This window comes from Leuciscus leuciscus (genome assembly GCF_965113295.1).
Source record: "Leuciscus leuciscus genome assembly, chromosome: 17".
Taxonomy (NCBI): Eukaryota; Metazoa; Chordata; class Actinopteri; order Cypriniformes; family Leuciscidae; genus Leuciscus; species Leuciscus leuciscus.
The window spans coordinates 9,031,128-9,553,103 of record NC_138741.1 but is presented as its reverse complement, the minus strand read 5'-3'; the positions used below and the strand labels follow the sequence as shown (position 1 = coordinate 9,553,103).

Below are 521,976 nucleotides of genomic sequence, written 5' to 3'. Positions count from 1 at the left end.
CAATCATGGACCAATGAAGTCTTAGTGACGACGACGTAGGATATAACAAACTAGTCCGGTGTTTGTTTGATGCTGTGGATACCAATAATTGTGAGTAATCAGGTAACAAATTGACCTCATGTTAAAGTAATATTTAGGCTATTTAATCAATAACTTCTTTGTTTTCTAATTGGTCAGTATATTCAACGTTTATCTTAAAATAATGGTATTGTTTAGATGCGCTCAGGCCTGTTTGAACAGCATAACAGCCACTGCGAATAGTGGCAAGTTATTTGTATCATTGTTGTTTCCTGTTTACTCGAGACTTGAGCCCTTTCATGGTTTCCCATCAGCGTTTGCTTTTCTCTTAACTTTCAGAGTATCTCAAATCTCAAAGTATCTCAAATCTCACGGAAGGCTTTACCTCTCTATAATCTCTAAGTTGATCGAGGTTTATTTTTTATTATTTTCATTATTATATTTGATCCTTTTCACAAAATTGTATGTGCAAAGAACGAATTAGCGTTCAATTGTGCTTTTTATGTCCTTTTTAGAATGTTGTCTAATTTACGATGCTTCTATTGCATGTACATTTTGACCTTCTCTTACTACTAAAAATGTCCTTACCCACAGCAGTATGTTTACATCTGGGCTGATGTTAAGGCCCATCTCCTCTGTTCCACCACTCACTAAAACGATTTATATTTGTTGAGATTCTTTAAATCACCCAAATACCAATGTTTCTGATCGATCTATGGAGGGGGATTCAAAACATGCATTATTATTACTTTTTGAAGAGCTATACCACCAAACCAGGTTTGGCTTGTTTGTGGCTTCACCCGAGTGAGGGGACAAAACAAATGTGGACTACAGGGAACTCGGATGGAAATGGATATTTAGTGTGACCGGGTTGGGATTACACATGATCGCATGCATGCATAGCTGGCAAAAAAATACGATGACTATCCTCCAGATTAACAGTTGGGATATGTTAGAGCATAGTTTACTCTAAAACACGTTCTCTTGCGTCTTTTGCTGTGATGGCAGAAAGAGAGCATAAATCCAGCGCACTAACTGACCACCGAAAGACAGAGAAAGGGGTTCGTTAATGAGGTGTAAAGACTGATGTGCTTCTGTCACACTTTCCGCTTTTGCGTGGGAAGAACGGCCCAGATGATGTTATACTTACAGTGGCTGTACCCAAGACAACATGAACTTCTAGGAAACAGTCCACGAGTGAATTATAAAACAAAATATATAATTAGAAACGTAGTGTTTCTTGAGAGCAGCCGTGACCATAATATTAGCATACATAGGCCCACAAAAACTAAACGTATTGTGTTTAAAGAAACTGGATTGAAGTAGGCTACGCAAGAATAGAGTAGGCTAAGTAATTATAATAGGATATAGCATATCTTTATGATTTGTATACTATTGTTTTGTAAAAGGAAATACTTTGATACTTGACGTTTGAAGAATATGCTACCCGACCCAAATAAGAAAAGCCTTTAACCACTTTTAAAGCTATTTTAGAGTTGTTATTTGTTTATTTGTCATTTCTAAATACTATATAGTATTTAGCACACAATACGAAAGCGCACATTTTTTATTTCATGATAGTAAGTCCATTGTATAGGCTAATGCATAATGCATAATTTCTGGCATCGGTTTTTATTTGTAATTTATTGTTAACTTGTTATAATTAGACATGAACATCATGAATATGTTCTACATCGTAAATATTGCTTGATTATCTCTGGTGTTATGCTGGAAGGGAGCTGATGAAGGATGAGAGTATATACAGCCATGCGGTTCACTTTCAGCTCGAGCTGCACAGACTGCTATGGCTTTCTATTAAAGATTTAAATGGATAGTTCACCCAAAGATAAAAAACAAAACAAAAAAAAACATAAGTGACTCACTATTATGTCACTCTAAACTTGTTAGACTTTCTTTCTTCTGCGGAACACATAAGAAAAGCCTATGTTATAAACTAAAGAATGTTGGTGACTAAACAGTTTTGGTGTCATTTACATGTTCATTTGAATGGTCAAACAAAACACCGAGACATTTCGCAAAATATCTTCTCTTGTGTTCCACGGAAGATATAAAGTCATGCCGGTTTGGAACGACATAGGTTTTTCATTTTTGGGTGAAGATGGTTCACAACAAGTCAGTTTAAGTAGCCTATTTCAACTCTGTTAATGACGCATCACACCAGCACGAACCATTAATAAATATAATTATATTCTGTGTGGTGTTCAGTATTTCGATTATGTTAAATGTGATTACATGTATTAGGAATATCTTTCATACAAATGAGTAGTCGTTTATATTTCTCTGATACACAACTCACACAACAATTTAAGACAACAACTCGAACTCGTTTTCGTTTGGAAATGTACGAAAGAAAGTGCAGCTTAATAAATATTTTCTTATTCGTCGCAAGAGAAATCCATCATCCTGTCATACTTGGAGAAAAAAAACATTCCATAAAATTAATATTGAAATTAAATATTAATATAGGCTACATTGTATTAAAAATCACTTGTGTATTCGACAGAAAACAGCGGATTAATTTCAAACACTTCAATATAATAATAATAACAATAATAGCTAATTATTATTATTATTTAACAAAAAATTAAAAAAGTAGAGTTACGTTACACTTTATTTTAAGGTGTCATTGTTACAGTGTAGCCTAATTATATATTTAAGTACTAAGTAATATTAAGCAACTACATGCACTTACTATAGGGTTAGGGTAGGATTAAGATTTGGTTGAGGGTTAGTTGCATGTAATTATGCATAATTTACTGTTATTACTATGGTAAGTACATGTAACATGTAACAAGGACACTGTAAAATAAAGTGTTACCCTGTATTTTAAGGTGACGTAATTACATTGTACTTAAATATGTACTGAGTAATATTAATTAACTACTTGCACAGAACGTTTGGTCTAGGTTTATTTACTTGTGATTATGCATAATTTACTGTTATTACTATAGTAAGTACATGTAGTAAACGTGTAACTACGTCACCTTAAAATAAAATGCTACTAAAACAAGCAAAGTTGAACTGATCCGCTTCATCTTAAGAGTGGTCGCACTGCACATGACACATGGTCCGAGTGGTGGAAGTCAGGAGTTTATTTTGACTCATTACACACATCTCAGCTGCCATGCGCTCGTTACTCTTGAAAGCATCTGACCCTCTGATATAATGACTTTGTACATTAAGAGTAGTTCATCTCGTTTTAAGAAGCACGCTCAAAGAATTTCAGGACTACAAATTAGGAGAAGGCTGAATGTGTGAATGATTTCAATCATCTCCTCTTCTCTGTGTTCTTTAGAGCCGATGCCATCAGTCAATATAGCCGACTGTGGGGGGGGGGGCATGATCAGCAGGTATTTCTGAAACGTGACGGATGAACGCTAAAGAAAATAGGTGATTCTACGACGAGCATGCACAGTATTTACCTTAGCTGATAAAATGATCAAAAAGATAAAATTTTGAACTTACTTGAGGGGCTACGACAGTGTTTTGATACGGTCTTGAAAATGTATGCTTTGGGCTTCTCATTCATAAACACACGGAACGGAAAGTGTATGGTTCGAGTCAGTGTCTAAAGCATTAAAGTACTTGTTACTGTGTATCAAGATACCAACTGAGACTCAAAAGTGTTTAAAAGTGTGCAGAAACATTCGCAGCGTTCTCTCGAGAACGCATCTTTATTTATTCACTCGTGTCGGTTGTGTCTGCCTGGAGCATTAGTTCGGGTGTGTGATGAAAATTGTTTTCAAAGACAGTCCAGAAATATTATATAGCCTGCTATTTCACTAAGGGAAAATTTGACATGGTTTTGCATGGTCATTTGACAAGCAGTTGTTACAGGGTCGTGTTTACAATTGGCCTTCTGAAGTTAAGAACATTCAAATGTGAGAGTGCACAAAAACAACCAAATATTGCTGAGAGTTGCAATCTCCTAAACGGTCAAAAAAAAGAAACGTAGGCTATTTTAGATCCAACAAATAATTTACCATAGTTTACCAAAGTATTAATGTAAGTAGCCTATTCAAATCACTGATTTAAAATCACCCATAGGCTATTTCTTACGTGATTCCGTGAATCATATTAAAACTGCAATGCATTTTGTTGCATTGTCTAAACGTGACATCATGATATTTGGTGTATTTGGGCCGACAGAAGAGTCTGATCTGTTGATTCTATGGTAAGTGAAGTGAACCGTCGAGTAGCCTATGAATTCCGCTAAGAATGTCCAAAACGTCGTAATATTTCATATGAGTTAAAGGAAGAGAAAATTGTATAAAGAAGCTCTTCTTTGAAGCAATAACCTTCAGTTATTTCATATGATCCGATTAACTGATGTATAATCTTCGCTTGAAACAACATATAGGCCTACAGGGGAAAGTGATTTTGACTTGGCAATCGCCAATTTTATTTAGGCTAGATTTCTTATGGAAATTACTTTTTTCTTTAGAAAAGAAAAGGTATTATAATTACCCCTTCCAGCTTAGTTCGGATGAATTTGTTATGCAATAATATATTCTCCGGAAAGACAAATTATTGCGTATCTTCATAGCCTAAATTCCTGTTTATCATTATTGCAGCATCAATCTAATCTCATTCATAACTCATCTCCGTAATAATTATATGGCTTATAATTAGGCTGTATGTAAATGTGTCTTTTTAACTGTTAATTCTGGTGTCAATCATATGTTATTGCTTAGCCTACATCAAAACATTAGGCTTCGGGGTCTACCACGAAACACAAAAAAAGATAGGCTATCCCGTGAGAAAAACAGATTTATCAAACTGTTAGCTATATCCCAACCATGGTAGGGCTTTCCAGATGAGTCACGATGAACACTGAGAAAGGTGGGCCCTTTTTTCTGCATGTCACAAGAAGCATCTACACTGCGGGTTTGAACGAATTCTTTAAAAGTGCTAAATGAAATTGGTCACATGAATTAATATAATAATAATAAAAACTAAAACTAATTAAGATGGGCCTACATTAAACCAATCAATTATCTAGGCTGTTACTGGACGACCGCGGTGATCGTGAATCAAATCTATAGCTAAGACTCCAACAATCTTAAATTACGTATGAATAACAGTTCTATTATTCTGTCTTCCATAATTATTATAAGTAGTGGAGAGCTGACTGTGATAGATCAGGCTGGATTACGTTGTTGCATAAAATATTCGTTAGACAATTTTTATTTTATTTTATTTTTTTACAAATGTCTGGATTACATTAGGCTACTCAATTAACAGTTATCATTTACAGTTTAAAAGGATCAACTGATAACCATAACTTTTATCTACCAAGTGGAAATGACACCATTAAACTGCTTTGTATGTTAACACCTCTAAAAGGTTGACTGGTCCTGTAATTTAAATCCAGCAGTAATGAGGACTTTCGCAGATTAACGGGTTGTGTTTTGGGGCCAGTTCGGGATTTAGAGGGACAAACCAACAATATTTACGATGGTTTTAAGCGTCCATCACATCGACAGCTTTTAGTTTCTTCACCTGCATTTGATTAGCATTAAATATTAGGCTACATTTCAGTCTAGTTTTTTATTATTATTATTACCCTATTATTATTATTTGATCAAAAACGAACTCTAAAGTTTTAGTTTCATATTCCAAAATTATTATTAATTACGATGAATTGTACACGAGTATGGACTACTGTTAAATCCAACTGCTATAATGGTGCACACCACGCACAATCAATTTTAAATATTTTGAATTTCCATCTCTTTACGTGTGTGCTACAATTCTCATTGTAGAGAGAATAACCTGTTAATTATGGTTTGAATTTGTTTTTCAAAGGCATTATAGTGTCATTTTGACATTCTTCAAAAAAACTATAGATGTCATGCCTCGGTTTCTACTCTATTCAACATCTGTCGCATAGAAAAAAACGTTCCAATGCAATCTCAAGATTTGATGTTCATTTCATCCTTGAGAAAAAGATGGAGAAGTAGCTCCTCCTGCTGTTTACTTTTCGCTAGTACATGGATGAGGAAAAGAGGATGCGCACACAGAGATAGGCCAGGCCCTATACGTTTAACTTATAGGCTACTGTAGCTGTAGGCCTACGTTGTTTAACATTGACTAAACATGTTCACATGCGGTCATATTATAATATATACACTAGGTTTACGGATAACTTAAAAAACGAAAAATAACACACAGGCCTATAAACAAACAAGCACATGCAAAACTGAAACCTGAAGCCTTACCACAGAGTTATACAGAAGAACATCTCTGACCGTACAACAAGTCGTACGTGTTTGGATCTACAGTGGAAGATCACAGAAGAGAAGGTTCCATTTCTGTCAGATACAGTGTTTCCCAATCATGGTCCTGGAGCACCCCCAACAGGTGATTCGTTTTACAATAAACCGTAAAAAGTACATGTTGAAAATGATAGGGGAAGATGCCCCCTTTAAGAACAATGTGCATTTACTATTCAATTGTCCTGAATTTGAATTTACTATTCAATTGTAACACATTTAGATAAAACTTTAGCATGTGCAGGATGATGATGCATCATCAGCCAGTGTGTTGTTATAAGATGGAACAAATAGAACCAAATGTAAAATTATTCAAAGATGCCATCTTACCCCATTTGTGCATGTAACAAATAAAAAAAAAATTTTTTTTAGAGAGAATGTATAAATGACTTTTTATCTAATTCTTATTAATATTTATATATTTTTTAAGTTTCTTTAATGTAAAATATTAAATAAATTATTCTATTTAAAATGTTATTTGGACAATTTGGTTGAATGATTGAATAACCAATGACAGACAAAGGCAAAGCAGAATCCCAGTAAAAGAGATTCATTTGAAAGGTAATGTTATTCCATGACTTATACAGGCATGTGAATATTTACTCATTTAATTGCCCATATTTTAATTGAAGATATGTCATAAATGCTATGAATGTACATTTTATGATTTCCCTCAACTAACCTGTAGGATTTAATGAAAGCGAAGATGTCTGAAAATTCATGGAAATACTGATTAGGCTACATATAGATACTGATACTGAACAATTATTACATAAAAAATTATAACACTATAACAACATGCCACTTGGGGCTTTCTGTGCCAATTCTGGACTTACCCTGTAGTTTTTCACCGTATAAAGCTAATTTACTAGTAACCAATTAACACGGTTTTAGTAGGCCTACTATGCAGTGTTTTCCGTCAAATTACAATTTTTACAGTTCAATCTTGATATTTTTTTATATATAAGTTCTAATGAGGAGAGACTGTCATTTTTTGTCATCAGCAAATAGAGCGCGTCATGGCGTCTTCATATTACGCGCATTTCTGGGGGAAATGAGAGAAATGTCTTAACTTAGCTATAACTCGCTTAAAAACTGAGATTCATTGGTGTCGGGAAATTTTCCGAAGCGTCGTAACTTGTACATTGTAGAACACTGTAGATGTATGAGTGCTATGAGTACAGTGTTGTGAATCTATTGGCTGGATCATCGTTATTTAAAGTCAAGGACTAAAGTTGAGGACAAGCTCAGACCACTGTGTTGTGACTTTGATGTTGATGTGATATTTAGACAAAGGGGTTCATAAATTATTTAGAAAATTATTTGTTTTATAAATTATTTAACCCTCTGGTAGCTAGGCCAACTGTTCGCGTTTTGGTAAAAAATGACCGATTTTTCTACTATTGTTTCAATGAAATGATTGTAGCCTAGATTGAAGATTTTAGCCATTTTATTCACCATTTATACCATTTATTCACTTTTTGAACATGGACCTGAAAATTTAATTTCCAATTTAAACTGTCATAAATCTTAAATGCTGTGGAGAACAGACTTAAGTTTGATCTCTTTTTAAAGACGACACTTGACAGATCATCACTGAAGTTTAAAAAAGTGAACTTGAAAAAATGTTTTAAAACTTTGCATTTATTTTCATGAAAAATGCAACAAAAAATAAAACATTTTAAATTTGTATATGAAATATAGCTATATTTTCCAAAAACGCGTTTTACTCAAAAAAAAAAAAATGTAAGAAAACCAAAGCCATAAGTCTAAACAAGCTGTGTTCCGAATTTGAAGTTGATATCTCAAAAAATGAGCTTTCAGTAAGAATGTGTTTGTGCGCAGTAGCCTACCTAACCTTTCCAATAGATGAAATCCGTCTCACATTCATTTCCAATAGTCTTTTTGAACCGCTAACAATACAAATGTGACTATATTTAGGCCTACATTTGGAATCATGTCCATGATTTGTTTGTGTGTGTGTGTGTGTGTGTGTGTGTGTGTGTGTGTGTGTGTGTGTGTGTGTGTGTGTGTGCAAGTGTGTGCAACCTTAACAAAGTTTCATACCGTTCGGATTTAGTTAAACATTCAAAAAAAAAAAAAAAAAAAATTTAATTAAAAAAAATTCTGTCAAAATTGACAGAGCCTATCGGGTCTCATCCCTTTTTAAATTAGGCAATAGGCCTACGTTTCCGTTCGGTCACGGCCATTTCTTGCCAATTACAGTTTTTTTTATTCGCTTTGGTACTATTTTCACAAGTAAGGTGTACATTTTCAAAACTCTTAGTACAAAAATCCAAACTGATCACACTTGTAACACAGCTAGTCATTCTTTCAAAACCTGATCTCATGCTTTCATTACAGTTATACACTTTTCAGTCCACATTATCATTGTTTCAAACACAAGATTATGGTAATATGTAATGAGAACATTTGGTTTAATCACAGAAACACAACAGTATGATCTTCTTTCAGTTTAGTAATTTTAACAATCAGTTCATTCAACAGCAAACAATGCAAGATACATGTTTCAAATCACAGTTGTTGCTGAATTAACTACAGTAATACAGGCTATGCCACATTAGAAAATACACGTGCATAACCTAACTTATGTAACTGAATCCATAATGTTTGTAATAGTATCTATCCAGTGTGTTATCAAAAGGTGTGATGAAGCACAGCCATGAGGTTCTGTGCTAGAACAGAGTTTGCTGGCAATGAATACAGTAAATGATTTTGACTATTTGACTGAATATACTGTAGTGGACCTTTCAGTGGTGGACAGTAACGAAGTAAATGTAATTCGTTACTGTACTTAAGTAGCTTTTTTGCGTATCTGTACTTTACTGAAGTATTTAAATTTGGGAAGACTTTTACTTTAACTCCACTACATTTCAAAGTCAAATATCTTACTTTTTACTCTACTACATTTTCAAAATCAGTCGTTCCTTTTTATTTATGAGTGGATAAAAACTTAACTGGTCAAACGAGCCACCTATCACAGTAGCCTACAACGTGCGTGCTTTGTTTTGAACTTGCCTTGGTGGTAGCCTATCTACTAAGCGCGAACCAGAGCCGTTAAATATGAGAGTTGCGACCATAGACAGTATATAAGAGGTTGCGACACACACGGCTTGTTCGACTTGAACCGGCGCTGCACAGACCGATCAGTTTATGACATCAAAGTATAGAGCGAAATCACGAGAGCGATTGAAAAGCATACAGAGCCGTCTACTCTCTAATCGCTCTTGCGGTATTTTAATGTCATTCACCGATTGGTCTGTGCAGTGTGCCGTTTCAAGTCGAACAAGCCTACTGTGATCTCGCCGCCGCGCGGTCACGTGATTCGTGAAGCTCTCAATAGTTCCAAACAATTTGTGTTGCCAATAATTTTAACCGGGGCAGAGAGCAGCAGCTATTATTGCAGCAATTATCGGTAAATACTGACGCATAATGAACATTGCTTATTACCTTGACACTAAAATTACTTGCATATAATAGCATTTTTTTTTCTGAGGAGTAGCAGAAACACTGCATTAATACGTTTTGGTGTTTAATTTTGTAGGGAAATTGGCTGCTCCCATAATGTAGTGTGTATATATATATTCAATGGCATTGTGCAGGTTTATGTGAATGTATCATAACATTAGGATGTTTATAATTATGACCATAGACGCTTGTGAAAAATATGTACAGTAAATACTGTAAATGTATTATACCTTATGGGTTCAGTCCCCTTCCGTCCAAAATTAAACACACAAAAAATGTATTCAATTCAAATATATATATATATATATATATATATATATATATATATATATATATATATATATATATATAGACTAATTAATGTCATTTTATTAATAGATTGATGTGCCAAGAGTGACAGAGTCTTCACGTAGACTGAGTTAAGCAAGAGTCTTGTGACAAAAATTATAATAGGACATTATAGCAATAAAAAAATCATAGTACTTGGATACTTAAGTACATTTGAAGGCAAATACTTTTGTACTTTTACTCAAGTGAATGTTTAAAGGCAGCACTTCTACTTTTACTTGAGTAATATTTTACCTTGAGTATCTTTACTTTAACTCAAGTACATGGTATGTGTACTTCGTCCACCACTGGGACCTTTACAGATGAAGGGTGAGGTACAGTAATGTAACTACCATGTCTCTACCATGTTTACAGTATCACATGGCATACATACTGTAATGAAAAAAGCCTGTATTTGATGCCGTCTGTCTCCCTTCTACTGATGCATCTCTGATCAATCTGATGTTTTACAGTCATTGACTGTTTCCTCTCCCTTATACTCTATTCTGCTTTACAGCATTTGCACAAATGGCAAATTTCTCTGTATCTTTCTCTCTCTCACACACACACAGACACACACACACTTGCGTGTGCACACACTTTGAACATAACGGTGGTTATTATCTATAAATCACTTATGTAAAAAGAATTAATTTGGTTATCCATATCGGAAATTGCAAACAAGTTCTATAGAAACTGTATAATCAATATCTATAGAAATCTATAGGTGTCCCAAATGATTCATTGATTAACCATTAAGATCAGTTGGATTAAATAATAGACAAATGTATTAAACTGAACAAGAAGAGATGCAAATGAAACAGTCATGTCATATAGCTAACAGTCAAACAAAAGGTTTGATAGTAAGAGCTTTATGAAAGGCAGTGACTGTGAATGAAACATTTATGTAGACGAAACACTTATTTTGTGTTGTGAAAAGGATACTATGTGATTTTGTGTATTGTGCTAACACAATTGAAAACATGATGAAATGTTTGAAAAAAGTGCACTTTTGATGATCTGTTGTGATATTAGCACTAAGAGTTTTGAAAATGTACACCTAACTTGTGAAAATAGTACCAAAGCGAATAAAAAAAACTGTAATGCCAGCCTCAGAAGACACGCCTATATGAACCGCCCACTGTCTGTTAACTGGTGCACATCTCTGAAGTTGTGCAACCTCCTTTCCTTTCCTGATGGGTGTGTCAAAGCAATGTTGATTTGTCAAATATAATGTATTTGCTCACTCAAGCGCTGTAGGCTAATTGGGCAAGTGCACTTGAGTGTGCACAAGATTATTTAAATTATTCGTAATAGGCTCAAATATTGATAAAGCTGGTGAAGTAGTGTGGTGCACATTTAAACTGCATGCAAATGTAAATATGTTGTTCCATATGTGAAAGGGGAGGAGAATGTATGCTTCAGGTGTCCCCCCCCCCCCCCCCCAAAATCTGACAGGCTACATCTGTATCGTCTCTCTAGTCTCATGATAGGCCTATTCCTCTTCGCGGTGCAGAATGCAGATCGATTATATTTTTTTATATTAGCTATATTTCAGCCCCAACTGCGAGATCTGTAACAATCAAATATTTAAATCAAGTTTTGTTTGAGACATTATCAAGGCCTATCTACACGAGACTGCTTACCCGTCAGTTGCAGGAGGAATCACGGAGGTCGCGCAGTGACTGGACTAAAAGCGTTGCATGGCGTCGTGTCACAGGTAGGATTGCACATTGAATTTAAGGCTTGTGTTCTAAGTCAGCTTCTGATAAGATTCATTATTGTAGAACTCTAATTTAGTCATTGTACAGACTTTACATAGCCTACAAAATTGTTTCTAAAATGGTACGACCGTTTGATTGACGCACTTACTGTCCAATGATTCTAGGTGGTCTTGGAAATGATTTTTCGAGTCCTGCCCATTCCACAGATGATTAAATTGCTTAATTTGTATTTCAGTGCTTCTAACTCAGTGGCTGTAAGTGGGTTAGGAATAGGATTTTAAGTGATTTTGAAAAAATGGCCAAAAAAGAGAATTACATACCCCTCCTTTAACTGTTGCAGTTTTATTGTTCTGACGTAGTGTGTGTGATAACTAAAGTGATGAGTAAAGAAGATGTATGAAGAGGTCTTGAGTGCTTTATTGCTGTTTAAAAACTGATAGATACCACAAATTGGTGATATGGATTAGACTATTATCGCTATTGTTGGTCCCGAAGATGGCTGTTGTTAACATGCCTTTCCCGAGTTTTTTCCTGCCTTGCCCTCATGAGCCTGCTATGCCATTCAACACATGACTGCGGATATTTGAAAAGTATCTACGAGTTATTGATGCTACAGGGGATGCCTGGCCGGAGGTAAGACAGGGAGCTGTACTGCTTCACTGCCTTGGCACAGAGGGACAACAGATTTTCCACTCATTGCCTAACACAGGTACGATGTATAAGAATGCAGAGGATGCTTTGAAAGCCTACGTCATTCCAAAAGCTTATATATGGATGCTGAATGCCATGCCTTCCGTAAACGCTGTCAGTAGCCTCACAAGGCAGTTTTAGAGTATGTTGTAGCTTTGCGAGAGGTTGTAGTTTCACGTGAATTTGGTGCCAGTACTGATGAAATGATTCACGATCAGTACAGAATGTGCTTAGCCCACGAATACGTGAGATAATTTACTAGAAACTGATCTTACACTGGACAGAGTGGTTATGAAAGCAAGCCAGACTGAATCTGCTGCCGATCAGGCTAAATCTATTTCAAATTCCCGCCAAGTTGCCGCCCCCATACAAGTGGTGCAACACAGAGTAAAACGCAGACTAAATAGGAAACCATCACATACACCTCTTAATTCTGCTCAGGTGTGGAAAGGAAGTCTTGCTTTCGCTGTGGATAGGAGGAACACTTGGCTAATGCTGCGAATTGCCAGGCTGCAACTGCAACATGCTGGAAGTGTACAAATATTGGACATTACACTAAACTGTGCCTATCAGTGCAATCAAATACGCACTGTGAAATTTGAATTAACATTAGTTACTGTACTGTACCCGGAATATACAGCTTGTACTCCAAGCATTACAAACACGGTGACTACTGTATATCTACTTCCGACTCACAGACTTGTATGGTGGATTTGGTGGTTGACATAGGGTCTTCTGGATCTATCCTTCCCTACAGTACTTATGCATGGCATTTCAGTAACGTTGTGCTGTCGAATGTGACATATTCAAAAGCCCAAATGTGGCTTGGTGCTTGTCAGCTAACGTTTCCCTACATGACCACTTAGTTCCTGCTATGTTCTTCATTGTGGACAAAGGGACTCCACTCATGGGGAAGCACCTAATGCCTGCTCTGCATGTGTGGATTGAAAACAATCAAATCTTGCCTCCCAATGTCCTTTCTGTTCCTGCTTCTCCTATGCCAGTCTTTCAGTGAACTAAGTCAACTGAGATTGGATGGGCTAAAAACTTTATATCAATGGAACTAAATCGCTTGCAAGCAGCTGGGATGATAGAATGCATCGATCGATACCTCTGCATGGTTGTTACTAATTGTTATGTGGAAAAAGTCAGGTAAAATTAGGATGTGCGTTTATCTCAGATATAGCCTAATAAAGCAGTGATCATGGACTCTTTTCCATTGCCACACATGGATGAACTATCTGCTCTTAAATGTTCTACTGTTTTCTCTACCATCAACCTGACAAATGCTTACTACCAAGTGCTGCTGCATGAAGACAGTCGTGACCTCAAGACCTTTATTACATATGACAGACCGTCCCGTTTTGTTGTTTTCCATTCCTAAAGGATTGGCTTCAGTACCTGCAGAATTTCAGAAGATGATCACCCTCATCCTGACTGGCTTGTCAGGGGTTGAAAATTACCTGGACAACATTATCATCCGCAGACGTGACATGTCTATGCATGACAAAGCACTTCAAGCGGTCTTACAACGACCAGAAGCTGCTGGCTTGCAGCTCAATAAAGACAAGTGTCGCTTCCGGCAAACCAGCCTGCAGTTCTTGGGTTGTACTGTTTCAGCAGAGGGTCTTCTTCATGAAGAATCACGTGTACAGGCAATTCTCAAAGCCCCTGCACCTTGGACTTATGTCGTGGTACAGTACGTTTATTCCTAGTTTTGCCACTGTTGTAGTGCCTATGCATGCCTACAAGATCCAAATGGATTCAGCTGGTCAAAAGAGGCTGAATAAAGTTTGACCAAAGTTAAATGACTGCTAGCTAACAACCCTGCTTTGGCAGTATTCCACCCCACATTACACACGATTGTCTCCACAGACGCTTCTGACTATGGTCTGGGACCCATTCTTTCTCAGGTCAGCCCGGATGGCATTGAACGAACTGTGGCTTTTGCATCACGTTCGCTGTCTACCGCTGAGCGTAAAGATGCCACCGTAGAAAAGGCAGTGCAAGCATGCATGTGGGCCGTTTAGAGGTGGCGTACATATCGGTGGGGCTGGCGTTTCACTCTACGTACAGATCATCAGGCACTGACAACCCTGCTCACCACTAAGGGTGTCGGCGTGCTGGACTTTATGTAGCAAGGTGGTCTGCATGTCTCGTGTCATTGTAATTATGATGTGGTTTATGCCCAGGTTCTTAAAATGCTCCTGCTGGTTATCTGTCTCTTTTGACCTCACCTGCTTCTCCTGCAGATAATTCTGTTGCTCCAGCTCCTGATGAGGAGTTTGTTGCTTTTCTGTCTGCCGCCTGTAATTCTCTGTGTGCTGCTGATGTGCTGCTTGTCCTGCTATAACCAAACTTCGTATATAAATTTCTAATGGTCCTTCACCCAAGGGACTGGACGTTGAGTTGTTGCCTTACTAAACTGCGACTGGAACTGTCTGTTAAGGACAGTTTTGTCTTTCGGGACTCACGGCTGATTGCACCTTCTTCTCTTCGATCTGTGCTGGACTTTATAGCACATGAAGGACATCAGGGAGAGGTAAGAAACAAAAATATGCCATTGTGATGTCTACTGGTGGCCAGGGATGGATGCTTATGTTCATGATGCTGTCTGCCCCTACCACGTGTGTCAGCTCAACGACAAAACTGTCAAGACACGTTCTGCTCCTCTCCAGCTGGTGTCACTGCTAGATGGACCATGGCAGAGACTGACTGTGGATATAGACACTGCTGGATATAGACACTGCAGACTCCCACTGAAGGTTTGCGATAACATTAATTGACTGTTACAGCAAATGGCCTGAGGTCTCTTTTATTCACACGGGTCACTACGGATTTTGTGGTTTCAGTTTTTCACCGCCATGGAAATCCATTAAAGGGTTAGTTCACCCAAAAATGAAAATTCTGTCAGTAATTACTCACCCTCATGTTGTTCCAAACCCGTAAGACCTTCGTTCATCTTCGGAACACAAATTAAGATATAGGCTCCATAGGCTTCTAAGGCATTATAACTTGCTGGCCCAGAAAATGTATTAAAGAAATCGTTAATGTAGTCCAGGTGACTACAGTTTTTATCACGTAGTATAACAGCGCAGCGCTTCTGTGTTGTACGTCACACGCATCACACACATGACCAGCGTCGGCCAATAGTGAGCCTACGTGTGACGTACAACACAGATGCGCTGCACAGTTATACTACGTGAAAAAACCCGAGGCCCAGAGAGAAGGAAATGAATAGTGGAATAAAGTCGTTATTTTTATTTACTTTTTGCACACAAAAAGTATTCTCGTCGCTTTATAAACTTAAGATTGAGCCACTGTAGTCACTTGGACTATATTAACGATGTCTTTAATACATTTTCTGGGCCAGCAAGTTATAATGCCTTAGAAGCCTATGGAGGAGTGATCCAGCTCTCAGATTTAATCAAAAATATCTTAATTTGTGTTCCGAAGATGAACGAAGGTCTTACGGGGTTGGAACAACATGAGGGTGAGTAATTACTGACAGAATTTTCATTTTTGGGTGAACTAACCCTTTAAGTATAGTTACTGATAATAGTGTTCAGTTTACATCTGCTGCTTTCTCTGCTTTTCTGGAAGGAAGGAATATTCGACAGCTAATGGTAGTGTAGAGAGGTTTAACCATGTGCTCAAACACACTGTCCAAATGGCCATCCAGATCCAGCAACATCAAACCTGCGGTAACTGACTCCTTTTAGATGTACGTGCCACTCCACATGCTGGAACTGGTACTTCACCCTGTGCACAAGGCTGTCTATTTTTCATCTGCTCCTGCGCAACCACCAACTGACATGACTGTTCGCCAAAGGGTTACACAGCTGCTACACAAAAAGAAAAGTACACTGATGCTAAGTGGAGTGCTCATACTCCTTGTTTCCAGGAGGGGGATAAAGTGAGGGTATGGAACCCCTTGTAAGGGACACAGAAAGTTTACCGATCCTCTCACGGTTACTGAAAGACTGGGGGTGGGTACATGAGTTCCTAGTGATGGAAAGACATGGAATGCTTTACATCTCACAGCATTTCGTGTGCGCCAACAACTCCAGCTGAGAACACTGCTCACTACACAAACGCTCATACCACTAGACCTAAACGTTATGTTCGGAAGCCTAGTTGGTTAAAGGACTATGTCACTTAAACTGATGTAATATTCTGTTCTTTAAAAAAGGGGAAAATGTTGTGTTCACAAGTGAATATTGTTGACTCCTATTTTGAAAATGAAGTCTGAACTGTTGAAGTTTTTTTTAATAAAGAAGATGGATGAAATTCACTACTCCTGTTTTGTGTGCTTTATTGCTGTTTAATAACTCCTGACAAATACCAGACCTTCATCAGAGAAACAAAGTTATTTTGATTAAAGATTACAGGACACATGCATTTTATAAAACGATGTGCCCGGATCAATTATTTTTAACAAATACTGCAAAATTCTATATAAAAAAAATAAGAATTGTCCATTTTGATTTTGTGGTGACTAAGCATGAGATGGTTATTAGAATACATTTTTAAAATGTAAATTTTTATGTGACTTGAAAGTTCTCAATGTATTTATGTCTTAAATCTTTAAATGTAATCTTTCTTGTGTGGGTTTTATGTTTGGTTTACTTTTTTCCTAAGCAGTGCTGTCCCGAAAATGTGAGGTGGGGTTATGAGTTTCAGATCGAGTTCACAGGCAGGCATTCTGGTTTTATTGTTGAGATCTTGAGTCTTAAAAGCTCTGTGTGTCAACTTGTGGTACTTGATTTTAGATGCATCTATAATATTGGAGATAATTTTTGAACGTGTAAGATTATTGGATTTTCTCTGTGTGTACACGCGCACACGTGTATGGATGTACAGTGGTAACACTTGATCCACATTTAAAAATACATGGACTTTTTTTCTTTAAATACATTTTTAAAAAATGATATTTTAATTTTTGTACTGCTCCAAATGTCATTTTTTCTAGGTGTGTGCGATATGTATCAAGTCCGTTACACTCAATATCACATGTGCCATTTTGTCTTCTGATGTAATTGTTCATACATTTTTTTATATTTCTTAAAGGGATAGTTCACCCAAAAATTTTAATAAATTGTCATGATTTACACTTTTTATTTAAATTTTATTTATTTATTTTTTTTATACAATTATCTGTATTAATCAAAGCAACCTGAGCAACAAACAATTGAGAATATTAGGATATGCAGAAATTCACAGAACAATCCCCGTTTTCTTAACAGTGTGTAAAGTGTTTTAACATACAGTAGCCTATAATGATTTTAAATAAAATCTGGTGAGAGTCTAACGTGTGTTTACCCACATATATGTAAATCCCATGAAACTATCTTTTTATTATTAGGCTATTGTAAATATAAAAAATGTTGTATTGGTTGGTCTTCGCGCGGAAATGTTTGTTTCTGTAGATTATTCTCTGTTTCCCGTTGTCTGACTCCTTGGGTTTGAGAAGTCAAACAACAAGGGTAAATATTTGACACTGAAGAGCTCTTGGGTGCTTGAGAGTGCACACTTTTCCTGAAGCATACTTCTATCCGTGGGTGTCTAATAGATTAAGGAGATACGAGAGGTCATTAGAAACTAAACTGTGTGCCTACACGGGTCTTTATTGATACTCTGAGAGCGTGCGCCTAAATTCAAAGAGCTTGGCAAATATTTTAATTTACTTTATAGCCTACAGTTTAACAACATCCATAGAATGCAGCATGTCGTAGTTACTAACGGAAAACACTATTTAGAATTAAACCTGATACAACGAAAATAATCATTAGCCTATATAAAACCTTTATATATATATAAAGGTTATATATATATATTCATCTCGTCCTTATTTTTTGACAATCGTAAAGTTTAGTTTTTTTTATTAAATAAAATTAAATCTATTTTTTAAAAGACTTTGATTAATCAGGAGACAACTTGAAATTTGATGGAAACGAAAAGTCTTTTAATTCCGTTTGGAAACGCATAACTAATAATTCAGTTTAGACGTAAGCAGCTAGACGTGTAGCAGTAGATAGTTGCCCAGATCCCGTTCATCCCTATTCAAAACCATGACAACATGAAACAAGCTCGGATTTATTCGAGAAAGTTAAAGGACATTGTGCGGGGGCGTCAATCAAGCATTATTTCAGGACTGAACAAATGCAAAATCTTGACTGGAACAAATGCTTCCAACGGGTCTCGGACGCGGGGCTACATTTCCCTCTTTTGTTCCTGGTCGCTGGTTGGCATGTATTTGTGTTCCTTTTTTTCGGCCGACCACCCAGGACGACTAGACGAGAACGGATACCCACTCTGTTTGGGAGGGTCTCTGCAGTCATCCAGAGCGCGCTCTCTCAGGAATCATCCGAACCCAGTGATGCCTCGTGCACTTACTGGTGAGGTGAAGGAGTAAGCAAGTGTCCATAACGATATATTACTGTTTCCTTGATGTCTGGATCTTTTTTGGAAGTTCTTTATTCCTGTGGTTATCTCGGATTTCTAGGAAGAAAGAACCTGTTAAGTTAAATATTCATAAATAAGAAAATTGCAGTGTTACGTTGAGTAGGTGGAACTTTAAAACATAAACAGCTAGGTTTTAATTTCATATCTCAAAAATCTACTTGATGGAGACATGTTTGTGCTTCTTACAGTGCACAAAGGGCAGGCTATTTTTCCATGAGCCCAAGAATATATAGATTTCATGAATTACCATGAAATATCACCCTAGATTTAACCCGTGTTTGTGCAATAACACCTGCAATAAACGACATTACCCCAATAAACGAATTAGGAAAACCAACTCTGGGCGCTAATGGATCACTTTGTATGCAAATATCCGATATGTTATTTGAGCGGGGGAAAGAAGGGAGGGCTCTTGTTGTCACTTGCCACCCAAGACGTGATTCAGCCTCAACAATTACCATTATCTGTTTCCCACTTTTCACGAATTCGGACGAATCAGTAATGATGAAGAGTGTTACCCTCCATCATTGTGAAAGTAACGGGCTATTCTTTGCAGAGTTCACACCTACCATTACAGGGATTTAAGTACACGAGTCATTGAGGTACTTAGAACCCATAAGTAGGAGAGGCCTGAAAGCAGCCAGCAAGTGCTGTTTATATAAACACCGCGACATCAGTGTACACATTGTCACTTGGATGCGCGTCTTGAAAACGCACACATCACTTCAGCACTGCGACTGAGGATAGCTCTTCCACACCGAGAACCAGTCCTGGAACTAACAGCACTCCAGCGCTTCAGATGGCTATTTCGAACAAGTTCAGTTTCACTGTGAGAAGTATTTTGGATTTGCCAGAAAACGACTCCGAAAGCATTGCGCACCATTCTCCAGTGGACACGTTTTCCGTCTCACCTTACTCGTCTTGGACTGAAAACGACAGAGGACATATATGTAAGTTTCAACAAAAAAAAATGTCCTATTAATTAGTGTTAGTTATACGTGTTACCATTTGGTAACTGTAAAGTGCATACACATGTTTTCTCCCCAGAGATAAATAAAGGCTAATCGTTGTTTTGTTTTTTAGCATCAGACGAGAGCAACCTTGAGGCTTCACCAGACTCCACGGGCCAAGATGTGCTTTCAGTGGATACAGAGCATGAAAAGAGGAAGAAGCGACGCGTGTTATTCTCCAAGGCTCAGACTTATGAACTGGAGAGACGCTTTCGTCAGCAGCGGTACCTGTCCGCTCCAGAACGAGAGCAGCTCGCGCACCTGCTCCGTCTCACGCCCACGCAGATCAAGATCTGGTTCCAAAACCACAGATACAAAATGAAGAGAGCGCGGATAGAGTGCGCTCAGGACCTCAATCAGCCTCCGGTTTTGCGCAGGGTCGTGGTGCCCATTTTGGTCCGAGATGGCAAACCGTATCAGAACTGCTCAATCGATGCAGAAAAAGGAAGATGCATCGTTCCACCAACAGTCCCATCCTCATCCTTCAGCGTTCAAGGTTTCCAGTCTTTACAGCAGCAGACGCCCTTTGCGCTTTTCCCCACATACCAGCACTTTCCCAACACAGCGGCCTCCCGTCACCACTTTTGTGTTTGGTGAGACTCACTTGAACTAACGAACTATTTCGAGACTTACCCCACAGGACAGCGCATGGATTCAAGTTCATTCAAGTTGTTTTTAATTACATAAAGTCTTAGGTCTATTAAAGTAGAAACTTTCAGCGTTGATATAAAATTAATAAATAAATGCTGTTTGCACATGTTATGTGATTTATTTAGTTTTGTTTTGGCCAGTTGCGTTTTGCAAATTGTTTGTGTATTAATTGATGATGTGTATAATTGCTTAGATAGTGTATTTTTGAACAGTTTGTATTTGTTTTAAACCAAAAGTTTATATATCAGTGAGAAAAATATATATGTTTTATACAGTGAACAGTGTAGTTATGATTTGGATGAAATGGCATCATCTTAAAATGTTACACGTTTTCGTTCTTTATTCTTCTATGTATTACAAACAAAAAAAACCCTGAGAATAAAAACATTTTTTTTTAGCAGTGTATAGCCTACTTCTGTTTGAATTTTCCATACAAATTGTGTTTATACAGATCATATTAAATATTCTTTCAGCATGAAATCACTCCTTTTAATCATAAAGATTTTAAAATATATAAAATACATTCCCCCTTTATTGTTTGTCATTTGTTTAGTATAATTCGTTCACCTTTCTGTTAATCCCCGCGATTGTTAGATAGTGTTTGTATTAAAGATCTCAGATTGAACTGAAAAGAGTACGAGAATTAGCGCACAGCAAGAGGTGAGTGCTTTTGTAATGTTAAGACGTCCACTTTCACCCAACAGAGCAAATAACCATCTTAAAGAAAGAACCCTTATTTAAGACTCAACAGTAAACTCCGAGGAAGAAATATAAGATGCACAATGGATTTTGATTCTTGTGTGATTCTGGGATTTGCGCATTTATTTATAGGCCTAGGCATATAGGCCTACCGCGTCCGCGTACAAGCATTTTTGTTTGTTTTAAGCGTTGATTTGATTTGAGTGGTGACTAAATGATCAAATCGAAGTTGTTAAAAATGATTCCTCGACATACAGCAGAAAAAAAGAACAGCTGCGGTTTGTGACAAATTGCACTGAGACTTTAGAAAGTTCAAGCAACTCACGGCCTCCTCCATATTTTAAAAGAGGGTGATCATTGTTGTAAGTAACATTAATGAAAGAGGCGTGCTTTCTCGTGCTTTCTCAATCCCGAGCTTGTCCCAATTAATTCAGCGACCCAGTTAGTATCATCCTTGTCACCTGGTCTTTTGTCCCCTCTCTCGGGCCACCTTGTTCTACATATGGAGGGGACTGACCGCAGCGCTCTCTTCGCTACATCTTCCCTAAAACACTTTTTTGTGTCGTCCTCTGAAAGGACCATTGTGTGGCTTCCAAAGGGACCTAGACAAAATCCGCAGTGTCTCAATTCTCGTGATGTTTAATCAGTCCCGGGTGACAAATTTATGGGCTTTAACAAGACAATGGAGTTTTAAAAGTCGTTGGGTTTGGGGAGTGACAAAGACAGGCTTTTAGAGGTCTTCCCTGGTTTACGGCGAGACCTGGCCACAACAACTTGGTAGTAACATAGTAAAACTCAACAATTACTCTAATGAAGTTGTGTTTTTCTCTTAAGTAGGGCCTGGCCTACTGAAATAAATCGCGTGAATTGAGTAAACATTTTACTCTAACTTAATGCACTAAAATAAATTAAAATCATATACAACTGATACATTGACATGTCTGTACCAAAAAACTGATTCATTGAGCAGACCAGATAAAATATTATTTATAAATGTCCCCCTGGCCTTTCATCTGAATATAAACATTTGTCAGTTTTAGTCGAAACAGTTTTGAGGTTAATTGATCTAATTTTGTGTCTCTGGAAAATAGTGAACTATGACATTGTATTATGTTGAATATCAAAAGTTGTTTGTGTCTATTTGTTAATGAGGCATTTGTGGACACATTCATGTTTTTAGATTTGTGGAGTAAAAGTTATATATTTTTATTTGAAAGTAAAAAGATCAAATTAGACCCTTGGGGTAAGATGATTTAGCACAGAAGGCCCCATGCTACTAGTGTTATTAGTTTTAAATGTGATCATTATTGTAATTAATGGAGTTATTATTCAGAATTCCCATTAATTAGATGTACATTCCAGACATCTTTGCTTGCATTAAAACTTATAGTTTAGCTTTAGTTTGCTATTATGACATAACTTCAAATAAAATATGGCCAATTAAAAATGAATAAACAGAATAATTTTACCTTTCAGATCAATCTCTTTCACTAGGGTTCTGCTTACTGTGGTTATTCAATTATTCAAATTGTCAGAATTCAATTTTAAATAGAATAGTTTTAGATTTAGTATTTTGCATTAATGACACTTTAAAAATATATAAATATTAATTCAATTCTAAAAGTAATTTAGCTTATATATTCTAAGTTTAGGCTCTTTGAATTGAATAATTTTTAAAACATTTACTATATTTTAAAAATTTTGCAAATGTTTCTATTTATTTCCTATAATAACAAATTGCCTGATGCATCATCATCCTGAACGTCTATCTAAATAGGCCTATGTTACAATTTAAAAGTAAATGCACAATGATGCACATCCCCCATCTTATATTTCATTCCAAATGCGTTTTTATGCCTCCAGTTGGTCTGTCAGACTTAACTTTTTAATAACTTTAAAGTGAAACAAGGGAGGGAAAGCGTGACATCATCCATATGTGATGTCCACCGTGTTGGCTGTGGCTGTGCGCAGTGCCACTCTGCCACCTTGAGGTTCACAGCTTCCGGTGGGCCTGATCAGGGGTGCGTTCCCCTTAGGCTAAGTAAATACCATAGTAGCCTACAATCATCGATGTATCGTTAAAGAAATCAAGTCACGACTGTTTCCCAAAACTGTAGCCCACTGTCGCAAATTTGTTGTTCAACCGCGCTGGTTAATGATGTCACGCAGGTGGTGGAGTAACTTATTGTAATGAATCTGTTTGAGATCAAATAATTGCTAGATGTTTTGCTATAAATTATGGACATGTCATCTGAGGACCTATTTTCGTTTTTCCCAGTTATTTTGCTTTATTTCCAGATTCAAAGGCTCGTTCTTGCGTAGCCTACTAGAACACGTTCACACATGTAGCCTACACTCTTCGAAAACGGTGCTTAAAATTTCTTGACAAACTAAAAGACGTACATTTATTCGAAATAAAATATGTAGATTTCACTGAATGTCAGCTTGTTGTTGTTGTTGTTGTTGTTGTTGTTGTTGTTTTATTTATTTATTTATTTATAATTTTTTTATAAAGTCCACATGTCAAGCAAAAAATAAATTATGCTTCTAACCACAGGTCGAGCTGTAGTTCCAACCACAGAACTGTGCGATGCTGTTTTCCAATGTTCTTTGGAACTTTGGTTTCGGGAAACACCGACTCGTTGAACTAGTTGAACATTTGGCTAACGACGCTTTCGGGAAAAGCACCCCTGATTTGGCTCAGAAGGAAATCAATATTCTCACACACCTCTCTCCCATGAGTGCTCTCTGTACAAACTGTTACTCTCCACTAGATGTCACAATAGCATCGTGGAGTCTAAAGTTTGCGTTCTCTGCTCTGCTGTCAATATTTACTGCACCTGATGAGCGTCAACAACACTCCCGTCCCACCGTAAACAAACGTTCAATAAAACACATTAAGAGAAAGCCAAATATAGGCTATAATATAATATAGGCCTATAGGCCAAATATAATAATAATCATAATAAGCCTATAATATAATATAATATAATATAATATAATATAATATAATATAATATAATATAATATAATATAATAATACGCATTTGACTTCATATTTTCATCTATAGGCCTATATGTATGCATATTGAAAACGTAAGCCACCCAGGTAGCGCTGAACAAAACTCCGGTTTGTCAATAGAAAAATATGTTAAAAACAACACAAATCGTACCAGTAATTGCCGTTAATTGACCATGATAGCCGTACTCCAGTAGAGAGCAGCGAGCCTGATTAAGATAATTAAGAGAGCCTTTTGTAAACTGGATCAAGTATGCCGAACACCTTGAAAGCAACGTTGGACGCTGCATAGTTTTGACACTAATTGTTATAATTGCACGCGCGATTATCATCTCTGGTGCACAAACTACGCCCACCTGTGCTAACTTCAAACTACAGAGATGCGCAGTTGTCTGCTTGTTTAAGGAGGTTCACGTATTTCATTTCACTGAAATGACAAGCTGACTATCACGATCGTTTTCACTAAGCTTGAGCACTGCCCAAATATATGAACGCTCGCTGAATATTATGTAAACATTTGTAAGGTTGAAAAGAACTAAAGTGTTTCTCATAATCCTGTAAAAAGTTACGAATGTGTTGTTGGCATTATATTAAAACTATTAGACTTTGCACATTGGATTGGCTTTATTGATAGTTCTTTATGTCTTGCCATTTGAAAATATTCATGCTGTGACCACCAGAAGACGCTGTATTCCCTCGTGTCAAAGGTTTGCGGCTAATCCTAATAGAGATGGTTTATTTTATATTGTTATGTTTTTTTGGTCTTCTTATTATCTTGGCGTAAGAGCAATTTTACAGATTTATTAGGGATATACTATTAGGTAGGCTAGGCCTATGTATAGGATGACCAATGTGTGTTCCTGTTACTCTTCAGGACAGCTCGTTATTTCAGATTTGTAACACTTGAAGTGTTCCACAAGATCGCAAAGAAACAAAGAAATACATAGCGAAAAAAATGGCATTTTCGAAAATTATAACATTTGAATTCAGGTAGAAAGCATAAAAGCAAAATAGTGCAAATTTGTATTTCCTGCTTTAACAACGTGATTTTATACTCGGAATTATTTAAACAGGCTCCGAATGATTTTTTTGCATTTCTTGGTCTTAGGTTGAGCTGTTTTGGTCTCTATACATCCAGAAAATGGATAGCATGATATCTTTAAAAAGATAAAAACACAGTTGTTTATTTAGCCACAACTCTATGTAAAAAAAAAAATATATATATATATATATATATATAAATAAACAGAGTCTCTGTTATTCCTAATTGCTGAAACCATTTTTTTTATTTGCCGATTTTGTTTAGAAGCTTGCAGCACTTATAGACTCTCGATGAAAGCAGGTCTTGACAAAAACGAAAGTTTAAACCAAATATCTAAGTCTATATGAGAATCTTACCCACTCACTTGTGATTTATCTACATGTTTTGTTTAACCAAAAGACACGAACTCTTGGTGTCCCAAAAGGTTTGTTCCTCTATTGGCAATTTTAAATTTGATACGATAAATGGTGTTATTGTCTGAGTAAATGAACGATAGATCCACATATTGCGATATTAGGAGGACGAAAATAAAATGAAAATATGTAGGCTAATAGCATCCTATTATTAGTTGTAATGTTAGACATTAGAGTAAAAGATTAGCATCTTGATTGGTTGATTAGCAACAACGCGTTGTTTTGAAAATAGCAACAAATTACATTTGTATATTTGTTAAAATAGAAATAGGATGAAATAGCTAATAATAACAACAATAAAGAATATAAAAAATGAAAATTGTCTGCTTAATTTGTAAAATTAATCTTGTCGATTTTGTAAAGTCTACTGCCCAATCATACAAATTTCTGTAAAATTGTTTTTCTGTCCAGTTGTACTGAGGGAGAACTATAGGCGTCGGGGCGCACTGGTAAGCTATGCATTATTGAACTTACACGGAGTTACTTCAGGACTTACTCAGGTTATTTCAGCGTCGTTAAATTTACCTGAGAGCCTCTCCTCCTCCCGAGTTCATTCTCTTCAGTACCGCGTGTCTGAGCCCGAGTGCATGGATGGGAATTTGGACGACACGCTGCCTATGTCTAATAAAATCAAACGGAAACGGGCTTAATCATTTACTTGGCCTCTTAACACGCTCATATGTATTTATTTATTTGTCAGTCAGTGTTCCTGAGTCGTTGCAAGGGCCCTTTGCATGTTTGAGTACGATGGAGCATAATACAAACACGCCTGCAATCACCAGAAGCCTCTTGTGGCCATTAAAAGTCAGTAGTTCAACTCAAGTTTTTTTTCCCTTTTTTCAGAAACTGAGTGGTTCTCAAAGTCTGAAGTCCGCATATGCTCTCACATCAAGGGGCCCTTATAAACATCACTCCAACTGTCAATATTTCATCCTTTGCTGTGTTCCTTGTCGTTCTTGCAAGCACCACAGCGAAATAAACAGCCTCGCGCGGAAAATGAACTATGGACGAATTAAATTTACGCACAGGTGTTGTTACATGCGCGAATGTTTTCGGGGTTGGGGGATGGCATGGGTAGCTGAAGACCGCGTAATAGAAATTGTGCGTGGGTGCACAGATGATAGCGCTGCTTTGTATTGTTGCCCTGGCTGCTGATGCCCCGCCTCTGATGGAAGCCTTAAACCTGGCACCAAGCTAAAACAAACGAAAGTCAGCTTCGAGCTCCCACTCAAACCAATTAAGGCGGACTCCAGTGCACACTCATATCGTTTCCATCCTGCTGCAGCGACGGTGAAACAACAGGAACAGAGGAGCTGGCCAAAAAAAAGAAGGAGAGATTGCCGTGCCTTCTAATTTCTCCCTTTCCAACACAGAACAATGTCGATGAGCCCTAAGCATACGACTCCTTTTTCTGTATCCGATATCTTAAGTCCTCTTGAAGAGAGCTACAAAAAAGTGAGTATGGAGGGGAACAACTTGGGGGCTCCACTTGCATCGTACAGACAACCCCAAGTCACGCAAGCGGCGATGCAGCAGCACCACATGGGCCACAATGGAACAGTACCCGCTGCCTACCACATGACTGCAGCTGGAGTTTCCCAGCTGTCACACTCAGCCATGGGGGGCTACTGTAACGGGAATTTGGGCAACATGAGCGACCTGCCGGCCTATCAAGACGGGATGAGAGGCAGCACGACGGCCACCAGCTGGTACGGGACGAATCCGGACCCACGCTTCTCTACAAGTACGTGAGACTGAGCTGTATTTGCAAGAACTGTTTGTGGATTTTTATACAAATATTTTAAAATATACTGAGTGTATTAAACATGTCAGCTATGAAATGTACAATTTAGAATTTGGTTGTAGCTGTTTAGTTAACTTTATAGCTTGAAAATGTGGCTTTTGGCAGTATTAAGGGGAAATATGTTAAGCCAACCACACTTTAAACGTGCCAGGTGCTTTATCTAAACCCAAACAAACTGTATCAATTAACAGACTCTTAACCGCAGTTCTAGTGTATGTCCAAAGCTGGGAACAGTCTAACAAGATGCGATTGCGTAATAGTGCACAATCGCAATATTTGCTCTTTTTACTGTGCTGTTATAACTCGCTGAGCTGAGCGTTTGTATTATTTTTATTTTAGTATTTTTTTTGTGGTCATTATTAGAAGGAAATATTGTACTGTATGCTGTTAAATTGCAAAGCTAAATCAGACTGTTCGGTTTTGTGTGTTTTTTTTTCTTCAGTCTCTCGTTTCATGGGTTCCTCGTCTGGAATGAATATGGGCAGTATGGGCACTCTGGGTTCTTTGGCGGATGTTGGTAAAAGCATGGGTCCGCTGACCAGCACACCTCGCAGGAAGAGACGGGTACTCTTCTCCCAGGCGCAGGTGTACGAGCTCGAGCGACGGTTCAAGCAGCAGAAGTACCTCTCCGCGCCGGAAAGGGAACATCTGGCCAGCATGATTCACTTGACTCCGACTCAAGTTAAAATTTGGTTTCAAAACCACCGATATAAAATGAAAAGGCAGGCCAAGGACAAAGTGTCCCAGCAGCAAATGCAACAAGACAATGGCTCCTGTCAGCAGCAGCAACAGTCTCCAAGGCGGGTGGCCGTGCCAGTGTTGGTGAAAGACGGAAAGCCCTGCCAAGGCAGCAGCCATACACCCAACACCGGTGTACAAAACCACCATCACCAGGGAGGAAACGTCATGATTATGTCCAATAACAGTTCTTCAATGGGCCAGCATCAAAGTCAGCAGGTAGGCAGCGCCGGCCAGTCCCCAGATCTGGGCCAACATGCTGCCAGCCCTCCATCTCTTCAAACCCAGGTATCCGGCCTGTCACACCTGAACTCTTCTGGTTCCGAATATGGAGCGGCCTTGCCCTGCTCTGCTCTGCTTTATGGCAGGACGTGGTGACACCGGAACAGACAATGACACAATAACAAAATGACAGGTGGATGCAGATGATCTGTACACTCTGCTCAAAAAAAAAAAGACCATGCGAACAGTGGTTGCGCTCTGAAATCCTTGTCTCCTTTCTGGAGGGAGAAGTGACAAGGCTGCAAGCGACACGAGGATTGCCAAATGCCAAAAGGTATCAAATCTTTTATTGTGAGGATGAGCGCCAAAACACCATTAAGAAGATGGAATTATTTATATATACACTAGATTTTAAACGGAGACTGATTGAAAAGCTAAAATCACAAATATACTGTCATCCTGTTGGATTTTAAAAATGAAGACGTACCCCTCACAGTTAGACTGCTAAATACCTTTCATGATTTCTTATAGATTTCACTGTAAAACGTAGCTTGTATATTTCTGTAAAAGGTTTGGACTGATTACATAGTTTTTAGCGATATGTATATTGTACAAAATTTTTATCGATATTAAGGGTCAAATGTTTTTTCAGTTCCATTGTTATTTGTACGTTTTAATTTTCTTGTAACTTATATAGATATTTGACTTAAACGCAGTCATACAATCATATTAATAAATTATGACAATAATAACAGTAGCCTAACAATACGTTTATTCTAGATTTGGGTGTAAGAATCTTTCACTCTGCGGTGCTAAAAGTGGGACCTGACTAACTGAACATTTTTCTTCAAGATGAATAAAATTAACTACCTAATTAACTAGTTTAAAAGTCAACAGACTTCCACACAATTAGCCTTACATTTAAAGGCTACAAGCTTTTGCTGCAGTCGCACATTGTTCGCATTCGTCAATTTCTACTGTTTGTAATGGATATTCCTTCAGGATTGTGGAGCTGGACAGGCCTCCTATAAAGTGTTCATTCTGCAAATAGTTAGGCTATGTCGTTTTCTGTGTGTCGCAACACTCATGAAGTCACACCACATACATTAGTAGCCTAAATATGTCGGAAGTAAATTAAATGCTGACTTTGTGCCGTGTTTTTAACATTTTAATATCTTTGAAAAGCCCGGAATACATTTACGTGCAAAATGACGCCGAAAAGCAATTATTAGCATAAATATTTTTAAATGCTTAGGCTATATAAAACTTACACATTTTATACCAATTGGATTAATAATGGTAAAAGTTCCTTTTAACAAACTCGATCCTAAGTTAATTGTATTTAGTGAATAACCTATTAAATGAGTTGTAGCCTATCCCTTTGATAAGTAAACGAAGTTTTTGTGGAGATTTCTTTTTGTAACTCTTTGTCGTATGAAGAATGAGTCAGAGCAGGTGAGGTCTACACTCCTTGAGAGAAACACATCAAACAAACGCTCCTAAAAGCTAACCTATCAATCACATCGCTGTGCAAACTACACAATTCTCCTAAACAACTTTGCAAGACGAAATAAACACACTTATCAGAGCGCCGTCCATCAATACCGTGTTTGTGAAGATCAAAATCAAATGCCCGTGTTTACCACTGATAAAGACCGTAAACATCAGAGGCTGAGGTAAGACTGACTGAGTTTGAAAGTGTGTGCCGTGGGTTTCTCTGTGAGAGATGTAGCCTAGTCCACACAAGCAAATCATCGAATTAAATTTGACATTTCTACTTGACATTTCTTTTACACGTTTTGACCAAATAAAAATTAATTCACATAAATTGCCCACGTAGGATTCGGTTGTGTATTGACATACAAAGCCCGCGGTCCATTAAAGAGTCAGACTTTTTCTTTCTTTCTTTCTTTCTTTCTTTCTTTCTTTCTTTCTTTCTTTCTTTCTTTCTTTCTTTCTTTCTTTCTTTCCTCTTCAATAATATCCTAATTATTTATGTCTTATTTTTGTCTGAGTTGGACTTGATTATTTTCAAAGAATATTTTGGACTTCTGTGATTTATAAACTCTATGACATGCAGATATTAATTCTATAATTATCGATTATGTGGTGCAAAACATTTATTTAACTTTTCAATTATATTTAAATCTTAAATTTCACTAGTTTCGACCATATTATTGTTATTTCAAAGATTTTAAGAACCCCTTGATTAAATGTGCCCCCCCCCCCCCCCCCACACACACACACACACACACAAAAAAAAACTAAACCATTTTTAAGATTGTCGCTTTTATGACACAATTACACAATTATATTACACAATTGCACAAAATACATATGCTAAATTGATCAAAAATATTTCCAGAAGAAGAATATCCTTAGCGTTGTGAGGGAATCTTTTTGCTTCACAAACCAGAGCTGAAGAACATTGATTGGTCTTTTAGTGTTTATAAACCTCTGTTATTTGTGAAAATATTGTAATAAACGAAGTACTGATTACCCTGATATTGTATAGGCTACTACGAACCAACAGCGATAGTCAAGTAAAGTCAAGTCAAGTCACCTTTATTTCTATACCGCTTTATACAATACAGATGGTTTCAAAGTTGCTGTAACTATTAATGCAAAGCAAAAGTTGTACAATTGGCCATTAGGCCGAATGGTCGGTGAGGCACTTGTTGCTGTTCACGCCTGGGTTTTTATATATTTTATTCAAAAAAAAAAAAAAACTCTGCATGTAGTAAACCTTCAACTGATGAAGGTATTTATGTGAAGCTCTCGCGCCAGCAAGCGGGCAGTGGGGCGCGAGCGTTTTAATGACTCACTGATTGTAATGGCGCTCTTCTTTTCTGTGAAGGGTCGTTAAATCAACAGATCATTTTGTCGATTATGTCCGAAATTATACTTTCGAAGGCTTACAGATGCTTCTTTTACTTGCACTGATACTCAATTATATGTAACCTCCACCAAAAACTTAGCAATGTCTATAATGTGTCTAAAAAGATAAGATCAATGGGCGACTACTATGAGATTTTTTGCGATCTAAAAAAAAATCCAAATAATGTGTAGGCCCACTTTCCAGTCATGAGAGTACACGTGTTTTAGAATTTAAATATTCGTTTGTCAGTTTCTCATGACAAGATATAAGCTCAAATGTAGGCCTATACTTAATTTGGATTTACAAGGAGCTACATTTAATTTTAAAAGAATAGGGCTTTATTATTACAATATTAGGCTACTTGTATTTGAGGATGTCTGCTATACGTACTTTCCTCGCAAGACTGCATAAATTGATTAACCAAATACATGAAATAAACGTTCATTTTATAGGCAAGTAAGATTTTCTCTTTTATCCGTTGTGCAAATTCAATCATTTTCCACAGCAATCTAGCAGCGCCGAAAGAGTCTATTAGGTTTTTCGGGGATTCGTTTTGTTAGAGCTCCTCTGAAAGACTCCAGATTACATTAACATGTCTGAGGCTCGGTGTGTGGTCTTTATGTGGAGCTTGTAGCTGTTGAAAATGACTTGTTGGAAGCGTGTATGCTCTCATCACTCTCACTCAACACACGTTGCACAACTGCGGACTGTCCTCGAGGCTTTGGGTGCAAAGGTCTCAGTCACCTCTCTGCAATTACACACCAATCTCAATGCAATCAGGGTTTCCGAGGTCCGTTCCCTGGTTTATTCTAAACTGTAGTTCGGGGAAGTGATTGATTTATCTGCATTTATAGCACAAATTGTGCCCATCTCGACAAAAATAACCATACACATTTGGCATTAATCGTGTATCTAAGATTCTCAACATAAATAAAACTGGATTTTAAGAGTATTGTCATACAGAGATTTTTAAAGAGCAGAAAGAAACGTAAAGTAGGCTATGTAAAGTACAGCGCAAATAAAACGTCATAGCCTATACGTGTCAAATACGACAAATAGCCTAAGTCATCTAATCATGCCAGTTGATTTAACTAAAACGACCATCTTTTATTCACTGACTTTAAACATGTCCACACCAAACAAACTTGGTTTGGCCACACCTTCTAAAAGTAAGGTTATGCAATGATTTGCCACAGTGTATCTTTAGATTGCATTATGTAATTTGCTGTGGAGCTGTCCGGGGTGCTGAAGTTTATATCACCATCATTGCCATGCACACTATACTTAATAATAACTTCATTTATTTTAAAAACACATCTTTGTTCAAGTAAAATTGCAATTATAGGCTATAACTTAAAAGCACAAACGTAGTTTTAAATGAAATGCTTAACTGGAAAATGTACAGTCCGCAACAAAGTCAGGCGAGAGCGGTCCATATACAAATTACAAAATATAATCCTATTATATTTCAACATGACTCAAACTCTATTCCTGACACACCACAGACGCAGCATGTGCTTGAAATGAGAGAGCAACAACTATAAACGAAGTACCGAGAGAGAGGTTTAACAGACATAAAACTGACAATAAATTTGGCTGGATCGTTTACAGTATGGAGCAAAAAGGAAAATCTGTTTTTGTCGGTACTTCTGCACTGAATTACTTTTTAATTTAAGTTTTTAAAACGAGAAAACTAGAATGAAGTTAGCCTTTGATTAAAAAGGACAGACTTTTTCTTCATACCTCATCTTCCAAGTTTAATCTAAACACGTCTTAAATGGGGATTGAAAAAGCAAAGTAACAAAGAAAAAGACTGGTTTTCGTCTACGGCTTCCAACTCTTTCTTAGACCAGCTTCAGTATGTACATGACAAATGGCACAATTACACATTAACTGCAATCACCTCCTTTAGTAAATCTTATTGTCAACTAGTAGCAAAAATATATTTAATTGTCCAGTATTTATCTGCTTCTTGAGGCCATTGTACTGCGCACGCAGACGAGGGTCATTTGCAAGAAGAAATACTTAGCATGCAGCGCGGAACACAAGATGCAGCAATACTTGACCTTTCAGTGTAATTGAGGCACCAGTGAAATGCAGCGCATTCAGCCTTATGTGAATGCAGTCTTTCTCATCCATTGAACAAAAACTGCATTTTCATACCTTCTCGTTTCTTTATTATTATTTTCTTCTCATCAAAGAAAATTACTCTTTTAATGGCAGTGTTTTTTTTTAGAATCCTGCCGTTTAAATTGTCAAATTTACAATGAGGCAAATTATCATAAACTCCTGAAACGTTCCGATAAGAAAATACCTCATTTCTTCTTGGATGTAAGAAAAGATTAAATCGATTTTCACGCATGTTTTGAAACAATGAATCAGCCGGGTCGTGATCATTTGATTTATTTTTCATGTGTAACAGATTCTTGAGGACAGCCCTCATACTGTAGGATTGGGCAGTCGTAAGACGGGGGAATATGTCCCCCTTAAAAACAATGTGCATTTACTTTTAAATTGTAACATAGATAGAAGTATAGCACGCGCAGGATGATGATGCATCAACCAATATGTGTTGTGAAAGGAAATAAATAGAAACATTTCCTAAATGTTTTAATTGAATAACCGATGACAAAGCAGAATCACAGTAAAAGAGATTGATCTGAAAGGTATGACCTATATTCAGGCATTTCATTCTTTAAGCCTACATATTCAGTTAGCCGAATTTTAATTGAAGATATAAAAGCAAAAGAGTGATTTCACTCAATTACTGAATAATAACCCAATGAATTACAATAATTCAATTAAAAAACAACACTAGTAACAACATGCCACTTTGGGTTCTGTGGGCCTTCTCTATGCTCTAATCTTTTCACTTCAAAATAAAAACAAAAAATTTTACTCCACAAATCTAAAAATATGAATGTGTCCACAAATTAGACCACACGTTGCATATGGAATTCACGTCTTTCTAAATAATAAGCATGTTCTGAAATGTCCGGGTGGCTCGTGCGACAGCGCGCGGGTCATGACTCCATAATGAAATAGTGAGCAGACAAGAGGCGCTCTATGCAGTCTTTACTGTACCAGCGGGAGTCCTTTGGTGATCAGCGAACCATTGCTAACCGTGTTAACACTTCCTCGCCCGCTAAATAACATGTAATCACCTCACCCCACTGCTATTTTCATCAACTTTTTGTCACTTAAACACTATCTGATTACTTAAGCGTGGTACAACAAAAACTATTAAAACAGCATCAAAATTAAACATAGCGGATCTAAACCGTAAGTCTGCAGTCATCACCAGCCATCAATAGGACTAAACAACCCATCTATAAATAACAAAATGGATTAACAACAATCAGCAACGAGGGAATTATATATTAAAATCATAATAAGCTAATGCAGTTGAACATCAGGACAAGACAAATGCAGCAAACAATGTCATGAACTAGTTTCACCATGTAACATAAAATAAGCTTTATGTCGGTAATATATAGATTTAACTGGATTATTCACTTTAAAAGGGTGAACCATCACTTTCAGGGTCAAAGTTTCCACAGTGTTTGTGGAGTAGGGCCTAATTAGCATGCAATTGCAATCTAGCGTGAAGAATATAAATAAGAAGCATTCTAAATAATATTCTACATTTAACACTATTCTAAGAGGAAAGCAACAAAATACAGTCACTCTGTATCTTAAAAATAAACGTTCCAAAATGTGTGTGTTTTTTTTCACAGCAATGCCAATTTTTGGTTCCCCAAAGAAACTTTTAGTGATCATTTCTTAAAAGAACCATTTTTTTCTTAGTGTGAACATTTTAATAATCTAATAACCTTTTTTCACTAGAAAGAACCTTTAATGGTTCCATGGATGTTAAAGGTTCTTCATGGAACCATCGATGCCAATAAAGAACCTTTATTTTTAAGAGTGTATATTTGGCATTTTGCCTAATAGAGTAGAATAACCATCTTTCAATATAATTTTCAGTCGTTAAGAAATGAATAAAAAAATGTGTCTCACGTATAGCCTATGTCAAAAAGACAACTATGGCCAACAAGATTGTGCATAAACTATTAACATTGCTTGTCTCAAGAAATCAAATATTCTAGAGTGAAAAATAAGAATCATTGTTATCTCTCAAACCATTGCATTCTGCTAGTCATGTCAGGCCTAAATGCGGGCGACCGTGGAGTGGGCGGAACACAACAAGCAGGCCTGTGAAAAATCAGCCTATAGAGGAGTGCGGTGCATGGCTTAAACATTAAGACCTGTTGAGATTATGGATTTTTTTTTCTGTAGAACCGGAAGGAGGGATGCTATTTGCCCCTTTATAAAATATGTCATTAGGAAGAATTCATGTCACACAAAGGGACGGCAGTAAAAAATTGCCCCACCACTGTTCAGTAATTATATAGTTTGCCCAGGCTGCGAGCTGTCATGCGTCGAGGCAGGTGGCAAGTCCATCATGCAAATGGCTTGGCGGTGCCGCCATAATTAGCCAGCGCGAGTCGCCCAAATTAACAATTAGCTAACATGCAATTCTCTCTGTGAGCGCAGCGGCTCGCCGTTGTGTGACCATTGTATTACTCAGCCATTTGCACGTATGGCGTATCATTTATTATTTCTATGCTCAATTTACAATTCTATGCCAAAGAAAATCGGGGTAAACGTCTGTGACGATTATAATTTCTGTGACTGGTTGTTTAGTTTCCGGAGTAAGCTATGCACAATATAAATCACATAGCTACATTTAGGCCTATTTTACCAGTCTAAAAAAACAGACACTCCCCCATGCAGTCCAACTTGCCTTAGTAATCTTAGGGATTTATTTCCTGGCTACAGTTATTCAGTTGTATTATTAAGATTTGGAACGAAAAAGGCTACTTAAATTTAACTGTAGCCTATTATTTACTATTGAATTTTTATACTGAGACTACACTGTAAAAAAAATATGATCAATAAGTTATGTTTTTACATTGCTTTAAATCATCAAAATAAGTTAAGCCATTTGCAACTTTCTTTATAAGTTATACAAGATTCAACTAATTTTTAAGTCAGTTTATTGTGATTTAAGTTGAATTTACTTACATTTCAAAGTTGATAGTACTTAAAAATTTAAGTCAGTAGTTTTTATTTTATTTTTTAAGTAGGATTTATTAGGCCTTTGGTAAATTATATATGAACAACCAACCCGATCTCACGGCAATTCGTACGTATTTTACGAGGTGGCTAATTCATACGACCTCACTCGTACGAATTCGTACGATTTTTGCCAAATCGTACATATTTTACCAGTTGGCCAATTCGTATTAATTCGTACGAATGACCTACCCCTGACCCCGCCCCTAACCCTACCCATCACTAGGGTTTACCCAAATCGTACGAATTCGCAACCTCGTAGGCTACTCACTCGTACGAATTGGTCGTTAGTGTTGACTGATATGGCAATATTTGTTGCCATTAAATAACTAATATTTCGTTGAAAGATCTCGGGAAAATGCTGAATTTACAAAACTGCAGCTATTGCACCCTTAAAATGTAGCTATGGTGCCTTTTTGGTGCGCGGCAACCTTAAAAATGTTTGTGCGCTGCAACCTAAAATGCCCACCTGGTCACCACAGCATCATGCAGGTGTAAATAAATTTCTAGCTATTTGTTTAAAGTTAATTTTATAGTGTGATATAGAGTTCGGAGTCTATATCACTAATCGAGCCCTGAACCCAAGTGATCGCTTCAGGTTGTTGGTTAAAATGGAAGAGGAACCCACGCTGTGCAGCAGTTAAAAGTAATCCAGACCTAAGAGGTGCTGCTTTTTTAACCCCTCCAGTGATCTCTTTGCACCCGGCAGACTAAACGCCTCCCCAGCAGATAGCCCCAAACACAGCCCACCCACACTTACTCATTATTCCGGGCTGCCCTCCGACATGACACGGGAACAAAGTAGGCGTTAAGCCACATTAGAGCCGGGATGGGAGTCATCAGTAACCCGTTATCAGTTAATGAAGGGAAACACATGCGGGGCGATACACAGGAGCCGATCAATAGCGCGCTCGGACAATGAGCGCCTGCTCACAAAAAAAGAGAAATGCAAATCAATTAGAAACCTTGTTTGCTTCTGGTCCGCTCAGTCTATTCCCAGCAATTACATGCTCATTAAAGCTAATTTAAACGGGATGCTGCCGCAGGGACAACAACAGTTGTTTGTTGCTCCATCGTTTTCAAAGGCAGAGAATGACAGCATAATGCGTTATAGCTTAATGGCGACATTTCCCATTATGTGGCTCATTAATTTTGGGAGATTTAAGCCGAAATGTCTGATCATAAGCCTTTCCCTATAAACTGCTATAGCGGTGGTTAGAATTACCCCAGCACTGTCTTTGTTATTGAACAGGATTGTGTTTGTAGGCTACAATACCTGATTGTCAGATTAAGGAAGACATCCAAAGTGTGCCATGGTTGTGCCAGATCTTCTGCTCTGTCTATAGCATCACACATTATTGAGGATGACATTGCTTTTTTTATTTTCTGCATCACACTGCTGGCATGGCATCCACACATGGCACCAAACCACAGCTTCAATATGTATCCAAAACAGGGAATGGAAAGGGCTTCATGACTCGGCTAATGAAGTTCCTCTGCCCGTTAAGACAACAAACACTTCAGACACCTTCAGATTCACCAGTTTGGCAGTGAACACGTGTAAGTTTGAATCAGCTCTTTCATATTATAAGAAGATCTTTGCCAAATCTACTGCCGATTGAGAGCCATTTCGAGTAAGCATACTTGACATGAGCTATGTATAGTGACACGCTGAAGTTTATCTGATGAATGGTAAATGAAAGGGGTTCAAGCTAAAATCATCCACATGATTGCACGGCTGTTCTTTCCAGGAAAAAAGTCTGCATGGGGTGGATTCATGGTGGCAACAAAATGCATTTATGAATTAGAATGACTTCAATCAATGTGAAAAAAAGAGCATTGATATCATAGATGTGAATGCTTTTGTTCATAAGTACGTTTTATTGTTTGAGATATTTCCATTTATTTCAGACTATCCCCTTTTAGGATATTCAGTCACAATTTTGTCGGATAGGATGGACATTTGCAGCATCTTTTATTTAATTTATTGGTTATACGGTTTTGCCTTTACAGTATAACAGTGTCATTTACTTTCAAAGTGACTTGCTCTCCACTTCAGAACACGAAGTAAAATATAAAAAAAAAAAAAAAAAAAAAAATGGTACAATATTTTTATATAGAAAACATTTTGGTTTTGCCTGTAAAATGAAAGTCAATGGAGTCCAAAAAAGCATTGGACCCCATTGACTTACAGACAAAAAATTATAGACAAAAAATTATAGAATGAAAGTCATACAGGTTTAGAATGACACGAAGATGAGTTAATAAAGAATTTGAAGCAATAATATTATAGCAAAACTTAGTTAGCAATTTCATACACTTGGATTTTTCCTAAATGTTTTCTTAAAAGAGATTCATGAGAACAATATCATGATGATGTGAATAGCTTTGTAATGTTGTACAGTGTGTCTAAATATTATAATATCTAATAAAGCCCAACATGCTCCACTTGATTTTATTTCCTACTTCATTAATATCGTTTCAGTGTTGCTTAAGAAGGAAGCGCATTCGCTTTCTGGTAATGTTGACATTGCTCTTTTTGTGCTCAATGAATGGTCACCTGGGGAAACATGTAACTTAATATTTTAAGCTTCTCATTAATCTCTCATTCACAGCCTCGTGTTTGCCATCTTGCAATTTCATATACAGTATTACGGCGGTGGTGTGCAAAGACTTTTTGCCACGTGATCACGCAGACCCCTGCCCTCGTCTCAAGCTTTTGCCCCCCTCTCCCGATCCGAGTTAGCTTCCTAGTGCAGGACCGTGGCATGCTGTGTTTTGGCAGAAAATCAATAAAGGGGAAAATCTGCTCTAATCATCCGCACATTTACCATCACAATCAACAATCAAAGCCAAGACCTGAGTCTTTATTTGTAGGCCTGAGCTGCCCAATTTTCCCACTGTGAAAGGCAGGCTAAATTAGAACCCTTGGTTCCTGTTAGCAGCTCTTAATGGCTCTGATTTGTGAACTGCTAAATGAGGTTATGTAAATGTATCCTGAGTGCAGGCAGGGGCCCCCAGGTGACAGGTGCAGCTTCCTGTGAGCGGGGGCCGAGGGGGAGTTATGAGACAAGGAGCGAGAAAACTTAGCAAGGCTGTAGGAGCAAATCCCCTCGATAAACGGCAGAACAGTATTAGATGGATTTTCAATTAAACTTAAAAAGTACAGTTGACTTTCATTAGTCAAGAAATAATTGTAATGTTTGCTAATTGTCTGTGTGTTGACTATAAGACAATAGCTAAGACGCTTCTACAAAATTGACTCGTCACACAAGAGAGGAAAATGGCTTAATTTTTTTGTTTTGATGATCAAATGGTGTTTATCTACACCACATACAGAATACACAGTGTTGTAAAATAGTATTAAAGATGTTTCTCATAATAAAGCAAATAGGCATATAGGAGCAACATTAATGTTAAAAATGTTAAACCTGGTGGGGAACGACCCAGAAATAACACATATATGTGTATGTCTGGTGTGATAAGGTTGGCAAAAACCGATGATCAATTCAAAGATATTAAATAAACAAATATTAGGCCTATTTATTTGACTTAAGGGAGAGGAAAAATATTCTCATTTTGAAGTCAAATGCTGTGTGTCCAGAGAAACTCAGTATTTTGTCACAAATTGATCTCTTACTTGAGATAGAAAATTGGATTTCCTTTAGTTTCCTTCGTGCTAGCCACACAAACATCGGTTCGAATCCCAGGGAAAGCAAGAACTGCTAAAATGCATACCTCGAGTGCAATGTAAGTCTCTTTGGATACATTTTTTTTTGTCAAATGCATAAATGTTTTGAATAACCCTCTCATTTGACAGGATGATATTACAACATCATAACAATACAACATTAAGATATTGGTAAGAGAATCTCTGAGCTAAATTATGAAATAACAAAGCACATATATGAGTTAGTATACTGTGACTTTTTGCATCATTGCAATAAATCCAATAAATCCATCAAATAAATTCACAATAGAAACAGAATGTTCTGTCACTCCTGTTTTCATTTCACAAAGAGGTATTATTGTTCATGTCAGTAGCATTTCCATTATTTTAATAGAAAACACCAATTCTTCTGGAGGCTTGTAGAAATTATGCACAAAATGTCACATGCTTCTATTGAGAACAACATCAGAAATACATATGTTGCCAGTGCATAGATTCTTATAGATTTGAACAGGAAGATGTGGTGTACCTTATATAGGTTGCTTTGAAGAAATGAAAACATGGCAGATAGGGCTACTTCCTTTCTACTAAATCTGATCACTATTTGTACAGCAAATAGATGAAAGCACCTGAGGTCACTATTACATATTAGGTGGGTCTTAGATATTTCTAAATTGAATGGTCCTCTTCCTCTCTCTTTCAGGTTCTTTCAGACTCCCCACCGACTTTTTTTTCTTCATGTACTCCTTTACGCTCCAGAGAGAAAGAAAGGATGAGACACAAAGGCAAAGACATTTTACTAAGAGATGCAGTTGAACAGGAAATCGGTGAAACAATAATGTAGATCTGCCCTTGCACATTCTGCTCACAGTTGCTGGGTAAAATAGAATATAACTGGAAACCGATGACTCGTACCTTCTACTGACCTGACCACCAACAATGTTTTTCTCAAACAAGAGATCAAAATCCTGCTCCATAAACGTAATATGCCTGTAATTGGGCACTCAGCATCAGAAACTTTCCATGTTTTTCCAGTGTAAATGAGACGCAGAGGAGCCGCTTATCTCATTGAATACACACCAACACAGTCAGATATTTAGAGAGTATAAGAATTGTTTGTAGTATGCACTTGTACTTGGTGTTATTTGAATGTCAATAAGGGTCATTTTTGAGTGCCTTGAGAGCAATGTAAACAGTGTCACTCACAGTGTAAAGCATGTTAAGCGAATGTTAGACCACGATCAATGATAAAGTATTATTGAAAACAAAGGATATGAAAGAAAAAAGCAATCGCCTGTTAATCACTTGACGAACAACATGTCTGCAGCTGAGAAGTTAAGAGATGGATGGATAAAGTAAAATAAAGTCCCCCTGTAGTCAATCATTTTATCCATTAAAACGCATCTTTGATCACCAAAATTATATTTAAATGTTTTTTCCGTGAAAAAAAAATCCACTCGTTGACGATCACATCACACGTTGACGTGATTGGTTACAAGGTAGTTTGTGACGTCAGAAACACCAGCGATTTCAAACCGCGTCTTTGGTTCACCGCAATTTTAAGGAGAAATTACTCAGCAATGGTGTTGACTTGTGAATTTGTACATAGTTTGTCTCAAAGCATATTAAAAACACCACATCGACATATAAACAACATTAAAAGCTTGATTTACACCTCAGGAAGACTATAAGCGAATGTCAGACCATGTTTAATGATAAAGTATTATTGAAAACAAAAGATATGAGAAAAAAGCAATTGCCTGTTAATCACTTGACGAACAACATGTCTGCAGCTGAGAAGTTAAGAGATGGATGGATGGATGGATGGATGGATGGATGGATGGATGGATGGATGGTTGGATGGATGGATGGATGACGAACAACATGTCTGCAGCTGAGAAGTTAAGAGATGGATGGATGGATGGATGGTTGGATGGATGACAAACAACATGTCTGCAGCTGAGAAGTTAAGAGATGGATGGATGGATGGATGGATGGATGGTTGGATGGATGGATGGATGGATGGATGGATGGATGGATGGATGAATGGATGACGAACAACATGTCTGCAGCTGAGAAGTTAAGAGATGGATGGATGGATGGATGGATGGATGACAAACAACATGTCTGCAGCTGAGAAGTTAAGAGATGGATGGATGGATGGATGGATGGATGGATGGATGGTTGGATGGATGGATGGATGAATGGATGACGAACAACATGTCTGCAGCTGAGAAGTTAAGAGATGGATGGATGGATGGATGGATGGATGGATGGATGGATGGATGGATGGATGGGTGGATGGATGGATGGATGGATGAATGAATGGATGACGAACAACATGTCTGCAGCTGAGAAGTTAAGAGATGGATGGATGGATGGATGGATGGATGGATGGATGGATGGATGGTTGGATGGATGGATGGATGGATGGATGGTTGGATGGATGGATGAATGGATGACGAACAACATGTCTGCAGCTGAGAAGTTAAGAGATGGATGGATGGATGGATGGATGGATGGATGGATGGATGGATGGATGGATGAATGGATGACGAACAACATGTCTGCAGCTGAGAAGTTAAGAGATGGATGGATGGATGGAGGGATGGATGACGAACAACATGTCTGCAGCTGAGAAGTTAAGAGATGGATGGATGGATGGATGACGAACAACATGTCTGCAGCTGAGAAGTTATGGATGGATAGATAGAAATCATCCTAATATGCTGATTTGGTGCTCAAGAAACATTTCTTATTATTATTAATGTTGAAAATAGTTGTGCTGCTTCATGTATTTGTGGAACTGGTGGTACTTTTTTTCAGGATTCTTCCAGGAAGCTCAATGAACAACTTTTATTTGCATTTATGAAATTTATTTATGCAATTTATTAAGCAAAAATTGTTTTCAACATTGAGAATATTAATAATGAAGGATTTTTGAGCATCACTGATTTCTGAAGGATCATGTGACTCTGAAGACTGGAGTAATGATGCTGAAAATCCAGTTGTCATCGCAAGAGTAAATTACATTTGTAAATGCATTAAATATATATTATGTGTACAGTAGATACATCAGCAAGTTTCTACATGTATTAAACTAAAAACCTGGTTTCTCATAGTGGCCGACCCAAGCCACTGTCTTCATGTGTCCTGCTGCGTGGGAATATGCTCAAACAGCACAGAGTGTAAGAGGATGTCAAGTGTTACAGTTCTCTTCCAACTGGAGGAATTAAAGAGCGCCACAGAAAGGACTGGAGCTGAAAGGTTTGTCTCCAAAACCCTTCCTAAAATGATTAACCCTTCCAGAAGACATTACAGGGTTCAGCATCGAGCACTTGTGCTTTGTCATTGATGGCAATTGTTCTTTTTCTCAGTTGTTGCGTTCATCAGTCTCCTCATTATATGGAAAAAAAGAAGAAAAAATGTATGAATAGACGAGGGAGATTTTCCCACACTTTCTCGGGACAGAAAAGAGCTCCATTGTGAGCAGCTTCCCATCCCTATTGCCCTTACACTATTGTTTGACAGTCAGTATTGCTATAAACGGGCAGCCTGCCTTTCAAAACGCTCCCTGGAAGAAAAACTTTGAGTGCTGAGCACAATCTGACCATATCCCCTAAAGAGTGAAACGTCTGACGTTGAATATGAGGGATACTGAACCAATGTCAAAACCCTTCAGTTTGTCTTAAAGGTCACATTTTTGGCCACAATATACAAGCTCAGCCGAGTTGACGCTACTTTGATTGACAGGGGATGTGATTAACAAGAAGAGTAATGTCCTCATGACTCAAAACAAACCAGACCTCGGCGACATTGACCAATATAGAAAAGGTATATTATGAATAATATTAACTGGCTACACAGAAAACTGTTGTCTTTACAGATGCATTATCATTAGTAATTGTGCACTTAAAATATATGTGGATTACAGTATATGTTATATAATATTTGACACTGCAAAAAAGGCTAAAAAAAGTATCAATTACACTTTATTTTAAGGTGTTTTGTTACAGTGCAATAACTCAAATAAATGTCTGTTTGGGGTCCATAAGATAATAAAAAATAAAAAAAATAAAAAAATTATTTAAATTAAAGGGTTAGTTAGTTCACCCAAATATTACAATTATCCCATAATTTACTCACTCTCAAGCCATCCTGTAGGTGTATGTGACTTTCTTCTTTCAGCCAAACAGAGTTCACTCTTTCGCCAGAACTAGACTCGCGTACAGCCGTTACCGGAAGCCAGTGATTTTATAGTTTATAAAGTTATAAATAAAGTGGTTATTTTTCCTACAAAAACGCATCGCTTTGCTACAGAAGGCCTTTATTAACACCCTGGGTCTGTATGGATTACTTTTATGATGGATGCATGAACTTTTTGGGGCTTCAAAATCTCAGTTACTATTCACTCCCATTATAAAGCTTGGAAGAGCTAGGATATTTTTAAATATAACTCCGATTGTGTTGGCTGAAAGAAGAAATAAGAAATAATATACACCTAGGATGGCTTGAAGGAGAGTAAATTATGGGATAATTTTCCTTTTTGGGTGAACTAATTCAAAAGTGATCAAAAGTGACAGTGACTGTGATGTCACAGGAATAAATTAAGGTACATTTAAAAAAACAAAAAACATTTATTTTACATTGTAATAATATTTTACAGTATTCACAATTTCACTGCATTCAATTGTATATTTACACAAACTGAGTAATGTTACCAACATCTACTTACTAAAGTTGCTTGTAATTTGGCATCATTTAATAAGTACAATTTTAAGTACTTAAGGTGTCACAAGGACACAATAAAATAAATTGTTACCAAATTATCATATCATATTCATAGCTTACAATAGCCTATATTATAGTGTTTGATACAGAAGGGTATACATGATAAAAATGTAGGCTCCTACAGACATTTACGTGGCACTTACAAATATGCACACAGAAAAATACAATGTAACTAAATATACAAAGGAACTATCATAGTAGACCTACATGTTCCAAAAATAATATGGATAATGATATGGACGAATTGTCAAATATGGCATAATAAAAACACAACAGAATGAAACCGAAGAATGCACATAATAAATGTAAAACAAAATAAGAATTTTCAAACAATTTAGATGAAAGTAAAATCACCCTAGTTCTGTTTTGCTGTCGACATTTGTGAACCACGATCAGAGCGTATATTCCTAGCAGCGTATTCAACTTTCTAATTTCCATAAGCAGATGCTCTTGTCCCTAATATACTAACACAACTTATCTCTGCACGGATATTACTTATGGAGCACTAAGGATATTCTCTACAAGAATAAATCGCTTTTCTTTGACAACTGGTTCAAAAACAACCTTTTTTTAGTTGGACAGCTTTTTAGCTCACATGAAAGAATTTATAATTACTCCTATTCCTATAACTGCTAATGAATATGCTATAGTTTTCAATGCCATTCCCTCTGCAGTGTCTTTTCTGCTGCAAGGTTATAAACTTCCATGGCCATGTACTTACTCTTTAAACATAATTGACACAAGAGCAACAACAAAAAACTAAAAATACAATAAAATCAGAGCTCTCTTCCAGAGAGAGTTAATAACAATGCCTTATGTAATATCATACTGGTATAATATTGAAGAGAATGTACCCTGTGAGAAAATATGGTCTTTGTCTCATACGTATCTGCTTACCAATAAAGTAAAAGAAATAACATTAAAATTAATTCACAAGTGTTACCCCACCAAAGCCTTTCTTAGGAAATATACATCAGACATTGAAGTGAATTGCTGTTTTTGTCACTCTTCTTAGGAAGATGTCATTCACTTGTTTTGGCAATGCACCAGATTAGTAAATATTTGTCTTTTCTTTTTTTCTTCTTCTTTTTTTTTGTAGTTTTCTTTGGATTGTTTGACTATTCGAAGAGAATACAGGGAAATACTAAATAATTAATTTGTTTTTCATACTAACTAAATTTTATATACATAAACAAAAATGTACTGGCTCTAAACCTCTCTTTTCTCTTCTCAAAGATGATCTAGACAAGTATATGGAAACTATGCAAAGCTCTGTTAATCCTAAAGCAGTTAAAAGATTAAAACTGAATATCCTCTTTAGGAGTACATTTATTATTTATTTATTTATCTTTTTTGCAAACACATCTGTATCTGTGTATAATCTTTTTTGTCTTCTTTGTTTCGTTCTTTCTATCTATATTTTGTACTGTAAAAAAAAGAAAGAAAATGATGTTGCTAGCGGAAGTGAGGTCATGTTATTCAGGAGCGGGTTAGTCCAATCAGCGCTGCCGTCAGGAGCGGAAGTGTGATGGCGGCGGACGGAGAGAGACGCGGCGATGCGCGTGCAGAAAGTAAACAGGAGCCGCGTAGCAGCCAGATTTCACATCATGGTGGACACCGGGATGTATTCAAAGACTGCATTGGCTCTATTATCGAGTCACTCGCTGAGCTTGGCGCAAAGGTTTGTGCAAATATGATGCAAGCGCTTTAAAACAGCGTTGGGAAAACTGGCATTGTATCACAATGTGCGAGCACATAACAGTTATTTTAATATAGCCTAACGTTACCTTTAGTTTTTTTTCCGAAGTAACCAGATCACCCATGTCGTAATATTGTACGGTTTCTCTGCAGTAAAGCAATAAAGATGAATGCATATGTTAATTCTAATATTGCTGCTGAAACGCCACTAGCATGAGATTGTTCGGTTGACGGGTCTCAGTTGGTCTAGCTGATAGTTGCTGGTTTTAATAACTCTGAAACCAATAAACAGACCAGCCTGACCGGACAGTGAGACTACCTAGGCTGGTTTAGTATTTTTTTTTATCAGCAGGGATACCCATTAAAAGCAAATTAACAAGTTAGAATCAACAATAACAAATAACTTTCTCTTGTTTTCCAGTTAAAAGTGGGTGAGAAAGTGTTGAGCATAAGTGCCAATGTCAACAATGTCTCTGAGCTTCAGCCATCTCATGTGTACACCTGTTTACAACAGCACATCTCCAAATTACAGGTAAATAGAACGCACAAATAGTGCTATCATGTGCATTAAAATTTAATTAGGCTACATAAATAGATGGACTTTTTATTTTTATGGAAACAAGGCTGTGGGGGATAGACAATTCTGGGGTTACACTTTATTTTTGGTGACAGTTTCATTGTACTTAAATTAGTACTGAGTGATATTCATTTACTACATGTAGAGAACTGTCTGTGTTACCACTTCACTTGTCATTAACTTTCTGATTCTTCCAGTCAGTCTCTGAAAATCTGAAGCAAATGGTGGAGTCTGAAAGTCACTCCAATCCAGGCAACAATGACAGGAAAGAAAGAGCAGATACATCTGAGCAGATGCTGGTTGACTCGGAGTATGTTGCTCCTACATCTGTCCTTGAGGATCGTAACAAGACTCAAGTCGATGATAATGTGCAGATCAAGGCTGCTAAATCTGAGGTAAAACCTCAAACATAACACTACACAAATTATTGTGTATATAATGTTTATTTATTTTTATTACATTGTAACTTAATATTCTCACAAAGAAGAGTGAGCATAGTAATAAATAAAAACTGAAAAAACAACCTTTGTTTTTATGCTGCCTGCAATAAAAGCATTATTTTGTATAATACTTTGTCCATTTAGTTTAACAGTTAAGCTGTTATTGGATTTATTTGTATTTGCCAATGATTATCGTTGGACCAAACATTCAAATTTTGGATGTATTCAAGCAATCTCTTCCCAAGCACAATTAAAGTTGATTGTTTGACAGTCACTATTTATTATTTGCATGTAATCTGCTCCAGTTGGCCAGTCATAGGGAGTGTGAATTGCTATCTGTGGACAGACAGTTGAGAATGAATGGAAGGCTCTTTCACCGCCTGCTTTCCTTCAGAGAGAAACAAATAGCCACCCACTTTGAGAGTCCTATGAGAGGTCCTGGTCCTTGCAACGTTATGAAGTGGATGTTCATTACATGCTGAAATTGCATGTGGGCGAAGGACAAGGAGGCCCTCATTTTTATTGCTTATTTATTTACAGTCACTGTAATAAAAGGCCCAAGCAAATCACAACTATCTGAAATGGTTGTGTGTGAGAAATATTTTGATTTTTGGAATAATTGTGTCCACTGCGGTCATTTGTTAGTCATGCAGCCCATATGGCCTAGTGTTCCTCATTAAAACTAAACAGCATAAAGAAGACAGTGGATTGATTTTTTTTTCTTCTTCAATAGCTCATCAGTCTGACCCTCATTGCTCTCTCTCTCTCTCTCTCACTCATTTTCTCAGATTGAACGCAGGATATCTGCATTTATAGAGCGCAAACAGCTGGAGATCAATGAAAACAATGTGCGAGAGTTTTGCAACGTGATCGACTGCAATCAGGGTGAGAATGGGGGGTGGTCAGAGGAATACTGCACAGCAATTGCCAATGTTTGTAAGAGTGCTGATTTCCACGGGCGTGAGGTCAGAATACACACATCTAAGACTCAAGCCTCCAAATACAACCAGATCTTAAAAGCTTTTTATGTTTTACCAAATCAGGTCATTTGCTTTGGTCATCTATGGGGTGTTTACTATTATATATGTGTAATTAATCATTTAACTAGCGAAGCAGACATTTTATGCAGTTTTTTTTTTTGTATATATATATATATATATGTATACACACACAATATATAATATAATAATAATCATATTATATAATTATATTATGTAACACTATATATATAAAAAATATACTTTTTTGCAGAAACTACAAACTAATGTTATTTTCCCTTGTGATATATAGAAGACAGCTGTGCAAGAACTGATGCAGTCTTCACACCATATCCTGGTTTTAAGAGTCACGTCAAAGGTGAGACGCTTGTTCATTCTCATTGTATGGAAACTCAAGTCTGCCGTTCAAATTTTTGGGGTCAGCAAGATTTTTTTTAGAAAGAAATTAATACTTTTATTTGTGCATTAAATTAATCATAGTTACATTTATAATGTTACAAAAGATTTAAATAAATGTTTTGTTTTTTTATATAAAAAACATTCTATTCATCAAAGAATCCTGCAAAATGTATCACTGTTTCCATAAAATATTAAGCAGCACAATTTTCAATGTGAAAATAATAATAAATGTTTCCTGAGGAGCAAATCGGCATATTAGAATGATTTCTGAAGGATCATGTGACACTGAAGACTGGAGCAATGATGCTGAAAATTCAGCTTTGCCATCACAAGAATAAATTATATTTGAAAGTATATTAAAATAAAAAAGGTTTTCAAATTGTAATAATATTTCACATGATTACTGTATTTTGGACCAAATATTATATGTAGCCAACGTGAGCGTACGAGAATTTCACAAACATAAAAAGAAAAACAATCCCAAACTTTTTAACAGTAGTGTACTTTTTTTACATGTACATGTTCAAAACTAATTTTGTTGTAGGAAATAATGGTAGTAAATACAGTATATAAATATAGTTTAAAAAAAAATTTAAAATATGAAATGATAATACACTCTGTGTTTATTGTTTCATGTACTTGCACTCACATTCTAGACTAATAATATTTGGATGATCTGTCGATTTGTGGAGCATTAATTGGTGTTTGTTTGCTATTGCAGTGACACGTGTTATAAATACATACGGACCTCAAACCAGAGGGGCACATTCTGAGTTAGGAGACCAGCAGCAGGGGTCCATCAGCCGAGACTGTGGAAACCTTGTCATCGAGGAGAGGCTCCGTAACATGGAATCTCACCTGAAACTTCCACCAGGTAAGTGGGATCAATAGAAGAGCTATAGGAAGGTCACTGTCTTAAAGGGGCTATATGTAAGAATTTTCATATATTAATTAAAAAAATGATTGCCAATGTGTCAACAGCTTGAAACGAGAACTTACCCGACTACCTAGGTTGTCTGAAAGCCTGTATACTGATTTATTTTGTGAAGGACTGACGGTTTTTGCCAGGTGTGCCGAATGTCACTTTACGCGTTCCCAAAAGCCTCTCTTCCATTCTATGAAACGGCTGGTTATGTTCAGGATAATGCTGAAAGAGATATTCTTTACTGTCATGTCAATGTGTCATGCAGAGAAAAGGGATTGATTCAAACCAAAGTCTCACATAGCCAGATCTGTACAGTCTACAGTCTCAAATATACTTTATAATCAAACTATCACAACAGTGTAATTATAATTACCTCATCTGTTGACATGATGCCACTGAATTGCCAGCAGGGAACATATCAACATCACTATGATCAGATTGTTTCTTAACTGCTGTTTTCTCACCGTTGTCATTTTTGTTGTGTTTTTGTTACTGAGAGGAAAGCGCACAGCACATATTTACATTTTCATCTAACCGTCGCTCTCAGCAGCGTGGACGCGTCTGGATGTTGTTAACAATAGTACAATGTTAACAAAAGGTATTTTCAACGTATTTTTACATCTAAGCAAAGAATGAAAAAACTTCGCTGTGAGTAGATATCAAGGCCTTGAATCACGTTCAATCTCTTGTACATTAGGTGTGCACAAGTGCGATCATGAGCAATAAGTTGCTGGATGCAGTTCACTTAACAGCCACCGGTCTCACTAATAACACAGGTTTCTGAATTCTACATATAGCCCCTTTAATATATTAGACATTGTATTTAATTACACTATTTTTCGTAGTCCTAAGTGTGTGCTGACAGATAAATGCTAGTTTGTCATGTAACTCTACTGTATCTGTCTCTTAGTAGGTCCAGTTCCTCAAAGCGTTTATCAGCGGCTAAAGAAACTTGAAGATCGAATTCTGGAGCTCGAGGGTCTTTCGCCAGAGTACTTCCATTCCACAGTAAGTGGTGGGAAAAGAGAGAGAGAGAATGTGTGTGTGTCCTTGTTTGTTGGAGTGGATGATCAGATATTGAATTAGTTTGTTCATCTTAGTGGTTTCTTTCTACAACTTCCATGCTCTTTGAACACCCACAGTAGTTATGAACACAGAGAACTAGGTATTAGGTGATTTTGATAGGGAGTTTTTTTTTCTCTTCTTTTATTTTATTTTTTTATTAATCACAACATCAAAGGCTATATTCCACTGTCTAATCACACAATGTGTTTGTATTCTAAAAGATTAATAGATAAAAATGTCGAACAAGAACATAAGCATGTAAATATGCCACTGGAGTTCCTGCATAAAATGACAATTTGTACATTTTTATACTTAAAAATGCATCTAAAGATTAAAACGTTCAAATTTATAATGATGTTTTGAGATATTAGTAAAAAAAATTAACTGAATTCAATCAAATCTAATTCAATTGCTTGAAGTCTGACTTCGCCGATTTTCAACCCGTGGTCTTTAATGAGCCGAAAAGACCACACTCTCCTCATAACACACTCTACCTCTCCTCATAAAATTGCACTGGATGCCATTCGCCGCTTACATCAAATTCAAGGCACTGATGTTTGCCTATAAAACAACCACTGGCTCTACACCCCTATACCTAGACTCACTAATTCAAACCTATGTGTTTGTTAGTTTGATTGCTTCTATTGCTCTCCTCATTTGGAAGTCGCTTTGGATAAAAGCGTCTGCTAAATGATTAAATGTAAATGTATTGTTACAATGTCGGTAGTTTATGTAAATGAACAATGTTTACTTGTTCTCCGTGTTTCCTGGACTGAGAAATTCATGTTTATTTGTCAGCAAAAGTCCACTTTTTTGGATGTTGGACAACTCTATGGCTTTCGCAGTCCCTCCAGAAAAACGCGGAGTTTTTTTGTGATTGTTGCGGGCAAAAATCCTTGATTATGCGGCAAGATTTCTTAAAAAATGCGATGGAATATGCGGGATATTTATGCAATTTTATGCGATGAAATTGCGGGAACTTGCAAAAATTGCGGGAACTTGCAAAAATTGCGGGAACTTGCAAAAACTGCAGTTTGATGAAAAAGAGAAAAAAAAGTGATTGCCCAACACCAATTACATTAATAGTGTAATAAATTCTTCATTTTAGTTTGAATGGGAAAGACGAGGTGTAGGCTATTCACCCTGCTTAGGGGGATGCGATCAAAGCCTGGAGTGGAGCAAAAGCATGTTCCTCTCTCCACTCTAAGCGTTCTTTTATCACTCCGCTCATGATCCACTCCGGGTTTTCCAGTCCCGCTCACGGAAAAACTGCTCCATGTTCACTCATTTTTAAGAAAGTTACAGAAAACAACTTCTACAAACAATTTTAATTTGCCAACATTTGATAATAATAAATAAAAGTGCATGACGTGCAAATCAGATAACAATCAAGTGCAATATAAACATGTTTTGTCAGGGCATCACTCCCGAACCAGCATCAACACTCCATTTTCAACATCTGCTTAACTTACTCCTTCACACCACAGACACGTCTTTTTGCCTTCTGTGTCTGACGTGATTTAACTTCTCCCCAGTTGTTCCATGAAAACCTGCAAAGCACGGCCTGCGGTGTAAGATACGACCGGATTTTTGTGAAATAGGCCTATCGCGGGGTTTGCAGCTTTTCAATGATGTCGCGTAATTACGTCACTTCACAACGTTCCCATGGCAACAGGGGAAATGGCTGCGCTTGTGTGAAGTAAACCCAACATTTGTCAACTTTCTGCTAAGATATATATGTGACTTTTTGCAACGAAAATGCGGGGATTATGAAATCATGCAAGCCCGCATATTTTGCACGCGGAAATCTGCAATTTATGCGGCAAAAGTGCGGCGTATTTAAAAAAATGCGCCCCCCGCATAAATATGCGGACTTTGGCTGATTATGCATGGAATCATGCGATCGCATAATCGCGTTTTTCTGGAGGGACTGCCATTTGTGTATCCTCATTAATAACAGAACAGTTATTCAGTCATTCAGTTTGAAAAGTTGACTTGAAACATGGAGGTTTTTCAGATTTTCCAACACTGCGTTCTCTCCGTATTTACGATTCTTTGCCGCCTTTTTGCCACTGCCTTCAACGCACTGGATCCTTCACTGGAAACCGAAAAAGTCACTCACTCCCGCTAAACGTTTACTTTTTGAATTCGTGCACCAAGTAACAATACAAGTCGACACCATTATGGCTAAAAGTTTGCTAAGAAGTATTTCCTACGGCATTTGACTGGTAAGCGCATCCTTAGCAGACTGGTGGGAGTGAGTGGCCTTGGACAGCAACATGCCCAGTGCAAAACGGAAGACAACAGGGAATTAAAAAAAATGCCTTTCTACTGTACAGGCAGCCAAGTTTTATTGAAAGCCCATTTTGCCAGCGGTGAGAAATCACTTTAAATGTTGGACTCGACTGGCATTAAGAAAATTGTCTGTGCAGTTTTCCTTTAAGGACAGCATAAAAAAATCAAAACATGAATATCTATGTGTTGGTGTATTCCTAAAAGAAAAGAAAAAAACGAAAAAGAAAAACTTGGAAAATGAACAAAAATATTGATGCATCTTGATCTCAGAGGCATGTACAAGTTTTGTCCAATAAAATGCTGTTTAGAAGGAGAATGTCCCATCATCCTAATAGCATCTGCCAGTGAACTTTATTTTTAACATGATGATCATTTCATTAATGTGGCAAATTTGAGTGAAGATAGTTTTATGAATATGTCACAATGCAAAACATGCTTTGCAAAGAGGCTGAAACTTGTGAAGAAAAGCACTGTTGCTCATGTTACATACAAATGGACATTTCTTAAAGTCACGGGGTCAGAGAAAGAGTGGGAAAATCACTAGAAATGGTGGTGCATTATACACTACTATTCAAAAGTTTAGTCTATAAAGTTTAGTTTAGTATATAAAGTCTTACTGACTCCAAACTTTTGAAGTAGTGCAAGTGTAAGTCAGGGGGGAAAGAATGAAAAAAAAAAGATATGACCTCTTATGACCCTTTTTTTGTGGAATTGAAGTTTGTGTCACTGGTTCCTCTGTTTGTTTTTACACTGACTATCTATGTTACACTGCAGACTTCTCACTTATGTGTTTCCTCCTGCGCTCACGACAGTCGGCCAGAGAGTTCTTCAAAACCATTAAAAGCTGATATGAGTGATTTTTATTTTTTTTTCCTCACTTCAGAATTTGTTATCCCTGTCAGATTGTAGCCCATCAAAGTTAGCTGAGTAAGTGCTCTTGAACCATTTCTACGCCTCCTCACACCAGCTTCACTTAGTTCAGTGCTGGGCTGAAAGCTAGCTGATTTCCATGTCCTTTACAATGCGTGTGTATGTGTGTGTCTGTGTGTGTGTGCATATTGCCTGTAAAGTGGGACTTTGAGTGCCGTCAAATATGCTGATCTTCTTAGTTTGTAGCGCAGCTTTCAGCAAGTCGAATGAATTAATTGAACTCTGCTGACCAGGGTGAGCGGATATCATGTATCTGCCAAGTGGGTCCATATGCACACTGAAAAGTGATTAAAATGAAGATAAATTATGGGTAATAGATAAAAAAGAAATGGACAGAATAAATGAAAGGGCCATTGGGTGACAGAAAGAATCCCGATGGCTCCCACTTAATACTATTAATCAGTGTAAGTCTATAGCAGCTCGGGTCTGTTGGCGGTGATTGAGTGATGCTGAAGGACATCTGTTTCATACTCTAATCATGTGCCGTTTCTGTCCACTCATGGGTGTCCTTGGTTCAATTTATTGTTTTGGTTGCCATTAAATCCCTCATTAAACCCCACCCCCCCCACACACACACACTATTTTCATTTATTTATTTTTTTCTATGGAAAAACAGAACATGTAAGAGTCTGAAATTGAGATAAATGCTTTGCCGTTTTGTTGAATGACGACTGATGTGCATTGTTCATATAAATCAGCATTCATTTCATGCTTTTATTTCCTTTTTCTCACAGAATTACTCGCACAAACGACCTAAAGCCTCAATGTCGCAGGTAAGTTCCATTACTTGTGCATTTGCGTATTCATTGAGGGGGAAATATACGAAGGTCCTGCTGTTCAGCGACAACATTTTAGCTGATGAAAACGTTCTTGTTTTCACAGAACTACAGTCTCGCTGAGCTGGATGGGAAGATAAGTGCCGTCAAAGCTGCCTTGATGAAGAAAACCAGCGAGTTCCAACCCACAGACGCAGGAGACTTTCCATACTGACACGTGGACCTTTGCTTTAAATGTTTTCTACCTTCTCTTAATGAGTTAGATCTTTACTTTTGGTCATGTATAGATCTGTGATGGTCACAGATTTCAAAGATGATTTAGGATTTATGTGTCACTGAATATTTTATATCTGTAAAAATGTACATGTTTTGCTTTCTCATACATATGTGTTGTGTGGTTACTCTTTTGGACACCATTTATGTGAATAAATGTACTAACTAATAAATCCAATTCCTGCGGGTTTTATTTGTGCATATGTTCCTTACCCCCAGTTTTCACATACAGTCCAGTCATTTTCTAAAAATAAAGAAAAAATCCTCAGTAGATGTTATATATTTGGTTGTGTACAATTCATTTTTAAGGGCTCGAAAAAATAATAATTTCATACACAAATTTACGTTACAGTAAATGATCTGCAAGGTAGTTATAAGGACTTATAAGAGCTCACCATGTTATATTGTATATTTTCTATATTAATATTAATATGAATTAATATTTATATTAATGAGCTTATTAGTTACTGTAAAACAGTTACAGCTACTTGTAAGCCCAAATTATGACAAAAAAGATTTATTTTTCGAGAAATGCTGAAAAATCTGGATATTTGGCTGTACAAGACATTTGAAGAACAATCCTTATACAGCTATAGCAGCGAAGGGCCCGTGAATATGTTAACGTTAAAACCGATCTATGATTATTGCGTGTGATTGAGGGTAGATGTGACTGCTCAGAGAATATGTGAATGTGATTGCAAACGGCAGGCAGTGTGAGCAGACAGCAGTGGCTGCTGTGACTTACAGACTTCATCTCTAGCCTCTCAATGCAGTTTTTAAAAAATTTAAAAGTGAAAATGTGACCCTGGACCACAAAACCAGTCACATGGGTCAATTTTTTTAAATTGAGATTTATACATTATCTGAAAGCTGAATAAATAAGCTTTCCATTAATGCTATGGTTTGTTCGGATAGGACAATATTTGGCCGATATACAACTATTGAAAATCTGGAATCTGATATTGCCACAAATAATACCCGTGCAACATGTGACTGGTTTTGTGATCCTATATCTTGTGTGTTTTGCCCTTACCCACTACCCTGGTAATCCAGAGTTCTCGTGAGAGCACAAGTTGAATTTGCTCAGCGAGTTACTCTGATGTCGAGTAATGATGCTCATTAAATATGCCCCTCGATCTGAGCTGCACCAATCACATCAGGTTATCTGATCTAGGCGGGCCAGAGGCAAGCTAAACAGATGAGGACAGCGCTGTGACGTCGAAGGCATTAGTAAACATTGCAAGATGGCTATGGATGAATACCAGTTGTTTGTAACGGCTTTGGCCGCTACAATGAACGAGTTAGACTTGGCTTTTTATCTAAAACAGGAACAGAAGACGCCGCTCGAATCGTTCCTTTGCAAGAAGGACGTTTTTGCTGTTTTGCCGATCGGATACGGAAAGAGTCTAATCTACCAGTTAGCTCCGCTGGTAGCTAAGCAAATGGGGCTTGTTGTGATTGGTCGTAGTGTTATCCAATTGCGTGCAGTGAGATTTTCAAAAGCATGCATGGTGCCGCCCCTCGAGCTGGCCGATTTTCATTAGTCGACGCCAGACCATTAATCTTTTAGATTTAGGTCTGGATTTCCAGGCTACTTACCCACCCAAACTTGTCAACAAGGCTAAAATGGGAGTGCATTAGCAGGTAGTTGCTGATTTGCAGGTGTTTCATATGGGTGAAGACATGTAGCCGGTGATGAGGCCCAAACAGCACGTCCAGTCCAATTAGCCATTGACTTTTTTAAGGTTTTAATTATAGTTGACATTATTTTATTTATTCATTATACTGAAGAGACCTTTTTGAAGGATGTTGGTTTTCTTATGGCTTTTTTTTTTTTTTTTGAGCACTTGAGCTTAACTGAGACTTGAGTGTCTGTAAACGTTTAAGAGGCTTTTGTGTCGATTGCAATATTGAGGTGTTCAGTTTCATTTCGATTTTAGAAAATAAACACGTGATTGCTCTCCACAAAAATCAACTGTTTCTTGTTTTTCCACTGGCATGTCTCTTAGGTGTTGAGGACTAGTGCATCTCTGAGCCTACATTCAGTACAAGTAAAATAGGCATACTGAAGTACTGTTAAAATACTCAAATACTCATTGAAATAAGTGACTTTTAACTTGTAATGGACTCTTTTTCACTGTAAGGTATCTTTACTTTTACTTAAGTATGGAGTTAAGTTATTTTTTTTGTATGGAAGTCACTGGTCAAAAACATTCTTTACAATATCTTTGTGTGTGTGTGTGTGTGTGTGTGTGTGTGTGTGTGTGTGTGTGTGTGTGTGTGTGTGTGTTCTGCAGAAGAAATGCATACAGGTTTGGAACGACATGAAGTGCAGTAAATGATGACAATTTTCATTTTTGGGTGAACTAAGGCAGTTTGCACCACAGCACTGGACTTTTTAAAGTCAGCATGAAAATGGAAGTTGCAACAGTCTTTTCTTCCCTTTTGTGACGTATATGACATGAAACAGCTTCTCGTACAAGAACAAATGTAGGGTGGGACTTGATTTTGTCCATCGGGAATTGATTGGATTGTTGTGTTTTGCTATTGGTCGATCTCATGTGAGTGACAGGTTGTCATCAGAGAAGAGAAGATATGTTGCTGCAAGAGGGAGGGGAAGTTATTTCGATTAAAGATAAAGAGGGCACAATAAAAAAAAAAAAAAAATTAAATACTGCAATATTCTATTAAAAAAAGAATAGTGAATTTTGATTTCATGGGGACTTTAAAACCGAAGACCCCTTTTAGCACTGGATGAGAGTGCATAGACAGATTTTTATTGAAAGACAATTTATTTAAACTCCACATTGATAAACTTATCTATGAAAATATCTAGTCCAACAGAAGAAATTTACAAATTTCACCAAAGACATGTTTGGATCTTGCTGTACTTTTATTGCACAAGCTGTACCTAGGGTTCCTGTTCCTCTCAGCTTGTACCCACATTCACAATCCCATCATGACAGGTAATTAAAACTGCCTGAGTGAAGGCTTGTCAAAACACGGGACTTGTTGGAATTCTCTGTGTGAGGGCTGCGATCTGTTGTAACTGTGAAGTGGGAGAAGCAAAAGCTGACTCCTCCAGGTGTTCTACCAGACCTCGCTAATTTTTGCTCTAGCTTTCTAGAGCCCGAAAAAGGCCCGCAATGCACCCTGGGAGGTGTGTACTTGAACAGTAACAAAGCAAACGGGGGGGGAGTTGTCTATTGTTACCCCTCAGCTTTTGTCTCAGGCTTGGACCCTTATGTAGCTTAAGAGAACAAATTGGCCGGACAATAACAAATGGATTATAAAAGTGAATTAAGGCCTTTGTTCTGAAGTATGGCTCAGCAGTGTCCGTTTGTCTTTCTGGTCATTAAGCTGAGAACGCAGGCAGGTGAAATATAGTCTACATCAGTGACTGTCAGTCTCTGTCCTTTGTTGACTTTCTATAAATTGGTTCCTCGTTTTAGTTTTTTTTAAACATGAGAGTTGAGTAATCTTACACTTTAATACTTTAACACTTTACAGCATCAATGCATTTCTCCTCAATCGCCATAAATTCCAAACAAAATCTTTTTTTTTCTCCAGAAAGTAGAGACACACAGCATGTTATACACCCAAAGAAGTCTTTAGAGCAGTCAATGGCTATATTCTCATGATTTTATAAGGGTAGAGGGGGACGTTTTGAGGCCCACCGCGGATTAACTCCGTTCCCCAACCCCCATCCACTCCACTTCACCCAGCCATTCTGTCTGTAGCAAAAGGTACTTCCGTCCTGATTCGTTTACTGGTTTCTCTCTGTCACCCGCTTTCTCGCTACCTTTTACTATCTCCTCTGTACGGCCTGTATGTGATTAAGACTTTTTGCAAAGCCAGTTAGGTTTTTCTCTTTTTCTTTGGTTCTCCTACATTGTGCGAGGGAGAGACATGGACTCATAACCATTCATAACTCCCAAACTCTTAATGGGCTTCAACCCTCCAAAAAGAAGGAAAGAAAGCTTTTATCCCCCTTCTCTCTCCTGTGACTAGTCAGCTTCAGTCTTTCTTCCCCCCATGGCTCTGTGTCAAAAAAGACTGTTGCTCGTTTGTGCGGGGAACAATGGCGAACAAGGCTGAATCTCTAGCACTGAACAAAGGGAAGAAAACAGGTTTTTCATTCTGTGGAACATTAGATTCTGACACATTTTAGCATGGCAGTTTTTTTCGTCCTGAGTGCAGTGGCTAGGCTCTTTAAAAAGGACCACCTGTTGGCTAGCAGGCTGCTCTTCATTACGCGAGCAACTATTCTCACAGAGAGAGGAGCTCCGCAGGGGAGTTCTGAAGTTAACCCTGCCGGTGTGAGCCCGCACGCTTCCTGCCATGCAGCAGGAAGTCACACGTTCATGCTGGTACAATGCATGTACTTCAAGAGGTGTCTGGATGTACTTTTTGATTTTCCAAGTTTTAATGGAATGTTGGTAAATCCTCAAGGCATTTCATTAAAAGATTTCTTGGTAATGGTCATTTGTTTGACCTGTACACTGGGAAAATACTACAGGCAAGATTATTATTAGATTAGATAATAAGTGTGATCATTAGATTACCATTTTTCATTAAAAAATCATTAACTATTAAAGGGATAGTTCACCCAAAAATGAAAATTCTCATTTGCTCACCCTCATGTTGTATCAAACCTGCATGAGTTCCTTTCTTCTGTTCAACAGAAAAGAAGATATTTTGAAGAATATGGCTAACCAGACCAAAACAAGCCAAATTAACTAAAGTTTTTATCCAAAGCAATTAGTGTGTTCCAAGGTATAGTTTTAATCAGAAACCCATGGCCTTTGCTGTTGCTAGTGCTGTGCTCTACCAGCTACTGGAACAGAATGAAAAATAAATATTTAAACCAAAATAATAGAGGGGGATATAAAAGCTCATTTGTCCCCTTTCTAGACTGCAATTCAAACTGAAAGCAAAGGCAATATATTTGGAAGCCTTTGACCATATATGCACAGATGTTGCCCAAGTGGAGTCAAATATAACATCCTTACAAACAGCCAAAGGGCTGTGTGGCAGTGTCTAGGCTTGCTGGGGTTAAAATGTGGCAGTTATATTGCCAGGATGGAGCAGCGGGAGCCGAATTCAGGCAATTACAATCAAGTCAGGGCGCAGTTAGAGCGTGGGCCTGGAACATGAGTAGGATGCTGATGAGACACTTAGCCACACAGCCTCAGCCATTGGCCCTCTCCGCTGACTGCCAACCCCCCCTGCTGGACGGCCTTAGATCCCTGCATCCCATACTTACACATACTCTCTCACGTTCAGCCAAGAGTACATCCGTGTCATTGAAAAATCATAAATATGCAATGTAAGGGCTGCTCTGGTTCACTATGTGGGGGTGGGCATTTGTATATTATCCTCTCAAATGCTTGGACTGGTTGTTTTCATGTCAAACATGAAACACTTGATGACTAATGTCATGATTTACCAATTATTTACAAAGTTTTCCCTATAAGAAAATGTCTTAGTCATACAGAAAACCATATAATCGGCTCTCGCGTTTTAGGAAACTCATATTGTCACCTTGCGAAAACATGCTGCCAGAAGTCTTTCCACCTGACAAGAAGCAAGCTTTTCAAAGTGCATATACACCTACACTCGCGCTCCAACACAAATACACTCTTGAACATCGACGCATTAGGTTGCACACCTGAGGCCTGTGCCTGCCCTGTGTGAGCTCTAATCTAGGGTCCATTCATCAGAGTAGGCCTGTCTGACACACATAGGCGAGAGGAGGGTGTGTGTTCCCCATCCTGATTACTCCAACCCATCCCAGCTTCACTCCGGCCTCCTGCAACGCCAGCATCTACACAAATCACTTCTGGTGGCAGAGTCACTGTGCATTGAGAGGAAGACACCTGAAAGCAATTAGGGGTTCAACCGTAGCTTGGAACTGGGGACTTTCGAGAGCTTTTCAAACTTTTTTCCCCCCACTGGTTGAAGTTTTTGTCATGCGAAGACACAAACCTGATTCCGGAGCACTTGAGATGCTTTGGAGCCCAGCTGTTTCAAAACAAAATAGGATATTTTTAGTAATTGCACGAGGAAATGCGTAACTTCGATGCAACATTCTCCTAGATACCTGAAGCTTGTAGCCGCTAAAATGCAAAACAGCGCATTGCAAGTTTCTCCCATGGCATGGAAACCTCATCTTGCTGCATCTAAGCTGTAATCCACATAAAATATGTTTCCGCATGTCTCATGTTTCGGCAGAGCTCTGTTTTGGGCTAGATTGCTAGTTAGTCACCTCAATTTACCCGTAGCTTTCTCTCACTTGATGTTTTGGAAGCCACTTCCCATCTGTATTGTCGACTTGGGGGTTCTGTTGTCCTGAAACACCTCTCGCCCAATTCCTCTTGTAATGGCTGTTTTTTAACAGCACTTTATCTTCCCCCCTGGATCCCAGGCGCTAGGCTTGGCGACTCCATTCTTTCAAATTATTCCATCTTTGCACAGAGAGAGAAATTGGATTGTGTTGATCCCGTTTTTGCAGCGGGGAAGGTGGCCATAGCATTATCCTCGGTTTACACTGGTGACGGAGAGGCAATCACACAGAGGCCTCACTCTGACACAAACACTCCAGCCTTTGGACGAGGAAATTACACCACAATAAGCTTGGACTCTGTGTTTCGAGGTCAGAAACTGCCTCAAACACAGACACACATAGCCCTACACACACACACACTCACAAAAGCCATAGTGTGATGTGATCACCTGGTGAAAGGCATTATCCATATCACTAGATGTCTCATGTATTTTCTCATTTTGTTCAGTCAAGTGTATTTTCCGTTGAGTGTCAGTAAATTTTGTTGAGGGAAACTGATAACATTTGGATGTTTTACCTCTATCAAGCTCTTATAGTTTAAAAGCAACCGTTTACATTATTTTAACAAAAAAAAAAGAAAAAAGAAAAGAAAATGAAAACTTGCTAGGGTGTTGTGGGTGGTTTCTAGTGGTTTCTCACACATGAAAGAGATTGGGGAGAAAAACAAGAATGTTGATCCAGGAACATGTTCTACTTGGTGAAATCAAGTTCACCATTTTAATAGCACACATTTAAGTTCAGCTTTTAAAAACGTACAATGTACACTACAGTCTCTTCGGCCTCATGGTGTCCAAACTTAACACCCGGTTATAGTTGTGATATAGACTCCATTATTCTCTTATAGTTTGAACAGTTTTTAAAAGGTATATGGTTATAGTTATTGCTCTTTATGTCAATTGGCCTTAAGCTTGAACAACAGTTATGTTCGTCTCGATGTTAGTGTTTTAGTAATTGAGTCCAGACAAGACCATCCATCTAAAGACCATATTTTCAGGTGATTTGGACTCGGCCTTGACGCAGACTCGAAATAAGCTAGTTTCGACATTAGTAGAAAATATGGTTCTTGGACTCGGATTTAAGACTTTGTCCGGACTCAAGTACTACAACACTGCGTACCACTAGTAATTTGCTGTATGGCCATGTAAAAGTATCAACTCAAACGACAGACATTTTGGAATATTTTGTAGAATGAAAGTCATAGATTATAGACTAGACATCTTTGCCTTATATTGAGCATTATATATTCAGTGCAACACATTGCACATTGAAAACAGTATAAGGAAATGCCGCTGGAGCTATTACATAAATGAAGACAAGCAGATGAACGTGTCCTACCCCATAAAAAACAATCCATTAACATTCATTGTGTCAACCACCGAGTTGAATCTGGGGATCAGGTGAAGCTCTTTGTGCAAGAGCTCTGACCCCCTATTATTTACACACAGAGAGACGGCCCAGCTGTTACCACCCCAACAGCACTACCTTACACATACAGACCTGTCATTACCACCCCGCCTTCTCTCTCCACACAGCACAGCCACCCATTTCCACAAGAGACCTTAATCTCTCCTCCAATAGGCAACTCCTGTTAAACTCCTTGACATGCCGAGCTGTGCAGGAGACACACAGGACCCATGAATAATCAATAGCACGCTATTTACGCCGAGGCCGAGACAAGCATGTGCCACAACAGGTCATTTCTGTTCGCGATTGCTTGCAGATTAGAGTTGAGATTAGAATTTCAGAGGCGAATGGGGCGGAGGGGGTCTCTGCGCAAGATGGAGGGAAAACCAAGGGCTGCAGAGGAGAAGAAATTAGAATGGAGACACAGAGACACATGTGGGCTTCTAGATAGTTAATTAGCTGGCTTTCATTTTCCTTGCTAAAGAAATGCTCCTGAGCATGGGAAAAAACACATCAAGCTTTCTTTTGTACGCCGAGCGCGCACACGTCACGCACTCACATGCGAGCGCACACCTACGGATACGAGGACCGAACCCAATTTCATCTGCAAGGGGCAGAAATCAATCTCATATCTCTCTAGTTAATCCGCAATGGCTCTCCACAGATCCTGACACTAATAAGGTATTGAGCAGGTGAGGCCAAGGGATGCAGGGAAACAGGCAGCCTGGAGGAGGAGGGGGGCCAAGTCTGGCTCTATTCCAGTTCAATTATGTGACTTGTGTACAGGAGAGTGGAGTGCAGGAGACAGAAGAGAATGAGAGAGAGAGAGAGAGAGAGAGAGAGAGAGAGGAGAGGAGAGGGAAGCATAGAGAAGAAGGGCCACGAGATGAGAGGCAGAGGAGGAGAGCTAGGTGAAAGACTTTAGAGAAGGGGGTTGAGAAAGGCATGTAAGGTTGGTGGAGAAGGAGAGAAAGAATGAGAGCGACCCAGAGAACAGGGGGGTTAAAATCGATCCCATCTGTGGTATGATGGTTAATTAAAGCAGCTCTCGAGTAGACTAAGGATGAGAGGTTTGGCTGGGATCCTGCAGGCAGGGCTCTGATTGCTCCGAGAATGGCTGCTTTCTCGGCTCTGAGAGCGGGAGGGCTGCCGCTGGCATCCACAGACTCGGCCATACTCTCCAACGGAAACGCGCAAATGCTTGTTTGAACAAACACAGGCGTACAGACAGCCGCAGATCGAAGTTCAGCTAAGGATGCTGTTTGAAAGATTTCAATATGCATGAGAGGTGCATCCTCAAGAAAATCATTGATCTCTGCCATGGCCGTTGTGATTTGTTTTGTTGGATTCTTCATTCATGGCTTGACATTTTTATGGCGATTCACTGCAGCAAAAAAAAAAAAAAAAAAAAAAGCTCCTTTGTATTTACAAAATAGGCAAAATGAAAGCAAATAGATAATACACTACAGTTCTCAAGGATAGTAATAAAAAGACAAGGTATTACGGTCACATGGAAGTCTACTGTTTTTGTACTCTTCTACTCTTGTCTTGCTGTGTGACGTTACACTTTGATCATTATTTCATCATTTTAATTATATTAATTAAGAGACTAAATTACATATTTGTGCTTTTAAACATTAACTGGACCTTTTAAAATGCAAATATTGTGAAAAACCTCATAGAAATGCGAGTCATATTTTTCTTCTAAACACATAAATGTATCTAACATATTTTGATGTTAATAATCACTGCACATGTTGAGTGTCAAATACAAAATATTATGTAAATATCCATGTTTAATTTTATTGAATTATTAGCACTTAGCATAAATGTACACATTTGCACATTTAATACTATTTCTGAAAGGAACCTTCTCTATGTGTATTTCAGAGTATGTTGTTTTGAGATGCATTTCCTTTATAAATCGATGAGTTTTGTAAGCTGCCCTTTCAGCACTGTTAATGTTATTTGAATGCACAAAAGCCTGACTGTCCATGAGGTGCCTACTAGTACAACAAAAGACATGATTAGCATTATCATGTCAAGATTACCCAACCAATATACATCCAATCCACACCAGCACAGACAAAAGCAAGATTTAGCGGTTTAAGTTAGAGCATGTCTACTGCTTAATCCATTTATTCATTAACTTTCTACTATTGAAGTGACAGGCGAGCTGGTTAACACTGTAGCCTGTGTGCTACTACCATTTGTGCACCCAAAATTCTGACATAATTTACTCACCCTCACAACCCATTTAACGTTCTTTCCCTAAAGAAGAAATTCAGAAAAATGTCTTGGTCGATCTTTTCCTAAATAAATGGAGCTTTCAAGCATCAAAAAAAAGATACAAAACCTCCATAAAAGTATTATAAAAGTGAACTGTATGACTTAAATTTTGGTCTTTTCCAAACACAAAGCTATTTTATGACTTCAGATTACCCGAATATCACAAACAAGTCATGTGGACTACTATAAGGATACGTCTATCTATGGTCATTTTCAATCTTTTTGAAACTTTGAAAGCTTGATATCCTCCTTTAAAACTCCTCTCTATTCCACATTTGAGCACAAAAGCTAAAATAGGTGTCCCACACAAATCAGGGAAGACTTAAAATAGAGCCTCCTGCCCAAATGAGTGAAAGTGCATTTAATTCAAAACTGCAGAGTGAATCCCAAGAAACTAGAAAAGAGGACTATTTTCTTATGAAGTGACGGCAAACCATGCAGATTAATCTGTAATCATACTCCTCATGTTGCAGAAGTGTGGAAATAGAGCACATCCCTTCACAGGTGTATGAATTATGTATATGGAGATGATTTGATGGGTGTGAAAGAGAGCGTGTCTGATTGAAATCCTGTATTTCGCGCATTACGCCGTCTCCTCACTCCCTCCGCGTGTAACGTCGGGGTCAGAGCCCCACGCTAATTTGCGAAGGGCCAACTGCTTGTGAGGGAAATGAGAAAATTATACATTCCAGCAGGAATCAGCTGTGGTTCTTCAGGATCCGTGCACTATGCCGTCTGCAGCCGGCTTTATGTGGCAGACACCTGCCAGCTTCTCAATGGCGTGAATCGACGTGCCTGAAACTCATATACAAACACGCCCACACCTAGAAGTACATCAAGAGAAATTACCACATCAAAAGCCTGAGCTGAGAAATTTGATGTATCTCAACACTTACAGAACACGCAGAAGCATGTAACAGAGGCTGTGGAATTGTATGTTTTAAATTGAGAGTACATGGGCTTAATGTTGAATATTTCGTGAGCATTTTATATTTATTTAGGGATGTGTAAAACTAAATGTTTTCAAAATTGACTAGTCAGTCGAAATCGAGTTGACTAATTGTTATCAAGGAAGCCTTGAGTAATTAGGCAGGTTCACCTGAAGATGAGCTATATAAGGGTCTGTTTGCACAACACCCCGTTTTCAACTAAAAACGTAAAACTTTTTATGCGGTTTGGCCGTTCATTTACATGACAGCTGCGTTTTTGGGTGTTTGAAAACGCAAACTTTTGAAAACGGTTTTCAAAGTTTACGTTTTTGAAAACGGTCTCTGTGTAAAGAGCAAAAACGCGAATCTCTGAAGACGATGGCGTCGTGCACATGCGTATTATGGGTTTAGTCTATAGTGTGTCATCACCATCTAATGGCCTGGTGGCAGAATACAGGGTTTTTAGTTGTTTTCGGATCCGTGTAAATGGGGATCATTTTGTCGTATATGTGGAAAACTCAAAGGAAAAACTCATCGTGTAAACGTACCCTAAGTCTTGCATTTAAAAACAGCTGGACAGAGTGTGAATAGAACAGAATATTTTTGAATATGAATTTTTTTAAAGTTTTCATATTTTGAACTTGACAAGCTATAGGTTATTAAACGACTTCGTGGAGGCAAAGTTGCATCCACATCGTGCATTAAAATTGTTTTTTCATAATAAGCTTTAAATACTTTTAGCGTGAAGGCAGATCATATCAATATTGCTTTGTCATGTTGTTTTATTACAAAATTCAATTTTGTGCTTTGTTTTCTCACAATTTCCATACATTGCGTGTTGCGTTTGCAGTTGCGTGTGCTTTTGAGCTTAATCATGACATTAGCCGACTAGTCGACAAATCAACCATTGTGACCCATCCCTAACTAGCAGTCTTGCTAGGGAATCCTCTTTTGCAGTTACGATCGGCTACTTGCACATCATCTACTGCCACCTATGTAGGGTCCCAGACATCGAAAACTTTACCTTCAGAAATAGGGTGAGAGTAGAAACATGTTTTTGACCCAAAGGAAGGTTTAGTTTAGAGGTCATCACAAAGCTTTAACTCTGGCAACAATTAACTCTTTCTTATATGCTTGAGATAAGTTCCCTCTTGAGTTGCTGCTTCTGAGCACCAGCCATGTCTGTCTACAGTAAGCGAGCGGAGAAAAGAACATGCAACGCCATTTCACCAAGTGGAAGAGTGGAGAGGTCTTCAGGGACGATTTTAATAGGAGAAAAGTGCTAAGTCGAGCATGGGGTGAGCGTTGAGCATGCTCGAAAGGGCATAGCACTCTATTTGCTCACTCACAATATTAATTGTCACTTCCATTGCTTTTAATTGCCGAGTTTTTCACCCTTGCATGCCATTCAACCCAGCGCACTGATCCCTCCTTTAGATACTTAGAGGTTGCTAAGACAACGAAGGATCGGAGCGACTCTGCATTCTGGCTTTCCTTTAGCTCTCGTCCAAAAATAAATAAACACTTGTGTACAATTTGGCCCTCAATTTCTGTTTCACACAGTTCACTGTGTGATATTTCTCATGGGGCTTCTCCTTAATCAAAAGCACTTTACAAATATAAAACACGACTTTTAAAAACATATTCAGTCTTCAATCACCTTCTAGCATTACCTCTTGGTGAACTAAACTACCACAAAATAACTAGTGAATAATTCACCTAAAGGTGACATTCCTTCTGGCCACAGTCACACCCTACAAACATCTATACAACAAAGCCTTGCCCCCTTTTTTCTTTCTACCTCTGACTGGTTTTCTGGAGGGAGGCTGATAATCTTGAGCAAACATCATTAACTGTTTGCTCCTATCGGCCACAGAGAGTGTGGCAGTGACTCTATTGTGCTGCTATCAGGAGTTTAAAGAGGTTTTGTACCATAATGGGGTTGGTCAGCAGTGCCAGTCCTTTCAAGTGGAGATTCACCCTGAACACTGAACTCCCCTGCACATGGATCAGAAATTAGACTTAGCCTATATAAAGTATGAGCCTCTAAACACTGTTGAGATTAGAAAGTATATCCACGGACCATGGGAAGTCACAGAGTTCAGTATCCTGTCCAGCTCCAGAGTAACAGGAATGAGGGTTGATTTGTGGAGGGAAGATGTACTCTATGTTTGGCCTGAGCTAACATAGGTCAGAGGAGCCCACGGCCGAGATTAAAGGAGGTGATTTAATAGAGATTCGACCTGTCTCGCTTCCTGCACTATGCTTGATGGGGTTGACATCAACGCACACACATACACACTCACTCAACTCAACACAAAAGGAAAAACCCATTTAAATGTAAACAGAAATGTTGTAAGTAATCCCCTACATTTGACAAATACAGTAGCTTGGTTTCAAAACCAAGTGAGCTGCCTGAATATGTACTGCCTCAATAAGCAAGCTGCCTTTTAAGTGAAATGGAACCTCATAAGTGGCTGATTTGGAACACACTATTTAGTGTTCTTCACATACTGTGTACAGGAAGCTCGACAGATGATTACAATGGAGTCTGATGTTAGCATGTTGCTAAGATAACGACATGAAAATCAGACCTCAACAGAAAATCTGCAGGAATGTTCTAAATGGATTTAAACATAATAAAATGTGTTAAAAGGAGCTGAGAGAATTATACTTTTATTGGTAGAATAATAAACAAACACATTTGGATGGAGATGTATAGCATTGTGAATGACGGATGTTTATCCACCTTATTTTTAACGTAAGAGTGGACGTAGCCATTTGTAACTTGAATGTGAGCCTTCCGGTGTTGTCCGCTTCCAGTTATTTTAGCTGTGCAATAACAGTGTGTTATGCGTCATGATATTGCAAACTGGCATTTGTTATTTCACGTCTGTTTTATATTTTGGTACATTTTTTTGTTTCCATGTCTTTTATTTTGTAATTCTCACAGTCATGTTTCCTGTTTGTCATGTGTTTCCCGTGCCATGGTGTGATCATGTCTTGGCTTCCCCTGTTTATGTGTCACTGTCTGACTGATTCGTTGTTTGATTGTTCAAAGGTGTTTCTTGTTGTCATTATTCTTTGTGTATTTAAGCCCTCATGTTTGCCATGTTACTTTGTCATGTATTGAAGTTTGAATGCTGTTCAGTGTTCCAAGATTATGGCTTCTAGTTCATGGTTTTTTTTTTGTTGTTTTTTTTTTTTTTGCGTTTCATGCTTTGGATTAAAGGGTTAGTTCACCCAAAAATGAAAATTCTGTCAGTAATTACTCACCCTCATGTTGTTCCAACCCCGTAAGACTTTCGTTCATCTTCGGAACACAAATTAAGATATTTTTGTTGAAATCTGAGTGCTGGATCACTCCCCAACAGGCTTATGGACACTATAACTTGCTGGCCCAGAAAATGTATTAAAGACATTGTTAAAATAGTCCAAGTGACTCCAGTGGCTCAATCTTAAGTTTATAAAGCCACGAGAATACTTTTTGTGCGCAAAAACAAACAAAAATAACGACTTTATTCCACTTTTCATTTCCTTCTCCCTGGGCCTCGAGTCTTTTCACGTAGTGTTTAAGCGCAGCGCGTCTGTGTTGCACGTCACCACGTAGGCTCACTATTGGGCGACGCTAGTCATGTGTGTGATACGTGGTGACGTGCAACACAGACGCGCTACGCAATTACACTACGTGAAAAGACTCGAGGCAGAGTGATCCAGCACTCAGATTTCATCAAAAATATCTTAATTTGTGTTCTGAAGATGAACGAAAGTCTTACGCGGTTGGAACAACATGAGGGTGAGTAATTACTGACATAATTTTCATTTTTGGGTGAACTAACCCTTTAACTCAGGTTTATGTGTCACGTTTTTTGGATTATCACCATTATAACAAACTGCACTTGGGTCCTCTAGTCTACATCATAGTTTTCGTCTGCTTCCATGTCAGCATCGTTACATGTTATCACATTATTTTAACTTCTTATTATAGGCTAATCATAAACACATTGGTTTGTCACGCAAATAGTTTTACCGTTTACTTTACCGAATGAATTTTTATATATATATATATAACAACAACAAAAAAAAAGAAGAATAAGAAAATTAGTAAATAGATATAATTTCCCTTTTTGTCCAGCATTTTCAAAGATACAGCATAATGCCAACCTTTTTGAACAGCCTTTGTATTGCAGCTCATTCACCTGCAATGCCTCAAAATGCATTTTAAGTCGCACCTTTTTTGGTTTTGGAATATAACCCGTACTTTACGGTAACGTGCACATGCTTATATATCCTTGCGTTAACAACCCAATTTTCTGCCTCTGACCTGACCGTCATCAAAAAGGTTAAAGAGAAGTATGCATCTGAAATGTCCATCACAGACACCACAGCAAAGGGAGAAATACCCAGTGACAGAAAGAGAGAAAGGGTTAGAGGAAGCATGTAGACTGATCACAACCCCTACAGTGGTGAGTAAATACAGTCTAATGGCCACTGATTAATTCTTCATTGCTCTCATCGGCCCCATAAAGAGAGATGTAATGACCCGTCTGTGTCTGTCATTCTCTTCTTCTCCCTCTCCCTCCCAACTCCCTCTCCCGCTCAATTTTTGATTATAAATTAAAAGGGATTGTAAATGGTGTAATGCTGGTTTGAGGTTCCTGATTGCTGTATTTGATTAGAGAATGTCAGTGCACGCATTTCCCCCTCTCTCCTGCACTTCAATAGCTGCCACACTCAGCAATGCACAAAGAACACAATGGACCAACTGCTTAACACTACCAACTAAACCATAACTAGCACTAGCTGCAATCAAACACATTCTTTCAGCCTCCCTTTTCTCTTTCGGCTCGTTTTCTCTTAGTGTGGCTCTTTGGTGACTTTTCGGAGTTTGTTTCAGGTGTGCAAAACACCAACAAGTGAAAATCACCAGCAATTAAAAAGCATTCACTCATGCAGGTATGAGGAATGTACGACCCTTTGTTTCTCTCCATTATGGTGCAGTGTTGTCTCTCCCAGCATACAATGTCAGGTGTTTTATGATAATAGGTTTTCAGAAAGTATTCAGAGAGGAGGGAGATGATGATAGATGTAGTGACAGCCAAAATTATTGTTTAAAAAGAAAATGTTAGTACTTTTTCGTTTGAAATACGGTAACTCCTTCCTGGGACAAAGGAAATAATTATCTTTTAACAAATTGTTATTTTTACACAAGATTAAAAGTTGTTATATGTTCTACCATGTATTTAGAATAAATATAAATTGGATTATAGCAGATATAAATATTTACATATATATACACTCACCTAAAGGATTATTAGGAACACCATACTAATACTGTGTTTGACCCCCTTTCGCCTTCAGAACTGCCTTAATTCTACGTGGCATTGATTCAACAAGGTGCTGAAAGCATTCTTTAGAAATGTTGGCCCATATTGATAGGATAGCATCTTGCAGTTGATGGAGATTTGTGGGATGCACATCCAGGGCACGAAGCTCCCGTTCCACCACATCCCAAAGGTGCTCTATTGGGTTGAGATCTGGTGACTGTGGGGGCCATTTTAGTACAGTGAACTCATTGTCATGTTCAAGAAACCAATTTGAAATGATTCGAGCTTTGTGACATGGTGCATTATCCTGCTGGAAGTAGCCATCAGAGGATGGGTACATGGTGGTCATAAAGGGATGGACATGGTCAGAAACAATGCTCAGGTAGGCCGTGGCATTCAAACGATGCCCAATTGGCACTAAGGGGCCTAAAGTGTGCCAAGAAAACATCCCCCACACCATTACACCACCACCACCAGCCTGCACAGTGGTAACAAGGCATGATGGATCCATGTTCTCATTCTGTTTACGCCAAATTCTGACTCTACCATCTGAATGTCTCAACAGAAATCGAGACTCATCAGACCAGGCAACATTTTTCCAGTCTTCAACTGTCCAATTTTGGTGAGCTTGTGCAAATTGTAGCCTCTTTTTCCTATTTGTAGTGGAGATGAGTGGTACCCGGTGGGGTCTTCTGCTGTTGTAGCCCATCCGCCTCAAGGTTGTGCGTGTTGTGGCTCCACAAATGCTTTGTTGCATACCTCGGTTGTAACGAGTGGTTATTTCAGTCAAAGTTGCTCTTCTATCAGCTTGAATCAGTCAGCCCATTCTCCTCTGACCTCTAGCATCAACAAGGCATTTTCGCCCACAGGACTGCTGCATACTGGATGTTTTTCCCTTTTCACACCATTCTTTGTAAACCCTAGAAATGGTTGTGCGTGAAAATCCCAGTAACTGAGCAGATTGTGAAATACTCAGAGAGACCCGTCTGGCACCAACAACCATGCCACGCTCAAAATTGCTTAAATCACCTTTCTTTCCCATTCTGACATTCAGTTTGGAGTTCAGGAGATTGTCTTGACCAGGACCACACCCCTAAATGCATTGAAGCAACTGCCATGTGATTGGTTGATTAGATAATTGCATTAATGAGAAATTGAACAGGTGTTCCTAATAATCCTTTAGGTGAGTGTATATATTATTATTTCTTTGAAATAATTACTTTTCAGCAAGGGTGCATTCAATTAATCAAAAGTGAGTTTAAGATTAAGTAAATACATTTATAACGTTGCAAAAGATTTCAGTTTTAAATAAATGTTGATCTTTTGAACTTTCTATTCATCAAAGAAGAAGATATCACAGTTTCCACAACAATATTAAGCAGCACAACTGTTTTCAATACTGATAATAATAAAAACTGTTTCTTAAGTACCAAATCCATGTTAGAATGATTTCTGAAAGATCATGTGAAAAGTTATGAATTTAGGAAATTGAAGACACATGAGTGGGTAGCTCAATTGGACTGACCATTCTAACTTGTTAAAGGCATAGTTTACCCAAAAATAAAAATTCTGTTATTAATTACTCACCCTCGTTCCAAACCCATAAAACTTTCGTTCATCTTCTGAACACAAATGAAGATCTTTTTGATGAAATCTGAGAGATGTCTGTCCCTCTGTTGACAGCTACGCAACTACCACTTTGACTCTTCAAAAAGTTCATAAAGAGATTGTCAAACTCATCCATATGAATTGAGCGGTTTAGTCCAAATTTTGGACACGATCACATTATATGATGAACAGATTGAATTTAGGCTTTTATTCACATATAAACATTCATCAACTCACACATCAGTTGTGGTAAACGAAAGCTCAAGCATGTTCGCTTGACGTTCGCTTGAGGTTCATTCTCATGTTACGCAGCATGTTTGAGCTTCCGCAAGTACCAATGAGGTTTGTTCTTGCTCGTCAAGCAGGTTCGGTTGAGCTTCTGTTTATGTTTGCTGATCAATGTTTAAATGTGAATAAATGCCTAAATTAAATCTCTTCATCGTATAAAGTAATCGAGTCTCTTCAGAAAATTTGTACTAAACCGCTCAATTCATATAGCCTGGATGCCAGCCGAACTTAGCCCCGCCCACAACATTTGAGGTTGGAAGTTCGGTCTGGACTTCCGTTGTGGAGCAACTATGCTCAAACCAGAGCTGTTTAGACCAATCAAATTGTCAGGGCGGGCTTTATACGATGATGGACAGATGATCAATAGTAACGTAATCATCCACGTCACCAAAGAGCGCTTGGGTTGAATTCGTTTACAACAAAGATGACTGCCGCTGGAGAATTGAGATGTGTAGATTCCGCCATTGCGTCTGTTATAGAAGATATCGACAGCGCATTCATTTTAAAAGAGGAACAGAGAACCGCGATCAAGGCATTTGTCGATCGGAAAGATGAATGAAGAACATACGTCACTTACTCCATTGCTCTGATTGGTTGTAGGTCTATCCAATTGAGTGCAGAGGCATTTTCTTTCCTGGTTCGGTTGAAACACGCCCCTTTATCACAGCCCAATGGAGCAGTATCAGACTCATATTCTGACTAGAATCTGAGTATGACGACGTCAGGCTACAATTCATATGGATTAGTTTTTCATTTTTTTTGTTTTATCTCTTTATGAACTTTTTGAAGAGTCAAAGTGGTAGTTGCGTAGCTGTCAATGGAGGGAGAGAAAGCTCTCAGATTTCATCAAAAAGATTTCATTTGTGTTCCGAAGATGAACGAAAATCTTACAGGTTTGGAACAACATGAGGGCGAGTAATTAATGACAGAATTTTCATTAACTAATTAAAATGTAACTAATTACCAAATACACCAAAAAAATTTGGAAGCTGCATTCAAAATCCATTTGGCTCACAAATCCGACGGAGGCACGTTTAAATGAGCCTATTTTTTGGTGCTCAGTCCCAAAAAGTGTGAACTTCCCCTCAGCCATGTTAGTACGCTCCTCCGTCCACGCACCCCTCTCTCTTTCTGTCTCTCTCTCCCCTCTGCCCTCAGTCTCATCCATCCATTGGAGGGTGGAAAAAGAATTTCTGTTCCTTTCTTTCCATTGCATTTATCCGTGGCCGGGGTCATTCCACTGTGCCGTATAGTGAGGTGGGGGGAGAACACACTGGTAATGGGACCATCAGCACCAACCAAGAAGACACACACACAGATATGCTCACCGCCAGACACAGGGTAAGATCAAATGTGTACCAACTTAAATCAATTCTCCTGTCCAACTTGAAGAAGAAAAAAAACACACAAGGATATTTTTTCCATCTGCAAGTATGCACAAAGAACAGGTAAAGTCCTGATATTAAGAAAAATAAATAAAGGTGGCTCGATCAGAGCTGATGATTGTAGGTAGGAATGGAAGGAGCACAAGACGAGGTGCTTTCTCCCACCAGTGAGACTCAAGAAACCTCTCTACAACTTCACAGGATGAAAAAAGCTCTCGACGGAGCACAAGGTTACACGAGGATGGGACTGAAGAGGATGGGAAAAGGGAAGCTCAAGGTGAGGATGTAGGAGAAGGAGTGAGGGAGGGTGTTAATGAGAAAAAGGGGGTCCTGTTGTTGGGAGATGCTTTGTGTCAGACCTCTTGCATTATGTTGTTGACTCTCTCCCTCGGAAGGGCTGGATAATGGGCCTCAGGGTGCAGGGCAGGAAAAATGCCCCGCTGAAGAAAGTCAGGAGAGGGTAAAAGGTAAAAGGGCGAGTTTGAGCAGCTCATTCTCACAAGATTCCTGATATCAATGGCTGCATTTTTCAGTGTTTTCCGCAACCTCCTTATTTTTTCTTCTCCACCCGTCCCCTTAACCCTACGCCTCATCAAGCCTCTTACACGTGTCAGTCATTCTGTGAGAGACAGCCAAGCTTTTAGCGGGAAAACAGGAATAGATGGGCGACCCAAAAAGTACTCAAGTGCAAGTGTTTGAGTACAAAATTGCTAACTCAAATACATTGATTCAGCAAGGATGCATTAAATTGATCAAAAGTGACAGTAAAGATATTTATATAAAATATTTATATTTCAAATACAGTTTTTTTTTTTTTTACTTTCTACTCAAAGAAACCTGAAACAAATGTATCACAAAAATATTAAGCAGCACAACTGTTTTCAACTGTGATAATAATAAATGTTACTTGAGCACCAAATCAGCTTATTAGAATGATTCATGAAGGATCATGTGAAAATTGGCGTAACGGCTAGTGCTAATGTTGCAAATTCCAATTCACTTCTTGTTGCTTCCTGAAACATGTCAGATCACAATTCTAAAGTCACTTTTCTCTTTCAGGTTAACTACTATCATGGTTGAGAAATGGTTTGAAAAAAATCTTGCTCTGTCAGTTAAATTTACCTGTACATTATCTTCACTATATATTATCTTTCGCTAATAGGCTAACACTGCAACAACACTGCAGTCTTCTGAGGCGATTTTCAGTCTACAATCAATAGCTGAGATGCAAGATGGCATCAGTTGGATTTATGAAACGAGAGGGAGTCTGTGGTGATGCGAGCGACATGAAAGTAGCACCAGTGTAATGAACAAATGCATTCACCGGTCAAATTTGCTATCAGGGATAGCTATTTTGTCAAATGTAGCATGTAGGCTTATCAGTTTTAAAACTGTGTTAGCCTGTACACCTGTAGCCTGTATACCTGTAATTGTGCCGTACAACAGATGATCATTTTATGGGCATATATTAAAATTTTACTGTTTCACATTTTATTATTTATGTTCATACCAAATGATAATTTGGTAATATGAGATTTAATGAGCTAGCAGGCTAACAGGATACCCGTATTCGAAGCTAGTATGCTGAATGGTTAAAGAAAAAGAAATATTCATTTCAAAATATGTAACATATAATTTTAAATTAATTAGCATAATTAAGACACATACACATATTAATCAAATGAGTAGGTTTTATAATCACAGAGAACTTATTAAAAGGCCTTTTGACTGAATCATTTGTTCATAACACCAGTTCTGCAGTATTCAGACTTATACAGACAACAAGGCTGTTGAATGCTTGAATCTGATTGGTTGACGAAGGTGTAGACGAAACACATAGTTCCAGGCAGGTCTTGACTGCATTACAGTTCCATATCACTTTGCCAAATCATTTCAGTTATTTCAAAAGGACATTATAGCCTACAACAGCAAAATAACCAAAACCCACAATGACATTGACCAAGCAAATAAATATAGGAAACAATAGGATCAAAACGACAAATTATGTCCATGTTCACAAAATTAAGTTTTATTTTGTATGGAAAGCACATAGGCTACACTCTTTTTCCCGCTCTCTCTCGCACTCAAATGCACACACACACATACAGCAAACGTGTGGTTAGCTCTGCTCTTGCGATTTTATCAGTAAAATAGTTTAACAACTTAAAAGCTTCAAGAATTTCCCACTAGCGAGGTAGATAAACTTACAGTTTCACTATTAGTAGAGATGCTGCTGCAGAACACTGTTGAGAGACGCACCAGACTCAGGTAATTCACATATGCTTAATCTCTCTGCATTAATAACTGCATTAGTCTGCTATCAATGGCTTAAGCCTCTGTTACTAGCTCTAAAATAATGTTTTGTAATTAGCAATGGAGGCTTGGGATGAGATGTGTAAGAAATTAGTCGAACACACGCTAGCGTTTTAAGGACAAAAACCTGACAAATGTCTTGAAATACATCATCTGAACAACGTTTTGAGGTGTGGTAACCGTAGTATAAGTGCTTCGCGTCGTGGCCGCATTACCACCTCGGGTGTTCATTTTTTTTCTAATAATTCAACGGCCCATCGTCAATTATTCCTTTCTTAAACCAAAGACACAAGACACGTCACTCGTATTGTTTTGAATGGGGAAAAGTGCAACGCTCCCCAAAAGCTAATCGCCGATTGGTAAAGTCATCATGTCACTGCAGCTGTCGTCGTTAGGAGCTCCGGAAACAGTCAGACATGCGCATTAAATTGGTCCAGCCTGAAAAAATTATTTTTCTGACATGATTTGAGCGATTATAAGATTTCATTGGTGATTTCAAATATGAAATTTAATCGTAAGCTTGGCGAACAGTTTTGGAGAATTTTATGTTTCCCCGTTCAAAGAGACAGGAGCTGCACTTGCATGCCCGAGAGGCGTTTTAAAGATGGCCGCCAAGTGAAATGATTTGTCTTAAAGGGACTTTGCTTATACTACGGGTCTGTTGAATGCTTGACTCTGATTGGTTGATGAATGTTCTAAGGCGTGCAATTATTTTCAGGGAAACGCACGGCTAAAGTAGTTCCATCACTTCGCCAAATTATTTACGTTATTTCAAAGGTCTTTACAGCCTACAGAACCAAAACTACACAACTACACTGACAAAGAAAACAAATATAGTAAACAATAGGATAAAAACAACAAATTATTTCCAAGTTTTTTGCCACTCTCTCTCCCTCTCAAACGCTCACAAATACAGTACGGACACACACTCGCGTGTTGTCAGCGCTGCTCTGACGATTTTATCAGTAAATATATATTTATGCAGATAAATGTAGTTTCGCTATTAGTAGACGCTGGTGCCGGACATTGTTGAGAGACGCACAGACTGAGGTAGTTCTCACACGCTAACTATCTCTCTCTCTCTCTCTCTAATAACTGCATTTATAACTGCTCTAGTCTGCTATCAATGTCTCAAGCCTCCGTTACTAGCTCTAAAATTATGTTTTTGGAATTAGCAATGGAGGCTTGGGATGAGATGCATAAGATGATCAACCAATGAGAGTCGAGTATTAAAAAAGCCATGTAATGAAATAACACATGCAATTGTCAATATTGTTCCTTACACCGTTCCTTAAGAAGTTAATGAGAGCATTCAACATACATATTCAGTTGTCAAGCATAAGGATAAATCTCGCACCTTCCCGCATGCAAACGCATCCCTTTCCAACCCCGCTGCACCCCATCCCTAAAAGTATAACCATAAACAAAATCAGAGGATACAGTAAGGTCTCTAATCAAGGCAATCAGTGCTGTTTTCAAACGTGCACCGTGCACTAACAGCGAGCTGGGCTCATCTTTGTCTGCGGTTTAATTACTTGTTTTTGCATTCTGATGGAGGGGGGTGATTGTGCCTTGTCACCTATTTCTGAAGATAAAGGACTAGCCAATTACTTTGTTTGGATGCTAATGATTGGGTTTCATTAGTGGCCGCTCTTAGCCCCCCTCACCCGGTAAATGAATGAATATGCTATGATTTCAATTATTGGAATTATGAAAATTGCTTTTAAAAAGACGACACGGGTATCATCAACTCTCCGCTGTGACATAATGTCATTTTAATTTCCATAATAGTTTTAATTGTCGGTGGCCCTGTTGCGCGTTAATCATTTAATTGTATTGTCTTTTTCCGTCGGCGACACCCACATCCATCCGCCCCTCAGCTACACCAAATCACAATCAGAATTAGCTGAGGACTTGGCAAAGGCCAGTTGAAGGTGCATTTTAGAAGTTTCAGAGATGGTTTTGACACCATCTGTGGCCTGAGTCAATGACGGCACGAACTGAAGTACTGAAGGAGAAGGTGAAGTGTAACCTCTGAACTCCAAGAATGATCGTGAAACAACTTTTGCATCATATAAAATTGCACCTGCCCTCCCACAAGTGTCGTACATTCCATCCAGTGTGCCGGCAATACAAATGTAGATTCAGGTTGATTCAGAGGGTTAATTGGTACATGAATCCTTAAGCTTAGACTAAACTGTACATCCATGTACACTCAAAGAAGCCTTGTTTTTGCAGACTCTTATGGGGACTTGTTTTCTCCGGGCTCCTGAAGGAATGCAGCCTTTTCTTCCTCCAAGCGTTCATGAAAAAGCACATGGTGATGAAGCTGAGGTGTGAAAAGAAGACAAATTACCAGCCTACACAGACCAGCACAATGAAAAAAACATGGACATGTAAACCATTCAATTCCTGAACCGTGTGGCTGGAGCACAATCAACAGTAAATTACCTCAGAACCGAGGTCTGTTATCATCAGTGCGATGAAGACTGGAGGAAAAAGAAAAGCCTTTACCCAAACAAAGGACAAGGATACCTAATGGGTCAAGGCCCAGCAAGGCCTTTGACAAGTGACAAAAAAGAATCATTGTGGATTGCTCTCCAAGGTTTAGGGTTTCTCTAGATTTGAATGAAAGATTTAGTTGTTTGTGCCATGAAGGTTACCTGGCCACATCAGACAGAGATTTACAGCATAATGTACACATAACATAAGATCCATTAGTGAGGAAGTATTTGCATGGTACATAGAATCAATTCAAGGACAGATTTCAGGCAAGGCCAGGTAGGTTTATTTTTGTGCTCTGCAGAAACCCGAATTTTTCCTTCATCTCCATGGAGATGGAGTCTGCCAGAACAAACGGTCACGATCAAAGGGCACCGCAGAGGACGAGACCTCATTCACAGCCGAGCCAAGAACAACGAGGACGGATTTGAGGAAAAAACGAATCAACCGTCTAAATCTAAAAGCGCACTGCAATGAAAATGGCTAAATATTTAAATGACACAGACTGGTGACATGTTTTCAGTTACTAACATTGTTAAAAAAAACAAAACAAAAAAACACATTTATATATATTCTTATATTACCTTGTCATTAAATGACAAAAAAAAAACTATTTAACACTGCTGCGTGAGTGTTTTTAATACAATGACTGAGGTAGTGATGGAAAAAAAATTCTCTTCTGACCAACGTAATCAATCTCTCTCTATATATTTTTCCTCTTTTTTGCCAATGGGGTAATATTGGCAAATGAGAATGCAAAAATATGATTTGTTGTATTTCCATTCACCACTATATAAGTTTACCCAACTCTGATGTCTTGCGCTTCTGAGAACCCCAGAAATGCAAAAAGGGTCCATACAAAAGTAAATTAGTAATTTATTATTATATCATCAATATTAGTAATATTTATCATTACATATTATATAATAATAATAATAATAATAATACAACTATTAATAATACTTTTATTATATTAATCATTGACTGGAATAAAACACACTGGGGCACAAACTATGTTTAATGTACTCCAGGTTGTATTTTTTTTTTACCTTGCATTATTTGTTTTTTAGGATGATGACGTCATGCAAATCTGTCCATGTCGCTATCTGATCACTTTTTCAAGCTTTTACTCTTAGCTTGTCAAAATCGAGCTTGATTTGAAGTATGGCCTGTGATGTCAACAACATAAGATATGGGAAGTGTTTCGCCTCAATTTTAAAGATTGATCCTCCTAATTATTTTGTTATCCTAACTATGCACCATTATATCAGTCACTCACATATTTGCACTCAGCATGTTGCAGTCCATGACAATATGAGTACAGGTCTGCGCTTCATTTTTGGGTTGCAACCCACCACTGTATTATAAGGTCATGCGTTGAGCAGTTCAAGAAGCAGTTCGGATGACTCCCAATAGGCTCCAATGGAGTGAGCGAGTGTGTGACTGACAGCTTTAAGCAGCTCTCTAACCTCTCTCCTCCATCTCTCGGTGTGCCAGAAAGGGGCGGTCAAGTGAGCCCCTCAAAACTGGAAAAAAGGGACATTCAGATGCAACCATGCAGAACACCTCAGTGCCATTCCTCCTCAAGCAGAGACGTTTCTCTTGAATGCAAGTCAGAATATGAGAGGACGTGAATATGGGTTAGGGTGGGGGTTGAGAGTAAAGAGAAGCTCCGAGAGCCTTTTCCCTAAAGTCTTTGAACCATCTTGAAGTCTCCTCCAGTAATTGACAAAGGCTAAAACGTCTCGGCAGCACAAACACACCCACCGATGTTTGAATTTACAACTGACGTTGTCAGTGCAGTGCTGGAAATGACATTCAGGAATGTCAGCATGTAAATCCTGTTTCTTCCATAGTTTAGAAACAGATGTGCTTTCTCTTCCCTTTGAACAACACTTCATGATTGGAGTAGAAAGATTGAAAGACCGCGAGAGAGAGAGAGAGAGAGAGAGAGACGTATGATAACTGTACAACTTCTGGAGAGTAGACAGGCTGAAGATGAGGATACTTGTGATTCCCATGTAGGACTCTAAAAGAGTAGTAGAAAGGACACAGAAGGAGGGGGAGGGGCATTTTGTCCTCTGTGCTTGTGCAAGTATGCCACCTGCTGGATCGTAAGAGAACAACACCTCGAGCAACTGCCAGGAAGCCCACTTCTGCATGGTTTCTTGAAATGAAACAGTAGTCATGGAATCATAAATTTCATCTGTCTCTCTCTCTCTCTCACACACACACACACACACACACACACACACACACACACACATAGTCACCTTGCATTTGGTTTGCCTCAGGGAGAAGGCCTCTATCAGGCTCCATTGTGTTTTGAGCACTGAGAGGCCCTTCTGGCAGGCTAAGGTAGAGAGAGAGGGTTAGAGGCCATACTAGAGAAGAGGGATGAGAGCGATTCAATCGCTCAACAAATGGACCAGGCTAATAGAGGCAGCCTCTGATCCTATCCGACGCACAGCTGGGGGCCTTCTAATAAGAAAGGGCTGAAGAGGAGAGACGAGAGAAAGCGAGAGAGGGAGATGGAAGAGGAAAGGGTAAACAGGGACTGCTCTATTGGCCTAATTATGAAGCAGATATAATATTAAGGGTATAAGCTGATGTGCTATTTAGAAACTAAAGCTTAGGACGGTCTTGAGTGGAGAAGCCCTTTTCCATGCATGTTTCCTGTAGGAGCAAATCAAAAGAGAATGGATTACCATGGTAATTTATTTTCATTCATTGGATGCTTTAATAAGCTGTGATAACTTGGTAACAGCCACTGTCATCAAAAAAGTAAAAAAAAAAAAAAAACTACTGTATGTTTGGAATAGCATACACTGTAAAAAAATATTGTTAATATTTACAGAAAAAGACTAAGCATGATGCATTACATTAAATGGTTAACTGTAGGTTATGGTTTAACATTGCATTATACATAACTTTACTGAAAAAACAATAAAATAAAATAAAAACATTTCCAGATATCTCTGCATAATGTTTTATTTAAATAGTTGTATTATTGTTTGCATTAATTATGGCATTTCGTGTTACTTTTTCTGTTATTTGGTTAATGTTTATTGCATTATATTAGTGTTGTGTGTTCCTCTGATGGTGTTTTGTCTTTGTGTGCATGACCATGTCCAGCATCTAAACACGAGTCTGTATCTAACAATGCAAAGAGCTCAGATTGACTATTCATTTCTTGTGTGACTCATTAAAGTAATATTTGGTGTTTAAAAATACTATTTTAACTGTGTTTTAGTTACTGTCCTTCCTTTTTCTTTACTTAAATTTTAAAGGTGCTTCTAAGGGTTAAATCAAGACATAATTTAAAAAAATTGTGGGTGTTGGGAGAAAAAATGAGTTAGGAGGAAAAATAGTAAGTCAATGATTTTGCGTTCTCTGGGGAGCGCAAACAATTTGCGAGAGAACGCAAAAGAATTGAATTATTTTATTTTTTTCCATCTCATATTTTTTCCATCACCATGTCCCTTTAGGGGCTCTGTAAAATTTAAAAATGATAATAATGAATAATTAGTAATAGATTTAACTTACATAAAATGAGGGAACGAATGAATACAACGAGGGCACAATAACTAAAATAAGGAAATGAATTAATAAAATGTGACCACAAATTAATAATGCGGGGGAATAATCGGGTTGTGCCTTTTTGAAAATCTTTTATTTTATTTATAAACTGTGCTTACATTTGGATTCTTGCCTCTCCTCATCCCTTATCACGTTACAGATACATTTTTGTTAGAGGGGAAACACAAGCGTAATTTTACATTTTAAACTATCTAATCACTAAATAGTTTGCTTTAAATTGCAACACTGTATTCAAAAGAAATGTGTATTGGGGCGACAATTGATATTTGCATACTTTTTACATCCAGACTGACAAAAAGAAAAATTTCATGGACAATAGCACAGAGTGCCATACTACCTTCTAACCTCTCAGATGTCCACTGGAAAGTGATACAACCATTTTCTCTTGTACAGTCACAGTGGCGGCTTTAGTATGCAGTGTCTAGTGTTTCGGGAGACGTGGATGGACGGAGGATATCCCTACTCTTAACACACACAAAGAGCTACTTAACATCCACACAGCAGGAAAGCTTCAGGGAAAGAGAGGGAGGGGCTTATAACCCATCCAAAGCTGGCATCATCACGATGTCACTATAACTTTGTTTATATATATGTTCATAATGCCAGCAATTAATCTCCCAGAGGTGTGCGTAACCGCAGTAATGATCAAATACACGGGCAGAACATTAAATAATTCCTCCGAGACACACACAGAAAGTCCGTCCCTCCCACTGTGTTTCCTTTGTGTTGGCCATTGTAACAGTTTTGTCTGGACATATGGAGTGGTTTAGACCGCTGGGACCCCCAACGGTCCTGGCTTTGTGCCGGGGTCACAAAGGTTGCTGGGATTGTGTTCCAAACTAATTCCCCCTTTCACTGACTCCAGATCAGAGTCTATAATGATCTGGGAGGTGCTGTAGCGGGGTTAGATTATGGTTGTGACACCCACAGGGTGGGAAGGGAGAGAGCAAGAGAGAGACGGACCCCCACGAGGGCAGCAAGTCTTTAAAGGAAACATTCTTGTGTTTTGCACTTGGCATCTCTAGACTCTCTCTTTAACTTGTGGTATCAATGGCTGGGATACACACATTCACTCCCACTGTTATAGCCACACACACACACACACACACACACACATCATTTTCCACCTCATTTCCCAATTGCAGCCTGAGCAAACATTATAAAGAGGGGAGAGTGTGGGCACTGAAGAGAGCTAGTGTAATTGTAACAATAATGAAAGAGTTGAAGAGAGGCTCTTACTTCCTATGGCCCCTGCATACATCCACATCTCCACACACTCACGCAGGGCCGAAGCCAGCATTATGTCCTCACCACATTTGGAAATTTCTTCAGATTCATCTGAGAAATTCAATATGATGCCAATATGAAACATGAAATCAGAATTGACCCTATTTATTTTCTTAATACATTTCTGATCTTACCTTATATAATTCATAAGCGCATTGTCAAATAAAATTATTTGCGTATAATTAAAAATTCATTGTAATCTTAAATCAAGACGTAATAGCTTGTTCTGCCTCTGAAATGACTTTTTCTTTTTTGCTGACATCACCAAGCCCGCCAAAAATGAAGACCTGCCATTCAGTTCTTTTGTTATTGAACATCCTGTTTCACTCATTTTTCATCATATTAGTGATACAAGTAAAATAAGTTGCAAATACCATTTCATGTTTGACTTCAAAAGTAAAAAAAAAAAAAAATTCACGTTAAACTATGTTTAAAATTATGTACTCACATAAGATGAAGTCTCTGGTCATATCAGTGGCCTTAAAAAGTTGTCCTGTCTTAAACCCACCTCACAGTGGCAGCCATGTTGAGATCACATGACTAGCCGAAAAGTTACTCTTTAAACACCCTATTAACAATTTTTTTTTGTGGATTGTTTTTCTTCTTCATTATCATAAGTGTACCTGTAACATACCAGTAAATATGATATTAGATTACAATAGCATCAGTAGCCAAAATCTTTGGCGTAACACTGCATCCACACCAATAGGTGTCAGTATACATTTCAAAAACCACATCCGTCAGTGAAACAGCGGAAAACAAATACTAAGGCTGTGAAATAGCATACTCTCTTCTTTTACTTTGCAATGTTAAAAAAAAGTAGTATGCGTGTAGTATGAATGTAATCTGGATGTAGCCTACTACATCCGTCATTGTCATGTGACCTTGCAGCGTCAGCACTTCGCTGCCGCTTACAACTCCTCTCCTGTGGCCTCTTGGGAATGGGATAGTAAAGTGTCCATTGGATCCACACCAAAGACTTTGGATATACAAAGACAGTGGACTCATATTACTCATGAATAAGAGAAAGTGCAACACACAAAATGGCGGAAATGTCCCACCTTCTAAATAAAAGAGCTAATCACCAGTTGGTGAAGTCACTGCAGCTGCACTGCAGCCATAGAAATAGTCAGTGTCCTGAAACGCCCGCTTTGGCCTACATATGCACATTGGCTGGTCCAGCCTGAAAAATATGTTATTTGAGCATATGAAACAACATATGGGACATTTCATGTGAGATTTTGTTGCTAATTTTAAATATGTTATAGTGTGGCAAGCAGGTTTTTTATAAAAAAAATTATTTCAGGATTTTCCCATTCAAGTAGATCGGACTTGGTCTTGGATGCCCTAGGCAGAGTGAACAGATATTCCTTGAAACAGACTTTGATCCACATTTGGAAAGTCACCAGAAGTAGTATCATCTGGGTACTTTGTGCTTACTGTTTTATGAATTCTGTGAATGTGGACATCTTTACACATACACAGGGAAGTATGCATATATTCGAATGAAACCTAAGAGCACATTTAATGTGTTTCCTGCATTTTACAAACATATATCAGAAATTATAATCATTAATGAATTTTACAAAACAAGAACTTTGTCTTCCAGCTGTGATGATAATAGCCAATAAATCACCTTTAACAAACAAATAGCCAACATCAGAGTTACAAATCACTATTTTGTTGATTGTGAGTGGTTATGTATACCAAACACTGTGACAGGACATCCCTTAAAGCCAAAGAAAAAGAGTTTTAGCAAAAGCAGCATGAAGCGCATTGAGCCATTAACCTTCAGCTGGAGTGTTGTGGCGGTCTCTAATTCTGATGAGCAGAAGCAAATGGAGATATTTCCACTGCTGATATCACAAAGCCATTCTGACAGATATGCACATATGCGTTATATTCCCTACAATATCCACGAGTGTTCTCCACTCGGCAAGAGCAGTAGCAATCACTCACGGAGACACTTATAGCCTGCATGGGAGCGGGGCTGAGTGACAGAGAATGAGGACTAAATTAAGAGCTCTCTCTATTTGCTATTGTTAAAACAGCATTCTGCTGATGAGCTCAACTCGCATGCTTTTTTAAAAAAATCACACTTTTCTGTGTTTTGTTTTTCCGATATTATATATTCATACTGACATCTTTGCTTTTTTACCGCGCCGTTCTCGGTTTCTCTCGCTGACTGTCATTCAAATTCATGTTCTCAAGGACCCAGTGCACACAAGGCCTGGGGAATAATAGGCAAACCCATTTATCAGCTGCCTTTGTTTTTTATTCCTCTTTCCCCCTTTGGGAAATTCTGAGAGGCCATGTTCCATGTAAGATGGCAGCTGTCTCCTGACCATTAGCATTGCAAATGAGGTCAGAAGAGAGAGACCCTCAGCCCAGCATTTAGGGGCCAGAGACTGGGTCTCAACAAGCCCCATAGACAGGCGTTGAGCGCCGTCCAGTTTTGTCAAAGTGAAGAGTGACTGTTCAAGAGAGTAATTGGTCATTTGCAAAAAAATGCAAGGCATTTATTACATGACTCGAAAAGAGGTCTGAACAGAAACAAGCGGTGAGGGGGACTTCAGTGGTGTCGAGTTTCATTTCTGCTGGTTTTCTGATGTAAAGATATTATGGAAAGTGTTCGTGAATTGTGAATAGTGCTGTGCAAATACAAAAAAATAAAAATAAATAGATGATGTGTAATCCAAATGGTTCTGTTTACAATCTACAATTTCATGGATTTTATGTAGCTGTGGTCATTCGTACAATAATTAGCTTGTTGTAACGAGGCTCCTTCATTTTGAAAAAATACATATAGTATAGTGGCACAATTGTTCTCAAAGGCTGCACAGACCTCAGCGACCAGCACAGCGGCTCGCAGGTGATTGTTCTCCGAACCCTCAGCGAGCGCTATTGTCATGGTAACCGGAAAGTACTTCAGATCACAGAGGACACACACACACACACACACACACTCACACTCACAATAAACAAACTCCAGCGAAGTTTGGCGAGCCCCAAACACTAACTAACTAATCAATGTTGATTAACTTTTCCTCTTAATTACACTTAAAGGGATAGTTCACCTAAAAATGAAACATGTTGTTCCAAACCTGTATGACTTTCTTCTGTGAAAGAAGAAAGACGATATTTTGAAGAATATTGGTAACCAAGCAGTTTTGGTTCCCATTGACTTATATGGACAAAAACAAACAAACAAACAATGGAAGTCAATGGGAACCAAAACTGCCGCTCAAAATGTATTTGTGTTCAGCAGAAAAAGAAACCCTTACAGGTTTGCAACAGCATGAGAGTGAATAAATGAAAGCAGAAATTTCATTTTTGGGTGGACTATCCCTTTAAGGCTCTCAAATGGTCAAATTTGTAGCATAGACGTTGTAGTGAATTACTGTAAGCACAAGCATCTTTGAATGCACATAATAATAATATTTTTAGATTTGGCTGCCACGTGCTCCAGAGGGCCAGATTCCTTAAAACAACACTCGAGTCCACACAAATGAATTTCATTCAAATGCATGGCATGGATCAGTGAAATGGTTGACCTCAAATTACACAGCTAATATATTCTAATTGGGTAGACACTCAAATCCACATGCAGAGAGACATAAAGAGAAGGTGAAGGAGCAAAAGATTTACACTGCTCTGAGAAGTCAAACACATGCACACAAAGAGCAATGGGCTGAATTTGATTAAATATTCTGTTGATATATATCTATAGTAGGGAAAGAGAAAGCAATATCAGAATTTATAGATACTTTTAGAGCTGTTGCTGTGTGTGTCTGCATGAGAGCAGGCTTTGTGCTGAAGTCACAGGGGGGTTGTGGTGACCAGGCCTGGGTCAGCTTTGTCTGTCCAGCTTTCCATCAACCACATGATGGATCTGTGTGGTGGACCGAGGCGACGGACTCAAAACATCTACAAACTTCACTTTCTTCATGGGTAATATCCTACTGTGCAGTTCCATGATATAAGATTAACGTATTCCCATTATCCACAGTATATCTAAACATTTGTTTTATTAAATCTTCTCTTCTCTAGCTGGTTCCTAATATAGTTGCCTAATTAACCAGGCATTGTGCACAACAACGATCGTTGGCTCTTTGATGAACGCTTTGTTCCTCTTTTGCAAGTCGTTTTGGATAAAAGCATCTGCTAAATGCATAAATGTAAATATATGTCTAAAAATTTTGTTGAAAAGTTTTTTAGTGTTTTTGAAAGAATTCTCTTATGCATTTATTTAATCAAAAATACAGTTAAAACAGTGATATTCTGAAATGTTATTACAATATAAAATGTTTTCTATTTGAATATATTTTTTAAAATGTAATATTCCTGTGATGACAAAACTGAAGTGTCACATGATCCTTCAGAATTTTTTTCTAGAATTCTGATTTGGTGTTCAAGAAAATGTTCCTAATATTATCAATGTTGAAAAAGTTGTGCTGTTTAAACGGTTTTGTTGAAACCATGACACTTTTTTTTTCAGAATTCTCAGATAAAAGTGAAAAGCATAAAAAAAATTATAGATGTCTTTAGTGTCACTTTTGATCAATTTAATTTGGCCTTGCTGAAAAAAAGGACAAATTTCTTTAAAATAAAAATCTTACTGACCCCAAACATTTGAACGGTAGTGTATGTGTAATTTATTCATATATATATATATATATATATATATATATATATATATATATATATATATTTGAACCTTCATTCATTTATTTCGAATGTTAGTTGTCCAGTTGTCCCACATGAATATAATAAAATGGCCAATTGTCCCTTACATGTAATTAAATAGCACTCAAATCTTCAAAGGATATCATGGCATCACTAGGCCTCAAATGAATTAACAGAAAAATTTTATACCATATACATGTATAATGATCACTGAACTTTACGATCTTACGAGGGAATTTCCTACTCTTGATTGAATCAATTCAAATTAGCTCCATTAGTATCAAAACCCAATTTGATAGAGTGGCCTCACAAATCTTTGATATTATCCATTACATATGTTAAAAGGCACAGAAATGCATAGTCCTCAGTTTCTATGAGCTCAAACTCTTGCTGAGCGCCGCTTCACCTCACTCCTCACCCTGCGACCCACGTTTGTGTGTGTGGGATTGCCATGGGGACAGCTGGGTGTGGGAAGCTAGAGCAAACATAGCAAGGCCTGGACGGTGACTCCGACCGACTCGCAAGGAGACAATAGAGGCTCCCGTCGGAGCTAATGGGGACACATGTAATGGGATTACGGCTCTGGTCACTGATGGTAAAGGTTGGGGAGGGGGGAGACCACATTGGTAGCTACTACACTTCTACACACCTCCCCCTTCGTCTGCCCCTCCTGCCGTACCCTGAGAAGTTCCCACTCAATCACATCCCACTGACACACTCAGCCACAGCAGGCCCATTCAGATCCTCCAGGAGCACTCCAACCTGAACGGGCCTTTCCCACAGCCCGCTACGCCAAAACCTCTGCTGCTTCTTTTCAGATTCCACTTGCCATATACAAGGAAGGTTAATGACAGCAGCTGTCTCATTTCTTTAAGGTTGATAGTCAAAATCAGTGCATGTAGAAAACCAAAACTATTGTAAAGCAAGCTTCACTATAGGGTTATGGTTTTTGAACAACATTACAAAATACCATTATGGGGTGTTTTGACATGTTCAGTGTACAGATTAATCATGGAAATAGTTTAATGGTCTGGATCTACTACTTTATTCAAAAATACATAAAATGCAATTCATACATACAATGATTTGAACACACTTTTCTATGATGAGGAAGTTGGGGGGGTACACACACAACAGTTAAAAATGTTAGGGTTGGGAGGCTCACCGAGGCTGAATTTATTTGATCACAAATATTTGAAAAAACAGTGATATTGTGAAAAATTATTACAATAATTTTTTTTCTTTTTTTAAGTATATTTCAAAATGTAATTTATTCCTGAGAAAACTTCAGCATCATTACTCTAGTCTTCAGTGTCACATGATCCTTTAGAAATAATTGCAATATGTTGATTTGGTGACATTTCTTATTATTATCAATGTTAAAAACAGTTGTGCTGCTTAATATTCTTGTGGAAAGTTGCTTCAGGAGTATTTGATGAATTAAAAGCTTAAAAGAACAGGATCTTATTTTGAAATCTTTTGATCAGTTTAAATCTTATACTAACCCCAAACCTTTGAACGACAATGTACAGATATCATAATGAAGAAAACAGTTTCATTAAAAGAATGAAATTCATGAAAAGAAACCTCTTTGAGTAGTTTGGCATTATCTTTCATAATTATATATAAAAAAATAATATTTTTGTTAAAATATTATGGCCATTTGAAAAGCCCAATTTGTCAGCCAAATTTAAAGAAAAGTTGCAATCAACATGCAGAAACACACAGGAAACCCTTGTATTGTATATTAAATTGTATATTTGATATTCATTCATCCGTAGGTTTTCCATTTAAGTTTAAAGTATTTTTATTTATTTTTTTTTAGAATACAAAGAGTACATTTCTAAGAACTTAACACGTGCTTTAAACTAGATTGTCCGAAGATTTTACCTTTTTTTAATGTGGACTCTTATGTCATTCATTAGCATCTGATACCATCACTGTACCACGGTACTGTCACAGAACTTTTCGGTAAGGGAAACCCTTTTTCTATGTGATTTTCCCCTGACAAAGCATTTTTTGGGGGGGGTGGGGTGGGGTGGATATAAAGCAATATATTTAGCAACACCCTAGCAACCATCTACAACACTATAGTATTGTGGCATTGACTTCCTATAGCACTGCTTCCATTTTTTTTTCCTCAGAAAATGTAAATATCTAGTTGACATTTATGATTGAGTAGGAGGTCCAGGCTAAGCTGCGAGGCAGTCCTTCCTCTCCTTTTTCTCCCGCAGCCAAATTCCTACACTTCTTCCAAGACACCCAGTCAATTAATAAGACATCGTCTCCTCCCCTTTGCAGCCCCCTGCACAAGAGGCCACCCAAGAGCGAGCAGCCCGACTCTAAAGCAGCTTCTCTGGTGGCCCAGTGGAATGCCGGGGCGAGACAGGAGGACTGAGGTGGAGAAGAAAAGAAAAAGTCCCATCACTGCTCGCCAGGGCAGCCTGGTCAAAATTTAAGGGAGACAATAGGAGACGTGGGTCCCGTGCAGAAATCCCGTATTTCCCGCCATTGACTCCTCAACACCTCCCACTTTAGACCCGAAGCTCTTTCTGCCCTCTTTTTCGTTCATTGCGTTTTGGAGTTCTTTACTAAGATACACCAATCTGTGCTCAAATCAACACACAAAATGATGGACCTGTGCTTTTGAATCAAGTCAAATTGGGATAAATTTTTTTGGTGAAATATTGATCTTTATTGATTTTTATTTATTTTTTTAAGAGTTTCTTGTTGGAGGAAACAATATTAATGGCCATGGTCAGATTATTTAACATACTTTTATGTGCGTATATATATATATATATATATATATATATATATATATATACAGTTGCAATCAAAATTATTCAACCAAATATGGCCAAGTAAAAAGAGATCTCACAAAAGCTGTAGAGAACAAATTATTTTATTACATTAGAAAGTCTATGGCTATAAGAAGATTACCAAAACACTAAAAGTTACAGCTGGCAGCATTATTCATAAGTTTAAACATTTGTTGTACCAGAAAACCATTGACCGTTTTGAAGAAAAAGCACAATATCATTAAGGGGAATAAAATGTTTGATCAGAGCAACTGAGAAAAAACCCTCAATTTACTCCCAAAGACCTGCAAGATAATCTGATGAAAAGAGGAAAAAACATTTCAGTGTATAAGAAGAACACTAGACAAGCATGGCCTTCATGTTGGGACATGCCGAATGCCACTCTTGACCAAGAAGAACATAAAAGGCCGACTTGAATATGCTAATATTCATTTGGATATAGACCTGTGGAGTTCTGGAAGAATGTTTTATGGAGGGATGTGACCAAACTGGAACTTTTTGGACCCATGGATCATGTCTGGTCCAAAAAAGACAAAGCTTATGAGCAGAAGAACACCGTCTCCATGGTCAAACATGCTCCAGGTCTTCTTAGGGTGCTTTGCTGTTGCAGGAAGCGGACATCTTGACTGTATGAAGGACATCTGGAAGCTTTATTAAGTGAGGAATGGGCCGAGATTGCAGGAGAGAGAGGTGACTGAAGCTTCTATATGCTCTTACAGGCATTGGAGGTTATAAAAGAAAATGTCCTGCACAAAATTTGACATTTGGGGGTTAAATAATTTTGAACACGAATGTTGAGAGCCAATTCGATTTTTAGTTTTTTATAATCAACTTTACCTTCTCAGAATCACTCAAATGCTTATTGATAAACTTTCGATAATAGTTTACTGATGCCTTTGTTAAATTGTTTTCATAAAATGTCCTCCTATCATCCTTTCATCAGGTCATCTTGCAGGTCTTTGGGAGTAAATTGAGGGTTTTTCTCAGTTGCGCTCAAACATTTTATTCCCCTTAATGATATTGTGCTTTTTGATTGCAACTGTGATATATATATGTGTGTGTGTGTGTGTGTGTGTGTGTGTGTGTGTGTGTGTGTGTGTGTGTGTGTGTGTGTGTGTGTGTGTGTGTGTGTGTGTGTGTGTGTGTGTGTGTGTGTGTGTGTGTGTGTGTGTGTAAATGAAGTCACTCTGGTATGGCTTAATGAAATTTATCATAACTTTTTGGGGGGCAATAAGTCCCCCAAAGATCAGCATTTTAGACAGAAAATCTCAACCACCAAACTCTTACTACTCAGACATACAAAAAATATAATAATAGTAAATAGTGAAATAATAGTAAATAGTAAAATATATATAAATAGCAAAAAATATTTCAGGCAAATTTCATGTTGTACTTTTGATAAATGTAATTATCATTTTGTGCTTTATATATATATTAAAAACATAATTTTGACCCCCAAACTAATATAGGTCAATGTATGTATATGTAGGCCTATTTAATTGCATATATAATAATCTAAGTAAACAAAGAGTTTGGGGATATCAAGATTATATTTTAACATATCACAAAGTTACAATAATTATTCAACATTAAAACATAATTCAGAAAATATGAAACATGAATTTTGCTTTATTTTTGCCATTTCTTACATTTTTCACAAAATTGTATATTTACTTACAACTAAATCAAACATTAAAATCAAAGGCTTAATAAATTCAATACTAAAAAAAAGTCAATTAAAATCTGCACACATTGGATAATACTGAGAATATGTGAATGAATATTGTAGCCAACACTGAGAACATAACACAAACTGAAAATATAGGAAAATATTTATACAAAAACACATCAGAATAAATACACAAGCATTTTGTGAATTTGGAGGTTTTATTCCATTTTGTGACAATTTAAATTATATTACTCTTTGTTCAATAAAACTTTAAGCCCTTATTTTTTTAACAACCACCTCAAACATATTTTGAATCACAAAACAAATGGGAAAACAGTTGCTAACAAGACCAGTTAATAAAAGGAGCTGATTCAACTCATCTGAGACTAAAACACTCATGCAAGACACTCCAACTCGCATTTGTATCAACATAATGGACTAATATAACCACACGATCGTTGAAAATATGACCTTTTCGTGTATATTGTGTATTTTAAAAGTATATCATCTTAAAAACAAAGCACTGGACACATCAACAGGGTTCAGTGTCATACTGTGTGGTGAAGTAGTATATGGCTTATCACTTACAAAACACATACATAGCATTACAACTCACTATAAATAGGACTATTTTGGTGCTTTTAAGCATTATAGTTCAATAATAATTCAAATTAAATAAATTAATGAGAGTAAAACTCTAGCCCAGCTAGTTAGCTAAAAAATGCATTTGTGATAATCCATTAGGTCTTCAAATCGGTCTTCATGTAATGCCTAAACATTAAACAATTTGCACAGTGAGGACTAGTACAGAGTTTAAAGACAGGAAAGCTCATCTATACATCCCATAATAAAAACAATTCTTTCCTCAGAAACGGCCATCGATGCAAACAAGCTATTTAAATCTGTGTAAACAGCGCCGCTTGCTGGCAGCGTTTGGTTGTACACTAGTAGGAAAACAGCCTGTGAAAATTCTCTTTAAAATCGATTTACTCAAAATTCCCTTCGCGCTTTAATGCAACAACTGGACAATAAACAGCAAAAATACATATTTTACAAATAAGCATCTTTGCAAAACATTACATTTGAGATCATCACGATCACAATATCTGAATTTGCTGCGACACCAAATGTACATCGGCAGTTACACTATCAAACACATAAGCCCGTAAACAGTATATATGATGTACAATCTGTATTATGCTTTTTGGTTGCACTATGCTTTTTGGTGGCTTTGTGGAAAGTGCAATGAAAGTAGGCCTAACTGGTCCATTTCTACATCAGACGGAACAAAAAAAAAAAAAAAGTAAAGTCTGGGATTGTGCTAATTATCTATGCTTCTTAATATGACTCTTTCAACAAACATAATTTATAAATGTGTTTCACAGCAGGAAATGCTGGAGGATGGAAGCGCATGGACAACAACCTAACCAAACAAACATATTTTTAAAGACTTTACCACAAAGAAAATTAAAGCTCAGTGTATGTTGAAAAAAAATGTCACTGCTACAAATCATGTCTTTGGTAAAAAATAAAACGAATATGTAAATCATTCAATTATAAACCCCCTTGTCTATAGATTCAGGAGCGGAGATAACAATAGTTCATTGACATGCACAGATGCTTTTAGAATAAAAATACAGGCTACAGGAAAGTGGCCGGCGCTGGAAACAATACATCAAAACAGTGTACAGTCTGTGTTCATTTCATTTTCACATAATCCATTTTCAATGTTAAACTGTTAAATGATTTCCAATGCTGAATAAATGCCCGTGATTTAATGTAACTTCAAAGTATTAGACTAAAAGCTTTGTGTCAAGACCAACAAACTATCCAAAATGAAATTGTTTGTCTGGTCACATTAGCCAAAAAATACAAATATATTTGTATTTATATATATATTGTACAAATATATATATAAAAAAAAAAATCAAAAATACAGCAAAAAATAAAACATAAAAATACTGTAATATTGTTACAATTCAAAATAACTTTTGTATTTTAAAGCTGCAGTCTGTAACTTTTTTGTGTTTAAAATGTACATAAAATATATAATGAGCGAGCACATCATGAATCCATTTTCCAAACCGTGTTTTTGTCTTATCCTGAATCACTAAGGTACACCTATAATAAATGTTTATATTCGGACTATTTAAGACTGGTTCGGGTCGTACCACTGCGGAGTAACCCAGTACCTTACAGTCTATGGACGTTAACAGAGAGAAGTAGATCCGGCTACAATTCCTCCGCAAGACGCATGCAGTTCTGTTTATTAACCGCTAGAGCGCCAACAGTTACGGACTGCAGTCTTTAAAGGGACTATTTGTAAGAGTTTCATGTATTAATTGCGTTTTTATTGCCAATGTGTGAACAGCTTGTAAAGAAAATGTAAAAATAATAATAAAAAATAAAAAACGAGATATTCAGGATGTGATGTTTCAGCCCGTTCATGAGAGCCTCTCTTCCGTTAAACGACAGATGAAAAGAATGTATTTAATGTTCAGGATAATAAAGAAAGAGCCATTTTGCAAAAAATGGATTAATTCAAACTAAAGTCTCGCACAGTCAGGTCTATAGAAAAGTCTCACATATAGGCTTATACTTTATAATCAAACTATCATAACGGTGTAAATTGAATTAGGCCTACCTCATCTGTTGACATGATGCCGTGAATTGCAAAGCTAGTCCAAACAAATCCACATCGCTATGATCAGAAGTTTTCTTATCTGCTGTTTTCTCAGCGCTGTCATCTTTGTTGTGCGTTTATTTTGTTACTGAGAGGAAAACGCGCAGCACATATTTATATTTTCATCTAATGTTAACCGTCGCTTTCAGCAGCGTGGACGAGTCTGGATGTTGTTAACAGTATATCGCTGCAAAGGTATTTCCGACTTTTTTTTACTTCTAAGTTAAGAATGATAAAGTTCGTGAGCAGATATCGAGGGCGAGGCCTTGAATCACGTTCATTCTCTTGTTGTAAGTTTACTTTACGTTACGTGTGCACGAGACGAGTGCGAGCACGAGCAATAAGTTGCTGGCTGCAATTCACTTAACAGCCACCCGTGTCGCTAATAACAAGGATTTCTGAATTCTACATAAAGCCCCTTTCAAATATTTTTAAATATTATTTATTCCCGTGATGGTAAAGCTGGATTGTCACATGATCCTTCAGAAATCATTCTAATATACTGATTTGGAACATTAATAATAATGTCTAGAGTTGTGCTGGTTACATTTTTTGTAGAAACCCTGATTTTAGGATTATTTTATTGAAAAAAATTTAGCATTAGAAATGCTTTACTTTCACTTTTTATTAATTGAATGCATCCTTGCTGAATAAAAGTATTAATATCTTTTCTTTTCTTTTTTAAATTTTTTTTTATCTTATTTAACCCAACTGGTATTTCAGAAAGAATGTAAAAAGTTGTATTGGTGGCTTACATGACATTTCAAGAATTTTTACAGCAAAAGCATAGCGACCTCTAAAACAAGGTAATTCTACTAAAGATAACATGAAACAGAGTGGGAACAAGTTTCCATGCAATTAAAAAAAATCCATTTCCATTCCAGCATCAACTCTTCAAATCCACAACCCCTTAAAAAACAAGGTGGAGTTTAAAAAGTCAAATCACCCCACATCCACGAGCAGATGAGCCGCCCACGACCGCCGCTATCACAGATACAAGCGCACAGGGCCCCTCGGTTACATTTCACAACCAGACAACACAATTTACAAGAGCACTAAAATAGAGCAACAAAAACGAAGTGCACAGTTCAAAGGAGCGAGTTCAGTTTAAGGGCCGATGCTCACAACATGCTCACACTACGCTTTTAGAAACGCTAAACGAAAAACCACATGTCTGGTCTTTAATCTCATAACAGCTAAAACAAGCTAAAACAAAACCCCCTAAAAACGTATCAGACCGTAAAGCAAGCTCCATGTTTGTGCAATTGGACGCAGAGAGCCGGTGGGACAAACAGCAGCACAGCAAATCATCTAATAAAGCCTCACTCCCAGAGGAGAGTTCAATGTAGGACTCTCTCGGCCTCCCATCATTCTTGTTCTATTAATACACCCAAACAAAAAGAGGAGGCAGTAATGAGGGAGCTTCAGGGAGAACAGTGATGGGGAAGAGGCCAAATGTGGCAGCTTTCAGCCACATGAAAGTGAGCCGAGCTCCTGCTGTTCTTATTGCTCTTGTCCTTTGCCCGGGTTCGAGTGGGCAGGAGCACCAGTTTGTGTGTGTTTGATTGTGTGCGTGCGTGCATGTATGCGTACCCGCCGCTGGGTCCTGATCCAGCCCTCGCCATTTAAACGCTCAATATGATGTCTTGTCTCGGTTAGTGCACAAGAAGTGGAATGCATGATTTACTTAAGAGACCAGAGCCTTACGACTGTCCCTAAAGATGGCAGTTATGTTCGCCCTGATGATGAGGCACCGTTTATATTCAGTATTTTCTTATGCATAAAGGTCTTTCAGGATATGAACAGAGACAAACGTAAGAAAGGAAGAAAATAACTTTGCATAGCAATGTATAGTTCAAGTGGCTTTCAAATAGTTTTGTAGTGCTAGCAAGATATGAAGAAATGATAGAATAATGCTCTGAATAATACAGATGGTCCTTTTGGGCCAAAGATAAAATCATTCCTTTTCAACTATAGAACGCCACCACCGAATAGAAAATACAATCTACACAAACACAGAGAACCATATAATCAGCTCAGTCAGTTCAAAGTTCAAAGACTCCTTCGTATGTGGCCTCGAAATGAGTCCTTCATTTCACGAGCAATGAATGATACAACACATGAATCCTTTGCTGCCTAGCCTACATCAGAATTCATTGCGCGCTCGTAACAACAGTACTTTTTGGAGAGAAATTGCCGGATTACACTGTTAAATGCAAGTATTGGGTTTCAACTTTCTCGAATACAAATGTTAAAATACCAAAACATTTATATAAAGCAGTTCAGATGGTTCATCTAAGATGCGATTTTTTTTATAGTTTTTACTCTTTATAATGTTGAGAAATGGACCAAGGTGAACATATTTAGACAGGTTGTGAACCTTGCTTTGTTTTCAGACAGTTAAATATAACTTTCAAAAAAGTCCAGAACAAACGTTACTGCCGCTCTTCAACGGCAGCTGTCACAGTTGTTAGATGACAAGAACAATCCTCCGTAGACTAGACCGTCTCATTTAACAACGCTCAGTCGGACCTTTGCGGCCTTCGAAGGAGTGGCCTTTGAAGTCTGTGTCCTTTGAAGGATGCAGCCTCTCAATTGGGACACAGCTTTAAAAGTAAAGGTTCTTTGTTGGTATCCATGGTTCCATGAAGAACCTTTAACATCCTTAGAAACTTTCCATTGTACAAGAAGTTCTTTATAGTAGAAAAAGGTTCTTCATACTTTTCCACCGGCACGGTTCCGGTGCGGCCTTTGTCCATTCTTGAACCATTCCATTCAAGATCGGTTCAACTTCGGCTCCAAAAACCTGCTGGTCTCGGAACAGAGCCGGGGAGCCGTGGCGAAGAATAGCTGTCACTCTCTATGGCAATCTCATGAGCAATGTAATATTGTTGCACTACATAGGTCTTTATACCTAAATAAATAAAACTGTGCACGCAAGAGAGACCCAATGTGTGAGAGAGCGGGTGAATCATTTCAATATATCTCCAAAAAGGACAGATGATAGTACCAGGAATTTATGCAAGCTGCCGATACACTAAAAGCACTACCGGTTCTGTGGACAGCAAAACAAGTGCCGCACTGCCTGTACAAACATCAGGATGCACACTGTTTGATTTGAGACTGTTTATAGTCAGGTAAACAACAAGTAACAGCATTACATCACTGTTTGTTCCTCAGGTCTGTGGAAACACGTGGCCAGTTTGCGACAGGCTCCAGTTCGCCTGGCCGAGAACGCGAACTATTCTGGTGGAAAAGAGCTATGAAAGGTTCTTTAGGGAACTCAAAATGGTTCTTCAATGGCATTGTGTGAAAACTCCCTTTTGGAACTTATTTTTAAGAGTTTGGACTTGCACTCAAATTACCATATTTTCTATGACTAGTCATTCGAGTCCGAGTCCAGGCTGTTTAAATGCTCCTGAAAATATCTGATCTTGTCCAGACTTGAGTACTATAAGATTTCAGCTCAGTGTCACAAAAACTTCACGGCTTGTGAAACAGACGATGCAAACATGAAAAAACGCAAGCACATCGTTTTAAACACCACAGGCTCTACCACAGCCTGTTTTGAAGCATCAGTCAACTAACACAGGGCCAAAAAACAGAAACACAACGTGCCACCATCAAACAGGAAACCACAGATGTCTTCTGGTATTTCACTTCATTTCAGGCTAAAATGTGGCTTGCAGTCATGGTTATCTTATATAAGATAAGCGTTTCATTAGACTTTGCAGACGCATAGTTTAAAGTCTACGTGAATTGCAACCCATTGTACTTCCTCTAATATAGCGCTTTTTCAAGAAATGAGATTATCCATCAGGAACTGATTGGATCATGAAAAGTAGGCAGTGATACAAACCAGAATACAGCCAGATCAAAAGTGAGTCTGCTAAATCTACGGCTAAAAACCATTTAGCCTGGATAACCTAAGTGATGTTACTGGAATAGAAAAGTCATTGCAGAGGAAGCAAGAGTTATTAAAGTTTTATTAAACTATGAAAACTTATTTTTTTCTTTGTAATAACATGCACCAAAGAATTGTTCACAATAGAACCAGGTGCATTCATTTAAAATGGGTCTATTCTGAATTCATGTTGACTTTAAACAGCTATCGCCAGATTCATGCTCAGCCTAATATTATACTCAAGCATAAAACCTTGAGTAACGAAATTCAACGTCCAAGTCAACACCTCTAGCGTTTTCTCTTTTAGGGCGTGTCACATTAGCACAATTTCAGCAAAAAAACATTGTTCCATTGTCCACTGTCAATAGTGTATCGATGCACGAAGAAATGCTCAAACAGAAGTCACTTTCAAACCAAGCAGTTTCTTGTTGGTCAATGCTGAAAATCTGTGTGACAGCTTGAACCAAAATACAAAATTGGATTTCAGTGACAAAATTTCACAAAGCAAGGGTTAATGTGACCACACCTTCAGCCAGTGGCTTTGTTTTCAACTCTTTAGAAATTATTTATAAGAACAAATAAATAACCTGAGGAAGGTATCTCAACAGAAAATTCAAATAACACGTGAATGTGAAACAAACGGTCTCTTTTACCTTGCCCATAAACAACAGTTTTACACAGAACACGGAAACTATTACACCTAAAGTTGTTGCTACTTCAGTAAAATCTTTTGGAAGAAGTCAAAGATTAAAGTTAAATATGTGAATCAACACCATAAAGCTCCCAGCACAAATGGAGCTGTTGTATTTGGTATATACCAATTTGTCAAATATACCAAATATCTATTATATACCAAATTTGAGAGAAGTCTGTATAAACAATAAATCTCCTTTTAAATAAATTCTATTTATATATTTATTTAAAATACATATTCCTTATCTTTTTTGCCTAAAGCAAAGCGCCTGGTCTGTCAGGACACTGCACAAGCCGGCTTTTCTTCTTTCTCCATCAGTGGAAGGTCTTGATGCTCCTCAAAGTGAACTTCTCTCTTGTGTTTGAGACACTGGACTTGATGCAGAGATATTCAGCCATGCAGAACTTGAGCCAGAAGTTCACTCCAGCTCGGTCTTCAGCGCTCATGGTGTGCATCTATTGCTAATGATGGATTTGAGTTGGTCCCCACATGCAAATTCTGGAGTTGTACAGCCTTTCCAGAGTGTGAGGAGAAAGAATGAGACAGTGGGAAAGTTATGTCCTATCACTCTGTAAGCTGGAGTTCGCCCTGAGAAGGCTCATCGTCAGGGCCCAGAGTGAAAGGCGTGCTCACGGAGGCCTGGGGAATGATGGCCGTCTCTCCGCCCAGTGGCGTCTTATCCTGAGACTGGGAGGAAGAGGAAGAGGAGTGCGTGCTCTCGCTAGAGCTGCTGCGGGTCTCTGTGCTGGTGCTGGTCTTCTTCATCTTCCTGCGTTTGGCCAAAGGAGCCTTGTCAACCGTCTGAAGTCGGAATCCCTCCCGCTTACACTTATTAAAGGCCTGGGGAAGAAAAAATGGATGACCATATCAGTATCTGCCAAAATTACAGTTATAATATACAAAGCTTACTGTATAATAATTTATTATTATTTTATTACTTTTTCAAATTAAAACAGGAAATGTATTAAACAGTAAAAAAAAATTATATATATATATGAAGAGTTCAGATGCAAAAGCCTCTAAGTGCCATCTGAAATTTTCTTCTAGAAAGATCATTTTTATTAAGGGTATATATATAAGTTCAGTAATTTTACTTAATTGACAATAGGTAATTTACATTGCTATTTAAGTGAAATTACTGAACTTAAATATACGAGCTTGATAAAAATTTCAGATGGCACTTAAGAGGCTTTTGCATCTGAACTCTTCATATACAAGTTAAGCACTTATCCAAATGTCCTACTCTGCATTGTCAGCATGTTCTGTAAATTGCATGTAAAAAAAGATTCAAGCTTTATTCTGAACACTATTTTCCCCCCAAACAAAACAGCCAAAATATTTTTTTTGCTGTATGCCAAATAAATTATGTATTTATCATTAACATTCATCCACACCCATCTACTCTTTTATAATATGTTGTATTATTTATTTTTTAGCCTCCTTCCATTTTTCTTACATTGAAGGTGGCTTTGAAACAAGAGTGCACTGATCTGGTAGAAGATCCCAGGATGTCAGGGGTCATAAGAGGGTTGGAGGAGAGCTGGCTGTCGTCCTGCAGCCAGGCATTATAGCGTAGGCCGCACATCTTTATCCGCTTGTTAGGGTCCACCGTCAGCAGCTCTGGACCATGAGTAGGCCACACATTCACATTTTAGTTATAACAAATGTATTCCTATTTACACTACCCAATGGTCTCTAAACATATCTTGCTGTATCTCACCTTGTATCAGATCCTTGGCCTGGTTGGACACATTCCTCCAGGCTTCACCTTCAAAAGAGAAGTCTCCTTGTTTGATTTTCCTCATGATCTCCTCTGCACTGGTGTGTGTTAGACTCTTCTCCTGACACTGAAATGGGACCTGGCCAGATAGCATGGTGTACTGCAACAAAAAGCATACAAGAGCACCTTAATGCGAGATACCTCAAGGTTCTATCTTAGGACCAATTTTAATTTTCTTCATATATGCTTCTCTTTGGCTTCAAAAAAATCTTCACATATATGCTTATGATACAGAGCTGTATCTAACTTTTGAAGTAAACATGAAATGAAAGAAGTGACCTAATTTATTTTCCAAATGCCAACACTGTTGATATGGAGGAGAATAGTCCCCCATAACTGACTGTAAATACTTTTCTTTATCCAATCAATTTAAATCCTTTTTGATAGGAAGGATGATGTTTAAATGTAGGATGGCTAAAACCTATCACTGGTTAAAAAAATAAGAAGAAGAAGAACAAGACAGTGTTTACATTATAAATCATTCAGTTTTATATCAGTTTACATCACTTATTTATATATTTATTTATATATATTCAGCAGGGACCACGCACATACGATTACTGTAAATGTGCCAGAATTAGCCAAAGGCCATTTTCATTTGTAGTTCCTGGACAGCACACATCATCGTCATCTACATAACCAAAAGGTTTTGTTTGATTAAGCCCTTAAATTTCGCAAGCATATTAAAGCTGTTTCGAAAGGTTGCTTCTTCCAGCTTAGAGCTATTGCCAATCTGAAATCACACATACAGGTCTCTTAAATGTGCCAACCAGCTGCCCCTCACTTGGTGGCACTTAATGTTTAAAGGTAATGTGCCTTCCGTGTTCGGTCATAAAATAGCCTATCACAGTCCGTTGGGTCCTCCCCCATCATCAGCATGTTTAAAATGTGTCTTAAGACTTATTTGTTTTTGCTAGACATTGCAAAAGTCATTGTGTGCTGGATAGATGTACAGTGCGTTCTTCCATTTGTCTGTATTTGAGAACAGCACAGCACTTTAAAAACAACAGAAGTTGATCTATGTGCACTATAATTATATTGGATTTTAGGAAGATTTTTTAAAGATTTTATTGTTAGGAAAGTGAAATAAAATAGAGAACATGTACACAGCTAAATAAGCTCTCGTCTCTCTACGTGCTGCGCAGAGCTCCAGGGTCTTTCAGCTCACAGCCTGTCAGAGATCATCATGTCAAACTCTGCTGCACTACTCTGTTCTCCCCCCCAGTCAGGTCCTGCTCCTCAATAAAGAGCGAGGCAGAAATGGACCCACAAAAATAACTCAGCTATGGACATCTCCCCCAGGCTCATCTCGCTATCTCCTCTCATCTTTCTCTTAATGAAGTTCTGGCTGAAATCTTCCGCTTAAGGGTAGCTGTGATGACTCCAATCAGCAATGCTAAGCTGTTTGGAAAAGGGCTTGACAGTTTGTTTATATTGGTTGGTGTTCAACTGAATAAGTGTCAGAAACAGCAAGACATGGATTCATATCCAAAATGAGTAAGTCATGAAGCAGGATAAAAGCTTGTGTATACAGAAGCACTCGTATATCTTCACCATTCAAAATTGTATTTCCATTAAAAAGCCTGAACAAGGAGATACTTCCAAATGACCTAAAGCAGAGTGGTGTGGGTCACATGTACTACTTGCCCCAGGGATTACTTGCCCTTGCTGCAGGGATGACATATTTTTGTAGGCCAAAACCAAGAAATGGGTTGGCATTTTAGCTAATTTAAAAATGTTAAAATTTACCTTTTACCTTTTTTTTTTTTTTAAGGCGTGTTCATTAGTCAAGATTATCATGATGAACAAGATGTGTAAGAATCATAAACATTTGTTGTTCACGGAACTCATTTTCTTCATTAATCTAAAAGCCTATAGAAAAATCCTACTGGATTTTTGGAAAGAGAACCAGGGTGATGCAAACTTCCGGGTTGGCCTACAAAAATACGTCATCACAGAAGCACTCTATAGTGAACACAAACCCTAGTGGGCTTCCTTGCTGTCAATTGTCTACAAATCTGTTCCTAGTGCCCATACATTAAATACTATACCAGCATGACAATTACAATGTGAATACTGGCCCTACCAAAATGACTCCTAAACTCCAGAGGTCACAGGACTCATCGTAACCATCGTATTTCAGGATTTCTGGTGCGGCGTACTGAAGAGTGAAGCAGGGAGTCTTCAGGAGCTGATTGTCAGGAGGTTTGAGCCGTGCAAAGCCATAGTCAATAACTTTTATCTCTGAATTCTCAGTGTCGTCAGTAAAGAGCAAATTCTACAAAGAGAAAAGAGAAACTGAAGAACATCTCCATTACATAGTCAGAAAAATAAAACCTAAAGAAGTACAATCTCATTATTAGTTTACCAATATAAACATTTACTAATTCACTGTTCACCAAACTGAAACACAAGCAATATTGAGGAGCATAAACTTAATGCAGATGTTTCTTGAAAACATATCCTTTTAATTAAGCAAGACTTGTCAACTATGAGGCCTGACTACGATGTAAACTGCACTTTGGGGCTTCTCGGCCTAGAGTGCGCTGTGACATGTGGGTTGTATATCTACGATAATGACAGTGGATGTGTTGTTGCGTGCTGTACTTCTGGTTTGAGGTCCCTGTGCACCACGCCAACATCATGCATGTGGCTGACGGCAGACACCAGTCTGCGCATGATACGACTGGCCTCCGTCTCGCTGAAGTGCTGCTTCCTTCTGATCCTCTCCAGCAGCTCTCCACCTCGCAAGAGCTCCAGAACAAGATATGCGTGTAGCTATACAAACACACAAACATAAATTCACCATATTAGAGAGCTCAAGTAATTCAGAGCCATGCTGCAGTGATTTATCCATGTGATCCAGAAAGTTTAATCCTTGGTGCTAATGTGAGAAATCCTGATCACATTTCTCCTCTCCTTCCAACAGTTTTCTGACACTTTCTACCAGGGTTGGAAATTAAGGGGGGGTTTGCCACCAAAATTAACAAAACATAATATATATAATTGGCAAAAATTTCCCCTGCACAATTAAACTAAATCTATTACAACTGTCACAATTCAAGTATGAAAATGAATGAAAAGTATTGATTGCAGCATTTCATTCAGATCTGCTCACATTGCTTAAAACATTTCATTTACACATTTTTTGCACTGTTAAAAATTATAACCAATCACACACACTTCTGTTGAGCGTATGAATGCGACGGCCAATCAGATGCATTTAGATTACTCACCAGTAAACAAGAAATCCACTGAAAACACCTGAGTTTTGTTCAGTATGTTCACTGACTGAATTGTAATTCAGAATTTAAACGAGATTTACTTCGCAGTGCCGCTTCAAATCTTCATAAATACTACAAAATTATAAGCAGGTGAGTTTGAATAAGATTGGAGCTAAAATTAGAGTTGAGTTGAACCTCTGACCTATAGTATAAACTGAAAGAAATTGGTTAAATATAAGTATTTGACATAAAAAACACAGATACATTCAATGAGATAATCATAAAAACTACCCTTACAAAGGTATAAAAATGACCTGAAATCAAAAATGCAGGAGGCAAATATTGGCCCTTAATATAAAAGTTAATTTCTGACCCTGCTTTCTACTATCATTCTGCCTAAGAGACTGCTAGAGGCAAGAGTCCAAATATAAAATTAGTGAGCACAGGGAAACACACCATTTGCAAGAATAACCACATGGAATGGTATATGATCGCATTTACACAAAACTGACAGATAGTTATTATGAGGTGAAAATCCTTCTATCCTGGCACAGATGTACATTTAATGACAGGTAGTCAGAGGGAATGATGCCTTTGAAGGACTGGAAAAAAAAATCAGTTTGGCAAAGGTTCAGATTTAAGATGATTTTTAAAATGGGCTTCAGTCTCATTATACGCTGAATGAGTGTGAATAAGTGAACGCCAGAACAAGTGTTTGGGTGCTGTATGGGGGTGGGATGAGATAGAAAAGAGTGTATGAGTGTGCAAGTGTGTGTGCACAGAAGAAAAAAAGAGAGGCAAATGAAAAAGAGCAAGCTAATGTCTCTCATTATCTCTGGTATAGAGGAACAAAGACCCTGACCGGGCAGGGCGGCTCTGCTTTTCATCTGGGGCACGGCACTGGGTACAGAGCGTGGGGGTTGATAACCTCCAATTGGCAAGTGGGCACGCACACACATACACACTTTCACAGATCTGAAGAGGAGCCCAACTGACTCTATCTTATCATACTAATGAATAGAACCATGGATCAGGATGTCTGGCACACACTGAAAAATACACACACACACACACACACACACACTAAACGCCTAATTAGCCCCCAGCAACAGTGATGATAAATAATTAAAATTAATATATATTTTTAAAGAAATTAATACTTTTATTCAGCAAGGATGCATTAAATTGATTAAAAGTGACAGTAAAGACACTAATAACATTACAAAAGATTTCAAATTCAAAAGATTTTTATAGAATAAATGCTGTTCGTTTGAACCTTCTCTTCTCCAAAAAATCCTGAAAAAATGTATCATGTTTTTCACAAAACATTAAGCATTAACTGTTTACAACATTAATAAAAATAAGCATATTAGAATGATTTCTGAAGGATCATGGAGTAATGATGCAGAAAATTCAGCTTTGCCATCACAAGAAAAAAATTACATTTTAAAATATATTAAAACCAAAAACTTTGTTTAAATTGTAATATATATATATATATATATATATATAGAGAGAGAGAGAGAGAGAGAGAGAGAGAGAGAGTATATATTGTTTTATTTTTAAGCATTTAAAATCGAATTCATAATATGAGGTCATATTCATATTTACATAATTAATTCTGATTTGTCTTCCATCTTTCTTAGATTGGCATATTGTATTGTAATCGGCCTATTTTCTTCCAAACACAGCTGTCACAGCAATGAGAAAACAGATTCCATTGTTTTGCTGCCTTGTGAGGACTTATACTTCCTTTAGGAAATGTAAATCAGTTTTTTTCTTTAGAAAAAGAGACAGAGTATGCATATTAAAAAGTAAATAGGACCAATTTTTGTTGTGTAATGAAATCCAACACTGTATTATTTTTACAGACCTGCGTTTCTCAAAAGCATTGCGAGCTAAGATGATTGTAGAGACCATTGGTGCCCAATACTTCTACGATCTACTTAGGCTTACGATCCTTTTAAGAAATGCACCCCAGTTAGTTTTAACCTTCTTTTGTGCTGCATCTGATAAAGAAAGGATGGTAATTAAGATAAAGTACTATGAAAAGCAAGGGGAGGAATTAAATCTGGGGCAGGGTTCAAAGAGGGTTCAAACTTATTCAAACTAGCCCAGTTCTTTGAATGAATGAGGCTTTGATGTGCACAGGAGCTCTAGGTTTCAGTCTCAAACACTGTCATACCTGGTCATGGTAGATTTCATGTAGTTTGACTATGTTGGGGTGTCCGTCACAGAGTTTGAGAGCGGCAATCTCTTTCTGCGTTTGTGCCTCCATTCTGCAGAACAATAAATGAGCACAACAAATCACTTCCATGACTATTATATAAAACAACTGAACTTTAAATACAAAAAAAATATTCTATTGTCAGGCTGCATAGTCGGTACCTTTTACTGACAATTTTTACAGCATATTTTTGTCCGGTCTTCTTGTGAGTGCACTGTCTGCAGATGGAGAAGCTTCCCTCTCCCAGAGCGTTCTCCCTCAGGTCCATCTCATAGTTCATGTAGAACGGCGAGTCCTATGGTCAGTTTGTCAGAAGTTTAGAGGTCAAGGAAAGGCGATGGCATTATTTACTTAAAGGGAGAATATTCTATACCACATGTGTTAAACTCTTCTCCTGGTCACTGTCCTGCAGATTTTAGCTCTAACCAGCTCCAAAACACCTGTCTGGAAGTTTCTAGTAGTCCTGAAGACCTTGATTAGCAGGTTCAGGTGTTTAATTAGGGTTGCAGCTAAACCCTGCAGGACAGAAGCCCTCCAGAAACTGAGTTTGACACCCCTGTTCTACACTTTTGTAGCATTTTATTTATTAGCCCAAAAATCAGCCTATAATGGTTTCTTGCACCAAAACAATTGTAATATACTTTCACATCACTCTCTGTCTGCCCCTTAGACTTAGTTTTTTTGATGTAAATGACCTCTGTTTTGATTGGCTAGCCATGCGGGTGAATTTTAAACTAACGTTCAAGTCAAGTAACCGTTAATGCGTTACTGTTGCAAACATAGGAGGTCATGTGTTAATGTGCTTGTGGTTCTGGTGTCACAACCACAATGATTTCCGAACGACCGATTTTGCAGCTTTATTTTGATAAATGGTCTGGGACTAGGGCCCTGTTTAAAACTGGTATTAAGATGCGTTTTGGTCGATCGGATCGTAAGTAGACGAGGGAGACACATTCACGTTTACACCTGTTGTGATCAGTCACTTTTGTCAGCAAACACATGACGTACCAGATACACAATTTATTAGTTCTTTGTGATAATTTCATGACTTACTTATCGACAACATAACCACGACGTTGCAAGCTCATGATTTTATTTGCAGTTTAAAGTGAAGTGATATACAGCGTGCGCAACTGAAGAGTATAATAGTATAACATCTGACAGGACAGTATAGTTTGTTTTTCTGAAGTGAGAGACTTTTTATTTAGTAACAAGTTATGAAAATAACGTTAAAATAATGAAACTGACATAGCCAGACAACATCTCATCTCAAAGTAGCAACTGAATCAGTACAATGTATTTTTCTCCAGCACTTTGTCTGACAGAAGAGTGAACAGCCTTACAAAATAAAAGTCTTGCATCAGAAAAACAATTATACTTTTTATTGTTGTAGTTTCTTTGACTACACACACCGTGACCCACCGGTTGAGAAACGCTAGTGTATTGGTCTATCACTACCTAAAACCAATTTGCTGGTTTTGCCACTGGTGTTTTTGTAAAAATAATGAATGTTTCAAACAGGTTTCCCAAACATTTCACTCATTTTCCATTGGTCGGACTTTGTCGCGTTGGACTAGCTTATAAATGTTTACACTTTTTGGTGAAATCAACCAACGAATTGTTTACTTACAATTGTCTCTGCATATTAAATTGGGATGGGAGGAAGTCATTTGAAATGAAAAAAAAAAAATTATACACTTCAGCTTTAAATGTTGTAATGTTTTTACAACACAGCAATATGCAGACTGACCTTCATCATAGCGCTACGGGCAACAGCAGCAGAGCCCGGCCTCTCTGACCCGCCGCACAGCAGAGCCGAGTCGTCCATCACCGCATTCCTCTTAAAAAGTATGGAGGGAGCCATGAAGGAATATCCCTGCAGATACAAACATCTATAAAGACACTCACTGACAGAAAAGGGAACTAATGCAGAGGAAGTATCAGGGTCACTGAAGGAACTCTAACAGCACAGCCTTTTGCATTTCTGCAAATCCTACATGCTGAGGGACTCCAGTCACATTGTTTGCGACGACTGCATCATGTGCACCCTTCTAAATAAAGCCTCCGCCAGCCCATGTCCCACTTACGCGGCCAGACTGCAGCTGTGTGCTACATGGGCGGAAGAGTGGCTGGCTGGATGAGAGGATGGCTGGACGGAAGGATGAGGAGATGAATGGTTGAAATGCTTTTAATTGCTAAGCCAAGGTATTTGATTGCCCTGCTTTTCAAATTATCACAGTCCTCTAATGCAGCTTAATTTCAGTTTGTGAGGAGTTTGAGGGGGTGGCTGGGTTTATAAGCGGCTATGCATGTGTGTGCGCGTGGTGGAGCGTTTCGAAAGTTATCATTGCAGACGTCGCTGCAATTGTACCGCCCGAGAATTATGAAGGATCAAAATTCCAGCGCACATGAAAGGCGAACGCTCAGAAAAGCCAAGATGAAGTTGGTAATCAAAGGTTGAAGGAGTAATTGAGCCAGACATGGTTGTTCTCGCAGACGCCGACCTTTTATTCCATGACAGAGCCGTTTAATGGCGGCATTGATCCGCCAGACTGAAGGATTCAGAAGGCAATCATAGACACCATCTCTTTCGCAGCCTCCCATTTCAGCTGGCATCATGCTATAGGCAACGTTATGGATCAAGCCGCATCAAAAATAGTCATTCACATCTGATGCTTGAAACCATCTTCATATCACCATAATTACATCTCCAAAAAGCTCTCTAATTCATCTGAATACCAACACAGACAGCCGGGCTCACGTTGCATAAGTGATCATTATAAAGGCTGACTTGCCCATTTCCTCTTCAGTACTTCCTGCTTACTAATAATAAAGGGTTAACTGAACAATTATATCCTAACGCAACATCAAATGTCCACTCGTGTGCAGAAATTCATTCTCAGTGTCATAAATAAATGCTCAATGTAAATCAACATTGGTTTAGGTAAATCATCACACATTTGCCAACATTAGTGATTTCTGATGTATTGGCTTGGCAAAGGAATCACCTGACACCGAACAGTATTTATATCGTTTTTACCTCTTGAACACAGCCGCGTCCAAATAATCTGAGAGCGCGGGCTAATCTGAGAGCACGGTTTCGCAGTAGCCAATGCGACATCTAGTGTATATATCTATACCCGCCCGCGCTCTCAGATCATTTGGACGTGGCTGTGTACAAGAGGTAAAAACGATATAAATACTGTTCGTTTTCTCACACAAACCGCTCGTTTCGTGTCTTGGGCCATCAATGTGTACTTACGATGGGGAATTGTTTAATTTGGACGATGGGGATTTGTTTTAATTTGGACTCTGTGCATGCTCTTTGAGACAGTGACCATAGACCTGCATTATATGACTGACAGACAAGAACGGTTTGACCTAAAAATATCAAAATTGAAACTACTGCGGAAAAAAAGACACCTACATCTTGGATGCCCTTGAGGTAAGCTAAAACATACCAAAATTTAATTTCAAAGTGAACTATCCCTTTAAGACTGGAGTAAAGACTGCTGAAAATTCAACTTTGTCAACAAATAAATAATATTTGTTAGGGGTTTTTTTACTGTATTTTTGGTCAAATAAATGCAGCCTCGGAGAGCAAAGACCCCAAACCAAAAGACCCCAAACTTTTAAACAGTAGTGTGTGTCCATATAATTTTAGCAATCATTTAATAAAAAATTTACATTTGTCAAATGCAAGTAAAAATTGCATTGGTGTGTAAATGTTGCATGGTAACTTTATTATAAACTGCAACATTTTCCATTAAATATTGCACAGGGGTAGAATGAATAATAATAATCATCATATTTAAAATATTTACAAATGTTAAAATTATCTTAATTAGGATCCACTTTCACATTATTCACATTGATGTTTTTGGAACCCAGTCAACGTGAAAACTGATGAGAATTATTATAATCATTATTGTTGCTGAATATTGGAATATTGTGCAATATTAATACATTTCTGTCTTAAATTCCTCACTTTTACGCATCATATTAGAGCAGCCCAACCTGCAAAGACCAAAAATATATGCCATTACAGAATAGTTATTAATTCTACTACCTGGAAGATTCGGTCACAGTTGTTTGGAAGTGCCGCTGGAGAGTAGGTTGGGTCCATCTCTGTAAACTCCTCTGCAAAGTTGCTCACATCCAGCTCATCACGAATTACCGGTTTAAAAGGAGCTGGAACCTTCTTAGCAGCTAAATCCTCCCAATTCATTTTCTGAAGCAACAAAAGTCAAACATTTTTGATGTTGGTCCCTCACAGCCTGAATGAACTTTAACAAGCCAAGGAAATGACAAGGGAAATAGTTGTACTTCTCTTTTAAAATACATTTTTGTGGAAAGAAAGTCTTGCCTGGTAAAATGGATGGCTTTTCACATTCTGGGCCCCTGAGGGGCCAGAGCCCAGCCTCTTCTTTGGGTCTTTGATTAGCAGTCGCTGGATAATGTCTTTGGCCAGAGGACCCATGTCTTTGGGGAATGGAGGATCCTTTTTCATAATTCTCCTATTAGGCAAAGAGAGAGAATTCATCGAAACAGTTCCCTACCTGCAGATTCGTATCTGAATTGTATAAAAAAAAAAAAACTGCAGCTTTAAGTAGGTAATTTGATGCTATTTTGAAAACATGCTGATGCAACCAAATATTCAACTCATGATTTCGAAACAAGATGGACTTCTAGATAATGAAAAGGAAACTGGCGTAAACTTAACCACATAAAGGGCGTTTTTTTTCCGAGCAAGTTCCACAAAAAAGTTACAAATGTTCATTTTCAGATCCATTTAAGTCTGATTCTTGAATAAATGACTCTTATCAGTCATCAAATGTCCAATTCAAAATGTTTTTTTATTTTTATTTTTATGTGTATGATACTAAAATCAGTGTAGTAAATGGATTTCTTTTTTTAGTAAGTGGTATTTTATCAAAATTAACAAATTAAATAAGTATATTTCATTTAGTTCAACAAAGAACTTAATTGACCAAGAATTGCTAAGAAGAATCACAATCATAATCAAAATAGTTACAGGGATAGTTCACCCAAAAATGAAAGTTCTGTCATCATTTACTCACCCTCAAGTTGTTCCAAACCCCTATGATTTTTCTTCTTCTGCTGAACACAAAAGAAGATATTTTGAAGAATATGGGTAACCAAAAAGATGATCGACCCCATTGACTTCCATAGTATGGAAAAAAAAAATTCCATCAATTGATTGGTTACTGACATTCTTCAAAATATCTTCCTCTATGTTCAGCAGAAGAAAGAAATTCATACAGGTTTGAACAACTTAAGGGTGAGTAAATTATGACAGAATTTTCATTTTTGGGTGAAATACGCCTTTAAATTCCTTAAAATTATCATGCCATCATGTATTGGTGTATGTATGTGCTGGTCTTACTCTGCAATGTCAGAATGAGAGTTCTCGTTGCCATCGACAGTGAAAGGAGAGCCTCCGGTCAACAGCTCATACATCAGAACTCCCATGCTCCACCAGTCCACCGCCTGCAGAAGAACATTGGTACATCACACTGGTTATATTTCCAACAGCACATTCAAATATATGTTGGATCATTTAAATAAATTAATGAATGAATCACTGTTCAATAAAGTCAGACTTAAAGCTGCGGTGTATAGTTAAATTTTTTTTTACAAAAAATGTAATTAAAATGTGGTGAACGGATGGATGAGCGGTTCACTTTACCTTGTCATGTCCTGACTCTCCTCCTGCAACAATCTCAGGCGCCATGTACTCAACAGTGCCGCAGATGGAATAAGTCCTCTCCACCTACAAGACAAAAAAAGTGTTTATTTTACTGTTTGTAAAAACCTGTAAAAAAAAAATCTTATACAGTTTTAGTTTTCACAGTTGCCTTTTCATTTTTTTTGGAAGAGTAGATATAAATGAATGTGCTATTTAGGGCTTGGTATCAGCAATTACACCATGTTACACCATTACACCAAGTCATGACTCAATACATCATGAATGCGAAGGAGTTTACACAATTCAGAATTCTCATTAATCTACCATAAGCCAGTTGTCTAGTGCAGTGGAAGCATCATCTCACAATGTTCACTAACTATGAACCAATCAAAATTCACACAGAAAGAGAGAGAATTTCTTTGTTTACTACTTTTTCAAAACTGGCATCACTCTATATTAGGTGTCTTTTACTACAATAAAATAACATTTAAATTAATCATTTGATACAATGCACTTATTGAGTACATACACTCACCTAAAGGATTATTAGGAACACCATACTAATACTGTGTTTGACCCCCTTTCGCCTTCAGAACTGCCTTAATTCTACGTGGCATTGATTCAACAAGGTGCTGAAATCATTCTTTAGAAATGTTGGCCCATATTGATAGGATAGCATCTTGCAGTTGATGGAGATTTGTGGGATGCACATCCAGGGCACGAAGCTCCCGTTCCACCACATCCCAAAGATGCTCTATTGGGTTGAGATCTGGTGACTGTGGGGGCCATTTTAGTACAGTGAACTCATTGTCATGTTCAAGAAACCAATTTGAAATGATTCGAGCTTTGTGACATGGTGCATTATCCTGCTGGAAGTAGCCATCAGAGGATGGGTACATGCATGGTGGTCATAAAGGGATGGACATGGTCAGAAACAATGCTCAGGTAGGCCGTGGCATTTAAACGATGCCCAATTGGCACTAAGGGGCCTAAAGTGTGCCAAGAAAACATCCCCCACACCATTACATCACCACCACCAGCCTGCACAGTGGTAACAAGGCATGATGGATCCATGTTCTCATTCTGTTTACGCCAAATTCTGACTCTACCATCTGAATGTCTCAACAGAAATCGAGACTCATCAGACCAGGCAACATTTATCCAGTCTTCAACTGTCCAATTTTGGTGAGCTTGTGCAAATTGTAGCCTCTTTTTCCTATTTGTAGTGGAGATGAGTGGTACCCGGTGGGGTCTTCTGCTGTTGTAGCCCATCCGCCTCAAGGTTGTGCGTGTTGTGGCTTCACAAATGCTTTGCTGCATACCTCGGTTGTAACGAGTGGTTATTTCAGTCAAAGTTGCTCTTCTATCAGCTTGAATCAGTCGACCCATTCTCCTCTGACCTCTAGCATCAACAAGGCATTTTCGCCCACAGGACTGCCGCATACTGGATGCTTTTCCCTTTTCACACCACTCTTTGTAAACCCTAGAAATGGTTGTGCGTGAAAATCCCAGTAACTGAGCAGATTGTGAAATACTCAGACCGGCCTGTCTGGCACCAACAACCATGCCACGCTCAAAATTGCTTAAATCACCTTTCTTTCCCATTCTGACATTCAGTTTGGAGTTCAGGAGATTGTCTTGACCAGGACCACACCCCTAAATGCATTGAAACAACTGCTATGTGATTGGTTGATTAGATAATTGCATTAATGAGAAATTGAACAGGTGTTCCTAATAATCCTTTAGGTGAGTGTACATGTTTTTACATTGTACTTATATTTAAAGCACACCTGCATATTAATTACATATGTAATTCATTTCTGTAATTGCATCTATAATTACACTGTTGACCCTTCCCTTACCCCTTAACCCACCCTTAAACCTACCCATACTACCACACCTGTCCCTAAACTTACCCGCATCCCACCTCAATAGCAGCACAAGTTTTGAAATGCAACATGGACACAATAAGTACATTGTACATATTTTTTATGCAAATAGTTAAAGACACCTAATATAAAGTGTGACCAAAAAAAAAAGTATTAGTATAAATTATTTTTTCACAATGAGTCTGGCATTGCTGTACCGATCACAACTGTGTTCAGTTAGTTCCTGTTTTCACAGAGTTTTAATTTGTATTCATCAGTTCCTGTTGTCTTTGTTCTATTTTCCGCCACTATTTTGTTGTCATGGTAATTAATTTAATCAGCACAGCTGTTTGTCAGGACCATAGACTGTAAAAAAAGTCGGGACACGTTGGAGTCGAGTATATTTGCTGCTATTGTTTGGACTATTTTCCTGTGTATTATTATTAAAATAACATGTGGAACTTTATTAATCAGTTTTGTCTTCTGTCTGTGCATACACTGCTGACAGTAACGGTCAGAAGTTATTTAAATATTTACACTACCCTTCAAAAGTTTAGGGTTGTCAAGATTTTTAAATGTTGACAGAAGTCTCTTATGCTCACCAAGGCTGCATTTATTTGATCAAAAACAAAGTTAAAAGTAAATGTAAAAAACAAAGTGTGAAACAATATTACAATTGAAAATAATTGTTTTCTATTTGAATATTTTTTTTAAATGGAATTTATTCCTGTAATGGCAAAGCTAAATTTCCAGCATTACTACTACAGTTTTCAGTGTCACATGATCATTATAATTATGCTAATTTAATGCTCAAGAAACATTTATTATTATAAATGTTGAAAACAGTTCTGTTTAATATTTCTGTGGAAATATAAAACAGTAACATTATAAATGTATTTACTGTCACATTTGATCAATTAAATGTGTCCTTGCGGAATAAAAGTATTAATTTCTTACAAAAAGAAAATCTTACTGACCCCAAACTTTTGAGTCTTTCAAAAGATAAAAATACAATTAAATGTAAACCTACACATCGAAACAAGATTCTTCAGTCTATGATTAATTACTGCACTTAGATGGCATTGTGCCTAAGATTAAACACACCATCTGTGCTGAATTATGCGGTATTATGGAATGAAATACATGAGAACATCTGGAACAATCTTCTTTAATATCCATTTAACATTCTTGCCACATTTGAATACCGATACAAGCACATGGCTTTTCATAATTAAAAGTTCCTGAGTACATTTATTAATTGCTTTTATTTTTATGCATCTCATAATCAGCATATTTCTGCCGGATGAATTTACTCGTTTTATGTGTGCTGGTTTATATGTACGCTATAAAGTCTTAATAGTCACTGGCGTGTTTTCAAACCACACTCATAAAAGAAATTCTGGCTGAAATGGGTTGTTAGCTGGTACAACAAAGGTCAAACTGAGAAAAACAAAAAGTTAATATAATCTTTTAGAATAAAGAGCACGATCAATAAAATTGCATCCATGGGACGGCGGAAAGGTTCATTGTGAACTACTGAAACATCAAACAGAACATCTCTGACAGAGCAGGACAGCCAGGACCTGCATGTGCAGAATATTGGGTGGTCCCCGGGAATAAACAATCATTTGTTAGCAAAGAAATAGCTAAGAATTTGTTAGGATGAATGAATGAATGGATGAATGTCAAAACCCCAGACAACTATGCAACAAGAACTCTCTCAATACAGATCTTTAAACATTTGCCTCATACACAACTTACACAAATTTAGAAAAGTAGAAGTCTGGGTGTATTTTAAAACAGTTTAAAAGGACATTTTAAAGGTACACTATGTATTTAAATAATGAGTCAATTTATCAGCAATCCTTCTTCCAAAACGTGTCTTTGTCTTACTATGATTCACAATGGTATGCCTGTTATAAGTGTTTGTATTTTAGACCTGACAGGATGGTTTTCAAGGGAAATTGCATGCATGCATCACTCGCCCGTGTGTCTTGTCATATCCGTAAAAAAGAGAAAAGTTGCTCCGGCTACTCTGACATGGTGTGGGAGTGCCATAGGTTAGTTGTCACAATGAGCGAGAAAGGTTGACATGGAGTAGCTAAATCTCCAACCTCCAGGGAAGATCACGTTTGGGAGAATTCACGCTGGAATTTATTTTCAAGGAAGTACCGTGTCTATTAATGGGTAAAGCTCTAGTAACGTCTTCAGCTAGTCAGCTTGAGATCCTTTCCATCTAAACTGGTAATATCTGTTAAGCCTAGTAGTGAATGTTTTATGAGTAGTAATATAGTTTCTCTCTTTTTTTAGTTATGAGAAAGAACCATATTCATCCGCACAGTCACGCAGAGCTAAAGCACAACCAAAACAATATTCTTTCACAAAATGCCTGCATAGTTACATAGTGTAGCCTACCTTTAATGTTTTAATATAAAACCACTCTTTTCAAGCATACATAAAAGCCATGAAAGTTTGAGTACTGAGATGTTCCAAATATCATGACAACAATAGCTGTGAAATATTAAACACTTGTTGGCCTGTCTAGTTAAATAACTTGTTTTCACCCTCCCAGTAGATCTCAAACTAGCATGTCAATCTAACACAATGTTCCAGAATTTATTTATTTTTGGACAAACCCAGGTGGCCAGCCATCTGAGCAGAAACACCCCAAGTTCAAGTTCAAAGGGTCATTCTTAACAAAGAAACTCTAACATTTTCACAATGAAGAAACACAATTTCTGTATTATGCCATTTCAGTTTTAGAGGTTTGAGGGCATTACGTTTTACAGTAACTAAAAAAAAGCAATATATTTATATTATATTATATATTACTGTTTAAAAAAATTGGGGTCAGTAAGATTTTTCTTTTTCCAAGATTTCAGTTTCAAATAAATGCTGTTCTATTCACTTTTCTACTTAAAGAATCCTGAACAAAAAATGCATCATAGTTTCCAAAATAAATATTGGGCATCAAAAACATTTATAACAATTTCGAACACCAAATCAGCATGTTAGAATGGGCCATGTGACACTGAAGACTAGAGTAATAATGCTGAAAATTCAGCTTTGCCATCACAGGAATAAACAATTTAAATATATTAAAATAGAAAACAGTTATTTTAAATAGCATTAATATTTCACAATATATACTTATAATATCAAGGCTAACTGTGTCAGAATGGTAGTTCTTGAATCAGTGCTTGTCTTTTTTTCCTGTGGTTGTGCACAAATGATAACCTTTCAAGTACGTGAAACACTTTCACTTATAAAGCTTATTTGGCATTTTTGTCCTTGGCTGGACAGCAACTTATCTGATGGCTCCCACATATGTTTGTTTGCACAGGGTGAGCACATGGTTTTGTGGCACATCCGCCTAATAAGCAGTTTTGCACACCGCACGGCACTTATCTGTATCTGTGATGTTCTGCCCTGAGCATGCTTTTCAATCACCAGAATTATAAATTATTTGATTCAGAATTGTATGAAAAATAATCCTAATCCCTATGAACTAGGAAGACTGTGCAAGGATGCAGTCTTTATCTCATGAATCAATCAGCACGGTGTATTTCTGCACATTATTTCTCCCAGTTTCACTTCCATACTGAAAATCAGTGCATATGCAGACAGACTCTAGATGAACCCGTTTCAATCTCCCTTCAAGTGAAGTTTAGAGGGAACATTGTACTTTAGAGATGCACAATATATTGGTACAGTTTATTGGTAGGTTATTACCCAATATTGTGCGTGTGTGTGTGTGTGTGTGTGTGTGTGTGTGTGTGTGTGTGTGTGTGTGTGTGTGTGTGTGTGTGTGTGTGTGTGTATATATAATTTCTTTTTTAATTTCTACATTTGCCATAACCTAATGCCCATTTAAATGTAATCTTTAAAAATACTCATTATTTATTTTAATGACACTACTAAATGATGTTATGCCTAAATTCACCTCTAGCATTGAAACAATTGATTTCAGCTGTTTTTAGTAATGTTTTATTTTTAAGACAAAATAGTATAGATTTATAATATTTGCCATTTATTGGTTATTGGCCATAACGTGACAATCATCATCAGCTTATCAGTACCTGACAGAATTTTAAAATGCATAATGTTTTTGAACAAACACAGTGATTTTGATCATTTATTTTTTAATAAAATTTGGAGAACTGGCAAGAATCCCAAATGCAAAATGAGTTTCTGAAAAGAGAAAAATATATAAAGACAAACTCACCTCATGAAATTCCTTACTAAGGCCGAAATCCGTCAGCACAATGTGACCGTTTGAATCAAGAAGGATATTCTCAAGTTTTAGATCTCTGTAGACGATTCCCAGCTGAAAAACAAACAGAACCGAATAAGGTCTTATGTTTAGATGTGAGACCAAATACTTTAATTTCATGTCATCATTCATCACTTTTTTTTTTCTCGCTCAACTGCTGAGTTTGTCTGGGGTCATAAAATGCAGCCATTCACCTGGAAAATGTACTGCTACTTTAATAAATAATAAATGGCAACATAATAGGAAATGACAAAAAATGAGACTGAACCAAAACAAAGTTAATCTCACTGTCATGGTCCTTTCTACAAACTCTGTAATCGCCCCTGGGCAACTCTCTTCTCTCTGAATAATGGCTGCTGCTGTGCACAGAACAAGCATGCATTAAAAACACTTCTCTTCCTCTTTCTGTAAACACAGCATTCGAGACATTTTGAGCACTGCAGATACATGCGGTCTGGCCTGGTTATCTGAGTGAGGAATTGATCTGAGTAGGCAGGAGAGAGAAGTACCTCCTCCTGAGTAAAGGAAGGAATTTCGTTTACTTCTATCTCAAAATGAGGCGCCGTTCAGTCAGATTGCAAAGGAAATGAAGAGTGAAAATAAGTGTGCAATTTTACCTTATGCAAGTGCTCCAGCGCTAGCACAATCTCCCCACTGTACAAAGTAACCTCTTGCTCTTTAAAGTGAACCCTTTGGACCAAGTGTGTGAAGAGCTCACCTCCATTCACATAATCTGTGATTTAAGATATAGAAAACAAATTTGCAACTGGTTAATGATGGTTTTATATTTCAAATGCACCTTGTATTGTGCAGTTGCTGCAAAATCCTGCTTTTATGTCGACATGGGCTCCAAGCAATACCACATAAGCCACGAGTTTCTGTAGTGGTATACAGGCTTCTGCTTTTCATTATAATAGCAAATAAACTGTGTTACAATTCACAGGGTCACAGGGTGCACTGTTATCTACACACTCAGTTTAGATAGAAGTTGTATTTGGAATGCCATTCAGCTCACACTTGAGTCGCACAGATATGGGGTTTCAAGTTTGATTAAATTTTTTTTTTCACTCAAATAATTAATTAAAAGAAATGTAAATAAATTAAATAGTGCCGTTCAAATGTTTGAGGTCAGTAGGATTTTTAAAAAAAAATGTTTAAAGAAATTTAGTATTTTATTCAACAAGGATGTGTTAAATTGATCAAATCATGTGACACTGAAGACAGGAGTAATGATGCTGAAAATTCAGCTTTGCCATCACAGGAATAAATTACATTTTAAAATAAATTAAAATTAAAAAAAGTTAATATTATTACAATATTATTGTTTTTAGCTATTTTTGATTAAATAAATGCAGCTTTGGTGAACATTAAAAAAATTGTACAGTAGTGTATGTGTGTTTATATAAAAATAAAAATATTATATTATATATTCATTTTTTCTTAAATGACAAACATTGTAAAAATGGTTTTCTAACGGTCACATATCTGGTGCACTTTATACCCTCCCTCATATTGCTAAGTAAACCACTTCTGAGGTTAATTAAGCTGAATAAAAATGCCTGAGGTTATGCACAATGACTGATGGGTAAATTTCCCTGCCCACTTCCTGTGAAGAGAGATATCAGTGTACACTTGCTCACTAAGCTATTTGCAGTTAGACTGACTAAATGCTTCTTATGACTGAAATCACACTTGATGGCCAAATACCCTATAAAGTCCCCTTCGTAGAGCACTATTAGACACTGGAACAATACTGGTGAGCAATGCAGAGCAAACCTTCTGCTGCACAGATTGCACTCTTTTAAATGCAAAAGTAAAAATGAAGCATAACATGTAATTCACATTTTTACAATCCACACGGGTGAGAGGAGAGAGAGCGTCAACGTACCTAGAATGAGATGCAGTTTGGTGTCTGTCTGGAAGGCATAATGGAGTGTCACCAGGAAAGGAGACTGTCTGATATGTTCGAGGACCTGTCTCTCCGAGCGTGTGTGTTCTGCCGTCTTCGCCTTCTGCACAATAGTGGCCTTTTTCAGCACCTTCATGGCATACAGTTTACACGAATCATGGCCGCTCACCTTGCGAACCAAGAAGACCTTGCCGTAGGCTGCCCGGAGGAGGAGAACAGTTTGTTAGTGGAGTAGGAACAAAGATAAAGACAGAACACATGGTTCACATACTTGAACTACCACTGACCTCCTGTTCCCAGCACTTTCAGCAGCTCAAAGTTCTCAATGCCCACACGCTCCACGTGACCAGTCAGATTGGCTGGAGAAAGATTTAAACACATCCATCAGGTCACGCAGCCAAGAAATCGTGTTTTTCACTTGGATATCATACAAGAAAACCTCCTGTAAACCTTCACAACTTCAGTTAACTTGAACCCTTGCCACTTTCTCACAACAGTGAGAAAAGAAAATATGTTCAAAATGGCCAACTCTTGGGACAAGCCTGCAGCTTGTTTGTAAATACAGTATGTTGCTTATAAACAGGTCCAGATGGAATCTGCTGACTTTAATATGCAATTTCTGCACTGACTTTAAATATTTAAACATGGAAAAATATGACGTGGCAGCTGAAAGCATTATGAAATTAGGCAAACAGAATGTAACACACTACTGTTCAGCTGTTTGGGCTCAATCAGATTTTTTTGTTACAGTTTATTTTAAGGTGTCCATGTTACAGTGTAATTATACATTTAAGTAATGAGTAATAATAATTAACTTCATGTACTTACTATAGGGTTGGGGTTAGCATTAGGGTTTGGGTTAGGGTTAGTTGCATGTAATTATGCATAATTTAAAGTTATTACTATAGTAACTACATGTAATGCGTGCAACAAGGACACTGTAAAATAAAGTGTGACTGATTTTTAAAAACAAAATAATACTTTTATTCTGCAAGGGTCCATTAAATGTATCAAAAGTGAACGTAAAGATTTTTTTAAACTTTCGATTCGTCAAGAAATCCTGGAAAAATACATCACAGTTTCCCAAAAAAATTATTAAGCAGCACAACTATTATCAACATTGATAATAATAAGAAATCAGCATATTACAATGATTTCTGAAGGATCATGTGACACTGAAGATGCTGAAAATTCAGCTTTGCATCACAGGAATAAATCACATTTAAAAATATATTTTTAAAAAACACATTTACTTTAAACTGTAAAAATATTTCACAATATAACTGTATTTTTAATCACATAAATGCAGCTTTAGTGAGCATAAGAGACCGACACCAAACTTTTGAATGGTAATGTAAATAAACAGAAGCCAGAACTATGAATTAAAGGCTCTTGAATTCTGCAGAAATCTGAGTTTTGCAGGCACTGATTCTTTATAGGCCTGCTCATAAATAAAGAAGAGCTTGATGATTTAGAGGAAACAAAACAGCCTTCATGAATGAGCATGGAAGAACGTGAGCATGTGCGTGGGATATGTTTACACGTTAGCTGGGGCTAAAGTGAAGTCGCTTGTTTTATGCAGTAGATTGCTCAGCGAGGTGAACGCACTCCTGCTGTTATCCTCACTCACAGGTTATCTGCATCTGACAGAAAACTGCCATCTTTTTCTGTCTTTGCAAATTATCTGATTTTAGATGGGGGAAAAAAACATATAATATTACCACATCCTCTGACTGGATATCAAGCAGCATGTTTAAAGTGTGAGTGGCCCCCTTTGAAACCACCCTAGAGGCCCATGGGAACCACAATGTTTATTAATAAGCTTCCAGACCCTGACTTTCTCCACTCAGGAACTTAAGGCTTTTAAGGAGAGAATTTGGTCCCCATTGTGCTTTATCAGATGACCGACTTCTTGTCTTTAGCCATTCACTCTAATGTTACAGTTTGTTAACCATAAGTCAGAATCAATTAAGTGCCTGATGTAAACTGATAATCTGCATTATATACAGTACAGTATACAGATACAGTATTGCACTATAAAATCTTGATTAGTGGATTAAATTACTGTTAATCTGCACAGTTATGGGCCAACAGCAATCTGAAAATACTGACTGATCTTTCGGTCAGCCTGATGCATCGGTAGTTTTTTGATATAATACAGAAGTCAAAACAGACCTTTTGACAAGAGATCTTTAGTGCCAGGGTTTCACAGTAAATGCTCAAATGTTACTGCCGATTTCTATGGATAGGGTACAAAATTGGGCCTGTAACTCTTTAAAAAATGGTCAGTGAAAGGAGGTTGTTGACCTTCAGAAAATACTGATCAACCGTCAACCTCATCAGGTTATGCTGAAGTAAAAGACAAAAATAAATAAAAATCATAGGGGTCGACTTTAAGACATGTTGTATTTTCTGAAACTCCGATAACAGGCTTGTGCTGAAAATGTGGACCAAAAACACATTTAAATGGTTTTGCCAAGAATAATAATAATAAAAAACACACAAAAAAAACGAATGTACTACAATGAATTGTTATATGAATTCAATAGATGGTTCAAAATATATTACTTTGAATTATTATGCACTGCCCAGCCAAAAAAAAAAAAAAGTCGCTGTTTGGATTTAAATAGGCAAATGCTTAAGAGTCTATTACTGGATCATTGTTGCAGTGATTAGCATGCTATATGATGAAAATAACATCACATGTTTTTTCATCAACAGGTGCATACATTTTAGGTCAAGATCTTGTATTGACAATGTCTACTTCAATACATCCCAAAAGACTTTAAATGGTTTTTTTTGTCTGGACTCAGAGGTGCCAATTCATGTTTAAAAATTTTTCTTCTGGCTCCCTCCCAACCATTCTTTCACAATTTGAGCCTGATGAAATTTGACATTGTCAGCCTGGAATATGGCCATAATGTTTTTTTTGTTGTTGTTGTTGTTGTTGTTTGTTTGTTTTTTTGCCAGGCAAGTGTATACATACAGTTATTAAAAAGTCTAACTTTTTGTTACAAAAATTTGGAACATGTCAAAATACAGTTTAACAAATATTTGGTTGCTCATTTTTTCTTACAATAACTTGGGTAACAGGGTTGAATTGTTTAGGTTAATGAATGCAGTCAACAACAAAAAAAAGTAAGAAAGAATGAGATTACAGTGCCTGTAAAAAGTAACGAGACAACAAAGTAGGTTGTACCGTCCGTACCATACTGATATGATGTGCCTGCAAAGCATTTGTACCAAGTTTACTAACACAGGCAAGTGAGGACACACACCTGGTCACTTCATTTACTATACAAAGACATAATCAGGGCCCTAGAGATTAAATTAGCTCCAGCAATTGGGTTGCTTTGGACTCAAGTCCATGTCATGACTGAGACACTAATTAAAGCGCTGACACATCATAAATGCATTCAATACAATACAATACTTCCTTTCTAATGTCAATCTAATTTCTTACTAATGTTTCTCAGCTTCAAACACGAAACGCACTGAAAATGCAAGTGCACTTCTGCGGTTGAATGTGAAATATTGCACATGTAGAACATCCTCCAACCTCAAAGCACCACATTTGTGATGATACAGATATCAATATATAATATAGGCTGCTAATAACACTTAATGTATTTACACTAGCCGACCAGCTAACATTAAAGCTGTCTCTTCCATTATATAACGAAAACACCACCAGTCCAAGATATATAAGCGCTGTTTCTTAAAAACAAGCGTAGGACTGACTGTCCGGCGTTCATTTACCGTTTCTGAGTTCGTGTTTGACGGTAAACAGGTCACCTTCCTCCGACGAACCCTCCATCGTAGACGGCATTACTCGCGTGAACGGAGCGCACACTCTTTCCTCTGCTCGCTGCGCGACACTAATGCAAAATACTACAGCAGAGACTATCACAGCAGGATTACATAAACGGAGTTATTGTAGTAAAGCAACCTTTGGGAAAATAATGCAAATGACAATAACTGCATTCTCGTGGGAAGGACAGTGGGGCTGTAAATACTACAGCTACACTAACAGAGATACACACACACACACACGCCGGCCGAGCACCATTAGACACGCCCACTGGAGCTGTTGGGAGAAATACTTCTGCTCTATTGGACCGCCCGACTGTCACTCACCGCCCATCGTACAGTTCTACTTTAATATTTATTACAACAATTGTAACAAACAGATAACTTACATTTTATTATTGTAAAAGAATAAATATTAATACAGGAATATACAAAAATATATTAGATATATTAAAACAAATTAAATTAATAATAATAATAATAATTAATATTATGATTAAAATTAAATAAGGCCCTGTTTCACAGACAAGGCTTAGATTAAGCCAGGATTAAGCCTTAATTCAATTAAGTACCTTTTATAAACATGCCTTAGAAGAAAGAGAAAAAAAAACATTACTGGTGTGAATCTTGAGACAAAACAATGGCACTGACATGTTTTAAGATATGTCAATGCAAGTTGCTTTCAGTTAAAACAGCTCAAACATGCATTTTTGTCTGGAACTAGGCTTAAACCTTGTCTGTGAAATATATCTGGGTATATAGTCTAGGTCTGGGTATATATAGTGAATATTATCAAAACTATTACCCTATTGGTAGAAGTTACTGCACTGTAAAAAATGATTTTTTGGTGAAGTAAATACTACTGAAAAAAAACAATGTAATTTACATGAAAAAGTTAGTCCAGGCAAGAATTTAAAAAACTAAGTAAATTCCATATCAGTACTTATTTCAAGCGAGTAGAAATGAAAGCGTAAATATCAACTCAATAAAATTAAGTAAAAATTACTCAACTTTTCTGATACTGGGGTTCCCATCATGCACTGGACCTTGAATAATTAATGAGGTTCATTTTTCACTGTTTTCCAGCTGTATTTACACTGTTTTATCATTGCTTTTGTTGTCAGGATTAGTAACTTGCCATTTTGTGACATTTTGAGTAAATTTTCTGCTCAAAATGACACATTCAAACACAAAAATGATCCATCAAATGTTACCGTCATTGTGTATTGTCTACGAAGTATTGAGGTACTGTATTTGCATTCACATGAGACTTAACATCTGACATGATGTCTTATAAATTACTTAGATAATCTAAGTAAAGCACATACTATAAATGATTGGTATAATTCAATATTATTGTTTGAGTGAAATGTAATGCAAAGGAATATTCAACTAAATCGACATCAATCAACCTTTTACTAGCCAAGTTAAAATTACTTATTATCTTTGTTACTTTCACTTAACTAGGTTAAGTAAAGTTTACTTAATTCCATATTCCAAGTAAATTTAACTTAAAGATTTCTAATTAAAGCTACTAATAAATGTTTAGGTTTTTACTTGGCAAACTTTGTAAATTTACTAGCATTTTCAGAGTGAAAAAAATTAGCAAGCTTTTTTCAAGTAAATCCTACTCCAAATTTTTTACAGTGTGTGAGAAGAGAGCCGTCTTTAGAGTTCTTGCAGGAATTTATGCTTATTTATCTTCAGTTAATTTTGAAAGGGTGCTAACTTTGTGCCTTAAGTATCTTTTCACTTTTACAGTTTATTATTAAATAATATTTATTTTTAATAATCAAGTTTTTTCCCGGGCAGTTTAGTAGTGCATTAGCTACAGAATGCTGTGATATAATGAGCACTTAAATTGACCCTCTACTATTTCTACTCTGTTGTGTGTGCGTGATTTCGAAGTATGTTATTTTATTTATTTATTTATTTTGCATACACTGTGATTGGTAAAGGGCGCCTGAGGCTCAGGCTGTACTGAGAGAAAAGTGCAGGTTTATAATTTCTCAGGGGGAAGGGAAGCCTGTGTCCTCATTTGGACAAGCAAGGGCCTGTACAGCATTTCTATTATGTGGACCTTTAAGTTAATTTCTAGTGTAATCCTATGGGAAACACCCAGTGTACTTCCAGTATTTGTTGTAAACTGCCCACACACAGTAATAGATAGTTTACAATGTAAATATTCCCTACACATATTGATTTAGATGTTTACACAATGTACGGATAAGACGTTGTAACCAAACAGACATGAGGGAGACACACCTGTGCATGCAGTGCAAACAAGCAGAGCTTGTGTATTCTTATGACTATTCTTAATGTTTGTCCATGGTCTACATCAGGGATAATGGTTCTATTAATGGGTTTCCAGTTTTCCATATGGCAATAATTGTCTCCTGTTTTGTTTACTACACAAGTCGTTCCTTGTGGTTACAATATATTGTCTTCATAACATTCTAAACAGATGGCTATATGGACCAATAAATAGGTAACAGCATTGTATTTATTTCAGCACATAGAACTGTTCTGTTTATAGTCATAAAACCCAGAAGAGAATTACCACTTTTGAGAAACAAGCGAGATAAATTTAACTCCAAAAGAATTAACACTTACAAATTTACTGTTTATTGGTTTTTAGAGCAGCATTTTTTGACTTATGAGTAAAATAACATGAACTTGAAGAAAAGGTTAACATTACTTGAAGAGACTGTCAGGTTTTCTACAATGCTAACAACTTGCTAAATATAGACTACAGTTTGTTTTAGATCATTTACAATGTTAAACTGTAATGTTAACCTCAGATCTGATTTTAATTAAGGAATCCATGATGAATTAGTCTTATGGTTTGGCTTATACAAATCATAACTTAACATCTCAATTGTTCTAAATACAGTGATTTAATAGATCTTTTTAAGGGTAAACGGTAAACACTATAATCAATTTTCTGCAAAAGAAAATGAGGCTAGACGTACAGGTTGTTCAAGGTTGTTATGAAACATCTGTTTGTCATAATGATAGACATCCAGGTCCAAAACAGCTGTGTGGAATAATTAAATATGGCCCTGAAGGTCATAGGGTACACAATGTTGCCTAACAAAAAAATTTAATAAAAATAAAAACACATAAAGCCTTTTTCCTCATTAGATGCTAGCAAAGCTCCACTGATACACACATGTTTGGATTTGTGATTTGCAGTACAGTGTTTTTTATCTCTCAAATATTACATGCACGCACACACACAATTATTTTTATTACACTCATACAAACCATACTCTGACATCCACACCAACACACCCACACAATATAGCTGCATAATTTATCCAATTGGCTCTATAATATAGGCTACAGGGGGGAAAAAGAAAAGAAAAAAAAGGGGGGGGGGGAAAAAACAGGAATAAAGCAAATATTTACTTTATAGGCCAAACCTGAGAAAATGAATAAATAAAAAAAATAAAAAACATTCTGAAGCCTTGCCAACAGAATGAAAGCCTATTGACAAAGACTGCATCATTTATAGTTAAATGGACCAGGGATTACGATCCAGGGGTTGAAATAGTAAAATTTCAATAAAAATACACACTTTTTCCCAAAATGTATGCAGTTAGCATTAACAACAAAACAAACCCATAAGGACGTACAGGGGTTAGAAGAGTTACAAACAAGTTTTACCAACAAAAAACCAATCTGTATCTTAAAGTAAATTGTTTTTTAAACCAATAAAGGCCTACAGAAACATTTAACTTTTTTTAAGACCCTCTCTGAAAAAGTTTTACTCAGTAATCAAATGGAATGTACAAACCAATGCAAGTGTTCTCTGAACTTTTATTTTGAAGGACTGGCAATGTCTTCAGTGTTGTTGAGGTTTGCGCGCGTTGCACCGCTCAGCCAATCCCGCCCCTGACAATAGGCACGTCACTCTCATGATTATCCGAGAAGAATGGCGGCTCTTTTGGAATCGTTACTGCACAGTAAAGTGGAGTTAAGCGAGACAGTGCTCTGGCTCAAAGCACAACACGTAAGAGTTTACACCGCGCTCTCTCTCTTATGCTGTGTTTTTTCACTGTCACTGCGTAGCGGAGTGTATGAGTGATTGGTTTCCTGAAATTCAGTCAGCTAATCTATAGCTACGTTAGCAAACAACCATTAAAGAGTCGCATTATTTTATATGTGGGTATTTACAGTTTTGTTTTTAAGGTCAATTTAAGTTCTACATTTGGATGGTAACTGTTAACGCCACAAAACATTTTCGAGCAATAAAAGAGAACGTTGTCATCATCAAGTTTCTTTTTGGTGGGAATTCTGGGAAATTACATAACTTAGGCTATGTTTTGGGGAATGTAAATATTTCATAAGTTAGCTATAACGTTACCTTTCATGATGTTTTGTTCGTGATAATTTGAAAACAGAACATTCTCAGTATTTCTCAATATAATTGCATCATTGTAGTCTTACACAAAATTGTTGCAAAAACTAAGCCTTATTTACGAGGTATAATTGTGTTGTTTTAGAATTATTTAAGTACAATTATGGTATTTATTCATTTTAATTGGCTTTTAATTTTGAATTAGCAGTTTTAGTCATTTTAGTACTTCATAAACTGATTAATTTCAGTGAGATGCCATTGTCAAGGCAACATTTTTATTTATTTTATTATTTCAGCATTTTTTCAATTACTGAAACAAATAATAATAGTTTTAGTTTCAGTTAATTATGACAACACTAATAATATAACGTTAAACCGAGATAAATGGGTTGTATTTCACACATTAAAAAGTTCCTATTTTATTTATTTTACTGATAAATTACTTTAATGATTTTTAGATTGATAATTTAATGTAAAAAAAAAAAAAATTTTTTGTTTTGCTCAATTTTAAAGTTTGTTCAAGTCTTTTCATGACTTAACTAGATGTTTCTTTTTGTTTCGGCAGGTTTGTGAATCCCAAGACTTTCTATTCAAGGTCAGCAGAGAGGAGTTTGTGCCTTTCCTTTTGAATTTTTTGCGAGAGCAGAGCAGTCAGACTTTGACCCATGGCCCCACCACACCCGCCAAGACCCCCAGCACCTCCAAATCTGTCAGGACTCAGCACTCTTCTGAGAGGAGAGGCAACAAATCCACACCAGTCCAGGGTCTGCGCAGCGCCAGTCGAGTCCAGCTCTTCTCTCCTGCCCCATCTGCGTCCCCAGTGGGTGGGAGGAGTGAGCAGGAGACCTCATATACCAGCTCTCATTGTTTGAGTGGCGTCAGCACCTTCAGCAGCCCTTCCTTCAGCTCTGTCTGGAGCCCTGCTCCCCGCAACACCCCCTCCGAGCGCCGCTCCGCCCAGCGTCCCAGTCTTGGCGACTTCATGACGTCACCCCCAGAGGTCCAGCCCAGCTCCTCCACACAGCAGCACAAAGGCCGCAGGAGGAGTGGGGGGTTTGGGGGGTGCGCGTCTGGCCGACAGACGGGAACTCGCGTTGCTGTGTCTGAGGAAGGAGGTGGCAGGAGGAGTAGAGGTGTAGCGAGGTTTGAACCAGTGTCACCTCCAACACAGGTGCAGCTCAACTTCAATAATTTGGAAGACTTTCCTCCAGTGGGTGCCGCCCAGTCTTCACCAGTGTAAGTGATGAATCATACCTCTTTTCCAGAAAGATCGGTTCAACTCCGGCCCTAAAAACGTACTGATCTCGAACGGAGCCGGAGGACTGAGAGGTTGCTGCCGTTGTCTCGTTGAGCAGTCTAAAAACATTGCACTATATTACTCTTTATATCTAAATATAAAACTATGCACGCGAGAGACCCTGCGAGTGAATCAGCTGGTTTCAGTTTAAATTTAAATAAATAAAAAAGTCTACACATGTGCCGAATTCTTAGAATTTAATTCATATTAGGTTCAAATAGGTTTTTACCTTTTTCTAGCTCATTTATTGACAATAAATTAATGAAAAAAGTCAAATATGTTTATTTATGTATATATATGTATACGAGTATATTTATACTTTAATTAAAATAGAATATATAATAAAAATAAAGTATTTGTGTGTGTGTGTGTGTGTGTGTGTATATATATATATATATATATATATATATATATATATATACACTGCTCAAAAAAATAAAGGGAACACTTTTTAATCAGAGAATAGCATCAAGTCAGTTAAACTCCTGGGATATTGATCTGGTCAGTTAAGTAACAGAGGGGGTTGGTAATCAGTTTCAACTGCTTTAGTGTTAATGAAATTAACAGCAGGTTCACTAGATGGGCAACAGTGAGACAACCCCCAAAACAGGAATGGTTTTACAGGTGGAGGCCACTGACATTTTTTCCCTACTCATCTTTTCAGACTGTTTTTCACCAGTTTTGCATTTGGCTAGGGTCAGTGTCACTACTGGTAGCATGAGGCGATACCTGGACCCTACAGAGGTTGCGCAGGCAGTCCAGCTCCTTCAGGATGGCTCATCAATACGTGCCATTGCCAGAAGGTTTGCTGTGTCTCCCAGCACAGTCTCAAGAGCATGGAGGAGATTCCAGGAAGACAGACAGCTACTCTAGGAGAGCTGGACAGGGCCGTAGAAGGTCCTTAACCCATCAGCAGGACCGGTATCTGCTCCTTTGTGCGAGGAGGAACATGATGAGCACTGCCAGAACCCTACAAAATGACCTCCAGCAGGCCACTGGTGTGAATGTCTCTGACCAAACAATCAGAAACAGACTTCATGAGGGTGGCCTGAGGGCCCGACGTCTTCTAGTGGGCCCTGTGCTCACTGCCCAGCACCAGGGAGCTCGATTGGCATTTCCCATTGAACACCAGAATTGGCAGGTCTGCCACTGGTGCCCTGTGGTTTTCACAAATGAGAGCAGGTTCACCCTGAGCACGTGACAGACAGGAAAGGGTCTGGAGAAGCCGTGGAGAATGTTATGCTGCCTGTAACATCGTTCAGCATGACCGGTTTGGTGGTGGGTCAGTGAGGGTCTGGGGAGGCATATCCATGGAGGGACGCACAGACCTCTGCAGGCTAGACAATGGCACCCTGACTGCCATTAGGTATCGGGATGAAATCCTTGGATCCATTGTCAGACCCTATGCTGGTGCAGTGGGTCCTGGGTTCCTCCTGGTGCACAACAATGCCCGGCCTCATGTGGCGAGAGCATGCAGGCAGTTCCTGGAGGATGAAGGAATGATACCATTGAAGGGCCACCACGCTCACCTGACCTACATCCAATAGAACACCACTGGGACATTGTGTTTCGGTCCATCTGACATCACCTGGTTGCACCTCAGACTGTCCAGGAGCTCAGTGATGCGCTGGTCCAAATCTGGGAGGAAATACCCCAGGACACCATCCGTCATCTCAGTAGGAGCATGTCCCGACGTTGTCAGGCATGCATACAAGCACGTGGGGGCCATACAAACTACTGAGAACCATTTTGAGTTGCTGCAATGAAATTTCAGCAAAATTGACAAGCCTGCTGCATCATTTTTTCACTTAGATTTCCGGGGTGTCTTTGAATTCAATCCTCTGTAGGTTGATTATTTTCATTTCCATCAAACGATGTGGCATCCTTTCGTTCATAACACATTACCCAGTCCATATTAGTATAGATATCCAGCATGATATTTTTCCCCATTGAGATCTGATGTGTTTTCAAAGTGTTCCTTTAATTTTTTTGAGCAGTGTATATATAATACACACACTTTATTTTAATATATATAATATATTTATTATACATTATATTTATTAATATATATATTATATTACACACTTAATATATATATATATATTTAGATTATATTTATATATTTTTTTTATATTGATAATAAAATATTATATAAATTCATATTTGACTTATGAATTAACTTTGTTAAACTAGTTTGGTTATAAAATAGGTGACTAGGAGACTTGTTTTCCCATTCCATTCACACAGTCTGCTATTGTATACTTTTCAGTTTAGTTATTTTGAAGCGGTTTTGTTCATTTTTTCCAAGAAATAAAAAGACACACCACAATTATAGAAATATGCCAAATTTAATTATAATATTATTACATTATAATATCAGGACAGTTGTTTCACCCTGGGATTTTTACATTGTGCCTCCCAGAAATGTTTTAATTGATTATACGTCACAATAGGGAAGGAAAGATAAAGGCAATTTTCTTTTCTTTTTTACGTCATGACATTGACCCTGCTTATAAAACAATTCAGATCCTCTCTATATTTAAATTTTGCATTTTTCGAATGTTTTATTTAGTGATGCAAATGTGTATTCATTGCAATTTTATGAATATGAAAGATCAAATGAAACCTTTCTGCTGTTTTTCCAGAGCAACCAAACCTTCACGGAGAATCAACCCAACTCCTGTAAGTGCAGAGCGACCTAACTGTAAACCTAAGAGCTGCTTCACGTCCACCCCGCTCAGCCTGCCTGAGAGCGTACCAGAGAGCTCTGGGGCCAAACTGATGGCTGCCAGTCCTCTCAGTCTGCAGGAAGAGAGAGAGTTGCTCCGGAGAGAAAGGTATGTTGGGTTATGTTGTGAGATTCAGTTTGAATTATATCTCTGTGGTTCTCTGTCATCATTTGCCGCCTCATCTTCTCTAGGTCTAAACTTGCCCAGCAGATCAGCTCCCCACTGACAACCACCCCCGCCATTTGTACCCCAACCAAAACAGTGCCCAGGCAGGGATCAAAAGTGACCCCTGACCCCCAGTCACCTTGCCCTGACCCTGACAAAGTTACACAGAAATCAGAGTTGGATCTCTTAGCAGAGCTGTATTGTACCTGCATTTCAGGTAAGTGGCCTGCAGAGGGTGCTGTATACTGCGCTATTAAATTACAATTGATAAAAAAAAATCAGTGATGGGAAAAGTATATCTGGCTGGCAATGTGATCATTCACAGCTCAGCCAGTAAAGAAGCGACAGTAAAGACTTGTACATTTACAAAAGTACAAGTACAAATCTATTTTCTTTTGAACTTTATATTCCATCACAATAAATTACAGTTTAAAATATATTAAAATAAAAAAGGAGCATAAAGGCTAAATATAAAGTATAGCACCACAGACCGATAACAGCACAGAGAAACGATATCAGAACTAATTTTTCCAGCTGATTAACAATAAAAACATAGACAGCCAATCAGAATCCATCCTGCTTTGAGCAAAACTGCAGTGCATGTTTATAATAAACGGAGCGTTATCGTTCGTTGGTGTGGATGCTAATATAGTTATAGTTATTATGGTTATGTTTATAGTGTGAATGGGCCTTAAGACTCTTGCCAACCCTAAACTTTTAAATGATAGATACATATACATAAGCATGCTACATCTGTTTTAAGTTTTAATGCATTTTGCTTGTAGAGAATCTGGTTCCGTGTGTTTTCCTGGAGCTGTTCTTCATGCTGCAGCTCCTGACATCTCGTGGTGTGTCTGTCTCTAAATCTACAGAGGCAGGAATCAGTGTGTGTGAAGACAGTCCAGGTGTGTCAATATTTAAAAGCTTATTTAATTCTTTAAGGCTTCTGACTACACTTACATGTTAAATCATGCTGAAGTGATGTCATAAAGATGAGGCGTTTCATAATCCTGCTGTCAACACAAAGCTAGTAGAGTTCAGCTTTAAAAATGCATTGCTCGTGCATTATTCTGCACTTGAAGCTGAAGTAGCTAAAACATTTATATTCACTTTTTGTATTTTTTTGCCTTTTTAAATTTACTGTAAAATTAAATTCTTAGATACTTGATTTATTTAACAGTACAATAGTATTATTGTAATAGTAATATTTAAATAATTGTATTATTGTTTGCATTTTTAATAAATTAATAAAATAAATATATTTGTATTAGTAATAATAATTACAATATAATTATTTTATATTGTTATTATTATTGTTTTTGTTGTCATATTGACTGGGATCCATAGTGGAATAGAACAAAAAACAATATGATTTTCACGCAGGGGGATTCTGTTGAACAAGCCAGTTAGATATTTATTCTGGTTTTGAGGATGAGTCAATGATTAATTTGGTCATGTCCTGATTGTGTTCTGTTCATTTATGGTCTTGAAGAGGTGCTGGAGAAATCTTACCTGGGAAATGTCCACAACTGTGTGTATTTTTCCGTGAGAGTGTTGGAGAATCAGTTTGAGTAAGTCTGATTACAGTTTCATTACTGCTTACTGCTTCAGATCAGTTTCCGTGTGCCTGACTTTCTGTCTTATCTGTTCGTCAGGCTGGTGTCACACCTGGACAAATGCACTCTGCGGCTTCTGTCTGAGAATGAGAGAGTGGCGACTTTCTCCCCATCCCTCAGAGATCGCCTGGCTCAAGCTCAGGACAACTGCACAGCTAAAGTAAGCATTAGTTTAAAAGCAACCAATAAGTAACCTTTGAAAGCTCATGCTGAATAATGTCCTCACTTCCTCAGGTGCTCCCCAGTCCACCCTTGTTCGTTCATTCAGTACCATTCCAGGCCGCCACAGATAACCGTTCCAATTTTATCAGCGATAGGGGCTTCCACACCTTTAAAAAGCAGAGGTACACTGAACACCATAAATATGTTTCAAATATGTGATGTTTCAGGTCATTTATCAGTTTTGTTGCCTTGATGTATATGGGACATGTTATTTTTTTCTGCTTTTGTTGTAGGGATGTGTTTTACGGGCTGATCAGAGAATGGGAGGACTCTCATAAGGAGCCTGGCTGGGATTTTGAGGCAGCATTAGGCAATAGAGTCAGGTAACTATTTATTTATTTTTTTGGTAGTGTTAAAAGGGACATTTTATAGTTAAAACTAATAGTATATTCTTTGCTTTTTTTATATGAATGATATACATTTCCTCCCTCAATCATTTTGATTGTGTTTTCAAATTAAAATGTTATAATTTATACCCACAGGATAATGGTTAGTCAGCTGACAGCAGCAGGAAGTCATTCTCACTTTGCCAGACTCTTCCAGAAGCAGCTGATCCAGGTGTGCCAAAATGGCTGATTATTTTCACATTTTCACATTTCCTCTTATTCTCTTTCTGTCCCTTTATATTCTCTCTGTCTCTTTTTTTTTAGATGTGTAAGAGCCCTTGTGTGCTGGGCTCCTCCAGTGACGCTCCTGACGCTGATCTGCTGGGCATGCTGGGGGCAGACAGCCTGGGTCGCCTGAAGCGCCTGCAGCAGCGTCTGGTCCAGCCTCAGGGACTCATTGGTCCCTGCCCTCCACCTTCCTTTCCTGGCCATCAGGAGTTCTTCATGAGCTTCCTTCAGACAGCCAGCTGGTAAATGTTGTATCCAACGGACTCGTTGGGACTTTAAGATGTGCAATTGATGCTTTCATGATGTCATAATTTAAGCTTTGCAAGTCTTGCTCCAGCTGTATGAATTATTTTGAGTGCAGTTTACTTTTCTGTTGAAAAGGACATTGCTTATTGAAGTGCTTTTCCCATTGTTTAAATGGCAAATTTTAGCACAGCAAAATCACAGCTTGTATGCTGGGCAAAAGCAATGAAGGACGCTTTCAAAATACTAACCAAGCTGCATTTATTTAATAAAAAAATACAGTAACATGACTATTGTGAAATATTAATACATTTGAACTGTTTTTTATTTGAATATATTTTAAAATGTCATTTATTTCTATGATGGCAAAGCTTAATTTTTATATAATGCATCCTTTCTGAAAAGTTGTAATTTCTTTAAAAAAAAATGTTGCTGACCCTAAACTTTTAAATGCTAAGCTAGTGTATACCTGCTTAAAGTACATTTTGTCAGCTGTAATGAGTACAGACAGTAGCATGGACGGTATCTAAGCTGATTTTAATAGACTTAAAGTCACAAAACTCATTAAGGCTTTTAAGGTTCTTAATGTGTTTTTGATGCTTGGTTCTAATTATGGTCATCTTTGTTCTAGCTGTCAGCTGAACCAGCACCTGAAAGATGGTATGTGTCAGCAGCTGCTGAAGTTAGATGAGGTGTCCATCCTCGGTCCAGACGCCAGCCCTGCCCGGGGAGAGGAGACTGGTGATGGAGACATGGAGCAACAGGTTAGACCAGAAAGAAAAATATTCAACCACTCCAAAGTAAGGCTTTGAATGGGTTTAAAACACATTTTTGGCCTCTTTGTTTCAGGATGAGAAGCAACGTTTCTCCTCTGTGCTTCTCACGGCACGACTTCTGGCCAAGTTTTTGGGCTTCATCTCTTTTCTGCCTTACCAGACCTCTGAGCTGCCATCAAGAGACATACAGGACGCTGCAGTCACTCTGCGGAGCAAGGTACACAGGCCAGAATTTTTTATTTTGCCAGCAAGCTATGTATTCTTTAGGACCTAATTTGTTTTCTTGTGTGTATTGTCAGAGTTCTCCAGTGCTGGATGTGTGTGCGGTGTTGAGAAGTTCAGTGTATCGGAGACGCACCATTCTGACAGTGCCCTGGATGGTGGAGTTCCTGTCCATGCTGGATTATATTGGCCCATTTCTGCCTTGTTACAGGACCGCTCTGTGCCTTTTGCTCCAGATCTACAAGTGAGTTTATCACATACACGTCAAAGATGATCTTTTTGTGTGATTGTGCTATTAATTATGCTTATTTGTGTGTTTCAGGAGGATGGTATTGGGTCGAGGAGGGGAGCTGTGTTACATGAATCAGCTGCTCATGGTGGCAGTTTTGGGCTGGCTCTTCCAGGTGAGATGTCTCATTTTCAGTGGGGCTGAAAATCAAACACCAGGCAGAAAACTGTAAAAACTGTTGCGATGGGCACCTCTAATGTGACCTGCTTTGTTTGCAATTAGACAAATGTACTTCTGACACCACACCATGCCATAATTTATTATATTGCATAATAAAGTTGCATTATTTAAAATAATAATAATTCCACAATTATATATTATAATAATATAAAAGTTAATAAAAGTCAAGTGAAAAAAAAAGTAAAAAATGTAATCAAAATGCATCCAAATAGTGATCTGGATCCAGTTTTATGGTCAAGGCCAGTGCGAATGCAAAGAGATTGCAGGGTTTGACAAAGAACTGCAGAAAATGGGCTAAACGGGACTTGTATCATTTGATAGTTTGTTTCTGCATACACTGGAAATAAGTGCTGCTTCAATGTGTGTGTGGTTATTTATTTATTTTTGTTTAAATAAATGTTTTAAAAAAGATGATGAACAATTATCAAATTTAAATTGACCAAATCATACAGCCTGGACAAAGAGGTGGGTTATGAGCCTGTTAAATCTTTCTGTTGCTGTTCCTATATTAGATCCCAATATTCCCAGAAGATCTCTTCTTCAGCACAGATCTAAAGGAAGAAATCAAGGAACTGGAGAATAATACAAGCTGTCAGGGGCTGGTTAGTGGAACACTGATCTTCTGCTCTGGATACATTTAGCTGTTTCCTTTTAAGGAGGGAAATAAATGTTTATTTATCTTTTCATTTTCCTTTACAATGTGTATAATACTGTATATTTTCTTTTAAGGACACCCTCCCATTAGTGGACCAACAGCTTCTCTTAACTTGCTGTCCATATTTAGGTGAGAGTGGACTGTTTGGAAAAAAAATTCTTAACTATGTCTTTTAGTAAGTTTCGGTTGGAATAAATTCCAGGTACCTTTACAACATTCATTTTGCAGGGGAGTTTCGTAAACTTCTTGCTGCTTTTGTGGCTGGTAGCACGTCCAAGAGCGGAGGCTTGATTCGCAAGATCACCCCCACATCTGCAGAACTGAGGGGACCCTCCACCACCCGTTCACAACAGAAACTTCAGGTATCAAGCAAGCAAATGCCTTCCATCTGTTGAAGAATTGAGATCATGTCATCCATGTGTAGACGTCCATGTTTTTCCATGTGTTTTAACAGGTTGATTTGGAACAGGCCTTTTTTCACAACCAGCCCCCATCTCTCAGACGCACTGTAGAGTTTGTTGCGGAAAGAGTCGGTTCCAACTGCGTCAAACACATCAAGTCAGTCTCCCACCATTTTGTCAGTCTTTTTGGCTCTTTCTGCCTGTTAGTCCATGTAAATCAATTTGAATTCACGTTTCATCATTTCATATTTTCTTAACTCTATGTGGCAGGGCTACGCTTGTGTTGGAGCTTGTGAAGGGTGGAGAGAAAACTCTCAGAGATAGTTTGGGTTTGGTGGGTGTCAACACGGCCAAACTAAACGATTCTATCTGTGCTCAGCTGTGTGACGCAGGCATGCAGACTCTGGAGAGAGCCACCAGGTCAGCAGCTCTCTTCTCTCATTACATATACATCATGTTGTAGGACATGTTTTGGACTAGTCACATCTCCCATGATAGGTTCTGCAGTGAGAATGCCCCTGGAGCTGTCCGAGTTCTTCTTCCTCTGGAGACCTCTCCTTCTGTGAGTTAAACAGTCACTCTTCATTAATTCAATCCACTTAATACCATGTAGAAAAATAGAGATGCTCAATAACAGTGTTTGTCTTGGGTGGAAATTTGCTGTACAGTGATGCTCTTATTTGTCATCTCATTTTGTGGTTAATTTTAGAAAAATGACTTCAAGATCATCATTTATTTACTTGGAGATATGATTCTTTTTTGCTGCTGTGTGTTTTAGGTCCTGACCACAGCTGAGAGCATCACCACTCGTTTGGCTACAGAAAAGGCTTGCAGCTGGCTGTCCTCCAACATCACAAGTAGTGAAGCCTAATTTTATTCACATTTTAAAATGACACATTCTCCCTTTAGATTTATTACATACTTTGTAGCCTTTTTTTAATATAGGGATTAAAAAAATTCCTGTATGAATGTCTCCCTTAGCACTGCTAAAGAGAGAGTGGAAGAGTGCATTTGAGAGGGTGATTAAGAGTGTGCCCTCAACCTTAAATTTGGATGCTGAAGAGGGTGAGGGATCAAGCAAGAGTCAGCAGGTCCAGAGGAGTGCCTCAGGGCTCAGTGCTGGGTCCTCATGTGTTTCAGGCTGCAACCATAAGGTTCCACTTGGATCAGAAGTCATAATTGAAGTTAAGGTAATTATTGGGAATTAGTAATCCAGACAGTAATAAATTGTTAAAATGGATTCATTAAGAAGGGTGGTTGATGATACAATTTGTGAGAGAATTTGAGTGAGAAATGAGACATGCGGAAATTAAACGCATAATTCACACCAATAGTCAAACTTGCTAAACAATAAAATGTTTCTTTATTCTTGGACAAGGCCATTAGAAGTGTTGTAATTGTTAATTAAACTTAAGCTAATAAAAATTAAGTTTAGAAATTTAAGAAGTACTAAAGTGAATAAAACTGAATAAAAAAAAACTAAATAGAAATATTAAAAACAACTAATACAAGTTACAAATACACTTAAATACTTGCACTAAAATTAAATTGAAAACTGAATATATATAAAGGCTAATTCAAAATATGATTAAATATTATAATAGTATATAAATAATACTGTTTACCAATAACAATGGCTATCAGTAGAATTTGGAATTAATAAATTGGAAATCATTGTAATTAATGATCAGCAGTATCATGAAATTTGGCCAATTAATTAGCCTGGACTAGACAGCAATAAGCAAACCTAAGGTAATTTACAGTAATTTTCAAATATAAGTGGGTCAGATCTCAAATAATTTTGTCTCATGTTTCAGGAGGTTCTGAGTGTATCTGTTGGACCCAGGTCTGATGAGGAGGTTTTCACTGTTCATCAGATTGAGTCTCTGCTGGACAGAGTGGGACAAACACTTGGATGCCGAAAAGTAATCAGACCCCCCCCTTACTACTTCAGTGTACTAACACCATTCAATGTTTTTAATTCTTTATTTAGAATGGTTTACCTTTCTTACAAATTCTCTCCTGTGTCCTGGTCTTTTTCTAGCTCCTCGCTCCTGTGGTCGAGCAGATGCTGTTGCGTTGTACTGTTCAGATGGCCTGCAAACTTGGTGAGAGAACAATTAATGCAAAACTGAGAATGGTACATGAAGTCAATTCTGAAAGTGATTAATACCCTAATGTGTCTGTTTGTGTTTGTTTCCATGTGCAGTATCTGGGGAGCTTCCTCTGGTGTTTTCAGCCGAGGGGAACAAGAGACCTGCTCTTCTGGAAAAGTTTTTAATTCTGTGGACTCGGAGTCCCTCTCCACCTCTACACCTTCTCTACAGTGAACCCACCCTGACTGCAATTTCCAGTGCCACAGATAGTGAGGTAAAACCGCTGATCAAACCTTGGTGTTGTTGATGCAGTTTTGCAGAGCTGTTACATTCTTAACTTGTGTGCATTTTTTTTATTTTTATTTTTTTTTACAGTGTTATTTTAATTCTAGTTTTAGTAACTTTGTAATGTGCTTTTGACTTGTTTTTATTATATATATATATATATATATATATATATATATATATATATATATATATCTTTTTTTTATTTTTTTTTTATTTATTTTTTTTTATAACACTAATTTTTGTATTTTAGCACTTACACATATTTGTCAGTTAGTTGACAAGACTAAATTTCTAATTTGTTTAAGTTGACATTTTTGTTTATTTAATATTTATACTCCATTCATATATTAGCTATATTTTGATTACTGAGAACCTTTTTTTTTTATAGGTTTAGTTTTAGGTGACGACAACAACAGTGTTGATGTAAACATTGGTTTATCCTTTAATCCTACAGAGGAATGACTACCTGTTCCTGATAAGACAGCTAATAGAGAGAGGTCTTTTAGGAGAGAAGGAAGTGGGAACCAACTGGCCAAAGTTGTCAGCGTTATCTTGGCCAGAGGTAATTGCTTCTTACATAATGCTGTTCATTCATTATTTTAGAGACAACAAAACATGATTTTCTGAGGCTGGAATTCTCACAAATTTCTCTCTGATGGCTTTTCTCATTTGCTGTTGTAGGAGTCGGTAGAGAAGTTTCAGCAGCTCTCCCTGACCACCCAGTTCCCAGTGCCTTCACTGCCAAACCACAGGGACATACTGCAGGTCTCTCAATGACCACTAGGGGGACACGTGTCGGCATTACCAACTCTACACATGAATCCCAGCCAAACACTATTGGATGAATAGGCAATGAGTTATGCATATTTGAACAAAAGAAAGAATGTTTAAACCTACAATATATATGATTTTAAAAATATTTTAAAGTCTAATTTATTGTTAGAATATTTGCTGCTCAAAAAATGCTGAGTTGATAGACCAGTCATTGATTATAAATCTTCAAAACATTTTGTGGGACATTTTAACAGGGTTTTGCCAATTTTCACTTATACAGCCTCGCAGTAGAACATGATAAAGACCATTCACTGTGCTTCTTTGTCATGAAATTCTATTTATTTATTTTAAGTGTTTGTAAATGTTTTTCTGCTTTTTGGTGAGTTGGTTTGTATTCATTTCTTATAGTCTATATTTGTGAAAAATTTGCACTTTGTTCATGTTGGACAATTTTATCTGTTTAATTCTAAACCTGCATCTAAAGTAATAAAATGTGATATTGTGAAGTTGTGAACATGCATGAGTTTCTTTATAGCAAAGTTAGAGTCCATATGCAGGGCATATACATGATTTTATACATCTTACAAAATACATGACAGTTGTTGTGAACTTTAAAAAAATTTAAAGTCATGGAAATTAATACATTAAAGGTATAGTTTACCCAAAAATGAAAATTCTGTCTTTTACTCACCGTCAAGTTGATCCAAACCTGCATGAAGTTCTTTCTTCTGTTGAAAATAAAGGAATATTGAAGAATATGGGTAACCAAACAGTTGCTGGTCGCCATTGACTTCCGTAGTATAGAAAAAATTATAATGGGTGGTGTCATAAAAAAGTCAATGGGGATCATAAACTATGGTTATCTACATTCTTCAAAATGTTTTATATTTTGTGTTCAGCAGGCTTGGAATAACTTATGGGTGAATAAGTAATGACAGAATTTTCATATTTGGCTGAACTATCCCTTTAAGTCAAGGAGAAGTCTGGAAAATGTCTATAGTGGATATTCATGCTAATTTACTATCGGCTTTAAAATACGTCATCAGGTAGATGTTGCTCAATGTGAGTGCAGTATCTGTCAGATTATGAATTTTTCCTTAAATCGTGGAAAATGATTGGTCAAATGCCGCTATTGCTTCAGAAATCATTCTAATATGCTTATTTGCTGCTCAAACATTTCATATTTAAGACTTGTGCCGCTTAATTTTGAACAGCATTCAAAAGAAAAACATTTATTTGAAATGGAAATATTTTGTAATTTTATAAATGTCTTTGTCACTTTTGTTCAATTTAATGCTTCCTTGCTGAATAAAAATATTGATTTCTTTCAAGACAATTGTCTAAATGACTAATTAAGTCATTAAGTTTATAAAGCAGAGACAGACAGGCAGTTAACGAGTGCCTTCAGGCGAGCACTTCGCCTTTGTTTCTCTTGCCCTAGTTTCCTACTATGGCGATGGCTGAGCTCATTAATGTTTAAGTCCTACTGAACGAACGTCTAGTAAAAAATCATAATGAATGTTTGGAAGCCACGCCTTATGCAAAGTAAGCTTACTCGTTCAGCAAATCAGAAAGTACTATTGAACTAACGTCACGTTGCACTCTGAATATTCATGAGCAGAGCCTTCGCTATAGTAGGATTCGTAATCTCCCCTCCTGAAGAGACGGCAGGAAGTTTTAGCGCAGTTCAACTGCGGCCACGGCTTCATTATGTGCTCTGATTGTCTAGACTCTAGACGATATCAATAACATGACCCGAAAAACGTGTATTCGGTTTCATTACTCTGCTCGGGATAATTCTATGCTGTGGAGACATTTAATAAATGGACTCTAACGGACAGCTGAACTTTAATTCATCGTTTCCCTCCTCCGCCTGGTGTCAAACGAATGGCAAACGTGAAAGTCGCGATTCGAGTCCGTCCGCTGAACTCCAGGTACGACCAGCTTTCATGGATCTTATATGAAATTGATTGTAAAAGTGCATGACAAAAACTGCTGAATGATGTCCTATGAAGTACATAAACAGCCTTGAGTTGTTGTACTGTTGCTATGTCTGGGAATAGACCTGCGCTGACAGCCAACTGAAACAAATAAGCTGCCATTCAAAAAAACTTTTGCATTATGTTTGCATGTAGCTACATCTCTTTATATTGCATATGTTATGTATATAAGTTAATGTATAGGTAACTAGTTTTATGCATCAATTTAGAGATAAAAAAAAACTCAATCAAAGCCTATTCAAAAATGTGTGTAAGCAGTGCATAAATGGAGAGAATGTATCAGCAGTGCATGTTAAGTTAGAGATTAATAACAATGTGTTTTGCTTTTTGTGCACAATACATTTACTATAATCTCCAAAATCTCATTAAATCCCCTTAAAACCCCTCCCCCAAAAGTTTATCTGGTACTGTATGATTTTAAGATCTTGTTTTTATCAGTTTCACAAAATTGCATTACAAATGTTATGTATGCTGTGTTAGTAAAAATCCAAAGCATGTGTTTTGTTTTAACTTTTTAAAAAGGGGGGTTTTCAAACAGAGTTTGCCCCATGAGAGCCCACTTGCCCCACCCTCCAGCATTAGCCAAATTACTACAGTATGTGGGTGCTGGACAGGGGGGTAAAGAGACTCCTCCCAGATTTAGACACAAAGATGTGTGCGTGTGTTTGGCCGTTTCTGCTAGCCTTGACATTTAAAGAGTCTCCCTGAAGCGTGCATCACAAAGAACGACTTCATGGCTTTCCAACACTATTGTGCTAATGAAGATGGCCTTTTAATAGACAGCCGTTGGTTTTTATGAGCATGCGCATAATAAATATTTGACTCTTTGCACTTTTTTTGCTTTTGTCAAATGCTTGAAATACAACTTCTTTTAGCCTTCTTTTTGAGTTTAGCTATTCAGCTATTGAATAGTTTAGCTATTCAAACTAATACTCATTCCTGGAGATGGCAGGAGTTGTGTGGGAATGGCACAGAAATCCAAGTTTGTAAACATGCTTTCCTCATAACGAGAGTTATTTTTTCTTTCCACTGATTATGTTATAAAACGCACCATTTCTAGGCAGAAGCATGCGCACACACACACACAATGATAGGCAAGGTAGGTTGTTGTGGTTGTGGACAGGGCCTTCATTCATCATTGGCAGAGTGAAACAGACCCATGTACTACACAAGCTAAGAGCTTCATAACAAGCTCCCAGGCTTCGGTGGATGAGTACATTGCTTAAAGGGATAGTTCACCCAAAAATGAAAACTTATCATTGACTCGCCCTCATATTGTTCCAAACCTGTCTGAGTTTCTTTCTTCTGTTGAACACAAAAGAAGATATTTTTGAAAGAAGACAGTTGACAGTAGCCACTGACTTTCATAGTATTTTTTCCCCTGTCTGATTTATGTCGAAGTGTCTGGGACATGGCTTTTTTAACGGTGAGCCTTTTGTATTTGTAATCAGGCTCTCAAAGTATTTTAAAATTCGGATTTACATTTATCTGCCAAAATATCGGTTATCAGCTTTCAAATATAAAGAATTATCGGTTATCGGTATCGGCCAAAATGTTCATATCGGTGCATCACTAATCATAATTTTAAATAAGAATTTATTAAATATTATTAAATTTTTTTTATGCATTTAGAAGACGCTTTTCTCCAAAGCAGCTTACATTCACAGGTGTATTTTATTTTAGTTCCCTGTGAAGCAAACCCATGATGAACATGGTGTTTCTAGCCATTCTTAATCTGACACTGTTTGAGCCATTATTAAGTGTTTTGAATATCTCGTTTCTCATTTAGTGTAAGATGATTTCAATTTATATACAGTCTTTTTTATGTTTTTGTGGTTCCATAAAAACATCAACAACAAACAGGTTGTTCCACCCCAAACTGAGCCAGAAATTGACGTTGGCAGTGTTTTGAAAGTGCCACAGAGTCACAGTGTGAAAGTCAACATACAAGTGACTTACTTATAGTTGTGTGTGTGTGTGTGTGTTTGCACATTGAGCTGGATAGGAAGAAAACATTTTTTAACATTGAAAAATGACACACTTTAGCTTTAGGATGCAGTGTAGATGACAAGGCCTTCCCCAGCCTGCTCACATTGTCAGACTTCAGGTTTGTACACAGCCATGCTCCTACACTGGATTTCATTCTCTTGCATCAGTTTATCTGGAACCCGATATTGGAGAGATTGAACAGCTGTCCTCGCTGCTCTCTCACACACTGACACACATATCCTGCACGCTCACGCACACACCTGCTTCAGCTCAGCTTCTCAGCTTCAGCGCTCTGTTTTCATTTAAAACTGACCTTCTCTGAGCAGACGAATCCTGCAGACCCCTGGCCTCTCACTCTGCTGCCCTATCTGAATATGATCACAGTCAAATAAACATGCCTCTGCGGGTTTTAGAAAGCTCAATGTTGACCTGGAGTCATTGAAACCATGCAATATAAAAACAGAAAAGTTACATATAAATTAAGTCTGTTATCTTGGAGAAAAAAAATTATGTGCAGAAACTAATCCTGTCACATGGCACATGATAATTTTTTTTTGTCAGGATTCTTTGAGTAGAAAGGTTAAAGGTGCTCTAAAGCGGATGTTGGGTGACGTCACTTCTTGTTGACGTTCGAAGTATCGTCAAACAAAACGGAGGCTAGCTCGACCCTCCCTCCTCCTCATCTCGTCCCCTCCCCCTCCCTTCCGTGCTTCCTGAAACAGTTATGAACGAGTCAGAGGCTTTTCCGATGTAAATTCGGGACTTTGAGCGTTCCTTCTCCTTTTCCCTCTTCTTTGCTATTTGTTCAGCGGAACGTCGTCTCTTTGGTCATGTGTCGGCCATATCAAAATGCAAGAGAATATAATTTTAACGATAGTTGTTGTTTAGGACATCTCTCTTCTAGCTAACTTCCCTCTTCATGCTTCTCTCTCCTCCACTCCCCACACCCCCCTTCATGTGCACGCGCACTAACCCCCCAACCCCCACCCCCCACCCCCAAATCATTCTTGTCGGTTATTGGCTGGAACACTGTTATTTTTCGTGGTCCAGGCTGGGCCAGTTTGTTTTTCTTGCCGTTTATGGAGCCTGGGCTGTCTACAGAGACAGCGCTTTTTTTACAGTGTGTTCAGGGGACAGGCAGCTAGCGGATATTGAGGAGATGTTTGCTGTATGTGACAAAAATGTTTTGGCCTGAAAAACGCGTGACATCGCTTAGAGCACCTTTAAAAGAACATCATTTTTTTTAAATAGATATATTTTTGTAACATTGTTTAATGTCTTTACTGTCACTTGATCAATTTAATCAGTCCATGGTAAATAAAAGTAAATACAGCAAACTTTTGAATAATAGTGTAAAAAAACAGAATAATTCTATGTGGGCTTTTTTTGCCTTCATATTCCAAATATCTGGTTCATTTTTGATATTTTTAATGGCCTTATACATTCTACACTTTCACACCGTGTTCTAACCAGACGCGACACAGTGACATTTGATTAAAGGTATCTATTCATAATCAAAGTTTTTGTCCCAACTGCAATACTCAACAATCCTATTTTAGAAACGTTTTCTATTTTTTGGCAACATTGCGGCAGGAACAACACAAAGTATGACAATAATAATCTCAGGTACTGTTTATGTTGGTCGTTCCTGGGATTCTGTGCCCTTTGTGTCCCCAGTAAAGATTATGATCTTACTGCCTTATAACATTGAACAATATACATTTTAAACCTGTCTTTCTAAGCATATTGACATTGATTAATACTTTTGTTTTACAGCATTTTGAACCATATATTCACTATTTCACTATCTGTGTACATTAAACCCAAGTTGTTCAATGTACACAGTGCCCAATGTCCATAAATTAGAATCATAAGTATTTGATACATTTGTTCATTTGATTTTCCATTCCATTTATTTTGTTTAATAAACGGTAACATTTATTTACCTGAGTTTGACCAAAAATCATTTTTCAAATGTTTTACATCACCTTCCACATTTTATGATTGCCAAAAGGCACGAATACCAGGAATGACCCATACGCTTTATTTAATGTTAAATGTTAGTTTGAATATCATTTTGCGTGCCCTTTTATAGCCATACTGAAAGCAACAATGGATAATTCACCTCAGATCTTGAAAATAAATAAAAGGAAACAAGAATGTTCAAACTGTCAACTCAATGTAAACAAACAAGTGTTTTCAAAAAAGATTGTTTCAGTCACTCATTATGTATTTTTTAATAATGTCAAAATGGTGTAATAGTTATGAATTTGATTATCTATTTCATTGCAACTGCAGTGTGTTTGCAGAGAGACTCCGCCCACATGCTCTTCTGATTGGCTGTGATTTTGATTGGTTTTGTCACGTCTCGTAGTCGCGTCGCATCTGGTTTGGACAGACAAATTGCTTGTCACTGGAAACTCATTGCATTGCGTCTTGTTGGGATATGGTGTCACCTTAATCTTTTAGCGTGTTTTAACAGCAATCATTTATTAATAAGGAACTAGTCTATAAAAAATAATGAATATGCTTGTATTGTAAATGTTTACTTAGCAGTGCTCTGTACAGTGTCTTGAATATCAGTCTGTTTGTTTTTGTTCTGCAGGGAGAATCTGGATGGAGGACGGTTAGCTGTACAAGTGGAGGACAAAGTAGTGAGGGTCCGAAATGTGAAGGTAAAGTCATTTTTTTGTTTTTTTTAATACATATTTATTTTCCATAATTATTGAGCCTTATTTATGAACGATTTAGAGAAATCCATCAGTTTAAAAGTGTATGGTGTCAGAAAGTACATGCTTTTATAAAACACAGAAATACCACAGTTGTTGACATTCATTTACATTAACATTTATTCATTTAGCAGATCCTTTAATCCAAATCAGGAATACATGAAGCGATCTTAAAAAGGCAATAAACGTGAGAATCATAGATATGTATACATAGATCCCTCATTTGCGGCTGTTTATTTGGGCCGCGATACGCAAGTCTTCTGCCATCTTGGAATGGTCAAAGCCGAGAGCGAGTTGACTGTGAGTCTGCAACCGTAGTTAGACGCATGTATGATTATCTATATCTGATACAGTATATCGCTGCTCACGAATTTAAAACTTCTTTTTACCCCTAGTGAACTTCGCCGTGAGTATATCAGGGCCTTAACACAATACAACAAGACAAATGCGTTAGCTAACACAACATTAAAAAGTTACCATAGTTTAAAAACCGGTAATGAGTTAATACATATAAAAACACAAACCAACACATTCTTTCAGTTGGGGATATTTTGGGGATATTTAATTTAATTTTATCAATCAATAAATTCCTCTTGAAACAAACTTTGTTGTATTATTTTAATTTAATACTGTGAAGCTGCTTTGATACAATCTGTATTGTGAAAAGCGCTATACAAATAAACTTGACTTGACTTGACTTGACATTCTCACATGTGAAAGGTTATCCCATTTCTTAAGGGCAGTTTTACAACCAGAAGCTATGCAATGTTGCGGCATCATTGATTCTTACTGTGAGTGACGACACTTTGAACGTTCCAAGATGGCGGGCGCCCCCGTGTTTAGAGCGGTCGAATGTGGCATCTACGTATATCTATGATGAGAAGTGTAGAATAGTACAAGCTAGAACATGGAGGGATTCATGAATAGTGAAAGCATAGAAGAAGAGTTTGTTGTAAGAGGAGTCAGTGTCAGGATTAGACAGCTATTTGCAGTATCTCAGTGACAGGAAGTTTATAGTGAAAATTATTCCCTTCCTGCTGGATTACTCAGTTGTTTATTTATGCATGTATGAACTGAGTAAACATATTCGAATAGCAGCACCATGCAATTATCGCTTTCCTCTTGGAAACCCCAAATGCCTAAACAAGCCTTACACTTTCTAATGTCATTCCACACCTCATTCTTCACTAAAGAGCTTCAAAACCTGATCGATGGGATGACTTTTAAGATGGACTGCTTCTGGACCAAATAGTGATAACTACAGGCACTACAGGCCAAAATGTACACTATTGTTCTAAAGTTTGCGGTCAGTTAGATGGTATCATCATTATTTTTTCTAAAGAAATAAACACTTTTATTCAGCAAGGGTGCATTAAAATTAAATAATGCTTTTTTTTATTTTAATTTTAATTTTCTACACCTCAAAGAATCTTGAAAAAATTTATGATGGTTTCCACAAAAATATTATGCAGCACAACGGTTTTCAACAGTGATATGAAGAAATGTTTCTTGAGCAAGAAATCAGTATATTATAATGATTTGTGAAGGATCATGTGACCCTGAAGACTGAAAATTTCAGTCTTGCATCACAGGAATAATTTTTTTTAAATATTTTTAAAATAGAAAATTTCACAATAATACTGTTTTATTGTATTTGTGATCAAATAAATGATCTTGCTGAGTATAAGAGACTTCTTTCAATGACATTAAAAACATCTTACTGACCACAAACTTTTGAATGGTAGTGTATGTAATTAGAAAAAATAGACATTTTATTTAAATTGATTTAAATAAGTATGTGTGTCTAAATGTTTAGACTAATGCATAGCCTACATTCTTCCTTCTGAAGCAGGAAATACTCCCTTGCGTTCAGTTCATGATTGATGGATTAATGAAATAGCAGGAGCCACATCTGGTCACCTGCTGTGAGCACGAGAGCAAGACAAAGACTTGCTTTCCACTAGTTATTTAAGGAAAGTAGGACAGTTTTCAAGGGAAAAGATGGGCTGACATAAACAAACAAAAGACAGGCGTGGAAAGCTGACGGGAAGACTTCATACAGAAATTAAGAGGGACACAAATTGACATTGTATTATTTGTTCAGAATACAGAGGTCCAAGGAAATATGAAAGATCAGATGCATTATTATCTTCATCTATTGTTCAGTAAAAAGTTAGGATCTGGTTTTATATCAAACAGTTTTGGTGACCTCTGACTTCCATTGTATAGACAATGGTAAACTATATCAGTTTTAAGCATACTCGGTCAAATAAAGTACAGCATTATACTGTTATTTTTATTATTATTGTTTTTTAATTTTACTGTTATATATTCAACAACACAAGTTATTGGTTCACATCAACAGCTTTATTCAGGTTTCATATTTTACATTTCATTGCTGAACTTTAATAAAATATACAGAATTACCAGCATATTAACCACATTTCATCAATGAACAAAATACGATTACAGCCATACCAGTAAAATCACAGTAACACATTGTGCCAGTGGACATTATGGGCCCTATCTTGCACCCAGCGCAAGTGACTTTGTACACCGACGCATGTATCATTCCTATTTTGCACCCGCGCAAAGCGGACTTTTCCCTCCACAGAAGCACGTCGGTAAGTTAGGAAATACACTTGCGCTCCCGGGGGCGGTTCAGCGCAAAGAGGAGGCGTGTTCCGGCGCAAACGTTCATTCATGCTATTTTGCAGGTTTAGAAAACAATTGCGCCACTAACCAGGAAAAAATAGTTTAAAGTCAGTGGCGCGTTGCGCATGTTATTCATATGCTATTTTAAGGGCGCATGCTTGGCCATAATCAATGTAGCGTGTGCACAACGCACATAGCCTACACTTTGATTCTCTCATCTACACAGAAGCAGCAGTTTTCATTTTTGAATACATTATTACGATAGATAGATAGATAGATAGATAGATAGATAGATAGATAGATAGATAGATAGATAGATAGATAGATAGATAGATAGATAGATAGATAGATAGACTATTTATTATAAAAGCATACATCTAGCTTACACATTTACCCAAATTATCATACGCCTGTTTAACCGAAGTTAATTTGGGTGGGTTTCTCCATTTCAATGTAACTTCTCTCTTTTACGGCCGTGACGAGAGCGTTGCTCTCCTTGGCTGTGAACTGCTCCTGGCGCGCGCCTGGCAAATCCGCCGTTTCAATAGCAATCCGCTATGGAAAAAGCGCGTTTGCTCTTAAAGGGAATGTGAGATGACGCTCTGATTGGTTTATTTCACGTTACGCCCAAACCACACCTATGAATAATGAAGCTACTTCAGACCAACCCATTTTAGATTTGCGCCTGGCGCAATAGTCATTTATCCCGCCGGGAAAATAGCAACAGCGCCGAGACCCGCCCACAAAGTTACTTGCGCTTTGCGCTTTGACACTTGCGTTTCAGATCGTTAAAATAGGGCCCTATAAGTTACTTAATTAGTAGAAGTATACAACACTAACAAGCAAATGCATATCATCTTAAAACATTTTAAACCACATGCTTTAAAGGAAAATGTCTTCTTTAACATGATGACTCTTCCTGCCTGTCTCACGATGGTTCAGCCGGTCCGCCAGTGCCGTTGTGGGAAGAAAATGCTAGTTAGCACTTGTGTTTCGTATTGTTTCAGGATACCAGGCCTATTGGAGCATGGCAATATAATCAGATCTGATTTTGTTTATTATTATTGAGCCTAAATATAACAGTGCTGAGTGCAGTGTTAGGGCTCATTAGTGTAGCTGTGGGCCATATTGTGAGGTCATTAAGTCAGCTGCAGGATTGCCATTTTGTGAATAATTATTACACACCAGAGCAGCAAAAGTAACGTTGTCGTGGTGATTGGCTGGCAATGCCCGGGCATGTTTCTGCACGCTCCTCCAAATGCACACGCTGTGCAGTGAAGATCTGTTTGACTGGGCGAATAAACTGCTGAGGTTTATGTGGTATCTGTTTGCTGAGATCTGGGTAATAACTTGATGCTGACAGTCAGGTCATGCTCAGATGCTTAAGTCATTTGTCCCCCAGCCTAACTACTTCCTAATTGTTGTCTTTGAGTGCGCTGAAGAGTAGGCGTAGGCTATAGGCACACAGCCTTGCTTCTTGGCATCAGTGTGCTGTAATATTATTAGTAGAAAAATTGAACACATAAAGCGCTTGTCTCCTAGTAACCGATTAAATGGACTAAACAGACTTTCAATGGAAAAATCACTTTTCTCAATGGAGTGTAATGTAGTTTGTGGCAGCACTTAATCAGAAGCAATCATAATGAAGAGTTATCAGCTGTTATGAGTGTTGTTGTATTGGAAAACGCTATAATAGAAAACTTGGCTGCTGGATAACGAACAGTGTGTGAAACCTCTTCAATCATTTTAACAGAAAACATGATATCACTGGCGCCAGTGACTATATGTGATGTAATCTGATTTATGTTTTAGTGAAGTTGTTAAATATCACTACTGCTCATTCTTAGGGATTTCAATAAACCACTAACCCTGAGTATTACACTTTACCATGTACCTTAAATTGCATGGCTTGTTGAGGAGAGATAGCAATGCCATAAAAACACTCTTAAAACCCTAGCAACTGCATAACACCTCTCCGGCAACCACCCAGGGGTGCATTTTCTCAGAACCATCATCAGCCAGTTATGTTCGCAATTTCCATTGATAGAAACATTGTTTACTGAAACTAGTTCCAACAAACATTCGCAAACAGAATCGCAGTTGTGTTCTGAACTACAGCTCTCGAACTGTGGTTCGAAGCATCGTTTCTTGTCAGTATAACGTGGAGTTAAATATATAATTGAGCAAAATAAGCAAGCTATTGCATCCAATCATCATGTGTATATATACATGTACAAATATAATTTAATGCCTTTTAAGAAATGAAAGTTTTTTTTTTTTTAAAGGTAGGGTAGGCAATTTTCTGAGTGGCTAGCAATAGTGATCCCACCCTCCCTTCAGAGCGTCTCCAAAGCCACGCTTCCTTCAAAACACATGAACGCACAGCAGGGAGCAAACAAAAGCGTCAATAGAGACGGCATTTAACTACCTCATGTCTCAAAGCACATAACATTACAATAATAAGGAACATAAACAACTTAAAGAGCACTGACCTGTACCACCTGACTGCTGCAGATTCATTTCGGTGTTAATAGTGTTGCCATTGAATCAATCGGTTAAAAAAAAGCCAAGAAAACAGAAATCATTATTTACAGCAATAATCTGACATGAATTCAATCTCTAACCGAAGAATTAGCAGAAGTTTTTACTCCACCATCTGCATGGCATCAACAACATGTATGTTGAACCAATATGGTTTGACTTTGAACGTTGGATGTGCAACAAAATTACTACAGTTTTGGGAAACAGTCGTTACTAGCTAGTTCGTTTCTCCAATGACGCATCGTAATATGACATCAGTGTACAGGAAGCACACCCCAGAACAGCATTGTGGCCGGGAGGAAGGACCGCTCTTCAGAAAATGTACAAATCTAGTTTATTCTGCTAACCACCTCCCGTTTATCACTCTTTTTTTCCCCTTTATATAGTTGGAGGGGCGTTTGGACGGGCGATCGGAGGGACTGGCTGACTCCAGGGAGAAGTTGATGGAGTTTGGGTTTGATTACTGCTACTGGTCTGTGGATCCAGCGGCTCCCAACTATGCGTCACAAGAGGAGGTGGGCTTCCACTCTCACGACTGTTTACTGCATCTGTGCTGATGTTGATGACACGCTGATGAGATTGTGTATGTCCTGTGTCGGGGCTAGTGCATGAGAACCAGAGGACTAATCAAAAAACAAAACAAAAAAAAAACACAGGGAAAAGATCTGAGGATATATTATCCTTCTGCAGAATCAAAACACTGCTTAGAAGATGTTACATCATCTCGGTGAAGGGAGTCTTCACCTCCCTTCTTAATCTGAGATTTAGTTCATTTTAACTTGTATGTGGGTGTGCTGTTGGCTGGACCAAACACTCTACAAGTACGCGCATGTTGTGAAGACCTAATCAATACCTCATATGAATTGAGGTGATTTTAATACATTGAATATTTTTACTTTGTACATTGCGTTATGAAGTATTTGAAAACATTTGTGTGTGTGAAATAGACCTTGCGTAACTGGAAGTCTTTGTGTTCACATGCTTACTTTACTTCATTTAAAGGCTCATTCATACCAAGAACAATACCTATAAAGTTAATTATAATGATAATTATTAGCGTCCAACCTAATGGATGATATTGCACACTGCAGTTATGTCGTCAGGCGCTTTAAATACGCAAGCTCTTTAAAGTCGGGTGGATTCTGATTGGCACCGTGTCAGTTTTTTCCATTCATCAGCTAAAAAATTATCGTTCTAAAAGTTATTTCAGTGATATTATTCCTCTGTGTCATTATCATTATAGTTGTGGTGTGTACTTCCCTATTCTCATAGAATTAGAATGACTATTAAAACTTTATAGTTATCGTTCTTGGTGTGAACAGGCCTTAACTCAATAAACCTTTTATTTGATTCACAAGTGGAAGTGACAAACTGACAGCCAATCAGAACATATTTGATGTTTAATATACAGCTGTGTGGGATATTGAAACAATGAGATATCATTGATTCAACAAAAATTGTTGGACTACTGCAAAAAAAATCACAAGTTCTCACAAACTTCAGACCAACAATAAGCATGGATCTCATATATGCAGTACTCACAGTTAACTAAGTTTACTGTTAAACAAGTGAACTTTATCTTTCCTTTGTCCTTTTGAGAGATAGACCGAGAGAGGCAGTGAATCGTCTCCTCAGTCCCGCCCTGGTGTTCCCTTCAGAGTGTCTTTGTCCGCACTGTATGAAAGAATGAGCTGTGATGGCCCACGTACAGAGATGACCTTGTCTGCACAACACTTTTCTTTCTCTTCACTCGCTTCCTCTCTTTCAATTTTGCCCTGTCAGAGCTTTACGGCAGAGGCCTGGAGCTTGCATTCCTGAGGCGGTCTGCTCCGGAAGAGAGAAACTGACCTCTTTTTGGAGTCCTGTGGGAGGGTGTCCATCTGAAGCAAAAAAATAAATAAATCCAGACTATCTCATCATCATGTGTGCTCAGTGATCAGCTAACAGTCTGTGAGCTTGCGTCGTGCTGTGACCACTTTAGGGTAGGGTAGGCAATTTTCGGAGAGGCTAGCAATACCGAGCTAGCTTTGAAAGCAGAAGATCCCACCCTCCCTTCAGAGCGTCTCCTTCAAAGCACATGAACGCTTAACAGGGAGCAAACAAAAGTGTCATGTGAGATGATAGTAAACTACCTCATGTCTCAAAGCACATAACATGCATGAAACACGTTTATGATGTTTGATGTCTGTGCGAGCAGAATATGCAGAGGTATAAAAATACATAAGAGGCAGGTAGGACATCGGACCGAATGCAGTGATTAAACGAACATTTTATGGTCCTATGCCTCCCACAGTCGATATAAATACATATAAAAACATTTAGACCACTTAACTTATAGTGATTGCTATCAGGATGTGAAGAGACTTTCAACCAGCATAACAAAAAATTTTTCTGGTATAAATCACCTACTCTGCCTTTAAGGCTGTTTACACTAAACGCATCAAATAAAAAATTCTAAATCTATATTTGTACTGTTGCCAAGTCAAGTCACCTTTATTTATATAACGCTTTTTACAATACAGATTGCATCAAAGCAGCTTCACAGTGATAACATGAAAATAATACTACAAAGTTTGTTTCTAGAAGAAAATTACGTCATCGTCCAGTAGGGCAGATCAATCATTTTGTTGAATATTAACTGTCCCCAACTAAACAAGCCAAAAGCCAAGGCAAAAAAAAGGTTGTCAAAAGTAGTGCAAGCGTGTGGAGTATTTCAGAAATGGAACGAGGCGTCAATTTACTGGTGTCTCAATGAACTGCATCCAGTGTAGACCGTATCGCTTATTTTAATGAGTTCATTAAACTTCGTAGACACCGTGGGGTCAAATTTGGCCCTATTTACTTTTTTTTTTTTTTTTTTTTGTCAGCATGAAACTGAAGTTGTGATAGTCATTTCTTCCCTATTGTGTTGTATATCCCAAGTGAAACTGTAGGGTGAGACTTGATTTGTCCATTGAAAATGTATTGGATTGTTGGATTGTTGTGGTTTGCTATTGCTGTGATCTCATGTGAGTGGCAGGTTGTTCCACCCTCATGCCAGTAAACACTTTATCAGAGAAGCACAGATTTTTCTAATTGTGCATACTCTGTACACTCAGCTCTCAGATACGGCTTGAACTAATCAGTTTGTCGACAAGGTGGCAACACTGGCCAAAGTCATTGTCACCATTGACACAGTCAAAAAAGAAACAGACAGAACAACAAAATACACGTAAGTCTAATTTAAATGAGTACAAAGACATTTTTATTGCTTATAACTTCTGGAAAGACACTGGCACTGGACAAAGACACAGTATACTTCGAAAGACTACACAATCAGCTGTCAAAACTGCGTCAAAACTGAAGTTTACTTTGGGCTTTAGAGCACATTACTAGCCTTGTGGTGAACAATTTATCAATGCAAGTTAATTTTAACTCTCTCTCTCTCTGTAAAAAAAATCTGAAAATTTGCTTCCCCTCCGGGATGATGTTTCTTCTCTGGGGACGTCAGTTTGACTGCTTTGACAAACATCCTTAAACCATTTTCCTCCAACCACCAGTTTACTGCCAGCTAAAGTCAGTCAACTTTCATTTCAAGCAGACTTTAATTTCTTAATCAAGTTTAGAGCGTATGCCAAGTTACCACAGTTTTACTATAGTAACAATAACTGAAGTCACTGTGGGATTTTGAATGAAAATTTGGTTAGCATGTAAATCTTTCCAAGGGTAAGTCTGACCACATCACAGCCAGTATAAATGCATTTCTCTGTTCACTACTTTTTTATTATTATTATTTAAATATTCACTTAATAAAGTCAGTAAATGCCGTCTTCATTTCAAATTGCACACATTGCTGACATCAGGAATTATTCCGTCTAATTTAGTTTAAAAGAGTCTCATGAAGTCTCACGTTACTCTTTAATTGGAACTTTCCGTGAAGTGCTTTTCTCTAAGGCTGCAAGCAACAAAATGAGACTGGAGTCTGTCCTTCCTGTGGGGTCTCCAGAGACGCCTCAGTGGAGGGGAAACCAGCCCCGCTCCTTCTCTCCGACTTCTCCCCTATTTCTTCCCTTTAGGATCCAGCTGCCCCTCCCTGCCCCCTTCTATCTGTGCATGTGGGAAGATACTGGCCTATGTGTTTGTTTTAGTGGCTAAAAGATTGGTGGTTGTCTTTGGCGGAGCATGTTTATCTGTATATTTCCATGTGTGAAGAGAAAAATGGAGCAAAGAGGGCTGAGAGGAGGACAGAGAAGAGGATCAGGCCTTGGAGCAGAATAGATAAAGATGAGAAATGGAAGCCAGCTGTTGTGAGGGCAAGGTTGCATCACATCCTGAATTCATTAAACAGCATCTTAACCATCTTTAAAGCTTTGGAGTATAACCCACACTTTTGTAACACCATAAACATAATCATTTGTGAGTGAATACATTTTTTGACTTGGTTCTTTTAAATGAGTCAGTTGAACAGATTCACAAATCAGTCTGAATGATTCAATAATGAATCACTCTTAAAACGGTTTTAAAAATCCAGAAAATCACAAATTACTGGGAAGATCATGGAAATTCATCCAACAGATAATGACAGATCATTTCTTCCATATTGAAAATGTAGGGGACTTGGTTCAGTTCATCAGTTGTTGATTGGATGGAGACAGATCTGATTCCAAGCTTGTAGTCGATTGTAAGAAAGGGGCATGGTTTATGCTGACAAAAGGATCGGAGAAGTCCGACATGAACAAATAAAAAAGTAAAAAATGCCTGGATGAATTGTTCACAATAAGATCAATAATATGCATTTAGTAAATACACAGGGTAAATTTCTGTTTCATGCAGACTTCAATCAAAATGTGTCCAGACTAAAAGTAAAGAGTAAAGAAAATGATGTTTTCCATAATATGTGCCCTTTAAATATATTCTATTTTGGTTTCAATTTATTTGGTTTTCTCAGGTTAATTTTCAAAGCTTCAAATAATGATTTTATTGGAGAGGATTGAGATCACATAGACATAAATAAATGATGAGAGTGTAAAGTAGAAGTAGGTGAAGCGCACTGGGGTCACTTTAGCTGCAGCCCCTCTCTCGCCAACACCACAGCTGCTTTAGTAAATCATTTTACACATACAGATTGCACTAGGAAGACGTCATTGGTCCAGAGCTGGAGCACAATGCTGGTTTTCTTTTCCAAGTGAAGTCAGCTTTGTGTTTTTTTTTTTTCACCCTCCCTCTTTATCACTCTCTCTCCCCTCCCTCTTTTCCTTTTCGATACAGTGCACGACTTTATTATGCTCTTGGTATTTCTGGGTTTCTGTGTGAGTGGCATGAACAAAATTTGCACAAAACATCTTTACACACAGTCTTACCACGTACGTCAACTATCAAATTTTTTCAGTGACGCACAAAAGAACATGTTTCTTTACAAAGAAATTCTTTGATTATACTTTTATTCAGCAAGGACGCGTTAAATTGATTTAACGCATTTACAATGATACAAAAGATTTCTTTAAAATAAATGGTGTTCTTTTGAACTTTCTATTCATTAAAGAATCCTGAAAAAATAGTAAGCAGCATAACTGTTTGTTCGACATTAATAATAAGTAGAATTGTTTCTTGAGCACCAAATCAGCATATCAGAATGATTTCTGAAGGATCATGTGACACTGAAGACTGGAGTAATGATGATGAAAATTTAGCTTTGCAAACACAGGAATAAATTACATTTTAAAATATATTCGGATAGAAAACAACTGTGTTTTCATCAAATAAATGCAGCCTTCGTGAGCATAAGCACGCTGCTGGCTGTGGAAGTCATTTACCCTCATAACAGCTGCGATGGGAAGAGCCTTTATTTGAATGGGAGTAGAAAAACTCCATTGGTTTTGGGTCTTTTTCTTCATTCCTTTAGTTTAGTTTTTGCTCCATCGGCTAATTGCATCAACAGTTGGTGTCTTGGCGTTCCTGTTTGAAACTCAAGTCCAGTCTCTCTCTCTCTCTCTCTCTCTCTCATTCTTTAGCTCTTTCTGTGGGCCGTCTCTGTGTAGCCCTCAGAATCCCCTGACCTCCTTCCCTCCCCTTGCAAATTTGACCCACATAATGTCTGTGAAAGTATGACAATCGTGTAGCAAGTTGAACCCCTGCCAATCAGCTCCGTGTCATTCTCTCTCTCCCACAGTCCCCTCCACCACCCATTTAACCCAGCTTTCCCTACAGTCGCATGCAGCTATAAACAGGAGCTCAGAGTCATTACATGAAAATATCTCAGTCAGAACAAGTCTAGGTGTTGTTATTCCCAGGTTTGTGAATACAACATTTGGATTTTGAGACAAAATCTCAAAATCAAGTGAGACAAGTGACAAAAATGACTTTCTCTTTTTTGCATGGAACACAAAAAAAGATGTTTAGCACAATGTCCAAGCTGCTCTTTTTCCATAAAATAACAGTCAATCATTTACAGTTGTCAACACTCTCTTTAATCTTGCATTTGTTTTTTTTGCAGTGAAGATTTTGCATTTTACATTTTTAATATTTATTACTTATATATTACATACACTACCGTTCAAAAGTGAAGTACAGTTTTTAAATGTTTTTTTAAAAGAAGACTCTTATGCTCACCAAGGCTGCATTTATTTGATCAAAAATACAGTAAAACAGTAATATTGTGAAATATTATTATTATTATTATTATTATTTAAATTGTTTTCTATCCGAATATATTTAAAATCAAATTTATTCATGTGATGGCTGAATAAAGCTGAGAAGTCCCTTCAATGTAAACCATGTGTTTCAGTATTTTTGTCCCAGTGCTCTGTATAAAAGCGGGACTGACGTATTGGTCTGTGGTCTGGGACGGCCCTTGCCTTGGATAGGCTCCAGTTGGCACTCCCATGAGATATCACAAGAAACAAGGAGTTTTTGAGAGGTGGCTATTAAGAAAGCCACATTAAAGAGCCTCTCCTCACTGTAGCGCTCCACACTCTGATTACAGGCCTTAGGATTTTAAAAGTGGGTGTATTACGAACTAACAGCTTTTTAACGGAGTGGATTATTCGTCCTTTAGTCTCCTTTTTAGAGTCTTTCACCAAGGCCTTTAAACTCTTTCACTGAGAAGCCAAGACTGAACCCATGATGGTGTTGTTTGTTATTGAAAGACGTCATCTCCCATAATTTAGACTGCCTGACACTTTCTTTCCACTGCCCCACTTTTGGATTTGCCCCTCCCAGACTGAGCATCTCCTCAAAGGGGTCTTTGGGATCACATGTTGCCTAAAGCACTGACCTTCTGGACAACTTCCTGTCCAGAATCAACTCTAAATTCAGCTTTCCTCTAGCATTGTGACCAGAAGTACATTTGTTTTTGTTTGTGGTATGAGGAGGAAAAAGGAGGAAAGCAAACATCAGATGCTTTTGTCCAAGGTTTCCTATGTCTGTACACATACGCACATTCATAATTGCATGCACACGCATAATCTTAGAGGGGGGTTTAATTCAATTTTGGCCAAAGTCTTTAAGTATTATTATTATTATTATTAATATTATGATCATCATTAATACTGTTTTTATTTTACATAGTATTACTACTAAAGTAGTAAAAAAAGTAGGGTTTTTTTTACAAATTTTTTCAGTTTTTTTATAATGTATTATTATTCATAGTATTAATAATATTAATTGTCATTGTGTTTTTTTGTGTATTAATGTTTACACAGTGAAACCGGTTAACATGAGCTGCCTTTTTTGCAGTCTATCAAATAAACTGAAAATATTAAGTTTGGTTTGTCAAAGTAAACTTCTTTGTCATGACACACATTATGTTTCTGAATTTTGTCATAATTGATCATCTCCATTTTCTCATGCCTATTTGTGCATGTTATATTGTGGGACCATCTCTAAAGAATCTACACTTACATTTTTTACTTTTTAATTTATTTTAAATTAGGAGCACAAATGAGCAAGTTTTGCTTTTAGTGTAGTCAGACAAATGACATCTGTGTTCAAATCACCCCATACCATTAAATGGGGCACTATTTGAGGTTACAGCCATTTGAAGTAATATCCGAAACCATAGTGGATGTTATCGAGTGCACTCATTAAAATCCCATAATACACCGCAATAATATGTACAACCGATGTGCACTCAACGGCTAGAGAATACCCATAATTCTCTGTGAGGGTCACGCCGAATGAATTCCCGCATTGTAAGGTTTATACATTCTATTTTCCGTGACAGTGTACAAGATAAATCGGTTACACTTTATTTTATGGTGACGTAGTTACATTGTACTTTGTAATATTAATTAACTACATGTAGTTACTATAGATTTACGGTTAGGGTTAGGTTTTGGTTTAGGGTTAGTTACTTGTAATTATGCATAACATACTGTTATTACTATGTAGTAACGTGTAACTATGTCACCTTAAATAAAGTGTTAACGATAAATCTTTTCATTACTACTGGAATTACCTGTTTGCAAAGTTTCAAATGATTATAAAAAACAAGCACAAATGATGAAAAAGCAGCAGTTCTTGCGTCGCATTCAGTGTCCGAATTCACTCCTTCAAGTGGACTATATTAGTGGAATAATGTAGGGGCGATTTCGAACACAGCCCATGTCATGTGTCAGTTCACTACTTTAAGCCATAAACACTAATATAATGCTGTTTAAGAACTTGTTTGAGACTTGAGAGTGGTTTTGGCTAAAGTCCAGTAGTGACAGGGAGAGCAAATTAAAAAGAAAGTGCTGTGACATTGAAAAGCATCTAACATGAGCTGAGTTCAGTGGAGAGTGAGTTAAGATGGACTTGTCTAACAAGCTCCCTCACTGATTCTTTCTTTCAAGCTGAAGAATGAAACTCAGGATAATTAGAGTAAGTCAGACAGAAGCGGCTGCTAGATCCACTCTCCCTGCAGACAGCATCCCAATTAGCCTTCATTCACACCCTACACAGAGACCGGCCTGGCCCCAGGACTCTTCTCATCTCTGCCAAATACATACCTGGGTTACAATACCCTGAGAGAGTCTCTTGTTTTGCTGACTCACTGGGTTTTCAGTGGACGTGAAGGTCAAATTACTTTCTCTCTCCCACACCTGTAGTACACAAAGAAAGATGTATTTTATGTGTTTAGTTTTGTAATCCTTTTGAAAGTTCATGAAGATAGACAAGGATGTATGAAAAACAAACGTTTGTGTTGGTTTTGTTCTTTTCGGCTCACTGGATATGGTGCTTTATTCGCAAATGTTTTGTGCGATATTTCAATTTTGCGCACAAGTTACATTCACAACTTTGGATGGAAATATAGCTACTGTGTGGATGGTGGATGTCAGTATATGTTAAAGGTACAAAACAGATTTTATTAGCAGAAAAAGGGCTGAATTAATTAGTTGTTTTCTGTAAAAATGGCAGTTTTACAGTGTACAATCCCTCTTAAATTACTCATCTACACAGTTACTCTACTATACATAATGGGGGTTGTTGATATGGTGTGCTTTTTTAACATGTCAGACTGGCATGTGTCAGTGTATTATGAAGTGTAACATAAACACAGGGTAAATGCCAGCGTAGTGCTGAGATGGACAACATGCTGTCAAGGAGATTTCGTTTAGACACAGGAGTTCAATGAATTCTGAAGAAAAACAAACTGAAGGAAGAGAAAGAGGAAAATAGAGCAGACCAAGTGGGGCTGGTGATAGAGGAGTAGGACTCTGTGTTTTCATTTCTCCTCTCCTTACAGTTAAAAAGGCCAAAGCTTGATCTCCACACGCTCTGAGGGTCTCGAGCAAACACAGATGCAGCACATTCTCTTCTCTCTAAACATACACAAACATACGCAGGCAACCTTCAAAGACCAGGTTGGCTCTCTCTCTCAAACAAACATGGATCAACAATAACGCTCTCTCAACAAACTCATTCAAAGTATACAGAACAAGAATTTCAACACCTTGAGATCCAGGCAGGTTTTGCACTAACCTAACAAAATTTGTCTAAAAAAGTGTGTCGTCTCCTCTAGGTGTTTCAGGACCTGGGTGTGTGTGTCCTGTCTGGGGCTTCAGAGGGGTATAACGTGTGTCTGTTTGCGTACGGACAGACGGGCTCAGGGAAAACGTACACCATGATGGGTACTCCGGTGAGTAACAGCACTAGCATGAGATAAAGTCATTGATGAAGCTTTATTTCAACCTAAATATTATGTCGTCTTCATCTTTGCAGGACTCCATTGGGCTGACACCTAGGATCTGTCAAGTAAGATGCACACCAGTAATGTTTTGAAATTTTAAAAAGTTAATTAAATGTCCTAATTTAACTACGGCTTAGTTAAGCCTGGCTTAATCTAAGCCCTGTCTGTGAAACAAGGCCATAATTTCTTTCATCTTCAAAATACAGTTGAATATATTTCTGTCCCTCCATTGAAAGTCTATGCAACCAAAGTTGATACTTGAAAAAGTTGTAATTTTTGTCATTTGTAATATTTGCGGAGGTTGTCTGTGATCTTAATCCCGTGCGAACTGGCCATGTCTGTAATTTGTAAAGTAAAAATTCCCCCGCAAATGACCTACCATATTTCGCCGAACACCAAGGTCCTGTGTTAATATTAGTCCCGTGCGAATCGGCATCTCTGTGATTTGGCAGGGTCGTATATAATTTTTTTCAAGGTTTTTGTTTTCTGTGCGCCTTTTTATCCATCTTTCGCGAAGAATGGGGGCTGCGTTGGAGTGTTTTGATAGTAATTTGGGTGCTGGGTAATATCGCTATACCTACACCACAACTATACAATTTGCAGAAAGATAAGGCTGAAAATCATCAGAAGAGTGAATGAGAAAGAATGATTAGATGGAGATGGATGACATGTATAACAGCATGCGGTAAGGAACATTATTCTGTTTATGATATATCATACATCTAGACCTATAATAACGACAAGACATTTCCAAGCAATAGCCTATTGACATCATATCCGGGGGATATGTCAGTAAATTTGAGTAAAATCACAGGCTTCGCTTATCCTGTGCGAATGCGCCACACTAAATTCAGATGTGGGTGGGTAATTTCTAAATCACACAAGGTCCCCAAATAATACTAATCCAGTGCGAATAGGGCTAAAGACATTGGGAAAGTAATCCATGTAAATCAACTTGTTTTGAGCATGTCTTTTGAAGTAATGGACTATTTAAATTGAAAATGGAAGATCAAATGAGCTTTCTTGACACACATGCATCAAGCAAGTACAGTTGAGCTTCTGTTAACCATATTTGATGTGCTCTATGTGTGTTGAACAATGATCATAAAAAACAATTGTAAACAGAAGACTTGGATTAAACTACTCAATTCAGATGAATTACTTTTATGATGTCTTTATGAACTTTTTGAAGCCTCAATTTTTTCTTTTGTGGACTTTCAGTGGAGGGCTGAAAAAATTCTCAGTTTTAAATAAATATGTCTGCATTTGTGTTCTGAAGATGAACGAAAATCTTTTATTGGGTGAACTATCCCTTTAATAATGACATCTATTTAACAGCACTGCCACTTTACATTATCCATGGCGTTATCTTTGAAAGTTTTCTTACGAAACAAGCCTTTTTTATCGTTTATTAAGGGTCTATTTAGGTCTGAAGTTGACTCTACTGATGGACAGAGCTGTAGAGTTGAAATAAGGTGAGAGGAAAACCCTTGGATTCTTTTTCTTTGACACTTTCGCAACAGTACCAACAAACATATGCTGAGAATGAATCAAGAAAAATGCCTGTAAGTGAAAGCAAATCACAACCTTATGTTTTCCTTCTCAGTTTTTTAGAGATTTATAATGAACGTGTCCGCGATCTGCTGAGAGGTGCGGAGCAGAAGAAGCCAGCACCCCTGAGGGTTCGAGAACACCCAGAGAAGGGGCCCTACGTGCAGGGTGAGTGTTCACACGGCAAACTTTAAATGGCTTTCAAGCTGATTTGTTGTAGAAAGAACAAAACTGGTAAAGTAAGTCTGGTGAATCTCTTCAAACAAGTCAAAATATCTCTTGTAACCTACACTTATGAAAACACGAGGAAAGCGCTCACTGTGTTATAACGTTTAATGAATGGTTGTATATTTTTATTAAAGAAGTAATTGTGTACATAAGTTATTCGTTCCTGACTGTTTGCATTTGTAACTCAGGGTGTGTTCACACTTGGCAGTTTTGGTTTGATTAAAACTAACTCAGGTGCGATTGCTCTGTCATGGCGGTTTATGTAAATGAGTATGAATGCTACCATCCAAACCCTGGTGCGCACCAAACAACCGGACTGAGATGCTGAAAAGATGAGTCCAAACAATTGTTGGTGCGGTTAAACCAAAATGTTAATGCAACACAGACCAAAGACATCTAAACTAACCAAAAACAGGACGTAATGTCACAAGATGGGGCCCTTAGAAAGGACAGAATGCTGAAGCATACCTGTTGTTTCTCATCATAGTCACGATGTTGCCCATCACAGTTCGGTACAGGCGTCAGAAACACCATCTCCTTGCAGCAGATCTTTATTTGTGTGCTACGGAAGACTCCTTTACACTTTTTATAAACTTTTAAACTGTGTCAAAATACCATCATACATACGCACATACAAGCCTAGAACACAGCATTGTTTTGGATGTTCAAGTTAAGTTCCGTCACAAAATATATATATATTTTTTTGTTTCTTTAGGCTCAGTCTTAAAATGACAGTGTGAACGCTAAGCGAACCAGGACTAAATGTATTTTTTTTTTTTTTTTGTCCAGACCAAAAGAACCAAGAGAACCGAACCACAAGTGTGAACATACCCTCAGTTCCCACCACAGCTTGTGTTGAGAGTAGCCAACTTGTAGGCTTTGCTCTCTCTCTCTTCCTTCTTGTCCAACATCCAGTCATTGTGTGTATTAGGAGAAAGCCCAGTGCAGCAAAGGAAGTGACCTCACTTCCATGTGGCTGCTGGGAGCTGAGTAGAAAGGCATTGTGTATTGACCAGATGTCTTTCTCAAACGTCTTTCTCAAACATGTAAACACAGTAACTCCAAAAAGTATTTGGACATAAAGGATACTTGAAAAGGTTGAATTTTCCTTGCATTAAATAAGAAAATACATACCTTTTCTAACTAGATGTACCGCATCGCGGTACAAAATATGACCGCCGCTCAGGCCTGCACTGGCTTTCCACAAAAATAAATGACGTGGAGTAATTTGGCTGTATTGCGTGTTTATGTATATACCTAAAAAAAGTAATAGTATGTGCATGTCTGTCTGTGTGAAATTTCTTCATCCTCGGTGCCACGGTTCAGGTAGTTATTTAGGAAAAACTGCATTTTTGGGGGTTTGGGGGGGCCCAGCGCGGGGGGGGAGTGGCCCCCGGGGACCAAACGAAATTTTTCCGTAGAAGTCTAGTGGGGCTACATGCCCACCAAATTTCATGTTCCCCGGTGTTTCGGTGTCCCTGGTATCGTTGACGAAAAATTTACGGGGGCCCCAGCGTAGGGGGGGGAAGTGGCCCCCGGGGACCAAACGAAATTTTTCCGTAAAAGTCTAGTAGACCAACATACCATAAAAATTTCTTCATCCTCGGTGCCACGGTTCAGGTAGTTATTTAGGAAAAACTGCATTTTGGGGGGTTTGGGGGGGCCCAGCGCGGGGGGGGAGTGGCCCCCGGGGACCAAACGAAATTTTTCCGTAGAAGTGTAGTGGGGCTACATGCCCACCAAATTTCATGTTCCCCGGTGCTTCGGTGTCCCTGGTATCGTTGACGAAAAATTTACGGGGGCCCCAGCGCGGGGAGGGGGGAGTGGCCCCCGGGGACCAAACGAAATTTTTCCGTAAAAGTCTAGTAGACGAACATACCATAAAAATTTCTTCATCCTCGGTGCCACGGTTCAGGTAGTTATTTAGGAAAAACTGAATTTTTTTGGGTTTGGGGGGGCCCAGCGCGGGGGGGGGAGTGGCCCCCGGGGACCAAACGAAATTTTTCCGTAGAAGTCTAGTGGGGCTACATGCCCACCAAATTTCATGTTCCCCGGTGCTTCGGTGTCCCTGGTATCGTTGACGAAAAATTTACGGGGGCCCCAGCGCGGGGGGGGAAGTGGCCCCGGGGACCAAACGAAATTTTTCCGTAAAAGTCTAGTAGACCAACATACCATAAAAATGTCTTCATCCTCGGTGCCACGGTTCAGGTAGTTATTTAGGAAAAACTGCATTTTTGGGGGTTTGGGGGGGCCCAGCGCGGGGGGGGAGTGGCCCCCGAGGACCAAACGAAATTTTTCCTTAGAAGTCTAGTGGGGCTACATGCCCACCAAATTTCATGTTCCCCGGTGTTTCGGTGTCCCTGGTATCGTTGACGAAAAATTTACGGGGGCCCCAGCGCGGGGGGGGGAAGTGGCCCCCGCGGACCAAACGAAATTTTTCCGTAAAAGTCTAGTAGACCAACATACCATAAAAATTTCTTCATCCTCGGTGCCACGGTTCAGGTAGTTATTTAGGAAAAACTGCATTTTTGGGGGTTTGGGGGGGCCCAGCGCGGGGGGGGAGTGGCCCCCGTGGACCAAACGAAATTTTTCCTTAGAAGTCTAGTGGGGCTACATGCCCACCAAATTTCATGTTCCCCGGTGTTTCGGTGTCCCTGGTATCGTTGACGAAAAATTTAAGGGGGCCCCAGCGCGGGGGGGGAAGTGGCCCCCGGGGACCAAACGAAATTTTTCCGTAAAAGTTTAGTAGACCAACATACCATAAAAATTTCTTCATCCTCGGTGCCACGGTTCAGGTAGTTATTTAGGAAAAACGGCATTTTTTTGGGTTTGGGGGGGCCCAGCGCGGGGGGGGGAGTGGCCCCCGGGGACCAAACTAAATTTTTCCTTAGAAGTCTAGTGGGGCTACATGCCCACCAAATTTCATGTTCCCCGGTGTTTCGGTGTCCCTGGTATCGTTGACGAAAAATTTAAGGGGGCCCCAGCGCGGGGGGGGAAGTGGCCCCCGGGGACCAAACGAAATTTTTCCGTAAAAGTCTAGTAGACCAACATACCATAAAAATTTCTTCATCCTCGGTGCCACGGTTCAGGTAGTTATTTAGGAAAAACTGCATTTTTGTGGGTTTGGGGGGGCCCAGCGCGGGGGGGGAGTGGCCCCCGGGGACCAAACGAAATTTTTCCTTAGAAGTCTAGTGGGGCTACATGCCCACCAAATTTCATGTTCCCCGGTGTTTCGGTGTCCCTGGTATCGTTGACGAAAAATTTAAGGGGGCCCCAGCGCGGGGGGGGAAGTGGCCCCCGGGGACCAAACGAAATTTTTCCGTAAAAGTCTAGTAGACCAACATACCATAAAAATGTCTTCATCCTCGGTGCCACGGTTCAGGTAGTTATTTAGGAAAAACTGCATTTTTGGGGGTTTGGGGGGGCCCAGCGCGGGGGGGGAGTGGCCCCCGGGGACCAAACGAAATTTTTCCTTAGAAGTCTAGTGGGGCTACATGCCCACCAAATTTCATGTTCCCCGGTGTTTCGGTGTCCCTGGTATCGTTGACGAAAAATTTAAGGGGGCCCCAGCGCGGGGGGGGAAGTGGCCCCCGGGGACCAAACGAAATTTTTCCGTAAAAGTCTAGTAGACCAACATACCATAAAAATGTCTTCATCCTCGGTGCCACGGTTCAGGTAGTTATTTAGGAAAAACTGCATTTTTGGGGGTTTGGGGGGGCCCAGCGCGGGGGGGGAGTGGCCCCCGGGGACCAAACGAAATTTTTCCTTAGAAGTCTAGTGGGGCTACATGCCCACCAAATTTCATGTTCCCCGGTGCTTCGGTGTCCCTGGTATCGTTGACGAAAAATTCAGTAAGGTGACAAAAAAAAAAAAAAAAAAAAACTTTGACAATCCCTATATGACCGGCTAGCTACGCTAGCGGCGGTCATAATAACTGTTCTGTTTTTTCAATTATTTTGAACTGTTTTGCTAATTCCCGACAGATTAACAACCAGTTGGAGAACCAGAACTATATTATAATATGTATATATTATACATATATTACAATTTAAAACCTAACAAATGAAAATATAATGTAAATGTTTTGCTTGAAAAGTTGTGGTCACTGTACGCACATGCACATTTAAACTGAGGCTAAACTCAGACCAAATTACATCATAAAAGACCAATTAGTAAATGTTTTAGCACCGCAGTCCACTTTATATTAAAAGAGGATTTTGCATCATTCTTCCTGATTGTGTTCCTTTTACAGTAATCTAAGTGTCATTCTCTGGCAGGAAGAGCGTATCTGTGACTCAAATTGTGGAAAGGATGATGATGATGCTATTATGTGTTTATCATAGGTCTTTCTCAGCATGTAGTGACCGACTACAAGCAAGCAGTGGATCTACTTGAGGAGGGCATCGCTAACCGCATCACAGCCGCTACACACGTTCATGACGCTAGCAGTCGATCTCATGCCATCTTTACTATTCAATACACACAGGTTTGAATCTCTGATCATGTCCATAGCATCTGAAGATCTCCCATTTGTCTTTTTAAAAAAAAAGCAAACTGCATTAAACTAGTGTTGATGTATGACTGGTTAAAGCACCTTAAAGCTCTAAATGGCTGCATTTTCTTGCTTCATCATCCAAGTGTCAAAAAATATAATTAAATTATCTCTACATTACCATTCAAATGTTTCGGGACAGTACGCTAATACTTTTATACAGCAAGGATGCATTACATTGATCAGAGGATTTCTGGTCCTAATAGAAATTGAACATAGAATTGAAAAGAGTTGAACTTTCTATTCATCTGCAAAGAATCCTGAAAAAATGTATCACGGTTTCCACAAGAATATTAAGTAGTACAACTGTTTTCAACATTAATAATAATAATAAGAAATGTTTTTTTTGCACCAAATCAGTATATTAGAATGATTTCTTCAGGATCGTGTGACACTGAAGACTGGAGTAATGATGCTGAAAATTCAGCTTTGCATCACAGAAATAAATTACATTTTGCAATGCATTCAAATAGAAAATAGTTATTTTAAATTTTAATAATATTTCACAATATTACTGTTTTTCCTGTAGTTTGATCAAATAAATGCAGCCTTGCTGAGGACAAGAGACTCCTTTCAGAAACATAAAATATCTTACTGACCCCAAACTTTTGAATGGGACGCTGTAAAAATGATTTTTATAAGTTGTAAATAGAACAAAAAATACTGGAGTATGTTTTACAAAAAAAAAAAAAAACTATTTACATTTTTCTACTTAAAAATGTAATGTTAATTCAATGTATTACTTGCAGTATCTTTGTAAATATTTGTGACATTTACAGGAATTTAGCCATTTCTGAGTGAAAATTGTTTCTACACCCATTTTCTTTTCCAGTGTAGTGTATATTGTAGTGTGAATAGTGTTTTCTTTTTATAGGCTATTCTAGAAAATAACCTTCCTTCAGAAATAGTGAGCAAGATCAACTTGGTGGACCTGGCTGGCAGGTTAGTGTCTTTGTTTAACTTTAAACAATCATTCCTTTCAGGCAGTATAGATCCTGTAAAGTCAACATCTAGATCAAGGATGTCCAAACACAGTCCTGGAGGGCCACTATCCTGCAGAGTTTAGCTCAAACTTGCCTCAACACAACAGCTTGGATGTTTTTAGTATGCCTAGTAAGACCTCGATTAGCTGGTTCAGATCTGTTTTAATTGGGTTGGAGTAACCAGGAGCAGGATTGGACACCCCTAATCTAGAATGTGGCTTTTAGTGAACATGATAGAGATGCCCCCTAGTGGGTGATCTCTGGAATGCAAGCGCAATGGTGAAGAGTAAAGTTCTGACACTGACTCTGCCCCTCTTTGTGCTGTGTCAGTGAACGAGCAGACCCTCAATACTGCAGAGACAGAATAACCGAAGGAGCCAACATCAACAAATCTCTTGTCACCCTTGGCATTGTCATCTCCGCTCTTGGTAGGCACTGGCCTTCTTAACTCTTATCATCCTTTCTTATCTCCCTTGTCCTCACATTTCACTTTGTTTTTCTAGCCCAAAACTCTCAGATGTTCAGCAGCAGTCAGAGCATTAACAGTGTGCTCAGTGAGGGTGAAGGGAGCACCGTGGGCAGCCAGTCCAGCTCTCTGTCGGGCAGCGGGCGCAGGCACTGCTTCATTCCCTACAGGGACTCTGTCCTCACCTGGCTTCTCAAAGACAGTCTGGGCGGCAACTCCAAAACCATCATGGTTGCAAGTAAGTCATTCAGAGTGGTGAATTGTTGGTGTTTGTTGCAGTGCCAGAAGAATTGATTCTGAGAGTTGTTTTTCGCCAGCTGTCTCGCCATCCAGCAGCAGCTACAATGAGACTCTGAGCACCCTCCGCTATGCAGCTCATGCCAGGAACATCGTCAACAAGCCAAGAGTCAATGAGGTTTGTCCAAATGCATTCAAAATGTCGGCATAACATGTTTTTCTTGTGAGATGAAGTTAAGGAAACTAAAAAAAAACTTGTTTTACCTCAGGACGCCAATGTGAGGTTGATCAGAGAACTGCGAGAGGAGATTGATCGTCTGAAGAGCATGCTGCTCAACTTTGAAATGGTATTAGAACCTGACTTTTTCATTGTCTACATATTTTTGTAATCGTCATTGAAATCTTTTGAATGCATAAACACTGCAAATTCATCCTGTTTTAAAACTGGACATTACATTTTCATGGAACTTTAAAACTTAGCGGGCTCAATTTGTGTGACATCAACTTAAATTTTGGAATGCAACTTGGTTAGACATATAGTACAGCTTTGATTTTGTTTGGTTTTTAGAGTCCAAATTATTATGTAGTGTCTTCTTTAAAAAAAGACCAACCTGTCAAGCCATTTAGAACGTATTTGAGGTTTACTAATGAACTATATGTGAGAATTTGGACATATGAAATTTCACTGTCCAAATGTCTTCTTGTCCTGTGCTGTCACAATGCCAATGATGTTAGCCAAATTTCCATACTCGTTTAAGACAAAAGTTGCTGACTGCTAATTGTTTTTTCCATCCACAGCAGAGAAACCCCAGTCCATCTCTCAGTGATGAGAGAGAAGGTAGCTTGTCTGATATAGTCCTACAGAATGAACTGAAGGTTAGTTCACGTCCTTGAAACGCTGGAGTCTGTGTTAATTCTGAGCTCGCTCTGTAGGAGCTCTCTTTGATGTGCACTACTGTTCAAAAGTTTGGGGTCGATAAGATTTTTAAATGTTTTTGAAAAGATTATTATGCTCACCAAGGCTGCATTTTATCGTGACTTTACTTCATGTAATTGCGACTTTATATCTTGCAATGTGACTGTTTCCTCATAATTACTATAACAGAAATACAGTAAAACGAGTAGTATTGTGAAATATTATTAAAATTAAAATAGCTGTATTTTAATATATTTTAAAATGTACCATCATTTATTCATGTGATGGCAAAGCTAAGTTTTCAGCATCATTACTCCAGTCTTCAGTGTCACATGATCCTTCAGAAATCATTCTAATATGCTGATTTGATGCTCAAGAAACATTTCTTATAATTATCAATGTTGAAAACAGTTGTGCTGCTTAATATTTCTGTGGAAACTGTGATATATATTTTTCAGGATTCTATGATGAAAATAAATGTCAAAAGAACAGCATTTATTTGAAAGAGAAATTTTTTGTAACATTATAAAAGTCTTTTTATATAAAGGTATTTATTTGTAAACAAAAAAACTAAAATCTGACCCCAGACTTTTGAACAGTATTGTACTTGTATAAGGAATTCTGTAACTGTTCTGTAACACTCCTCATGTTACTGTCTTCCTAGGATGATTCACTTTTGTCGTTTTTGTGTGTGTGCGTGCGCGTGTGTGTTTTCCAGTTGTCTTGTCACTTGCTTTTTTCACAGTCGCTCATGTTTCCTCTGCAGGTGGAGCAGCTGACTAAAGACTGGTCTGACAGCTGGCGTGATAAGCGAGCTCTGTTGGAGCGCTACAGTGTGGACATTAACCAGGACAGGGCAGGAGTTCTTATCCGCTCGCTTCTGCCCCACCTCATCGCTCTAGAGCCAGACGTCCTCAGCACAGGCGTCACTATCTACCACCTTCGGGTAGAATTATTCAGCTAATTATACATTGCTTTTTCCTGTAACATCCATATTGCCTTCAGCTAGCCTTTGCTCTACAAAATCCTTTGCTCTTTCGGGTCATTAACCAATGATTCTTTCTCTTTTCCCTCCAATAGATTCTCCCTTCACCTTTATTTCTCTTCTGTCTTTTCTTTTCTTGTTCTGTGTGCAAAACTCTTGAGATTCTTCTCACAGGAAGGTAAAACAGCCCAGAGCTATGGTCATGTGGTCCAGATATTCACCCTCTCCTTTTTCACTTTCCTTCTTTCGTACTTTTGTGTGATTTGTGCTGGAACATTTTAGTGAGTTACTCAGTGGTGTATGTAAATCTGTGTGAAGAGGTTAGTCCTGATAGCTTGTAAAAAAAACCTCAAGACTGCAATTTCAGCAGTTTCCTTGCTTTAAAAGTTAAAACCACCTGGGAATGATTGTGCGCCCTTGGAACCAGGCTTATATAAGCAGGCTTTTTATCCTTTATAAACAGTAGACAAATCCTGTGCTAGGCTTTGAGGTGTGAAAGAAACAGAAGAAAAGGTTTCATTCTGGCCATGCACTAAATGCTCACATTGACTCCTTTTAATGTTTGTTTCATTTTGGTGCTATAGGAAGGGGTGACAAGAATTGGGCAGCAGGGCGACAATCTGGAAGAGCCTCACATAGGTATCTGATATTCATCTCAACATCTTTAAGTACTATGGTCAGTTTACATCTGGTACAAACAGTGCTGAATAGAGTTCTGCAGGGATGATGCAATTTTGTAGGCCAAAACCTGTGACCCCTAAAAAGTTAGCATTTTAGAACTTCCGGTTTCATTGTCCTGAAATCAAAAGGTGTTTTGAATGGGGTTTTTGGTTAAATGCCTGAAATCAGGTCTGTGGTTACAGTAACACAAACTCAAAATATGTTTATGTTTTATTCTAAGACATAAAATACATCAGTAAGCCCCCTTGTGATAAAAAAAAAGAAGCTTTTACTCATCTTTAAAAGGTGTTTGCTAACAAGTGGCTAAATCGGACTACTGAGGTTGTCGGGTGCATTAAACGTCATTATGAACAAACATTATGAAAACTCATCTACTGACGAGTCCACTTTCACAGCCTCATTGTGTTAATAATCATGCTCTTGCAATTATTCTATCTTAAACTTTCATGGAACAAAAAGTGGTCAGAAGCTTAGTAAGTTTTACTGTCATTGTGAAGCGTCCTTGAGCTTGGGAAAGGCGCTATATAAATTAAACTTATTATTATTATTATTATTATTAGTAATGGTTATGTTGAAGTCATGAAACTGGTGTAGTTTGTCTATAGCCTACGTTTAGCTTTTTTCCTGTGGCTCCTATAATTAGGCTTGCGTCTTGTGATCCGGTCACTCAAACCACTTTCGGAGGTGGTCAGAGACGCATATTTTGCCACATGGCAATTGTAGTGTAATGTGTTAAGATTTGACATGTGTTGATACCAGTCTAAAGACCTGTATGGCAATATAATAGTCTGAAGTGGACAGCAGTGATTAACTTGCACCTCAAACCCTCAGTCTTGCCAGAAGGTTCCTCCTGTGAGATCGGAAATAAGAGCGGGGTGGTGACTCTGAAGCCAGTCTCAGGGAACATCTGCATGGTCAATGACAGAGAAATCACGGAGCCCTGCAGACTTGCACAAGGTAAATGCAATGTGCAGAAAATTACCCTTCACACCTATTTCATGTACAAACAAAATAATGTGTTTACATGACATATTTTGATTATCCTGATGTATTATTGTGTATCTCTATTTCCCTTAAGGTGCGGTGATTACCTTAGGAGGACTCCATAAGTTTAGGTTCAACCATCCTGCAGAGGCGGCTGTTCTGAGGGAGAGGAGACTGGTACAGTCCATGCTTTGTAATGCATATATCCACTAAAAATTACCTTGAGATACGAGGGCTAAAAGTACATGCAGCACTTGCTTGACATACAGGAACAAATGAGGTTTGTTCTTGCATGTGACGCAATCACATTTGAGTTTCCACAAGAACCAATGAGATTTTGTTCTTGCATGTCAAGCAATCATGTTTGATTATCTCTGTGTCTGCTCGCTGGCGTGAATAAGGTTACTATAGGTTACTATAATATCTTACTAGTCTAAAAAAAAAAATAATCTTCCAGATTTATTGAGGTATTAAATGTATTTTTTTTAGGGCTTTCAAAGTTAATATACAATTAATTAATTAATTAATTAATTAAGTCATGAGGTTAATTAAATGTCTAATGGCATTATTTTTTATGTAATGCAATTAATGGATATAATATAAAATGTTGGTCTTTGCAGACCAGTGAAGGAGGTTTGGTCTACAGCTCTACAGAGCTCAGCCTACCCAGTTCTGACACCAGGTAAATATGATTTGTTCATTCAAAAGCAGTAAATTTTCGAAATGTATATATATATATATATATATATATATATATATATATATATATCGTACAAGTTCATGATGTTTCTAAATGTTCCTCTGGTAATGAGCCCTCTGGAGAAAACATTGTTTATAGAGTTATCATGGTGTTGCTTGGTTACTACAGGGAGTATGTCAAAAACAAAAGGAATAACAATGGAAGTAAATTAGACTTGTGTTAAAAGGTCTCTAATTTTTAAGCACTATCTGTCATTTTCTGGTTGACTAGTGCATCATCCGTAGAGATTGCGTTTGTTGTGTGCTCAGGGTTGCTGGAGCAAGCGTTCCTGAGAGCGGCAATGGGACAGCACCCAGACATCGACTAGAGGAGCAGCAGTGGTACATAGAGTGTCTAGGAGAGGAGATTCAGATGGAACAGAAAAGAGCGGAAAGAGATCTGGAAAGAGAGCAGGCATGTCTCCGACAGCAGTATACTGAGAGTGAGTACAGAAAACACACTGAGTTGTGCTTAAATGCTGGATTAAATGCTGAATTGCACTTTTGTTATAAGAGAGTTTACTGCTATTTTTATAGCATTCAGAAAGGTTGAACTGAAATACTATATTATGTTCTTCAGCAAAGAACTTAAAACATAGGCTTTTAAGTAATGGATTAAAACCTTTCATCCTAGTCAAATACTATAGCAAATGAACTTTGAATACCTGACAGTAACTAAGAAATTGTCCTTTCAAATTGTTGTTTCAATTGTAAAGCCTTGTGCTTCTCTAAACTCTGGTTTCTTTTGCATCTAAAGTCAAGCGGTGGATCTTGCAAGAAAAGCAACGGCTTGCAGCCCACAGGGAACAGGGAACACTTGAGTCAGGGGTTCAGACAGATCTCATACTTCCTATTGGTTTATCAAGTCAGGGGACTAAGAAAGAAGGCAGTGCTGAAACAGTCCCACCGTCACTCTTAATGGGTGACAGGAAAAGGGTGGTGCAAGAGGAACTGCTGAAACATCATGCATTGCGCAGAGCTGAGAACCGTGTGCGCCGCAAAAGGTTACATTACCAACTGGAGAAGATTGCACGAAAGCGCCATCTGTTGGAGGCTAAGCGAGAGCTGCAGAGGATGGAAAATGAATTTCTACAAGGAGGCGATGAAGCCTTGTCTCCAGAACTGGGGAGCTCCTCAAAGTTCAGGGGACGCCCAATGACTTTACGAAGGCATTCCTTTTCTGCTGATCTGCTGTCCCGATTGTATCCCCAGCACACTCCCATTTTTAGGTAGGTGTAAACCAGGTGAATAACTAACATCTCATTCACTAACCGTGCATGCGCACAAATTTGTGTGAAATCTGGGTCTGTATAAAAGGTTTTATTGTGTTTGAACTGGTTTTGAGGATTGGCATTTCTTTAGGATCTTGCTGCCAATGCTCTCAGGCCAGAATGCATCTTTAGAGAGCATCTTATGTTTGCTGAGAATGAAGAAAGGCTCTAAAGGAAAGCTTGTGTGGAAGTACTTATATTGAGATGGTTTGAGCATGCAAATTTTATGCAAATTACTAACCTTGTGCACACGATTGCTTATAATACCTCACTTCGTTTATATAATAAATTTATTAATATTAGAATGAGCTGAAGAACAAATTCATGTGTGTATGTTGTGAATTAGGCAAAAACAAATTGATTTTTTTTTTTTTTTTTTTGTGAATAAGACCCCTGTGCCTGTTTTTTAAGTTTACCTGGTCTAAAGAAGGAAGTAGTCAATTTTAATGAGCAAAGTTTTATTCATGTGAAGATAACACTTAATTTAAAATAATAATCACTATCATTACACCAAGAACAGTATATTTTGTTTTTACTTAAAAAATGTATTTTCCTTTTTCTCCAAACAGCCAATTCCTTAAAAGGAATAGATCTTCTGAGTGTACAGCATCTCAAGCTGGCTTAGCTTGTCCAACTAAATGGGAATCTGATGAATGTCTCCAAGATCAAAAGATCAGAAGGCGTTCAAACACAATGCCCTCAAGATATGACCAAGTATCCTCAAGTTGGGCCAGTTTCTCAGACAGCTTCAAAAGCCCTTTAAAAGATGCAAATTCACCTCAAGCGAAAAAGGAAAAAACTGCTTCCTCAAGGTTGTTAGTCAAGAAAAGCACAAGTGACCAAGACAAGCACTGTCTGGATTCAAACACCAAAGGCACTAGAAAAGTATTACCTATAATAAAACAGAAAACTACTGTTAAGGGAACAAAGAGTCTATCTCAAGGTGGAAATAAAAGTTTAGAGACCATCCGCAAAGTTTTTTCACACTCTGTTGGTTCTGGGTTCAGGACTGCCTTGGCAAAAGTTTTCCGCAAACCACCATCAGGCTCGAGGGGACATAGAAGTGTGAAATCTGTTAACCAAGTGATATGTCATTTTAATGAGAAGTCAAACAAAAATAAGTCTGTGAAAGACCTAGAGAAAAAACAGGAACAGTGCCCTATCAAATCAACAATGTCTTATGAAAGTTTGGAGCAGCTTAGCTCACTAAAAAATAAGCAACCAAGGCACTGGCATAGTGCAGAAGCTCTGACGAGTACCAAGCAATGTGTTGCAGAGCATAAAGAAGCAGCTGGGTGGATGAAACAAGGTGGTGGAGAGGATCCCAATGGTTCTTCAGATTGTGATAGTATTTTCTCATTGGATTCGCTGTCGTCAGCTTATGCTACAGCTCTGTCTGAGCAGCTTCAGCAAGAGGAATATGATTCCAGTGAAGCTGAGAGTGAAGACAGTCGGATGTCTCAAGATTCTCTTGTTATGGAGAGAAGTGGAAAGCATGTAACTGTCAGACCAGTGCTCAGGTTTAAAAAAGTTCCAAGCCACTTAACCTCCCATACATTATCGGCGTCATTCAGCTCTCAGTCAATCTGCAATAAAGAGAAGATGAAAATATCCAAAGATGTACCTGCAGAGGTTTTCTGGAGCCTAAATGGTAGTCAAAAGTTGAAACCGATGAATGGCCAAGGGTCTTGTCAAGCGTCTGAATCTAGACCCTGTAGTGGTGCCAGTATCAGAGAAACAGAGAATCCACTTGCTCTTACTGATGCTTGGTCATCCACTGACGCAGCAGACAGTCCCAGAACCATCAGGGCTTCAGGACACCTGCTCAAACAGGATCCACACACACAGAGCGGTAAATGCCAAGGCTCTACTAGTCTGGATCTGTCCGACAACATGAATGTCTCAGAAAGCCAGAGCTCACCTCGCTCTGACTCCACTCAGGATGAAAATGCAACACTTGAAGAACAAAATGACACGTCCTTTGAGAATACCTTGTTGTTTGATAGCAATGAGAGTAATTCTAGTTTTATAGTTTTAGGGCAGGAGATGAATTTTAAGGAGCTGATTACCAATGCAGAACCATGTATAACTCACACAGTGTGTGATTCTACAGATATCAATCCAGATGGGGTAGCATACACAAATAAACTAACCACTGAATATGAACCACTGAATCCATTTGCGACTGAAGCATTGGTGACTAACTCTTGTTCCAAAGATGGTGACATCTCAACAGATACTAGAATTTTAAAGTCCTTCCCAGTTAACTTGAGTAGGAAAGATTCACATATTAGTGAGGAGAACCCATCATCGCATCCAATGTACCCTGAGGATTCTTCTCTGAAGTCAAACTTAAACCTAACAATTGGTTATCAGGTTTCAACATACAACAATGCAGGAGATCCAGAAGTAAAGAACTCAAAAGCAACACCGATTCTAAATGAACCACTCATCAATGCAAGCAATGACCATGGCAAAACCACGGATGATGAAGAAAATAATTGTTTCTACACAAAACAGTGCTCTGAAATTGCTTGTATAAAAGATACCAACAATTATGCCTTGACAATCGAACAATCAGAAAAGCATGATGAAGAAGTTAATAGTTTTGGCAGAGATGGTAAACGCTTTTGTGTCCAGTTGGAGAATGAGTCAGTCACTGGAACATGTAAAATGAAAGACTTTGTGGGAAATATGAAGCTATCAAAGAAAAATGATGATGCTTCAGACATTGAGACAACACTCTTAAATATGGATCAGGAACAGTCTATTTGTTCAACTATCAACAGAGAATCTGTTTTGGAAAATGTGCTCACTAAGATGGAAAACTCTGATCAAGAGCTTAAAGAGAAGGAAATGGAAAGTGCATCACCAACCAGTGATGCTCACAAGGATTTAATCAGCAAAGATCACATCAATATTTTTAGAAATGACAGCAGTACATTCGATTGTGGATTGACACCAACAAATTGTGATAGCCTGAAATCCTCTAGGAGTCCTGAGATTAAAAACATTAATGACAACTGTAAAGAGGATACAAAAGATACGATTCAGATTTTGGAGAGAAAGACATTCAATAACAGATATTTTCAAATGAGCAACTCTGCAATTAATGATAAAATATCAGAGGTGGTGAAAGAACACTTTAATTTGTCTCTGAGAGAAGGCTGTGGTGAAGATCACGAGTTGGACACAAAGAAAGAAAACACTTCTTTTGCTAAGCTGGATGATTTCAAGTCCAAGACAAACAACTATGAATTTGATTACAAAAGTACTCAGGATGGACATGGTGAAAATAGTAATTCCCAGCATTTCTCATGTATGCCAAAATCAGAGAATTATACGGACAACACTACTGTGCACTTGGAGAAAGGAACAGAATCAAGACATTCTTTGACTATGAGTAGGAACTCTAATGGCACAGAAGAGTTTATTGTGAGGAAGACAGAGAGAAAAGTAGAACAAGAAAGTCCAAAATGTGGATATATTAACGAAAACGTGGAGTCAGTACCATATTGTGCTATAGAGGCACAGAGCACAGATAGAGTAAATTCAAGTGAATCAGTGTTGTCTTGTGTTAAGGAAACTATTATTGGGTTGAATACATCAAGAGAGAACATTACTGTATGCACCCAACTAAGAAAGTATATTGATGCTTCAACCCCTGTTCAAAAGCCACCCTGCATGTATGCACAAGCTACACCGTCTCTTAAGCTGACAAATGGGTTAGATAAAGTCCAGAAAGATCATCAGTCCACATACCTGAATGCACAGATTGTCAACAATGAAACAAAACAAAATGAAAATGTGCTGACCTCAATGGAAATGCACAAATTTGATAATAAACCACTAACCCATGGACATTCAAGACTTTTGAATGAAACCAAATGTTCACTGAGTGAAAACTGTTTTGTGAATATCTCAACTCCTGTAATGTCCAGTCAATGCCACATTCCTCAGGTGTCATTACCTACCGAAGCAACAGTAAAACATACAGTCTCAGCTTTACTCTCTGAAGAGACAGATATGGCTAACACATGTCAGCAAACCATGGAAGACAGTGCTATAACGTTACCTAATTCAGAGGTAAAAACTAAAAAAACACATTCATATAATTTTACAACATCAAGTATGGAACATTACCATTCAGCAGTGGACGAGAATTACCCTGCTCCTGAAGCCCGGCCTTTAAGCAAGCTAACGTTTTATGAATTTGCTCCAGGAAACCTTGGAAAATATACCGGTTTTGTAAGCCAAGATAAAAATTGTTCTAAACATTCCTTGGAAATCATTACCACTACTATCAGTAGTAGTAGTAGTGATAAAGACAGAGTAAGATCCGTGGAGCACATACCTAACAGTTACTCTGAAGATTTCATAAAAGATGCTACAATTTCAGATGTACACCATCAGGCATCACAAAGACCACAATTGCACAATGTGCTTAAAACCGGTGATATTGAAAAAGTTGACAAGGATCTACAATCAGAGAATCAGTCCATCTGCAAAAGTAATGATGTGAATTTTGTGATTAAATCTCAGTATAACAATAGTGACATCAAAGGGATTCAAAGTTTTGGTAACCAACCAATGGAAAAACAAGATCCATATATACCTAAAAATCACCAGTCAAGTCACCAGTCAACTTGTAAACCTGATAAATCTGTGGCCAACCCCTCATCAACTGTTGAGGTATGTCTCAGCACAAAACCAACTCCTTGCAGTCAAAATACAAAGGAATGTTATAACAGATGTAAATCTACAGACAGAGGTAGAGGAGAAAATTGCACAACAGCAGATGCTACAAAACATTTTGTTGGCAATGGCAGTGATGATAGACGGAAAGGAAAACAAAAGCGATGCAGAAGGGCCCACTTTATGGCACCTCCAAGTTCATCCACTGATTCTGCACCTGATTTATCCTCAGATGAGACTAAAAGTCATGTTTCTCATACCAAACCTTCTTCACGGGCAAACCTGCTTGCTAGCAGACAAAATGTCCTTGGCAAACACGAAAATCCTCCACAAAACGAAAGCATTCCTTTACCTTCAAGAATTAGTCCAAGATCATTAGAAGCACAACCAAAAGAGAGATATACCCAGCAGCCTAACACAGGAATTACACCCTCTGTGTTTGGAGTTTCCTTACGTGGGGAAGCAGAGATTGAGACAATTGCATGTCAACAAGAGCTTGGTTTCACTGAAGAAATGCAAAAGACAGAGATGATTAATTCAAAGGGCGATAAAGACATTACTTTCAGGATGAATGCTTCTTCAGAAGATATTTTAGATGTTTGTGTGAAAGACCACGCACATCCATTTGAGAAGACACAAATACAGACAAGGGATTCTGCAATGCATTTTGCTTCAAGTGATATTAACCCTTTTATTCATACAAAAACTACTATAGGGGTGAAAACAGCAGTCCCCAAAAAGCAGGTCTTTGGAAGTGCTGCTAGTATATCCTGCCAACACTCTCCACTTAATAGTTCCAACAAGAATATGACCAGGTGCTGTAGTGTAGACAATGGCCTAAATATTCAGGACCCACCTTTCAGTTCCCATTTGAGCACTTATGTAAATCATAAAGGGCTCTCTAGCACAATGAGTGGGAATGGATATTCTAGAGATCAAATTTCTTCTGAGCCTTTGCTGAAAGATGCTTCTTATTCCTCTAGTTGTTCAAATAAGGAGACCCTAACTGCTTTGAAATGCGACTCTTACAGTGGTGCCTCAGAGGAGTTACGCCACAGTTCAGGTCAAGTTGACGAAATAGTCCTGGTCTACTCCTCTGAGTATGAATCTCAGGAACATCCGAGTACAAGCAGGTGTGATCATGGCACACAGACCATTGAGGTTAATAAGGATCTTAAAAGAAAGAGTCGTCACAGAAGAAGCAGCACCCAGACACCAGTGTCCAAACCGGGGAGTAGTGCCCCAACCACATGGGCAAGTCTACAGAACATGTCTGAACATCTCTCTGACCTGATATACAACACCTCTGATCTTCTGGGGAACATACAGTGTATGCGAACAGGGGAAAGGCCACCAAAATATGATTCTCCTAAACACTGTTTCCAGGTTTCTACTGTGCATTCTGGCAGTAACCACAAGATGGACAGTTGTACACAAACTTCATTGGATATTGGGGTCCAGACAGAGAATGCTCCAGTGTCAAAGAATGCTACATCCCATGAAGTCAATGTTATTGTCAAAGTGATTGGCTCAGATATTTGCAATGTGTCCCAGCTAGATGGTGATGCAGAAAATGAACAAGCCTTTGAAAGGATTAAAAGCCTGCCCAATTTACGTCCCAAAGGCTCAAAGGGAACTGACAGTCAAAATTTTCTGATTCCTCCCCAAAAGGTTCTTTCATTAGAGACTATTGTGCCGAATCTGGATTCCTCCACTTTGGAAGCTTTTGAAGGTAACACTGTAGATCATCAGAAACACTCACATATAAAGCAAAAGGATAATCAGACTTATCACAGAAATGTAGACCACAGGACATGCTTTAATAAACACATTATGCTCATGGATCGTGCATGCTCCCCTATCCTTACAGTGAAGGCTGCAAGATACACCCAGCAAAGACAAATAAAAACAACCCATGGTTTATTAAACTATAAGACAACTGAGGGACAACATATCGCAGAGAAACAATGTTCAAAAGTATACAACATGCAATTTAAAGGTCATAAAATGTCTAAACATGAGAATATTGTACTAGCCCAAGAGAACCTTCACAGTAAAAATGCAAAAACAATATCTACATCAGTATCATCTGTGATCTTTGAAAACCAGAGTGACCTTAGTTGTCCAAAACTGAATGGATCTGACTACTCAAATAGCGTCTTTCCACAAAGCAAATGTATGCAAAATGAGAGAAATGAATACTCTCGTGAAGTTGAGGACAGGGTAATAAGTCAACCCACTATTAACTGTTCTCCATCTCACCTACAAAGAATCTCCCTCTCTCCTTCAAGCAGTACCATTGGTGTCCAACTTGCATCATCCTCAGTTCAAGTTAGACCATCTAAATTGAAAACTTCAGAAAGGCCTCATTTGTCACCTGTGAAAAGCCAGTTGAGTCACAGATCATCTGAGTATATAATAAAGTGTTGGGATCATTCGAATCAAAGTACAATGCAACAGCAGGAAGATGATGTGATGTCTCTGGTGCCAAGCGATTGCAACACAGATGTTCTGGTCAGCATCAATCCTCTGGCAGAGACCAGCATGCTCAGAGAATATCAGTGGATTCCTGATGATCTGCCCATGCACAACAAATTTACTAACTGGTCTGGCATCAGTCAGCAGGCACCATCAACGCTTAGTAAAATAAACAGACCAACTGGACATCACTTCACAAGGCTCAGTCCCAGTTACCGGCAGCCAATGGAGTCACAAAGCCCTAGTTCTGTCTATAGACCAGAGTCATCCGAGAAAGTGGATAGGAGAACACAAGAAATTGAGAAGCTGAAGAAAGAACGTGAACAGGTTTTAGCATCTGTACATCTGGATCTGAGCCCTCATCCGCTGACTGTTGAACTCACAGAGGCCAGGCTGCACTATGGCCAAGGGGAAACAGACACTCTGCTTAAAATGCTCAAGTCTGGTTCTAAAGAAGTATCTTCAGCCTGTAACAAACAGGAGCTCCTTAACAGGTCTGTCTAATCTGTGATTTACATATTTACATATTTTTTAAGTTTTGCTTTCTTTAGTTTTATTATAATCTTTGACTGTTGACATTTAGGGTGCTTTCACACTAGCACTTTTGGCATGAACCCGGGTTTGATTGATGTCAGAATTTGGTTTGTTTGGATGATGTGAATGATTCCAGCAGAATGTGAATTTTATTACAACTTGTGCAATACATTTGCAGATAGATGTAAGTACCTTTCTGTGTTGATGCTTTGAAAAACAAAATCAAAGGTTCAAAAGGCAAGGCAAGACAAGTTTATTTATATAGCACATTTCATACACTATGGTAATTCAAAGTGCTTTACACAGAAAGGAATTACAATAATCACAAAATAGAAGCAAGGACAATTAAAACGGTTATAAAAGGAATTAAAAGAGATATAAAGATGATACAGTTGTAAAAGGAATTAAAAGAGTAAAAATATGATACATAGATAAACTTCTCATCTGGCAAAACACCGGTGCATCATATTTTTCACAGCTCCCAGTTTTACTCAGAGATTTTCCCATGGTGATTAAACTGTGACTGTGGTGTTCTTTTGGCGCCTAAGAAATCTATTGGACGTCTCCAATAGTCCCAGATTTTTCCCTCTATGAATGGAATCGATCCAGTCCGCACCCCACAGAACCTCGAGTTTAATTACACATCAAACTCACTACTCCACCACAGACCCAGGTCATCAGCATGGTTTCATCTCTCAGTTTCCCCAATTAAGTAATTTATGTTTGTCTCTTACCCAATTCTCAGTGCCACTTGAGTTCAGTTTAGAATCAAAAGGAGGAATACAGTGCAATCAGTCGGATGCACAGTGGATACAGTTATAAAAAGAATTAAAAGAGTAAAAAGATTATACATAGATAAACTTCTCATCTGGCAAATCACCAGTGTATCATATTTTGCACAGCTGCTTGTTTTACTGTGAGATTTTCCCATGTTGACTGTACTGTGTCTGTGGTGTTCTTTTGGGGCGCCTAAGAAATCTGTTTGACGTCTCCAATAGACCCTATTTTTCCCTAAAATCAAAGTACAAAACTGAGATGAGCAAACGCTATGCATTTTTGCCGTCTCCTCCTGTGAAGTCATTAATTAGCAACACAACAAAACAAAAACAAAATACAGTGTGAACACAATCCAGTGGGTCAGGGGGAGAGTGGAACAATCAAACTCTGGTTTGGACCAGCTAAGCAACTGAACTTAGTGTGAAAGCACCCTTAGTTTACAGAGCTTGTTATGAATGGAATTCTATTCTGTCATAAGGCATAGGAAGAGCATTGAAAGTTTGAGAAAAGAGAGAGAAGCCCGTCTCCAGATGTGTCGTCGTGCTCGGAGTCTAAGTCCCAGTAAGCATCGGATCCCTATAAATTCTGAGAAGGAGCAATCTCAAAGAATTTCAGACCTGCCTAGCAGACGTCAGGAATATCTGCAGCAGCTCAGACAAGAGATTATCGAAACCAGCAGGTGATTTGGAAATGCATTAAACAAAAGATAATATTCTATAATTCTATATACTAAACCAGATGTTCATCCCCAGAGTTCCTGATCCACCAAGGCGGGAGGGTCAGTGTCCATCTGATATTGAGCTTCTATTGCGTGACTATAGCCGAGCCCGCGAGGAGGCAAGAGTAGAGATTGCCCGTGCACGTGATCGACTCCGTGAGAGGGCCGAACAGGAGAAGAGACGAATACAGCAGCAAGCTGTCTCGCAGGCAGTCAAGGTCAGTGGCACTTGATCATTCTTAATTCTTATAAAGTATTGCTGCCCTTTTCTTATTTAGAAATCATTTCATATTTTCTTTCCTTCTCTCCTTGTGTCTTACGTAGGATGACCTGCTGTTTCGCACACGCATTAGTAACAGTACTTTATGTAGTGGTTCAAACCTGAGTCTTTCCTCAGGGCCCACTTCAGGGTATAACAGCAGCAATGCTGCCATACTGAAAGACATTACCTCACCATTAATACAGGTAGGGCACCACACTAAAAAGTGTGTTTAAGTGTTATTTTAATTTAGAAAGCTATTTTTCAAGCTCTTCACCTCATTCCTCAGGTAAATGGAGCCTCAGAATTCAAAGCAAGGACTCGACCTCCTATGATCCCGTTGCAGACTTCAAAAGCTCAGCGTAGATGGCTGTCAGTCCAGGGTGAGCAATAACCCATAAACAATTGGAAACCCAAGGGCTGTGCTTCAAATTCACTTAATTAATCAGATCCACTATTATCTCTAGATGTCAGCCTGGAGACATCGGTCACTGGATATGAGCCCGAGTCCTCCTCCACTCCATCATCTCCTCCCTGTGCTCGACAACGCACTCTCTCCTTTGGCTCTCCCTTGTCTATATCAACTTCATATCAGGATATCGCAGACTGCACTCTTGCCAGTGCTATCTCTGAAGTATGCTACTCCAACTTACTTAAGTATCAAAATATGCAAAATTTGTAACAACGTAAGTTTCAAAATATGCAAGAGCATGTCAATGTGAAATACTTCATGGACTTGTCTTTTTTAGGTATATTTGGCCTCTGGAGGTAATGCGAGGAATTTGCTGGCTGGGAAAGCAGCTTCTGGCTGGAGGTACTCTAATATGCATATTGTGCATGTATAAATCTTTTACATGGATTCCGTCCTCAAGTTTCATTTCTCACCAGGCATCAAGGCGTGGAGAGAGGTGTTCAAGTCTTTCACAAGGCTACTTCCAGACCCTCAGCTCATGGGTTTCTTGGAGCAGTAGAGCTGGAGAGACCTTTGGCCAGTCTGTGGTGTATAATTCGAGATCATTCAAAGACTCACCTCTACCACGAGTCTATTAAATCTGCCTGGACACGACCACTGGACGAATGCACACAACTAGGTAAATACCAGTGTACACTGTACGATTTTGCCATCTGAGACAAATTTCTGGGATTGTAAAGGATTTCTGTTGTCCTAGGGTAAACTCAAAGGCAAATGAGTCTTTGATCACCTAGTGCAGTGGTATTCAAATAGCGAACCGGTTCCGGACTCCGGCTTGGAGTGTCCATTCAGACCACGGGACATAACTGTGGCTTTTTACAAGTTCTACAGTTTAAAGTGAACAGTGTGTCATAACAACGGAGCGGTACACACCACAAGTGCTCAGGGTCGTTTAATGTGATGACCTTTCGGTGCTACATCCTCTAATATTTTTATCTAGAGCCATACGCGCTTCATTCAAGCCCTTTCTGCTCCGTGCGTGTTGCTTCTCTCTCCCGCTAAAGACATAAAGCGCCACATTAAGAGCTGCAGATGACACATATTTTAACAGTAGCAGAAACATGGTGCGTAGCAAAATAGATACTTTTGCTAAAATGCTGCAGAAAATGAGAATGTATAAATAATTTGTATCTGTCATACAGATGACTCCGACCATTTAACTTAACCAGGTTTGTGACAAGTTAACTTGTGGGACCTTTAGATGTTTTTTTCCCCCATACATTTAGCAGTATTCATTTGCATATTAAGAGCATTTCATAATAAACAGTGTTATAGTTTGGAAAAGTATTTAGAGATGGCAAGGGAAGACAAAAAACTATGAAATTACTAGTTAACTTTGTTTTGTGCTCATGATGAGAGCTTTGATTATTAGATTATGTAAATTTTTTTTGTTTTTAGTAGTTTATTACTTTAGGATAAATATAAAAATGGTCCATACTTTTCTTAAGAGGTAAACCCCAGTGTTTTCTCACATCCCGAGGCCTTCTATGTGCCATACATGTAAGTATCTAAATGTAAAAAATGAATAAATAAATAAATCTAAAATAATAATGGCCTGATAAAACATCTGATCTCACCTTTTTATATTCATGTCCAGTTGGGAAAAATATTTACTTCTTTTGGTAATATTGGTAAAAATCTTAAAAATCATCACTGCTTTGGCTCTCAGGGCCCAAGATTCTCATATTTAATGACTATTTTAAGTGTTTAGGATTTTGTCTTTTACAAAGTACAAGACTGCCCTGATGGAAATGTATAACTGTTCCAAAAAAGTTCTGGACCTCCTCTGGGAAGGAAATATAGAGACTGGACCTCTTGGAACTTTAACTGAATACCACTGACCTAGTATGACATGTGGTTGATGAATCTAGATGCTGTCGAAGTTCTGGCAGAGTCAGAAAATTTGAATCACACTCCTACATTGTGACAGCTCCTACAGCTCGTGTGCACTGAAGAACCAATAGGACTGATGAATTTCGAACATATTGTTTTCTATGGATTGCAGTGTTTTCTGTTGTGCTGACACCGAACTTCAAACCAACGCCACTTTGTTCATTCTTAAAGTGAAATTTTGTCTGTATGGTGATTAGATTCAACTGTCGTCTTCAACTTGAGAACACAAGTACAGAATGGTTTGTCCTGTGTGCGATACGATATCCGTGAGTTGCGTCTGTCGCAGAGCTGTTTGTGTGACAGGTTCATCAACGCTGGCTAGTCTAATGCTGGCTAATCGTGGCTAGATGTCTTGGCTACAGTTTATTATACAGTCTGACATGAAACACTGTACACATTGCACAATCTGTCTTGTCTATGTCTTTGAGATCACATTGTACACAATCTCATTACATTATCTCATTGAACAATCGTACAGTGAACATCAGGCTTAATAGGTAAGAGAGGTAACGATTATAACTTGCCTTCAAATGCAGACAAAAGCAAAAATGTACTCTTACTGATTGTATTGCTTTGTCTCTGTCTTTCTCTCCAATCAGTCTATTTGTTGATGGACATATCCAACTGCCAGCTTAAACAGCCGCGGGACTTCTGCTGCCTCAGTACAGAATCTAAACAGGTGTTCTGTACACTCTTTTCTGTGAATGGCTTGATCCAAAAGTACCTTACCTTAATCACACATTCATTTTGATACATCTTCTTTTCTTTAGGATGATATGTGGGTGCTGGCCATGCAGTCTGTATTTGAGGAGACACTGCCACGTCCCAGTGTGGATACTATCCGTGGTGAGATGCTACCCAGCGCGTGGATCCTTCAACCCAGCCAGCGCAATGGTCGAGAGGTTGTCACGGTCATCTACTTGTTACAAGTAAGCTTGTTTACCCTTGTAAGCATTTACATTAGCATCATGCTTGCTTAAAGGAATAGTTCACCCAAAAATGAAAATTCTGTCATCATTTATTCACCCTCAAGTTGTTCCAACCCTGTATGAGTTTATTTCTTCTGCTGAACACAAAATAAGATATTTTGAAGAATGTCAGTAACCAAACAGTTGATGGACCTCATTGACTTCCATGGTCTTTTTTCCCCCATACAATGGAAGTCAATGGGAACTGTTTGATTACCGACATTCTTCAAAATATCTTCTTTTGTATTCAGCAGAAGAAAGAAACTCATCAGGTATGGAACAACTTAAAGAGTGAGTAATTATGACATTTTTGGGTGAACTATCCCTTTAACTATGACGTTACCTGAGATGGTAAATAATCAATTGTCAATCGTTCCCTATAGGTAGATTTGGGAAGCCCGTCCTTGGCCGCTAGCCTGCTGAATGCAGTATCTAGGAAGCAAGCAGCTGTCATATCAGACCTTGATTCTTTCTTTTCTTTGTGACAAATCAGGTTACACATGTAGCAACAAGCACTTACACTAAAAGCCTGAAGGTTTTTGCTAAGATTTGCACCTCGTGTTTTTGCTCTTTACTTGATTCTTTTTCACATAGCACTGATGGTATGAATATTTTGTGTAACAAATTTATCTTGCCACTTAAAATATTTTCTTAATTTGTTTTGTTATTATGAATATGTTTGGGGTGTCCCTATGTGCCAAAGTATTGTTTATTCTAAAAAAAGGTTGTAATACTTTGATCAATGTAAAGACCCAAAGCTATTTTTGTTTTCATTTATTTACATATTTATCACTTTATCACGATTATCACTATATATTGATTACACTAAACATAGCTCGGCTTATTGAAGGGATATTCATATCTAAACAATCCACTGTATAACAGTATTCCTTTAATGCATTGCATTGTCTTAAGCTACTTCATCAGCTGTAGAGACGTTGTTTTTTTTATTGTTTCTGTAATATGCAGTACAGTGCCTTCCATACATGTCATTTTTGTGGAGTATTTGTTGGGTGTAGCATAATTTTGTTTTTCTGTTTGTGCAAAATTTCTGTGTAATTGCTAAGTTCTATATCAGCTGAGATAGAATAGATTTACTGTCATAAAACTTATTGACTGCAAAGCAATTGTTGATATTGATACTTTCAGTATTGTCATTTTATTTTTTATTTTTTTAGAAATGTGTATGCAAAATGTTCTTTTAAGTTTCTTGTTTAATGAAATGCAATCAAATGTTAATAATTTTTTATATGAGTTATGCTCTACAGTGGCTTCAGCTATATAAATTATACACACATCTGGATTTGCAAGCCATTACAATTTGACATGGTAATCAAGAGAGCCTTTGCTCAAGCACTGTAGAATGTTACAAGACCAGTGGTTTTATTTGTAACATAGGCATCTGATCTGAAGAATTATGTTGCCACTGAAACATTCAAAAAGTATACCCTATAAATGAAGGATATTTTTTATTATAATAACATTGTTTTAATATACTGTAAATGCCTTCTATAATATGTAATCTACTATATCTAAATGTAAAATAATGTATCATTTTATATGTTATATGTTATTATTATATGTTTTTATGTTTTGAAACTTTTTTCTTTGCAAGAGCTTCCAAAATCTTAATGTCTTAATTTATGAACCAGAACATATTTTTATTAAATACACTTGGCATTTTTTTATACAAGTTTCTTGTTTTCTGTCTTTATTTTAGTATTTAAAAGGATCTAACTTGCATAATAAGAGATAAGTCAGTGAACAAGTACTTGAGTGCAAGGTTAAAACCACATCAGAGAACAAAAATATATATTTTTATACATTGTGTGTGTGTGTGCGTGTGTGTGTGTGTGTGTGTGTGTGTGTGTGTGTGTGTGTGTGTGTGTGTGTGTGTGTGTGTGTGTGTGTGTGTGTGTGTGAAATATTAATTAAGCTTTAATGGTTTTGGAAATCAGTAGTTATTACAGACCTTTAGTGCATTCAAAATCAGATTTTTTACACTCTGCTCTATTTGAACCTGGAGGAACATAATCTTATAAAACACTTTTCAACTAAAATGATATTGTATCTAATCAATAAATTATCATTAATGAGTGAATGTGGAAACATGTTAACGTTACTGTGTTACTACCATGTTATTACTAGATTTATTAGAACATGTCATCTGAGGATTACCAGCATTAAATTCCTTTGATTTGATTTTATTTTAACTCATGACTGCTCAAAAACAATCCAAATGTAAGAAACCCACATATTATTTCCTAACAAAACATCAATATATTTTTTTAAATGTTTTCAAACGAAATATATATTTTTTTTTAATCTGCATAAATGTTCACTTTCAGTTGAAAGTTTTTTTTTCTTCTGCAGTACACAGATAGTTATTTATAGTTTAAATGTTTATTAGTTTATAATACATTTATCAGTAATTATATATTCCGTATTTTTAATGTATGATCCCGAGTTAAGAGGCTGACCTCAGGATATTTGCTGGTACGAAATCACGACACTACATTTATAACTGTAAATTAAGTTGCTCAGATCTTTCTGGGTTTTTAGTGACCAGGCTACTAGAATTACTGTGCTCGCTTCTTGTTACTTGAATGAAGCAGTAAACGCAGATGATTTCTTAGGCCATTAGTGGGGTGAAGATGACCTCTGGTGGTGATCTATCAACATAAATCCTAACCAAAAAACATTTAAAAAAGATAATGAGGTGATCAGGTAGGCCTATAATTTAATATTTTTCAATAAAATATCTGTTAGTTATGTAGGGCTACAGGACTGATTGCCTAATCATATCAGTAGTGCCGAATTCTGTGTCCCTATAGTAGGCTAGGTGCTGTAGTAATGGTTGGGATAGGATTGGGATTGGGATTAGGAGTAAATCGAATGAGCTCGATACAGCGCAGGCCTACTGGGGTGAGATAATTTGGTGGGTCACAGAATTCAGCACAACATGGGAACTGTGGTTCGGATCTAGCCAGAGTCATTCACCGATCCCAATCCCCCTCTACCCCCACTTTCTGCTGTCCTTTCCCAAAAATTTGGCCAAAAATGTGCTCTTAACTACTTAAATGTGCCATTAAACATTATAGATACAGTAGGCTAAGTAAACTGTATAGTAGCCTAGCAAATATTGTATTTTTTTATGTTATTTTTTTTAATAGAACATTTAAGGAGGACTAGAAAAGCACAAATGAGCAACAAGTGTTCACCACCATGTAAAATAATCCTTAAAGAAAGTGTATTTAAGTAGCATGTCCTTATCGGCACTAGTCGCTATTGATTCGTAGTAGGCTACAGTTTTGCGGTTTTATATTTATGCTGGGCTTGTGATGTAGAGGCGGGCAGTATAAGGGTGGGGAACGCCATTTAAAGTCAGCGACTCTTGACAGGAATGCGCGTGCCCTGCTCTCAGGCAGCGAGCGCTCCGCTCCTCTACTTTATTTTTAACTCTTTGGGAGGGTCAGACAGCGCTGAGGAGAATGAGCGACCCCGCGCGCGCTCCCTGCCCCTTCAGCAGCTCCCCACCGTGACCTACACCTCACCGCCTCTCATGGGATTATTATTGCCCTTCAAATAACGGACTTTTGTTACAAAGACATCGATAAAGAAGCGTGTCATCCTCCCGGACTGCTTTTCATTTGTTTAGGTAAGTTTGTTACATGTCAAACTGTGTAGTTATACTAGAGGTTCTGTCTTCAGGTTAGGATTCCCAATGTCATTCGATAGCCTAGGTGTATTTCGCTGTTTGTTTCTTGCTTTGTTTTAATCCCATTTTATATAATATGTTTATCTATGAATAGCAAAAGCATGTTTAATATCCCACTGACAGGTCTGATTATTGTTTGTGAAAGTATCGCAGTCTTATGGGAAGAGGATAGCAACCTGTTGAGCACTGAACAATGTGTGAGCAGGAGAGAACATACTGAATACAAACCAATGCAAAAATGTCAGAACTACTTCAAGAACTTTTGTTTTATGAAAGTTCAATTCTATTACAACATTCATCTCTCATACTTTGCTTTCTTTTAAAAGATCATCTTTTAAATGATCCTAGGTCCAAGCTGGTAATTTGGTAGGTCTACCACACTGGACCAGTAACAAACCAGCTTGTCATATAAGTTTAAAGCAGTCAAGCTAGATTTTGAAACATAATGACTGGTCAACCAGTGAATGACCAGTTTGGGCTGCTAAAACCAGCTACCATTTAAGCTGGATTTTCCAACATTTGCCTGCTCTTTGTTTCTCATTGAATAAACAAAAGAAAGCAGTTTCACAATATTAGCGAAAGAAAAACAGCTGTCACTACGTCTTTGAAATAAACCTACATCTTTGTTTCAACTTCCCCTTATAGGGAGAACTGCCGTGATGTAAACACCATTACTTACTGCTCATAACTTCACTATATGACCATAAAGTTCATTTCAGGAATAGTTTTGCATTATACTGTCTGTTCTGCTTGCCTGAAGATCACTGTTGTGCTTAACTTACTGCACCTTTAAAGGAATAGTTCATTCACTTTGTTTTCATTTCATTGTGGTATGGAAAAGAGCAGAGTGAACATTCTTTAAAACATCTCTGTGTTTTACTGTAGAAAGAAGGTCATACGGGTTTGGAATGACATGAGTGTGAATACATGACAGAATATTAGTTGTTGGAAACTTATTTCTTTAAAGGGATAGTTCACTTTAAAATGAAAATTCTGTCATGATTTACTCACCCTCTGTTTCAAACCTGTATGAATTTCTTTCTTCTGCTGAACACAAAGGAAGATATTTTGAAGAATGTCAGTAACCAAACAGTTAACTGGAACCATTGACTTCCATAGTAGGAAAAAAAAAAAATACTATGTAAGTCAATGGTTCCAGTTAACTGTTTGGTTACTGACATTCTTCAAAATATCTTCCTTTGTTTTCAGCAGAAGAAAGAAATTCATACAGGTTTGAAACAACTTGAGGGTGAGTAAATCATGACAGAATTTTCATTTTAAAGTGAACTATCCCTTTAAGTTGGTGTATGTACCCACAATTTTCTTTCCTTAATCTAATTAAAGCAAAGAATACTCTGGTCCCATAGCGCCATGGGTTCAGCTGTTCCAAAAGTAACATGGTACACAGGGTGCGTCATGATTCGTACCACACCTTGCGACCTCTCCCTCACACATGCATGAAATACCCTGCTGTGTTGGCTTCCTGGCACCCTTTCAGCTTTGGATGCAGAATTTGAGTGAAAACACACTGTGACATTATTATGTCAGTGATGGATATCATATCATTAGCTAGAAATTTTTATTTTTTATTTTACAGTTATTGCCACATACTGTTATTTTAATGACCTAAATATTAAAATGTATTCAGTACTCTAGCATATAGATGTATAATCATTAAAAGTTCACCCAGAAATGAATAAAGAAAAGTATGTCCAAATGCAAATGAGATTTAAAAGGATAATTCACCCAAAAATGACAATTTTGTCATCAGTTACTCGCCCTCAAGTTGTTCCAAACCTGTATGAATTTCTGTCTTATGTTGAACACACACAAAGATATTTTAAAGAATGTTGGTAATCAAAAAGTGAACTATCCCTATAGGAGCTTCTGCAGAGGGTAAGTTTTTAAGTGAACAACAACTTAAACTTTAGTTTGTTACTCACACAAAGATATCGTATGGCTTCAGAAAGAAAATCATACTTTTATGGTGCTTTCTGACATATTTGGAGCTTGACAGTGCCGGGTCACTATACGTGTACATCATATGGAAAAAGAGCATAATTTATATTGTTTAGAATTTCTGCTTTTGTATTCTATTGAAGGAAGAAAGTCATACAGGTTTGGAATGCCAATGACATGATTTTCTGTTTTAAGGTGAAGCAGTCCTATAAAGCTGTCCCTTCTGTCTCTCTCTTTCAGTTAAGATAGTGGAAACTTTGTCATAAACTGTATGTTTGCATGCATGTGAGCACATTGCAGAGACACCGTACGCAGAGAGACCAGCAAAGTTGTGTCTCTTGTGATAACGGGTTTCCCGCTGATGGGTGGAGAATAGTTCTCTGATAACATCCCCCCTGCGCTGGCCTGATATAGAGAGAGAACCACCATCATCCCCCTTTCTGAGACCTGTTAGATTCTCCTCTTTCCTCAGTTTCTTTATCTGTCTGTTGATTGTCATAGATTTTTGATTATATATTTATAATTGACATCTCCACCCCTAGCACTGTGACAGTACACTAACCCTGATGACCTACTAGAAACAGTAACATTACAGTAGGTGCATTTCAATCAGTACAGTGCTTTTTAATGGCCTAGATATTTGGAGCCAACAAGGAGCAGAAGCTTTGGATTGTCTGAAGCAGTTCACTGCTAATGTTTAGCTAAGCATTTTCCCCCCATTTATATTTTTTTATTATTTCAAAAAAGGACAGTGTACATTAATCAACATTCATTGATGTAAATGTACCCAAATTAGTCCAAAGGCTAGTTTTCATTGGTAGTCCCTTTGCCAGATGTCATTAGGTGTAAAAACTAAAAGAAAAGAAAAGAAAAGAAAAGAAAAGAAAAGAAAAGAAAAGAGAGAAAATGTTATTGCAAGGAAAAATGCAAGCAAATATCTGATCACGTAGTGTATGACGAAATAGGAAAATTTGTAAAGGGTGCTCTTCGCATTCTCTTGCTCAGAGGGGTTGCCCAGCCCCACGTTCAGGGCGATAAGACTACACATGAGCAACATGCCTCACAAAGATAGAACTATCTTAGCAGCTAACCTTCACCCGCCATTCCACAGTAGCACGCGCAAATACACACCCTCATTACGACTGACGGTTAGAGGACATGTGCTGAAAATGGCGCCCTTTGGAATCCTGAGGGTATAGAGAAACAATCTATAAGGGAAACAGGAATACATTTATTAGTTTTATTATGTATTATTTTGTCACTTTATAGATGGGGACAAGCACAGATTCAGGAAAGGATATAAGAGGATTGACAAGGAGCCAGTTTCAAACTGGTTTGCTCGAAAAAGTACCACCACATTTTTGCTTATATGTGCATCATGGGTACCTCTTACATTTATGTACCATATAATCTAACTTCTAATATAATCTAAAATAAATCTAATTATTGCAAAAGTATTGTTGAAAACAGCGAACATGATGTTTGAGATCTTTTCTAGTTTAAATTTGGTATCTTTTTAATTTAAATATGTATTCATTACAAATTTTATTATCAATATAACAATTTAAGTAAAAAGTTGGGTAACACTTTATTTTAAGGTAACGTTGTTACACTCTACCCAATCTACCAATCTACAATCTACAATCTACCAATCTAGCCAATCTACATTACATGTAGTAATAACAGTAAATTATGCATGATTACAACTAACCCTACAGTAAACCAAACCCTAAACGTAACTCTATAGTAAGTGCATGTACATGTAGTTAATTAATATTACTCAGTACTTATTTGAGTAAGGACAATGCAACTACATCACCTTAAAATAAAGTGTAACCAAAAGTTGTATTTTAAATCAATTTCAAAATTTCTTTGTATTTGGTTTGTCTCCCTTTTGTTTTAATGACAGCTGCGCTCAAGCTGACATGAACAAAAAATGATGATCAATGTTCTCCAGCACAATTTGAGAATGTTCCAAAGAGCATCTTGTGCTTCACTGGAAGCAAGAACATCTGACCTTTTGGTTCAAAGGAGTTCACACGATCAGTGTCACGAATTTTCTAAATTGAAGAGTGACCTAAAAATAGCACGCAATGTTTAATATTTCTGAGTTTGAAAATTTTCTAACTTTCAAAATAGAGCTCAGCAGTTGGGTTCCGGAAGTAAAAACTCCATTCATTTTCTCCATAGGGAAATTACAACTTATAAGAAATCCTTTTAGACAGCCATACTGTGAGCTACGAGGTTGTTAATCGATGGTATTTGCTTCTGTTGAAGCCATGAGCCTGCATTATTCCAACTTATTTTTTAAATTACCGTGTTTAACAGTGGAATTTGTGGTGAAAAACTACATTACCCATGATGCTGTACAAAAATTCCTCCAATCAGAGTTTAAACAAGCAAACCCCGCCAAAAGTGCTGTTTAGCCCTGCCCACTCCCATGAAGCACCGCGAATGATGTAATCGAGTCGATCTCTCTGTGCTCCCCGAAATACTTAAATATTTGCATGTATACCTTAAAATATAATGTTTATATAGATATAATCAAAAAATTTAAACAAGTAGTTTTAGATTTCTACATCATTTTTAATTCGGTAATGCTATTTGCAATGTACTGCAAATAGCATTGATTTTTGCTTCATATCAAAGTTTGCAATGTTATGATTCACCTCGTTGCTGGTTGGTGTGGTTCATGGCTTAAAATGCTTTAATGAATATTTAAAAGCATTTTTTAAATATATATAAAAAATCCCTATGGGAGAAATGAATGGAAAAAACAACATCGCTGAAAAAGTGGGCAGGCACTGTTGCACTCTCTACTTTCAAATACAGTTACTGTGGGTTCTCTGACTTTTGGATCCCACTGTATATAAATAGGCTTTTATAATCATAATGTGTGCTGAGAGTGTATTTGGGAATTTGTGAGACACATCAAGGGCACACAGGATGCGCTTTTGCATTCCATTAATGTCTCAGAATGTGTTTTCTGTGTGAATTTGAGTATTGAATGTCTAAATAATAAAGTCAGATGCAAAAATATAACGGTCATCAGTGCAATATCTATAAAGTCTTTTTTGAAGTTAAATGTCCAGTTAAACTCCTCCTCCATCTCTTTCTCCTTTCAGATCATCCATCTCTGGCATTCCACTGTCTTGTGCACGCTGAGGTGTTTGGTCCCTCTCATTCCTCAGCATCTTGATGGCAACTATGACCTCCACAACAGACTTTGACAATGCTGAAATCACTCAGCAGTACAGCCGCATCAACACCCGCTTCGAACTGTCTGATGAAGAGCTTGACAACGACAACAGCTCGGCCAGACTCTTTGAGCGCTCGCGCATTAAAGCTCTTGCAGGTGAGTCGTCTCAGGTGACATAAAAATGGGCACATGTGGTTTAGATATACAGAGGCCCACTAATGTGCGAATACATATACAGACGTACAGGCAGCTGAACCCTATCCTCTCCTGCCCCCCTGACCAGCCAGGATCATTTGCACATACCCAGCATGCCTCTGTATGACTGAGCTGGACAGCTGCCCTGCCCGTCTGTGCCCATAGCTTAGATCTCTGTAATAACTGCAGGAGCTTGTCATTTTTGGCACACCTGTGGGGTCTGTTGCTCTCAGAAACAGCAGGTTTTAAATAGTGATCTCACGACCACACTTACAAGCTCCTTTCCAGGGACTAGGTAATCCATACATGACATATGAAAACTGTTTGAGTGACAGTACACTATCATATTTTTTTTTCCTGAAGAAAATGCTTTATAATGCCAGGGTGTTGCTATGTGGTTGCTTGGGTGTTGTGAGTGGTTTCTGGGACATTGTTGGACATTAACACTTTAAACCAGTTCATTTAGTGCAGACCAGATTTTGTTACATGCATCTAAATAGCAAGAACACATGTCCAATGTAATGTTTTGCATCCAATTTGGGACACTTAATATCCACTGTAACGGAATACTTTTCTTGAGGTATGAAATGTCAAAGAGTTACATTTTACATTAAGGAGCATGTACAGTAAGAAGAAAAATAATTTGTTAAAATGCAAGATTTATCTCTCATTTGTAATTGTATTAATTAGTTGATGTACATTTTAGAATATAAAATTAAGATAATTTAGGAATAAAGTCAGAAGTCTGGCATGGGCTTAATTGGTACTTTGGCACCATTTAAGCCCGCATGTGTTCCAAATAAGCCCACATCATCATTGATTCACAAAATATAAAAAATTAATTGATTTTAAAGAAGTAAAACATCAATATATTTATTCAGTTAAAGGGAAGTATTAAAAAAAATCCTTTTGCTAATGTTTGATTGGAGCCCTGGGTGGGATGGGTAGGTGTTAGTGCCCGGTGGTCTGGAGCCTTAAGTCGGCTTGACTGGAGTTGTAGCTGGAGTCAAGCTGGAAGTTTGACCGGGTGTATCTTGGGAGCCAAGCCGAGTTGGGGCTCCATTCTCTGGGCTTAGGGGGGCCCAGAGTGGGGGGCCTACTAGTGGGCCCCCCACACCGGGAGTATGGAGCCTTAAGTCGGCTTGGCTCCTGAGTTATGCCTTGTCAAAGGTAGAAGTTAAACCGGGTGTATCTCGGGAAGGAAGCCGAGTTGGGGCTCCAGACTCTGGGGTGTCGGGGGGTCTCCTAGTAGGCCCCCCACACTGGGAGTATGCAGCCTTAGGTCGGCTTGACCTTGGAGTTATGCCCGATCAAAGTTCCACAGGAAGTGACCATATCTCGGGAAGAAAGCCGAATCAGGGCTCAATACTCCCACCATAGGGGGCCCACTAGGTGACCCCTCCATGCCCGGAGTCCAGAGCCCCAACTCAGCTTGGGTCCCGAGTTTTGCCCGGACAAAGCTGGACAGGAAGTGGCGGTATCTCGGAGCAGGACGGTCCCAGGGGCTCAGGACTGTGGGGAATGTAGAGTCCCTTTGGGACCTCTACATGCCTAGAATCTCAAGCCTTAACTCAGCTTGGCTCCCGAATTATGCCCAGTTATACATAAAGGACTTTAGGACAAAACGGGCTCTATCTCATTTTAATGAATGTGTGTAATTTGTGTGTAAGTAAGGTAAGGTTAAAAGGTTAGTAAGGTAAAAGCACACAAATACATGTTATCATTAAACATTTTCAGAAAATGTATCAAAGTTTGCAATTAGAGGGATTCCTCATTGAAACACATAAGGTGGGCTTAAATGGTTCCACAGTGAGTAATGGTGAAAAAAGACAATGTTTTCCTTTAAAAATGTAAGATATGTTTACAAATACATGCATGGAGCTTAAATATACTGTGGACTAGTGTCATAGTAATGTTCATTGTGCCCACATTGAGAAATGTTTTTTTCATTCAAGGTTAGCTTGTGCTGGCTATAGTTTGCATGCGTTTTGTGGCGCATCTTAAAAAAAAGTAAATTCTTCTTTTTAATCTTCTCTACAAAACAATATAAAATGATAAAGTACTATTTGTTCATACACAAAAAACAATACATTTATCTCTTATTTGACATAATAGCAATGTAGTTACCAAAGAAATGGCTGAAAATTGCAGAAATGTGTTGATTTCTGAAGGGTCCCGAAACACCAAAGTTTTGAGGTGACTTTTTTTACCTTGAAATAATGTTTCCAAAATCATATCAGTGGTTCATCAAGTCGTAACAGGGTGAAAGGCACTTCTGGATTCGCTTTGCAGCCCTATATCTGCTATAACCACACTATGCAAGTTTGCCAAACCGGGTAGCGGATCTGTAGTTCGAATGAGACATAAGAAAACTACAAATTTAACTTGCTTTAGTCAAGCGTTACAATAGTCATTATTTAGTTTTTCTTCGTTTCTGATGTCGCAATACATCATACTTTCATGAAATCATGCAACATACTCTACCTTGTCTGTGGACATCGTTCATTCCAAAGCCGGTGCTAGATAAACAGCGAGCGTGCGTGCGACGGTAGGCTGCGGGCGGCAAAATAATTTACGACAACGGTAATGGACAATTCCGCTTCCAACCTGTAGGGCGACCGAAGAGGAAAAGTTCCTTAGTGTTGCTTTAATGGGTACACTTACCCTACTCTCTTCAAGTACACTTAAATGGCCTTTTATTTAATCTGTAAGTAAATTTTTTTAATTAGTGAGAGTTTTGTGAGAATGAATTATGCACAGTTGTTTAAGGCTACGGGTCTTTTTGTTTGAAATGCATTAGTGATGGTTAACTCGAATTCAGGCCTGCTTCTTTAAGTCAAGTGTATGTTGCTGAGCCAGGGCTGGTGTGATGTGTTCTGTTGGTGCGTCTGTGCTCTGCTCTTTCTGTAATGCAATTAGAGAGAGTTAAAAAGTGGGGGCGAGCGAGAGAGAGAGAGAGAGAGAGAGACAGAGAGAGAGGAGTGGTTCCCATTCTTCACCTTTGATTTACAGCCTTTGAACAGACACGTATCCCTCTGAGTATACTAAGTACACTTTGAGTACACAGTCATTAATACATTTGTAGTTGGTATTTACATCAGGGCCAAAACTGCTTATGCACGCACTTGCAGTCTGACATCACATTGTATTTGTAACACAAATCAACACACACACATACGCCCATCAGAAGACATTTTAGATGAGTGTGTTTGAGTGTGCGTTATGGGGCAGTCAGGAATGGGGGCATATTATATGCATGGCTGGGGTGCTGGAGAACCACTCCATGTGCTACTGGGGAGAGGCACAACAGCATCATTGCTAAGTGAAGAGTGAGTAAGGGAGGGAAGGAGAAAGAGAGAGAGGGAGGGAGGGAAGGAAGGAGGGAGGGAGGGCGGGCGATAGGACGGGAGAAGATAACAGAACTCGAGACAGAAGGAGGGAAGAAGAGTGTCCTGTTTGTCTCGTTCTTTCCCGGCTGTGCGTGTTGATTTAACGTGGTGAGGATGAGCAGCCCCTGTTTGTGTCGCGCGGTGCCCGTGAGCCAGACCCGGCTGAGGGAGGTCAAACTCAGCTTGAAGACCAGCAGAGAGACCATACCGATCCGCCCTACCCCAGTCGTCCGGGAGGTCAGCAGCCGGCATTATACCACGGTGAAAGAAGTCCCAACCAGGACCAATGCCCCAGGCAGCCGGAGCAGGAGCACCCCACCAGTTTATAGGGCCCAGAGCAGGAGAGGGGCCAAAACCAACAGTCCCCACAATCGTGAACCTGAGCACCTGCCAGAAAGGAATGGAACTTTACTGGGCATCACATCTAAAGTAGCGCCCATGACTTTCACTCCAGTCTCCTCAACCTCATCCTCTTCCTCCTGCACCCCGAAGGGCCATCGGCCCTCACCTCCACGATCCTCACCATCTTGCCCGCTGTCCCCGTCCCGGAGTATGAAACGAGCACGCTGGCTGAGCTACAGTGCTTCCAACATTTGCTTCAACAACTCCATCCTGGATGGGCGCTTCAGACAACTGCAAGGTAGTGTTCTGGTGGAGTTTTTTCCTTCCCCCTCAAAGAGGGGGCAGTCATTCCCGACATACCCCTTTACTACGCCACAGGGGAGTTGTTGGATTAGGCAGAGATCCGGAGAAGGGTGTGGGAAGTGCTTTAAGGTGGTATGCTAGATTGTTTTCTATTGGCCGCTGTGGGAACTGAAACCTGGTTTTGTTTTTTTATGTGCAGTATTTATTAATTTCATTATTTATGGTATATATGCCCAATTGTTACCTCTAAATATTTATTTGACAAACTCATAAAAAGACCATTCAGTGCAAAAAATACTACTTGTCCCCCCATCAATCATTTGAATTCTTGCTGAATGACAAAGTGATTGGTACATTGGCAGACTAACCACCATCTACTTCTTGTCTTCTGCTATTCTTGCCTCTTTCAGGAATATGTTTTCTATGCCTTTCTGTGATTTGGGGTATTCATCATCGAGGTCTCTTACCTCACTTATTCAGCGCTGTTTATTTTTAGAAGAAGTTGACTGTCACTGTTAATTTGTGTAAAACTGAGCTTCCTGTTTCTCTCTGATGAGAGAGTTCTTTAATGCTGTGAAACAGAAAGAGCGTAGTTCAGAGAGATTGTATTTTATTTCCTTAACTATCCCTAATATTTAGATGCGTTATATGAATGCATAGGGATGGATTTAAAAAACAAACATGCACTATAATTTGAATACTATTCTCATATTTTTGCTCATATATAGGGTTACAGTGTTTTATGGAAACCCATTTTAGAGTAAAAAATAAAGTAACTGTGAGATAAAGTTTAAAATAAGAAATACAGTAAAAAAAAAAAAAAACTTACACAGTGAGATATAAAGTTGTAATTGTGATATATAGTCACAACTGGTGGATATAAAATTGCAGTTATTAGAAATAAAGTTGCAAGTTCCTAGGACATGGGTGCAGCCTAAAATTGAGCGGCTTTTTGCCTGATGGACGATAAAATGGGTAGAAAAATCTTATTTAGATTGAAGGAGGGATTTGAGCTATATCTAAAGACAACAACACCATAAAGACCACTCAAAATGCTTACATCATGGCTGCATGTTTTACACGGACAAGCACCACTTACATTGCATTTAAATATATTGCTTCTATGCGTCCACCCATCACACTAGCTTGTAGGTACAGGGAAAATCCATCAATATAAATATTTCACAGACCTTTCGTGTGAGCTAGAGAGAATATCAGAGATCAGCAGGACCCAAGTAAACTCTATTTAGACTCACTGCTGTTCTAATGGAGAGGAAGAGAGAATCATTTAGTAGAGGTTAGATTGCAGTCCTGCTGTACAAAGTGTGAACAGGAAGAGGAATCATTTGGCAGCAGTTTGGTCATGAAATATGTAGTGATGCCGGACTTAGCTCTCTTATTATGCTTTAGCACATCTGGAGTTTTCCTAACTCTGGCAGGAACATGGTAAATTGCACTTTAAAAAGTGAAACTGTACAGCTGTTACCTTAGAGAGCTTTTCCTACCCGACCTGACCCTTAATAATTGCTTTTCTCTGTGTAACACCATAAGTCAGGCTTTGGCTGGTTAGCATGGCCTGTTAGCCCTGGCTATTATGCTGTATTTACACCATCTGGAAACACACACACACACACACACACACACACACACACACACACACACACACACACACACACACACACACACACACACACACACACACACACACACACACACACACACACACACACACACACACACACACACACACACACACACAAAAACATATTTCCATGTTTAAACTAGCCATTTATTCTACATACAGTATATTTATTATTATTATAAAAAAAAAATTTGCAAGAAACTTGTATTCATATGTTTCGTTATACTGTAGATGTTTTACTTTTCATGACACAACTCAGTATAGCCACAAGTGAAGGGCTTGGGACTGATTTCCAATCACTGTTGTTATGGCAGCATTTTCCTTTGGCTCCAGGGTAATTAACCACATGGCATGGACGGCTCAGGAGATTGGCGGAAAAACATTTGTGTCCATAATTGAGCAAGTATTTTATTATAGATCTGAAAATTAAAGCTATTTTGTCTCTCTACAGATGTGTCTTTCAAGTCTGTTATACAGAACAAACATTTTGTAATATAAAATTGACTGATCTTAACGCGGATTATTCCTGCACATGCTCAAAACTGGTTCAGACATCATGCATTACACATTTGAATGATTATTATTTTTTCATTGCTTTGTGATCCAGATGGAGGAGACATGCTTCCACACTGTAGTTTGTCCATTCAGGTGATATGGAAAAACTTCAAGGTGTAGTCGAGACCAGTTCAATTAGTCCAGGTTCAGGCTGAGACCTGAGTAGGTTGAGCCTGACTCAAGGACGAGACCAGAAGAGGGCTGAGTCTGAGTCAACACAGGGTCCATTGGAAGGTCTGAATGATTCAGACAGTGTAAATATTATTTCCTTTGGGGTGAATGAAGCCTAGTTTTGTGTCAGTGCCTCAAAAATCTCCGCAGCCACAGACACAGTGTGCTCTAGTCCAGAGACACAATAGCACAGAGCAGATCATATAGACGAGTCGGCACAGACCACAAAATGTATCCAGTGTTGTAGTACTTGAATCGTCTTAAGTTCAAGTCAAGACAAGTCCATGACAAGACTAAGATATTGAAAATATGGTATTGGACTCTAGTCTGGTCTCAAGTACTACACTGTGTTAAACTAACATTGTAATTAAATGACTGTTTTGTGTCTTTCAATTGTATGTTTGTATGATAGTGCAAAACCGAGATATATGTTGGCAGAACAAGGCCATATGTGACAAATAGCCCCTGACTATGATACTGAACTGTTTATCTGTAGTTTAAGCATAAATGGCAAGGTAATGCCTAATGGTTCTAGGTTTAAAATAATGTATCCTTTCCACTCTCCGCCCACTTCGAATTCTAATGTTTTTCCTTTCGTCTTTTTCTCCCTTCCACTCACTCTATTTTTTCTACCTCTCTCTTTTTGTCATTTACATCCCTCCATCCTTCCAGTTTTCTGCAGCCATAAGATCTGAATCATTTATAAAACACATCATTAAGAATGCACATTTTTGTTCTTTTTGTGGTAGAATCTTAAATAAACGTGGTACTGCAGAAGACTTGCTCAGGGAAAACACATGGATATAGGCATACACACACTATGAAGAATACATATACATAGATTGAACTGTATTTGAGTAAGTAACTGAATGATTGTGACAATATGAGCTGTCTTTTTACTTTATAACTATTTTGCTCTGTTCCTTATATTGTACATCCATTCCCAATCTAAAAGGCTGAATCTCATGAAAACTGTCAAGAAAGGTCTAATTTCACTCCAAAAGCATGAAAATTAAGCCTATTTTTTAGGACCCTTAAGATTGTTTACATTGTGACATTATTTTCAGCACTAATTTGCACACTAACAATTAAGAGCATTTACATTTAGAGCATTTAAGAGCATTTTTTTTTTTTTTGCATTTGTAAATTACATTTGTAAGCATATTTATTGTACTGAATTTAAGCTGATATTAAGAAATTAAATACTGTGTCTGATTAGGATGTCTGAATGCTTAATTGCCATCACAATGAAAAGTCTTATTGGTCCTAAAAGTAGACCCCTTTACTTATAAAAAAAAATATTATTTCATATTTTATTTTGATTTCTTTACGAGATTCGTGCAAACATTATCATTAAGGTTCCATTAAGTTTATTTTCCATGCAAATAAAACATCAGAAGTAGATAGCAGAAAAGCTGAATGTTCTTCTCTTGCTGTCCAAACCAGATGAGCGAGAGGCTGTCCAGAAGAAGACTTTTACAAAATGGGTGAATTCCATATTAGCCAGAGTCAGCTGCCGAATCTCAGATCTCTATCTAGACCTGCGGGATGGTAGAATGCTCATCAGACTACTGGAAGTTCTTTCAGGGGAGAGACTGGTGAGTGTGTTTAGTGTGTAACCTTGAATTTACAACACCACTGATGTAATTCCAGTAATGTCTTTGATTGCCCATCTTTCCACCATTCAGCCCAAGCCGACCAAGGGCCGAATGCGCATCCACTGTCTGGAGAATGTGGATAAAGCTCTACAGTTTCTAAAGGAGCAGAGAGTGCACTTAGAGAACATGGGATCACATGATATTGTAGATGGGAATCACCGGCTCATCCTGGGCCTCATCTGGACCATCATTCTTCGCTTCCAGGTCAGCCCATCATTCTGATCAGCTTTATTCATTCTGTGCATCTAAGTATGATTTAAACTAAATAACAAGGAATTTGAACTATCATACAACATTGCACTGGCTATAAAACATACAGAACAACCCAAACTTTCTGATATTTACTGTAGACCTAGAGTAGAGTTTTTGTATTGTGTCTTATGCTGATGGAAAAAGCTTACATTTATTTGGCTGATTGGAAAAGCTTATATTTATTTTTAATCTCTCAGTTTGATAGCAGGATATTTTTAGCCCAGCCACTTCAAACAATGTAGTCTGCTACATAATTCAGATCCTCAAAAATGAAAGGAAACAGACCGGAATGGGAATTGTTGACTGCTCTTTATTCTGCCTGGTTCCCACAGCAATGTACAAACTATTGAGATATCAAAAGTCTCAATCTAAATAAAGTAACAATGCCACTGCATATCCAAGAATGGATCCAAGATCCATATTACAGTAGCTCTTCTAGTTAATTTAGAGTATGTTAAATACTATGAGAGTTTACCATTTTATTATTATTGTTTTTAAAAGCTTTAAAACAGAAGGTATGTCTAGTTGACAGCAGTAAGGTATGAATATAGTTTAAGTGGGATTTATTTAAGTTTTTGTTCTTTCTTTCCTCGTATGCATACAGATTCAAGACATTATAGTAGAGACAGGACAAGCTGACCAGACAGGCCGACTAGAGACCCGCTCTGCCAAAGATGCATTGCTCCTCTGGTGCCAGATGAAGACTGCGGGGTAGGACAACAATTGTTGTATTTTAGTAGTAATGAATTTGACAGCAAATGTTCTATTTTTATTATGTGTTTGCAGATGGATTTGTCTGATATTATTTTGTATCTGCAGGTATCCCAATGTAAACATCACTAATTTCACCACAAGCTGGAAAGACGGCATGGCTTTCAATGCTCTCATTCACAAACACAGGTGATAAATATCAAGAGAAAAGATTAAATTCAAAGACAAAATATAAATATTGAGACAAAAGATAGCTTGTGGAGACATTGCTTAGTGGTTAGGAGAGATGCAATGACACACAATCATATGGATGTCAACTGTTTCTTTCATTCATTGATCAAGTTCCTCAAAGACCAGTTTTACAGGTAACAAAAAGTTGACACTTAAATTAAACTAAAATAACTAAAAACTCAATTAAACCACCTGAGCAATAAACGAACAACCACTGAGAAATTAAACTTATCATGTTCTCCCCTCTTGCCTTGCCTTCTTTATACTGTTCTATCAATAAAAAATAAATAAATATAAACCAAATAATCTCTCCTCTCCATACTTTTGTATTCTCATTTCCCTCCATCAGGCCAGATCTGGTGGAATATGGCAATCTACAGAGGTCCAACCCCACTCACAACCTTCAGCAGGCTTTTAACGTAGCTGAACAAAAACTTGGTGTCACCAAGCTCCTGGACCCAGAAGGCAAGTAACACCTTTTGACTATTAAGTTAAAACTTATAATAATTATCCTCCCATTATGGAGATAGATAACATTTTTATATTGTATTGTTTGCAGATGTGTTCACTGAGAACCCAGATGAGAAGTCCATAATCACATACGTTGTTGCATTTTACCACTACTTCTCTAAGATGAAAGCTCTGGCAGTTGAGGGCAAGCGAGTCGGGAAGGTGCAAAATATGAACCAGTCCATTCCCATGTGAATATGTGTTTAATTCAAGAGTACATTTGTATTGATCTATACTCATATTCTCCAGGTGCTGGACCAGGCCATTGAAACAGAGAAGATGATTGAGAAGTACGAGACATTGTCATCAGACCTGCTTATATGGATTGAGCAAACCATCATTGTGCTGAACAACCGCAAGCTTGCTAACTCCCTTACAGGTGTCCAACAGCAACTGCAGGCTTTCAACTCTTACCGTACCGTGGAGAAACCACCTAAGTAATTCAGGCTATTTATAAACAAATGTCTCTTTTTTGTAGGACTGTTAAGCATCCAACTTTAATTTCTTTTTAACTCTTACTCTTCAGGTTTCAGGAGAAAGGTAACTTGGAAGTACTGCTGTTTACCATCCAGAGCAGAATGAGGGCCAACAATCAGAGAGTCTACACACCCAAAGAGGGTGCTCTGGTGTCAGATATCAACAAGGTGAGACGCTAAGATTAATGCTGCATTCATTTCAACTCAGAAAGTATGAACTTCCAACCTCCAATTAGGTAAAGTGCAATCTAATGCCACTTAAAGTCAGACTTTGAACTTGGAAACAGAAATCTACAACTGTGATTTTATTGAGATAAAGGTGACATCATGCAAATATGGTTGGACCCAGGGGATAACTAAAATACAACGTTCCTATATTACTTTACAATATAACCTATTCGCTTTTCTGTTGATAAATGTACATCTACAAAACCAGCTTGTTTTTTTGTTTTGTTTTTATACATTTCTATATCTTCTAAACATCAAACAATAGAATATGGTGGTTATCTGGTGACATCATGTACTGTAGGAATATCTCATACCTGACTTTGTATGGAAGGCACCATAAGCTTCAGGAATGACATCAATCAATTCATAAGAAAAACTTTTATGAATCAAAAGGACACCTGCTAGTCCCAACCACTTTGGTTATATTTTCTGCAGGCACAGTGACAGAGGTTGAACATGATAGTCATTCCAGTGGTCTGAGAGACTCTGAGCTGTTTGAATGTGTGTGTGTGTGTGTGCCTTTGTTCTCAGGCTTGGGAGCGATTGGAGAAGGCAGAACATGACCGTGAACGGGTCTTGAGAGATGAACTCATTAGGCAGGAGAAGCTCGAGCAGATGGCTCGTCGCTTTGACAGGAAGGCAGCCATGAGAGAGACCTGGCTTCTAGAAAATCAGAGACTAGTTTCACAGGTAACTAGCTTTCCACAGCTTCTGTCATTGTAAGATGAAATGTGAAGAGAGCCTTTATATAGATACCCATCTTTTCATGGTTGCAACACCTGAAGATTAAAATTAATGGTCGTTATTTTGCTTGCTTTCTACTGTGAAGGACAACTTTGGCTATGACTTAACAGCAGTGGAGGCAGCTAAGAAGAAACATGATGCCATAGAGACAGACATTGCTGCATATGAAGAACGCGTTCAGGCACTGGTGGCCCTGTCTAAAGAACTGGAAGCAGAACGATACCATGATGCTAAACGCATTGATGCTAGAAAAGACAATATCTTGAGGCTGTGGGACTACCTGCAGGAGCTCTTGAAAGCTCGCAGAAGTCGTCTAGACAAGAATCTCACCCTTCAGAGTATATTCCAGGAGATGCTCTACATCATCAGCTGGATGGATGAAATGAAGGTAGGAATAGTGAATAGCGTGCTTGATTTATACAATTTGATTTATATTATGCTAATATTATGGTGGCATTGCAACTCGTGTAATTGAAGCAAAAAATAATAATTTAAATTATTTCTTATTGGACATTTGTTCTTCAGAACCGACTCTTGTCCCCAGACTTTGGAAAACAGTTATTGGAAGTGGAAGACTTGTTGCAGAAACATTCGTTGGTAGAGGCTGATATAGCGGTGCAGGCAGGAAGAGTACAATCAGCCAATGCAGCTGCTCTTAAATTTGCCAATGGTGATAGTAAGTACAGTTAAACCCTTATGTACTTAACTGTTTACTTGGTGATGTAGGTATGAAGTAGTCTTTGTAATCTTTACACACGATTCATTGTCATTTTACTTTTCTGCTCTTAATTGTCAAGGTTATAAACCATGTGACCCTCAAGTGATCCGTGATCGGGTACAGCACTTGGACCTGTGCTACCAGGAGTTGCGTGCTCTGGCAGCTCAGAGGAAAGCCCGTCTTGAGCAGTCGCGACGGCTTTGGAACTTTTTATGGGAAATTGCAGAGCTGGAGAGCTGGATTCGGGAAAAGGAGCACATTTTCTCTTCTCTTGACTATGGTAAGGACCTGACCAGTGTGCTGGTACTGCAGAGCAAACACAGTGTCTTTGAGGATGAGCTTGCTGCCAGGCGGGACAGCTTGAAGCAGGTGATGGACGAGGGAGAGAGCATGATCCAGGCCAAGCACTTGGGTTCCCCCAAAGTGCAGCAGCGCATGGATGATGTGCGAAGACAGTGGCAGCAGCTGGAGGAACTGGCCGCCTTCCGTAAACAGAATCTACAAGACACCCAACGCTTCTTCCAGTTTCAGGGTGATGCTGATGACCTCAAGGCCTGGCTGGTTGATACTATGCGGCAGATGAGCAGTGACGACATTGGGCATGATGAATACACTACCAAGCGACTTCTTAAGAAACATCGTGACTTAAGAGATGAAGCCGCTAAGAATGGTGCCACCATTGATGCTCTATCCAAACAGGCCAATGCACTTCCGGAGGAATTAAGGAACACACCAGACATTGAGGGGCGTTTGAATGATATCCGGGATATGTATATTGAGCTTCTGACCCTCTCAGACCTGAGGCAGAAGAAACTGGATGACACCATGGCTCTTTATACTATCTTCAGTGAGACGGATGCTTGCGAGCTCTGGATGGGCCAGAAGGAGACCTGGCTGGTTGGGCTAGAGACACCTGAGAATTTGGAAGATCTAGAAGTTGTACAAAACAGGTATGGCTATTGGTTTTATGAACCCAGGGACATTACTGTAAGTGTGTTTCATAAACTGGGAAACTAATCCAATTTATGCCACTTTCATAAAATTCTGTTCTGTTTGTTGGTAGGCTAAGCATTCTTGCTCAAGAAATGGGTAATATGCAGGCTCAGGTTGATAACGTCAATAAAGCAGCCAAGCAACTCGAAGACAGCAGACATCCAAAAACAAAACAAGTGAAAGACTGTCAAATTCGTCTCAATAAGAGGTAAGAGTTATAATCCTGGATATGAATGCCAGTTTCATTCAAAATACTTTAGAATTGGTCTGTAATGTTCCTTTTTTCTCTTCTCATAGGTGGGAAGCTTTTAAAGCAATGGTGGAGGATAAGAAACGTAAAGTGGATTCAGCCCTCAGCCTACATAACTATGATCTTGAATGTGATGAAACAGAGTCATGGATAAAAGAGAAGACACGAGTGATTGAGTCTACACAGGACCTTGGAAATGACCTGGCTGCAGTCATTACCATTCAGAGGAAGCTCTTTGGCATGGAAAGAGACCTCGCTGCCATCCAAGATAAGTTGGATTTCCTGCATGATGAGGCCCAGAAGCTTGTGAAGGAACACCCAGAAAATGCTTCTGATATACTTGTCAGACAGGAAGAGTTGGACGCAGCATGGAACTCCTTGAAACGTACCCTGAAAGACCGCGAAGACTCTCTTGGGGAGGTCAGCAAGCTGCAGACCTTCCTACAGGACATGGATGATTTTCAAGCCTGGCTGTTCAAGACACAGAAAGCTGTTGCATCTGAAGATATGCCTGATGGTTTACCAGAGACTGAGCAGTTTCTGAGTCTCCACGATGCTGTGAGGGATGATATGGATGGCCACGAGGAAGACTACCATTGTGTGAGGGACACGGGAGCAGCAGTCATTCAGGGCCAAGAAGATGATCCTCAGTACCAGCAGCTGGAGCAGAGGCTGGAGGGTCTTGATAAGGGCTGGGATGAACTGCACAAAATGTGGGACAGCCGCAAGAATTTCCTTGATCAGGGTCTTGGCTTCCAGCAATTCATGAGGGACGCCAAGCAGGCTGATGCCATATTAAATAACCAGGTATACATAAACAGTTTTCATCTATTATCAAAATAGATGTCATTTTGTTATGCTGTCTTCTTATCATTGAGAAGAGTAATCTTTGGGGAAACCTATTCTTTGCAAATTACCTTCAATTGCCAGTCCATAACATTGTTCCTCCCTTTTAATTTGCTCCCATTTTTTCTGCACTTTTTGAAAGGAATACACTCTAGCCCATGTAGACAAGCCTGACACCCTGGATGGAGCAGAAAAGGCCCTGAAAAAACATGAGGACTTTGTTACCACCATGGATGCTAATGAAGAGAAGATACTCAGCACACTGGAAAATGGTCAGAGGCTGGTGGACAGTGGAAACCTTTACTCAGGAAGGGTGAAAGACAAGATGGGCTCCATTGAGGATAGGTCTGTTTTTTTTAATTATTTGGTCTATTTTACATCCAAGGTCAGACATAATTTTTTTCTGTGATCTAGCATATGAGCTATCCACAAAAATGAACTTGCCATTTTATTCTAAATTCCTTATAGGACATCATAGGACAAGTGGTTTGAAAAATGGATCAATAGGTGGATTTTCAGTTCAATATGGATTACCGTGACAACAAAACAATTACATAAGGGCCTTAGAAATATATTAGCATGACAAGAATTATATTTAAATATTATATAAATTGGCATGATAAGAACATCGAATACTTGACTGTTGTAATCCCTCAATGTCAGTGTAATTCAGAAAACAATCATAGGTTTCTTTTTGAAGTTCATGTTAATGCACCCATACATTTGTGCAACTTTGTTTACTTGTGCTAACTCAGCAGTGAGTGAGATAAGCATTATTCTGTAAAGGAGTAGCCTGCATTTCCCCTATTTGCCCAGGCAGTCTGTAACTCCTTAAGATGGGCGCCTGGCCTGATGGTTATTGATCTCTTTTTGAAAGTACACCTAATCCATGGGGTTATGTTGCTCTTTTAAAGTGTTCTCTCTAAAGTGGAAATGGAGGAGTAAAGAAAAGCCATGTCAATATCTGCTAGTGTTCATTTAACCATATACACTTTTACACCAATTTGCAATAGAGACATTCCAGTAAATAACCCAAGTATTTTTGTGTGTATGACTTCAGGTACAACAAGAACCAAGACAAAGCCAAGGAAGTCTCAGGGAAACTCAAAGACAACAGGGAACTACAGCACTTCCTTCAAAACACCCAGGATGTGAGCAATATTTTACTCAATTTTCACTGGCAATATCTCACAGCTTTGCTTCTAATAAAATGTTCTTTGTGATATTTTCTCTCATTCATTAAACATTTACTTCTCTCTTTTAGCTTACACTGTGGATAAATGAGAAAATGTTGACTGCACAGGATACATCATATGATGAGGCTCGAAACCTCCATAGCAAGTGGCAAAAACACCAAGCCTTCATGGCAGAGCTAGCATCGAACAAGGATTGGCTTCATAACATTGATAAGGTATATAGCAATTGTATGTGTTCCATAACTTTAATAGAGCACAGCAGTTTGGTGTCAGAAGTAAAACATTTCTACATAGGAGTAACGATTTAGCAATATCTTTCATAGACAGACCTACCTTGAGCTCTGATTAATTGTTGTTAAATGATGATATAGGATTCTGATGAAGCCTTTGGTTCACATTATTTTAAAATCGTGTTGAATAACATATACATAGTGGACAGGCCCCTTCTCCTGTGTACCATAATCCCAATAATTCCTTAGTATCAATGTGTTCAAATGAATGGAAACAATTATGTGTACATTGAACCATGCTCATATATTTAGGAGGGACAGGAACTGATGGAATCCAAGCCTGAGTATGAGCCCATTGTTATGGATCGTCTTGCTAAGCTTCATGAACTATGGGATAAGCTGGAGAGCACCACACAAGAGAAGGCTCGGCTGCTGTTCGACGCAAACCGTTCTGAGTTGTTTGATCAGAGCCTGGCTGATGTAAAGAAATGGTTGGCTAAATTGCAGCAGCAGCTTCAGGGTGATGTGGACGAAGAGGTCAAGGATCTTACCAGTGCCAACATTCAACTGAAGAAGCATCAGGTGTGACATTAAATTTGTGTGTGCTACAATTCTACAGTAGATTACCTCACTTAAGTTACAATTATGGTGTATTATGGTCTGTGCATTGTTCTTCCATATCTGATGTTAGCTTATAAGATACTGCATAAATCTGCCTTTTTCTCTCCTAGATGACAGAGAATCAAGTTCGGGATCGTGCACGGGAGCTTGAAGAACTTCAGGAAGCTGTACAACAGCATGCTTCACTTAGAGAGGACCAACCCGAGTTTGAGGTTGAGCAGCAAACTCTTCAGAGGGACTTCCAGAAGCTCCTCACACCTCTCGCCCAACGCAGGGGCAAGCTGGAGGCTGCTAAGGCAGTGCACCAGTTCTTCAGAGATCTTGCAGATGAGATAGTATGTACATACATAGCATACCCAAACTACAGCTTTTCATTCGTTTTTTTCTAAAGAACTCTTACACAGAAGTTTTCATTTGTGCTCCTCAGCTCTGGGTGAACGAGAGGTTACCAATAGCAATGTCAGAGGATCATGGCAACAATCTTCAGACTGTTCAACTTCTGCTCAAGAAGAACCAAGTGAGTTTTCCATTTTTTTCCCAGTTACCCCCACAAATCATTCCTGATCATCAATTACTTGACAACATGGTCTATTTCTATAACTTAATATTGGAAATCATTTATAGTATATGTATTATGCCCCCTTCACCCACCCCTTTCATATACACCATTCATATCCTGTACAGTCTCTACAAAAGGAGATTGATGGTCACCAGCCACGCATTGATGAAGTGTTAGATCGTGGCCGACGAATGATGGCAGCAGCAGAGGGCAGTCCAGAGGAAGAACACATGTCTGAGGAGATGAAGAAGCTTCAGGAGGTGTGGGCAAAGCTGCAGGATGAGATGGACAAACGTAGAGCACGGCTCTATGGCTCTAATGAGGCCCAGGAGTATTACAATGATGCAGATGAGGCTGAGGCCTGGATAGGGGAACAAGAACTCTACATGATTGCAGATGAAAAGGCCAAGGTAAGACTATGACAGACTGCAAGAGCCAACGAATAACAGTATTGTTGCTTTATGTCTTAAAAAAATCTTCAAAATGTCAAGTTATGTCAACTCTGTGCTGGTTCCAAATTCTTTGTGCAGTGCTGCCATAAAAGCCATACTAAAATAAACTGTCTCTGACAATTATTCTCTTTGGATTGTAGGATGAACAGTGTGCTTTGATCATGCTGAAGCGACACCTGCTTCTGAAGCAGGCAGTGGATGACTATGCATACTCCGTCCAGCAGTTGGCGGATCGTGCTCAGAAGATGCTGGCTGAAGAGCACCCAGATGGGTATATAAGCATTATATATATATATATAAAGAATTTATTGCATATTGAGATGAGGGGGCCAAGCTTAACTGAACCCTGAGGCAGTCCAATGCAAGTTAAAACACTCCATAACAAAGATTAATCTCTATTTGTCTGTATGTAAAGTGAGGCCATCATCCGGAGACAAGGACAAGTTGATAAGCAGTATGCTGGGCTGAAGGAGCAAGCAGAGGACCGAAAAAAGAAGCTGGACCATACATATCATCATTTCTTGCTGAGCCGTGAAGTGGAGGATCTTGAGCAGTGGATTGCAGAGCGTGATGTGGTGGCCTCTTCACAAGAGATGGGCCAAGACCTTGACCATGTGACGGTAAAGCATAACTTACCCACAAACATGAGCACATTTACTGTACTACCTCTCACACAAAAGAATGTCTTGTCATGTACAATGCAATAATTGGCATATTCAGCACTAGTATATTGTGTTGTTAAAGTCATACTTATCAATATTTTAGATCCTGCGAGATAAGTTCAGGGAGTTTGCACGGGAGACAGGGACAGTGGGTCAAGAACGTGTAGACACTGTAAACCAGATCATAGATGATATGATCGAAGGAGGCCACAGTGAGGCAGCAACCATGGCGGAGTGGAAGGATGGAGTCAATGAGAGTTGGGCAGATCTGCTGGAACTCATCGACACTCGTGCCCAGCTCCTCACATCCTCCTATGACCTGCTTAAGTAAGTATAGAAGAAGTAAATGGATTAAATGTCACTAAAGAGTGCAATGCTTTTATCAGATTATATTATTACAACTGACAGTGTATCTCACTCAAAAACAAGCCTATGAAACAAGATTATAATTATTCTACAATATCTTCACTTGTGTAAGATGTTGTATGGGGTACAGAAATTGACTGGAAAACATAATGTACTGTGAATTTGGTCAGGTATTTTTATGATGGGAAGGAGTTGGTCGCTCACATTGAGGAAAAGAAGAATGAGCTTCCTGATGATCTGGGTGAAGACTTTAGCAAAGCAGAGTCCTTCCACCGAATGCATGCTGCATTTGAGAGGGTTATAAGCTCCCTGGGAAAACAGGCAAGGAAAACACATTACATGAACAACTGGTGGTCATAAATAGTTAAATGTATTCATCTCAAGAAATCTCTGTGCCTTGTACATATTTATAAGTCAGTGGCTTTTATAGAAAATGTCAAATGTTATACATTGAAAAGCTTAGGATGTTCCATATTTCTCTCCTTGCAGGTGAAACAGTTCCAGGAGACTGCAAATAGACTGCGTGCCCAGTATGCTGGAGATCAGGCCACTGCTATTCAAGCAACTGAAAAAGAGGTTGTGGAGGCCTGGAAGGGCCTATTGGATGCTTGCGAAGGTAGGAGGAAGCGACTGGAGGATACAGCAGACAAATTCCGCTTCTTCACCATGGTGAGAGACCTGCTGGCCTGGATAGAAAGCATCATTCAGCAGATAGAGACACAGGAAAAGCCACGGTAAGAAAATGCATCATTGTGGTCATCACAGTAGAGGTGTCCATGTTCCCCTTTTTAATGAGGTTTGTTTCTTGTTGTCCAATGAAGAGATGTCTCCTCAGTAGAGCTCCTAATGAAGTATCACCAAGGAATCCGTGCTGAGATTGAGACCCGTGAGGCAAAGTTTAATCATTGTGTAGAGCTAGGCCAGGCCCTCCTTGAACGCAAGCACAAGGACTCTGCAGAGGTAACCAGACACAGGAGGTAGCAGTGTAGCAGTCTGCCATAACAAAGTGTCTGGCAGGAGACATTCATTTTCATTTATACTTGTACTCACAGATTAAGGAGAAGCTGATGCATCTGGTTGAGAAGAGGAAAGAGATGATGCTCAAATGGGACGATAGATGGGATTGGCTTAGACTTTGTAAGTCCACAAATGTCAGCATACACACATGAAAAGACACACAGGAATAGTGCTCACAGCTGCTTATAATTTTATCTCCTTATAGTGTTGGAGGTATGTCAGTTTGCTCGGGATGCATCTGTGGCAGAGGCTTGGCTGATTGCCCAAGAGCCATACGTGGCGAGCAGGGATCTAGGCCAAACAGTGGATGAGGTCGAAAAACTGCTCAAGAGGCATGAAGCCTTTGAGAAATCCACTGCTACATGGGAAGAACGTTTCTCAGCACTGGAACGTCTTACAACAGTATGTGTTGTGTGTGTTTTTAACTTTGACATGTTTTAAACTCATCCTACACCATTTGTGCTCAATACATTAATAATACCTCAAATCATATGAATTGTTTGCAATGGCAGGCACCACTCAAATGCAAAAACGTTATTGACTATTTATAATCTGTTGTAGTTGGAGCTGTTGGAAATTCGGAAACAACAACTGGACATAGAACAGTACAGACAAGAGGAAGAGAAAGACAGCAGGTAAACATAAGATCTGGGGAACACTGTACTTCCCTTCCTCCGTATTCCATATTAAAAGTTGACATTTGACCTCCAGGAGAGAAGACACTGGTTTTGCAGAGGAGTCCTCACAACTCTACCCCACAGAAGAACAGTCTCTGGTGAGTTTACGTTTTGTATAAGTACATTCTTCGTGTCAGATATACTTTCACATTTCATATTGTCATCTCTAAATGTAAATACAGCCTATAATATTATTTTACTCCTTTTTGTACTGAATTTTTTTATTTTTTTTTATTAATTGTAATAATGTAATACTTCTTAATTTGTACCTGAACTTTGTACACATGTGGTCTTCAGTCTGGTTTAGGTGTAATAGAGCCTAGTTCCGGCGGAGTTGATGGCACAGCAGGGGACTCCACTGTGCCTTTGATCTCAGAGATGCAGGAAAGTGGCTCAATAGAGCTGGACCCTTCAACTTCCATTCAGGTTTCCAAAGAGACAGAAAAAGCTGCCACACTTCCCACTGAATCTTCACAAGTTCAACCAGTGTTGATGGAGGGAACTCTAGCCCGCAAACATGAGATGGAAGGACATAATAAAAAGGCATCCAACAGGTTAGCGGTTGTTTTTGTTGGTCAGCAAAATTATGTAATTATTGGTGTTTGCTGAGGCATCACTATTATATGTAATTTTCTCCTGGCAGATTTGTCTTGATTAAGTATAATGCTTCAAGATACATTTTCAATCACAGTAAGTAGCCATCATTTTACCAATCAAAACTTTCTTTTCTCAGGTCCTGGAACAACCTTTACTGTGTGCTTAAACCTGGACAGCTCTCTGCCTACAAGGATGCCAAGAGCTTTAGTCACAGTGTCACCTACCATGGTGAGGAACCCCTGACCCTCTCCAATGCTTCATGCGAGATCTTGACCAACTATAAAAAAAGGAAGCATGTGTTCAAACTCCGGTAAGGGTTTTGGTTATCAATCTTTATAATAAGTTAAACATAAAATGTAATATACCTCATTGTTGTGAGATTGTGAGGTATATTACATATAGGCCTTGCTTACCCGTTTTATCCTTGTTCCATTTCCTGGTTTCTTAGACATGAAGATGGAAGTGAATATCTGTTCCAGTGTAAAGATGAGGTGAGCTATTGAATACTTCTTCCAATTAGTCCCTAATTTGTAACGTAATCTTTGAAATAAGCAACTGAACAACTTTAATTATGGTATATGTGTGTTTTGTCTCTCTGTCCACAGGAGGAGCTCCAGAACTGGACTCAGGCTATAGAGCAGGCAACACAAGCTCTGACAGAAGAACCAGTTGCAGGCCCATCAGGAGTGAAGGCACAAAGCCTACCTCCACCTTCTTCCACTACTCTAGAGGTCCCCTCAACCAAGAAGGACAAGGAGAAGAGGTTTAGTCTGTTCGCTAAGAAGAAATAAACTCCTGGACAGAATGTGACACAGGTGAAATGGAACAGATTATTAACACCATTTTATTTTTTACATTATATAATTTGTAAGAATTTAGCTATATGAAATGTAGATTACACTGCTGCCTGTATCTAAGCTAATGAGGCATTGCTAATGTCCACATGTATTGCTCTTTATGTTTTATTGTGTTTTCCTATTCTAGAGTCACATACCACATTCACTCTGTATACAAATAAAAGCACAGGAACCTGATCAAATTTAACCAAAAATATTTGTAGTAAAAAAAAATATTTTCTTCTTTTTGTCTTGATTTTTTTAAATGTATTGACTTGAGTTTGTTCTAGGCATGCTTCAGTATGTATTTTGACTATAAATAACATGCATAGTTTTGTTAATCTGCCTTATTTCTTTAAAATGGTTGCAAATGTAATACTGTGTTCTTTGCATTGGAACTTATAGAATTTTCATCGAGACACGGGAGAAGTGTTTCCTTTTGTAAATGGCGCTCAGCTAGCAGGAGGTGTGGTAATGAAGGTGCATGGCATTAACATGCTCTATATGCAGTAAGCACAGTGTTTAGTGTGCTTTTAGACTGTCCTAAGTGTTGTAAAAGCTATTTTCCACTATTCCAACAAACATATGAATATGAATATTATAATAATATTATATTCAAATGTGAACATATTAATGCTATTATATATTAATTCATTAAGAAGTACAGTCATGGTACTAAAGAAAAGACAAAGATGAGGGCAGTTTTTTTTGTTCCAAAACATCAGCTATGTTAAATATGACTTTTTCAAAGCATGAACTGATATATTTATTTAATATGGTGCTAAATGTTTAATATAAGAGTTTTACCCTCTCATAACTCAGGTTTCCCACTATGGCTGTCACAGGCCTAATCACCTTATAAATACCCTTACACTAGGGCAACAAAACCATTATAAGCACTAAAACATATCTCTCACATTATCATAACAATAATTAAAAATTCGAAAAGAGATGTGTACAGCTTAAATAATGCAGTATAAATCAAACTTGGTAGCCAATGAATGTTTAAAAACATGGAAAATATTTGTAATACAAATATGAATGTAGAAGTAATGGTAGAGGGAAATTTTAATAGTAATTATAATAATCATAAAGCATTATACATACACAAACTTAATACCTATATCCAGATCAAACTAATTAAACATTCATTATGCATTTAACTTATATTTGTCTCACAAGTTTCTGAAAGGAACAACAGTAAGTTATCTTTAGTACATTGTCTAATCTTCTGATTAGAATTAAAGTGCCCTGTTTCCAAAGTCTTAGTTTCTTTCAGTATTAGCCTATATATTAACCTTGAAGTATATATATATGTACTGTTTCTGCCAGGCACTGCAAGCTAAAACAAGTAATGTTTTAAAATAAAATGCAGAATTATTTTAATTTTTTTTAACAGTAGATACATTTCATCTCACTGTTTGGTTTTGGATAGGAATATGTTTACAGAGTCATGTGTTATGAGGGTCAGCGTGGTGCTTTATTACGGTGGTGTTTTTTGTTGGCCACTACATCCCGGACCTCCAGATATTTCAGTTGTATTGCTTTAAACACACTGCAGTCTACTTTAGAATGAAGTAGTCCCTCTCAACTAATATCCATTCTCTTTTCTCCTTTTATATCTGTATGTTCAATGCAAAATCACATATAATAAGTTGAAAACAAGGTATGACTCATTTTGGGAGTATGAAAATCAATAAACTCTGTTTGCAGTAACCTTTGACCTCTGTTGTATTTTTAAAGCCTTGTAGTTTACAGAAGTCAACCCGTTTTTCCCCATTAAAAAATAAATAAATGCATTTAATGTCTGATTAATGAAACAATAATTCTCTCTCTCTCTCTCTCTCTCTCTCTCTCTCTCTCTCTCTCTCTCTCTCTCTCTCTCTCTCTCTCTCTCTCTATATATATATATATATATATATATAATTATTGTTTCATTAATCAGATTAGTACTAGTGTCTTAAATCCTCTCATGCTTAAAGGTGCAGTATGTAAGAATGACAATTATTGGTCGAAATAGGTACTGCAGTCCAATTCAAAACATCGGAGATCTTCGTTTCTCCCGGCTTGTGCTCCTCAGATTGGATGGTACTCACACGGGTTGCCAGTTTGAGCACACGCAACAGGAACGAGCGCAATGGACAATGAAAATTGGCAAATGGGCAACAGTACAGTATCATACACCAAAACAATAACAAACATTCCAGCCTGGAAACGCACATTTCAAAGTGAAATACTGTAGAAGTATTTTTCAAAGAAACGAGTATGAGAACTTAGCATGTTTCCTCAATATATACAAACATATTAGGCTATGGTATTTTTATGCTTTAGTAGAGTTAAAAAGTTACATACAGCACCTTTAATTGTTTTTATTGACTTACATTTCTATTGTTTGAGTATAAAACCAGTATGATCAGGTGAGGTGGAATTATTATAACCAAGGGAACAATCATTGTTAAAATATACCACTCTTTTCCTGAAGTAGAACTGCTTAGTAAGAAGTGTGAGAAATACAAATATAAATAATTGTTGTAAGAAAATATGTATACTACACTATTACCACTTAGCAATAAATTAGTTTCTATTAATGTTTTGTGTTAAGGACTTTCTTTAAATGTTTATTAAGCATGAAAAGTATTATGTCAATGATGACGGAATTCATTCACAGAAATCAGGTCGCAACAAGGACTAAAACCACTGATCTATATAGATCAGTGACTAAAACACACTGAGCCCAGATGCAGAACTGCACTATAGGCCTAGGCTACTTCACTTCAAAGACTCACCTCAAGGCCCAATATTTGACTGACACATTCCTCTTAGTGACACAATTAGGCTACCTTTAATAACTAAATTTGATTACGACTGTAAGTTCCTCTGCGCTGTGTTCAAGCATTGACATTTTCACAAAAAGCCTACATTTTAATGTATATGTAATATATTTTTAATGCCAAAACTTCTCGGTGGTCTTTTTTGGTGTCAAATTTTGGTCAGGCGACAACTGAAACTCAAGGTTCGGTTTTGTGCACAAATCATACGTAATTAACGTAAATTACTTATTTTGTATTCAAAATGTGCATACAATAATTCTGAAACCAAAGATAAAGTTTTTTTTTTTTTTTAAATAAAACCCGTTAAAAATTCAAAACCCGTGTACTTGACTGCTACTGATTCATGTCCTTTAAGTCCAGTGTCTAATGACAGGCCAACCTGGGTAATTTTATAGTTAACTATAAAAGTTTATAAGTTATAGTTTACCTATAAAGCACGGAAATGTGGTAAACAAAGGCAAGTTTTCGAAATGTACAAAAATATATACGTGTTACCTGCTGAGGGTGCCAACGAGCTGTACAGTTGAGCTTTGGTTGTCACGACAACAGTTTGACCTGTCGGTTACGTCATTTTGAATGAAACCCTGTACCTACGAGTCCGCTATTGGTCGATTTACTTCCACCCGCCTGTGGAAACGCACAGCTGATTGGCTTATGAGCATGTCACTCTCCTGAGCTCTTCGTGTGCGGGACTGCGGGTACAGGTTGAATACGCGGCGACAAAGTAACTCTAGCAATAGCTGAGAGTAAATGGCGAGAAGTTGAGCTTTAATGGTGCAAGTCCGCGTAGACTGTAGCGCTTCACTTATGTGGTTGAAACCTTTCACTTTTGGGACTGCAGATCATTTAAAAGCTTTTTTAAACCAAGGAATGTCTTTTTTATTTCCCTAATGGAGTTGATTCGCGTCCCCTGCATTGTTCTGCGACGGACAGTAATGTGGAGTACATAAAGCCTTAGAGGAATCCGACGCACTTAGTTTTTTATTTATTTCTTTAGACGCACTTTAAGGCGCAAACAATTTTAACTCTTGCGTGGGTATTTTGTATGCTGTTTCCTCCCCCCAAAATGGATATTACAGTGTCTGAACTGATGTCTAACTTCATGGATTCGCCGCTTGTGGTTTGGGTAAGTCACAAAGACTCGATGGCACCTGCTGTGTTTGTGTTTGTGTTTGCGTTGTGTAGTTTGTTGAGCAGCGGTCAGTGACAGTGCAAAACTGATCAATACTAATGTGGGATGGATGTTTTATGTTTTTATCATCTCTACTGAAAAGAGACTAACATGCTTTCCATATAGCAGATGTCTATGAGCATATTAAAATTGTGCCTTAACTTTATTGCAACATTTAATTAGTGTTGTTTTTTTATTTCTTTTTATCTGTATTATATAAGTAATAGAAGTCGTATTTATTCATTTTATGTTTTTATTTATATATATTTTACTTTATTTGCAAACTTATGAATTACGTTTTTTCTACTAATAGTTATTTTTAATAAAGCCTATATAGCCTAAGTATTGCGTTAAAATATTTTTCTATAAATGTAATGTAACAAATATTGAAAAAAATTCTAGATAAGTCCCATGAAATGTTAAACATAAGTTAGATGTGTTTAACCTGCACACACAACAGCATAACATAAGTTTTTTTTTTTATGTGCACATACATGAAGAGTTTAATGACAGTTGACAGGGTTTTGCGAAACCTTCGGAACTTCCTATGACCCCCTTACCTTGACCCCTGTGTCCTGTTTGGCTGTGCTTTCTCTTGCCAGTGTGTTTCCAACTCGTATGTCTTCATAAAGGGTAGTTCACCCAACAATGACAATTTTGACATGAATTACTCACCTTCATGTGAAATTCATTCATCTTCAGAACACAAATGAATATATTTTTAATGAAATCTGTGAGTTTTCTGTCCCTCCATTGACAGCCTACGCAACTACCACTTTCAAGCCCCAGAAAGGTAAAGACATCATAAAAGTAATCCATGTGACCCAAGTGGTTTAACCTCAATTTTATGAAACGACACGAGGGCTTTGTTTGCGCAAAAAGTATAATTTACCTCTTTATTTATCAAATATTAATCTCCAACGTACATTCACAAGAGCACTACGGCACATGCTTGTTGTTGACGCGAGAGCAGACGTTGTTGCAACGCTCGTCAGAGATTAATATTTTGTAAATAAAGTGGTAAATTATATATTTTTTTGCATAAACAAAGCACTCGCATTGTTTCATAAAACTGAGGCTAAACCATTGGAGTCACATGGATTACTAATTATGTCTTTACTGTCTTTCTGGGGCTTGAAAATGGTACTGTAGATGCGTAGACTGTCAATGGAGAGCTCTCAGATTTCATCAAAAAGGTCTTCATTTGTGTTCCAAAGATGAATGAATCTCTTATGAGTTTGGAACGACATGAAGATGAGTCAATAATGACACTATTTTCATTTTTGGGTGAACTAACCCTCATTAGACAATCATCAGCGATCCCATGCTGATGATTGTCTGTTCCCTGATCATTTACAACACTAAAAGAAAACCAAACACACATATATATAGTAATGGGAAGACAGTTGTATTAACTTTGGAGTTAACTGTTTGAAAATATTGACAAGCAATATTTACTCTTTACACAGACAAAGTTTCTCTTTACAAATGTCTAAAATAACTCTGCAGTGCGTGCTGTTCTGAAACTGAAAGCTTGGTTGATTTATTGTGCAGCTGTGCATGTATCCTGTCGTGATATGACTACTTACTACTTTTTGTCGTCTTCTTCTTTTTTTTGTTTTTTTTTTTACAGGTCAAGACTTTTGGACCCCTTGGGTCCAGTTCAGAAGACAAGCTCTCTATGTTCATGGACTTAGTGGATGGTGTTTTCCTCCATAAGATAATGACACACATGTGAGTGACAGAGTCTGAACTGTGTATGTGTGCGCCTGTACGTACATGCTGTAATCTAGCAGCTGTTGTGTACCAATCTTTTTTCATTAGAAACCACATCCTATACTTTCCTGCCTGCCATCCAACTGTGCAGACACTCAATCCGAATCTTCACGCTCCATCAGTTTTGTTCCTCTTGTATAATTAGTGTGTTAATAAAGGGGCTGATTTGGGGCTGTACTTTGCCCAGAGTTTTAAGGTCATGTGCAACATCAGTTAGCAAGCATGCAGTATATATTTTAGCCGCGTTTGACTGAACGTTAGGTCACGGAAGTTTTGGTTAGCTCAAGCTGTAACCTCAGCTAAACAGGTGACTAGGCAGCACTCTTGCGTGTGTTGCTGATGAACAAGGAAATCCCTTCTTTGAGAGTATTTGCATCATGCAAATCAGCTCATTACACTTCTGACGTCTGAAGTTTGTTCATCTTGTAGATTGAGCTTTATAAAACCACTGTTATTGAGTTCTCAAATCCGCTGCATCAGCTTTGTCCTTTAACCTACTTTTACTCAGGCAGACTTGCCGCCCTCTCTGCCTTAATCAGGGGCTTAAACACTAGACCTTCTCAGACAAAGGAAATATTTTCTCCATAAATGGGGGGGGCAAGTGGGAGGGGGATCATTCATGTCTAATAGGAAGACGACCCATCTACTGGATGAGCCGTCCTTAGACACTCTTGTCACCGTCCCCGATAAATTATTGTAGCCTGGTGTCATGTTCTCTGCGTATCATGTTACTTGGAAGACTAACTGCATCAGTTTCATTCCTATAGTTGTTTTAAAGTCAACACAAAACCGCTTTTGCAACCCATTTTGCTTCCCTTATGTGGAATTAAATTTGTGGAAAAATAATTTTTTTTTAATGGAATATTGCAGTGTTTATTATGAATTATTTATCCATGCACATTTTTTTTGTATTCATGTGAGCTCATAATCCTCAATGTAAACATTAACATCCCCTTCCCCTTGTAATAACCTCTTTTTTTCTATGAGATGTACTGCACATTGGCGCAATAATTATACGTAGTCAATTATAGTTTGAGCCCCAAACATGAATTAAGGCTACATTCAGACTGCAAGTAAATGTGGCCCAAATCCGCTCACATGAGACTCCGATCTGTTTTTGTCATGACAGTATGAACAGCACAAACCACATTGAATCTGATCTTTTCAATTCCGATTTGTGCCACTTCCGTATGTGGTACTAAATCCGATACAGGTCCAACTTTATGTAACGCGACCTCAGTCTGAACAGTCATACAAGAATTTGAGAAACTTCACAAAGACAAGTCTTTTACGTCACTCTAGAGCAACCCGACGTAATCAAGACAGTTGTGAAAGGTAGTCAGTGGAAGGACAGTGATGTGTCAGAATTCATAAGTATTATAGTAACAGCTCTACATACAAGCTAAACATGAGGGCTCTTATTGTAATTGTTTAAAAGCTCTCTTTTTCGCATCCTCCACTTTGTTTTTTTATATTGCCTGTGCTTAATTTCGCTGGCTTCAGTGGCAGATCACACTATAAATAAACGTGTAATCACTTCTTTTAATGTCCTCTGTTTTTACTTTCGTATGACAGCGTGCTGCGTGATGTCTTTTTATTGGTCTTTTGCACATGCGGGTCAGTTAAGGACCATGATCTGTTCGCACTGGAATCGGAACTGAACACTAAGGCTTGCAGTGTGAACAAAGCCTAATATATATGTGAGCTTTGGAACAGAATGAGTTATTGTATATTGCTAGTATGAAGATTCACTTTCTCAGGTGTCCAGTGTGTTTCCACTGAACCATTACAAATGAGTGGAGATGTGGAATGCTGAGGGGAATGTGCACACTGCTTCTTTCTCGTCACCCACATCCATTTATAATGTGCCCACACTTGTATGCCTGCAGCAAACCGACACCTTTGCTAGTGTTTTCATGCACCAGGTATGCGGTAAACACCATCGCTGTTAGCAAATGAGCTCATATGCTAATGCATCCCATCTGGCAGATGTCCTCTGCGTGCACCCTATCAGTCTTCCCTCCACTTTTACCAAACAATCATTGTTTTTTCAACCGTGCTGTCAGGTGCTATATCTATGGTCGTAAAAACGGCACAAAAAGTGAAACTCAATGCAGAGTTCTTGGCTTCAGGCAATAGAAAACAGTTGAGCCAGACAGCAGAGGAAAAAACTGACCCTGATCTTTTAAGGTTCTTTCACTAGCAAGTGGGAATTTGTGGGCCAAGCTGGCAGAATTTGCATGCCATTCTCACAAAACAAATGTAAATGAGCATCACACAAACAGAGTCTATGTAGGACCTCAGAACTGTCCGGGCCAAGACGAGGACCCTCTTCTGAGCATCACTCAACTCACTGACATCAGCCTCTGCATCCACTGATCCAGTCCAGTGATATGAAAGCCTAATTACTTATGTCAGAATAATGTGGAAAATATTTGTTTATGTAAAAGATTACATCAACAAAGATTTATTTGGCAAGGAATTGCATATAGATTTTTTTCCTCCCATTACAAACAAATCTTTTTTTTTTTTTTTTTCATTACAAACAAATCTTTTTTTTTTTTTTTCATTACAAACAAATCTTTTTTTTTTTATCACTTATAATGTTCATAAATATTAATGTTTTCTGCACATACACACAAAAAAAACTCACTTTGCTTTTCAGCCTAACTGATAAAGTTCACACATTATTTAAAACAGGTGAACAGTCAGTAATAAAATAGGAACAAATACACAAATTACAAGCAGAGATTGAATACTAAATAACAAAGTTACAAGTCTATAGGATTCAGGTACAGAAATGAATAATTAAGCCTAAATGTAAAATAACACTTTGTTCACTGTAGAAATTAAACATAGTTTCATATTTGTTAAAGCTGTATATTTGTTTGTTGTTTTATTAATATTAATGACACAGACAACTGTAGAAATATTAGGTGTGTGCTGTCACTTAAAGACTGATTGCACGGACCAAAAAAACTGACAAACATCCGTTGCTTTCTCAAATCCGTTTCATTTATGACATAAATGAGAGAATACTTGCCGAGACGGGCATTTAGACGGGTATTTTGACATAATTTTGTGTTTATGTGTCAGTTCAAGGGCAAGGAAACGCGAAAGAGGAATCAATTCGGTGTTCGAGCGCTGTCTGAAACGTCTCTCTTGAAGGCGGGAACTCTGTTGAAGTTTAAAACTATTGGATCTGCTCAGAGCCACTCTGGATCTGCCATAACCAATCGCTAACGTTTGGTTGTGACGCAACCCTATAACTCAAACTAGTGCACGACCTCAACGTCATCGTTCTCAGCCACTCCCTCTGTTCACTGATTGGACCGGTAAAAATTTGACCGGAGAAAACCCACGAAAATACCGCAAACCCAGACGGAGTACTGAAGGAAAACTAGCCAGGCTAGTTAAATTTAGCAGTTAATCCGCGAATCACATGCGTGCTGAACTGTGGGTCCTGATCCGAACTGCGATCCATCCCAACCCTATTACAAAAAACATCCATATAAACCGTCATTTAAAAACAATGTATTACGAAATCATACAGTTGGCTGCTTCATCTTTCAACAAAAGTTTCTTTGCAAAACTCTCCATTGCACTGTGCCTCGTTTACAAAACAAAATGCTCCGAACAAACATATAATCCACCAATTTGATCCGGTACACCATTAAAATTAACCATCCACTTGTTTCCGATGCTGGGATCCTTCTGAAGTCTGAACAGAGATGCAAACCTGTTTAAACTGCACGCAATAAAAAGCGAATGTTATTTCACTTTTCCATTTGTCCTGTTGTCGGCAGACTCGAGCATGTGGAGCATGGAGTATGTCAAAAACTGAGCGCGCATCTGTATACTTTATCCAGTGTAGAAAGCGTCAGTGATATTATAATGGATTAAATTTACTTTTGACACAATGTGACGCTAGTATGCGGTGTAGGCAAGTGTCAGTGGGCGGGGCCTATAATGCGATGTATAACTATTCGTCGATGTCTTGCTCTGAAGGCAGGCATATGCAAATGTATTTGCTCTTGTGATTTGCCATTTTTGAAGCTTGATTTAACAAATGCTTTGTTTATAATGAGGACATTTTAAGCCAGTGGTTCTCAACTCCAGTCCTCGGGACCCGCTGCTCTGCACATTTTGTATGTCTCTCTTATCTGACACACTCAAATTAGTTCATGGAGTCTCTCCTGACGAGCTGATGATCTGGTTCAGGTGTGTTAAATAAGGGAGACATACAAAATGTGCAGAGCAGCGGGTCCCGAGGACTGGAGATGAGAACCACTGTTTTAAGCTATGAAATTTACCTCTTATATGCCAGAAGATCAAGGCAAATTTGATTTCTCATGTCATAACCCCTTTAAACCAACTAAATGTTTCTAAATTATTCTGGCATAACACACTTTCATATTGGTTAGGCTTTCATATCACTGGACTGGATCATTGGATACAAAAATATGGAAGCCAGTGAGTTTTTTTTTTTTTTTTTTTGACAGATACAAATAAGACAATGCATTTCTAAACTTTAGAAACATTCCCACAGTAAAGGATGGATTAGAAGTGAATAAAAGGTCAGGAAATAGACCGAAAAGGACCGAAAGAGAGATTAAGAATTTGGGAACAGAAATGAGAGATTCCAAGTGAATTCAAGTGGAATAATTCATGGGTTTTTATTTTTATTTTTATTTTATTCTTTATCAATTTGCCAACTGCAACATAACGCTTAGGCTTAGTAATATTATAATATTTCTTCCCACACAAATTTTTGTACAATTAATCCGATTATAAAAACGAGCCTACACTTGTATTACTTTAAAGAGTAAAGGAAAAATGTATAAAAATACAACTCAGACTGTCAAAAGGTTTATTTGTAGCCACCTCTAGGTGGGTTGTCTAGATGACTAGTAGACTGGTCTTGAGGAAGTCGCGTATAATTAGGTCCACCAAACCGTTAAAAAAATAAGGATGGATGGATGTATAGGTAGATATAACTAGTCGTTCTCACTAGTTAATTAGGTTGAATTGGCTAGTTGAACATTCTGCCCAGCCGTATTAAAGTTGTGCTTATGTGAAGATTTTCAAATGTCCTCTTGTTGCTTTTGGTCCACAGAGACCCAAGCCCCATGAATCAGCGAGTGAACAAACAAGTCAACAATGATGTCAACCTGAGAATACAGAACCTCAACACTGTCATCCGACATATCAAAAACTACTACCAGGTAAGATCTATTCCTTCATGTCATGTTGCAACTGGAAAGTACTTTCTGATGTTCACCAGAAAGCAAGAGCTTAAGCTTTTTTAAAGACGGCGTTGTGTATGTGTGTGGTTGTATTAGATGGCAGACAGCGGCTGGTCTCTGCAGACACAGGGTGGTGATTCTGGTGTCATGAGGATTAAACCTGTCTGCAGATGTGACTGTGATTTGTGGGTAGCTGGGCGCCTTATATTTGATCCCATAGAAGAGTTTCTGTTAAGTCAACCCTGAAACCTCAGATCTTAGTTAGTGTGGGTTGTCTGAATGACTAGTCACTTATGAATGGAGTAAAAAGTAATATAATAATATTTTTTTTATATTTAGCAAATCTCTTAATGCAAATCCACTTTTCATACTGTACATTATAATACTGTCTAAATTCAGTTGTAGAATTAAAGCATTTTATTTTAAAGTGTTTTATTTTGAATTTATTTAGACAAAGACTAAAGACCATTTTTTTGGTTTGGGCCATTACATGAAAATAATTATTGGTATTGGCCAGACTTGAATATCATATTTTAAAATCCTAATATATACCATGCTGCTATGTTTTACGAACACGCTTTTAGAACGTTTTTTATATGGATGTTGTTCCTTGGGGTAATATCAGAGTGAGAGTGCTTTTCAAGACCTCATGGAGTTGAAGGTGGTCTATAAGAAACTAAAAGTTTTTATGAGAGACTGTAGTCATAATGATAGTAATTATTGTGAAGAAAACAGGGATACATTAAAGGACCGCTTTTCTCAACACTATATTAGACGAAATGTATCATTGACTCAGTTTCTGGTCTCACAGAAAACAGTTCTCACTCACAATTACGGCTGGAAGGGGTATTTTATGTTGTTGGTTTTGGGAGTTGAAATCTTTTGATTTGGTTTGGTCTGTTCTGGGCAGCGTCCCACCATCTGAGTAAGCGGTTGCCACATCTGACCCCCTTTTCCCTTGGCAGAGCGTCTCAGACGCATTCCTGCTCAGATCTCACTGCTTTCCATCCCAACTTAGTGAAAGAAGACTTATTGTGTGTCAGTCGCTTGGAAATGTCTGTGCCCCCCCCCCCCCCCCCCCCCCCCCCCACCCCCTTGTTTAGAATAAAAAAAATATAGATAAATAACCCCCCCCCCCCCCCCCACACACACAGACACACAGACACAGAAACACATTCAAGCAAGGATATAATCAAATATTCGGTATCGGAGGGGAAAGTTTAACATTGTGTCCCAATCAAGCATGATGCGAAACAGCAGCTTTACATGGGAAAATGACTAAATCAAAATACATTTGATGTTTAATTTACTGTTTTAAGGATTTGGACCAATGAGATTTCGCATTGGGTTGGGCTGCCTAAATTGAAAATCTACAGATTTTCTTTTATCTCTTATCAATTTAGCGTGTTGAATTTGGTTAGGACATTGTTATACGTGGTCAATTAAAAACCTATATTTATTCTCCACTTTTTGAAATATTGGTGGGGGGGCATCTATGATGGTCCCTGCACTTTTGCCCCATCGTATACTTTTGCCTTCCAACAGTTCCCTTCTTTGTTCTGTTTAAAAGAACACTCTGCAATAAGCAGCTGAGATATTAAAATAACCTCTTATTATGTATTATGCAAGATTTTTGGCAGAGCTTCAGAATGTAGTAATCACACTCCTCCAGTGATGGAAGGCCCCCTTAACCACATATTTGGCTTGGGTGGAGCTCATCTTAGTGTTTTTTTTATAAGTCACCCTATGGGCTCAGTAATAAGTAACTGAGAGGTTTGTGTTCATACAGAAGTGCTCTCTCTCACCTTGGCGTAAGTACCGTTTTAACCAAGCACTGTAAAAGAGGTGCTATTTGTCAGATATTTTGGGTCAACCATGGTAAAACTCAGGTTATTCATTGAAAATCTTTACACTGGGGGGTAAATACACACTCTTGGTTGTGTGTGTTGTTCGAAACTGGTCAACTGTCTCAATTTCCTCATGTGGCTTGTCTAAAACACACACAAAAGTGCTCATTCTCAACCCAAGACAAACTGCCCTATATGATCCAGGAAATGGACTTCAGAAAAGCAACATTTGAAAAGCATCTGATTTGGATCAACGCTCTGCTGAACAGAACCAGATGTGTTGTTTTATCCCGTGTTAATCGCTTCCCCGGAGACCCAACTATGGGGGTCTTGATGAGGGGGAAGGGTCACTGTAATGTGAGAAAGCCTCAAGACCCTCTGAAATTCTGTCCTTAAGACATTCGGCTAAATGCCAAAGGATATGATTTGTAACACATTAGCTCTTTCATTGCAAATTAGGCTTCTTATTTTCTTCTTAATGATTCAGGAGTTGGGTCATTCACTCTTTTTTTTTTCTGTATCTTCTCTTTTATGTCTTACTAAGCTGCGATACACTATTGTGGTCCCTCACAAACACCCAGAGACCTAATTCGTACATAACACACTTCACACTTCTGTGCTGTTGCTGCATCTTGATAAGAAATGAGGTGGACACTGGATCGGGTGACTCAATTTTATGGCTAGCTGCAGTTTACAATCTATTAATCTGTAATTTATTAATTTATCACCTGGATATATTATATGGTTACTATAGCATTTTATATAATGTTCAAATTACAATAAATGTACAAATGTACAATTTAAAGGAACCTTATGTAAGAAATGTATTTCAGTTAATCATAAAATGGCCCTGATATGTCACTAGACATTAAGAAATCACGTTAATTTCAAATACTTATATCACTGACAACAGTAGTCCGGCCAGGATATTGTCATTTAAAAGTGAAGTTGCAGCCCTCAACTGATGTTGATGTTGTCATGTTGTGTTTTGGCCTGATGCGCCACCCTCCACCTATCTACCAATCACGAAGTCAGTAGTGTTTCGGCATCCGGGTTGCCAGCTCTGCTCTAGTTACCACAGCTGCAGCTGCAAACATGTCGGATAAAAAATGTCTAATGTTACGAAACCTAAAAGACCTCGTTATGAACATCTCTCATGAAGCATAAACATAATTAACAGAAAAAAAAACGTACTGTGTAGGACTCGTCACTTGCCATTGGAAGATCCTTGTAGAAGCCTACGTTCCTGCTGGATCCTGCAGCCTAACTGGCAACCTCGAGTCAGGGGGGAATACACTGCTCTACAGTAATTTGAAAGTGATTGCAGTACCAGTTTTGGCCACAATCTTACATACGGTTCCTTTAACTGTGCAGTGCAATGAATATAGCAACAGTTGAGTTTTTTTTGTGCTAACAGTACTTTGACCATAAGTAATATGCAATACATGTTTTTATCAACAAATTTGCATTCAAATGCATCAGTGCATTGCTTGCGCATCTCCTATGCAAATGTGTTGCCTTATTTGATACATCAGTGGATTGAGGTGCCATATTTATTTTGGCTGACGATCAAAAACGACATTTAGTAACACTTGCAATGCATACAAAGTGTATACTTTTTCTGCCACCAAATGGAGTTGGAAAAATAATGGAATGTTTTCCATTGTTTGCCCAAATGCGATATCTCGCTCCAAACATATGTAATTGGTTTAGCCACAGGTTTTGTGCTTAGTCTGTGGCTTTTTCATAAATTGTTTTAAATGTGACCTGTGACTGCATTGTTAAAATCATTTTGAAGAGCCATCAGAGAGATAGATACCATAACCAACCACACTTGAATACCAATAGTCAATGCCAAATATCTATACTGTTACATGATAACAATCAATATTAGTGACAATATACCATTCACAAATGGAACTAATCAATTTGTTGTCTTCCTCATTCTGTTAATTTGGATTGATTTGCAGAAAACTGGAGCATTCTATTTGAGATCCCCCACAAGACGGAAATCTGAGAAGAACTGTCGTTATTTCTATTTGTAAAGTGCTTTCTCTCTCAGCCATAAACTACATTGTATCTGAGTGTCAACAGGAGTCTCAGCCACTGTGTAATGAAATGACCCAGAAGGCCAGTGAGATAAGCAGATGGCTGTAGACTGGTCTTTTATGCTCATGTGAATAAGTCGAACAATGTCATTCATTTCTAAAAAGATGTATAAACTGGAACATGGTTGTTGACATGAAGGGTAAAATAGCGCACATTGTTTGAGCATGTTCATGCAGCAGCAACACAGGAAGTGAGTGTGATAAAGGAAGATGATTTTAGTGATTAATTAGTGGTGTTTGCTACGGCAAGTCTCACTATTGCTTTTGCTCAGTCTATTTCAAAACCACAAAGCCTAAGTATTAAACATTGGTGCATTTTTTTTGTTCCACTTTGTTTGCGCTACAGAAATAAATGATGGCTAGAATACAGAGGCTTTATAAGGAGAGGCGTGCTTACTTTTTAGTCGTCAAACGTAAAAAAAAATTGGCCTGGCGAAAAATAAAATAGGCAACCAAATCCCTTGGACTTCAATTGATTGAGAACTGAGCCATGTCGGAACCGTGAACCAAATGTATTAGAAGGTGGAGAGTGGATGTGGAAAATAGTTTTGTCCAAAATTGTTTTATTAAAAGGTTTTGTTCAGATAAAAAAAAAATCTTCTAGACTATTTATGTAGCCACATGAAGTAATTAATCTGTTACGTTACCGTTTGGTTCTCAAGTCAGTGGAAACACAGGTTCACTTACACGAATCCTAACCAGGAACTGGTTCTGGCAACTACTACCCATCTGGGCATTGTGATGCCATGTTTTGCACAAGTTGGTGTCACTCACTCACATTTACTTGAGAAACTGTATTTTGAACCGGATTTGTCATGTTTGTGGGAATGATTAAAGATATTGTTAATTGGTTCTCTTTGGACAAACATATGGATTTGTGATCACTATTTTTGCCGTATGTACGACTGCAGCCTGGGTATATCAAAAACAACATCCTCTTAAGTTTAGATCCCACAGATCATTGATAGGCATTGCATGGTTTCTAAGGACTTGTGACCTGAACTCTATAAATATTTGCACATAAAGCAAATGTCTGTCTCCCGGCAGGTTATGAAAGATTACACGCCTTCAATATCTAATGCCAAAATGATGCATTCTCCCAGCTTAGCCTAGATTTAGGTTTAAGCCTAAACCCTCACATTGGGTGATTTAATCTACACCGACCAGATTTGCCCCAGTTTCATCAAGGAATTGGGAATGTATAGTAATCCATTCGGACTGTGGGTTGGGGTCTCACCACAGCCCATTTCACTGTCCCAGTGTCATCTCTCGATCTCTGCCCACACTTTCTGCTCTCCCCTCATTAGCTCTAAAATGACTCTGTGCTTGCTCACCAGAAAGCATCCCACCGCAGGGATCAGTGCTACAGACAGTGGGAACAATGGACCTCTGGGGGAGGGGAGGGGTTGTATGTTGGTTCCTCCCTGCCTATTGTCTGAAGAGCAAGTCGTTGTGAACATGAGGTCCTGTAAGCTGACTCCTTTCAGAGCTTGAACATGAGATATGTGGCCTTGCCGGGCCCCTGATCTGCCCAGGGTCCATGCATAATGAACTACAGTGGACCGCAACACACTTAACATTATGTTAGGACATCCAGCCGAAGTTGTTTTGTTTTAGATTGCACTCAAAATGGTTCATTTGAAAATGTGTCGCACAGCTCTGGCTGAAAGTTTGTCTCCGACAATGACGTACCAACTGTTTTTGTTTAACGAGATTGGGTTCGAGGGTTGACCTTCTACCACCTGCCCAGCTAGCCCAACAGTCTGAGCATTCCCTTTTAGTCTGTGATTGGCTGCATTCCTTAGTTCCACATGCACTATTGTAAAAGTAAAAACCCCTCTTCACTGTTGCCATGTACAATTCGGTTTGAGTTGAATAGCTGTCTTGAAGGATGTGGTTAAGACTCATTCGTAGAATTTGTGAATAACCCCCACACAAGCCCTGTAAACGAGGACAGTCATGTGTTGAATTGCCGTTCCTTGGCGGGTTTTTACAGGTTCTGCTTCACTGTAGCTCTAAACGAAGGGAGGTGTCTCTTTGGGCTAGCTTGCTAGCTCTTTGTTCTACTGTTTGCTCGCGTACAGTGGAGATGACATGGCTGTTCCCAGAGGTGTACAGTTTCCCTTTTGCCATGTACCTGAACAGCTTTAGAGGAGCTCTAGGGGCTCTACTTGAACACTCATCTTGGTCTGACATTTCATTTCTGCATGATCTGCTTCATTTCGGGATGTAGATGTGACACTTCTTTTGGCTGTGTCTTGTAATGCCTGATTATTTTAATACTCAATGTCGCTTAGACATGAACATACACATGCTTTTTAAAAGGCCTGTGTGTTTGTCCCTGAACACAGGAAACCTCCCTCCAAGGACCGACTGCCATGGGAAACCCAAAAACAAAGCCTCATGGACTGCTTTAAAGCTAACCTTTTCCCCCCTATTCTTTTACCCTCCCCATCTCTTGCATTTTCTCTACCTCTCTCTTTCTCATCTTTGCCAGCACTTAACGATTATAAGATATTTTTTCTCTACACAAAAGTGACAGTTACAGTCCATGGATTTCAAAGCGGATAGACTGTTTGCTACTGCAGACTTAGGCACAGCATGTATTCACGTGTTTGGTGAGATCATAAGTTCACTCACTGTGCAAAAGAATGGAGACCAGGCTCAGGAAATGCTGTAATGTAAAATGCTAACGAGGTAACCCTGTTATCATAGGCAAATAGTAATGAGTATGCTGCCTTCAAGTCTTCCTGAGAGGTTTCTACTTATGACTTGTTATGATGCAATAAGAGAAATTCTTTCTCACTTTTTCACTTGCTAGTGCAACAAAATTAAGTCCAAAGGATGCACAACCTGACCGTGCAATGCACTGCAGTGCCCTGACCAGGTGCGATGCAACAAACAATTAGTCTGTCTACACTGAATTCAAAAATAGGGTGTGACAATCACAATTCACTGCCAATCAGAACTGTGTTAAGACTCTGTTTGTACACTCGTTTATACTCGCAACGCTTTGCCCAGCATAAAACGTGTACCTTGGATTTAATTACCTCCATGATGCTTCGCTACACGGCATGCTTTTTATGGTTTTCCAAGTGCAACCTCGAGTATTGTGTGGCATTCGCAGAAGGACAAACTCCTGATTAACATGGTAGAGAGAGATTAGGACATGATGGGAAATTTAGTTATGTGACAAACTTGTTGCCTCATGAATAGGCTAAATGAGTGGCTATTCATTCAACAGTACAAAGTTAATCATTCTAACAAGACAACCCAAAGTTTTTTTTAACTGTTGCCATTACACATTATATTTCTTCATTCTATTGTTGTTTAATAACATAGTGCTCATTTTATATTATGCTTGTTTGCATAAATCAGGTCAGGGCTGAGCCTGTATTGTTTTAAGGGAGATTTGTTTTTCTGTGTCTATTGTCAGTTAATGTCGCCCTTTGTTTTTGCTCCAGATAACTCCAGACTGAAGGTTTCTCTATTTATTACGGGGTAGCTGCTGCCATATGGAGTAACTCTAGCCTTCCTTCTGTCTTTGATGGACATCTGTTGCTTCTGAATGTGACACATGAAGCAAACATGTCCTCTGTGGGCCACTGGTCAAAGATCAAGCTGTCTTTAAAAGGTAATGATTGAAGACGAGAAGTCTTATTCTCCTCCAGTGCGGTGTATTTTTGGTCCCGAGGTGCCGGGACCTGAACATCTACACAGATTTGGTCCAGCTGCTGTGGTGGTCACTCTACCTCTGTGGAATGGGACAGAAGTGGGGGGAGGTTCCACTAGGCTGATTTTATTTAATAAAGAGTTGGGGTAAAGAGGGAGGTGGTATGGCTCTTTAGGTCAATTGAAGTTGCCAGGGAGTCTGGAATGCCTCTCTTTCTGTCCCTTCTGTCCCTGCTGTTGACCTCGGAGTCAATGAGAAGTGAAAGCTGGTGTGTCCACGCACGTACTGAGCCTGTAGGAATTAGGTTTCCCTTTCTAAGCCATTTGTTTTTGTTTTGTTCAGGGATTTGGGGCTGGACCATTTAATTCTGAGTTCTCTTGATTTTAAAAAGTTACCTCAACAACTACTGAAACCTAAATACTTCATGTATGCATTTTGCTTTGATGTTCCTGTGGTCTTATTGTGCTTTGTGGAGATATCACAAAGGCAATAAGATTTCTGCTAACAGGAAGTGGTGACATCACATGTGACTGTGTCACATAGCAGCAGTGCTCACCTGGGCCCTTTGTGTACACTACAGTTTTTTTCACTTGTTAGTGGCTGATATTTATGCTCCTGTTTTTGGACACCATGTGACGACTTGGTCTTTATGTGGTTTCCATCTTTTGTCTCCCCACATTCTGCCAATATATCCTTGAATAGGGTCTCAAATTACAAATCCTAAAACAGAATAAATGTGACTGACAACTGCTATGTTGTGTGAAAGAAAAAAAGGTTCAGTTCTGAATGCGAAGGACCACAGAATTCTTCAGAGAGATACACAACATATTGGTTATGGTCAATGTTAAATGTAGTAAAAATTAAACTAAAATTTAATTAAAATTAAATTTGTCATGAAATAAAAATCTATTTTGTAGATGCATGTTATATATCATATTGTGAATGATTCATCCATGTATGTTTCATTTATTTGTATTTTTTGACCTTGTAACATTTAATGATAATGTCATTGCTCGTTCCTCCAGTGAAAATGAGAGACTTCTCTCTGGTGACGTATGCCAGATTTCTCTAAACATTTAGTCCACTTAAACCCCGCCTCTCCACAATTGACAACCGATGAATAAAACCAAGTCCTTTTCTTTTGCGATAATCCGTTGCACTCTGATATCAGCTGATAACCTGTACCATATCTTGTATCCCTATCTCTTGCATGAATACACTTAAACAGCAAAAGTATGACTATATGCAGTTTTTTGGAGTTTTTGAAAACACATCATTCTTACAATATAAAGAACTGTTTAGGTTCTAATGTTGCCTGCAGTGTTTGGACAGGAGCTCTGTGGATTGGGCTTATTTTAAATCTATCTACCATGTGGGTGTGTGTTCATGTACAGAGCTGTAGTCAGCTTGTGGTTTACTCCACAGGAGAGTGAATATAGAACACTGGTTCACTGAGTACAGACAGCAATGGGGCCACAAATTTGGTAAAATTGACCTTCACTTTCAATAACACAAACAGGCATACATAGACACTTTATACGAGCAATCTAAATCAAGCCAAAGTCTAAATCATAACCACAGCTCAGGGTGAACATGTGGCATGATCTGGTCTGGTGAATTGGATATTGATCATTTGTGGGTTTCTCCATTGTATATTCAGTGAATAACCCTCAGGCAAACCTGCAATATGGGTCACTGTAACAGAGGAGAGGGCCCATTGATCAGCCCCTTTTTGCCACCATGCATACCTGTCAATCATGGGCATTTGCTTCACTCTTCTCCAGTGCAAAATTAGAAAATGAAACTTACAAATTCTCCTAGTTGCAAAGATGCATTTACTGAAATTGCATTTCTCAAAACTATTAATACAAAACCATTACACATCTGTGCAGACTTTAAAGACTTAAGTAATTTTAAGCCCGTAAAATATTCAGATAGCTGACATTAAAAACTCATAATAGCCTACACTTTAAAACAATGATTAATTCACTAAAATTAATTTGTGAGTTTTTAATTAGTTTAATTTTTAAGTTTTTCAGAGTAACTTTGCATTTTGTACATTTCACACATTTGTACATGCGTGTTTGCAGTAGGGGCTGTCACTGTCAGATTTTCACTTAGTTGTCGTGGCCAAAAGGATTTACAGTAGTTATATTATTTATCATTTATCATAATCTAATTAAAAAAAAATCTCAGAAAAATCCAACAGATTATTTACAATATTATTGTATGTGTAGGATAAACATGATCATTATTTAAAGGTATAGCGGAGGATGTTTTACTTCCTGGTGGGTAGTCTAAACTATTGGTCCTCCTAATTGTCAATCATTCTGGTGAATCAATCAAACTTTTCAAAAAGTGGAGAGGGCGGGTCTTATCTAAAATTTGGAAAGATCCTCCGCTATACCTTTAAGTTTTAAATATCATTGTTATTGTCAATACTGGTATATTGCGATTACCCCTAGTTTGCACATAATTCAAATGAAAAAAAATAAATAATTCTGAATGAAATCATTTAAAAACATACTACACCCCTTCCAAAGAACCCATCTGGGGTTCTGTTCAGATTTACAAAATGAATTGATAAACAGATTTACAACCATCATTTAGTGAAATAAGGCTTATGTATGAATTTGTTTTATTGTCCAGTAGCTGTACCGTCTCTAAGATTCTCTGTTTTCTTGTGTGAAGAACTTTTGCGTTTCCTCATTCCTGAATCTGTGATGGCTGTAGTCTCAGAATGGAACACAATGGCACTGAATACTCCTGTTACTCACTTCTATTCATCTGAGCCTGGCCAATTCTAGCCGTGTTTGTATTGTGATAAGCACAAATGGTCATTTTGCTTTGACTTTCTACCCATCGCATACTAATATTTACTTGAATTTGGAATCCAAAATATCATCCTCACATGAAGCAAGTACATACCCAGTGACCCTGAACAGTTTAAAACAGTGTTTATTTTTTCACTTTTCTGTGACATTTGTTTTCTGGTATTGTCTCTCTGGGCAGAGGAGAAGCTGCTGATGTTCTTTGATGTTCCCACAGAAGTCAGTGGGAGAAATGTGATTAGTGTGTTAATCCCAGAGCTCCACCACAGCTGTGTTATTGATTTATTACTACTGGAGCCGGCTCCCATTGCCCCCACATTGCCTCCCATTCTCCATCCTTTCATCTCAGATGAAGAGCGCTATTTACCCTTTAGATTTTTTGTCAATACAATCCCATATTTATCCTATTCTTCCTCCCGGATTCATTCTGAGTCCATTTAATATGTACACTAAACTTAAAATATTTTTAAATTACCATAAAATATACACTACCATTTAAAAGTTTAGGGTTGGAAAGTTTACATAATGTATTATTCTGACTAAGGCTACATTTATTTGATAAAAAATACAGTAAAAACAGTAATATTGAGAAATATTACAATTTAAATTAAATGTTTTCTATTTTAATATAGGCCTATTTTAAAATGTAATGGTAACACTTTAGTGCAGGGTCCAATTCTCTCTATAGTTGTTACTAGCACGCATATTACTAGGATATTTTTGACTGTTTATTTGTACTTATAAAGCACACATTAATGCCTTATTCTGCATATTCATATTCTACATCCCTTAATCCTACTCAATACCTAAACTTAACAACTACCTTACTAACTATTAATAAGCAATAGTAATTAGGAGTTTATTGAGGCAAAAGTCATAGTTAATAGTGAGAATTGGACCCTAATCTATAGTGTGACCAATGTAATTTATTCCTTTGATGTCAAAGCATCATTACTCCAGTCTTCAGTGACACATTATCCTTTAGAAATCACTTGTAAATGCTGATTTGCTGGTCAGTGCTCAGGAAACATTTCTTGCTATTATCAGTGTAGACAAAAGTTTGTCAAAATGCCCTTCTCGGCGGGTATCCTCGTAAACGCAGTCGCTAAAGGCTTACGTGAACGTAAACAGTTGAGAAATAAAACTGATCCGTATCATCATACTGGATCCGTGCATTATCTCTTAATCACTTTTGTAGCTTTTACAAAGATTAATTGTATTTCATTTATACCATGAAGACTATGCAGTGTTATTTTACATTTGATTATTCTATATTTTACTCTATTTCTGTACCTAAATACTATTAGACTTCCCTGAGAAACATATGCTGAAGCATCTTTGTTCTATTGTATTTATTTTTGCTTGTGTAATTTATTTTCTATGCAGATTCACTCCTGTACAAAATCACCCCAATCATTCTAGAATGATAAATTCTTTCCCAATAGAGCTATTCATCTGGTGAAATTATTTTAATTTCGCAATATATATCGCAGGAAATAATTTTTTTCCAATATTTGTGCAGCCCTAGTGTACACGTAACCTATCATTTAAGTACATTAAACTACATTTGCGGTGGATGTGACTCATTTTAAATGGAACAGCAGGTAGTAACTTAGGTTGGGACTTGGTTTTACCAATCAGGATGTGATTAGATGGAATAATGTTAGGTTATTATATACTTGGATATTATTGTTCCCAGCCCACACAGCTTTGGTCATGTCAGCAGAAACATAACATCAGATGTGAGGAAAGTTACATTTTGTTAACTAAGAAAACTTGTTTCCATAAAATAACACGCACTGATGAAACATGCTCGATATAAGTAGGGACATTTATGTAAGGAAGTAAATGAGGTTCATTTTGATTTCATGTTGTTTTTAAGATCTGTTTGGATGATTTGTGTCAAAACCAATCTAAATGGCAGCGTCCACTCCCAATATATATAGATAATGATCATGTGTCGCACTGGCTCGTAATGCTGAAGCTAGCAGGGGGTGGACAGCCCCAGAGCCAAAGGTCTGAAAGGGACAAATGCTCCTGTCCTACTTTACCGTTCAGACATTATTACGCACAGCAACAGAGGAAATGAGCACAGGAAAGTTTCTATGAAACTTTCCAACTATCCCGACCAGTTGCGCCATGACCTCATGAAGTCATATGCCAAACCACCATTTTTAGTGGATGTTCCAGTGGGGTAACAAAGTATGAAGGTGTCGAGGTTATCTTTTGTTGTCCTGATTTTACAGTGGAAAATGCTGTTTGAATGTTGAGTGAAGTTTAGGAGGCCAGCAAAACCAACACTCCCATATTTCCTCAGTGTGAAATCAAAACATTGGCTTTTCGCCTTTCCTTTTGCTCTTTTCCCTTTGTTTTTCCTCCATTTTATAGAATATTTGTCTCCTTTAATGGTCATTTTGTTTTCAAAGGACTTTGGCTAGAAAATGGGAGGTTAGTCTTTCAACCAACACCTTGCCGGCGTTGTGATATGGATACATGTCCATGAATAATTTACTTCAGGCAGGTAATTTTCAGTAATGATGCAATTGCAGGTCCAGTATCGTCTTGTTATTATCTGCTATGATTGAAGGTTATCTTTGTGGTGACATTACATTTAGGGTTTTTCTCTGATGTGTTGTGTGTGAGTAGTTTCTACAGGTTTAATGTATCTGAAATGGTGTAGGCACCTTAAGTTACCTGAGCCTGTCACTGTCAGGTAAGGAACGTTAACTGATCCTTTATAATTTTTTCCATCCTCAGCTGTTAGTTGAAACGAGATACTGACACTGGCATGAAAGCCTCCTCGTCTTGCATATGAATCAAATCTAGTAATTAGCCTGCTTGGTCTAAGCAGTGCTAGAAATTATCAGGTTTACTGGAAATTTGAAGAATGAGGTGTTTATGGAGAGAATGCTTAACGTGACACAACTGTACACACCCCATCATGGTGCAGATGTCGATTAAAACATCGTAAAGAGCTTTTTTCCCCTCTCAAGTTGAAACGTGTACCTTTTATGTAATTATACACACCAGACTGGCTGTCAGTCAAAAACACTTAAGTTTCTTCCCAGAGTGCCTTGCTTGTTCCATTGTGCATAGTTATCTCAGAAGTGGTCTTACATCAGTGGTCCAGAAAATAGAAGAACGACAAGATTACTCAAGTGGATTGTAAGGTTTGTCTTGTGTATAGTGTAAAGAAACATTAGTTTTGATGATATTTAGAAAGTGTTTGATGTGTATGAATACAATGTAATGATGCAAATTAGACTTGGACTAAACTGAGTTTCTGAAATGAAAGGAGTAGTTCATCAAAAAGTGTGAAAATTCTCACCCTCATGTCGTTCCAAACCTGTATGACTGTTTCTTCTGTGAGATCATTTGACCCGACCCGATCCGACCGATACTGTTATGTTTTGAAGCCCGAACCCGAAATTGCTTTCTTACAAAAAGTAACTTTTTGTAACTGCTGTATTTCAGGATTGCGTGCAGCAATCACTATAGTAACATGTAAATAAACACAGTTTCATCAAGGCACAGCGGCCTCTGCTGTAGAGTAGCCTACCTGTCGTCTTGCTTTCGTAAGCCAAAACATCTTTACGAGTCCTGCACGTAACTGCCGAGCTCTTTGTTGGTTATACTGACAAGTTCATAATTCTTCCACAGTACAGCTTTCAGTGCATCATTTGCTACCGTAATTAGTTCTCCCTCATAGTGCGTTGTGCCGTCTGCCGTACTGTGACAGATCGAGCGAGAGCAAATGCGCGAAACAAGTTGCAATTAAATAAACCTGACCCGAACCCAAAGCAATTCATGAAAAATCGGGTCGGGTAGCAGACCTCTAGTGACAATGGCTCTCAAACTCTTCAAAAAACAAAACGAATACCAAATTATAATAATCGTTTCAAGTCATTTCAGTTGGAATCCAGGCGATAGAGAATTTCACACGAGGGGAAAAGATTTCCTCATGCAGATTTCACAATGGGTTGGTTATATGGATTCGCTGCACTGACCAACAGAAAACTGCTTGGTTTAAAGGTGATTTCTGTGTGAGCTGTGCTTCATACATGGCTACTCTATTGACATGTGTTGATGTATTGAAACTCTTTCGGCTGCACATACTTATGGGAAAAGTAGATGATAACAAGAGTGTCAGGGTTAGGGTAGGTGGAAGTAGCGAGGACTCACGTGCAGATCAAATGGGCTTTTATTAAGCATAAAATAAAACAAATACAAACAAAACTACCCCGAGGGGGAAAAACAAGACAGACTAGACTTGACTCAGCTTGACTAGACAGCAGGGAAACACACAGCATAGATACGACAACGAACCAGCACAGGACTGCAAACACAAGGAGAATAAATAGGGAGAGCAAACAAAGCAGGTAACGAGGGAGGACAGGTGGGGAAAATGAATCAATAATCAGGTAACAAGGTGGGCGGGGTTAGACAATCGACTAGAGAGCACATGGCACAAGGAAACACATGACAAGCCATGTGCTCACAACAAACAGGACTAGAACACAAAACGAGACATGAACACGCAGCTAGTGAAAACTCATAAGCCACGTGTTCACACAAAACATGACAACATGAAAGCACACAGCCAGTGAAAAACAAGCTGTGTGCTACACAGCACAAGACAAGAAAAAACATGCAGACAGAAGAGCGCGCGGCTCGAGCGAACTCGAAACCGCGCGCGCTCACGTGACAAGACAGAGCGCACGAGAACAAGCGAAAGCTCATTCCGTGCGCTCACAAAAGAAAACAAACACGCGGAGCATTGATGTCCGAATCCCGACACAGAACCGAAACCTAACCAGACAGACGTGTCGGGATCCAAACACCACGCCCCGCACATATAACAAGGCACGTAGACAAGTGAGTGCACGGCCCGAGCGCGCTCGGAACCGCGCACTCACACAGAGACGAGACAAAACAGGGAGTGTCAGAGCTCTGTCACAAAACCAAGAAATTAACTAGACCGAAGTGACAGAACCCTGACAAAGAGTCTTTGGTTTGTTACTTAAGTATTCTCAGTGTTTGTGAGGACACTAGTAAAGAAGGAATGCTCGCAGGCCTATGTTTTGAAAAAGGCAGTTTGGTCTGGCCTCTGCCTCAGCTGGGGCGGCTCTATTATACTGGATGAGGGTCGTGTCTCTGTTGGTCTCTATACACAAAGACCTCCCCTGGGAGTCACTCCTCTTAAGCTGAAGATGGAGTTTTCAGTAGGGGGTCCGGGCTTGACGATTTCAAATTGGATAGCACTCTTTCTCATTAGCTGTGTAGCCATGCACTTGGGTGAGAGTGCATGTCCATCTGCCTACAGCATGACTTCAGTTTGTTGAAAGTAGGAATGTACTGAACCACATATTTTGAAAACTGACTAGTCAGTGACTCAGTGGGTTGCCTGTACATCTAATTGGTCATAAGGATGTCCTGTATAATCAGGCTGGTTCACGTAAAATGTGTTCTTCCATTCAAAAATAGGAAAACAAAGCACAACAGAATGGAACTGAAAAACTTGTAAATATAAGTTTTAAAACTTAAAATTATATATAATACATTATATAGACCCTTTTACAGGCCACGTGATCAAATAGTTGCGCGCGCATTTTGGCAACGGAAGTGGTGTTTTTCCCCACTGGCTCTAACGTGTTAGCAACTCCGAAAGTTTATCAAAACGGTTTCCCAGCATCAAAATGTCTGGTTGTTTCGTTTACGGTTGCACTAATCGATATTCCACCAAGGGGCTTAAGTTTTATATTATTCCGACAGGATCACGGCCGTTTCAGAAGAGTGGCTGCAGGCGATTAAACGTGTTGATTGGAGCGAGGACATAATAAAAAATGCTCGCGTCTGTTGTTTAATCCGCTCGCGTAGCTTGACATGCTGGTGATTCTCGCCATACTTCCGTTGCCAATATGCGTGCGCATACGTCATCATTGTGTACAAACAGTAAAAGGGTCTATATTATATACAAAATATGTTTTATGTGGATATATACACAAGATCTGTGATAAAGAATGGTTCACCTTTCAGAAATGATTCTCGAATATAATTTCTTGACAGTTGCACAGAAACAATAAATCTGGTATGTAATTCTGTCACGATGTCAGTGCTCTTATCTAAGTGTGTTTTGGAATGAAGGGTTTGGTCAATTGGACCTGTTTGGTCTTGTTCTTTGTGTACTTTGTTAAGCTTTGTTGCCCTGGAGGCCTTTGTGCCTGAAGGCAAGTCCATTATTACATGGGCACACATGCAATCCTGCATATTTATGCCTTTTAAATCTTGTTCCCTTTGTCTTTTTTTAATTTATTAATAAGTATTGCTTATTAATCATATTTTGGCTGTATGCTGGAATTTGATGTTCTCCACCCAAGACATGCCTCGTCTGGGGCTGCTAATGCTTCCCATTTCCATTTTGATTTCCTGAATGTCTGTTTGTAAGTAGGAGTTTCCTGTTCCCACGTAACCACTGACCCTGTTTTAGGTACTCGCCCCAAATATTGACACCCGTCCGTCTCTCAATCTGGCTGCCATCTTGATTAATGCCTATTTTGACCCTTCACTGTTGTCCTTTTACATAGATGAAATGTTTAAGGTGCCTCCACAGTGCACTGAACGTTTCCATGTCTACCCGTTTAAAATAGGCATGTTTTCTTTTTTCTCTCAGGAGAGTCTTCAGCAGCTCATCGTCATGAACCTGCCCAATGTTCTGGCCATCGCCAAGGACCCATTATCAGGTATTGCTCAATCATATCATTTTGAATAAGCCACTAGATCGTGGTACAAAATGGGTGCCTTTCTGGTTTAAGTACATTTTTAAACTAACATTTTAAAACGTTCTATAATTTGTTAATAAACGGCATTGTTCTTAAGATAAATTAAGCTTTTTTTTACACACATTTTAATATGTGTGGAATACATGTATGTGTATCTTCAGAAAGCTAACCGGTTTGATAGTGCCAAGATTATGGTTTTACTATTTAATTTGAAATGATTAGATCAAGGTCGTAAAACAATAAGGTGTGGTTACACTTTATTTTAAGGTGACGTAGTTACATTGTACTTACTCGGATAAGTACTGAGTAATATTATTTAACTACATGCAGTTGCTCTAGAGTCATGGTTCTTGTTTGGTTTAGGGTTAGTTAATTGTAATTATGTATAATGTACTGTTGTTATTATTATAGTAAGTACATGTAGTAACGTGTAACTACGTCACCTTAAATTAAAGTGTTACCTAAGGTGTCTATTAGAAACAGAATTGAATGCTGACCTTTTTACCAATATCTACTTTTAGTATTGTTTACTTTACAAAATCATGATGGGTTGACATTAAACACAAGGACAACTTAAACTCTCTGCTTAATATGTTACTTTAATCTTAAAATATGTCATTGTTTTGTCTCAAGGTGCACACCAATAATGTTTTTTTTTTCTAATGCATGTTTATAAAAGTTACTTAAATGCCCTAATTGAACTAAGGCCTAATCCTGGCCTAATCGAAGCCCTGTCTGTGAAACCAGACCTAAAATAGGAAAAATAGGATGGTAACAGGGCTGATGCATAATCTGTGGACAGAATTTCAAGAGAAAATAGTGCAACAATTCTGTTATCATATATTTTGTTTTCTGCAACATTTCCAAGATGCAATTTAAAATGCAAAGTTAGGCATTCTTTTTTTTTTAAGAGAATGCCTATATTAACACAGAATCAATTCATTGCTAATGTCTTTTTATGCACGTTTATGACAGACCAATATAGCACTCGTTTTGTAGAATCACCATCCTATCAGCATACTTTTATTTTCTTACTTTTATCTGGATCAGTTGCTGTATCTTCTTCATTATAGTCACTATAAATCACCTACTACCACTTTCCATCATGCCCCAAAGCAAAACGTACACCCTACTGAACAAACCTCATTTATCACCTCACATTCACACACCAGCCTTCATAAACACCCTTTCACCTTCTAATATGGGATGTGCGGACAAGGTTCTGGCTCTCTGGGGAAGGAAACCCATGTTGGGGACCTTGTAATGGCAGGAGGAAAGGAGAAAGGCCAGAGGAAACTTCTTGGGACCAAGCCCAGCCCTAAGCGCTGACAGGGGATCTTGCTGTTGACAGTAGAGCAGCTAGAGACATGAAACCAGAACAACTAGGAAATATGGTCTGGGACTATAGTCAATTTATAAAGCTTTAATCTGTTATTATACTAAAATATTTGACTGAACAATGCTGCAATGCTTGAAATCAGAATCAAGAGATCTGTGTAATAAAATATGTAAAAATAGTTTAGATATAAAATGAACTGTTAACAAATGGTATAGAGTAAAAAAATGCTTTAATTAAAGTAACTTTGCAGATTTTCAGTGTTGGTAGTGTATGTACGTTTATTTCTCAGCAAAAGCTCCAGGACTTTTGTAAAAACTACAGATTATACTTTTTGTATCCCTCCTCACAGAAGGTCGGGTCGACTGAGGGTTATTAACAGAACAGTTATTGTAAGGGTAGGTTTATCACTGAAAATGGTATCATACTATATCTACTCATTAAACAGCATTATTATAAAAATAGAACAATATGGCAACAGCTTTCTTACCTGGCTGTACACAACAGCATTTTGCTTCGGGCAGAACTGACAGAATGGCCGTTTCTTTCAGTTTTCCCCCTCCGTTTTGCCTAAAGCACTGTGTTCGTGGTCATCCAGTTGGAAATGTTGACTACAAACTCAAAGGTATTTCCGATTTTCGGTCGCGGAATTCTTGCTCCCTGTCACAATGCAAGTTAACATCATTATAACTAAAAGTTTGCTTAGAAGTATTTCCTACTAAAGCGAGGCAGTATTTGACTGACAAAAGATTATTAGCTGGTAAATTGTTTATTAGCTAATAATGTTCAAATATCACTACATGAAACCTGTGGTGTATTGAACTGTTCAAAATGTGACTGACGTATACTAAACTTCTGCAAATACTGTAAGGTTTGCACCATGACACCTGATCACTTCTGCTGGTCTGCTGTTATACTCCAAAATACATATGGTAATGTTACGGTAGACTGTTGACATATAACAGGTCTTTGTTATAATGAGGTGTGAATCTGATCTGCAGGTTGACCTTTGAGTATGTGCGTAGACTAGATTTCCTTCTCTGCTCATGCTTGCTACCTACAGGATGCTGTACAATGATTTTGCATATACAAAATTAACCCTTATAATGGTTATGCCGTCATTTTTTGCTTGTCATAGGTTATCAAAACAGTCCGAGATTATTATTATTTTCCTGGATGCTGTATTGCAGCTTATTTCTGTACATTTTGTTCAGTGTGCTCCTGCGGACCACATTCTAGTCATGAAAAGTTTTAAGGAAGTATTGTTTTCCCAGAAAATGAGTAATATGAATATATTTCACAGAAGGCCTTATGTTTAAAGGTTTTTATGTGCTGGTCGATTTGTTTCTTATCTTGTTACATGTGCGACACTCAGATGTTTGTGTTTTTTAGTAAGCTTCACTTGTAGTGGACAATAGAGTCATTTCCCCCACGGCTGGTAAAGAGCTCCTCCTCTGCTGTCTGTGTAAAGGGGGGTACGATGTAGGGTGGGGTGGCGTTCAGCAACAAATGGTCGCCATGGTGACAGCACCCCCACACCCACTCCATTCTCTCCAGAGTATTTATTAGTCTTAAGACTGCCAGACAAACAAACTCACCAACACACAGAAACAAGCTTCGAAAAACGAATGAAAAAAACTTGATCTCAAAGGGTTTGTGTGATTTGTAAGAGTTGATTTTAATTTCTGTTGTTTATAGTACCTTTATTCTGAATTCGTGTGAATTGTTTAATTTTTGTTTTCCTCAGGTAAAAGCATGGAGGAGGTGAAGAGACTGCTGTTGCTAATACTGGGCTGTGCTGTTCAGGTAAACTGCTTGAACTAGCAGAAATCTCCAAACGACATTTTGAGACCAGTACAGGAAATCATATCCATATCACCATGTCTGGGCATGCCTCTGCTTTTCCAGAGTAAAACTAACACATGCTTATTATGCTGCAAAATCAAGCATCTATTCAGATATGTCCCAGAGAAGATAGAAAAGATAATTGGGTTAGATATGCTAAAGTTTTTGTCCCCTTCGCTGAGGATTGTTCCTCACATGTCTGTTCTGTGCAGGGCAGGCCTATTTGTCCCCACACTTTTACCCCCCTCTCTAGCTGGTTTTTCCTGTTCTATGAATGGATAATAAACCGCTTGCATTGATTTAGAGCCTTAAACTTCACAGCATAACATTTGCCTGCTGATTTTCTTTCTGTTCAGAGTTTCTTTGAGCTTGTTTAATCCTCCACCATAACTTCCTCTCACTGCATTCCAGTCACGAGATGCACAATTTAGTCTTTGTCCCATTTGAAAGTATCCCCTGCATTCTTTTATTCAAAGTTGGGCTCGATCTCTGATGTGATTACTGCTGTTTCATCTGTTCCAGCAGTTTATTAGACTAATCACCATCATTAAGTCATACTCCTAAATTCTTTGGCAGTGCTAATTTCATAAATACACAGGATTATTTCCTCCTTTGCTCATCTCATCCCCTTTCTCTTCCCTTCCCTTTCCTTTTGTTGTTAATCTTTGTTTCCTTTTTCTATCCTTTCCTCTCCAATTCCCTTCCTCGTCATCATCCTCTTTCCCTTTTCCATCCCTTCCTCTTCCCTTTCCTGTTCCTTTCCCATTCCTTCCTCTTCCCCTTCCGGTACCTTTCCATTCCTTCCTTCCTCTTCCCGTTCTCATCCTTTCATCTTTCCTTTCTGTCCTCATTCTCTTCCCTGTTCCTTTCCCATTCCTTTTCCCTCCCCTTTTAATTTCCCTTCTTCTTTGAATCCCTTCCCCTTCCCATTTCCCTTTCTCTTTGCTTTTCTGTTTCTTCTCCATCCTCTTTCCCTTTCCCTTTCTCTTGCTCTTCACTTTTTCTATTTCCTTTCCTTTCCTTTCCTTTCCTTTCCTTTCCTTTCCTTTCCTTTCCTTTCCTTTCCTTTCCTTTCCTTTCCTTTCCTTTCCTTTCCTTTCCTTTCCTTTCCTTTCCTTTCCTTTCCTTTCCTTTCCTCCTGTTCATCATCTTTTGTTTTCTTTTCCTTCCTTCCTTTCTCTTTTCTTTATACATTCCTTCCTCTTCCTTTTCTGGTTCCTTCCCTTTCCTTCTTCCTCTTCCTTTTCCTACCCTTTTCTTTTTCCTCTCCCTTCTCCTTCCCATTTTTGATCCTCTTTCCTTTTTTTATTTTCCCCTTTCCTACCCTATCCTCATACCTTTCCTCTTCCTCTTCCATTTCCATCTATTCCCTCTTTCCTAATTATCTTCCTCTCTTTCAACAGTGTGATCGTAAAGAAGAAATTATTGAGAAGATCAAGCTGCTTGACATTGAGACACAGGCTACCATCGTAACTCATATTCAAGAAGTGAGCTTCCCTGATATCAGCCAATAACTTTTTAAATATCATACATGGAGCATGTATTTTGAGGGCTTTTTGATTACAGGTAACTCAAAACCAGGAGAATGTTCTGGACCTGCAGTGGATGGAGGTTGAGGAGATTCCTGCTGAGCAGTTGGACCCTCTGTCTCGGACCATGGCCTTTCACCTACGTAAACTCATAGACGAGCGAGATGAGTCTGCTGAGGTATGCTGATCTTAGCAGCACCATCTACTTTTTTTTATTTTTGTTAGGAAGTTGCATTAAACTGAAGAGATTGATCATCACTGATTAGATGCTGATAGGTCTGTTTTGTGTCCTTAGCTGATCATAGAGCTGACACAGGAAAGGGACTATCTTCAGTCCCAGCAGCCTTCCGGTCTCTTTGGCTTTTCTAGCCCTGAGCACACCTCTCTATCCCCTGTCACCCTACTGTCTAAAGAAGATCGTCAGCATTTAGCTGTGGAGCTGGCTGACACAAAGGCCAAACTGCGGCGCTCCCGCCAAGAGTTGTAAGTGTCTTTTGTACAGTTACGACTTTTTACTTTTTACGCCAGGTTCAAACTAACTTCAGTGACAGCCGCAGCATTGTTAAAATAAAAGTCCTGCTTCTGACACAGAAAGTTTTTTATTAATTTTATGTCATATTTTATTTTTATATTTGCCTTGGCAATATATTGGTCATCAACTAGTTAAGCCTGTCAGTATTGTAAACACTTACTCTTGTGTATGTGCTCTCTACAGAGAGGAGAAGACAGAGCATTTGATTGATACCAAGAATGAGATTGAGCGCCTGGATGCAGAGATTCAGAAACTCAAGCAGGAGGTATCACATCAAGGGCCAGATTTACTAAACAGGGCAAATTAGCGTGAAAGCGCAATCCCATAAAAGCACAGATAGGAGTGGAAAGTTCTACGTGTGATCTACTGACGACGCGCAAATTAAAGAACACAGATGAAGCCAGATAATTTCTATAATGACAACGCAATCTACCAAGAGCGCAAATTTGGGCGTTAAATAATGGCACAAATACCAGTAAATTGACTAGTGCAAACCTTAGTAAATCACCTTAATTTACATTAATTTGTATTCTCCACCCATACATTTTGCGTCGGAAAGGGCGACTCCTCAGCCGCTATAAAAATAAGTCAATAAAAAGTCAATAAAAATCAATAAATCAATAAATAGTCAATAAAAATAACCCTGTCCACGCCTTTTCAGCACAAATTTTTCACTGCGTGTCACTTAAGTAAATACTGACAGTTGTTTTTTAACGCCAAAAGAGGGTTTGCGCTGGCGCAAGCTGTTAGTAAATCTGGCCCCAAGAAAAATTCACACTTTACATGGCTTAATCAAACTGGAAAACACTTTACTGTAGCTCCAGCGATCAGTTACTATCATATGTTGTATTCATGTATGAGTAGAACGTGCAGTTGCTGACAGAGGCACGTTCGGTTCGGGTTTACCGTGATGAGGTGGATGCTCTAAGGGAACGTGCTGGAAAAGTGGATCGTCTGGAAACGGAACTGGTTCGCTGCAAAGAGAAGCTAAACGATGTCCATTTCTACAAGACGCGCATAGAGGTAACCACACACCATCCTATATTATATTTCCATTTTAAGAACTTGCTTTCAGCATTGTATAAAAAAACAGTGTGCCAGTGTGCCTTAGAGACTTTGTCATTGTCTGGAAAAGCATGAATTATAAACTAGCCACACACCACTTTAATTAGAAGGGGAGAAATTGATTTCTTTGTGAGGTGACTGATGTACAGCTGCCTACTGAGAGCCCCTGCTGCTTTTATTTCTCAGATATAATGCCTCAGGTGTCCGCTGAGGCCCTGAGCTGTCACTGACAGCCCTCTCTCAGTCTGCTGTCGTCATGCTCTCTATCACTTTTGATCTTTTCTTTTTGCCCATCTCTTTGTTTTTCTCTCTTGTCTCTCTTTTGTGCACAGGAACTAAGAGAGGACAATATGACTCTGTTGGAGACAAAGTCAATGCTGGAGGAGCAGCTTACTGGGGCTAGGGGGCGCTGTGACAAACTACACGAGCTGGAGAAAGAGAACCTCCAGCTGCGCTCCAAATTGCACGATATCGAAATTGTGAGTGTTATGGGAAATAATTTTTTTGGTGTTTATACATGTTAATCTTTACACACCTTACAGTTCAATTTGGTTTCGTTAACAATGTGATTACAAAACAATCCTTGATTCATCTTTTGTTTTGTAGCGTAGGGGCGATAAAACATGCTGTAGACCTAGCTGATTAATTTAGACCTTTCCAAAGTATATGAAAGCTTTTGATACTTGATACTTGAGGGTCCTCTGGAAGTGACCGCAAGAATGCCATTGTTCCTCCAGCTCTGGGTGGAAACATGCATTATGTAACGTATGCCATATTCCTGACCTATTTTAGCTTAAGGCCTGTTCACACAGAGAGAAACTTGTCAAAGCAGCATGATTTTCTGAAAGAAAAAAATGTTTGCTTAATTTTTGCCATACGAACCTCAGAATACCCTAGCAGCATGCTATAAGCCAACTAGCAATAACTGTTACCAAAGTACCTGGCAAGTAACGTCCTAGCATGCACTCAGACAGGCTAGTCACAACCTAGAATACCTTGGCAATCACATAAAAACTACCAAGAAACACACTAGGAACACTGTAGCAACTGTATACCTAGTTTAAAAATGTGAAGATTTGAGAAAACATCTTTGCAATGGATTTGTTGATCCTTTTTCCCCCCCATCCCTAATTATACGATTTTTCTTCTTTTGTATGTGAATTAGGACAGGGACAGTGATAAGAAACGGCTGGAGGAATTGCTGGAAGAGAACATGTTGCTGGAGATCTCTCAGAAACAAAGCATGAATGAGTCTGCTCACCTTGGCTGGGAATTGGAGCAACTGGCCAAGAACAATGAGGTCAATGAGGGTGAGTCCAAAACAGTGCTCTCACATAAAAGTTCAGTTTGAAACCTTCTGAGACGATGTCTTACGCCCTGTTTACTCCTGGTATTAAGATGCGTTTTGGCTGATCGGATCACAAATGGATGACGCTAGGTGTAAATGGGGTCTAAAACGTTTTGAGCTTGTCAACTTTCGACCACTTCCAGAGGTAGCCGAAAACGCATTCAACCAGATTGCTTTCGTAGTGTAGGTCATGTGGTCAAATGGTTTCAAACAGCCACAAAAGACCACCTACAGTCTGCGTACTGACCTAATGCCTAAACATTATGGTAAGTGTGAAAAAGCCCATATATTTACCCACACATAGACTCTGCCCTCGAAAGAAATCAGGACAGAAGTGGTTGAAAGTGGACAAAAGAGACTGATTAAAACACCAGGTGTAAACGGTAATGTGTCTCCCTCATCTACTTGTGATCTAATCGACCAAAATTCATCTTAATACCAGGTGTTAATAGAGACACTACTTTTGGACTTGAATATTAGATTCTGTGTTTGTAATACTAACCCAACATAGAGCCCTTTAGAAAATAGAGAGTCAAGTTTTGGTCATGACCTATTTTCTGTTTGTCAGTTGTTTGTTTATGAACCCATCCCAATGCAAATATTCTGCCAACAGAGAATCTTGCCGTTTTTTTCATGCAAAGTGAACAAACGCTTATTTGTTATTAATGAAGCAAGTCAATGTTATAATAAGTCAATATTATCTTGAGAGAACTGGTAACTGAAATATCTCTACCCTCAGGCTGCTTGTAAGTCGTTAGGTGTGTTTACATTGATTCAAAGGTAATACTCGGTGACTAAGCATCTGACTACTTAATGTTTGTTACTCAGAATGCAAAATAAATATTTTAAATACATATCTAATAAATAAATACAATGTATACACATACAAGAAACAACATATACAAGATATCTAAGGCCACATCCACACGAAGCCAGAGCTTTCCCTATCCGATATTTTTTTTCCCCGTTCAAAAAAAAAATTCCGTAAACACGGCGTCGTCTCAAGAAATATATGCGTACACACGAAACCACTGAAACCGACTCAAAACGATGTAGTATACATGCCAGACCAGTATGTGGCGCTGTAATTCTGCCTCAGACATACACTAAAAACGGAGAAGAAGACTTGGAGCTCGCGCATAAACCTTGCGAGCTGTATACAACAATAATATTAGGCACAGTAGCTTCTTTTTTTCTTTTTTTCTTTTTTAATCAAGAACTTTGTTGAACAATATGAAAAACCATAAATGTAGTTGCTGTGACTTAACGGTGTCTGACTAGTTGACACTTGGTGTGATGACATCATCGTTTCGCAAAATATACGGATTGGCCGTACACACGAAAACGCAAGGGCGGCGTTTTCAGATTTATCCACCTTGGGACCCGGTTTAAAAAAATAGCGGTTTCAGTCTCCGAAAACGCCGGATCCGTGTGGACGAAACACCAATACGATAAAAAATGTATACGTATACAGCGAAACGCGTCTCCGTGTGGACAGGGCCTAAGAAACAATATAAATACAAAAATAATAGTAGTTGGCAGTGTGGGATTTAACATCCAATTTATTAAAGCATTATTTATTGATAATCAATTATAATTAATAATCTGTAGGTCTTCTATTAAGAAGGCACCATTTTTAGCTGATGCTCATAATCTCAATTAGATATGTTGGTAGTAGTAGGGGAAGACAAAACAATGCAGCCAATCTCAATGACCTGCATTGTTTTGTCTTCCCCTACTACAGCCCGCAAGTCATTTGTGTTTGAGCTGAATGAGTCCACATCCAGCCAACTGTTGAAGCTGGAGAAGGAGAACCAATGCCTTCAAAGCACAATCCAGGAGTTAAGAAAAGCCTCCATCAACCTGGAAGAAGGTCAGCTGCATGCATTGGAGCTGGAAAGAGAGAACCAGAGTCTTAGCAAGAAGGTACATATCTTTTCCACATTTACTATTTACTGACAGCCAGAATATTGAATACTGATGAGATAACTTCTGTGTTGTGTGTTTTAGTTGGAGCGTCTGCAGTCCCAATTGGACCAGGAAAAACAGACAACTCAGGACAAGGAGAACCATGGAGCTGAGCTACTAACGGAGAAACAGAGACTGGAGAAAACTCTAGAGACAATTCAGGCTGATAAAGACAGACAGGTGAACATCTAAAGAAAGAAAACTCTTATGTAACATGATGATCATAACAGTATATGAATTATTCATTCATAAACTTAATTTGTTTGTGTGTGGGGGGGTATTAGATCTCAGAGTTGGAGCAGGAGAAGGAGCACCTGACCCAGGCAGTGAGCTCCCTCCGGAAGCGTGCTCAGGTGAACAGTGAGGCTCGTGTGAGAGAGGTGGAGACAGAAAACCGCATTCTCCACCAGACCATCTCTGAAACAGGTGGTAAACTTGCTCGCCTGGAGTCTGAGAAACGGCAGGCAACTAAAGAGCTAGACTCTCTCCGTGAACGAGGAGAGCGCTGTGAGGAGATGGAAAAGGAGGTAGCACGTCTGGAGAGAGTCCGAGAGCAACTACAGCGGGAAGCCGCCTCCTTAAAGATTGGCAGTGAGCGTGTCGAGGCCCTGGAGTGTGAGAATGCTACTCTGGAACAAGACAATCGCCGACTGAAGAAGTTGGCTGACACGGCGCAGAATGCCAGCATGCGCTTGGCTGTTCTGGAGAAGGATCACCAGCAACTTGAGGAGGAGAACCTGGAGCAGCGGCGTGCGTTGGAGACCCTGCGGCCGGCAGCGGCTCGCCTGGCACAACTACAGCAGGCACATGCCGAACTAGAGCGGGAACATGAGGAGATGTGCCGCACTTTGGAGGAGCTCCGCTCCCAGGCCAAGAGGAGCGAAAGATTGGAGATGAGCTACGGCAGTCTGAGCCAGGAAAACCAACGGCTCCAACAGACTCTGGACAACAGCGCCACCAAGATCCAAAATCTAGAGAGCGAGCTGAGGCAGAATGAGGCGGAGAAGAAGGATCTGCGCAGAGAGTTAGAGGGCCTGAGGCAGACTCTAACATGGGCGGAAGCAGTTGAGAAGGAGAAGAGAGGAATGGAGCAGGAATTGGGCCAGGCAGAGAAGGAGAAGAAGCAGCTGGAGAAGGAGACGCGTAGGTTGAAGCAGCAGTTGGAGACGAAGGAGGCAGCGCTGGAGGAGAACTGCCTCAGGCTGGCCAGCATGGAGAAAGAAAGCACGGCTCTCAATAAAGAGTTAGCCCGCCTTAAAGAGGCTGCAGGGAGACTCAAAGAGCTGGAGAGAGAGTACAAAGACCTGCAGAAACAGGCCACCATGGATAAGAAGACTCTGGCCACACTAAGAGAGGTATGACACGTTTAGTACATCAATGTCAATGACATAAGAGTGTAGAATCTCTTCCGTTACATTTTACTTGATGGTTACTTGGAGTAAACAATTTAATGAAAATAGTATAAAGGTTTTTCAAAACCTTATGAAACAAAACTATAAAGAAAATTCTTTATGAATACAAAGAGTACATTTATAAGACCATTTTTAAGATTTAGATTTTTTTCTTTATAGTTTTGTTTCATAAGGTTTTGAAAAACCTTTATACTATTTTCATTAAATTGTTGACTCCAAGTAACCATCAAGTAAAATGTAACGGAAGTAGAGACATTTCTTCTATATTTTGACTTAGATCTGAGCTAAATGGGTTATCGAAAATGAAAAAACGTTGGGTGGAGAGACTTGGTTCTATCTGTCGGTTGTTGACTGGATGGAGGCAGGTCTGAACGTGAGCTTGAGGTCGATTTTGAGAAAGGCACATTATTAATTGCAAGGGATCAAATAAAATGTGTATGTCCAGACATAAGCAACCTATCTGCATGGGTTGCTTTGGTAAAGACGTAGGCGTACATAAGTATGTTATGGGGCTTTCAAATCAGATGCAGGAAAAATGGAGGTGCATCATCTCTAGATAAAGTGCCATGTCATGTCGCGATGCAGAACAGAGACTTGTATATTGTGATGCTCCGTGCTGTAGTCACAGCCGAAATCTTTGGACATACTGTTTGAATACCGTATGAGTGCTTCCTACATTTCCATCACTGGTTTTGGCCTTATTGTTGTGTGTCGCATTAAGAGTGATGTAAAAGACCATTTTAAGAGACTTTTTTACCTTGACACACAGTTATGAGGGTCTGCGGTGGTGCTCTATATGATATCACTGGAGTTCAGTGTTGGCTTTGCATATTCTTCCGAGCAGGAGCTGGTGAATGAGAAGTTGAGAGTGCAGCAACAGTGTAATGAACTGGAGAAGCTGAGTCACGAGCTGGAGAAGATCGGCTTGAATCGAGAGAGACTCCTACAGGAAGAACACAGCTGTGAAGACAAGTGAGTAATAAGAAAACGATCAGTCATATCGTTTCTCGGGTTTAGAGTTCATTGGTAGTTTGTAATTACGAGGTTTTGCAAGATGCTTTAAAGTGTCTTGTTTGTTTTATGTGGACGCTGCCCTCTGAAAGGTGTAGCAGGTGAGGTGGTGCTAAAGTTGTAGACTTCCAATGCGACATGCTAGTTTTTCTCTCTTGTACATACCATCACCACTTGTCTCGACTCTGTCTTTCTTTCCTCTCACTGCCTGTGTTGAGGTTAAAGTGTTATAAGTAATGTGCCCTACACATTTAGATTATTTTTTGCAAGTAACACATTCATTTTTTTATTTACACCTTACAAAAAATAATGCAAAATTAACTAGCATGCTACTTGCATGCTACATGCTACTAAATTACTTTATTTTTGAAAGTAGTGTTTCCCAACACTGTTAATTGCTTAAATAAAATCTGAGTCAAAGTGCATGCTGTCTTTACTATGGTGTGTGTGGTTCAGTGACCTGTTATAAGTTCTTTACACGGTTGTTGTCTGCAGGTGCTTTGCTGTGTAGTGGTGTGTTTATAATTGTTTCTTTCATATTGAAGCCCCTGTATGAAGACATTACAGAACTGACTTTTGGTATATACTCCAGTTTGATAAGTTTTCACTGGAATGTTCCCTGTAGCGGGATCAGTAGTGAAGGATTCTACTTTCTATATAAGGAAATAGACTCATTCTTTCTCTCTCTCCAACCTTTAACCCCATTATTACGGTGAGTGTGACATCTGACATGTATTTGTAAGTTAGATCAAAAGAAATGAACATGGCTGAATGGAAACTGCAACATTTCTCACCAGCTAATAGTGTCATAAAACGCTAGTTGTCACTAATCGCTTAGTGTTTGAAGAAATTTACTACTAACAGTCACATTCCACTGTGCTTCGTAATCCCTCCAGGAAGGTGTGTGTGTGTGGGCGCATGTGTGTGCGAGTGTGTGTGGACCTACTTACTACCATATTTTTGGGACAAATTTGTATCCAGAAGTGAGCTAAACCTGACTTCCAAAACCTCCTTCTGGGGACATCCTCATTTGTAAAAATGGCTTAAAAATAAAGTAAATTTTTTTTTGTTATTTTATTGTAAATGCTGAAAGTGTTTTGGTAGGGTTAGGTTGTGGGCTAGAATTAGGTTATAGTATTTATAACTAGCTGCATATAAAAACTATAGAAGTCTATGCAGTGTCCCCATTTAGATAGCTAAGTAAACGTGTGTGTGTGTGTGTGTGTGTGTGTGTGTGTGTGTGTGTGTGTGTGTGTGTGTGTGTGTGTGTGTGTGTGTGTGTGTGCGCGCGCGCGCGTGCGTTATATTATAAATGATATTGAATTTTGTAAATGTGTCTCTTTTGCTATGGCAGTTGTTTACTAAAGCTGTTCAAATTGTTTTTAATTGAAGTAAAGCTAAAATATAAATACTAGCAGAAAAGCTTAAAATTAGAAAACTTAAATGAAAATTAGTAAATGTTCTAATGTTGATTTGGCAACTAACTGAAATGGTACTAAAATTACAAAAACAAAAACTGAAATAAAAGCTAAATAGAAATAATATATTAAAAAACATGAAACTCTAAACATGAAACTCTAAAAGTAAAAGCTAGTGACAATTGTAATAAATACTATTAAGTATATAAATAATAGTAAAATGACAGTTGAACTATGGACACGTTCACTCCTGTGGATTTTCGCCCTTAAGCTTTTTAATACTCACTAGTTATTTTTTATACTAGCTATGTCAAACAGAGAAACTGCACTTTGTTTATTTCAAACAAATGTCATTTCAACCTCATCTCATTCTGAAATGACTTTCTATTTTTTTTTTTACCAACTTTTTTTTTTATTAAAGCTAGTTTGTGTTTCCTAAATAAACACAATTAAATATTTTTGCGCAAAATATTTTTTGTATCTTGACAAGAGAATCTATTTATTGCTAAGGCTGTTGTAATGACTTTAGTAGTTAGTAGTAAACTGTCAGAGATCTAAGCTTTTCTATTTGACTGGTCAGATTCTGATGCTCACACAGATTTAACATTCTAATATTCCAACATTCCATTTTTTCATTCTTCAGTAAGTATAAGATCCTGGAGACAAAGATTGAGTCGGCACTGAAGAAAACTCTAGAACTGAGAGAAGACAAGATCCAGAGACTGGAGTCTCGCCTGGAGGAGAGCAGAAACTTAAACCAGCAACTTCGCACCGAACTCACCACTGTATGTTCAGGCCTTCTCAAACTACAAATAAATACAATTCAAAACAAAGAAAGTCGGGAAAATGGTGAAAGGAAGTCTCTGATATGTTGCATCTTATATCAGGCCTGATTTTCTGTTCTGTTCTCTTCGTTCCAGGTGAAAAAGAACCTGGAGGCCCTCAAGCAAAGGCAAGAGGAAGAAGCGGCTCACTCTGATATCTCCCAGCAGGCTTTGGGGCAGGCTAGATCTGTCCCAGATAAAGAGAAGTGGGAGACTGAGCAGAGGGAGGCCACAGCTGAACTTCTCAAGCTGAAAGACAGACTAATCGATGTTGAGAAGAATGTAAGATGACATATTTATATCAACCCAGCTGCTCAACTTATACAGAATCGCCTTCAGTGTTGTAACATGCTTTTGTGAACTCCCCAGAATGCTGCCCTGCAGACAGAGAAACATCTTCTGAAGGAGCAGCTGAAGCAGTTAGATTCCCAGAATGCACAGCTCAACGCACAAACACTAGCTCTGCAGAAACAGGCAACGTCTTTACAAGAGCACAACACCTCTCTTCACAAAGAAACTGCCAAACTGCAGGTACATTTTATTTCTGAAACATTAATCATTACTGTCAGGCTTCTGTTCTTATATTTTAATGCAGTAGGCCTTAATTGTGTTCACTACTGAACTGAACATTATATTTTAATAAAAAACATTTTTACATTTTCACATTTCTTTTCTATTAAGGCTGTTAATAAAAAAAGATCATGATTAATCTCATGATTTCTAAATTAAATGATAACCATGTCAAATTTTGTAATGTTACTTTTTTCACTTTTTTTTCTCCATTAAATTTTTTTTTGCGGCCCCCGGGTTGAAAACTCCTGGAAATAATTTCCATGTACTCTTCTATTTGTCCTCTTGTCGTGTGAAGTGCAACAGAAACTGAGCGCGCCTCTGTATACTGTATCCAGTGTAGACAGTGGCAGTGATTATAATGGGTTTTATTTGCTTTTAACGCGACACTCGCATCCAGTGTAGGCAAATGTCAGCCGTTAAGCAACTGAACGCGAGTGGGCGGGGTCTATGATGCAGTGATGTATAACTATTCGTCTATGTCTTGCTCTGGAGTCAGGCATATGCAAAAGAATTTGCCCGTGTGACGTCACAGATCCCACAATATCCAAATGAGTCGTTTTTGGATCTTGATTAAATAAATGCTTTCGTTATTACGAGGAGGACGTTTTAAGATATGAAACTTGCAGGATGTTTTAATGGTACAAAGACCTCTTATATCTTGGTTGATGGCTAATTTCGCTGGTACTTGTGACTAAGTGACAATAAAGGCTACTACTACTACTATATGTCAAAAGATCAAGGCAAATTTGATTTCTCATGTCATGATCCCTTTAAGAATTTTGAGAGTGTACAGCTAACCAGTACTTCCTTTTTGATCTCCGAAAATATCTGACATTTTCAGACACATAGAAATGTTTGACATTGCCAATGCTTACTAGGTCCAGAAAATACCGTAAGAAAGAACAGGTGGTGATGATGCCGCCTTCTGTTTTTTGGTTGTGTAAGGGTCATTAGTGACATGAGAAAGCAATTTTGTGACCAAAGAGATGGCAGGTGTGATACAACAGACTGTAGGATTGACATTTCCAGCATGAGAACAGAATGTTCACCTGTTCCTCTCTGACCCATACGGCAAGAAAGGCAGTTGCTTTGTTCAGCCAAGAATAAAATCTGTCTTATCTGTCTGTCTGTTTGCTAAAAATATACAAAACAGAATCCTTAGATGTCCAATTTTCACAGTTGTTTATTCCCCTTCTCGTGTTCAGGTGGAAAATTCGACCCTAAGCTCCCAGAGCTCCTCTCTCATGGCTCAATATGGAGCTTTACAGGCCCAGCTGCAAACTCTGGAGTCGGAGGTTGAGTCTCTTCAGAAGCAGCGCGAGGAGGTGTGTGCAGCCCGCGACCGAGCCACGCAGGACCACGAGCGCCTGCTCAGCGTACACAACAGGCAGGCGACCGAGTACGAGCAGTTTATCGCCCAACACGCGGCGCTTAAAGGCAGCCTGAGAGCTCTGGAGCAAGAACACCGCACGCTGGAGAGCAAGTCAGTCCCTTTCCAACTCAATCAGTCCTTCAGAAATGCATTCATCTACCATCCAGCTCTACATCAAACATGATGGCATTAGGTCTCTATGTGAAACGGGAAACTAGCATAGTTTGTGTGATATTCTGTATACCACCTAATATTTTTAAGAAGAATTGTCATGATCAATTGGAATTGCAAAAATAATTAATAATAATGAACAAATACTTCACATTTAGCTTTATTTTCTGCAGCAGGTTTAAGAACACAGTTGATGACCTTTGTTGAGTTATTGACCCTTTCCATAGGTGTCAGCTTATGCATCTTTCTGTCTGCCTGAGGAGGCTGTGTAACAATAGAGTAATGAGCTGCGTCTGGTCTGAGCAGAGACGCTACAATGACCCCATACCATTAGGACTGCTGACAGAGACGTTGAGAGATGGAGGGCCCTTAAAGGGACAGTCCACCTAAAAAAATCGAAATTCTGTCATCATGTACTCATTCTCAAGTCGTTCCAAAACTGACTCTCTTTCTTCTGCAGAACATAAAAGTTTTAAAGAAACGTTTCGGCTCCCATTACATTTCATTGTACGGACAACAATTACAATGGAAATTAATGGGAACTGAAACTGTTTGGTTACCAACATTCTTTAAATTCCTTGTTTTATGTTCCACAGAAGAAAGTCACTTACACATGTTTGGTACGACATAAGGGCGAGTAAATGATGACAGAATTTTCATTTGTCGGTGGACTGTCCCTTTAATAGTAAGGAACAGTCAGGGTTTAGTGCTTGTAAAAATAGCCTTTTTTTCCCAACTATAAGCAAATGTGTTTGATACCAATTGTAGGTTTTTAAGGCCTGACTTGTCCTGCAAGTCCACCATAGTCTATGGTGTTGCTAATGAAACCGCCCCAATGGGAATCTGAATTGTTTTTTTAGAGGTGGGTCACAGTGGAAAATGTCCCTTATTTTTATACGCACACATTAGACTTTAATTAGCACAAACACAACCTGCTCTAATACACACTAATCCACTCACGTCACACTCATTTTTCCATGGTGCAATGTGGAAAGTTGTTTCTTTTGTTAGAGACAGGAAAAACATGGTTCTGTTTGCCTGTAGTTTTGTAGTCTCCCCTTGTCTCTTTTATCGCGCTGTCTCATGAATAATGCAGTAGTGTGTCTCTGGGGGGCTCAGCTGAGGGGTTCACCAGATGGCTGTCAGGGGCCCAATCAGCTGTAATGTCCACCGGCCTCAGCGTCCATGTCCAACATGCCACCTGTCACACACTCACACACACACTCAATCTACTAATTACTATTATTTATTTAAACTAGCATCATCAGTTTAGAACAGTACTGGGTTTTTTGAGGGCTGTTGGCATATGAAGCTGGTTCCCAAGATTCAGTGTTGAGGAAAGTTACTTTTTAAAGTAATTAATTACAATATTCAGTTACTCTCTAAAAACTGATTGGAAACTAAAAGGAAATGAAAAGCAAACCTTGACAGTAGAGGACAAACCCTCTCAAACAAACCCTGCAGAAGAATAGGACTTATGAGAAGAAAGGTCGACACTTCAGCAATAAATAAAATAAAATAATATAAATAAAACCCAAATGTGATGTTTATTTAAAGTCATTTTTGCTTATTAGTTGAATTGGATCATCAAAGGTCAGCAGCGAAGACTGCTTAATAAAGTGAGTTTAAATACATAAAGTATATTTGTGTAATTTAACATTTAATTATTGCAGGTTTGCATAATCTGAGTTTGCACTTCACGGTATTTTGAGGAATACTGAATCTGTTTTTGCGCAACTTAGATGAGTAAATGAACGCTCACATTTAGTCTAGAACTACAATAATCATCATGTTCACACAGCGCACACAACGCCTCTGCACTTAATCCTGATTTCTCAACATGGGAACTGAGGTGCAAGTCAATACAATACTTGTTATTTATTTGAAAAAGTAACAAATATTTTGATGTAATTTTAAAGTAAGTAAAAAGTATTACTTTACTAGTTACTTGATCAATGTAATCTGTTTACGTAACTTGCGTTACTTGTAATGTAATTGTTTAGTTAAAATCACTGTTTTTATGTTTGTTGAACAGGTATATGGTTCTCCTGAAGCAGAAGGATGCTATGGAGGCGCTGGAAGCGTCACAACACAGGGACAGAGAGAGTCTGGGAGAAGAAATTCACAAGAACACTCTTATCCTGGGGGAGAACCGCAGTTTAAGGGAAGAAGTAGACAGGTTAGAGAGACTTTTTAACAACAAAATGCACTCGGTAGGAAGCTTTCAGTTAAAAACATACAACAGGCTGAGTTAATTCATTGTAAATATTTACTGCCCTCTGCTGGCTGGAATAGACTTCAGTAATTCAGCAGTAGTAACAACTTGAATGTATGCATGCTCAATTTCCCAGCGATATTAAAATATAATATTTTAAAATGCATTATAATATATAAAATATTATATAAAGCATATCAAATAATACCATCTAAGCCTCTGTTTATGTCCCTGCAGAATGTCACAGAATCACACACAGCTGAGACAGGAGTATGACAGCCTGCAACTGCAGACCAAAGAGCTAAAGACTTCTCTGAATGAGTCTCAGCTGGAACTGAACCGCTGGCAGGCACGTTATGACCAACTGAAGGAACAGCATCAGGGTCTGGACATCTCAATGACCAAACTGGACAACCATTGTGAGGTTAGCATTTGAGATCTTACAGGATGAAAGAACTGAAGCGTCTTTATACATGCAGCTTCTGCAGAGAGCCCAAGACTGTACTGTACCATCACAAGCCGGGCCAGATATTGATTCCAAGGCTTGAAATTGATTACTTTTAGCTTCCAGCGCTAATGTGTCTTTCTTTCTCTTAATTTAGCTGCTAACCCGTTTGAAGGGAAACCTGGAGGAGGAAAACCATCATCTTCTCAGTCAGATTCAGATGCTTAGCCAACAAAACCAGACCCTACTGGAGAGAACCATGGAGAGCAAAGAACTTTACCATGAAGAACAGAAGCAATACATGTGAGCAGTATGCCATATATCATCTCCCCATCATATATCAATGATTCCCATCCTGGGTACTAGGAATGATTATGATTTTGCATTGTTAAAGCTATAAAACACAAATTTCCTGCATTAATTTTTTTTCCTTTGTGAGAATCTAATGTTGCTATTCCTGTGACTTCAAACAAATATATGTATTATTTGGTGTACTTAAAATAATGTGAAACATTGATTTTAGTCAAGAAACCTATATGGCTTAATGCCATTTTCTTAATAGTCATGGTTTCCTCTTGCAGTGATAAGCTGAATTCATTACGACGACAGAAGGAGAAATTGGAGGAGAAGATCATGGACCAGTATAAGTTCTATGACCCGACTCCTAAAAAGTGAGTCCAACTGATTAAGACTGAATACTTTACTCTTAGGGTCAATTTATCAAGTTCATTTATATCAAGTTCTTTATACTATGAACCTTCAATACAAGTGTTTTTTATTTATTTTTATAACATAGGAGCCGTCACTGGGCTGGAGCCAAAGCAATAGCAAAATTCATGAAACCTAAGAAAGAAAGTTCACGAGAACGGGCTGACGGTCCACGTGAGAGGATCCGAAGCGTTCCAGACATCCCTCTTCCGGAGATCCCCACATGCATAGACTATCCTGAGGGCATGCCACCCCTTCCCCCTCCACCACTGCCCCCCAGACAGTCACGTCTCAGTCTGGACTCCATGAACGGTCACTCCTTAGAGGAGAATCATATACAGTCTCCCACCCTCTCACCTGCCCTTAACGGCCGAGGTGAGTTCTGCTGTCACAGAGCTGAACTAAGCTCCACACGTCAACTCATACATTGGTTTGGATCAATATATAAATCAGTTTGATTCTTCTACTTTTCCCACTACTATTTAAAGGTACAGTGCACCCAAAAATGAAAATTCTGTCATCATTTACTCACCCTCATTTTGTTCCAAACATATGACTTTCTTCTGTGGAACACAAGAGATGGTATTTTGAGAGATGTCCATACAATGGAAGACAGTGGTAACCAAAACATGCTGTTTGGTACCAACATTCTTCAAAATATCTTCTTTTATGTTCCACAGAAGAAAGAAAATCAAATCGTTTTGCAAGACAATACATAAGCAATTATTTTAGTGCTGGGCAACAATTAATCGCGATTAATCGCATCCAAAATAAAAGTTTGTGTCTACATACTATATCTGTGTGTACTGTGTATAATTATTCTGTATATAAATATACAAACATGCATGTGTATATATGTAAATATATATTTATATTTATATATAAAAATTTATATTTATGTATAATATAAATGATGTGTGTGTGTGTATGTATGTATGTATGTGTATACAATATATATATATATATATAATATGTGTATATATATGTATGTATGTGTGTGTGTATGTATGCGTGTATGTATGTGTGTATATATGCAAATATTTCTTAAATATATACATGCATATGTGTGTATTTAAATATACAAAATAATTATACACAGTACACACACAGATATTATGTAAACACAAACCTTTATTTTGGATGCGATTAATCGTTGCCCAGCACAATTTGTTTTACTTGGACTTAAATTATACAATTTAAGTGGCAGCATCAATGGTGAAAGTGATTACAAATTAGAAAATTGCTTCCATATTAATCATAAAATAATAACACTAGAGTCTATATGAATCATACTCCTGATGCTCCTTTTCAAGCGATTTGGGGGTCTTGACGCCCATTCGAGTTCAGAAAACTAAACTAAACATACTCAGGTCTGCACTTCAGGGACACTTTCTTTCAAACACATTTTAGTTGCAGTAAACTAGCATATAGTGTGCTATCTATGTTTTCCACTAGGGGGCGCCATGCGACTTTTTTTCTGGGTTATTGGTATTATACAACCTCTTTTTCTTCTTGACGTCCACTCAATGAACTAATCTTGATGTAAATCAAGATTTCCAATTTCAGTCTATCATTTCTCAGCTTTCCAAGTAATAATACTTTCCCAAGTTTCATGCTATATTATTGCATGGCCAAAATAATCTTCAAAGGAAACCTTGGGGCTTCACTCTTCATGAATCATAGATGTAGCTATTTTTCAATCTCTGAATCATCGTTTCTTCTCTTCCACTGACCCCTCTCTCTCTCCCTGTCTATGTATCTGTCTGTACATTAACCCTCACACACTCCAGCCCCTCCAGCAGCGAAGCATTTCCGCTTTCTCAGGAGCAAGAGCCAGGAGAAAATGCGCGTTCCGGGGACGCCGCCATCTCGACGATCCATTACCAGACGCCTACGCTTCTGGTCCTCATCTGATAACATCATCCCCTGCCCCCCCTGCGAGCCTTTTTCGCATATCGGCCATTTCTAACTCTTCATCCTTTCAATCATCATCAGTCACCATCATTACTCTTTCCATCTACCATTATTCACAATTTTTTCTTTTCTTTTTTAAAAAAAGCATCAAGCTACACTTATTAGGCACTAAAACCAGCCAATGCACACTACGAGCTAAACTCTAAATAAATAAGCATTTTTAAATGTTCCTATGACCCTCACCATCACAAGCTCATCACAGTACTCAATCAAGAAGATGAAACACACATGAATACGCACAACACACACCTTAACCGAACCTCATTTAAATGCTCTGGGGGGCTCTGGGACCGGGCTGCGGGATTCTGAATGCCACCCTGCAGTAAGTAATGTGAATTAAATGGAGCGAAATGCAGCCCGCTTTGCGCTTGCCATGAGAGATGTGTGTTTGATATTGCTAGCACTGAATAATGCGGGTTAGGTGACCACAGTTGCAAATCAATAGTAATCAAATTAAGTGCATGCATACAGAGAGAGGTTGGAAGGTAGACTGAGGCGACAACCACATCAGATACTCCTAGCTGAAAGGAGGATTTTTGCTGTGTGCTTTGATGTGTGGCATGTGAACTTGCATTGCTTAAGTTTTGCTCAAGAATGGCCTGCAATATTTAGATTATATCCAGCAACCAGTGTCCAAGTTTGTCACCCTTTTTTTTGCATCTTTAACCTCTTCCTTTGTACGTCCACTGTAGGTCATGTACATGTGAATGCGACTGTCCCATTTAAATCAGATAGACCTGATGCATTGATTTTTACATGAGCCTTTTCAGTGCACATCACTTATAAAAGCCATTATTGGCGGTGGGGGTGTGTCGGTATGTCTCATAACCACCATTCTTAGGACAGCAAGAGGTATCTTAATTGTACAACAGCTTCAGTAAGAATAAAATAATTAGATTTACATGTTGCATGATTTGTGTATTAAGCAAATAAGAAAGTCTGAAGGCAGTGTGATGAGATGTGTGACAAGTTATGTGCATCATACAACAGGAAAAACTCAATTCAAACAACATCCTGTGATAATTGAGGTGTAAAACGGACGCTTTCTGTTTCCGCTTCTGTGCTTATTTTGTGTCTATTTTTGCATTTCCCATCTCCCATCATTATACGTTGTGAAAAACAAACAAACCAAGAAATTATGTAGATTTACAGTCTTGCAAGTTAGCACATGCACTCAGACACATTGACCCCATGGTGCTCGAATAGACGATGCATGTTTGAGTCTGGCTTGCGACATTTCTGATTTCATTCTAGTCATCGCAATAAAGGACAAAAAAATATGTAAAAAATATTCACAGCCGTTGTTATCAGTTGGCACATGCACTCTTACACTGAGCCATTTCGCTCATACACACAATGCACGTTTGAGTCTGGCTTGCAATATTTCAAAACACATTTTTGACATTAAAAGTGGTAAAAAAGGCAAAAAAATTATCTAGAATTACTTGGGTCTGTAGCTTAGTGCTTAGCACATGCACTTTGACACAATTGAGCCATGGTGTTAATATAGACAATGCATGTTTGAGTCTAGCTTGCAACATTTCCCATCTCATTTATGTAATTTAAAGTGGTAAAAAGGCCAAAAACATTATGCAGAATTACCTAGAACTTTTAATTATCGCTTAGCACATGCACTCTGAAAAATACAGCCATGGTGCTCATACAGATAATGCATGCTTGCAACATTTCCTCTTTGAATTTGTCATTTAAAGCCTTTAAAAGCCAATATGTAGAACTTCTGTTATAATGTTCTAGGCAGTAATGAAACTAATTTCTCCTCGTTTTAAAAACTATGTAAGGGATAATTTGCAGAATGGCTCTAATATAATCTCATGGAGCACCAGAGCTTTCCAGCTGGTGTTTTAGTTTGGACACAGCAGTGAAGCTTAAAGGAATTTTGGGTTAAATACAAATCCCAAACAAATCTATCCACAGCATCTGTGGCAACAGTGGCATGCTGTCAATTTATCAAAAAAAGAAAAAGATTTTGACTTGTTCGTCAATATGTAAAAGCAAACAAAAATGATGTTTACAGTAATCCACTTAGCTTGGAAGTCTGTGGGTCAAGACATTGCACCAGAATGCAAGTTTAAATGTGCACTTCTGGCTGTACTGTGTAGCCACAAGACTTACCAAGATATAGTAGATTCTTTCAACTATTACATGATCATGTAAAGCCAATAAGTCCAGTAACTTTTGGAATCGTTCACAGATGCTACTGATAGATAGCTTAACTTGTTTTGAACCCGGAACATTCCTTTAACCTTATTGTATGGAAAGTTGTGCTTGAGTGTTTTTTAGAGTTTTACTAACACATGCTTGTGCTTTTGCCCCCGACACCTCCTACACAGCTTCCTGCAGCGTCACTGGAGCCCAGCAGCAGCGCTTGCACTGCACATGCTCTGGATACGTCACAGATACTGACCTTTTCTCTTGATTTCTTTTGAAGTGTTGAACGACGGTGGTGGGTCCAGAGGCAGAGACGGCTATCACTCAGTAGGGGGCAGTATTGAGGGCATGAACGGGTACGAGGAACTGGTCCGATTGAGGGGCAGGGAGCCAGGAGCCACCTGTTCAACTCCACTGAACCGCAACTCCCACAATGCACCAGGCTTCATGTCCTCTTCTAGCTTGCGGCCGGGACGCAGGCCAAAGGGTAACCCTAATTTATGCCGATTAGTACATATGTCAGTGGCCTTGAGCATCAAATGACAGACCATGTTCATTCTGTCATGTTTAGTATAATTTACTCATTCTTACAGACACTGATTGATTGGTTTGTATTGTATTTATATTATAGCAGAATTTTGGGCGCTTTTAGATTTCACTATTAAAGGAATATTTTGGGTTAAACACAAAGGGGGAAAATCAATTAAAGATTAATATTCTGTTATTATTTACTTATGTCATTTCAAATCTACATGACTTTCTTTCTGTTTTTGCCTATACGATGAATGTCAGGGTTCCACAACAATATTTGACTCCAAATATAAATAGTCTCATTTCAAAAGGATGATTTAGAAAATATACACTACATTTACAATACAATTCAATTACTCTAATACATTTAAGGAAGTATGCGACACAAAGACAGTACATGCAGTTATGTTCAAAAGCTTAGGGCTATTAATGTTTTTGAAAGTTTTTATGCTCACTAAGGCTGATTTATTCAATAAAAAATACAGTAAATTTGTGAAATATTTGTAAATATTATTACAATTTAAAATAACTGTTTTCTAATTTAATATATTTTAAAATGTAATTTATTCCTGTGATATTAAAGCTGAATTTTCAGCATCATTACTCCAGTCTTCAGTGTCACATGATCCTTCAGAAACATTGTAATATGCTGATCTGATGATCAAGAAACGATTCTTAATCTGCTTGCAATCACGTCATTCTCTATACGGATCAGCTGATTGGTTCCTGCTGTGTCAGTAGCCAATGAGCTTGCGTGCTCAACCTTCAAATACTTGGTCAGCATTTGCTGTAGCAGTTGCGGCGCACTTTCAGAAACCCTCCACCTTCCCCAGCTCCACCTGTGTAGATCGGCTATGGGTAATTCATGTTCGCTATATTGTACAGCAGCAGCATGTCTAACTTGCTCACAGCAGTGCGTTGTGTATATATTGGCAGTAGCATGTCCCGTACTGGCTCTGCAGAAGCGTAGCAGATCTATTCCCCCAAGACCAAATATATCAACATTGTCATATCCATTATCTTTACCAACTGCTCCAAGAGTTGTCGTGACAGAAATATCATACCTTTTGTAACATTATTATATACCTTTACTGTCACTTTTGATCAATTTAAATGCTGATCCTTGCTGAATAATACTATTAATTTCTTCTTTTTTTAAATCTTGAATGGTAGTGTACAGTATACACCAAGAGTTTAAAAAGTGAAGCTTATTATTTTTGAGTACTTTGTACTTACTTTACTTAAGTACTTTGGCTTCCTCAGTATATTTTTTTCTTTTTTTCTTTAAGTCTACGGTAAATCATCCTTTTGAAATGAAACTACTTTTCTAGGTGGATGAATGTCTGCTTTAGTAATTGTTTGTATTACTTTAAACATGCTTCATTCATTTTTCAATTTGAAGGATGAGTGGAAATACATTTCTGTGGTAACCAGTAGCACACCATGGATAGAGCTTAAAGTTGGCGTCACGCTACCTGTACATTTTTAAACTGATTTCCAGGCTAAATTACTGATGGGTGTTCACGGTTAATGGCCCTACCTACTCAGTCAGCTTCTCAATTTTCGTCCATATTTAAGTTCAGTTGTTGAAGTTTCCGTTAAGAGAGTTTGTTGTTTTTCATACCGCATTAGTTTATTTAGCCATTAGCTAGTTTACATTGTGTAATGTGCCACGATGTACACATGGGGGCTTCATCTTTAAACACCACTGACCCTCTCAGTGACTCTCACCTCCCAGCCAAAAAGCCTGAAGCTCATTTCATCAATTCACTGTCAGCATAATAGCAAAGCGTTCACTCTAAACCAATGTTTATTTTCAAGCGCTTGAAGCTTTCTCAGATATCCACTGCACTGCGTAAACAAGCAGTCATGTTCGTACAAACGCACACAGGAAGACTGCAGTAGCCGGAAGCCTATCATGTCCAATAATGACACTGTTCTTAGAAGAGCATCTTTAAAAGCGGAACTAAATTGTGCGAGAAGAAATTATGTATTAAAAAATGTATGCTACATATACTGATATTTTGACTGCCACATTGTTGGACTACACTCTTTTACTTTTAGGGTTGGTCTCAGAGGAAGACTTGCGCCATCATTCCCCAGATGCTGGCTTTGGCAGCGGTGTCCATGGAAACATAGGTACGAGAATTAATCAATATGCCTTTTATAGCCTGTTTACTTCCTGCGCTTATTCAGTATGTGATGTGTGCCCCCCCACAGGCCACCGGCCCAGTTCTGCCGAATTCAGCCGCAACACCTCCAGCAGCAATTCCCCCATCAGTTCCAAAGGTGTGTGTGTGTGTGTGTGTGTGTGTGTGTGTGTGTGTGTGTGTGTGTGTGTGTGTGTGTGTGTGTGTGTGTGTGTGTGTGTGTGTGTGTGTGTGTGTGTGTGTGTGTGTGTGTGTGTGTGTGTGTGTGTGTGTGTGTGTGTGTGTGTGTGTGTGTGTGTGTGCGCGCGTGTGCCGTCTGTTACATATGCATGCATAGTCACTTCATTAGCTGCTATGGGAAATGCCACCCCCACACACTCTCAATTTCAAGAACTATTGAGACCGTAATTGTTTCTCAGGTTGAAACAAAGAACATTAGCATGGCTCCCAGACATTATTAATTTGCAGAGGCAGCTCTGTTGTCGAGAAAGCATTATTTAATTATAAATAAACAATTCAATTATTTAAGTTAATCAAATGGTTATTTCATTGAGTATTAATTAAATGTATTAATTTTTATAATACTTATTTTTATATTGGGTGTATTATTGTGGTATAATACACTAGCGTTCAAAAGTTTGGGGTTAGTACGATTTTTATTTTATTTATTTTTTTAAGAAATTAATACTTTTTTTCAGGTAGGATGCTAAAAAACAATTATTTTTCAAATAAATGCTGTTTTTAGCTTTCTATTTATCAACAAATCCTAAAAAAAAAGCACTATTTCCACAAGAATATTAAGTAGCACAGCTGTTTTCAACATTAATAATTGTTTAGTAATAAACATTGTTTCTTGAGCATCAAATCAGCAAATTAGAATGATTTCTGAAGGATCGTGTGACACTAAAGACTGGAGTAATGATGCTGAAAATACAGCTTTGCCATCATAGGAATAAATTACATTTTAAAATATATTAAATTAGAAAAACAGTTTTTTTTTTAATCAAATAAATACAGTCCTGGTGAGCATAAGAGACTTCTTTCAAAAAACATTGTGTTTACCCCAAACTCCAGTGTGTATTTCAGATTAACCCATCACTAAATGGCACTTAAAAACATATTTAACAGTTTTATCTATTTACATGTCAGTCAGCCTGTGTGTTTGTGACCAGAATAAGCTATGGACCAGTCATTTAGCTATTTACTCAAATGTCCAGCTATTTGAGAGAACTTTTATAATGATTTATTTACACAGTGTACGGTTGCTCTTTATTTTACAGTACGTGTACTTACAGTGTACTTACCTAAGAAAGTACTGGGTAATATGAGGTAACTACATGGGTTAAGGTTGGGTTTTAAGGGTAGGTTCAGGGTTAGTACATAGTATTTTAATTACTATAATAAGTACATAGTATGTACATGGGGAACAGGATTTTAAAATAAAGTGCTACCCGGTGGATTCATTTGGAGACTCGCAATCACTGTGGTGTGGCAAAGTAGTTTGTGGTGCTTGCTAAGAGAAGATAAAAATGATGATGTGCTTTTGATAATAAAGTATCTTGCATTTTTTTCCTCATTATTGATGAGATAAGACTTCCTAATGATCAGCGCTAGCCTATTAGCGCCGTGTGTTTTTTTTTATGAACTTGAAAGTGAGTTGGTCAGGGAAGCTTTTCAATGTGTTTTAGTGCTTTTTTTGGTGATTTATTTCATTTGTGGTATTTGATAAAGCAAGCATCATTACCCTTGTGAAAAAGTACACTTTACCATACTTTTAAAAAGAGTACTTAATATGGAAATAATATACTTTAAGACAATATACGTAATGTTTCCTGGCACTTAATTGCATGTTAATTGCAATTAAAAGAAAATGTATTTAAATTAATATTAAATGCAATAGCTTTTAAAGTACTTTTTGACCCAATTAAGTAAGACTTATGTACATATTTATGTGTACTTTCATAATTACTTCTATTGTCTTTGGTTTAAAAATATACTGCAGAATGGACTGAATAGCGTTTATGATTTAATAAAACACTTTGATGTTATTTATATTTAAAGTTTTATTTTCGATAACGTAGGTTTCTAATAAGTGACTAGATGAGACAGTTTGAGGTGTGACATTTTGCTCTACAACGTAAACTTCACACACTCAATATATCGTCAAGTAATGTTTACCACAGAAACCCCATTATAAAAAAAAACTTCTGGGTTCTGACATCATCCATGCATCACTCTACATCACCCTGATTTTTGTCTCCTGATTCAGATTGCGCGATAAAAACTCAGACTAGTGCGTGTAAATGCTGAATCTATAATTATACTTACTGTGTGAATAGTATTATTGACACACAGACCCACATTATATCTACCTTTTAATGTGCACATTTTTACGACCTCTCACACTCTTAAATTGTACAGTTCATCTTTTAATTTCCTGTCTTTCTCCAGGTTCTCTGGACTGTCTTCAGGGTCGATCTGCCAGTCTGTCAAGCGATGATGTCGTTGGACTGGGTCATGAGGGTTCACGTCTCAGTCAGTTGTCTCTGATTCCTCGTAGCTCCACCCTTCCCTGTGATGCCACTCCTGCTTCACGCTCTTCCCAGCGGCCCACTTCTCGGCGCCCGTCCTCTCCTGGCAGCGAGATGGTTACCCTGGAGCAGTTCTTGCAGGAGAGCAATGCCCTGTCCCCTCCCACTGTAAGTTGTTTTAACACTAATAACTATTTAACACCTCTTAGTAGATTTATTTGTTTGGTGGTTTGACCTTTTAATCCAGGTATAAGATGATCCTTTTGTGGAAATAATGACACATTATCAGAATAATTAGCAGTTGTTTGTAGGGGATTTAAAAATCTGTGGTGAATCATACATCGTAGTAAAAGTTGTGGGTGAAAAAGGGAAAGATGTGGGTGAATATTTATGCAGTGAGAATGGCAAAAGGGATCTTTTTAAATGTAACTCATGGTCAGTTGAGACATTTATGCTTCTTAATAAATTAAGCCTGATATTTGATCTGCACTATGGATTGTTGCTTGCTAATTACGGATTAAGATAATGTATTTTGAGTGCTGTGTGAGATGTTTATAATAGAGATGTTGACCGTGATGGATCTTAACCATTTCAGCTAGTGGCCATAATATTCATATTTGATATACATGTCTGTTATCATAAAGGAATATAATATGTTTTCTGCATGCAAATTTTGAGAAATGCATGCAACAGGATTCCCATGGTCATAAACAATTAAAATAATTTTTAATAATTTTAAAACGATGATTTCCAGTGATGGGGTTCCCCTCCCCCCCAATTTTTTATTTATTTGTTAGAGTCGTTGAATTTTAAAATTAAGGATTCAACAGGGCTGCCAACTTTCACACATTCAGCTTGAGACTCACACACTTATCTCACACTCTCATACCACAAGTCCATTTTCTCACACAGCAAAGAGGACAGACAATAAGCTGACGACAAGACAGCAGGTTACTTATGATATGGAACCAAGTCTCCAAGCTGAACATTGACAGCCCTGGGATTAAGTGTTATTTAAATTAGTTAAATATTTTTAACACCTTTTTATTGTTGTGCACACAATTATTGTTTTTGTCAAAAATCATGAGATTAATTACAGTCATTTTATTAAATTAGCAATTCATGTATTCAGTTAACCCTTGTTGAGCCCTTCAACAGAGAGAGTAAAAACTAAATCTGTTTTTTATGTTTATATAGATATATATCTAACATTGTTTCATCATAAAGTAATTTTTATATAATATAATAATAATAATAATAATAATAATTTGCTTTAGTATAACATTGCATAAAGAAGCATAAATATTGTAGTCAATATTGTTTTTATACAAATGAAAATATACATGGAAACATAATAGCTGCCTTTCTATTGTAGTAAGGGGTTTCCTTACAAGAGGAGGGGTTCTTTGGCATCTAAAAGCTCTGGGAACCCTGCATGTAATTACCATTGTAATCTTGAAAATTTGGTGCACAATGGGATACAAAGGTTTTTGTTTTGTTTTTTGTTGTTGTTTTTTTGCAGAAAGCTTTATGATGATTTAGTTTAATTTGATGATTATGTGTCTTTTTTTTTTAGGTGCAGACAGGAAGTCGAGAGGATCTGGTGACTGATTTCTTTACCAGATCTACTCGACCTGTCCCTCTGCGAGAGGGCGCTAAAACTCCCACCAATTATGTCACTCCAACCATCAAGAATACTCCACCTGAACCAGATGTTCGGGCCACTAAACCTGGACACAGTGTCAAACCAAGCATTCGTCTCACAGAAACCTCCACACCTCCATCTCAGTCGCAAACCCTTCCCAACCGAGGGGCAGGACTGCGGCCCTCACCTCTGCAGCAGTCCAATCCTCGCACCAGCCTGAGCCGAACGTTCAGCCTGGCCTCAGCAGACCTCCTCCGCTCCAACGGACCAGACAGCTACCGCACCGAGGCCAGTTCTCCCAGCCAAAACGACGTGGTGTTGAGGAGGTCTGGTGCAGTCGCCAGAGAAAGACCCATGTCCGCTAGGCTGGCTGGATCCTCGCCTCTACCTGGAGACCCAGGGCACCTGTCCGTCGACCCCCGTCGCCTATCTCTTGCTCCACCGAGAGATGAGTTGTCCCTGGCTTGTCCGCCCCCAATGCACTCTTCTTCTACATCGCTGCAGGCTGAACGGGAATTCGTTGGGAGTGCTAGTAGCCGGGCTGGAGCGGTCCGTTCTGGACCTGCTCAAACCCGAGCAGCGCCCCACCGTGGTGAGGTGGCCATGGTGACTCCGGTGCGAGCTGTATCAGCATTGAGGCTGAAGGATTTGGAAGAGGAACCCCAGGAACAAAGGCAGGCAGAGTCGCCTCTACTGAAGAAAACAGACACTGCGGACTTGAGCTGCGCCGCCAAGGAGGAGCCCAACAGCAAACCTGCTTCTCCTGACCCCAACAATGACCCTCAGACTGTGTGGTATGAGTATGGCTGTGTGTAGAACCTCGGACACATGTTTGACGTATGAAACTGCACTGTAAACAAAGAAAAGCCTCAGGCAGCTCCAGTATATCTGGGAGGCTGGTCACGTCCCTCCATTCTCCATTTCTCCAGGTGCTTCAAAGGCACCAGGTGCATTTGAGGGTCTTGCACACGTTCACACTGACCTGGAAATGAATGTATGGGGCACTTGAATGTATTTTTTCCCCTTCGTATCAAATCGAACGCCTTTGATTTCCGCAGCTCCAAGGCAGGCCAGTTCACGTTCTATTCTGAATGTGGAAAACAAACGTTGGGCTGTGTGCTCGGAGCCACTCCCAACTTAATTACTGAGTAGCGACTGCATCCATCTTTAGGAGGCGCAGGACAGTTGCAGGTCCATCACCAAGACAGCCTCACAGGGACCCATTATGGGAAGCGGCCTCTCTCTCACTCGCTCCCTGCTGACAGACCAAACAATCTGCTCTTTTCTGCTTCTTGTGGGTGACCATGTATTTGCTGACCTGGGTTTGGCTCAGATTCTGTTCAGAGGCAAGAGGACAACACAGAGCCAGAAAGAGAGAGACAGACTGGAGAAGTCAGTTGGACAAAGAAAGCACCTAAGGTGGATCACTGTTTAGGGAATGCGTTTTAAGTTGGAATCTAGAGTACTGGACACATTGCCCTGTTTCACGCAAACAGGGTTGTACTAAAGAGAATCTGAGGCTCAGTTTGGTTTTTCCAACACACTCATTTTATAACACTGCACATCTGTTCTAATGACTAGAAGTTCTTTAATTGGTTTATTTATTAATGTCTTTGAGACAATTAAATGACACTTGTTTGTTTGGTTGTTTTAATGTGCGTGTATGCCTAATTTTCCAAGATTTCTTTTGTTTTGCGTGGTTGATGGGTAAGTCTGATGATGTTGTATAGTATACTGGAAGAATGGACTTGTCTGATTGTAAAAAAATTCTTAAGTGAAGCATGTAGGTGAAAAAGCCCATGGATTCCTGGGATCCTTCAATCATGTCACCAATCTAGTGTTCTTTGTTCCCTGTCAGTGGTGCTTTTCTGCCATCTCATTTCACCATCTCCAACTTCTCAAGGTCTGCCGTGGCAAGAGCTGGTCACCGAAGGAGATGGTGGATCTTCATAGAAATATATTTGGAGCAAGCATTCACACTGGATGTGTAAATATAAGGAGAGTCTCCTGTTTGAGTGTGCACGACTACTGGTTAAATGATTTTAGATATACAACTGTTTTATACACTACTGCACATGAACATAGATCATTAACTGTAAGATATGGTGTGAGTAGATACCCTAACAGCCTTTTACACTTAATGTAAAATTTATTGTGAATGATAGAAGCCTGTTTAGAGAAAGCTGTTGTCCAAAACCTAAACTCTTTGTAATAAAGCTTTTTTTTTTTTTAAACATTCTCTGAAGTTTCAGTAAATGATACCGTATATTTGCTGTTTTAGTTTCTAGAATGTCATGTTTATTAAAAAAAATCATTTTATCAACAGATTAGCATAACTTAAGATGTCACTTGATCTGTCCAATTCAGGATCAAATGTTGGTTTGTAGTTATTGATAAACTTCTATTTCCCATAAATTAGACAAAATATTAATTGGTTTGATCTTTTTTCAATAACTTCGATATAAGAGTTGAAAGTTGATGTTACAATTTGAGAATTGTTTTATCATGCCATAAAAAGTGTCCAAACTTCATTGCCAGTAAGGGATGGTAAATAAAAAAAATTTGCAACTGAGGAAATCATGCAGTAACAGGATTGCACGCAAAATGTGGGACTTTTTTTTTTTTTCGTGAATTTTTTTTCAGTAAAAATTAGTTTGTAATTAAAACATTTTTACTGCAATGTAGATTACAAAATCAGAATATTGACATTTTAATTGCTGGGTTTAAAACTAGCTATTTTTCATGCTAGTTAAATGTTGTTTTTTTAACAAAAAATGTTAGTATAATACAAAATTTGTTGAAATTCACTTCCGGAGTGCATTTCATAGGGATACGAAGTTCCATTTCAAAATGAAGAGGATTTCCATCTTTTATCCATGTAATAGCCTCCAAACACTATACATAAATATAGAGGGGATTTCTGCATATGGTTTAAAAAATATAAAATATGTCCCCAACTATGGGGTTCCCCTCAGTGAATCTCAGCCATTTCCACCACTGGCTATATAGGACACCAAAGTGTGCGTATTCCAGGAATGAACCAACGCATTTAAGATCTTTTCCTTTGCCATTGTGAACAATACCATTGAGGGAACCTTAGATTTCACTTAATACATGTGAAAATTTCAAAACAACTGACGGAACATGTAGTGTTTGCATTAAATTTGATGAAATCTGAAAATCTGAATATTCAGAAATCAGAATATGGATGAAAATGAACTCAACAACATAAAAAATGGGACTATAACATATGCAACAACAAATAGGCTAACAAAAATGTAATAAGAGGAATTTTTAAATGGTAACCATATTGTAAAACTTTTTTCCCGACGGTTTTCTCTAAACACTTTAAAACAACTTATATAAAAAAAAAAAGCTTTATATTCTGCATCTACATTGTGCTTCTCTCATCCTTTCTTCACTCCACAGATTTAACTTAATGGTCTTCAATCTCTGACTTGAATTTCCTAATAGCACACTTATTTCAACAACAACAAAAAAAAGTAGATTATACATGTCAACTACTTAATAGCCAGTGAATGTCAAATTAATTTAATGAATTTGAGTAGCCTATAATTACTGAAGCTGAAAGTTCGCCCACTTTACCTGAATCCCACTGGCCCACTTTATTTAATATTTAAACACCTTACAAGAAAACTATTTCATCATTTAAAGAAATAGTGTCTCTTTAATTAAAGACAATTGTCATGCACTTAAAGTGTAAACCCATTGAGCACAGTAGGCTATATCAAACTTATATGTCCAACACCTGCATTCACCCTATAGCTGCGTTTAGTGTCAGTTCTGACATGCACAGACTGTTCAGCAGTTACTCGGAACGCGTCTATAATGACCTAAACACGCATTATGTCTAGGTTCACAATATGAGACACGTCCTGTTTCTGGGGAAGACCCTTGAGTGTTGAGTGACTAATTGCGCGCATCATCGCGTAAAACGGTTGACGCAATTTGTGTATTTTTCCTTTTCAGACGCAATAACCTCGGAACACGCGCGTGATCTTATCTCTGCAAAAATGTTCACTTCTGCGAGTAAGCGACAAAAAACAGGCTCCTGTCTATCACAGAGTCTGAGGAGCTGTTGAACTCGAGGATATGATCGAGGATACATCACACTTCAGAAATGGCTCGAATGACAGGCGTGGAATTAAAAGCAATCTGAAGGTAATACACTTTGATTATCTGATACACTAAGAAATAATACTATGTAGGCTACTATGGTAATTGTTGTAGTAGGCTAAAACTGAGCACTTTGGTAACATACAAGTAAAAGATGAAAAATAAGACTTTCTAATAAGACCCCACAAAAAACATATTATAGGCTATAAAAGATAAAGTTACCTAACAATAATATATCGTGGTATATCTGCTTGAGAATATCATGCGACTTAACGTGTAACGTTAGGCTAGTCAAATAAATGCTGCTGCTTTATATTTCACAGCTTTCCACAAGCTGTTTAACGCATTTTTTTACTATAATTGAAAATGATATATAATTTAGCCTATCAGCCTGATCGTTTCTCAAGTAGGCTACGTTGCGACAATCGCAAATGGCATCTCTGACCAACAGGTCTGTGAAATTATTCAAACACATAATATAACGCGGTGCTACGGATGAGAAATTAACATTAAGTTTAACCCGTGTAAGGGTTCCAAAATGTTTTATTCCGCACAAATGCAAAACTAATCAAAAAATTAGGCTACATTACTATCGTGCAAGTGTGAGGAGAATGGTAAGATAATTGTGAATAAATGGCTTTTTAGGCTACTTTGAAATCTGCAATTTTATAATGTAAAAAAGCCAGTTATACTCCAAGTGGTGCAATGAGACGGCGCAAACAGCAATAGCTTAATACATTAACAATAAACTCGATTATTATGTAGCCTACCAAATATATTGCAGTTGTTTCTTATTACGTTTTTTAGGCTATGTCAGACCTTGGACAGTAATGCTACCGGTGGGATTACATGGCTTTAGGTTAAACATTTAATGTCCAAAGTAAGCGTGTCAGCAGAGATGTTCAAGCACACGGTTCCCCGAGTCTGAGTGAGCAGGAGGAATAGGGTTATTTGAGTTTATGTTAGACTGCCTCTCCCGAGTATTGAACCTTAATTAGGCTAAACGTTCTCAGTTTCATAATTAAAAGGCAGAAAATGTACATCATCTTACAAACATACTGGATGGCTGCTGATTTGGGGATTTTAGTTTGGAGGGCACAATTTAAAAAAATTATTAAAAATAATTACTAGCTGTTTAAAAATAATTATAGTAATGGAAACCCCCATTAGTTCAACTGGATTTTTGATTCAAAGAACTTCCTCCTGTGGCAGCTAGTCCTGGAGTCCCCTGTACGGATTTATTAATAAAATATGGTTACACTTAATTTTGATGGTCCCCTTTAGACATTCCGTTGACAAACGTTGCACCTACGTCAACTAACTCTCATTGGAGTATTAGTAGAGTGTAAGTAGACTGTTAGGGTTAATAAGTTGACATTGCAAAGTTTCTCATCGTCAGTCCAATTTCTGTTTGGGGACCATCATAATAAAGCAGATATTTTGCAGGCGAGAGTTAGTTGACATGTAGCTTCAATGTTACTTATAGTCAAAATAATGTCTAAAGGGGACCATCAAAATAAAGTGTTACCTAAAATGGGTAACTGAGTTTGAATTCAAATTGGATGTTTGAAACCACTGGAGAAAGATGCACATCTGTGACCACACTTCAATTGAATTCTGTTTCTATGTTGCACAGCAACCTCTACAGCTTGGCTGAAAAATGTCTGCTCTAATTAGTGATGATGAATAATGCATTTATTGGACTACTGAACCACGTGTTGTGCCTAAGAACACACCCATTGTAACACGTTGCCTCTCTTGTACTGCTATTTTATACTGAAAAATGAAATGCTTGTTTCTGTTATTATCATATATATGACTTCATTGAAATGTAATAGAGGAATGTAATGGTGCACTCACTGGGCAAGACCTACTTGTCAAATGTCAAATCTCTAAGTCCCTTAGGTTGATGTTGAAGCTGGCTCAATATATCAAATACAAAATCCGAAGTAACCTCCTAGAACAGAAAAACAATTCTGCTAAAAAAACCTTTCCCATATTGAGACACTGTTCTGGGTAATGTTGTACTCGCACAGATGTCGTGCATCACTCTCTGAGCAGTATTACTGAAGGTGTTGTGTATGACTCAGATGCAGGGAAACATTCTTAAGCATTTAATAGATTGGTGATGAAAAGTGTTGTTCACGCTGGTTCATTTGTCTGTTATATGTTGTGTTCCACAGAAGTCACAGCCAAGGCCTCACTCCCAATATATCAGATATCCTTTCATCAGCTCGACATTCTGTGTAACAGGTCATGGTCAGTTTGAAAAGGGCAATGTATCTTACTCAAATCCATAATGTGAATTGGGATTGAATACATCGGATCATTTCACATTGATAAATGAATCAAATACCTATGCTGACATCGAAGCCAAGTGCAAAAGACATTGTGCAGTTGAATTCTTTCTGAATTCAATAGTTTAGTAAGAGCACTTTTTAACACTTCCTTCAAGTTAATATCTTTTTCTGTATGTTTAGAATAGTTCAGAGTCTGAAGGACGCAGCCCACACACAAATCATTTGTCATTCAGAAAATAGCAGCCTGAGGATGTTATCAAGATGGCTGCTATTTTCTAAGCATGCAGAAGAACAACTTCTGTCAGCATAAATTGAGAGAAACCCAAATCATTTTGACAAGTATGTCAAGTACAGCAAGCAATCAAATCTTACAACGGTGGTAAGAAAATGTGCTGCTTTAGCTGAAATTGACCAAAAAATAATAATGTGTTGTAGTTTTATGGTAACTTTCATAGAGAGAGCTGGAGGAAAATGTAATTTTCTAGACCAACCCGGAAGTTAGCATCACCCTGGTTCCCTCGATTACTTTCTTTAAAATCTACAAGTTTGTGTTAGAATAGTTTGCAAGAGCGTGAGTATAAACTCAACGAGACTGTAAATGCACATTAGTCAGGAGATAGAGAGTTTTTAAATTTGGCGTGACTTACTTAACCTGCAGGACTCTATAGTTGTCATTTGAAGCGTTGTGATTTTCCCCATTCATTTTAGTTTTTTTGGGTGTCTCCTCATCCTATACTTGGACTAGGTATCACCAACTACATCACGATACAATACTCATTGCCAAACTTGAGCCACGATTCAATACATTGTGATGCATCACACTATCATAAGTGGATTATGACGGAAACACAAATGTATGTGAAAGACCCACAGTGCATTTAAAATCTAGTACTGTTTTAACATCTTAAGCTTCTAGTTGCAGTACAAACAAAAAACGTAGTTGTAAACAAGTTGTGTACTCAAAGTTTGGTACTACTGTTATATATACTTTTAAGTATACTTTTATACACTAAAAAGTGGGCCAATTTAGTCCCAAGTAGTATTGAAGTAGTACACTCACAGTACAAGTATACTACTACTACATTGATATTGGTAAACAAAGTACACTTCAAAATATTCTTCAACTTTACTTAAGTATACTTAATAAAGGGAACTCAAAGTATACTTTGCAAGGGAATACAAACCGGACATACTAAATCTGCCATGTTGGCTTTGTAATGTAACAACTTAAGCTACGAACATTACGACTCCTTTCCCATGGTGTACGATGCATACATCAAAATCTCTGAAAGCTGTAGTCCAGGTTTTATGAATCCTGTGATGGTATTTGGACATACTAATCATTTGACAATATTTTGTTTGCTTCCTTTAGAATTGATGGAATGTTATTCGGAGACCTCTGTTGGTTACGAATGTCCTACACTCATTGAGAAACATGAGGTTGGAAAGATGAACATGTCTGAGGAGCAAATCAACTGCACTATAAGCCACGAGATTCACCAGTACCTGTTTTCAGGTGCGTACATCCTAGTCCTGCTAGTGGGTCTTCCCGCCAATGCTTACTCGCTCTACCATGCCTGGCTGCAACTAAAAGCCCGAAATGAGCTGGGGGTCTACTTGTTAAACCTGACCATATCGGATCTGCTGTACCTGGCCTCCTTGCCCCTCTGGCTCCAGTATATTTTCCAGGGGGACGACTGGAGCGGCTCGGAGTGGCTCTGTCAGCTGTGTGGTTTCCTGCTCTACGAGAACATCTATGTCAGCATTGGTTTTCTGTGTTGTATCTCCATTGACCGCTACCTTGCAGTGGTCTACCCCTTCCGCTTCTCCGCTTTCAGGACGGTACGAGCAGCAGCACTGGTCAGTACGGTGGTCTGGCTCAAAGAGCTTGCCGTAGGAGTGGTGTTTTTCCGACATAAGGAGCTCAGCAAGGACAAGCATAACCAATCTGTGTGCTTTGAGCACTATCCCATGAAGACATGGGAGTACCCGATAAACTACTACCGTTTTTACATAGGCTTCCTGTTCCCTTTAGGAATCCTCTCAGTGTCGTACTTTCGAGTCCTCCGAGCAGTGGGCAAGAGTGCAGGCACGCAGACTGCCCAGAAAACGCGCATCAAGTACCTGGTGACCAGCACCATTGTCATCTTCCTGGTGTGCTTCTCGCCGTACCACGTCTTCCTGCTGGTGCGCACTGTATTTGAGCGGGACTGCGCTTTCATTGAGAACATTTTCAATTACTACCATTTCTCTCTGTTGCTTACTAGCTTTAACTGCGTGGCGGACCCAGCGCTCTACTGTTTTATCAGTGAAAATGCACAAAAGGGCATCCAGAAGGCTCAGGATGCTTGTACTCGGGTCTTCTGCTGCTGCTCAAAAAGTCATGGAAGGTTCAGCACGCACTCCACTGAGATGGCAGTCACCCATGATAATGTTAAAGGCACGTCAGTGGTGACACTCTTGCAGCAGATCAAAACTGAAGTTTGAACTTTTTTCTCTAATAGACATCATACAGTTTAGCTACAGGCTCTTCGGTGGACAAGCATATGGAAGCATCCTAGATGTATAGTCACATGCAGTCAACATACAGTTGTTTTACATTGGTTAAAACATTAGCCTGCTGTTTTAGTGTCATATTGCAATATTTCATGGTTTTGGTAAGCTAACATTCTACTGTTATGTGGTGTAATTCTCAGGGATTCCTACAGTACCTTTATAATCACCTGTGGTTGACGTTTGAGGTGTCAATATCCGATGATCTAAAAATGTACTATTTTAATGTACTGTTCCAAGTCCCTTTTGCTACATTTGCATGTAGCGGTTAAACGTTGTGTCCAAGAATAAAGCCATTTCTGCTTTTATACCTCATAGGTTTCAGTTCCTGGGTCTCATTTATAAAATGGTGCGTAGAAACTGTCCTACATTTGATCTTACAGTCATTTCTTAAATATGCATACATGCGATTCAGAGAAAGAACGTACACACAAAAAACGTGTTCACGTCTCTCTTCCAGATATTAAATCTATGAATCGCAAATGATCTTGAAATTGTGAGCAACTGAATAGTTTCAGATCTCAGCCCTGTAATGTCAATAACATATAAAAGATTAGTCAACGTCCAAATGCTTTAATGGCGAGCAGCAAGAATTGCTTAAAATTCCAAATACATGCAGTTCTCCGACTCTCTGCCACAAGGAAAAGTGCGTACATCTGCTTAGACCCTGACATAGCACTAAGCACTTTTCTATGTCAAAGACTGTTTTTATAAATATGAATGTTGGTGTGAATTTTAGCATACGCACATTCTAAGATCAAATCTGTTCGTACGCACGTTTTATAAATGAAGCCCCCAGAGACAGTCAGACTGCTAGCATGACAGGAAAAGGCCTTCATTGTCTTCAATAGTTTAAATTTAAATTCTGTCATCATTTACTCACCCTAATACTATTCCATACCTGTACAGCTGTCCCATACACTGAAAATCAACAGTGACAAGGGGCTTTAAAAGTGGTCAAAGGTCTGTAAAAGTAGTCAATTTACAATATATTCTAACTGAAGTCGTTAGTCACTGAAAATCTCTTTTTGACATGTCAACTTTGCGTGTCAGATTTAGTTAAGAGGCTTGAGAACCAATGGCATTTGTCTGCCAATCTGCACCTTGATGCAAATGTGTGCTTAATTATTGTGATTTGAGAGATAAGGAGGGAAAATGTATCAGTAAATATGATTAAAATGGTGGTTGTAAGGCTTCAGAAGTCTTGGAATAGGCTATAAGTTTCATGGACTAATGTGGCAATACTTTTAGAGATTTATTGGAGCTTAAAGGGTTAGTTCACCCAAAAATGAAACATTTAAACAATGATCATCGAACATAAACAGAAGCTAAACCGAACATGCTTGACGCGTTGGTCATTGGTTCTCGCACGTCAAGCGAACATGCTTGAGCTTCCGTTTCTTCCGAGCTCTTCAGAAACTTGGACTAAACCACTTAACTCATATGGACCAGTTTTACGATCTCTTTATGAACTTTTTGAAGAGTCAAAGTGGTAGTTGCGTAGCTGTCAATGGAGGGACAGAAAGCTCTCAGATTTCATCAAAAAGATCTTAATATGTATTCCGAAGATGGAAAAGAACGGCATGACAGACTTACAGGTTTAGAACATCATGAGAGTGAGTAAATGATGACAGAATTTTCATTTTGGGGTGAACCTTTACTTTAAGAAAAGAAAAGAAAAGCAATGAAGCCTTTTCTTTGTCACCTGCTCAGCTTTTTTTTAATAGTAAGGCATGGAGAACACAGACAGTGAAGGGTCAGCCACCCCCAACCAGACCATTTTAATATGGACAGCTTCCCACTGTAATATCACATCCTAGGAAAATAGTTGAGGAAGAAGTGATGGTTGCTTCCAGAAATCATGGATCTTTTGTTTGCACAAACCGCTGACTTAAATAAAGGTGATGAGTGTTTGGTGCAGTGTTTACATTTTTAAGATGGAAGTGACCACAGCTTATACCAGTTTGAGTGAGTGACCTGAACTGAAACAACAGACGTGGAAGTGCTCTCTCATTCCTGCTCATTCAAACTATGTTTACAATGAAGACTCAACATGCATGCAGTTTGTATGTAACCAAACCAGGTTATTTCATGATTTCACATAGTGACAGCTGTTCAGTTTCATGTATGAGATTTTTATTATTGGTTTTTATACTGTTTATTGTTTGTGGTGCGCAAATCACTGGCAATGATTGTATTATTACACAGTGCATGAAGACAGAAATTATGCTGTACAGCAGGGGTATAAAAAGTACAGAGAAATTGTATTTAATTATGGGTACTCTTACAAAAATCTGACTAGTTACCTTTTTTGAAGATAGGATGTTCTCTTTAGGGTGTCTGATCAATGAATTTTGGTTTTGTTTGGCATGTAAGCCTCAGTAAAATGTATAAAATATGGACTTAAAAAATAAAAAATAAAATAAAAAACATGACAGCAGTATATGCAAAACAACCTAATCATGATTTCCACTTTTTTTCCCTTACAAATACAGTAGCCAAGCTAGCAAGCTAACATACTACACAGACAAACGGTAAGTGAATATGACAAAAAAGAGTGTCAAAATGGTTGTAAAAATAGCATGGGAGAAATATTGAGTAAAAAGTCCTCATAAATATGATATGGAGGAGCACAAATGACTGAAAATGATACTTAAAGCAATATGTATGCATCTCATTTCTCCTCAAAAGTTGGATATTAGTATTCTCCTCAATGGTTAAGTAGCAAAAACAAGACTTAAAGGAATACATGATGATATACCATCCCTTTAACTCAAACAGGAGATAGAAATTAACGCTCCATTAAAAATGTCTCTTCTTTGGTTCAGAGAAACGCTTTCATCAGATACTTGTCCTGTTTGTTTAGTTATGGCCCTTTTTTCTTTTCTTTTTTCTTTTTTTTTGCTGTCTTTGTTTGGTTTTGATTATTTTACTTGTTGGAAGCAGAATTGAGACATTAAACAAAGGTGCATAAACAGAAGCTTAAATACAGCTGTGCCTGTGATTAATTAGTATAAAGTCATATTCCCACTAAAAACGCATCCAGCACCATTTTTAAAGAAAATGAGGAATTGGCCTATTTATTTTTATTTTCAGAGCCAGACTAATGAAAAGTCTGCCATTTAATTTACTTTATGATTAAAGGTTTTGGGATGATCTTCTCCAGTGTTGATTTTGGTCGAACCTTGGAAGAGGGAAAGACATTTATCTCTAAAAAGGTCTGTGATAATATACAAATATCCAAATAACATGAATGTGTTATGTAACATGGATCTGAACTAAAACAGCTGCCAGGAGGCCTACAATACATGAGAGAAGTTGTGTAACACTATGGTATTTCTTTTTTTTCTCTTAAGTTCCTTGGAGTACAACTTGAATAATATTGTATAATAATTTATTATTTATTAGTTCCCATGGTAAAATCAAATACCATCACATAGTATCACCCATGAATATAATCAAATGTGCCAATTAATTAGATGTAATAGCCTAATTAAAGCTGCACTACCTCACTTTGGCATCTTTGTCGCCATCTGTGTTTGAAAATAAAATCGCATGTATTGGATGAATCTAATGTTTTGAGTAATCGCTAATTACTACCTATGATTGCTATTTCGGAGCGGATCTGTCACGCTACAAACAATACTGATAGAATGCTCAATGAAGTATAAGATAATATGTAACTTGAACAAGTATCATATATGCCGCTGTGGTTTCGTGTTTTGTTTTGACAGGGGTGTCACTTTACCTTCTTGACTGTCTGCATTTCAAAGTTTCTTTGTTTTGGGTGATTCTCCAGAGTTGCTGTTTAAAGTGTCCCTATTATGGATTTTTGAAAATGACCTTTCATGTAGTGTGTAACATAGTTCTAAGTGAATGAACACATCCTGCAAAGTTTTAAATCTGAAAGTGCATCGTATATAAAGTTATTGTCTTTCAAAAGTAAGAGTCGAGCTCTGAGTCAATGAAATGAATTGTTTTTCAAACGAGTCATTAGCCGTTTCGTTGTGAAGTCAAGACGAAACATTAGCATATTGGCCGCCCATTTATTGCGCGCGCCGACACCAGGGAAAACTTGAACCTCAAACCTGCAGCTTATTCCTGTGGATACTTTTAGGATTACAAGACACGCGGTAGACCAATCACAACAGACTGAGCTGTCTGGCCAATCAGAGCAGAGTAGCTCGCGGAAAGGAGGGATTTAGAGAGATTGATTCACCTGACAAGTCGTTTGAGAATCATTGAAAATGTGGTGATGTATATTATGAGAAAATTAAACCGTTTTTTGACCTTTGATGCATGTAAACCTGTTGTAGGAGACTCCAAAACAACATCAGGAAACCTTAAAATAGCATAATTGGGGCACTTTAGAGCTAGCTTGCTGGCGCTGTATAATATATGCTACACAAAACATTATTTCTTGTAATTAATAAGTCACATGAGATTTGGTAGCTGGGATTTTTTCTTATATTTAAGTAATCCGACCCCACAGCTCAACATTTTATCATAGGCTTACACAGTGAATCGGTAATGAAAGGGCAATAATATGAATTTGAACACTTTTTTCTCAATAATATAATTCTATTAATTTTTAAGCACAATTTCTTCCATAGAGCAGCTTTTAAAATATTGTTGACTGAATATTCAGTCGGAAAAGTCCCCAGTTAGATGTTAGAATATTTGTAATATCTGAAAAACAAAATTGTTCATTTATTCTTTTAAATCATTTATTTCCTAAAGCAAGAACATTTCTTTACAGTGAGAAGCAACAGAGATTGTTTTATAAGGTGAGAGCACAAAAATGAAACACTAAAGACAATCTTCAATGTGAAATAAAGAAACAAAATGTTACCATGGCAGCTATTTCTATTACATTCACATTCTTGTATTCATCTGTGAGAATGTGTGTCGCCTGTCTTTTGGCTTGCTTAGTTGGAGGACATTTAATATTCAACAATATTATTGATCTGCCTGCATTTGACACCTGAACTGAGCTTGACGATGACATCATTTTATATATAAAAATGAACTAAATTAATAACTTTTTTTACAACAAAAAAGAACCATCACTGAACTTACTTAAACTGGATTATGACGCTATTTTCTTCTAGAAACAAACTTTGTTTCAAAGCAGCTTTACAGTGATAAATAGAAAATAATGCAACAATTCTGAATTGTAAAAAACGCTATATAAATGAAAGTGACTTGACTTGAGAATACTAAAACATTGGCCACGGATCTGTATCTCAATTCCTGTGGCTGTGTGATTACACATTGACATTAGGCAAGAGTGAGATGTCTAAGACGCTGTATGATGTCAGAATGGTGTGGATGAAAGGTCAATCCATCCACCTCCAGTCCCAGGTTTGCCGTTTTACCACTGCGGACGCCATATTTCACCAAAATGTGGAGCATGTCTTCCTCCTGTTTTCAAATAGAAGAACCACGTCAAGGCATGTCTTCAGTCTTTAGTAATGCATTCAGTGGTAATGGTCTTTTATTTTAAGCTACATGTGGGAGTGGGAATTTTAAAACAGGAAAAGTATTATTAAAATGTCAATCCCTAGCAGCCACTAAGGAGAAACAACATGATAGATAGAAAATATTCAGGCTAACAGGAAGGAATGTGAATACAGGGTTAACGGGCTGGATCCAGCAGTTGTGGCCGTGATAATTATACAGTATACTGGCAGAGGTTCTGAAGTGGTCTGCAGTTCACCGCAAATGTAAAAATGGCCTGGGTTGACAGGAAGCAGCACAGCGATGTGCCTGCAAGTTTTATACCAGTGGATTTCCATTGAAAACAAAATGAGATACAAAAATGTACAGTATGAGGTGATATAATGAGCCGTGAGACATGCATAAACCCTTGCAGTACAGACACTCATGCTGCAATGAAACACTTTTTTGAGGAGGACAGATGTTTTAACTTTTCCCCGTCACTGACATAATTTTTCGTCATTTATGAGAGAATGCTTCCCGCCATTGACGGAATGTTCCGTTTTCACTCTTATTCAGTAGGGGGCGCTATCACATATTTAAAAACAGAGGTTCTGTTCTTTCTTTTGATATGCGTCATTTTCAGATATTCATAAACAGATATATAGATATATAGTGATGAGTAAGTTATATTTAGCGATATCAACAACAAGGAATGATAGTAAATAGAGATTCAAAACAAAGCTATACGGAGCTACAAATGGAAACCACTCAGCAGAGAGGAAAATTGTGCTGGCAGGGAAAGAGTTAATGTTGGACTGAACTGAGCCACCATAAATCACCAGCCATCATCATTAGAATACAGTGTTACCTTGGCTATGGTGGGCAGGCAGGAAGACCACAGGCTTTGTTGATCAGGTGTGGGTGACAAACCCAAACCTCTCTGGAGGTACCGCCAGTGTATTGGACAAAGATTCAAAACATACAGCGCACAGGCGACAGCATAGCCACCCCAGTTAGACACTCCTGAACACATGAAGTGGACGTTAGTTATGCAAGGAAAGATTGTTCATGGTACTCCTTCACTCAGGTTCAAATACATGCTTCCGCAGATAATAACATATAATATTCAAATGAAATACATTAAATTAATTTTTTTTCACATTTTTTAAATATAATTTTTCTCGGGAAATATTCTGGGTTAAAAACCGCAAAGATCTGTCGACTATACTGTAGACTGTATGTGAATTGCTGCAATCGCAACCTCAATTTGTAAAAAATAAAAAAAAGTCTTGAAAGTTTTTTGTTAATCAAGATTATGGCGCAAATGTGGTCAACACAGCTTAATTTATAATGTTAATTTAATTTACATATTGTTTTATAGTACGAACTGCTATCCAACTGAAATTAGAATTTGAGATTATTCTTAAAGGGGTGGTTGATTATGATTTCACTTTTCTAACTTTAGTTAGTGTGTAATGTTGCTGTTTGAGCATAAACAACATCTGCAAAGTTACAACGCTCAAAGTTCAAAGCATAGGGAGTATTTTATTTTAAAGAAATTGCTTTTTAAAGACTACAACAAACGCTGGTCGGGACTACAGGACATTCCTCCCAGGTTAGTAACATCACAAACCCAAAAATTTAAATAAACCCCGCCCCCGGAACACGATTTATAGATGATCAAGACAGAATATGCTAATCAATGACTAGAAGTCATCAACTAACAGAAATGTTCAGATGCCTGAATGTTCAGTATTCAGAAATGTTGTCTACATGTTGTCACTTCTTGAGTCTCTCCATTTTTGTCTGACTCTGGTTTAAACATAAAAGAATACAAGTTTTTGAAATTTTCAGTGCCTGTGTGAGGTAATCGGAGCTGCTAAGAATGAGCTGGTGTAGCTCCGCCCTCTGTGCCGGGAGCAGCAGCTCATTTGCATTTAAAGGGACAGACACAAAAACGGTGCATTTTTGCTCACCCTCAAAAAGTGACAATTTTAACATGCTATATAAAAATATATGTGGGGTATTTTGAGCTAAAACTTCACATACACACCCTGGGGACATCAAATACTTATTTTACATCTTGTGAAAAGGGCATTATGCCACCCCTTTAATATTTTCCATTCTTTTACCATTTATAAACGCGCCTAAATGTCAAAAAAATCTTGGACAACAAAATGAACGAATCACTTTCTGAGACAACTCGGTAGTCCTGAGTCATGTTAAAGATTCGTTCAAAATGAACGAATCGTTCATGACCAACCCATCACTACACCCAAGTTACATCCAGAGAGGGGGAAGTTGGACTTCACACTCGGCTCCACCCATGGCTCTCCAGGAAGGATGTACTCATTATGTGGTCTCTGTGTGAGATGTGCTTACCTGCTGTGATGGCAAAATCAGCAGCCACGTCACATGCTATCAGGTTCCCATTAGGCATGTATGCTTTAACTGCTGCTTTGACTTTACCCATACCAAGCTCATTACCACCATCTCCGATCCCTGTACACACACACACACACACACACACACACACACAATTAATCCTGTTAGGTAACAGATCTCATCACAACGCTCCCTAGTGCCAATCGTTAATTGGGAACTAAGTTGGTGATTCAAGCACTGTGATAGTTAAAAGAGATCAGGATGTTCACTACGTCAGATCAAGCAACATTTGACAATGAAAGTTAATCACGAATGTTTGTTGCTTAGGCGCTCTGGCTTTGTTACCAGTGGTAGTGATTCCCGCAATAGTGCTGGCAGTGGTGAAGAGATCGTCTATTGAGTCGACCAAATGCCTGATGTTCACCCCCCTCATGTTGTAGTAGTTCCCGTCTGCAGCCCGGCCGCTGCGCTCTATTGCCACCAAGTGGTCGAACCTTTGCAGTAGATATAGTAACAATTATGAGTTCAACTACATTCCATTTACTTGCATTATAAGTTTTTCATATAAAAAGTGAAACAACATTTTTTGAGGTAATCAATACTATGCCACAAATGCTGTTGATTAAGCTTAGGATGTCCTGAATCTGAAATATTCCTTTAATAATGCATTAATTAATGGATAATATGCACAGTCATTTTCATAAAACCCCCACATGGTTTCTAGTATCACCCTGAAGCAGGTTATTTTATGATAATAATTGGCTAAAAGTACATCATCCCTCTTATTACATGGGTAATCACCAAATAACGACATAAATGGACATGACATATTCATCTGAGTTGAGACGGAAGTGTGATACGAGAGACATGAAGCTACCACAGTTATACTGTAAGAAATCGGTTATCTGGGACAACAGTTAGTTATACAATAATTATATACTATAGTTTATAATATTCATTGTTGCATAATGTATAAAAGAAAATAATATTCCATCACATTTGATCTTAAAGACCAAGAAAAAGCAGTGGATGGAAAATGAGACTGAACCACCATTACACCTGGGCTTTGTGGGATCTCCATCATGGCATAGGAAGTGAAGTGCTGAGTCAGGGCCTTTACTCTGGAAACTTATTACGGGAACTGGAGTCTTTATCACACCTGTTAGTGAACAACACACACACACACACACACACACACACACACACACACACACACACACACACACACACACACACACACACACACACACACACACACACACACACACACACACACACACACACACACACACACACACACACACAGAGAGAGAGAGAGAAATCTTGGTACATTACAATAACACCCTATTCTAACATCATGTTTTCTGTCCTCACTGAAAGTGAAATGCTATGCAAAGCAACAAAAATGACAGCCAAACATATTTGATACGTTTTCTTTGTAAATAAAATGTTGAAATATTATTTAAAAAATGTTTTATATGTCTATTTGAATATATTTTAAAATGTAATTTATTCCTGTGATGACAAAGCTAAATTTTCAGCATCATTACTCAGTCTTCAGGGTTACACGATACTTCAGAAATCATTCTAATATGCTGATTTGATACTCAAGAAACATTTCTTATTATTATCCATGTTGCTGCTTAATAATTTTGTGGAAACCTTGATGATTTTTTCCCCTGGGTTTTTCTGATCAATAGAATTTAAAGATTTTTTTCCCCTCTAAATTTTGCACATTTGTTGAAAAAAAGTATTAATTTCTTTCAAATCAATAAAAACGTATTGACCCCACACTTTTAAATGGTAGTGTATATATGTGTATATGAGCTTGACTCTAATGCGTTTCACCAGCATTTTCATTAGCATGTCAGCTCAAAATGTTAGGCTGCAAATCACGATACAATGGCTCTATATTTCCTGTTTAAAGCTGTTGTAAGTGATTCCAGTCATTCAGGGGCACTGGCCTTCAACATTTTAACCAACCACACACCCTTCACCCCCAAAACATGTCTGCAAAAGGAATGAGATACAAAACGTTTCTGACTAGCTAGTTTTGTGATTGGCTAAAAAAAAAAAAATGTGCAGACAGACTTTTCATATGGAAAACTTGGAAATATCAGGGAATTTAAAATGGTGATTTCCAAGAAATGTCATGGAAAATAATGGAAATTCATTGTTCGGTGAGTGTGGGAACTTTTGAGAAATTTTTACTAAATGCAATTTCTCATGACATCTATTTTAGTGATATCTGTTACTTTCATCACCTTTAATGTGAAGCAGATTTTGTAGCTGTGAGTTTCGCAAAACGAAACACGCGGCTAGTTATGTCGCTTTATCGCGTCTGACTAACAAACCAGAGAATATCTCAAAAACACTAAACCAGCAACGATGAAGACCAAATGCGGCACCTTTCTTCACAGCATCCTGCATGATGTGCTGGTTCATCTCCAAAGCCCGCTCATCCGTCAAGATGACCACCTTTTTGCGGAGTGCCTGGAGCATAGCTGCCATGGCGATGGCCCCGGGTGGCCCATCAGTCTCTTCAGGGGGGCTGTGCATGTAGTGTGTGGGGAAGCCAGTAGTGATGAGAACAGAAGAGGAATGGGACAGAGAGAGACAGGCCTTTAGGAGCTCGTCCTGCAAGAACAGGGCCCGAATACCCCTTGCACCTGCACACAAACCACAGACTTACACTGTATGCATCTTTAAAATCATGATAAAACAGAAGTGGGGACAGATCACAGATTATAGAAAAAGGAAAACATTGGGCAACACTTTATGATACAAGTATACAGTAATGAAGTACTTTCAAATCCTTTGCAAACTATTAGATGATAGTTAATTCATAGTAGTCTCTACATTGTTAATATATTAATAGGCTACTGTACATACAAATAGTGAGTTCTTCATTCATTGTCACTGTAATTAACCAATTTATTATTGTTTAATTAGCTCATATGTAGAGCGTTAGATAACGCTTTTTATGCTTTGTTAACAACTTATTAACTGTAAATAGTCCTCACTTTAGATTAGGTCACTAGTAGGTTCATTAAGTAAGTTCTTTAAACCAACCTTTTTTAGACATTATTTGCATTAGAATTAAGGGTTTCTTAAAAATATTTATCTGAGGGATTTGATATGTAAAAGTGACACGGATATGGTGTTTTAATACTCAACAGGTAAGGTATTTTATTGAACAGATCAAAATCACCATATGTAGTTCTCTAACAGAGTTCACTGTAAAGCATTAATGGCAGACAGTGACCCCAAAAAGTATTTGTATACTTAGGCCACATTTAATGTATTAATGTTACACTCAATTTTTTTTTAGTAGTTGTGCTTATGTTGTCGTAGACTAACACTGATACCTAGTGGTGTGGATGTAGCATCACGCAAAGGCAAATATTTTTATTACAGTTAGCAATGCCACTGTATAGATGCATGTTTCCATGACATTAACTGAGAGGAAAATAAATTTTGATTCGTTCAAAATAAAATGTATTCATTATTTTAGTAAGTATCACATTTGTAACTGCTGATGGTCAAAAAAGGCACCAAACTGAACAAACTGTATGTTTCTAATTCATGTAAAGTCTTGAACTTTTTTCCATCTTAGAGACTTTTGCACTTGTTTCGGAATTAGTGAAGTTTGTTAGTCTTTCATAACTCCATTTGTATATTTCAAGTTTAAGTGCAAATTTCAGTCAACCATAAAACAATGTCTGCCCTCATAAGATGACCGACTCCGTATAAAATATATAAAAAAATTTACCATTAGACTACTAATATGACTGGAATCTTTATCTTATCCGAGTGAGCGTTAATTAATTTTTTTAACTTTTTTTTATTCAGTCTACTCATGTGCTTTTTTATTTTATTTTTTATAAATGACTGACATTTTGTTGTATAAAAGACATTTGTTCATTGTAAGTGCATCTTAAGCTTTTTTGGGGTCAAAACTGTGTTTCTTCATACCTGGGTCTTCGACAACGAGCTCCTCAATTGCTCGAATCTGTTGAACAGCTCTTTTGCTAGCCATACTGTAAAACTGAGGATTCTGGGAAATGCAGATTGTCAAAGGGCATTGTGCTGGCTCAAGTGTGAGGGGTGAAAGAGTTTCTGCCTTTTGATCAGTGATGAACATGCAGCCAGGAGAGTGTGTGAACGCTAGAGCGGGCTCTGCAACATTACAAAACAAATGGTCATCATACAGTTCTCTTCCGACACACTGCATAAAAATGATCCGAGTATGCGGAAAAAATGACATTACTGTATGTAAATCTACAGCAAAGTTCCTCAATGATTTCAAAATATGGCACACTTCACCGTTAAGTCCATCTGTATTGTAATATTGAGGAGTTTGTTGAATTCTTACTGCAGCTCTGTACAGCCTCAACACCCGTGACCCCACAGGCCCAGAACACAGGCACATCACCAGAACACACTTTCACTGGGTCGCCATAGTCTGGTCGCGACAAGTCATGGATGCCCAGCAGCTCTGGAAGAGAGAATCAAGGGTGTTTTACGAGATGTTGAACTCTTTCCCCGCCATTGTCATTTATTATAATATATATTTTATCTTTTTTGACAATCCATGTTTTCACTTGTTATACCAGTAGGGGCGCTATTATGCAACTTCTGAAAAATTACAGAATCTCTCCAGATCAAAACACAGCTAAAAAATCTGAAGAAACAAGGGAAATAACGCGATCATCAAACAGCATATTAATCAAAACAGCCTAACATTATGTTACCGAATGAAATGTCAACCCAGGAAGAACACATAGATAGACCCTGCCTATCATTCTGAATCCAATCCGGCTTCTTTTTCATCATCTTTTTTTAATTTGCCAGCCAGCACCAGCATTTTTTATCATTTTCATATAAATTTATATTTATATTTATTTATTTGTTTGTTTGTTTAAAAGCAGACGCTCTGTTCTTTCTTTTGATATATTGAATGTTATAAAATGTTATAAAAATAAATAAATAAAAATACTGGCGCTGGCTGGCAACTTAAAAAAGAAAGAAAGAAAAACGCTGGTGGGGAAAGAACTAAAGAGGAGTTACGTATTTTCCACCTCCAAGCCCCTAAAATGTTAACAGTTGAAGTATGTTTAGACATGTTTTGATCAACACGCGCTGCTGAGCGGAGTATTACAGATGTGCTTTTTGGATCTAATTCCACCATTAGTCATCCTACACAAAACTTTGTGTTTACATTGGCCTCAAAATGTATTTGGACACTTAAAAACAACACTTAAAATATGTATGAATCTCCATTTGTTATATAACAGCATATCAAACCCAGTGTTGTTATTGTTAACGAAAAAATATTACAAATATTTTCCGTTATTTGAAATAAAACATAACATTTGATGAAAAACAACTTAAACGAAAGCTCATAAAATTATTCAAATTAAAACTGAAGATGGAAAAATATAAGCCAATTCAAAATATTAATAAATAATATAATGGTATATAAATAATACTAAAATAACCAAGTGTAATTTATTTTTCAAGTAAAACATTTAACAAAAATAAGCTACTGTATATACACTGAAAATAAAGACCCAAAAATTACTTTTACACCTTTTGGGTTGTCAAATGTTGCAGCACGGACAATGTTCATAACTAATGTAGTTAAACTGTGCTTACTCTAATAGGTCACTTGTGTGAACTTGAACACTGACTTCATATACAGTATACAAAAAATCGCCTTAAGGAAAGCATCATTCGTTTGCACATGCACCTTGCATCAATATTTTGTGTAACTTTGCCTAACTTGTCCAATTGTGTTGGTCCATTGTAAATGATTAGAGAGAAATGTTCATTCTTTTGAAACAAGTACATACTAGGGTGTCCAATATGGACAGGGCCTCCGTGTGCCAGTGGGATCACGTGTGTGCATTGAACCGCAGCATCCAGTTTGTCTTCTGGTACAGGTCTCATGCTCACCACCATCGGACAATCAAACTGACCTGCACTAATACAAGGTACTGATGTCTGAAAAAAAGATTGGAAAAAAGCAGACTCAAGCAAAATCAAGTAATACGCTGTCCTGCACATGGATGTAATGCAGGCCTGGGGTGTCTACTGACCTTGTACATGCTGACATTTTTACCCTGTTCCACATTTCTCACTGGAACCCCAGCGGCCGTCAAGGCTGCTTCAAAGCCAAAACTACAGCCGAGGTAGAATGTGATCATGTCCGCAAGTTGAGGAGTGTAGGAGGATAAACTAGCGATCTTCTTCATTAGCTTGCCATTCTCAAACACACAGTACTCTGGACAGTCCTCCCTGATTGAAAGACAGAACAAGCAAGTCTCTTCATTTATCTATCGCACTTTCACCATCCATCAAAGTCATTACTTTGACACAGTCACCTCTGAAAACAGATTACAATATACTGTAATGTTGTGAAAAGTGCAATAGAAATAAATGGGAAATGCATTGAATTGAGTGTATGCTCCAGCCAGAAAACTCAAGACTACTACAATCAAGGCATTTCAGGGAGTTTAGAAACTGCTTGCTGATATAAACACACTGGCAACAACTGATCTATTAATACTAACACTTTCTTTTCCTTCAGTGGCGGAGCCAGGATTTTTTCATAGGGGTGGCCAGGCAAGGGCCAGCAACCAGTCTGGGGTGGCACAGAAATCTTAATTATTTTATCATAAAAAATCATTTGATAATGTATTGGAGTGTTTTAGTGCCTACACAACTGAATAAAGTTAATTTGTACTTAATTGTATTGAGATAGTAGTGAATTAGGAATCATGGAATACTGAGTGAATTTTATATTTTTTTTATTATTACCCACCACCTCATATTAAAATGTATTAAATAGTAATAAAAGGGCACACACTATAGCTAAAGTTCACCTTGCTCAGTTAGCTTGGTTCTGGTTCTCAAAATATCCAATAGCTTGTTCTACATTGTTGCATCTTCATGGATGAGATAACATGCAGATAAATACTGTAGTCTAAAGATTATTCAACCTTCAATGCGTTTTATATAATCAATGAACTCTTCAACCAATTCTGAGTTTGTCAAAAAAAAAAAAGTTTAACTTTCTATATTAGTTATTAAATAAATAAAGTTATTAAGTTACTTAAGTTTACTTAAGTTATTAAGTAAATAAATAATTGCAACAGTTCTATCATACCTAAATTAAAAAGGAAAACAAAAGTTCTCTTTTGAATCCCCGTGTGCAAGAATGTGAACAAGGCGGAAGTCAACAGCACATAATGTAAAATGTTATGTTTTTCATAATGTAATGTTGCCAGAATGTAAAATTAGTTATTTTATGGATTTAAAAATGATCCATTTTTGTTTGTCCTTTACAAATTAACGCAAATTTTTTGTCAATAAAAAAAGAAACAGAAACAGCAGTTGTGAGAGGGATGGCCAAAGGGGTGGCCAAGCTTAGACCAAGGGTGGCCACGGCCACCCCCTAGCTCCGCCAGCTCTTCTACTCTATATCTATTAATGAAAAATTACATATACTGCTGCGTTAGACTAAACTGGAAAGGGTCACAGCACTTGCATATTGTTGTCCTATTGTTTGTTTAACTGCTTATAGCAATATAAGCAGTTAAATGAAAGTCTCCTCATTTGAAAGTCGTTTTGGCTAAAAGTGTCTGCTTAATGTAAAGGTAAATATGGAGAATAACTCCCTTCAGTCACTTTGTGCTTTGTAACTTTACAAACAGCAACATTACTAAAGAAATTTAAAAATGTGAAAAAGCACAATAGGTCGTCTTTAAAAGGTGCATTAAAGTCCCCGTGAAATCAAAATTGACCCTATTTACTTTGTCAGCACATATTACTAGTCTTGTGATGAACAATTAATCCGTGCAAGTAAATATATATATATTAAAAAAAAAAATTTTACCATGGTAATCTTTAATCAAAATCTGAAAAGTTACTTCCGGTCTGGAATACGTAGGTTTGACGGCTTGGGTTGAAAACGCTTAACCACTCCCCTCAAACCGTTAGTCTGCTATGAGCGAGAGATGGAGAGGAGGAGCGCTAAGTAAAACCCTGCCCTCTGTTCAATATTCCGTTTCACTTGGAAATACGTCATAACACTGGAGAAAAGTCGTTTGCAACTTCCGGTTCACGGGGACTTTAAGTGATTTCTGAGAAATGCTGTTGAAAGTGGTTCAGACCAAGCACTACAACACACTTGTAGCCAATCAGCAGTAGGGGGCGTGTCCACTCATGATGGGGGAGGAGAGAGAGTGAGAAAGAGAGATGGCTGAGACGAGAGACATTACAAACGAGAACAAGTCAGAGGAATATCACTGGAAAAAGAAGTGTTATGATCAGAAAAGCACTTTAATATTAGAAAAGCTTTCCAGCGCTGGAGAGATCTGAGAACGGACGCTGAGGTTGTGTTGTTTCTGCTCCATACGCGAGTAACATTGGTTCTGAGTGTCATTGTCTGGAGCTGGTGTGCTGCTGCTGGCGACTAACAACCAACTCTTGCTTTTAAACACTTGTGTACTGTATGTTCATTTTTTTGTTCATAATCTTTGCTTTATTTTCCACGAAACTTTATTTTGCTTCACTTCTGCTATGATAGAGACACATCCACTCTGGCAGGGTGTGTTAGTTGGGATTGATTTCAATTATCAACAGTGCTGAACAATGATTCTCAGAAATTGCTAACTGCACCTTTAAGGAACAGCCCATTGAGTAAATAGGTGGTGGAAAAATAAAATAAGAATGAATTTTGAAAGTCTTGGTCAGGGGTTTTCAGTCTGTGATGCCTCTGGTGTGAAGAGACAGTACCTGATGTCAGATCCTGTGGCGAGGGAGCAGCTCCATTCTCCACATTTGCTCCTGTACAGCAGAGGGAGCGGGCTGCTGTTAGCCCGACAAAACGCCTCAAAGTCATCAGCAAGATCCTTGTGCAAGATCACCACGTTAGCCTGTTGATATCCTGTCAGTAAACATCATTTTCTCTGTGAGATCCTGCAATTGTATCCATGCTTGCAGACTTTGTAAAATGAAATCTTACCTTTTTTGTCGTTGTTGTTACTGCAGATTATGAATGTACAATTTGGTATGCAATAAATAAATTAAAATTTTTATTTAAGATCCTACTGGAACAATGAACTGAAGTTTCAGCTTTCAATTTATATACAGTACAATTATATATAATTCTTGGTACTCATATTTTATTCATTTAGAATCGGTTCAAAATTACATTAGCATTCCTTTAGGAGTAAATCATCCATCTTAGGAGCCAAAGTCTAAAAGTGAACATTCATGAGTGAAGTTCAACAGTGTCATAAAGGCAAAACAGTAGTCACAAGTTATCTGTAAAGCTTTGCACTATATGCAGAATGGCATTCACATTATTTAAGTTTATTATCAATCTCTACTCATTTCTTTAGAGAAAATGAACACAATGTACTCTGTCAATGCATTTAAATGACATATGAGGAGTGTTTGTAAGTTAAATGAATCCCCCAGTATAAAGCACACTCTTTTATCAAGCAGAAATGTGCTTTGCTAACACAATGATAAAATCATAATAAAATCAAGAATTTAATGTAACATACCATGGCATCTAACCATTATTTTTTTTAACCTTTCATACCTGCTGCTATACCAGATGTGTTGATAATATTCCGACTCTGCTGGCGGATAACAGTCCGCAGAGCACGTGGAGACAAACCCTCTGACTGCCACATGCTAATTCCTTTACCTTACGACAGCCAGACACTATATACAGCCAAGCTAGTTAATGATTTTAAGCTGGTGTAAACCCACTGTTGTAAAAGATTAATGCATGAGGGTGCAAAGTTACTAACACCAAACCGTTTGTAAATCATACCTGGCCTCATGTTTGCTGCTCGGGTGCTGTATTTCAGTCTGACAGCACGATGGAGAAAAGTTCTCATACACGCACATTTTAATCGCACTGCAGGAAACATTGTCACAGGGGCTGCAAATGATGATGTCCTGGAAATAGAGAAAACTTTCTTTCTTTATATAGCACTGCTAAATACAACCAAGGTTTCCCAAAGTGCTTTACATGAAAATAAAAAGAATAAAAGATTAAACATACATACAAATCTCACACCACAGACACCACATATACCACATTGAGATTACTTGTTATAAGCGGTCAGTCAAAAATGCGCCTTGAGCAAGTTCCGGAATACTGATAAAGATTTAGTAAGGCTAAAAACTGATTTCAAGGCCAGGAAATGTGTGTGCGCGTGTAATGGGAAAGTTTTTAAACTACCCAGATCTATTTCTAACACGGATGGATCTCTACTTGTCACGATAATATAAAACTCTCCTGATTTTAGAGTAACAATTACAGAAGAATAAATTAAAGCACATTTTGTTACCTTTTTGAGCTTGGAAGGGTTCAGTTTGAGCAGATGTATTGTACCATCATCACTGTCCTCCTCAGAGCTCATTTCCCAGAACATTCAGCATCTGTCTCATATTCGCGATCTCAAACATATTCTCAAAACTATCATTATCAACATATTCAAAAATCAATATTTTGATCGCTGACAGCATCTTCACCAGATCCACCATCAGTGACACTAATATTTGACTGCGTTCAGTACTTGCTCTGCAGTAAATCACTGAGCCATTTCAAGTTTTGCTGATGATACTTCCTATTCTCTTGTTTTCTGCCTGCGGTAACTGAGAGTGAAACGTCACTTCATCATTGTGTGTCAAATACCAAGAAGGTTGATGTCTAACTTAAAAAAATGATTTAGGAGGGGGGTAGTGAATGACGAGGCATGCGTTTAAGGGTTAAATAGTTTACATATATCGTGTATGTATCAATTCAATTTGACGTCTTTAGCTGATATAAGCAAAGACACGGACATTACATGAAGTTTTTATTTTTCAACATTAAGATGTGTTATAATTTATATCAGTGAGACCAGGGCTAAGTATAAGGTAGGCCTATCTGAGTCCAGAAATAACTTTTTCCCCCTGTGACATTGTATGTTGGTTTAATTTTTGTGCACACAAATTCCAATATCATATTTTTGGCTATAGCTGTTAAGTAAACAAGCATACATAGAGGAAAGATATCTATATAATAATGGTAGATCATAAAGATATTGATTGTTTTCTTAAAGGGGACCAATTATGCATAATTCACTTATATTACACAATACAATCACCCTACATTGGTAAAAATCCATACACTTATCCCACTGATATTTTTCCCATTAATCTGAAACAGTGTCTCAGAATGAGCCGTTCAGGAACATTGGAAGAGGTCCCGGCCACGACTGGCGACAGAATCGGCCATGTTTATCTCCTTGCCAGAGCATTTAACAGCAGCATTCAAGACACTTATTAAAGCTACTAAAGTTATTCAATCAAGAGCAGTGAGTGATTTGTTGTTTGATTCACATTAACAGCATAGCAGTAGGTACATGTATATTACACTGCTTTCACTTTAATACACAGATCTAATATAGGCTACACATGCGATTTCTTTCCCTGCTTTTTACGTTCATAGAGATAACCGACTTTGTTTATGTGAACTTTGCTTGTTTTTGCACAGCAGCTCTGCACTGAGAGATATAGGCACGAAAACAGCATGTTTTTGCTTCCACTTAAAAATGGGCATTTACAACATGATATAATAGATCATCTGTGGGGTATTTTGAGCTGAAACTTCACAGACACCGGAGACATCTTAGACTTACATCTTGTAAAATAGGAAATAGGCCCCCTTTAAGTCCGGCTGTCAATTTTTACTAATGCAAGTTATTACAGGTGTTTTAAAATGTATAGCCTACACTTATGATTAAATAAAATCATTTTTTCATGAATTTGTGTTTAATATTTTATATATATATATATATATAGGCCTATATATATATATATATATATATATATATATATATATATATATATATATATATATATACACACACACACACATATACACACACAAATTTGGTTCACCCTAAAAAATAGGCTATACGAAATAAAAGCCATAAATCAAAATAAGTTGTGTTCCAAATTTGAGCTTTTAGTGAGCTGCTATACCAACAAAGGCCACTTGGTGACATTCATTCTCCACTGATGATTCCTAAAGGACACTTGTTTACCACTTGACCTCACATCACAACACAGATTGATATCCTTAAAAAAAAAATAAAAAAAATAATAATAATAAAAATAATAATAATCTAAACATTGTGTAAAAGATTTTAAACCAGTATAAACAGCTAGTGCATTAACAGACAGTGAAGTTTACTTAATTGTCTGTTTATTGGCTTTTCATAACAAAGGCCACAACTCCTGGTATACTTTTGATTAATTTGATACCTTCTCGTCATAATTGTCACTACATAATATCTCCGGCAAAACAGTGGTCAAATATGAAAACGACACACTTCTTTCCAACGTTATATAGTCTGTCAACATTAGATAAGGTTAAAACTAAAGTAGCCTATAGGATATAATGAGGGTTTGAAATTTACACCAGTCAACCCGCCAAATACGGCTAAAAATCAACTGTGGCGGTCAGGGGCGTCGAACTGGGTGTAAAACCAGTACTGATTACCAGAGCCCCAAGGGGAAAGAGGGCCCTTGAAAAGCCTGGAATATATTTTATTTTACCTGGGTATTTTCATTTCCTAATTAAATTTCATAATGAATGTAAGATGAAATGTAAAGTTAGTGTATTGGCTGAATAACTTGGTTGATTGATTGACTGGTCCCTCCCACCTCTTGCTAATGCGCCAAATGGTTTAGTCCATCTGCACGCATTTTGTTTATGTTAGTTAGTGGAGCGCAAACTTCTGCTGTAGAAAGCCAAATCAGGCCACCAAAAAAAGAAATGAAAGACAGGAGAAGGAAAGAAAACAAAATGAGGGGAAACATTGGTAACTGACTTCTTTTCAAAGAAAGGTGAGCACAAACTAGAACACAACATCTATAGTGCTAAACTGCTTGAATATATCCGCGATCGTTAGTGCTAAAGGCTAAATAAATAAACTGTACACTAACAATGCTGTTTGTATTAAACACATCATTATAATAGCCTATATTGGAACCTGTTTAATTTTAAATTAATAGCCTATAATATCTAAAATTAGCAATTTTATAGCCTACATTGGGTGTTGTACAAAAAAAATATTGTAATATCATTTTAAGCTTAACCTTAGCAACCACAGTAAAGTAGGCTAGAGAATGTTGGGAAAGGAGGTTAGAAATGTGTGTAGACATGCACACGACAAATGATCGGGGGTTGAGGAACATGGGGGCCCATCAGGACTGCCTATATGCATCGGGCCCAGGATATTGTGCTACGCCCCTGGTGGCGGTTAACGCTGTCAAATCACAAACCAATTTGGCGTGTTACTTATGTTTACTCACTTTGCTGGAGAAGCTCGTGTAAGCCAAATCTGCGCAGATTTAGCGCAAATACTCAACTCGTGAGTCATGATATATTAAATACTAGGGGTGTGAAGTGTGAACAGACACTCACTCACGAGAAGAGACGAGACACGACGAGATCTTTGCAGTTTTTCAGAAATCCTCAATGACAAAATTCTTGACTGGAGAAATAGTATGCAGGTGCATTTTGAAATGTTTTAACTAATAATCTTCTAATGCATGTCATTTCAGGTCTACTTTGAGTATGAATTATCAAATGCATTGAAAGAAAACAATATACAAGCACTGTAAAGGTTTTTACTGACTGTCTCTTCAGACCTTACTGTACATTTATGAGCTTTCAGAACTTCTGATTGAAGCTGTGTGTGACCTCTTATCTGAACTCCTTTACACAAATTGAACATAGAAATAAAAACAGTATAAATAACAAAAATAAATAGGCCTAACAGTTTTCTTTTAGTCTTATTAAAGCAATTTTAGTCACGTTTTAGGACAAGGACAGACATGTCGGTGCACACATACATGCGTTACGTCATCAGCCTCTGGTTGTTACACTACACCTTGACGCCACATGTTACTCACGTCGTTCGCAATGCTAAACGATAATAAAAGCGTATATCTGCAGCGGAACGTAGAGCTGAACGAAAATATACGTTGTCTAGAAGCGCACTGACACTTCCGTGTTTGGGACAACCAAACTAAATTTCACGCGACCTGCAGATTCACACAAATCACAGATCTTTTCGATGCTATGTCGGATTTGGCAACCTAGCGAGGTTACCATAAGCATTTACAAAACTCACCCATCGCTGTGGATCAGAAGCGAATGCAGAAGATCAACAGCGATTCTGTTTGAGAAGAAAACACAAAATGGCCAAAACGGCACTACTGGTTTTATACACAAGAGGGCGCTAAACACTCATTCAATGACAAGTCGGACACCCAAAAAACATTTATAAACTGTATAATTTAATAGTTTTCTCCATACAATATTCTTATGATTCATATGGTTATTCATATTCTTTTTAGATTATTGCTTTACATTAAAATGCATTGGTTGGATACATCCATTGCTTGCAAGACAATACATTCAAGTTACACACCAACGTCTTATGTTGAAAATCATTAAATCTGTACCTTACAGAAGGTTATGCCGTTCCACTCACAGTGCAGCAGGTCACTTGTGAAGCAGTTGCGCATGTATCTGTGCATGTGTCTTTAATAAATCAAAAGACTGCATGAGAAATTCTCATACTCGTGTGCATATTCATGCCTGACAGAGTCATTTGAAGCATTTTCCTTTAAGTTTCTGTCCTCTGAAGAGACATACAACGGAGAGTGCATATAAGACTACTCGTGTGAGAGTGCTATACAACTGGCAACAAAGACATCCCATCCAAAGTGACCCGATGAAACATTAATCAAACCACCCCAGAGGTCAGAGGTTTATAAAATACACTTAATGTAAAAAAACAAAAAAAAATTCAGTTCAAATGGTAGCACTTACATCAAGCATGGCACAAATTATCTGCAACAAAGTCAATAGTAAAGGATAGTGTGCTGACAAGTATCATAAGTGTAGATTCAAATAAATCCAGTAGATGAATGCACAAACTATTGCACTGGAAAAAAAGAGAACTCCCAAAACAACCAGGAGAGAAACAAACAGAACAGAAAAAAAACACTAAATTACTGGCAGCATTTAATGCTAGAAAGACTTAACTATATAACATGGCAACCAGGCATAGAAAGAAGCTTTCAGTGCTCCTCCAACATTATGCATATGGTGTATCTATTTCAGCTGAATAATGTAATCGTACAGATCACCACTGAAAAACACCACTGAACAAAGACGAAAGAAAAGAGTCATCAAGACAACACCGTCATTCCGCACAACACAAAGCCACAATAAACTAAAGTCGACATTCTACAGAATGGCAATTATGTGATGTCAGATTAGATGACAGAATCTGCATGCTCGTGTAACAGCGGTGGGCGATTTCAGCAGCTTTCACAAACTATGAAAATATAATCCCCATACTCAGCCCTCACCCACTGAGATTGCATATATTAAATATAATGTGTACATCAAATACTGCAACACCTGTCGTTCTGCACACACAACAGCACCTCCTAGCACTTGACAACGACAGGTTCTACGACTGACACAAGACACAAAAACGTGTTCCCCCTAAAGCTCAAGTTCAGATCTCCTGAGCCCACTAGCAGCTGAATAGGGGTCCGGTAGCTGCCATATATGGGTAACTCTCAGGAGACCTGTCAAGAACAGGTTCAGGTCATATTTCACCCCAAAGTACATGTTACCTCACTACTGGTAAATTTTAATCACGGCAACGAAAAAGAAAAGAAAAGAAAAAAACCCTCAGAATTACACCAAAAAAAAAAAAAAACTAAACATTTTCATGTTTCATTTCATTCTCATAACCATAATGAGATTTTTTTTTTTTTTTTTCGTAATACAAAAAAGCATTTAAAATATATTTACATTTTAAAGTATACATTTTAAATATCTATAAATCATGGTAATATTTGGGGGATTAAAAATGTGCTTAACTGCCATGGAAATAAATGTTGTAATGCATTTAATGGTCCTAAAATTTTACTTACTGTACTTGCACAATATAATTTATATGTTTTTCTTTTGATTTTGATTTTAGGGTGAAATGTGACCTGGGCACAATTTATTGAGATTCATCCTTATAGGGACATTGACAGTGAGCTCACAAAGCTTTTGTCCTGCTTTAGAAATGGCTTCTTTGTGTCAAATCATGCATTACAGACAAACGGCAATAAAGATCCAGAGAGGGAGGTACGGGTGCATTAGAAATAAAGAAAAAGTGGCCTCTTAGTCACGTGTGTAAATCCACCCCCCACCCCTCATCTGTAAGGAAGCACTAGTAGTTTAAACAGGATCAGTGATGTTATACCGGTATGTACATATAAACAACAAACACAGATTTATAGCATGTTTGCAAAATCCAGGATCCTCTGTGATGTCATCAGTATGCGTACGAAATATTAAAGCAGCCACAGTTGCCAGTCTCATCTTCCACACTGCTAAACAAGCAAAGAGCGGTCCTGAGGGTCGTCTGCTCTGGTCTGAACCAGAGGTGAGGAGCAGCTTTTGATGTGTGCTTTATGATTGGTTCCATTCTCTAATGCAGGTCTGGAATGATAAAGGGAAACCAAAACATATCTAATTGTAGAGCTTCTGTTTCAGTGTGTCAGAAGCTGGCCCCCCTCGCTAACCTCTCCATTGGGTACCTGCCAGAAGCTCTCAGCAGGAAATATATGGTCCAGCTCATAAGGATTCCAGAACATCTCGCCCCCTGCTGCATGATCCATAACAGAAAATGCTTCACATCTGTTACGAGTCATATTTTCAAGAGTTTTCTTGGGTGTAACGAGCTGCGAGAATGACTTTCTTGCCCGAGGGCAGTGATTTCATGTCAGTTCCATCTTTTTCATCAAGGACATACTTAAATTTTTTCGTACTGGAGGAAATAAATTAATGTGATATAGATGTTTAAGTCCACATATAAAGTGCATTATATTCATGTAAATGTCATAGAGTGTCTTAAGGGAAGACCGAAATTAGAAAATGTAGATTGCTAATGCATATAGGAATGAGCAGCATTCTGTGTCATTGCTGTGTGTGTGCAGTTTGTGATGAAAGTGTACAGTCTGAATCCTCCAGCTCCAAACAATCCGGTGAAGACAATTACGAGCTGCATTGTGATTGTCCAAAGTTCAGAAGTGGAAGAAGAATATCCAGTTATAAAGAGAGCTGCCAAGGAGAATTTCATTTCCTGGAATTGATGGAGAGAGTCAACAGTCTTCTGGGAAATGCAGTTCTTCCATCTGAATCACAGTGGTGTGAACGTGAAGTGGGAGACAGTGGTTTTCTTCAACAGTAGAGACTCAGTAAGGAGATTATACAGAGGAAACGGCAGAATCATTGGTGATTTTGGTTCCTGGAGGTATTTTGGTTCAAAGCCCATGAAAATCTCCTGGCCTACAGATCCTCGAGGCACATGGGCAGGTTGACAAACGTGAAGACGTTATATTCGATCATGACGGAAAAGCAGAGGAAAATGACATACAGAACAAGCACGTACACGCCCAGCTTAAAGTCCAATCTCCACCTGTTCACATGGATCCCCAACACCTGAAGGTGGAGAAACAAAATTAAAAGTCAGAGCAAAACATCTTATATACACAGCATGGACACCTTAACACTGTCATGGTGTAGCAGAACTGTAACTAAGTATCGCTGAAAAAAAAAAAAAAAAAACTAGATTTTCCCATTTGTTTTGATCTTCATTTGAAACCCAAGATTGAACTTGTACGTTATGCCTATTTTTAGTGGCTGTGTAAAAACTTACTTGTAAAGCGCTTCCAGTCCTGCACATGCTGCTACACTCAACTGAATGCACTTAAAGGCACAATATGTCATTTTTTTTGCTTTAAAAATAGCAAAAATCATTATATCTATGTTATATATATTTTTTAGTTGTGTACTTAACATTATCCCGACTGTTTCCAACAACTTTCAAACCAGGAGAAATTTTAATTTAATTCGAAGACACGGCACGTTTCTTTATTTCCGTTTTGTCGCAGTCAATGGCGTCATATCCGCGTTGTCCCTGGTTTCCGCTTGTACTGCCATGGTAACCAAAGCTATGAACCAGAGCCCTCTGATAGTAACCAAGACGACAGACGTGGACCACTGTAGTTCGCAATGTCTATCTGCACGCTGTTGTTATTTCGTTCAAACATTATGGACCATGGCAAGCAGACTTTGGATACAAAAGGAGAACTAAACTGAGAATCAATATCAGCGCGGTGTTTTCGAGATGCCGAGAGCTCCCATAGACAGTATATAAACGAGAGCTCCACGTCCGAGACTTCGACCGCTTCTACATGTACTTTATTAAACAGGTGAGCACATTTACATAAAACTAATCAATGTAATATAGTTCAACAATGATAAAATGTCAGAATATGATCTGTATGTTATTCTAATGTTGATCTAGCTTACTGCTAGTCTTATACAGACAAACTAACACATACATTTCAACACATTCAAATGCAGTTTAGTGTGATAGTGTAATGTTAGACCAAGTGAAACAGCGCTGCGTTACCTCACAAGTTTAATTTGTCTAATAAACTGACCTGTGAGTTGTAATTCTGCACTCGTGTAGTTCGGTAGAATGAAATGTCCATATTCCTTTTATATCTGCGGGACTCGCGTCGCGTGTGGAGCTGATACCTGTCTCTTAGCAATCCCGAACTGCTTCATATCACAGTCATGATAAAAGCATCAATGTATTCAGTCATCCATAAACATTATTAGATCGGTCGGCTTGACGTTGACGACAAGATCCATAATTCTTAGCAAATGTTGCGTCATCAAACTACGCCTTTGTTATTGTAAATATGTTAGCGACCCCTAGTGGAGAAAAAATCCATAGTGTACGTTTAACTGCATAGTCGGTCGACCAATATATCGGGTTTAAAGATGAACGTGGGTTCATAATAGTTGGACACATTTGAAAAATACATTTAAAAACAACAAGTTAATTTGACTACAATCCTCTTCTCTCTCTCTGCCTTTCTGTGATATATTTATCCAATTATCAACTGATGAGCCAAAACATTATGACCACTCACAGGTGAAGCGAAAAATGTTGATCATGTCAACAGTCACATCAAGGTCTGGGTTGATTAGATGGAAATCATTTCTCGTAGTCAACAAGTTGGATGCAAGAGAAATGGGCAGGAGTAAACCCTGAGAGTCTTTGACAAGGGCCATATTGTTATGGCCAGACAAATGTGTCAAAGCATCTCTGAAACGGCAAGGTTAGTGGGGTGCTCTTGGTCAGCAGTGGTGAGAACCTACTGACAGTGGTCCGAGAAGGGACAAACCACAAACTGACAACAGCGTGTTGAGATCCCAAGGCTCATCGATGCGTGAAGGCAACAAAGGCTATTTCGTATAGTCTGAGCCAACAGAAGGTCAACTGTGGCACGAGTCACAGAACATTTTAATGATGTTACGGGAGGAAGGAAATGCGATGCCCTGGGCAATGTTCTGCTGGGAAACTTTGGGTTGGGATTTTCTACCAAAACATTGCTGCAGTTCCACGATGGCATTGGCCTCTTTCCGCAGGATAATGCACCCTTTGTCACACTGCACACATTGTACAGGAATGGTTTGAGGAACATGATGAAGAGTTCAAGGTGTTGCCCTGGCCTTCAAATTCCCCAGATCTCAATCTGATTGAGCATCTGCAGGATGTGCTGAACCAACAAGTTTGATCAACGGCAGCTCCAGCTCGCTACTTATGACACTTGAAGGATCTGCTGCTAATGTCATGGTTCAGTGGGTCTGTTCTGTTTTGTCGGCACACGGAGGACCAACAGCCTATTAAGACAGGTGGGCATAATGTTTTGGCTGATCTTTGTATATTTCATGACAACTTTTTTATTGTAATAAATCGTAAAACATTCTGAAGTCATTATTGCTAATTTTGTAATAAAGTTCAGGTCTTTTAATATACAAAATATACTTTTCCCATTGAGTTTTTTTCTTCAGATTTTAAAAACTATCAGTGGATTAATCAGTTATTTGCCAGTTTTTTATTGTTATCTGTAAAATTCATTATTGGTCGACCTGTAGGACCCTGCAGTAAATCCAAATAGTGTAGCCTGATTCCCCAAACCAGTGACCCTTAGGAGTAAGTTCTTCAGGTTCAAATGAGTTAAAAAAGGAATCTATCTGAAATACTGCTCTATATAATTTAAAATGTGCAGAGTGTATTTATTTTATATACACAAGCAAAATATAACCAAAATACATCCATATGAATCAGAATGTAATAAAATCTATATACCCAGCCAGAGAACATTTAAAGAAGTTAGGTCTTCACTGGAATTAGGAGGCCTAGCTAAAACTAAAATAGGGTGACCACATACAGTACTTTTGGCCATGTAGTGTGTTTGTGAGGTGAATTGTTCTTAACATTTACTCACAGTTAAAGCAACCGAACCTAGCAGCAGGACAACGGAGTAAACCAATCCTCTACTGTTGATTTGAACCTAAATAGGACACAAAAAATAAAAGGTGATTTTGCAATATTTGTGGGAGTGTGTGTGTGTGTGTGTGTGTGCGCACATGGTTGAGGAGTGACAAAGACAGATACCACAGAGCCGTAGTTGACAGCCATTGTCTGGATGCCCCAGGGAACGCCGAGCCCAACCAGGATATCAAAGACGTTGCTGCCAATCGAGTTCGAGACAGCCATGTCCCCCAGGCCTGAGCACATAAAGACACAAATCCAGAGATGGAAAGTAAACTCATTTTGGATGAAAGATAAGCAAAGGTAAGAAAACCAAGAAAACAAAACAAAGGAGAGCTCTACCTTGTCGTGCAACAATAAGACTAGCTATGCAGTCAGGAACACTGGTGCCAGCAGCCAGGAAAGTTATACCCATAATGACATCTGGGATTCCAAGTGTGTATCCAACGATTGTGACCTGCACACAGCAACCCACATGAAAGCCTCAAAGAAATGCAGATGCTTAAAGGAATAGTGATGTAACATGCCTGCAAGCAGAATGACCTAAAATAAGCCAAAATTCAAAGAAATATTGAGTCAAAACAGAGACATTTTCAAACTGCCGTCCGAGGGCCCCCCGGGGGTCTAAATAAACTTAAGGAAAAAATATAAACGTTTTACAAAATACAAGGACAGTCAAAGTTAATGCATATTAAATTCAAGTTTATTTGTATAAAGCTTTTCACATATTGTTTCAAAGCAGCTTTACAAAAAATGCTTGTTTCAATGTTACAATTTAGAAAGTATTCTGTTAATCAGTTAGAGATGAATATCAAACTAATGTCCATATAGCAGTAAAACTGTATACAGCTATAATATAGTATGTTTTGTGGTTAGTTAACTTTATGTGAATGGAATGTTTTTGAAGCTGCTGCCACCGATAACATCATAGATCAGCATTCCTACTAGGACATTTTTATCATTCAATAATGATAAGCCATGGTTTACAGCAACACTCGAACAAATAAGTTCTTTCTTTGTCATGCCAAAGAAGATGCTTACGGAAGTGGGGATAAAATATTGTACAACCAGGCCAGAAACGCACTGATAAAGGAGATCAGAGTGGCTAAAATAAGCTACTATGAAAAGCTGAAAAAACAGTTTTCATCCCAACAATCCGGCATCAGTCTGGACAGGCCACTGCCTCGATCTATGGAGAATCGACAACTGGCTGAGGATCTAAACGGGTTTTACTGTAGCTCTGAAAAAAAACCAATTCACATCCCCTGCTCTGATCTGCATTTCACACATACACCAACACGTCCTGCAACCCCCCTCCTGCGCTTATGGCCTGTGTGGAGGACGTGTGCAGGGCAGTGTTGGGCATGTTACTTAAAAGTAATTAGTTATAGTTACTAGTTACTTCTAACAAATAGTAACTAAGTTAGTAACTGAGTTACATCATTATAAAAGTAACTAATTACCAGGGAAAGTAACTATTGCGTTATTTTTTAATAAAATGTTTAAATGTGTCAAATAACTTAATGTTAAATGAATGAAATGGACACCAAATAGAATAAATTATTATTATAAAACATAGTCATTAATCTACACTTTTAATGTTGCTGTGGGACAATGTGAGAGACACCTATTAAATTCAATATATTATTGTAAATATTATCATTACTATAGTGGAACAATAAAACACAATACATGGTTTAGAACTTTTAATATTTAATGCACAGACCACAACTGGCCAACAAATTAGTCTAGAAATAAATGATGCTTCTTTAGAAATGTACCAAAAATGAATAAAAAAATAAATATATATATATACATACACTCTTTGTGTGTGCAAATTAAAATGATAAAACTTTCACACTGGTAGACATACTGTAGCCTACTTGAAGTATTTTCTTCCTCACTAAAGTAAACCGTTTAACAAGAAGTGCTCTCAATAGCCTATAATACTGAACAATGTACCAAAAATAAATAATAATAATAATAAAATATATAATATTTTGGGGTTTTATTTTTATAACCTACAGAGAACGTCATCATCAGAGGTTATTTAAGCCAAATTCTAGGCGTGTTTGCCGCACGTTCACAACCGGTCAAAAAAATATGTTTTCTGGGAACGTTCCTGGTTATTTAAAAAAAAAAATTTTTTAACCATGTTCTATGCACTACTTAAAACATTGCAGATGATACCAATAGGCTACAGAGATTATTCTGATGCTGAAATCATTTGTTTGTAAACAAACTATATAATGCTCGGACACCCTTGGTCTCTCTCACACAATGTCGCTCGCTCTCTCTCAGACACACTCTGTCTCTCTCGCACACTGTAGAGCGCTCGCCTCACTTTTGTCCAGTCCGGCGCCTCAAACACACGCACACCAGACAAAAACCTTTGCAGGTCCTATGGCTGAGAGAGAGAGAGAGAGAGAGAGAGCATACTCTGATGAAAACCGCTTCAGTGAGCTCAATTATAGTAACGCCTCGTTTTATTGTCAGTAACGGCGTTGTAACGGGGGAAACAGTGATTTGTTTGATTACTCGTTACTGAAAAAGATAACGCCGTTAGTAACGCCGTTTATTTATAACAGACTGTGTTTCACCGGCCTGTTTAAAATTCTGCACTGACAAACTGGCCCCTATCTTCACACAGATCTTCAACAGATCACTGAAACAGTGTGAAGTTCCCTGCTGCTTCCAACACTCCACTATCATTCCAGTCCCCAAAAACCTAAAATCACTGAACATAATGACTACAAACCTGTCGTACTCACACCTGTGATCATGAAGTCGTTTGAAAGACTGGTGTTAGCTTACCTGAAGAACATCACTGGACCCCTGCAGTTTGCATACAAAAAAAACGGGCCTGTAGATGATGCAGTCAACATGGGACAGCATTACATCCTGCAACATCTCGACAGACCTGGGACTTATGCAAGGATCTTAGGCCCTGTTTACACTAGGGGTTGTACCGACTAGTCGATTAGTCGACTAGTCGACCTTAATGCAATGCGTGACGCTTTAAGCTTGATGTCGACTAGTCGCGTTGATCATGTGACACTATGATTGTCACCATCAAGTGTGTGGAAATACTTCACTAAAGATGAAGCTTGTAAAAATGTCACTTGGAAAGTAAGTCTGTCCTGAAGTACAACAAAAGTACAAGTGCAATGCACACTCATCTCAAAAGGCATCCGCTAATGTTAAGTGAGGAATGCAAATCATCTCGACAGCAGTAAATTTACCCTTCGCAGGGAGTTTGATTGACAGGCGATCTGACCAATCATAATCCGCCGAATCCGCCATTTCTGTCCGACAAAGCAGTCAGGAGAGTTAGTAGATTAACGTTCGAGGATTTGAACTTGAATAACGTCGTGTACTGCTACTGACGTCTTTCTGCAGTTAAAACAACATTCCTTCTTATGTATATTCATGTTTATTTGATGCTATAAATTAACTAGAAGGAAGAGATGATCGGTTCACGAGCAGCTTTAAGAGGCTCTACAGCGATCTGCCACGACACATTAAAGAGCCACAAAACGGTATTTATTGTTTAAATTTCTTTATAAAATGACCAAATATGAAAGTTGAGACTTTGTTTACATATTAAAAGTAACCTGCTCTGTCCTGTCTGTCAGCACGTTGTCAGTGTCCTCTGTCCTCTCTGCTCCGCGATGTTTATTTCACTGTGTCGGACATAGCAACAGTAACTAAAGGGGGAGGGTCTTTGCGAACGGTCAATTAGAAACTTCACTAAACATGCAAACCATGATCGAAAAGTAAAAACTGTGAATGAGCAGGACTGTGACAGTGAGTAGGCTTACTTACAGCCCATCTTGCATAAATGGCATTGTTATGCCAACATAATGCATCACTAAAAAATGTTTGCTCTAAAACGGGAGTTATTGTTGTATTGTTACCGTTAAGTTGCAACATATTATGAACTGTCTGTCAGCATCTGTATCATTTTCTGCTAATAAATTGCTAATTGGGGCATGTTGCAAAGCAGTCCCATCTCTTGTGTTTTTATGAATGACGTGAGTGACTAGTCAACGTCGACTCGACTTTGATGTCATAACAGTCGACTTCAAAAAATCTGAAGTCGTTCAACCCCTAGTTTACACCTGGTCGGTCAAACGAATCACAAGTAGACAATGCTAATACAGTTGTAAATGGAGTCTAAAAAGTTGAGCTTATCCACTTTCCACCACTTCCAAAGGTAGTCGAAAACACATTCGACCGGATTGCTTTTGTAGTGTAGACGCTCATGGGGTTGAATATGTTTGAACAGCCCTCTGTTAAGCAGAGGTTGTACTACCTTTGCCAGCTGAGGAAGTTCAATCTGCCACTGGAGCTGCTGACACAGTTCTACTCAGCCATCATTGAGTCTGTTCTATGCACTTCTATAACTGTTTGGTTTGGATCAGCTCCCAAATCAGACATAAGACTACTACAAAAGGACATTCCGGACTGCTGAGAGGATTATTGGTGCTCCCCTGTCCACCCTCCAGGACCTGTACTCTTCCAGAGTGAGAAAGAGAGCAGGTAAAGTCATCACAGACTCTATTCACCCTGGTCACCACCTGTTTGAACTGTTGCTGTCAGGACGGCGAATCAGGTCACTGAGCACTAGAACATCTAGGCACAGGAACAACTTTATCACATAGGCCATTTCCCTCTTAAACAGTTAAAAGCCTCCCAAGGCATATGCCTGTAAGTGCAATCCTTATCTTTGTAAACTCAGTTGATATTTATTCATATTATTCATAATATTGTAAATATGTTTATGACAAAACCTAAATGAGTCTTTATACTACTATTTTATTACAATAGTTCTATGTTGTTGTATTTGTATAGGTGCACTGGAAGCTTCAGTACCAAGAACAATTCCTTGTGTGTGCAAGCACACTTTGCAATAAAAGCTCTAATTATGTGTTAAGATTTTAAATATCCTGCATTAAGAATTTTTTTTTAATGTTTAAATACTAAATTAAATTAAATAATACAGGAAAAAGCAGTATCCAAATACAGATGCTTACATACACAAAGCAACTCACCATCCACACCATGATGTAGGAGAAGGCAGCTATCCACAGGGTCGAAAGGAAGAAGGACAGCATGAAGCAGAACTCCCAACGCGGCTTGGCACAGTTGGGCACGGTGAAGTACAGCAACAGCGAAATGGGCCAGGAAATGAAAAACTTCACTTTATCCAAAGCGCCCCCTACAGTCACATGGTACAGCATGTCACCAATTAAGAAGTTTATGTTTATGGCATTCATTTGACCATCCTGTCCTTTTATTTATGGTGACTTAGGAGTTAGGACACAGCTCACAAGAAAACAAAAAGGAAAAAGCCATAATCTCAACACAATAACAAGAGATCCTGTGTCATGTGATTCTCACAACTGAGGTCACACAAATTAAAACTGTGCATTGTTCAGTCAATTCAGTGTTCTTATTGTACCAGGTACATTCACAACCAACCAAAAACCAACCCAAAATAAACTGTAAATGTGGCCAATGATATATCACTCATAACTGAAGATTAAAAAAAACAACAACAAAAAACAACAACAACAACAACAACATCTTAACATGGAAGTAAAGATTTCCAGTTCTTTGTTTTTCCATTCCAGAGTTTACTATCACCAAAAGTGAAATATTTTAGTTGAGTGTATACAGCATGTGTATAGTGCTCATACCGGTTCATACCCAGTACCGGTGTTTATTTTTGTTATGATATACATTTTTTATATACCGCAATACCGGTGTATGTCGCTTTAACAACGATCGGAATGCAGCGCAACACTGTTTGAGAGGGGTCGCTTTTCACTGTTGAACTGTGGTGATGCACAGCTATATGTGTTACTAAGCATGACGGTGAAGATGGAAAGGTTATAGTGGTGGAACGGATCACAAAATTCACGGTTTGGATCATTTACGGTTTTTGAGCCACGGATCGGGGGTGGAACGGTACATGTATTCGTATTGAACCGAGACGGTACGGGCGTCACGGTTCGGTGCATGAATACACACAGAGAATACACGGTATAAAAATAAATAAAACTTGCGTGCAAATTAATGAATGTAATGCGGAACTACTGTTAGATATGCGGGTTCTTTAGGGACACCTAATCTGTAGCTCCGCCTTAGCTCTGAAGCTCCGTGGCTATAACTTATGGGCTATAATTATAGACATAATATCTATGGCTATAATCATAGACAGGCTATAATGGACAGGCTGTGATGTCAAGTTTGCAATGCTGGGATATGTTGTGTGTGTGCCTGCGTGCGTGCGTGCACGCGCGCGTGTGTGTGTTCAGAGAGGCGCGGGCGCGATCGAACAATGGAAACATAAAAACATACTCATTTTGTTCATTGGACATCATTCAAACTGCAAAGTGTTTACTTATATTGTGTACACTCGTAATAAAACACAACATTGTGCTTTTGTCAAACTGTAAACTCTTGTCAAACTGTAACCTACAACTGTCACCCAACACAGTAAGTTACACATTCTACATTGATTAAAAAAAAATCTAATTTGTTTTTAATGGTAGTATTATTTTATACAGAAATAAATTATTTATAATTCGGATGAGAATAAAGTTAGTGTTATTAAAATTTGAAGGAAAACAAATATATTGATCTGAAATATAGCAAATTAATTTTAAATTCATTCAGGTACAATTACCAAACATATCTCAAGGTCTTTTTTCTTTTTATTAATTTAATTAATAAACTAATTATATAAAACTATTGGCAATGCACTACAAGTAAACTGGTTCTATGCATTTACTTTATTAATAAAACTTATTTAAAGAGACATTTATTTTCCTTTGGTGGAACAGCCTACACAGACATGCACAATAAAAAAAAAAATGCCTTCTACATTTTTGTTTTGCTTTTCCCTCCATTGTACCGAACTTGTACCGAACCATGATGTCTGAACCGAGGTATGAACCGAACCGTGACTTCTGTGTACCGTTTCCACCCCTAATATATATATATGTATGTATATATATATATATATATATATATATATGTATGTATATATGTATATGTATATATATGTATGTGTGTATATATATATATATATATATATATATATATATATGTATGTGTGTATATATATATATATATATATATATATATATATATATATAAACAGTAGTATTCAGGTACAGAAATAAATAATTAAGCCTAGATGAAAAATAACTAGAAATTAAATATAGTTTCATCTTTGTTAAAGCTGTATTTTGTTGTTTTATAAATATTAATGACACAGACAGCAGTGGGAATGTTAGGTGTGTGCTGTCACTTTTAAGACCGACAAAGGCAAAAGACCGTAACTTCGTTTTTGGTCGAAAATGAGTTAGATATTTTTGGCACATTCAAGACCTCCTTTGTCATGTGGATAAGTATCTTGGTTCAGTTCCGTTGTTTTTACGACAAAATAATGGGTTGTCTTAACAGTAACTTCCAAAAGCCCATGAGAAACCAAGACAGAACACCATAACACCAGTTACCACTCTGGCTTTGTTCTGGAACGTTCTTTGTTTAGTCACGCGTCAATATGAAGTTAATGTGCTGGTTTTCTATCAAATAATGCTACTATCAGATTGTACGGTGTTCTACCTTTGTTTTACTGTCCATTAAAACTTAAATTACGATGTAGCCTGTGTACTTTGTACAGCTGCCATCAGTCCCTGCAAATTCTGATGTCCTCAGAGCTTTGTCCTAAACAAACGTGGTCAGAACATTTAATATGTTCAAGAGTTGACAAAAATGTTACACATGCCGTAGCAGATGAATACAACAAAGAACTAAAGCCCTGCCTCAACCAGTTCGGGTACCGGACCTGGTTGAAACACTCATGCATCTAGCTGGCAGAGTGCCAAAACTTCGCCGGCGCCTTCAGCACCGCCCCTGAACACGGTCGAGCCGACGCGGGAATAATATATCTCAAGGAGTGTTAATAATAAAGCAACAAGTGTACTGGTGCATACAACATCAGACCAGCTGTTACAATCACAGCGTCCGGAATAAATCCGCAGGACGAGCGAAGTGCACAAGCACAATAATAGGACAGACAGCTGAAACCACCGCGTGCATACTGAAAAGAAGCAGAACACAGAAGGTTGTGCAATAAATGCATTAGTCATCTAGGTAGTCCAGAACGCGCTCCCCACTGAGTCTCAAAGGGGAAAGCACTGCGTTTTTTGTGAACGTACGAGGAGCGCGACACCTTCAAACACGAATCTCGGGAATCCCCTGTGAGGGCTATCTGAATGTGAAAGTATTTACGTCTTTCAGATCCACCGCTATAAACCAGTCCCCTTGTCGAATGTGCGCGAGGATCTGTTTTATCGTGATCATTTTGACCGCGCGCTTAGCAAGTCTTATGCCACTCAGTACCAATTGAAGATACTCTTTACCGCTATGGAGGCATTTTGTCATGTTTAATGTATTAATAATGCCATCAGAATGAAACCAAAGCACAGGATAGCAATAAGTAGATAGCTATAAGTAATTGTAAATCATACAAAATAAATGCCATGATCACTAGATTTTATACAGGTGTAACTATAATGATTTTGTTAATAGTGATCAGCAACCAAATATTGATCATTTGGAAGTTACTGCCTTTTGCCTTGGCATGACTTCTCACTTTTTGCTGACAATACAAAGGCAGAGTACAGTAACTTTAAAATAGTGGTCAAAAGTCAAGTTTGAGCTCAAGATTTTTTTATGTAGATCATTTTCATTACTAAAACATCTAATTGCCAGATTTCCAGTGTCCTACCTATATGTAATTTGGCGGGAAAACTACAAATCTTTAAAGTAATTTTTCTCAGTTCCACACTCTAGCGAGTTAAGGTCTTTTGCCTTTGTAGACCAGAATAGGTATATGCATTTCAGATGCCACCACATGCAGTTAAAGATTGAAATTTGTGTGAAAGTCAAACCGCCTCACCAGGCAAGCTGAAAGGAGATGACATCTCACTCTCCAGCTCCTCAGAGAGTTTCTCCTCCGCTACGTTGCCATTTTCCATGGTGTCAGCTTTCTGGTCAGCCACCAGCACTGCGTCCCCCCCATTGGCAGTCTTCACCAGCCGCTGCTGCTGCATGTATAAAGAGCAAAAACTGCTGTTCACTCTTATCCACTTCCTCACAATCTCACTTTTCAATTAAGATACTTTGAAGGAATAGTTATTCCCAGCCAGTATGAGGCTATTTTTCCAAAACACATATGGGTTAGAAAAAAACATCAAAATTAATAGCAGATTTTTTTTTTTTTTTTTTTTGGGTGATCTGTCCCTTAAAAAGTTACACTGGTAAACTTGTGTCCACAACATTCATCCATTATCAGTTTAACACCATTCCCAGCATCATATCCTTCTGAACTAGCTGACATGTCTCTATCAAATTCCACAGCAGTCTTTGTAGCAGGGGTTTGAATTTCTAACACAATTCTTTGAATGCCAGCATGTGGATATTTATAGAAACAGTTTAATCAGCCTCACACCCAGAACTGGGCTACCTGATGAGAGATCTCCACAGTGCTGAGTTAACCAACAAAGACGGGTGCATAAGCTATTCAGAACTGGTTTATAATCCAGTCTCTGGGTTGCCAGAGTTACACTATTATAAACCGGATAGTGCAAACTCGTAATTCTGAAAAGATGAGCTGCATTTGAAGCCCATATAAAATAGCTCAATATGTCCATTTTACATCAGACTAATTTCAGTTGAATTTAACATAATTCAGCATTCACAACCCATTTAATTCTGTATTGTGACATTTTCCAAGTAAAAGATGATGTTTGAAAAAGCTACAATAAGTAAGATGGACGAATTTCATGGCACAAATGTAATGTATTGTGTCCCACTCATGCTGTTCTAAACCTGTATAGCTTTCTTTTTTCTGTCAAACACAAAAATAGAGGTTTTGAAGAACTGTTTTTGTCTATATAATGAAATCCAATGGGGTCCAAAACAACACTTACTTTTCTTTTCCCTCCAGAATGTCTTCTTTTGTGTTCTACAGAAAAATGTAATACAGGTTCTAAACATCATGAGGATGAGCAATTCTTTTTTTTGTGAACTGTCCTTTTAAAATGGGCTTGCGGTACTCAGTTTCCATTACTGTGTTAAAATCACCGTAACCCAAAGACTTTTGAGGATTATTAGCTTATTTTCTCAGAGGTGTTCACTCAGCAGGTGTATTTTCTTACCTCGTTGATGATAAGTCGGCTTGCCATGCGCAGACGTGTCTTGGGTCCAAAGTGGTTGGTGATCATGACCCTGAGGCCGGCCTCTGGAAACCGATAATGTGGAGGGCTTGAATTTATCATCTCGTCCACCATCACAACAGAGCCCCTAGAGTATGTTTTACTGGGCTTTACTGTGGACACGGAAGAAAAAAACATTTGTAAGTGGACCTACACATGGTACTCATGCCCAAAACACACAGCATGTACAATATTTGTTCACTCACACACACACGCACTGTCAAACATGCCCGAGAGACCAATAGACCAAAAAATAAATAAATCCACACGACAATGGTGCACAGAAACCAGCATAACCACATAAACCCAAACTCTCAAAAGAAAAAAAAAGATGTCACAAATTTCAATCTAAAGTCCTGTCTGTCAGTGAGAGACTGATTCCTGCTGGGATAGACTGTAGGCCCACCTCTGAGCCCCTCAGGATACTGTCAGAAACCATCAACACATAGAATACTGACATGACATGAAATGAAATCTCAACCATCCTCCAGATTACAGCTGGACATCACAGGAAGAGCTCTACTGCCAGTACACTATCAACAACGACAAACAATGACCAAAGATATATTTAAAGGGGGGTTTAGTGTTTCCCAAACACTCGTTTCTGCCATTCGTTGGCCAAACATATAGTCCCATCCCAATCTCATGCCACCAAGTCTTCACTGTTGTTAGGGTGTCGCAATATGTCGGTATTGACTGCCATGTGATGTTTAACCCTATAAAGCCTACTGTATCATTTGATACACACCAAGGACGATAACTATAAAAGATACAGTTCTAAAAATATTTCTCAATATTAAAGAATAGCAGAGTTCACTCCACAGTTATAACTATAATGGCACAGAGAAACAATATCATTCAAATCACTCTCAGAATGATTTTATCCAGCTGATGGATGATAAAAACATTGACAGCAAATCAGAATCCATCCCGCTGTAACAAGCTGAACATATCATCTTACCAAGAGATTATTGAGAGATATAGAGCCACAACTTATATTTATAACCATTTTATGCAAGTAGTCTGCTATACTGTTATAAAGATTTAATTTATTTACATTAGGTTACAAGCTATCAGAATTTCATCTTTTTGGCCATATAAATATCAGGCCAATATATATATGAAAGTTGTTTCTATGTGACAGAGGTGTTAAAAGAAATAACAGGGCTTGGTGACATCCCTCAAAAAGCAAAGTCGTTTTAGAAGCAGATGAATTATTATATTTTGACCAAAGATTATGAAGACAAAGATTTTTTTCTTTGGAACTACATGCTCTGATATATTGTGCACAATAAGGAACCAGGAACATCCTCAATTCTGATTTCATGTTGACGGTACCATATCTATATTTCACTTGCCTTTGTCCTTAAAAGATATCTTCAAAAAAACTCAAATGAATACAAACCTTATTATACAGGCACAGAGACAGATACCATTTTGTAAAAGAATGGAAGGATGCATTACTGGTACTGGGAATAAAACATGAAAACACACACACACACAGCACTGCAGGATGAGACAGGGCAGATTTAGTAAGGCTAAACAGACAGGCTTCAGCAGTGGGGTGACAGAGACCGCCACGCAGCACAACGGTTAGAGCTGCACTACAGGACACCGTGCTCTGAAACAGAAAGCGCACCGCAGTTATTCAGCAAGGAAGCAAAGTGTCAGCCTCTCATAAGAAATGTCAGATGGCTACACTTTCAGTAAGTGCTGTTGGCGTAGGTTTTACAAACAGAAGACATACAGATAGTAGAGTGGAATGAATTTAAAGAGAACAAGATCCAACTTTTTTGCAAGCAGCAGAGGGTTAGTCGCTATCCCATGAGGAAGCCTGTCTAGTTACCCTTACCTGGGCTGAGTAACGGCCATGATGCATCATCGCAAAACTGCCCATAACATTCATTACCATCCTCCATCTCGCTGCTGACAGCGTTACCATTGACAACGCCCTTGTCTTCCTTCCCCGCAAAGTAGTTTTGAATGCTAGTGTTAAACCTAAACAAAAAAAAAACACACACACACACACAAACAAACTGATTTAAACAAAACAATCTAAACTCCAAAGGTGTGGACATGTCGAATGACCAACTTGAACCATTGGAAAATCTGCATGAGGAAATCTTTTGCCCTCACACAGAACTACCAATCGCAAGGATTCTTGTTGAAACACTTGGATTTCACCCCCCAAAAATAAAAAATAATAAAAAATTGACCGCACCTTAAGTCAGCTCAAAGTAGCATGTCAGTATACCAATACCAGCTAAAATTAAGGATTCAATACCTTAAATTCCGATACCACAGAGTAAGTACTTCAATAACACACTCCTTTAGTTATTTAAACAGTTCAAAATGAATGTGTAAATAATAAATAAATAAACATTTGAAGGCTCAATGGTTATTTTAATTAAAATAAAGAATCTGATGTTTAAATGAATACACAAAAAGGAGGACTCACTTCATGATGACGATGTAGCCAACATACATGAAAATCAGTATCAGACTCTCCCACCTGCAGAGAGAGAGAGGAAGAAGCCAATCAGATCTCTGCCTTCAACCAGTCAAGATAAGGTATACTCAGACAAAGCATCACTTACCACAAAATCTTGTCATCGTAAATAAACTGAAAGAAATATACAGTCTGTAAATAATCATGAAGTGGCAGCAGAATTTCAGTGCACTTTGTAATTTTCATTATGTATTTTTTCCTGCATTTCCTTCACAGATGAATTATAGTCTAAACTATATAAATATAACTTAAATATTTACTAAATAACTAAACAAATAATAGTCAAAGATTAGATCCAAACCAACCAGCCCCAAAATGAACAAAAATAAATAAATAAAAAGTGAACAAAGATGCATGTTTTTGTCTTTATATATCAATATTATGTAATCAATATTAATAAATATATATTTAAGGCTTATTACAAACTATTACTGTATATAAAGATGTACAAGTTGTTCTGGAGTGCAGGTAGTTCATCATATAATTCAAAATGCTTTATAGGAGTTGGCGTCACTGTTGAAATCTTTTACAGTGATTTCCAATTAGCAAAAGCATTGCAAAAGCAAAAATGTATATTCTGTCATTAATTACTCACCCTCATGTCGTTACAAACTAGGGCTGGGTATCGATTCAGATATTACAATTCGATTCGATTTCGATTCGCAAGCTCTAATTCGATTCGATTTCGATTCTCGATTCGATTTTCGATTTCGATTCTCGATTCGATTTTTCCAATTTCGATTCTAAATTAATTTCGATTCGACTCACTAAATGAATATTAAATACAAATCCTATATTTATTAAAAAAAGAAAAAGAAAAGAAAAAAAAGTGAACAAGTTTTCAAGTGTTTAATTAATAAAAAGAAATTAAGAGCTACAAACCTGTATATTAAACTCTTTTTATTTTAGGTACACTTGGGTACATTAAAACAGAACCCAACTCTATATTTCAAATGCATACAATGAATAGACAGGATTTTGATGCAAGATGAAAAATTGATGCTGAAAATTGGACAAGTCAGAACAGTCGCATGTCTTGATCAAACAGGTTAACAATCCTCACATAAACCCACATATAAAAACGTTGCATATAATATAATATGTGCCCTTCCTGTCTAACAGCTAGGCCATACAGAAATTGAATAAAATTATCAAACAGTCTGTGTTGCATTAATTATAAATTATATATTGACTAATCAAAGTTACAAAAGTTCTTTATTCAAGAGCAGTGAGTGTTTTTCTCTGTTCTCTTTGTTCTTTGATTAACTTAAATGACAGAGATAATTAGTGGCTACAGTGTACTGTCCCTTTAAGACCAGCCGCTGTTGACAGAGACGCGGAACTCACACGCGGACTCATTCTCTCACGAGGCACAACTCTTCACGTTCGTCATAAGACTGCTCTTATGTTATAAAGATACTCGACAAAAATACATTTTGGCATAATTGTGTGTGTTCTTCGTTCAAGCGCGAAAGATAATTCTATTCTGTGCTGTCTTGTGCGCACGCAGGAGGAAAACTAATACATAAAGGTGGAAAAAAATCGATTCTTGGCGTTTGAGAATCGATTTTGAATCGACCACATTTTAAAAAGCGATTAATCGAAAAATCGATTTTTTTGCCCAGCCCTATTACAAACCTGTAAAACTTTCCGTCAAAAAGTTCTTCATTTATGTTCCAAAGATGAACGAAAGTCTTAAGGGTTTGGAACGAGTAATTTTTGACAGAATTTACATTTTGGGGTGAACTAACCCTTTAACAGCATCTTAAGATACAATAGGTGTTCTGAGTGGTTACTGGTCCATTTAAAAACACTCTAGCAAATGGCAGCATCACTTCCAGTTTTTTCATAAAGGCTTCTAAGCCATTGTTTAACAAGTTCAGAGCTCCTAGTATATTTGTCCTGAAAGTTTTATGCATTATTGCTAATCATTAGTTTCTCTGTGGAGAAAGTTAATGGGATTTTTCCTTTCAAAACCTACTCTACTGTACCACTTAATTGACAGATCTCATTAAATTGACACTTACTACAATAAGGGCAACCACAGAAAAAATGTAGTAGCTCGAGTCTCTGAATACAGCATACTTGGTGAGATAAACAACCTAATTGGAAAAGAGAAGAGCTTTGTAAACAGAAGTCAACAAAAGCAACTATTCTTTTTGTTAAGTGTCAGGTCTACTGTACCCTCAAGTTTGCCACATGCAACAACAAAAAGCCGTTTTTTTGGCCGGTTGCAAAAACTCATCTTACAAGTTAGTCATCAAATGTTTTCCTTTAAGACTGTTCATAACTTTAAGTCAGTTACATAAAAACATTTATTGGTCTAATTTGACACAGAAAAACAAAGACTGCTTACTAGGGCTGTCGCGATAACCGCAATATTGTAGTATCATGCAACTGACAAGCCAACCACAGAGGAATGCAAGTAACCGCAGCAACCGCAATATTCAAGTTTTCTTTTTTCATAAGGCTATACCCTTCTTTGTTTTGAACTTTGTGCATGTGTAAAGACAGAGGCTTCGTGGATTTGCACTTAAGCCTAAACAGACAGTGAATTAGAGAGATCAACTGAGCGCGTGCGATTACCTGCGTCTGTCTTTGAGGTCAAGTCATATACAGTATATTCGTGAAAAGGCTGCCGTGTCCAAGGAAAGCGGAATATTTGTTGTATCATCATCCTTTTAACGTTTAAGGGTATTTACCATGAATGGCGTCAGCCATTTACCAGACATGGTAAAGGGTATTTACCATGAATGGTCAGCATTCCACAGCGCGAGGAAGCCGCGGGGAAAAAAATCAGCGAGTCACACATTGAATCAATGCCATGTTGGTCACTATTAAGTGAGCATCAGCTTCAGCGTTACCCATGCATGCGACGCATTGATGGTCAGCTGAGCCTTGAAAAGTGGATCTCAAAGTTAAAAATAATTAACACCTTGTTTCATTACATCTATCTTTTAATGAATCAGCGTTTTTGAACATATTCTTTGAATGAACGGTTTAATGATTCACTCAAAGACAGTCCGTTGCCGTAACAATGTAACTGTCACTCAGTAACACTGAGTGACAGCCTTTCAATGCGCAGAGATGCTGTTTAGTTTCGGTTACTGAAAATGTCCTCGTTTTTGTGCATGCTGATCACATCGTAACACTTATTTATATAGCAACAAATAAATCTAAAATCGAAATAAATAAATAAATGGCGATAATATCGCATATCGCGATTGAGCCACTCAAAATGACCGTGACAGCCCCACTGATTAACGTCTAGTTGGTCATACTAGTTCTTAAGACAGTCTTAACATAATAGCTGTGTTTATGCAACTGGCCCCAGGCCTTAATATCTCAAAAGAAAAAAAACATCACACCAGTGTACTTTAAAAAGGTCTTTCTTAGACCTCACAACAGTAACCATAGTATCTGTCTGCAGATCCTGTATTTATTGTGGACGAACTCTTACATTGATTTATTTTTAAACATTCGCTTTCAAAAATTCCACTCTTTGAAATGAGAACGAGAGAGAAAACAACAGCAAGTCTGGAGAGTAATTTTCATATTGCAATGCTCAGATGAAAACATGAAAAGGTCAATAGTTGCAGCAGTTCTGAAGGAGGGAAGCTGTAATATAGAGCTCAGAAAACTGCTCACCTGCCCCGCAAAAATCCCACACACGCCGATGATGCACAGGATGTTGAACACAGCTGAGCCCACTATGGTACCCACACCCACATCTCCATGTGTAATGAACACACCTGCAGAAAACAAGAGGGTTCTAATCCACAGCAACTATCGACACATGACTAATGCATAAGCTGTACGTGGGGCTCACCAATTATAGAGGCAAACAGCTCTGGGGCGGAGCTTCCAGCTGCCATGAAGGTCGCTCCTGCTACATCTTCACTCAGGTGCAGTTTCTAATGGATGGGAGGAACATGCAAATTCACGCAGAGGATGTGCGAAGACCATAATTAAAAGGTCTAAATAGACTTGAGATATGCAAAACTGTCAGTGGGTTGCACGAACAATTCCTTTAAGAGCTGCTAGTCATTCACTCTAAAAGTCTTTACATTCTTTAATTAATAGAAAGTTCAAAAGAACTATGATATTTAAATATGTCAGTCTTTACTGTCACCTTTGATCAATTTAATGTGTTCTTACCGAAAAATATTTTGAACTTACAAAAAAAATAAAAAAAGTATTAATAAATCTTACTGAGCCCAAACTTTTGAACAGTAGTGTATATATTTTTTTTTTGTCCCTCAACATTTACAGTAGTCGTGTCATTGCATTGAAAGATCTCCATAAAAATTCTTCAAAAATTACACTGTTCTACTACAAAAATAACAGGTTCCAAACTACATGAAAAGAGTAAATAAATGGCACACATATTTATTTATTTTTTAGTAAACTATTCCTTTAAGGAACACTGTATAATTAGGCTGGTTTTAGGGTCATGTCACAAATCAGACATATTTCTTAGGGATATTTTGACACTAAATGCAGAGTAATTGACATTCAACAAATAAAACAGCTAAATAACTATAATCTTTAATAACAGATTTTAGAGGATTACGTAATAAGTTGTACAGTAATTTGTCTTGAAATTTATTGTCAAAGACAGTGATTTATTTACAAAGGCGATGCTTTGATGGCTAAAGTACAGCACGCAGTCAACATGCAAAAAAACACAAACCAACCATCCTGACTTATACCTAATAGAGTTGCATATTAGTATAACCTTAACTAGCATTCGACATGAAAGGATGATGTGGGGAATTCTGGTTTTAGAAGAACAGCTCATTGTTACCACTGTACATTTATTCTTACCTCACAGATCTTCTCTAAAGAGGTCACGAAGTAGTCGTCACAGACAATAGCAAGGGCCAGAAACATATATAAAGCCTGAAATGGAAAGCAGAAACCACAATAAACCCATTAAAGAAAGACAAGAATGAGATGCACCATAATGGGGTTGATGTGCAGAAATAATTTAAGCGGTGTCTAAGTGATCTTCTGTTCTATAAGCAGTTGTTGACAGGGTGGCCTCAGTGCTGTGAACTCATAGTGGCAAACTCATGACCAGTCACAAATGACAAAAAAAGCTGACAAACTATTTATAATTGTCATAAAATTGTCAGACATGCACCATTTATCCTGGATGACAAGGTCAACTGGTGAGCAAGGCTAGATGTTGATTGACGTGCACACACAAAGTTTGCCTACCGCAAATATGTGTAGCAGAACAGCTCCTTGTGTACGCTGTCTGTTGGTGAATGCATCCATGGGGAACTCGAGGATGGCTGCATTGGAAATGAGAAAGAAAGAGTCACTTTGGCAAAAGTTGTCACTTTCCATGAAATGATGGTACAGTCCAAAGAACGATTGGAATGTGTGGGCAACAGAATATAAATTATGCCTACAAGGGACATACTACTTAATCATAATGCAAGAAAAATACATTGTATGTAGTACACATGGTCACCAGTGCATGGGACTGCATTTATTATTTCACACACTGACACACCACAGCCATGGGAAAAAGCTCAATTTAGAAATAGGAAAGAAAATGACTGATAGATGATAGCATGTAAGCAGTATAATAAGCTCAGAGAGACTATTCAGTGATGCATCCAGTATTGAGCTTTGCTAGCGGGATGCCTCACTTGCTACACCTAGTACTCTTGGATCTGGGTGGGTTGAATATGGATTTACACACCCAGTATACCAGACTCTAGAAAAATATCATAGTTGTAGTGTAGTTAAAATGTAAATTAAAAAAGCAAATACATTTAAAAAATTTTGCCTGACACATGGGGTCACTTGCCCTATGAAACATCCACTTGCAGTGCAATTTCTCTAATGGTTTGAATTTTGAATAGTAACAAAAGAGAACAAATAAATAAAGGGCTTATATAATATGCAGGCTTAACGGGGTCACTGATCACGAGATACATCTTGCAGTGAAATTTGTCTAAAGTAAAAATGTGTCCAATAAATAAACCAACAAGCCGATATGAATTAAAATAAAATATGTGGGTTTATAAGAGTCAGTTCTACTATAACAGACAAGGTAATTAAGCAGTTACCACTAGTCCAGTGGTTTTCAAAGTGTGGGGCGCGATAAGCAGAAAAAACAAAACAAGAAAACAAATAAATAAATAAAAATAAAAATCAGCCGCTGCAACGGCATTCAAGTGCGTGAATAACGCTCTGCCTTTATAAAGCGGCATCGAACGACAATTACACTGAATTGTTCTTCTTCAGACCGTTGACTTGTCACCTTTAAAACAAGCCCAACACAGAAGTTGCTCGCCATAGAAAAGCACCTCTTTAGTGGACGAATCACAAGCTACTATTGTGAACGCGCCACTCCGCTGATGTGAAATTAAAAGTTAAGTTCTGTTCTATTATTTTCTCTTACTGTTATATGAATTAATGACATTACAAAGTGAAACTAGATTTTTTTTTTTTATGTTTAAAGGGGGGCGCAACCAAAAAAAGTTTGAGAACCACTGCACTAGTCTAACAATAACAAGTCTTATGGCTATACTTTTGAAACCTTAACCCTCTGAGGTCGGCAAACGCGCCGACGCGTTTTGCTGGATTTTTTTTCACATAGCAGCAACATAAACTTAAAAAAATCCATCATTTATGGTCATATAAATAAAATAAATACATGATTATAAACTATAGAGGGTCTTCTTTTTTTTGTGTACACTCACATTAACATCAAAACCTTGTTTTTATTTTTAAATAAATTAAATAAACAGGGTGCGCTTTCAGCTCACTCTGTCTCCGCAAAAATCTGAAACTCAGCTAATACTTATCACACAACCATGAAACATGCGTCTAAAGAAAGCTTTAAATTTCTACTTTTAAATAAAACAATTCACATTCAAAACAAATATTCTCATGCAATGTAATCTGTATGAAACTAAAGAGAAGTACAGTTTCTCCCGTCTCATCTAATTATCTGTAATGAGTTCACACCCACTCGCAGAGCGCGCTATTCATAAGATAATGTGCTGAGGTGATCTATGCAAAATAGGTAAACGCCCCCTGAAATGCCTTAAAACCAGCAAGTTTCATTCATTCTCTTTCCTGCGCCGTTGGAAGATGGCACGAAGCGTTCACATTTTCCTCAGAAGACTCTGACGACGAACGTTTTGCCGTGGATAATATTTCGGATGAGTAAGTCTTTTTAAATTTACTTGCATTAGTTGACAAGCTGTTTTATATAAACGTCTGTTTTCTTTCGTTTTTAATAGTTTTGTTTAAAATAACACATTTCGAGCTTTCTATATATTTCTCTGGTATTTTAGTTTGGGTTCATTTATGAGGCGAGCTCCAGTTAAAATGCCGACACGGAGCTCTTTTGCCAGCTATTTTTAATTCTTATGTATTAAATACAGGTATTTGGTTGATTAAATAACGATTAAAATTAAGATACAATTAATACAAAACGAAATTCACTTTAAAGAGTAGGCCTATTTAAACTTTTCATGCTTTTTATGCTCTTTTCATGCATAAATAAACTTATTTGCACAAACGCGTTTCGGCGTGTGCCTTCAGAAGACTTTATACAGCATAGCCTAGACTTGCTGTATAATATGTACAACGATGTTTAGATCATAGGCCTGTATGAAAGTTAGAATTTTGAAATTAATTTAGAAAATATTATGTATGTTTAGATTATATTTTGACTAGTGTTTATGCTGCCTCATTATCATCAACGAAGAGTGCTTGCAAATATCTATTGCAAATGTGTGTATGTGCTGAAATGTGTAAATATGCCCAGCTGATGAATTGCAAACGTGTTAATGTTTGCGTTGTGCTATCTCCGTAATGGCCCATTGACACGCAATATATGCCTACAGCACGTGTCTACAATTATTCGCATCAGTTATTCATATAGACTAATGGTAGGCTAATATACTTTGAAATATTTATAATAGTTTTCAACTTTTAAAAAAAAAAGGAATGTAGCTGCATCTCCTTCATCTGCAACTCGGAGGGCGCGCAGCAACACAGTCGAACATCAGAAAGAGTAAGTACATATTTACCCATGTTCGTTCAATTTTGTTTATATAGCCTACTTAATACAATATGAGCCTGTATGACTTTATTTATTTTTGGAGGTTGGTTAATAATGTTACATATTTTTTCTTTGTGTTATCTTATCAGCATGCTAATGCCCATCAGTTATGCATGTGCTGGAATAGTACTCTAAAATATATGATAATAATAGTTTTCAACTTTTTTTGAAAGGAATGATGTAGGTTCTGCAACTCGCACTAAGAGGGCACGCAGCAACACAGACAGAAATCAGAAAGAGTAAGTACATATTTACCCACTATTTTACAGATGTTAGACCTGATGTTGTTTTATCAACATGCTGACTGTCCATCAGTTATGCATGTGCTGGCATAGTACTTTGTTCAACCTTTATTAATATTAATATTATTATTTTTATAGGAATGTGGTAGCATCACTCTCAACCTCACCTGCAACTCGCACTGGGAGGGCACGCGACAGGTGTCGTTCAGATTTGAGAACAACTGAAAAGTAAGTACACTTATTCCCTTTCTGTCATTCTGGTTTTACATTGTCCATACAAACATTATGTGTCTGTATGGCTTTGCATCTGGCCAATGTTACTTTTAATGATTGAAATGCAGTTGTTATATTTTGTGTAATAAGCATGCTCACAGTTGTTTGTTTGTTTTACAGCTATAAAGGTGATGGTGATCATCAGACGCCTGTTGCAAAGAGGGCCAAGACAAACATTCAGACAAGCAACAAGCAGTCTACTCTGTCATGGTAAACAGAGACTGACATTGATATGGTTCCACAGACTCTGAGATTCCTGCCTGCACGGAAACCTGGCCCACAGCTGAGTCCTGCTGATGCACACACTCCTCTGAGTCTCTTCAAAATGTTTTTTTCTGAGAATGCAGTGTCAACTGAACATTTGAGAAGAACATTTGCACAGTTGGTCGCAAGATCTGTGTGCTTTGCAAAGGACAGCTTGGTAAAAGGCAGGACACACCTTGGAAATGCCAGGCATGTAATGTTCACTTGTGTCTTCAGTTGAACAGGAACTGTTTTCAAAAATGGCACCAAGACATGTAACTATATTCTATCTGCATTTATTTTAGTTTATTTTGCTCATTTTGCACTATTTTGCTTTATTTTGCTTAGAGCCCGCATCAACTGGGCATAAGCATTTACTGTGATATACCTGCAAATTTAGAACATTTAGTTCCTCCACATAAGAGGAATTACAATAAAACAGTGAAAAACTCCTCTACTTTGTCCAGGCTGCCTCACTTGATGGGCCATTAGACATTGGGGGAGTGTCTGTCACACCCCTGGTCTGAATCTCATTAATATTGATATATATTGATGGGCCATTACCCCTCTCACGCATAAACCTTTTCTGACAAAAAAAAACTGTTTTACAAAGTTAAAATCAATGTATTGTTTTATGAAAACAATTAGGCAGGATGTTTTTCACATCATTTTGAAGCCAGAACTCGAAGCGACAACATACATTAGTCAAGAGTCTTGTGGACACATATTTAGTATGTGTTTTGTGGTCTTATTTCAGCAACTTTCATTTTTATTTTTTCAAATAACCACGCATAAACATTATTCTCTTAAAAATTCAAACATATAAATGCATGTTTTTCACATATTATGGTAGCCCTGTTTGTGCTATATAGAGTGAATTTACACCTTTGCCATTAACATGTTTATAAACAACTTAAAGCACAAATGTCAGAGCATGTCAGAACACCTCCAGGGCCCAGAAAACCCCTCAGACCCCAGAGGGTTAAATGTTTACATTGTGAGTGCCTCACTGTAACCATGCTTTTTATGTTTGACAAGAACAAAGGGACAAGTCCAAAATCATTTTCTGTGATAATCAGCATTTTGCCACAAATGCAGTAGACAGAGCTTAAATCCATATTGAACCCGGGACATTCCTTTAAATCTGGTTTATATGCCTCCAAGGCCTGTTAGAGCAAAATAACTAAACATCAAAACCTCACAAACACATGGCTGGGTAGGTCACACGTCAGTACATTCTGTCATGGCAGCCCTGTAGGTCAAATAATTCCCAAAGGTACAACATGCTCACTGTCAGGGCCACACTACCAAAACCCTCACATAATTAAATCAACATCATGCCATAATCTATACAGGCAGCTGCCACTCTAAAGCAAATGAAATCTCTTCAGTACTTTTGGCCTACTGATGGGGACAACCATAACGCAAGTTGCCACAATGATGCTACGGTGTTGTGAGTGGTTGCTGGATATTGCCAAGTAGGGCTGGGTATCGTTCAAAAAAATGTGTTATCGATACCTTGACTCCGATACCGGTTCCTGAATGAGAGTTTACTTTTAACAAGATTATACATCACATATTACCTAAAAACAAAAAAAACCACACACAACACTTGACAAACACCCCATTTCCAAATGATTGGAATTCATTAAAACTCACACATTTAACTACTAAATCTGATGTTCACAAAGCGTTTGAGAATATGGAGGACAGTTTTGGGGAAGATCCGTTTTATTTGCAAATTGCTCCGAATGTACTAAAGTTTCATGAATGAGGACCATTGTATGGACAAAAATGACATTTTTTTTATATATAAAAAAAAAAAAAAAGTTAAATTTTGAAATGTTATCCAACTACATTTTCTGAAAACTACATGAATGGTCTTGGGGATGGGAAGTCTCCATGATATTCTGGGTCATATATAGGCCCAGCGTTTTGCTGGATTTTTTTCACATAGCAGCAAAATAGACTTAAAATACTGTCATTTATGGTCATACAGACTTAAGAAATATGACAAAATAAACTGTAAAATGTCCACTTTTTTATGTGTCCACTTACAATCGAAACAAAACATTGTGCTTTTGTAAAATAAAGAAAATAAACAGGGTATGATTTCTGCCTCTCCGTGAACGTTTTTTTTTTGGAGCACGTCTCGAAACTTAAAACTCAGAGAATACTATTCACACATACATGAGCAATATATCTTTATAAACATTTAAGTGTCTTTTAAGTTATCTTATTCAAAACAAAAACAAATATTCTCTGTATATGTAATCTGTATGAAAAGAGAGATGTCAGTCGTTCTCATAGCAACTCATTATCTGCTAATGTGAACACGCCTACAGAGAGCGCGCACTATTGAAACGCAAATGATCTGAGGCGATCTTTCTGTAAACGCCCAAATCAACTCGATAAAACTCATCAAGTTTTGCTATGAGAAATAATAATAGCATAATAGCAATATAATCCTGGAAAAATTTACCTCAGAAGAGCTGGTTTCGGTTTCATTTCGAGGAGCAACGGATCCAGCTGAGGATTGTGAATAGTAAGTTCCTTATTCTTAAGTGCTTTGTTCTAATCACGATATTGAATAGTGTCTGTAAACCGCAAACAGACTGTTTAAATATGAATCGCGTGTCTACGGGTGAATGAACGGCACAGATGTGCACTGTTGTTTACTACAGGCACTTACATTAGTAAACATGCTATTTTTACATCTACTAGTTTTGCTTTTCCCAAACTAAATTGCTATACTGAGATGAGTAAAAATCGACTGAAATATGTTGAAATAAAATGTCTAACGCAACGTATTAAACTGCAAATTAACATTTATATGCCCTATATTAACATATCATAAAAACAATGTTACAGATGAAATTTGAATGTTTAGACAAGATTTCGTTGACTAGTTTTGGATAGATTATAAAGTTTCTACTGTAAAATAGACTACTACCACATCAAACAATTTCTGCTCATATGTTAAATGCATAGTATGGGATGTTTTGTCAAAAATAAATTAGATATTGAATTATCAACAAAGATGTTATTATAGTGTTTGTTCCAATGTATATTCAATCTAATACGCATAAAATGTATGCTTTTTACAAAGAAAGATTACACTTCAAATAGTGTTACAATTGTAATTGTTGTTGATTTACATGTGAAAACTTTAATAAAATAGCAAAAAATATATTTACATGGTAGATATATTTACATAGGTCAATATAAGCCTTCTCATAAATTTTTATTTATTTTTTATTAGTGACAAATTTGGGATTCATTTTTGGAATTAAAAAATTTGTGGAAAAGACAAAAAAAAATTCAAGATGTTTCCAACTCTAACTTTGAACCCATTCTGTAGAATGGTCCTATATATATTTGGATTATAACTAGGCTATATGATTGATTGATAGATAGATACACGCATACCTGACTGAAAGGCTCATTATGCATGTCATTGTCTTTTCAGGTGTGAATCACAGCATTATTCATGATCATTCACACCCCCACGCATATTGCCTTTCCAAACAAAGTGTCTTTTACATCAATTTACATCAATGCATTGTTTTATGTGAATGAATAGGCAGGATGATATTCACATAACTTTAAAGCAAAAACTCAAGGCGAAAACATCCATTAGTCAAAAGTCTTGTGGACACATATTTCGTTTATGTTTAGTTTACACATATTTGTATGTGTTTTGTTTTTTCAATAACCATGCTGTTACACCCCATCTAGGGGAAAAGGGTGCAACATAAAAGACGACAACATGAAAATAAACATTCTCTCAAAAATACAAACATGTTGCTCACATATGGTAGCCCTGTTTGTGCTGAATAGAGTGTAATGACACCTTTGCCATTCATATGTTTATAAGCAACTGAAAAAAGCACAAATGTCAGGGCATGTCAAAACATCAAGGATCCCAAAAACACCTTAGGTGTTACCCTAAGGGGTAATGCAAGACAGACTTTTCCCACCGATATTATCCTTCAAAGCAAACACCAGTGATGAAAGCGTCTGCTGTGAAAATGCATCAAAAACGGCTTAAATCTTCTACTACCAACTCATTTTTCAGTCTGAAGAGCTCATTTAAATACTCGAGGAACTAATAGCTCTCCCCATTAAGAAGTAATCTACCATAAATGACAGCAATAGCGGCGTGATGTTTTATCACAAGCACCATCATCGCTTCCATTGTAGTTATCTGAAGGGTTGAGAAAAACTAACGAAATCCCAACGTTTTATCCATCAAGCGGAAGAGAGTGATTGGTGCCCTGATCACATTTCCCTTCCCACAGCTTGCCCCTCCCATATCACGAGAAGGAGAGGACACCCTCAAGGTCGTCTCTTGAGAAAACCCACAGAGCACATGCAGACATACAGAGTATCATGCACAGCCTACCAGAAACAAAATACACATACACTCAAGACATTCACAGCAGCCACATCCAAGAGAACTGAACTGCTTGGTGCTACTGAATACATTATACTTGCATATAGTAGCTACATTATATTTTGAAGCCAAAGGGTTATATGCTAAAAAAAGAAAAAAAAAAGAAAAGGTGACCCGTGAGTGCACATGCAAAAGTTGCCACCATAATGCTACGATGTTGTGGGTGGTTGCTGAGCAGTTGCTAGGGCATTCTGGGTGGATGTGAAGCCATTGATAGGTGGACCCAAATCAAATAGCCCACCAACAAGTCTGTTTCTGGTCTCTAGATATGGCACGGATCCCTCCTTCAATTTAAGCCTATAGGCGTTTTAGCAATTGTACCATTTCGCCCATCAAGCAAAACTCATACAGAATGTCCGATCGTTTAGAAAAGTAACAGCAGTTTCGTAAATGTGTTACAAAAACAATTAAAGTCAATGGGGTCCAAAACATTGAACCTCAATGACATGTCATTGTACAGACAAATAAAAAAATAAAACAAGTACACAAAAAATGTAAATACACATTATGTTCCCATAATGAAATTAACACAGTTTAAATTATACAGTGCATAGTATAGCCTACTTGAATAGTGCATCAATTGGGACACAAGTCTTCTGAAGAAGCATAATCGCTTTATATGATAAACAGATTTATTCATATATAAAAACAATCAATCAACAGAGCTTATCAAATATTGCAAACACAGAAGGTCAACCATGCTTGATTGACACACGAGAATAAATAAGGTTTAGGGAAAACAAATATAAATTAGTATATATGATTAAATATCAGCGGATACGAATGATGCAACCATTTTCCATAGGTGCTGCTTCTGTAAGACGGGACTTCACGTGGTATTCAGCAGGACCTGCTGCTGACAGTGTAAGTTGTTTTTATCCAGGTTGATGCACTTGTGTGAAGCATCACAATCTCTTGCAGGTAAATCTATTAAAAGTCCTTAGGAGCTCTGGCATGCTGCATCCATTATTAATGAAAGTACCAATAAAAACAATCTCTCCCTGTCTCTGTGGACATCATGACAGTGCTTTCAGGTGGAGGTTTTGTCAGTGTATCCAAACAAATGGTGAACAAAATAAAGTACAAGCAAGTATGCATGTGCTTTGGGTTTGTATCTGCTATACAAACAGCATATAAGATGAGCTACTGTGGAGAAGCATCTCAGGTAGAGAGACCATATGTGCTTCTCTCCCATCATCTGATGACCTTTTCCATCAACGTCTGTCCTGATGTGAACACACATGGCAGGATCAGCGCCTTGCAGTTGGACATACTGTGCTGAGCTGAGGGTGTGTGTGGTTGTCAGAGTGGCATGTTAAAGTCGCTGCCTTATGCAAGAAATCGTAGGATGTGTTCAGAATGGCATATACTACATACTACTAAGGGCTGAATGATATGGCTAAAAAAAATTATCACGATAAAAAAAAATTCATATCAGTCTCTAATGATAATTATGATGAATGTCAAATCTGTATTTCTTTCAAGTTTAAAGGCAGATTTTTGCAACTAAGTGAAAGTTATAGAAACCAGATCAATAATTGTGGTTTTAAACTACTCTTTATTGTCAGAACATGACAAACACTTCATGTTTCTGAATGCTGTAACCTTTTTCAGTCATTTTTCCTTAAAATAAATATCTTAATAGAAAAGTTGATTTTTTAGTTTCTGCATGCGGGTGATACCGTTTCAAATCATGAAACAGGTTTATGTTGCCTGACTTTGATGGCACGTATCTTCAGCACAGTTTGCAGTGCTGGCTGTATGTAATATTACATGTTGTAATATTAATAATAATATTACTATTAAAATTACATATTGTAACAAATACTGTGCGTTCACACCGCCGCCGCCGAGAGCGTCAAAGTGGCCGGAAGTCATTCATTTTCAATGAGAGCCGGCGGCGAGCTCCGGCGAGGGCGGCGCGGTGCGTCTTGGACGGTGAGAGCGGCGAAGAGAGTTGAAGTCAGGTCAACTTTATGGTAATAAGCTATGACGTGGTTCGGCGGCAACCAATCAGAATGTAGAAGTCCTGCGCCTGAGAGGATTCCAGAGAACACAATCGTGTAAACATTGGTTTAAAAAGATCACGCCTTCGATCTACGTCAGAGCATCAGAGCGTCCCCGAATCTTTCTCCGGCGTCGTTGGCAGGGTGGCGAGAGCGAATTTTGCCGCTCTCGCCGGTGGCAGTGTGAACGTACAGTTAGAAATGCACATTTGACAGTAGCTTGAGTTGACAGTAGTAGTAGTAGTTAGGATGCAATGTAAATTTATGTTCATTAACAAAAAAAGTAGGGCTGTCACGATTCCTTGATTAAATTTGAGTTCTCGATTTAAAAAAAAAACTTGATTGCAATTTACCAGTGTCGAGTAACCATCAAAATACCTCAAGTAACACATTCCACAGGCGAGAATTCATGAAATGCATTATTAGACTGTTATCTAAGGCTGCATGATGTATTAAAAACCATACTATAGAATAGTGCTATTGTGAATTCACAAAGGCTTCAATTCAGTTAAATAAATATACTGTTCACTCTGTTTTACAGTGAATAAAAGCCTAAATTCAATCTGTTCATCATATAAAGTGATAAAGTGATGAAAACTTATGCAGTTAATTGTAACGTGTACACCTATAGGACTCTCAAAGTGGGCTGGGCATGAGTGATTGCTGGAATGGGCTAAGCTAGCCATCCTGTGGAGGTGGTTCTGTTGGGAATGCCATTTCATGTTTAACTGTGGATAGTGTGTGGTTACTGCCAGTGATAACAACCCAGAGCACAACCTAAGACTTATTTACTGCTTGATTTGAAAGCAGAATTACACCAGTCAAGGTCTGTAAGCATTTAAATGTCAAATAGTTACGAGTCTTTTCCTGAATAAACGGCGTAGTTCATAAACGGGAGCAATCCGGAAAGAGCACCATTAATTTTGGATGAAATACAATGCCGCCTCTAGCCCCATCTCTATCTGACAAGCCTCCCACTGTGACAGCATGTTTTCTTTATTCAAAAGCTTTACAGTTATGCAGCATATCTCAGTGTATTAACCTATGTCAGTGCCTGAACTTGCAGTAGTCACATCTTAAAAGTGCACACTCAAAGCATAACACATTCTACCATTTTCCCTTATGAACGATTCAATCAATCTTTTCCAGTCTGTGAAAAATGTAAGTTCCTAAAATAACCCCTCTTCACAGGCACAGGAGCATTCTGCTTATTCAATTTTCAGTCATCAAGCTGGCATCCAACCCAGACTGTCTGAGCGCTCGCTCTCTTTCGGATTACTTATTGATTTGAGCTGCTTCTGAGGAGCACAAACATAATGGAGGCCGCTCTCATCAAAGCACCTGCTTGTTTGCCTATGTGAACGCCTCTTCAGTGCGATTCTCCGGTTACCAAAATCACAAGAACAAGCAAAATATCTTCTCTTTACAGCTATAGATTGAATTGTGCATGTTTGAATTCTGAACATAAATGCAGAATGTTCTCTCTTGAGAATGCTGTTTGCGCGTTTTTATTAGTTGTTTCATGTCGTTCTTGAGCTGACGAGATTGGTATGATGCCCTAATCACATCAAATTATATTAACTTCACATAAACTGACAATGAAGGAACATATTGTTTATTAAAAAGAGAAACAGAAGGTTATTGATGACAACCTACCCTATAGTCTCAGCTTCAGAAAGTGTCCATGGACAGCTTAGGGTGCATGCAGAAATGGCAAGATCTGGCCAGCTCCAATTTGATTGACTGATTGCTATGTAACTTCCATAAATCAGTGTGCAATTAATTTAAATCTGTCTGCTAGGAAGGAGCGTTTACGAAGTACTAAAGATGCTACAACAAGCTCTTCAAAGGAAGCAAACAGAGAAATAGAGCTAGCATAAAATCCTTAAAAGATATTTGAGAGGCACTTAGTATCAAGTAAACTTGGTATATAGTCAGGACTGTTTACAGAATGCCTATGAAATAATTGCTACTCATTACTTTTAGATGGATGAAAATTCTGACCACAAAGTTGCAAGACATTAAACAAATTGCTTAGGTGTAGTCTGTGCAAGCTTTCACAGAGATTGCTGTATCAGTACTTGAAAGTGCCACCACTTTGCACATTGGCTGATTATTACGGTATCATCGATTTCACATTTACCTGCTTCTAGGCTAAATGTCACAAAGCTAGAAACTCTGGCTGGTTGTTATGTTGACTTTTCTTCTGTGAGTAGGTTATTATTGGCCAGAACAATATTGTGGTGAACTGTCAAATGTTTTACACAGTGAGAGTATAATTTACTGATGTTTTGTGAAACACCTTAATTTAATATGAGGGCAGACACTAAACCTCTCAAGAGCAACTGCATAAATGAACAGCTATAGGTATGCGTGGACACTGTGTTGATGTCTACAGCAAGGGATGAACAATGGTTTAAGTAAAACATAAGATGTTGTTGGACTGCTGCTCTAATGCATTTTGGAAACAATCCACCATTGATCTGGGCTGGAGCTCAAATGAAACTAAGGTTGGTTTTACACTAAGGGATGCACCGATACCATTTTTTCAGAATCAATCCGATACCAAAAATTCTGAGTATCGACCGATACCATTCGATACCAGCGCCGTTTTTTTTGTTGTTTTTTTCAAGTAGAATTTCTATAACTCTGTGTTGAATCACTATTTTGTGTGCTAAATACAATCTACATAATACAGACAACTTCATTATAAAGAAAAACAACAACAACAAAAATATATATGATTTAATCTGACATAAATGCTATTATAAACTAGATTAGTGGATAATAATTCAGCAGTAAAATTTAGTCTAGAAAAATCACGAGTGCACAATAATTGTATACAATCTTAACATTTTGTGCAAAAAAAACGTTTAGTGGGGAACAAATAAGAGACAATAAGTGTAACACTAAATCTGGTAAAACGTTACACATTGCTCTTTGTATTGTAAAATACATTCATGAAAAACAAGATAACAAAAATCAAAAATATCAATTATTTTATATATAGCCTACTATAAAATTGAGACATTTTTTAAATGTATAGCACAGCTGTTTAATGAGGTAGCAACATATGATAGATAGGACAGAACAAGAACGGCTATTAATAATCTTTCATTGCGTCATTATGATATGAAAGGCTCCAATACAGTGCGGCACAAAGCGCAGCTGATTTCTTGTCTTATGCGCATCCCGAGCGCAGAATGATGCGCTTGAAGCAACATGAGTCACAGCACGCAGCGCGTCGAGTCCGCATTGAAAAGTTTAAAGCACAAAGAAAAGACATATTGATGCGTACTGTATTATATCCCTATTTACACTGGCAGTTTAGATCGGAACGGGGAACTGTTCACATGACAAATTGCTAATGTGAAAGCTGTAATGTGGACCTGGGAGCGCACAGAGGTCCCGAACCCGAGACTACCTGGAGGAGGTGGTCTGAGTTCAGTTGCACTTGAACTGTGCCGTGACTTGCGTGAATGTAAAGGCAACAGGGACTCGGGTGTGCACTTGTTCAGAAAAAAAAAAAAAAAAAAAAGTACCCTGTTTGTGGTGATGTAAGATGAACGCAAATGCACCAGGGTTCAAAAAAATCGAATTATGAGGGAAACCAGACCAGCGCTGGAAACAATTGTGCTCAGACCGCAGCAAACGTGCCCAGTGTAAAAACGGCCTAAGAGCTGTACAGAAATGTCAGCGTTTTTATCACTGTGAGCCATTCTGCAAAAAGGAATGGCATTCAGAAAATACCTTTATCACCAGACAGATATTACTGAATTAGTTGTGCTAAAGGATCACACCTGTATCCGTGAAAGCCACCCAAAAGGTTGGGTTTTCTGAAGTTGAGAGTTCTGAAACTAATTTTAATTAGTTGAAGGGTCTTGAATATTGTTGTGGACAATGGGGAGCCTTGGAGTCAAAAATGTTTAGAACCAATGTCTTAACCCATCAGAAGTCTGAGGTGTTTTCTGCCCATCAAACATTGTGTAGGCCATCCTATAGAAAGAAGGAATGTAGTGAGAATGAGAATGTAGTAGCTGAATCAGTCAGGTTAAGCGTATATTCAGCTTCATAAGCAGTTGTCTTCTAGTTTGTTGTGCAAGTCTCTATTTTGCTAATGTTGGTTTTGATAAATTTGACAACACCAAGATGATGTAATCTGAGATGGAGCAGGAAAGCATTACAACGGTCTCAAGGGTATCTTTGTAGGAGGGAGTTTGGGGAAAAACAAGGCGTATCTTTTTCAGCTGCTTAGAATGGCTAACTGCTTCAATTCCCCAAAATAAAAATAAAAACACACCTCGTCAGCATTACATTACAACAGTAAAAAAGAAGTGCTCTTCGCAAACTCTCACACGCAGCAGGAAGTAAATGCATTCATAAATTCTCCCTTCTCACTCATCTAGCTGGCAAAGACCTCAGATCACCGCTCGCTCACATTCTGGCTGGGAGCAGCGAGGCTAAGATCCACTATGTCAGGGTTTGACAACGGCGCATGGCATACCGCTGAGCAAATATGCCTGAAAGCTGTGCTGTTCCACACGCCCCAAGACATTGAAACATTCATTAAAGACAGAGAACAAACTGAAAGGGCAGATTCCATCAGCCCACAATAACAAACTTACTCAGTTCACAACTCTAATAGAGAGACAACCCCTGAAAGGGTCCAGAATCTCACGACGCAGTGCATGCAGGGTCACACACACACACACACAATCACACCGAACTGTGGCGCCCGGCAAAATAAGAGCCGCTTAATGAGAGAGCCCTGGGGCACTGAGATGCCAGGATTCCCAAGATATATCCGAAGATCTGGTCTCATCCTCCCTAGCATCTCCTATGGTCACAGCAATGTCGAGGGGACAAACATCTAAAAATATCCTTATTGCTTCCATGCCACAGATCCAGTTTTCTCATAAATCACCAATATTCCTTTACAATTCTTTTGTCTTTCCACAAAGCTGCCCCGAGCGATAAAGATTTCCAGCTTAATTTACTGTTGGAACAATTCATTTCAATAAGTTGTCAGGACTGGGCCCCATTCCATTGACGTTCTAATGCATATATTACATTTTGTTCAAGATTTATGTCTTTATCAGCATTGTCTTGTCATCTTTGACAATAGACAAAAGGGGATGATATGTGAAGCAAATAGCATTTCCCAAAGTCAAGGAACGCAAAAAAATAAAACACAGACATTGAAATTTCATTATGTGGAATACATTTATTTTCTAACACTGTGTCCTAACCAGACATGATGCGACACGAGATAAGTTAAGTTAAAGGAAATTAAAATTAAAGGAAACAAGAACGACTATGAACTCAATGTGAACTTAAGTGTAGTCTATTAAAAAGCTTGTTTCAGTTAAATCTTTTAATAATGTTAAAATGGTGTAATATTTATGAATTTCAATTCGTAATTTTAATTGTACTTGTTAATTCGTTGCGAGTGCAGTGTGTTCACACTCACCTGATTGACTGATTTTTGATAGATTTTTTTTGCATCCTGCAGTCGTGTCGCATCTGTGTCGACATACAAATAACTTGCTACTGGAATCTTATTGCATCGCATCCTGGCATAGCTGGCAACTCATAGGGCAGCATAGTATGAAATCAAGGATTTAAACAGTCATTTGTGCGTGTCCTGTGACAGCAGATCTGAAAATTTTTGTGAAATGCTACAATTTACTCCTAAGACTTGATCTCAGAATAGTAACAGAAGTGGTTGGAGGAATTTCAATGTATTCCCAACTCATGGGGGATATGGGGACTTGTTTTTACGTTTAGTAAGCCCTGCAATGACAATGTCTTTTCTCAGTATGAACAAAATTAATAAAAATAATAATAATAATAAAATCACTCATAGGAAAAAGATCATTATTCATACCAGTATTTCCTATTCATTAACTAGACTGTAGCGGCCCGCCATTGTGAAAGAGAATTATACTTGCTTGCCCAAACAAGTAGCCTGATTACAACTTCTATATAATACCAAGGGAAGCAACGAAAGGATGATTCTGATTTGATCACATTCAGTGTAAAGAGTGAGACGTGAGTGAAGATTTGGGAAAACAAACAAGAGTTTCCATGTACAGTGGAATAACTAATAGATTATTGTTAAATTCGCTGATAATCGGGTGACCAGATCGCAAACCAGAATACAAATTTATGGGCTCACGCACAACTCTCATTCATCATGAATCCAAATGTTTACATGGCTGCGATGTAACATTAAAATGCGAACCTATTATTTATTTTGTAAACAAAGCTTTGTGCTTCAGTTCACGCGTCATAATATTCATGTAAAACAGCATTCACATACAAAAAAATGTGTTTTGATGTACCACCACCGGTGCTACTCAGCCATCGCTGATGTGGAGCTTTACACATCAACTACGGTGGAGCGGTTGTCAAGTTTACCGGCACTATATAATAATAATAATAATAATACATTAAATTTTTATAGCGCTTTTCTCAGCACTCCAAGCGCTTTACATAGAAGGGGAAATCTCCTCAGCCACCACCAATGTGCAGCATCCACCTAGATCATGCGACGGCAGCCATATTGCGCCAGAACGCCCACCACACACCAGCTTATTGGTGGAGAGGAGACAGAGTGATGAAGCCAATTAGTATGGGGGTGATTAGGAGGCCATGATGGACAGAGGCCACAGAGCAAATTTTTATAGTATATAGTATACAGCAAAGTAAATATGCCAAATGTAAGACTTTGACATGAAAGATAATGCATACATTTAATAAGTAAAAAAAAAAGGCCTTTATGAAGTAAATAACACCCTATGTAAATATCAAAAATATGCAGATTTAAGCATGTAAAAACAGATAGAACACTTATGAAAATATTGCTTCAGAATAAATTGTTTACACCACCAAATTTAAACAATTTTCTCCTCGCTTAATGTCGAGCCCTGAATAATATAAAATTATTAATATTATATTCAAATTTTTTGGCTTCCTAAAACACAAGTGTTAATGTAATGTATACCATATCACAACAACAACAACAAAAAGGTTGAAGTCCCCTTTAACGTTCCTGTACAAGTCAATTCACTAACTTTTTTCTTTGTTAAATTTGCACAAGAAATATGGGTTGGAGCTCTTAATTTTGAACTCTCTAAGTGCTCCAGATTGATGAATTTTACTTAAAAAAATACAATATTGTCCACAAACCCCCCTAGACAAAGGTCTGCCCACCACAGTCTCACAAAATCCTGTGGGAAACAATGCATACTATTAAGTGACATATGCATTACCTGGTTTTGTGCAGTTCTTCTCCTCAGTCTCATTGTCTCCCGCTATGGCCATAAGCCTTCGGCCCAAGTGATCTCCTTGAGCAGCAAAACCCTCCTGTTGCACCAGCCCATGACCTGTGTATGAAGATGCATCTCATTACATAAAATTAAATATTCAGAATGATCGAATATTAATCAAATCTCGGTGTTCAATGCAGGATTCGCAAACCGCTTGCTCTTGAAAGATGGTGTTCAAAATACTTAGTTTTGACTTGAGTTTTATTTTGTGTAGGTCTCCTGCTAACTGGCTAACTCACATTACTGTTTTACTGAAACACTTCTGCTAATCAGTTGTGGGCCACTATTACCTATAACTGTGTCTATTAATGCAGATTGTCTGTCATTCTCACTACTTTGAGAAAAGATTAAGCATGGAGCAAGAATATGTTTTACCAACATTTATGTTACATCAGTCATTCACGCTAGAGCTCGGCTAATGTATACAACATTGCATACATGCACTGTTATTGATACAGTTTCCACATGTTCACCGCAATATATTACAAAAATACTCGGTAAATAAATGAGTACAAGTTAAATAATCGGTTTGTTGATGGACATGCACTTGTTAATGCTGATGGTGAGGAATAACAGTTGCAACATCTCATAATGTACCTCAAACTGAGTAGTGCATCACTGAGAAACGTCCTGCTCGAGTCGTCCTTGCGATGGAGGTTCGGGTTCAATAACTAGTTTCTCCAGTGTTTCATCATCGGACTCGCGCTCGCATTGATATGGTAAAAATCTACGTCATTGTTCATTAATGTCTTTAGTTTACAGTGTAGGAAGCCTCAGGACAGCTGACGTTGTTATGGCAATGGGCATTTTTGTTTTCAATGCGCGGTACGCGGTAAACCAATCACAACAGACTGAGCTGTCTGGCTAATTAGAGCAGAGTAGCTCGCGGAAAGGCGGGATTTAGAGAGATTGATTCATTTGACAAGTCGTTTGAGATTTAGAATCATTGAAAATGTGGTGATGTATATTATGAGGAAATTAAACAGTTTTTTGACCTTTGATGCATGTAAACCTGTTGTAGAAGACTCCAAAACAACATAAGGAAACTTTAAAATAGCATAATAGGGGCACTTTAATCAATGTTCCTACAGGATGTGCATTGTATCATGGTTAGCCGCACCAGAGGGTATTTCTGGAAAATCTGAAAAATAAAAGGGTGTGAAGATTCAGCCATGCATACTGTCCTAACAGCCAGAGCTTGAATTAGGATTTCATGTCTGTATGTCTACGCTTCAGCAGTTGATTTCAGCACATCACTTTTCCATGAGGATATGCAATGAGGTCCAAAAAAACCCAGTATAAATCACATTTATCTTGTTATGAAACTAAGCATAGCACACATTTAGTTAGCCTAGTGGGGCATATTTATTGGACAGTTGGCATTACAGCTGTTAATCACTGAACACATTGTGTTTATTCATATTATATTATAATAAATAAAAAAAAACACTAAAAAAACGGCTCACCCAAAAACACATTCTGACAAAAATATTAAAATGTGTGAATGACTAGGCAGCTGTAGCCATAATTTGAGTTGGCAATCTGTTCTATTTTTGAGGATTTTCATGACATTCAATAGCATAGACACTTCTTGAACGCCTGGATTCTTTCACCAATGCGGTCTGATATCTTGTATTGTTTACCTTTATATGATGAACAGATTGAATTTAGGCTTTTATTTACATATAAACATTGAGCAGCGAACATAAACAGAAGCTCAACCGAACCTGCTTGACGCGCAAGAAAAAAACTCATTGGCTCTTGCACGTCAAGCGAACATGCTTGAGCTTCCCTTTTTTATTACCATATCAGATGTGTGCATTGATGAATGTTTATATGTGAATAAAAGCCAAAATTAAATGTCAATCATATAGAGCAATCGTGTCTCTTCAGAAAATGTTTACTAAACAGCTCAATTCATATGGATTCGTTTTATGATCTCTATGAAATTTTTGGAGAGACAAAGTGGTAGTTGCGTGGAGTGAACAATGGAGGGACATATCAAATTTCATTAAAATTCATTAAACACATGAAAGGTGAGTAAATGACAATTTGTATTTTTGGGTTAGCTGACCCCATTAATAAATCGGTCCAAAAATTACTCTCAAACCACCAGTTTCAATAAGTGCAATTACAAAATGTTCTTGACATTTTACTTTTGTCATGTCTAACTCAAAGTGAAAACTGTTACTGTGTTGCGTAAATGGTGAAATTTTTATTTGAAATTGTTACATTTTAAAATGTTAAAGGGGTGGTATTATGCCCCTTTTTACAAAATAAGTCTCTGATGTCCCCAGAATTTTTATAGTATGTTAAAATTGTCTCTTTTTGAGGGTGAGCAAAAACACATTGTTGTGTGTGTGTCCCTTTAAATGCAAATGAGCTGTTGCTTCCCGCACAGAGGGCGGAGCTTCAACAGCTTGTGTCCTTAACAGCTTGCAGACACTTACTAAAATGTCAGAAACCATTCTGCCTGTTATGTTCAAACCAGAGTCAGACAATGATGGAGAGACTCAAGAAGAAGTGACAACATGTAGAATGCAACAGGAAGTTTCTGAATGGTTAGTTGATGAATTTATAAAGCTGATGTGGAGTTAACTATCTTCAAGTCATTGATTAGCATATTCTGTCATGATAATCTATAAATCGCTTGTGTGGGAACTGTTGCAAGATGCCTACAGAGTGCCATGCTATTGCATTTGTGTTACGTACTGTATTGCAATAAATGTGAAAAGACGGATGCAACAGCTTGAGCAGACTCACAAATGTGCTCTACTACAACAACTCTTCCTCTTCTCATGGACTCAGCCCTTTGGCCTTTGTTGTGTGTTCCTGAGGGCAAGGTTTATGTAAATTTTAGGGTTTGTGATGTCACTAACCTGGGAAGAAGCTTGTGTAGTCCCTATCAAGTCGTTTGTTGTAGTCCTTAATTGATTTATGTAAAATAAAATTCCCTTTTCTTTGAACTTTGAGTGTTGTAACTTTGCAGATGTTGTTTATGCTCAAACAGCAACATTACACACTAACAAAAGTTAGAAAAGTGAAATCATAATCAACCACCCCTTTAAAATATTTTCGATCCCAGTTTAAAACACAGAAAACTATATAACAAGACTTTTATATAACAATTCCCCTGAAAAGTGCAACAAAAAAAAGAAAGAAAAAAACTTTATTAAAGAATTTTTTTTTTAACCAAAATAGTTTTTTGATGAGGGTGATGACAACTTTCATTTTCGGGTGACCCATTTCAATAAATACAAAAAAGATCTTTTATCTCTTGATTCTATGAATACTCGCTACCGTACATTAGTAGCAGCCAGATAGACACTGAAAAAATTCCACATGCTGAAATCTACTGCAGCAAAACCTGTCAAAATATTCCAACTGCTCCTAAATCAGGAACAGAATGACCCACTTACAGCTTATGAGAAGCAGAAAAAAAGTGCCAGTAAAGTTGTGTAACAAACTGTCACAGGAGGACAGGATAATAAACTCAACAGTCATAAAGTTCATTAAGCAGCATTTTCAGCCCGCACTAACTTATTTACAGCTATCGATGCCGATGGAGGTAAATGAGAAGATGCAAAAGAACAGGAATGAGAATGGGGAAGCAGGAGTAATCACAGGAGGAGTGCACAGCAGATGGACTCCTGACAGGCTCATCAAATATGCCAGTATTCGTAGAGCCATTAAGCAGAAAGCACATATTCAGCATCCTCATCATTACAATATCATGTGCAGGTAATCCCTTAAGCTGCTTGTAATTTTGCCGTAATTAAACTCAACCGCACCCACTAGTATTGCTCAGCTAGGTGGGCAATGCTGTACACTTTGTAGACAATGAGAGTAAGTGGAAAAGCGTGATACAAAATCCCCTGTAATGAGAAATCATTTGTGTCTGAAATGTGCTTGTACGACAGCGAAGGGCTGTACGATTAATCATATTTTAATCGACATAATGATATCTGCTTTGCTTGATTAATAAAAAATAATCGTCACCATATTGGCTCGCTCGTTATTTCTCCTGGGAACGCTTTTTTATTTGACATTTGGTTATCTTGCATTGGTAACAAGTCCTAACTAACATTGATGTTTGTGATTGCCAGATGTAAAGAGCTTAAATACGGAGCCCGGGAAGTCATCTGTGTGAGAAAAAAAAACATTCCATGGCGACGGTTTTGCAATCCGTCCGCACAGTTTATAAATCGTACTCACGAATTCTCAAACCGTTCCCTCGGTTTAACAAATCGTGCCCACAGATTAATAAACCGTACCCACGAGTTTCTAATCCGCGCTCTCAGATTTGTAAACCGTGCCTTCAGTTTTTGCAATCTGTACCCACAAATTCATAAACCGTGCCCACGCTTTCACAATCCATCCCCACAGGTTTGTAAACTGTACTCACGGATTTGTCTCGTCCTCATTTTAGAAGAACACCAGGAGGTTCGTTGTTAACAAATCTTATTGTATATCGTTTTATTGTGTATTAAGTGGAATAGCCTACATCAAATTGTCTTAACTGTGCATGCTTAAAGTGATTCTCAATTGTAGCGGGTATGGGGTGGAATATACGGTTTAATATGAATGACGTGCATAATATTAGCATTTTTTTAACATTGTCTAACCTGTATTAATTATGACTGATATTTGACGAATTGCTTTGTTCTTTTTTTGTAAGTTTTGGACAAAAGCGTCTTCTAAATATGTAGCCTAAAATCATACGTTTTGTTGATAATAATTAGATACTGGTTGTGTTTTTGTGCAGGTGCCATGGCTGGTTTAGGCCTGTTGTTGACAGCTGACTCAAAGATATTCATATTTTTCATATTCTATACAGTGGTCAGTTCACAGCAGTGACAGAAATAAAAAAATTAAGGGGCAATATTTGCCACCTTAAATTGATTTCCAGGGTCATTTTCACCTATATATGGGCATTTTTAGATGTATGCATCACCTTGCATGTCAAATTCTAACATTCAAATTAAATTCTATTAAAATAATAACACAATACCACTGTTCCCAGTCAAATTAAATCTTGTGAAAGGGGGCATAATAGGTGCCCTTTAATGATGTAAAATACGTCTTTGATGTCCCCAGAGTGTGTATGTTAAATTTTAGCTCAAAATACACAACAGATATTTTTTTACAGCATGTCTCAAATGTCATTTTTTGGGGCTCAGAAAAACGCACCGTTTTAGTGTGTATCCCTTTAAATGCAAATTAACTGCTGCTGCCGGCCCAGGGGGCGGAGCCTCACGAGCTCGCGCTAAGAGCCAGGACAATCTCATCTAGGGCTGTAATCTCCCAGTCGATTAGTCGATTAATTGGTCGATACGTTCTGGCTCGACCAAAATTCTGATTGGTCGATTTTTTGCCGCGTTCATTTCATCAGTTTTGCCACATTCATTTCATCAGGTGGAAAGCACTAATTGCTAATGGGGGTGTTTTCAGAGCACCCGTTTCACAGGTAACAGTCTGTCTTCAGAACACCCCCCTTGCTTTCACTTCTTTTGGATTAGCCCAACCCACTGGAGAAGAGAGAAGAAAGAAGGCTACTAGAAGGTTTGGTAAATATAATTTATTTAATTGTGAGAGCGTTTAATTCATAGTCAGTCCTCTTCTACCATGTCAACAAAGACATCGGCAGTGTGGCAGCATTTTTTTTAAATAGAAAACGGGAAAAAAGTCGAATGCAAATTTGCGCTGTGCCCACTGTTTGTATTTGTTTTGAGCCTATGCTTTATTTTTCAGTTATGCACTATATTTCGTTTCTGCTCTTGATCTGCTTTGTTTAATAAATAAAAAATGTTATTAAAGTGGACGTGCCTTTTGTGTTTAAGAGTAAAAGCTTTAAGTTAATGGTCTATTCGTGTCTCAGCCGCGAAGCTGAGCTCCTATGTTCATGCGAGCTGCAGAGAGCGGCTGAAATTATAGTGTCTGTCAGTTATTATAATACATATGACAAAAACAATTGTCTAAATTATGTTGTATACAGTATATTCCTCAAAAGTTATTGTGATGATATCACTAGTTGACAACAGTACTATTTTCGGAAATCATAGGCTCTGTTCTCTTACGAGAGGTCTCTCGTACTTGCGTAAGAATATCTTACGCTAGGGGAAAACCTCTTTTTCTTGAGATATTGAAGCCAAAAATGATCCTTAATTTTGCAATAATGTAAAACGCATTGCAGCAGCATGCAGACATGGGCGAGACAGCTCGCGCGCCCATTGGCTGCTCTGCGGCAACTGCACCAGCCTATCGATAGAGGCTCCTCATGACGTCAGAACCAATGAGGGCGCTTCGCGCCCAATACGTCATGTCCCGCCGAAATCGGGTGGGGCCAGGGCTATAAATACGGCCCAGAGAGGCTGGTTTGGTCAGTTTTTTATCTCTTCAGCGGGCTCACGCATCGCTGGATCCTGAGAGGAAGCCGCGCCGTCTGATTACAAGCACCCAGCGGGATTACTCTGCATCTGAAGCTGCCGGTCGACAACTCGCCGCCTTCAGTCGCCGTTCCTGCTGACGCTTTCCGGCGTACATATATCCTTTTATTGCTGTGTGTGTGTTCGCCGCTGCGACACTCACACTTATCTCCTCTCAAAGAGCACGAGCGTCTTTTTCAAGATGCCTCGTTCATCCTGCGGCTCATGCCGAGCTCCACTCAGCGACGGGGACCACCATGTCATCTGTGTTTCCTGCCTGGGTGAGGATCACGCAGCTATCGCGCTCGCCGAGGGCGGCTGCCCTCATTGCGATCTTATGCCTATGGTGACTCTGCGGACTCGCCGGGCATTTTTCCGTGAAGCTGCGCCCGCGCCTTCACCCGCCGAGCTGCCGCGCCGTAAAAAGCGCCGCGCTCAGCGGGTCCCTGAACCTCCTCCATCCTGCGAAAGCTCGCCGGTGCGCCCGCTAGCTTCACTGCCTGCTTCACCTCAGTTTCTCACCGCCGGTCAGTGGCCGCCGTCTGCCGCCGCTTCCGCCATTGAGGACTATGAAGAAGCTGTGCAATTGGAGGACGACAGTTGCTCTCTCCTTTCGGGCAGTGAGGATTGGTCGAGCTCCGCGGACCTCGCACCACCTTCTCACCGCCCCTCGGGGAAAAGAGCCAGCATCGAGGCGGAGCTTATGCGTCTGCTCGAGCAGGCCGTCGAGAGCCTCGGCCTTGAGTGGTCGACGCCCCAGCAGCCTGCACTTAACCGCCTGGACGGCTGTTTTCTTCAAAGGGACCGCGCTTCACAGCCTTCAAGACCAGCCCCTTTCCTTCCTGAACTTCACGAAGAGGTAGCTAAGTCTTGGAGCGCTCCCTTTTCAGCCAGAGTGCGTGCTCCCGTGTCCGCAGCATTCTCCGTAGTCGACGGTGCTAAGGACAAAGGATACCACTCTCTCCCTCCCGTCGAGGAAGCGGTAGCCGCCCATCTTTGCCCGCCCTCTGCTGGACGGCGTGCTAAGACGGCGCTGCCATCAAAAGCCTGCCGCACTACCTCGTCACTGCACGGTCGCGCTTATACCGCCGCCGGGCAGGCTGTCTCGGCGCTTCATTCAATGGCCATACTCCAGATCTTCCAGGCCAACCTTCTCCGCAAAATGGACGAGGAAGGACCGGAAGCTGTGAACTTTACGGATTTAAGGAGCGCGACGGATCTCGCCCTTCGCGCCACAAAATCCGCCGCGCAGGCCATGGGGCGGAACATGGCTTCTCTCACCGTGGCTGAGAGACACTTATGGCTTACGCTCTCGGAGATGCCGGACTCGGAGCGCTCCGCGTTTCTCGACGCCCCCGTCTCCGAACGAAATGAAACATTTTCTGCCCAAGCGCTCGAGCTCCGCAGCAGGTCGCTCAAAACAGCCGTCTGCTCGCAGCTCCCAGCCGCAACCCTCAGCTGCCGCCGCCCCACAGCGCCGACAGACCAGGGATCAGAGACCGCGCTCTCGCTCCGCCGGCCGCCGCGTGGGCCACGGCCGAAGATTGAGTTAAAGCCCGAGGCCTCTAAGTCTTCCTAGCCAGTTTACGGAAGCGACGGTGTTCAAGTCCCGCTGCGGCCGGATTTCCACCAAAGATTTTTGCTCGTTCAGTTCCAGTAATTGCGACTGTTCCAGCTTATTCAGCAGTAAACAAGTCGGCAGTACAGCCCGCTTGCCTGCACACAAACGCCGTTTTTACGGCGACCCAGATAAATCCCAAAAAGAGTGTATTTTCTGGTATTCCGGCCACGGCCGATGGTGTTATGAGTGTAGTAAAAATGCCCACTGCCCAGTGCCCATTCCTACACACAGACACGGCCCGCCACACACGGCCCGCACAAATGAAATCGACTTATGTCGGTTGTGCACCAAATGTAGTGATTGTGCCCACGTCCCAGTGCCCGCAAACACTACACGCTACATGTCTCACGGTTTCTGTAAAAACGAAACCAACGCACATACAGTCTGCACAAACAGACGGTGTTCTCAGCGTTATGCATGGGCCCGTTGTCCCGCGCCCGCATTCGCTCACAGACATATTAAACCCCACGGGGCTCACCACGCTCGCTCTCTCTCAGCACACAGCTGCAGGAGAACTGAGCGCGGGCAGGCTGCCCGCTGTGATCAGCGCGCCCCCAGTCTCGCACGCTGCAAACGCGGCGCTCATGTTACAGCACACTGATGCTCTCCGCGCGCCACTTGGCCGCGATCAGAGCCCAGATATCATTCAACCCCTAGCCACTCACGCGAAAGCGTGGGCAGAGCTCCCCGGGGTATCGAAGTGGGTGCTGAGCATTATAGAAAGAGGCTATTCGCTACAGTTTGGTCGACGCCCGCAACGCAAAGCGGCGCGAATCGAAACTACGGTGAAAAAGGAAGTAGCACACCTACTTCGAGCCGAAATAGCGAAGTTACTGAGCAAAGGGGCTATAGAACCCTTATCACAAGCTCAGAGCGAAGGGGGCATGTACAGCAGATATTTTCTGGTACCCAAGAAAGACGGGGGTCTCAGACCCATTCTAGATCTAAGACGACTAAACAAAGCACTTCTGAAACGACGGTTCAGAATGCTCACGACCAGGAAAATCCTCTCGCAAATTTGCCAAGGGGACTGGTTCATGTCGATAGATCTGAAAGACGCCTATTTTCAAATACAAATAGCGTCACGTCACAGGCGATTTTTGAGATTCGCCTTCGAGGGCCAGGCATATCAGTACACAGTCCTTCCATTTGGCCTTTCCCTGGCACCTCGCGTATTCACGATGTGCATGGATGCAGCGCTCGCACCCCTCAGGCTCCGAGGCATACGAGTGCTGAATTATTTGGATGATTGGCTGGTTCTAGCTCGATCACAGTCGGAGCTCATAGAACACAGGACCATATTACTCGATCACCTCGAGAATTTAGGTCTCAGTCAATTGGGCGAAGAGTTCGCTGTCTCCCAGTCAGAAAATATCTTTTCTGGGCACAGATCTGGACTCGCTGTCTATGACAGCACAGCTGTCGCCGCAGCGCAGACTAAGCATTCAGCGCATGACAGAGATTTTTCGCCACGGCGCTTTGGTCCCGCTCAAAAAATTTCAAAGGATGCTGGGTCTCATGGCTTCAGCATCCTCAGTGCTTCAGCTGGGTCTGCTTCGCATGCGCCCGCTGCGGTACTGGCTGAAAGCGCGCGCGCCGCGCAGAGCTTGGACCTCCGGTCTCGCGCGCCTCAAGGTCGATCAGAAATGCGTCACAGCTCTGAAACCTTGGACAGTGACCGACTGGTACCGGTCAGGTGTAAGCCTGGGGACTTCCTCGAGTGTGAAGGTGGTGTCTACGGACGCCTCAACCTCGGGATGGGGAGCGCTGCTCGAGGGCAGACCGTTATTCGGCCAGTGGTCGGAACGGGAAAAGCTTCTGCATATAAACTGCCTGGAAATGATGGCAGTCGACAACGCGCTGAGGCGTTTTTGTCCCCAGATAAAAAGACACCACGTCTTGGTCCGTTCGGACAACATGTCAGTGGTGGCTTATATAAATTACCAAGGAGGTATCAGATCCAGAATCCTTCACAGGCTGACGGAACGCCTCCTGGTCTGGGCTCAGCACAATCTGCGCTCGCTCAGGGCAGCGCATGTGCCCGGCCATCTGAATGTGGGACCAGACAGACTGTCCAGAAACAATCTGCCGACAGGAGAATGGTCTTTACATCCACAGACAGTCAAAATGCTATGGAGGACATTTGGCAGAGCGGAAATAGACCTATTTGCGTCTCAAGAGAACGCTCATTGTCAGGAATTCTTCTCCAAGAGCAGGGATGCGCTGGCTCACGTCTGGCCCCGCTGCCCGCTCTATGCGTTTCCCCCTGTCACGCTCCTACCCCAGGTGTTAGAGCGAATCAGGGAGAGCGGATGCCCAGTGCTACTCGTCGCCCCATTTTGGACAAACCAAGTCTGGTTTTCAGTCCTGATGCAGCTGACGAGGCGAGGCGGCTCTATTCCTCAAAATGGTCTGTGTTCACTAGCTGGTGTACAGCGAGTGGCACTTCACCCTCACGCTGTGGGGTGCCGGAGGTTCTCTCCTTTTTACAAGAGCTTCTGGATAAGGGCAGAACCCCATCCACGCTCAAAGTTTATGTGGCGGCCATAGCAGCGTTCACTGAACCACCGCTTGGCCAGTCATTAGGAAGGAACGATCTGGTCATTCGCTTCCTTAGAGGAGCTAAGAGGCTGAACCCTCCCAGACCACCCTCAGTTCCCGTTTGGGACCTTTCCACGGTTCTGGAAGCCATGAAAGGTGCCCCATTCGAGCCAATACAGTCAATAGACCTGAAACTCTTGTCTTTCAAAACAGTGTTTCTTCTGGCTCTCGCTTCAGTGAAGCGCATAGGGGATTTGCAAGCGCTCTCAGTGAGCGCGACGTGTATGGAGTTTGGGCCGAATGACTCGAGAGTCATACTCAAACCAAAGCACGGATATGTTCCTAAATCCCTCAACACACCGTTTAGGGCACAGGTTATCTCCCTGTCGGCCCTGCCGGTATCTGAAGAGGAAGGGGACGCAGGCTTCCTTTGCCCGGTCAGGGTGTTAAGAGCCTATGTGTCTCGCTCATCTGTTTTCAGACAGACGGAGCAGCTCTTTGTTTTGTTCAGCGGACGTTCTAAGGGACTAGCTGCATCAAAACAGAGTCTATCCAGATGGATAGTTGATGCTATAGCGCTAGCTTACACATCCAAGGGCCTGCAATGCCCGATAGGTGTCAAAGCGCACTCCACAAGAGGCATGGCCTCGTCGTGGGTTTGGTCCAGTGGGATTGCCTTGCAAGATATCTGTATGGCGGCAGGCTGGGCCTCCCCGTCTACATTTATAAGGTTTTATAACCTCGAGGTTCCCGCTTTACAAGCTAGGTTGCTCTCGGTTTAATTTTTAAGTATTGCCCGCCCGATGCTATCGGCTCGGGATGCTGAAACTGCTAGAGCGTCAATCACTGATCGCCTATATACTTCTGTGGGCAATACGTTAGTCCCCCATATTTACCAGTCCAGGCTGAGTTCGCCCTGGCTGTGTGGAACACTTGATATAATATGCTATTATCAGAGCTCAATGTTACAGAAATGATGCTATTCTAGCCCCTCTTCCCGGATTCTCTGTGAGTCCCTTGTGATTAAGCACTGTGTGAGCCCCGGGCACCTGCCCTTGGGACGTTAGTGTTATGTCTCAAGCACGCACGGCGTTTTACATTGTGTTCCCCTAGCGTAAGATATTCTTACGCAAGTACGAGAGACCTCTCGTAAGAGAACGTACTCGGTTACTAACGTAACCTCGGTTCTCTCTAGAAGAGGGAACGAGTACTTGCGTATCTTGCCGTGCATGCGTCATGTTCTGATTCGCTTCAGCGATGAAAAAAACTGACCAAACCAGCCTCTCTGGGCCGTATTTATAGCCCTGGCCCCACCCGATTTCGGCGGGACATGACGTATTGGGCGCGAAGCGCCCTCATTGGTTCTGACGTCATGAGGAGCCTCTATCGATAGGCTGGTGCAGTTGCCGCAGAGCAGCCAATGGGCGTGCGAGCTGTCTCGCCCATGTCTGCATGCTGCTGCAATGCGTTTTACATTATTGCAAAATTAAGGATAATTTTTGGCTTCAATATCTCAAGAAAAAGAGGTTTAACCTCTAAAAAAGATATTCTTACGCAAGTACTCGTTCCCTCTTCTAGAGAGAACCGAGGTTACGTTAGTAACCGAGTACGATATTGCGCAGGTGCACGTGATGCAACGCTGTCAGAGCCGACAGACTCGTGTGACTCATTTCAGTGCAAAATAATTAGGTCAAAAACGATTTAATATACTGCAAATAGCCTACTTGTTTTTTATGTTTATTTATAATTCATTTAGGCGATCAACAAGGCTACCAAGTACTGCGCACAGTGCGCAGCTAATTAATTTAACGTTTTTTTTCCTAACGTCATTTTTAGTAGATTTTTTGTCGAAAATTTCAGGATTTCAGTCGACCAAGATTTTCTTACAGCCCTAATCTCATCTGATAATATCAAAACAGAAACTCTCAGTAGCGGTGTTCATTTCGACCCGGAGTCGGACAATAATGCCCACAGAGCCAGAGAATATATGCTGTATGGAGATAGAACAGGTATAGTTTAGTTTAATTATGGTTATTTGTCATCTGCTTTTATCCACTATTAATACAAGCCTGCTGTAGCAGACCCCGTCCGAATGATGACCAAAATATACTGATGAGTTCGATTAAGTTTATTGTACCTCACACAAAAGATGAAGCCTTAGTTTTACTCCAGAAAATCACTGTAAGAGCCGAATAAACACAGTATATAAGTGCGCATTAAAGTCTTATCTATAAACTCTCTCTCCCTTTCATTATCATGGAACATTCACAGCGAAGTACACAAAACACTTGTTACAACAACTAACAGTAAACAAATATATACACACCTTTTCAGTGGGTGCTTAATCAACTAGTAAACTGTATATCCACGACTGGATGAGCTGTCATAAAGTGCACTCTCTCACTTTCATTTTTGCCGTGATCAGTAACGTTAGCCTGTCGCTCCGGAGACTGTAAGCTGGAGCACGAACAGTACAGATCCATCCTCGAGTAACAACGAGAGTAAATGAAGACTGATATGTTCATTCTTACATCCAACAACAAAACACCTCAATCGCTTAGGAGACATTCTTGTCTACAGTTGCTCCAGCGTCGAAACAATGGCGGACTATGTCCAGCTCACTCAGGGCGGGTCTATGCTCAAACTGCAGTGTCAATCAACAGTCGTGGGAGGGGCCTGTGCAAAGTGACGTCACATTGCCCCGAATCTGAGAACAGCTCGTTCTGAGACAGTGCTTATGATTTATGGGGATTTAAAAAAAAAGCACTTGGTGGATTTGTATCATTATAGGGTGGTTGTGTACACACACTGCCAACACACATTTATGTTCAAACACCATGTAAAAGTGAATTTTGCATAGTAGGTTCCCTTTAAATCAAAATCCATCTTTGCAGTGCAGACGTGACACAGAAGCGGCATCAGAACTGCCATTAATATATTTACAATCCATTTACAATTGCATTAATAAAGCTATGAGAATTTTTTTAAATTTTTTTATACTGTATATAAAAAGTTCTAATTTTAACCTTTTAATTAAAGGTTACTTTAAATATGAAACTAAAACTGCCAGTAGGTGGCGGCAAGTCACTGTCTTGAGTTGAGGGAGTCATTCATTCACCCGATTTGTTCAAATGGCTGATTCATTCAGGAATCAGGAATCATTAAACTGACGTGATCAAAACGCAGATTTCGGTAAAAAAAAAATAATAATCGCTGTCTGTTGCAGGGAGACTCTGTTACGGTTTCATATTGAAATTCTTCATCGGCGAAATAAAGGGAAAACAATATTGTCAATAAAATGTAACAATATTTATTTATACATAGTGTATAAAATGTAACACAATGTTAACTCATTGATAAATTAACTGTTGTATAAAATAAATATTTGCAATTGTTCACGGGGAAATGGCACTCTTGCTCATGTGATATTGTATATAACAACATAATATGATATAAATATAAGACAAAAACTATTTTGGGGACATATAACTTAACACATCACTCAGTGAAAGCACGAGAGACAAATGCGATGTCAGTGTCTCGTACATAGTTAAAACAATGATTACAATATAGACAATACATAATCCCACACTCTTACGCACAAAGAATGAACTTACCAGGGTTCTTGCAGGTTTCAGCAAGTCAAATTTAAGACCTTTTTAAGACATTTTAAGACCATAAAGTTTGAAATTTAAGACCTACACGACGCATTGCCAAAAAAAAAATTCAAATCAAAGAATTCATTTTATTTCAATGAATTAAGTAATTGAAAAAACATTAATTTAATTTACAGATAAAACAATCACATTAGTAACCTTCCACACCCAACAATGTGTGTCAGAATCAGAAATATTATTTTTTTATAGAAAATTGTACTTTGCATATTATACTGTAAAAAACACATAGCCTAATTAGTTGATTTTAGTTGATCATAGTTGATCATAACTAGAGATGAAATGGCATGAACATTTCATTTCAATGATTATTGTGACAAAAATGACCACGGTTATCACAGAATCCTGTTCAAAAAGTACTAATACAACACAATGTCGAAAACCAGCAAATAACAAATAAAATTAGCATCAATATGCACTTTTTGTTTACATAAACATTAAAATAATATCATTAAAAATTATAGCCAGATTTTAAAAGTGTCTTGCAACATGTTATATACTAACATGTACAAGTTCAAATAAAGTTGACAAAAGTTTTTTTTATAAAAAGATAAACCTCACATATTTCAGACTTTAAATCATTTTTTATAAAAAGATAAATTACTGACATTTACAATGCACTTTAGCTTATCTTTTATTATTAATAGTAAAATTCGGTCTGATTTTCCCGTGGCGTCTGTCGTTGCTATGCAACCGTGCACTGCGCTCTCCACAATGACAAAGAAGTTTTAGTGGCTAATGGATTTCCCCCGGCGAGAAACTCTTGCTGTAGCTCTGCTTCAAGATTTATTTACGGAGAAGAGAAAAACACCCGTAGTGTTTGGGTGCACCCGCATCCTTCCAGTTGAGTGAGCTTTCAATGTTGTTACGGAAAGGGGCGAAGCTGATTGGTTGGTTCTTGTCACATGACCTGCGGTGCGTTTGCGGCATTCTGAAGAGTTGAGATTTTTTTTTATCTCGCTGCGCCTGGAAAAAAACGAGTGCGTCGCTTCAATTATGAGCGCGCGCGCGCCTACATTTGAACGAACTTGAGCGCGCAAAAGATGCGATATGTGAACGGCCTGTTGGAGAGACCTTTTTTAGACCTGACTAAATGAAATTTAAGACCACGGATGAAAATCTGGCCGTTTTTAAGACATTTTAAGGTCTTCAATTTAAAGTACAGAATTTTAGACTTTTTAAGACCCCGCGGGAACCCTGACTTACAATTGAACTGACATTACCCATTATCTTCTTCTCTCCTCATTTCGCGAGCAGGAGACAGACAGATATGCTGCCGTAAATGACGCGAATTGTCACGTGAACAAGCAAATCCACAAACAAATAAGTGTGTTCAGTTCAGTCTTAGAATGTTTCAGCTAGTTGTTTAAAGTAGCGCTATGCAGTTTTGGCAATTTCTTTGCTGTTTTCTCTGCTGTTTTCTCTATAGAGCTCCCCCTACAGCTTCGGAATAGATATTTGACAACACTGTCGTCAAAACTCGTTGGCGACTCTCCCCCCTCCCATCTTCTCCCTCTGGTCTTGTGCATTTGTTTTCAAAGAAGCCGGCGAACGCACAGAGCCATGTCCACTGAGGTATGTATGATACACAGAAGGTTAGCATATAAATGTTTAGATAGTGTATGTGTGCAATACCGTAAAGGCTCACCGGCCCAAAGTTGCAAGGGTGGTTTTTCCACTCACAGGTGCTAGGGGGGTGCGAGAAGACCACTATTCAACCCGAAAGAAGTCATAACCATTCCAATGACTCCAAAGCTGTTCAGTTAAGGTAAATTAAGCTACAAAAAAACTACATAGTTCCCCTTTAAGTCTGTCCCTGGCTTTACATATGACTGATTTGGACGTTGAGTTTAGGCTTTTAAGGAGGGGTGAAAGTGCTTTAAAGGAAAGGAACACCTGCACAATGATCATTTTATTTTGATTATCATGTTTTTATAATAGTTGGAAGCCAAAATCGAAACTAAAATTTGATTCATCGCACAGCCCTACTGGTGTGTAATAGTTTTTCAAATAAGTCACCACGCATGAAAGACACATGATAGAGACAGTCATTGCTGTATTTTAACATTATTACGAGGACATAAAAGATCACCATCTTTATGATTTGTTTGAAAAGTAGATCGTGGATGTCTTCAAGATCGATCACGTTATAAACTGTCAGATTGCCCACCCCTAGTTGTGGTGTTCTTAAATTTTAGCTGGTGCTCTTAACTTTAAGTTGGGAAGTTAATTTCAAGCCCTGCAAATTAAGTTCTCTTTCATGGCTTATTGCACTCGAATGGTCAAATACAATACGAACAGATAAAGCATGAATAATAACAAATCAATAAATTGTATCATATTTTCTAGGGTTTTCGCAGCAGTGTTGTAACATAAGAACCTCCAAACATGATCAAAATCAATTTTTCTTCAAAGGATTCAAGGATTTCTATCAAATGAGACCACGTACTTGATGATAGCTTGTTTTTTGTTTTATTTTTTGGTAGAGTTCCATCACTTTTAAAGGTATAGCGGAGGATCTTTCCAAATTTTAGATAAGACCCGCCCTCTCCACTTTTTGAAAAGTTTGATTGATTCACCAGAATGATTGACAATTAGGAGGACCAATAGTATAGATTACCCACCAGGAAGTAAAACATCCTCCGCTATACCTTTAAGTATGCCACTTGGATTTTAAATCATTAAAAATGCCTTTAGGGTGTAAGGGGTTAACAGTGACAGTCAACAGAGAGCTTACATTTCACTAATATAAAGCTTGAATCAACGGGATCGGTATCGGCCGTAGGGCTGCAACTAATCGATACAATTGATTAATATCTATAATGAAAATAATCAACAATGAATTTGATTAGCCGCACCTGCACGCTTTTCCCGGGAAACCATCAGCCAGTCACATCACTTTACAGTAGTGAATAAAATTTTCTCTGGACAAAATGCATATGGAAAACAGCAGAGGACACAGAGTGAGCTGCTGCGGGAACGGTACATAATCCAAGTTGTCCGAAACATCTGAATGCTTTATATTTATAAGCGCTTCAAACAAAAGTACCATGTCTTGCCTTCTCATGCATTGACAGAGCAACGTGATGTTTAATGCATGTGACAAGTGTTTTCTTCAGCGCATGGGCTCTTACATTTTGTTGTTAGCCTATATCCTTATCTGTAAATGTTAAAAAGTTGTGCGCGTCAAACAGACAGAGCGTAGTAGAATAGGAGCACAATAATTCGGACTAAAATACACATTTTGCTAAACTATATTTGTTAGAAATTAAGTGAAGGTTTAAAAATATACATGTACTGTAGGCCTAACACAAGCAATCATATTTATGAGAGCAGTAACAGTAAAGGCACTATTTTTGGAATAGCCCATTAATGTAATATAATTACTCTTTATAAAAGTGATTTGTGAATGTGCGTGATTTCTTCATGCCTCATACAAGTTAACAATGTACTTTAGTTTATCATCATTTTTAATTTTGTCATTTTAATTTCTGCTTTAAAATACTTAGCAATCAGTTGTTTTAGGCATACAGCATAGCCTTCATATTCACTAGATTTGTTTTCAAGGGCTTTATATTACACATCGTTTGGCGGACAGCATTGGGTAGGATATGGAACAATATTGTTAAAAATAATTAATTTGATAAATATTTTTAACGTATAATATATATTTTTTTTTTCTGACCTTTTTTTTTTGCTACAACAGACTTTGAGACTAATCAATAAATGCTGATGAATAGTTGCCTTTGTCTGCATACCCTAGTTTTGCACTGATGTCAAAAGACTGACAGTGACAAGACCTCATGTTGGCAAAATGTTTTAATCTTTTAACTATCAAATGTGACTAATAGGCTTGCTGCAATAGTCTGTGTTACTGGTGATCAGCTGCAACACCAGTTACATCACTTGTAACTGGTTTACACATGCGGCACCGCCGTTTAGATTTTTATAATAGTAATAAAAATAATTTAGTTCAGTAAGAAAATAGACACTTCAAATTAAAAGCTAAACGCGTTGCAGCACAGATCAGCAGCAGGAGTCAGATTTCACCTCTCTTTGCCCATTTCACCTTATACTGACATGACGATGTCGGAAGATTTAAAAGCGCCTATTTAAGCGAGTTTGTCATTTTACTGTTTTGTTGTTTTGTTTAAATAACAATGAACCCACCATTCAAGCAACTGCCAGCCTCAAATTCAAAATGTAACGTGCACGGCCGCACGGGATTCATAACGGTGCGTGTCCACTGGCGCGGAGCAAGTGATTTCAGTTCATTCCTATGGAACTTCAACTTCCATAGGAATTAATTGAAAACGCTCGCTCTGCTCCGCACCATTATGAATCCCCGTGTGGCTGTGCGAATCGAATTAGCGATTTAAAAGCGAGGCGCAAAAGAGGTAAAAACTCCAACGGGAGTCGATAATACATGACAGATTAGTCACTAATGCAAGTGGAGGTAGGCAGACACCGATTGAGTGCATTACCATGCACCCGCACAAATGCGACCATGTCAAATTTTAACTCACACTCTCATTTTTTGATTGGGCTCATTTTCTCAATTATTGGTCTCATTTTTTTTTTGTCACAGTCTAGAGCCCTGAAAGTGTCACTTTGAATGTCACAAGAAGTGCAAGAAGCAATGTAGTATTTTGCAGAAATGTTGTGTTTTTTGCAATAAGCCTGAGTTGTTATAATGGTATTATATATATATATAACATGGCTTGGTTGAATTCTAATGTAGAATGCGGTCTGTTATTTCTTGATAACAGAGTGCCGCTGCTAAGTATAACAAACCGTTGCCATGCAAAGCAGAGCGTTGCTATGGACGCAGGATTCTAACCGTAGAGACGGAACGGACTATTTTCTTTAGCGGAAGCAATACAATCGTTTTTAAATCAATAAACTCCTTTTTAAATCATTCTTTTGTGTCAAATTATTGATTTATTTGGTAGGTAGCCGTGTAATAAGCGGGATAATGTTAGAGCGAGGCGGTTGTTATAGCGAATACAACCACTTCAGGCTGATTCTTCCTCCGCTTCGCCTCGGGGTCCTGATCAGCCTGTCGGGGTTGTATTCGCTATAACAACCGCCTTGCTCTACATTATCCCTTACATATCATAGTTTGGATACTGTGCTGTCTGTGTGGATCTTTGTCTGGCATTGATTCCATTTCCTGCATCCTCTAGGTACTTTTCATCTCCATACTTAAATTTAAGCATTTCACTTTCATTCGAGAAAAATTTCACAATGAACATCGCTAAACTCCCATTAATTAATTTCATCAGTGCTTTTTATAACGCAGAGTGAGTGAGTGTGCATGGTTGGCAGATTGAGAAGATTACGGTAAGTAAAACACTGGGCAGAAAATGTATTCCTTTAAGAGAAAAGACCCGTTTTTATTTATTCTCTTGACATCTGGCAACCCCAGGCAGAAAGCTTGTGAAGGCTTGTTACCAAAGCAAGGTAATGGAAATGTCAAAAAAAAATAATAATTATAATAATAAAAAAACTAAACTTTTCAGGACAAATATTTAGTAAGGCAAATACCGCAACGATTATTTTTAATTAATCGAGAGAAGCAGAAATCGTTATCACGATTAAATTACGATTTTTCATGCAGCCTTAACATTACAACCTGACACAAAAGTTTGTGCTTTCTGTTTTGTTTTTTGCACAATGATAAATTGTATTTTAAGTAATTAACTCCAAAAATCATCAGGTATATCAGCGAGAGAGCGACCCGCAACAACACTTATGGAAAAATATCTGTTTTTGTTTGGTTGGTGATGTATTTTCAGTCCGTGTCTTTCTCTTTGTGACACCTGAGGAACTAGTGTAAGGAATTCATCAAGCGCATCATCGCACAGAGAAAAAGACAGTACTCTTGAAAAGCTAGCACCAAGTATAATTAATTATTGCGTAATTAGCATAATGTTTAAAATGTTTAGGGGCATTGGTTGCATATATTTGCTGTGTCTCACCTTGCATAGCCCAGTTATCATTTGCTGATGGAAACGGATGTGAATAAAGATGGTATTTATATTTGGTTGTTAATGCATTTGCACTTGCAAGTTCCCAATTAAAAGAATGAAATACGGTGTGTTTCTCATCGCTTGGGTGGTGGGAGGATAGGGCATGGAGTGCGGGCATCCACTGGCAGAAACATAAATCAGCGCCTATGAACGATAGATAAAACCAAGTCCCCACCCTACATTTTTTCTTTTTTTGATATCCCATTAAAGTCACATGTACATGACAACATGGAAGAAAGAACTCTGTCCCTACTTCTGTGACTTTTTCCTTATTGTGAAGTATATACAAGTGAAACTGATTCTAGAAAAAGAACAAAATGTAGGACAGGATTTTGATTTTGTCCATCGTTGTGGTTTGCTATTGGTGCAATCTCGCGTGAGTGACAGGTTGATCCCGCCTTCACGTCAGTAAACACGTCATCAGAGAAGAGAAGAGATGTTGCTGCAAGAGGGAGGGGAAGTTATTTTGAGGAAAGATTACAAGAGATTAGCTCTTCATCTACTACAGTACATTCAATGAAATGTAATATTCATGAAAGTACACCAAGGAATTAATGCAATGTAACATTCAAGAAATTCAAGTAATACTACATTAATGAAAGTAATTTTTGTCACAGATATGACTGTGACGTTGACTCCTCCCTTCAAAATACTGACCCGCCCATCTAAACGTTTGAGAGAGTGAGACTATTCAAACTCTGACAGCTTGAAATGGCAGCTAACGTTAGTCGTCGAATGATATGAAACGGTGCATTTTTTTTTCTTTTTTCATACCGTTACAGTCGAACAGAAACAAAGACTATGTGAAAATGACATTTTGGAAATTAAACAGCTTGAAATCAGCGTTGTTTGTCTCATTGCGTTAGACTTAAAACACACACAAATGAGAATATACAGTACGTGTAACTATGAACCGACATGAATACATACACACTCAATAGGCTATCCCGCAGAATAACGGACTGCTTCCAACAGTCTTTGTGTAATCATTTGAATTCTGAGAGAAAAGGATGCTCGCCTCTGTTAATAATTCAACGTCTGACGTCCCAAAAAAGGACAAGTATGTATTGCTGCCTTGTATCGGCGAATTAATAATACATTATACGATAATGACCCTCATAATTAGCGATGTAACGTTATAGTATCACCAAAACATATAGGGACAATCACTTACCCGTTTTTGTGAGCAACGCCGACATACACCACGCCAATAACAGGACGCTGCAGATGAAGCACACCTGCACGAACAGCATTTCTCTCCTTTTGCGAACTTTAAAAATTTTGGTGATCATGTTCTTTTTTGACATACGGCAGCTCTGCTCCAGCTCCGTGGTCGTCTGAGGCTGTGTCATTTTGTAAGAGTAATTTCTGCTCCGAATCGAAGCAACACAGATGGCCGGGACCGCAGGAAATCAGGCTCGGGATGAGGTCCTCCTCATGTCCAGCGCGCGGATCCCGTGTTCAGTGTGGCTGTGGCAGGAGCGCGCTGCGGCGTGCATGTGAGAGATTCCGTTCCAGGTGCCTCCACGCGCTCGTTCTGATGTTGTATTATTAAAGCAGCCCGCTTGAGAATTGTGTCCTGTTGCGAGAAAAATGCAAATTATAATCAGCTGAAATTAATCACTGGACAGTATGCACGGTATGCAGCCGGGCTTCACAGTTGTCTGGTGAAAATATGACTAAAAACCACATTTCCTTTGGCATAAGAACCATAGAGGGCGAGCTAGGTATACTGTTATTTCATGAAATATATAAGAACCGTGTCAGTAAACATTTTCAGGGTCCGTGCTCTCAAGTTGAGGTTTCATCTCTCTCTCTCATGCAGCTGCCGACTACATGTGAGGGACTGTTACGCGCGTTCACGTGATGCCGCTGATGACGCATACACATGAGATACTACACTCACTAGCCTACTATAATCCTTGGAAAAGGCATGGCTTCTACCATACAAATTGTGTAGGCTATTTCTAATAAAGCAACTGAAGGTCATTCTAAAATCATACGTAAAATAGCCTACTATCACACTAATGAATTAGGCTATATCAGTTCTAAAATCAGTAATGATAATTTTATTTTATGAATCTTGTGTCAATGGAACATTTTTCTTTAAAGGTAGCAATTTTCAGCACTAAGTTTGCCTTAATTATAAGATGTAATATGTTATTTTCTTGATATACATCAGGCCTATCACTCAAATGTTTGAGGTCAGATTATTTAAAAAAATTATTACTTAGCAAAAATGCATTAAATTAACCACAAGTGACATTAAAAACAATAATGTTAAATAAAAAAAAAGTGTTCTTTTAAACTTGTTATTCATCAAATAATCCTGAAAAAAATGTGACACGGTTTCCACAAATATTATTAAGCAGCACATTACACATCTGTTTTCGACTTTTATAATGATATGAAATGTTTATTGGGCACCAAATCAGCATATTAGAATGATTTCTGAAGGATCACATGACACTGGAGTAATCATGCTAAAAATTCAGCTTTGCCATCACAAGAATAAATTATATATATATATAAAAAAATGCTAAAATATAAAATAGTTATTTAAACAGTAATAATATTTCACATTGATTATGTTTAACTGTATTTTGATCAAATACATTATTTGGAGAGCATAAGTGACTTTTAATGATATACTGTATATTCATAAGTAAAAAAGTATCATCAGTTCAAGTTTGAGATCCTCATTCATGATTATGTCTAAATAATGTTAATCGTCGACCATTTCAAGAAACAAAAATGTAGGCCTATTTAAAAATTGCCATTCAGTGTTTTAATCAATTACCAAAAAGATGACTAATATTTAATATCAGTACTGGTATTTAATATTTAAATACCTGTATTTTACAGTATTTACTACATATTGCAATACTGTGAAAAACAGTATAAACTAACACTAAACTGTCGTAAATTAATCCTTGGTGAGTCACTTTGACAGACTAAGGTATAAAGCAGCTTACATGGTGACGAATGGCTGAGCAACATTTTTTCCAGGCTTTTTCATGGGTTCTTATTGTGTGAGGCCCTACAATTACAAATAACAAAAAAGTGGTTCATAAACTGAGTAATGCATGTGACCCCAGCATGCAATGGTTGTACTTTTAAAGGGAAAAAATGCTATTTTTGTCCCGTTTGAATGATGTAGTTTTAGAACATGTCCGGTGTAGGTCAGTTCTCAATATGATTTTATTTTATTTATCTAGTCACAAAAAGGGAAAACTGTAATTTCAAGAAAACAGTGCATATGTTAAATCAGCATGCCTAAAATTGTATTCACTGGGTGAAAAAGCACAGAATTGGTAATGGTTATATTTTCACAAACAAATGGTGTGCAGTGAAAAAATACACCCAGACAAATGAAACGTATAGATATTTTCTAGAAATATATAGTGAACAGTGAAGTGATGTGAAGGCCAAGTAATCCATACTCGGAATTTGTTCTCTGCATTTAACCCACCCAAGTTAGATATATTGAAACAAAGAAAAAGAAAATGACTATTTACAACCCATACTCAACAAACGATATGTCCCAAATGATATGTCTGCAATGGAAAAACTCCTCAGCCTCTTTATTAGCTGATGTTTCTCAGACTCATCTTGTTCACTTCAAACCTCCTATTCCATTTTAATGCAACCTGGGCTTTGACCTAATAACCTATCTTAAAGTCATTCGCATTTACAAAAAAATCACATTCTTGTCAAAGAAAAACTTCTTTAAAAACTAGATTATAGTCATCAGTTTCCACCAACATATAATGTAGTTTGTGTGAGCCAAATGTTTTCAACCTTTTTTGATACCAATACTGTTTTTGACTTCAGATTGTTGTCTGGCTCTTTTCTGAGAACATAGGCCACTTCCTTCCTATTATCAGCCTCAGTCAGTGAACCATGCTGTGTGCAAAAATATGGTTATGGTTAGACTACTTTCTGTCTTCATATGTAGGGCAAAGTTGTGCCCAGTAACTTTTGGATGACTGACTGTTACACTTTTATTGACTGAGACAGTCAGTAAGATTGATGGTTGGGAGTGAAAATCATTTGGCTACTCCGATTGCCATGGAGGGTCACCCATGTTTTTACTGAAAACTTCTGTCGTCTTGCCATCACAGCCAGCCGCCATATCACCCTGTAGCCCAAGTGGGGTTGCCCACTGAAGCTAAGCAGGGTTGAGCCTGGTTAAACCTGTATGGGAAACCTCCTGGGAAAACTAGGTTCCTGCTGGAAGAGGTGTTAGTGAGACCAGGGGGTGCTCACCCTGTAGTCTGTGTGGGTCCTTACACCCCAGTATTGTGATGGGGACACTATACTGTAACAAGCAAAGAGTAGGGGTGTAACCCCGGTGTCCTGGCCAAATTCCATCCATTGGCCCTTGCCAATCCTGGTCTCCTAATAATCCCCATCCATTGAATTGGCTCTATCACTTTTCTCCTCTCCACCGATAGCTGGAGTGTGGTGAGCGCACTGGCGCCGTTGTACTGTGGCTGCCGTCGCATCATCCAAGTGGATGCTGCACACTGGTGGAGGTTGAGGAGAGATCCCCTGATATGATTGTAAAGTGCTTTAGGTGTACAGTATACATATGAAAGTGCTATATAAATGCCTCATTAATTTATTAATTAATTAATTAATTCATCACCAGCCCCTTCGACAACAAGACCCTGAAGTCTTTGTTCTGGATTGGGGCTAACTACCACCATCCCACCGTCTGGAGAGTGTGTACACACTGTCCAGAACACAGCTGGACCCAGAGCCTGTTTCACCACCTGCAACCATGCAGGAATCGTGTGAGCCCCCCGCAGACGGAGAGCCAGAGGATAAGGTGACAACCCTCGCCCTGGAAGAGGAGCCCCCCCAGTGAGTCTGACCAGAGATGTGAGCCCGCAACATCTGTGGCCGAGGGTATACTGGTGGAAATAGAGACTGAGGACTGGCTGATGGACCTCAGTACGGAGGTATCGTCTTCCACCCTATCCCACCCCCCGTTTCATGTTCCTCATTGGTGTTCCTAGACAGCACTATGGACTATTTGGACGGTAAATTGTTTATTTGTTCTGAACCTTCATCAATGTTTATAGATAGCACTAAGAACTATTTGGACTGTGATTTGTGTCTCCATCTTGGCTCCTTCCACATTCGGCTCCACCAGACATCCTCTGCATTGTGGCTCCTACGGGTTCCCTCATCCCACCGGCTCTCCCTTGGTCAGTCATCACTCCACTTCCCAGTGGCGGAGCCAGGATTTTTTCATAGGGGTGGCCAGGCAAGGGCCAGCAACCAGTCTGGGGTGGCACAGAAATCTTAATTATTTTATCATAAAAAATAATTTGATAATGTATTGGACTGTTTTAGTGCCTACACAACTGAATAAAGTTAATTTGTACTTAATTGTATTGAGATTGTAGTGAATTAGGAATCATGGAATACTGAGTGAATTTTATATTTTTTTATTATTAGCCACCACCTCATATTAAAATTAATTAAATAGTAATAAAAGGGCACACACTATAGCTAAAGTTCAACTTGCTCAGTTAGCTTGGTTCTGGTTCTCAAAATATCCAATAGCTTGTTCTACATTGTTGCATCTTCATGGATGAGATAACATGCAGATAAATACTGTAGTCCAAAGATTATTCAACCTTCAATGCGTTTTATATAATCAATGAACTCTTCAACCAATTCTGAGTTTGTCAAAAAAATTTTTACATTTCTATATTAGTTGTCAAAATAAATAATTGCAACAGTTCTATCATACCTAAATTAAAAAGGAAAACAAAAGTTCTCTTTTGAATCCCCATGTGCAAGAATGTGAACAAGGCAGAAGTCAACAGCACATAATGTAAAATGTTATGTTTTTCATAATGTAATGTTGGCAGAATGTAAAATTAGTAATTTTATGGATTTAAAAATGATCCATTTTTGTTTGTCCTTTACAAATTAACGCAAAAATGAATGCCTATCGTCTAGTACAAATGCACAGTGCTCTTAATCCAGACACATGTGACGCATATATAACAAATACATGCATGCAGTTTTGACAGCTTTAATCGCCTTTTTGATTCTTACATGAGTAAATTGACGACCACTACAGCTACAGCACACCGTAAGCACAGTACAACGGCTGTCAGCCGTATGACAGAAAAGTTAGTTTTGCTGACATTTGGCCTGACAACATCTCATCTTACCGAAGATAGCCAACTGAATAAGGACAACGCCCCCTTTTCTCAGCATCTGACAGAAGTGTCACAAGCTTTCACACACATCTTCTAAAATAAAAGTAGCATCAGAAAAAAAGAGAATTACGTTTGTTGTTGACTGCACACTATTCGACTTACTCAAAACGGTCTTGCAACCCACCAGTTGAGAAAGATTGACTCTATATTTACTATGTGCATATCACTGTCTGATGTTCTGCTGAAGCTCATTCGGCACTTGCACATTTCCGCACTCGTTTGACTGAGGTGAAGTTGGAGTGTGCGTCTGAAAAGTTTTTTGTGGTCTTAAAGAGACGGTTCAGCGTTTTAAAAAACGCAATTTTTTTCAATAAAAAAAGAGACAGAAACAGCAGTTGTGAGAGGGGCCACCCTTAGACCAAGGGTGGCCACGGCCACCCCTGGCCACCCCCTAGCTTCGCCAGTGCCACTTCCGCCATGGTCTCACGGTCCGTTGAGCTCCGTTCCTCCACCCCTCCGGCTGCAGCGGGCTCCTCCTTCCCTTCAGGTACGCCTCGGTCCTCGATCAAACCGGCATCGCCTCAGTCCTCGGGCACTCAGGCTCCACCTCAGATGCTCATCAACGCGACATCACTTTGGCCTCCTATCCCAGCTCTCCGTCTGCGCCCTGGGATCCATCAGCTCCATCTCCGTTGGTCGTCCCCCAGTTGTCTTCACCCACAGCACCACCGTGCAGCTCCTTCCTCCCTCGACTCCGCCGTGGGTTGTCGTCGCTGGGCTCTGGGTCTGTGCCGTCGGCCGTCCACCATCATCGCCGTCTGGGTTTCGTTGTCGTCCAGATGTCACCATTCCTCCGTTGACGGCAATCACCATCCCTTCGCCATTTCATATAATCATCCCTCCGCCATCTCCTGTCAACATCTCTGCACCATCTCCACGCCGCGAGGTCGCGCCTTCCAGGAGGGGGCGTTCTGTCACACATATTAAGTTTTGTTTGTTCTTAGTTTCTGTTCTTATGGACTTTTGATTTGTTATTTTCAATCACATGTGTTTCTTTGTCTTAGTTTCCCACCAGTCATCAGTTGTCATGGACACTCATCTAATCATCACACCTGCTCGTTATCATCTCACTAACACTGTGTATTTAAGTTGCTTTGTTTTGCACAGTTGTCGGTTGTTGTTCGTGTCTGCGTTTGTTTCACTCATTCCCTGTTACACATTTTGTATTTACCAGTTTACTTCATTATTATTAAAGACTTTATGCATTGAAACCAGTGGAATCTTCTTTATCTTGTGACAGGGTGAGATTTGACATTGAGGATCATATTTAGAAATATCAGTTTTATTTACTTTAAATCTCTGTTTCTCTCTCTTTTTCTTCATAGAATGGCTCTCCTTTTCCCTGGAGTAAATCATGTGCTCAGCCAAAGGAATAAGCCTCCCTGAGACTCCAGCATTTTAGCAAAGACAGCAACTGACTGACCAATAAAAAGTGGTATCCTACGGCAATGGACCTATTTTTGTTTTACACACTATTTAAAAAACACTATTTAAAGTGAAAACTGTACATTTAGGCCATACATATTGGTTATTTTGTCGATACATGACACACAATGTTTAAAAGCTATATACATTTATCTGCTGAGTAACATCTAAGCCTGGCTGCTGGCTCATCAGTTTGTGCGTGTTAAAGCCCAACAACAAGGAATCAGCCTCAGGGTGGACTGTTAATGCGGCCTTTTTTGCTGGGCAAGAGGCAAGAGGGTGTTGCATGCTGGCAAATCTGTTTTTACCAGCTACAGTCAACTCTGGCCGATGTCAGTGCTTTTTACTGTCAGTTTTTTGCTAACCATTCTTCAGGCTAAAGGAACAGAACTGTGTGACTGGACACTGATGCTAGCGCTGTGGCCCTGCAGTGCACGATGGGAAAGTTTGGCAAAAGACGATGTTGAATAGTTCAGCAGTATGCCACCTGCTTGTAATCATGTGAATGGTCTAAATTCTCCAGTGGTGTGTGAGTATGAGTGTGTATGTGTGTTGGGTTACTCTCTCTAGAGTTTAAAGGTCAGCTGATGGGAATTTAGGCTGAGGTAGCAGGTGAGAAGGCACGTCCTCTATGTGTGTTTAAGACATGCGGTTTCAAGTTGTACACTGTAAAAAATATATATTTTGTTGTAAATAAAACAAGCATATACTGTACGTTTTAGTATTTTTACTTCAAAATTTCACAATTAATTGAATGTGTTACTTGTTTGTGTTACTTACAATGAATTGTAAAAATGTATCAGTTATTTCCGAGGGAAAATTATTTCTACACCTTTATAGAACCTATAACCTGCATTTATTTAATTTAAAAAAGTACAGTAATATTAAAATTATGAAATATTGTTAATAACTGTTAACTGAAATAACTGTTTTCTATTTTAATATATTTTAATTTTCAGCATCATTACTCCAGTCTTCAGTGTCACATGATCCTTCAGAAATAATTATAATATGCTTATGTGATGCACAAATTTCCTATTATATGATCAATGTTAAAACAGCTGTGCTGCTTCATATTCTTTTTGTGAAACTGTGATTTTTTTTTTTCAGGATTCTTGAAAATTATATTCTGGATTAATAGAAATCTTTTGTAACATTATATATTTATTTACTGCCACTTTTGATCAATTTAATGTTTGCTGAAAAAAAATATAAATTTCTTTTAAAAAAATGATTGAGCTCAGATGTATAGACTTTTTGTGATTTTTCCCTCCTCCAACTTTTTGTTTGTTTGTTTGTAATAGCTTTGAAGGAAACTTTGGAATACAATAAAAAAATCCTAGAATACTGAGACGCATCGAGACAATGTTAAACTATATTTTTAAAATAGAGTTTTTCAAAAATAAATTAAAATAAATATAAAAGATGATGATTATTTTTTTCATAAATGTCAGGCATGTCACTGTAATTTTATAAATATTCATTTATTACTTTTATTTTACTATGACCTAACACGAAGGATAACAGTTAATGTAACTAACTTTTAAGTCCTCAAGTCTAAAAACATAAGCTTCAAAGTAAAAAAAAATAAAAAATACCAGCCTGAGAGATATTCACTGTAAAAAATGCAACAAGTAGCCTCTGTCTTCTTATAAGTACTAAGTATTTTGAAATAATTTTCATTTTCGGTAAATATGAAGTTGAAATATTAAATGATAAATCAGGACTTTTGAGAGCATAGATAATTGAATGACAGACTAAAGAGAATAATCTTGTGTGCTATTGAGGTTCTGTAAGGAATGTGGGAGAACAGCCCCAGGAAACACCACGACAGCATTTTCAGATGTAACATTATTAAAGGTGCCCATGTAATTTAAAAGAGAATGTAATTTATTATTTATTGCATTTAATCTCAGAACATTTATTCCATTTCCCAGCAGGGATTTCTTTCACAATGTTTTCCAGTAACCAATTGGTAAAGAAGGATTCAGGCTGTTAACCTCTCTCGATCGCTCATTCCTTGAATCATGTGTTTAGCTCAGATGACTTGCTTCCCTTGACAATAATGACGAAAGACTTGAGCCTTTTTCCATGTTAAAAGGAAGGAAATTGTATTAAAGCACTGAGAAAGAGTGAGGCAGTTTTAATTAACCAACACTAACAGGTTAGCTGCTGTAGTCACAGTTGTTGTATTGTGTTTATCCGTACATGTGCTTTTCAGAGATATAGCTTATGTGTTCCTGCAGAACAGACATGTGACGACCATGCCATTAAGTTTCTCTGCCATGTAACGTGCTAAACACATTAGTACACACATTTTATGGCAGAATGAACTTAATTTGGGACTTTCTTCAATTGCTCAAACTAAATGGAAGACAAAGGGTTTCAGCTTTCAAATAAACTGACTAACTTGGACTGAAATAGTGTGTGCTTTTCCTTAGTGCTCTGCTGGCTCAGGGATCATAATGATGACTCCTCTTAGGGATGATCAAGCAAGATTTAATGCTGTCACTCAAAATATTCACAGCCGCTTACATCAGCTGTAACTGGATCATGCTCAAAATGTAAATGAAAGTGGAGTATAGCCAAACCTCATTGTGGAACTTGAAATCCAGAATCAAGACTTATTTTAAGGTAAATTCAGAGACTTAAACTTGATGACTCTTTGTTGATCCCGTTGACCCTGTATTTGATCGAGCAGCGGAAGGCTGACACTAAAAACAAAAAGTTTTTCATATTTTATTTTGCCTTTGCATGCTATCGGAATAAATACAAGTTTCCTAGTGGGAAAACGAACATGAACGGCCTCTAAAGTCTTATTTACAACTGGGAAACTTTCGGATTCTGAGTTTCCAAGTTGGGAGGGCCATAAACTTTAAAAATGGCTGAAGAGAGAACTATTGCTCTAGTGACTGTTAAGTATTATTCATTTTCCCCACAACATCTACATTGTTTTCTCTTGCCGTTGCAGTCATGTATGTATACAGTAAATAACCAACTGATGCCTATTGTATTTTACACAGTGAAAATAGCACTTTCAGCAAGCTATCTAGATCAGGTGTCCAATCGTATCGTATCGTATGGTTTTTTGTTTGTTTTTTACTGTAAAAAAAAATTGTTTCAACTCAAAAAAGTGTTCATGCTGCCTTCAAATTTTAAGTTTAGTCGACTCAAATATCCAAGTTGTCACTTAGTACAACTTCACATTTCAAGTTGACTAAACTTTAAAAAAAAATAGTTTTTACAGTGTTGACAGGACTACAGTAACTGGACAGTAGATTTCCAGCATTCTTTGCATGGGAGAGAAAATGTTGAAATTTTGTGTTATTTTATGTGTTTTTGTGTAAAGGAAAATTATATGTATCATGCTAATTATGAGCTATTTATAAATAGCTGTTATCTTACACATTTTTTTTTTTTATTTTTTATTTTTTTTTGTTCAACAAACCATTATTTGTTTAATCAGACTTGTAAATGTTTGTTGAATGAAATTCAACTGGGAGAACAGCTCCAAAACAGGACCAAAAAACTCACAAGTTTACTAATGTTTTCAGAGACTGCAGCAGATCCACATTTCTGCATTGCATCCAAACCCCACCAACCTTATCATGCTCAATGGGTTTTTGGATAAATACCCGAATTAAGGTCTGTGGTTTATGCAAGCTCGAGATATAGTGACGTTTTATTTTAAAACATTAGTAATACCCCTTGTTTTGTTTTTTTCTTTAAATGATGTATCTGTGCCTCACGCCTTCCTCTACATGTGTTTATATGCTGCAGCGTCCTCATTAAACAGCCGCAAATGTCACACAGCAAGAGGTCAGACAACTTTGCATGTTTTAATGTGTAAATATTTGTTGGTAAAATTTACATTTTGATCTATTTTGGCTTACACTACCCTCTTTTATCCTTACTATGACAGCAGTAAAGTCAATATGGACATTGTCTATAGTCTATAGTTCTTAATTTCTGCTCATGTATACTGTAGGCCTCCAATTTTTGTATCAATTGCATTTATTTTTTTATTATTGTTGTTGTTATTCTTCTGTCTGTTGCACTGCAATTTTTCTGTCCATGTGTTGTTTTTATTGTCAGCACTTATTGTAGTTTGTGGAAAGTGTTGTCAGCTAGACTTTTGTCATTTATATTGTGACTTTTTGTCATATCCTTAATTTAGTTTTATTTCACTTTTAATTTTAATTTAAGTTTAAGTTAATTTTTTTTTTAAGTTAACAATAACACTGATTCAGTGGAAACTGATGCGAAAAATGAGGTTTCCATAACTGAACGGAACGAGACCTGAATTTGAGGTTGAAAACCGTGAAAGGTTTATCCAAGGAACCCAAGGACATTTTTGAGTGTCTACCAGCTTGAGATGAGACATTGACATCGAGGCTGAAGGTCAGGTTCACCCTCAAGAGCATCTCGACCGATCTCCACGCATCGCATTCTGGCCTAAGTGACGCCAACAGAAAAGTCATTTCAGAGATGAAGCAAGTTCATTTTGATGAGAGATTAAGAAGACAAAAAAATTTGTTTCATTGGAATAAGGTACACTGATGAATGCACAATAAGAAAAGGAAAGCGTTCTAAGAAAGTAAATATTGTCCATTTTGATTTCATGTTGACTGATCCTTTGTAAACACTGATGTATTATGTACTGGTGTAGAGACAGCGGCTCAGAAGTCACGCTACCTTCCAGCCTGTAATCATGTGAATGGTCTGAATAATGTGTGTGTGTGTATGTGTGCGTGTTTGCTGGGTTACTCCCAGGCTCAGGCTTCAAGGACTAGTCAGCTGATGAGAATTTGGGGTTTGAGGCACCAGGCAGGACAGTCAGCTGAGGGCTCAAACGCTGTGGGAAGTATGTTTTTAATTCTTAGGATCAGTGACGTCTGTCTGCGGGGAAAAGCTGCAAGACACACACACACACACACACACACACACACACACACACACACACACACACACACACACACACACACACACACACACACACACACACACACACACACACACACACACACACACAGTCTTATTACACTTCAAGTCTCATTGGCTGCTGTAATATATGTGTATATGTGAGAATGAATGTACTCTGAGTGCATTAGAGCGGGGATGTTTAGGCATGTGGTTCTCAAGTGGTTTTTCTTCAGGATCCAGATTTTATATTGGACATCATGTACTGTACCAGAATTGTTAATTGTAGAAAGGTAAACACAAATGTCCTAAAAATCAAATGAACCAAATCAATACAATGAAGCAGTGTTTTCCGCACGGCAAAATAATAATAATAATAATAATCTTAGTTTTGAATGTGAATTTGCTGTCATATTGAATGAGATGCAATTCAAAGATCGAGGTAAGCAAAATAAAGGTGAACAATGTATTTCCATTAAGTTGTCTCTCATGCAGTTACTACATACAACACTATACTGTAGTCTAACAAATGACTCTTATAAGCCATTTTTTTTAGTCTGATTCCTGAACGAATAACTCTCATGATCCGGCTTGTTCAGGGAATAAAAAATAAATTAAATAAAAATACAGTGTGACGAGTCCGATTTACAAACAATTGACTCTTTTGAGATGATTCTTTTAATGAATGGTTCAAAAAGACAAGTTACCAGTTTGATAAATCCTTCACTGAACTACTATAAAATTGTTCCCTCATTTTCATTAAATCGTGGCCATGATTGTAGAAAAGTGAAATGAAGTTCATTAATACTAGCTAGTATACGCTGATTTCACGCAGCCGTTATTTTGAAATCGAAAGCGAGGCTGCGGTGGGAAGAAAACCGGAAGTATCGCCTTTAATCACAGGAGAGTCGTGAATGTGATAGCGTATTGTTGTGTTTAATGTTGTTGTGTCAATTCTAAAAATGTACAAACATTTCTTTCATACTTTAGACTATATACAGTGAAATTCATTTATAAATAAACTATTTTTTTATATATATAATTCAGAATGTAAAAAACGAAGCAGGAATGAACTATATACATATCCTATATTGGATATTAACATCCAATAGTGTAAATCGCGGCAGCAGCTTCAGGTTGGTAATCCAAAGCATTGTTGTTTATCTTTACTTCCGGGGTTCTTCCCACCGGAGCCTCACTTTCGATTTCAAAATGGCGGCTGCGTGAAATCAGCGTATAAACAAAGTCCTTTTAGATAGACATTTTTGTCTTTAACAGAGTTTCTTTTGAATAAATGTAGGACTATTCCTATTATAACAACAAATGGGGATATTTTTTTTAAAAGCCTATTTATTTTAGCTATAGTATGCAATTATACAGAGAGTATAATTATACTAGAGTCACATTTTATTATTTGTATTTAAAATTTTGCTCTTCTGTTGCAACATTTTCAGATCAGACCTATGAAACACCATTTGAGAACTAGTCTAGATAGTATTGCTTAGTGTGCATATCAGTGAATAATGCTATGCTCTTAAATATCGGTTCTTTATGGGTCTCTATGGATCCATAAATATCCTTAAACATCCTTAAACATCCATGGAACCTTTCCATTCCACAAAAGTTTCTTTGCACAGAGAGACGGCAACAGACACTTCATCAGGTTTTGTCAGATCAGTGCGTTACATCTGTCGGCGTTGGTCGGGTCTCGTTTTGGCCAATTGGGCGTTGAATCAGGTCTTGGAATGTGTGAAATGTGCCTTAAAAGTGTATTTATACAGTAATTCAAAAAAATTATTGTTTCCATGTGCACCTCAGTCGCTATGTGCATTTCAAACTGTTCCCTGCAGCATGAACTCTAATAATCAGAAATAAATCCATAATCATAATAATTAATATTAGAAGATTACAATGAATACTTAAATTAATACTAATTTTAATGGGACTTAATAGAGGGAAAGGCACTTGCCGCATGCTGTTTGCCGTCAGGACTTGGCCGTTCTCCACCTTGCTGGTTCGTAGCAGCTTGTTCCATTAACATGGTGCTGCTCTGACAGAGCTGGCATTAGAGTCGCAGTAAGAGGATTAGCTGATGGACATTTCTGCCATGCCTGGTCAATTATGAAAATGAAAAATGGACAAAAGGTCAGAGTTGACATACACTACACTCCATATCACAGAACTCTTCACCCCGCTACGCAAATGCCCATACAAACAAAGAGGGTTTTTGTAGGCCACCACATGGGAAAAAAAAGAGGACGGTCTTATCTTCTAGTTTTTCTTGGCTTCTTTCTTTTTCCCCTGCATGCTTGCACTGTGTTCTCATTCTGCATAAATGAATCTCACTGTTGTGTCTTCTTGTATTCATACCTCAGCGCCATAAATTAGCAGGAAGTGGAGCATGAAATAAAGTCTAACAACCTGAAAATCAACATTGCTGAACACCAGCGGAACTGTTATGCATTTGTGGATTCAAGCTTCACTTTGTAACACAGCCCTTCCTGTTATCAACATGCACCTTGATTATAAAACCGTACTAATCTCTGTGGATCTGTAATAATGCCATCTGACGTCCTCAGTCTGAAACCAATCGAGTCTTCCATATAGCATACGTAAATGATAAAGATTAACATCGTGTGTCAGTGGTGCCCCCTGGAACAGTACAGATCATTCCCTTGACCGTTCAGCAAAAATGTAATACACACTTTGTTATGGCAAATGTAATTGTTGCAAATAGGTACTTCACACAAAATGTTACAAAATTTAACACTAAATGTTAAAATTATATTATCATTTATACTGTACATCCTCAATGAGAGCTCAAAGTGTTATTTATTTTTGTAATTAAAGTATCCTTAAATTAATAACAAGCTGCTTAAAAAAAAATCAAATTTATCTGTGTAATGGCAAACGTTGCCAGCAAGTTACAATAAGCTTACTGTAAATGTTGCAGATATTTACAGTAGTAAAGCAATAATGATCAAATGTTCAATAAGTCTTTCAAATGGAAAATTCTATCATAATTTTTTCACCCTAAATTATTCAAATTATTATTATCATCATAAAAGTGTTATTAAAGTGATACCAAAAATCTTAATAAAAATGTAAAAAAATAAATAAAATAAAAATCCTTCTGTGTTCCTCATAAAAATAACAGCTTATGAGTTTGGGATGGCATGAGAGCGGGTTTATCCCTTATGAAAATTAACCATGGTTTAACCTTGTTTTATGTAGTAAAACCATAGTGACTAACCATGTTTGTACTACAGTAACCATAGTTAACTATGATTTTTTGCTGTAAAATCACAGTAACAACAAAAATAACCATGGTTTTACTACAGCATTTGCAGTAAAACCATAATAACTGCAAAACAAACCATAGTTTTACTACAGAACCTAGCTTAACTTTGGTTTCATTTTAGGTTGAACTGTCCCTTTAAATTATATACTTTCAAGTCCCTTTCAAGGATATATCTATATAGTCTTTGATGATAGTGCACAAGCTGAAGTGAAGTTGAACTGCTTTGTTGTAAGTCGTCATCCTTGATTGATTCCCTGCTTGTGGACAATCATGTGATATAGTGTGGAAAACACGAGTGCCACTAACTGGGAGTGCTGATATCCTGTCACTGCCTTCACATAACTTTATACTCTATCATTTTGTTTACTTTCACATTTTTTTACCTTCTTTTTTTTTTCTATTTTATCATTTTAGTGCCATTCATGTGACTATTCAGAACAAAAATGAAGTTGACACTCCAGCATCAGCATCTTTATGGCGGAGCAGAACTGAAATTGTTTCGCAGCTCTCTGACGCCACCCTGTGGTCTGATTGCGTAACTGCAGTCCTTATAGACCGCCAGCATCTTCTCTTGTGTTTGCTGATTTATCACTACTGGGGCTCGTTCTTCGTACGTCGCTAACTCAGTTAGCTGGATTTGATTGTTGACGATTTGGCATGATCTTGGATTGTTTGGTTCTTCGACGCTCATCCTGGACTTGCTGTCATAGCAACAGGTGCGCAAACTTGAACCTGCTCGGGAGCAGGCTTATTTCATGTAAACAGGATTAGATCCCGGCTTCATAAGCGGAGCTGATACGGGAAGTCCAGCGCAGCGCGATAGTGCACTTTCTGAGATTGACTTTTTTTTCTCGTGACTCGTGAGATTGTCGTTTATATTATTAATTTGTTGGAAACGCACATTATTTTCGACTTGTCGGAGTCGGGCTTTAACTACAGCACAAACTGTTTGCATTGCCCTATGATTATTTGCGAGTGGCTCTTTCCTTTACACTATTGGAGCAGAGAACTTGATGGAAAGTGCTGTCTGTCGTGTCATTCGGAATTTACCTGGCGCTTTTAGGTTTAAAAAACAGTTTTAGGTTTTTTTTTTTTTGGCTATCATTTTTTATGAAGATCATGCAATCATGACCATGCCGATTACAGTATGTCACTCAGGCTTCACTAACGTGATTGGTACCATAGACTATAGGCTACCATAGACTGCCATCAAGGCCTCAATGAAGGGGATTATGTGAACAGAAAGGGGGTTCACAATGTAAATGTGCTGCCCAGTTACTATTGGGAGTCTTAATATTCCAGATTAATAATATTATATCAAATAAAAAAAAGTCAGTTGACTAAAATCTTCCATATCACAAATGTGAAAGCAAAATGGCCAGGATCTGTGCATGACTTAAGAATTTTCAGAGATTCACATTTATGCACATTATTTGAAAGTGGTAAGGAAAGTTCCACAATTAAATATCAAGCTCACTGTATTACATACACTTATGCAGATCCTAACAGAACTGCATTTCTTCATAGGTGATTATGACCCCATTCCCTGACCCAAACCAGTTACAATGCTGTAGCCAGGACAAGGGCACACAATGAAATGAACTTTGGCTAACTAAAGGGAAGATTTCAGTGTCTGTCTGATAAGTCTGAGGTTTGCACACCTGACAGGGCCTGTGACATTGCTGCATGTGCCATATTACACAACATTGCCCAAAAAAAAAACAAAAAAAAAACTTTTCATTATAATATAATGAAAAGTTTAATAAAAGACCAATATACTTAGTTCCTTGAGTTTTATTTCAATTGTTCTTTGTAAAGAAAAGCCAGTGTTCAAGTGCCTGCAACAAGAGATATTAGACACATGCCTCATGCAACAAATAAAAAGGAAAAGTTGTCTATACACTGCTATACCTGTAGGCCTATGTCTCCTCTGTCTGTGCAGACTCTTCTGTAGGCCTTTCTGTAGATGTGGAATCCTGCAACTTATATTGCTGCCATAAAGCATACAAGTATAAATTAAGTAAAGTTATTTATGCACTTGCAGGTAGGCTAGTTCCTCCATATGACAGTTATCTGAGAGGGTTTATTCACTGTCCAGTGAAATGGAAACAAATGGACATTACAAAGTCTTATACTTTCTTTCCTTTGGAAAGTTATAAAAAAAATGTCCACTTACTGCACATATTTCAGCCACCACTTTCTTGGGAACAGATACAAGTGTTGGTGTATTATGTAAAAGTGCACAAAAGAGGAAAACACAATGTCATTATATGAACTACACTCTGGAAAAATATTTTTACATTAATATAAGTTTATTAGTTTTGTCAAAGCAATTCATCATTACTCAAGATTTAACAGTTGAAATGACTATACAGCCTTAATTTAATGCAGCAAAAATTATTTTACAGTGTAGGCTACTAAGATCTTTTCTTCTTTTTTTTTTTTTTTCTCAGCCTTTTTCTTGGTTGCTTTTATAAACAGCCAACCATTTATTTAACAGTGTCTTTTATAAAAGAGACTATAATATAACAAAAAAATTACCATTATGTAGAATATTTTTGTACTTCACTTTTGTTTGTTCCCATGTTCTAGTGTGGTGACTCTGACATTACAATGAACAAAGTAATTATGCAATTATTCAAATACAAAAATATAGGCTAATAAGTGATAAAAAAACATCTAACATGGCCACTTCTAACGGATTTAAATTGTCTGCTACTTTTTGCCAGCCCTCTCTCCTGGCTTTTGCAGACTTTGAGGTGTTCCCTGGCGTTTTGCATTAAAACATTAAAATTCCGAATAAACTTCGACTATTAGTTCTTGCTCTGCTGCGGAGAAAAACTGAGCGCGCTCTTTGGCCATGCTGAACAGCCAATAGCAGCGTTGCTGATCAATGTTTCTACTATCGATATGTCCCCTTTTAACCCAGCGCATGAACGCGCAATTATCTCAGATAACTCAATCCAGCGATACTAATCCTATCCGGCAAGTGTGTTCGAAGAACCGAGTTAGCCAGATCATGATTAGCACGATGATATTATCTTGGATGTGTCATTTGATCTCGGATGTAATAAGCAACGTACGAAGAACGAGCCCCAGTTCTGAACAGTTGTTTACAAACACACAAACAATTTTTTTTACATTTTTTTTTTTATAGAATAACACTCAAAAAGCCATGATGTCACAACCGAAATTTCACCACATGTTTTGGTAGTGACTGTTTCGGTAGAGACAATTTTAGATACTTTTGAGCCTATAGTTCAAATATGATAAAAATATCATATTTGATATAAAAAATGATAGGGGTGTGGTTAAAATCAGTCTCAGCCAATGGACTAACACACACTGTTTCGGTAGTGACATGAAAATGTTGGACACATTTTTTTTTTTACATAAAATTTCATGATTTAAAAATAAAATATAAAATAAATGTTTACTTTTTTTTTACTTAAGTTTTTTTATTTTTAAAAACAACACCACATTTAAATATCATTTTCACAAGTTGAAATTTAGGGGTTAGGGTTCGGGACAGCCCCCTCCGAACTGAAAGTACCCAATATGAAGATTTTATATATATTAAGCTTACTGATATTTTAAATATTATAGAGGGATTCAATATAGAAGGATCTTTGTAAACATCTAAAATTTGAATACTTAAATGCTTTTTAAATGTGTTTTTTTTTGGATGTGGGACAGCAGTTCGCACGAATTCTGTAGAATGACCCCATATCACGTCATGTTTGCTAAATACATTTGACTGAATCACTCCACTAAAGGTGTTAAAGGAATAGTTGAAAATTCAGTCATCTTTTACTTACCCGCTGTAGTTTCAAAAACAGCTTTCTTCTGTGAAAAACATGAGGAAATACGAGTGGGGCTGTGCCTGTCAAGCTTCAAAAACACGCAAACGTATCATAAACTATCATAAAAGCAGTTCATATTAGCCTACATGTGTGTTGTTTTCCAAGGTAATTTTTTTAATAAATATTTATAATAGGCTAAAATGCAAACATGCATGAACATGTATACATGTCTAAATGTCTAAAACTAAAACGTTTCAGAAAAAACTTACATGGACAATGTATAATAACATTTTTGTGCTAATGTTTTGAACACATTGTTAAATATATAGGCTAACTTTAAACAAACGTTCTATTAAAGTTACTGGGAAAACTGGAACAAATGTTCTGAGAAAGAACAGGGAACCTGTTAACTAAACGTAGCTAATTCAAGGACTGGATCAGTCTGATTGAAGAAATAAATTACTTGCAAACCAATTCACTAAAAAAGATTTGACTCAAAACGAGTCTTTCACAAATCGCTCTTCACTATATGATTCAGAAAACTTGAAATATAAGTTTGTTTACTTTTATGATATTTGATAGTGCTTTTGCGTCATTTAGAGCTTGACAGCCTCAGTAAATTCTTATTTCTACTTTAAATATGTAATGAAAGTAAAATGTGATTTGTGAATGTTATTATGTTGTTGTTAAGTTCTGAAGGTTTCAAAAGAACAAGCCAAGCCAAGCCAAAAAAAAAAAATCTTGACCTCTGACCTTTTGACAATATATTATAGCAAAGCCTACCGGTCAAATAGGTATTAGCATATTTTATATTTTTTTATTGCTTATACTAGATAGTTCTTGCACAGATCATAAAACACAACTGTATGCCTTAAAAAAAAAACAAGACTCAATTGTTTAAAAAGTATTTATTGTGCTGCAAAGAAACAAAATAATACAAGAAACTGAAAAAAAAAAAAATCTGCTGTGCTACAGGAATTCTGAGTCAACTTTTCATCTACCTTTTTTTATTTTTTATAAATCTGCAGTTTCATGACCCATGTTGACAGTATTTTATAATTTTTTTTACATAAAAATTAAACACCAGTAGTATACAAACTCCAGAAGGGGTTGATATTTCATGTAGAAAGAAAGAATGAGAGGGTGGAGAGGGGACACAGGGACACATTTCTAGAAGTTTCCTGGGCTTCAATTTCTTGGAACAAATAAACTTGCTTAGCATCCTTTTCAAAATTGAACAATTGCGTACTCTCCGAAGAGGCAAAAAAGAAAAATGCAAGAAAATAAAAAAGAACAAACGGAGACACTCCATGAACTTTGAAACGCTCTTTGAGAGATCGGCACAACGCAAACATTTGTGATTTGAGCTGTGTCTTCCGCTAAGTTCAGTTGTTCTGCTCAACAATAAATTATTAAGGTCATAGACAATATATTACATCTCTAATTCTTACTCTCTCAAAACCTTTTTTGTATTTTTTTTTTATTCAATTTTTTTATTGTAAGTTTTGGCGAGTGACACTCAAGTATTTACAACAATACTTAGAGAATGCACAAAAAAAAAAAAAAAAAAAAAGATTCCACCCTGTAAGACCCAAATAAATGTGCAGGTCTGCCCGAATCAAATCTAGTCATTGGTGTTCGTCAGTTTTCATCTCAAGCACAGTGTGTTCAGAGGCAATGAGGAGGAAATGCTGTTCAGTGTGTGGAAATTGCATTTCAACTTGAAAGTGGGCTATGCACAGATTTCACATTGCTCATTAAATATGGATGGCATCTTGCTGAAATGCTGTTGAGTTTATTTTTGTAAAGGTGGTTGGGTCCTCCAGAGCAATGCTCTCTCCAGCGATCCATTAATAATTCTTGTTTACCGTCTCTCTGATGCTTTTTGATTGGCCGTGACTGAAAGACAGGACTAACAATCAATTGTTTAACTTCCACAAAACAGAAACGTGGTAAAGAATAAACAGGAGTGAAGGTCCAGATCTCTGTATTTAGCCCTAAATCCTCAAGAGCAAGTGCTTGTTTGTGAGTTACAACTCATTAAGTGAATGATATTGTGAACACGTGTTTTAAAGTTCGGAAACAAACGTATCATCAGGAGACATATCTGGGACATATTTCAGCCCAGCATCAAAAGAAAAAGAAAAAGAAAGAAAATAAAACCGTGAACTATATTTTGGAATTGGGACATTATTTTCATGACAACTCAAGGGATAGAATGAAAATTCCATTATTAATTACTCATCCTCATGTCGTTACCCATAAGACTTTCGTTCATCTTCTGAACACAAATGAAGATATTTTTTTATGAATTCTGACGACTTTCTGTCCCTCCATTGACAGCTACGCAACTACCACTTTCAAGCCCCATAAAGGTAAAGGCATCATAAAATAATCAATGTGACACAATATTAATCTCCAAGGCATGTTGTGTTGATGCGAGAGCACATGTTGTTGCGTGAACGCACGTCAGAGATTAATATTTTGTAAATAAAGTGGTAAATTATGTTTTTTGTGCATACAAAACTTAGGTAAACATTTTTGTTAAAAGTGGTAGTTGCGTAGGCTGTCAATGGAGGGACAGAACTTTCATTTTCTATTCCTGTAATGAGAAAATATGAATAAAATATTTATATTAATTAAGTGAAATATGTCTACATCATGCCAGGATTTGCTGCATTGCATTTAATCTATTCAGATTTTTAGAAAAGTGTCATAAGTGTCACAATTGTCCTAAAAACAGGCTCCATTTTCTTTGTTCAAAATTTAATTTCTCTTCTTCTTTTTTTGCATTTGATTAAGGGGTAAAATGTGACTTGGAAGTGTTTTCGCGGGATTCAAGAGACTATCGCTGCACAGGGTCCCACAAGGGCTTAGAAAAAGTAAAAAAAAACAAGGGCAACTCTATTCTATCAAGAAGATTAGTTAGAAAACAAACCAAAACAAGAAAGAAACACATAGGTTACTTTTCTCTCTCTATATAAAAGTGCCAAGTTGTATAGCTCTACAAACAATATCACATATAGATAAAGATACAACCAAGACAAACTATCACAAATCAACAGCCCCGCCCCTTCTCCCTCCCACTGCCCCTCCCCTTGCCCCGCCCCCTCACTTCAACAGCTTATGTCCATCAAACATTCCAGTAGTTCTGACACCTGAAGGGACTCCTGACAGGAAACAATGAATCAAGAGCGTCATCGTTCAGCTGTCAGATCACAATGACGCTGCTTCACTTACAGAAACAAAGGCTTTGTTCACACTGCACACAAAATCTTTTCTTTTTTTTACATCTGATCTATAGAATTGGCTGTCCACACTGTGCGAAAATTAGATTTCTTGTGGTTTTATATTTCACACTACAAAAACCATTTTGAGCCGAATAAGCCAAATAATCAGATTTTGGACCTGCCAAAGCCAAAGTGACTCTCATGGGCCCAAAGCGTTCAACTGAGCAAAGCTCTATGAGAAAACGAGAGGGGGAATAAAAAAAAATCAGACAAAAATAAAGGATAGAATGAGATGTTTGTCTTTTTTCTGTATCATCATCATCATCATCATCATCATCTGTGCTTTTTTACCTCCAAACAAACGCCAAACAAGAAAGGCAATGGAATGCCTGTCATCATCAGTTTGCCATTATATAAATCTCTCGTTTGGCTCAATCATAAATACATTCATTAGGAAAATGAACTAAGAACCTTACAGATGAAGAGAAGTCATGTGTGCGTACATGTGCGTTTGTGTGTGCACACTTGTACATACATGCGCGGACACATATACACACATTACATATATACTCACATAATATTTCAGGTCTTTTCATTCTAGCAGTAATATGTACATAAATGTTCCTATAATAGCTTTGGATTTATTAAGCCAAATTTGTTCTCAGCTAGAAAACCAGAACACAAAGGTGCCTCAGTAACGTTTCGAAGCTTCCAGAAAAGGAGGCCGTTTCGTGAACAGTACAAATAAAGGAAATGGAAAACATTTATCCAAAAGCAGTATACGTTTGTCTCGAAAGCCCTACCAAAAATCATTCGATCAGATCCCTTGGACTTCATTCATAAAACTCTGGCAATTTTCTTTTTTTTTGCGTAAATCATTCGTAGAACTCAACAATTTGCAACTTTTTGTGTAAATTCTTCTTAGAACTACCAGTATTGTATGTAGTAATCATTCATAAGATCATTTATACATAGTTTTCAGACAATTTAGAAGCTTTGCCATGAAAATTGAGAAAATCTTTGAAACTTTTGCGAATAACCTGTGATTCGGAGCGTGTATCAATGTTTGTAAAAACATTACTTCATACATTTTTGGTAAATTAGAATTGTGTAAATAGTTTGCAGAAATACTTGTATTTAGCAATATGTCCATTCGTATGAAAACTGCCGACAATTCAGGATCTTTTGTGAATTCGTTCGTTAAATGATTCGTACGTCAAGCGTCGACAATTTACTTTAACTTTTTTTTGTGTAAATTATTCGATTTTTGATAGTACTATTTTTGGAAATTTTGCATATTCACTATTTTTCTGCTTACATCTCTAGTGTAAAATGGTTTTGTTGAACAATTTACACAAACATTACTACATTTTTCAAACTCAAGAATGTTTTTACAGACGATTTACAGAAAAAAAATCCGTTCTGCTCGCATTTTTAGGAATAAGGCCATTTGATTCTATGTTTTCTTGGTAAATGTTTCTTAAAAGACGCAAACGATACTCACTACTGGTTTTCATTCCTACAAAATGAGGTTTACAGAATCAAAGCAAAAGAAAAGCGGCACTTGTAAAGCATAGCCTCAAATCCAAACCACTATCGCTATGTTCTTGCATCTCGTGACACAATCCTCGGATTCGTTTCAGGAAAATATATATTTGCTAGGAGTGTCATTCTCTCCTTAGTTGTGGGAGAAAGAGCAAATGGTGTTTGTATGATTAACTGGGAAAATGCTCGTACGTGTAGGCAGAAATACAACATATAGAGATCCCATTAACAGGAAGAACTCATGTCCACAGAGCAGCTTACTCTGTTTTCCTCCTTTTGTCTTTACAAGAGAAATAAAAAATGGCCAAACTCACCCACAGCACTGGGGAAATCTTACAGTAGCATCTCCTACACAAAAAAAAAAGCATCTGTAGCAACAGACTTTTTTTTTCTTTCGCCTGATTTTCCCTCTTTTTTTCCCTCTACCCATCTCTTTGCTGTGCTCCATAGACAGTCCAGCGTCTCCTCTGTCTCTGGGAAGTGAACGTCCCTCCTCGGCCTCATCTAGGCGCATCAGGTACCGCAGACAGAGAAGCTTTGGTTCAGCGTTAAGTGTTCACACAAGCACTTGTGTCAAAAAATGATCACTCCTAAAATAATTTCTCTTTTTTCCAACAAAAAAGTAGGAATGCAGGAAAAATATTGTTAAAAAAAACAAAACAACAAACAAACAAAAAACCACCCCACTTGTCCTAATCCCAAAGATGTACATTTGACTTCACGATTACCTTCAACTTGTGCCTGAACATCCACGAAATCTCACGCTCACACAAAAAGATGCTCACCTATCATACCTCTGATTCACAAAAATATTCTGGAAGAGTCCTCTCCAATTTAACACTCTCACTCCGTAATGGTTCGGTTACATAGGTGCGGCTTCCATCTCCTGTTGAGACTTCTGGGTGTCGACGTGTGATATATGTTTTTGATTTGCTTGGAGTGAATTATGTGACTATTATAATTGTTATTCTGCATCAGGGTCTCTTCTCTGCCCACTTGGTTTGGTGGCTTTGTCCGTCTCTACAATTTTAAAGTAGGTGTCCATTTGCCGCAAAGGTTTGGCAGCTGAACACGGGCTCAGTCTCTCTCTTTCTCGTTCACTCACTCTCTCTCTCTCTCTCCTGTTTCTCACGCGGTCTGGTAGAAGTTGTCAGCTTGCAGGTTGTTGTGTTTCTGCATGCTGTAGTAACCGCTGTATCTTGAGTCGGGATCCGCAATGCGGAGCATGCGTTGGGAGCTGTCCACTTGGACCTTCGTCCCCTTCTGGCAGTCCACATACACCAGCTGGTTATTGAGACACGTGGTCTATACAGCAGATATGAGAGGACAAAGAACAAAGTGAGTCTTGGACCACAGAGAGAATTTTCCATTCGCATGGAACTAAAGGTTGGAATACACTACAGGACTTTTGCCCAGATTTGCAGTCTCAAGCATTTGACGCTAGATGACAGATGACAGGCGCATGTTTTTGCGTGAACGACTTGAAAGTCTAAAAGTGTGTGATACTTATTCATGTAGTGTATGTGATATATTCAAATACATGAAAGTCATGTAGTGTATTCCAGCCTTAAGTACCATTTTGGGAATGGAAATAAAGTAAATAAAAAAAAGAGTAAATAGAAGTATTAAAAAAGTAAAAGGACAAAAGCACATAAAATTACTAAAACTCATCCTTAAATTTGAATAAATCTTAAAAATATACCAATAAAAGCTCATTTAAAATATTAAAATATACTATAACAGTACATAAATAATAATAAACTAGCACTGCTAAACTAATGATCTATCTATCATTCTCTCTCTCCATAAAGGGCCGTTCACACCAAGGACAAAAAACTATAAAGACAACAAAAAATATATAGTTCTCAAACTCGTTAAACTATAACGATAATGGCACAGAGAAACTATATAGTTGGAATCACTTTCAGAATGATTTTATCTAGCTGATGAACGATTTTTTTTTACAGCCAATCAGAATCTGTAATGCTTTTAATGAGCTTGAGCATTTAAAGTGACAGACAAGCATGCGCTTAGAATAAACAGAATGATATTGTCCGCTGGTGTGGATACTAATATAGTTATCTTTATAGTTATCGTTCTTGGTGTGAACTGGCCTTAAGGCCTATAAACCTTCAAACTTTTTTCAAAACTTTCAAACAAATCCGTCTATGCAAACATTCAATTAATTCCGTTCATTGTTGCATTCAAATTGCAATTCTGCATCCTGTTCAAATTGTGATTTTATCCATGTAGTGAACTGTGATGAATGGCCATGCACCTTATTGGGCGTGCGGTAGCAAGGCATAGGAATCCACTGCTTCCGCTGGTTGACCAACAGCAGGGCGGCGATAGTGAGCATCATCATTAGGATGGGCAATGCCACCCAGGCCCAGTGCAGACCAGCATCCTCGCTGCGCAATGGCGTCTTGCCATCTAGGTAGGGCATCTGCAGACTTCCAAAGTCACCTGAAACAACCCACAACGCAACTGTTGGCATATTTTGCACCTGATAGCAGTGACTCATTAAGCATTGACTCACTGGGGTGATTTAGAACAATTCAAAATTCAATCTTGCCATATGAAATGCAAATATGGCTTGATTGTAAAAGTAGGAAATGTCAGACGTCTATATCAGCAATTAAGGCAAATGCCAGTCTTGACAGACAGACTCCCACTCACATCAGCCTTAACTAAAGAAACACATGAAAAATCAAGTAGAAATTACAGATTGCTATCAGAGAAAATCAAAAGAAACAAACAGCCAGCTTTGTGAAACTCTTGACAGTGACGTTTGATTAAAATTACTTCAAACGCCACAGAGTTCTTGCTAATTCTATAGCACAAGTACATGAAATTGTTCAAAGACATCATAATTAGTTATAAACATTTAATCTATAAACTGAACTCTTTCCCCGCATTCTTTGATGGCCCCCAGAATATTATGTTGTATGAATATCTGAACATACAATATATATAAAAAAAGAACAGAGCATCTGCCTTTAAAAAAAAAAAAAAAAATGTTATTATAGCTACATGCATTCTTTTTTACCAACTGTTGAATGTGGGTAAGTTTCATAACATGTGTCATCATAGTGTTGTGTCATAAATCCCGGAAAATTCCGTCATTGGCGGGAAAAGAGTTAATCTTAAGTTTGTAACTTAGTATCTTAAGTAAAACAGCTTAACTATTGACTATCTAAGTAACTTTTTAAACAAGATTCTCTTCAAAATTACAAGCAGATTGAACCAGACTACTGACTATAGAAGAAGACAGTTTACGCTAAAGCGAGCAACAGCACCCCTTGTGGCAACGCTGAGATACGCATTATATTATAAATTGGATTTTGATAGATTTTGGTTCACAACATGCCCATTCCATTTAAGTAAATTAAGACTGATTCAAGTCTGTCTGATAAATCAAGTATTTTCAGCAATTAACTAAAGACAACACAACAAATATTTACTGTCTATATATAATTTTCTCATACGAACCTCGGAACTGTGGCATTATATCGTTTTCGCTACGAGTTGGCCAGGCTGGTTGATGTCTCTGCTTGTCTCCCCGTTGGTCCGTCTTCTCGATGGGCACGTTTGTGGGAGCGTAGCTCTCTGTAATTAAAACATCAGAGACATGGGTACACAAAGAATGAAACAAAGAGAGAAGAGTGTGTTACAGAGAAACACACACACACACACACACACACACACACACACACACACACACACACACACACACAAAAAAGCACATAATACAAATTGTAACTACATTAAGAGGAGTTGAGAAGTGCCCACTCAGAACAAACAAGATTCGGGTCAGTGTGAAATTGCGGGCCGTGGTCTAATTAAAAGCTCATCTTCAGAGCTGTATCTTTGAATGTGAAAGCACCAAAGGATGAGTGATTACCCAGAGTGCACACAACACCACTCTCAACCCACTCACTGATCCAGAGCCAAGTGACACAGCAATAAAGAGGGCCGTGATCAATGACATTATCTCCCAAATGCAAAGAGAGCTAATTTAGCCTCTGTCCTGCTTCGACTTAATCAATTCTTTTAAATGATTCATCTCAACGAGTCCGTATTTAGACGAAAGACCCATTCAATTAGAGAGAATGTTCTAAGTAAACACTGCTTTAAGAGAGCCAAAGAGAGAGATAGAGAGAGAGAGAGAGAGAGAGAGAGTGAGAGAGAGAGAGAGAGAGAGTGAGAGAGAGAGAGAGAGAGAGAGAGAGAGAGAGAGAGAGAGAGAGAGAGAGAGAGAGAGAGAGAGTCAGTGAGATTAAAAGAGAGCATGAAAAAGAGAGGGAAACGTATGAGCAAAACTGCAGGGTACTTAGATAAGAGATTTATTATAGTCAGTTTATGCGGGGGAAAACGTGCAAACAATTTGCGAATAAAGCAGCTATTACCTCCAGTAACATGATGTATTGTAGAATGAAAAATAATATTTAGTGGGAAATAATGTAGGGCAGGGCTTGATTTTATCCATCAGGATTTGATTGAATAGTAAAAAAAAAAAAAATGTTATTGGTTAAACTTATTTCCCCCGCCCACTTGATTATGTCAGCAGAACAGAAAGTATAGTAATAGTAGAATAGTAACCAAATTGCTTATGGAGCATTGACAGAAGTTGGTCTTGCAGGATGTTTTGATACCATTCTTTATTCATAGCAGTGTTTTTGGGCAGAATTGTGAGAGAGGTCCATGCCCTTGGATGAATGGTCTCAGGATGCTTCACTGTTGGCACAGCACAGGACTCATGGTAGCGTTCACCTTTCCTTCTATGGTCAATCGATTTTCCAGATGTCCCAAACTTCATCAGAGAAAATAACTGCACCAGTCCTCTACTATCCAATTTTTGTGAGTGCAGAATTTCAGTCTGTCCTGGATGTTTTTCTTGGAGAGAAGCGGCTTCTTTGCTGCCCTTCTTGACAGCAGGCCATTGTCCAAAAGTCTTGGCTTCAATGTGCATACAGATACACTGACAGTCACATGCTGCCAATACTGAGCAGCTCTGCCCTGGTGACAGGCTTCCATAAGCCTACCCCTCAGGAGAAGACAGTCCTGGCGCTTACTATACACTCTGGGACGCCCTGAAGCCTTCTTGACTGCAGTTGAACCTGATCCGGTAAATGGTTCTCTCAGGTGCAATATTCTTTGCAGCAACTTCCTCACATATGAGGCCATTTTGATGCAAAACGATCATGGCTTCTCGTCTTTCTTTGGAGGTAACCATTGCTAATACAAGAACAGAAAGATCGGAAGCACTTCTTCCCTCCTTTTACAGCAATCAGTCTGCTCTTATAATCCAATCAGAAAGATTTTACCTGAACAGTACTTGTTCACTCTTTCCCATGTGCTGATGAAATGATTAGTGAAATTATGTTAGCTGGTCCTTTTGTGAGATGGGCAAAAACAGTGAAATTTGGGCATTTATGATAAAATTCAGTTTTTGGCCAATTAAGCTTTTTGCAATGATTTAAAATGCATCTGATCAATCTGCACAATAATCTAGAAACGTAAGCCCCTTTCACTCAGCAATCCTGGTAAATTACAGCAAAATTACCTGAATGACTTTACCAGAAAATACACAAATATGCTGTTCACACAAGCAACGGCGTTCTGGCTTTTTACCGTTAAGAGACCATTAACACATCAGCACTAAAATAGCGGTAAATTCTGTGATGTCAGTCATCGGAAATTATCTTTAAACTCTGCACTGTTTTCAACATTCGCCCGCACGAGGAGAAGCGCTTTAGTTTCACGATCTGTTCAGTTTGACAAAATCTTTTGACGTCTGAGTGACAGGCATGAGGGGATGATCAAACAGAATGCGTTTTAAACATGATATGTGCATAGTAGTATCCAACTGCAGAGCCGCAGCACTGATGAAAGGAAAAGAAGGCTGGCCCTGGCTGGGTCTTGAGCACGACATGCTGAAAAAGCTGCGAGATGTGGCGAAAAGGTAAAAAATTTCCCTCTAGTGCACATTTACATAGAAAAACTATTAAAAGGCAGCACAGCTTACTGTAAACAGTGCAGAGAAATCATGTCATCTCCATGAAAACTTTATGATTGGCTCAAAGCAGACTTCTAACTTCAGCGTGTTCTGAGTTTGTACGTGCTCATACCGGTAATCTGTGTTCTGCGTTCACACGTAGCATCATACCGGTAACTTACTGGTAATGTTACAACTTCCCTTACTGGTAAATTGCCAGAACTGATTTACTGGTATTTTTGAAAAGGTCCTGTTCTGTTCACACATGATCTCTTACCGGTAATTTACCAGTAAAGACTGGGCTAATATTAATCAACACCACAACAACTGAAGCAGCAAACTTGATGTCACCGAAACACAAAATTAATACTTTTGGCCACGTCTGTATAGTAGATCTGTAATGTGTTTACCATGCAGATTCACTTTCCCTCAGTCTGTTCTACTCTGATCATCAGATCTAATCTCTATCTGAACACACAGCACATAAGTCCTGACCTGGACACATGGGGCAGCAGCTGCCCTCCACGGTGACCGGCTGATGGCAGGGTAATGCAGGACAGCTGACAGTCGAGCAGAGGGTCTGGCCTTGCAGGCAGTAGCAGTGAGTGCAGCTGTCAATGTCCCATCGCTCCTCATCCATGTACGTCTTCCCGTTGAAATGACACACGGCCCTCGGCGTGGCATCTGGTGAAGAGGTGGGATAAATGCTCGGTCATAACCGTGTCATAAACACCCACATATGATCAAAAGGCAACTAAACTGGGCTGTCTGATCTTAGGGCAATATGATCTTCAGCTGTGCATACCTAGACAGTATGGGCAACACTGGCCCTTTCTGAGCACAGGCCGGGCGCAGTTGACCGGTGGGCACGACTCGGAGAAGCAGCTGATGGCTCCGTCTAGACACACACAACTGGAGCAGACATTCGGCTTCCAGGACTCAGCGGCCAAGAAGATATCACCATCTTCATTCCTGCAGTAGCTGGGCATGCTGTCGTTACTGGGCGTCTGAGGGGTGACTGGGTCATCTGAGGAGAGACATATGAATGGATTTATTACAATACTAGGCATTTCTTAAACATAATGTGACATATTCAAGAGTGAAATAGAGCAAAACTTTATTTTATCCATTGGGAACTGATTATGAAAAGTGGGCATTCAATTCTAAAATGGAGCCAGACCTGTATTCACAGATTTATTCTTGTGCACCGGAAACTCGTTTAACATGCCGTTATTCTCTAAAGTTTGGGGACGATAAGATTTTTTTATTTCTTCAATTATTTGATCAAAAATACAGTAAAACAGTAATATTATGAAAAAGTATTATAATTTAAAATAACTGTTTTCTATTTAAATACACATTAAAATGTAGTATATTTCTGTGATGGCAAAACTGCATTTTCAGAAGTCATTGCTCCAGTCTTCAGTGTCACATGATCCTTCAGTTGTGGTGCTACTGTAAATATTTTTCATGGAAACCATGATACATTTTTTCAGGATTCTTCAATGAATAGAAAGTTCAAAATAACAGCCTTTACTTTTGAAATAGACATATTTTGTAACATAAATGTCTTTACTGTCACTTTTTATGAATTTATTGCATCCTTGCTGCATAAAAGTATATATATATACTTTACTGTAATTGTTGACTGTCAAATTAATTTAAGCTTTTCAACTAGATGTCACTGAAATCAAGGCCTTTGCAATTTGGAGGCCTGTTTCAAAAGAACTGTTGTTATATTTATAAAAAAGTGTGTATAAAAGTATACACACTTTTTTATAAATATAACAACAGTTCTTTTGAAACAGGCCTCCAAATTGCAAAGGCCTTGATTTCAGTGACATCCAGTTGAAAAGCTTAAATTAATTTGACAGTCAACAATTACAGTAAAGCTTTGAATTTTAGCTGAAAATTAGCCAATATTTACAAGTTAAGCATATTTATCTGGGGATGTATTTTCTCCATATTAAAAAAAAGAGTGATACATTTATAACGTGGTTTCTCTTCTAAATGAAGCAAGAAATGTCAACATACATTGACTAAAACATAAAAACACATAAATATTCATAGCGACTCAAACAATACAAGCTTGAAACATATCTTAATCTCCCCCTTTCATTTAGAAAGCTGAAAATGATTTCAGCGGCATTGAAGAGCAAAAAGAAGTATTCTATAGTTTAGTTGCAGAAACATTTTCCGAAATGTGATCCATTCTATTCCTCTGTCATCCCTTCGGCTCATCGTGTGGATCATGTACTCCAGCGCCCATGCAGTATTCATCATTTCCAAAAAACCCATGCATTATGCACATTCACATTTTGTTAACTTTCCTCCAGTCAAAGGTGTCTCGTATGCCTCTATGCTCCCTCACAGTGATGAATCTTTTAATAAAAAATGATGCCCGTAATTCTTCTCATACAAGATCCAAATATCACAGCCACTTTTACTTCTCTTTGACCTTGTTTTTGGTAAGTTAGAACAGGTCTGATGACCTTTTTCAAATGTAAAGGTTTTTGTTGACAGCACACCTGGACAGTGAGGGCAGCAGGAATCCTGCGTTCTGATTGGACTGTGGCAGAGGAGGGGCGGGCACACCTCCGTCTCACAGAGCACACGTCCGCTGTGGCAGGTGCACTGAGTGCAGGAGTCAATGTTCCATGTCTCTCCCTCCACAAAGTACTCTCCACCCGGGGCCAAACACACGGACGCCTCACTCAGCTCTGGCTTATGGGAACTGGACTCTTCTGAGAGAGATAATCAATATTTGAACATGTAAAAGGCATCTTTGAGTATCTACGGAGATTGTCAGTGTGTTGCAGTGTTGACTCACCTGGGCAGGTGGGGCAACAGTGGCCGGGTCGGATGGTGGGGTTATCACAGGGGGGCACCGGGCAAGAAATAAGGGCACACATTTCTCTCCCAGCATGGCAGTAACAGTCCCTGCATCCGTCATGCCAGCTCTGCCCATTCTCGTGCCTGCGGCCATCCATAGACAGGCAGGAGCCCAATTTCACTGCTGGAGCCACAGATGACGAACTCTGATCTGCACAGAGAAACAAATGAATGAACAATAAACACAGCAGCTGCCTTTCTGCCTTCATAGAGCCTACAAAAATACTGTGGCAGAACCACGATGGTCAGGTGGTGCTTTGAATGAACCAGTACATACTGAATGATTCAACCTTTCATGTATGTGTAATGGTCACTGGGATTTTGCCAAGTAAGACATGTTCCTGGATCAACATTCCTGTCCAAAAATTTAGTCCTAACCCTATCCCTACCCCTAAACCTAACCCTACCCATAACTTTTCCCTAAAATCAGAGGGAAATGATAGGTGAATAACACTGATGTAGAAACACCTAACCCTGGTTTTAAGCCTAAACTTGACATAAACTGTACACTTGTCCCTTAAAACTGATTGGTTGATTGCAATGTTGTTCCAGAGTCGACACAGATGCTGAAACATGTTGTACTTGGTGAAATCACGTTCATCAGTGTGTAATACAGCTGTCTGTGAATGTAAAAGGTCTACAAAGTGCAAGATTAATGGGGTTGTTGTCTCCCAAAAGAAAGAACCAATTCTGAACTGCCTGAAAGGATTTGTCAGTAATTCCTGTCTTACTTTCTGCGCAAATCTATGTAGGTTTGTAACAAATTTGCATAATGCCATCCAGTCTTCATTGGCTGCCTGCGAACAACATCTATTTTGACCCGCCATCAAACACTGTAGTTTAGTTGGTGCTGTTGATATGTGGGGAAGACTGTTTTCGGCACTGCAAAAGCAAATTGACTTTGCATGTACTTGTACTTCCAAAGGAATTGTACTTCGATTATTATGGTTTGTATCACTGTGTATCAAGTGCGGAAGAAGACTCCGGAGCTGAAATTTAGATATGGTAATGGACGTGTAGTTTCCGACAAGTGCTGTAAGTGGTAAAACAGTCACAGACTGGGCCATCTGACCAATCAGAGCAGAGTAGGCTCTTGGAAAGGAGGAGTTTAGAGAGACTGGATTCTTTATTGAACTGTTTCAGACACTTTGAGAAAAGACGTGATGCTGCAATGTATATTATGGAAAATTAAAGTGTTTTTTTATCTTTGATAAAAAACACTTTTGAACTGTGTTGGGTCGCCACTTGATGCCAACTGTAAAATCTGGGTTGAGAACTTCTACTTTGCAGTGAAAGCAGATCATAATTAAAATGCATTTAGAGGATGTTTTATTTATGACACAGAGCAGATGTTTGTTTAGAGTCAAGTCTTGATGGATTATTTGGCATATTAATAGTGAAATGGGAAAGCCAGAGGATTCCCTGAATAATTTTTGCATTTATATTCCAGACATTTGACCTCTTCAGTGAAACATTTTCACTGGCTGCTCCACAAACAGCGTGAAATGACAAAATATGCAAGCAATGCTTCGCACGCTCCAAACCCCACAGCACAAAACATTCTCAAATCTCATTCTATCTGCCAAGAGCGTCACCTCTCACTGCCTCTCTATAACAGCGGCACGGCTCCAGCCAGACCCCAGTCAATATCACAGAACCATTTCACATTGATTAAAATCCTGTCTGGGTGATATGTGGAGGATTCACGTTTCAAAAATTCAACGTGAGAGAGATTAAAAAAAAGGGTATTTTTCCTCACGCTCTCGTCTCATTAAACGGACCGAGCTTGTGAATCTCGCACGTGCCAGCTTCATTATTGAAGATGAATCAAATGAGGACACAAGAGCCGTATGAATAATGGAGGAGTGTGAGTAACTGTGGGCCTGGCTTTTGTATGTACAACAGGTGGCCCTCAAAATAAATGGGAAATATGGGAAAGGGGGATGAGTCATGCTGGAGACCATGTCTCGGTGTCTGTGAATACGAGGCCCAGCAGTGCTCTATGTGCACTTGGCTCACACTTAAAAATTACAGAATGAACACCTCAACATATCGATTCAGCTGTATGGGGCCAATGTACTATAGCACTAGATCACCTCTGGCCATGGAAAAAATGGCCATGAAAAAAAAAAAAACCGTATCCATGTTAGTTGTCTAAATCAAGACAGATTTAGGCATTAAAACAGATTTCGCTTATGCATTAAAGCCATAAGACATCAAATACAGTGATTTTACCAAGAATGTTCATGTGTCTGAAATTTTTTAAATAATAATAATAATTGCATGGCCTTGAGCGGCTTATTGTGTATGAGAAAAGTCACCAATCTGTAACAAAATATTATAATTATTAATGATATTAAACCGAATAAACAATTTTGAAAGTAATGTAGTTCATTACAGAGTTGTTATGGCTAACAACATCAATAGATTTTTTTCCGAAGCTGGAAAAAAATTAAATTAGATATTAGATATGCAACTCACTGACATAAAATAAGCTTAAGTTACAGTATATAATTGCTAAAACAAATAAAAGCTAAATAGAAATATAAAACTATTAAAACTATACTCAAAATGAAACTGAAAATATATGTATATATATATTTTAAAACTAATTCAAAATATTCACGTGCTTGGCTCATTTACTAATTAGTGAGTGATTGCTAGCAACGTAACAATTAGAATTAAAATGATGTGCATTATCAGCTGTGCATTTATCCTAAAATTATGTCAAATGTGGCTCATCCTCGGATTTAAAGTGTTAGTTCACCCAAAAAATGAAAATTATCCCATACTTTACTCTCCCTTAAGCTATCCTAGGTATGACATTCTTCTTTCAGCAAAAAACACGATCAGAGTTATATTAAAACAATCCTTGCTCTTCCAAGCTTTTAATGGGAGTGAATAGTAACTTAGATTTTGAAGCCCCAAAAAAGAGCATCCATTCCTCATAAAATGAGGGAGAGTAAACTATGGGACACTTTTCATTTTTGAGTGAACAGAACATCCCTTTGAGATGGGATCTATCATTTTCCTATAAGAACCAAATAACACAGAACCATACTTTTAAATATATATAATACTTTTGCTTACCTCTACACTGACAAATCAGACAGCCCAACTCATCATGCTGGAAGCCCATTGGACAGGCCTTGTCACATGGCAACTCGGGGCATTTCTTACAACGGCAGGTGTCACAACCATGTTTGTTCTTACTGGAGAGAGAACATGAGAACAAGACAGCTTAAAAGAAGAAAAAGTAATAAAATAATACATAAATAGTATAGTATACAATAGTATACAGTATAATTGTATAGAAACACTTTTATATAACAATAATACTTTTGAAAAACTTTTTTATAATTTATGTATGTGCAAATGATATAGAAAGTCCAGTCATATCTGTATTCTAAGGGGCCTTTCACACAGAACATGTTTTTTGCATTCCACTGTCCTACTTTTCTGACGTTTTTCAATGTAAACATGCACCAGACGGACATATTTTAACGTTGTGCTCGCGTCTTTTACAGTCTCACACATGAAACGGCAATCTAAAAAATTGCGGAAGATAAAATGAGTTTAACTATTAAAAAAGGCTTCTCAAGACCTTGTGTTATTTTTCCATTTCACTGCTCACGTCTTGCATTTGTCAAAGCAAAAAAAGGTTCTGGCTGACAGAGATTGCCACATTTTTATTTGTGGATTGCTGGATCCACACCACCAGGTGTCAGTATTGGTTCAGAATGGCTGTCATATTGGCAAGCGCAACATACACAAATATGACTTAGCGCACCTTTAAAATAACTCATAAAGACATATGGTCTTCATAAAGAGTCAGTACACACACTCGGCACACTTTGTCATTGGCACATCAAAGCTTGGCATTATACACCAGGTGCCAAAGACACGGTCCAATGTCATCCGTTAACACTGGAACAGAGAGCGAGAAGGAGAGAGAGGAAAGAAAGAGAGAGTCTTTGTTGACCTTACATGAAGTCCTGTCAGCAGATGGCACATTAAAGAAGACTAACCAAAATGACCGATCAAAATGCTCCTTGAAGTCCAAGGCACCTTCCTTGGAGAACAAACTCTAGCAGGCGCACTGGCCTGAACCCCAACTGCCCATCTCACACACACACACACACACACACATGCTTGTACCACATCCCCCTATCTGCTCTTATCAGAGGAATAATAGGGCTGAGAAGCAGCCATGTGCAGTGCGTATTTGGTTTGGTGATAAGGAGCTATCAGGTATGATGTCAGCAGTGGGGAATATCAATATTCTTTGTGCAAGAGGAGGAAATCTGCGCTAAGCTGCATGCATTATTCAGGACGCGAGCTTGATCCTCAGCCATAACTTTGAGGGGGCATAAATAGATATCTAAAATTAGAATCTGAGATGCAAGCATTTGCACTTGTGTGCTCATTCATGACGGCAGAATTGAGGGGGAAAAGAGACAAAGATGGGCCAAGGGCCGAACTCTGATAAATAAAGACTCCTCTTTATTCAACCACGCCTGAGGGAATGAGTCTCAGATAGGAGACTATAGAGGTGCAAGACCAGCTAACACTGCTGCCTTATTCTCTGCACTTGTCATTATGGTCTTTATTATATTTTAAAGGAACAGTACACCTATTAACAAAAACGCTACATTTAACATTTTTTGCCTGTTTTTTATTATAAAGACAGTAAAGAGGAGGAAATCATGAGGGAGATGAAGGGGGAATGGGATTGGTTCTCGACGCAGGCCAAATTGGAACCTGCATTTCCCATATAAGCACCAGAGTGCAACATGTCAGGAGCATGTGTGCTAACCACTACATCACAGCGCCAACCTGAGGCGGGATTGGTTGTGCTCAACATCAACTGTGATCAATTGCTAGATAGCTCCGTCCACAGTGAAATCTCATTGGTCCCAAATCTCACTCCTCATAGCTGTATGTTTGCTTTATTTAAGCAAAAAAAATGTAGTCTGCATGTCATGCTAAAAAGAAGTTATGCTTCTAACCCCAGGTCAAGAGCTGTAGCTTCAAACACAACTTTGCAAAGCTGTTGCGAATGTTCAACTATGGTTTCAGGAAACATTGTATTGTTGAACTACAGTACGTTGCTATCAATGGAACTTGTGACCATAGATGACTAGTGATGCTTTTGGGAATCATGCTTGGTTAGAGCATGGTATTACATGGTTGTGTGTAGAAACATGTAACACAATTTGTTTAAACAACACCCTCAAACATTATATACTCCGACACGTCATTGAGTGGTGGTGCTCATACGGGTGTTTGGAGTTTAAATGCGGCTCGCAACAGTTCCCAATCCTTCTCCCTGTTTTTCTCTTCATTATCATTTGAATAGAAAGCAAAAAAAAAACCACCAAAAAAACCAGACAATCAGACATCAGTCACTGAAAGAAGTGGCACATACTTTCTTGCACTTCTTTCTCATCTCCATTCGTCACAAGGTGTCTCTTTAACCTGCCGACTGCGCAGCTCCACAAAAGTTTTTACAAATTGGCTCAGCGATCTGCCCGCATAATTGGAGCATTTTTTTTGCAGACGTGGAACAGCAGTGTTTATTCGCAGTGGTGTCAATACATGGTGTTGTGTAGATTAGGTGTTCAGCTTCGCTATCGCAGCTCATCCTTTATGCGGCGCAATCAGAGGCGCTGATCTGAGCCGGCTCTAATTAGCTGTCAGCTCCAAACTCGCAGTCGGGCACAAACAAGCAAAGCATAGCGCAGGGGATCATTTTGTCATTCACAATTTCTCCAGACCGTTTTAGGAACAGTGTGGGATTCGCTTCAGTTTGTGACAACTAATGGCTGCTGCCTGCCCTGACAGTTTAGAAAATCATTGGGGTAACAATGACATAAAATGAAAGATAACAATGGTCTGGACTTTTATGGAACTATATTATTACCTCAGTGAAGTGGAGACTAAGGAAGACGAATTCTTATGCTAATCCTTAAAAGCAAAAAAAAAACGAACATGTCATGTAGTTAACCTTTTTCGAAATTGCCTTAAAGTGAAACTGACAGTCCCCCAAAACCAATCCGACTCAAAAAAAGTCCTTGTGGTCAAAACAGGAAGAGTTTTATACCTTTTCATGAAGTTTGAAGACATTTGACCACTTGCTGTACAACTAACAATGAATGTTTAACAGAAACTGCCCTTCTTGTTGTGGATCAGATTATTGTTTTCTTACATGTAGCCGAATGGGCATTCCTTGGCACAGGCCACAGCCTTGCACTTCTTGTGACGAGGGCGACACTGGCAAACATCACAGCCGTGAATGTCAGTCTGGAAGCCAAAAGGGCATTTTAGAGTGCAGCTGGTAATTAGACCACTGCACAACTCTTCTCCTGAAGGTTAGAAGAAAAACACAGCAGAGAACAATTCATTATAGCTTTAGACATTAATTGCACTTCAGTATACATGCTTTAAGATGGGCACTTATGAGAAAGGCAACATACATTAATACAAAAACAAAATTTCAAATGCCCTGTATGCACTAAAACACATTACAACATAATATAATATAATAGTAGAATATCGCATGGCTGGAAAAGGCTCTTAGCCAATCAGATTTGAGAAACAGAACTTTAATATAATATAATATAATATAATATAATATAATATAATATAATATAATATAAAATAATATAAAATAATATAATATAATAATTTTTCCTTCATTATCTTTAACTCATCCATTATTTTATTTAGTTTTTTTTAATTTAATTTTATGCTTTGAGAAGCACCCAATTATTATATTAATTATTATATTAAATATATTATATTATATTGTATTATATCTTGACTTTGTATATAATAATTATATATAAAGTTGGATTAACTGAAATGAAATGCTGTACACTTACCAAATAATTAAAAAATCTTAAAATTCACAACAGAAATGTTGAAAAAAGAATTGTACTCTAGTCTATTATAACTATTTACAGTAAAAATAATATGTTTTGTGAATTAGTAAATGTAATTATATATTTATATTCAAGCATATTCCTCGAAGATAAATAAATTAAAGGGAATTTGAGACACAAATCAGTCAAGTGTGTCCAAACTTTTGACTAGTAATGTATATCTTATAATAGAATATTTATAATCCACAACCAGACTTGTGGTTCCACCCTAAATCAGCATTATTATCTTTTTCCTCTGACATTTGTCAGACTTAGATTCACCCAGTCTATCTTAGCATAAAAACAATCCTTTAATCCATCTGCCCTTCAGTGTTTATCCTCATAAACATCTCTGCTAAAGCCAGTCAGTGTCTGGAGAGATGTCCTGACAGCGTGTGTATGGGGTGAGGAAGATGAAGCACTTCTCCAGTGACGTCACAGCTCACTTACGTGTCTTGCAGCCGCATGTCCTGCAGCCGCTGGAGTCCAGCCGGAAGCCATACGGGCAGCTCTTGTCCTCCAGCGTGCAGTTGTCCAGTGAGCCGCAGACAGGGGGCGCCATCGTGATGTATGTCGGCTCTGGAAAGCAAAAAAATTCCCCAAGAGGATGTGAGTCACTCGTGACTATGTCAGACAGTTAAACAGACAGAGAAAGAATATGGGAATCATAGGGGCTCAAACGGGACTACGCTTATGAGTCATGGGAGTCAAACACAATTTTCCGCAGACTTTCTTTTACTTTCAGTTAAAAGGATATTTCACGCACAAACAAAAATCCTGCCATCATTTATCATCCTGCCTCATCCTCATGTTGGCTTGGGGAACACAGAAGGAGACTTTTTGAAGAATATCCTGACAACTTTTTTCAATATAATAAAACCAGTGTTATTTTAGTATTATTTATATACTATTATATTATATTAAATTAACTTTTATATTTATATTTTCACTTTCAGGTTTTAGTAATTTTTGGTATTTGTATTAATTCCTATTTTTTAATGTCTATTTCGCTTTATTATTGATTACATTTTTATTTTTTAATTAATTTTAGTACTTATTTGACTTATTTAAACATTTTATTTCAGTTAGTTGCCAAGGCTTTTTTAAGTTTAAGTTTTTCACCAAATATTGTATTTGCTCTCTCTCTCTCTCTCTCTCTCTCTCTATATATATATATATTTATATTTACTCAGATTTATATATTTAGGGTCATATTCATCTGCAGTCACACAGCTGAAGCACAACCAAAACAATGTTCTAGGGGCCATAAGTTACATAGTGAACATTTAATAATAACAACAACACTGAAAAAAATTATAATTTTGTGTGAACAATTATTTACTTGGATGTAAAAAAACAAAAACAAAAACAAATATTATCTCTCTTTGCTCACAATGACGTCTCAGGCTAATAAAAGTCCCACTTGGTTATAATTGATTAGAATGAATCGAATATCAGATTACAGAGCTGTTTCATATAGAATATAAACCATTCTTCCATTTAGATTATGACACCCCTGACAAGCTTCTATTTGATCTCGATCTTTCCGGTCGCAAGTTTTAATCCATTCTGAAAAAGATGGGAAACAATGCATTCAGATGGATAGACAGAAAAAAATAGAGATGATAGATAAAGTTGTCAAGGGCTAAAATGGATAAAAGCCTTCATGACTACAAATACAGTTGATGGCAGCAGTCCAAAAACGAGCCATCGTGACTAGAAATTGACTTTTTCACGGTGCGACAAGAATCTATAATTCGCCACTCCAGCAAAACCTGAATGCTTGTAGTACATGCTGAAATTACTGACTGAATTGATTGGTTTGTGGCTGTCAAACAGATCATCCATTCAGCTTCTCTCTTGGCTCATTTCTGATTTTTCTCCTGCATGCAGGTTTGAATGCTGTTCTCCTATTGGAAAACAATTTCATGTTCAAGTATACAAACATGCAATGCAATGCATGTATGCAATTTCATTTTTATTTCGAAAAAAAACAACAGATGATCCATCTTAAAGGGCCAGTTCAGGGAAAGTCTTTTACACAAAAGATTTTCTAGTTTGTACTCTTAGGCGGCTCTTTTAAAATTGAAATATTATGGAGACGGTTTGGCCGTGTATTATGCTAATTAATAACTGCAGGCACGCGCTTCCCCGTAAAGAATAATCGGGAATCATTAGCATTAGAACGAGGATGAGAACGAATGTATTGCGTGTGCTGCTTGTACGCATTATTAGTGAAGCAGACCCACTGTGTTTTGTTTATGCTCATTAAGCTGCTCTTTTAAACAGCATGCGGTCTCTGGTGGGCTGACCCTAGACCACACGGCTGCTGGGACACACTGCGCTGGAGAGAGACAGACTTGTGTCAGGATTTGCAAATGAGTCAAGACACGTTCCTCTTTTGATTAGCTTGAACCGCACATGGAGAAGAGACACATGAGCTGTCAGTGGCCAAAAGAGAGTGCCGTCCTTGCATTAATAATTAGTGCAGTACCTTTCTCAGACTGAATATAAATACAGTTGTCATGGCCTGAATTTTGGGAGTCAATTCGTTATTAGAGCTCAACAGTGTCCTTTTTACTGTATGGAAAAGGGAAGTGTGAATAAGAAACGGTAACACTTTATTTTGATGGTCCCCCAACAGACATTCTACTAACAATAAGTAACTTTGCAACTACAGTCAACTAACTCTCATTAGAGTATTAGTAGACTGTCTGCTTAATATCTGCTTTATTTTGATGATCCCCCAACAGACATTCTACTGACTAGAAGTAACTTTGCAACTACAACTTATTCTACTAACCCGAACCCTTAACCCTAACCTAACAGTCTACTAATACTCTAATGAGAGTTAGCTGAATTGCAAAGTTACTTATAGCTTGTAGAATGTCTAAAGTGGACCATCAAAATAAAGTGTAAGAAACTGCTTTTGTGTTTCATGGAAAAAGGAGAATCAGATGGGTTTGAAATTGAATAAGGGTAAACGACAGAATTTTCACTTCATGGTGAACTATCCCTTTAATACATTCAAAACAGCATTTGTTTGTGGTCATAACAGTGTTTTCCTGCAATGCTAAGAGTTACCAGAGTTGTAAGTTCTGGTCTGAATTGAATGTGAAGAAAAAAAGACTGCACTGCAAACTAAAGCCAAGACAACACATCTTTCTCCTGTGCATTCACTGGAAACAACCAAAAACAAACATAGAGCATGACTAGTCTAATCTGATTTACCAACAAATGACTCGCACAATAAGACCCGCAAAAAACAAGTTATTGGATTGAAACAAAATCCCTCATTGAATAAACTCACTGAATTCATCAAGTCATTACATTCAGGCGTGTTTGAATAAAAATAAAGCAAGGGTTTAATTTGTGAAACTTAAATCAGTATCATTACTGGCTGACTGTTCATATGATACTGTGTAGTTGCAGAATTTTTTTTTTATTAAACGTTACATTAAATATATACCAATAAATACTTTTTTTTTTAAAGAAGAAATTAATACTTTTATTCAGCAAGGATACATTAATTTAATCTAAATCTAAATCAGAGACAACAAATAAAGGCAGGTGTCAATTTAAATGTTTGCCGGATGCATGTTTTACAATTAAGAATTAAAAATGTATAGTATAATAAATATTAGTAGCATATTATACATAAATAAAATATAAGTAAAATATCATTATATAAAAATTTAAGTATTCTTAAAAAACAAGTTGAAATAATGCAAATTGATGACTTTAATCAACGCAAAAACTATCGCTTAACCCCGGATAGTTACAGTAGGTCTACTGACTTCAACAGTTTATATCTTTTCGTAAAAAAAAGAAAAAAAAAGAATTCCCTATGGAGACAATGAAATACTAAGAAAATAGTTTCAGTTATGACTTTTTTTTCATTTGATTTAGTCTAGTTAATTTTATATCAAATACAATGTGATTTTCGAGGTTAAAGTCGATCATTCTTTAAAGAAGACGCAGTATGTGTGGACAGAAGACGAGACAGAGTTCTCCATTAAACTCATAAAAGACAAAAGTATTACGGGAATACTGGATTCTAAACAACAAAGAAATGCCACAATTTATCAAGACCTTGAAGCAGACAGAAGGGAGAAACACCTCACACGTGGCCGCTCCCAAATATAAGGGGCTTTCCTTGCCATTCATGCTTGGATAAAACACCTAAGTCTCCTTTGATAAAAAGAATGGCTAGTGCGGTGGTTGAGATATATTTGAACCTACCAACATCCATTGCCATGATTTTTCGAATGATTTATCACGAGAAAAAAACAAAAAATATTTTAGTTGCATAACGTCGGTTAATGGAGACGCCGTCATTTCGCAATCATTTTTTATCGTTATTTAGAAAATATCGCAAAAGTTTTGCCCAAATCTGTAATGGAAACGCAGCTTGTGATTCTCAAAACCTATATTTATTTATATCACATAATGGCAACCAATGATTCAAAGTGGCTTCTTTTCTCTCCCCAATTTGTCTCAAATGTAAGGACATACAGTTATTAAATTAAAAACGAGCTAGCTCTCAGCGATAAATAGAAACCTGAGGCGAAAAAAAACCAGCATTCTGTTTCCCTATTCATTAAAGCACGCTGTTCCATTAACACTACTGTAACATTTGGAGCCATGGCGCTATTAGTGCCTCGATTTATTTCTTCCTATGTGGCTTCACAACAAACAGATCATGCTCATATTCAAAGACTGCTAGAAATAAACAAGTAAAATAAAATGAAGGCACATACAGTATTTAACTGAAAAGATTATAATGTCCGCAACACTGCTACTTTTTGCCTGAAGAAGACCCAGTAGGGTCGAAACGTTGCTTTTTTATTAAAATATGGGAGTAAGTAGCAGTGTTGCGGACATTATAATCTTTTCAGTTTAGTACTCTTTTTTGTCCAGCACCTGCCAGAAGGTGGGATGTGCACACAATAACTTTTTTAACATACAGTATTTAAACATATTTAATATAGAATAATAGCAGTGCAAAATGCTTCTGGCTGTGGGGTTTGCTATAAAACCTGATGTGCGATCTTTGGGGGTTGAACCCAGCCTGACAGCTTTCATTTGCTTAATTGCACATGCTGCGTCTGGTACAATAACTTGCTTCTGACAGGGAGAGGGTGTCACCTTGAGGAAATGAGCTCTTCTAACAAATAATAATTAGGAAATAAAAATGCACAGAGTGCAGGGCAGCTGGCAAATGAGCTAAATTAAGCTGTCCTGGGACCAGGGGGATAGAGTCAGGGCTGTGTCCAACAGGGCCCAGAGGACAGAGGCAGGACTGAGGCAGGACATGGACACACACCAGCAGCGGTGGGATGTGTCAGTGCCAAAAGACAACACTGGAGTGGGTACATCTGTTCACAAAAGCGTTGCTTGTGTTGGGTAAATTATATATTTACAATATATTCAATGTTAAACAACAGTCAGTTCTGGTCTGATAATTATTCAAATAAAAAATAAAGATATACTTACTAACTGGCTACATTTTGTTTGAAACCTGTTGCTTGCTAAATATAAACAATATTAACAATCAATATTAAATGAACTAATGCTACAAGATGGCCACGTTCACATCAGCAGAATACTAGTCCTTAATATGGTTACTTTCACACACAGTTCAGTTATTTACAGGAGTGACAACCATATTCTATGGAAGCTTGTTTCTGCCACAGAATAAAACATTTTAAAAGACAATTGCAATGTTTTATCTCACAATTGCGAGTTTATATCACGCAATTATTACTTTTTTCTCAGAATTGCGAGATATAAACTTGCAATTGCGTGTTGTAAAGTCAGAATTACGCAATTCCGACGTTTCATATACTTATAAAATGGCTGGCGCTTCAGTACTATAGTCACTGGAATGTGTTGATCACATTCCCAAACGACTGCATGTAACATGCCACATGTAAATGAGAGGCGCAGCGAGAGCCGAGTTCTCTAGACCTTGCCAACAGGTATGGCTATTTAAGTCCTCTATCGAGGGGAATATCAGGCATCATTACAGCTTCCTTTTATTTCCCCATTTGCCATCTTTTATTAGGGCCACATGTGGCTCTGCTGAATGCACATGGCAATTTCTCTGCTTTATCCGGCAAGATAAAAAATAGTCATAGAATGGAGTAACAGTCCTATCTTTACTTTTGATTGCAGCACTGCTATCACAAGGCTGCCGACACTTCGACTCTGACAGCAGGAGACAACAGGCTTTGTTACGGATGGAAACCACCAAGGTGACAAAACAGATCTGTGTGTGACTTCAAAACACTAGAGTCATGGACACAGTAAATGTGTTGTTCTGCATTGCATAGGAACCTTTTCATACAGCACACAATGCATTGAACATATCCAGTGACTGTATCTGTGACAGAAGTAATTCATTAAAGTTCAGAGTTCAAAATGAGTTGCATTCTATAGATATCATCTCTGACAGAAAAATTGTCTCAGTTTGTAAAAACAAGTAAAGAGTGGGTAATGCACTTTTTAGGGCCCGAGCACCGATGGTGTGAGGACCCTATTGGAATTGCTCCGTATATTCGGCTTTATTTAAAAAAAATGAAACCTTACACACATTAACAAAATCTAGGGCTGTCCCCGACTATGGATTTTCATAGTCGAATCAGAATCGTCATGTCTTGCCTATAGTCGACTAATAGTCGAATCGTGTATGGGGGTGGGGCTGGGGGCGGGGCTTTAAAGTTTCAAGGCCGTGATGTACAGAAAATCACACAAAGATATAGAAGAAAATGTATAAAAACATTTTTGATCAATAAAACTAAGAAATAACATAAATAACTCCAGAAAGGCCACACTGCAGATTTGCATTTCACATGCAAATCAAATTAAATCGGCTAAATTACCTATGCGAGCAGGCCAGCCTACAGCACAACATCGATGCACCGAAAAAAACAAACAATTAATTTACTAAATTAAATTAGAACAGAATATACCTTTCTAATAAATAAAAATACAAAACGAAATAAATCAGAATCAAGTCACAGGATGAGGAGCAAATGTGTGCAAAATGCCTAAAGTGCAGGGGAACATAATCAAAACACAAGCCACAAATAGTTAGATTAGATAACCCTGACAGATTAATAAATAAAATTAAAATAAAGAAATTATTAAAATAACGATAGTAGCCAGAATTTTCAACTTTGTCTTTTTAACTGCAGAAACAACAATAAATGCTAAACTGGAGAGGCAGTCTTTTTAGCTAAAAATGTTCACAGCATCCAAAAATAAAATTAGAACCGGCTGAAAAGTTTTGAAATCACTTGTACCTGATCGAGAGAACAAATCCTGAACGTCTTTCACTCTGTCTGTCCGTTGGAGTCTTTTCAAATTGTGCGCGCGGATAAAATACATTCTAACGTGAAACCCAGTCTATGCGTGAAACATGTTAACGTTGGCCGGCAGAAGTGCGATCATGGTTTTCCTGATGCTAAATCCAGCCTTGGAGAATATCCTTTCTGATGGTGTACATCCACACTTTAGATTTTCTTATCCCAGACATTGTTAAAGATTTAAATCATTGCCGCGAAGACGCTCCTCTGTCGGTCACGGATTGAAAGTTAAACTTAAATCTGTCACGGGGTGTTTGGATTTATTCACGCACGTTAAAAAATATTTATTAAAAGCTTCTTTCTTTGCACATTTTTATATACAGCATTATCATAATAGGCTGAATATTAACGTATTGACATAAAAGCTAGTTCTATGTGAAACCAGACATTGAGTGCCCTCATAGCCAAAGTGGCATGATCCTCGTTTCATAACACCTCTGCGAAGATTCGACCGTGAGATCGGTAGTCGAATCAGGCTCCTCCTATCGAAGCATCGAATCTTCGACTATTCGGGTTCACCCCTAAAATCACAAAATAATTTATTAACCTTGTTTATGCCTTATATAGAATTCAAAAAGTTATAAAAAATCTTTCAACTCTTTTAATGGCTACGTAAACACGATAAACCCTGTAAGTTTTGCATTATAAAGCCGAAAGGGATAATTTCTATAGACAAAAATTGGTAACAGACATCCATTCACATTAAACTGTATAGTCCAATCGTTCAAAGAATGATTTTGAGAACTTTATAGCTCAAATAACTCACATTTTTGTACTGATGAATTTGCATTGCGCTTCAACAAAAACAAAAGCTGCATATTTTATATTTCCATAGTGCAAGGTATTCATTCATAGCAAGTGCTTTACTTTAAAGTCTTTTTTGTTTGTTTTATTAACTTGAGTCAAAATGTCTTTCGTTTTTGAACCGGCCACTGTTTCTGTCGAAAGAGCTTAACTTGTATTGAATCAGGAATATATTTTAAGAGCTTACATTACACCGTAGCCGTGGAGAATAGATGCCCAAATATCAACCCTTTAGTACAACTTCTGCTCCCTATACTGACATTTAGCTGATGCTTTTATCCAGAGCAACAGCATACAATATTTATTACAGGGTATAATAGCCCGGGAGCAACTTAGGGCCTTGCTCAAGGGCTCCATGCTAACAGTTAATGAATGGCTCCTTGCTGGGTTCAAACCTGCAAACTTCTGAATGCCATTCGAGATACAGGAATAGCTCACTAAAAATGATGAAAAAACACAACAAAAGTAAAATAAAAGTGGTGCATATGATCGCAAATGCTATATTCCAAGTCTTCTGAAGCCATTTGATAGGTTTGTGTGAGTAAAGGATGTGACACTAACATACATCACTGTGATTGGCAGTCCAGCTTAGCAAACCAGAGCACAAGAAGAAGAATGGAGGTGACGAAAACAAGCAAACAGCTAAGCAACTTATCAGACACATTCAAAGAAGCTATATTACAAATCTGTCAGTAGTGATAAAAAATTGTGTGAATATGTTAAGCAAGCATGGCTTTGTTTACAGTTTGTATATCCGCAGTCCTAGCTCTTCTGGTTTCCCTTTTTGAATGACGAATACAGATTACTGCCACCTGCTGGTCTGGAGAGTTTTTTTTTCTCACAGAGGTGCAGAACATACATGCTAGTTGGTCATTGGCTGCAGTCTTTGCGGTGTGTTTAACGTGAGGCGACGTGAGGCAACACCACAGTTAACCTTTGTTGCCGCTAGTTCTTTGATGTTGCTTTGGTGTGTTATGGCCTTTAAAGATTTTAAATGAGTTTCAGTTATTTAAATGTTGGTCTGTTCATCACACAAAGGCATTTTATGACTTCAGAAGGCTTCAGAAATATGGAGCACAAGACATATGAGACCACTTTTATGGTGCTCTTTCGGTCATTTCTCGAGCTTGACAGCTTTAAAGTCACTTCCACTGTACAGAAAAGAAAAGAGATTGAGGAAGATAACTTTTTTTTTTTTTTGTGCAGTGGTAGAAAGTGTAAATATGGTCGTGGACTCCTTTTATGTTGTGAGACAATCTACTAAACTTCTCTTTTTGTGCTCCATGGAAGTAAGAATACCATATCCATTTGAAAGACATGAGTGTGAGAGCAAAATACGGAGTGATGAATTCATATGAAGCACTAAGCGGTTAGTCACCTTGCCGTCACAGTGGGAGGATTTCAAAACCGTTTGAATATTTTCACATTCATGTAGTCTGTCTGTGCTTAACCTTTCACTGCAGTCCGTGATGAAGAGCAGGCACACACTCTGCCTTTGATCTACCTCTGCACCGCCCGGAGAAAGAGCGAGAGAGAGAGAAAGAGAGAATTCAAATAAAGAGAGAGTGCTGTATTTGAGATGTGGTTAGAGATGCATCGGCGGTATTGTGTGAATAGAACTTTGTATGGAAAGCCATAGTGCACTACCCCCTCACTTCACCTCAGTACCGAAGTGAGTGCTCTCCACGGTCAGGCAGACCCATCTAAACCTCTAATTGCTTCACAGGCCGAAAGGCGTATGAAAGATTAATTGAAAAGGGGTGAATGTGAGCGGGCTGCACTGCGAAGGTCTGCAGACATGCTGCTGTCACTCTCTGTCCATCCACTGCTTTCTCTCTCTCTACCTCAACCAGCTCAAACAACCTCAAGTCTTAAGGGCCGCTAATCACACACTTTGCATCCCGAATTATATTTATTTATTTGCCATTTTCTAAAGAAAATGTGAATAGTGGTTGTGCAGGCAAAACGTATTCCACAATGTTAGGGTATTGTATGCTATGAGTAAATAATAATAATTATTATATTAATAATTCATATATATAGTAAATATATGATAACATGATAATGTTATTCTGCTTGTATATATAATTTAGAAAATATATAATATATTATAATTCTGATTATATTTCTGATAATATTTTTTTTAAATGTAAAACAGATCGTAGGTTGAGTGTTTAAACATGCTAAAGCTAACGGCAACAAATAAAAAAAAAATCCCTTTTTAAATTTGAAAATGGCAAAGGTTTTTGTGCACTAAAAAAAAAAAAAAACGTTAAAATGTCCCAGTTTTTGTCCCAAGTCTTTGGGATGTTTCAAAAGATTTATCATACGGCATGTGAAATCAGACTGCTTAGAAACTGCTCCTCAACAAGCCACACAATTTGAGGCATCACTCATGTCTGTAGCACATTTGCTGACATCCATAACCCCGCGTGTGAGCCACAGTAAGGCTTGCCTTTACTATTAGCAAGCACCAGTATGAGACGAAGCACTCCAGGCGTTGTTTTCTCTCAATATACTGAGCCGGAGAAAAAGAAGGATGCTTCATTTGCTTGGATCTTTAATTGGAAGGAGGTTGAAGGTGCAGAGGGTAGATGAGACAGACAGGAATCCTATTACCCCCGGTGTGACTCAATTCCACTGGAACCGCATTGATCATAATCAACACGACAGTTGGTGGAGTCTCGCCCCCACAGCCACAAAAAAAAAAAAAAAAAAAAAAATTGCTGGTTGTTTAGTATGGTTTTTCATAACCTCCTCCACACATATTGTCAGTCTGGCATTTAGGATGGCTTGATAAGATTGTTAATCGCTCTGAACAAGCTTTCCTTTCTTGGTCCCAAGTCTGTGAATAACAGGGGGTGAAAAGAACATCATGTAACTTTGTGATTTGAAAATCTACACGGCAAACAGAGACGTGAGAAAATCTATATTCTCCAGCTTTATTCAAAAGGATGATGTCATCGGTCGACACACACAGCCAATCCTGGGAGAAATTCATTATCCGACATTCCTGCCACTCATCTATCACTTGCTCGCTTCTTCCCATGTGTGAAATAACCTTTATAAACCCCCTCTACAAGAATGTAGCCCACGCCCCGGAAAACCGACCTGCATTCCTGCATACCGAAGTGTGCGGCCATACCTCGCGGTGCTTAATCAAAGCTTATGATGAGATACAAAACGTTGCTCGCAACAAACACAGAGGAAAACCCAGCCAGCTGCAGTGGGAGTGGAAGTCCCAGGGGTAGCCGCTACAGATCTGTGAGCAGTATGAAAAATACATGGGCAGGTGGGATATGATATTCCACTGCTGGCGAGGGTAGGGAGCCAGGTCCAATGGAGGGAAATCCACAGGAAGGGTTTTGGTGCAGTGTTGCATGACAGTAAAGGAGACACAATGAATCTAGACCTGAGATATAAGACGATGGAGATGTTTGGGTTGTGCTGGAAGGGGGTTGCTGGGGGATCCAGGTATGCACCTGCCTTTCCTGCTCTCAGTCTAATAGATTATTCACACATACAGTATGTGACTGGAATGGAAACTCAAAACATTCAGAGTACTACAGAACATTGAGAGGAAACGGAGAAAGTGCTAGTCACACACAGACTCAGAAGTCCAATTCATTTTAGAGACTCAGTCATTTCAGTCAAGCAATTCAAAAAACAATTCACTGATTTGTCGAATCGTCACTCACTGTGATGTCCTCATCGTTTTGTAGACAAATAAGTACATATTAAGATAGCAGTGTTTGCAAAGGCAAGAATTGCTATAATAAATTCTGTACTGTATTATTCTGTATTCTTGACCATCTTCAGGTCTCTGCCTTGACCTGGATTCAACCTACTCAGGTCTTGACCTGGACTCAAATGAGTTATAACAGTGAGTTAATGTGCATATTTAGTGTTAGAGGTTGGTTCTATGGCTCTAACCCTAACCCTATCAGTCTACTTACACTCTAAGTTGACATGCAAAGTCTTATAGTCAGTAGAATGTCTGTTGGGGGAGCATCACAATAAAGAGTTAGCAGATATTAAGCAGATAGTCTACTAATACTCTAATGAGAGTTAGCTGACATGTAGTTGCAAAGTTACTTATTGTCAACTGAATGTTCAAAAGGGACCATCAAAATAAAGTGTTACCCTCAAGACATATCTAGGTGCCAGAATATCACAGAGAGCACTTGATTTGGGCAGGTGAGGAACCTTACAACAATCTAATGAGGACCTACAATACAACACTCTAGCAAACATCCAAAACGACCTATAAATGGCATAGTAAGGCGCTCATAGCCACTCAGAACATCTTGGCAACTGTCTAGCAATACCCTAGCAACCACTATAGCATCATAGAAGAGAGTTTTACAAGCATTGTGTTGTAAATGTAACACTAGACTAAATTGTAGCTTCGCCATAGCAGTAGTTGACCTCAAAGTAAAACTGACCATAGAAGATAGTTTACACTGGCTATAGGTAACAATAGAAGAGTTTACACTGGCTATTGTGATAAATGTGATGCATTCTAAAACTGCATCATGATTGTGACATTTCATAATGACACATAACTAGAAACATTTCTGTTCATGTACTTGCATGGAGTATGTTTCAGGTCCAAGAACAATACAGCACAACTCCAACCCACATCCATAAAGTGCATGTGTTCTTACCCTCACACACGGGGCAGCACTCTCCGGGAACGGTGACAGGATTGAGGCAGCTGTGGCCACAGGCAGCAGCCACACAGCGGGCGTCTCCACTCACACATTGGCAGAAGGTGCAGTCGTCCTCACGCCAGTGGTCTCCGTGAGCCAGGATCTGCCCATTCACATAGCAGCCGGCTAAATTGAGCACCGGGTAGATGGGGTCTATACGGGAGAAGGTAAGAGAGCAAAAAGACATTGAACATCCTGACATCCTCTACAGTGCACCCTGCTGGAAAGGTCAGTCTGTTTCAGAACATGGCAGATGTAGAACATAGCAGATGGTTCCTGACCACCTTAAGTTTGGCTGGTTTGTTGCTGTTTAAAGAATGTCTACAAGCTTGCACCAACTAATAACCAGCTTGGACCAGCCAATTACCAATTTAGATCATCTTATGACTAACTTGGAGCATCTAGTGACCAGTTTGGACTAATCTGGATCAACTAATGGCCAGCCTGGACTAGCTAATACCCAGCATAGTCTAGCTAATGACTAGTTTAGACCATCTGATGATTAGCTTAGACAAGTTTTGCATCTTAAATCCCAGATATTAACACATATATTATGGAAAATTCATTTCAGAAATTTCGTTCGGGCTCTGAGATTATGTGATTTCGTTTATTCACACTGCCAGAGCTTTAGAGTGTTTCATGTTCAACCATGTTCCAAAACAGTTATCAGCTTAACATGGATTTTCCAGCAGAGTCAGTTTATACACTTGAAAACAGAGTTAAAATAAACCAACGCAACATATATGAAGGATGAGCCAGAGTATTATTTCTAAAGGTGGGGTCACATTTACAGTTGTGCTGCAAATTTTCACAATAGAGATGGGAGTCATTTCAATAGAAATCCGTGCAATATGGAATTTCGCTTAAAAGCAAAAGATTTCCCCATGCAGATTTTGAATCAAGTTCAAGTTGGCCGTGTTGCAACCAATAGAAAGCTGCTTGGTTTGAAAGTGACTTTGTGTTAACTCTGCTTCATACATTGATGGAATTTTGACAATGGAAATTTTTACCCGTGAAATTTTGCTAATGTGACCGCAGCTTAAGACAGTGGTTTTCAACTAGGGGGCCTCAGCAAACTTCCAAGGGGGCCCATAAAATTACTTATATGTATGTATGTATGTATGTATATATATATATTAAATAATTAAAAATACAAAAACAAGCATTAAAATAAACTAAAACAACAAAAAATAAAGAAATGTATTATTTTAAATTCACTCTCTCAAAGTGTGATTTCTAGACCTGAAAAAGTCATGAAAATTAATAAAATCTTAACTCCATGGTCATTTTATAGTTATGCCAAAGTCTGAAATATTTTATCAGGTAAAAATTGTGAGTACAAAATATTTTTTTAAATCCTTATACAGTATATATTATGAACAACTAGAAATGTCATGAAGCCTTTGCATTTTGTTGTGGACAATGGGACCCTTGAAGTCAAAAAGGTTAATGATTAAGTTGTTGATTCCAATTATTTGTTTCCTTCATATTGTTTCCTTCAATCCAAGCCTGCCTAGAGTCAGCACATGGATTCATACAGGCTTATATTTACTGTGAGCCGTCTAACTTTAGTTGGCCGATTTCATTTGTTTAATTCATTGCAGTACAATTCTCAGGAGGAAAGCTACAGGGAACTGGGGAGTTTCGCTTTAATTAACTACATAACAGCAAAATCATTCGCAAACTAATTTCAACATGACAACAATCTGATAAATATAGCATGAGCAGAAAATGTAGAAAGGTAATTCCAAGCCATTATGTATTGGACAACAGAACCTACCCACAAGAGAAGCATTGCAATCGAAATTACATGCTCCCTTGCAGCCTATTACAGGTTGTCTACGAAATAAAACAATGAACAGTTTCCCTGAACTAATTAGCCCTGGATGCTCATTGAATTGGTAGAATACAAAGCACAAAAAGAATTTATCACGCAAATTTAACGTCCAATCGACAGAATCTTCCCCATCACGTAATGTAAAAATGCACAATATCCTCTGTGAAGTTAAAAAACAAGTCACATCATAATTGCTTTAGAATCTAGTTTTGGACCTGTATGACATAGTTCATTAAAATTCACAAAAATCACCTCAATTACGGGCAGAGCATCAACAGCAAATGCAAAAGAGGCCCTGAGGCACAAGGTGCTAAATGCTAAAGACCGTTTGTATCATTTGGAGAAAGGTGCACATATATGCCAGCTTATGCACTTATCAAACAGCGTACAAAGAACAGGAATATTTTCTTGTATATGAGGTTTCCTGAGCTGATGCAAGGGTCATCTAACCTTCACAGACCGGACAACACTCTCCATCAGGGACGTAGTAGCGCTCGCAGTGGAGGACACCACACTGCGCCGTAAAGCACACGGATACCCCTCCCTGACAGCGGCAGAAGCGACAGGCGTCCATCCTGAACATGTCCCCATCATGGTACTCCACTCCGTTGAAAGTGCAGGCCGGCTTTGTCTCTGCAAAACACAGTAATCAGGACACAGTGCATTAGAGGGTGTCGCATATATGACTGACAGAACAACAAAACAAACAGGGTCTTGATGACAGGGCCAAGAAGAATAGTTAGTTATGGGGTACGCAGGGACCTAAACGTTGTGCATTTGTGACCGAGAGAGCTTTTAGCAGCCATGGCAACCTCTAGACATCAAATTCCCCTTTCAGCTCATGCATTACAATGCCTACACTTGTGTACATGGGAAAAGTCCTGTTTTGCCCCAAAATGAAGTCTCTTTGAATATAAACTCACACTTTGAGGACTTATGTTTATGCAGTATTCATGAAGTATAATTATTAAATTGTGAATAATATCTCATAGCTAACACCAATTAACACTGTGGCAAGCAGGGCGAGGCCGAGAGCTGTGGGAACGGAGCGAGGAGCTCCGGAAGTATAAAAGGAGGAGTGACGACAGTAAAGGACGATAGAGGACCAGGCCTGGACTTTATGTTGTTGTTAGTTTATGTGGCAGTTGTCCGTGAGGGCTTGTCGCTTTACTTTCATTTATTTTGTGTATATTTTATTGTCTATTTTGTGAATTAAAGTTACGTTGATTGTTAGCCGGTTCCCACCTCCATCTTTCCTGAACTCTGAACATTGTTACAAACACATTCAGTTCATTTTACAAGAAAGAAAACGAAATAATAGATCTAGAATACAACAGAAATGCAAACACAAAACTCAATACAAATCTATAATAAACTGTGCAGGGGTAACACATTACAACTAACGCGAGTTACATGATCAGATTACTTTTTTCAAGTAATTAATAAAGTAATGCATTACTTTTATTGCAAACCTGCAATAATTAAATATGTTAACGCAAATGTTTTACTTTTTATTGCATGTTTTTATTACTAAAGTAAATGTTGAACTTTCTTCTCCTGCGATCCAGAATGGCAGAACAGCTGAAAGGTTAGTTTGAGCTACGCCCTCTACTGTACAGCCATGAATTCGCATTTCCTTCAGTCTGAGGCTTATTCATTTCACTTTTGGTGTGAAAGGGCTTTACATTGGCCAAGAATATAACCTTTGTTTTGTTATAAAAAAAAAATAAAAAAAAACAAGCAGAGAAAAAGTAACGGAAAAGTAACAATGGATTACTTTCTATAAAAAGTAGTAACACAATTAGTTACTTTTTTAAGGAGTAACGCAATATTTTAATGCATTACTTTTAAAATAATGAGGCATTTATATAGCGCTTTGTACACCTAAAGCTGTTTACAATCATATCAGGGGATCTCTCCTCAACCACCTCCAGTGTGCAGCATCCACTTGGATGATGCGACGACAGCCACGGTACAACGGCACCAGTGCTCTCACCACACACCAGCTATCGGTGGAGAGGAGAGAGAGTGATAGAGCCAGTTGAAAGTATGGGGATTATTATTAGTAAGGAAAAGTAACTTTCCCCAACACTGGTAATAAATAATAAAACACCTTTGGTCATAATCTGATATTTTGCTTGTTGAGCTTTAATGATGATTCAATTGCATCATAGAAATACTGGAAATTGCATTACTTTTGCTAAACATCCCATACGAGTTTGATTTATAAATAAATTAAGTTTATTTAAATTAAGTTTTTTTCTCTCTCTTTCATTTACTGTTAAATGGCTGCTAATATATATGTCCTTCAGACAAGGTAAATTAAGAAGCACATTTTTGAAAAGGTCTTTCTTCTTCTGAATAAATTTTTAGTCTTTAAAAGATAAACATCTTGCATTGAGCAATACTGAAAAGTAAATTTTTAATAATTTAATAATTAAACTTAGTGGGTTTTTTTTTCAAACAGTGACAGTTATTTGAAGGTTATAACACCAAAACATGTTTGATTCAGGAAATATGTGCCACTTCCTCTCCTTGTGCTTATGCTTAATCATGCCAAACACGTCCTTGAAGACATCTGATAACAGTTGGCGGACCTGAGATGTCTGAAGGATCCCTCGGCCTATGACAAACAAGAGGCCTTGGAACATTCCATAAAAAACGTTCAAATGAAAGAGTGACAGAATATCAAAGCAATCCACTGAGAGGAATTATTAGAAACCATGGAGCCTACAAAAAGCACCCAAAGCCACGTGGGAACTGATCTCTGCACGGTTAACTGTTGAAAGATCAGCCAAATGTGGTGCACAGGGTTTTTCATTCCAGTGAATAAATTTGTCAATTAGTAGAGGCTCAATGAATTACCCAGTAATCTGGTGTGGCAACCCTGTGATGTCACACTAGACAGGCTTTAAAGAGGACTGTACGAATTTGCTCAGTTTTCTAATCAAAGATTTTTTTGTTCTGTCTGTCGCTCTCCTCTGGGTAACTGCTATCACTGCTGAGAGCGGAAACTAATTGGAAGGAACTGCTTAAAAATCAATGCGTAAAAGAAAAAAAAAAACTTTTACAAAGTAATATAAGAAATAACCCCCTGCCATTAGACAGAAGTACAGGAATCGAATGCTAAAAGGAGTTCTATAGTTGGAGTACAGATGTCTATTAAAAGGACAGCTCTCTATGGGTGAAATATATGTCAAGTGTCTTGTGTTAACAGGTGTGGCTGTGTTGTATGATCGTAATGATACAGTATGCCAGAAGGATAAGCCGAAGGATTCAGAGCCGAAGTTAGTGGATGTTATAGGTTTAAATGTGCATCACACACTTTTCAGTAACAGAAGGCATTGTGTGCTATCTGGGCAGTTAGCTGAGGAATAGTATCAAGATATCATTAGCTTTTAGTGTGAAACACAACATAGGCGATAACAACAGATTAGTTGTTAAAATGAACAGCAACAGCAGTAAATCCGTAATTCCTACCTGTGTTGGGGAGCAACTAACTAAAAGTAATAAGAGTATTTAAACATATTTGCCTAAAATATTCCACTCTCATGTTTGGAAGTTCAATACATTTTTGTGAATAAGTTTGCCAAGATTTCAATCTTTTCAGTTTATGTAAATGTAAATGTCCTTGCAAATGATGAATCGGTTAAAATATTGAAGTACCATTTGTTTTGAGTCCTTCTGTGTGGTGAATAGATAAAAAAAAAAATATTCTTTTCACATAGTTAATTGGTTAAAAAATGTATTAACCAATTCTTTTGACTCCTTTTGAATGGTGAATCGGTTCAAAAAAATATTCTTTAGATTTTTTTCTGAACCATTAATTGGTTCAAAAAAGGGTTCAACAATTTATGCAAATGGTGAATTGGTTCAGATATGGTTCACTGATTCTTTCAAAACCATGCAAATAGTGAATCGTTAAAAAAATTATATGAATCATCAATTCTTCTACTTTAAAATTTAGTGGACATTTATTTGTTCAACTTCAATCCTAATCGAGGGTCCTCATTAATTTGTGCCAAATAAATAATTGCAGAATTAAATATTTTCAAAAAGATACTGCTTTATTAAATAGCTTTGGTATAGTAAGCTACTTTGTAGTGTACTTTTTTAAGGGTAGCAGCGTACTGTTGTTTAAAGGGATAGTTCACCCCAAAATTACAATTCTGTCAAGAAAGAAAAGTAAATAATGACAGAATTAAAAGAATGATACGATTTTTGGGAGAACTACCCCATTAACTACTTTAAATAAGTAGCTTGTAGATCTGGAAGCTACAGTTTCAAGGTAGTTCGCCCAACACTGATCCCTTCCCTTTACTATCATTTCCCTAACCAGTTCTCTACACTAACCCATATCCTACAAACTCCCTTTCCCTCCACCCATATCCCATCAACATTATTCTTTCCATTCCCAACTCAATTAACCATTCTATCCTGTCCATTCCCTACCCAATTTCCCTTATCCTATACATATTCCCTACCTAATTAACTATTTACAAACAGTAACATTAACAAAATCTGATTGCTGAAGTTCACATTAATATAATCTATGTGAGCAATAAAGGTAAACAGGATTGGTTTGATCTCTGCAACGAAGGGGCTCACGCTTGAGACTCAACTCGAGCTCTAAATCACCCCTCTGGACCTAATTATGGAAATAAATATGGAGTTGAGGTGGTGGAAAGAGTGAAACGGCTGTTTATATATACTTTGCTTTGCATTGTGATTGCAAGGGTATGTGAACACGCTTCCAGTCATAGATTTATTTGGAACTCATTTATTTTGTGGGAAGTTCCCGTTGTAACTACAATCTGGAACGTAGCATCTTGTGCTTTTTGCTACTAACTGCAATAAACATTTATCATTTATCTTAATGACTAATGACCAAATGCTTCTAATGTGCTTCATCCCACTGGCGCAATGGTGTGGCCAAAGCCATGTGACGCTGTGGCTGAGGTAAATAATTAGTGGAGGCGTGAGTAATAGTTACGTCAGCATCTTGACCTTCCCAGATGTTCAGTGCAATTGCCTCGCCCAGTGGATCTAATACTTAAAAAATGACACAAGTAGCCACATCACAGTTAGATTCAGTGTTTTTTAGAGGTGACTCGGACATGCTAAGTGCAAAGTATGTCCCGTTTCTCTGTTTTTGTCTCACTGAATGTCAGTGTTTATGTAAAACTGCTGCTTTCAAGCCCTGCTGCATCTCATTAGCTTTCAAGATAAAATCCGAACCAAGCCGTCTGGATGTAAAGAAAGATTTGAAGGAGAACAGATAGCGTGCTTGCCCCCATTTGTTTTGCTGGCTGTTATGACCTCACCGAAGAGAAAAAAAATGGTAAAAGGGAGAATCTGGCTTTCCTGCCGCATTTCCGTTTGTGAAGGACAAGCCATAAGTGTCGGTGTGTAAACAGCTGGCTCAGGCTCATGGAGAGCTGGTGTCTGCTCTAGGGCTTATCCCTCTCTCACCACAGTAGGACAAGCTGGTTGTTGAACAAATATGCAAAGTTTGTCAGGCTTGAGCTGGTGGCTCCATTTCTCAGCCCACTGGCTGCCTTGATTTGGGACTTTACCCATCACAAAGGATTATACAACTGCAGCAAATTCCTTCATAGTTTTATGGAAAAGTCTTTGACTTGGACTTATTCCGGAATCCTCTGGCATTAGGGATTGGGCGTCGTGTAGGGAGAACAAACTTGAATGAATTCGGTTTAATATTTGGAATTTCACCCCAGAGCTGTAATCCTCTAAAGGCTCTGTCAGGGAAGAAAATGCTGATTCAAAGTCTAGGGTAAACTTTCTGAAAGGACTTTGGAGATGGTCAGGGTTGTTCTAGCATGGATTGTCCCTCATTTATGCATGTTCTTCCCTGCCGAACAGCTAAACTGTTGCAGAAGGATGCAGGAGTTGTATTAGCCCAAGAAATGCTGGATGACTAACACAAAAAGTTTAGTACCATTTGGAGACTTTTGGGAAATTTGCACCAGTTCCTCTCAAGTGTTTATCAACACCTTTAGAAACACAAAGATGAATGTTACAGGAGGCCAATACCACTCTGGCAATTTTTGATCGCTGACTGCAACAGATTTAATTACATTTTACAGAAAAAACCTTAAGAAACACCTTTAAAATTAACTATACCATTGCAGCCGTCTCTGGTGAAAGTCACAGTATTTTGGCCATTCAGTGTCAAAGGTGTGTTAATGTTTCACTCCTTTTCTCTCTCTGCAAACTGCTTTGTATTCAGTGATAGGAACTATGAAAAACTTGATTTGACGGTTTATTTTATTCTTAGCACATTTTACACTAGCCTTGCATTCACTAAGACTTGTAGACTCTTCTTTGATGTACATGTTCTCAATTGCTGAAGCAGTATAAAAATAAGAAATAGAATAAAAATATTTGATTTATTTTCTGCCAAGTCATGTGGTACAACCAACCTGCACAAATATCAAAAAAAAAGAAGAAAAGGAAATGATATCAGACCCTCATGCTGTGTGTCAAGCTCAGTAAACCTTAAAAATATCAGATCATTTTACCTTTTTATGACACTGCAAGGTTAAGGTTGTAAAATGTCATGTGGGTCAACGCCCCAGGAAAGATAATCATTTATTACCTAATTAATTCATAAGGTAAAAGGAAAATGTTATTTTTTACACATGGCATTTTTCGTTAACATAAAACTTTCCTTGAGAATGTTATACGGTTTCAAAACCATATGAAACTAGCATGAATACAAGTAGTACATTTGTAAGACCTTGCAATTTGTTCTTAACTAGATTTTAAGAAGATTTTTCCTTTATCATAATAAACACTCGTATTATTTGCCATCGACCCAAATGCTTGCAGCATGCAGTATAAATTTACCACGTTTACAATTTTTGGTTTTACAGAATTCCTAAGATCAGTGAGAAATCAGTGCAGAACATGCAAATATCGTCTATGGATTCCTTCAGGCTCATATTTTAATAATGTAAAGTATTGTATACAAGCATCATCTAATATAAAATCTTCTAGAGAAGAGATTCTTGCTCTCGTTTTGAAACACCACACCTCGGTTTAAATTAGTGGAGGATATTGGTAACCATGGAAACACTACCCTAAGACGCCAAAGCCTAGTTTTCTCTGCCTCAAGACTGATTCAACAGGTCCCTTTCCCTCCGAGGCCTTGAGCTGTTAACTGGCCCCATCTGAATTGGTAGAGTGCATGACGGCACTAGCAGGGTCTGAGCGAAATGAGGTAAGTGACAGAAGTCAACTATGTAATCTATATGACTGCCCAACCCTTCACACATCTGTATGGATACAAATAAAGAATGGCTACTACCTGTGTTCTCATATGGCTTTCTGAAAATAGAGATATAGAATCTCTCACACACACACACACGCACACACACACACACACACACACACACACACACACACACACACACACACACACACACACACACACACACACACACACACACACACACACACACACAGTCTTATTAAACAAAGGCCATCTGAAGCAGCAGGAAAAAGAACCCATTTAAATTGAACTAAGAGTTTGACAGGATTGTGAAGAGGCAGTAAGACCTAATGAAATTCTCCATCTGGAGATTAAAACACCTCCACAGTTCAGTCTCACGGTTCCCAAACAGAGCTTCGAAGTGCAACCTTAAATAACAACGTCTATTCCTGTTCAAAAGCTGCTAACCTTAACGTGGAGGATTTACATAATCTCCCACCTCCAGTCACAAACTTGTACTCGTGCAGATTCCTCCCGCTTGAGGTCATGGTTAAACACGGACCGGTGTGCACTAAATGTAACGTAGCAGAAGAATCACAGCCGGTCTTACAACACCAAGCTCGGCGCCACACACTGAGTCTCGTCAGGTCTTTAAAGAAGCCACAGCGTACACTTTAGCAGCATTTTATATTTCCCCCTGAAGTCCACTTATATTGTTAGATAAGGTTTCATGCACCAAAACAGACATAATTTAGTTTTATATGACCATTTTCTTCCTCCTTTCTGACCTTTAGAATTAAAAGTGCTTTGGAATTCTACACATAAATTGTTCCTAATACATGATAGATATTGAAATGGGTGTCTTAAGCAATTGTGCCTGTCTCTGTGACTGCCTTTGGCTCTGCAAACATCAAAACAAGTCAAGAGTCAAGAGGGCAGACCAAGCTTTTTAGCCAGAAAACTAGCCAATCAGAAACACAATCAGAAACACTGACACAAACAAGTCAGTGATCCATTTTGTGTTTTGGGATCGTTGACATCTTTGGATGCGGAAATCATTTGGTAGGACATGTCTGTGGAGGGTTTTGGGTAAAGGGTGTGAGGATGAATGGTGAAAGCTAACAAAACAGCAGCACTTTTAAACAAGATTTAAAAGATTGTATATGCAAATGATCTCTGTTATAATGACTAACCTATTTGCATGTGAAATGAGATCTAGTTTATTCAAAGGCCAAACTGCTGAATACTGAATAAGTGTTAGCATGTAAATATGCTAATGCTTCTGGCGTCACAACCACTGACAATTTCTAAATGATCCACTGCAGCTTAGTTTCCATAAATGATACAGGCAGGAGATTTGCATTGTTTAGAGAGTATGGAACCTGTTTAGAGTTAGAGTACTTGTGCAGAGAAGCTAACTAAAAACAACGATCGTATTACAGTAATTTAGCTGTTTTCAAAATAGTGTAACTAGTAAGCTACTTTTTCCCAACAAGAAGCAATGTAAGGTTACAAAATGTTGAATACATCACTTTTTTTTTTTTGCACGCATAGCATTGCAACTGAGCGAATATCATTTGCTAGTAGAAAGTCTGACCCGATCGCACGAGAAAACATGACTATTTTACAAGGTGAAATTCATACAATATGTGATTCCAACTGAAACTTAAAATTTTTTGACAAAACTTAAGTTTGAAGGTCTACCCCCCTATAACCGTCAGTGGAGTGCAAGAAGATTATATGGAACGAATGAGATTGTACAAATTAATACGAATTGGTCATCAATTTGCCAAAATATACAATAGTTATAAATTGAACGTTTTGTGCTGGAACGTATATTTTTTCTTTAGTAACGCTGGAAGGCCTGATTAATTTTAGCGAATTAGTTTAGATTGTTAAAAAGCCAATTCACTGATTCATTTGAATCATCAGCAAAATCATCAGCTTTTTGTGTACTTGTAGCTTGTAGCATAGCTACTTGTTATAGCTTATTTGCAATTGAACTACTTTAAAGTAGCTTGTAGCTTAGCGAACTACAGTTTCAAAGATCTAAGGTGCGCCCAATATCACGTACTGTCTAACTAGGTACAACATTTGATGAGGAACAAAGTTTGCAACAAGCTAAAAAAGTATGTTCTATATAGTATGAATGTATGTATTATAAATAAGAAAGTATGTGGACTTTGGAATCTAAGTGGAGGTAGTAGGTCATCCCGGTGCATTTCGCCTACTGTTTAATGAATACTACAAATTCGGACATAGTACTCGTTTCACATACAGTTTTTTTTTTTTTTTTTTTTTTTTTTTTTGCAGGGAAGTAGGCATATTCAGTTGCAAGGCTAGTCTCACACAAAGAAAATGGAAGAAAACTATCTGAACCATGAAGAAGAAATAGAATGTGAAGGCTGAGGAGATTGCAGTTATCATCCTCTCAAATGCTTGAGATGTTTTCTTTTTTCTGTGTTAGGCAGGAGAACGCCTCTCTAGAAGGACTCAATCCAGCATTTTTTTTCTTCCTGTCCTACAGTCCAACAGGAGCTGCCTCCCCGGTGTTTTTCAGCCCTCCCTCATGCTGCAGGCTAGCTTGTTTTGGCTGCAGCTGCTGAGAGGCAGACTAAATAATGTGATAACGCGCCACTTCACAGTTGCGTCTTGCACTGCCAAGACCCGCCACTGCTCTGGACATGCAAATCACTACAACCGCACAACACCTGCAAATCAAGGCTAAGTTGTCAAGGAACAAAACAAAACAAAAAAAGACGCCGTTTTTGTGTGCATGTTTTCACATTTTTTATCTGTGAAAGATAGTGGCCGCTGTGTTGGAGCAGACATAAATAAGAGCAGAGTATAAAAGGGAGAGAATAGTGCCTACGGGGCCTGTCAATCATCACAGGCTTCATAGCGCACACGTTGTGTGAATGGCCCCTCGGTGACTCCTATTCCACCCCTACCTTAAAGTCACTTTCCTCTTCCGACGACGCTTTCTCTGAAAAGAGAAAAAGAGACGGCCGTGTTCTTCTATCCTTATCAATGATATGTTTACACTAGCAGTTTAACTTCCGGTTATAACAAAATGTTATGTCACATACTGGCTGGGCCTATTATAATCTCTCGAAAGAATGAGCAGCTGTTTAAGCATTTTACTTCAGATTGACATATGTTCTAATCCTTGCTTGTCCTATGAAAGAGTGTGCATTGTTCTTCCATACGTCAGTTTGAGGCAGAACAACATGCTATGTGTACAGAGCTAATCCTAATGTGAACGGCTTAAGCATCGACAGCACAATCAAGCTTCTCCAGAACACTTTCTCATTGACAAGAAGAGGACTGAAATCAGCGCTCATGACCTTTATCACATCGCCCTTCTATCCCTAGGTTGAACAGCTAGTGCAAACCGCCAATAATGCCCTTCTCCATGACAACCGCTCCCTGGGTAAATATTAGAGTAATGATGGGGCTCGTAGCAGTGAGGCTGTATGAATGAGGACTGACAGGTGCGCCAGTTCATCTGTGAAGATGCACAAAGCTAATTATGGGACTAAAAATATCGCTAATGACAAACCAAATCTACCATGTGCAAATGTGGCAGAGTGGCTTCCTGTTTCGCTGCGGACAAACAAAATGTTCACAAATTCACTTGTTGATCAACACACTGTAATTTTATGGAGAAAAATGTGGGGTGTTTGCTGTTGAAAATCAATGTGACAAGTGAAAAAAGCTGTGAATTCAATGAGTAAACAAAGAGTGCCAAACACCCTAATTTAAACGTGCAAGTCATGGAATAGCACAATAACAACAACAAACTAAACTATCTTATCCTTGAAATTCCTTGGTGTGGTCAGTTACTTCACGCTTTAAAACCTTCAGAAAGGAGTTGCGATTACCTCAGGGTGGGAAAATTCTAGATTAGATGCACACATACACACACTAATCAGACCTTCTTCTTATCTACTCTCCAAAAGGGTGACATCACTGTCTGAGAGAAAAATGTGGTGCACAAACACTGTCTGAGAATGCTCACTCCCTTGCCATCCCAAACACTTGCCTTTGGAAGTGTGTGCGGGCACCTTGGAGAGTGAGCGAGAGACTGGCAGAGAAAGACTGCATTCTGTCTGTCTGACATCTGCTGTTGCTAGAATCATCAAGCTGTGAATTTGTTCAGAAATGGCATGGGTGATCAACCCAAATATTCATCGTTATCTTCAAAACTACTTCATGTAGATAACATTTCCTGTATTTACACTACACTGCTGGAAAAAACCCCCAGATTCAAGTAGACAATTTTGGAGAGCAATAGCAATAGCAAGCTAGCTTTGAAAGCATGAGATCCCACCCTCCCCCTTCAGAGCGTCTCCAAAACACAAGAACACGCACAGCTAGAGAAGAGTCTGAAAAGCGTGACGAGAGATGGCATCAAATTACCTCATGACTCATAGGACATAACATTACAGTAATAATGCAAGTAAACCACTTCAAGAGCGCTGACTTGTGCTACCTGACTGCTGCAGATTCATTTCGGCATTGATAGCAGTGCCATAGACATGCATGAATACAAGTCTGTGGATGTGAACCACTAAGTAGAATGTCACAGGTTGCTATCTCTTAATTATAGTAGTTCTGGCGTGAACACAGCATAAGCTCATTGTTTTGGTTCAGGAGGAACTGTAAAAGGTGTCTGCTGTTTGTTTTTGGCACTCTGTCAACAACTCTTGGCATAGGCTCATGGAACACGGTGATGACGGGATGTCTGCGCGAGCAGGTGCGAGGAGGTATGCAAAGGCAGGTAGAACATCCTTCTGTGGAAGTCTCAGGACCAAAACATTTTCTTCCAGTCATTGCATTTAGTCACTGCACAAAACTAATCTAGATCATCTTGGAACAGCTAATGGCCAGTTTGAAACAGCCAGAGTTTCCAGCAGAGTATAGTCCATGAGGTGCCAATGTGACAAAACCTATAGGGAAAAACTTCAAATAAACACAATATAAACTAAATTTAATAAGACTCGAATCCTCATTAAGGAATGCCGCAGTGAATAAATCTTATCACACATTACAGAGAACAGAAGTGAAAGACGCCGGCTCCTTTTTCAAATTAAAGATTTATAGAGACAGTTTCCAGCAGCCCATCATTATGTAAATCAAATTAAAGGGATAGTTCACAAAATGAGAAGTTTTGAAAAATATACTGGCCACTCATTATCTTTCAGTATAATGAAAATAAATGAAGATTTGGGCTGTTATTTTTTTTAAATTAAGTCTTCTAAAGTCATAGGATGGCTTTGAGGGAAGAAAAAGGCTGGAAAAATGTAATTATTCACTAAATAACTCTCTTTGGCACAGTCATCCTTGGTGTTCAAGAGAACAGCATTCACTAGAAAGATTTGTTCATGAATCAGGCTAATCTCCCTGATTTAGTGAACTGACACTTAATAATCAAGATTATCAGTGAATTTGTCTGTCAGTACAAAGACTTCAGAACAGGGGTGTCGCGATATACCGGTATTAACGTTAATCGTGCATTTAAATAAAATGAAATATCGTTACTGTGTTAATTAGGGGTGTCGTAATATATAACATATACTGCCGCGTAAAAGCATGTCGTCAGATTTGACAGACAAGACACTCAACCCGCACTCCAAGAAAGTTAGCTTTCTAGTGTGGACGTTTTTTTTTATTGTATTTACATCCTTTAGTCCAAAAGTGTGCTCATTCGGATAAAAACTGAAACATTATCGTATATACACTTCAAATATCTTTAGAGAGCAGTGTTTTTTCAATTTTTACCCAAAAATAGGGTGATGTGTGAGCATTATGGAATGTTAAACTCTCACATGTAATTTATGTTTCATTCATACTCAACACCGGAGGGCGCCCTCATGCAGAAAGGCAACAAGTAAGACTCATAGGAGTAATACAATTTAAGATGTTCAAGAAAATCCCTTATCTGGACAAAGACATCCAGCTATCACTGTAGATGAATAACATTCAGATAGAGGCATTTTGACTGATTAATTAAGCATGAAGACAATTAACACACCATTGCAACAATTTATGGTTTATCCGTGTTCTTCAAGCTATCTCTGGTAATTTCATAAGGATAATGTATATTTATTATGCAATGCCAATTGACATAGCCTTTATCGCTGTATAGAATACTATAAAATGATATAATTTCTGCCTCATTCTGTGATCAGTTCACAGAAGGATGCTATTTCAAACTGGTTGCCATTAAGTGTAATTGTTCCTTTGTTTACAATAGAGTGATTCTTCTAAAAACCGATAGCACTATTTATTTATTTTTTCAAGATTTATATAGATATCACAATACATTGTCTTTATTTTTATAAAGCTTCAGTCTCCATGAACTGCCATTGTGAAAAAGCGACTGCGACTGATATATTATTAAAAATGTCTTCTTTCGTGTTCCACAGATGAAACAGGAGAAATTTCGGCATGGGCTGATGTGACCACTTGTTGTTTTCTCTCATCCATCCGCAGTGTATTCATCTGTTGTGTCAATTTGTTCAAGTCATGACAGTCTTGAGAAGGTCACTCATCTAATGACGTGCGAGTGATATCTTTTGAATATTAATCAGTTTCTGTTCGTCCAAGGGGATGAGTTAATTTTCTCTTTCTGTCGCTCCTTCGCGTTCTCCCCCACCCCTCTCATCTGTGGAATATTAGATCAGCCTTTACACTGTACACAGCCACCGGTGGCCAGATGTTCAATTAGCCTGTATTTCTGTTCAGAGCTTTGATGCTCCCCGCGCTGCTCTCCGGCCTCAGCGCTTTGTTCTCAAATCAGCCTTAGGCTAATTTCACCTCCCGCTGTGAAGATGACACACAACCTGGCACCTCGCACACCACACCGCTATTTGTGCTTGCTTGTTTATGTACATTCATGCATGGAAGGAAGGTGACTCCCAAAATTACGAATATGGAAAAGCAAGTCCTTGGGTTGCTCTCTTTTCTGTTTGTTGCTTCGTCTTTCATGTATTGTGTGCCCTAGGCCTGGTTATAGGGTGAAGCAGGAAGGAAATAAACAACTAGAGGGAAAGTGGGATTGTTTTCATGGGTCCCTTTATTCAAAGAGCCACTCATGAGCTTTTGTGTTTGGATGGAGCCTTGATTCTGTTGTCTTCCTCTTGGCGGTTGTCTATCCGCGAATATGGAAAAGGCCCAATGTGCGACATACGGCCTTGGTGCACGCTGATGTTTCCAGCTTTGATTTGTTGCTGATTTCCTGTGGCTTCCGTCCACCTGTCCCCTGCAGTCTCTTCATCTGAGAGAGTTCTCCACCACCTGCACACAGCTCTGCCCACAGCGACTGTGGGGTTAAGCTCTCTCTTTCTGTCCCAACTCTCAGCGCAGGTTTTATTAGTCAGTGAGCTGTGTAGTGTGTGTGCTTATGTTTGCGTACGGCTGTGCACAAGTGGTAGCCGGTGCTTTCCAAAAGTGGGGAATCGCAGATGTCACTTATGAATGGTAATGTTTACTTTGTGTATTTGATGTCTGTAATATATAATTATATATGGAAATGATATATAGGGCCCCATCATACACCTGGCGCAATGCAGCAGCACACAAACATGCCAAGTATTAAAAATAAAAGGATTACAATCAATATTCTGTTCATAAAGATATAGTGGAATCCAGCTTGTCCCATAGATGTTCTGCTTGCACGCTTTTACCTCACGCACGGGCAGATCCGTTTGCTCTCTGGAGATGCGTTCAGTCTGCAAATTCTGTCATGTAAATAGCGAATCCGACATGGCGAGAGCGCAACTGGCTTTTATAGGGAATAGGGAATTATTTGATTGTTTTTTTGCACGTTACGTCCAAAACACACCCATTACTCATTAATAGAATAGAGACAACCCTTTTAGACCATGCGCTGGGCACGCCGACCATTTTTCCCAGCGTTAAACTAGCAAAAGTGGATTCGGACAGGAGCTAAGTGCACTTGCGCCGTGCGCTTAAGACCATGTGCTTAGATTGTTAAAATATGGCCCATAATGTTATTCCATCCACTCATGTGTCTCTCTCATTTTCCTTCCACACATCTCACACGCCCAAACATATACTTAAACTGTAATGCCGGTCTAAGCCTCTTTTTCTAGCATCACCAATTCCATGCAAGATATCAAAAAAGTAGACGTGAAGTTATAAACTTGCAGTGTAACAATGTTGTCAATGTGTTAGTAAAGGGCAGATATAAACATTTTACCATACTGTGCTTCTTTATTTTCATGTGTAAGAGTGTTTTCTCTCTATTTGTCAAAATGAAGAATGAAAATTGCAACCTAACTTCAAATTCAAAAAAGAGGAAAAATACATTCTCACTCATATAAATAACAAATCAAACTGAATAATGGTGACTTAAAAATGATAAAATCTTAAATATACAAATTAATTTTGATAATAATTAAAGCTAATGATAAATTCTGAAATTATCAGAAAGTAGCTGTTAATTTTGCTTTAACAACAATGCTTAGATGGCATTCACTTGGGCCTTGCACACACACATACACACAAACAACATAATTTGGGGAAAAATAATAAGCTATGTCTTTCTCGAGTTTGTTAAAGCCATTACATGTAAAATGAATTGAAATTAAAATCACTGCAAATTGATTGTGAAAGAAGAGCAACACGAGAAGTAAAAGTGTGTATTTTCTGTAGTTGTGTGTATTTTGTGGGTAATATTCTGCTGAGGCCGGTCACTATGGCAGCAGCGACAGGGTTCTGCACACCGACTAGACGACCTTCCCAGTGCACCAACACAAAAACACTAATTAAGACACACAGAAAACAGAACCTACCGTTGACGCACTCAAACACATCGCAGCACCTCCCAGGTGTTCCGTCACCACGGGACACAACCTGAGGTGAAGTCCCTGCTGAGCACTGTGGGAAGGTGCAGAGGCCAGGCAAACACTCACATCTGAGTAGAACAGAGAAAGAGAGAGAGACAGAGAGAGAGTCATGCCTAATACATAACAACAAAACACTCTCTCCTGGCACTCTGATGTACTGAATTTTCAGTACTGAAATATTTTTCGTGCGTTTTTTGTACAATTGTTTTGGTCTAATCTGGATTATAAGCATGAGACAGGTGTGATGTCTAACCTAGACTGTGAGTGTGAGACAGACGTAACATCTAACCTAAATTAGTCTGACATGTTTACCAGTCTAACCTGGATTGTGAGTGAGAGAAAGGTGTGCCTAACCTGGACTGTGCGAGTGAGACAGATGGGACTGTGCAACCAGGACTGTGTATGTCAGACAGGTCTAACTGTGTAACCTGGATTATAAACATGTAACATTTTACCTGTATTCTGAAGATTGTAACGTCTAATCAGGATTGTGAATATGACACAAGTGTAACAGCCTAACTGGGATTGTGAGAGTGAGACAGGTGTAACTGTCTAAATGGGACTGTGAGAATGAAACAGATGAAACAGCCTATCTTAAGTTGTGAGAATGAGACGTGTGTAATGATTTGCCTGGATTGTGAGCATGAGACGAAATGGTCTAACTGGGATTGTGAGTGTGAGACAGGTTTAATGTCTAACCTTGATTATGGGCGTAAGAGTAGGTGTTACAGTCTAACTTGGATTGTATGCATGAGACAGGTGTGATGTCTAATCAGGATCATGAACATGAGACAGGTGTTACGGTCTAACCAGGATTGTGAGAGTGAGACAGGTGTAACACACTGCCTGGATTGTGCGTGTGACACAGTCTAACTGGGATTGTGAGAGGGAGACAGGTGTAATGTCTAATCAGGATCGTGAGCATGAGACAGATGAAATGGTCTAACTGGGATTGTGAATGTGAGACAGGTGTAATGTCTAACTTGGATTGTTGGTGGGAAAGTTGGTGTTACAGTCTAACTTGGATTGTATGCATGAGACAAGTGTAACTTCTAACTTGCATTGTCAGTGTGTGACTAACCTACATATTGAACACCAGACAGATGTAACAGTCTAACCTGGATAGTGAGTGGGAGATGTAACAAAAAACATACCTAAATTGCAAATGTGAGACAGACGTAAGGCCAAACCTGAATTGAGCATGGCATAGTGTGACTCATGCCTCGACTGTGAGTGTAAGAAAGGTGTAACATCTAACCTGGTAGGAAGGGTGCAGCAGCCGTCTGCTGTCAGTCTGACCTGAGTCTCATAGCTGTCTGCTGGACACTGGACAGGCTTCACTGGTGGACACTCTACTGTGCTGCAGTCTACACTGAACACTGAACACAAAACAAGAGATAAAACATTTATCACTGCTCATCAAACCTCTAATTAACACACCTCATCAAACTCTCATCCAAGCAAATGATTTACCTGCTATAATCACACCACAGATTTCAATACATACTGTTTACAGTGCAGTAAACAGTGCAGTGCAGAGCAGTCATCATATAATGAAGGTTTAATAAAAAAAACAGAATAAAAAAAAACAGTGGAAAAAACAAACATAAAAAGAACTCGCTGCAGGTTAACATCAACCAATGACAGTTTCAGAGGAAGGCTATTATTACATTTCGATGACCATTAAGATAAAACATATGTATTAAAGGGATACGGTAGTTCACCTCCAAATGAAAATGTTGTTACTTAAATGTTCCTTAAGCCCTATTCGGACGGGACTAGTTTAACATGGAGAGGTGGGGTAAAGTAATAATTACCAGAGCTTCTCTGTGATTTTAGTCCCGTCCGAATGTGCCATCTCAGTAATCATTATGGACAATGTCAGTAAAAGATTACAGCGACTTTTACCTTCAGTAAAAAGGTCCGGAAAAATGACCTCAGGTAATACTAATCCCGTGCGAATAGACCCGCTGTAAACATGTACGTAACTATTCCGTCATTTCCTGTTTAAAAGTAGTTTTCCACGTTTTTTCAAGTATGGAGACGCTTGAAAAAGCATTCAGTTGCGTTCTAGACGCTGGGACGAGTCTGTGGCAAAACTCAAGTGTTTTCCACATACCATTCAGATCAGAAAGAAGATCGAAAGCACTTGTTAGAGGTACGAAACATCTTTTAGCGTTAGGTAAGTGCCTATTACCAACACAATCCAATCTGAAGTTAATTAATACATCGTTCGACCGGACATAACCGTTTTATATAAATACAGGTTATGTGTTTGTGCACGTGATACCAGGACGCAACGTAATACGCACATGATGACAGGAGGGTAACGGCGGTGTGTAAATCGAGTTACTCTTCCCACTTCTGCTAGTTTTACTGAGATATCTTATCCCGTGCGAATTGGCCATTATTATTACAGATGTCCTGTGGTAAAATTACATTACTCCATCTACCCTTGTAAAGTTAATCCCGTCCGAATAGGGCTTTACTCACCCTTAAGTTATTCCAAACCTGTATGAGTATTTTTTTTCTTCTGTTGAGCACAAAAGAATATATATTAAAAAAAAATTGGTAACCAGACAGTTGACTGCACCCATTGACTTCCATAGTAGGAAAAAAACTATGAAAGTCTTCCTACTATGGAAGTCAATGGGTGCAGTCAACTGTCTGGTTATCATCATTCTTTAAAATATTTTCTTTTGCGTTCAACAGAAGGAAGAAACTCATACAGGTTTGGAACAACATGAGGGTGAGTAAATAATGAAAACATTTTTAGGGTTTTTGCTATCCCTTTAAGTAAATGTTCTATTTCATGTTCAACTTAACTTGTTTTTCAAAAAAGTGTACATACAAAAATAACCCAAAGACATATGTGTCCTATTTACCAAACTGCCCCTTGAACAGAAACATATTTTCAACAGCCCATGACTTTAGCGTGTCTCAAAAGCTTTGGCAAACTCCCAAATCACGAAAATCACTCTCTTTTATGTATTGGGAAATGAATTACGGTTATTTTTTTGAAGCCAAGTGGCTATCTCTGCTCAAGGCTGCCATACTGCAGCAAAATATAGCATGACAGAAGAAGATATATTAAAGTTAAGGTACTATGACAGCATCTTGAGATAACCTGCAAAGAATTCAAATCTATCACTATCAGGTTCCTGGTGTGGATCCCCAAGACTCCACAACAATCCATCTATTACTCTAGCAGGAAAAGAATTTTATGTTGCAAGAAAAGTTGACACGGCATGTTTTTTTTTATATATACAGTATAAGAAAGACCATTGTAGAGGGATAGTCTCCTACAAATTAAAATTCTGTCATCATATCTTCAGCCTCATTCCAAATATGCATATTGTTCGTTGTTCTCTTCGAATAATCTTTACACAGTTCCTGCTAAACAATCATAGTGATCAGAAATGTCAAAAATGGACATGAGGGATAGGATTTCCATTTTTTGGTTGAAACATTCAATTAAACCATGCTAGTGGAGACTGGTTTGGTTGATGTTCACCGGCAAATCACATGGTGTGAAAATGGAATCAAGGACGTCAAAACACTTAACTAAATATTGGATTTCTTTACCTGGTTTGCATTCGTAGAGATCACAGCACTCGCCGGGTTTGCCGGAGCTCTTGGATACGAGGATGTTAAGGTGCCCGGGCTGGCACACTTTCCTAAGACATCCGGCTGGGCTGCACACACAGCGGCTGGGCAGGGGGCAACATTCACCCGGTGGAGCGTAGCCCTCGATTAATATGGAGTCCTCAGGGCAGCGTGGAGAAAACTGCACCTCACACCTCGCCCTAGAACAGTCTGGTCTTTCCTCTACGGAGAAAAAGAGCACAACTTATGTCATTTATGATGTTCAGCTATGCTTAATAGTGATTCTTTTCCTGTGAATAAAAACTGGTAAATAAAGTAAATAAAACAGAGCAACTCACCGGTAACCTTATTAGAAACTGCAATATGGTTTAAATTGAATTGTAAGAGGGATTGTTAGACTCACACAGATGTAAGTGATATACACGATTCAAATCAATAACCAAAACAAGCCATTAAAGAAAAACCATCTGTCAGGGCTCACACCACATATTTTTAACTCAAAACTCCATGTGGCGATACATATGTGGAGTATTCCTCGCATTACGCCTCCAATACTAAAATACGAGGTATTTGTCTTCATGTTTTTTGTGACAGGAACTGTTTTACCAAGAGACAGACTAGTTCGTCATGTATATGAGCTGTGACACAGTGACATGCAATTTGTCTCACATATGAAAGGGGATAACATCTAAATAACCACACTGTCATGAAAAAATAATAATAATAAAAAAAAAATTTCACAAAAAAATTAATTGCCATATGTATGTAGTTAGAGGTTGGTCAAATCTTTGTTATTAGAAGTTGGTAAAAAATGTTTTTGAAAAAAGTCTCATTTGATCAAAGATAGAGTAAAAACAGTCATATTGTGAACAGTTGTGAACAAAATAAAATATCTCTTTTCTGTTTTAATATATTTTAGAATGTAATTTATTCTTGTGATGACAAAGCTGAATTTTCAGCATCATTACTCTAGTCTTCAGTGTCACATGATCTTTCTAATATGCTGATTTGCTGCTTAAGAAATATTTCTAATTATTATTAATGTTGAAAACAGTTGTGCTGCTAAATATTTTTCGTGGAAACTGTGATAAATATTTTATGATTCTTTGATGTATAAAAAGAACAGCATTTATTTGAAACAGTCTTCACTGTCACCTTTGATCAATTTAATAGATCGTTGCTGAATAAAAAGTGTTAAATTCTTTCAAAACAAATTATATTATATTTTTGGCCTGGTTTATTCTCAATTTACCTGCAGGTAATAGCATGTGTGTCATAAAATAAATGATATACCCTTATATACAGTGTATTTTCCCAGTTTCTTTCTAGTAACAGACATGATAAAAGTAGGGCTGACTGACATTTGACTACCTTGAGCAGGCAGAACGATGAGCAGCAGCACCATGCATGTCAAAGTCCAGCATTTTATGAACACACTCAATTTGACCTTCCTTCATTCAAGGCATGATTGCTTTTATTCATTCTTTACAAGGGAACAACAAGCTAACAAAGGAAAAAGGCAGAGAAATTGAAAAGGTGCATGGGAGAGACATAAAAAGAACCACAGAAAAGAAAACTCATGCTGATGTGAATGTGAATGAATGGCAAATGTCAGCAGGAGAGAAACGGCTGACATGCTGTAATGCTCATGTCGCTTGTGTTCTGTCAGATAACACTTGGCAGAGGGGTGTGTAATAACACTAAACGCAGAACTACATGTTAAAACACAGGCGGTAGTATTAATAGAGCCAGGGCATCTGAGTGTGTAATTTGAGTAGACTGATCTGGGCCATATTGTGGTTTTTCAATCAATATACTGAATGCAGTTTTAAAGGGAGAGTTCATCCTAATTTACTCACCCTGGTGTTGTTCTACTGGACTGCTGTATGCCCTTCTTTCTTTTATGGACCTCAAAAGAATAATAAAAAAAAATGTCTCACGTGCGCTCATCCCTATAATGGCAGTGAATAGCGACCAGCTTCAAGCTTTTCAAAAGTATCACAGAATGATCCCATGTGACACGAGCCGTGTATTCCAAGCGTTCTGGGGGAATACAATAGAAATCCCCAAAAAAGTATCCGTGTACTTTCTTCATTGAGTTAAATATCTCCGGACTCGTTTTTCTGATGACAGTCAGAATGACGGTTGACAGATTTGAACGCGATAACTTCTTGTTACGATGAACACAACGATCTATATTCATCTCAGAGAAGGTGGTACATGGGTTGTATTTCATGTTGCGTTTTTGTTAATCTTGATTTCTCATAACTTGTGTGTTTTCTCTGGGCGAGACGGAGTGAACTACGACACTAATAGAGTCTCACGAGCGTGCACATCGTTCAGCTGTACAGAGGACAACAAAGGCAAAGGTCAAGAAATTCGTTTCATAATACATTCAATTTTGGTTTGTTTTTCATCAAACCCTATCGTTTACCCCCAGAACACATGGCATACACGGCACGTGTCGCATGGGATCATTCTGTGATTCTGTGAGTGAGTCAAACTCAAGAAAAAGATCCATTTTGAAGCTTGAAATTTCCATTCTGCGCATAATAGAAAAATGTCTCCTTTTATGTTCCATGGAAGAAAGAAAGTCACATATTTGGAACAACATAAGGATACATAAATGATGATGATATAAATTTTCAGGTGAACTATCCCTTTAAAAGATGTCGAGAGCCCTTCCCTCAGAAACGCAAGTATATAATGATCAAACAATTGCTCTGAACTGACGAACAGCAAGAAAAGAAATGCACCGCAGGGCAAAACCACTGACTTTGTTGACTGAGGTTACATACTACATTAACCATTACTCTGACACTGATTAATTAACTAGCTAAACTTATTAAAGGCAATGTACTCCAGCCATTAAGCACATTGTTACCGCTTTGTTTGATCTTGTATGAAAATCAAATGTGATGTATGAAATGCATGTCTTACAAAGAGGCTATGGCCTATTATTGCCTTTTGATGTGTTATGATGTGCTAGGAGAGGAGAGTCCTCCATAGAGAGAGGGGGTGTAATTACCTCAAATGATAGTCAGAGAGAGAACATAATGCTTGTAAATTCACAATAAGAGCAGTGAAGATAGATACCTCTTTAAAAAGCTCCTCATATTTAAGCACTGTGTTTATGTGTCATTATACAAGCGCCCAGGCTTTTTGTTCTCGGCAAGGATTTAGGGGAAATTATGACGGCATTATTTTTTGTTTGCTGGCAAATGCCACTTGATGTGAAATGACTTGATACATGAAGATGTGATGGGTGAAAATGAGACAAGAGTGAATAAGTGACATGGCGAAGTGTCAAATGAGGCCACATGTAACAGTCACTAAATGAGACAGAACATCACAACACCTTGCAGTGATGGATGTGACATTTAGTTTATGCTTTAGAAAGACGCTTTTATGGAAAGAGGCTTACAGTACTTTTATTAGTACAGTATATATGCTGCCTGGGAATCGAACCCATGACCTTGGGGTTCCTACGGCAATGCTCTACCATTTAAGCTACCGGAGACAAAAAAACTCACATTATGTATTTTTACATACTTGTTCTTGGCATAATGTGTACTTGTTTAAACTATGGCCATTAGCAATTAAGTGTTTTCTTAGTGGATATGACTTTGTATGAGTTCATTTATAGTTCATATTTTTATATGGGTCTCAAGTTGCCATTTAAACATTTTCCGAGAAACAACCACAAATAAAAGCTCCTCCACCTCCTTTCATCATCTGTACATCCTTCTCTGCTAAAACCATCCTAGAACTCTCAAAATATTCAACAATCCCCAACACATCAACAAATCTATCCTTCAGCTTTAGCTATATGTGTTCTCTCTCTCTCTCTCTCTCTCTCTCTCTCTCTCTCTCTCTCTCTCTCTCTCTCTCTCTCTCTCTCTCTCTCTCTCTCTCTCTCTCTCTCTCTCTCTCTCTCTCTCTCCTCTCTCTCTCTCTCTCTCTCTCTCTCAAGAGTGCACTGCTTTAGATAAACAGCCTTTAATTTGTTCTTATACTTGGAGCACAACCCAGCCTCGCATTGTTCTATACATCTTATCTGGGAATATTTTTACCCCAAAAGGATTGTGGGAAATGCCTTAATTGACTTCCCCTTAACTGTTGTGTGCTGAAACCATTCAAGAACTCAATATACAGTAACTACAAAACACACTCAAGACTTATAGTGACTACGGTAAATATGCAAAACTGCATATTTAAAATTGACTGGTTGATGGGTTGCTGTATAATTAAGTTGGTTTTGGTTCACTTTATATCAATAATTCAGTCAAACATCTGTCTGAATGTGTAGACCGTAGCGCTGGTGCTAAAAAAGGGATGAATTTAACAACACAACATACACCAATATTATAAAAAATATTATTTTTTATTATTTTTAAAATGATTTATCATGTTCTATGCAATAACCAATAAATTATGGAGGACTGAGAATGTCAAACAACCATCCATTGATATTTATTGACATTTAGGTTTATTTATTGCCAATTTTACTTAAAGATGTATTTTTAATATGGTGCTCACAATCCTCTATAATAATTATAATAATAAAATAAATCAATTTAAATTATACAAAATTGTTATAAACATTATAATGTACAGTTTGAAAATAGATATTCATTTTGAGGTATTCTCAATATTTAACAGCAGCCAATATATATAAATCCAAAAACAACGTATGAAAAATATTTATATAATTTTTTGCTAAATATTACATCTAACAGTGGCCAATATATATGTGCAAAACCAACCGATATAGATAAATGAAAAGTCTAAAACTGACTAATAACCAACAGAGTACCAATATATCTTATAATGAAAACAAAATTGCTGCTAAAAACACCAAATTTAAGAAAATGTACAAAACAAATCTAGATAAACGTCAACATTACTGACTTCTAGGTTGTTGGACCCTGACTAACTGATCATCACGACCCATCCATTGGCAGTACTTACTGCTTGCTGGGCTTTAATGGTTCTTGTTAATTGTAGCCTGATGAAAGAAAAGGTGAGAAAAACCCTTCCTCACAATGCGTCCCCTCCTCCACTACGACGAGAGCTCCTGCTCAGTTCCTTTTTCATGTTTTTCACAGCCTTCGCTGTGATTTCTCGTTTGACAATGACAGCTGTTCACCACTGATCGCATGGACTTGGTTGCCAGGCATCTGCTGCTGAGATGGAAACAGATTGTTACATATAAATTCAATCTGGGAGCAGCCTCGACCCCTGGGCTTATCATACTGCCACTTCCTAAGATGCGACAGAACACACCATCTCCGGCCTCTCACCGTAATGAAGTCCAATAACACCTGGGACAGTGCGAGCGCACAAAAAGAAGCTAATGTCCATTTAGATACCAGCAGGTAATCTATACAGTTTCACATCTAAGACTGAAACATCAGGAAATGAAGTTAAAACATTGATTATTGTGCTATAATGAGCACAGAATTTTGGCCGATAAAAAGACCCAACGTGCAGAATTATTGCCTATAGAAAAGCTGTTTTTCAAAGCACATAATCAAATCAGCCATCATTGATGGAGACAGGACTCTGGCTGAGAGCAGCAGGTTGGCTTGGCACTGTAAAGTCATTACTTGTTATTTCACAGAAAATGTCCAATGGATCCAGGGAGACAAGGGAGAAAGTGGCAGAGAAAAGAAAAGTCCACGGAGAGTATAGAAAACCCAACAAACTGCAGATAAACAAGCAGACAGCTCCTACTACAGTAAGTAACTGTCTTCAAACTTCAAACCGTCTACATCACTAATTCCACCTTTAATTACTACATAATTACTTTTACAACACCATTTCAAGAGCATCACCATACTGCTCGACAGCCTTCACACAGTTAAATGTCATGTTTTTTCTCTGGTTTGGAGAATGAATCTTAATTTTTGATGACTACAGTCTTGTTGTTAACCTCTATTATTCTCCGCCTACATCACAAATGAGTCAGCTAATCAAAACCCACGACATAGTTACGTTACAGGCTTACATGAAATAATTTTTTTAATTTTTTTTATCCATCTGTCATGTTATGACATATCCTTGTCACGAGAAAAAACATAACAAATATAATATGGATGCTTTTGGATTTATAGTGTTTATGATCACTAGTTGCGGTTCAGTACTTTGTTCAATTTTGAATTTTATGTTATCTACAATAAGCAGTATAAATATAAAATATCCAACATTTAGTACAAACTAAATTATGTAAAAATATGTTATAAAGGGCCGGTTTGCATCAGTCAGTTCACATTTCAACAATAGTGGACGTGCAGTGATAAGTGATATATTTATTAAATTTGTATTATATACACTGCTGTTCAAAAGTTGACAGAAAGACATTTATGATGTTACAAAGGATTTCAAATAAATTCAGTTCTTTTGAATTTCCTATTCATTAAAGAATCCTGAAAAAAAAAGTATAACAATTTCCACAGAAATATAAAAATGTATATTAATAATTAGAATGATTTATGAAGTGGCATTGAAGACTGGATTAATGATGCTGAAAATTCAGCTTTGTCATCACATACATAAATTACACATTTTCACACAATTTCAAAATATTAGTGATTTTACTGTATTTCTGATCAAATAAATTCAGCCTTGGTGAGACATAAATTTTTTTTTAAACAGAATTCTCTCTCTCTCTCTCTCTCTCTCTCTCTCTCTCTCTCTCTCTCTCTCTCTCTCTCTCTCTATATATATATATATATATATACACATACACACACACACACACGCACGCACGCACGCACGCACACACACATATATATATATATATATATATATATATATATATATATATATATATATATATGAAAGTCATATACATTTATGTCATATCATTTATGTATGGCACCCCTGAAATGCTGTATTGGCCTTCATGTTCTTCCAGAAATCTATATCTATCCATTTTGTAAAGTATTATGTATGTGAGCTCTCAGTAAATTAGCTAAATAAACATGTAATGAAAACTAATATGGATTTGTGCGATACCCGGAGCTTGTACAAAACTTGTACAAAACCCAGGCTTTTCCTTGCACATACGGAACATTTCAAAATGAAAAGTTCCATCTTTGAAACATAGAGCTAAAAACCATAAAAAAGCGTTTTATATCAAGTATAAATTAATTAAGAACATCAGTCAAACTCTGATTTACCTTCCCACATGTCAGCGATCCATTTAAATGCAAAACGACAGAGAGAGGTTTGATGAAATGTAAATAAGGAAGGTGATAGATCAGCCTTCTCAGCCTAAGGCAAACAAGAATGAGGAAAGGATTGAGACGGTTCGTGTTTTTCTTCACTGATGGAAGCTGTTCTGAAAGAACCGAGGTAAATCGGTAATGTGCAGTAAAAGCACATTAACACTGGAGTGAGTTTAGCTCTTATTCATATAAGCTGAATTCATATATATAATTTTAAGGCACTGGTTCTCAACTATTTCCCTCCTTTGTACTATAATATTATTAGGCCCTCCAATCTTAGTTGATATGTACCTCTGGTACTTCTATTTTAATAAAAAATACATCCAATAAGGCATATGATGCCATTTAATGTAGTACATCTTTATTTTTTTAAATAATTAATAATAAAAAAAAATATATGACATATTGGGACCCTTCTAGAAGTTTGCTGAGGCCCTCTAGTGAGTCCCGACATGCTGGTTGAGAACGACTGTTTTAAAGGTACGCTCCTGACATAGCGGATATCCAGGCTGTGTTCGAAATCGCACACAACTTCTTGCTATAAATTGTATTGCATATTACTGCATTGCATTGTAAACTTAGCAATATGCGAACATCAAATTCTATTTGAATCAATGGAGAGTTACTCTTTTATAGAATAGTATACTGCATTTAAATGTATCTTAAAAATAAAGAATCTTTATTGGCATCTACGATTCCATGAAGAACATTTAAAATCCATAGAACCCTTCCATTGTACAAAAGGTTCTTTTTAGTGTAAAAAGGCTCTTTAAATTATTCAAATGTTCTTGATTCCTTAAAAATACTTTGAGGAACCCAAAATGGTTCTTCTATGGCATTCGCTGCAAAAATCCTCCTTTTAGGAGTACAGACACTCAAATGCACTTCCATAATTTCACACTGAATCCAAACCAAACCAGTGGAGAGACACATAAAGAGAAATGAATCAAAATGAGAGTAGATACGGCCCTCAGATGACTCATTACCGGCGCTGGTTGATTGAGACTGTCAGACCGAGCTCTCTACAATCCAACAACTGTCCACTCCACAATACCCTGTCCCTGGAGAACATCACTGCCACACTTCAACCAACCCATTATACACATCTGGATTTGGAGAGCCTAATGGTCCACATCTGTTGAGTGTGCATGCCCAGCAGCGAGGGTGATTGAAGAGCACGTATGGACCAGCGCACACACGCTTTATGCCACGGCCCACATTTGCTCTGAAAATCATTCCATGCTCAGAGGTGCTGTTAGCACATCATCATCATCATCGAGCATCCATATGGACACGGCAACACTTTGTCCCTGTGTTTCGTTTCTTTGGCAACCATTTACAAGTGTGTTTGGTGAGCCCTAACACACTGAGGTGAGAAACATCTTAACACGTTTGCAAGATGACCACGTAAAACATTAGATGGGGGGAAAAAGGTCACTGTATGAGGGAGAGATATCTCTCTTTCCAAAGATGGTAACTGTGATTCAGTATTCATGAATTTCTAGCGTAGGTTCTTATGGCACCACAAGGAACTCATTTTTTCAATCATTCAAAAAGATTTAAAATGCAATTTAACTTCCACTCATGTGACTTTTCCTATAGAGCCACCATGAAAACAAAATTGACAATTTATATTTTTTATGGAATATTTATTATAATGTTTATCCATGCACATATTTTTCATCTTTAACCAAGGTGTAAAGAGTACCTGTAAACCATCCTTGAGAAAAAAGTACAGATACCTTACAGCGAAAATTACAAATTACTAAAAGTAAAAGTAAAATGAGTAAAACTCTTAAATTATCAGATTTTTACAATAAAGTCCTCCTGTAGTCAATAATTGTATCCCTTAAAACTCATCTTTGATCACAAAAAGTACATATGTAAAAGTTTTTTGAAAAAATGTCCTTCATGCCTTAAAATAGCTTGAATGTTACTCTACACCCTTGCCTCATTTATTATACTCGGTTCTGTGAATATGCAAATTAGCCCCGTCTCCACTCACTCACACTAGTTTAGATCCACTCGTTGACGATCACACGTTCACGTGATTCGTTACAAGGTAGTTTGTGATGTCAGAAACACCAGCGATTTCAAACCGCATTTTTGAGACTGTCTTTGGTTCATTGCCGTTTTAAGGAGAAAATACTCAGCAATGGTGTCGCTGTCGACTCATGAATTTGCACATGGTTTGTCTTAAAGCATATTAAAAACACCACATAGATGTATAAACAACATTAAAAGCTTGATTTTCACCACAGGGGGACTTTAAGTATTTTACTCATACTGAATGTAGGCTCAAAGATGCACTGGTCCTCAACAACTAAGAACAAGAAACAGCTGATTTGTTAAGGTTGCAATAACGTGTTAATGTTCTAAAATCAAAATAAAACTGAACACCTCTAAATTGCAATAAATCAAAGTTGACACAACAGTCTCTTTAACATCTACAAACACTCAAGTGTCAGTTAAGCTCAAGTGCTCAAAGAGGGCTTCAAAATAAAATAATGATAAGTAAAATGAAATAGTCAAAGCCTTCTTGCACGGGACTGGTTCCTCATCATCGGCTGCAGCCGTCCCCTCATCTCACATATGAAACACCTGTGATTCACAACTACTTGCTAATGCACTCGCATTTATGTGAAGTAGCAATATTGACAAGTTTGGGTCGGTAAGGGCAAAACACACAAGATATAGCACCTTCAATGCCCTGTAGATTGCGATATTGCCTTTTGTTGCAGAAATAAACTGCAGCAGAAAAAGTTAGGTAATAGGTGCCATGCAAAATGTAACGAGTAATTGCATTACTCATCACAAATGTATTTGAGTAAAGAATACAGATACTTATTCAAAAATGTTGCCAAGTAGAGAGTAAATGTTGCTATATCTTAGTAGCTAAGTAGCCAAAAGGATACTTAAATATAGTAACTAATTACATTTACTCAAATATTTACACCACTGATCTTTAATCAAAATAACTTCACCATCCTCTCACAGCAGTATCTCTTATTTTTTCTAATGATGCGTTTACTGGCGTGAGTGCAGGACAACCTGAGATCACATGAGCAATAGCAAACCACAACCATCCAATACATTTTTTCTTGTTCGAGAAGCCATTTCACTCGGATAAACGTCACAAGAGACTTTCACAATTCCCTTTTCATGTTGACTTTAAGTGTTTGCGCCAACATTGAAGTATACTTTGGGCTTTAAAAGCAGGCTCTACATTTAACATTCAGCTAAATAATATAAGAATGTATATACCCTGTACAGTTTACCAGACTCATGTGAGGAAAGGCACCTAAACCCCAATCGCTCCCCGGGCGCCACAGCAAAAAATGCCCACTGCTCTGGGTGTGTGTGTTCACTACTCACTGCTCCTAATGTGTGTACACTAACTTGGATAGGTTAAGAAGACAAATTCCGAGTATGGCTTACCATATTTGGCCTTCACGTGTCATTTTCACTTACACCTGATTGTCAGCAAGTTTATCTAAAAACACCTCCGAATAATGACACATTTCTGGCACTACGCCACCAAACAGAATATTTTAGGAACAAACTTGATGGGATGTTTTCATGACAGATGGCATCTGTCACTTACACACTTCAAAATGTTGGCATTTTCATTTAGATGTGGCATGAATTTTTGTGTACAGACACTCCTGATGCTTGAAACAGCGCTAACTATATATATATATATATATCATGTTGGCGCCTCATGACTGTAAACAAGACAAATGAATGCCAACAGTTTAACAGTAGCGACCACAGATGTATTATAGCTGGCAATTTGCAAGTAAACCGCCATTAGCGATGGTGGCATGTTGTGTTCGTACACATTAGCGACTACTTTTAAAATGTTGCTTTTCAAAAACAATAAGAGAATAATGCTAAATACAGTTTTGAAAGAAATGTTTATGTCCAGTAAATTCTCAATTCACCCAGCATTCACAAGTGCGGTGAAAAGTACATTTCCTACAAGGCTATAGTTCAGTTCCTCTGGAGCTGGTTGAAAGATGGTTTGGTCGAGCAGACGATGAGAAAACAAGGCGAGAGCGAGAGCGAGAGAGAAAATTGAGGGGAGTTCAGGGACCGGTTTTACAGCCAGATAACTCGCCTTCGCTGTGTAAGCCACACACCCCAGTGAGCAGTTTACTCTCCATTAAATGACACAAACACTGACCCAGTGCCTGGCTTTCTCTCACAATACAGGCTTCTTTACCAGACAATAAGCTCAACATTACAGTTCACTGATGGGGAATCAGTCAGCTAAGTGCCATTGAAAGGATTATTGCGGTTCTCTCGTAAGTACCTGCTCTTTGGGGTACGTAACTTCAAATAAGAAAGCCACACAAAAAAGATTGCAAAATACGGAGGACTGTCTGGTACAAAAAATCTGTTTTAAACGTGTAAAAGATTACCCTGAAAGCAGATCTTGTTATGGAACAGACTGTGCGGAGGAATAAAGCTGTGAGAACACAGGAGGATAGGGGAGTGCAGCCAGGTGTGGCTTTGCGACTCCACACAAGCTCTATTCTTTGACAATCTGGCCACTGCTGAGGGATATAACGCCCAGCACAGGGAGTGTCTGAAACAACAGCATTTCTATCTATCAATGCTCTGCTCCCATTAGCCCCATCAGTAGCTTTTTTGTGGAGTGTTAGATTACAAGGCCCTTGGAGAGCGTGGTCTCTTTGTTTATCATTGGGTCTTTAGAGCTGACTGCATTACGATGTGTTGTCAAGAGCGCTGCAAACTACAATAAAGACAGATCGTGTCCAAATGAGGCGCTAAGTTTGGGACCATTTGGTGTCACCAATGAGAGCTTATCATCCTACCTGATTTAGTCATAACACTCGACCAAATTAGTATACTTCTAAGACAAAGACAGATTTATTCAAGTAGCAGGATCCACTTAGGCTTGAAATGTACTCTACATTTGAAAAATGATTGTCATTTTAACGGTATAAAGTGCTACTGTAAAAATCTGTTAATTTGTTAGCAGCAAGTTCCTTTCCTATATACGGTGAAAAACTTAAATAAATCTAATGGGACATTTCATGTAATTTTTACAGTAAGATACTGTTAAAAACACATTTTGGAATGAAAAAGAACAAGTCATCTTATAATTTAAAGTGAAAAACTGTAAACTGACAGCATTTTGACACTTCAAATTTAATGTTTTTTCATTTAAATAAACGTTTCTTCTTAGTTTTTTCTTATCAGTTATGTACATAAGGATTCCATGTTAAATGAATGTTTATTGCATTATTTTAGTGTCATGCGAGTTACAATGATGGTGTCTTGTGTTTGTGGGAAAGACACTGTGTGCTTACCTCAGCTTGTGGAAAAGCTACTTGTGATGAGCTTTGATCCATCATGTGGCTTTCTCTTTACCACCTGTGTTTTTTGGTGGTGGTCAGTGTACTATAAAAGTGCAAAATAGATTTTAGCACTTCAGTATGTTGGTATATATTAAAGGTATAGCGGAGGATCTTTCCAAATTTTAGATAAGACCCGCCCTCTCCACTTTTTGAAAAGTTTGATTGATTCACCAGAATGATTGACAATTAGGAGGACCAATAGTTTAGACTACCCACCAGGAAGTAAAACATCCTCCGCTATACCTTTAATATTATATCAGTTAGTGATGACAAAAAATACGTCACATGGACTAGGGTACAGTAGTGTACAAAAGGGGTTAAAGCCATTGTGTATGGCTGCATAAAAATATATATGTTTTTATTGAACATTGATGCAACAGATTTTGTGTAAAAATAAAATGTATGAGGTGGCAAGGTGGGCCTTTTACCCCACACACGACATTTAGCTTTAGCATTGCAGCAAAATGGTGCTTTAGTCGGAATTAGCACCATTTTTTATAGTACGTATTCTTTATTTGCCTCTCCTGTCAAGGTGCATCAGTAATTTGAAGAGAATCTTGCTAAGAAAATGTGACACCATCCATGTACCATTTATAAAATGTTTATGTATATTGCACACAAAATGGCAATAGCTTTTTCAAAACGGCAAGCTTTTATCGGATTGTTTAAAAAAAAAAAAAATCTGGCAGTCAGGGTGAAAACTACGTGTTTACAAGTTCCCAGGCTGATACAACGGGCACTTCCAAGGAAGAAATGATGACTAGATTTGACAGTTTGTGAGGTTCATAGCATTGCATTTTGTTTGAGGCCTTTAGTAACAATAAAACAAGATTTCCTTGAGAACACCTGTATATTCTATATTTTACTCAGTCAACAAAAGGTCAACTTTTTGGTAGTCAGATGACGTTTGACTGAAACAAAACTCTTCAAAGATTCAATTAGGCTGGCAAAAATTCTTTCTGCACCCTGACTGCCAGAAATCACATAAAGGCAGCCAATTGGATCGCAGCTTGCCAGACCGAGAAAGTGCTTTCCATTTCTGAGTGGACTGTTTGCGATCTGTGTGCTGAGGCTAGGAAGCATTTAACTTCAGTGGTTGAGAGCTTAAGTCTCCTCACTACAGCACCAAACAGATCAACAACATAGTTTGCAGAGAAAAAATGCTGACTGAAGAGAGATTTGGCAATCCCCTCCACTGACAGACTGATAGCCACTGCTGAGAGGAGAGAGATACAACAGATAAGGTGGATTAAAAATCTTATAAATGTAAACAACTTCATACAGTGGTGACCGGATATCTGAGACCACACCAAAAATCTGGGATTCAAAATGAAATTTAAATCTGAAAACAACGTTTTTTCCCCCAAAAATGTTTTAAATAAATAAAAAACATTATGATGAAAAAGCGACAATATGTAAGATTCTATTCTTCTTCTAAGTCACTAATCTAGAAATTGATTTATAATAAATGTGAGCAAATTTTTACCATGCGAATCTTACTGTATTTGCTAACTGCTGAATACCAGAATGCTGAATATGGGTAAAGAATACCACTTTCACCTTAAAAATATACTAAAATCAATGTTATCTTCACCTGAGAATAACCTCAGGATTTGAATACACTTGACTGCTCTGTGACTAATTCAAAGCTGAGCTGCTCTTTAGAGATGCATGTGCAACGTAGGTCTTGTCGCGTGGGCATGTAGCGCACTTTGAATTGCAGGTAAATGCTGAGCAACGCTCTTCCCGCAAACACTATCATCTCTCTGACAGTCGAACCGCTGCCTGTTAGACGTTTGACATCGTAGCTGTTCAAGTAGAAGAGAGAGAGCAAGACGTGGACAGACAAAAATAGGAAAAAACTCAGACACAGTAGGAGGCAGGAGATTCGAAAACCTCAAGAAAACAGAGGCAGAGGATAGAGCATGATAGATGTACAACAACGCAAAGATAGCAAGAAAAAGAGAGGAGGAAAAACAGATGGAGTGAGGTGACAAAAGAAAGAGAAAGCAGACAGACAGGCAGAAAGAGATCTGCCGTTCTCTGGCCCATAGCCAGGCAGGGTGAGGATCAATCTGTCTCTGACTACGCCAGAAGTCTCCATGAATAATGCAGCCTCATTCCCAGGCGTAGTCCTGCCTGTAATCTGCATAGCGGGAATGACTTTACCCCCAGGTTGCTGTTCCGCACAATCACCGCCGGCCTTTGTTTATTTATTTATTTACTTTAGTTCATCAGGACGCGCAGACCCGTAAGATCACACTCATTTCCTGACAGCTGAGCTCCCAGAGCCGCACGGACACGAGACACCCATGAATTACAAGGAGCGCTGAACTCTCCTCATTTCTGTTTATTCCTTACGTGTGTCTGTGTGTGCATAAAAGGAGGAAATCGACATTTATTTCATGAAGAAATGTCCTGGAATTCACTCCAAACTCAAAAGAATACAATATGAAATTATATTCAGCATAAAAAATTACGCCTATTTTTAGGACAATTGAGATTACATTGCATCTTGTCGCACTTGAATGGTTTAAAGCACTTGAAAGAATTATATTGTGATCATATTTAATGTAATGCTAGCCATAGGATGCCATTGAAAAAACTATGGAAGCTTTTTTCCGCCACAGAATAAAAATTTAAAAAGGTAATTGTGACCTTTTTATCTCGCAATTCTGACTTTTTTTTCTCTGAATTGCGTGATATAAAGTCACAATTGTGTTATAAAAACAGTATTGAGTGATATTAAGTCGCAATTGCGAGTTTAAAAGTCAGAATTGCGTGATATAAAATCCCAATTCGGAGAAAAAAAAGTCAGAATTGCGAGATATAAAGTCCAAACTGAGTTTATATCTCGCAATTCTGACTTTTTTTTTAACTCGCAATTGTGACTTTTATAACACGCAATTGTGTCTATCACGCAATTCTGACTTTATAACAGGCAATTGCGACTATATCACGCAATTCTGACTATATAACACACAATTGTAACTATATCACGCAATTCTGACTATATAACACACAATTGTGCCTATCACGCAATTCTGACTTTATGAGTCATAATTGCGACTTTATATCACTCAATTCTCACTTTATTTAGAGAAAAAATGTCAGAATTGCGGAATAAAAAATATTTCCCCCCCCCAAAAAAAACAGATGTTGTGTTAATTCTGTTACATATTTTTAGCGCGTTAATTAACAAACTTAACGGTAATTGTGACAGCACAAACATATACACATCACATTCAAGTAGCTACTAAGAATGCTTAAGCGAATACACACACATATTTCTCACCCAAATGAACTGTTATTTCGTGAACAGTAGCCGTCCTTGAGCTATTCTTCCATGCAGAATACAAACAAAGCTATTTACAGTGATAGCACAGCTTAGCTGGCTTAGGAGAAAGTTTGTCATATTTTAAATATTCTTAAAAGATTAAAGTCTTAAAGCCTGAGAGCTGAGGTGTAGTGAACAGTATACACTCCACTCATCTGCCTTCTACTCTGTGAAACGTGCTAAGAGTGAGAACAACACCTGGAAAACACAAGTCCTGTCTCAAGTTTCTCCATCGCTTCCCGACAGGTTTGCTGTGTGTCTGTCTGTGCTGTGTGACCTTACTTTATATGTCAGTAAACGAGTATGTCTGTTTGTGTTTGAGGGGTGGAGATCTTCAGGAGCCAGACGGATTAGTGTGCTTCTATCTTATTAAAAAACCTTCAAAATTGAAATGCACAGCCACTGGATTTGGCTTGGAATGCAAAATGAGTGATTTCAGCATCGCCTAAAACCACGCTTCAAACATCCCATCCCTCAGAAAAAAAGTTAACCATTGTTTCATAGAAACTCCCCCTTGGCACAATTTTTGTTATGTTTTTCAGGTTAAGACAACAGATAAGAGTAAAATGCCAGAAGTTCAACATAAAGGAAAGAACAGACCTTTCGAATACCTTCATCCCCTCTGATACTGAGCTACATTCATTGAGCTACACGGCTAACATGATTATTTCTTACAGATGTAAAATGAGATTTCCCAACTGAATTCCTCCAGAGATTAAGTGTCCTCACCCCAAAAAATGAAGAAACAAGCCTTGATCATTTTTAAAAAAAGTTAAAGCTAGTCATTGTTTTAAAAATAAATAAATAAACTACAAGAAAAAAGCACACTTCATCATTTGCTTTGACTGTTCTGACTGCATACAGAGTGTCTTAATAAACACCATTGATTTTCTACCGCTTTCTCATCCGTAAAGTCTACCAATGCATCGATCACAACAGTCGGGTCATGGCACCAGATCTAGAGAAGCTTGGCGGGCAACTATCTAATGTAGCAAACACCTGTACACTGATAGAAATCTCTTGATTACTGATGAACTTCACGGAGAAACAAATCATGGGATGTAGCTCTTACAATAGGAACAAGAGATGGATTAACCCAAAACTTGAAGCTGAAAACAGCCGTTTATATTATTCAGGGTATTTCTTCAGGGTATTTCCCTGCAAGAACTGGTTCTTATCGTAGCTTGCTTTGAATGGCTTGTAGCAGATGATAACTAAGCTTGAGTGTCCATGATAACTAAACTTTTTTTTTTTAAACTAATGCACTCTGTATTCATGTTGGTTTTGATTGAAAAATATATAATTATATGAATATTTATAATTATAATATTATTTTCAAGAAAAGTTTTCATGACTCAAAAATGTCATGTAGTGTAGCCATCAAGTAAAAAGTAAGTGTACACATCTTTTTGTGTTTTTAAGTCAGTGTACGTATGAATAGTCTTTTTTAATGTTTTTGTTACAGATGAATAAATTAATACACAGAACACAAAATGTGCATCACATCATACTTGGTTAACAGGGTTCCCATCTTACAAACCAATGGAAATCTGCTTGGTCGATCACCTGGACTACCGGAGTGGGACTAAAGTCAACCTAATAGACCATCTTGGTCAAGCAGATCAAGGCTGACATGTTCTACAGAAAGCCAGTCAACAATCAAGCTTGAGGACCACAAGCTGGTACGACCTGGATATTCCAGCAGGTTTGGGTGATATTTTCAAACAAACATGTTTGATCGCACTCTGAGAGGGGGAAATCTCAACATTAGAATTATCACACTGGTCCATTATAAACCATACGTAAAGTGGAGGGCATAATTGGAGAGGGGAGGAACGTAGGAATGCTTTCAGAATGACTCTGTTCCTCAGTACTACACTCCACCTACACATGGTGGGAAAGCATTTTGACCATTTATGTCATTCTAACACCCACAAGCTCTCTCCACAGACTGTCCTGCTCTAGTCCCTGGGTCTGAACCAGTCTTCATCAAAAGTAAGACAGTGAATGAGTCATCTTGGGTAGAAAGGAGTGCTGGAATGCGATATGAGCGGTTCAGATGGAAGAGCAGATGAAATAGCTCAGCCGAGAGTGTGATTTAAAAAGGTCCTGTTCAGAATGAAATCGGCACCCAGTGTGAGGAAATGACTTGAGAGATTGTACAGCGTTGTGTTCAAATGAAAATAGAAGCTTAAGATTCTTGGCTGCAGCCGTCTCATTTCTGTGATCTGGGCACTTGAGTCCCATATTTTCCAAATCATTCAACTTGATTATGAATATCTACTTCTCAGTGTGTTTTTTTACTGTAACGCAATCATCACTATTAGAACTGTTCATACTCGAAGTTAAAGGTTTGAACAAGCCTAGAAAGTTAAGTATTAAACTTCAGTGCGTAACTTGTCTCGCAATATTTATGCTTCAGACGTGAATGTCTTAAATCGAGTGGCTTTTTGAGAAGAGGTGTGCTATACCTTTCTAAGTGTTCAGACTTACACTTGATGGACAACTTTTGAGAACAGGATTCAAAGTGCAAGTTTTTGAAAAAATATCATTATCGTCTGTGATGGATTTAAATAACTTTAATGAATCAACTAACATTTGTTTTCTTGCAGGAATGACATTCATATGCTTTTAAATGTTTCCAAACTCTTTGGGGAAAACTTTTGGGGGAGTTTTGTGTGTGTGTGTGTGTGTGTGTGTGTGTGTATAAATAACAATTAAGGGAAGTGAAACTAGACAGATGACTAGCTCCCAAACCTTGTGATAAGTAATCACAAAAACAGAGTTTGCTTGTGCCAGTGACAGAGGGAAAAGGTTGGGGCTTTTGAACCAATTGAACCAATCATATTGAAGGTGACATGTTAGTCTTATTTGTTTTCTCGATTCTATAAAAACTGTTGTATCCGTGTTTTCGGGTGGGATTCTCAATGGAATTTGTCTGAGATCTTCCGGCCTTGCTTCTTGGGAGAGATTCCCTGAGAACTGCTCGGGAAGATCTCCTGGCCGTGATTAAAGCATTTAAAGGACATTTGCTTGAGTCTGTTTGTTGATTATTCCTGCGCAGGAAGCTAGTTTAGGAAGGAAGCTAGTTTAGGGGAACAAGTTAGTTAGGTGACTATTATTGAATGGAGACGTCGATTTGTAGACGAGACCCAGATGGACTTAACGTCGACAGTAGACGTTCGGGGACGTCGATTTGTAGACGAGACCCAGATAGTTAGGTTTAGGGAAAAATCTACCACACGTCTCTGTGTAAATGACAAAAACGTCATGCGCATGCATATTATTTGTTCAGTCTAAAGGCACGTAGTGTTTCTTTAGAAAGTGACATTGCCAACTACTGGCCTGGCAGCAGAATAAAGCGTTTTTAGTCATTTTCGCAGATCCGTGTGAACGAGGATCGTTTTGACGATGTCGTCTGTGTGCAAAAAACGCAAAGTCGTGTAAACATAGCCTTACTTTTCTGCATGATTCTACATTATTTTGTTGGTTACACCACATGACTAAGAATAATTTTTTATATTACTGTTAGGGCTGAGGCTGACCCTTAATGGCCAACTAATCATTATTCAACTAGAAGAGGCTTAGTCGACCAAATTTTCATTAGTAGGTTAGTAAAAAAAAAAAAAAAAAAAAAAAAAAAAACCTTGGGAAGTGGCAAAGTCACTTCGGGTCCTTGTGATAATTACAGTATGTTGGGCAGGAAATCCAAACATTCGGCTATCATCCATTGACCTCATATGGCTTAACATTTGAAATATGCAAGTAGCAACTTCACTTCCTTCGGATAAGATGTAAAACCGAGGTCCTGACTATCTGCGGTCATTAAAAATCCCATGGCACTTCTCGTAAAAGAGTAAGGGTGTAACCCCGGTGTCCTGGCCACATTCCACCCATTGGCCCTTGCCAATCCTGGTCTCCTAATAATCCCCATCCATTGAATTGTCTCTATCACTTTCTCTCCTCTCCACCGATAGCTGGAGTGTGGTGAGCGCACTGGCGCCGTTGTACTGTGGCTGCCGTCGCATCATCCAAGTGGATGCTGCACACTGGAGGTGGTTGAGGAGAGATCCCCTGATATGATTGTAAAGCACTTTGGGTGTACAGTATACATATGAAAGCGCTACATAAATGCCTTGTTCATTCATTCATTCATTCATACATACATACTGTACATGGCAGCTCGCTCTAACATTAACCTATAAATGTGCACTATAGCGCTATAGCACTCACTGCATGACATGGAGGCACCGGTGCGATCACTTTTTTCTGATAACAGCGGAAACAACTTAAAATACTCAGTCATACTCATACAGATCAGAGTAATACAACATTCTACTTTTATTTGTGTAAACTCACAATAACACAAAAACCTTGTGCTTTTGTTAAATAAAGAAAACAAACAGGATGCACTTTCCACCGTCTCTGTGAACTTTGCTAGTGCTTTGCAGCTTGAGCATGGAATAGGCTATATAACGCCATAAATATATATATTAAATTCTCATTATGGTTTAACATATTTAAGTAATTAAGTATAAGTATATATTTAAGTAATTAAATTAATATAACCGTGCAATTAGTTGACTAACGGCTTAAATGAGAGACTAATAGTTGACTAGAAAAATCTTTAGTCAGGGGCAGCCCTAATTACTGTGCAGTGAATTAGTTTGGATAATTTCTTTCCCTAAAAATATGGCAAACTACTTAACATTCATTTTTCAAAATGTTTAACTTTTAATTGAATTAGGACAGTTGCATCCATCCATCCATTCATCCATCCGTCCATCCATCCATCCGTCCGTCCATCCATCCATCCATCCGTCCATCCATCCATCCATCCATCCGTCCATCATCCATCATATCAAATTTGAAATAATTTTTAATTCTGAAACTAAAACTGCTCATAAAATGCTCATCATTTTAGATATTAATAAATCTGGACAAAGGTCATCTTACCCCTAAAACTGTGAAAATTATTCTTTATTATAATTACACAATTCTAATTTGAATGTATTTATTTTTACACATGCCTAACTAACTGTTAAATTGGCAGAGCATTTGATTATCAAACTAATCAGTCGTTAGCCAACTTTTGTTATCATCATTCTCACACCCTGCAGATCTCGACAGCCCGTCTACGCTTCGAAAACTAATCCACGGTATAAAGCTTTTGATGAAAGGAAGGAAACAAAACAATTCTGTGAGATGACAGAAAAATATGTGATGCGAAGTATGATTCATTACCAAAGTGACAAAAGAAACCCTGCAAGCTGTAGACATCTCATCTCCACATTATTATAGGCTGATAAGAGGCGCTTTTAATGCAGGAACCAATTATGAGGAGTGACTCGGTCTGATAAGCCATCTGCTCAAACATCCAAACACTCCAACAGTGGTATTACATGATGAATCAAACATATTCGTAATTCCAGCACAATCTTTTCTGTCCCCTCCACAATAAACTAAACGTTACGAAGACAAGAATCACACCGCTAACAGCTTTGTCACAATGCGTCAGCACAGAAAGTTGACATCTACTCTTGTCCTTCACTTTTTCTCTCTTTCAATCTATCCTGAAACTCTCTGACCCCCTCATTCTCTGCGTTTTTAAAATTGTCCTTGATGCACGCCATCCCGCTACCTGCTACAGCGCCACACTTCCTGCATTCCAGCATGGGCAGTCATGCAGAACGCAATGCCACTAGGACTCAAAGTCACCAATGATTTCCCAACATGTGTTCTGCTGGGTTATTAATAAACGCTGTGGCACGGAGCAAGGAATGGCACTGAAAGGGGTTACACGGCCTGGAAAACAACAGGGGCCAAACAGAAGAGCATCTGTTTATGTGTGTTGTGCAGGGCTGGATAGCACAACCCATTGCAGAAGGTGATATTTTCGGTCACTATGAGTGGTATGGGAAATGAGCAGGAAATGGGGTTAGTGCAGATTAGGGGACGTGCCCCTGGAAGAAAATCAGACCATATGGTGTAGTGCTTTGCGATTACACAACAACAACAACAACAAAAACAAAAACAACATGGATCTACTCGCCATTCTGGTCTCTGAAAACGAGACTCTAGTGTCAGAGCTAGTTGTGGCCGTCTGAGGTTGAGGGTTGTGTTTGACAGCCATTAGCATATGCTATTACATTTAAGGTTGGGGTCAGGTCAATATAAAAAGAGTGACATGCAGCCACTTTCCTCATTCACTGTCTTTATGTTCTATTTGAGTACAGCTTCCCTTGCGAAACCTACAATATCACCAGTATCCACATGACATTGCCAAGAAGAATGAACGTGATATTAATAACAAGTAGGCCTATTTTTAAATTATCAGCATTAGTACGAATTTTTCAGCAAATAATCATTATCCATAAGTTATCCATATTTTTTTAAGTGAATTTTAAAGTTTTGATGCCTGATTTTGTTTGTGCATTTATTCCCTTTAATGCAAGCATCAGTGTTTTTTCATCACTACATGCATACTATGGGAATCAAACACATGACTATGGCATTGCAAGCATAATGTTCTACCAGTTACAGAAACAAACTTTACTTGAAGTATGCATCTATATCTGAACTTATTTTTGGCACTTTTTATTTAGAGCTAAGTATAGTAATATGGTATAGTATTAGCATAGTACAATATGGCGGTATAAAAGTTATAATATAGTAACAAAAAGAAGAGAAAAAAATGATTGGCAGAAAAAGGGTAATGGGATCGAGAAACACAGCAAGTCATATTCAATAGCAGTGCCATTTTTTGTATTATTTCTGTCATGACAACTCTTGGAGCAGTTGGTAAAGATAATGGATATGACAATGTTGATATATTTGGTCTTGGGGGAATAGATCTGCTACGCTGCTGCAGAGCAAGTACGGGACATGCTACTGCCAATATTTACACGACATGATGCTGTGAGCAAGTTAGACATGCTGCTGCTGTACAATATAGCGAACATGAATTACCCATAGCAGATCTACACAGGTGGAGCTGGGGAAGGTGGAGGGTTTCTGAAAGTGTGCCGCAACTGCTACAGCAAATGCTGACCAAGTATTTGAAGGTTGAGCACGCAAGCTCATTGGCTACTGACACAGCAGGAACCAATCAGCTATGCCTTATAAAGAATGAAGTTATTGCAAGCAGTATTGATAGTTAGGGTCTATCAGCTTGCGCTGATTTCATGACAGAACTTTGTACTTATATCAAATTAGAGTATTTATTAATATTTTGAATACTCTTTTATTTTTATATTTTCAGCTTTTATTAAGGCTACCCTTGACCAAAGATAATCCTAGTTGATTGTTAGGACATAAATATAATTTTAAACAAACGAATATGCAGCAAACTGAAACACTTAAGTGAGAAATATCAGTGCAAACACAATCAGGCCGACGGACAACTAGCTTTAACACTGAATGAAAAGTCAGAAAACAGGACACAGAAAAGAGGTCAGAACACAAACAATAAATATACATTAGGCCTAAATAAAAACAAATAAATAAACAAGCACTGCCTCCTAATAGTTGACTAAAAGTTAGTCGACAAGAGAAGACTTGGTCGGCTAAAATTGAATTCATCAGTTAGTTGCCATACAATAAAAATGAAAACTCCACAGGAATTGGTGAAGTCACGCAGTGACAGATCGGTAACACAGCTGGTCCATGCGATAATAAATGTGGAAACATTTCGAGAGGGTAAAGAGTGACCACAAGACACAGAGCTCATGTCTCCCCGGCAATGTGGACAAACTCGTGTCCTTTTCTCATAATGTGAGAAGACTGAGAGCGGAGGAAAAAATGTGACATGTGTCAGGTATAGCCAATTGTCCATATTGTTTTAGTGTTTCATTTTTTCCTATCTTTTTTTTAATAAAAGCAGGAATACAGTATACAGTAGATATATTGGATATATCTAATTTACTGTATATGATCAAATCTGTAGAATTATGAAAAGTGGAATGCCCATTATTCACATTCAAGTCTACACAAACATGCATGCCCCACACCTGTTGCATGTTCGTTTTTTAGGTTTTTTCAAAATTGATTTTGATAATGTTATTTAAATGAACTCCACAAATGTATCCACATTTCCCCCTACAACTAGTCCAGAAAATGCAAAACAAGTCTGCAGATCTAGTCTGGCCTTGACCTTAACAAAAATAATTATCAGCGATCATAATGGCTAAAATTCCGACAAATTGCTCCTTTCAGGGACACACTAAGTGCAGAAAACATACACTGCATTCCTTCAGAGTAGACAACATAAAAACATCAAATAACTAACTAACCTTAATAAAACTTGCAAGTACAGTAACTGTAAAAGCAGTTTATTCTTTCACACACAGACGCGCGATTCATATTTAGGCTAAACACTCTTTACAAATAGACGCGCGATTCATATTATAGAAACGCGATTCATCTTTTTGTTTACATAAGCCTACAACGTTATTCCATAACGTTATTCCACATTAACACTTGAGAAAGGATAACTTAGCCTACCTCACTCCTCAGCGGGATCTGCTCCTCATATCAGCACGGAAAATTTTCTCCATAAGGTAGGCTATATTATGCCTCTTTGTTTACAGCTGATGTGGGGGCGTTTCACAGACTGAAATGGTTCTCAGAATTTGCGTTTGAATAGCACGCGCTCTCCGGGGAGTGGTCACATTACTTTTGAATGGCTCCTAATGAGCTCGACTGGAGTCGCTCTCTTTTTATACAGATTACAGAAGCTGATAATATTTGTTTTTTATATAAATTACTTCATTTAAAAGCTGCGATCTCAAGCTTTATGCCCGTGGGTCTGTTTGCCTGTTTGACTGAATTTTCGCGGAGTTATAGATAATTTTCGAACGCGTTTCAAATGGGAGTTTACTGACAGAGAGAAGGCAGAAATAGCATCATGTTAGTTTTTCTTTATTTGTCAAAAAGCAAAACACTTTATTTGTATTGTGAGTATACAGAAAAAAAATAGAAACTGAACAGGATCGATTGATGTATTACACGAAAATGAAAGATCAAAATTAACAGAGCATTTTGTGTTTATTTTTCATTGCTAAAAAAAAAAACGAGCAAAACGCGTGGGCGCGTTTTTGGTCCCCAGAGGGTTAAATACCCCATACATTCATCTATTCATCAAATCTTTTTTATCCTTGACTAAAATGAAAGTGAAACAGCATGCATGCGAGTCGCATGGAAAGAAATCCCTCTCAAATAATTTTTCAGAAACCCAGCACGCCACGCGCTCCCTCACACACACACAGACAGACGCAGCGCTGTTACTGCACAAATGCTGCGACTGAAGAAACAAAACAACATACTGAGTGAATTAATCATTTCAATAAGAAGCTCATTTTGATAAGGCTCAGCGGAGATAGATCAGCTGATTGTCATTGTCTAAGTGCTGCAACCCCTGGCTTTCTGTTTTCTTCGCCACTTTCCTCTCGCTTTTTGGCAGGGCGTCCCGCTGTAATCTTTCTCCCTCAGTGGCTCTCTAATTGAATCTGTTTAATAAAACATTGCTCTAATTGCTACGTCAGATCTGAATCACTGTATGACCAACATATTTTGTTGATCCTGGAACAATATTCCTACCCAAAAATGTTGTCCTAACCCTATCCCTACACTAAACCTAACCCTATCCATATCTTATAACTTATTAATCCCTAAAATCAGAGGGAAATGATAGGTTAATAACCCTAATGTAGAAGCACATAAAGGCTGGTTCACACGGGACGATTTTAAAATTGTCGGCCGATTTTCCAAACCTGAGAGACCCCACACACGGGGATAAAAAATCACAGGTCTAACAGTTTTGGTCGTACAGTGTGTGGTGCGCAGCCACACGGCAAAATCAACACATCACACACGAACCGATTTGACTCCCGAGCATTCCCAGATCAGACGGGAAATCGCGCAAAATACCTCGAGATCAAACGTGACTTCAGAGTAAACAATCATGGCGGACGAAGAGGATGCAGTGGCAATAGTTTGTAGTTTGTTTTTAACCGGAAAAAAAACGTTATCAAAAGAAAAGGCGATGATCTCTGACGTCCACCGGACTTTCTGGTGCGCCATGCCGCCGGCTGTTTTGATTATATTTCCCGGTGTTTCCTCGCCGCCTCGTCACCTCGCTTTCTGATTGGCTACACTCCACAGTCCACAGGCTGCGTGCTCGGGGGACACCACACACGAGAAGAAATCGGGCCAAATAAATCCAACATGTTGGATATCCCCGATTTGAGATCGGAGCGGTCCCGACGTCCTTCCGAGCAGACGAGAGCAGTCTTAACACACCACACACGGCAGGAATATTTGATCAGATTATTTTACGATAATCGGAGCATCCTTAAGATTGTCGGAAGGGGTGAATCGGGGCTAAAATCGGCTTAATTATCCTGCCGTGTGAACTAGGCTTAACCCTGGTTGTAAGTGTAAACTTGACATCAACTGTAAACTTGTCTGTCAAATCTGATTGGTTGATTGAAATTTATGTTGTATTTGGTGAAATCATGTTCACCATGAAGCAATATAGTCTCACGTTATTAAGTTTAGCCCGCAGATAACCAGTGAACTTAACCCTTTCCGTGCTGCGTTTCCTCAAACACTGGAAGATGGATGATAAGCTGAACAGTTTTGAGGTAGCAGGCTCTCCATCACTGACAACCGCATATGCGATGCTATCACCCAATTAGCATGCTATCCATTCTAATTGGAATGTAAGATTAAGATTAGTGTGTCCCAAATCAGAGTGTGCTAAAAATAGTAAGCCAAAGGATCTGGATGTTGTGCTAATTCTGTTGGATTGTCAAAGAGTGCAGCTGTTTATGCAAGTGAGCTAATATCCCCCACAATCCCATGCCCTACAGAAGAATAGCTTAATTGTGTTTAGAATAGGACTAGATTAGAATTTAGATTGGAATTTAGTTTTTTTTTTTTTACTACAGACTTGGTACGACATGAGGGTGAATAGAGTCATTTTGGGGTGAACTATCACTTTAACAGTGTTTAATGCTTGCTTGATGCATGGAAACTAAAGTTTTAGCATTGTCAAGCAAGTGTGACTGAGCTTCTGTTTACCATATCTGATATGCTCTATGTTCACTGATCAGTGTTTATATGTGAATAAACCTGAACTAATGCTGCCTTCACATACTACCGGAATTTTCGTAAATACTAGTTTCTTAGTTAAAAAATTGGACATGAACGCCCTCTCAAGTCAAAATTTGAATGCAATCAGCTCGTAATCACGACTTCGAAGTGGGAAATAGGGCATTTCCGATAGCATGTGAAGGCAGCATAAATGTGTTTATTATATAAAGCGGTCATGTCTCTTCAGAAGACTTGGATTAAACCGCTTGATTCATATTACTTTTACAATGTCTTGAACTTTTTGAAGCTTGAAAGTTTTGGTTGAATGGACTTTTGATGGAGGAACAGCATATATTTTTAATGAAACCTCTCAGGTCAATTTTGTAAATTTTCATATTTGTGTTTTAAAATGAACAAATGTCGAATAGATTTATAACGACATGAGGGTAAGCAAATTTTTTTCATTTTGGGGTGAACAATCCCTTCAAGACTGTCGGTATCTCACAATAAATGTATTTTATTCTCGTAAGAGACATGAACTCCACAAGAGACCTTTCATAAATGTTAAATCACTATTATGCATGGTTGAAGTCACAAGAAACAGTCTGGGTTGAAAATAGCTTAACTGTCAAGCAAAAACTAGAGAAATGTAGAGAGAAAATGATTTGTGAAATTTACACCCCTGAAGCCACAAACAAATCGTGAACAGAATGGGAAAGAGAGAGTGAGAGAGTTAAAAGTAAAAGTAAAACCAGCATTCATTTATTTCCCCAAACTCTGCCACATACACTGACGTAATATTACAGCTGTTCCTCCAAAACCAACAATAACATTTCCAAAAGATTCATCTTGTGTCAGTCACACATCCTCTTTCTTTTATTGCTTCACATTATCTCACGTAAATGCACAGATGTATGACGTTCAGCAGTAGGAGAGAAAAACACCAACTGGGGCCTGTTATAAACCTTCTCACTAATGCTTTTTTGTGTGTTGATTCTCCACCACTAACGGTCACAGAGTTTGTATAGTACATTTAAAATAGTTTGGAGAGAGAGAGAGAGAGAGAGAGGTGGAGGAAATGCTGGGATAATTGTCTCAGAAGTGAGGTAAGAAAGCACATGTCTGTCCTTGAACGGTGATTGACAGGATTAGAGGAACTCGATCTTCATTTAGAACTCTGTTTAGCTGAATCAGGCAGTTTATTAAAAACATCTCACGTTGCGCTGTAAATCATATGTGGCTCCAAAAACACATTCATCTAACCTGCTTGTGCAAGTTATTTACTTTACTCAATCACTATTTATAATATCAAAGAATACTGAAGAATACTCACCCTGTGAGTCCAACTATAAGAACATCACGAATACGTTACTGTAAAAATATGAAACGGCATATGACTGGCTATAGGAAATACATAAGGAGATCTCCATCTCTCTTTCTTCATAAATGGATTCCTTTCACTTTTGTCCCCTGGTTACACAAAATCTCTCACAATAACTAAACCTTTTGGACAACGCGCAGCCCATTTCTTACCATTAAACAAAATGTGTATATTTTCTGAAGACATTGTGAGTGGTGCTGTGTTATGGGCTGGTTGAGTCAAAAGAGCCCAACACAAAGTTCTCTAGAGTCGTGTACACACTGCAAAGCTTAGGAGTGACAACTGATTTTAAATGCAGAGTGAATCTGCAAAATTGTTATTGCAAGTGTGAATGGAATACACAACCAAAATGGAGTCAATTCCAAAATGACAGATTTTTTTTTGTTGTGTTTTGTGGTCAGAATACTATTCTCAATCACTCAAAAACCTAAAACTTAAACTGAAATAAAAAAATAAATAAATGAAAACTATATTTGGATTATTTAACTATTTGAAGAAAAAAAAAATCCAAAATTCCCCCCCAAAAAATGTAACTAAAACTAAAGCTGAAAATAATTCAACATATTAATAAAACTAAATAGTGCTGTCAAATTGCATACATACAGTATATGTACACACACACACACATATTATATAAACACAAATTTTAATGTTAGATGCGGTTAATCGATTCGACAGCACTATATATCTAAGTAATACTAAAATTACACTTGGCCCTCCATGAATGTAAATCTTTTTTCCCCAAAAAATCCTAAGTCAGAATGCTTAGGAAAGAAGCCAAGCCACCAAATCTGAACCCTTCAAGCTTTATCACAAACAGTGTTCTAAAGTTTCTTACTTATAGTTAAGAATTAGTTCAAATGCATAACCCCAAGTATAAGCAATGGTAATAATAATGCCTGTCTCAGCAACCACTGCAAATTACATCGACCCACCATAAATTATAGTCTTGCCACTGACCAAAATGCTACACACTACATATGAGGCTGTTCTACTCTTGACAAGCACTCTCAATAATTATGGAGAAGATTAAAGCTGCTCCTCAACCGGCTTTCACACCTGGGCAGTGAGCGAATGATGCAATATCAGGCTATTGATTTTTGTGGTAATGTAACAAAAACTGGATCACCAATGGAAGATGTTTGAATGTTAAGCAAATCATCTGCTGTGATAAACATTATCCGTTCAGTAGGTTTCAGTCACTTGTTTCCTATGGGACCTAATGGAAGCAGTTGAATAATTATGTAAATGCGGTGATCAAAACTATATTTCTTGTTTATATGTCACACAAAATGTACTGAGGGGAGCCCATGAAGATTATGCTGTGGAACAGCATCTCTTTTGCTGTGATCCTGCCTATTGAATTTACCGTTACAATCTGCTGCGACTCTCGGTTGTCACAAACCTTCCTGTCAAGAGCAAACCGGTCACACGTGACGACAGCGAAGCACTATGGGAATTCATTGAGCTTCTGGCTGGGGCTACTCTCTGCTTTAATGTCCTATATTTCTTCAATGCTCTGCTTGTTCAATGAAATCCATTCCCAAATTGAACACTACCTCAAATAAAGACAGACAGACGTCAACATAAATAAAAAAAAGTCCTTCATGAGAAGACTCGTCGGAGGAGCAGTTTCAAACTTTGATTTAAACCACCTTTAACTCAAATTCAGCAAATTGAAGGTAGCACTGGTGTAATATTTACTGGTTTAAAGGAATAGTTTACACAAAACTGAAAATTCTGTCTTGCAAACATGAAATTATCAGTGTGTTTGGCAGATTGTAGTGCTGTGCTGAAAGGGTGATTACAGAGAGGGCAGGTGGAACGTCGTAATGATCATGTTGAATTAACTATTATTAACAGTCATTATGAGTCTCTCAGTGGAGACGGCGCTCTGCCTGAAGAAACTGGGCTGATATGTTAACTGGGCTGGGCTGATATAGCACTTGAGGTGATGGTTCAGAATGTGATTACCCACTTAAACCAGCTGGACAGTTTAGCTGTGAAATCCTAATCACGTCAAAGGAGAGGAACATCTTTCCGACTAGTAGATACAGCAGAACAGAAAAGTTTTACAGTCCACTCCTAGTCTCAAATTTGAAGGCATGCCTATGGGAGGGGGGTGTCACTAGATTTGAATTTCGTACACAACAATTATAATTTTTGTTTCTTTTGTAATTTATTCATTTATTTACTTTTGTGAGTTTTGTCAGTTTTGTCTGTGAAAGTGATAGCAATTTTGGGCAAACAGAAATTCTGACAACACAGTTTATGCACATGTTATGAACATGTTCGACTAGTATGTTTGAGGAGTATGAACTTCAGAGGACAGTATATATAAATATATAAAGTTATGAAACTTAACTATGCCCGAGAACAAATAGATTCATGAGACCAAAGATTGCTTGTTAGATCTACACAAGACGAATTATATCTAACATTTAATCATTATCGAGACATCAGATCCAGTGGCAAATGTCAGAAGGACTAGCCAAGGTAAGGCTGTTCTCGGCGGAGTACATGAGCAAATCTTCAAATAGGCACTATCTTTATAAATAAACTGCAGATGTGAGCTTTAAACAACTACATTCTCACCTGAAAAACTCTTAAGACTACATTTTGTGACACAATAGCAGTAGTATTTTTAAAATTATACAGGTTTTCTCCTTAGCCATTGATGCTTGCTTGTTGGTGTGAGATGCATTCTGGGATAACTGGCTGCCTCAAGTTCGCACAAGTCACCTCCTGATGCATTCTTGATAAAAGGGGTTGAGCAAGAACATATACTTTGACACAATTGCAATTTTACAATTGTTGACTAGTATTTTGGTGACAATGATTTCAGATTTTTCCCCTCCTAAACAATCTCAAAAAGAAAGAAAGAAACAAAGAACCAAACAAACTGATTGTTCAATTTACAGATGGTTGGTCAGATGGCCAAGTGGGCAGTTCTTGGACAGTATAGGCTACAGAGTGGACCAGATTTTAGGCCAATACTCAAAAGTCTGGCTCTGTCAGACTAGACCCTTCCAAATTTTAGGACTGGCTTTCATCCATTGTTTCATCTTAAGTTTACCCCTTCTTGTGACGGTGCCTGTGGAGTTCTAATCTGGAGGTACAGGGTGCGATTGGCCACGTGCCCTTTCAACCTGTGCCTCTGTGTATTACAGCTTCAGCCGTTAGCCTTGACGGGCCACATCAATCCACCCACTTCCTGCCACATATGTGTTATAAATGAAGGACACCGGTGGCAGAACGTAGGGAAGAATTCATTTTTCCATTTGTGTTCTTTCTGCTGGCAGGGCAGATGGAAGGGTGATGGATGTGTCCATGTGAGGTCTGGGATGGTAAAGAGCGAATGCAAGAGCATGCAGTGCCAGCGTGTACCGCCCCATGTCGTCAAAAACCCGCCAGCCGCACAGCATGCATACATCAACGGGAACCGACATGGCGGAAAGAAGGAGTGAGCTGACAAGCAGATAAGCGTGGCACTGACAGGTCTATCAATCACATGTCTTTATTCGTCATGTTAAGGTTTGTTTTTTAAAATAACTGGACATCTGTGCATTTGTATACATTTTTCCACTGAGGCTTTTCTCTTCATTTGAGAACTGAATATTACAGAACCAGTATAATAAAATAAAAATCTGTAGAATAAAATTCTGTCAAACTTGATGTATAAAAATGCATCATTTTAATTTATATTTAAAAGTTAATTTATATAACTTGGAATGTTAAAAATGTATTGTAGAAATTGACATTAACTATCATTGCTCAATGTCAGTTCATGATACCTAATGAAATGCATTAAGTCAGGGGGAATAGCGATAGTTTGCAAGGGGATATTGTATCGATACACAGATGCCAAGGATCGATATTTTCAGGGCCTGAATATCGTAGTATTATGCATAATTTTACCGTAAGCTCTGTGTTTATAAAATTATTTGAAATATTTCTTTCAGACTGTAATTTCACACACAGGGCAAGTAAATCAACTCTTCCTCCACTCTCTCCCTCTCTTTCTCTCTCAGACACACGCAGTGAGTTGTGTTTACAGGAAACTTGTTTTCTCATATTTCTGAACATGGACTGCTCAGTCCATGTTTAAGTGTTAATTAGACGTGTTAATTCGACACCCAAATGTAAGCCAGCTGCCCATGACGCTGCTTAAAACAGCCTGCGAAACGAAAATGGATGGATGACATATTAAGGGCCAGATTTACTATATAGGGGAAATTAGTGTGAGACTGCAATTCCAAAAAAGCGCCGATGGGAGTGGAAAGTTCTGTGTGTGATCTACTGACAACGCACACATTGTCAATAGTGGGAAGAGGATCAGGCGTGACTTTTTACTGCGCCGAGTCGAAGTACTCCCAAAAGTGCTATTCCGCCATACATTATAGTTATCCTTTTTAACCCGCTTAGAAAAGCACCACGTTTTATTTTGTGTCACCATACTTGGTCGTATAACTACTCATGTAACTATTTTTAAACAGGGAAAACGTTGATGTGTTTGGTCACTTCTAAATTCATTGCTGTTAGATACCATTGAATATACTGGGCTAAGCTAAGTGCTATCAGAGTGTCACCGCGCGTCAGAGCGATTAAGTGCACGCACTGAGATGAGAGAGGTAGCCTATGTGTCAACTCGTCTTAGTTAAGGGAATAGCATAGTTTAATATGAAAAAATGGTGGAGTATCCCTTTAAAATCAGGCATATGGAGACCTAATGAGCAAATTCTTGATTCTCAATAGAAAAATCAATAAACAGACACCTTAACTGTCATCTCAGTGGTTCAATTCAAAGACATAACATTCAGTTGTTTAACACAGAACCTTTTGACATTTTCACTTTGTGACAAAAGCGATAAAATGAAAACATAGAATTACATTTGACATTTCAATTCAAAATATCTGATGTTTCTTTTGTGCCTTAATCTGGTGCAAAGAAATGGTAGCCATTTTGCATTTCCCTTGGAGACCAGTGCTTAAGTGGAAGGATAAGGATCACAAAAAAGGCCCTTACAATTCAAAATAACATCTCCAGGATAAATGAGACTCTTAGAGCGCCCGTATTTCACCTGTTACAAGGAGTATTTGAGATGGATACTATGCCAGGTGGAAAAAAAAAAGTCTCTCAGCAGTCGATCTCATTAATGTACAAGCTTTGCACAGACAGATAAATCTGCAGTTAGCTATGTGGCATTTCTAGCATTGCGTGCCTGTCTTGCAGTGAATCAATATTGTTGACCTTTACTGATGGCAGTCATATTGAAAGCCGAGCCATCATTTGCCTGAAAACACACAGACAGAAGTATTGAAATATTGAAAGATACAAGGAGACTATTTTCCCTTGGGGTTTCTGTACAGTAGTTTAGAGCATTACTAGGGCTTTAGGGAGGCAGTGGCTCTTTTCTAAATTCTAGAAGGGTTTTAAATTCAATATAGTTGTCAATTACTGGCTGCCTCAATTGTATGGGCTAAGCGATATGCCAGTTTAGCATAATATAGCCTACCAGTAGAAATGTATTGTTAATATTTCTACATTTATTTAGATTTTCTTTTTTTATCTACCTGTACTTTGGACTTTATTTCAAATCAATAGAACCTTTCTGCATTTTTTTACTAACTTTTCATTTAAAAACTAATTTGCATAAAATGTCACATTATACAATTTCCTGGCATAAATGTAAGCTTATATCACCCACCCCTACTGTGACCAATAGATTTGATTAAGGGTCCAGCCTTGCGTGATAATGGGATGGAGCTTATTATGGAGTGAAGGTCTCACTTCCCTATTCCTAACACCGACACCAATCCTCCCCAACAGCAGGGCATTCTCTCATTCGCCCACAGTGACATTCCTTCATCAGACAGTTCAGGCTTTCCAGACTCAAGAGTAGCCTCAAGTCCAATACTAATATACTGCGAGGGGTGTGTGTCTGTGTGTAAAGAGGCAATGAGGCAAGAGAGGACAGGGAGCGAGAGATGAATTCAGGCACTGAGAGAGAGAAGAGGATGAAAAGAAGCTCAATTAAAGAAGCTGTGGCATGTTACACATTCCAAACGATAAGTCGTAACATGCTCTCCAGGATAAATCCACAACAAATATTCGGTTACAAAACCAACATAACCATTAGACTGCTAATGCTGTCTTCGTACAGGAACATCATGCATTTTTGAAAAATAATTAGAAAAACCACCTTCTTAAGCACAGAATCTTTTTAAGGAGATACCCCCCCCCACACACACAGCTCTTCAATATGGCTCTCTGTAAAATAATATCATTTGTGATTCAAATGTTACTCCAAAATGTATGTGGCATTGAGATGTTTTAAGAAGGACCTCATTGATCTTTGCTGGTTTTCTACTGAATGTGTATCTTTGTTCATAAAAAAATGCAATAGTTTGTATCTCTATGCCAAGATGGAAACAATGATGCAGGTAAATTACTGCAAGAATAAACTGAGCTTTAAATTCCTGTCTCTTGCTATGTCTAAATCAAATGTAGCCTGAAGTGAACCATGTCAAGTTCCTCCCTGCGTCTGAATCAGGGGCCCAATTTTCCTTCCAAACTTCTTGCTTCTTTCCTTCATCCAGAATGAGCTCACTGAGACGAAGATATACAGAACGTTTCCTCTTTTTTTTCCCTTCTCTGCACTGAAATTTTATCGCAATGACACAACAAACTCTCTTTCTCAGCCAGACTGCCAGTCAAAACAGCACATGACCCACTGGGCCTTTCCGCAATCGGCAAACAATAAGCCCTTGTTTTTGCACATTTCATGTCCCCCCCTCGCAGTTATTTCGGTTATGAATTATGCGCTCTGAGGAAAAAAAGGTTAATTTTCTCCTTGTAACCCACACACACTTTAGTCAAAACAAGTACACACACACAGGCTCACAGTTTTCTGTGTACACTTTAAACAGGGCAGCACTGACCTCTCCGGAGCTGAAATGGGTTGGTCACTCTCTAACAACAATTCAAAGCTCTTTTCCGATCTACAAGTAACCTTTGCAGAAGACCACAAAAAGGCATTCGTTTTTGAATAGCTGAGAGCAGTACGCACAGATGAGCGATAAATATATAAAATGCAAAAAAAAAAAAGCACATTAAACAAATGTTCCGAACAAATGAGATCAGCATTGTGATTCTGAGAGTGAGACCTGAAACAGTACTTTGCGTCCCGCCGGCCTGTTCAGTAACTTGATTATAAAATATTGTTTATTGGTATTTCTCATCCTCAATTACTTCACAGCAAGGGTGGAAAACATAGTAAACACAGATTTAAGCCCCATTAGCCAACAACAATTGGCAAAAATTCAACAGCTTTAACACATCTTATTAATTCTGACAGTTGTTTATATTCAAAGCTAGCAAAACTATGAAAAAGTAGCATATTACAATTCAGAACATAAAACAAGAAAGCATCCAAGTGTTCAATTATAACCCACTGTCAGACAACTAAAACAAAACACAACAAAATTGTGAACAATATTTATAAATAATTCGGTTACACTTTATTTTAAGGTGATGTAGTTGCATAAGTACTGAGTAATATTTATTAACTACATGTTCTTACAATAGAGTTATGGACCGGTTAGGGTTATTGTTTGGTTTAGGGTTAGTTAATTTACTATTATTACTATAGTAAGTAGTCCTACTTGTAGTAACGTGTAACTATGTCACCTTAAAATCTTCTAATAAAATGTTACCAATTATTCCACAAATTTATTAAAATTTAAGTGGATGTCTGTAAAATGAGGATTTTGTTTCCCATTAACTCCAGTGTGTGCTGGTAAGGGACTCCTTTAAATTCAGGTGTGCCAAATTCTGATGCAAATCCTAAGTGATCCTAGCAAAAATATGAAAAACTAGCATATTACAATAGCAAAATTTCTATGAAAGAACATCAAACAAGGAATCAAGGAGATGTTCAATTATAACCCATTGGCAAACAAAACTAAACAAAACCAAAAGTCTTGTTTATTTCAATGGATTTCATGATGCAAACATCCAGATCACACGACTTAAATGAGATCGTTGTAACTTCCGACACTCACAAATTAGCAAAAAGGACAGTGATCTCAAACTCGCCTGCATTAGTACATGAAATGGCAGTCATCCTATTTAAATTTTTTTTAATTTAAACTACGTTTGGAAAATGAATCCTGTTGGAATAGTACTTATGCCAGGATTCAGCACTGCTCATAAATATCGGGAAGCTAAATATTCAAAACCATCAAAAGTTGGCAGCGATGATTAATTATTTAATATATTCTAGTAATCCTCATAAATATAACAGAAGCTGAGAAAACATGGTAACTAATGTAGAACATGTTTCAGGACTTTGACAATTTGAAAAAGTACAGCTTCTTTATTTTCCCCCAACTGATCATTTGACGAACTGTCAGAATAACTGATAAAGCACTCAAAATGAATTGTTAGTTGAAGCGTCGTCTGTTATATCCATTCAGATTCCTCTTTCCTGCCAATTTGACAATGCGACCTCTTCCCCAAAGCAACAATCAGAGTGTCTTCGTAAAATGGCAGATACAGAAATCTTTCTGTTATGCTGACATGCTTGCTCTGTCCCACATATACATTTTCCTCACCATCTGATCAAATGCTCAAAATACACAGAGCGAGCAAAAAGCACCCAAGGACCATGCTGTGAGCCACTGTGAGAGAGAGAGAGAGAGAGAGAAAAAATTGTTCCTTAAAGGTTCCGTGTTATCTTTACCAATTTAAAGGACAAACGAGTGGCACGCTTCGACAGGCCGCTGTGTGATTCATCTTTATCAGCGAACCACACCAAACCCTCAGACCAAGCATCTACTGCCAGACACCACAGGGACACCAGAATGTCAACAATTGACTTACAAACAAAACGCCTCACTTCTCTTTAAAATATCATCACATCTACCATTTCAAGTCCATAGCCGTTGCGTCCCACCTCAGCACTGAGTAATTGTTGGCCTAAGGCTGAAATCACGAGGAAATAAGCTTATCACAAACGCAGCAGTTTTAAAGCTCTTACAGGAAATGAAAGAAACTGACAGAAGTAAATATATTATCTGTAAAGGAGGCAATGATTGTAGGCAAGTGTCAGTCTAAATGTCAGACTTTTAAAAGTGCGGTTCGAGGTGCACATAATTTATCCTTTTCTGCCCTGGAAAGTTTAACATTTTCCACCTTCGATGCAGTGTTGCATTAAAGCGATGAGCTACAAGAGGCCGTGAGATCTAACTCCCCTATACTTAAAAAAAAAAAAAAAAAAAATCACATTATCAGCAATGCACGATAAAAGACGACAAAGTTCAATACAGTTGCAGGAAAAAGTATGTGATTCACCTGCATTTCTGCATAAGTTGGTCATGAATATCTCTTTGACTGTAGTTGAGGTCCATTTAAAAAAAAAAAATGGGGCCCACCTTCCTTGTAGGCCCCATTGTGCTGGGGCCTCTGTGGGGCCCATGAAAACCATGTGGGCCCTGCCATATTTTGGCACAAGAATATCATAGAGACATGAGGATGGACTCTCTTTACTTGTGGCAGTGTATGTAGCTCCAACATGATGCCAGAAATCATTTATTTTTATTGTAATAATTATTAAAATAATATAATTTGTTGGCCTAACTGTAGACCGTTTAAGGTGCGGTCACAAAATTTGAACCCGACTTGAACCCAATGCATAAGGTCTGAATTAAACAGCTTTAACTCCCCGTGTTCCCCACAAGTTATATTAAGCAATGAAATTTGAAATGAATTTGATTGGCTTTCACACCGAATGGGTTATGCTTCTAACAAGTGTCACTTTTGTCAAGCTCTAGCTGTGCACTCTGCCCCATGTAATCCATCATTGAGAAACAGCAGCACTCTCAATCTGATGAGATGAACCAGGCTGGTGGACCCGTGTCAATATCCATCCGACCTGTCCTACATGTGTCAGAGGCTTGAAATCTTCCACACCAGCAGAGCTGTCAATACAATGAACGTATAGAGCAGTAAAAACCGCTGGGGACTGACTGTGAGGATGCTAATAGATTAATTATTGGAATAAGGCCACTGTGCTAATGGTCATTTCAGATAATGTAATTCGATTGTCATTGTTCCAACCATAAAAGGGCACACTTTTTTTTTGCGTGTTGTATCATTGAGGAATGTAGTTCACTGTGCTTCACCACAGCTCTGGTTGGGTCACACTGTTGGGGGTGTCCTCCATGTTCCAACTACACACAGATAAAAGCTTGAATTGCTCTTTAGTTCAGGAGGTCTCTGCAATGTATTGAAGCCTCACTTTTTCTGAGATGTTTCTTCTAAAATTTCTAAGAATAAAAAAAAAATATAAAAAATAATAATGTTGATGTAAAGTAAGAGTATATAGCTATAAAATGATTGTGGAAAGCATCATTCAAATAATTTGGTTTTGGGAGGATCTGATTAGAATTGTTTGAGTTCACATCGAAATTTTTGACTTTTGAAATCTGAACATGGTTTGAGACAGAAAGCCAAACATTGAAAAGAGTGTCCACAATAAATAAGGGGGGACAATCTCTAAGGTCTTAGAAGTGTAATTTTTGCTGGTTTCACAGTTTTGAAAACGTATAAAAAATTATTTGAATTGTTCACGATTCAGTTTGATTCATTCAGACAGATCACTCATGCACTGAATCATTAGCAGCAATTTCTCACTCTGAAATAGAAACGGGATACTTTATAAAACAGAAAGAGCACTTGATGAGAAGGATATTTGCCAAACTTGCAAACATATTTTATATACAGTAAGTGACCCGTGCTGGCAAAATGAGTCACAATGAGCAAATTTTCTCTATTAAAAAACCTTCAAAATGATGTATGATTTGTTTGACAAAGAATGACTGAGCTACACGCCTACACCTATTTGAAGTCGATAGAGTCAGCAAAGTCAATTTTGAGAAAAATATCTAAAGCAAAATATATATACATTTTTTTTCCATGATACCACAATTGTTTGATTAACATTAATGAAACAGACAGCCTATATATTAAGATCTATTGTATGTATATATGCATGTGGGTCTGTCTGTCTGTGTGTCTGTCTATCTATCTATCTATCTATCTATCTATCTATCTATCTATCTATCTATCTATCTATCTATCTATCTATCTATCTATCTATCTATCTATCTATCTATCTATCGGGAACTGACAATTACCTTTCTTGGGAGAAAAAATCTGAAGTTTAAGCAAAATTCGCCTTGCCCATGAGTAGTCAGTAAATGGTGACAGTGCTGTAAAATACCTTGAAATCAATTAATCTGCTAACATGCCACTAAACTAAAGGTAAATGAAAAAGATTTGATTTTAAAAGGCAATAAGCTCTAAAGGAAGTTCTACTGACATGTCTCTGGCAGAAAACTACACATGGCAAAGGTGACGGAATCAATGGGTTTAACACCTCTAATTTTCCGCCTCAGGAGAAGGAAGGGAAACTACTCATGTCGTGCGCTAGAGCTGACCCTGTAGATGTGACGGGGCCGCATCCAATTAACACCTGTTTGCGATGTGGTGGCGCTCTGGTTCTCACAACATCTAGTATGTCCAGACGCCTGGACAGATTGATGCGAGCGAGTTTCGAAAGCTGCATCGCCTCTAAATCTTGGCTCCTGTGGAGAGGAAGAACACATTCGTGCTGAACAGACAGTTGTCCTCAAACATTTACCACTGCCAAAGTCAGGGGAGGATAAAATAACCCGTAGCAAGAATGCTTTGGATAATTTTGCAGACCTTTGAAAAACCACAGAGGTTAATTACACTCAGCCCCCACAATAATTAATTAATGCCAACAGCAAAAAAAAAAAAAAAAAAAAAAAAATAAAAAAAATAATATATATATATATATATATATATATATATATATATATATATATATACACACACACACACACATTTTTACGTTTAAGAAATTAAGCTGTGTATAAATTAGCGTGCTGTGGTTTTAGACAGCTGGCTTGAGCAAAACCCTCCCAGAAAAGTTTATTTCAATTAAAAATTTAATTCAGCCCTCATTAAAAAAAGGAAAAAAAACACACACTAGAGACATACACACTCCACACACCACAAGCTGCACTTGTGCAACAGTGTTTTTCAACCTAAAAATAAGCATGAGAAACCCATGCTTTCAGTTTCATTCTGTCTGGCTGCTTTTGAAGATCGCCACGTCTGCTAGAAAGTCAGGTGAACCTGAAATCAGCCAAATTATACAGGGTTTAATATATATTAGAGGTTTAGAAAAAAAACCTGCATTTAAATTTTATTTTAATACACTTTTTATTTGGCCATTAGGTTTCGGAGCATAAAATAAAATAGCATATCTTCTGTAAAAGCAAAAATGGCATTAGAGTAAGTTTGATTTATCTCCTTGAAACTTTGATCGATTCAAAACTGTATTTGCATCATTATATATTTACATAAGTCATTGCATTGCATTTCGTATTTACAATTAGCAAATATTGTTGTTTTGATGCATTGTTATATTGGTGCATACAGCATAGAAATGAAAATGGTTAAATGTTCTTACGAAAATGCTTTGATAATTTTTTTACTTGACTTTACATTTTTTCACAGTAAATACATCAATCTTGTGACATATTTTGAATATGAAAATATTTTCTTTTTTTTTGCCATATTACCCATCCCTAGTCATCGTTACTGAATACAAATTTTTCAACTAGTAGCAGTTTGTTCATGGTGCACAGCACACACACACACCGTCACACATGGAGCTCTGCCCATGTTCCACATCAAACGGTTGAATGCCTTCGCGTTTTCCTCTACGGGACAACAGGGAAAGTCAAAGTACAGTACTTTCAGGCATTCCGTTCTTGGGTTGGCCGACCCCCCACGCTCTCTTTGAAAACAGGACATTGTTAAAACAGAAACATGTTGCTTTTGGCATGAAGCTGCTCTCTGCCTGCGTACAACGGGGCCTGCAATTAGCATGGCCGGCTCCCCAGAACAAATATTCTCCACTGCAATCCTGCCAGGGCAGCAGAGACACAGCTCCACTGCAAGAATGCTTGGCATTTCCTTTAATGTGCTTTGGCTGAGCTGGGTCAGAGAAAACCAACAGTAAAAGCAGAACAGAGTCCCACACAACAAAACTTCCTGTTCACACTCACTTTCTCTCTCAAACAAACACGCTTTTCCCATAAAGAGAAAAACATATTTCCATCCCCTCATTCTTTTTAACTGCTACGGTTACAGGTTTTCTTTAAAATAATATAATATATCCCATATATCTATAATATATATATCTATAATTATTATAGATATATGGGGCTTGACATTAACATTTTTGGTCACCAGCCACTGTGACTAGTAGTTTACTAGCCATTCAGTATTTTCACTGGCCACAATTTTGACATTGATACCATTAGAAAAAAACTGCCATACAGATATTTTTTTATATTATCTCATAATTAGGCAGCAGGTATATTAGGCTGTTGTCACTTTAAGACTTGACTCACAGATCCATTATACTGTTACACATGCGTTTTTTTTCTCAACTGTTTACGCTCACTTAAATCATAACTGGCTGTGTTTACGTGAATACTCGCCAAGACTGGCATTTTGTCATTTTTTGTGTATTTGACTGTTTAAGCGCAATAAGCAGCCAAAAATAACTAAATTTAGTACTGAGAGGCGGCTTTATGCTTTGAGTGTTAGCACAAAATCTGCGTGAATGAGTAAAATGAAGCGCAATACACGCGACCCCACGTAGAAATTCAAGCCCTGTAACACCAACAATATTCATGCGGAGCAAATTAAACAAGTGAGTGAGGGGAGGAGGGTCTGTGTGTAACTCGCAGTCGGAGAGATGAGAGAGAGAGAACACAGCTGGTATCGTGTGTGTATTCTGCGAAAAAATTAGAATTGGAAGCGTTTCAGATATTTCAGTCTCGATATGTGTTGAAAAATCGCTACTTTTGACAACACTACATTGTACTTAGTTTACTATTTCAGATGCCTTTTTAAAAGACTACAATTGAAAAATTTAAATATTATATATAAAATTCAACCCGCCAAAGTAGCTATAGGAGTGACTGTGTTACACACCACTGCTGAAATCCCCCCGCATTTGGCGGGTTGGTGGGTATATATACAGTATATATATATATATATATATATATATATATATATATATATATAAAATAAGCTTTCTATTTCCATAGCTGGCAAAATTTCAAGTTATATCTTTTCAAGCGACAGTTTCTAAAAGTAGTGCATTCATACACTTACCAAATTACTCCAACCTCTAGGTCAGGGGTCTAAACTGGATTAGTGGAAGACTACCATTCACCTCCATGTTAATTTCAAACACAGGCTCTCTCTAAAAGAGCTCCAGCACATACCCTTACTGCTGTTTAGCCCAATCATTTCAAGTTGGTGGTAAAATTGCCTTGACTAATCTAAACCCAGAGCTCAGAAGTCTTAATTGATCCAAAAGCCTGCATGTTCAAAAGCACTCTACCATTAAAACAAAGTGTTTGACACTGTGAAACAAGCCCTTGGACCTTTTTCCCATTTGTATTTCCAAACTTTAGTTGGTTTACAAGATAAAATGTGTTTAATTATACTATATTATTGGATTTTGAAAGAATTTTGACAACAAATTGGAACAATTAAGTTCTTTTATGTTTGTGAAATAAGTCTCTTTTGCATTTATTTGATAAAAAAAAAATACAGTAAACCACAGTAATATTGCAAAATCCTACACCATTTAAAATAACTGTTAAGCATTTTAAAATGCAAGTTTCCACAAACCTATTAATAAGCCCCCCAAAAAATTATTGAGCACCAAATGTTATTACACTGAAGAATAATGGCTGCTGAAAACTCAGCTTTGCCATTACAGGAATAAATTACATTTGAAAATATATTAAAATAGAAAACAGTTATTTTAATATTTCACAATATTACTGTTTTTTGATCTAATATATGCAGCAATGAAAAAATACATGATTGGCATACTGTGTGTGATTTGAAATCCCTTCAAAGTCATTTCACTCTGCAGCCACACTAAACAAAGGCCACACGAGTTCAGCTGCTTTATACAGTAGTTGAATGGGGGGGAAAAATCGCTATTTATCATGATTAAATTTCAATGACATTTTAAATCAGCAAACAAATCTGACATCAACAGTGTAATATATTTTCATTATTTAGGCCATTCTAGAGTAAATAAAAACACAGACAATGCCTATATCTACTGTCTTAAAATCAGTTTAACAGATTTTACCATATTTAAATCCATTCCCTTTGTATAACACACATTTTCTCCCTCAATACATGCAAGTGTAAGCCTATCCCGGTTGGCCAAAAATGTAATTCCTCAATATGTCATAGTTTAAGTATTATTTTCTCAAGCAAATGGACATCCCTAATTAAATCTGAGACCCTTGACCAGTGTCTCTGTACAATAACCTGAACCTGTATCTGTTGGACAGTATCTGAAAGATCTGTCTTTTAAGGTCAGTTTTACCATCCTTCTAGTCTCACATAGACAGATTATATTCTGTCGCTTAGAGAACCGCCCGCTTAGAAAAGACACGTCGGACTGACATGTAAAGAGTGGATTTACCTAAAATAGATCATACTACAATACTAGATGAGAGCTGATCCGAAGACATGATGCGAAGAACATCTTTCCATCAGGTCTGGTGATGATTTACTGCTCTGGGATTTTTACCCAGAGACAAAATCTACTTAGACATCAAAGGTCAACATATTATTACCGTTTTATTGAGGATTGATTTCCTGTAGTAGCAACGGTAGAAGAGACTATAGATGTTGTTAGGGAACCTTGAAGAGGGCACTGCGACGGCATTATCAATCTTCACTGTCCTTAGAGAAAGACCCACTCCTCACAGTTTGGCTAAAGAAATCCAAGAGGTCACCGAACCTTTCAAAATGGGGCCTGTTCTGATAATATCAATAGCACTTATCTATTCAAAGTTTGCCCTTGTGCCTGCCAGCTTCCCGTAAATACAAAACACTCCCTTGTGAGGAAGGATGTTTTTCCATCGGGCTGAATAGGGTGAACGACCTCAAAGAACAAGCCCATATTTCTGGTGATTTAAAAACACTTCTGTCTCTTTCTTTCACCAACAGCCCAAAGACAGCAACAGAAGTAGAAGTACGAGATAGAATTTTATCATATTACCGTGACGGCTCCACTATCTGTGTGACAGAAGCAATTGTTTAATGTGAAATCAATAAAATCTCACAATGTCTGCTGACTGTAGACACAAAAGATGGCCAGGTTGATGAATCAAGACAGTAATGTTTTTCTTATGCAAATGATAACTGCTGAGCGCATACCATTACAACACTGCGAAACATGTGCTTTGGCCCACGCTCCTCACGGCACTGAACGCAAACAGATGTATGAGGAGATTGGATGAAAAACAACTTTACGCAGCAGCCAGAAAATGCATCACATTCTCTAGCAACAAAACGTGTATTATGTACGCAAAATAGGTGGGCAGTGTCTATACACGGTTTATTAAAAACGTACTATGTTGCTTTAGGCCAGCATGAGCAAAACAAACTGTATTAGCAGTGACAAATCTTTTATATATATATATATATTTTCTGAAGGAAATATGAGTGGTACTTTTAGGCACTTCTTAAACAGACTCATTGGGGAAAATGTGCCTCTACCTACATACAAAACTTATACATACTGTACAACCCACTGCAGTTTCCAGTTAAAATAAACACTACTGGCAGTAATACACCAATAACTTTTGGTTATTTCAATGGTCCACTTTAGACATTCTGCTAACTATTAGGTAACACTGCAACTACATGTCATCAAACTCTCTGACTGTCTGAGTCTGACTGATATCTACTTAGGGTGCTTTCACATCTGTAGTTCGGTTAATTTGGTCCGGACCAAGGGCGAAAAATTTAGCATTTTTCAGGCGTTTTGGTTCCTTTTCACACCACACTGATCGCTCTGGTCCGGATCAGTTTATGAGTTGATAAAACGAACCAAAATGCAGTCACGTGACAACATCCACATCACTCGTTGGCCAGATATGTCTTGAACGCACTTCGATTGGTCAGAATTAACGTGCGGGAAAATTTCAACAGAACTCCCGGAAGTAAACAAAGAGGTGGAAAATCCGGCAGACAACACGCCGCTGTTTACTATGGAGAGACGACTGCGTGGGCTGAATGTATCCCTGGTCATATTTTATTAAATAGTTTGTCTGCACCACTTTAGTCAAACAATAATATTTGAGAATGAAGCGAGGATGCGGCTCGAAAATAACGTAAATAATTTCTATCAGGCTCCGCACCTCCTCACAACTCCAAGTTTGTCCGTGAGCTGCCATGCTTTAAGTGCAAACTGTCAACAAACATTTCTCCTCATCCCATAATGCACAGAGCAGCTGACTACGGCAACTGGTTTAGTCCAAAAATGCGCAGTTCTTTGGCAGTTGGTTCTGTTCGAGGTCGGATCACGTTCTCACCAAAAACGAACCGCTCCAGAGTTTGTTTGAAAGCGTACCCGCTTTTGGTGCGCACCCGAGTGCGATTGCCACATTCTCACCTGCCCAAACAAACCGCAACAATGGGGAAAACGAACTCCAGCGCGATTCAACCGAACTAAATGAGGTAGGTGTGAAAGCACCCTAACACTTTAGTTTCATGGTCCCTTAACAGACATTCTACTGGTAAGTTTGCAACTACATGTCAACTTATTCTACTAACCCAAACACCTAACCCTAACCTAACAGTCTAGTACAGCCTACTAATACTCTAATGAGAGTTAGTAGACATGTAGATGCAAAGTTACTTGAAGTTCTCTAAAGTGCACCATTGAAATTAAGTGTAACCCAAATGTTCACGTATTATGATTACAGGGCAGATTATTGATTAATAAAGACATATTTGTGCATAGTTCCTTGCAAAATACTATGTTATGACCTCAAAACTTTTTTTACCATAGGGAATTATTTGTAAAATAATACTTCTTTTTTTTTTACATTTGCATCACATAATGTACAGGATTTCACTTGGTTTCCTGAACAGACTGAACAGCTGAAAAGTGCATTTAAAAAAACCATTTAAAACCAGCCAACAGACCAGCTTAACCAAGCTAGGAGAAAAGCTAAGACCGGCAAATCAGCTTAGTTTTTTTTTTCGTTTTTTTTTTTTTCAGGTATTGCCTTGTGTAATATTTTTTTCCACCCCTGTTTTATTAGCCTGGCACCACTGTAAAAGGACAAAGGCATCAAAATGCTAGGCTGAAAGCCACTAGGAAAAAAACATCAACGAGCTACTCATCAAGAGAATTAACTATCTATTAGACACTACATCTCTAGCAAATTGACAACTCTACAAATAGACAAGCAAAACAACATCCCAGACTAGACACAACATCACAATAAACAAGTGACAACTGTAACAACTCTAAAGCACTAGTCAAAACAACATGACCAGCACCTATTAGTAAACTAAAACAGGGGGTAAACCTTCAAAAATAGCCCCAGCCGGCTTGACGAAAGGGATGACGAAAAGCACACCTGCCGCTATAAAACAACAAGGCCCTGCACCTGTTGCTATGACCGTTGTGATAACAAGCATGTATTTTTATGTTTAATTGCCAGTGTGCCACCATCTAGTACTGATGCACAGGCACGTTCAGAGAACGCGAGCAAGTATCCATCAGGGACTGCATTTTTCAACGCCACATTTGCATTCTGATAGCTCTAAAAGGAGCCTTATCAGCCTCTAGTAAATCAGATTTGTCTGTTTGTTTAATCACAGGCTTCTAAAAAAACTGTCATTTAAGCAGGATGCCACTAAGAAAAGAGGAGAAAATTATCTTTTGCTACCCCACCCTTTACAAAAGAAAGGGAATTAGAACAAACAACTATGTAAAAAAAAAAAAGAAAAGAAAAAAAAAAGGCTCCAGGTATGACAAACACGTTGTTATGCAGTGGCTTTGCGAATGCAAAAAATATGTTGCTGTCTCAAAGTAAAAACAAAACAAAAACAAACAAGTATTTGTTTAGGGTTCTTATTTAGGGTGAAATTTGCAAACCTACTGCACTTTTGTACAAAAAAACAAAAATTCCCCCGCAACAATTGTACATGTACTTATTATAAAGCAGTTTTTTTGTATGTTCATAAAGTCAAGCAATCGAAAGTTCAAACACATATTTTAAAGATTAAACCTATCAAGGATGCATTAAATAGCATGATGACATTTTGAATACTGCAGAAAGACATGCGCATGTAGGAACAAGTATGTTACACGCTGGAAGTAGATAGAGAGAAAAGATAATGAGAATGGAGAAATAAGAGGTACCTTCAATCTTCTGCAGGGCTGTCTGACAGGCTTCCTGGCTAGCGAACTCAAATGGGTTGTTGCATGTTCGTACACTGTCACATTCACACTTCCCATCAATGATGTTACAGCCCGTAACCAGGTTTTCATTGCATGGCTCAAAGCCCAAGAGCTGGTCGTCATCCCAGTTTTCATCTGAACGAAAATGAAAGAGACACATATCAATGAGAATGCCACAGCAACAGAAATTCATTACCAGATCAAACAGAGTATTTTAAAATTCAGAATACATCCCGATACATTTTTACAGTATCATTAAAACCGTGGGTTCCCCAAAGCCAACTGGTCTGGTGATGCTGAAGTAATGAGGCTACTGAATGCTAGAAAAGAGCACATGGCCAATTACATGTGCATTTGAGGTCCAAGGGGTATCATAGAACTCAGGAATAGGAGAGAAACATAGACTTGTTATAAAGGATTATGCAGTTTCTACGTTCCTAGCCTCTCTCGACTTACACGATAAATAAATGGTGGCAGAGAGCAGCACATTTTCAAAATAAGAATGACCCCGACCCTGAAGACGCTTCTATCTGCCAGGAACATTATGAGGTCTTATTTGCAGTGCAAACACACATTGCTGATACAAGCGCTGGTATTTCAGCCCACTGAATGTTCACCTTATCAGCGCGCACGCATGTTTGTGTGCTTAGTACGGATGAATACACACTCAAGATGGGCATATACCAGGGCTGGCTGATATATTGAATTTTTATTCATATTTTTTATATATATAAATTATTTGACAATTTATTTTATAAAAACCTAAATATAATTATTTTTAAATATATATTAAAATGTTTTTTTGTTTTTTAAGCCCACCTTTCTATGATATTGTATTCCCTAGAAAACATAATAATAAAAACAGCTTAAACCAGTCTGAAGATGGTTTGAGCTGGTCTTATCTGGTTTCACAACCTAGTCAAGCTGTGCAGCCAGCTGGTTTCCCAAACTGAACAGCTGAAAAGTGGCCAAAACCCCTAGAGAACCACCAATAGACCAGCTTTACCAGCAAATCAGCTTAGGGTGGTTTATTTATTTATTTCAGCAGAGTATTACTCAGTGAAGGTATATGAGTATTCTTTTGCCTGTTTTAACAGCCTGAAACGACTAACATCATATTAATGTATGTTGTTGATCCTGGAACAACATTCCAATCAGTTTTAAGGGACAAGTTTCCAGTTTATGTCACGTTTAGGCTTACAACCAGGGTTATGTGCTTCAACATCAGTGTTATTCACCTTTCATTTCCCTCTAATTTTAAGGATAAGTTATGGGTAGGTTTAGGTTTAGAGGTAGGGATAGGACTAAATTGTTGATCCAGGATCAACAAACTATGTTGATCCAGGAACATGTCTTACTTGGCAAAATAGAGTTGTAAAGTAATATATTACAACTCAATTATTTTAATACATGTCATTTGACCATTAATTAATTTCATTAATACTAGACCTTAGTAACATAAATGACAGTAGAGTAGTAGAGTAGAGTTTTAATGAATCGGTCCAAAACACGGATTTATTTGGATACACATCAACCAGACCCAGTGTATATACTAGGTACCAGCGCATGCATGTAGATGCATCTGAATGCGTGTAATTTGTGTCTTTCGGCCTCCGAGGAATGCAGCCCGCTTGCCAATAAATAACAGGCCTTGTGCTTCTATGAGCAATTCGGCTGTTGAGTCAGAAAGATTTCTGTAGAAACCTGCCTGGTACTGCAGAGAAACCTTCAATTTGATTTAGCAGAAATTAGACTACTAAATGACTTTGTTTTGTATCCATAACTTCTCAACCCCTGGGTGGGTCGCTTTAAATACTCTGAGGATAAACAAGTCATGGAAAAACATTCCTTTCACCCGCCCTTGTATGTTCACTGTAGGGTCAGTCACAGCTGCACACTTGCGGCCCAGTGTTTCGGTCATCTGCATTTGATGGGTGTGATTCCAGCTGTACGGCACAACACCCATACCGTGGGCCGCAAGAACACAAGGTCCCTATATATAGGGGACTGTGAGTATGTGATCTTCTAACAATCAAGGACTAGAAGCTGATGTTCCAAAGCCTTGTGCGCTTGTTATTTTCACCAAAGCCACAGGGGTGAAGTCCCCAAATAGCTGCTGTCAACAGCTGATTCTTCCGTAACTAAGCATGGCTCTCCAGACCAGCTTCGGGTCATTTAGCTGGGTGTGGAGGGTCGAGTCCCCTGCCAAACAAGGGTTGTCAGTAGCCTGGCATAGGGTTCACATGATAAACACATTGCGGTGGTCCAAACCACACAGCGGGATTCAGCTTGGCATGTTCACAGACAGCATTGCCTTGAAGACCTCCTGGGAAGATCCTCCTTACGAGTTCAGAAATCATAATTTCGACGTGATGTGCATTCAAGTGATTTCAGTCAGATTAAAATAGATGCAATTTCACATATCTTTCTCTCTTTTTCACTTCCTGACAAACACTGGATGTTTTTAGTGTTAATGCAACAAAAATGAAGAGGAAATATGCATAATATGAGTAACTGGTGGTGTGTTAACTATATATTTTATCATTCTTGTGCTCAAAGCACAATGACTGATAAGAAATGCAAAACCAAGTCAGCCCATAATAATCCATAATAATAATAATAATAATCCATAATCGAGCTACCTAAGCCGTAATTACTGGCAAGCAGTATTGTATTCAATACAAAAATGCATACTAGAGATGTCAATCAATTAAAAATGTTAATCTAATTAATTACATAATACGCTTATAACAACATAAACTGTTTGTTGTATTTCCATTTTAAATGTAAGCCTATCACTAGTGTTTTCAGTTAAAAGCAGGTTCAAGTATTTCCATTCATGACCAAATACTTGTTTAATGTAATTAATCACAGAAAATTAACATGCTAAGTTGATAACCCTAGTACAATGTAATTGGTACACATTCACAATTACAACTTCTATCATGACCAATTTGCCTGTATCATTATGAGTATTTAATTGATACGCCTCCAAACCCCAGAAAGACAATCAGTGTTCAATAAAATATAATTTCCCACTGGAAATTACAACATTGTGGAGGATTCCATTTACATTAATTTTGAAAATACGATCATTCGGAGACACTTGACAGCAGGATTACTGTAGTGTTGTCACAAGTCTAAAATGGTCTTAGTTTTTACATTCACTAAAACCATAGAAAAAGGTAACAAAAGTATTGACGGATCCTTTGTTCTGTATTGTGATAAACATCTGAGTGAAACAGATGTGAAAAAAAATGGTGCAGGGACTGTCGATTGGACGGAGGCAGATCTGAATGCAAGCTTTGGGTTGACTGTAAGAAAGGGTGGGGTTTAAGCGGATGAAATGATTGGAGAAGTCTGGTATATGTCACCAGAGAGAAGTCTGTCGTTTCACTGGAAGATTGAGTTGACATTTTGACAAACAAATATTGAGCTCAAAATATTTTTTAATTTGCATGGACGAAGCTTTTACAATAAGATAAATACGTTTATAATAATAATAATAATATTTAAACTTCATGCCGACTTTAAAATATTCTTCTTGAATATTTTACATTCACAGTTTGAAGCATTTCACATATAAATGTAGTCGGAGATGTGAGTTATCGCAATAATTTAATAACAATCACAAAAGTGCAACTGCTCCTATCATATTCTTTCAAGACTCAATATTTGTATTAAAGCCTTGTACTATATGAAAACACAATCCTCCCACCTCACGTTACCTAATATAGTCTGGTAGATGAAGAAGCAGCTAAAAAAAATCTCACAAAAGGCTTGTAGAATCAGAAAACCTCAAGGAATAAAATGAAGCCCCATTCAACACAGCAGTTCTTCATAAACAAGCACAGTGAAAAGTGTTGTTTTGCTGATATCAAAGCATGATATCGTCCTCTTCTAGCTGATACATGGCCTTCCCGCTGTACTCTGCAGTGGCACCTGGTTGTTATCAAGGCAGGAGTCCTTCCTCAAGCAAGAGATGCTTGCTAATTTGCAACCAAACCAATTAATTACTCTGTCAGGAAAAGACAGCATTTTCAACACCCTAGTCGTTAAACGCTACTCTGCAACCAATGAAAGACAGTGAAGATAGGAAGACAAATGCTAGTTATAAATCAGAAAAGCTATTAATACCCCAAATCTGGTAATAAATTCAACAATTTCATCATAATTTAGCATATACTTAATGCATATTCCTGATGTTGCTGTGGACGATTCATCAGTGCAATTAATTTTAACGACAAAAATAAAAAGCATTTTTAAAAGTTGCTGAAATTCTTTTAATTATATAATTTAAAATAAATGTATAATTAATAAAAGTAATATGTAGGTCACCCAGGCTATCTAATGGATAATGTCTACCAATAACTAAATGGCCAACACAATATCTCTTTTACATTTTGGCGAATTGGTGGCTAGTACGTATGAATTCATTCAATCTCATTCATACATTTACATACGACCTGCTTACGGTCGGTTGGGTTTAGGGTTGGAGTTATGGGATTAAAAAAAAACTGCACATTTTCGTACAGGTCAAGGTGATTTTGTCAAGTAAGACATGTTCCTGGATTAACATATTTTGTTGATCCTGGATCAACATTCCTGTCCGAAAATGTAGTCCTATCCCTACTCCTAAACCTAACCCTGCCCATAACTTATCTCTAAAATTAGAGAGAGATGAAAGGTGAATAACCTTGATGTAGAAGCAAATAACCCTGGTTGTAAGCCTAAACGTGACATAAACTGGAAACTTGTCCCTTAAAACTGATTAGAATGTTGTTCCAGAGATGTTGATCCAGAAACATGTTGCATTTGGGGAAATCACGTTCACCTTTCCATATAAATCACATCGTAAGAATCCATAAGAAATCACCACCTTGAAAAATCTTTACTTTTTTTACAAGAGTTTAGGCCTCAGGTTTGATTCCATTCAGGAATATAATGCCCACGTTCACAATCCAATCATTTCCCACCCCTTTTTTTCCTTATTGAATATACCATTTCACTCAGAATTGTCACATTACAGAAGTAAATGGTCTGCAAAGCCAATTTAGAATTGACTTTAGGGGAAGAAGTCTTTTTTGCAACAGTGTCTACGGTCTGTATCGCCTGTTCATTGTTCAAATTCAGAGCCCCTTTTGACACTAACTTTCCAGCCTCTGAATTATAACCAGGAAAAGTCCCGCCGGCCCCTATGCAGAACCCCCCGAGGACACTTAGTACTCTGAGGAGCAGAAGAGAGACTTCAGGGAAGTGCTTGACAGGGAGGCTGCCGAGAGGGGGTACACATTTCCGCTTGTCTTCACTGACTACACCAGACAACCGGTTCTCTCTCAACAAATTTCAGCCTGCCTGTGCTGTCCCTTTTTGTGAAAAAGAAGAAAAACATAGACACAGACATGCACTTTGGCTGGCAGCAATGCTCTACTTTAAAGAAATAGTTTGCCCAAAAATTCTGTCATAATCTACTCACCCTCATCATGTTACTCCAAACCTGTATTACTGTTCTGGTCTTTTTCCCCCCCATGCCATTACAAAGAATAGAGCTTCAAAATGGTGACCTGATCCAGGTCTCAACTGACTCAGTGTTCCGTCAATTAATAGCTCACTGGAGGAGAAGAACGTCAATAAATAATGACTTCAATTTCTTCAAATAACGTTGTTTTCTCAGTAGACTTGGAATATAGCACACATCTCTCACAGCATATTATGATACATTTACAGTGCTTTTGTGCAACCCATCTTGTTGGGAGATGATGTTTACATTAACTCTGTGCACAATTGTCTGATTAAGCCTTAGAAAATTGCAAAAGAAACCTAGCTAATTATGGATCAGTGGCGTAAAGAGTAGGCTGTGGTGTTAGCTTTTGACGCGACAGACCTGAGTTCGAATCCGCATTCGTCTCCCTTTTCCCATTGCATATCAGGTCAGAGTAGCATTTATTTTTTTTATTTTTTTAAATTAAAAAATTGGAAATAAAGTGCCAAATGGGTATTTAATAGTGGGAATAGAGTGTTCCCAGGTAGGGTTAGATGTAAGATGTAGGGTAATGTAGGAAATTTAAAAACCAAAACACTCCAAACATTACATATTTTTACTAATTCACTTCATAACGTCAGTCGAGTGTTTGAAATAACTTCCATTGATCTGGCTTCTTTTCACAGAATGAGGCAGACAAAATATTATTTTGTAGTATTCTATACTTTAATTAATGCTATGTCGCTTAGTGTTGCATTATAAATATAATTTATTCTTATGTTGCGGTGGTGTGTTTATTGTCTTCATGTTTAATAAGTCAAAGTGTTTCTATCTTCTTATTTTTCAGCTACAGCGATAGATGGATTCCTTTGTCCATATTAGGGATTTCCTGGAACGCCATAAGTTTTATTATTTCGGAGAGGCATATTTAGACTTACAGTAAATAAAAAAATTAAATAAAATGCAGATTCCAAATCCCCTGCTAGTGAGGAAAAATGAAACTAGACATTAAAATGAGTGGAGCTGCTCTTACATCACTTTAACTTGGAGCACCTTCTTAGTTTACTTCTATCACAAAGAGCATTGTTTCCCAATCACCGCATAACCTTTATTTAGATGGGTAATTTAGTGTTTTTGGCAGAAGAATGCCTAGACAAAAAACTCCGTCTGACAGTGATTAAGGCCAATGTGGAGCTGCTTTGTTAGCAGACAGAGTCCAGGGTTTGTGTGGATGATATTAATAAGGGCAGGCGTGCTTCATTCTCCAGGTGTTCTCTGCAAACAGATTGTGTATAATCACGTCCCATTCTTCCCAGTCTAAATCCATTTAAATGATAAAGACCACTGCTTTTCTCCAAGCCAGGAAGATTATGATTTGAGCCCAGTGCTGTATTAACAGTAATGTGGTGCAGTCAGTTGGGGATATGAACTGTCAAGCTCAGGGCTCCAATTCCAGATGGGTGGACAAGGTGAAGCTTTAGTAAATATACTGCCGCACAAATGGTCAGAGCGAGTGTGTCAAAAATTTCAACCATGCATGTTGTCAAGGATGTCAGCTACACAAATAAATTACAGCACAACAGGAGAGCATCACAAGTACAGCAAGGGAAATGTCATTTAATTACAATGTTTATAAAAAATACTAAAAACTAAAAGTAAATATGTGTGTGTGTGTGGGGGGGGGTACTAAGTTTACATTTACATTTAGTTATGTAGAAATACGACTAACAAATTTCTACACGCATTACGTAGTGCATGAAAGATGGATAAAGATCCTGTTGGAAAAAATGCTAAATAAAAAACTATAGTATCTGAATAAGTGGAAAAAAAATGTGTTCAAAATAATAAGTGATATTCCTGTTATGGTTTAAAATAGTTTACTGTGCACTTCAAAGTAGTTCATTAAGTCTGTTGTACTTTTGCCACAAATGCACACCGCTAAGCTATCATTGCATGTGAACAGCAACTCACAAAGTCATTCTTAAGCACCGTTCACACCAAGGACAGTCACTATAATAAGGATAAGAATAAAGATAAAGATATAGGCTAGTTCTAAAAATCATTCTAAATATAGTCCACGCCACTACAACAATAACGGCACAGAGAATTTATCATTCACTTTCAGAATGATTTTGTTTTAAAATTGACAGCCAATCAGAACCCATCCTGCTCAAGAGTTTAGGAATTTAAAACAGCAGACGACAAAATGCGTTGGTGTGGATGCTAATGTAGTTTACTCATTTACTCACCCTCATGTCTGCATGACATTTTTCTTCTGCTGAACATAAAAGAAGGCATGTGGGGCAACCTGTCACTCACATGAGATCACAGCAATAGCAAACCACAACCATCCAATCAATTCCCAATGGACAGAATCAAGTCTCGCCCTACATCTTTTCCTTGTTCAAGAAGCTGTTTCATTCGTATTTACATCACAATAGGGAAAAATACTATCTCACCTATCCAAAAAGATAATCATTAATCACCTGATAACCAACGTGGTGCTAATATATTGTTTCCTTATAATCATCAGGCAACATATGGATGCCAACAAACAAATAAAGCAGTTCTACAAGAAAAACACGGTAAGCTAAAATTTCATAGATTTGAAACATTTTCTGTTGAATTTTCAAATGTCTCTTGAAAAATGGTAGGATTTTGAGTGCAACAGTTCACTTACAGATGTAAAACACTACGACCGCACCTGAACCCTTCCAAATTGATGCAGTGACCAGTATGATGAGCCCTAAAGTAACTTTAACATCACTGGGCTGTCAAGTCCAGCCGGCTTCACACAGGGACCCCTGACTGCTTTCTCTGAATAGAGAAGCAGCACATCATACATCACTTCTCAGGGAAAGCTCACCTGGAGGGTCCTGACACTAAACCCCCCAGGTGTTCCATGTGATGTGCTCGGTAAGCCCGTCTCCAGAGAAGCCCACGGGGCATTTCAGGACCATCATCTCGAATGTATGTGTTCACTTGTAAACAGCCTGTCAAAGTAATATCATGCACAGGAATGCACAAGAAAGTATAGACTTGGACGTGAATATCACGGTCAATTCGAACAGAAAATTGCTTCTGTTGTTTTCTCCTCCACCCCTGTGGATTGTGGTGCTCCATTTAAAGGAACAGTTCACATAAAAATGGAAAATATTGTGGGTTAAATTAAATTTGGGTTTGTTCGGCTTCAGGAAACTTAAAAGATAGTAATATGAGCTATTTTGCTTTTGTGTCCTTTTTGAGGCTTGACACCCCTTGTTGTCAGTCAATTTCTTTTTTATTTAAAACACAACCAGGAGTTACTTTTTGTGTTCCACATAGAGTGAATTTACACTTCATGCCGACTTTAAAATATTCTTCTTGAATATTTTACATTCTCAGTTTGAAGCATGTCCCATATAAATGTAGTCAGAGATGTGAGTTATCGCAATAATTTAATAACAGTCACAAAAGTGCAACTGCTCCTTCTATCATATTCTCTCAAGACTCAATATTTGTATTAAAGCCTTGTATTTGTAAATCAATCCTCTTGTTGTCAGTCAATTTCATTTTATTTAAAACACAACCAGGAGTTACTTTTTGTGTTCCACAGAAGAGAGAAAACAGGTCTTGAATGACATAATAGTAAATAAATAACAGAATTAAACATTTTTGGAGTAAACTTCTCCTTTAAATTCAGTACAAATCTGTAATGTCCCACAACACACTGGACTTTGAGATATTCATAACTCATGGTGACTCACGGCAGGCACGGTCTACAGCACTTGTACTTTCTAATTCACTGTTAAGACCCTCTGAGGTCTCAGTTTGTTAGGAGGTGAGGGTGGAGGTTAGCAGGACGTGGCCTATAGTGGCATTCGCTGCGCTCTCTCATCTGACTCATTTATCTGACAGCCGTAGCTGTGGCACTCAGTGCCGCAGTGTTTTCTTGGCTGAATTACAGCAGATGTCACCCCGGCAGTTACATGTCAAACGGTCGAGACGCCTTCAATTTTCATTGCCATCCATGCTGAAACCTGACCCGTGACATTGCAATGCATGTCCTCTGACCAAGCCGGCGTTCCAACTTGGACTAGACCTAACAAGCGACAGGACTCTACAGAGGAAAAAGTATACCGATACAATGTGCAAGCATTAAGAAAATGTTACAGATTGTGAGAAATGTGCCTAAGAGTCTTGATTGCTGTGCCAGTCTTTCATCTCTCTGGGTAATTTTCTTCAGATGACAACACATTCTGGTAGTCGCTTCATTAGTGTACATGGTGATTCAGAAAAGAAAATTCAGAAACATGAAATAAAAGGATGCTCTACCCAAAAATAAATCTCATCATTTAATCTCCCTCATGCTGTCCCAGATGTATATGACTTTCTTTCTTCTGTGAAACACAAACTAAGACATCTTCTAAGATTTTTAGAAAAATAATCCATCTCTGTGAGTCCTTGTAATGCAAGTGGATCCTCAAAGTTTACACTTGAACTATGCAAACAAAGCAAAACAGTAATCCATACAACCCAAGATGATGAATCAATGTCTTCTGAAGAGAAACAATAGGTATGTGAGAAGCTCGACTCAAACGTTTTGTGAAACTCGCTCGAGAAGTGACGTAGAAGCAGATCCTCAACCCACTACATCACGCTTCACAATATACTGGCGTTTACCTCAGGCATGAACTCATGAACCTGCATTTTAAAAGTTGTATGGAAACGATGATTTATAGTTTATGAGGTTGAAAATATTAGTATTTTTCTCTCACACACCTATCGTTTTGCTTCGGAAGACATTGATTCATCAACTTCGAGGGATCCATCCAACATGGACTCACATACGGTAGATTCATCTCTGTCACAAAATCTCAAGTTTGTGTTCATCTGAGGTAAAGAAAGTCATATACATATGGCATGAGAGTGCACAAATGATTATTAAGCCTCTATGATTAGAATTTTCAATTTTGGGTGGAGTTCCTTTAAGTCAAATGGTGACGGCCGATAAATCGGCTGATATTTGACACTGACAACACTGTGAATGAATTTCTGTTTTCAAAAATGTTGTATAGAACTATATTGCATAAAATAAATGTGCCTTTTATTTCATAAATTGCATACATGTAAACCGTGGGTTTACATTCTCATTTGTAGCCTATATTATGAGGTCAATAACATTGATTGGACAAATAGTCTACAGTTTAAAACAGGACATTCATCTGTAAAATATCAGTCAATTCTGGATATTCTAAAGTCTCCCAAACAATATCCAGTTAACGTGTTTTCCATTTCATATATCTCAGGTGAAGAAACTAAACAGCATATGAAAGTTTAGGCTATGTGACTGTTCAAAGCTCATGTATTATGTAATCATAGTTTCACTTGAGTATGGCTTCATAACACAGGATTTAAAAACACCCTTTCAAAACTACAAATATGAAATGTACTAACCCAGGATTAAAAAGAATGTTACAGGGAGAAAACCCCTACAGAGAAGACCCTGAGCCAAGACGTGCTTGACAGCACAATTAACCGAATCAAGGTGAGGTGAGAAAAACGCATCCCGAGAAGCAATGCCTCATGACTGAAGGTATTAGAAGCGCACGTCCCTCGACGGTCCGATGTCAAATAAACTGGCTGAGGCACAAGTTAAGTTGCATAGCAGACATTCCGATGAAAAACCAACAAGCCTCGGCGGAAAGAGCGAGGCTGGCACCACGTCCAAAAACAGCACGGAATCCGTTAGCCATACCCAAAGAAACGGAAAACCGACATGCTGCAAACACATTAACCAGCTCGCCTGTCTTTCACTCTACTACAAACGACATGTAGCTTATAAAGGCAAGGGAAATGTGTTGTTGAGTACTAGACAGGACTGACGCTTACATTCTGACTCATGCTGTCACTATATCCTCTCCATAATGGCTTTACAGTCACATTACGATATCTAATGAGCCCTGATAATGGTCCATTTCTACTCAAATTAGCTGTAATCATGATTCATAATGTTCAGGAGTTTGTTTTTCTTTCTTTCTTTCCTCGAAACTAAAACACTACTGTACTGTGAACCAGGTTATCCTCTAACATCTCAAACACAGCACATTGCATCACTGATTCACTACACTTTACACATTTTCTTTCCCTTTCCATATAGACAGATAGTGTGGCAAGCCGTTTTAACATCCATTCTTTAAATCTATTTAATGTTACCAGTAGCCCTATTTTTTATTCTTCCAATGGGGAAAATATTTCTTTCAGTTTCACTATGAAATATATCTATTCACTAGATAATATGCCGAAAGAGGAATGTAACAAATTCATTGCTAGCCTCCTGGCATTTTTTTTCTATTGAATTCTATAGTGATCTGTGGCTCAGATAGGGACTATTAACTTATAACTAGCAGGCTATATATTCCAATGTTGCTGTTTATCAAACCTATACACTTTATTGGGATCTATTCATTGAATGATAGAACTAACTTGGAATTCCAACTGTATTCCAATTGATACAAACATGTCAATCATAGTAAGAATTGTAACTAGTGGGGTATTTGTTAGGCTTATAGTAATTGGGATAGAGTCACGATCTAATAAACATGAACTAAACATGTATAATGGAACGTACTTGTAACTAATGGGATGGATAGATAGCTACTAGCTATGTACTACTACTACTACTACTACTACCACACAAGTATTAGTAGCCTACCACTGGGAATAGAAGTTAATACTTCATATCTGAATCACAGATCCTCCGAGTTTAGAGATAAATCTTAGCAATTTTTTAGCAGTAACAATGGAACCGTTAATTGGCTGTATTGGGATGTGACTAGCACTAGTATGAAATAATTACTAGGTCTACAATTGAACAGTAACAAACAATGATAGGCCTATTAGTTAGTTTTATTAGGCTAAATGAAGTGTTAAAAGAGCTTGCCAGAAAACATCCGCTTTGGTTTAGTTTCCCCAATACAGATGGAGGCAGAAGTGATGTGATTTATTTAATTCCTTTCACTATCATTAGCCTCGATTAAAGCAATGAACATAGATGGCAACTTTTCAGAGAGTAAATGGAATTTGTATACAGACCTTCACAAACTCCAACCTCGTACTGCGTGATGGAGCCGCCGTTTAACGGGGGTCTGATCACGCACCGGAGTCCGCGGTCGCAGGTCCCGTACAGACCGTAAACCCCGCCGCAGCTCTCGTTCTTCTGCTTGGCACAAACCGAGCAGCAGCCGCAGATTCCCAACACCACCGAACCAGTACAGTGCTTGGGCTCCTCGCATTTGGATTTATCACAGGGCAAACAAATGAGCGCCCGACTGTTTTTCGCGATCAGCACCACAAGTTGGAAAATCAGCATGCATTTCATAAGAAGATACATCCTGGAGGAGGCCATGAAGGAAAAGTGAAAAATATAGATATATCCAACCCAACCCCTGTCCCCCAAACTACGCGATGAGGAACAGATCCTCCAGCCAAACCAACAAATAACAGAAGTAAACAGCGACTCTGGACGAGCGCGAGAAATGTTCCGTTTAGAAAGACGCGTTTTCTTGTCGAACAGAATAATACGGCGTTCCTGGCGTTAAAGTTTTGTTGACAAAAGCCACCAAAAAGGCATCCCCCTTCAGATGAACGGCACCAGAAGAACTATCCCACGCTGTACAACCAGTGCATGGCTTATGCGTCACGATTTCTGCACTGTTCCGTCCAGTTTGTTTTTGCGGAGGAAAACTTTCCTCACGCGCCTCTTCCTTGGAGTCTTTCGTACACACGCCTGTCCTGCGCCTTTAAAGACAAAGCGCGATGTTTTTCAGTAGTTCCCTGTCGAAGAAAACGCGGTCCTGTTATTTTTCTTTTTGTTGTTGCCAGAAGAGATTCATTCAGCTGTGTGAATAAATGTTTCCAGCTATCGCGTCCGTCTCATGTCTACCGCTTGCGCTCGCTGCTGAGCGTTCAGCTCAGTCCCTCACCGTGACCTCATAACGGAACCACTCCCATCTCGCATTACTTTGCTCCATTGGAGAGTTCGTTCGTTCCAGATATGAGACACAGGAAATGCTGGTAACACGACACGCTAAGCGCAGGAGTCTGTGATATAGTTCCCGCTGGTGAAGGTGCATGTGTGGAATGTGGGGCCCGCATAACTTTGAAAGAATCTCGAGTTTGTGTGGCTGCACATCTTTAGTACGATTTTGTAGAAGGAATTGTTATGTCTTGTTTTGGCCATGTATTGTTTCCTATCATCCAAAACATGATTTGTTTATATAGTAGGAGTATTTACACACGATATCAGACACAGCACGTTAAAACAAATCTTCCCATCGCAAAGTTCAGTAGCATAGCCTAAACATAAACAGGTTTTGTCAGACAATATCATTTTAAATGTAATCAGAGATCATGATCTTGAATAGGTTTAAAAAATCTTTATGGTCTTATTGTGAATCTTGGACAAACCCATTGCAACAATTTCTCTTACATTGTACATTGAGGCCTGTGTGAACTCACTGATCTCTCCTGGTTGACTTTGAACTCTGCCGCTGAATGTAAAGAAAACAGCACATTTATAAGCAAGCATTGGCAATATTATGTTGTTTGTCATTTTCATACATTAAGTAAACATTTAAAGTCAATGTGAAAACAAAATAGCCACATTTATTAATATTACATGTTCCTGGTCATATTGTGAAGGTCAGTTCACCTTTATTTATATAGCGCTTTTTACTATGCAGGTTGTTTCAAAGCAGCTTTACAGTGATAACAGGAAAATAATGGAACAAAGATTGTTTCGGCTGTACAGCAGCTCTAGAACAAAATAGTATCATTGTGTCCAGCTTAAGTTCAGATTCATTTCAGTTGTGATGTCATCGTCCAGCTCAGTTCTCATACAATGGTGTCAATGCAGTCCGATCAATAATATTGTTGAATATTAAGTATCTTGACTCCAACTAGGCAAGCCAGAAGCAACAGTGGCAAGGAACCCAAACTCCATCAGGTGACAGATGGAGAAAAAAAACCTTTGGAGAAACCAGACTCAGTCGGGGGCCAGTTCTCCTCTGGCCAAAGAACGAACAGTTTATGATTATGATTCAGGCAGCATTACAGGATGTCCCTGCCATATTGTGAATGATTCATTATATAGTGCATATTCCTAAGAAAAAAAAAATCTGTCTTCATGTTTTTTTCAGCAAAATGTAACAACTTTCTCTTCCTCTGAAACAACTTTCCTTTTCGGCTGATATCCCCAAACCCTTTTATTTTTCAAGCCCTCACCTCCAACCACCTGTGAGACCTTTCACGATTCAGTCAAGCTACATTTTTTCGTTCAATATCCATTGTTAGACATTAACAGTAAATGTTTATTTAAAAATCTTAGAATCTTAAAAGAATGCTATAGGTGAAACGGCTTTCCCAAAGAGAAAAAAAAAAAGTATGATTTCATCCATGCAGATTTTATATGATGTTTTATTTACAAAGTTCAGGAGGATCACGTTCAGTTAATCAAGTCAATTAATAAATACAGCAGACTTATTGCCTCGATTCCATGAGAGTTTTCCAGCATCCCAACACCACCCCATCTCCTCACTTATATTTTTAACTATTCCTATCCCAACCTGGCCAAATTCCGAGCTCAGAGCCCTCCTCTCGGACAGCACGCCAAATACGCATAAACTTTACTCTATTTAATTATGTGTAAGTGTGAACTCGTGAATGGATCATTGTCGTTTTCAGATTGCTGTGATCTTATTTGAGTGACAGGTTGCTGGAGGGAATGAATTTTCGCCCAGTCCTCATGAAATCAGAGAAGAGATGTTATTGAGAGGGGAAGGGGCTGTTAATGTTTTTGCACAGATAAATCATTTACAATAAACTAGAATATTCCATTAAAAAAAAACAAGAATTGTACATTTTGATTTCATGATGACTTTAAATCACAATTGCGCAACTGAGCAGTTATTTGCAGCATGCTTTATCTTACATTCGATGCTCCATACTGAAGCTTTTCTCTATAGAGATAGCTATCAGTGCTATCAGATGTCATAATCATGTAGATGATGAGTGATACATGTGGTAAAAGGCAAGAACAGGGCCTCTCTTCTTGCCTTGAGAAACCATTTGTACAGCAATCTCTGAAGAAATCAGATATCGTTGGATTATATTTACTGTTCTTTCATCTCAACTCTTTTTACTGCAACGGTGTCCTGGCTTTGGGCTGTAGCCAATTAGCAATAGCAGAAGATCAGAGGCTGGAGTTGGCATATACTGTAGATATAGGTTTAGGCTGTTTAGTTGCTGCTAAATGGATATGATAGCAGACACATTGCTTCTGTTAATTCTGTTCTCTATGCAGGACATGTCGATCCCAAGAGGGGCTCAAACGTAAGACATGGAAGCCTTTTTGATGCTGATGCTGTTTTTATCGATCAATAAACCTCAGTCTTGGCTACCTTCAAATTCTATTTATTTTCTTTCCTTTCTCTTTTCACATCAAATTTGATCTTGTCTGAAGGATTTAAGTTTTTTTTTTATGTAAGAATTTTTGCCTATACTCAGTGGTGTCAGATATTTCAGAGAGTATTTGAATACAGTCAAACACATAAGAGTATATAATAGGAGGGAGGGAGGGAGGGAGGGAGGGAGGGAGGGAGGGGGGGGGGTTCTCATGTGGATTTCTCATGTGGATTTCTCATGTGGGCCTATGCTTTGACGCTATTTCCCAAAGGCAGTAAAACTGGTGACAGTTCTTGGAGCCAATGGACATAGGACTGTGAGAGTGTCTATTATGTGAGAAATCCTATAAAGCATTCCCTTTAAACCAGTCCATTTAAACCCGAACAAATAGATTTTTTATAGAGCTTCAAAATAATTCCTTTTTATATAGCTACCTGTGGTACTGTTATCACTAAAGGTTGTATTATGTTATGTCAAAGAGACACATCCATGCTCCTTAGAGATTATTTTATTTTATTTTATTAGACTTTGGTGTCTTGACAAATCTCCGCACAGGTTGAGACATTAAAAAAGAGAGAGAAGCAGGGGATTTAAACCAAAATCCCAATTTTTCTCTAAATATTATCTAATTTACGTATGTCTAGAAAACATACGGTTACTTTTACTTTTACTAGTACAACTATTAGGAGATTTTTGGATTTCTGAGTGTTCTATTTTCTTTGGGAAATGACATTGTGAGGAGGAGATAACTGGTACGATGCTTTGGCTTGTTTTCTTTTGGATGTGTGTGTCTAATTGTTTAATGATGTTAGGTGCTGGCTAATTGAACACCCACTGTTCCAGTACCACTGTCTGTTGCTATAGTTCCTGGGGAAACAGCCACCAGTGTTCCTGGACCCTATTGAATTAGCCCTGATGAGCAAGGTCTTATCAGCCATCTCCTTTAAGTCAGAATTTGACCCTCAGAAGTCATCTCTCCAAACCGACAACATTATGTATGCCAAGGACGCAGAGGAATGCTTCCCAACGAAAGGTCCCTCGTGCACTCAGCATAATCTTGCTCAACATCCCCCACGTTTCGTGTTCAAATGAGGGTAGAATCTTTCAAACGTCTTGGGAAACAGCTCATATTTAGTCAAACCACTTCAGTCTTTTAACAGCAGTAGCCATCAACAGCTCAAATATGTAGGTGGCACTCCCACTGAGGAACAAGATTAGATTTTACGTTAAAACAACCCAGGCTCTGTCTTTCGTAACTCAAGACTCAACTCACTTTCCTGCTATGATTCTGCAAAGTACTGACATGTTTACCAGTCTAGGCTGTCACGTCGAAACCGAACTCTGAGCGTCTCCCCGCAGCGATACAGACGTCTGTCAATGTCTAATGCAATTAAAGGACATAAACCACAAGTCTTTTTCTCTTTTGCCTCTCAGCCTCATTGCAGGTACTGAATGACGGTTGGCCATTGTACGCCAGACAATGTCCTAGACGGCGTGTTTTTTTTGTAACTCGGAGGACAGTCTGTGGTTGTATTGTGTTGTATGTAAATTATAATCTCTATGGTATCTCTTTTGTTGGAGCTGCTGTATTTAACGCAGATGATTTGATATTGTCTCCCAGCGGCGGCACTTGTGAGCCTGTATCAAATTCATGGAGGTCAGTGGGGGAAGAGAGATGGAGTGTTGGATAAAGCAGTGGAGCGTCTGATGTTTTATGGAGATTTGCAGCCGTGTGTGTGTGTAATCGGTGGCTGATCCTACTATTACCATCAGGTCCGTTTCCAAATGTTTAGCCACCTTGTTCATTCTCCCGCAGCTGCCTTCCGTATCATTTACTCAAAAGTGCGTTTGGCATGCACAAGCAATGTTTTTGTTGATTAGAAGCATACTACATTAATAGTTGTTATTCTCATTGTCCCTCCCATGGCCTTTCTGCACAGCAAGTGTTTACTTTGGCATTTACTTCTTCACTTTTTTTCCTCATGCATCACAACAACGGCTTAGATTAATGGCATATCTTAAATTAAATAACAAAAGCCAAATGCTATCTGCTCAGGATAGGGCAAAAAAGAAAAGCAACTCACAAGAAAACAAATAATTAATGTCGCACAAGGAGTGACGGCTCCAATTCATGAAGCAATTTTATTCCCTGGCCTCAGCCACGCAGAAGCTGTAAACGCTGGGCCAGGGAGCAGCGTGAGGGTGCAGAGGAGCGCAGATGACAGCCTGTAGACTCATCGTGACTGGGCTAACTGCTCCATTAATCATCCACACAGGCCTGCACATCACCCCTCAAATGCACAGCAGCACAAAGCCAAGCCAAGCACCCAAGGACCCTGCTTACCACCATCTTAGGTAGTTCCTCAATGAAATAAATCTGCTTGTAATGCCAATTGTTCAATATGAACTCTAAATGATTGTGTGGACAATAGAATCAATCAATCTATCTATCTATCTATCTATCTATCTATCTATCTATCTATCTATCTATCTATCTATCTATCTATCTATCTATCTATCTATCTATCTATCTATCTATCTATCTATCTATCTATCAGTCTGTCTGTCTATATCTCTATCTCTCTATCTATCAGTCTGTCTGTCTATCTCTATCTCTCTATCTATCTATCTGTCTGTCTGTCTGTCTGTCTGTCTGTCTGTCTGTCTATCTATCTATCTATCTATCTATCTATCAGTCTGTCTGTCTATCTATCTATCTGTCTATCTCTCTATCTCTCTGTCTGTCTATCTATCTATCTATCTATCTATCTATCTATCTATCTATCTATCTATCTATCTATCTATCTATCTATCTATCTATCTATCTATCTATCTATCAGTCTGTCTATCTCTCTATCTGTCTGTCTGTCTATCTCTCTATCTCTCTGTCTATCTATCTATCTATCTATCTATCTATCTATCTATCTATCTATCTATCTATCTATCTATCTATCTATCTATCAGTCTGTCTGTCTTTCTATCTCTCTATCTATCTGTCTGTCTGTCTGTCTGTCTGTCTGTCTATCTCTCTATCTCTCTCTCTATCTATCTGTCTGTCTATCTCTCTATCTATCTATCTATCTATCTATCTATCTATCTATCTATCTATCTATCTATCTATCTATCTGTCTGTCTGTCTGTCTATCTATCTATTTATCTATCTATCAGTCTGTCTGTCTCTCTATCTCTCTATCTGTCTGTCTATCTATCTATCTATCTATCTATCTATCTATCTATCTATCTATCTATCTATCTATCTATCTATCTATCTATCTATCAGTCTGTCTATCTCTCTATCTCTCTGTCTGTCTGTCTGTCTGTCTGTCTATCTATCTATCAGTTTGTCTGTCTATCTCTCTATCTATCTGTCTGTCTGTCTGTCTATCTCTCTATCTATCTATCTATCTATCTATCTATCTATCTATCTATCTATCTATCTATCTGTCTGTCTATCTCTCTATCTCTCTATCTATCTATCTATCTCTCTGTCTGTCTGTCTGTCTGTCTGTCTGTCTGTCTGTCTGTCTGTCTATCTATCTATCTATCTATCTATCTATCATCTATCTATCAGTCAGTCTGTCTGTCTATCTCTCTATCTGTCTGTCAGTCTGTCTGTCTATCTCTCTATCTCTCTGTCTGTCTGTCTGTCTGTCTATCTCTCTATCTATCTGTCTGTCTATCGCTCTATCTCTCTATCTATATGTCTGTATATCTCTCTATCTCTTTATCTATCTATCTGTCTATCTATCTATCTATCTATGTATCTATCTCTCTATCTCTTTATCTATCTATCTATCTATCTATCTATCTATCTATCTATCTATCTATCTATCTATCTATCTATCTATCTATCTATCTATCTATCAGTCTGTCTGTCTATCTCTCTATCTATCTATCTATCTATCTATCTGTCTGTCTATCTATCTATCAGTCAGTCAGTCAGTCAGTCAGTCTGTCTGTCTATCTCTCTATCTGTCTGTCTGTCAGTCTGTCTGTCTGTCTGTCTGTCTGTCTCTCTATCTCTCTATCTATCTATCTATCTGTCTGTCTGTCTGTCTGTCTATCTCTCTATCTATCTGTCTGTCTATCTATCTGTCTGTCTATCTCTCTATCTCTCTATCTATCTGTCTATATGTCTATCTATCTATCTATCTATCTATCTATCTATCTATCTATCTATCTATCTATCTATCTATCTATCTATCTATCTATCTATCTATCTGTCTGTCTGTCTGTCTGTCTGTCTATCAATCTGCATGTCTGTCTTTCTGTCTGTATGTATGTCTATCTATCTATCTATCTATCTATCTATCTATCTATCTATCTGTCTGTCTGTCTGTCTGTCTGTCTGTCTATCTATCTATCTATCTATCTATCTATCTATCTATCTATCTATCTATCTATCTATCTATCTATCTATCTATCTATCTATCTATCTATCTATCTATCTATCAATCTGCATGTCTATCAAAAAGCATAATCAATTGCATACATTTTCTAACATAGTTTAAAAATAATTATCTGTGATCATTTTAAGGGATACTCCACCCCAAATTGAAAATTCTCTGACCATTTACATGTCGTGCTAGATGTAGAGTTTATTACTTTTTTTCTTCTGTGGAACACAAACAGTGATTTCTACAAAAATAATCCGCCTCTCGGCAGTCCATGTAATGCAGGTGAATGGGACACTCAAAAGTTCACGCTTCAAAAAACACAAAACGAATACGACAGTAACCCATACGACTCCAGTGGATGAAGAGAAATGATAGGTGTGTGTGAGAAAAATACTAATTGTTTTAAACTATTTTAAACTAAACTATTTCAACTAAATTATTTGTATCTAAATTTGCTTCTGTCCATACGCAGGTTTCTGAGAGCATCATGAAGAGCTATGACAGTACATTGTGAAGCAGGACGTAATGCACTAGAGTTTCACAACGCGCTTACATCACTCATCACAGCATGCTCAGGTTTAACGTCAAGTGTGAACTCATCAACCCACAGTTGGCCAGATAAGATGGTTTATCGATAAAAAAAGTTTAAAATATTAGTATTTTTTCTCTCACACGTACACACACACATCTTTCATTTTGCTTGAAAGACTGATTCATCCACTAGGATGGTATGGGTTACCATCGTAATTGCTTTATGTGGTTTTTGAAACATCAACTTTGAGGGTCCCATCCACTTGCATTAGTATGGACTCACAGAGATGGATTATTGTTCTAAAAATCTTAATTTGTGTTCATCTGAAGAAAGAAAGTCATATACATCTGGGATGGTATAAGGGTGAGTGAATGCTGAGAGAATCTCTTTAACATCTAAACTAAAAATCCAATTATGGTATATATTATATGTAAACTTGTGCCCCCATTACTAATTCAAAACATGGCAGAGCCTCCTCTTATCTAGACTCAAGTATGTGAACCATGAGGCAGTACACTAAGAATAACCCCTGCAGAAACTGTCTCATCTTGAAAGCATCTACACTGAATAAATGTTTTGTGATGACAGAACAATCACTTCATAATTGAATTTAAGGCTCATTGTCCGCGAGGCACAGAAAGCTTGGGCTAATGGCTTTCATTCAACTGACAGGCAGCATTCATCTGCACTCATCAGAGCATTCCAAACATCTCAACCATTCCGCAACGCTCCAATGTTTATACACTGGAATGCAAAGTAATATGGGCCTGATAATTATCAGCATAACTTTGGATCTGATGATTTTAGACTGCACAGTTGAACTTATTGTTCTCTGTTAACAGCCCATTATAAGACACAAATGCATGAATGAAAGAAAAGAAAATATATAATAGAACTTCCCAGACTCATATAATACAGGAACACATAAACATATTAATTTCATGGTTGCTAAAAACATGATTATCTCCTCTATTGTCTTTCAGATGTGGTCCTCTTTTTACACATCAGCCAGTTGCAAACACTTTGACACACTGTAACACAGTAAGGGTTAACCCTAACTGTACTTTCCCTCTTGTCTCTCATTCTTTTTCCCCTCGTCTTTTTGTGAGCACATGATAAAAGAATGCATGGAATGCCAGTGAGCGCGGCGCCAGCAGCGTTTCCAGTCGCACTGGCCGATGAGAACTGGGAGGGTGGAGGTGGGGTCGAGCCTGGAGACTGGCCTTTCTTTACTGTGTTTGGGGAAATTACTGCTTTTTTCCATATAAAGTAGTGCATTCCACAGCCTGACTGGCAAACTAAACCTCCTCTCCCGTCATAAAGGGACAGAAGAGACATAAGGCAAAGAGACATAATAACCTAAGAGGGGAAACGCATTCCTAACTCGAGGACACATACAGCACTTGAAAGTATACAGTTACAGGAAAAGACTTTGAATCAGACTAATAAAAGAATTTGGCTGTATGACATCACAGTGCATTCAGAGGTCACAATCTGAAACAAATCATGAAGTGTATTTGAATTGAGAACGATTACGGTCTATATATGCCACATATGGTCATATATAAATATAAATATAAATATATATATACAGTACATATATATATATATATATATATATATATACATACATACAGTATATACATATATACATATATATATATATATATATATATATATATACATATACATATACATATACATATAATAATAATAATAATTATTTATAATTATTATTACAAGATGGCAGCTGCATATTTATAAATATTATTATTATTATTATTATATAAATATACATATACATATACATACAGTATATTTATAATGTTGAGCAAAAAAACTCAATCCCATCACACTCAACCCATATTTATCATTATTTCGGGGTTGTAAACGTGTGACAGGGTTGAATTTTTCACTTCATTTTTGAATAATTTTAATAAAAAGATATAAAAGTCACGGTTTCAGTAAATATATACTTCCCAAAATCATGAAAACTCATAATTTTGTTATAAATAGAATATTTTAGGTAATGCATCCACTTACACATTGACAAGCATCCTATGTCAGAAATGACACATCAGCAGCAGAAAGACTGTTGTGTATGCAGATATGTTGACCGAGAAAGAAGGGCACAATATGAGAAAGAGAAAAAATTAAAAATATAAAATTGAAGACAATGTCTCCCTTCAAACCCGTTACAGTCTTCAACACCGTCACACTATTCTCAACCTTGTCACATTAATGTTTTTGAAAACAACAACAAAAAAACAAAAACAAATTTATGAGGGACACATGAACAGTAGGTAGATGTTTGTTTTATAACACTCTATGTGTAAAATCCTTTTTAAACCAATTCCATTTAGTCAGTTACAGGGTTGAGAATAAAGGGTGTTTAAACCTGAAAAAAAAATGAAAAAAGAAAAGAAAAAAACACTAAGTAAAACAAAGTTCTTTAATGCTTGAGGTGGTAAAATATGATTTGTTGGAGGTTTGATATGTGCCTAATGATGTGGGGTATTTAGAAAATTAATATGTATTTAAAAAAAAAAATCCAATTTAAAATATTACCGAATCCCAGGAATGACATGAAATGACCCGTAGTAGCAGATCTATAGGTGGAGCTGGGGAAGGTGGAGGGTTTCAGAGGAAATCTGAAAGTGCTGCAAACAGCTACAGCAAACACTGACCAGCTATTTAAATGTTGAGCAGCAAATTCATTGGCTGCGGATACAACAAGAACCAATCAGCTTGTGCCGAGTAACTGCTGGTTGCAGCACAAAGGGAAATTATGCAGAAGCGTCTTTTATTAAACAAACTTTACAAAACACTGAAGAATCTCTGGAACTGGAACAGAACAACCAACGTCGTAATGACGTAGAAGTGACAATCAACTGAAAGAAATACAGGGCTTAAATAGGGCTTAAATCAGAACAAACAAAGGGGGTCATCAGCCTACACCATCTTGAGTTTCATGACATATATATCTTTAAGTATCACACGTGACGCAGTAGGCTAATCAGTGTTATTGAACAAAACATTGAAGAAAAAAAAAAAAAAAAAAACATTTAAGTGAATTATTTAATGACTCAGGACTAAAAATATGTTTTATAATGTGAGATTTTTTACTTGATTTTACTAAAAGAAACATCATTGCAAAACGTAGTCTTATTCAATCTGTCTATTAGTTAGCGATTAAACTTTCCCGAAGAGAAAGATGCTGAAGGGTGAAAATGAGCCTGAGATCAAATGGAGGAACAAACACAAAGGTACCCATTTCATAAACAGCTCTAGGGTAGGACAGCCATTATTCTATGTGAAATTCAAGGTGATAATTCCAAAGTTCCCCTCTGGTAATTCATGGGACTCAGTCTGGACCATAGATGGCAGTTCATTCAGATTATCTGAAAGAAGATTAAATTGAATTTCACGTTCTGTGCAGATAAAATTCAAATCACATTTTGCCATTATTTGATCTTTTCAAATTCACAGGAGGAAAATGTATTTTCTTGCAAAAGGTAATTTTACACCATTGCCTCTATGGTCGTACGGTTCAATCTAGTGCAGCATTACAGTCTTTTTTAAAAGTAAATGATATACTTCCCACCTGCTTCAGATCACACAGGCTTGAATAGAAAACGGCTCGTTTTTTTAATAAGCTCTTTGCCTAAATATATAGGGCTTACTGAATAAACTGATACCCTGACTTGATTGATTGTGTCGATCAAATCATAAATACTTGCAAATGAGTATCAACATTTTATTAGCTAAGTTTCGGTCTCACGACCATCATCAGGCATATACTGTACAACTATTCAAACTCAATCTCTTCGAAACGATCACATGACCAATCACCGTAAAGATCCATTTGTGACCAATTAGGCTCAATGAGACTGAATACATAATTAACACCACATCATCATAAACAGTTACAAACATCATTATTCATAATATCAAAGATAGAGGAAAGTTGTATGAATGATGAAGCATTATTTAATGTGATGTTATAAAGTTCATATTATTATAATAACTTTTTTTTTCTCCATCTTCAAATTTTAGTTTTCATTATTGAAATGCATTATTTCCCCCTTACTGATAAAAATGATTCGTTGAATTTAATAAAAAAATGTATGGTAAGTGGTTGCACACAATTGATTTTAGCTACATTTAAACAAATGCATTAAGTTGAACTTAATACATTTTAGTTCAACTTATTAGGCTATGTTCACACTTAGCGTCTTTTTTCAAACTGCCAGCGTCTGTACTACATTATAACCCTATGGAGTAAACCGTTTTTTCAAAAAAGTCCTGAGCGCTTTTTTAGCCACCGCCGGCGTCTTTTTCTGCAGCTCAGAGCGTCTTTTTAAGTTGAAAAAAGTTCAACTTTTCTGAAAAGAACGCCCTACGTCAAGCGCCTTTTTGACAGCTGACCAATGACAAGCGAGTAGCGAGACCTGTCGTTTCCATAACAACAAGAACAACTGTCTGTCGTGCACCCACAAACGTCTTTGTGAACCGACATTCTCCTCCCCAGTAACTTCAAAAGCCAACGCAAGAGCCAACTTTCTCTTTCTCGACATTTTTTGCATCACACAGCACTAGGCTACTGTTGCAGCTCTTGTTATTCATAGATGCCACCGACGTCACAACAAATAGAACGCCGCCATATTTGCGACCGACTCGCCCGGTATGGCCGCCCAAACTGCCCATTTGAATGAGAGAGAGAGACAGAGATACCTGGAGAAAAATTATATTTTAGGCTCCGATCCTTATTTG

At 38.1% G+C, this 521,976-nt stretch overlaps 13 protein-coding genes and 4 long non-coding RNA genes across 26 annotated transcripts; 12 read left to right on the top strand and 5 right to left on the bottom strand.

Annotated features, from left to right (window-relative positions):
- Nucleotides 1-18,504: 18,504 nt before the first annotated feature.
- Nucleotides 18,505-20,899, top strand: nkx2.9 (NK2 transcription factor related, locus 9). Its single transcript, XM_082143691.1, has 2 exons — nt 18,505-19,959; nt 20,093-20,899. The coding sequence occupies exons 1-2, from the start codon at nt 19,809-19,811 to the stop codon at nt 20,614-20,616; spliced, it is 675 nt and encodes a 224-aa protein (XP_081999817.1). The 5' UTR covers nt 18,505-19,808; the 3' UTR covers nt 20,617-20,899.
- A 6,110-nt stretch (nt 20,900-27,009) lies between these two features.
- On the top strand, nt 27,010-29,654 carry nkx2.1 (NK2 homeobox 1). The gene is made up of 2 exons (XM_082142658.1): nt 27,010-27,587; nt 28,090-29,654. Exons 1-2 carry the CDS (start codon nt 27,221-27,223, stop codon nt 28,761-28,763), a joined length of 1,041 nt encoding a protein of 346 aa, XP_081998784.1. The 5' UTR covers nt 27,010-27,220; the 3' UTR covers nt 28,764-29,654.
- A 16,929-nt stretch (nt 29,655-46,583) lies between these two features.
- Nucleotides 46,584-55,652, top strand: mbip (MAP3K12 binding inhibitory protein 1). Of its 2 annotated transcripts, none has more exons than XM_082142401.1 (9): nt 46,584-46,766; nt 47,205-47,315; nt 47,558-47,755; nt 48,589-48,685; nt 49,091-49,156; nt 49,919-50,071; nt 51,036-51,130; nt 55,147-55,185; nt 55,295-55,652. In XM_082142401.1, the coding sequence occupies exons 1-9, from the start codon at nt 46,614-46,616 to the stop codon at nt 55,400-55,402; spliced, it is 1,020 nt and encodes a 339-aa protein (XP_081998527.1). In that variant the 5' UTR covers nt 46,584-46,613; the 3' UTR covers nt 55,403-55,652. The 2 variants fall into 2 exon arrangements, with proteins under 2 accessions (XP_081998527.1, XP_081998526.1); XM_082142400.1 differs by having other exon boundaries at nt 46,587-46,766; nt 51,033-51,130.
- A 38,463-nt stretch (nt 55,653-94,115) lies between these two features.
- Nucleotides 94,116-126,237, bottom strand: rps6ka5 (ribosomal protein S6 kinase, polypeptide 5). 2 transcript variants are annotated; one of them, XM_082143237.1, is made up of 17 exons: nt 125,948-126,237; nt 122,476-122,547; nt 122,168-122,386; nt 120,897-121,012; nt 120,232-120,333; nt 114,139-114,222; nt 113,836-113,939; nt 112,795-112,945; nt 112,498-112,659; nt 110,179-110,304; nt 108,590-108,723; nt 108,387-108,480; nt 105,585-105,755; nt 105,064-105,255; nt 102,918-103,077; nt 102,654-102,817; nt 94,116-102,037 (listed from the first exon to the last, which is right to left on the bottom strand). In XM_082143237.1, exons 1-17 carry the CDS (start codon nt 126,015-126,017, stop codon nt 101,762-101,764), a joined length of 2,397 nt encoding a protein of 798 aa, XP_081999363.1. In that variant the 5' UTR covers nt 126,018-126,237; the 3' UTR covers nt 94,116-101,761. The 2 variants fall into 2 exon arrangements, with proteins under 2 accessions (XP_081999363.1, XP_081999364.1); XM_082143238.1 differs by lacking the exons at nt 122,168-122,386; nt 122,476-122,547; nt 125,948-126,237 and having other exon boundaries at nt 114,139-114,214; nt 120,897-120,913.
- A 3,649-nt stretch (nt 126,238-129,886) lies between these two features.
- Nucleotides 129,887-143,434, top strand: cdan1 (codanin 1). The gene is made up of 28 exons (XM_082143932.1): nt 129,887-130,013; nt 130,927-131,597; nt 134,304-134,495; nt 134,579-134,769; nt 135,338-135,457; nt 136,045-136,123; nt 136,208-136,328; nt 136,403-136,512; nt 136,624-136,713; nt 136,873-136,948; nt 137,041-137,246; nt 137,879-138,011; nt 138,097-138,240; nt 138,323-138,489; nt 138,568-138,649; nt 139,227-139,316; nt 139,444-139,498; nt 139,598-139,731; nt 139,824-139,927; nt 140,041-140,190; nt 140,269-140,332; nt 140,549-140,627; nt 140,752-140,960; nt 141,588-141,695; nt 141,815-141,878; nt 141,980-142,140; nt 142,609-142,716; nt 142,836-143,434. The coding sequence occupies exons 1-28, from the start codon at nt 129,936-129,938 to the stop codon at nt 142,929-142,931; spliced, it is 3,882 nt and encodes a 1,293-aa protein (XP_082000058.1). The 5' UTR covers nt 129,887-129,935; the 3' UTR covers nt 142,932-143,434.
- A 1,170-nt stretch (nt 143,435-144,604) lies between these two features.
- stard9 (StAR-related lipid transfer (START) domain containing 9) lies at nt 144,605-193,185 on the top strand. Its single transcript, XM_082143179.1, has 32 exons — nt 144,605-144,862; nt 149,523-149,592; nt 155,229-155,357; nt 164,822-164,938; nt 165,022-165,054; nt 166,406-166,464; nt 166,596-166,708; nt 171,112-171,254; nt 172,195-172,262; nt 172,634-172,731; nt 172,807-173,007; nt 173,087-173,184; nt 173,276-173,353; nt 173,805-173,882; nt 174,689-174,868; nt 175,492-175,546; nt 176,420-176,545; nt 176,667-176,749; nt 177,193-177,254; nt 177,581-177,753; nt 178,068-178,539; nt 179,151-186,248; nt 187,544-187,744; nt 187,818-188,001; nt 188,108-188,248; nt 188,332-188,425; nt 188,510-188,676; nt 188,792-188,856; nt 188,931-189,133; nt 191,007-191,086; nt 191,178-191,336; nt 191,759-193,185. Exons 1-32 carry the CDS (start codon nt 144,816-144,818, stop codon nt 191,858-191,860), a joined length of 10,977 nt encoding a protein of 3,658 aa, XP_081999305.1. The 5' UTR covers nt 144,605-144,815; the 3' UTR covers nt 191,861-193,185.
- Nucleotides 193,186-194,760: 1,575 nt separating this feature from the next.
- Nucleotides 194,761-223,394, top strand: sptb (spectrin, beta, erythrocytic). The gene is made up of 37 exons (XM_082143180.1): nt 194,761-195,033; nt 200,178-200,407; nt 208,295-208,446; nt 208,537-208,710; nt 209,363-209,469; nt 209,578-209,658; nt 210,050-210,165; nt 210,260-210,372; nt 210,460-210,647; nt 210,737-210,854; nt 211,446-211,604; nt 211,744-212,046; nt 212,184-212,334; nt 212,456-213,326; nt 213,440-213,577; nt 213,667-214,426; nt 214,608-214,810; nt 215,526-215,616; nt 215,730-215,876; nt 216,204-216,473; nt 216,623-216,847; nt 216,940-217,029; nt 217,197-217,481; nt 217,664-217,794; nt 217,939-218,143; nt 218,289-218,512; nt 218,722-218,872; nt 219,041-219,285; nt 219,373-219,511; nt 219,604-219,688; nt 219,774-219,970; nt 220,130-220,203; nt 220,280-220,343; nt 220,543-220,799; nt 220,979-221,152; nt 221,291-221,333; nt 221,448-223,394. Exons 2-37 carry the CDS (start codon nt 200,251-200,253, stop codon nt 221,631-221,633), a joined length of 7,074 nt encoding a protein of 2,357 aa, XP_081999306.1. The 5' UTR covers nt 194,761-195,033; nt 200,178-200,250; the 3' UTR covers nt 221,634-223,394.
- LOC309479299 (uncharacterized protein) lies at nt 203,854-208,272 on the top strand. Its single transcript, XM_082143355.1, has one exon. The coding sequence runs from the start codon at nt 203,950-203,952 to the stop codon at nt 204,619-204,621; it is 672 nt and encodes a 223-aa protein (XP_081999481.1). The 5' UTR covers nt 203,854-203,949; the 3' UTR covers nt 204,622-208,272.
- A 1,774-nt stretch (nt 223,395-225,168) lies between the features above and the next one.
- On the top strand, nt 225,169-282,946 carry ccdc88c (coiled-coil domain containing 88C). Of its 2 annotated transcripts, XM_082143182.1 has the most exons (30): nt 225,169-225,635; nt 227,314-227,414; nt 232,573-232,681; nt 249,832-249,901; nt 253,024-253,082; nt 254,525-254,608; nt 254,688-254,828; nt 254,946-255,133; nt 255,366-255,447; nt 256,047-256,205; nt 256,580-256,726; nt 257,413-257,557; nt 259,340-259,521; nt 259,606-259,743; nt 259,848-260,918; nt 261,820-261,947; nt 264,048-264,189; nt 264,325-264,510; nt 264,598-264,759; nt 266,007-266,284; nt 268,380-268,523; nt 268,797-268,983; nt 269,162-269,307; nt 269,586-269,675; nt 269,801-270,087; nt 274,136-274,342; nt 276,451-276,525; nt 276,607-276,675; nt 278,988-279,235; nt 280,644-282,946. In XM_082143182.1, the coding sequence occupies exons 1-30, from the start codon at nt 225,555-225,557 to the stop codon at nt 281,526-281,528; spliced, it is 5,991 nt and encodes a 1,996-aa protein (XP_081999308.1). In that variant the 5' UTR covers nt 225,169-225,554; the 3' UTR covers nt 281,529-282,946. The 2 variants fall into 2 exon arrangements, with proteins under 2 accessions (XP_081999308.1, XP_081999309.1); XM_082143183.1 differs by lacking the exons at nt 276,451-276,525; nt 276,607-276,675; nt 278,988-279,235; nt 280,644-282,946 and having other exon boundaries at nt 271,503-274,201.
- Nucleotides 242,796-247,309, bottom strand: LOC309479319. The gene is made up of 2 exons (XR_014199190.1): nt 245,071-247,309; nt 242,796-244,772 (listed from the first exon to the last, which is right to left on the bottom strand). It is a non-coding gene; the product is annotated as an uncharacterized lncRNA (long non-coding RNA).
- Nucleotides 282,947-284,481: 1,535 nt separating the features above from the next.
- gpr68 (G protein-coupled receptor 68) lies at nt 284,482-292,162 on the top strand. The gene is made up of 2 exons (XM_082143312.1): nt 284,482-291,073; nt 291,119-292,162. Exon 1 carries the CDS (start codon nt 288,407-288,409, stop codon nt 289,634-289,636), a length of 1,230 nt encoding a protein of 409 aa, XP_081999438.1. The 5' UTR covers nt 284,482-288,406; the 3' UTR covers nt 289,637-291,073; nt 291,119-292,162.
- A 2,242-nt stretch (nt 292,163-294,404) lies between these two features.
- Nucleotides 294,405-311,846, bottom strand: dglucy (D-glutamate cyclase). 2 transcript variants are annotated; one of them, XM_082143262.1, is made up of 13 exons: nt 311,746-311,846; nt 307,383-307,510; nt 306,332-306,482; nt 303,631-303,829; nt 303,385-303,535; nt 301,905-302,027; nt 301,505-301,708; nt 299,938-300,198; nt 298,589-298,688; nt 297,875-298,023; nt 297,527-297,646; nt 296,013-296,167; nt 294,405-295,126 (listed from the first exon to the last, which is right to left on the bottom strand). In XM_082143262.1, exons 2-13 carry the CDS (start codon nt 307,480-307,482, stop codon nt 294,983-294,985), a joined length of 1,857 nt encoding a protein of 618 aa, XP_081999388.1. In that variant the 5' UTR covers nt 307,483-307,510; nt 311,746-311,846; the 3' UTR covers nt 294,405-294,982. The 2 variants fall into 2 exon arrangements, with proteins under 2 accessions (XP_081999388.1, XP_081999389.1); XM_082143263.1 differs by lacking the exon at nt 311,746-311,846 and adding an exon at nt 307,146-307,270 and having other exon boundaries at nt 307,383-307,511.
- LOC309479315 lies at nt 300,100-300,567 on the top strand. The gene is made up of 2 exons (XR_014199187.1): nt 300,100-300,224; nt 300,281-300,567. It is a non-coding gene; the product is annotated as an uncharacterized lncRNA (long non-coding RNA).
- A 44-nt stretch (nt 311,847-311,890) lies between the features above and the next one.
- On the bottom strand, nt 311,891-375,625 carry slc24a4a (solute carrier family 24 member 4a). Of its 5 annotated transcripts, none has more exons than XR_014199177.1 (18): nt 374,963-375,625; nt 353,439-353,552; nt 336,073-336,149; nt 335,677-335,751; nt 334,679-334,763; nt 334,498-334,601; nt 332,877-332,951; nt 330,938-330,963; nt 330,799-330,852; nt 330,193-330,338; nt 328,284-328,453; nt 327,023-327,170; nt 323,100-323,266; nt 318,388-318,502; nt 318,169-318,281; nt 317,999-318,064; nt 313,355-315,131; nt 311,891-313,324 (listed from the first exon to the last, which is right to left on the bottom strand). XR_014199177.1 is itself a non-coding variant. In XM_082143258.1 (18 exons), the coding sequence occupies exons 2-18, from the start codon at nt 375,138-375,140 to the stop codon at nt 314,979-314,981; spliced, it is 1,866 nt and encodes a 621-aa protein (XP_081999384.1). In that variant the 5' UTR covers nt 375,141-375,367; nt 375,548-375,599; the 3' UTR covers nt 311,891-314,978. The 5 variants fall into 5 exon arrangements, 4 of the variants coding, with proteins under 4 accessions (XP_081999384.1, XP_081999383.1, XP_081999385.1 ...); XM_082143258.1 differs by having other exon boundaries at nt 311,891-315,131; nt 374,963-375,367; nt 375,548-375,599; XM_082143257.1 differs by having other exon boundaries at nt 311,891-315,131.
- LOC309479312 lies at nt 338,340-339,990 on the top strand. Of its 2 annotated transcripts, XR_014199182.1 has the most exons (4): nt 338,340-338,896; nt 339,118-339,183; nt 339,325-339,414; nt 339,580-339,990. It is a non-coding gene; the product is annotated as an uncharacterized lncRNA (long non-coding RNA). The 2 variants fall into 2 exon arrangements; XR_014199183.1 differs by having other exon boundaries at nt 338,340-339,183.
- Nucleotides 375,626-396,758: 21,133 nt separating the features above from the next.
- crim1 (cysteine rich transmembrane BMP regulator 1 (chordin-like)) lies at nt 396,759-509,823 on the bottom strand. Its single transcript, XM_082143215.1, has 17 exons — nt 508,906-509,823; nt 496,311-496,484; nt 448,489-448,731; nt 446,162-446,282; nt 444,850-444,971; nt 429,244-429,426; nt 426,912-427,109; nt 414,521-414,649; nt 413,356-413,512; nt 410,238-410,359; nt 407,086-407,298; nt 406,784-406,999; nt 405,061-405,282; nt 404,751-404,939; nt 401,750-401,866; nt 400,536-400,723; nt 396,759-399,562 (listed from the first exon to the last, which is right to left on the bottom strand). Exons 1-17 carry the CDS (start codon nt 509,216-509,218, stop codon nt 399,386-399,388), a joined length of 3,084 nt encoding a protein of 1,027 aa, XP_081999341.1. The 5' UTR covers nt 509,219-509,823; the 3' UTR covers nt 396,759-399,385.
- Nucleotides 473,582-502,305, top strand: LOC309479318. Its single transcript, XR_014199189.1, has 2 exons — nt 473,582-474,156; nt 501,037-502,305. It is a non-coding gene; the product is annotated as an uncharacterized lncRNA (long non-coding RNA).
- Nucleotides 509,824-521,976: the final 12,153 nt, after the last annotated feature.

Excerpts from the sequence above, each read along its gene's own strand:
- sptb (XM_082143180.1), top strand. The coding sequence starts at position 200,251 with ATGGCAACTATGACCTCCACAACAGACTTTGACAATGCTGAAATCACT. Across the intron at positions 217,482-217,663 it reads TTGCAGATGAAAAGGCCAAG|GATGAACAGTGTGCTTTGAT; the intron begins GTAAGACTATGA and ends TTTGGATTGTAG. Across the intron at positions 220,344-220,542 it reads CCACAGAAGAACAGTCTCTG|TCTGGTTTAGGTGTAATAGA; the intron begins GTGAGTTTACGT and ends TGTGGTCTTCAG.
- slc24a4a (XM_082143257.1), bottom strand. The coding sequence starts at position 375,140 with ATGACACAGCCTCAGACGACCACGGAGCTGGAGCAGAGCTGCCGTATG. Across the intron at positions 335,752-336,072 it reads TTCTGCTACACATATTTGCG|GCTTTATATATGTTTCTGGC; the intron begins GTAGGCAAACTT and ends TTTCCATTTCAG. Across the intron at positions 318,503-323,099 it reads CCTACATCATGGTGTGGATG|GTCACAATCGTTGGATACAC; the intron begins GTGAGTTGCTTT and ends TGCTGTGTGCAG.
- stard9 (XM_082143179.1), top strand. The coding sequence starts at position 144,816 with ATGGCAAACGTGAAAGTCGCGATTCGAGTCCGTCCGCTGAACTCCAG. Across the intron at positions 173,185-173,275 it reads ACAAGCCAAGAGTCAATGAG|GACGCCAATGTGAGGTTGAT; the intron begins GTTTGTCCAAAT and ends GTTTTACCTCAG. Across the intron at positions 191,337-191,758 it reads CGGTCATCTACTTGTTACAA|GTAGATTTGGGAAGCCCGTC; the intron begins GTAAGCTTGTTT and ends CGTTCCCTATAG.
- rps6ka5 (XM_082143237.1), bottom strand. The coding sequence starts at position 126,017 with ATGCCGTCTACGATGGAGGGTTCGTCGGAGGAAGGTGACCTGTTTACC. Across the intron at positions 114,223-120,231 it reads TTAGTAAGGAATTTCATGAG|GTGGAGAGGACTTATTCCAT; the intron begins GTGAGTTTGTCT and ends TTTGTCTTGTAG. Across the intron at positions 110,305-112,497 it reads ACTGTGACCGAATCTTCCAG|GGATATTCCTTCATGGCTCC; the intron begins GTAGTAGAATTA and ends TTGTATCTGCAG.
- nkx2.1 (XM_082142658.1), top strand. The coding sequence starts at position 27,221 with ATGTCGATGAGCCCTAAGCATACGACTCCTTTTTCTGTATCCGATATC. Across the intron at positions 27,588-28,089 it reads GGACCCACGCTTCTCTACAA|TCTCTCGTTTCATGGGTTCC; the intron begins GTACGTGAGACT and ends TTTTTTCTTCAG.
- cdan1 (XM_082143932.1), top strand. The coding sequence starts at position 129,936 with ATGGCGGCTCTTTTGGAATCGTTACTGCACAGTAAAGTGGAGTTAAGC. Across the intron at positions 137,247-137,878 it reads TTCCTTCAGACAGCCAGCTG|CTGTCAGCTGAACCAGCACC; the intron begins GTAAATGTTGTA and ends TCTTTGTTCTAG. Across the intron at positions 142,717-142,835 it reads CAGCGTTATCTTGGCCAGAG|GAGTCGGTAGAGAAGTTTCA; the intron begins GTAATTGCTTCT and ends TTGCTGTTGTAG.
- dglucy (XM_082143262.1), bottom strand. The coding sequence starts at position 307,482 with ATGTTTCCTGCAGTGCGATTAAAATGTGCGTGTATGAGAACTTTTCTC. Across the intron at positions 303,536-303,630 it reads AAAATGTCAGCATGTACAAG|ACATCAGTACCTTGTATTAG; the intron begins GTCAGTAGACAC and ends TCTTTTTTTCAG. Across the intron at positions 302,028-303,384 it reads TGTCCATATTGGACACCCTA|AGCTGCTGGGCATCCATGAC; the intron begins GTATGTACTTGT and ends TCTCTCTTCCAG.
- ccdc88c (XM_082143182.1), top strand. The coding sequence starts at position 225,555 with ATGCTGTTTCCTCCCCCCAAAATGGATATTACAGTGTCTGAACTGATG. Across the intron at positions 264,511-264,597 it reads TAATCGATGTTGAGAAGAAT|AATGCTGCCCTGCAGACAGA; the intron begins GTAAGATGACAT and ends TGAACTCCCCAG. Across the intron at positions 269,676-269,800 it reads TATGACCCGACTCCTAAAAA|GAGCCGTCACTGGGCTGGAG; the intron begins GTGAGTCCAACT and ends TTTATAACATAG.
- LOC309479299 (XM_082143355.1), top strand. The coding sequence starts at position 203,950 with ATGAGCAGCCCCTGTTTGTGTCGCGCGGTGCCCGTGAGCCAGACCCGG.
- gpr68 (XM_082143312.1), top strand. The coding sequence starts at position 288,407 with ATGGTGTACGATGCATACATCAAAATCTCTGAAAGCTGTAGTCCAGGT.
- nkx2.9 (XM_082143691.1), top strand. The coding sequence starts at position 19,809 with ATGGCTATTTCGAACAAGTTCAGTTTCACTGTGAGAAGTATTTTGGAT. Across the intron at positions 19,960-20,092 it reads AAACGACAGAGGACATATAT|CATCAGACGAGAGCAACCTT; the intron begins GTAAGTTTCAAC and ends TTTGTTTTTTAG.
- crim1 (XM_082143215.1), bottom strand. The coding sequence starts at position 509,218 with ATGGCCTCCTCCAGGATGTATCTTCTTATGAAATGCATGCTGATTTTC. Across the intron at positions 444,972-446,161 it reads TGCTGCACCCTTCCTACCAG|ATGTGAGTGTTTGCCTGGCC; the intron begins GTTAGATGTTAC and ends TGTTCTACTCAG. Across the intron at positions 407,000-407,085 it reads CTGTTGCCCCACCTGCCCAG|AAGAGTCCAGTTCCCATAAG; the intron begins GTGAGTCAACAC and ends TATCTCTCTCAG.
- mbip (XM_082142400.1), top strand. The coding sequence starts at position 46,614 with ATGGCGGCGGACGGAGAGAGACGCGGCGATGCGCGTGCAGAAAGTAAA. Across the intron at positions 49,157-49,918 it reads TTTTAAGAGTCACGTCAAAG|TGACACGTGTTATAAATACA; the intron begins GTGAGACGCTTG and ends TTGCTATTGCAG. Across the intron at positions 50,072-51,032 it reads TCACCTGAAACTTCCACCAG|TAGGTCCAGTTCCTCAAAGC; the intron begins GTAAGTGGGATC and ends TCTGTCTCTTAG.